The sequence below is a fragment of the Prionailurus bengalensis genome, chromosome B3, assembly GCF_016509475.1.
Source record: "Prionailurus bengalensis isolate Pbe53 chromosome B3, Fcat_Pben_1.1_paternal_pri, whole genome shotgun sequence".
Classification (NCBI taxonomy): domain Eukaryota; kingdom Metazoa; phylum Chordata; class Mammalia; order Carnivora; family Felidae; genus Prionailurus; species Prionailurus bengalensis.
Window position 1 is genome coordinate 136,965,179 of NC_057355.1, and position 536,636 is coordinate 137,501,814.

Genomic DNA, 536,636 nt, shown 5'->3' on the forward strand with positions numbered 1-536,636 from the left:
TAAGAAGAACTACCTAGCAAAGAATCCAGAGTTTCACACACTATTTTGTAAACACTAAATGGTACAGAAAACTACTTCTTCCAGCAAAGTCTGTCTTCTTAAAGTCTGATGCTTAGTGTAAGTTAAATTCACGGTTTTCTATTCTTAAATATTAGCAATGTTATAGAAGGGGCTGTTTTAGGTAATTTTTAACACTGTCAATTAAAAAAATTTTTTAGGGGCGCCTGGGTGGCTCAGTCGGTTAAGCGGCCGACTTCGGCTCAGGTCACGATCTCGCAGTCCGTGAGTTCGAGCCCCGCGTCGGGCTCTGCGCTGATGGCTCAGAGCCTGGAGCCTGCTTCCCATTCTGTGTCTCCCTCTCTCTCTGCCCCTCCCCCGTTCATGCTCTGTCTCTCTCTGTCTCAAAAATAAATAAAAAACATTAAAAAAAAAAAAATTAAAAAAAAAAATTTTTTTATCATTGAAGTACAGTTGACATTAAATGTTGTCAATTCTTATAAAACAGAAATTAAATCTGCCTGTGTTAACTTTAGTTTAAACTTCAGAAACAGTTAAGTCTAATAAATCTTAGTTTTCAAATTGAGCTCCTCAAAAGCTTTAAGTTTCTATTAGGTACTTTTAGCAATTCATTAAAAGAAATTAGGGTCCTAGAAGCCAAGTTTGTGTCCTCATTTACAGGCTAAGTCCTTTTCTCACTGAAGATTTCTAGTTAAAACACAAAAATAGGGGTGCCTGGGTGGCTCAGGCCTTTTTAAGCATCAGACTCCTGATTTCGTCTCTGGTCGTGATCTCACTGTTGGTGAGATCCAGCCCTGCATGGGGCTCTGCAATGACAGTGTGGAGCCTGCTTGGGATTCTCTTTTCTTTTCTCTCTCCCGCTCTCCCCCCCCCCCCCCCCCCCCCCCCCCCCGCCAAGATAAATATTTTTAAAAACCCACAAAAATAGCACAGAGAATTCTTTCTCAAATTTGAAATAATATATTAAGAAAAATCCAGGGTCACTTGGCTGGTTCAACAGAAAGAGCCTGTGGCTCTTGACCTCGGGGTTGAGCTCAAGCCCCACATTAGGTGTAGTGATTACTTAAAAATAAAATCTTTGTTTGGTTTTGTTTTGTCTTGAGAGAGAGAGAGAGAGAGAGAGAGAGAGAGCGCGCGCACATGTGAGCAGGGGAGAGGGAGAGACAGAATCCCAAGCAGGCTCCACGCTCAGCATGGAGACTAACACAGGCTTGATCCCATAACCCTGGAATCATGACCTAAGCTGGATGCTCAACTGACAGAGGCACCCTGGCACCCCCAAAATAAAATCTTAAAAAAAAATCTAGAATAAAAACATTACGCAAAATAAAAGCCTTAGCAAAATGAGAGAGCTTTACCAAAAAGATAAGCTTTGAATGTGGAAGTAACAGATGGTAAAAAGTGCTGGTAAAGTGTCCCTACTCCAGTAGGTCTCTTCTCACTTCCTTCTTCACTCATTCTTGAAGTTACATATTGCTTCGTTTGTTTTTGTTTTTTTTTTTTTTTTTTGTCTGCTTAAAAATTTTTTTTTAACATTTATTTATTTTTGAGAGAGAGAGAGAGTGATAGTGAGCGCATGTGCACAAGTGGGGTAGGGGCAGAGAGAGGGAGACAGAGGATCCGAAGCAGGCTCCAAGCCCAATGTGGGGCTCTACCTCATGAACCGTGAAATCATGACCTGAGCCAAAATCAACTGAGCCATCCAGGAGCCCCTGGTTTTTCATTTTTAATGACTGCAGAGCAAACTTGCAAACATGGCACAAAGTATGCTGCTGAAACAAAACAAGGAAGAATGGCACCATGCTTCTAGATGAAGAAAAATCAGCATGTCCATAGTAGTGGACAGTTCCTACTCTCACTTTGTCACACTGTAACAAAGTGTGCAAATACACACAGGAGAATTATTTCCAATGAGAATTCTGTAAGGTTTGTGGGGACACAAAATACTCTTGCACTGGCCTGTCTGAAATTTAAACCATGTCAAAAATGTCTTTTTTCTTTTTCCTTTTTTTTTAAAGGTTAATTTTACAATGAGTGTAATTAGATATTCTAGAGCAACCGTCCAAAGGTTGCAAGACATCATCCACCCCAATGGAGACATAAGACCACCCAGCAAGCACTAGGGAAGTCACAAGCTGAGATAAGGATGCTTGGCCAATTGCCACTGTAATTAGCACCACAGGGACAGCTGGGGTCTAACCCTGGAGAAGTGACTTGAAATAAAAGTCTCGTTGGGACTTAGGGACAGAATCTTTCTTCCTCGTAGTTCCTAGTCAATAGGGATCTCCTTCAAGATGAACTGATTTGGGGCAACATTCATACTTCCTACTGGAGCTCTAATACTAAAATAAACATAGGGTCTTGGAAAGATTTAGTGGGAGAGATTTTTCTGGATCAGATATAAACCTTAAGTCTATCTCGTGTCCCCAATTCCAAATCCTGGGGGTAACCCTGACTGTGCAATTATAGTACTAAAGCCACATTTCTCAAAATTCTCAGAGAACAATTTTGTTTATTTTTTATCTATTTATTTATTTAGTAAGTAAGTAACCAAAAGCCTATGCCATATGGAACAGGGTAGTATGTTATTTAGTTCTTAATCTAATCCACTGTCTTTAGATGCTGGAAATGAGAATAAGTCACAGTTTAATCTCTCCAGGGTTATTTTCACTCTAGGCAAGCTTCGTCTGTCTCCTACATAAAATAGGATGAAATCCAACGTTTGAATGATACAGCAGGAAAGGAAAGGAAAGCAAAAGAGAAGGCTTACGGGACTGGGAGAGGCCCACAGGATGCAAATGGCCCTAGAAAGCTGATAAATCCTTTTTCTAGAATCACCATTCTGGGAGAGCTCCCTCTGTTAACAGTCAATATGACCAATCTCAATCAAATCTCAATCAAAATCAAACTGGCTTACAATAAGCCAGGGATTGTAGCTGACCCAACTGAGGGGAAAAATGATACTGAGGGCAACAGAATTAATCTTGGGAGAATATTTTCAGGAAAAAAAATCAACTCTCTGCCTTCCAAAAAAACCTAGACCAGCATTTCCAACGAGTTTTTCCAAAGCTTGGAAAATACAGGACTAAACAAAACTGATAGATTTCTTTACTTCAGAAATCTCCAGCTTATTTATTTATTTATTTTTATTTATGAGATTTACTGTCAAATTGGTTTCCATACAACACCCAGTGCTCATCCCAAAAGGTGCCCTCCTCAATACCCATTACCTACCTTCCCCTCCCTCCCGCCCTCCATCAGCCCTCAGTTTGTTCTCAGTTGTTAAGAGTCTCTTATATGCTTTAGCTCTCTCCCACTCTAACCTCTTTCTTTTTCCTTCCCCTCTCCCATGGGTTTCTGTTAAGTTTCTCAGGATTCAGCATTTTTTTAAAATTTTTTTTTTTCAACGTTTTTATTTATTTTTGGGACAGAGAGAGACAGAGTATGAACGGGGGAGGGGCAGAGAGAGAGGGAGACACAGAATCGGAAACAGGCTCCAGGCTCCGAGCCATCAGCCCAGAGCCTGATGCGGGGCTTGAACTCACGGACCGCGAGATCGTGACCTGGCTGAAGTCGGACGCTTAACCAACTGCGCCACCCAGGCGCCCCAGGATTCAGCATTTTTAAAGTGCGAAGGTGCACTGTGACCCTCCAAGAAGAGATATTCTGCACGATCCAAAGGAGCCTTTGCCCCCATACAGCATAATGCACTTGGATGATACACTTCAGAAAACCTTGACCTTTGCCATAAAAACACTTTTTACTGCTTTACACAGTAGAGGGAACAATGGGCATCAAGTTACCTGGGATAGAGTACTGTCGTCACTAACTTACCACTTACATGGGCTAAATCATGTTTAACTTCCATGAATCTCAATTTTTATAAACTGAAACTGAGATGTATGAGTCTCAGCATCTGTAAAATAAAAAAGCTGATACAGGGTTCCCAAAATCCAGTGAAGTTGTATGACACTGGCTTGAAAAATGAGGATGGGGCAGGGGGTTATTTTTATACTAAATGTTAGTGTACGAAGGGGGGAAAAAGGCAAGTGGATTTTGGGTTTTAAAAACATGTTTTCTTGGGTCGTCTGAGTGGTTCAGTCGGTTAAGTATCCAACTTTGGCTCAGGTTATGATCTCAGTTCGTGGGTTTGAGCCCCGGGCCCGGAGCCTGCTTTAGATTCCGTGTCTCCCTCTCTCTCTGCTCTTCCCCTGCTCGTGCTCTCTCTTTCTCTCAAAAACAAAGAAACATTTAAAAAAAGTTTTTTAAACACATGTTTTCTCCTTACTCTGATTATTAGCTATAGTTATAGAACTATAGAAGGATATAGAAGAATAGGAATGTGGGGCACCTGTGAATATTCATGAAAAGCAATTAATAAAAGAGAAATGCTAAACTATGATAATCCCACACTCCTGTCAAATTTAAGGTAACCATATAATGTACCATCACACCAGTATACTTGAGAGTGAAAAGGGGTACAAACCAGACGAGATGCCAGAATATGTACAGCCCAGGTCTAATGGGGCCAAGTGGGAAGAAGGCCAACCCCCTACAGCTAAATCTCACACTTCCAGAGCTAGAAATAAGACAAAGTTTAAACAAACAAACAAAAAACCAAAAAAACCCTGCTGGGGTGCCTCCAGTTGGTTAAGCATCCAACTCTTGGTTTCAGCTCAGGTCATGATCTCACAGTCTGTGGGTTTCAGCCCTGCATTGGGCTGTGCTGACAGCTTGCAGCCTGCTTAGGATTCTTTGTCTCCCTCTCTCTCTGCCCCTCACTTGTGCACACGTGCTCTCTCTCAAAAAAAAAATAAACTTAAAAAAGAAAAAGAAAAGAAAAATCTTCCTAAAACCCAAGTTAGAGGAATAAGACTTCCTACATCCATCTCATTCCCCAAGCATGTTTTAACATAACAACTCACATTTATTGAGGTTTTACAAAATGCCAGACTCTGTTCTTAGAACTTCACATGAATTAACCCACTTGATTTTCCCAGTAACTTCTGATGAGGCTGAGAGGTTAGCAACTTGCCTAAGATTTCAGAGATACTAAGTGAAAAAGCCAGGATTACTTTGTAACCTTCAATTCTATCCTTGGATACATTCTAAAAACAACAAAACAAAGAGACGCTGTGAACGGTTAAGTCAGAAGCAAGAGTCAGCAGTAGACCCTTGCTGTTAGAAGATCTCTTCAAAAACGTGAGACCAGATTGGAAGGGAGTTCAGAAAGCCACCAACTAGGCTCATATGTCTCTTCTGAGGCCATCTAATACAGAGGCAGAGGACCTTCACCCAGCACCGCAAACCCCACTCATTCCAATGACACATTCCAATGACACATAACAGCGTTTATGATAGTAGCAGCTTATTAAAGAAAGACAAAATTCTGTTCCATTAAACATTTATTAAGGCAGGGAAGCCACAGTGATGGAGCTGGAAAGGGCCTTCAATTTTCTTTTGGTCAACCTTGTTTTTGAAGTCAATTATAACCTCATGGAATGGGAGAAAATATTTGCCTATCATATATCTGATAAGGAATTAATATCCAAAATACATAGAGAACTCCTATAACTCAACAACCAAAACAAACAAACAAACAAACTGATTAAAAAATGGTTGGGGCGCCTGGGTGGCGCAGTCGGTTAAGCGTCTGACTTCAGCCAGGTCACGATCTCGCGGTCCAGGAGTTCGAGCCCCGCGTCAGGCTCTGGGCTGATGGCTCGGAGCCTGGAGCCTGTTTCAGATTCTGTGTCTCCCTCTCTCTTTGCCCCTCCCCCGTTCATGCTCTGTCTCTCTCTGTCCCAAAAATAAATAAACGTTGAAAAAAAATTTTTTTTTAAATAAAAAATGGGAAAAGGTCTTAAACACATTTCTCCAAAGAAGGTATATGGATACCTAATTAGGCACATGAAAAACACCATTACTAATCAATAGGGAAATGCAAATCAAAACCACAATGAGATACCACTTCACTCCTATTAGGATTGCTATTATCAATAAAACAGAAAATAAGTGTTGGCAAGGATGGAGAAATTGAAACTTCTGTTACTGTTGGTGGGAACATAAAATGGTATGTTGTGGAAATGGCTACTGTAAGAAATAGCATGGAGGTTCCTCAAAAAATTAAAATCAGATTCACCATGTGATACAGCAATTTCACTTCTGGCTATACACCCAAAAGAACTGACAGCAGGGTTTTAAGACATGTGCTCCCATGTTCATAGCAGCACTATTCCCAGTAGCTAAAATGCAGAAGCAACCCAAGTATCTATCAACGAATGGATGAATAAGCATGAGTGGTATGTACATACAATGGAGTATTATTCAGCCTTAAGTTAAAAAGGACAAAGATTCTGATACACACTACAGCACATAGGAATCTTGAAGACATGCTAAGTGAAATAAGCCAGTTACAAATAGACAAGTATTGTATGATTCCCTTTATATGAGGCACATAGAATAGTCAAAATTGTAGAGACCTAAGTAGAATGGTAGTTGTCAGGAGCAGGGAAAAGGGAGAGTATGAGGAGTTATTGTTTAATGGGTATAGAGTTTCAGTTGAGGAAGATGAAAGAGTTCTGGAGACAGATGGTGGTGACAGTTATACAAGAATATGAATACACGTAATACCACTAAACTGTACAGTTAAAAATGGTCAAGATGGTAAATTGTGTTATATATATTGTACCACAATTTAAAAAAAAGAATTATAAACATTGCTATCAAAAAACTATTGTCATCAAGAAACATACACTTTTGAAGCTTTATGGCTAAGGTTCAAAATTGACTTATCTAAGGAAATTCTTTTCCAGGTAAAGTAAAATAGTTATTATTGGATTTCTCTTTAAGCATCAGAGACTTCATCTGAAAAAAATCTAGACAGGCAAAATCTTTCCATTTCAGGAAAGTCTCATTGTATCAACCATTAATAAAATATATACAAAGATTTCAATGTCAATTAAATAAAGAGTATTTCATAAAATTATAATATTTGCCAGAAATAATGTAGTACACTTTAAACTAATTTTTATATTTAGAAAAAAATGTTATTTGCAAACTTTTATATTTATACATTTCTGATTTTAAATTGTATAATGAAAAATTTCAAAAATACACAAAAGGTAGTATACTGAGCCTTCAAGCCGGTATCATCCAGATCTCAGAACTGTCAAAATTGTTTTGGCTTATATTTAATGTTTAAATTTGATGTATAAAGCTTACGGCTAGAATTTAAATGTTTGTTATTAGCTTCTTACATTAAAAAAAAAACCTGAAGAAATATATGCATATTATAATTATAATACTGATCAATAACTATGAGCCAGCCATTCTTAATCATTGAACATGAATTAATTTCTTTAGTTTTTTTTAATCAGGTCTACTGCTATCCCCACTTTGCACAAGAAAAAGACAGGGAGGTTAGGAAAATGAGGCATGGAAGGTTTAGTTACTTACCCAACGTCACAGAGCTGGTAAGTTGCAGAACCAGGCTTGGCCTTAAGGCTCTTGTATCTATGGACAATATTATCTTTGTAGTTTTTTCCCCAAAATGTTTGAAGGCAAAGTTTCCAGAGCAGACAAACATAGTTCCATTCCAGAAGTGGGAAGTGAGCACACACCTGACAGTGTTACTTCTGGTGCTTAAAAGGCTCTCTCATATAAAGCAAAAAATGACTTAACTGGAAGGGTAGCTTATGAAATCAAAGCAAAAGCATCTTTCTGGCAGCACCTGTGTGGCTCAGTTGGTTAAGTGGCCAACTTCAGCTCAGGTCATGATCTCACAGCTTGTGAGTTTGAGCCCCATGTCTGGCTCTGCTCAGAGCCTGGAACCTGCTTCAGATTCTGTGTCTCTCCCTCTCTCTCTGCCCCTACCCCACTTGTGTTCTCTCCCTCTCTCTCAAAAATAAATATGTGCTCCTTGATGGCAGGACGACACTTGTTTATGTCTGATCATCCATCCATCCATCCATATATACCCACCCACCCACCCACCCACCTCTGAGCACGTGCCATGTGCAAGGTATTCTGACAGGCCCTAGGAATACAGGGGTGATTATACCCTGAACAGGATTTCTCATTAAATTTAAGAAAAGGCTACTTTTGGCTTCTGGCTTCGTACTTCTGGCTTCGTAGTTTAGAAGCCAGACCTTCGTAGTTTAGAGCCAGACCTTCAAGAATTAATAGGAGTGCATCAAGCAAAAAAGGAAAGCTCATTCACCGTTAGAAGAAACAAGATGAATAGATGGGAAAAAGTCCAGTCCCAGTCAGCGTCCCTGTCCCAGTTCTCACAACCCTGTACCTCTATTATCCACTAACACTGCAGTGTGATTGTATTTCTACCAAACTGTACACTTCCTAAGGGTATGCACTGAGCTCAACTTTCTTACCGACTACCCCAGAACACAAAGTAGACACAACATTCGAGTGAATAAATGTTAGCGATTATCTATCAACATTGATAAATAACGTGTCTAGGGCCTAAGGAGTACCTATGTTTAAGTGTATGGGCAGGGGCTGGGTCAAAAACCCTCAAATCCCACACTAAAGTGTTGAGCCTTTACTCAGAACACAACAGGGGAACCACCGATGCAAAGCACAGAACAGTGCGAGGGAAGCACCCTTACATTTGTTTTAAAAGACCACTAGATGGTCTGAATGCAGAAGATACTCGATGCAAGAAGACTTATTGGAGGATTCTTGCTATACTCCAAGAAATCGTTAATAAGGACCTGGCTTTCCTAATCCCCCAAATGAGGACACTATTGCCTACTTCACAATGTTAAAAGTAAAGTAATATGGACTGTGAAAAGCAGAAACAGCCCACGATAAGGGTTTTCATAAGGGGCCTGGCCTGGTCTTGTGCCAGGTCTGACCTGGCCTGAATGAGAGATATCTTAGAGATGTTGAGGTATTCTGAAATAGCTGTCCGTCGGTTTCTAGACATTTAAAGCTGAGGCCAATTCCCAGAAAGAGGTGGATAAAGGACCGATGCGGCTACACAGTGAAGATGTGAATAAGCCTCTTACTTTGCAACCTTTATCTCAGAGCTCACATTCAAAATGTTTCACGCAGACCTAGAACCTCAGAATAAGATACTCCCCAAGTAACTGGTGGAAAATGGGAATACAGGGTTGAAAAGGTTTGGAAGTCTGACTCTCAGCTCCTGGGGGCTCTTATCTATCCCCCTTGTCTGGGCCTCTGGCAGTGGTAACTGAGATCTGGTGAGGCTGCAGGGGCCAGAACAGTGACGTGAACAGCAACCAGAGCAGGAGCTGCTTGGCCCAGCCATCCCCGACCCCCAAGTCTTTGCTGTCTTCTAGCAGCTATATCCCCCAAGCTGAGGTAGCTCTTCAGGAATGGGGAAAATGTTCTCCAATAGCTAGGAAAAAGATCCTGTAAGCCAAGGGTGGAAATGATTATGAGGCCCTCCAAGACAGATTATAGAACTGCCCAATCAACTGTCTTATAAGATAATGGTGTCATTTAGTGCTTTTGTGTTCATGATAGGAAGACGAGTTTTGAGCCAAGCGCACAATATTTGAGTGAATAAATAAAATTGCTGTTCTAATCAGGGACAACTGTTTTTACTGTTGGCTTAGTGGTATATAAAAAAGCAGCTCTGAATGATTCAGAGAAGGCAATAAGAAATCTCAGTCTAGATTTGAGTTTGTAAATGATTTACAGAGAGAAAGAGAGCTGAAACCAGACAATATACTCGAAGCAACTGAATTTAAAAGAAAAAACATGGAATTTCTCATAAACTCCATTCAAAGCTAAAAAAAACCCTCACATTTTCTGAAAAAAACTTATGAAAATGTTAAAAAAAAATACAAGGACATATTTCTTGTTGATGAGTTTCTGTGGACTCTAGTGGTAGAGATGGAGAGATAAAAAAACAACAACAACAACAACAATAAACATGCTGGGTGAGCCTGATAGTAAGCCTGAGACAATGGCTGCGCACGGAGAAGAGCAGAAAACAGAACAAAACAGAAACATGAGGGGCGCCTGGGTGGCGCAGTCGGTTGGGCGTCCGACTTCAGCCAGGTCACGATCTCGCGGTCCGTGGGTTCGAGCCCCGGGTCAGGCTCTGGGCTGATGGCTCAGAGCCTGGAGCCTGTTTCCGATTCTGTGTCTCCCTCTCTCTCTGCCCCTCCCCCGTTCATGCTCTGTCTCTCTCTGTCCCAAAAATAAATAAACGTTGAAAAAAAAAATTAAAAAAAACAGAAACATGAATACAAACACTCAAAGGTATCCTCATCCAAGGCAGTCTTCTTAAGGACATCAAATTCCAAACTACTGGAACATCAAGGGAATAGTCATGTGAATGGTTCCATGAATTATTTAAGTTGTTATAAATGGGAAAATAATAACAATTTAGAAGTTAGAAAGAATTCTGTACTAAAATTTTATTTTTCCTCACATCCATCAGACTAGAAGAGTCCAAATAGATACGGGAGAAAACCCCACTTAAATTTTCAGTGAAAAGGGATGGCAAGCTACCTATAATGGGGCATTAGCCTTAATAAGGGCCACTCATTCTGAAACTTGTAGAATTTTTGTTGACATATCAAATGAAGAGTGTTCCTCTTAATTTTCTTCTGAAGTCTGTAGTTAGAAAGAAAGAATTTTGTATACAGAGGTGCTAGTAAAAGAAACTGGTTTGATGATGAACAAGTTTTGAGAAACGTCAGCTAGAAAAGACCTCTAGCAGAGGCACCAACAAGGACTCTTCGGTAAAACAAGAAGTAGAAAATCAGACAAAACTCTTACCCTCATAATGATTATTTGAGGCCTTTCTTGGAACTATGGTAAAATTTTTTCCTCTCCCCTCCCTTGACTCCACTGCTCATCCTGTGCTACCCACTTGCTGCAGAAGAAACACAGGAAGAGGATATTACAGTCCAGATATATAAGACTGAAACAGATATTCTAGGCCCTGTTTATGCAATGTAAGTCTGCATCTTAAAACACTATTTTGCATTTGTTTAGGATATCTAGTAATAAAAAACTGAGATAATCCCTATGAAGTCCTTACCACAGAACATCTCAAATCAGTGAGGGGATGATGAAAGGAAGAAGGGAATAATGATGTCTCTACCTTGCATGACCGGTTGGTCAGCAATGCTATGAACCTAGAAGAAACACAGGGCATACAACATGTCGGTAAACTAGGAGTAACAAGGAAAATGGGTTTAGACATTTAAAGCTGAGGCCAATTCCCAGAAAGAGATGGATAAAGGACCGATGTGGCTACACATTCCAAAAATGTGGGGAAATAGGTTCAAGAATTCCTTATACTTACATAAGTGGTTTAGAAAAAAAAAGCTTAGGGTGGAAAGCCACCATCATGGGGTGAAAGTGCCCAAGATTAGTGAGATATTGTAATGGGATAATGAGAAACTTGTTATATCACCTGCAGGAAATTACTTTCCATTGGTACCAATGTACGTTGATCACAAATACCACTCACCCGCTGACCCTTTGCTTCTTACTCACAGAAGTTAATGATTACTATCTGATTGTTTTCTTCACATTCACCATGTGTGTAAGATGTTGAGTGCTCAATAAATATGGAGATGAAACTCCGGTTCGGGGCTCTTGTCTCCTCTAGAACATTAGCCTCTCTCGTATTCAATTCTGCATCTGCTCTCTTGCTGGACAAGAGAGAATTCCAGACTCACAGTCTGTGACACAAAGAGACATACTAAGGAAGAAATAATACAAACACCATACATAAAGGAAGAAGTCTAAAAACAAGATATTCCTAGCTTTCGATTCTAGAGGGAACCCTCAGATATTTATTACAATACAGCATTCTTTCAATATGATCATTTACTTTTGAGAAAATGATTTCTAAATGTCCTATCAATGTTTGCAAAAGATAGAGAGTTTAAGAAGTGACAATGTTCCTTTTCTTTTTTTTTTTTTTTTTTTAAAGTAAGCTCTATGCCCATGTGGGGCTTGAACCCATAACCCCGAGATCAAGAGTCACATATTCTACTGACTGAGCCAGACAAGCTCCCTGACACTGTTCATTTTTTGAGGCCTAAAGCCATCTCTGGCATAACTTCATTACTGCATAGTGCCCGGTGAAACAAAGGTGATATTGAAGCTTTCCTCCAATCCTTAACATGTTTGAGTCCATGTGCTCTAACAGTATCTGTAGTACTGTCATATATACTATCAGTAAGATATGCTGGATATTAAAGCATTTTATTAACTAAGACTTTTAGGCTTCTTGAAACAGATTCTCTTTATCAGTTGTCTCATTTATGCCTTCTCTGAACAGAAGATAATACCCTCTGGGTTCACTGTGCCAAGAAAATTATACCTTAGAGGAAGAAGATATGTCTTCCATGTGGTAATCATTATTGGAATGTCTTGTCAGCAGAAATATTTTGCCAGCATCTTCCACTCCACAAGTGAATAGATGTATGATATTTTCTAGAATCATTAACAGAATATACCAATAAATTTCCTTCACGTTTTTTCCATCTTAAGTTTTCCCTTACTTTCTTTCTAATGAGCTATCTTAAACCAATTCAGTCCTTTATATGGATACTGGGTACTGATTGAGATAGACAGGTCTTCATTTGACTCCTGAGTCATCTCATTAAAAAGCACTGCCTGCCCCTACCTCAGGCCTGTTATTACCTTTGCCTGGGACGCTTTTCCACAAAGTCCTCACATGGATCACTCTCTCGTTTTAGTCAGATCTTTGCTCAAGTGCCATGCCCTCAAAGAGGCTTTCCCTAATTATCCTCTAGAAAACAACATGCCATCTTATCCCATCATTCTCTATCCCCTTTCTTCAGTTTATTTTTCTCTACAGCACTTTTCAGCACTTGAAATTATATACTTGTTTCTTGTTAACAGTCTCACACTACAATGTAAGCTTCATGAGAGCCAGAACTTCATGTATTCAACATTAAATCCTTAGCAAATATAACAGTGCCTGGCAAATATGAGGTACTGAGTTGAAAACTGCTGAATGAAAGTAATTTTTTAAAAATAAACATTACAAAAGGAAAGACCTGTTTATAATTATTCTTTAAGCTTTTCAATCCAAAAATTGTTTCTGAAGATCCACTGGATATAGTCGAAGCCTTTAGAAGACTGTGATTTAAAAACTGCACTAGTATTTGGGAAGGGGAGAAAAAAAAAAACTTCCTAGAAAAAAGACCCCTGAATCCCAGGGTACATACGGCCTTAAATAGGGCACTCTGTTGGGATGTTGCAAAATGCACAATGAAATAATTAGCTAAAAAACCCATACTGGTTCCTCAAGAAATTAAACATGGAATTACCATATGATCCAGCAATTATACTTCTGAGTATTGAAAAAATGAGAAAATGAAAACAGCCACTCGAGCAGCTATTTGTCCACCCATGTTCATAGCAACATTATTCACGATAGCCAAACGGTGGAAGCAAATTAAGTATCCATCGGCAGATGAATGAACAAAATGGTATATAACATATAATGGAGTATTATTCAGCCTTTAAAAGGAAGGAAATTCTGACAACATGCTACATCATGGGTAAACCTTGAGGACATTATGTTAAGTGATATTTCAGTCAATGGAGGACAAATATTGTATGATCCTATTTTACATGAGGTACTCAGGGTAGTCAAAATCATAGAGACAGAAGGTAGAATGGTGGTTACCAGGGGCTAGGAAGTTAGCATTTAATGGCTATAGAGTTTCAGTGGGAAAGAAAAAAGTTCCAAAGACGGATGGTGGTGATGGTTGAATAAAATGTGAATGTACTTAAAGCCACAGACTGTACACTTAAAGCTGGTTAAAATGATAAATGCTATGTTATATATATATTTTTAACCATAATTTAAAAAGTAAATGGAAAAAATCTCCATTAAAACAGAAAAACAATGTCTTTCCCTTTTCAATATTCTTTTTGTGAATACAGTGAGAGTATCTTATAAGAGGGTCTCAGAGTTTACAAAGTGCTTTTCACACAGTAATTCATTTTATTCTCACATCAAGTCTTCCATGTAGACAAGCTTCATTCTCTAATCCCTGAATAAGGCAAGGAATGCAAAAAGTGACTTATCCAAAGTAAATATATTGTAAAATGGCAAAGCCAAAACTAGATCCCAGGCATTCTGATCTCTAATCTAGTGTTTTGTCTCCTGAACAAGAAAGCACCTCAAGTCTTCAGTCCTATACCAATCTTTCTGAACAGAAGAGCAAAGTCTTCTTTATGCTTCTCTATGTCTACTGACTGCTGTTCTTGTTATTCAAGTCTCAAATTGCTAGTTTCTACTTAATCACTCAATTACGGTTAAGGGATAAATCTTAATCTCTAGTGTTGTACCTTGTTGGTAAACAAAAAAAAAAGTTTCCAGATTGTAGGTTATACTCTATAAATATCAACCCTCCCTAGTGACTACACTTCTCTATTTTCATTCCTTCCTATTACTTTTTTCATCCTTTGCAGAAGGTACCTTTGCAATTTCTGTAATGAGAAAAAGTGTACAAAAATAGAGAAAATACTAAAACAATCTCTGCCCATCAATAATTATCAATCTGTGAACAGTCTTGTATCATTATATCCCAATCCATTCTCTACCCAACCCCTCTGTATTATTTGAAACAAATTCCAGACAGCATATATTATTTCATCTATAAATATTTCTTTATACATCTCTAAGAGGAGGATGTAAAAGAACAACTACAGTACTATTACATCTAAAGCAATGAACAATAATTCCTTAATATGAATTTCCCAGGTAGTGTTCATATTTCCACAACTGCTTTATTTTTTCTTAGTGTGACTGTGGATCCAAATAAGGTCTATACACTGTGACTCCATGACCATGTCTCTTAAATATGTTCCTTCCCCTCTCACTCTTTTTCCCCCTTGCAATTTTGTTGTTGTTGTTGTTGTTAAAAATATCAGATTATCTGGTAGTTTCCCACAGTATAGATTTTGCCAAATGCATCACCAGGATGTAGTTTAATGTATTTCTCTGGCAAATACTGTAATTGATAGAACTAGTGATTTGATCAGATTCAGGATCATTTTTGTACTTTTAAAGTTTATTTTGCCAAGACTGCTTCACAGGTGGTGATGTGTAATTCCAACAATAGGTACAAAGGGTCTACTTCTCAGTCTATGATATTAAAAATTATCAATGATCACCAATTAGAATTATTAATTAATTAGGAGTTGCAACATGGTGATGTTCTATCATCTCTTTATTCATTAGCTGGAATACTTCTGCAGGAGAAATTCATTATTCAGTTGTCTGATCTACGGTTTACACAAAAAAGGCAGAAAAAATAAATGATTCCTTACCTGTATTTACTAATTTTCAAAAACAATGAACTTTCCAGCATTCTCTAAAGATGATCAGCAAGTTTAAAAGATTTTTATGTATTTGTAAATTTAAATATATTTAATGTATTTCAATCCTCTGTAGTTATCCTTACTGATGCTCAAATTGCCCCATATTTAGATAGTGGAAGCTTACTTAAATTGGCTCTTGAGATCTTATAACACAATACTACTTGTCTCTGATAACTTCTTTGTTTTCTGGGATTACATCTTATTCCAGACATATCTTGTATTTTTCTATCCTTAAACCTGGAATCAGTCATTTCTTTAAAGAAGTTCTCATTTCTTTCGGTGGGAAACGGTATTTAGAAACCACAATCTGGGTGCTAGGGGAGCTAAGTGCCTGTTAAGTATACAGATAGGTAATTTTATACACACATATCTATATAAGCACGTACATAGATACAGACACACATATATCATGAGTTTATACTGATGCTTCCAACTCAAATTCAGATTTATAGGGTTTTTACTTAATCTCATGAATCTTTCATTTTTTTCTCCCTTCTTACGTGCCAAAACCCTATTCCCAATGCTGCCTACATAACCATTCCTTTACTTCATCCTACAGTATACATGAAACAGCTGAGAATTAAAATGTCAGTACTGGGGCATCTGAGTGGCTCAGTTGGTTAAGTGTCTGACTCTTCATACTGGCTCAGGACTCCACACTGAGCACGGGGACTGCTTGGGATTCTCCTACTACCTTGGTCTCTGACCCTCCTCCGCTCAAGCTCATTCTCTCTCTCAAAATAATAAACATTAAAAATACATATACATCAATACTATCTACCACCAACAATATGATAAATGAAAATCACTTTATGTTTATTTATTACAATTCTTTCTACCCTTAGGATATTACCTAACTCAAGATATCCTACAAATTACTGTGTATGTGGGTCACTTAGAATAGTTTACTGTGTGATTATATCACTAACAGTAAGACACTTTGTAAATTTATGTTACTTTTGATTTTTAGGCATTGAGTTTTTAATTTAGCTGCTACATAAAATATTTAGATGGGTTTAAAGTCAAAGCCACACAACAAGATATGTTCAAAAACCACTAGTTGCTCTCCCTGTCTACTCTAATTTCATTCCTCCCTGCCCCATAGGTAACTTTATTCTTTTTTTCTACCCCACATGTCAGAGCTCTCGGTCAGACTTGAAAACACTTTAAAACAAGTCCATGGCAACCTCCAAGTTATTCTTGGTGACCTTGACATCCCTCTGGCCATAATCTTGGGACCAAAAGGGCATATAAAAAGTCACCTTTACTAATACTTCTATTTAATACCTCAAATTCCCTCTTTTTTGGTTACTGTGTTCTACCTCCCTACTACAAGCAATAATGAAATTAGCTAGTAAGTTCTTTCTTCTCTCTACTCTGGCATCTAATTTTAAATAATATATTAAAAAAATTTTTTTAACGTTTATTTATTTTTGAGAGACAGAGACAGACAGATCATGAGCAGGGGAGGGGCAGAGAGAGGGAAACATAGAATTGGAAGCAGGCTCCAGGCTCTGAGCTGTCAGCACAGAGCCTGACGCAGGGCTCAAACCCACAAACCGTGAGATCACAACCTGAACCAAAGTCAGAGGCTCAACCGACTGAGCCACCCAGGTGCCCCTAATAATATATTTTTATTTACAGTTAATACCTAAGAGGTACTCAGTGAACTTACTCTACTTTTTATAGATTTTCCCCACATTTTTGATAAACTTTATCTACAGAATTAAACTATTGCGTGTTACATACTATACTGTCTTTTCGATCTTAGTTCCACCATTAAAAAATGTATTTAATGTTCATTACCAGTTTAAAAGTGTTATTCAGAATACAGGTCCACAATCCCTTATCAGACAGAAACCTCTGGAGCTAGATATGTTCTAAAATTCAGCCTTTTTTCTTTCTTTTTTTTTTTTTTTAATAAATTTTTTTTTCCACGTTTTTATTTATTTTTGGGACAGAGAGAGACAGAGCATGAACGGGGGAGGGGCAGAGAGAGAGGGAGACACAGAATCGGAAACAGGCTCCAGGCTCCGAGCCATCAGCCCAGAGCCTGACGCGGGGCTCGAACTCACGGACCGCGAGATCGTGACCTGGCTGAAGTCGGACGCTTAACCGACTGCGCCACCCAGGCGCCCCTTCTTTCTTTATTTTTGAAGAAGATAACAGAGTATGTGGATTATTTACTGTATATTATGTAAATACCTCAGTTATATTTAACATAGCACCCCATAATCAAATTAGTATTTTATAGTAAAGTATATTAAATATTTAAACTAAGCTATGTTAGTTTAGATCAGGTTTTGTCATGAAATGAATCCATGTCATATCGCTGTTTGCCATCAAAGGAGTCTCCCTAAGAAATGGTTTTCAGAACTTCTGGAAATTCAAGTTATAAATAACAGAGTATCGACCTGTGTAGTTAGTAGCTTAAGATCATATATTAAAAATAGTATTTCCCAGGGCGCTTGGGTGGCTCAGTCAGTTAAGTGTCCAACTCTTGGTTTCAGCTCAGGTCATGATCTCATGGTTCATGAGATCAAGCCCCGTGTTGAGTTCTGCACTGACAACATGGAGCCTGTTTGGGATTCTCTCTCTATCTCTCTCTCTCTGCCCCTCCTCCCCACTACCGTGTGTGTGTGTGTGTGTGTGTGTGTGTGTGTGTGTGTGCGCGCGCGCGCGCGTGTGTGTGCGCGCGCGCACATGCATGCTCTCTCTCTCTCTCTCAAAACAAACTTTATTAATTTTTTTCATGTTTATTTATTTTTGAGAGAGAGGGAGGGGCAGAGAGAGAGGGAGACAGAGGATCTGAATCAGGCTCTTGCTGACGTAGAGAGCCAATGCAGGGCTCGAACCCACAGTGTGTGAGATCGTGACCTGAGCTGAAGTCAGATGCTCAACCAACTGAGCCACCCAGGCACCCCAACAAACTTTAAAATAAGTAAATAAAAACAGTATTTCCCCAATCCAACCAAAAAAGTCAAGTCAGAAAACATCTTTATTTATGTTAAATGGAGGTATCTTTTTTTGTATGGTTGACATACAATGTAATATAAATTTCAGGTGCACAACATAGTGAGTCAACATTTCTACACGTTCATTACCCAATGTTCACCATGATAAGTGTAGCTACCATGAAGATATCTTTTAAAATGCCATTTTTCTATAAAATTCCATTGCATTACCAAAAATAGAGATTACTTGTTAGAGTTTTGCTTAGGAAAATCTTATTAAGCCCATGTGGGTTTTTTCTAATATAACCTATTGTAATTCAAAGCAGCTGTCAGTCCCCTGCTGATACTTTTATTTCCTATTAAAAATGCATTCTTAAAAGAATATAAAAGTACATCACATTCCACTAATCTATACAACATCCTTTTAAGTGTAACCATTAGAATTTTTAAAATTAGAAATTGAGGGAAAGAATGCAGAGAGATGAGCCTGGCTCTTACAACTCTGGCTCTACCACAGAGAGTCATAGCTTAATTTTAGGATGGGAGGTATCTGAGTTTTTGATAATAAAATTAAAATTATATAAAATTTTTTTAAGTTTATGGGGGGGAGGGAGGGGGAGAGAGAGAGAGAGAGAGAGAGAGAGAGAACACAAGTGGGGAAGGGGCAGAGAGAAGGAGAGACAGAATCCCAGGGCAGAGCCTGATGTGGGGCTCAAACTCACAAACTGAGATCATGATCTGAGCAGAGATCAAGAGTCAGCCACTTAACCGACTCTGCCACCCAGGCACCCCAAATTTATTATATTCTTAGTGTTCTCTTAACATTTCTAGTTATGAAAAATACTTCTTAAATAAAATGACCACTTTATAAATGTACATCTTGGGGAGCCTGGGTGGCTCAGTTGATTGAGCGTCTGACTTCGGCCTAGGTCATGATCTCTCTGTTCCCGAGTTCAAGCTCTGTGTTGGGCTCTGGGCTGACAGCTCAGAGCCTGGAGCCTGCTTCAGGTTCTGTGTCTTCTTCACCGTCTCTCGGCCCCTCCCCTACTCACACTCTGTCTTTCTCACCCTCTCTCTCTCAGAAATAAATAAACATTTAAAAAAATGTATATTTCACATGGTCTGAAATTTGTTATCTTTTAGCTATTTAAATGATTTTAAAAGGATAATCTCTAAGGAGTCATGAACAACCTAGGAACAGTCACTACAGATATTTTGTAGATCACCATTCTAAATAAGTTAAGAAAATCAAAACCAATAAAAGAATAATTAAAAGAGATATTCAGTTATTAGAGACAATTTTTAAGCATAGTTATAGCAGTCTCCCTTATCCATGGGTTCACTTTCTGCAGCGTATTGTCAGTCAGAAGGTCAACAGCAGCCTAATGCTGTGTTACAGCGTCTATGGTCACTGACTTCACTTCACCTCATCACATACGCAGTATAACAGTAAGTACTTTACAGCACAGTAAGATATTTTGAGAGAGGGAGAGACCACATTCACATAACTTTTAGTACAGTATATTGTTATAATTCTTCTATTTTGTTATTATTGTTGTTAATCTCTTAGTGCACCTAATCTATAAATTAAACTTCATCCCAGGTATGTACATATAGGAAAGATCTTAGTATATACAGGGTTCAGTACTATCTGCACTTTCAGGAATCCACTAAGAGTCTGGGAACATATCCCCCCCCCCCCCCCCATGGATAAGGGAGGAGGGCTACTGTGACTACAATTTACTATGTTGAACTATCATTTATTTGACTCAAGCCAACAAATGGTGAAGTATACCAAATCAGGAATTTTAACTCTCCTTTTCCACCCTTCCTCTTCTGTCAGACTTTATTGTTGAAGCATGTGACAGAACTATGACTCTGTAATTAAGGTTATAATGAAATTTCTCTGAAAAAAAAAAAAAAGAAATTTCTCTGTCATAAGACATTACTAAAATTTGCTATAACTCATCTAGTTCTGCCACAAAGCTTTTTTTTTTCTTCTTACCAGAAAAGTTCGGTGTATACTCAAGCAAGCAAGAAATATTTTTGGAAAGTCTGAAGGCAAGAATAATTAGGTCTTCTTATGAGGTATATTATGGAATTTTTCTCTAAAGAACAATTCACAAATCCCAGAAAAAACAGACCTGAATATAATTTCAAAATATAGGGAACAAATACACATATTATGCTTGAAGTTAGTTCTGGCATTCAAGTCTCCTCCTAAAGAAGGAAGGAAGGAAGGAAGGAAGTTGCAGGGTAAAAACACAATTCATTATTGCTCCTTCCAGGACTCCTACTTTAAGTTAGATTTTTCATAAAATTCAAGGCACTGTGGCCAGAGAGGCTGTCAAATTTTTTATTTAAGTGAACATTTTTAGAAAATAATTAAAGGCAAGCAAAGAACATTTTGCATGTCTAGTCTAATTGATTTCTCCATTTCACTTTAAAGATAATAACATACCTCATGTTTATTTAAAAATTGTTTACAAAACGCTTTTTCATCCTGACAATGCATTGCCGAATATCTATAATGTAGCAGACACTGTGCTGCATCCTGTAAGCCAAGGCTCAAAGTACACAGAGTTACATGAAGGAGTCAGACATACAAGCAAATGATTATAGTACAGTTGCAACAGGGCTGGAAGAGTGGGCCAAAGTACTCAGGGAATGAGTGTATGACTACTGGTCAAGGTCATATTTGAACTGGGTCTTGAAGAATAAACACAACTGTATCAATCAAGAGATTTTTGATGGCAACTAACTCCAAAGAAATGGCTTCAACAATAAGGAATTAATCTGTTAGGTGGAGAGGTCCCATGGCAGGGAAAGGCCCAGACCCCCAGTACAGTATGTGTCTAAAATTATGTTATCTTGGACCTACATTCATTCTCTCTGCTCTATCATCTTCCAGGCACGCTTCATCATCCCTTGGGGTTGTAAGACAGCTGCCAGTGGCAACTGGAGTCACATGTTCTCTTGTTCATACACAACAGGAGAAAAAGTCCTGTCCCCCAGAAAAAGAATGTCTCCTTCCTTTCAATCAACAGTTTACAGGGAAATGACCTGGCTTGGAGTAATCAAAATCTACCCCTGCAGTGGATGATGAATCACCTTCTCAGAGTTTCCTGGATGACAAAGAAAAAGAACTCCAAGCACTGGGATAAACACATGAGATACAGAAGCACAGGAACAAGAAACAGCTTGGTAAGGCTGGAGTGATGGGAAACGGAAGGTTGGACACAGTCCACAAACTCTGTGAGTTTGGACTTTATCCTATAAGCAATGGGAGGTTAACACAGGTTTTTTAAGTAGGGAAGTAACATGCCCCAATTGGGTTTTTTAGAAACATAAGTGTGGTAGCAATATAGAGAATAGAGAATTAGGGGGACAGTGGGAAAACAAATGGCAGAGACTTGGTTGGTAGATGTTCAATAAATAGTTCAGACTAGTAACAGGGAGGGAAACAACTGAAGAGCAAACATAAGGTGGCAAAGCTGCTTTGTGAAACACTGTGACGTACATGTGTGCACGTGTGTGAGTGTATACACACACACACAGACTCTTGAGGAAAATGAAGCCTCAGACAGGTTAAAGGGCTTGCTTAAGATCACAAACCTATAAACAGTAGTCAGAATCGGACTGGAGGTTTGATTCCTAGTCCAATATTCTTTTACATAACAACTATATCTAAAAACTCCAACAATGCTCAAAAGACTTTTTTGAATCCTGTGATGTAAAGGATGCTCTATGTTCTGCATTAAAGTGATTCCTATTTATTCCAACCTTAACATAAGGTTCACTACACATATTCAGTATCAATTTACATAACTTAGTACATTATATATTTTTGAAATTTCTATATTAAGAAATATTTTTCATAAATTTTTTATAAAAAATTATAAAATCTTTTATAAAAAATTATTTTAATGTTTATTCATTTTTGAAAGAGAGAAAGAGCACAAGCGGGGGAGGGTCAGAGAGAGAGGGAGACACAGAATCCAAAGCAGGCTCCAGGCTCTGAGCTGTCAGCACAGATTCCAACGTGGGGCTCAAACTCACAAACCGTGAGATCATGACCTGAGCCAAAGTAGGACACTTAACCTACTGAGCCACCCAGGTGCCCCAAAACTGTCAAATTTTAAAATTTAAATTAATTTTTAAAAATTAAAAAATAAAGGATACTAAAAACCACTGAAGCTTGCATTAAAAGAATTTTGAACTTGTTTTGCAAATAAACTAGGTACTGAATATTTGAATTTCATTATAAATCTGGAGTCAACACGCACCTGAAAAGTTTCTTCTAAGTTATGCATCCCTTTGAAACTTTGGATTCTGATAAGCAATTTCCACTATCATCAACTTAAAAAGAAAAATGTTGCCTTTTTTTTTTTTTTTTAAAGTGTTCATGTACTTTTGAGAGAAAGAGAGAGAGAAGCAAAGGTGTGAGCAGGGGAGGGGCAGAAAGAGGGAGACACAGAATCCAAAGCAGGCTCCAGGCTCTGAGCTGTCAGCATAGAGCCCGACTCAGGGCTCGAACTCACAGACCATGAGATCATGACCTGAGCTGAAGTCAAACGCTTAACCAACTGAGCCAATCAGGCACCCCTGGCCTCACTCTTAAAGACACTTGTTTTAGAAAAAGTCACTTGCCTATTTCTTTTTTTTTTTTTTTTTAATTTTTTTTTTTCAACGTTTATTTATTTTTGGGACAGAGAAAGACAGAGCATGAACGGGGGAGGGGCAGAGAGAGAGGGAGACACAGAATCGGAAACAGGCTCCAGGCTCTGAGCCATCAGCCCAGAGCCTGACGCGGGGCTCGAACTCACGGACCGCGAGATCGTGATCTGGCTGAAGTCGGACGCTTAACGGACTGCGCCACCCAGGCGCCCCGCCTATTTCTTTTCATAGCAGAGAAGTCTGATTTTGTTTTGTTACCATTGTACCAAGACTGGGTTCAGGGAAGATGGCTTAAAATAAAATAAAATAAAATAAAATAAAATAAAATAAAATAAAATAAGATAAAATAAAAATACTTTGTCATTAAAAATTATAAGCAGGGGCACCTGGGTGGCTCAGTCGGTTGGGCGGCCGACTTCAGCTCAGGTCATGATCTTGCGGTCCGTGAGTTCGAGCCCCGCATCGGGCTCTGTGCTGACAGCTCAGAGCCTGGAGCCTGTTTCGGAAAATGTGTCTTCCTCTCTCTGACCCTCCTTCGTTCATGCTCTGTCTCTCTCTATCTCAAAAAAATAAATAATAAAAAAAAAAAAGTCTATTTCTTGGTTTGTCTCTCACTCCTCTGCCTTTAAAAAAAAAAAATTATAAGCAAATAGTTTTTAGCTTATGTGGTTAAATTTTAAGTCTTCTGCTTATATCAATTAATAACTTCAATGAGCACCTATGTCCTGGCACTATGCTAGATGCTGGGAATACAGCTGTGAGCAAAATTATACTATAGTTATATTCAGGAATATATTTGTATGATTATTTGATTAGTGTCACTTTTCCCTACTGAATTAAGCCAAAACATGACTGCAAATGTAGAGAGACAATGCCTAAAACACCAACTGGGCATTAATATGTTACTTTGCCAATGACAGCAGAATTTTCCCTTTCACCAGGCTAGAGATGCTCTCAGCACCTATAACTGAATCTTTTTTTCATTAAAACATACCTGCTAAAACACTCTAGCAAACCAGGAACATAAGGAAACCATTTCAACATAATAAAGGTCATAATAAAGGAAAACCCACAGCTAACAACATACTCATTGGTCAAACACTGAACATTTTTTCTCTAAGATCAGGACAAGGATGTACATTTTCACCACTTCTATTCAATATACATAGTGCTGGAAGTCCTAGCCAGAACAATTAGGCAAGAAAAAGAAATAATAGGCATTCAAATTGGAAGGAAGAAATAAAATTATCTTTGTTGAAGACACTATCTTACGTGTAGAAAACCAGATTACACACACACACACAAGCCTGTTAGAACTAATGAATGCTTTCAATACAGCTGCAGGATGCAAAGATTAACATACAAAAATGAGCTGTGTTCTAAACATCAATAATGAACAATCCATTTCTTTTTTTTTTTTTCCAACGTTTATTTATTTTTGGGACAGAGAGAGACAGAGCATGAACGGGGGAGGGGCAGAGAGAGAGGGAGACACAGAATCGGAAACAGGCTCCAGGCTCTGAGCCATCAGCCCAGAGCCCGACGCGGGGCTCGAACTCCCGGACCGCGAGATCGTGACCTGGCTGAAGTCGGATGCTTAACCGACTGCGCCACCCAAGCGCCCCCGATAATGAACAATCCAAAGAGGAAATTAAAATATCAATCCTATTTATGATAGTTTCAAAAAGAATAAAATACTAAGGAATAACCTTAACCAAGGAGATGAAAGACTTTTACACTTAAAAGTTTTACACTTAAAACTACAAAGTGTTGTGGGAAGAAGTTAAAGATACATATAAATTGAAAGACATCTGGAGTTTATGGACTGTAAGATTTAATATCAATATGTCAATATTGCTCCAATCTATAGATTCAGTGCAGTCCCTATCAAAAAAATCTCAATGGCATATTTTTTTTTAATTTTGGAGAAATAAAAAAACCCATCCTAGAATTCATATGGAATCTCAAGGGACCACAAACAGCCAAAACAATCTTGAATTAGAACAATGTTGGAGGTCTCACACTTCCTGATTTCAAAATTACTATAAAGCTACGGTAATCAAAACAATGTGGTATTGGCATACAGACAGACTCACAGACCAACAGAATAGAGAGTTCAGAAATAAAGCCAAGCACAGTATAATCAAGTCATTTTCAGTAAGGGTGCCAAAATCATTCAGTGGAAAAAAGACAGTCTTTTCAACAAATGGTGCTGAGAAAAACTGGATACCCACATGCAAAGATCTAAATGTATGGCTTTTCCAGGGGGAAAGCTTCATAACTTTGGATCTGACAATGATTTCTTGCATATAAGACCAAAAGCATAAGCAACAAAGAAAAAATATATAAACTGGGCTTCATCAAAATTAAAAACTTTTGTGCGTCGGGGCACCTGGGTGGCTCAGTAGGTTAAGTGTCCAACTTTGGCTCAGGTCATGATCTCACAGTTTGTGGGTTTGAGCCCAGGGTCAGGCTCTGTGCTGACAGCCTGGAGCCTGCTTCAGATTCTGTGTCTCCCTTGCTCTCTGCTCCTCCCCCGCTCATGCTCTCTTGCTCTCTCAAAAACAAATAAAACGTTAAAAAAATTTTTTTTAACTTTTGAGCATCAAAGAACACTCAACAGAGTGAAAAGGTAATCCACGGAATAGCAGATGATATTTTCAAATCATATGTCTGATAAGGAATTGGTATCTGGAATATATAAAGAACTCTTACAACTCAACAACAAAAAAGCAAACAACTAGATTAAAAAATGGTAAAAGAATTTACTAGATGTTTCTCCAAAGAAGATATACAAAAGACTGAGAAGCACAAGAAGAAATCATTATTAGAGAAATAGGAATCAAAACCACAATAGGGGCACCAAACTGGCTCAGTCAGTAGAGCATGTGACTCTGGGTCTCCGAGTTGTGAGTTCAAGCCCCATGATGGGTGTAGAGATTACTTAAAAATAAATAAATAAATAAATAAATAAAAATAATCATAATTAAAAAGCCTAAAATAACAAATCACTTCATACCCATTAGGATGACTAGTATCAAACAGAAAACAACCAGTGTTGGTGAGAATTGGAGAAATTGGAGCCCTTGTGCACTGCTGGTGGGAATGTGAAATTTTCTGGGTTATACCCCAAAGAAATGAAAGCGTGGACTCAAACAGATACTGTACATACATACAATGAAATAGTATTCAGCCTTAAAAAGGAAGGAAATTCTGAAAAATTCTCCAACATGAACGAATCTTAAAAACATGCTAAATGAGGGGCACCTGGGTGGCTCATTTGGGTAAGCGTCCGACTTCGGCTCAGGTCACGATCTCGCAGTTCGTGGGTTTGAGCCCCGTGTCGGGCTCTGTGCTGACAGCTCAGAGCCTGGAGCCTGTTTCAGATTCTGTGTCTCCCTCTCTCTGACCCTCCCTCATTCATGCTCTGTCTCTGTCTCAAAAATAAATAAACGTTAAAAAAAAAAAATGTAAATGAAATAAGCCAGTCACAAAAGGACAAATTTTATAGGATTCCACTAAAATGAGGTACATAGAGTAATCAAATTCATAGAGACAAAAAGTAGAATGATGGTTGCCAGGGGGTTGGGAGTAAAGGGAAATGAAATAGGAGTTAGTGTTTAATAGGTAAAAGGTTTCAGTAGGGGATGATGAAAAGGTTCTGGAGATGGATGGTGGTGATGGCTCCACAACAATGTGGATGTACTGAATGCCACAGAACTGTATACTTTTTTTTTTAAATTTTTTTCAACGTTTTTTATTTATTTTTGGGACAGAGACAGACAGAGCATGAACGGGGGAGGGGCAGAGAGAGAGGGAGACACAGAATCGGAAACAGGCTCCAGGCTCCGAGCCGTCAGCCCAGAGCCTGACGCGGGGCTCGAACTCCCGGACCGCGAGATCGTGAGAACTGTATACTTAAAACCGGTTAAAATGTCAAGTTTTATGTTTATGTATATTTTACCACAATAAAAACAAAAACACCTGCCACACATCCTTCCTGTTGACTCTATCCTAGTCTGGGGTCTCATCTCTTCATATTTGGGTAACTGCAACAGCTACTGTCATTGCTGGCTCATTCCATTCTGTCCTCATTCAAGCTCAACCTGTAGATCACAGACAGGTCCATCTTGCTGGTTTATCGCATTAATATGGGACTTCCAACCTTTCAAAGGCTCCCCGTATCTTGTGCAAGAGGATAAAAATCCAAATCTCCTCAAACTAGTACTCAAACCCTTCTACACATATCCTTCCAACTGCGTGATTTTTTTTTTCCTTTTAGCCTCCCAAATTCAGTTGTCAGCTCATCCTAGTTTCCCTCTATTCCCCTCCCCCCACAGCTAATCTCCACATCATATTCTCGCTTTTCTCTCACAGAGTAACTGCTCCAGTATCTCTGTAAATCTAAACCCTCACAGGCTAGCTCAAGTCCCAAGTGTTCCAGGAAGTTCTTTAGACTCCTAAGTCTCACTCGTCTCCCTCTAACCAGAACACCTACAGCATTCTCTGTATTCATAGAATGTACTAGATTGTCTTCTAGAGTCGTAAGGGTACACCTTATCTTTCCTGAGGGCAAAGTTTATATACTACACTTCTTTCTTTTCTACTATAGCAACTAATATAATGCAAAATGCAAAGCAGACTTTCAATAATTACAATTAATTACAGTGTAATTCATTGAACACAAGGTACAACTTTGATATGTTGAGTTTCACTGACTAGAATGTGATCAGAATCATTTGAGGTTGCATTTCTGAAGGTTACCCCATGACACACAGCAAAGAAGACTCTTGTAATTCAACAAGAAAATAGATGGAAACTAGGCAGTATTAATCTAGCAAATGCAACACCGGTGTTTTAAATCTTAAAACGAGAGTCTGATATAAAGAACTTGTTTAAATGCTGGTGTTGGGGCACAGAACACTAGTTTGGCTTTGTGGGACAGAACATTGACCTATGGGTTTTACTGACTGCGTGCAAGAATGGACCATGCCTGTAACTGGGTGAAAATATAGTTACAGGCCTATGAAAACTCTAAATGAAATGTCAGATCAGAGTGAGGCACTCTCTATCATTTCTGCTTTCAACTTTATTGCACAAGGACCTAGACATGGGCACCAGTATTGGTGGTTAAGAATGCATTTCTCAATGAAGAATAAGAGGCTCAGGAGTGCAGCCAAAAGAGCTCTCTAAATGGGGGCGCGGCGAGGCTCAGATCCCAGTTGTGGCCCAAGCCCTGGCCAGCTGTAAGACCCACGGCAAGTCAGTCATCTCCCTGGGCCTAGATTCTCCGCTCTAAAACAAGTCACACACCAGAGCTCTCAAGGTTTTTCTGACTCCAAAAATTCCAGGACAAGTTTAATCACAGATCCCATTAACATGTATAATTCTTGCTATTTCAACTCCTTCTTCCACATTTCCAGAAGAAAGTCAAGTATTTCAGCAACCTGAAAGAAATGGATGCTATTCAGAGACCAAAGATTCTGTCCGTTGGAAAAAACTAAGTAATTCTGTAAAAATGCCTATTTCCTCATTACAGTAAGATGTTTTGGCAGAGGGAACAGTTCTCTGGTAAAGATAACCAAGACTGCTGTGCATCAGGCCTAATCCAGAGTACTCATTATCCGTGCTGGCATGTAAGGAGGTGCTATCATGGTTCAAAGCGGAAGCAACACTCCTCAGAGCTTCTCCAAAAAGACGGCGAGAAAGTTCTCATCCTCGGGGTAAGGCTAGTGAACAGCTGTGCAAATGATAAGGCACTGAAAATGCACGCTTTGGGCCATTCAAGTACTCCAAGCACAGACTCCTTTATCAAACAGTCGGTATTGTCTCCCTCCCAACCTGTCAAAACACGATTCCAGTTGGAGCCCGGAACAGTAACTTACCCGGGCAATCTAACTTCTCTCCGCCCTGGGGCAGCCGTCGGCAGGCCTGCTCCTTCCCCAATTCCGGCCGGCCGCTCTCACGCCCACCCCGGGGCGGTCGCAGCCCCGCAGTCGGGTAAACACGCGCCCGAGTATCGGGAGCGGTTTCCCGGCGTCCTGGGAGCGGCGGGTCCCGCCCCTTGGAGCCCGGAGCTGGTCGGGCCGTCGTCGCGGCCACCTCGGGTCGCTCTCTCCGTCCCGAGTGCCACACCTCGCGCCTCTGTCCCCGGGACGACGGCGCACAGCCCAGTCCGCCCCTGGGAGCGCACGGGGACCGGCCAGTCCGCCGCCGCCGCCGCCTCAGCTCCAGACGGACGACTGCCCTCTCCTCTCCCCGCCGGCGGCGCCTCCCGCGGCGGCCGGGCCCCAGCCCGGCGCCCCCACCTCTTAGACACAGCCCCTTCCTTGCCGGGACGCCCCGCGCTGCGCCGGGCACAGCCTCGGCTCCCAGTCTCAGAGACACCAAGGGACACTCACCCCGGAGGCTCCTCCCGCCGCTGCTGCTGCCGCCGCTGGGACCGCGGCCGTCGCCCCCGCCGCCGCCACCAGCACCGCCGTCCGCACCGGCGCCAGCACCCCCGGCCATTCTCCTCCTTCCGCCACCGCCGCCCTCTCCGCTCCTGTCAGTGGCTCAGGCTCCGGGGCTGCTCCAGGTTTCCCTCGCCGCCATTTTGACTCCTAGAGGGAGCAGGAGGGGCTCGGCTCGGCGCGGCCCTGGGGCGCCTGCGCGGCGCTGCGGAGCCGGCCCGAGCCCCCACCCGCCCCCGCCGTCGCCGCGCCTAGAGTCACGTGGGCCGGCGGCGGGCGCGCGCGAGCGCCAGGCCGGGCCGGGCAAGGGAGGCGCGTTCGCGAGCCCCGGGAGCGGTCGAAGCCGAGTGCGCGCGCATTATTCCCGCTCCACGCCTCGGAGCACAGAGCGGGACGCTCGGAGTTTGAAGCTCGTTGCAGCATCCTGCTTACCCTGGGGAATTGTGACAAATCATTAAATATATCAGAATGGAATTATAATAACTACGTTACTGGACGACCAGGTCTACCAATTCCTGTTGCTATTCGGTGGCCGGCATCCACGGATCGCACATCTTGCATGCGCGTCCAAGAGAAAGAAGACAGCGCTTCCGCGGAAAACTCCTTTCTGACAGTCTTGGCGTTTCGGTGGCTTCTTGGCACTTCATCTTAACTACTGCTGCATGGTACTTTTACAGACAGCACTTTGATACTTGCTATATCAGGTTAAAAAAAAAAAGTTTTCCTCAACAAAATACGTCCGTGAATGAGGGACGAGAACTGATGAAAGCGCACGATCGCTACGTGGATGAGCCAAATCGCCCTTTCCTAGATGCCCCTTGTCTGGGAGTTTGCAATAATTCCAGCGATGCAGTAACAAAAAAACAAACAAAGAAAAAACAAAAACAAAAAACCACACCTTATGTTTCTGCACCATCTTATAGTACTTAAAACACCGTTAAATACGTGGCTTCGTTTGAACACCGATCCACCCTTTGAAGTAGTCGGGACAGGTATTAGGTTATAGCCGTTTTATAGCTAAGAAATAGGCTCAGCAATACTCAGTCGTTTGCCCCCAGGCACACATGCAACATTAGTAAGTAGACAGCATTAATAAGTAGACGTGGGCAAGCCCAGACTAGAAGTCCAGACACTTTGACCCTGGTCGCCAGGTATATCACTCCTCACAGTTCCCAAGTAGAGCTTAGCAATACCTGATGTATTTGTCCTCTGGGAATTTATTTAAAACCCTCTTAAAGTATTTGCATTTTTCTATAAAAAATTTTTTTAATATTTATTTATTTTTGAGAGAGACAGAGAGACAGAGTGTGATCAGAAGGGCAGGGAGAGAGGGAGACATAGAATCTGAAGCAGGCTCCAGGCTCTGAGCTGTCAGCACAGAGCCACCTGTGGGGCTCAAACTCAAGAACTCACTTGAGTTCATGACCTGAGCCCAAGTTGGTCGCTTAATGGACTGAGCCACCCAGGTGCCCCTAAAGTTTATTATAATTTTTTATAGTTTATTGATTTACTTTGGTGGGGTGGGAGTATCAGCAGGAGGGGGGGCAACAGAGGATCTGAAGTGGCCTCCATGTCCATACCATAGAGCTCCATGTGGGGTTCAAACCCACCAACCATGATTGTGACTTGAGCCCAAGTAGGATGCTAAACTGACTGAGCCGCCCAGGATCCCCAAGGTATTTGCATTTTCAATCTCTACCCACGCTTTGAAAAACAAGTTCTCTAAGTCACATCCAGTCTTTTTGTTCTCAAACCACCTCTAAGCTTCGAAAAGTAAGAGCAGTTTTGAATTTTGTGGTGTTTTAAATTAGTCTCTTGGTCCTTTATTATTTTATCCAAACATTTCATATGTGATTGTAGGATTTAAGTTTTTTTGACATCCTTCAATGGAAGGACTTTATCTCTGTGAATATTATAGTTGCTTTTCTCTGAACTTTCTTCAGATTTGTTATATCTTTCTTGTGCTCATTGATCCCCTCTTTACTTCCTTGAAAAGATATTTCTTTCCAGTCTGTATTACTTCATTTTCCCCCCCACTCACTCCGTATATCTCTCCTACCCCAATCCTTGAAGGTTTGGAGATTGTAGTATTCCCTCGTCTGAAACAGATTCTCCTTTAGCTGGTAAAGTTCTCTTCAACTGAGCATACAAGTGTGGGCAATGGACAAGAAGTACATAGAAAAGTGAGAAAATACAGAGGAAATAGGCCTATCCAATTGAAGCAAAGACTCTGACAGCCACTTCCTATTACCTACGCTGTTATAATACTTAACCCTAAAGGCATAATTGAACCTTATCTAAATTCAAGCCACCTACCATTATTTTTCCTTCCTTTTTCTTTTTCTTTTTTTTTTTTTGGCAAAAATAAAAAAGTCCCACAAAACAAAATACCCCCATACCACTTTATTCCAACCTTTATCCAAAAATGTGAGAAGTGTTGAAAATGAGCTTCAGATGCTGACCTCCAACCTCATAGCAAATGGAAAGAGAGGGTCAGGGTAGAAGTTCACTGGATAGGGGCACCTCGATGGTTGGTCAGTTGAGTGTCCAACTTTGGCTCAGGTCATGATCTCACAGTTCGTAGGTTCAAGCCCCTCATCGGGCTCTGTGCTGACAGCTTGGAGCCTGAAGTCAGCTTTGGATCCTGTGTCTCCCTCTCTCTCTGCGCCTCCCCCACTTGTTTTCTCTCTCTCTCTCTCTCTTTCTCTCTCAAAAATAAACTTTAAAAAGAATTAAGAAGTTCACTGGATAGAAGTTCTCCACTCCTGGAGAAAAGGGAAGCCACAGGCATGGTATAGGATTAGAAGAACACTAGGGTCCTTTGGAAAATGAGACCCTTTCTCTCCTAAGACCTCCCCTACCTGCAACCCTCCTCTTCAACAGTGAAGACCCATTTAAAATTCTTGACACTTGTACAGGAATCTGGTCCATAGCATATGTGGCAGGCAGCTAGCTGACCAAAAAGGGCTTAGGGCCCGCCCCCTGCTTCTTGGCAGGTAAAATTGGGCACAACTCAGCTTCCACCTCCTCACTCCTCTCTTCTCTCTCTTTTTCAGAAATGTCATGGCTCACAAAAATAATCTGGTACCACCAGGTGATCCGGACAGGACCAGAACCTGACTTCAGGCAGAAGGTTACAGGTAATTGGAGCCGGATGTCAGCCAACTGAGTTGGCAGGACAATTTGAGGTTGGTCACAAGGACTGCAGTCTCCTGGTGGTCATGGTTCCAGGCCACCATTTTTTTTGGGGGGGGGGGGGATTCAAATATTTATTTCTTTTTTGTGGTGAAGTAAATACAGTAATGTGTTTTATTTTATTTATTTATTTTTAAATTACGTATAATTTATTGTCAAATTGGTTTCCATACAACACCCAGTGCTTATCCCAACAGGTGCCCTCCTCAATGCCCATCACCCACTTTCCCCTCTCCCCCACCCCCACCAGGCCACGATTTCTACCACATTACACTTATCTTTGGCCCCCTCAGTGAGGCAAAGCATGGTCAAAGTCCATGCGTGCTCCACATTATCCTTTTCTTTAACCTTGGAGGTGAAAGAGTTGGGATGGCTAGAGTGCTCATCACTGAAGAAAAAAAGGAATGGGGGGCCTGCAGACCTTCAGACCTCCAAAACACCCCACCTGGCTGAGTTCTTCTGACTCAAGACTGCTAAGGCCAGTGGCTGTGCTGCAAGGTATATTCCATTAGTTTATTTTTGTCTTAATCAGCTAAATATTGCATTAATATTAAAATATTAATATTGTACTAAAAATTGCATTGTCCATACCACTTCTTGATAATTTATTAAAATATTAAATAAGATAAGTCCCCATCACAGGCCCTGAGGTTCAGTCAGTTAAGCCTCCGGCTTCAGCTCAGGTCATGATTGTGCTGTTCATGAGTTCGATCCCTGTGTGGGGCTCTGTGCTGACAGCTCAGAGCCTGGAGCCTGCCTCGGATTCTGTGTCTCCCTCTCTCTCTGCCCCTCCCCAGCTCTCTCTCTGTCTCTCTGTCTCTCTCAAAAATAAATAAATATTAAACATTTTTTTAAAAAAATTAAGTCCCTGTCATTTACACTTTCTCACTTATTCCCAACCGTCCTTTTTTGACTTTGGTTCTGTTTCCTAGACACAATTTTGAAAACAAATGAAAATAAAACCAACAACAATAGGACTCTAAAATTCCAGGGTAATGTAGTTTTCCTAAAAGCCTTTGATGTGGAAATCTATCAAAGGCTTTTGCAAATACCAGATAAGGTCTGCTGGTTCTACCTTGTCCTTTGGTCCATCTGCATATTCAGAGAACTCTAGTAGACTAGAGTTGGGTATGATTTGCTTTCACAGAAACTAAGCATTGGTGTTCCACGATTTTTTCCACCCTATAATTCATCTACCTTGTATGTGTCTAGTTGTGTCTAGATGTGTCTAGTTCAATTTAGTCCAACAGGTTTTTTTTTTTTAAAGCATTCAATACCATGTGCCAAGCACAGTGCCAGTGCTCAGGCTAAAAAAAAATAAATCATTCTTTGCCCTTGAGAAGCTTAGAGTCTAAACAGGAAGACAGACTGGAGGGGGGAAGGCTAGTGCTGAGATAATTCAGTAGTGGTGAACAGCACAAGTCCTAGACTTATACAGATCTGAGTGGGTATGTGACTACAAGCCAGGACAGTCAAAATCCTTTCTGGAAATTTCTGCCAGGCTATCCTAGGATATGTTTCCTCTTAATCTGTTTCTCTGGGATTATGACCTTAAAGGACAATGTTGATTTTCTTTTTTACCTGTGAGGAGAAAGCCATGAGGAATAGGAGAGAAGGAAGATCACATGCAGAAAGAAACAGAGAACTTAACAGAAAGGGGAGTCATGACATCATTTGAACTCTTGGAATTTTGTTTTTAAGTAATTTCTACACCCAACTGGGGCTCCAACTCACAACCCTGAGATCAAGGGTCCCATGCTCTAACAACTGAGCCAACCAGGTGCCCCTTACTTTCCTTTTTAAACATCTTAAACTTGTTGGGTGTGGGTAAGAACAGTGGGTTTCTGTCACTTGGAATCAAGAGTCCTGAATTTATGTTCTGTTCCTCTTCCTGTTCCCTCCATCAGCAAATGGTACCCCAACCACCTGGACACCTATGCTGAAAACTTTGTCTTCTATTTTCTGCTACTCCAGTCTGTTCCTTCCTTCTTCTACCATACATAACCATTCATTGAAGACCCTTCCTAGGCTCCATTCTGGAATACAGTATGGAAGCCAGGTTTTTGAAATGAAAAAAGGGAAAATTCTATTTCTTCTTATGCTTTGCTCATAATGATTCTGTTTCCAAATGTTTTTCTGGATCTCTTAGAGTCTAAAATATTAAGTGAAATGAAAACACAAGTGTCAAAGTGCCCAGGAGAATGACTGGTACTTTGAAAGATGTGAAAGATGTCTTCCCGATCCCAGGAAGAAAAAAAAAAATTCTTATCACCAGAAATAGAGAATCAGAGACTTAAAGATTAGGGGAAAAGAAGTGAGACAAAGTAACCATACAAGATAATACCATATATTGTATCCTTTCTAAGATGCCCCCCCTTTTTTTTTTACATTTTTTAACAATGCTGAAATTTGTTGTCTTACAATTTTTTAAGAAAGGTTATTTATTAATTTTGAAAGCGGTGGGAGATGGAAATGGAGAGAGGGAGAGAGAGAGAGAGAATCCCGAGGAGGCTCTACACTGACAGTGCAGAGCCTGACATGGGGTCTGAACCTACAAACCATGAGATCATAACCTGAGCTGAAGTCGGATGCTTTACTGACTGAGCCACCCAGGCATCCCGTCTTACATTTTTTTTAATGTTTATTTATTTTTGAGAGAGAGACAGAGTGTGAGCAGGGGAGGGGCAGAGAGAGGGATACACGGAATCTGAAGCAGGCTCCAAGCTGTCAGGACAGAGCCCAATGTGGGGGCTTGAACACACAAACCATGAAATCATGACCTGACCTGAAGTTGGACACTTAACCGGCTGAGCCACCCAGGTGCCCCTACATTTTTTTTTTTAAAGATTTTGTTTTTAAGTAATTTCTATACCCAACAGGGCTTGAACTCACAATCCTGAGATCAAGAGTTGTATGCTCTACTGACCAAGCCAGCCAGGCACCCCATCTTACAATGTATAACTTCTTAGCACTGGCTCATGATTTAGTTCAATGTATATATTTTTCTTAGTGAGACATTAAATAATGGCATCTTAAATTTTATAAAATTAAAAAACGGGCAAATCTTGGGGTACCTGGCTGGCTGAAATGGAAGAGCAGGCAACTCTTGATTTCAGGGTCATGAGTTTGAGCCCCATGTTGGGTATAGTTTGAGATGAATAAATAAATAAATCTAAAACATTTTTTAACATTGTGTTAAAAAAAAGGCGGGGGGCAAAGCTAAACCATTTGGTTTATAGATATAGAAACCCTAAACTCTAGGGAAAGGCAAGGATGAGTAATGGTGATACAATCTCAAGTATTTAAGATGCTATGGAACATTCTGGAGGTCTAATTGGCAAGGATGCCAGCCAGTTCTTAATCCTTTGGAAGGATATGTTTCCCCCATGAAACCTAGAGATGTAATTTGCCTCAGTTTCTTCAGCATCTTACTTCCAGGATCATCCTCCCACATTGTCACGGCCCTGCATCCATTTCCCACTCTCCTTCTTCATAATTCCTCATTTTTCCCAATTAAGTGGTTTGAGTTGGATTGATCCCATGTTTTGTACCTGGTTGCCTGATTTAAATTTTTTTAGCAAATGCTATTCCCCTGACTTTAATTTTTTTTTTTCAACGTTTATTTATTTTGGGGACAGAGAGAGACAGAGCATGGATGGGGGAGGGGCAGAGAGAGAGGGAGACACAGAATTGGAAGCAGGCTCCAGGCTCTGAGCCATCAGCCCAGAGCCTGACGTGGGGCTCGAACTCACGGACCGCGAGATCGTGACCTGGCTGAAGTCGGACGCTTAACCGACTGCGCCACCCAGGCGCCCCTATTCCCCTGACTTTAAAGATTAGTTCAGGGAGGATATGGAACCCCATCAAGAACCAGGATGTGGTGAAATGTTCACTAGGACTTCTGGAAGAGAAAAATCTCTTCTTCCACAGAAGATGCTGGAAGGGTCTTTCCCTCTTCCATTGAATATGACTGAAAGACGATGTAGTCCCAGTATTTGTTCACAACCATGTTGCTAACTGAGGGAAATCTGCCTTAAGGTAATATTAACTTGTTCCTTAAGAAAAACTGACACCCTGGTGACATCATTAGACACACTTAATCAGGCTTTATTTGAAACTAGTCCTTCTTCTGGCCTTTCCACTTATGTGAGCCAATCCATTTTATTATTAGGTTTTCTGTAACATTCATTCAAAGTAGTCTTTTTTAAAATTTTTATTTATTTTGAGAGAGAAGCAGAGAGTGTGAGTGGGGAGGGGAAGAGAGAGAGGGAGAGAGAATGCCAGAGCAGGCTCCACACGGTCAGCACAGAACCTGACACGGGGCTCAATCCCATGAACGAGGACCTGGGCCAAAATCAAGGGTCGGATGCTATCCAGGTGCCCCTCATTCAAAGTAGCCTTAATATATACATGACCTCATTTAATCTCCACATCAGCATTTTAAGGGAGATATTATTATACCAACTTTGGGGCTTTGCGGCTAGTAAATGATAGCATGAAGGTCTGACCTTTGATATTTTGTCTTCAATTACCAATGCCTTTCCATTCTAGCATAACAGAAATCCATTGAAGAATTTCTGGATGTGGTTCAGGAGAGGAAGAGGAATGTCAAATTTAAGAACTAAAAGGTGGGAGAAGAAAACTAAAATAGTTTTCATCACATGTAATTTTTTTGAAAAAAGAATCCAGCAGTTCTTTCTCGGGGCTCTTTATCATAATGGACCAAGGCTTTTACTGGATCTCTCATTACAGTTGTGCTGGCAATTCAAAAGTGTGTTACTAATGTTACCAATTGCATCACTCTGGAATGTTTTTCCTACCTCTGTAACTCTTCTGCTTTTGCTTCTTGCTTACTTGAGTTTCTCTGTCTTTGAGGTCATGCAATTGTAAAGACAGTCACAAATAGATCGAGAGACGCCCTGCATTCTGCGAAGACCTTTGGTCCTTGAATAGCAATTAAATGTGTTTTTCTAGAAAGGAGAAGAAGTCAAGGTGTTTGGGCCAGAGGTGGTGCAGCCTTCATTCATTATATACTTTTCTAGAACCCTAACACCAATTTCTTTAGAGCATGAACATTTATAAAAATCACACTAAAAAGAAGCCAGTGGGCGAGTGTGCATTACTTGTCCATTGTATGTAGAGCTCACAAATCAAAAAACCTGATCTCTAGGCTATGGCTCTAATTATGCCCTTTTATACAACTGCAGCAGGAATGTCCCATATTGTAGGTCACCGAGAATATATTGAATCCAGGGCCCGCTAAGGCCTTTCCTGAAAATTGTAGAGGTTTGAGTTAACAGAGCTAGTCTTTTGTGACTTGGAGAATTTAAACGGAGGAAGGTTGTTTGTACCTGTAATTTGAGAAGCTAAAAGTGCCACCTCCTGGGGTAGGGGTAGGCGGGGAGCTTAATTGTGTCGTGGCTGAATTTGGAGTCAGATTTACTGACAAGGTCAGAAGTAATTTAAAGTTTTTGTCACAGAGGAAGACCTAAAATGCTTGATTCTCACATCAACAGCACTGTCTGTAGCCTAAACTTTTAAGATTGGGATTAGTTCAGTCAGGGTTGTCGTTCATTGAGATCGTTTTTAACTTACTTCAGCATTTTTTGTTACTCTGTTTTAATAAAAAAAAAAAAAAGGCGGGTGGGGGGGAACCTCAAGAAGACAAAACTTGAGTAATATTGCCTTCATTAAGACTCTTTTGGGGGCACCTGGGTGGCGCAGTCGGTTAAGCGTCCGACTTCAGCCAGGTCACGATCTCGCGGTCCGTGAGTTCGAGCCCCGCGTCGGGCTCTGGGCTGATGGCTCAGAGCCTGGAGCCTGTTTCCGATTCTGTGTCTCCCTCTCTCTCTGCCCCTCCCCCGTTCATGCTCTGTCTCTCTCTGTCCCAAAAATAAATAAACGTTGAAAAAAAAAATTAAAAAAAAAAAAAAAAAGACTCTTTTGTTGCAAGTGATAGAAATCCAGCTACCACTAATCTGAACCAAAAAGCAGCATTCAGCCTTGGCTGACTCAGTTGGTAGACCATGTGACTCTTGATCTTGGGGTTGTGAGTTCAAGTCCCACATGGGGTGAAGAGATAACTTTAAAAAAAAACAGGATTGGGGCGCCTGGGTGGCGCAGTCGGTTAAGCGTCCGACTTCAGCCAGGTCACGATCTCGCGGCCCGTGAGTTTGAGCCCCGCGTCAGGCTCTGGGCTGATGGCTCAGAGCCTGGAGCCTGTTTCCGATTCTGTGTCTCCCTCTCTCTCTGCCCCTCCCCCATCCATGCTCTGTCTCTCTCTGTCCCCAAAATAAATAAACGTTGAAAAATAAATAAATAAAAAATAAAAAAAATAATAAAATAAAAAAAAACAGGATTTATCATTAAAAAAAATAATAAAGTGGCCCCAAACTCAAGGACAAGACATTCACCCAAGCTTTAAGAACAATAAGAAACAGGAATTTGAATATGGTCTGGATGTTCCTTCTGTCCCTTTTCTCTGCTTTTTCAGTGGCCTGCTTTCATTATTAACTCACCATGGAAGGGCTTTTTCTGTAGGTAGAAAAAAACAAAACAAAATATGGCTCCTTAGACTGTTCATCACATAAAGCAGTCTGAGTTCCAGGATGCTGCTCCCAAGCATAACATCCCTACAGAAGGTCTCTTTGGCCTGGTATTTGTCAGGAACCCAACTTTAAACTAATCAACTGGGACCAGGAAATGGGTCAAGGCTGTATTACATCAGCTCTCACGGGATTCATTATGTAACCAGGTGTTCAAACTATGGGGATTTAGAAGTCCCCTGGATCATTTTAGGGGTCTTGCGATGTCAAAATTAATTTTCATGAAAACCAATTAAACAAAAATTATTTTTGTAATAAAGCTAAGATATTTGACCTTTTCACTCATTCTCTGCAGAGGGTATGGTGGAATTTTCCAGAGGCTGCGTGACATGGGATATCAGCATAGACTGAATGCAAAAGCAGATGTGAAAATTCATGTGGCCAAATCTTCTATTAGGTCATACTTTAAAGAAATTTTAAAAAGTAAAAGAATGCCACTCTTCTGTCACTATCGTTGATGCAAGATGAACAAACCTTTTAGAATTTCTTTAAAAAAAAAAGAAGAGAGTTTTCCTTTTTTTTTAAATGTTTATTTATTTTAGAGACAGAGAGACAGAGCACAAGCAGGGGAGGGTCAGAGAGCCAAAGACAGAATCTGAAACAGGTTGCAGGCTCTGAGCTGTCAGCACAGAGCCCAATGCGGGGCTCAAACCCACGAACCCGTGAGATCATGATCTGAGCTGAAGTCGGACGCTTAAGCGACTGAGCCACCCAGGTGCCAAGAGGAGGAGAGTTTTCTTAGAGTGGAGTAAGGACAGCTGCCCAGGATATACAATCTTCACAAGGAAGAGAGTGTTCCAGAGAAGGGATGTTTAATACAGGGTTGTATATGTTTTTTGTTACATCAAGAGTTACAAATCATCATGATGAAGGACATTCCAGAAAATTACAGGCTTTATCTTATGCTTTTAGTTTGTACAAGGTTACAGGCTTCGGAGGTATGGGAACGGAACTTAGGGGGATTTTTTACTCTTATCTTTAGTTTGAAATGTTTCTTTTAGGTTATTTGCTAACGAAGCAGATGTACAATGTGTGCTTGGGGCAGAAACAGAGCTCAAGCTTTGAAGTCATTCTGACTGTAGTAAAAGTTAAACTATAGTTTCCCTGGGGGCCAGGAGAAGGGCCCGCAAACATTAAAAATTGATAATTTCCAGGGTGCCTTGGTGACTCAGTCGGTTAAGTGTCTGATTTCGGCTCAAGTCATGATCTTGCGGTTTGTGGGTTTGAGCCCAGCGTTGGGCTCTGTGCTGACAGCTCAGAGCCTGGAGCATGCTGCACATTCTGTGTCCCCCTCTCTTTCTGCCTCTACGCTGCTGATGCTCTCTCTCTCTCTCTCTCTCTCTCTCGCCCTCTCAAAAATAAACATTAAAAAAAATTTTTTTAAGTAGAACATTTCCTTTATCATTATTTAAAAAATTGTATTTCATAATGTTATTTATGTTAGTATGTGCTGGGTTTGTTGCTTTTTTTTTTTTAATATTTCATTTTTAAGTGATCTCTACACCAGTGTGCAGCTCGAATTTACAAGCCCTAGATCAAGAGTCTCATGCTGTATTGAATAAGCCAGCCAGGCAGGCGCCGCTGTTACTGTTTTTTTTTTGTTTATTATTATTTTTTTTAATGTTTATTTATTTTTTTTTTCAACGTTTATTTATTTTTGGGACAGAGAGAGACAGAGCATGAACGGGGGAGAGGCAGAGAGAGAGGGAGACACAGAATCGGAAACAGGCTCCAGGCTCTGAGCTATCAGCCCAGAGCCCGACGCGGGGCTCGAACTCACGGACCGCGAGATCGTGACCTGGCTGAAGTCGGACGCTTAACCGACTGCGCCACCCAGGCGCCCCAAATGTTTATTTATTTTTAAGAGAGACAGAGACAGAGTGCGAGCGGGGCAAGGGCAGACAGAAAGGGAGACAGAATACAGAACAGGCTCCAGGCTCTGAGCAAGCTGTCAGCACAGAGCCCGAAGTGGGGCTCGAACCCACAAACCGCGAGATCATGACCTGAGCCAAAGTTGGATGCTTAACCAGCTGAGCCACCCAGGCGCCCCTGTTTTTAAATTTTTTAAATGTTTATTCATTTTTGAGAGAGAGGGAGAGAGAGAGATTGTGAGCGAGCAGGGGAGTGGCAGAGGGAGAGGCAGGCGCAGAATCCAAAGCAGGCTCCAGGCTCTGACCTGTCAGCACAGAGCCCAACATGGGGCTCAAACCCATGAGCTGTGAGGTCATGACCTGAGCCAAAGTCGGCCGCTTAACCGATTGAGCCACCCCGGTGCCCCTACTGTTGTTGTTGTTGTTGTTTTTAAGTTTTATTTATTTAAGTAATTGCAACACCCAACATGGGGCTTGAACTCAGGAGCCCGAGATCAAGAGTTGCATGCTCTTCCAACTAAGCCAGTCAGGCAACTGTTACTGTTATTTATTTTTTTTATTACTGTTATTTTTAAGTGAATAAATGTTTAAACATTTCTTTATTTTATTTTAGTTTAGTTTAGTTTAGTTTTTTGATTTAAATCCAAGTTAGTAACGTAAAGTGTAATAATGATTTCAGGAATAAAATTTAGTGACTCATCACTTGCATATAGCACCCAGTGCTCATCCCAACAAGTGTCCTTAATGCCCCTCACCCATTTAGCCCATCCCCCCACCCAATACCCTGCCAGAAATCCTGTTTGTTCTCTGTATTTAAGAGTCTCTTGGAGCACCTGAGTGGCTCAGTTGGTTAAGCGTCCAACTTCAGCTCAGATCTTGATCTCATGGCTTGGGAGTTTGAGCCCCGCATCAGGCTCTGTGCTGACAACTCAGAGCCTGGAGCCTGCTTCGGATTCTTTGTCTCCTTCTCTCTCTGCCCCTCCCCCACTCGTGCTCTGTCTCTTTGTCTCTCAAAAAAAAATAAACATTAAAAAAAAAAGGGTCTCTTATGGTTTGTCTCCCTCTCTGTTTTTATATTACTTTTGCTTCCCTTCCGTTATGTTCATCTGTTTTGTTTTTTAAATTCCACATATGAGTGAAATCATATGATGTCTGTCTTTCTCTGACTTATTTTGCTTAGTATAATACACTCCCGTTCCATCCACTTTGTTGCAAATGGCAATATTTCATTCTTTTTCATCTCCAAGAAATATTCCATTGTATGTATATATATCACATCTTCTTTATCCATTCATCAGTTGATGGACATTTAGGCTCTTTCCATACTTGGCTATTGTTGATGGTGCTGCTGTAAATATTGGGGTGCATGTGCCCCTTCGAATCAGCATTCCTATATCCTTTGGATACTACTAGCAATTGCCTAGTAGTGCAATTGCTAAGTCGTAGGATAGTTCTATTTTTAATTTTTTGAGGAACTTCGATACTTTTTTCCAGACTGGCTGCACTAGTTTGCATTCCCACCAGCAGTACAAAAGGGTTCCTCTTTCTCTGCATCCTCGCCAACATCTGTTGTTGCCTGAGTTGTTAATTTTAGCCATTCTGACAGATGTGAGGTGATATCTCATCGTGGTTTTGATTTGTATTTCCCTGATGAGGAGTGATGTCGAGCATTTTTTCACGTGTCTGTTAGCCATCTGTAAGTCTTCTTTGGAAAAGTATATGTTCATGTCTTCTGCCCATTTCTTCACTGAATTATTTGTTTTTTTGGGTGTTGAATTTTATAAGTTCTTTATAGATTTGGATACTAACCCTTTATCTGAAATATCATTTACAAATTTCTTCTCCCATTCTGTCAGCTGCCTTTTAGTTTTGCTGATTGTTTCTTTTGCTGTGCAGAAGCTTTTTATCTTGATGAGGTCCCAATAGTTCATTTTTGCTTTTGTTTCCTTTGCCACTGGAGACATGTCAAGTAAGAAGTTGCTGCAGCCAAGGTCAGAAAGGTTGTTGCCTGTTTTCTCCTGTAGGATTTTGATGGCTTCTTGTCTTACATTTAGGTCTTTCATCCATTTTGAGTTTATTTTTGTGTATGGGGTAAGAAAGTGGTCCAGGTTTATTCTTCTGGATGTTACTGTCCAGTTCTCCCATCACCATATGCTAAAGAGACTATCAATATTCTTTTTGCTTTGTCAAAGACTAGTTGACAATTCATTTGCGGGTCCACTTCTGGGTTCTCTATTCTGTTCCATTGATCTATGTGTCTATTTTTATGTCAATAACATACTGTCTTGATGACCACAGCTTTGTAATACAGGCTAAAGTCTGGGATTGTGATGCCTCCAGCTTTGGTTTTCTTTTTCAGGATTGCTTTGGCTATTTGGGGTCTTTTCTGGTTCCATACAAATTTTAGAGTTGTTCTAGCTCTGGGAAGAATACTGGTACAATTTTGATTGGGATTATATTGAATGTATAGATTGCTTTGGATAGTATTGGCATTTTAACAATATTTGTTCTTCCAATCCATGAGCATGGAATGTTTTTCCATTTCTTTGTGTCTTCTTCAATTTCTTTCATAAACTTTCCATAGTTTTCAGTATATAGATTTTTCACCTCTTTGATTAGGTTTATTCCTAGGTATCTTATGGTTTTCGTGCAGTTGTAAATAGGATTGATTCCTTGATTTCTCTTTCTGTCCCTTCATTATTGGTGTGTAGAAATGCAACTGATTTATATACACTGATTTTATGTCTTGCGACATGGCTGAATTCATGGATCAGTTCTAGCTCAGTTTTTGGTGGAGTCTTTTGGGGTTTCCACAGAGTATCATGTCTGCAAAGAGTGAAAGTTTGACTTCACCCTTACTGATTTGGATGCCTCTTATTCCTTTGTGTTGTCTGATTGTTGAGGCTAGGACTTCCAACAGAATGTTGAATAACAGTGGTGAGAGTGGACATCCTTGTGTTCCTGACCTTAGGGAGAAAGAATTCAGGTTTTTTTCCATTGAGGATGATATTATATGTGGGTCTTTCGAATATGGCCTTTATAATCTTGAGGTATGATCCTTCTATCCCTACTTTCTGGAGGGTTTTTATCCAGAGAGTATGTTGTATTTTGTCAAATGTCTTTTTCTGCATCTATTGTGAGGATCATGTAGTTCTTATCCTTTCTTTTATTAATGGGATGTATCACATTGATTTGCAGATATTGAACCAGCCATGCAGCCCAGGGATGAATCCCACTTAACTGTGGTGGATAATTTTTCCCCCCTACCTCTCATCCCCTGGTAACCCCCATTTTATTCTACGTTTCTACCAGTTCAGCTTTTTTAGGTTCCAGGTGTAAGTGATATCATACAGTATCTGTCTTCCTTTGTCTGGTTTATCTCACTAAGCATAATGTCCTCCAGCTCAATCCATGTTGTTCTGAATGGCAGGATTTCCTCCTTTCTATTGGCTGAATAATGTTCCATTGTGTACGTGTGTACGTGTGTGTGTGTGTGTGTGTGTGTGTATCATATCTTCTTTATCCATTCATTCTTTGATAGTCACTTAGGTTGTTTTCATATTTTGCCTGCTATAAATAATGCTTCAATAAATGGAAGTGCAGATAAAGACCTTTACAAATTGCTGTTCTCATTTCCTTTGGGTAAATACCCAGAATTGCTGGATCATGTGGTAGTTGTAGTTTTAATTTTTTTCAGGAACCTCCATACTGTTTTCCATGGTGGCTGCAACAGTTCACATTCCCACCACCAGTGCACAAGGGCTCTCTTTTCTTCACATTATCACCAATGCTTATTTTCTTTTGTCTTTTTGATGGTAGCCATTTTTAAAATTATTATTATTTTTTGAGAGAAAGAGGGAGAGAGAGCATACACATGTGAGCTGTGGTGGCAGAGGGAAAGGGAGAGAGAAAATCCTAAGCAGGTTCCACACCCAGCTCAGAGATTGATCCTATGACCTGGATATCATGACCTAAGCCAAAATCAAGAGTCAGACGTTTAACTGACCGAGCTGCATAGGTGCTTAATGATAGCCATTTTAACAGGTGTAAGGAGATAGCTCATTGTTCCTTTTTAAAGATTTTATTTTTAAGTAATTTCTGCATCCAATGTGGGGCTCATGAATTGTTCTCCCTTCATCTGTGCTATATCCCCTGCTCTGATATTTACTTTGACAGTATAGCCACTCCAGTTTTCTGTAAGCACTATTTGCATGCAATATCTCTTTCCACCATTGTACTTTAAGTCTCTCTCTATCTTCATCTTTAAAATGGGTTTCTGAGGTGCCTGGGTGGCTCAGTTGGTTAAGAGTGTGGCTCTTGATTTCAGCTCAGGTCATGATCTCACGGTTTGTGAGATTGAGCCCCACGTCGGGCTCCTCACTGACAACGTGGAGCCTGCTTGGGATAATCTCTCTCTCTCTCTCTGTCTCTGCCTCTCCCCCCTTGTGCTCGCTTTCTCCTTCGAAATAAATAAAATTAAAAACTAAAATGGTTTTTTCTTTTAGACAGTATATAGTTGGATCTTTTTTAAAAAAATCCAATCTGACAACTTTTGCTTTTTATCAATTACATTTATTTATGTTTAATATAAATGATCTAAATGTATGTAACTTTTATAGTTATCAACCATGTGGTCTAGGTTCAGATATGTCAGTTGAGACCTAGAATTTGTGACCCAGAAACAATTTCAAAATTACAAGTTTCCATTTCAATTTTTTCAGCTATCCTAAGGGGGACACACAGACTACAGCAATCCTTCTCAAAATTTTCCTTCATTTTTCTTTCTACTTTCCTCACAAAGTAGGACTCTTCACACTTCTTTCTTTTCGACTCTTCGGAAGATTGTTCCTAAAAGTATCTTCAAAAGGTATCTTCAAAAGGTATTTCTGACACCTTTCTTGGAGGGTAAAGTAGAGGACGAAATTGAGTGGGCAAAACCAGAGTCCTCTTTGGTCCGTAGAAGGAAAGAAACATCTGGGAACAGTCATACATCAATATATTTTGTCTAGCCGTGCTCTCCCATGGTTAGTCTCATGGCTACAAAGAGATGACCACTATCTAAATTTCCCACGTGCGTTCATTCTCTCTTTTCACAATCCAGTCCCTTCCTTGCCTATTTTGTCAGCCTCTGCTGTGTGGGAGAGGGTATAATACCCCTCAGCATTTAATCCTCCACTCTCTCCAGACAGTGTCTTTAGTAGGGAAAGGAAAAGAGAGCACAGAGGTATGAGCATTCATTCATTCATTCAACAAAGATTTACTGAGTACCTACTATGTGTGAGGTGCTCTTTGGAGTGTGTTCTGGTAAGCAAGTCAGACAAGACGCCTGCCCTTGTGATACTCACCTCCTAGCAAAAGAGACACACAATTAACAAACAAAACGTATACGTTCAGATGATCCTTATGGGCCAGGAAGAAAATCAAGCAGAGAAGGGGAAAGAGAGCAGTTGGCGGCAGGGTCAGAGCTGTTTTTTGCAGGGCAGTCCAAGGACTGAATGATGTAAGGGAGTGAGCTGTGAGAATGTGTGGGGGAGATTTTTCTGGGCAGGGACAAGCAAGCGAGGTAGAAACAGCTAGGTGGATATAAGAGGCTAGGGTGACTTGGGCACTATCAGCAAAGGGGAGAGTGGAGATAGCGAGATGAGGTTAGGGAAGTGGCCAGGCACTTTCATTCAGGACCTGAATTGATCAGGACAAAATTCTAGAGCAGAGCTGTCCAAGACATGTGTGAACTATATGTGTAATTTTAAGCTGTCTAATAGCCATGTTAAAAGAAATAAAATGAAATGGGTGTAATTAATATTCATAGTGTATTTCTAAACCAAATATACCTAAAATTAAATCATATAAAATATGTAATCAATATAAAAACTTTATTACTGAGATATTATGCATTCTTTTTTTTTTTAAGTTTATTTGTTTATTTTGAGAGAGACAGAGAAAGCTTGAACAGGGGAGGGGTGCGGGGGGGGCGGATCCCAAGCAGGCTCTGAATGGTCAGCCTACATACATGGGGCTCAGACTCACAAAACTATAAGATCTTGACCTGAGCCTAAATCAAGAGTTGGATGCCTAGCCAACTGAGCCACTGAAAGTGCCCTGAGATATTCTGCATTCTTTTTTCTTACTAAATGCAATGGACTCAGTGCTTGTATTCCCCTCCCCCAAATTCATATGTTGAAATTCTGACTCTTAACGAGATGGTATTTGGGGTGGGGCCTCTGGGAGGTGATTAGCTTATAAGGGTGGAGCCCCCACCAATGGGACTAGTGCCCCTATTTTATTTTTATTTATTTATTATTTTTGAGAGAGAGAGAGACAGAGAGAGAGCACATGTGAGGGCACACACAGGCATGTGGGCGGGGGAGGGGTAAAGGGAGAGGGAGAATCTTCAGCAGGGTCCCCGTCCAGTGCTTAGCCTGATGCAGAGCTCCATCTCACCACTGTGAGATTGTGACCTGAGCTGAAACCAAGAGTTGGATGCTTAACCAGTGAGCCACCCCAGCTCCTTGGGATTAGTGTCCTTCTAAAAGAGGTCTCAGAGAGCTCCCATGCCCCTTCTACCATGTGTGGACACGTTAAGACAGCTGTCTTTGAACCAGGAAGTGACTTTTCACCAGACACCAAATCTGCCTATACCTTGATACTGGCCTTCCCAGCCTCCAGAACTATGAGGAAGAAATGCCCCCCAGTCTGTGGTACTTTGCTATAGCAGCCTGAACAGACTAAGGCACTAAATTTTTGTATTTAGCAGTTACAGTCACAATTCAATTTGGATGCTAAGTTTTCATCCAAAACACTTCATCTATATTTAGACTTCATAAAAAGTATAGCTGAAAAAGTAGATTGAAATATCCAAGTTTTTCCCAATATAGAAGTTCTTCAATAACTGAATCAGTCATCAAGTTTTCAAATTAAAATTAAATTAAATAATACCAAAAATTCAGTTCTTCAGCAGTGTTTGCCACATTCCAAGGGCTCAGAAGCCACATAAGCCTGATAGATGTCATATTGGATAACACATGTGGTTAGCGGGCATCAATGACTGCAATGACCTCTCACTCCATATTTCTCCACAGAGCAGCCAGAGTGATCATTGAAAAATGGAAATCAGTTCACATTGTCCCTGCTTAGAAACTCTAGTGGCTTCCTATGACATTTAGTAAATCCCAATGACTCAAGTGGGGCATCCACTTTGAGGCAGATGAAGAGCTTCTGTATCTATCAATCCTTCTTCTTGAAATCCCATTACAATGACAGTAAAGAAGTACAAGAGGAAATGAATCCATGAGTGAAATAAGAGGTGGAGGAGCAGGGCTGTATCAGCAATGTAGTTTTGGTGAATTTCCCTAAGATTGAAGGTAAATGTGATCTTATCGATTGGTAAAGCAGAGAAGAAGGAGCCATAGCTCTTAGCACACAAGAGGCTGCAGGGAACAACAGAGATGCTTTCCATAGCATCTCAGCTACTTAAATGATGAGCTACAAAGACCCGGAGTGGGAGGAAAGGCACAAGTTCAAGGGAACTGATGGAAAACAGTGAGTGGAAAGGATGTGTGGGTTTGCTGTTCCTCTTCTTCTCCCCCAACTTTGTGCATATTTTGGCAGTGTCCTAGGTAGTGGCTATAGAGAAATTCTTCTAAAGAAATCATGTTATGTCCTTGGATAGGAGCAGTTGGAAAGCCTAGAGCAGAACCTTCCTTTGGCATGGGGGTGAGAGAGGAAGTCTTCCTTCCCACCAGTTGACACTCAGCTTGCACACATAGATCATGTAATCAGCATTTTCATTTTGGAAAGGGACTGGTGATAGAAAACAACCCAAGTAATTCATCTGGCTCCTCATATTCGTCAACACAAAAGGACAACCATGGGCCAGAAGAGAGTTGTGCAAAATCTCAGGACCAAAATGAATAAGAATTCACCCTAGAAGAAACAGAAATTGTTCATGGGATAGCAGTGAACTTTAAAAAAAGTTGAAATTAATATTCTCAGAGAAATTTGAGGAGACAGTGCATCTATAAAATATTAATAGATGACTCTAACAATCCCAAATATTTAATAAGTGTTAGAAATGTAACTCTAAAATGAAAATCTCAACAGAAAAGCTAGAGGAAAAACATCAAAGGACTCTCCCAGAATGTAAAACAAGAGAACAAAAGAGAAAAGTTGAGACAGAGATGACCCATAAAGAAGAGCCAACATACATCTAATAGGTGTTTCAGATTAAAAGTAAAGAAAAAGTAGATCTCCGAGAGCCAAAGATCCATGTCTTCACCCAGTACTAATCCATATGAATGAAGAGAGACCTGTATCTAGTCATATCTTGGAGAAACTTCACAAGCCCAAAGACAAGACTCTTAAAAAGATTTCAAAGGAAAAAAAAAATGAAGAGTTGAGAAATGTACTGGCATCACACTTCTCATCAGTTATGCTTTATACTAGAACACAAGGAATAATGCTTTAAAAATTCTGAGGGACAATGATTTTGAGCTTAGAGTTTTATAGCCAGCCAAATTAACATGTAAGTGGGGAGCAAAGCAAAGATTTTTTTTTTTTTTTATGTCCAAGGACTTAAGAAATTTATCACCTACAGACCACTCCTAGAAGAACTGCCTAAGGAGGTGTTACAGCAAAATGAAATAGGAATCTAAGAAATAGGAAGATAATCAGTTTGCAGGAATTGGGCAATTAAAGGAAATCCTTGAACGCTAGTTGTGTAATAGACTTAAAATATGTGAAGAAACTGCATCGTTTTAGAATGGGTAAAGGTTTATTACAGCATTACATTAAAAAAAAAGTTCTATTTTTCCTTCAAGAGCTACAAGTTTAGTGACGACATCACCTTTGCTACTGGGATGGCTCTATTTGAGCCTATCATGAATATTTGTTGTATTATCAGCACAAGGGAGATAATTCTTGAGAATTAATTTACAGACAATAAATGGAAAACATAACTAACATTAGAGAACAGAGTATGTTATAACCTCTGCCAATGAGAAGTAATGCCCATTGAGAGGGCAGAAAAACAAAGGGAAGTAAGTGAAGGGGGTTGAGTGTCTCGCCTTACCCAGAAGAACACTGAGAAACACTGAACGTGGGGCTGGAGGGGCTGAGCAGGGCGAACAGGTGAGAGACATTGAGCCCACGGGCACAGGGATGAGGGGGAATCCGGGTGGAACGCCCGGGAAAACAGTTGGGGACTGAAGCGAACGTGTGTGTGTGGGGGGGTGGGGGTTGAGCAGAACTGGCTGAGCGTAAAGAGTGGGCGTATGGGCGGAGCCTAGTAGAGTACTAGTAGAGTACTGCGCGGAAGGGGCGGGGCAGGGGCGGGGCGGAGCCGGTGGGGAGGTCTCCCCTGTGGCCCCGGGCGCCTGCGCAAATCAGCCCTCTGGAAGCTCCAGCCGTCGGGTTGCGCTTCACGTCTTCTCGCGCTTGCTGTCTCCTCAGCCTCCAGTCGCTTCGCTTCACCGGACGCCATGCCCCGCCTGCTCGTTCTTCGCCTACTTCCCCGCCGCCGTGTGACCCAATTGGGGCTCCAACCCGGCCGCCGCCTGGCCCGCTCGGAGTCCCGCCGCCGCCAGCACCCCAAGTCGTCTGTGGTGAGTGGCGGCCCACGCCTCACGGCGGCGGGGGCGGGCGAGGGGCGCGCAGCCGGGGCGGGAGCGCCGCGACGGACGGGGATGAGCGGGGGACGTCGGTGACGGGCGGCCGTTGGCGGTCGGGGGAGGCCTCGGGGAGTGCGCAGAGGGCACGGGCAGAGCCGTCGTTGCGCCGCGCGGTGTCCGTCGCCGTCGAACGTCGTCTCGCCGGCTGCTTGCCCGCCAACGCGGGGAATCCTGGGCAGCACCTGCGATTCTGGGTGCAGCGGTCGGAAAGGTGGGGAGGTGGGGAAGTTGGGGGGGGGGTGGGGGGGGGGGGGGGGGGGGGGGGGGGGGGTGGGGGGGCGAGGGGGGGCGGAAGAAGAAAGAGGTGTTTGCTTCTCAGGTTGAAGCTGGGTCATCTAGGAAAGGAAGTCCTGTTTCAGGCCTCGTCAGGCCCGCGTCACAGAACAGCCACACTCGTCGGCAGGTGGACGCGGATCTTGCTCGGCCGCGAGGGACTGGCCCGCGGAGCCGCAGGCATTAACAGCGCTTTTCGTCTTCTCTCCCAGGGCAGAGCCGTTGCGCTCGTGATGGTTTTTGCGACCTTCTTAGCACCGAGCGGGTATGTGCTGAGCAGTCTGAGCGACCTCAGAAGAGCGTAGGTGGAAGAAGCTGTGGAGCTGCGTTAACACCCGAGGAGCTTTCAGAAAAAGCGGTGGCTTGCTTACAGGAGGAAAAGCGTTTAGCTGGGCTGACGCTGCAGCCATTGTGGGTATTCAGGTCACAACCGTGTGTTTTTGGTAAATATTTTGCAGTTTTTTAGTACTGTGCGTAACATGCAGATGAGTTTGTAGACTCATTTCCAAATGTTGAATAAAGTTGAAGCATTCATGCACGGTATGTGATCTCAGATTATTTTCTTGACAGTGAAAGCTGATGAGAATTTCATGATGAAAAATAGAATTAGAAGAACGGCAACACAAGGTCAGGGATGGCGGCGGTCACGCCATCAAGTGTATTTTATGGGAGTGAATGCACGTATCTAGCGGCATCAACATTAAAAGATTAGATAATGTAGCAGTAAGTAATGTAAGTTAAATGATTCTTCTTACTATTTTTAATGTTCCATAGGTACTTCCCCCTTCATTTATTTATTTATTTTTTTTTAATTTTTTTTTCAACGTTTATTTATTTTTGGGACAGAGAGAGACAGAGCACGAATGGGGGAGGGGCAGAGAGAGAGGGAGACACAGAATCGGAAACAGGCTCCAGGCTCTGAGCCATCAGCCCAGAGCCTGACTCAGGGCTCGAACTCACTGACCGCGAGATCGTGACCTGGCTGAAGTCGGACGCTTAACCGACTGCGCCACCCAGGCGCCCCTTCATTTATTTATTTTAATTTTTACTTGTTTTTAAAATGTTTTAAAAGAGAGAGAGTGGGGGAGGGGCAGAGAGAGGGAGAGAGAGAATCCTGAGCAGGCTCCAGGCTCCTGGCTCCTCATGGAGTATCTTCTTGTGAACAGTGAGATCATGACCTGAGTGAAATTAAGAATCGGATGCTCAACTGACTGAGCCATGCACCCTGATTTTATTTTTATTTAGACAGCATGAGCAGGGGGAAAGGAGCAGAGGAAGAGAGAGAGAATCTTAGGCAGGCTCCATGCTCAGCATGGAGTTTGACATGGGGCTGGATCCCACAACCGTGGGATCCTGACATGAACCAAAATCAAGTGTAGGATACTCAACCCACTGAGCCACCCAGCCCTGGTACTGCCCCTTTTAGTAGTGAGATCCAGACTTTACTTTCCACTGGGATAAATACAACTTTTTGTTAATTTGTCTTAAGTTTGCCTCTACAGCCTGGGATTTAGTAATTATCTTTGTACTTTATTTGTACCTCTCCTTATTTATGGATTTTGTTATTTTCTGTAAGTCAGGTTTGAAGAATCATATATACATTTGTTTGAATTTTAGCTCACTTTGCCAATTATTGTGACTGTGGGCAACAGACCTAAACTCTGAGACTGTTTCCTTGTCTATGTATGTAATGGGAACTTAAAATTGGTCTCTTGAAGGGATATTGTGGGAGAATAAAACGCTGAACAAAGATAAGACACTTTCTAGCATAGTGCCTGAAACAGAGTAATCAATAGATAGAAGTTATTAAGAGAATATATGTTTACTAATATTCATTCAGCAAGTATTGCATTTGTTGATGTGCCAGGTATTGTCCAAGGTCAATGAACCGAAAATAGATCTCTGCCTTTGTAGGACATGGAGGACTTGCATTCTAATTACTTCAATATTGTACTCGCATTTTGAAATTTATATTGGTGTGTGAGATTTCTCCAGAGAAACTGCGACAATTTGTGTGTGTGTGTGTGTGTGTGTGTGTGTGTGTGTGTATATATATATATATATATATATATATATAGGGAGAGGGTGAGAGATTGATTAATTGATTTGAAGGAATTGGTTCACAGCTGTGGAAGCTAGCAAGTCCAAAATCTGCAGGGTAGAGAGTCTCTGGCAAGCTGGAGACTCAGGAAAGAGTTGCAGTTTGAGTCTGCAGTCAGTCGCTGGTGAAATTGAACTCTCAGGAAAAGTCAGTATTTGTCTTAAGGCCTTCAATTGCTTGGATGTGGCTTACACACATTATAGAGGGCAATCTGCTTTAGTCAGCGTCTACTGAGCTACATGTTAATCCTGTCCGAAAATTACCTTCACAGAAACATCGAGAATAGCATTTGGCCAAATATCTGGGTACTGTGGCCTAGCTAACACAAAATTAAACTGTCACAATTGGGTAAAATAAATTTTCAGAGCAAACCATGAAAAGGGTGTGATACTTTTAAAATTTAAAGGTATGAGTACAGTGGCTTATTGAAATCTTACCCACTTAAGTTTACATTCTCTCTTCACTCTTGTCAAACCCACTCTTAGGCCCTTTAAAAATTTTTTTTTTTTTTCAACGTTTATTTATTTTTTGGGACAGAGAGAGACAGAGCATGAACAGGGGAGGGGCAGAGAGAGAGGGAGACACAGAATCGGAAACAGGCTCCAGGCTCTGAGCCATCAACCCAGAGCCTGACGCGGGGCTCGAACTCACGGACCGCGAGATCGTGACCTGGCTGAAGTCGGACGCTTAACCGACTGCGCCACCCAGGCGCCCCTTTTTTTTAAAAATTTTTTTTTTTTCAACGTTTATTTATTTTTGGGACAGTCTTAGGCCCTTTAAAGAACTCTGACCCATCAGGACACAGGCTCTATTTCGGTTTCTTGTATTCACCAAGACCATGTTTGAACTTGCTGCCTATTTTGAACTTACTTTTTTCTTTTCTGACTCTGATGATTTTGTGCTTAAGCTTCTGATACTTGCCTGTATACGTTACAGCTAATGACAGAAGACTGGTCTACCTTTGTCCTGGCTGGGGAAACTATTGAACTATAGGAATAACAGTCTTTTCCCTAGGGGCACTGGGGTGGCTTAGTTGGTTAAGCATCCAGCTTCAGCTCAGGTCGTGATCTCGTGGTTCGTGAGTTTGAGCTCTGCATCTGGCTCTGTGCTTAAATTGCAGCACCTGCTTAGGATTCTCTTTTTCTCTCTCTGCCCCTCCCCCATGTGTGCTCAAAATAAACTTCATTAGAAAAAAAATAAACTTCTCTCAAAATAAACTTCATTAAAAAAAAAAAAAGGAGTCTCTTCTCTAGAACCCTAGCACCTATTTTCTGAACCATTTATTTGACATTATTCTCATGGAATAATGCTCAGTATTGGGAAGTGGTAGCTCATTTTGATGAGTGAACTCTATTGCCCAGTCACGTTATTTAACTTTCAATGCATGAAAGTGTCACATTTGTTATTTGGGGTAGTTATACTCTATAATAGTCACCATGAACACTGAATTAGTGAATCTGGAACCAATGCTCCTAGGAGAAATAACACATTAGGTTCCTGTGAGCCTTGTCACAACATTTAAACACTATGTATGGGGTCCATTTTAAACAGGGAATTCATCTACAAAAAAGGACAAAATTATAAAAAAGTGAGACCAAATAGGCTATGGGAAGGACATTAATTTACAGTATTCCAGAATGAGAGCTGGAACAAGAAGGCAGAACTTGTCATTGTTCGACCTCAGCACTGCATGATTCAAATTTCTTGCCACTCTGTCTGTGAATGATGTGAAAGTGTTGCATTGATTTTGAGTTTGAAAATAATTTTAGTGAGTAGGAGAATTTGCAGACATGGAATCTACAAATAATGGGGATTAAGTATTATTCTTAAGAGGAGGTCTTGCTCTCATTTATGAATCATTTTGGAAATTCTTATTTTGTAATTTTAAGAATTTGCAGGATGTTCTTTTGGGAAGAAGTAAGGCTGGAGAAACCATCCCTTGAGGTTGGATTTTTGTGGAATAGCTTAAAAAATGTGGGTTTGACTTGGAATAAATGAAGTAGTGCACTTCTTCACTTAAAATGAGATTTGATAATAAAGTAATGATCTTCGTGAAACTGACAGGGAAAACTGCAAAAATTATAAAATATTTTGATAGTGATATCATTGGTGGATTAGAACTTTCACTGTCCATTTCCCAGATGAATACTCTATTGGCCAACATCCAGTTGGATATAAAATTCTGGCATCTGATACAGTTAACTCATTAATGGGTATGTATAATGCCTGTCTGTCTCATCTCCACCACCAGATTTAAAATTCCTTGAGGTAGAGTGACATATAATATTTTTAATCCTTAGGTGTAGCATAGTGGATAAGTCAAAATATTTAATCAGAAGACTGAAATTGCTCCTTCCTATAACCAGGTACTTAGTGAGCCTCTATTATGTATGGAAGATAGTTCCTATCTTGTTTTTTCCAGTGCATAACTCAATGCCTGGCACATATTCTGAGCTTTTTGTTTGTTTGTTTGTTTGTTTTTTGTATACCAATTGAGTGGTTAAACTGCTGGTAAGACAAATAGGTTCATCTCACTTGCCAAATTCATCTTTTCTAGTAATGGCTGTAGTGCTATGTTGAGGAAGATTATAAAAGAAATGAAATAACTTCAATCAGCAGTGTAAATAAAATGTATCATTTATGTTGACTGAGCAGATCAATTTTTCCTTGATAATTTTTGGCAAAGAAATTCATAGAAATTGTGTATTAGGCAAGGGCTTATGAATTGTGTAATATTTTAATTTATAAGCATGATGAACACAGTAATTTTTAAGCATGATAAAATGTGACAAATATTCTGAGATTCTTAAAAGAAAGGTTGATAATTATGAAATATTTCTATTTAGAAGGATAAGGAGTGAGTTATTTTTCAATACAGGAAACATTTTTCTGAAAAGTTCCATTTATTTTTAAAGTTCTGTTGCTATGGCAAGTTGCTGAATTTGGGTAAATCACTTCACTTCTAGAATCCTGTTTCCTTTTCTGTAAAATTAACAGGTTGACCTAGACCAGGAATTTTTAGCTTTTTGCTTTATTCAAATCAATACGTAATTATTGAAGTATTTTGTGACTTACCATGTGAACAGGGCATTTGGATTTTTTAATGGTAACCTGAGTTAATAAGAATTAAATTTTATAAATCAAGTATTATTTAAAAGTATTTAAGATTTAATAATAAGTATATAAAGTTGATCCTATTTATAATTTATCCATAAACAAGTGCATACAATATGGTATTTGGGCAGGCCTTTCAATGGGGAAAATCACTTCTCAAATGTCATCTACATTATGTCAGCCTTCACTCTACTCAGCTTTATCACTACATTGTTCCCACCACACCTTTACTTGGCATTAGTTAGATTTCCACTCGATTCTTCTCCATTAGGACCTTGCAATTTTTTTCTTTTTTACTTACCCAGCCTTTCCACCTTGTCTACTTTCATTTAAGTGTTCTATTGCCAATACCTTTAACTTATTTGCCATTTTATTTTATTTTATTTTATTTTATTTTATTTTATTTTATTATTTTATTTTATTTTAGTTCATTGTACTCTTCAAAATACAAACCATGGATCAGTCATAGTCCCTCAATTTTGGCTTGGGCAAGTGCTGCAGAGGAAATCATAGAATCACACGGTTAGTGCTATTAGAAATTCATTGTTTCCATACTCATAATCCCACAATGCTTCCTAAAATTTTTTTCTCTTTTCCTTTACTTTTCAGGGTAGTGACTAATTTAAATCTCGTATATGTGAACTTTTTATTCTATTAGCTCTCTACCCAATTTTAGCAGACTACCTCATTTTCTAATTCACAGAGAAAGTTGAAACTGTTCCTTAATTGTTGCCCCCCCTCCATCTACAAATGTAACAGAATTCTCCCCATCTTTCCTCTTAGTGCAGAGAAGGGGAATTACCATTCTAAGGCTGAATCCCTTTGCCTGTGCTTTGGGTCCTACATCCTTCCTCTGGGATATAAAGCTCTAGAAGTTGTCTAAATTTGATTTCTTACTCTATTGATTCTATCTCAGATAATTTAAATATGCTCAGCTTCCAGCCTTTAAAAAAAGAAGAAAAGGCCCTAACATCCCTCTTTTAACATAAGTGTCCAAGTTTTTGGTAGCTTCATTCTGATACTTGCTTTATTGTGGTGGTCTGGAATTAAACCCAAAATATACTGATGTTAGCCTGTAATTGAAAATCTATTTCTGTTCCTATCATTCCATTGATACTGCTATCGTAAGTCAGTGGTTTTGTCACTAAATCTCGTAGACAGTTTTTAGTCCTTATCTTTTTGCAGTATTTGATATTATTTAGTCTGTTTTTGAAATACAGGCATACATCAGAGATAGATACTAGGGGTTTGGTTCCAGACCATCACAATAAAGTGAGTCAAATGAATTTTCTGATTTCCTGGCTCATATAAAATTTATGTTTACACTTCACTGTAGTTTATTAAGTGTTCAATAGTATTACATCTTAAAAAACAGTGTACATAATTTAAAAAATACTGCAGAAAAAAAAAGCTAACTATCATCTCCACTCTCAGCAAGTCAAAATCTGTTGGCGAGGAGGATCTTGCCTCAGGTATTGAATGGCTGCTGACCAGGGTGCTGGTTGCTGAAGTTTACAGTGGCAGGAGCAGTTTCTAAAAAGACAACACTGCAGTTTGCCCCAATGATTGGCACTTTCTTTCATGATTTCTCTGTAGTATGTGATGCTGTTTGACAGCATTTTGCTCACAGTGGAACTTCTTTCAAAATTGGAGTCATTCTTCTCTAACCCTGCCACTGCTTTATCAGTGAAGTTTATGTAATAGTCTTGTTGTTGTTGTCTTTTTAACAGTTTTCACAGCATCTTCACCCGCAGTAGATTCCATCTCAAGAAACTACTTTCTTTGCCTCTCCGTAAGAAACAACTCCTCATCTGTTAAAACGTCATCGAGAGTTGTAGCAATTCAGTCACATCTTCAGGTTCTACTTTTAATGCTAGTTCTCTTGCTATTTCCACCACATCTTCAGTTTCTTGCTCCACTGAAGTCTTGCACCCCTCAAAGTCATCCATTAGGGTTGGAATCAACTTCACAACTCCTGTGAATGTTGATATTTGACCTCTTCCTGTGAATCATGAATGTTGTTAATGGCATCTAGAATAGTGAATACCTTCCAGAAGGTTTTCATTTACTTTGCCCAGATTCATCAGAGGAATCACTATCTATTGCAACTGTAGCCTTGTGTTGTGTATTTATTAAATAATGACTTGAAAGTCAAAATTACTCCTTGATCCATGGGCTGCAGTATGGATGGGATATTCTGTTAGCAGGCATAAAAGCAGTAATCTCCTTGTACATCTCCATCCAAGCTGTGGGTGACCAGCGGCATTGTCAATGAGCTGTAATATTTTGAAAGGAATTTTTTTCTGAGCAATAATTCTTAACAGTGGGCTTAAAATACTCAGTAAACCATGCTATCATGCAGGCTTTGTTGAGCATAGGCAGAGTGGGCCTGAGATAGAAAGCCAAAATGTGGTTAACTCTCCATTAATTATGAATTAAGAGGGAATCAGAAGAATATGGTATGCTCTGAGGTGAGTCTAACTCTCAGAGACAAGTAGTTCTCAACTTACTCACTGTTCACTGGTTCCCCTTAATGGCTTCTAGATCTGCTGCCAAATTTTGATTCATAGACACAATGTGTTTTGATTATAGCTAAGTGTATAAGCATACCTTGGAGATATTGTGGGTTTTGGTTCCAGACCACTACAATAAAGAGAGTCATTTTTTTTGGTTTCCTAGTGCATGTAAAAGTTATGTTAACATTACACTGTAGTCTGTTAAGTGTGCTATAGCATTATGTCTAAAAATACAGTTTATAAGCCTTAATTAAAAGATACGTGATTGTTAAAAAATACTAACCATCATTTAAGCTTTGAGTGAGTCATAATCTTTTGTTTGTGGAGGGTCTTGCTTCAATATCAATGGCTGCTGAATGATCAGAGTAGTGATTGATGAAGGTTAGGGTGGCTGTGGCAATTTCTTAAAATAAGACAACAGGGAAGTTTGCCTCACTGATTGACTCTTTCACAAGTGATTTCTCTGTAGCATGCAATGAGTAGTAATATTTTGAAATATTACTGAGTGGTAGAGCTCAACAGTGGGCTTAAAATATTTAGTAAAATAAACCATCTTGTAAACAAATGTACCGTCATACAGGGTTTGTTTCATTTATAGAATAGAGCATGGACAGAGTGGGTTTAGCATAATTCTTAAGTGCCCTAGGATTTTGAGAATGGTAAATGAGCCTTGGCTTCAATTTAAAGTCACCAGGTCTATTAGTCCCTAACAAGGGAAGAGTCAGCCTATCCTTTGAAGCTTTGAAAGCTGTGAAAATTCCAGATGGCATGTTCTCCAATAGAAAGCTATTTAGTCTACCTTGAGAATCTTGTTTAGTGTAGTCACCTTCATAAATTATGTTAGCTAGATCTTTGGGATCTATCATTCAGAATAGAAGGAAAGATAAAGAGTTTCCCAGACAAACAAAAATTAAAGGAGTTCATGACCACTATACTAGCTCTGCAAGAAATACTAAAGGATACTTTTTGGGGAAAAAAGGACGAAAACCAGCAAAGACTAGAAAGGAACAGAGAACATCACCAGAAACACCAATTTTGTAGGTAACACAAAGGCACTAAATTAATATCTATCAATCAATAATCACACTGAATGTGAATGGACTGAATGCTCCAATCCAAAGTTATAGGCTATCAGAATGGATAAAAAACCAAGACCTATCTATATACTCCTACAAGAGATTCATTTTAGAGCTAAAGACACCTGCATATTGAAAGTGAAGGAATGGTGAACCATCTATCATGCCAGGACGTCAAAAGAAAGTCAAAGAAGCCATACTTACATCAGACAAACTAGATTTTTAAACCAAAGACTGTAACAAGAGTTGAAAAAGGGCATTACATCACAATTAAGGGGTCTATCCATTAAGGAGCTAACAATTGTAAATATTTATGCCCCCAATACAAGAGCATGCAAATATATAAACCAATTAATCACAAACATAAAGAAACTCATTGATAATAATACAATAATAGTTTGGGACTTTAACACCCCAATTACAGCATTGGACAGATCATCAACACAGGAAATCAACAAGGAAACAATGGCTTTGAATGACACCCTAGACTGGATGGATTTAACAGATCTATTCAGAACATTTCATCCTAAAGCAGCAGAATACACATTCTTCTCAAGTGCACATGGAACATTTTCCAGAATAAATTACATACTGGGTCACAAATCAGCCTCAACAAATACAAAAAGATTGGGATCATACCATGTTTATTTTCAGAACTACAACACTATAAAACTTGAAGACAACCACAAGAAAAGATTAGCAAAACCATAAATACATGGAGGTTAAAGAACATCTAAAAAATGAATGAGTTAACCAGGAAATTAAAGAAGAAATTTAAAAAAAAATACATGGAAGCAAATAAAAACACAATAGTCCAAAACCTTTCAGGTGCAGCAAAGGCAGTCCTAAGAGGCAAGTATATTGCAATACAAGTCTACATGAAGAAATAAGAAAAGTCTCAAATATACAACTCAACCTTATACCTAGTAGAGCTAGAAAAGGAACAGCAAATAAAACCTGAAGCCAAGAGAAGAAGGGAAATAATAAAGATAACACCAGAAGTAATACAGAAACAAACAAACCACATTAAGACAGATCAATGAGACTAAGAGATTTTTTTAAAAGAATAAATTTGATAACCCTCTCGCCAGACTTATCAAAAAGAAAAGAGAAAGGACCCCCAAAATAAAATCACGAATGAAAGAAAGATCACAACCAACACCAAAGAAATACAAACAATTACAAGTGAATATTGTGAAAAATTATATGCCAAAAAAATGGGAAATCAGGAAGAAGTGGATGAATTCCTGCAAACTCACAAACTACCAAAACAAACAGGAAGAAATAGATAATTTGAACAAACACATAACCAGCAAAGAGATTGACTCAATCATCAAACATCTCCCAACAAACAAAAGTCCAGGGTTAGATGGCTTCCAAGGGGAATTCTCCCAGACATTTAAAGAAGAAGAAATAACACTGATTCTTCTCAAACTGTTCCAAAAAATAGAAATGGAAGGAAAACTTCAAAATTCCTTCTATGAGACCAGCATTACCTTGATTCCAAAACCAGACAAAGACCCCACTATAAAAAGGAGAATTACAGGCCAATATCCCTGATGAACATGGATGCAACAATTCTCACCAAGATACTAGCAAATCAAATCCAACAGTGCATTAAAAGAATCATTCACCACAATCAAGTGGTATTTATTCCTGAGCTGCAAGGGTGGTTCAATATTCACAAATCAGTCAATGTGATACACCACATTAATAAAAGAAAGGAACATAACTATATGATCCTCTCAATAGATACAGAAAAATCTCTCTGCCCCTCCCCTGTTCATGCTCTGTCTCTCTCTGTCCCAAAAATAAATAAACGTTGGGGCGCCTGGCTGGCGCAGTCGGTTAAGTGTCCAACTTCGACCAGGTCACGATCTTGCGGTCCGTGAGTTCGAGCCCCGCGTCAGGCTCTGGGCTGATGGCTCAGAGCCTGGAGCCTGTTTCCGATTCTGTGTCTCCCTCTCTCTCTGCCCCTCCCCCGTTCATGCTCTCTCTCTGTCCCAAAAATAAATAAACGTTGAAAAAAAAAATAAATAAACGTTGAAAAAAAATTAAAAAAATGTCTATACTACAAAAGCAATCTACACATTTAATGCAATCTCTATTAAAACACCACCAGCGTTTTTCACAGAGCTCAAACAATCCTAAAATTTGTAAGGAACCACAAAAGTCCCCAAGTAGCCAAAGCAGTCTTGAAAAGCAAAGCTAGAGGCATCACAATTTCACACTTCAAGCTATATTACAAAGCTGTAGTCATCAAGACGGTATAGTACTGGCGACAGAAAAACAGACATACAGATCAATGTAATGGAGTAGAAAACCCAGAAATGGAGCTTCAACTATATGGTCAATTAGTCTTTCACAAAACATGGGAAAAAATCCAATGGACAAAAGGCAGTCTCTTTAACAAATGGTGTTGGGAAAACTGGACGGCAACATGCAGAAGAAGAATGAAACTGGACCACTTCCTTACACCATACACAAAAATAACCTCAAAATAGATGAAATACCTAAATGTGAGACAGAAAACCATCAAGAGAACATTGGCAGCAATTTCTGACCTTGGCCATAGCAACTTCTTACTATACACATTTCTGGAGGCAAGGGAAACAAAAGGAAAAATGAACTATTGGGACTTTATCAAGTTTCTGCATAATGAAAGGAACAATCAACAAAACTAAAAGGCAGCCTATGGATTGGGAGAATATATTTGCAAATGACATATCTGATAAAACATTAGTATCCAAAATCTATAAAGAACTTACCAAACTCAACACCTAAAAAACAAATAATCTAGTGAAGAAATGGGCAGAAGACATGAATAGACATTTTTTGGAAAACATCCAGATGGCTAACAAACACATGAACAGATGCTCAACATCATTCATCATCAGGGAAATACAAATCAAAACCATGATGAGATATTACCTCACACCTGTTAGAATGGCTACAATTAACAATGCAAGAAACAAGTGTTGGTGAGGATGTGGAGAAAGGGAAGCCCTCTTGTACTGGTGGTGGGAATGCACACTGGTGCACCCACTCTGGAGTACAGTATGATGAAGGTTCTTAAAAAAGTTAAAAAGAGAACTACCCTACCATCCAACAATTGCACTATTAGGTATTTACCCAACAGATACAAAAATACAGATTTGAAGGGGTCACATGTTCTCTGATGTTTATAGTAGCATTATCAGCAATAGCCAAACTATGGGAAGAACCCAAATGTCCATCAACTGATGAATAGATAAAGAAGATGTCGTATGTATATACAATGGGATATTACTCAGCCATCAAAAGGAATGAAATCTTACCATTTGCAATGATGTGGATGGAGCTAGATAGTATTATACTGAGCAAATAAGTCAGGCAGAGAAAGACAAATACCATATGATTTCACTTATAAGTGGAGTTTTAAGAAATAAAACTCATGAACATACAAGAAGGAGGGAAAAGAGAGAGGAAATCAACCCATAAGAGACTTTTTATGATGGAGAACAAAATGAGGGTTGATGGAGGGAGTTGGGTGTGGGATGGGCTAAATGGGTGATGGGTATTAAGGAGGGCACTTGTGTTGAGTACAGGGTGTAATATGTAAGTGATGAATCACTAAATTCTACTCTTGCAAATAATATTATACTATATGTTAACTAACTAGAATTTAAATAAAAATTAGGAAAGAAAAAAAAGCCCCAAACAAAACAAAACAAAAAACCTTTCTCTGTATCAGCAATAAGGCTGTTTTGCTTTCTCATCATTTGTGTGTTTACTGAAGTAGCACTGTTAATTTTCTTCAAAAACTTTTCCTTTGCATTTGTAACTTGGCTACCTGGTGCAAGAAGCATAGCTTTTGGCCTATCTCAGCTTTCAATATGCCTTCCTCACTAAGTTAAATCATTTCTAGCTTTTGATATGAAATGAGAGATGTGCAACTCTTCCTTTCACTTGAACACTTAGAACCCATTTTAGGGTTATTAACTGGCCTGATTTAAATACTGTTGTGTGTCAGAAAATAGGGAGGACCAAGAGAATGGGGAAGAGAAATGGGGGAAAAGCTAATCAGTGGAGCACACAACATTTATCGATTAACTTTTCCATCTTATATGGATATGGTTCATGGCACCCCAGAACAATTACAATAGTAACATCAAAGATCACTGATCATAGATGACCATAACAGATGTGATAATAATGAAAAAGTTTCAAATGTTGTGAGGATTACCAAAATATGGCACAGAAACATGAAGTGAGCAAATGCTTTTGGAAAAATGGTGCTGATAGACTTGCTTGATGCAGGGTTGCCACAAACCTTCAGTTTATAAAAAAATGCAGTATCTGAGAAAGCAAAATAACTTGAAGCACAGTAAAATGAGATGTGCCTATAATCTCCTCAATGGTATCACACAGTTATAGTAACACACACTTTTTATTTATCTCCTATCAATTTGATGTTCCTTTTTTAATTGAAATCTAATTGACCTATAACATATTAGTTTTAGTTGTACAACATAATGATTTAATATTGTATACTTTGTGAAATGATACCACAGTAATGGTACCATTTGGATGGAAGCCAATGGATGGAACCATCCAATGGTACCATTTATCACCGTAAGAGTCATACATTTTTTTTCTTATGATGAGAAGTTTGAAGGTCTACTTTCTTTTTTTAAAATATTTTTTTTGACATTTTATTTATTTTTGGGACAGAGAGAGACAGAGCATGAACGGGGGAGGGGCAGAGAGAGAGGGAGACACAGAATTGGAAGCAGGCTCCAGGCTCTGAGCCATCAGCCCAGAGCCCGACGCGGGGCTCGAACTCACGGACTGCGAGATCGTGACCTGAGCTGAAGTCGGATGCTTAACCGACTGAGCCACCCAGGCGCCCCTGAAGGTCTACTTTCTTAGCAACTTTCAAATATGCAATACAATATTATTGACTATGGTCACCATGCTATACATAATATCTTCAAGACTTATTTACAGCTGGAATTTTGTACTTTGATCCTCTTTGCACATCCCTGCAACTGCCAATCCGTTCTCTGTGTCTATGAGTTTGTTTCATTTGTTTTTATATTTCACATATAAGTGAAATCAATCAGTATTTGTTTTTGTCTGACTTAACTTAGCATAATACCTTCAACCCTTAAAGTCCATCTATGTTGTCACATGCAAATAGCAAGATTTCACGTTTTTTTAAAATGGGTGAGTAGTATTTCATTATATATATATATATATATATATATATATATATATATACATACATACTATGTATTATATTGTAACCACATCTCATAAGTATATATACCATATCTTCTTTATTCATTCATTCATCAGTGGACACTTAGGTTGTTTCCCTATCTTGGCTATTGTAAATAATGCTGCAATAAACATGGGAATTCATGTTTACTCCTTTATTTCTTGACATAGTGTTTTCATTTTCCTCAGATAAATGCTTAGAAGTGGAATTGCTGGATCATATGGTAGTTTTATTTGTAATTTTTTGAGGAACTGCCATGCTATTTTCCATAGTGGCCGCACCAATTTACATTCCCATCAATAGTGCACGAGGGTTCCTTTTCTTCACATCCTGGCCAATGTTTGTTATTTTTTGTTTTGTTTTGTTTTGTTTTGATAATAGCCATTCTGACAGGTATGAGGTAATATCTCATTGTCGTGTTGATTTGCTTTTACCTGATTAGATATTGGGCATCTTTTCATGTAAGTGTTGGCCATCTGTATGTCTTCTTTGAAAAAATGTTCATTCAGATCCTCCATAGTTTTTTAATTGGATTGTTTGTTGTTATTATTGTTATTGAGTTGGATGAATTCTTTTTTTTAAATTTTTTTTTTCAACGTTTATTTATTTTTGGGACAGAGAGAGACAGAGCATGAACGGGGGAGGGGCAGAGAGAGAGGGAGACACAGAATCGGAAACAGGCTCCAGGCTCTGAGCCATCAGCCCAGAGCCCGACGCGGGGCTCGAACTCACGGACCGCGAGATCGTGACCTGGCTGAAGTCGGACGCTTAACCGACTGCGCCACCCAGGCGCCCCGAGTTGGATGAATTCTTTATATATTTTGGATATTAACCCCTAATTTGAAGTATTGTTTATAATTATCTTCTCCCATTAGGTAGGTTTGCTTTTCATTTTCTTGATGGTTTGCTTTGTGCAGAAGCTGTTTAGTTTGATGTAGTTCCATTTGTTTGCTTTTGTTGACCTTGCCTTTGGAGTCAGGTCCAAAAAGTCATCACCAAAATCAATATTAGGGAGTTTACTGCCTATGTTTTCTTCTAGTTTTATGGGTTCAGGTCTTACATTCAAGTCTTTAATCCATTTTGAGTTAATTTTTGTGTATACTGTAAGGTAGTGGTGTATAAGTTCTTTTATGTATAACAGTTCAGTTTTCTCAATGCCATTTATGGAAAAAACTGTCCTTTCTCTTTTGTATATTCTTGCCTCCTTTGTCTTTAATTAATTGATCATATATGCATGGATTTATTTTTTGGCTCTCTATTCTGTTCCATTGATCTATGTGTTTGTTCTTATGCCAATAACACAGTGTTTTGATTACTGTAGCTTTGTAATAAAGTTTGAAATCAGGGAGCATGATACCTCTAATTTTGTTATCAATTCTCAATATTGCTTTGAGTATTTGAGATCTTTTGTGCTTCCATCCAAATTTTAGGATTGTTCTTTTTCTGCGGAAAGTGCCATTGGAGTTTTGATAGAAACTGCATTGAAATGGTAGATTGCGGGGCGCCTGGGTGGCTCAGTCGGTTGAGCGTCCGACTTCAGCTCAGGTCACAATCTCACGGTCCGTGAGTTCGAGCCCCACGTCGGGCTCTGGGCTGATGGCTCAGAGCCTGGAGCCTGCTTCCGATTCTGTGTCTCCCTCTCTCTCTGCCCCTCCCCTGTTCATGCTCTGTCTCTCTCTGTCTCAAAAATAAATAAACGTTAAAAAAAAAAAAAGAAATTGTAAATTGCTTTGGTAATATAGGGCATTTTAACAGTATTAATTCTTCCAGTCCATGGGAAAGGAATATCTTTCTATTTAGTTATATCTTCAGTGTCTTTTATCAGTATCTTACAGTTTTCAGTGTACAGGTCTTTCATCTGCTTTGTTAATTTTATTCCTAAGTATTTTATTCTTTTTGATGCAGTTATAAATGGGATTATCCTTAATTTCTCTTTCTGATAGTTTATTGTTAGTATATAAAAGTGAAACAGATTTTTATGTTAGTTTCATACCTTGTAACTTTACTGAATTCATTTATTCGTTCTAATAGTTTTTTGTGTATGGCGTCTTTAGGGTTTTCTATATATGAAATCATTTGTCTGCAAATAGCAGCAGTTTTATTTTTTCCTTCCCAATTTGGAATGGCTTTTATTTTTTTTTTTCCTGCCTAATTGGTCTGGTAAGGACTTCCAGTACTATGTTGAATAAAAGTTTGATTGTCCTTTTAGTTTTAGCCTCCCTTCCCCTTCTGTTTAAAATTTCTTCTAAGCTCAGAACCTGGAGCCTGCTTTGGTCCTGTGTCTCCCTCTCTCTCTGCCCCTACGCTACACACACACACACACGCACTCTCTGTCTCTCTCTCTCTCTGTCTCTCAAAAATGAATAAACATTTAAAAATGTTTAAAATTCATTCTGTCTATATATTCTCATACCTTTGGGTGACTTAAGTTACCATAGACTTGTTGATTACTCCCAAATCAATCTTTCTATCCTAGATCTTTCTTCTGAAATCCAGATAGTTCTATCTGTTGGCCTAGCATTTCTCCTTGGCTATTGCATAGATATTTCACATTAGAAATATCCAACCTGGGGCTCCTGGGTGGCTCAGTCGGTTGAGTGTCCAACTCTTGATTTTGGCTTAGGTCGTGATCTCAGGGTTGTGAGATCGAGCCCTGCATGAGGCTCTGCACTGACAGCATGGAGCCTGCCTAAGATTCTTTATCTCCCTGTCTCTCTGGCCGGCCCCCCATCAAAATATGTAAATAAACATAAAAAAATATCCAACCTGAAATCTCTCTCCCCTCACATCTGCTCTTCTTCCTGTATGCATTCATTCATTCATTCATTCATTCATTCAGTATTTGAGTACACTATACATTGTACTAGGTACTGGATATATCTTAGGAATTAAATAAATGACATCACTGTTAGTTAGTCTAGTTAATCTAGACTAACTCAGTCTAGAGTGGGAGAGAGACAAACATGTAAACTTAAATATATTATCACAGGTAAGATATGAAGACTAACCAGGGGACCTAATGGAAGTTGGGGATGGGGAGTCATTGAAGATATGTTTGTTACAATGATATATAATTTGAGTACTAAAAGATAAAGAAGTGGAGAGTGGGGAAGGAAATTAAAATTTTATACAGAAGGAACATCATGCAGGAGACCCTTTGTGGCTAAGATCTTGACATTTTATAGAACTAAAGAAAACTATACAACTGTATGTGTTGTCGGTAGGAGGCAGAGTGTTGTGAGAAAATGATACGGGATAGGTGGGAGCCAAATCATAGATGGCCTATAGATCATGTTATAGATTTTTTTTAACGTTTATTTATTTTTGAGACGGAGAGAGACAGAGCATGAATGGGGGAGGGTCAGAGAGAGAGGGAGACACAGAATCTGAAACAGGCTCCAGGCTCTGAGCTGTCAGCACAGAGCCCGACGCGGGGCTTGAACTCAGGGACCGCGAGATCATGACATGAGGCGAAGTTGGACGCTTAACCGACTGAGCCACCCAGGCGCCCCTCATGTTATAGATTTTAACATTTTTTATTATAAGTACAAGAGAGCTATTTAAGGGTTTTGAACATGGAGGCGATAGGATCTAGTTTTAGGAATATAACACAAGTAATTTAAGCTTATCAAAGTGATAAGTGAATCAAAGTGATATGTGATTAGAAGTGAATCATACTTGAATCTCAAAACTAAGATGCCATGGTTTCTATTTCAGCTGCTTATACCAGAAATAAACATAGGAACCATTCTTGATGTATTTTTGTTTCGTTTCCACGCGCACACACGCACACACACACACACACACACTCTCAATAACATATATAAAAATATGTATTTATTTAAATTCAAGTTAGTTAACATATGTGTAGTATTGGTTTCAGAAGAATTTAGTGATTCATCACTTACATATAACACCCAATGCTCATCCCAACAAGTGCCCTCCTTAATGGCCATCACCCATTTAGCCCATCCCCCCCACTCACCCCCTCCAGCAATCCTCAGATTATTCTCTATATTTAAGAGTCTCTTATGGTTTGCTTCCCTTTCTGTTTTTATCTTATTTTTCCTTTCCTTTCCCTTATGTACATCTGTTTTGTTTCTTAAATTCCACATATGAGTGAAATCATATGATATTTGTCTTTCTCTGACTGACTTATTTAGCTTAGCATAGTACATTCTAGTTCCAGCCATGTTGTTGCAAATGGCAAGATTTCATCCTTTTGATCACTGAGTAATATTGTGTGTGTGGTGTGTGCGTGCGCACGTGTGCGTGCGTGTGTGTGTGTACCATATCTCCTTTATCCATTCATCAGTTCATGGACATTTGGGCTATTGTAATTTGGCTATTGTTGATAGTGCTGCTATAAACACTGGGGTGCATGTGCCCCTTTGATTCAGCATTTTTGTGTCCTTTGGATAAATTCCTAGTAGTACAATTTCTGGGTCGTAGGGTAATTCTATGTTTAATTTTTTGAGGAAGCTCCACATTGTTTTCTAGAGCAGCTGCATCAGTTTGCATTCCTGCCAACAGTGCAAGAGGGTTCCCATTTCTCCACATCCTTGGAACATCTATTGTTTCCTGTGTTGTTAATTTTAGCTACTCTGACAGGTGTGAGGTGGTATCTTAATGTGGTTTTGATTTATTTCCCTCATGATGAGCGACTTTAAGCATCTTTTCAGGCATCTGTTTGTCATCTGGATGTCTTCTTTGGAAAAGTGTGTATTCATATATTCTGCCCGTTGCTTCACTGGTTATTTGTTTTTCAGGTGTTGAGTTTGATAACTTCTTTATAGATTTTGGATACTAACCCTTTATCCAATATGTCATTTTCAAATATCTTCTTCCATTCAATAGATTGCTTTTTAGTTTTGTTGATTGTTTCCTTTGCTGTGCAGAAGATTTTTATCTTGATGAGGTCCCAATAGTTCATTTTTGCATTTATTTCCCTTGCCTTCGGAGACATGTCAAGTAAGAAGTTGCTGCGTCTGAGGCCAAAGAAATTGTTGCCTGTTTTCTACTCTAGGGTTTTGATGATTTCCTGTTTCACATTTAAGTCTTTCATCCATTTTGAACTTATTTTTGTGTATGGTGTAAGAAAGTGGTCCAAGTTCATTCTTCTGCATATTGCTGTCCAGTTCTTCTAGCAACATATGCTAAAGAGACTGTCTTTTTTCCATTGGATATTCTTTCCTGCTTTGTCAAAGATTAGTTGGCCATACATTTATGGGTCCAATTCTGGGTTCTCTATTCTATTCCGTTGGTCTATGTGTCTGTTTTTGTGCCAATACCATGCTGTCTTGATGATTACAGCTTTGTAATACAGGCTAAAGTCTGGCATTGTGATGCCTCCTGCTCTCGTTTTCTTTTTCAACATTATTTTGGCGATTTGGGGTCTTTTGTGGTTCCATACAAATTTTAGGATCATTTGTTTTAGCTCTGCGAAGAATGCTGGTGCAATTTTGATTTGGATTGCATTGAATGTGTAGATTGCTTTGGATAGTATTGACATTTTAACAATATTTGTTCTTTCAATTCATGAGCATAGAATGCTTTTCCATTTTTTTGTGTGTCTTCTTCAATTTCTTTCATTGCGTTGGATAGTATTAACATTTTAACAATATTTGTTCTTCCAATCCATGAGCAGGGATGTTTTCCCATTTTTTTTGTGTCTTCTTCAATTTCTTTCATAAATTTTCTATAGTTTTCAGCATACAGATCTTTTATAATCTTTGGTTAGATTTGTTCCTACGTATTTTATGGTTCTTGGTGCAATTGTAATTGGGATCAATTCCTTGATTTCTCTTTCTATTGCTTTATTATTGGTGTACATAAATGCAACCGATTTCTGTACATTGATTTTATATCCTGTGACTTTGCTGAACTTATCTATCAGTTCTAGCAGCTTTTTGGTGGAGCATTTTGGTTTTCCATGTAGAGTATCATGTCATGTATGAAGAGTGAAAGTTTGACTTCTTCTTTGCCAATTTGGATGCTTTTTATTTCGTTTTGTTGTCTGATTGCTGAGGCTAGGACTTCCAACACTGTGTTAAACAACAGTGGTGAGAGTGGACAACCCTCAATGTTCCTGATCTCGGGGGGAAAGCTCTCAGTTTTTCCCTGTTGAGGATTATATTATCTGTGGGCCTTTCAAATATGGCTTTTATGATGTTAAGGTATGTTCCTTTTATCCCAGATTTCTTGAGAGTTTTTATTAACAAAGGATGCTGTATTTTGTCAAATGCTTTTTCTGTATCTATTGACAGGGTCATATGTTCTTATCCTTTCTTCTATTAATGTGATGTATCACATTGATTGATTTGCAAATACTGAACCAGCTCTGTAACCCAGGAATGAATTCCACTTGATCATGGTGAGTAATTGTCTTAATATACTGTTGAATTTGATTTGCTAGTATCTTATTGAGAATTTTTGCATCAATATTCATCAGGGATATTGGCCTGTAATTCTCCTTTTTAGTGGGGTGTCTGTCTGGTTTGGGAATCAAGGTAATGCTGGCTTCATATAATGAGTCTGGAAGCTTTCCTTCCATTTCTATTTTTTGGAACAATGTGAGAAGTACAGGTATTAACTCTGCTTTAAATGTCTGGTCGAATTCCCCTACAAAGGCATCTGGCCCAGGACTCTTATTTGTTGGAAGATTTTTGATAACTGATTCAATCTCCTCACTGATTATGGGTCTGTTCAAATTTTCTATTTCTTCCTGTTTGAGTTTTGGTAGTGTGTGGGTGTCTAGGAATTTGTCCATTTCTTCCAGGTTGTCCAGTTTGTTGGTATATAATTTTTTGTCATATTCTCTAATCATTGTTTTTATTTCTGGGGTGTTGGTTGTAATCTCTCCTCTTTAATTCATGATTTTATCTATTTGGGTCTTCTCTCTCTCTCTTTTTGGAGAAGTCTGGCCAGGGGTTTATCAGTTTTGTATATTCTTTCAAAAAACCAGCTGTTAGATTCATTGATCTGTTCTGTTTTTTTTTTCTTTTTAATTCTGTATTGTTTATTTCTGCTCTAACCTTTATTATTTCTCTTCTGGTTTTGAGGCTTGTTTGTTCGTTTTTTGTTTTTGTTGTTGTTGTTGCTCTGCTTCTAGTTCCTTTAGGTGTGAGGTTAGGTTTTGTATTTGGAATTTTTCTTATTTCTTGAGATAGGCTGGATTGCAATGTATTTTCCTCTTAGGAGTGCCTTTGCTGTTTTAGACCATCGTGTTTCATTTTCATTTGCTTCTATATATTTTAAAATTTCTCCTTTAATTGCCTGGTTGACCCATTCATTCTTTAGTAGGATGTTCTTTAATCTCCATGTATTTGGAGGCTTTCCAAGTTTTTTCTTGTGGTTGATTTCAAGTTTCATAGCGTTATGACCTGAAAATATGCATGGTATGATCTCCGTTCTTTTATATTTATTGAGGGCCATTTTGTGACCCAGTATGTGATCTCTATTTTGGAGAATGTTCCATACAATCCAGAAGACTGTGTATTCTACTTTTGGATGAAAAGTCTGAATATATCTGTCAAGTCCATCTGGTCCAGTGTATCATTCAAAGCCATTGTTTCTTTGTTGATTTTCTGCTGATATGATCTGTCCATTGTTGTAAGTGGAGTATTAAAGTCACTTACAATTACCATATTATTATCAATAAGATTGCTTATGTTTGTGATTAATTGATATATATGTCTGGGCTCTTCCAACTTGGGGGCATAAACATTTACAATTGTTAGCTCTTCTTGATGAATGGACCCCTGAATTATGATATAGTGCCCTTATTCATCTCTTGTTACAATCTTAGTTTATAATCTAGTTTGTCTTAATATAAGTATGGCTACTCCAGCTTTCTTTTGACTTACAGTAGCATGCTAGATGGTTCTCCATCTCCTCACTTTAAATTTGCAGGTGTCCTCAGGTGTAAAATGAATCTCTTGTAGGCAGCATATAGATGGATCTTGGTTTTTTATCTATTCTGATACTCCATGTCTTTTGATTGGGGCATTTAGTTCATTTACATTCAGAGTGATTATTGAAAGATATGGGTTTAGTTTCACTGTGTTATCTGTAGGTTTCATGCTTGTGGTGATGTCTCTGGTCCTTTGTAGTCTTTGTAGCCTTCCACTCACAGAGTCCCCCTTAGGATCTCCTCCAGGACTGGTTTAGTGATCATGAATTCCTTTAGTTTTTGTTTGTCTGGGAAAGCCTTTATCTCTCTGTCTATTCTGAATGATAGCCTTGCTGGATAAAGGATTCTTGGCTGCATATTTTTCCTATTCAGCACATTGAATATTTCCTGCCACTCCCTTCTGGCCTGCCAAGTTTCAGTAGACAGGTCTGCTACTGCCCTTATGTGTTTACCCTTGTAAGTTAAAGGCTGTTTGTTCCTAGATGCTTTCAGAATTCTATCTTTATCTTTGTATTTTGCCAGTTTCACTATGATAGGCCTTAGTGATGACCTATTCTTGTTTTTTCTAAAGGTACTTCTCTGTGCCTCCTGGATTTGGATATCTGCTTCCTTCCCCAGATAGGGAAGTTCTCAACTATAATTTGTTCAAATAAACTTTCTTTCTTTCTTCTTCTGAAACTTCTATGATACAAATGTTATTACATTTCATTGAATCACTTAGGTCTCTAATTTACCCCTCATGGTGTAGCATTTTCTTATATCTTCTTTTCTTGGCTTCATCATTTTCCATAATTTTATCTTCTCTTTCACTTATTGTCCCCTCTGCTTCCTACATCCTTTCTGTCACTGCATCTAGTTTATTTTGCATCTCATTTATAGCATTTCTTTTTAAAAAAATTAAAAAAAATTCTTCTTAAAGTTTATTTATTTTGAGAGACAGAGTGGAGGAGGGGCAGAGAGAGAGGAAGAGAGAATTCTCATGAACTGTGAGATCATGACCTGAGCTGAAACCAAGAGTTGGATGCTTAACTGACTGAGCCACCCAGGTGCCCCTAAAAGAATTTTTTTTAATGTTTATTTATTTTTGAGAGAGAGACAGAGCATGAGTGTGGGAGGAGCAGAGAGAGAGAGACACATATACACAGAATCTGAAGCAGGCTGTATGTTCTGAGCTGTCAGCACAGAGCCTGATGTGGGGCTTGAACTCGTGAACTGTGAAGGTCATGACCTAAGCCGAAGTCAGATGCTTAACTGACTGAGCCACCCAGACGGCCCCCATTTATGGCATTTCTTAATTTGTCATGAGTATCTCTTGGTTCTTTGATCTCTGTAGCAATAGATTCTCTGCTATCTTCTATGCTTTTTTCAAGTCCAGCTATTAGTCTTATGACTATTACTCTAAATTCTTGATCAGATATATTGTTTATATACATTTTGAGCAATTCTCTGGCTGTCATTTCTTCCTGGAGTTTCTTTTGAGGAGAATTTTTTGGTTTCATCATTTTGGCTAGTTTTCTGTCCTTTTTTTTTTTTTAATTTTTTTTCAACGTTTATTTATTTTTGGGACAGAGAGAGACAGAGCATGAACGGGGGAGGGTCAGAGAGAGGGAGACACAGAATCGGAAACAGGCTCCAGGCTCCGAGCCATCAGTCCAGAGCCTGACGCGGGGCTCGAACTCCCGGACCGCGAGATCATGACCTGGCTGAAGTCAGGCGCTTAACCGACTGCGCCACCCAGGCGCCCCAGTTTTCTGTCCTTTATGTGTTTTAATAGCTTGTTATGTGTCCTGCGCCTGTGAACACTACTGTATTAAAAAGGGGTCATACACTGTCTATGGCCTGGCCTTTCCAGAGGAAGGGAGTGTGTTGCGTGCTGTCTGTTGTTGTGATTCTGGTTGCTTTATCTCCCTACTTGTAATGGTGGTTTGGACCTTCCACCAGGTGTGCTTTGATTTGTTTGTTGAAGTAACTCTGGAAAAAATTTAAAAGGGGGGTGGTGGTGGAAGAAGCCTTATCCCATACAAAGAGAGAAATGACAGGGGCAAGGAGAAGGAAAAGAAATTGACCAGGCAGAGAATTAGAGAAACTATACAGCTTAATCCAGAGAGAGAGAGAGAGAGAGAGAGAGAGAGGAAAATAAGGAAGAAGGAGATAAAGAAGAGGCGTAAAAAGAATAGGTTAAAAATGTCTGCTTAAACAAACCAACAATCAGAATAGAGAAGGGAAGAAATAAGAGAAAGAAAAGAAAAAATATGTATAAATATAAAATAAGAATTCACCAAGAATCAAGTCAGAAAATGCAAAACCGCTGGACGGATGTCTGATGACAGAACCAGTGGCTGTGCTGGTTCTGGAGGAGGGGCCCTCTGGTTTGGTCAGTGTCAATCTCGGTCTGGCAGAGCAGTTACCAGGCACGGAGGGGTGGGGTTTGGTGTAAGCAGCCCTGCCTCCACTGTGGGCCCACTGCCCTGTTCCCTGAAGCGCCACCTTTTTGGTGATGGGGAGAAAAATGGTGACACCCCAGTCTCTCCTCCCCTGACCAGATGTCTCAAGCCACACTGTTCAAGCAGTCCTCACAGTACCATGAGGGCGGGAGCGGGCCAGTTTGTCTCGTTCCACAGTGTCATGGGCCTCTTGGGTGCTCAGCTGGGATTCAGACCCTGCTGTCAAAGGATCCTGCTTGTGTGCCTTGGTTCTAGGGTAGTGCCACTCTGCCCAGCTGACAAAGGGCCTCTGGCTGGTGGGCCCCTGCAGGATCTTTTGTCTTTGAAGTGGCAATGTACCTTCCCACAGCACTTGAGGGAGGGGACTGCTCTCCCAACAAACCTCTGAGCTAGCTACCAAGCCTGACGCCGGATCCTTCTCCCCTCCAGGCCTGTGTACAGGGTGGCAGGCCCCAGTCTGGAGGGAGTCCTGCAACCCTGCATCATCACTCCTAAGACTATTTGTAAGTTAGAGACTGGCTCTCTCTCCATTTTGTCTGTTCCCTGTCCATGGTCCAGAGATGTTTTTCTCTTGTCCAAATACAATCCTACACTTCCATGGCTTCTCTTTCTCTTACTTTTGTCTCTCCACAGAAGGGGATCCTTCCCCTCCGTGCCTATGAGACCCATTTTATCTCTACCAATTTGCATTCATGCACCTATGGCTGGCCAAGCTGTCCCTGCGGGCCCCTGGGAATGTTTCTGTCAGTCTGTAGCCCAGGTTCCTAGAATTCCAAGTCTTCTGGCCTCAATACTGCTGTGTTTGAGGGAGAGGGATCTTCGCGCCCCCTCCCCTCACTTCGCCATGTTGACTCCTCCTCTGCCTCAATAGATTTTGCAAGGTTAATACAGCCATGTAACAGCACTCTGACTGAGAAACAGATTACCAAGATCCAAGAAGCCCTTTTTGTACTCCTTCCAGTCATTAGGTTCCTAGAGGTAACTCTTATGCCAGTGTCTAACAGCATAGATTAGTTTTGCCTATTTCAACTTTATATAAATGGAATAAGACAGAACACACTATATTACCTCTGTCTTCATTAGTTAAATGTTATGTGAGAGTTATCCATATTGTAATTTAAGTTTTCTCTTAATAAATTTATTGTAGGTGGAAGAAGATTAGATAAAGAAGGTGGTCTGGGCACATATGTTCCAACTGCAAATAAATCTGGAGAAAAACACACCACAATAGATGGATGTTTTGGTAGTAGAGAATTCCATTCTCAGTTTCAACATACATAAGGAGTGGGAAAGGGGTCTGGGAAAATCTTCAGGGGTCTTTTGGGAGGAATTCCACTTAGATGCTTAGTATGTCAGCCCCCTCCCCTACCAATTTGTGTCATTGACTTAAAAAATTGGCTTTGTTGATATATAATTCACATATATACAATTGACTGGCATTGACTTCTTGCTACATTGTAAACGTGGTCACTGGGCCCAAAGAGACTGGAATTTTCTGCAGGTAGCTACTGACTTGTAGAGAGGATGAAAAGCTTCTACAATCACTGTCAGGCCCTACATGAGACATACCCTGTCTTTCCGCCTTTCTTTACCAGAGTCCGGTCACAGTAAAAATAAACAAAAGCATAAAAATTTTCAAGTACAGAAGTAATTAGGCTACCAAGTTTCACCAAATACTTGAGAAAAATCAATGCCATGAGAAAGAATTACTAACTTTAAGAAATAGAAAAACTAGGGGCGCTTGGGTGGGTTAGTTGGTTGAGTGTCCGACTTCAGCTCAGGTCATGATCTCATGGCTCGTGGGTTCAAGCCCATGTCGAGCTCTGTGCTGACAGCTCAGAGCCTGGAGCCTGCTTCGGATTCTGTGTCTCTCTGTTTCTGCCCCTCCCCCCGATGCTTTGTCTCTGTCTCTGTCTCTCTCAAAAATAAACATTAAAAAAAAAAAAAGAAAAAATAATACTGAAAAATCAGTTAATACAGCAAGCAGAGAAAGATTTTACAACAACTATATTCTCATAGATTTGAGAATGTTGCATCCTTGACTATCAAACAGATCTTGGATATTAAACATGTGATTGTGAAGGTGAAGAGCAATCTCTGACCTAAATAACAGAGTGACACAAAGCACAAAATAGCTGCAAGAGTAAGCTGTGACATTCTTGGAGGGAATTCGTAGAGGAAAGGTCAAGGGATTGGAAACGGTGAGAAAAAAAGCACATGGAATATAGATTCAGGAATTCAGTATCTGTCTGATAGGAATTCCAGATAGAATAGAGAAAACGAAAGGGAGGAAATGTAGGAATCAAAGAAGCAAGTTTTCCCAGAGCCTGAAAGGACAAAATCTTCGCATTCCAACAATGCATCAAGTGCAAGTAGGATAAATTATGAAAGGCCCACACCTAAATACATTATGGTGAAATCTGAGAAGACAAAGAAAGGATAAAGAGAAGTTTCTAAAAAGCTTTCAAACAGAAAAAAAAAAAAAAAAGAGGTATCTACAAAGAAATAATCAGATCTTATTGTAACAATCTTTGAAGACAGTGAAACAACACTTTCAAAGATAGGGAAAATGAGTTTATAACTGATCAGAGTACTATCCCTAGCCCCAAAAGCATTTAAGAGGGAGGGGAAAAATAAAGGTAATTTTTAGATGTGTAAGGCCTCAAAGTTTGCCACTTGGGTGTTTCAGTTGGTTTGTGGATTGTAGAAAAGGATCCTTTTCTTTCTTGCTCATGCAAAAATCTTTTTTTTAAGTTTATGATTTAATTAATTATGGATACACATGATGTTACCAATGAAATGGTTGCACAGAGCAGATGTGCAACCATCTTAGTTCATCTTTTCATGGCCCTCAGGTTCTTAATGGGATGTGCAGCTGCTGGAGAGGAGATCCAGGCAGAGAAAAGTTCTGTTGGATCTGGAAAGACTCAAGCCTTCCTGTATTTGCCCATTTATTCTTGAGGTTGAGATCACCAATCAGAAATAATGTATGTGCTTCCATTAGTGGGAGCCAATACTTGGCTCTCTTGATTCTTAAACAAAAGACAGCATTACCACAACCTTTCCTCCTTTGTGAAGAGATAGCAGTGGTGTCCTGTGTTCCTGAGCGTCTTATTTCATAGGAATCTTTTTTTTCACAGCTCTGTCCTCTGACTCTTATCTGGGTGGCTTTCATACTGATTTTGATTTGAAGACTACCATAAATCCATTTGTCTACCTTTCTCCTGCAATCGAACCAAGGAGCAGTAAAAAGATGGGTAGATGAAACAGTGTTGAAAAAGACCAAATGAAATAGTTAAGTCTAAGTAATAGTTGGATTTGTGAAGATAAACAATTTAGTAATCTGGAACTGGGCTCTCAGATGATCCCCTCAGATGGTAGCATATGTATTGGGATAATGGTGGATGGTGACCAGCAGGGAAGACTATAGATACTGATATTGATGGAAATATGTTGGCCATGGAGCTAATATTTGAATGAAAATGTGTTCCTTCAAAATTTAAGTGTAGTTATAAGGAGAATAAAAATAGACTATATATGTTCCAAATTGCTAGAGGGAAAAATGGAGAAGAAAATGAATCTGAATAAAGGCAGAAAGAGAAAATAACAATAAAGAATTATAAGTTAGAAAATTGACATAAGAGGGCAGGAATAAATTTTAAAATGTTAGTAGTTACAAGTGTGTTGACTCCCTGTGTTACTTCCTTATCTGGGCAAGCCCAGCTATCCTGGGTAGTGGTAATGGCAGGCATACAATCTAAGCAACAGGCTGCACAATTTGTCCCAGTCACCTCTAATTTGGGCCAACAGGAGAGTGACCATTTGTCTTTCTCTAGGCCATGATTTCTCCTAGGGATGGGAATAATGAAAATAGAGGAATCAATATGAACATAGTAACTACAGTGTCCTGATCAGAGTCAATGTGAGAAGCAATGGGACACAGCATTCTTGTGAATCAGGCTTGGATTTACATATTTCTGTAAAATCCAAAACCATTTTTATCCTTTCTTCCTGTCTAATACTGTCTCAGAGTGATTCTACTATACCACATGCCCTGAACCTTTAAGCCCATGTTAAGCCCATTTTCCAGTTTTGTTCATTTTGCAGTCACAAATGAGTTAGGAATTGCTTTTGCTTTATATCTGCATTTTTCTTTTTTTTTTTTAAACTTAAAAAAAATGTTTATTTATTTTTGAGAGAGAGAGAGAGACAGAGCATCAGCAGGGAAGGGGCAGAGAGAGAGGGAGACAGAATCTGAAGCAGGCTCCAGGCTCTACGCTGTCAGCACAAAGCCCAATGCGGGGCTTGAACTCACAGACTGTGAAATCATGACCTGAACTGAAGTCGGATGCTTAACTGACTGAGCCACCCAGGTGCCCCTGTATTTTTCTTTGATTAGCTTTTATTTGTATTTGGGTTTGGCTTGAGGAAGGGTATTTCTGGTATGCTGAGACTTTTTGTTTAATTTTACTACCAATCAAAAATTTAATGAATGAAAATTATCTACTAGAATATTCATACTGGTTTAAAAAATCCACCTATATTACTAGAGACACAATCCTAAAAATTGAAAGTAAAGGGATTATTCTTATGTGAAAGACAAGGATGCCTACTGTACTTTTCTACAGCATTGTACTAGAAGTGCTAGTTAGTGAAATAAGAAAAAGAATATATGTTAAAATGAAGAAATAAACTGTCATTATTTGCAGATAATTGTGTACAAGAATATCCAAAAACATGTACAAGTTGGGGCTCCTGGGTGGCTCAGTTGGTTAAGCATCCAACTCTTGATTTCAGCTTGGGTCATGATCTCAGGGTATTGATATTGAGCCCTGCACCCAGGCTCCACACTGGGCATGAAGCCTACTTAAGATTCTCTCTTTCCCTCTTCCTCTTGTTCTCACTTGCACACTGTCTCTTTGTCTCTAGAAAACAACAACAACAACAGCAACAACAAAAACATGTACAAGTAAATTATTAGGATTAATAAATAAGCTTAGCAAGATGTAGGATAGAAGGTCACTAAGCAAAAATCAATTATAGTTCTGTATATCAGCCAGAAACAGTTATAAGATGAAATAAAAAATCCAATCATTTACAGTAGTATAAAAAAGAATACCCTGAGAATAGATCAATGAAAAGATGTACAATATCTTTACACAGAAAAGTATACATTCTCTTTTTTTTTAAGAATACTGTTCCTTTTTTTTTAAAGTTCATTTATTTTGAGAGAGTGAAAGTGTGTGTGCAAGCAGGAGAGGGGCAGAGAGAGAATCCCCAGAAGGCTCTGCACCCACCCATCAGTGCACAGCCCAATGTGGGGCTTGAACCCACGAACCATGAGATCATGACCTGAGACAAAATCAAGAGTTGGACGCTTAACCGACTGAGCCACCCAGGCACCCCAAAATTTCCTATTAGCTTCTTAGTTATGGTCTTTTGCATCAGGTAGCAGAGAGAGACTTTGATATTCCAGAGAATGAGGAACAGAATCTATGTCACATAATAGGATTCATTAAATGTTTCTTGGAATAACCTAGCATTCAGTCATTAAATAGGGCTCTTTTCAGAAACTGGTCCTTACATTTGATGACTTCAGTTAATATTTTATTGAGAATAAAGGTTAGAGTTCTTCATAATTAACATAGGAAATAAGATTCCCTTCTTTATCAAAGTGAGCCAAATGACACAGGCTTATTTCCAAAATTTTTACCTGTCAAGAATAATTTTGAGATAAAGACATTAAAGCATTACTTAAGTATGCTTGCTATTTTTCTTGGTGAAATTACATTTCAGGAGCACAGTCATGTGAAGTATGCATGTATAAACTCTTCTAGGTAGGGACACTTGGCTGGCTCAGTCAGTAGAGCATGCAACTCTTGATCTTGGGGTTATAAGTTTGAGCCCCATGTTGGGTGCAGAGCTTACTTAAAAATAAAATCTTTGAAAAAACCTCTTAGGTATACTGTAGAGGATCTTTTATTTTAGCATTGTCTTTAGAATCTTCTTATAGAAACAGTTAAATTGAACCAATTTTCAAAAGCCACATCATTCTTAGAAATTCAAGAATCGTTTTTCTTTTTGTTGTATGATTGACTAGTTTCCTCCTAGAAAATGTTTATACTTTGCCCAGTTCCCCCACACCCCCACCCCCATTCTTCAGTTTTCTTTGAAGTCTCAATCCTTGGCCCTCTGCTATTCTGTATACATACTATTTCACTTAGGAAGCTACTGTTATCCCTTTACTTCAACCATCACTTTTATGATGATAATTTCTAGGCTTTTACTTCCTCTTCAAACTCCAGTCCAATTATTTCAGGTTTCTTTGGGATGTTTGAATGTTCCATTCCACCATCACTTCAAGCTAAATGTCTTCTAAATAGAATTCCTAGAACCCATGACTTCTTTCAAACTGCCAGCTTCCACCAATAAATAGTTCTACTATTCTCAAGACAGAAGTGAAGGCTATTTGACTGTGAAATCTATGATCTCATTGATCATCAGGTTTGGTTAGCCTTCTCTAGCTATGTGGTTATCTCCACTGAAGTTCACACACAGGAATAATAACTGATAACAATAATAATGATACTTCATCATTAAGTACTCACTAGGTGCCAGGTACTTTTCTAAGAGTGTTACTTGTATTAACTCATTTTATCCTCTTGTCAACATAGATTGATGATTATTGCTTTATTCAGCTGCATTTTAAATCATATAGGAGAAAAAAGAGTTACAAGAAATGCATTTTTACTGCCTTTTATATTTATCTATGTAATTACCTTTACAGTGCTCTGTTTCTTCTTGTGGATTTGAGTACTTTCATTTCCTTTTCAAGGACTCTCTTTAATGTTTCTTTTCAGGATGATCTGTTAGTAATGAATTTTCTAGGTTTTTGTTTATTTGTGAGTATCTTAATTTCACCTTCATTTTTGGAGATAAAGTTTTTGGTTGATAACTTTTTTTCTTTTGGTACCCTGAATATATCACCCACCATTTCTAGTATACATGGTTTCTTTTTTTTAAGTGTATTTATTTATTTTGAGAGAGAGTGCTCACATGAGTAGGGGAGGAGAAAAGAGCGTGTGAGAATCCCAAGCAGGTTCTGCCCTGTCAGCACGGAGCTGGATGCAGCGTTGAATCTCACGAAGGGCAAGATCATGACCTGAGCCAAAATGAGGAGTTTGTCACCTAATCAATTGAGCCACTTAGGCGCCGCTAGTATACATGGTTTCTGACGGGAAATCAGCTGTTAATGTTGCTGAGGCTCATGTGTTAAGTGTTGGGTTGCTTTTTGTTTATTGCTTCCAAGATTCTGTTTGTCTTTGACTTTTGACTGTGATGTATGTGTCTGGGTGTGGATCTTTCTGCATTTATCCCACTAGGCATTTGTTGAGCTTTTTGGATGTGTAAATTAATATTTACATCCTATTTGGGAAGTTTTCGGCCATTATTTCTTCAAATGTGTCTGTATCTTTCTTTTCTTTTTGGGACTTCCATTACACATATGTTAGTATGCTCGATCATGTCCCACATGTCTTTGAGGCAGTGTTCAGTTTTTAAAATTACTTTTTTTGTTGTTTCCCATACAGAACACTGTCAATTGGCTTGTCTTCAAGCTCCCTGATGTTCTTTTTCTGTTTAAATCTTTTCCTGAGATTGTCTAGTGAATTTTTCATTTCAGTCACTGACATTTTCAACTCCAGAATTTCTCCTTGGCTCTTTAAAAGTTTTCCTTTTTGTTGCTATTTTCTAATTAGTGAGACATTGTTCTCATACTTTCCTTTAGTCCTTTATATGTGTGGGTTTTTTTGTTTTTGCTTTTTAGTTCTTTGAACATATTTAAAATTGCTGACTTAAGTCTTTGTCCAGACATTGGGCTTTCTCAGGGCCGGTTTCTGTTGGTTGCTTTTTTTTTTTCTTGTATGCTGGTCATACATTGTTTCTTGGCCTCTCAGTTTTTTTGTTGTCAAAAACTGGACATTTAAAATCACGTAATGTAGTAACTCTAGGAATCTGGTTTTTCTTCTTTTTTCCCAGGGCTTGTTATTGTTATTGTTTTGTTATAGCTTGTTTAGCTAGTGAGTTTTCTTAATTAATTATGTAAAGTCTGTATTCTTTGTTGTGTGTCGCCACTGAAGTCTCTAGTTAGCTTAGCAGTTAGCTAATTGTTGGATGGAGATTTAACTGTTTATAACCAACAAGCCTTCCAGTCTTTGCCGAAGGTGTGTGTGTGTGCGCGTGCGTGCATGTGTGTGTGTGTGTGTGTGTGTTGGGGGTAAACTTTCAACTCTCAGCCAGGCAATTGGCAACTCTATCTTAGCCTTCACTTCATGTATAATATCTTATGATCAGCCAGAGGTGAGAGCTTAGGGTCTTCTCAGGTATTTCCTGAGCATTGCACACCTTTGGGCATATACACAGCCCTTTATGTGTGGATGTCTTCTAGATTTTTAGGAATATGTTGGAGCTTTTCAAAGCCCCTACAACATCTCATTCTCCATCTTTTCCTTTTAAGCTTTTTGGTTGCCCTGTTGTTTACCCCAAATATTATACACCCCCTCAGGCAGCTGTGAAGTTAAAAAATTGCCAGAGATTGTTTTTGACAAATGCCTCAAGAAAAGTCTTTTTGTATTTGCATTTGGGCAAACTCCAAGTCAGGTTAAACACAGACAACTTTGTAAGTGCTATCTTCCAGGAAGCCATTAGGCAGACCAGATAATGAGAATCTTCTTTGAATTGGGCTTTGAAGAAGCCCCCAGCTGATTCTATCCCAATCAGTGGCTGCCAGATGCTAGTTTTCACTGCGATTGCAGTCTGTTAGTTTTCAAGGCTGCCTCAGAGCAGGAGAGTGGGGGATTGGACTAGGGCAAGTTAAAATGCCACAAAGCTCTCTCTTCTTACTGAGACTCAGGGTTTTTGTTGTTGTTTGTTTGTTTGTTTTTAAAGTGCTGCTTGGATTGCTGGAAACCTTTAGTTAATTTCCAGAGTTCAGAAACCGATTCCGACCATTTTTGCTAGTTTTCCTTTTGCTTTTATGGAAAAGAATTTTCAGAAGTTCTTACTCCCTCTTTTTACTGACATCTTCTCTGTACCTGTGAAGAACTTAGCTGCTCTGTTTTACATGATGTGGATATACAGAAGCATAAGATATATATTTTTGCATGCCATGAGAATCTTGTGATTTAGTCCTATCTATCAGATTGGGATAAACCAGTTAGGTGGGATTTTGCCCCAGGCACAAGATTGAGTGTAACCAGGAGGACTGTATGCCAAGGGAATTTGAGGTAGGGCATCCAGGGTAGTGAAGCAACAACATTATGTCGAAGAGACAGAGTTGGGGCCTGGATTATAATATTGCACATAAATTTGGAAGGGTGCATAGAACATGGAAGTTTTACACATAAACTTGGAAATGTGGGCAGAAATAGGAAATGTCTACAGTAATTGGTAGAGCCTAATCACATAACCAGGCCCAGTGATTCATTTAAGATGGAAATTTTGAGTAGCAGACTAGACTAGAGAGTTCTATGTACCTGATGTCTGTTGCATGTTCCTGGGGCAGTGTGGTAGAGGTATTGTGGCTCACAGGAGTTGCACCTGGTAAATCACTTGTAGTTTGATTGTCAAGACAAAACCATAATGAAGTGTTGAGTATCCAAGATAGTTTAGGATTTCCTGAATGTTTTACTCTATAAATGTTGAAGGGTTTTAGAGGAGAGGGAAATCAGTGACAGCTGCAGTTGTCAGGAGGGTCTTCATGTAGGAGGGAAAGCTGCTCTTTGAATAATAGATAGGGTTTGGATAGGTAAGAACCTAAAGAATTGCTTCATGTACCCACAGACATGAAGTAGAAATGAATATGAAATGGAAGGTATATGTTGGGGTAAATGGGAACTCACTTTGGGTTATGTAAACTTTCTTGGTAAAATACTGGGGAATAAGAAAATTTTAAAAGAAGAAATCGTCCACAACAGAATGATGAATGGCTACTAGGGAATCAAAAAGAAATATGTGAAATGATTGCTAGGCCCATAATTAGACAACATGAATCAATAGTAAGTCTATTCTGTACAGTCATTTTTTTTGCTATTTTTTTTCCTGTTCATCTCTTACAATTTTTGAGGAAAAAAAGAGGCCTAATTTTATTACACATTTAATATGTGCCAAGCACCATGCTAAACAATTTACATGTATATTTCATTTAATCCTCACATCTGACCTTTAAAGGTAGTCGTTGTTACCCATTTTACAGATACAAGGAATTTGGCATGTAAGCCGTGGCCCCCTTCTTTCTATGGAACCAAAACTTACCACAAGTAGTGGAAGTTTTATTGTGGGGGCAATCCTAGATTAGTTGGGATCTTTCTTTGCAGTAGACATCTGGTTAAATTGGCCTTTCTTTGGTACTTACTTGTTCCTTTGTCATGTTTTATCATGCTTCTGTCACCCTCTATCCCTACATTTCTGAGATTATGTAAGTTTTGTCTCATACTGTCTTGACCATAAAGTCTTCTTTCCACAAAATATCCCTTTGCACCAAGACTTTTTACTATTTAGCTAACTTTGTTGAATATTCAGGGGAGAACAGAAAGGAGTCAGATCAAGCACTGGACAGACTTCTATCATTTTTCTGTCTCTACTTTCTCCTTCTCTTTTCTCTCACTTTATCATGAATAATAGGAAAATACCTTTTACCCATGGCAGAATAGCTCTTTCCACACCCAAATCTGTAAGACTTTCTTTTCCCAAGCACTTGTCAGAGTATTTAGACTAGAGTAATACAGTTGACTTCCTAAGAGGAATTGTAGCTCTACTTTTTAATATAAAATAAAATAACATATTATTTCATGATGTTAATAGTTTAGTATAATAATATAGTAATATTTGCACACCTATAAGAAGATATGCAAATATTATTATATCAAATAAAGGAAGTGTGTGTGTGTGTGTGTGTGTGTGTGTGTGTGTGTGTGCTTGTGAATATAGGAAACAGGAATCTTAGTTAATAGTTGTCTGGGAAAAGCTAAATTACTAGGCCTCAGGAAGACTGGGAACCATGACAAGCTGAGATAGAGCCTGGAATGAGATGGTCATTCATAATTCTTGGGAGTTTTAGGAACCTTAGAAGCTCAGTCTATGGGTCTTTGTGAGTGGTCTACCATTGACCTATCTCAGGGATCCCTACTTGCCTATTTATATATCTGTGCTCTTCACTTACCATGATTAACTTGCTCATTTTGAAAACAGTCCCCCCTTCTGTGAGGGGGAATCTTTTTGGAAGGAACTTCTTATACTCTTTCAGTAGAGGCTGTTTTGGGTCAATATACCTAAGAAGCTGCAGGGGTATCAGGCATGGTATTTGACAGATTTAGTATTTAGAGAAATTTAATACGCCCAACGTTAAGCACTGGCAGAGCCAACATTTGAATAACAATTTATCTCAAAGGTTATATTCTTTTTACTGTATTGTGGGCAAGCCTTTTCTTAGGTTTGATGTAGGTATGTAAATGACCCCATTCCCAAGGAACTAACAGTAAGTAGATGCCATAAGTATGTGGTATAAGTGAACAAATAAGAGCCATATGAATAGCACAGGCGGAGCATTGTGGGAGTTCAGTGAAGGAGAAATTTTTTCTGAGTGAATGTTGAGGATTTTTATGGCTAAAATAAGCAATTGAACAGTAGAGGTAGACTTTTAATATGTGGAAATGTACAGAAAGGAATTCTAGGCAAGGGGAATGACACAAATAAAGGCTTAATGATGAGAAATCACAAGGATCAATTTGACTATAGGATAGGGTACTGGGATCTATGGTACATACTACTTTAGGATGATTAATCTTGGAGCAGCATGAAGAATGGATTAGAGTGGAGTGAGAGTAACATTAGGGAAACTACCAAGGAAGAAGTTTCAATGATTCATATGTGAAATCAAGAAGAAATGGATTAGTGTTATAGTAAAAAACGTGGCAAGAAAGAATTGAACTCAAGGATGATTCTGAAAAGGAAATGATGTGACTTAGTCTTTATTAGTCTGCTAATACTATAAGCTATTATAGACTTGATGGCGTAAGCAACAAAAATTTGTTTTTCACAGTTCTGGAGGCTGGGAAATCCAAGATCAAGGTGCTGGGCAATTTAGTTCTCTGGTGAGGGTGGCTGAAGATGCCCACCTTCTCACTGTGCCCTCACATGTGAGAGAGAGAGAGAGAGAGAGAGAGAGAGAGAGAGAGAGAGAGTGAAAGAGTGGAAGCTCTGCTTTGTCTCCTCTTGTTCTTATAAGAACACTAATCTATCATGAGAGCCCTACTCTCACGGCTTTGTCTAATCCCAATTCTCTCAGAGGCCTCACCTTCCAATATCATCACACTGGGGGTTAGGGCTTAATATATAAATTTGATGGGGGAGACATCATTCAGTCCATAGCAAAGCCTGATTAGTGTATATGGATGAAGTATAGTGGAGAATAAGACAACGTTGAGATTTCAAGTCTAGGTAACACTGAGAATAATGGCTCCATTATGATAAATAAAAATCAGGGGGCGCCTGGTTGGCTCAGTCGGTTGAGTGTCTGACTTCAGCTCGGGTCGTGATCTCACAGCTTGTGGGTTTGAGCCCCGCATTGGGCTCTGTGCTGACAGCTTGTAGCCTGGAGGCTGCTTCAGATTCTGTGTTTCCCTCTTTCTCTGCCCCTACCCCGTTCATGCTCGCTCTCTTTCTCTCTCTCTCTCTCAAAAATAAATAAACGTGTTTTTTTTATGAAATTTATTGACAAATTGGTTTCCATACAACACCCAGTGCTCATCCCAAAAGGTGCCCTCCTCAATACCCATCACCCACCCTCCCCTCCCTCCCACCCCCCATCAACCCTCAGTTTGTTCTCAGTTTTTAACAGTCTCTTATGCTTTGGCTTTCTCCCATTCTAACCTCTTTTTTTTTTTTTCCTTCCCCTCCCCCATGGGGTCCTGTTAAGTTTCTCAGGATCCACATAAGAGTGAAACCATATGGTATCTGTCTTTCTCTGTATGGCTTATTTCACTTAACATCACACTCTCCAGTTCCATCCATGTTGCTACAAAAGGCCATATTTCATTTTTTCTCATTGCCACATAATATTCCATTGTGTATATAAACCACAATTTCTTTATCCATTCATCAGTGGATGGACATTTAGGCTCTTTCCATAATTTGGCTATTGTTGAGAGTGCTGCTATGAACATTGGGGTACAAGTGGCCCTATGCATCAGTACTCCTGTATCCCTTGGATAAATTCCTAGCAGTGCTATTGCTGGATCATAGGGTAGGTCTATTTTTAATTTTCTGAGGAAACTCCACACTGCTTTCCAGAGCGGCTGCACCAATTTTCATTCCCACCAACAGTGCAAGAGGGTTCCCGTTTCTCCACATCCTCTCCAGCATCTATAGTCTCCTGATTTGTTCATTTTGGCCACTCTGACTGGCGTGAGGTGATACCTGAGTGTGGTTTTGATTTGTATTTCCCTGATAAGGAGCGATGCTGAACATCTTTTCATGTGCCTGTTGGCCATCCGGATGTCTTCTTTAGAGAAGTGTCTATTCATGTTTTCTGCCCATTTCTTCACTGGGTTATTTGTTTTTCGGGTGTGGAGTTTGGTGAGCTCTTTATAGATTTTGGATACTAGCCCTTTGTCCGATATGTCATTTGCGAATATCTTTTCCCATTCTGTTGGTTGCCTTTTAGTTTTGTTGGTTGTTTCCTTTGCTGTGCAGAAGCTTTTTATCTTCATAAGATCCCAGTAATTCACTTTTGCTTTTAATTCCCTTGCCTTTGGGGACGTGTCGAGTAAGAGATTGCTACGGCTGAGGTCAGAGAGGTCTTTTCCTGCTTTCTCCTCTAAGGTTTTGATGGTTTCCTGTCTCACATTTAGGTCCTTTATCCATTTTGAGTTTATTTTTGTAAATGGTGTGAGAAAGTGGTCTAGTTTCAACCTTCTGCATGTTGCTGTCCAGTTCTCCCAGCACCATTTGTTAAAGAGGCTGTCTTTTTTCCATTGGATGTTCTTTCCTGCTTTGTCAAAGATGAGTTGGCCATACGTTTGTGGGTCTAGTTCTGGGGTTTCTATTCTATTCCATTGGTCTATGTGTCTGTTTTTGTGCCAAATAAACGTTTAAAAACAAATAAGTAACATCAGGAAAAGGTGTTGATGGGGGATAAGAAAATAATGCATGGTTTATGTATATTGAATTTAAGGTACTAATGGGACATCCAGATATAAACGTCTATCAAATAGTTAAGAATTTGAATCTTGGCAGACTGGCTGGGGAAAAATAAAGAGAATTGAGAATTTTCAACATGTAAGTTGTAGTTGAAGCAGGGGAATGGATGATATATCTGAAGGAAGGAGATATTTAGAGAAAAGAAAAGAATTCCAAGGGTGATGCTTTGAGAAATGACTCCCATTTAGGGGGACTAGAATGCAAAAGATGAAGGAGGAGTCAGTGGAGAAGTAGTCAGATTCTACTTGGCCAAGATGGTAGTATATTTATGCATTGGGCCTAAACTTATAGTAATGATAGATAAAATATGGCTGAGCTCAAAACAAGATAAATACCAATTTATACTGGAAACAACTGAAATAGAAATTTTGAGTAGAGTTGATGTCACAAGCCTACTGGACTCCAGGCTAAAAGTAGGCAATGGTATTTTGGATTTAGCTCTTCCAAGGTAATGGGGATTAAAGTGTTTCATGTAAGACAGTAACTGGAACTACAATTACTGCTTGAAGTCTTCTGCTTTCCCTAGCCCTACTCCACCTTAAGAAGAGTCTGAAAAAAACCCCAAAACTGTTGGCTCCTGCTTGGGATACATACAGCTTAGAGCACACTGTAAACATAGAGATTCAGGAAGGTATTGAGATAGCCTTGAGACTTGGACTGAATCAAAACTGCCCAATCACTTGTCGCTGATTTGTGATATTTCTATTTAATAATCTTATCTGCTGGCATGAGAGCTGGTACGGAAAGGTTGAAAACAGAGGAAAAGAGAGAGAAAAAGAAAAATAAGAACAAAATCCTCTTAAATAAGATACATTAAAACAAAGACTACACAAATAAGTCGAATGGCAAGAAACATGGCCAAGAGAAAAATTATAAGATGAATTCAATATAAATAAATTTATTTTTAATGGAACAAGCTATCAAAGACTTTAAAACAAGTATGTTTTAGATTAAAGGACTAAAATTCGTAGAGAGAAAAAATTGTGAACAAATATCAAATGTACATGAAATGAGAACAAGTAGATATGAATAATACAACTAAATATATAAAAGTGAAAAATTTACATCATTGAAATGAAAGTCTCAATATTTGGGACACACATCAGATTGGACACAAAGAGAATCAATGAATTAAAAGATAATTTGGAAGAATTTACTCAGAATGCTCCATGAGAGGTAAAAAGATAAGAAATATAAGCAAGGAGTTGGGAGATATGGATAGAATGAGAGGTTATGAAATATCATACAGAAATCCCACAACAAGAAAAGGGAAGAAGCAGTAGAGAACAAATATTTAAGAGAAAATGGTAGATGTTTTCCAGAATTAAAAAATGTCATGACTTTTCAGATAGAAAGCGTACTCTTAATACCAAACAATATAAAATAAACTTACATGTAGACACATCATAGTGGATCTGCAGAACATTGATGATCAAAATAATATCTTAAATGCTACTGAGAGGGAGAAATGGATTATTTAATAAAAGGCAATTAGAGTGACAGTAAACTTTTCATCAATAGAGGATTCCAGAAAGCAATGAAATAACATCTTCAAAATGTTGAGAGGAAAATGATTTTGAGCTAGAATCTTATACCCAGCTAAATATATTTGAAAGTGTGGACCAAAAGAGAAACATTTCAGTATATGGAAATTCTCGAGCTATATATTTAAAAAAAATAAAGAATGTACTTCAGTAAGAAAGAAAAGTGAACTCAGAAGTAAGGTATGGTATACAAGAAATAATTGTGAGCACAGAAATTAATAAAATATGTTGCAAAATATGTTGGTGAAATGAATGAGAAGTTAAAGGCAAACAATGTTAGACAATAACAAAATGGGGAGTCATGTTCAATTTCAAAGATGATAGAAATACTGATAGTTTGAGTTTCTTAGAAAAATTTATAGTTCAGCATTTTATTTTAAAATAAGTAATCAGTAAAAGACTAGAAACACAGTCTATGAGCAGAGGAAAAAATAAAACTTTTAAAGGTTTATTTATTTAGAGTGTGGGGGGGAGGGACAGAGAAAGAGGGAGAGAGAGAGAATCCCAAGCAGGTCCCACACTGTCAGTGCAGAGCCTGACATGGGGCGAGAACCCAAGAAATGTGAGATCATGACCTGAGCCAAAATCAAGAGTCAGATGCTTAACCAACTGAGCCACCCAGGCACCCAAAAAGAAATTTTTTAATATTTAAAATAGTATGGAAGAAAAGGAGAAAACTGTAGGCAACAGTTTCATGCATATATGAAAAGTTGATTTATGACAAATTTGGCATGGGATTAGAAATTAATAGGGAAGGGGTGCCTGGGTGGCTTAGTCGGTTGGGTGTCCAACTTGGGCTCAGGTCATGATCTCATGGTTCATGAGTTCAAGCCCTGCATTGGGCTGTGTGCTGACAGCTCGGAGCCTGGAGCCTGCTTTCAGATTCTGTGTCTCCCTCTCTCTACCCCTCCCTCACTCACAGTCTCTCTCTCTCTCTCTCTCTCTCTCTCTCTCTCTCTCTCTCTCTGTCTCTTTCTCTCTTTCTCAAAAATAAATAAACATTAAAAAAAATAAATTATTAGGGAAGAATTTAGTAAATGTTTAAGCATGATACTTATCCATATGGGAAAAAGTAAACCCTACCTCACAGTATACACAAAGGTAAATTTAATTTGTAATTAACACTTAAATGTAAAAGTAAAAATTTAAAACTTTTAGAATGAAATATAGGGATATCTTACAACCTTGGAGATAGGAAAGACATTTCTTGAAATACAAAAAGCACAAATTATAAAGAAAAACATTGATAAATTTGGCTACATTTACATTTTAAAACTTGTGTTCAATAAAGACTGTAAACAAACAAATGAAAAACAAGCCAGAGTCTGGGAGAAGATCTGAGTTTTCATCTGGTATCATTTTTCATCAGACTGAAGAGTATCTTTTATCATTTCCTAGAGTGCTAATTTGTTGATGATAAATTCTTTTGGTTTTCTTTGATCTGAAATGTTTTTATTTTGCTTCATTTTGAAGTATATTTCTGCTGGATATAGAATACTGCACTGACAGCTTCCTTTTTCCTTTCAGCACTTTAAAGATGTTATTCATTATCTTCTGATTTCCATTATTTCTTTTAAAAATATTTTTAATGTTTATTTATTTATTTATTTTGAGAGAGAGAGAGAGAGAGAGAGAGAGAGAGAGAGAGAGCAAGCAGGGGAGGGGCAGAGAGAGGGGGAGACACAGAATCCAAAACAAGCTCCAAGCTCTGAACTGTCAGCACAGAGCCCAACATGGGGCTTGAACTCACAAACCATGAGATCATAACCTGAGCCAAAGTCGGACGCTTAACCGACTGAGCCACCCAGGAGCCCCCCCCCCCCCGATTTCCATTATTTCTGATTAGAAATCAATGGCTAGTAGAATTGATATTTTCTTGTATGCAATTGTCATTTTTCTCTGGTTGCTTCCAATATTTCTTTTTTATCTTCGGTTTTTGTCATTTGGAATCTGATGTGCCTGGATGTGATTTTCTTTTTTTCTTTAATTTTTAATTTTATTATTTTTAAAAAATTTACATCCAAATTAGTTAGCATATAGTGCAACAATGGTTTCAGGAGTAGATTCCTTAGTGCCCCTTACCATTTAGCCCATCACCCCTCCCACAAACCCTCCCATAACCCTCAGTTTGTTCTTCATATTTATGAGTCTCTTCTGTTTCGTCCCCCTCCCTGTTTTTATATTATTTTTGTTTCCCTTCCCTTATGTTCATCTGTTTTGTCTCTTAAAGTCCTCATATGAGTGAAGTCATGTGATTTTTGTCTTTCTCTGACTAATTTCACTTAGCATAATACCCTCCAGTTCCATCCACATAGTTGCAAATGGCAAGATTTCACTCTTTTTGATTGCCGAGTAATACTCCATTGTATAGATATACCACATCTTCTTTATCCATTCACCCATCGATGGACATTTGGGCTTTTTTCATACTTTGGCTATTGTTGATAGTGCTGCTATAAACATGGGGGTGCATGTGTCCCTTTGAAGCAGCACACCTGGATAAATGCCTAGTAGTGCAATTGCTGGGTCATAGGGTAGTTCTATTTTTAGCTTTTTGAGGAATCTCCATACTATTTTCCAGAGTGGCTGTACTGGTTTGCATTCCTAACAATGCAAAAGAGATCTTCTTTCTACGCATCCTTGCCAACATCTGTTGTTGCCTGACTTGTTAATGTTAGCCATTCTGACAGGGGTGAGGTGGTATCTCATTGTGGTTTTGATTTGTATTTCCCTGAGGATAAGTGATTTTTAGCCTTTTTTTCTCATATGTCGGCCATCTGGATATCTTCTTTGGAGAAGTGTCTATTCATGTCTTTTGCCCATTTCTTCACTGGATTATTTGTTTTTTGGGTGTCGAGTTTGATAAGTCCTTTATAGATTTTGGATACTAACCCTTTATCTGATATGTCATTTGCAAATATCTTCTCCCATTCTGTCGGTTGCCTTTTAGTTTTTCTGATTGTTTCCTTCGCTGTGCAGAAGCTTTTTATTTTGATGAGGTCCCAGTAGATCATTTTTCTTTTGTTTCCCTTGCCTCTGGAGATGTGTTGAGTAAGAAGTTGCTGCGGCCAAGATCAGAGAGGTTTTTGCCTGCTTTCTCCTTGAGGATTTTGATGGCTTCCTGTCTTACATTGAGGTTTTTCATCCATTTTGAGTTTATATTTGTGTATGGGGTAAGAAGGTGGTCCAGGTTAATTTTTCTGTGTGTTGCTGTCCAGTTTTCCCAGCACCACTTGGTGAAGAGACTGTCTTTATTCCATTTGATATTCTTTCCTGCCTTGTCAAAGTTTACTTGGCCATACGTTTGTGGGCCCATTTCTGGGTTCTCTATTCTGTTCCATTGATCTGAGTGTCTGTTCTTGTGCCAGTACCATACTGTCTTGATGATTACAGCTTTGTAGTATAGCTTGAAGTCTAGGATTGTGATGCCTCCTGCTTTGGTTTTCTTTCTCAAGATTTCTTTGGCTATTCGGGGTCTTTTCTGGTTCCATACAAATTTTAGGATTATTTGTTCTAGCTCTGTGAAGAATGGTGGTGTTATTTTGATAGGAATTGCATTGAATGTGTAGATTGCTTTGGATAGTATCAACATTTTAACAATATTTGTTCTTCCTATCCAGGAGCATGGAATCTTTTTCCACTTTTTGTGTCTTCTTCAATTTCTTTCATAAGCTTTCTATAATTTTCAGTGTGTAGATTTTTCACCTCTTTGGTTAGATTTATTCCTAGGTATTTTATGGTTTTTGGTGCAATTGTAAATGGGAACTATTCCTTGATTTCTCTTTCTGTTGCTTCATTGTTGGTGTATAGGAATGCAACCAATTTCTGTGCATTGATTTTATATCCTGCAACTTTGCTGAATTCATGAATCAGTTCTAGCAGTTTTTTGCTGGAATCTTTAGGGTTTTCCATATTGAGTATCATGTCATCTGCAAAGAGTGAAAGTTTGAACTCATCCTGGCCGATTTGGATGCCTTTTATTTCTTTGTGTTGTCTGATTGCAGAGACTAAGACTTCCAATACTATGTTGAATAACAGTGGCAAGAGTGGACATCCCTATCTTGTTCCTGACCTTAGGGGGAAAGCTCTCAGTTTTTCCCCATTGAGGATGATATTAATGTTGGGTTGTTCATATATGGCTTTTATGATCTCTAGGTATGATCCTTCTATCCCTACTTTCTTGAGGGTTTTTGTCAAGAAAGGATGCTATATTTTCTCAAATGCTTTCTCTGCATCTATTGACAGGATCATATGGTTCTTGTCCTTTCTTTTATTGATGTGATGAATCACATTAATTGTTTTGCAGATATTGAACCAGCCCTGCATCCCAGGTATAAATTCCACTTACCTGGTGAATAATTTTTTTAATGTATTACTGGATCCGGTTGGCTAATACCTTGTTGAGGATTTTTGCATCCATGTTCATCAGGGAAATTGGTCTGTAGTTCTTTTTAGTGGGGTGTCTGTCTGGTTTTGGAAGCAAGGTAATGCTGGCTTCATAGAATGAGTTCAGAAGTTTTTCTTCCATTTCCATTTTTTGGAACAGCTTCAAGAGAATAGGTGTTAACTCTTCCTTAAATGTTTGGTAGAATTCCCCTGGAAAGCCATCTGGCCCTGGACTCTTGTTTTTTTGGGAAATTTTTGATTACTAATTTGATTTCCTTATTGGTTATGGGTCTGTTCATATTTTCTATTTCTTCCTGTTTCAGTTTTGGTAGTGTATATGTGTCTAGGAATTTGTACATTTCTTCCAGATTGCCCATTTTATTGGCATATAATTGCTCATAATAGTCTCTTATTATTGTTTTTATTTCTGCTGTGTTGGTTGTGGTCTCTCCTCTTTCATTCTTGATTTTATTTATTTGGGTCCTTTCCTTTTTCTTTTTGATCAAACTGGCTAGTGGTTTATCAATTTGTTAATTCTTTCAAAGAACCAGCTTCTCATTTCATTGATCTGTTCTACTGTTTTTATGGTTTCAATGGCATTAATTTCTGCTCTAATCTTTATTATTTCCTGTCTTCTGGTGGTTTTGGGTTTTATTTGCTGTTCTTTTTCCAGCTCTTTAAGGCCTAAGGTTAGGTTGTGTATCTGAGATCTTTCTTCCTTCTTTAGGAAGGCCTGGATTGCTATATACTTTCTTCTTATGACCGCCTTTACTGCGTCCCAGACGCAGTAAAGGCGGTCATAAGAGGTTTTGTGTTGTGGTGTTATCATATTCATTGGATTCCATATACTTTTTAATTTCCTCTTTAACTTCTTGGTTAGCCCATTCATTCTTTAGTAGGATGTTCTTCAGTCTTCAAGTATTTGTTACCTTTACAAATTTTTTTGTGGTTGATTTCGAGTTTCATAGCATTGTGGTCTGAAAATATGCGTGGTATGATCTTGATCTTTTTGTACTTGATTAGGGCTGATTTGTGTCCCAGTATATGGTCTATTCTGGAGAACGTTCCATGTGCACTGGAGAAGAATGTATATTCTGCTGCTTTAGGATGAAATGTTCTGAATATATCTGTTAAGTCCATCCAGTCTAGTGTGTCATTCAAAGCCATTGTTTCCTTGTTGAGTTTTTGATTAGGTGATCTGTCCATTGTTGTCAGTGGGGTATTACTATGGATGAGTTTCTTTATGCTTGTTATTAATTGATTTATATATTTGGGTTCTCCCACATTTGCTACATAAATGTTTACAATTGTTAGGTCTTTTTGGTGGATAGACCCCTTGATTATGATATAATGCCCTTCTGCATCTCTTGATACAGTCTATATTTTAAAGTCTAGATTGTGTGATATAAGTATGGCTGCTCCAGCTTTTGTTGATCATTAGCATGATAGGTGGTTCCCCATCCCCTTACTTTCAATCTGAAGGTGTCTTTAGGTCTAAAGTGGGTCTCTTGTAAACAGCATATGGATGGATCTTGTTTTCTTATCCATTCTGTTACCCTATGTCTTTTGATTGAAGCATTCAGTCCATTGATGTTTAGAGTGAATACTGAAAGATATGAATTTATTGCCATTATGTTGCTTGTAGAGTTGGAGTTTCTGGTGGTGTTCTCTGGTCCTTTCTAATCTTTGTTGCTTTTGGTCTTTATTTATTTATTTTTTATATTTTCATCTTTTCTCCCCTCAGAGAGTCCCCCTTAAAATTTCTTGCAAGGCTGGTTTAGTGGTCACAAACTCCTTTAATTTTTGTTTGTTTGAGAAACTTTTTATCTCTCTTTCTATTTTGAATGATGGTCTTGCTGGATAAAGAATTCTTGGCTGCATATTTTTCTGATTCAGCACATTCAATATATCCTGCCACTCCTTTCTGGCCTGCCAAGTTTCTGTGGATAGGTCTGCTGCAAACCTGATCTGTCTTCCTTATAGGTTAAGGACTTTTTTTCCCTTGCTGCTTTCATGATTCTCTCCTTGCCTGAGTATTTTGTGAATTTGACTATGATATGCCTTGTTGATGGTCAGTTTTTGTTGAATCTAATGGGAACTGGACATGATTTTCTTTGTATTTCTCCTGCTTAGATGTTTTCAGGGCTTCTTGAATCTGTAAATTTTATTTCACCAAATTGGGTTATTTTTTCCAGCCAGTATTTCTTTAAGTATTTTTTTTTCTGCCTGTTCTATCTTTTCCTTCTATGACTAATACTACACACGTGTTAGACATTTTGCTAATGACCCAAAGGTCCCAAGGGTATGTTCATTTTGTACCATATTTCCCCTCTCTCTTCTTCATATTAGGCAATTTCCATAAATTTATATTCAGGTTTACTATTTCATCTATTTTATGTCATAAGTCCACCCAAGTGAAATTTTAATTAGAAATACTGTATTTTTATGTTCTAAAGTTTCCAGTTGGCTCTTTTATGAAAAAAACTTTCGGGGCGCCTGGGTGGCTCAGTTGGTTGAGAGACCCACTTCGGCTCAGGTCGTGATCTCATGGTTTGTGAGTTCGAGCCTCTGTGGTGACAGCTCAGTGCCTGGAGCCTGCTTCTGATTCTGTGTCTCCCTCTCTCTCTGCCCCTCCCTCACTCATGCTCTGTCTCTCTCTGTCTCAGAAATAAATAAACATTAAAAAAATTAAAAAAAACTTTCTATTTCTCTGCTGGCATTCATATCTTTTCACTCATTATGTGCATATTTTCTTTTGCCTCACTGAGCAGAATTAGGTTTTCAAATCCTTGTCTGCTAATTCCAACTCTGGATCTTGTTTTTTCTTTTCTCTTTTTTTTCTTGAGAAAAGATCCTATTCTTTATGTGTCAAATAAATTTGAATTGTATTCTGGACATTGTGAATGTTATGCTGTGAAGATTCTGTATTTTGTTATTTTCCTCTAAAAGGTGTTGATTTTTTTTTTTTAGTAGATAATTTAAATAGAGTAAAACTACAAACTAACTTTTTGGTGGCAGCTTAAGTCTGAGTCTAGTTCTTTTATTCCTATCTGCATTGTCATTGTTTGCACACAGTTCTGCATGTGTATGGTTCAGGGATCAGCTAGAGATTTGGACAGAGACACATACTTTACATTTCCTTCTCTCTGGCTCTCACTTTCTTGCAGTTCCCCTTTCCATTTCCAGTAGATATGGTTGTTTTAAACTTTGTGCTTTGGTAATTCAGACCAAAAATATCTGTGAGCAAGCTATTGGAATTTTAGCCACCCTGTGTGGCACAAACTGAAGCCATCATCCAGTCTAAAAGCAATAGAGAATGGAAACCCATATTCCTGTGCCATTTACTTCTTCCAAGTGTTATCATCTCTCTAGAATCTACCTGGTTTTGGTTGGTCTTCAATTGCTTCAGGTAAGTTATGTTTTGTTTTGTTTTTGTATTTTATTCAGTTTGTAGCTGTTATCTTTGAAAGGGTAGGTCCAGGAATCATTTATTTGGCCATACTGCAAGTGGAACCTGGAGGGGAGTACAGGTTGATACAATAATTTTAGTGAGAAATTTGGCAATAGCTAGCAAAAGTTGAAGTTTAGAATATCCTAAAACAAATTTTTGCACATATATACATATGTAAGAATGGTCATTGCATTTTTTTTGTTAGTAGGAAAAAATGGCAAAATAATCCATATGTTCATCAATAAGACAGGAGGTAAATAAATTGTGGGATATTTATAAAATGAAATCCTATACAATATTAAAGATGAATAAACTAGTGCTATATGTGCCAATGTGATTAAGTCAAAGTTCGATGTTGACTGAAAAGTGTTAACTCTCAGAAAGATATGTATGTTATAGTATTAATTATATAAATTTAAAAAATATGTGAAACAATTCATATAGTTTGGGCTGCAGATATATATATAGTATGTCTGTAGCTACCGTATCTGAAATTTTACCCTATCCAGAATTCCAATCTCTTTAAACATTTCTTATCTTGTTTACCTGGGGTAGCATTTTTTCTTTTATGCAATTATCAGTTTTTAGTGTTCTATATGTTTACCTCATTTAATTTTTTTTTTCTTCTCCACTAGACTGTTAGCTCCATGAAGGCAGAGATTGGTGTTTTCTTTGTTCTCTATAGTATCTCCAGGGAGATATATATATATATATATATAATTCAATAAGTATTTGCTGAATGAATAATTGAATAGTATAGATATATGAAGGTTTGATTAACTACAAAGTTAGAAAAGTTTTATGGGGGCTTCTCATGAATCTAAAATGTTTCATTTCTTGGGGCACTTGGCTGCCTCAAGTTTGTAGAGCATGTGACTCTTGATCTTGGGGTTGTGAGTTTGAGCCCTACACTGGGTGTAGATATTACTTAAAACAAAAAAATCTAGGGGCGCCTGGGTGGCTCAGTCGGTTAAGCATCTGACTTCAGCTCAGGTCATGATCTTGCACTTTGTGGGTTTGAGTCCCTCATCCGGCTCTGTGCTGACAGCTCAGAGCCTGGAGCCTGCTTCGGATTCTGTGTCTCCCTCTCTTTCTGCGTCTCTCCTGCTCATGCTCTGTCTCTGTCTCTCAGAAATAAACGTTAAAAAATTTTTTTTTAATCTTAAAAAAATAAAATGTTTTATTTCTTTTAAATAAAGTATCTAATGAAAATATGACTATATTAAGATCTAATGGCACTGGGTAGTGGCAAAAGTTGTGGTTATATTGTTTTTTATATTTTTATGTGGGAAATAACTTCATTAAACAAAAGGACACCAAAAGGTTTGGGGAAGATTTTTCAGAACATTGTAGTATAGAACTTAAGGGAAGAGGTTGTTTTAAAAATGAATAGGGAGATATTTGAAATGCTGGAATTAGTCATCAAGAGATAAGATAATTGTAATAGAGTATTAGGAAATTATTAGTGACTATTGAAAGAAACTGTTTCAGCAAAAGTTGCTAATAGGTGGGATGCTGAAGAAATGGAGACAGTAGGTGGAGAAATGGAGATCACTTATTCGCTATTATGATAGGTACAGCTTTTCCAGGATTCATGTTTGTGACCAGAATGGGACAATCCATTGAAAAGATAGAGACTTAAAATGTTGGAAAGACAGGACAATTCATGGGAGCATTTTTAATTAGAGGTATAGTTTTAGAAAAGGGCATTTCACCTGGCAATGAGGAGAGGCACTCCTTTTGCAGTAGAATAAAAGAAACAAAGGTTGACACAGGTAGGTGGAGACAAAGGGAAGTAGAGGTTCATCTTTGAAGTAGTAATTTAGGCCCTCTGTTGGAGTGGAGAAAGTGGATAATGGATATGATCCAGGTTAGTGAATTAGCTCAATAGGCATGTTAGAAGGTTGAGGTTGTAAGAGCCTAGGTTGTTAATTAGGGTATCAATTATACAGATGATTTCAGGCTTTGAAGGGTTTGAAACAGTCAGAACTAGCCTTAATGGAATGGGTACATTTCTTTTTTTTTTTTTTTAATTTTTTTTTTTCAACGTTTATTTATTTTTGGGACAGAGAGAGACAGAGCATGAACGGGGGAGGGGCAGAGAGAGAGGGAGACAGAATTGGAAACAGGCTCCAGGCTCCGAGCCATCAGCCCAGAGCCTGACGCGGGGCTCGAAATCACGAACCGCGAGATCGTGACCTGGCTGAAGTCTGACGCTCAACCGACTGCGCCACCCAGGCGCCTGGAATGGGTACATTTCAATGGCTTGAACAGTAACGCTAACAAAAGCAAACACATGTGTCAAGGATTATTCTAGATTCTCATGTCATTAAAATGTGTCAAGGATTATTCTAGATTGTGTATACTCATTTAATCCTGACAACAGCCTTTGAGGTAGCTTTATTATTATGAGTATTTTGCAGGTGAGAAAAATTGAGACAGAGAAGAAACTTGCTTAAGGTCATACTGAAGCAGAGCTGGAAGTCAAACTCAGGCTATCTAACTCCTGAGTCTGTACCCCTTAACAATGTTACACTCTCAGTGGGGTAGTAGGAGGTTTTAATTCATGACAAACAGCAAGATTAGTAAGCAGGCCATGGAAGAGTAGTTTCCAACACATTGTTGCTTTCTTTCTGGGTTACCCATAGGACACCATTAAATTTTTTTCCAATTGTTTTCTTTATCAAAGCCTCAAGCCTTCCAGAAATTTCTGAGTAAATCATTGAGCCTTCTTTTAATCACACAAAATATTTGATATCTTCAAAGATTTATATTATATTCATATTTTCTTTCAGAATGGTTCTAGCGTATTTTTACCCCAAATTAACTCGTCAGCATTATTCTTTACACCATCATTTATCTTTGACTGAAAAATGGAACTTCTCTGGGATGTATTTTTAGGAATGAACAATGGTGTAGGGTGATCAGCCTGGTTAGGAAGACCAACCTGTCAATCAGTGATGTGATTTAGTCTTAGTTGTGTATACACCCCAAAGAGCTAAATTGTTAACATTTTTGCCACTATTATAGAGCTTTGCCACTGTGTGCATCATAATGGGCAGTTTCCTTGCTGTCAGAAGACTTTTTCAGGCTATTCAGAAACATCTTTTCTTGATATGTGGTCACATATTTTTTTCTTAATTGTCAAAGATTTATTTTGAATGTGTTGTATGTATCATATTCAATTTAACATCCTTTTCCCTAAAATAAGGATTATGCTTTTTAAGTTTTTTATTTTCTAATTGTTAAATTATTTTTATTTAAACATTTTATTTATTTAAGTAATCTCTGTACCTAACGTGGGGCTTGAACTCACAGCTCAGAGATCAAGAGTCGCATTCTCCTCCGACTGACTCTGCCAGGCGCCCCAAGGATTATTCTTTTTTGGTGAGATGGAAAAATATTGATATTGATTTAGTCACCACAGTTATTAGCACTGAAAACAATTGCTCAACTCTTACAGTATTGTTTCCATAGCTTTTGCTAAATCAACGTGCTTTGGTCATTGCTTCTTAGCTTTCACAAATTATTTAGGTTATTTGAATTAAAGAGTGGTCACAGCGTTGGCAAATGTACAGTACTTTAATTTTAAAAAGACTTCAGGGGTGCCTGGGTGGCGCAGTCGGTTAAGCGTCCGACTTCAGTCAGGTCACGATCTCGCGGTCCGTGAGTTCGAGCCCCGCGTCGGGCTCTGGGCTGATGGCTCAGAACCTGGAGCCTGTTTCCGATTCTGTGTCTCCCTCTCTCTCTGCCCCTCCCCCGTTCATGCTCTGTCTCTCTCTGTCCCAAAAATAAATAAACGTTGAAAAAAAAATAAAAAGACTTCAACTAAAAGGACTTTAATTTAGAAGGACTTTCACATCCATGACCATTTGATCTGCCCAATAAGTCTTTCAGCGACCAAGCAGGTTTTATTCTCATTTTACAGATGCAGAACCTGAGACTCAAGGACATTAAAAGATTGGTCCTAAAATGAGTAAGTCTTGAATCTGGTTCTGCCTGACTCTAAGTCCAGGCTCAGAACGTCCCTCCACTCCGCAGTTGATTCTTTAAGTATCTTTTATTAACATGTATGATGCCCCTTTCCACTGGCTTCATTTGGTTTTTCAGCAGTGCCACGTGCCAATTTCCTCACGTGCCAATTTCCATTCTGGGTGGTTGCAAGGGAACACACCTGGGTTCCTTGTCTCTAATCTTTCATTTTTCTTTTCTGTGGCCCTCCAGCTTCACCTTCCGTGGAATTCTCCTCCTTCCTTTGCCCCAACTTTTTAAGTCGTCTCCCAGCCCCCAGGCAGTGGGACCTCCCATACTAATCATCAGCAGGAGAGCCCATCAGAGAGGGGAGGCAGAGGGCACAGACCGCAGCACGCCGGGAAGCCATGCTGAGGGTTACTTGTGCATTTCCTTCTTCGCGGTCCTCTGGAGCGTCCTCGCCGCCCTCCGGCCCCGGCTGTCTCCAGCCCGCCCCGGATCCGCCTCCCCCCCCTTCCTCCGGGAGGTTGAGACCAAGCGTGGGACGCACTTGTGTCCCTCTCCGGTCACCTCGTTGAGGCACCGGGGCTGCTCCCGGAGCAGGATTTACAGGCCCGGAGAACGCCAATGGGAGATCCAAATGGTCGGGGACTCCGGCACTTTAAGAGGCTTTTCTCTGGGAAACACCCGTCCCCTCCGAGCGCCTTATGAATGGAAATACTCCTCCCCCGGTCGAGCCCATTTTCCCATTTCACCAGGAGCCGCGGCTTGCTCTCTCCTTTCGGTCTCCCCGCCCACATCAACGCGGGCAGCTCCAGGAGGGGACGGACAGGAAGCCTTTGGCCGCCTATTAAATCCCACCCATTTCTCCGGGGGCGATTTCCTAACCTTCCGGGACCGAATTCTGCAATTTGATGTGCGTTTTGTCCGAATGGTAGCGACACGGGCCTAAGGGAGGGGGAAAGCAAGGGGGTGGGGGGTGGGGGGTATGCGCTCTTTTCCTCGCAACATCGCTGGCGGAGCGAGGGAGCTCACACGACACAGATTTTGGGGCAAAGCCTTTCCATCTGGACAGCACCATGTCCACCAAAGCGGAGCAGTGTAAGTAGCAGCCGGCCCGGCGTTCCGGCCCGGCCTCCGGCTGGGAGCTATTGCAGTTGCGGCGTTTGCGGCTGCCGGGAGACCTTGGCATCGTGCTGGTGCGGGGGTGGGGGCTGAGGTTGGGGCGGGTGGGGGGTGGGGGGCGGAAGAGAAAGTGGGGGAGGGTGGACGTGGATGGCAACGCGGCGCTGTCCCCGGTGCTGAAAAATAATGCTGTCTTCTCGGGCTTGTGGTGGGGTTTCGCAAGACTGAAAGACCCTGCGAAATGAAATTGAAATGGGGTCATTCTCGGGAAAAAGAGGCCTCATATCTTTCAGATAAACATTTCAGTATCTCTTGTTGGAGTGGGGGAAGGGGGGCAGCGGCAAATCAGGGGCGGGGAACTGTCAGTGCAACCAAAGCCTGCCTGGCCTTCTGAGCATGCCCAGTTCTAGGTGCTGGAGCCATCGGGGAGTTTGAGTCTGCAGTTTCCACTTCGGGTTGGAGAGGCAGTAAAGGAGAGAAGGGAGAGGGAGCCGGGAGTCAGGCAGAATTCTAGACCAGTGTGAGGAAAATCAACTCCTGAATACCTACACTAATGCAAAAACTAACCCCAACCACAGGTTAAAGCAAGAGTTGGTGCTTTGCATGAAGGTGAAAGGGGCTCTGAGAAAATGATCTAATTATTTTTCCAAAGAGGTTTCCTTTGTAGGGCAGCTCACACAAACTACAACAAATAGCAAGAGGATTTTAGTTGTCTCAGTGTGTTTGGTTGGAAACAACCTGCTAACTCCTTGTGGACAGAGGAAGTTTCTAATATGCTTCCTATAGCCTCTCTTATTGCAGTGCGCATTTGTAGGCCGGTGGTATGTACTTCGTAGGTTGATTAATGTGAAATCTTTTCCCGAGTGCACTTGAGGGATTCAGGAACTTAGTTTTTGTAAGTAAAAGATATTTTTATTAAGCAATGAGTTTGAATTTTTAACAAATACGCCGGAACTGGTTCATCTAATTGACTCTTGTTTCTCTCAAAGAAGTACACAGTTAAGTTGATAATGCTGTCCTGTCACTACTCAAGTCTTTGTATTTCTTTTTTTGGAATGGCTATAAAAGCCATTTTGTGAGACACCCGACACAGTAGTCTCATTATTGTGGGGCAGTATGTTGTATATGATATGCATATGCAGTGTGCCACTTATTCACCAGATAGATGAAATGAACTGAAGGCTCACAGAATTCCCAGATTGATGGTTCATTAGAGATTCTCTATGCCCACCTACCATCCAGTGCTTGTACCTCTTACCAATGTTATTTTTGGAATCTGGAACACCTGGTTTGAATCCTAGTTCTGCCATTTACTGTTTGACCTTGGGCAAGATAATTGATGTCTCTAAACTTTATTTCCTCATCTGTAAACCTGGGGTAATAATGCTGATGGCGTTGTGATTATAAACGAGGGAATACACATGGAAGATTGAGTAGTGAGCCTAGCACATAAAAGAACTCAAGAAATGATAGCTCTTCCCTCTTAATATTCCATCTCTTCTAAACAGAAAGTTCTTTTGTGAATTTTTTGGCCTGTTTTTAAAAGTTAAATCTAAACCTCAAAGAAAAATTTTGCTTCCACATAGGATTTCAAACAAATTGAATGCATTATGTTTTGAGTAATGGTAACATAGTTGGAATCAGTGTGAACTTTCCACTTAAGAATATCACACCCTTGAAGGTTTTATTATAGTATGTTGTTAAAAAAACCACCACCTGTCATTTGATTTTATAGTTACATATTATGTAACTTCAGGTTAAAACCAGTGAGTATTACTGTCTTTTTTCTGTGTTTTCGTTTCCTTATTATATTTGAGATGCACTGGATGCATTGTCTTGTCTCTTTCCTGCGCAGTTAATGCCAGGATGAATAAAATCTACTGGTGGATTTGGTTGTGTAGTGCAGGTAGTGTGTAGTTAAGAAGCTATTTTAGAAGTGTTTGTAAAACAGATTTTTTTTCCCTCTGTAGATAATGGAAAGGACACCATATTTGAAGTTAGAACATGTGGATTTGAGTTTTTCATGCCCTTCTGATTAACTGTGAGACACGGGGCAATTAACTTAATACTTTAGTGCCTCAGAGTTTCCATCTATGAATTAAGGGATAATAGTAGCAGCTTTATTTGTCCTAAGTGTTCTGTTCTGGAAGGCAAAGAAGGTAAATGGGAATAGGCTGTGAAAAGGATAAAGATGTTTTGGGTGTTTTGACGTATCTTTATTTATAGTGAAGGGAAGTTAAAAATTTCTTTTTTTTTCTGTTTTACATGCACTAACATGAATGTATTGTCACTTGAGTGCACATTGTATACCTGAAAATAGAGCAAACACATGAAAATCTGCATGGTTGATGTTCATGAAGGGTGAATACTTTTTAATAAAGAGAAGTTGCAGATTTGTGGTATTTTATCCTTGGACTTAGTAGGAATATGGCTAGAAAGAAGGAGAAAGAAGGGAAGGCTACAATATTTTTCTCTCCTACTGGATGCGAAGACCACCAGAACAGGAGAGAACTAGAGAGTTTATTTATCCTCTGAATTCAGGATTATGCACAGTACCACTTGTCTAAGGACCAAGAGGAAGAATGAGGTTTAATATAATGTCACAATATTATTTCTATTGCTCTTCTTCCTGAGGCGTCTTGATGTAGGTAGAGGTTTCACTGGTGCAGGAAGTGGAGATAGTTTGGTTGAACCAGCAAGAGGAAGCACTTGCATTTCAACCCAAACAGATTACGTGATTTACCTTTGAGATGTAATGTATCACAGATATGTGAAAAATGATTTTATTTTTATGTAGTGATATTTTCTTGTGTGAAACAAGTAATAATGATGAAAGAGAGACTAGTATTAGCTAGGATATAGTTTGGAGCTGTTTTTATACATTCACTCTGGTTCCTGTATAATGTGCAGAACATCATAACAGAAGGTGAAAGCTTCCTAGCAATTTCTTAAGGCGACTGCACAGAGCTAAAACTTTTTTCCTCCAAATGCTTCTTTTTCTTACAACATTCACTGTAGTGAAAATGTTTTTGTAGTTGCTGTAGAATCTGAAATGATTCTTTTATTTGGGGTTCTAAGGAATCCACCTCCTCTCCCTTTCTCTGTCTTCTAAGAGTTAAAATGGAATAATCTGGAGTACTTTGGATGTGCTCTTTCAAAAGAAGCATCTTTCAGTAACAGCAGAAGTTGAGTTGGGGTTCTAGAATCAGACTGCTGCCTAAGTATAAATTCTGGCTCTGCTTCTTGCAATCTCTGTGACCTTAGACAAGTTAACTCAACATTTCTAAGCCTTGACTGTATTATCTATAAAATGGGGATAGTCATGGTTGTTGTGAAGATTAAAATGAGGTGATCCATGGAAAAGTGCTTAGCACAGAATCTTGGCACATAATGAGGGGTTAATAAATGTTAGCTATTATTATCATCATCATTATCAAGTATAAAATCTTATGCTTGCTGCTAAAATGAGGATAATTATAAATTTGGATCTACTCACCCCCCCAGAGTGTAGCAGAAAAAAAAAGTAACCATGATATTATTTAAATGGGACATGGTCTATTGGACTATTTTTTATTCTCCTTTCCTTGTCTCTGGGTCTCCTCTACAGCAGTCAGCCTAACCCATTTTAAGTGGGAGGAGATTTCTGCATGGCAATTCCTTGACTTGGTATATCTAGCAAGGCACTGGCTAATCATCTAAACAGAGGATTTCTAAAGCATGAAATCCCTATCCATCACTTTTTGTATTATAATGATGGTGTAGTAGCTGATAAACACAAATCACTTATATAAATATCCATCAAAATGTTTGTCAATTTTGGAAATTAGCCTGAGTATAAATTCAAAAAAGCTAATTATAGAAATTTGAATATATGCTATTTTTAATGTGCTTATCCTACTCATCTTAAAAAATTTTTTTTGAATGTTTATTTTTGAGAGAGAGAGAGAGCATGAGCTGTGAAGGGGCAGAGAGAGAGGGGAACAAAGGATCCAAAGGGGCCTCTGTGCTGATAGCAGAGACCTGATGTAGGGCTCAAATTCGTGAACTGTGAGATCATGACCTGAGCTGAAGTCAGATGCTTAACCGACTGAGCCATCCAGGTGCCCCAGTCCTACTCAACATCTTTATCTCAGTAACTAAAAGTCTTTTTGATTATATGAAAAACACTTTTAAGAGTAGAGATAATTAGCACTATGAATTGAAGTTGAACTTGGCCCTGTCCCATGCATCTTTAAGGGTCATATTTAGAGAAATTGAGGGGTGCCTGGGTGGCTTGTTCTGTTAAGCGTCCGATTTCGGCTCAGGTCATGATCTCCGTGAGTTCGAGCCCCGCGTCGGGCTCTGTGCTGACCGCTCAGAGCTTGGAGCCTGTTTCGGATTCTGTGTCTCCCTCTCTCTCTGCCCCTCCCCTGTTCATGCTCTGTCTCTCTCTGTCTCAAAAATAAATAAACATTAAAAAATTAAAAAAAAGAGAAATTGATAATTAAATTATTTTATGTACATTATATTACTGTAAATAGAATATTGCTGTATTACTAATATTATTATAATAGAAAAACACCTCTTTGAATAGTGCTGCAACTTGTAGTCATTTAGAAATATTGGCACAACAACATTGCTAACCTCATAGAGAAAACTAGTTTTATTCACACATACAAAAATTGGAATATGGTTATTAGCCGTATTTGTGGTAGCAAAAAGAGCACATGGTTTTTAGCTCTTGTCTTACATGGTTTCTCTGCATCATTTGACAGTAGTTGCCACATTTTAAATTTGAACTCTTCTTTTCTTCTTTCTTTTCTGGCTGTTCCTACTCAGATTATTTCCCTTAGGGCTACTTTCTTCTCCCTATTTTTTATGAACAGCATTTTGTCATTAGGTTCCCCCCTCCTTTTTTAAATTGCACAGATTCTTGGTTTCATTCACTTTCATCAGTTATCACCTCTATGTGGATGGCACCCAAATACAAGTTTAAAGTCTAAACATGTCTCTTGAACAAAAGCCTTTATCTCTATCCAGGCATCCTATAGTCATCTCAAACCCAAACTCTTTGTCTTCTCCCTCATGCTTGTACTTCTTTGGGTGTTACTCATTTTAATGAATAGCACTACCATCTACCCATCCACCCAAGTGAAAAAACTGGGGAGTCTTCTTAAACTTCTCCTACTCTCTGTTATTACAGAGATACAACAAATCACCAACCCCTGTTGATTCTAGCCCATGCAACTAAATTGCTGCCCAACTCTTTGATCTACTTATTTTGGATTTTTTTTTTCCTAGTTCCTCCAATGTACTGTTTTCTTTTTGCCTCAAATGCTTTCTTTTTCTCCATGCCCTCTTCTTTGCCTTTCTTTTGTCCAGTACTTAGCTTGGAAGCCCTGCCTGATTGCCAGTCTCCCCTTGTACGCCCCTCTCGTGTACTCACACTGTATGGAATAATTTGTTTTCTTGTTAGGTGACCTCATTTACTTTATGTATAGACTGTATTATGTTCATTTTTGTGTCTCCAGTGTGCAAACACCATTGTCTAGAGCACAGTGTATGCACAAAAGCTGTTTCTTCAAAGTAAAAATGATTGAGAGTGCATTAAATGCCTTTTTATAAAGAAGGATTACATAATCCAATTTTTGGATACATTAATTTGAAGATTTCATATTTTTGTTAATGTGAAGTTTTGCACTCAGTACAATGTGAATATAAACTATACAGAATGCATGCTTTTCTTTTTTTTTTTTTAATTTTTTTTTTCAACGTTTATTTATTTTTGGGACAGAGAGAGACAGAGCATGAACGGGGGAGGGACAGAGAGAGAGGGAGACACAGAATCAGAAACAGGCTCCAGGCTCTGAGCCATCAGCTCAGAGCCTGACGCGGGGCTCGAACTCCCGGACCGCGAGATCGTGACCTGGCTGAAGTCGGACGCTTAACCGACTGCGCCACCCAGGCGCCCCGAATGCATGCTTTTCAATTGGATTTACGAGTAAATAAAAATACACTTTAAAAGTATGTAAAACATATTTGCTAAATCAAATTTTATAGTATTTATATAACAAGTTATACTTTTTCTGAATGTTAATTGTGTTTTTGCTTCTTTCTCATTAGCTAAAATTTTCTGTTACTATATTCAGCATAATAGTTATGATTCCTAATTGGTAGACAATCTTAGTACATAGCCAACTGTTTTTCTTATGATAAAGTGACAATACATTTGAAGTTGGGGACTTGTGATGCTGTAATTTAATGTGGATCCTTTGATAATACATCTGTTCAAGTTTTATGTATTGATTACTCAACCTATAAGTAGGCTTTACATTGGGATTTTCATTTTATAGTATTGTTGTGTTGTAAACTCACACTTATTGCTTATATTCTGAAAAGATAGGAGTAGCTATTCATAGATGAGCACATATATTGGCTTAGAACTGAAATGTTTATTGCATCAAGAAGTACATTAAGCAAAATGTATTTTTATCAATAAGCTTGCTTTCTATAGTATGTGTCGCGACCGGTGCGACAAACACCGAGGTCAGGCTGAGACCGGGTCGAGCAATGTTCCCCATTGACTCAAGCCAACCAGTATGGAAAGCTCAACCATTTTATTTAGAATTTTTAGTTTTTTTCAATTCATATGTTATATTTTTGTCTTGTTTTTCTCTTCTTTTGTGGTACCAAGCAATCCATATTTCATCAACTTGTCCATTCACTTACTTAGCAAATATTTATTGAGTGTTTACAATGTGTCAGACTCTGTACTAGGTTTTAGAGGAGATTACAGTTGAGTACTCAGGGGCATCCCGCTTTGCTGAGGTGTATATACTCTATTTTCAGCTTTCCTTTGATACGCTGTCTAGGTCCCTAAAAATAATAGGAAATTGATGAACTTGTCATGACTTATTCATAGAGAGACAGTGCTTGCTCCTTGTGACCATTATTGCTTTTGTTGTTGTTGTTGTTGTTGTTGTTGTTCTTACTGGAGGCTAAAATTTTTGTAGAGAATCTTGTTAGAATCCCTGGCCGCCACTCAGCATTGTTCTCATTTTCCGGACTTTTCTGGTTATTCTTTCTCAATCTGCCAAATTAATTTTATAATAAAGTTATATATCTCCAGAAAAAAGCCTGATAGCATTTTTATGACTATCACATTAAAATTAGAAAATAACTTATGTAGGGAGAACTAATATCTTTAGGATACTGAATCTTACTTTTAAAAATATTTATTTATTTAGAGAAAGAGAGAGTGTGAGAGAGAGTGTGTGTGCGCGAGCAGGGAAGGGGCAGAGAGAGATGAGAGAGAGAATCCCAAGCAGGCTCTGTGCTGTCAGAGTAGAGCCCCATATGGGGCTCGAACTCACCAACTGTGAGATCATGATCTGAGCTGAAATCAAGATCATGATCTGACTGAGCCACCCAGGTGCCCCAGGATATTGAATCTTATCTAACAATATGATATGTTTTTTCCGTTTGTTCAAGTCTTTTCATGCCTTTTTAGGGATGCTTTGGAATTTTTTGTTAACCTTATGTTTAGTATTTTCTTTTTTTTCTATCATAATTGGGGTCTATCTTCCATCTCTAATTTTTTACATGAAGGCTATTGATCTTTGTATGCAAATTTTATAATCCTACTTTACTAAATGATCTTTGTGTAGCAGTTTGCCATTTATTTTTGGGGGAGTTTTCAATGTATATATAATTATACGGTCTGTGAACAACAGGAAATGATTTTATCCTTTCTTTTCTATCCAATTCTTATATCTTTAATTGCTTTCTCTTTTCTAATTGCATTGGTGAATGTCTCCAACACAATGTTAAATATGGTGTAGATAGTGGGTATTTTTGCCTTGTTTTTAATTTTCGTAGGAAAGCCTCTAGTATTTCTCTTTTAAATAAGCTATTATTTGGGACTGAGATAATTTACTAAGGAAGTATCCATCAATTTCTATGTTATTGAGCTTTTTACAAAAACCTGACTGGTGCTGAGTTTTCTATATTTTTGGAAGCCATATGACCTCTCTTAACTTTATGAATATGCTGGGTTAGATTTTGTCATATTTTATTTAATAATTTTTGCATTGATATTCATGAGTTATATTGGTCCACAGGTTTTTAAAACAATTATTTATAGAGGTGTCTGGGTAGCTCAGTTGGAGAAGCCCCTGACTCTTGATTTTGGCCCAGGTTACAATCTCACCAACTGTGAGCTGGAGCTCCTCATCGGGCTTTGTGCTGAGAGCCTGCTTGGGATTCTGTCTCTCGCTCTCTCTGTGCCTTTACCCTACTTGTGTGCTGTCTCTCTCCCTTTCAAAATAAATAAATTTAAACTTAAAAAAAATATTTATGTATTCATTCATTCATTCATTCATTCATTCATTTATTTTTGTAGGGATGGAGGTTGGGAGCAGTTCTAGTCAGGATCTGAGAACATTGTTGTATTCACTATGGAAAATGAGTTTGGAAGTTTTCCTTCTTTTTATGCTCTGGAATGATTAAAGTAACATTGGGGTTACCTGATCTTTAAGTTTGTTAGAGTTCCCTTGTGAAACCATCTGGCTTGGTGCTCTTTTGTAGTGGAACTCTAACTTCTTTCTCTATGTCCTCTATGACTCTTATTCTGTTTAGAATTTCTGTTTCTACTGGGGTCTATTTTGGTAGGTTTTATTTCTTTAAAACATTATTCATGTCATCCAAGTTTTCAAATTTGTTTGTATAAAATTTTGCAAAAGAGTCTCTTAGAACTTTTCTAAAAATTTTCTTTATTTTAACTTCCTTGTCATTTCAATTGTTGTGCTTTTAATGCTATATACTTATGTTTTCTCCTGACTACCCCCTCCCTCCTTTTGTCATGAGTGAATTAGTGGTTTGTCCATTGTTGCTTTCTTTTCTAGGGAACTAGTTTTTGGATTTATGTATTGATTCTACTGGGTTTTTTTTTTTTTGGTTTCTAAATTAACTTGTGCCATTTATTATTAATTCTCCTTTTCCTTGATTTCTTTGTTTTATTTTGGTGTTCCCTAGAAGGCTTTTTGAGTCGGACGCTAATTTATTTATTTTAATATTTTCTATATAGGCATTTCATGCTATGTATTTTTCTTTGATCCTTCCTTTCTCTGTAGCCTACAGATTCTGATAATGTCAGGCTTTAATTATCATTTTCAAGAAATTCTACAGTTTAATTTTGTATTTTGCCTTTGATCCAAGAGTTGCTTAAAAGTGGAAGGATATTTTAGTTTTTTTAAATTTTGTTATTTATTTCTATTTTTATTGCATTATAATCTGAGGATGATATTTGCATTATTTCTATTCTTTGGACCTTACTGTGGTTTTCTCTGTGGCCTAAGATTTAGTCAGTTTTTGTGGGTGTACTTGAGAAGAAGTTGTAATCTCTATTACTGGGGCTCAGAGTTTGATGTAGATCTATAAGATCTATCTTATTTATGTTGTTTAGGTCTTCTGTACCTTTATTAATTTTTCATCTGCTTGATCTTGGATTGTGAGAGGTATGTTAAAGTCTATTATTAATGTGTTTTTGTCTATTTCTCCTTTCGTCTCCTGTAGGTTGCTGCTTAATGAAGGCTATTGCTGTGTTATTGGGTGCATAAATGTTAATAATTATAATATCTTCATTGTGAATTGTAGACTTAAGCATTATGAAGTGTTCTTCTTTATACATTTTAATGCTTTTGGGTCTCAATTCCACCCTGTTGGATATCAAGATTATGAACTCTATTTTCTTTTATTTGTGTTTGCCTGATATATCTTTCTCCATCCTTTTATTTTTAACTCTTTTGAATCTCTTTGTTTTAGGTGTGTCTCTTGTATTCTGCATAGTGTTGGATTTTGCTTTATTAGACAATCTGAAAATCCTTTTCTTTCAATAGGTGAGTTAAGTCCATTTACATCTATTGATATTATTAATATGTTTGGCCTCAGTTCTATCAAATTGTTTTATTTTTATATCTTTTGTATCTGTGCTTTTTCATCATGCAGTGGGTTTTATCTGCTTGTGTGTTTCATTGGTTAACTTTTTACTGATACCTTTATATACCATTAGTCCATTTTTGGGGGGCATACTTATTGGTTGCCTACATTAAACAACACTGAAATTATCTGGTAACCTCTTCTCCCTTACTCCTTCTACTCCACTATCTGATCTAAAGTAATATCCTTTTATTTCCAATTAGTGTCTATTAGACAATCATATCCATATGTACTCCTTATTTCCTCACTCCAATTATTGATAATTATACTGTATTTACTATATTGTTTCCTTTATAACCACAGTTTAGCTTTGCTCTACAGGTATATTTATATCTAATGACTATCACGGATTCTTATATTACTGTTTCTCAATCTTTTTGATTGTCTGAATGTTCTTTTCTAATTGATTCTTTAGGAAGGGCTCACAGGACCAATGTATCCCAAATTTGGCAAGTTTATAGTAGTTTGCAGCTTGTATTCAGACATCAGTTTGGTGAGATATAAAACCCTTGACTCATATTTCTTTACCTTGAGTATTTTACATATGTTACACTATTTTTTTTGAGGGTGGGGTGGGCATTAAGAATTGTTGAGAAGTCTGGTGCAGTCTTGTTTTCTTTCCCTTATGAGTGACTTAGCCTTTTTGCCTGATTGCCCAAGGTTTTTTTTATTTTTCTTTAAAGTAGTTTTAACTATAATATGATTCTGTGTTGGCCATGCTGAAATGATTGTGGTGTGTCTTTTCAATATGTAATTTCAAGATTTTTTTAAATGTTTATCTATTTTTGAGAAAGAGAGAGAGAGAGAGAGAGAGAGAGAGAAAGTGCAAGTGGGGGAGGGGCAGAGAGAGGGACACAGAATCCGAAGCAGGTTGCACGCTCCGTGCTGTCAGCGCAGAGCCTGATGCAGGGCTTGAACTCATGAACTGTGAGATCATGACCTGAGCTGAAGTCAGATGCTTAACTGACTGAGCCACCCAGATGCCATAATTTCAAGATTAAAAAAAAATTTTTTAGGAACATGTTCTGGAATAGTTTTAGTATTTATTTTGTTCTATTATTTGACATTCTTTGTGATCCCTATCATATGTAATTTTTTTTTTTTTTTGCTTATCTTCTGTATGGATCACTTTCTGTTGAATGTTTTTAAAATCTTTCTTCATTTCTTTTGAGTTTTTTTTAAGAGTCACCCACACAATGTACTTTTATTTCTCTATATGTGAATCAGCTTATTCATGGTGATTCCACATATATGTAGAAATATATTTATTTAATCCTTAATTTGAAATGTCAAATATAAATAAAACAATGAAACTGTTCTGTTGAATATTATCTTATTTCTCACAAATTCAAACTTATTCAGTATAAGTAAGTACAAGCATCTGACTATGTCATTATGTCTTCTAGTGTAAACATGCCCAAGTACCTACGTACTGGAATACATGTTATTTTCTTCCCTCTTTTTTTTCTGGAAATAATATATATAAAAAATTCACCCATTTTCAAGGCAGAGTTTAATGAATTTTGCTAAGTATATATAATAGTGTAACTACCACCCTAACCAGTATAACGAATAGTCCCCTTATCTTAAAAAGAGTCCTTGTGTGCCTTTGCTCTTTTTTAAATTGAAGTGTAGTTGACTTACAATATTACATTAGTTTCAGTTGTACAGCATAGTGGTTTGATGAGTTTGTACGTTATGCTCTGCTCACCACAAGTGTAGCTACCATCTGTCACCATATGATGGTATTACAGTGCCATTGACTATATTCCCCTTGCTGTACCTTTTATTCCCCTGACTTTACTCATTCCATAAATGAAAGCCTATATCTCCTACTTCTCTTCACTCATTTTGCCCATCCCTCTATTCCCCTCCCCTCTGGCAGCCATCAGTTTGTTCTCTGCAGCAGTGGGTCCGTTTCTTCTTTTTGTTTGTTTGTTTTGATTTTTAAATTCTGTATATAAGGGAAATCATATGGTATTTTTCTTTCTCAGTCTGACTTATTTCACGTAGTGTAATACCCACTAGGTCCATCTATGTTGTCACGGATGGCAAGATCTCATCCTTTTATATGGCTGAGTAATATTCCATTGCTTATATATACCACATTTTCTTTATCCACTCTTCTATTGATGGACACTTGGGCTGCTTCCATATCTTGGCTATTGTAAATAATGCTGCAGTAAACGTAGGTGTGAATATATCTTTTATAATTAGTGTTTTTGTTTCCTTTGGGTAAATACTCAGTAGTGGAATTACTGGATCATATGATATTTCTATTTTTAATTTTTTGAGGAACTTCCAGTACTGTTTTCCATGGTGGCTGCACCAATTTATCTGCACCTTTGCTCTTGATCTTCTTCCTCTACTGCTGGTCTCAGGCAAACACTGATCTGCTTTCTGTTGCTATTGTGTTGTGTTTTCTAGACTTTATATAAATAGAACAATGGAGAACATAGTCTTCTGTTGACTTCTTTTATTTAGCATAATGTCTTTGAGGCTAATTATTGTTGTATATATTAATATTTTTCTCCTTTTTATTGTTCTGCAGTATTCCATCGTATGCATACAATATTTGGGCTGTTTTCAGTTTTTGGCTATTATAAATAATGCTGCTAAAGGTATCTGCATACATATTTTCATGGGGCCATATTTTTTATTTCTCTAGGGTGAACATCTAGGAGTAGAAATGCTTGGTATTATGGTAAATGAATATTTAACATTATAAGATAGTGCCATATTGTTTATCAAAGTGACTGTAACATTTTGCATTCCCACCAGTACTGGAGGAGGGAGTTCCAGTTGTCCCACATCTTCACCAGCACTGGGCATTGACTTGGTATTAACGTAAGTTGTTCTAGTAGGTGTGTGTAGTGGTATCTCACTGCGGTCTTAATTAGCATTTATCTTAGGACTAGTGATGCTTTTTATGTGCTTCTTGGCCATTTGTATATCTTTTTATGGGACATGTCTCTTTCAATCTTTTGTTAGATTTTTGGCCTTTTTGTTGAGTTGTAAAAGTTGTTGATTCTGAATACAAGCTCTTTGTTGTGAAAAATTTTGCTTCTAGTTTGTGGCTTACCTTTGTGTTTTCATAACTGACTTTTGAGAAGTGAAACTTTCAAATCACGAAGTCCAGTTCACCAACATTTTTTTTCTTTTATAATTTGTGCTTTTGGTGTCCTGTTTAAGAAATGTTTGCCTCACCTAATGACACAAAGATTTTCTCCATTGTTTTCTTCTAGAAATATAATAGTTTAATTTCTAACATTTAGGTCTATGAATACTTTGAGTCCATCTTTATGTTTGGCAAGAGGTAAGGTTTGAGGTTCATTATTTCCATATACAGTATCCAGTTGTTCCAGCACCATTTGTTATAAAAAAATATCTTGTCTCCTTTGAATTATCTTGGTACCTTTGTTGAAAATCACCTATCATATATCTGGGTCTCTCTCTAGACTTTATTCTGTTTATTCATTTATATGTCTATCCTTAGGCCAGCGACATACTCTCTTTATTACTGTAAGTTTATAGCAAGGCTTGAAATCAAGTAGTATAAATCTTCCAACTTTGTTCTTTTTTTTTTTTTTTTTACAAATTATTTTAACTATTGTAGGTCCTTTTCTATCAGTGTAAATTTAAAAACCAACATGTCATTGTTTTTTCAAAAGAAATTTATTTGGATTTTGGCCAATACATCCGTTTGAGGAGGATTACTGAGGAACACTGAGTTTTTTAGGAACACTGAGTTTTCTAATTCTTGGAATGAGACGTATGTGTACTTATTTAGGTCTTGTTTGATTTCCCTTTGTAATGTCTTGCAATCGTTACATCATTCATTAAATTTATTCCTAAGTATTTTTGTGGAGTTGTTTTCCAAATTTCATTTTCTAATTACTTGGTATTAGTATAGAGAAATACAGTTAGTTTTTCTATTTTGATCTTATATCCTGCACTGCTGCAATGCTAATTACTTATTAGTCTAGTAGCTTTTTGGGGGGTATTACTTAAGGTTTCAACACATACCATCCTGTCACCTGTGAATAAAGAATGTTTTTACATCTACCTTTCTAATCTTTATGCCTTTAAAAAATATGTTTTGGGGCACCTGGGTGGCTCAGTTGGCTAAATGTCCAAATTTGGCTCAGGTCATGATCTCATGGTTGATGAGTTCGAGCCCCACGTGGGGCTCTGTGCTGACAGCTGGAGCCTGGAGACTGCTTCAGATTCTGTGTCTTTCTCTCTCTCGGCCCCTCCCATGCTCATGCTCTGTCTCTTTTTCTCTCAAAAATAAATAAACATTACAATTTTTATTGCCAAAGCATAAGAGACTGTTAAAAACTGAGAACAAACTGAGGGTTGATGGGGGGTGGGAGGGAGGAGAGGGAGGGTGATGGGTATTGAGGAGGGCACCTTTTGGGATGAGCACTGTGTGTTGTATGGAAACCAATTTTACAATAAATTTCATATATTAAAAAAAAAAAAAAGAAAGTATTAGTTACCAATACTAAAATTTGGGATTTCAAGTGGACATTAAAATTTTGGAAAATTTGTATGGTTTCATATTGCAATTAAATTCTAAGAAATTACTCCTTGTTGAATTTTATGATATGAAAAAAAGAATATCCATGATTACCTGAAACGTCTAATAAAATACTCATCTATTTTTTAACTACAAAAAAAATTACAATTTTTAAAAAATGCTTATTTATTTTTGAGAGAGTGAGAGAGCATGAGTGGGAGAGGGGCAGAGAGAGAGACAGAGACTCCCAAGAAGGCTCCATGATGTCAGTACAGAGCCCAATGTGGGGCTCAAACTCATGAACTATGAGATCATGATGTGAGCCAAAATCAAGAGTTGGACACTTAACTGGCTAAGCCACCTGTGCACCCCTAATATTTATGCCTTTTATTTTTTCTTATGGCCTTATTGCACTGGCTAGGACCTATAGAACAGTGTAAATGAAAGTTATTTGACCAGACATCTTTGCTTAGTTATTGGTTTTACGTAGAATGCTTTGAGCCTTTCACAATATTGTACCAATGTTGCATTCCTGAAATAAATTGCATCTGGTCATTATGTATATCTTTTAAAAATGGTGGTGTATTCTATTTGCTAATATTTATTAAGAGTTTTTCTATCTATGTTCTTGAGAGATACTGGTCTAGAGTTTTCTTTTTTTGTGGTATCTTTACCTGGTTTTGGAATCAGAGTAAAATAAAATTGTCCTCATAAAATAAGTTGGGAAGTCTTCTCCTTTTCTGTATTTTCTGAAGGAGTTTGTATAGAATTGATCTTCATTTTTCCTTAAATTAAAAAAAAAGTTTTTTAAAGGTTTATTCATTTTTCAGAGACAGAGAGAAACAAAGTGTGGTAGGGAGGATGGGCAGCTAATAAGGGAGACACAGAATCCGAAGCAGGCTCCACACTCTGAGCTGTCAGCACAGAGCTTCACACAGGGCTTGAACTCACAGACCACGAGATCATGACCTGAGCTGAAGTCAGATGCTTAACCGACTGAGCCATCCAGGTGCCCCTATTTTTCCTTAAAGTTTTGATAAAATCCATGACTGAAGCCACTGGAGCCTTTTTTTTTTCCTTTTTTTGTGGGAAAATTTTAAATTTTATGTTGAATTTAATAGATTTGGAGGTGTTCAAGTTTTTTGTTATTGTTTTAATTTCTTCTTTGTCAGTTTTGTTCTTTGTGTGTTTTTAGAAATATGTTTATTTTATTTACTTAGAGAGAGTGCATGCATATGTGTGCGCATGCAAGCAGGGGAGGGGCAGAGAGAGGGGGGAGAATCCCAAGCAGGCTCTTTGCTGTCAGCATGGAGCCTGATGTGTACCTCAATACCATGACTGTGAAATCATGACCTGAGCTGAGATCAAGAGTCGGATGCTTAACTGACTGAGTCACCCATGAGCCTCTGTTTTTTGTGTCTTTCAAGGAATATGTCTGTTTTGTCCATTTGTTAGATTTGTCCAGGTGTCCATTTATTGGCACAAAGTTATTTGTAACAATCCCTCTTATCCCTTTATCCTTTTTATATCTGGAGAAACTGTTGCTATATCTTTCTTTCATTTCTGATATTGGCAATTTACATTTCTTTCTTTCTTCTTGACTTACCTAGTTAGAGGTTTATCAGTTTTATTGATCTTTTCAAATAGTGAGCATTTGGCTTATTTTCTCTAACGTTTGCCTGTTTTTCTGTTTTATTGATTTCTGCACTTATCTATACAATTTCCTTTCTTTGATTTACTTTGGATTTAATTTGCTCTTCTTTTTCTGGTTTCTTAGAGTAGAAGCTTATATATATATATATATATATATATATATATATATATACACACACACACACACATATATGTATATATATATATTTTAAATATATGAAATTTATTGTCAAATTGGTTTCCATACAACATCCAGTGCTTAGCCCAAAAGATGCCCTCTTCAATACCTATCACCTACCCTTCCCTCCCTCCCACCCCCCATCAGCCCTCAGTTTGTTCTCATTTTTTAAGAGTCTCTTATGCTTTGGCTCTCTCCCACTCTAATCTCTCTCTCTCTCTCTCTCTTTTTTTTTTTTTCTTCCCCTCCCCCATGGGTTCCTGTTAAGTTTCTCAGGATCCACGTAAGAGTGAAAACATATGGTATCTGTCTTTCTCTGTAAGGCTTATTTCACTTAGCATAACACTCTCCAGTTCCGTCCACGTTGCTACAAAGGGCCATATTTCATTCTTTCTCATTGCCACATAGTATTCCATTAGAAGCTTATATTTTTGAATTGAGACCTTTCTGCTATTCTAATACGGGCACTTAAAGCCACAGATTTCCTTGTAAACTCTACTTTAACCATGTTCCACAAATTATGATGGACTGTATTTTCATAATTGTTCAGTTCAAAATATTCTCTAATTTATAGCATAATTTTTCTTTGACCTCAAGTTTCTTTAGTATTGTGTTAATTTACAAATAATTGGAATGTTTCCTGGTCATCTTATTTATTGTTTTTGATTTCTAACTTAATTCCATGCTTGTCAGAGAACAGAATCTATATGATTTCAATCTTTTGGCATTAATTGAGACTTGTTTTATGGTCCAGAATGTGGTTTATACTGTAAATATTCCCTGTATAATTGAAAAGAATGAGTATTCTGTAGTTGTAGAGTGATGTGTTTAAATCTATGTCCTTGCTATTTTTTGTCTAGTTTTTTTATCAGTTGATAAAAGCATATTAAAGTTTTTAACTATGATTATGAAACTATTTTTCCAATTTTTGCTTCATGTGTTCTGCAGCTCTGTTATTGGGCTCATACTTATTTATGATTGTTATGTTTTCCTATTGAATCTTCTATTTTATCATTTTGAAGTATCTTCTTTATTCTTGTTAATATATTTTGCTTTGAAATCTCCTTGTCTGATATTAATAATGCTACTCCAGGCTACTTTTATTTACTATTTTTGTGGCATATATTTTCCATTAATTGCCTTATAGTTTTTAAACATTTCCTATTGGCTTCTTTTCTAAAATCTGTTTTTAAAAAGTGTTTATTTAGGGGCACCTGGGTGGCTCAGTTGGTTAAGCATCTGACTTTGGCTCAGGTCATGATCTCATGCTTTGTGGTTTTAAGCCCCATGCCAGGCTCTGTGCTGACAGCTCGGAGCCTGGAGCCTGCTTTGGATTCTGTGTCTCCCTCTCTCTCTGCCCCTCCCCGGCTTGTGCTTTCTCTCAAAAATAAATAAATACTAAAAAATTTTTAAAAAATGTTTATTTGAGAGGGAGAGAGAGCATGTGAGCAAGGGAGGGGCAGAGAGAGAGGGAGAGAGGGAATTCCAAGCAGGCTTTGTGTGGTTAGCTCAGAGCCCAATATGGGTCTTGAACCACCAACCATGAGATCATGACCTAAGCCGAAATCAAGAGTCAGACACTTAACCATCTGAGCCACCCAGCCACCCCCAATTTCCTATAGCTTCTAAGATACTGTCTTTTGCATTTTTAAGTAAAGTTTGCCATAGCAATTAGAATGTATATCCTGGGGGTGCCTGGCGGGCTTAGTCATTAGAGCACGTGACGCTTGATCTCGAGGTTGTAAGTTTGTTCCCCACATTGGGTATAGAGATTACTGAAAAAATCTTTAAAACAAAGTTTAGAATGCACATCCTTGATTTTTCACAGCTAATATACAATTAATCATGTCCAACATTAGCTAATATATGGAAATCTTGTACCCTTAATACCCATATCATTCTTTATTTTATAGTTTTTTTTTTTAATTTTGTAATGTTTATTTTTGAGAGAGAGAGAGAGAGAGAGTACGAGTGGGGGAGGGTCAGAGAGAGAGGGAGACATGGAATCTGAAGCGGGCTCCAGGCTCTGAGCTCTCCCACAGACTCCGGCGCGGGGCTCGAACTCACAAATGCTGAGATCAGACCTGAACCAAAGTCGGATGCCCAACTGGCTGAGCCACACAGGTGCCCCTATTTTATGGTTATTAAATGTAATACATCTACATATGTTATATGCCCCACAAGGCAATGTTATGATTTTAATGTTATATGGTTTAAGTTATAGGGTTAATAAATTAAGAAGAAAAAGGAAATACAGTCTTCTGTATTTTCCAAGAGATATGTTATATCTGATGGTCTTCATTGTTTTCTGAAGATTCAGGTTTCTGTTTGGTATCATTTCTTTTCTACCCCAAAACTTCCATTTAGCCTTTTCTGTAGTGCAACTTTGCTTGTGACCAAATTTCTTAGATTTCTTTTCTCTGAAAATGTCTTTAGTTTGCCTTCATCCTTGAATAATATTTTGCTGAATATAGAATTCTGATTTGATGTTTTTTTTCTTTCTTTCAGTACTTTAAAGATAATATTTTATCTGGCCTTCGTGTTTCAGAGGGGAATTTAGCCATCAATTGCAATACGTGCATATTATGTATGTAATAAATATATTGTTTTTCTCTAGCTGCTTTCAAGATACGTTGTTTATCTTTGGCTTTTAACAGTTTGACTATCATATGGGTCTCTATTGGCATGGGAAATTTTTGGCTGTTATTTCTTCATATATTTTTTCTGCTCCATTCTTTTTTTCCTCTCCTTCCAATTACACACCCATAATTTTACTGTGTAATATTATCTAATAGGTCTCTGGAGCTCTGTTCATTTTTTCCCCCCAGTCTTTTATTTTCTCTGTACTTCAATCTTGGATACTGTCTGATGATCTATTTTCAAGTTCATATACTCTCTTTTGTCATGTCCATTTGGCTGTTAAGCCTATCCAGTGAATTTTTTTATTTCAGAAATTATATTTTTCAGTTCTAGAATTTCCATCTTGTTCTTTTTTAATTATTCTTATTTTTCTGCGGAGACTTCTTGTTTCTCTGATTAGAGGTTCATGCACTGAAAGCATGTTTTGTTTTACTTCATTGAAGATAATTCTAGCCGTCGCCATATACCTTGCCTGTTAGTTCCAATATCTGTTTCATTTCATGATGGAACTAGACTGATTTTCTTTTCTTCTCAGAAGAAATGTGTTTCATTTTCTTGGCTCTTTGTATTGGATAATTTTGGATTGTCGTCCTGGACATTATAAATGTGAAGTTGTGGATACTTTGGATTCTGTCATTTCCCACTGATGAAGAATGTTTTCTTTATATTAGTAGGTCATTTTCTTGGCTGGGCTTGAACCGCAGACTCTGTTACTTATGAAGTAACCTCTTACTCTGCTTAGATCTTTCATCTTTAACTAGGCTGCGTTGAGTCTGCTTTGTATTTGTGTGGTTCAGGTGTTAGAGAGGGAGGTGAATATTTGGAGTTTGCAGGTACCCCGTCCTGCTCTTTTTGTTTTTGGTGGGGTTCCTCCTCTTGCTTTGTCACCAGCCAGTATTCACAGCTTGCCAACATTCCTTATCTGGTTCCCCAGGCCAAAAAGATTGTGGGTTTTCTATGTCTGCCTTCAGCACGGTGCATGCTGCCTGGATTGCACTTAGCCCCAGGCTAAAAGCCTTGGAGATGGGAACTGAACTGGTTTAGCTGCCTGTCTTCTGTCCTTCTTGGTGACTGGAAATCCATTCTCCTTTACCTTCAGGGAGTTTTTCATTGTGACTAAGCTTTGTAGTTGTTTTATGTGAGAGGAATTGGGATTATTGGTAGAGCTTTATTTTTCATAACCCAAAGCCCTTAATTTCTTTTTCATTTTTAAGAATTTCTCTTTTTCCATGGTTTATTTTTCTTAAGCATTATCCATTGTGTTTATTTATTCCTGTGTTTCTGCTGGTTTAGTCTTTTTTTTTTTTCAACTTTTTTTTTTTATATTTATTTTTGGGACAGAGAGAGACAGAGCATGAACGGGGGAGGGGCAGAGAGAGAGGGAGACACAGAATCGGAAACAGGCTCCAGGCTCTGAGCCATCAGCCCAGAGCCTGACGCGGGACTCCAACTCACGGACCGAGAGATTGTGACCTGGCTGAAGTCGGACGCTTAACTGACTGCGCCACCCAGGCACCCCTAGTCTTCCTTTTTAAAATATCTTTTATTTTATTTCTAATTCTCTCCAGAGTCCTTTCACCTTTTTAAAAATTTCTCTTTTCTCTAGTTAGCTAATTTCAGTGTGTTCAGTAACACAGCTCAATTTCCTTCAGCTTGTTTTGAAATATTAGGTTTTAACAGTTTTCATCTGATTAGTGCACATGTCTCTGCTCCCTATTCTTTTTTCCTATGATAAATTCGTATGGAATTTTCTTTTGCTCATTTTTTAAGCAAAATAGGTTTTTCTATAATTTCAGTGGGGGGAGGTCTGGATAACTTTAGGGCTTCTCTTCTTTTTTTTCGTTTTTGTTTTTGCAAAGTGATACAAAATATCCTCATATACTTTCTGCCAACTACTTTCCTTGGTTCCTATCCCCACTCTTATTCAGATTTTCTTTCTCTCCTGCATTTCATATCCTTACACTGTTCAGTTGGGATTCTTCTTCCAGCAGTTTCTTCTGAGCACAGGGCTTTATCTTGACGGTTGCCTTGGTTTGTTAGTTTTTAGAGCTGAGACTGCTTCATCATCACTATCAGGTCTTATCATCTGAAGAACACCCTTCTTGCTTTGACTTTGGCTTTCAGATTGGGCCACCACAGTTCCTACTGAGTATCTGTGGACAATTTAGGAGTTCTTGTTCAGAGGACCATCAGAAGTTCAAAGGCTTTCCTTTTGGGTCTTTTAGCATGGGTGCTGATATCACATGGGCATGTAGCTGTCAGAAGTTGTTCCCTCCTCTCATACTTGGTTCATGGGGCCACCTTGCCACCCAGTTTTGTTATAGATACTGTCAGCCGGTCTTTGGGCTTGTCATTGTCATTGATTTGTTTTTAATGGAGAGGCTTGGTTTGATTAAGAAACAATGCTGCTGTCATTGCCCTCTTCCCAGAATCCTCCTCTTTTAGCAACTTAACCTGAGTTTTTTAAAAAAAACCTATGTTTTGGTATTTAAAATCCATTTCTTGAATAAGTGGCTGCTGCTTTTAGAAACAGGCTGTGCTTGTATCAAAGTGAAGTTTAGAAAGCCCCTTTATTCTATCTTTTTTCTTGTTGCCATTCAGAGAGGACCAAAACATGTAAATATGGGAGTGTCCAAATCAGTGGCAATATTGTGTTTTCCTTTCACCATTGGGTTTGTGCTTGCTCTTCAGTTTTTTATTTTTAAATTTTATTTACTTATTTATTAAAGTTTTACTGATTTATTTTGAGGGAAAGATAGAGCGTGAGTGGGGAAGGGACAGAGAGAGGGAGAGAGAGAATCCCAAGCAGGCTTTGTGCTATCAGCACAGAGCCCGATGTAGGGCTCAGACTCACAAACCGTGGGATCATGACCTGAACCGAAGTAAAAGTTGGATGCTTAACTGACTGAGCCACCCAGGCTCCCTGCTCTCCAGTTTGTAAAAATTAAATAATGTAGTGTTTATATATGCTATACACATGTTCAGGATAAAATGATAAAGAAAAGCAACAGACTGACTAACAGAAGGGTCAATACCTCTATGATGAGCAAGGGGAATGAAATTATAGCTGGATACAGGTTAAGGTAGGGAATGTACTGCCTTTTAATCTGGGTGGTAGGTACCCAGATTTGGGTATTTATTGTTTTGTACTTATGTATTTATGTGTTGTATTTATGTGTTGCATTTATTGTTTTTTTTTTTTAAATTATATACATAATTCTGAGCTGTCTTTCATTTTATGAAAATAAGCCAAACATAGTATCTAGGACACAGTCTGAATTTGGTGTCCTTGAGATCCCCTCCTGGGGGACATCTCTGAGCAAGGTCAGGAGTCAGTCCAAGGAAAGCAGGGTTCACCACAGTTGGGGCTTTTGGCAGATATGGCATTGTGTTTCAGGACCTGGACTTTTGGCAAAAATATGATTAGGGAGTGGGTTACTCTGTATTTTTTTACTTAAGCTCACACGGTCTACCTCTAGATCTTAGAAGTAGGTCAAGGAAGAACACTTCTTTGGGAGTAAAATAAGTGTCCTTAGTTGTTTCAGGAGACTGTGGAAGAGAATAGGAACTTTACTCATACAAGAACAAATTAAGAATCTGGGCCACAGTCTCTCAGATATTCTGCTTTGGGTTAAAAATCCAGTATATTGGCTGTAGGGCTCTTGGTGATGACATCTTTTGACAGTCTGTCTCTTGAGCTACACACAGTGCTTTCGTAGTGACAGATGGCCCTCTATGCTGATGTACAACTGGGTCTCTTCCAGGCTAAAGGACGCATGGGAATAAATTTTTTGAAATCATGAATGTCTAAGTATGCCTTTATTCTTGATTTATAGTTTGCCTGAATATAGAATTCTACTTTCATAATAATTTTTTTCAGAGTTCATTATTTATCTTGCTTCCTGTATTGCTTTTGAGAAATCCAAAGCCATTTTGATTTCTGATGTAAATTTATTATTTTATTTATTTATTTATTTATTTAAAAAAAATTTTTTTTTCAACATTTATTTATTTTGGGGACAGAGAGAGACAGAGCATGAATGGGGGAGGGTCAGAGAGAGAGGGAGACACAGAATCAGAAACAGGCTCCAGGCTCTGAGCCATCAGCCCGGAGCCCGACGCGGGGCTCGAACTCACGGACCGCGAGATCGTGACCTGGCTGAAGTCGGACGCTTAACCGACTGCGCCACCCAGGCGCCCCTGATGTAAATTTAAAAAGTCTTTATTTTATTGTGTTTTTATTAAATTTTTTTTAATGTTTATTTTTGAGAGAGAGAGTGTAAGCAGGGGAGGGACAGAGGTGGGGGGGACAGAGGATCTGTGCTGATAGCAGAGAGCCCAATGTGGGGCTCGAATTCACAAACCATGAGATCATGACTGAGCTGAAGTCAGATGCCTAAGTGACTGAGCCTGAACCACCCACATGGCCCTAAAAAACGTCTTTAAAAGCCTATGGAATATTTTCCCTGCCATCAGTTTCTGACGTTTCACTATGATATGCCTTATTATGTGTTTATTTTTATTTATTGTGATGGGTCTTTTTAATCTGCTATTTTCTAAAATTTTCTTTCTTTTTTAATGTTTATTTATTTTTGAGAGAGAGAGAGAAAGACAGAGAGAGAGAGAGAGAGAGAGAGAGAGAGAGAATGAATGGGGGAGGGGCAGAGAGAGAGGGAGACACAGAATCTGAATCTGAAGCAGGCTCCAGGCTCGGAGCTGTCAGCACAGAGCCTGACATGGGGCTCGAACCCACAAACCATGAGAGCATGACTTGAGTTGAAGTCGATTGCTTAACCATTGAGACACCCAGGCGCCCCTACAATTTTCTTAATTAATTTTGTTAATGTTTTTAACTCCTCTCGTTTTGCTATTGCCTTTTTCTGAAACTCCTTTATTCTGATGTTGGACCTCCTGGATTGATCATATTTCTCTCTTACTTTGTCTATTCCTGCTGTACTTTGAGAAAATCTTCTCATCTCTATCTTCTAGCCCTTCTGTTAATTATTAATTTCCTCAGTCATGTTCTTTTAATTTATTAGAACTCTGTTTTCTTTTATTCTGTGTATTTTTTTAATAGCACCTGAACATTTATTCATAGGTGGAATCTTTCATGTTTCTGACAGTAATAACAGGTTTTTTTTGAAGATTTTCTTCTACATAGATTCTTTTTTTCTCCAAACAGTTGATTTTCTGTTCTTTCTTGCCTGTCTTCCATGTTAGAGGCTTTATTTTAGATGGTTGGCCATTCTTTACTATCTACTCACAGTTAAGGGTTCAGACTAAGAAGCTAACCTGTGCGTTTGATGAGCCATTTATTGGGAACCCCTGACATCACAATCTATCTTCAGCTCTTTCCTCTTTGGTTGGTCAGATTCACAGAAGGAAGGATTTACAAAGGAGCTTCCATTCTCCAGCATGAAGAGTGAGGGTCTGGCTGCTAGGTATTAGAGGGCAGGGCTTGGTTTGGTTCTGTATTCTGTATTCACACTTCATATAGCCACCAGATTTTCTTGGTTTAGGTCAGTTACTTTGGTCTTCAACTGTGTTTGGTTTCTTCCATTCCAGAGACCCTCTGTTGTATATTCTCTTTAGACAAAACCTTTAGATCCAGCGAGTTGGGGAGAGGTACTCTCTCAGGGCTGAGGTAGGGGAGAAAATGTAAGGACCCAATTGCTTCTTAAATAGCTTTCAGCCAATCCCTCTTTTTATAGCTCCCATTCCTTCCCTGCATCTCTAGCTCTGGAGCTATCTGGTACTGCCAGTTCCATGTCTTTTGAGAATTCTGAGATGCACATGATTGGTTCTCAGCTTTCCTTGCTGCTGGCCTGGGATTCTGCCAAGTCAGTTGTTACTTGTCTACTGGCTTTCAAGCTTCCAATATCATGTTGCTGTGTGTCTTGTGGCCTATTGTCCCTTTCTTCTTGTCTTTAAAAAAAGTCTTTTTGGGGCGCCTGGGTGGCACAGTCGGTTAAGCGTCCGACTTCAGCCAGGTCACGATCTCGCGGTCCGTGAGTTCGAGCCCCGCGTCGGGCTCTGGGCTGATGGCTGAGAGCCTGGAGGCTGTTTCCGATTCTGTGTCTCCCTCTCTCTCTGCCCCTCCCCCGTTCATGCTCTGTCTCTCTCTGTCCCAAAAATAAATAAACATTGAAAAAAAAAAAGTCTTTTTACTGTAGTTTGGTGGCATTCCAGATGCTATGATTTGGATGACTGTGTTTACTTTGTGGTCTTAACCCAGAAACTTTCTCCTACTTTTTCATGTCTAGCACCTTCTCATTCTTATGTCTTAACTTAGATACAATCTCTTCTTAGAAGCCTTCCTAAACCACCTTATGTAAAGAAAGCATTCCCTGTTGCTTTCTTTGTTCTCTATTGTAGCTGCTTGTATGTTTCTTTTTGTTTCTTGTATGTTTCTTTATAGATGTTTAGAACAATTTCTTGTTCTCTTTGTTGGTCTTTTATACTTCACCATAGCATCATGAGATCAGGGGCTATAGCTGTCTCATGTACTGTTATGTCTGAGACACAAATCATTGGTTCTCAGCTTTCCTTGCTGCTGGCCTGGGATTCCGCCAAGTCAGTTGCTACTTGTCTGTTTGGCACATGGTTGACCCCCAGTGAATATCTGCTGATATTCATGAGTGAAAGAACAAATTATATGTAGACTGCATGATTTAAAAAAATTGATAGTAAATTCCCCATTTTTTTTTTCATATGTAGAAAAAAGAAGGGCAGGGGAATAAAATAGCATCTATCTTACAAGCTTGTTGTGAGGCTTACAAGAGCTAAAAGGCTAAAATGCTTAGAACAATGCCTGGGACATAGTAAATACTAAAGACATGTTATAATTTTAAGAGTTTCAGAGAGTTTCTAAAGAGTTATGCTTTTATATTTACTTATTGCTCTATTTTGATCAAGTTAGAGAAAATATTGTATGATGGGCTGAATTGTTCTTTTTTTCAAAATGTTTACTTATTTATTTTGAGAGAGAATGTGTGTGGGAGGGGCAGAGGGAGAGGGAGAGAAAGCAGATTCCATGCTCAGCATGGAGTCTGACATGGGGCTTGATCTCACCATCCTGGGATCATGACCTGAGCTGAAATCAAGAGTCAGCTGCTGAACCAACTGAGCCACACAGACATCCCTGGACTGAGTTATTTTTGAGAATTACCATGTGTATTCTGAGTCATGGCACATCTGACTTTTAACCCCTGATGGGTCATGAATCTCAGCTTGGACTTTCATGAAAGACAGTGTACTTTAACAGAAAAGCAGGATCCCAGATATTTCCTAGAGTTTGTCTATGTAGCCAGACATTTACATTTCCAGACAGTGCTGTCTATAATTCATCTTCTTATTTAGGCAGTTCTGGGATATCAATATTTCCTTAGATAGTAGAATTTTCTGCGCAATCCTTTCCTTTTAAAATGGAGCCACATGGGGCGCCTGGGTGGCGCAGTCGGTTAAGCGTCCGACTTCAGCCAGGTCACGATCTTGCGGTCCGTGAGTTCGAGCCCCGCGTCGGGCTCTGGGCTGATGGCTCAGAGCCTGGAGCCTGTTTCCGATTCTGTGTCTCCCTCTCTCTCTGCCCCTTCCCCGTTCATGCTCTGTCTCTCTCTGTCCCAAAGTAAATAAACGTTGAAAAAAAAAATTAAAAAAATAAAATGGAGCCACATTGATTGATTGATGGATTGATGGTTGATAACTCAGATACGTCTTGAGTATTGTACTTAGATGTAGAAACATAAATGATTCATAGTCATCAGCCTCTGTATATCTCTGACATTATTTCCACCACATAGTTCCTCAGTTCCTCAAAAATCTGTGATTATAGAGAGTGCAGTACAGTTTAGTAGTGATAGATTAAAACATTCTCTAGTTTTCATCTGCTAAATCTGTATCTGGGTTTATATTTCCTTGAACAAATCAGTGATGCTCCTGTTCCCCACCCTCCACCCTCACCCTTGTAGTTTCAAGTACAGTATTCAGATGTCACATCAGAAGGAAGATACAAATTTGTGAATCTCTCTTTGGATGGGGTGGGAGTTACTTAAGATTTGGCCTCTTAGGTTCTTCAATTTCAAAATCTTGATCTGAGGAGGTTGCTCAATAAACTTTTAAAAGAAACTTCTATAGCCTGACTTGATTGCATTAAAATAGAATGGAGCTCCATATTCCATGTCAGATCATTGCTAATATCCAACACAACACTCAATTTAAAGAAATTCACTGCCTTTATCATTTTCTCCATCACAGCATGGAATCTTTCATAGTTCCTAGAACAAACTCTCCTGACCAGTAGTGCAATAAAAACTTGAACAGTAGTCTTCTCTTTTGACTTGAATACATTGCTTTTTCCCTTTTCTTTATTACAAGTGCCCCATCTCTGGCAAATGCAGTGTTTCCATGTTAAGACATTTTCTACTTGGCAAGTGGTTAGGTCTCACTAATTCATGCATGAAAGCACTGGGTGATTTTATGTATCTATGTGTTTTTTTAAAAAAGTGCTGAAAAATGTATGGTGGGCTACAACTAGTTCAGTTGTTTCTCTTTATAGGTGACATGTCAGAAAGTGGCTCTATCATTTACTTCCTATGTGACCTTTGGCAAGTTAACCTCCAGAGCTTTGGTTTTTCTCATTGGTAATATAGGAATAATAATAGTAATACTATTGTTTTTGTGTTTATGACACAAAGTAAATACTCAGAATTTAGAATTATTATTGGGATTATTGTGACCCATAAGACGATGATTATGTCTTTCTTATTGTTGATTTATTCACAGTTCAAAGTTCCTCGCACATAGTGAGTGTTCAATCAATATCTAATGAATAAGAATATTGATATTTTTTCCTTTCCCTTTGTTGCCTAACTTTTACTTGATATCTAAAATTCCCTTCAACTCCTGACTTATAGTGTTTCTTAAAAGTTAACTGCACAGAAATGTAACTGAATAATGTATGTGGAAGTGCTTTAAAAAAATGTAAATGGCTATACAAATGTAATTGATGATGAGAATGTAATGATACACAATGTAATGATGTTGATGGTATTGGCCTCACTTGCCAAAGAACAGGAGTGTTCTTTGCTGATCTACCCTGTCTGCTGAAAGTTCCAGGTAATGTTTGCCACCTGGAACTAAAACCCACTGAGGAACATATATGTAAGTATATGAATATTTGGATGAATTAACAATGAAATTTGTGACATTTGATTTTTTTTGCTTTTGAAGGGAGATTTGACTCTTTTAGCTCTCTAAATAGGTGTATCCTTTTCCATCACTCTTCGTTTGTATTTTTTATGAGGTTTTGCTTTCATTTGAAGAGGATGACCTTCCTCAAAGAAGGATCATCCTTTGGTCAAGGATTTGCAAAGAGCTCTGGTTTCTTGCTAGACCTCCCAAACAATTGTTCTCCTCACATCTCCACTTTGGAATGTCTTTATTATTAGATATATTTGTTTTTTATTCTTTAAAAATGGTAGGTCTCTGAATATAAAACTAGATTTTAGTACCAAATACAGTAGTAGATTGTGTGTGTGTGTGTGTGTGTGTGTGTGTGTGTGTGTGTGTGTAGGAGGTTATGCTTAATTTTGTTGATGAAATATCACTGCTGTGTTTTCCTTACTCCACAGATTATTCCTTTTTAAGGTTCAGAGTTTTGGACTGGGAAAGGGAAAGGAGAAGGATCCCACGTGTGGCTGCTAATTATAGTTGCAATTTATTGTCTGCTATGTGCCAGTAATTGTGCTAAGTAGTTTATTAATGTAATATTTAAAAACCCTTGTGGCAACCTTGTGAGACAGATATCATTATCCCCATTTTATAGGTGAGGAAATTGAGGCTCATAGAAGTTCATTACTTTACCCAAGTTCTCATAGTCAGTAAGTAGAAGAGCCTGAATTCAACTGACAGCTAGGTTTTAGTTTAGCTGACCCCAGTCTTTCTGCTTTTAACTCTTGGTTCCTCCATCTTTCTGTCTATAAAATGGAACTTTTTGTGTGTGAAAAGCTCCAGTTGTTGGAGGTGATGTAAGGAACAGGGTTGAGATGTGTCTTGTAGCTGCAGAAAATTACAGGTATATAATGAAATAAATACTGAGAGGCTTGGAGGAGCTGGTAGGTGGGGCAGAAATGCAGATGAGACCACAGGCCCAAACTCTCTGTGTTCTAGAGCCTCCTTAGGAGCCTGGTGAGTGCATAATGAAGTTGTGATACGAGAAGGGAATGATGAAGGGATGCAGATGCAATTCGTGAAATGCCCCTTGCAAATCTTGTTTGACCCCTGATATTAAGAGATTTATTTGTGAATTTTATTGGGTGTGGTAGTAGTATTCAATTATACGTGTCTTTATTAGTTGGAGATTATATTAAAGTATTTATAAGTGGCATAGTCTGATGAAAAAACAAATGTGATAGTGTAGTGTTGGGTACAAGGCTTTGTTTTACTTTTCTTTCTACTATTACGTATTTACAGTTTCCATAGTAAAAAGTAAACAAATAAAAAGACCAAAACCTAACTCCATCACCCCAAACTCCACATGAAAATAAAGGATAGACAGACGTTAAATACAAGGAGGACTTTCAAGTGCAACGAGCTGAATTTAGGCTCAGTGGGCAGTAGACAAGACTCTAAATTCTGGTTTGTTGGTAGAGCCTTATTCCCAACCAAAGTTCCCTCAGCTTGACTTCTTTACCAACATCAGAGCTTCAAGTTGTGTCTTCAAATGGGGTAGTCTGGCACCTCTGCCCTCAGAAGTTCTCTATGGATGGTCCTTATGTAGTGGAGGACGTGACCCTAATTTATTCTGAATAGATTAGGACCAATTTTAGCTGTGCCAAGCCCTGTATATTTTCTACTTCTCCTGAAATTATTTTTGCCAATTATCCTTCCTAAGGGTATGCTTCAATGGAGGGTATCTCACTTTCCTGAACCTGGGGGTACATAGCTCTAGTCTTCAGTTGAGACTGACTCAGAGGATAAGGACTATTTATATTCCTCTGCCCTGATTCTGTTCCTTGAGCTGGTCAGGTGAGAATGGGGCACATATTGTCCTATGACTATAAGGTCATGCCTGGTTTCTCACACAGTTAAATTTTTAGAGCGGGGCTTTCTGTCTGTTCCTCTTGACTCTTGGAGTAGGTAATTTTCTGCTCTCTCTCTCCATCTGTGTAGACACAAGTCCATCCTCAGCCCTTTAGTCAACTTTCAACCATATCCCCAAGATGGCTAGTGGTGGAACTGGGGACTGTGGAAGAAGGTGATACAGTAGTTCTTGTGATATAAATTGTCCTTCCTACAAGAAATAGGAAGAAGAGGTAGAGGGAATTAGTGTCATATCCAAGATCCAAAACCAGCCCATGAAAGGCATATAAATTTGAAACAGCTTTGCTACCAAGAATCATGTGATATATGAATTCATTCATTCATTCTTGTTCATCAGACGTTTATTTAGAACCAGATACTTACTAAATTCTGGGAATGCAAAAATGAAAGAGACAGTTTCTGATCTCAAGGACCTGATAGCCTAGTGAGGAGACAGTGAATGAGTTAATGATTATAGAATATAGTGGTAAGTGCTGTGATAGAGGGAAGTCTTGTGTGCTATGAAAGCACCAAAGAGATGTATCTTGTGGTAGGGTGGGTTAGTTATCTATAGCGGAAGTGGTTACAACTGAGCTTTGAAGAATTATTAGGAGTTGGCCAGGCAGACAAGTATGGATTGCATTCCTGCAGAGACAATAGTGTACAAAACTATGGAAGGGTAAGAGCAATATGAATTGGGATTTTTGCAAGTCATTATGGCTACACTGTGATACATATGGAAGAGACAGTTGAAGCTTGACAGATGAACAGGGATCTGTTCATGTTGGACTCTTCTAGCTAATTGCTTGGATTTCAACCAGCAGGAAATGAGGAATATTTGCATTTAGAACCATCACTCTGGAAGATCTTGTGAAAAAGGGATCTTAAGGGTTTCAGTCTGGATATCACAGCAATAATCTCGGAAAGAGCTTTTGCAGGCTTAAATTAAGGTGATGTCAGTGCAGTTAGAGAAGAGAGTAGATTTTAGAGCTGATTTCTAGATAGAACCAATTGGACCAACAATTAGAATCTTAATGGGGCGCCTGGGTGGCTCTGTTGGTTAAGTGTCTGACTTCAGCTCAGGTCGTGATCTCACGGTTGTGGGTTCGAGCCCTGCGTTGGGCTCTGTGCTGACAGCTCAGAGCCTGGAGCCTGCTTTGGATTCTGTGTCTCCTTCTCTCTCTGCCCCTACCCCGCTTGTGCTGTGTCTCACTCTGTCTCTCAAAAATAAATAAATGTAATTAAAAAATTAAAAAAAAAAAGTAGAATCTTAAGGACCTGGGAGACAAAAAAGTCATCTCTTAAGATATGCAAGGTGATTAAGAAGGATGTCTGATTCTTTACTGATCCTCTAATTATGAGAAGAAATGAAAAAGGTATGAGGCATACTTTTTTACTTCAACTATTGTGGTAAATATTTATAGTACTCCAAATTTGTAAAGTATGTCCAGGCCTCTTTATTTATGTCTATCATTTCTCAGTGAAAGCTTAGCTGAAAAGAAGATGAATAGTTTAAAAGGGAACAATGACAGCAAATCCATAAAGTCTTGGACTTTATGTAGCAGCAGAAGAAACCAATAAAAATTAAGATGGAATTAGGGTATATGCTTTCAAGTCTATAACATTAATAACCAGCTTATAAAGAATATGAGGGAAATACTATTTTAATTTCTCATTTGGCAAAACCAGAACAGAACAAATCAAAACAGACAAACAAGAACCCCTGAGGCTCAGAGATATTAAGTGACTTGCTTGAGGTCACACGTTGGTGTAGGTGGGAACTCACACTGCATCTCAGAGCTGTCTGCAGGACATTGTGACAACTCCAAGACAGTTACCCAGAATGTTTAGGGTTCAAGTCATGAGAAGGAAAATGAGTGGTCCACTTGAAGAAAAAATGAGTAAATTTTGCAAATGATAATGAAGAACCTATAAATATTTTGGAATATATCAAGGGAAATGATTATTTGGAGTTGGGAGGAAAATATGAGAGATGGGAGGAAAATAAATTATGAAAAAATTTCTGCACTATTTACATTTTTTAAGCTTTTGTTATTTGTTAAAATTTAAATCCAAGTTAGTTAACATATAGTATAATAATAGTTTCAGGAATAGAATTTAGTGATTCATCACTTACAAATAACACCCAGTGCTCATCCCAACAAGTGTCTTCCTTATTATTAGCTGTGGGTCTTTCAGATATGGCCTTTATGATCTTGAGGTTTGATCCTTCTATCCCGACTTTCCGGAGGGTTTTTACTGAGAAAGGATGCTGTATTTTGTCAAATGCCTTTTTCTGCATCTATTGAGAGGATCATGTGGTCCTTATCCTTTCTTTTATTAATGTAATGTATCACACTGATTGATTTTCATATATCAAACTAGCCCTGAAGCCCAGGAATGAATCCCACTTGTTTGTGGTGAACGTATTTAGTGTATTGTTGGATCCAGTTTGCTAGTATCTTGTTGAGAATTTTTGCATCCATGTTCATCAGGGAAATTGGTCTGTAGTTCTCCTTTTTAGTGAGGTCTTTGTCTGGTTTTGGAATCAAGGTGATGCTAGCCTCGTAGAATAACTTTGGAAGTTTTCCTTCCATTTCTATTTTTGGAACAGCTTCAAAAGAATAGGTGTTAACTCTTTTTCAAATGTTTGGTAGAATTCCCCTGGAAGCCATCCAGCCCTGAATTCTTGTTTGTTGGGACAATTTTGATTAGTGATTCAATTTCTTTACTGGTTATGGGTCTGTTCAAATTTTCTATTTCTTCCTGTTTCAGTTTTGGTAGTTTATATGTTTCTAGGATTTGTCCATTTCCTCCAGATTGCCCAATTTGTTGGCATATAATGGCTCATAATATTCCTTTATTATTGTTTGTATTTCTGTAGTGTTGGTTGTAATCTCTCCTCTTTCATTCTTGATGTTTTTTATTTGGGTCCTTTCCTTTTTCTTTTTGATCGATCTGGCTAGAGTTTACCAATTTTGTTAATTCTTTTAAAGAAGCAGCTCCTGGTTTCATTGATATTTTTCTTTTATTTCGGTATCATTGATTTCTTCTCTAATCTTTATTATTTCCCTTCTTCTGCTGGTTTTGGGCTTTATTTGCTGTCCTTTCCCCAGCTCTTTTAGGTACAGCGTTAGGTTGTGTATTTGAGACATTTATTCCTTCTTTAGTAAGGCCTGGATTGCTATATACTTCCCTCTTATGACTGCCTTTGCTGTGTCCCAGAGGTTTTGTGCTGTGGTGTTATCATTTTCATTGGCTTCCATGTACTTTTAGATTTCCTTTTTAATTTCTTGGTTAACCCATTCATTCTTTAGTAGGATGTTCTTTAATCTCCAAGTATTCATGATCTTTCCAAATTCTTTCATGTGGTTGATTTTGAGTTTCAGAGTGTTGTCTGAAAATATGCAAGGTATGACCTCAATCTTTTTGTACTTGTTGAGGGCTGGTTTGTGACCCAGTCTGTGATGTATTCTGGAGAATGTTCTATGTGCACTCGAGAAGAATGTGTATTCTGCTGTTTTAGGATGAAATGTTCTGAATATATCTGTTAAGTCCACCCAGTCCAATGTGTCATTCAAAGCCATTGTTTCCTTGTTGATTTTCTGTTTACATGATCTGTCCATTGTTGTAAGTGGGGTGTTGAAGTCCCCTATTATTATGGTAGTATTATCAATGAGTTTCTTTATGTTTGTAATTATTTTATTTATATATTTGTGCATCCATGTTGGGGGCATAAATATTTACAATTGTTAGATCTTCTTGATGGATAGACCCCTTAATTATGATATAATGCCCTTATTCATCTCTTGTTACAGTCTTTATTCTAAAATCTAGTTGCTCTGATATAAATATGGCTACTCTAGCTTTCTTTTGACAGCCATTAGCATGATAAATGGTTCTCCATCCCCTTTCAATCTGCAGGTGTCTTTAGGTCTAAAATGAGTCTCTTGTAAGGAGCATGCAGATGGGTCTTACTTTGTTATCCATTCTGATACCCTATGTCTTTTGGTTGGAGCATTTAGTCCATTGACATTTAGAGTGAATTCTGAAAGATATGAATTTAGTGCCATTGCATTGCCTGTAGAGTTGGTGTTTCTGGTCATGTTCTCCAGTCCTTCCTAGTCTTTGTTGCTTTTGGTCTTTTTTGTTTTCTTTTGTCTTTTCTCCACTCAAAGAGTCCCCCTGAAGATTTCTTCAGGACTGGTGTAGTGCTCATGAACTCCTTTAGTTTTTGTTTATCTGGGAAATTCTTTATCTTTCCTTCTATTTTGAATGACAGCCTTGCTGGATAAAGAATTCTTGGCTGCATGTTTTTCTGATTCAGCACATTGAATATATCCAGCCACTCCTTTGGGCCTGCCAAGTTTCTGTGGATAGGTCTGCTGCGAACCTTATCTGTCGTCCTTATAGGTTAAGGACTTTTTTTCCTTGCTGCTTTCCTAATTCTTTCCTTTCCTGTCTGTGTGTTTTGTGAATTTGACTATGATATGCCTTGTTGATGGTTGGTTTTTGTTCAGTCTAATGGGAGTTCTCTGTGCCTCTTGGATTTTGATGTCTGTGTCCTTCCCCAGATTGGCAGTTTTCTGTTATAATTTGCTCACATAAACCTTCTGTTCCATTTCCTCTCTTCATCTTCTGGGACTCCTATGATTTGGATGTTATTCCTTTTTAATAGTCATGAGTTCTCCAAGTCTTGTGTCATGTTCTTTTGCCTTTGTTTCCCTCTTTTTTTTGCTTAATTATTCTCCATAATTTTATATTCTATATCGCTGATTCGCTGCTCTGCTTTGTCCATCCTTGCCATCACGACATCCATTCGAGATTGCTTCTTGGTTATAGCATTTTTAATTTCGTCCTGACTAGATTTTATTTCTTTTACCTCCACAGAAAGGGATTCTATGCTTTTTTCAACCCTAGCTAGTATTCTTATTATCGTGGTTCTAAATTCTAGTTCAGACATCTTGCTTATATCTGTGTTGATTAAGCCCCTGTCTGTCATTTCTTCCTGTTCTTTATTTTGGGGTGAATTCCTTCATTTTGTCATATTGGAGGAAGAAAAAAATTAATAAAATAAAAAAATAAGAATTAGAAATTAAAAACAAAACAAAAAAGTAAACAAAGCTAGATCCTAGGTACATTTTGGTTTGCTTGTTGAAGGAAGCTCACAGTTTGAGTTTTTCAGGAGTCTTCATGTGGTGAAGCTATGTTCTCTGCTTCAGTCTCACCAGCTACAATCAAGATATCAGCTGGGCTGCATTCTTATGTTCTGTGTTCACACAAGAGACACAGGAAAACTGAGTAAACCTCCACTATTTACATTTTCTACTAACACATTTTTATCTAGAAATTATTTATTTGCATAAATGTCATTAGCGTTTTAAAGGATTTGTTTAGAGAGTATTAATAGGATATAACAAAGGTGACATTTAAACTTTAATTCATTTTAACCGCTGTGTTAAATATCACATCACATTTTAAAGATGAAATGTGGGGGCGCCTGGGTGGCGCAGTCTGTTAAGCATCCGACTTCAGCCAGGTCACGATCTCGCGGTCTGGGAGTTCAAGCCCCGCATCAGGCTCTGATGGCTCAGAGCCTGGAGCCTGTTTCCGATTCTGTGTCTCCCTCTCTCTCTGCCCCTCCCCCATTCATGCTCTGTCTCTCTCTGTCCCAAAAATAAATAAACGTTGAAAAAAAAAAAAAAAAAAAAAGATGAAATGTGTTAAACATTTTAACCATCTCTTATGTACCTAGCATTGTGACAAATTCTAAGGGAATTACAAATGGTATATAAGACAGTTATATCCTCAAAGGTATTAAGGTATTGTTAGGGTTACTATATTTGCAAACATGAAACTAATTTAGAACCATCTGGACCAGTTTATTATCAGTGATAAATTTATATAATGAAGTGACAAAATTTTTGAGGCAGATAATGAGTGCTCTGAGCATTCAGGCAGAAAAGGGAGATGGTGATAATGTCTAGAGTCAACCAGAATGTCTAGAGTCAACCAGTCATGAATGGTGTGACTCTTAAGATGGGCCTTGAAGGATTAACAGGATTTGATTTTTCAAGAAGAAAATTGTGGTACCAATGAAGTAAACAAGTATCAGTTTGTGTTTTCTAAAAACAAAAGTAAAACTCATTTAGTTTTAATATTTCATCACTCACTGCAGTTTTCCTCAGTGAAATACTGGAAACAACACAATCGTCAAATAGTGAAATAGGGGAAATATCAATATTTCCTTCCATATCATGAAATTAAATATTATTAAGCTCGTAAGAATAGTTAAAGAACAGTGTGGCCTGAAGGAGAAGCCTGGTTTCTAGCCAGGAAACTATCTGCCACTTACTAGTTTTGTGTTTTGGGTGAGTCAGTTATACTTGAGCTTTGGTTTATTCAACCTTATTTATTTGTTTTTAATGTTTATTTATTTTTAAGAGAGAGAGAGAGAGAGCATGAGCAGGGGAGGGGCAGACAGAGAGGGAGACAGAGAATCTGAAGCAGTCTCTACACTGTCAGTGCAGAGCCTGACCTGGGGCTCAAACTCACAAAGTGTGAGACCATGACCTTAGCCAAAATCAAGAATTGGATGCCTAACTGACTGAGGCATCCAAGCACCCTGGTTTAGTCAACATTAAATGGAAATGATAATAATTACTCCATAATATTATTGTGAAGATTAAAAAATAATGTATATGGAGCCCCTGATAAATAGTGGACATTCAATAAACATTGTTCATTATTATTCATATGTGCATGACTGGTATATAAAGAGAAACAGTCCTTCTGAAGGAAAATGTCTTAATTCCTATGAAAAGCTTTAAAATGAGTATTTCTTGTCTGAGTCAGCAATTCTGTGACTAAAAATGTATTCTAAGGAGATAGCTGAAGATGTGTGCACATGTTTGAAAGGATATTCTTTGCAGCATTGAATAGAATAATGAAAAATAACCCCAAATCTCACAGATAGATGATCGGTGACATAAATTACAATTTACTTACATAAATAAAATGTACTTACATTAAAGTGATGATGTAGGAATGTATTTCTGATATAGAAAGTGAGGAAAACAGATTCTAAAGCTACAGAATACTCCCAATTTTGTAAATTGAGTTTATGCAAAGAAAATTTCCTGGAAGGATAATACACCAGAATGTTAAGTATGGTTATCTCTGATTAGGGCGCCTTTAGTTAATTTTTATTTCTTCATTGAACTTAATATGAATTTTTTACTTTTATGGTAATAAGCATAGATTGATACAAATTTAAAAATAGGAATGGGTTGTTATTAAAAATACTTAGTGACATAGGAAAATACTTAAGATTTAAAGAAAAAATGATTTAAAACTTATGTACTATATGATCTTAATTTTGTTGAAGTATTTGTATATGCCTAAAATGAATGCCTGATTTTTGCCCTTGTGGATGTTTCTCTCCACATGTAGCAAAGCTTCTAGCAAATGGTGGGGCTAGGAGCAGAGCAGAGATTAGACTTGCATACACCTGGATAAAATTCATCACTTTCTCAGATTCCTTTCTGTGTTTTCTTTATTTTTATCACAGCTTTAACAGTTGGCTTTCTTGGCTATTTTCATAAAGAAATAGAGTTTAACCACTGGGAAAAGCCACTGCCCCTCTCCCTCCCTTCTTTCCTTTCATCTTTTCTGGGACCCAGCAAATTCAGCATTCCTTGGGCACTCAGGGATATATAATGGAGAACAAAACACTAGTTCTTGGAGCCTATTGTCCACTTGGAAGAGACAATAAAAAAATCACCAAAATATGTGTTAAAAATTGTGTTAACTATGGGGAAAAAAAAGCATAGAGTATGATGACAGAGCAAAATGAAGGTGGAGGAAAGGGAATCAGTTTAGACAGGGAAGTCAGAGAAGACCTCCATTAGGAAGTTATATTTTAAGTCAGCCTTGAAGTAGAAGTAGTAGTTAGCCAGACAAACATGGAGAGAAAAGCATTGTAGGAAGAGGGACAAGTACATATAAAGGTTTTTAGGCAAAAAGTAGCTTTACCAGTTCAAAAAACTGGAGCAAGAGCCAGTATGTCTGACTGTTAAGGTATGATGCAAAGTTGGAAGGTAGGCAGGGACCTGGTATAATATGTTAAGGATTTTAGATTTTGTTCTGAGGGCAATGGGAAGCCACTGAAGGATTTGCATGAAATAGTTTATATTTTATTTATTTATTTATTTATTTATTTATTTATTTATTTAAAGTTTATTTATGTTGAGAGAGAGAGTGTGTGTGTGTGTACGTACACGTGAGTGCATGGGGGTGGGGCAGAGAGAATCCCAAGCAGGCTCTGCACTGTCAGCACAGAGCCTGATGAAGGGCTCAAACTTACAAACTGCGAGATCATGACCTGAGCTGAAGTGTTTGAGCTGAAATCAAGAGTCAGATGCTTAGCTGACTGAGCCACCCAGGTGCCCCTGAGATAGTTTATATTTTAGAAAAATCTCTTTGACTGCTCTGAGGAGAAAGAGCTGGAGAGAGGCAAGAGAGAACCAGGAAGATGAATAAGGGGCTTTCACAATTGATGGGGAGGTGATGGTGCCCAGTAGTGATCATGAAGATAAAGAACAGAAGACAGATTGGAGGTATATTTTGGAGGTATGTTATCCATTGACAGGATTTAGTGACAGGTTGGATTAAGGGTGTGAGAGAGAGGGAAAAGGAGCTGTCAGGATGATTCTCAGAATACTTTGTTGGAGTGACTTAGTAGATTGTATAGATGGTGGAATAGGTTTTTTTTTGGGGGGGGGTGAAGGGTGAGATAAGTGTTCAGTGTGGAACATGTTTGCCTTTGTGATATCTGTAAGATTCCTAAGTAGAGAAATTGAATTGATGAGGTATGTTACTCAGAAGAGCTACTCATCTGGGATGGAGATACAAATTTAAGAGTAGTTGGCATAGATCGTGCTGCAGGCTCTATGGATGGGTGAGGTTGCCTGTGGATAGAATATGGAGACAGAGGAACAGAGAATCTAGGCCTGAGCCCTGAGGAATTCTCACATTAAACATCAAGTAATGGAGGAAGTAGTGGAGCTCAGTGAGGGGCTGCACTGGAGCAGTAAGGGGGAAGACTAGAATGTGGGGTTGCTGGGAAGCCCATGGGGGTGTATCAAGGAGGAAGGGATTGGCTGTATGGAATGGGCTAAAACATCCAGGAAAATGATGACGGTAAAGTGCCCATTGGATGTGGCAACATGGAGGCTCCAGATGATGGTGGGAAAGGGGGATTCAGGGCAGTGGTGGTGGTGGAAGCCTGACAGGAGTGAGTCCAAGAATTGGAAGTGATGGAGAAATGAGAGAGTGTACACAACTCTTTATAATCTTGGCTCTGAAGAGAGAGGCCAGTGCTGGAGGGGAATGTCAGGTCAAGGGAGAGAGTTTTTGTTTCCCTTTAACAAGGGAGATTCTAGAGTTTATTTGAATGCTTATGGCCATGACTTAGTGGGAGGGAGAGTACTAGTAGTCTGATTGATGATGTTTGATTGGAAAAAGAAAGGAGATGCAAGTAGGCTTTGCTGTCTACTCTGTGTTAAGTTTGTACTAGGTACTATGCTAAGTGGTTTGCACAGTAAGTGATTAATATTCACAGTAACCCCATGAAGTTGGTATGATTATCCCTATTTTACAGATGAGGAAACAGGAGTTAAGTAGAAGTAGAACCAAAGTCTTAATCCAGAAGTGTTTGATTTCAGGGCTTAGACCCTTAGCTCTGGCTTATACTATTGGAGGATTTCCTCTATGGTGGTGTATTAGTTGGTTTCCTAGGGCTGCCATCACAAATTCCCACAAACCAGGTGGTGTAAACAACAGAAATTAATTTTCTCGCTGTCCTGGGGGCCAGAAGTCCAAGATCAAGGTGTCGGCAGGTTTGGTTTCTCCCGAGGCCCGTCTCCTTGGCTTGCAGATGGCTACTGTCTCCCTGTCCTCACATGGCCTTTTCTCTGTGCACATGTATCTCTGGTGTCTCTCCTGTGTCCTAATGTCCTCTCTTTATAAGGGCACTTGTCAGACTGGATCAAAGCCTACTCCAAGGGTCTAATTTTTACTTACTCACCACTTTAAAGGCCTTATTTCCAAATAGTCACATTTTGACATCAAGCCTTCAACCTATGTGTTTTGGTGGGGGGGGGCACAATGCAGTCTGTAACAGATGACTTCTGTTTCCTTAAAACTGTAAGGAAAAGAGTAGGTGTGGGGGAGCTTTGAAGAACGTGGAGAGGGATGAAACAGTGATTGAAGAGGGTGGATAGGAGCTCACTACAAAAAGGTAGTCTTACAGTCTTATAGTCAGTTGAACTTGGAGATCGTTTGTTTATATCTCAATTATCTGAGGTTCTATAGCAATATTCTGGTAAATGATTGGAGTAAAGAGTAAGAACTCAGTGCTGCAGCGAGGCTGCTGGTTGCTCACATAGGCTTACTAACCAGCTACATGACCATTTTTTTTTTGTGTACAAAGTTGAAATGTAAATGCATTCTGTTCACATCCTCAGCATAATTACACATTACTGTATGTTAGGGACCTTTCTGGATGTTCTCAAATAGTTGAAAACATGAAAGTTAAATAAATCTATGATTGCTAAGATTTTGTTGCATTTCACCAATGCAGAATTTAGCTTGAACATTTTCCAACAGGTTCTACAAGTTGTCTTTCATGATTACTCACCACTCTCTTTGTGCTTCTTTCTCTCCCCCTCTTTCTTTCTTCCCTGTTATCATCTTCACTCATCAGTTATTTATTGAGTATCTACTAGATGTCCGGCACTAGGGTAAAAAGAGTCAAAAATCTAGTGTGGGAGTCACAGATGTGTATATGCAAAAAAAAAAAAAAGCCCCCAATTGGTAAGGGGTATTATTAAGGTAATAATTCATTTGTTCATTTATCCTGTAAATATATTGAGTTTTTACTGAGTGTCAGGCAGTGTGTTAGGCTTGGTATAGAGACAGGAGTAAGATACAGTTTCTGCCCTCAAGAAACTTACAACCTGATATACAAAACATAAACAGGTAAGTAAATAAAGACAATGCAATGTGACATCTGTAAAATATTAAAATCACTTCTCAAAGAAGGGAGTGATTCTTGTCTCTGCTTTCCCTTGCATGTTTGGATACCTGTTGAAAGGAGCCGTTGCTGCATTTTAACAAAAGGAACTATAAAAAGAATATCCATTCATTTCACCCGTGGTTCTAAATGCTTATTTTTGTTGTGTAGTGATGGTTTTGTAGCTCTTGAATTACAAGCAAACATCGAGTTTGGGATCTATGGCTTTTCTCTTCCCATGAGTTTATTGTCCACAGTTGACACCATCAACACCTTTTTTTAGGTGATAGGATGGTTAATGGTGTCCCTGAAATACTTGACAGAAACCTGCTGAATATTAAAGCTTGTGAAAAATCACAGTAACAGAGCACTCCTGTGGTGGTAGGTGAGCTGAGAACATATGCTAGCTAGAACATACCTCAAATATTTGGGACTTGGAACTATGTATTAATGGGCGGGGAGGTTACCAGTAATGTGATTTTTTTTCAAAGGTGGTTAACAGCAGATCAAAAACACTGAGAAGAAAGTGGGTTTTTGTAGATTATGTAATTGAAACATTTTCAAGTATCCCTTCTTTTTACCTCATCTCAGGAAAACAGTTATTTACAACCAAACATTTATGGGGTTCATTGAGACAACGGCTATAAACTTGTTGCTTTCTTCAGAGGTGATGTGCTATACAAACTCAAGGTATTATTATCTGCAATCTAGACTTCTTTTTGTGGAAAATGATAACCATATTATGGGATTAGTGCAGGTAGTAGGGGGGGAGGAAAGGCAAATTTGATCAATGGTATGTGTGGGATTTAGAATCAATGGTTAACCTAATAGCAGCTAAAAATTGCTTTGATATCATGCAACAAACACCCACTATCTGCATATTGACTTCATTTCAGATTCGTAATCTAGAGTATGTCCTAGTGGAAGGAACACAGGTTGGGAACTAAGGGTATAAATTCTGGTCTACCTCTGCCATTGACTACCTATGTGCCTCATTTTCCCTATTTTTAAAATGAAATGGTTATGAGAAAAGGTCACTAAGGTCCCTCCAGTTCTATTTCATCATTCTGTGATTCTTCGCCTGTCAAAAGCATATGACTTTTTTTAAGTTGCTTACGCCAGCATTTCAGTTAGAATTGCATCCAGGAGTTTGTTTCCATGGGCTGTTGGGAACAGCAAGACCTTGCTTCTCCAGGACTTGATATGTCTTCTGTTAACTGCTGACAGTGAGCCATACCACCTAAAAGGCTCCCTTGGTAGCCTTAAAGATTGAAAGGACAAATGGACAGTGTTGAGAGCTCTGTGGAAGAGGAGACCTGAGAGACGGTGATCACCATGGCCCCTTGGGATTTGCAAAGAGGAATGACTAGCACTGGGCCATTCACTGCAGCCAGGTCAAAGGTCAGGTCAGGAATGTGGACAATGCTGGTGACTCCAGGTAGGTCTAGGAGGGTAAACAAGCCCATTGAGTCCCTCCTGCATCTTAAGAAGATCTGAGCAGCTCTGCTCAGAAAAGCTATTAGGAAGTTTTCTAATTTATGAAACTCCTTGGAAGGAAAAATGTGACATTTATTTTTCATACTTTTATTACTATCCAGTCATTATATTCTTACTCAACACTCACCAAGTTACTCTCCTCTTAACGTATTCTCACAGTTCAAACATTCAGTAAACACACTACGTGCTTTTATGATCACATTGAGTTAAAAATCTGATTTTGACTGATGCCATTGTGCAACGGACTCCCTATATTTCAGGATTTTTGGAGTATTGTTGAAAGACCTTTGAGTTTTCTCCTTCAGTTTTAGTTAAGCAATCTTAAATATAATTCTCTGGTGGCAGAGATTTATATATATTATTATTTTGATAATAAGAAGCTAACTTGGGGGTGATTATACAATGATTTGGAGCATTGCCTTTCTTAGTGATAAAAAAAGTTATGGAAGATTTGTGAATAGGATATTAAGCCAGATAACTTAAAAAAAATTGTGTGCTGGATACAATTATAAGAAATTAAAGATCTTTTAAATTGTTTCTATCATGGAATTCCAATAAAATTCAGCATATTTTCCTTAAAATACTAATTAAATTCCTGTATCTAATCATTAAAAGAAAACCCAACAAGCTGTGTACCTAATACATATTACAAGATAATTTTTCTTTTTTTTTTTTTTTTTTTTGTTTTGTTTTGCTTTTATCTAGTTGCTTCCAAGATCCGGTACTTACAGGAATATCATAACCGGGTTCTTCACAACATTTATCCTGTACCTTCGGGAACAGATATTGCAAACACCCTGAAATACTTTTCTCAGACCTTGTTAAGGTAAGCCTTAAAATATCCTCTACTTCAAAAGAATTATTAGGTAGTTTTGCTGAATTGATTGGGACCTAAACTTTTATCGCACTGAAAGTTTTGAAGGGCCTTATGTTTTCTAGTGCTCTGCCAGAAGAGTCTGGACTCAAGTTCTCTGGGTGTATATAGCAGGTCAGCTCACAGGCCTAACTGAAAAAAAAAAAAGGGTTGCATGGCTACCGCCTGCTTTCCTCCACTTTATGTCTTTTCAAGAGATTTATACAGTGATAAAGGTTATATGTCTGGCATTAATATAGAATGAGATTGACAGGAGAATTTACATTGCTAAAATTAATAAGAAACATGGTCTTAAAGAAAATCAGAATTAAGTAGTGTTTTAGGTTCATCAATAGTATTTCCTGTTTCTTGAAATATAATGTATGGTAATAACAATCTGTGCCACACTTCAAGTGTTCAACGTGCTTTACAATTGATGTGGAAATTCTGAGGAGGACGAGGAATGAAAAACAAATCCTGGATGCTTTTACTATAAGATGGAGACAGGATCTCTTTAGGAAAAACAAGGGGAACCTTTCAAGTAAAGACTCCGTTGTTTGGAAAATAACACTGAAGAATAAAGGGGAACGCTTCACTTTCCATTACATTCTAAGGCTTGGTCTCCCCATTACCATGATCTTCTCACTCCAAATCTGATATTGGAAACACACAACTTGACTTGCTACTATTTCTTTTTGCTGTGTAACAGCAGCATTTTTGTGAGATAGGTATTAGGGAGGGAACACCAATTCCGACTGAGTGTAGTTGTCCTGGAGTCCCCGCTCGTGCAAGGCGAGCCTTTGGCAGTCTGAATGCTTTGTAGAAAGAAGTTTCACGCGTTTAAGTCAGCTGCTTGTCTTCTACAGCCCTGATCTTTGTTCTTCTTATTCTTTGGAGTATCTTGTCTTCTTTAGAACACTTGGTGTCCCTATTCTGTATTAAAGGGATTCTGTGTATCAGATTCATAGATTTCATACTTGCTTAGTAAGTAGAGGCTATTTCCCTTCTTTTCAAATTGCAGTGGGATTATTTGCTCAGTGTTCATTGAAATAATCAGTTTGTTTATATTGATATACAAGCATCTGATCCTGCTCTTTTGAATTCTCCTTTTGTCTTTGAGGTCAGGTTCTCAACGGGAAACATTGTCCTTTATCACAAATTCTGGAAGTTCTCAAAGTGGGAGGCTTTTTTTCAGTAGCAAGCAGATTCTGAATTCACTTTGCAAAGAAACTGTGACATTTGTTGGCACTTTGAAGCCTACTGCTTAAGTCTTAGTCATTGTGTCAGAAAGTTTGGAAATTTAGGATACTGAAGTCATGTTTGCAAGACATGAAGTTTCCATTTTCTTGAGCCATGGATTATTAGGATATGATCATGGTTCATAGCATTTTAATGATAAAACTGGTGTTAAGGTAGTTTGTTCAAATAGCTGTTGGAGAAGATTCTGTGCCATTGAGCTGAATCCATTTTCTTTTTAAAATTTATTTATGTAGATTCAAGTTAGTTAACATGCAGTGTAGTATTGGTTTCAGGAGTAGAATCCAAGTGCCCTCCTTAATGCCCAACATCCATTTAGTCCATGCCCCCTTCCCCTCCCTTCCAGCAGTGCTCAGTTTTTCTCTGTATTTAAGAGTCTCTTAAGGTTTGCCTCACTCTCTGTTTTTATCTTATTTTTCCTTCTCTTACCCTGTGTTCATCTGTTGTGTTTCTTAAGTTCCACCATTTTCAAGGGAGACAATATCAGCAGCTGCTTCTAATGGTAGTATTAACAATAACTACCATTATCATAGCAATATTGTATGATAATACTAGTAATTATATGTGTCAAACACTGTTCTAAGAACTATACATGTCATCTCATTTAATCCCTTATAATAATTATATGAAATAAATGTAGTATTATACCTATTTTACAGATAATGAAACTAAAGCGTAAAGCAGTTAAAGAAATTGCTCAGTCACCTATTTAGTCAGCATTGGAACCTGGATTTGACCCTGGTGGTTTTAATCCACAGCATACTCTCAATAATTACACTCTATTGCTTCTCCCTCATACTACTAGTTATCATGGTGCAAAGACACTTCTTTTAGTAAATACTTGGGTTTGGCCTTTGGGAATACCAGCATCCATTATGAGTTCTTGGCATAGTTTTGGTTTTCCTTGAGATTAAGGGAGGAAAGGCTGTGCTTAGTGCAAAGATTTGCCAACTTTTTGGAAGTTAAATTGAGCTGTACTTGAGGTGATCTGGATAGTGTTTTAATTCCCAGATGCTTTAGCTGTCTCTCACTTAGCAATTTGTTGTGGATAGTAAGTCAGAGCAGAGTTGATAGCCTATAGGACACACTCACATGAAGTAGGAAGAAGAAAGAAAACAGTAAGAAGTATAACATGTCACGGCTGAACTTCAGTGCTTAGAGGTTTCAACTCTTGGGCTGAACCCAATGCAATTTCTTTCTTCTTTTTGCCTACCTCAGCATTAAAAAAATAAAAAGCAAAAAGCAAAAATAAATAAAAACACCAAAAAACCCCCCGACAACAACCCCACAAAACCCAACGCAAAATTCTTTAATTTCTTTTGTTTATTGGAAATATAGAACTTACAACTATTGTCCTACATTGGACCAAACTATGACCACTTTCACTGTTGATGTATATATATCCATAATAATATTATATTTCTTAATTTTCTTTATGCTATTAGAAAATTCAAGACAGATAAGATGGTCTAGGTATTTGGTGTCCAAGATTATTGACAGTAAGAGTTTCTACTCACTAACAAGTTGGTTCCCTTTGCATTTTAGACGACTTTTACATTCAGAAGCACTTCTTGCTTTCAGAATGCAGATTCTTGGAAAGAAACAAGAAGAAAGAATTAGAGACGAATTCTCACAGAGTAACCCTCTGTCTATTTGGATATTCTCAAGAAGTTATAATAAGTTGAAATTATTATTATTTTGAATAAAATCTGCAACTTGAAGTACCAGCAGCTTCATTTGAGTCAGAATTGCATTTTTAGAGGAATAGTCCTCTGGTATTCATGTGTGGCATGTGACTCTTACTGATTTCAGTAGACTTTGTACATATTCCCAAAGGCAGAGATTAGCCTAGGTGTTTAACTTCAATTAATTTAATCCACAGGAGAGGAGAGATTATGTGTTACCGTAATTAACTATATCAGTGGTTGAATAGTCCACATCTGTTCACTTAGCTCTTAATTAGACTCACATTGCAGTTCATTGGGGTTCCCTAAATTTTAGGTTAGTAGAAGATGAGTCTTACGTGGTATTCAGCTTACTAACCCTTGAGCCTAGAGCAGAGTTTGGTCCTTAGAAGAGGGTCAACAAATATTTGTTGAATTGAGTTGACTTTGGTCCAGATTTTATCCATTGCAGTAACCCTTCTAGAGCATTATTTCATCTAGCAGTGACCTGGGGTACTGGGTAAAATTTTGTCTGAGTGCTAACTTGTACTCATTTTAATTTAGTAGGGACCTAAGTATGGGAACAGACACACAATTTACACACAACTTCAGAGTTTAGTTTTTTGTTTGCTTTTAGTATTAGAAGGAACTATGAAGATCATCTAGTTTAATCCCCCCCTCATTGCTACAGAGGAGTCTGTCCATTTTACATTGAAAGCATTCTGGGGCCATATTTAAAATATCTAAGTTCTTCTTTAAGGATCTTGCCTCTTACCTGGCAGAATATTTAAAGGTTTCCAGTCTTCCTATGTCATGCAGTCTTTTGGAATTCCTTCCCCCAGATCTCTCTTCTGGTGCCATTCCAGCTGCTTGTGCATAAAATCTTTTTAACAATCATTATGTTTGGGGAAAACTACTTGCTGCTAACTCTTTAGAAAATGTTTGATATGTTTTTTAAAAGGGATTCTAGTCTCAGTTCAATAAGCTTAGTTGAATTGTAATTTTTACTTGCTTAGGAAGAAAACAGACCTTCCAATGACTGATTTGAAGTCCACAGAGTAGCTTTAGTGTATCGCATGATAAAGTAAATTTTATTTAGTGTATAGATTCAACTAAGATGTCAAAATTTATAAGCTTATAGAAAGTTTATTTGATGTATTATTTTTATGTGCTATAAATACCTCAGGGCAACTTTTCATCTTTCTCCATACCCACAGGGGTCTTCTTCTCTTGGTTCCTCTTGATGTTGGAAGTAAACGTTTGATAAAGAGGATCTCAGGAGGGAAAAGGAAAGGTGAAAAGTTGGTTGCTGGGTCAAACTCTTCTGAGCAGGGCATTCTTAATGTTCTTTTTGGTTGGGTGTATAGTCCTCTGGGAAAGAATTTTAGATGGGGTAGATGGTTTTATCATTCCCGAGTTAGACAGTTTGGTTGGGGAAATAAGTTTTTTTTTTTTTTTCTGAATAAACTTCACAAAACATCATAAAATCACAATGCATTGTACATTGATTCATGAGCCCTTCTTAAGTTTTACCACAAATGAAAACATTTCCTTACATTGAAACATGAATGGTAATTTAAAACTGGTTTCATGGATAATTCATTTCAGCCATTTTTTTCCTCAACCTCACCTACTTATTAAATCTAGAGGCAGTGAGAGAGAAGTTTTACTGTTTCAATGCTGACATTCTCCCTCCCTGCATGTATGAACTTGTTGCTGCTATCATTTGGGAACCCCACATATACAGGAAGGGAAAAATACCAAAATGGAGTCTCCAAAGTTGATTTGACTAGTGTCTTAAATTATATCCAACTTTGGAACAATACTGAAGTATACTCAAAAAAAATAATGTGCTATATTTCCCCCACCAAGGAAAAGTTGATGACAGAACGGTACTTAATTTAAAGGATAGCATTAATATATGACATGTAGCTAATTTTATTCTCTAAGGCAAAATGTTGTTTTTCTATATCACTTCTAGAAGATCCACATCTTGTAATTTTGAAAAGATGTAGGTAGTAGGGTTAACTACTGAAATTTGGTTAGGACTGAAATTTGGGAAATAGTATTTCTAACTTATATCCATTATGATTCTAAAGGAATTTTCAGTGGGATAGAATCCTCCAGGATTCAAATAGATTTTTGGTGACTGGGCTTATCAAGAACATAACATTTAAAGGTGGTACATTTAGGAATAATCAAGTTATATGAGGAAACTATAAAGTCTGATGGAAAATCTGATGGTAATGGAATGTTGATATTATCCCATTGTAAAGTATAAAGTATATGTATCTTACTTTAAGATAAATACATCACACACAAAAAAGGTTAATTTAATCCCTTTAAAAGTAAAAAAAAAAACACCACTAAATCTTAAGTTATTTCTTGCTAAGAAGTATTACATAACTATTCTGAAATTATCTTTATTATTATTAATTGTTTTTCCCTGGACATTGGGTAACAGAAGACAAAGGAAATCGAGGTAAATTAGGCACATGGAAAATAAAAAGCATGTAGTCATCTTTCTTACATTGTAACATATTTTGCACTAAGAGTAAATAAAAATAAATGTCAATTTGAAATAGCAAGCATGCTCGACACTAACCAATTCTTCACACCACTGTAAAATTGTAAATGTAATATCATTAACTAAGAACTTAGTAATGTTTGATGCACATAGAGTAAGTGTAAAACAAGGTTATTTTTATGTAATGAAACATTTATAAATTGTTATCTATTTTGATTCACATATAAGTGTACTATATAAAAGCACTTTGTAAGCGCAGCAGAGATTATCATTATAATGTATAACTATTGTCTTTGATGATAAATAGTAAACCTAATTTTAAAAACTTAAAACATCTGGCCAAGCAGTTATTTCTTCTATTTTTAAATTAACAAGTTTTCTGCTTTATTGCTTTTACTAAAAGGCTTTTATTTAAAAATGAAGGCTAAAAGAAAGCTAGTTTATTTCTAGAGTTTATTTTTATTCCCATTAAACTTTTTTTTAACTTTCTAAATTATCTTTCCTTTAGTTTTTAGTGAGTTTTGTTGAATAATAACGTAAGTAGCAGCAGTAATATATAAGATACTATTGTATGATGTGCAGCTATATGGCAGATACTGCTTGCCTAGTCTTTAGAACTTTGAAGGTAACTATTTAATAAACCAATGTTTGTATTCATAAAATAAAATGTTTCCTCCCCAACATGCAAAATTAAAAAAAACACACATAAATAACCATTATCATTAGTTCACAAACATATGCTACGGACCATCTACTATATATTATTTTATAGCTTTTCCAATGTAGTTTAGCTAACATTTTAGAAATATGTATTATTTCTAAATTCATATGCCTGTTTAAACTTCATTATCTCAAATGATACTGATAGAATGTCATGAAACAGTATCATAATATACATATAGACATTATTTTGATGCAATAAACATGTGATTTTTAAGACTTTCTTAATAAACACACATGTTTATTCTTTGCTAAAACATGTTTCTGCAAGTGCCATACCTATATTTTGCAGGTTTTTGTTTACCCGATTAAGGCAGTCTAGCTGAAAACTTCTTTTGCCTTGAAAGCTTGTTTTAATTAGTATAAAAGCCCTAATTCATTAGATGAAACCATTGTTTTTCCTTCGAGGAAACCTCTCCTTCACCAAACCGATAAACTGTAAAACATGGGTTTGGCACTGAAACATGCATTTTTATATTTTTGCTCCTTACTAACCAGATAACACATGAGATGCAATGCAATTTCCACGAAAGAAACCGTGCGTTATTGGTATTTCTGAGCACGAAGCTATGTGACCCCTACTCGATGTGTAGACACTGCTGGTGTGGCAATTGCATCTTATGTGGGATATATCTGGAGTTTTATTATTTGTTTTAGAGTGTCATTTCAATGTAATGTGCTGTTCTTTGTGTCTTTGTTGTCTCTTTTTTTTCCTTGTCCCCCCAACAGCATTTTGTCCCGCACAGGGAAGAAGGAAAACCAAGATGCCTCCAATTTGACAGTGCCCATGACCATGTGTCTTTTTCCTGTGCCATTCCCACTCACCCCATCTCTAAGACCGCAGGTCAGTTCCATCAACCCTACTGTTACTCGCTCCCTCCTTTACAGCGTCCTGCGAGATGCTCCCTCTGAACGCGGCCTGCAAAGTCGTGATGCTCACTTGTCAGACTACCCTTCTTTGGACTATCAAGGCCTCTACGTGACTTTGGTGACTCTTCTGGATCTAGTTCCTTTACTCCAGCACGGCCAACACGGTGAGCATTTAATCAAAATCTCTGAGAATGTGTATGTATGTTTATGGATGCTGGAAACCGTTGTTACTGTAATAAATTGCTTAAAAGGTCTTTGTGTGGCTAAAGCCCTTCTTATATGGAAACTTAATTATGGCTTTTCCCATCCTGTCATTTTTCGCTCATTTATGACCAGAGGGATGTTACCCAGGTCGGCCTACATCTGGAGGGGAGTGGGCTGGAAGGACGAGTAGAGCTGTAATGGGAATTTACCTGCTTATCATGGAGGTGCTTGTTGGAATTACGATTTGTGGGCTAAGATTTAGAAACCTGCCCCCCATAAAATGTAAGAGATGGAGCCTGAAGGGCACGTCAAATCCACTGGCTAATCCTGTGATTTTTCGCGGCAAATCACAGAATCTCCCTGGGACTTACTTTTCCTGTCTTTTAAATCCGGGAGGTTCGATAAGAATAAATCTCTAAGAACTCTTCCAAATTTAACCAGCGATTGCTGGTTATTATTACAAAGTGTTGGCGGTCGGTATGATATATGGTGCTGCTACAAGCTGTATGTGGCATATACTACACACTATTAGGGGTGCTTCGGGACAGTGACCTGAGAGCATGCTTCTTTGCCTAACGCTTTCCCTTTCCACAGTGTGTTTTAGCCAATGTCATGATCTCACTTGCTTACCATTTTCTAACCCATAAAAAGGAGTACAATATCTCTTGTTTAACTATTCAGTATTATATTTGTGAGAATCAAATGGAAAACCATGCAGTAAGAAAAGGGATTTTTCCAGAGAATGAATGTTTAAAACATTGGTTAAAACAGCATTTTAACTTGAAAACACTGATAATTTGGTCTCTGGAGGTACGATACCCAAAGTTTCACTATATAGAAAAACTGGAATTTGGGAAATGAGTGAGTTGTGGGAGTTATTTCGCCCTTTACTTGCAGCTAGCTCTCCTAAGAGAATGCTTAATGGTTTATTAAGATGTGTTCCTAATTAAAAAATAAAAAAAAAAACTACTTTCTTAAAAATGATGAAATGATTGTTGAATTTGTTTTTTTTTTCTTATATTTACAGTTCTGTATTATAGTGAATATAAAAAAATGTAGAAATTTGTAAATTTGCTTGTTGTGTAACTTTATAGTTGTTTTGAGCCCAGTCACTTTTACTGTGATCCCTGTACCCACTCAGAATTTCAAAGAGATGACTCTCTGAACATAAGACTGCCAGAGCTTACTGTGGTGGTGGTCTCATCAGTACTTTTCCTTTGTGACAACCTGTCCTGAGGTCACTGTAGACCTGCCTGGTCCTGGGCTGGGCCACTGTGTTAGAGCCCCTTTATTAAGATAAAAAGCATTCAGTTTGATAACTCACAATCCATTTAACTGCAATTTAACTGTGTTAAATTACAACAATTTCAGGGGGAATGATGTATATATTTGCTTTTTACCTACAACTATGTTGCGACTTTACCCTTCACTGTTATCTGTAGACTGTGTTCTCTGTTCTTAGAAGAGAGGAAAAAACTAGACTCTCCCTTAGAGGTAAAAAAAGCAGTTCAGCAGTGTTTCCTAACAACACTGGAATCACTGAGGGAGCTTGAATATGGAATTCTGGGTCCCACACTGGGATTTAGGAATAAGCATCGCTGAGGGGTGTGTCCTAGGGATCCAAATTTTTACTGAGCTCTATGGGTGACTCTTGTGTACTGAGCGTGTGAACTACCGCTCCAGGGCTCGAGGTGGTGTCTCCACGGGGGGTGTGTGGGGGGGAAGGGCTGTGCACTGGTGAGAGCTGCATTCTTGACACAGTTCAGCTACCAGCTGTCAGGCGATCTTGGACCCTCACTTTCCTTCTCCGGGCCTCAGCTTCCTCACTTGAAAGATATTCCAGATTGGCTCTCAGGCCCCTTTCAGCACTAATGTTCTGTAACTACGTTACAATGCAGCTAAGGTGTCCTTTATGCACAGCCTCATTTAATTCTTAGTAAAACAACCTATGACTTTTACGTCTTATCAGCTTGAGGCCAAGGTTGACTGACCCTCACTCACCAGTGTGCAGGTGGCCTCATCCTCTCTGTTGTCAGTTGATGTGCTTGTTGAGATGGCAGGTTAATTCCATGATAGTTGGAAATAACATTAGGCATCAAAATTGCACTAAGAAGGTAAATCTGCTGCGAAACAAACAAACCCAATAATTTTCTTTTATAGTGGACAGGAAAGTGATCCACATCTTCCTTGTCAAGTCCTGACTGATGACACACAAATTGGGAGATCCAGAAGTATCAAAAGATATATTCAGTAGAGGTGTCTGAGTGGCTCAGTCCGTTACACACCCAACTCTTGGTCTCAGCTCAGGTCTTGATCTCAGGGGTGTGAGTTCAAGCCCTGTGTTGGGCTCTGCGCTGGGCATGAAGCCTACTTAAAAACAGAAAGATATATTCAGTATATTGGGATTTGGTGTACATGCATTCTAAAGCTAAATAGTTATGGTTTTTTTGAATGCCCTTTATTTTTGCTCCTTGTGCAGGTAATAATAGTAACACTATTAATATATTTAACAATGGCCATACTTGTGGAGCACACATTATGTGCTGTGTTAAGCACTCTATATTAATCTCATTTAAGCCTCTTAACAGTCCTCCTAGAAGTGAGGTAGGTACTCTTCCTCTCCCCATTTAAAGATGTTGATAGGAAGATTACCACTAGGTAGTACATCCTTCTGTGATAATTGATAACTGAATGCACAGGGCCACACAACATCATTTACAGCTTCCTTTCTTTGGCACCTGCGGAATATGCTGCTGTACTGGAAGATGCATGTTCCCTCATTGCTCAACACTCCAGATCTAGGAAGACTGTGCTTTTTGGTTGATGGGGCAGGGATAGCCTGGCTTTATTTCCGGTCCTGCCCTTGACTTTGCTAAAACTTCCGTTGGGTAAATAATGTAATATCTTTGTACCACAGTTACTTTGTGTAAAATGTAATGATGGTAAGAATGCTAGACAACATTTTAGGATTCATGATCACGTGGAAAGTCCTTTTAGTTTCTAAAATCAAGAAATAATAGGAATACCCAGTGTTACTGAAGGTTGATAGAGGGTTGAGGAAAAGCTCATGAAATCGATATTTATATTTCTTAATGCAGTTATTCACCAGTCATTTATTGAACAAATATAGTGTCTATGCACTCTACTGAGCATTATGTTTCAGAGCTCTTAATAAGAAGGGAGCAAAGCTGTTTTCAATTTAAGCCAGTTCATAAGAACTAAAAATATAGAATTAGCATATTTTGTTAAATGGCAAAATATTCAGTGACTGATTACTCACTTTTGTTTTGTAGATCTTGGACAGTCGATATTTTATACAACCACATGTTTGCTACCCTTTCTCAATGATGATATTCTGAGTACTTTGCCCTACACGATGATATCAACGTTAGCTACCTTTCCTCCATTTCTGCACAAGGATATTATTGAATATCTTAGCACATCTTTTCTACCAATGGCTATATGTAAGTTCAATCTTACCTAATACTAGATTCTTTTAATGTATTGTACGAATGGAATTTGCTTGCACTGTTTTAGGCTGTAGATTTTCAAGATTATAATGAAATCACTTGCTATATACATGTGCTGTGATTTAAATTGTCATTTCAGCATGATGATTATGGAGAGAATCAAAGAAATGAATGATGATTATACCTTAGAATTGTTTTACTTGCATAATTTGATCTTATAGAGTAGGAAGAAAACATCAAGGCATAGTCTATTACTGACATAGAAACTATGGTATTTTGTGTAACTTAAGAAAAAAGTATGGAGAGAGAGCTGCCTCAGGTATAGAAATTCTTATCTTTTGCACCTGAAGGCAGAAGGTTGTGATGGGAAGAGCAATAGACAGTGTCAGGACATATAGATCCTAGTTTCAGCTTCACTTGTAAATGTGCTGTGTGGTGTTAGGCATCTCACACGGTTGATACCTCATCTCTAGAATGATGCTAGCATTAACTTCCCATCACAGGGATGTTGTGATGATAAAGTGAATCAATACGTATGAAAACACTTTGGAAAAAGGCTCGCAACTCATGTGCAAGTTTGCTATAAATGTGGAGCTGATTTGAATTCTGTTTCACTTTTGCAGACTTTTTTTTAAATTTTATTTTTAATTTTTTAAAATTTACATCCAAATTAGTTAGCATCTAGTGCAACAGTGATTTCAGGAGTAGATTCCTTAGTGCCCCTTACCCATTTAGCCCATCCCCCCTCCCACCACCCCTCCCGTAACCCTCAGTTTGTTCTCCATCTTTATGAGTCTCTTCTGTTTTGTCCCCCTCCCTGTTTTTATATTATTTTTGTTTCTCTTCCCTTCTGTTCATCTGTTTTGTCTCTTAAAGTCCTCATATGAGTGAAGTCATATGATTTTTGTCTTTCTCTGACTGACTAATTTCACTTAGCATAATAGCCTCCAGTTCCATCCACGTGGTTGCAAATGGCAAGATTTCCTTCTTTTTGATTGCCGAGTAATACTCCATTGTACAGATATACCACATCTTCTTTATCCATTCATCCATCGATGGACATTTGGACTCTTTCCATACTTTGGCTATTGTTGATAGTGCTGCTATAAACTTGGTGGTGCCTGTGTCCCTTTGAAACAGCACACCTGTGTCCCATGGATAAATCCCTAGTAGTGCAATTGCTGGGTCGTAAGGTAGTTCTATTTTTAGTTTTTTGAGGAACCTCCATACTGTTTTCCAGAGTGGCTGCACCAGCTTGCATTCCCACCAACAGTGCAAAAGAGATCCTCTTTCTCTGCATCCTCACCAACATCTGTTGTTGCCCGAGTTGTTAATGTTAGCCATTCTGACAGGTACAAGGTGGTATCTCATGGTGGTTTTGATTTGTATTTCCCTGATGATGAGTGATGTTGAGCATTTTTTCATGTGTCGGTTGGCCATCTGGATGTCTTCTTTGGAGAAGTGTTGCAGATTAATTCTAATAGGCTTTCCACACACGGGAGCAGATAGAGAAAGCCAAATTGGGTTGGTTTTTATGATCAAAATCCTTCTAAAGTATTTTGTAAAGAAATGGATTATGAGGGGTGCCTGGGTGGCTCAGTCGATTGAATTTCTTACTCTTGATTTTGGCTCAGGTCATGATCCCAGGGTCATGGGATCAAGCCCTGCATTGGGCTCTGGGCTGAGCGTGGCACCTACTTAAGATAATCTCTCTCTCTCTCTCTCTCTCTCTCTCTCTCTCTCTCTCTCTCCCTCTGCCCCTCTCCCCTGCTCTTGTGTGCTCTCTCTCTCTCTCTTAAAAAAAACAAAAAAAGAATTAGATTATGAATCAATCTATACTTCAGTGGATAACCTGAAAAGATTGTGGATTTAGGAGCCAAACAGATGTAGATTTAAATCACAGCTCTTCTGCCAAACTAGTTGTGTCGCCCTAGGCAAGTTACCTAACCTTTCTGTTCCTTACCTATGTAAGAAGAATAATCATAATAGTTGCCTGGGTGGTTGTGATAACAGAGATTTTTCACCTGGAAATTGGTAAGGTGCTGGCTGGCTCAATGCCAGGTGTTCACTAAGTGTTAGTTTACTGCTCTCCTACCCTAAACTTTTGTGCCATTAAAATACCTTTATTGGTCACATTCGATTCCTAGTGACCATTTTTCACCATTTTTAATTTTGTGTGCTTATCATCTTATTAAAGTTGTTGCTATGTAATAATAGTGGCAAACATAGGTACCTTTAAGCTACGTTACTTATTTTATAGTTAAGCTTAATTTTAGCTAGGGAATTATAGTTTCATGTCTTTTAAAAAAAATTTTTTTTTTTAACGTTTATTTATTTTTGAGACAGAGAGAGACAGAGCATGAACAGGGGAGGGGCAGAGAGAGAGGGAGACACAGAATCGAAAACAGGCTCCAGGCTCTGAGCAGTCAGCACAGAGCCCGACGCGGGGCTCGAACTCACAGACCGTGAGATCATGACCTGAGCTGAAGTTGGGCGCTTAACTGACCAAGCCACCCAGGTGCCCCTGTAGTTTCATGTCTTTTAAGCAAAGAGTCTGTCTTCTGCCTAAATTTTATGGTGATTCAGAAACATTAGCAGACCGATGGTATGGTTCAAGCAATAGATTATTGATCATTCTCTCTCTCTTTTTTTTGTTTTGTGTAACCTGACAAGCGCTTGCTTATCAATACAGTCTTAGAATTGTATAGTTATGTTAACTGTGAAATTTAGGCATAGGAATTCTTATTTATTATTATTATTTTTAAAGAATTACAGGTGAGGAGGAGCATCTTTGTAATCTTTTTAAAAAATTTTTTTTTATTTTTGAACCTCTTTTATTATTATTGTTATTGTTGTTGTTGTTGTTTTTATTCCCCCTTCCTAAGAAGTCTTTTTTTTTAATTTTTATTATTATTTTTTTAATATATGAAACTTATTATCAAATTGGTTTCCATACAACACCCAGTGCTCATCCCAAAAGGTGCCCTCCTCAATACCCATCACCCACCCTCCCCTCCCTCCCACCCCCCATCAACCCTCAGTTTGTTCTCAGTTTTTAACAGTCTCTTATGCTTTGGCTCTCTCCCACTCTAACCTCTTTTTTTTTTTTTTCCTTCCCCTCCCCCATGGGTTTCTGTTAAGTTTCTCAGGATCCACATAAGAGTGAAACCATATGGTATCTGTCTTTTCTCTGTATGGCTTATTTCACTTAGCAACACACTCTCCAGTTCCATCCACGTTGCTACAAAAGGCCATATTTCATTTTTTCTCATTGCCACGTAGTATTCCATTGTGTATATAAACCACAATTTCTTTATCCATTCATCAGTTGATGGACATTTAGGCTCTTTCCATAATTTGGCTATTGTTGAGAGTGCTGCTATAAACATTGGGGTACAAGTGCCCCTATGCATCAGTACTCCTGTATCCCTTGGATAAATTCCTAGCAGTGCTATTGCTGGGTCATAGGGTAGGTCTATTTTTAGTTTTCTGAGGAACCTCCACACTGCTTTCCAGAGCGGCTGCACCAATTTGCATTCCCACCAACAGTGCAAGAGGGTTCCCGTTTCTCCACATCCTCTCCAGCATCTATAGTCTCCTGATTTGTTCATTTTGGCCACTCTGACTGGCGTGAGGTGATATCTGAGTGTGGTTTTGATTTGTATTTCCCTGATAAGGAGCGATGTTGAACATCTTTTCATGTGCCTGTAGGCCATCCGGATGTCTTCTTTAGAGAAATGTCTATTCATGTTTTCTGCCCATTTCTTCACTGGGTTATTTGTTTTTCGGGTGTGGAGTTTGGTGAGCTCTTTATAGATTTTGGATACTAGCCCTTTGTCCGATATGTCATTTGCGAATATCTTTTCCCATTCCGTTGGTTGCCTTTTAGTTTTGTTGGTTGTTTCCTTTGCTGTGCAGAAGCTTTTTATCTTCATAAGGTCCCAGTAATTCACTTTTGCTTTTAATTCCCTTGCCTTTGGGGATGTGTCGAGTAAGAGATTGCTACGGCTGAGGTCAGAGAGGTCTTTTCCTGCTTTCTCCTCTAAGGTTTTGATGGTTTCCTGTCTCACATTCAGGTCCTTTATCCATTTTGAGTTTATTTTTGTGAATGGTGTGAGAAAGGGGTCTAGTTTCAACCTTCTGCATGTTGCTGTCCAGTTCTCCCAGCACCATTTGTTAAAGAGGCTGTCTTTTTTCCATTGGATGTTCTTTCCTGCTTTGTCAAAGATGAGTTGGCCATACGTTTGTGGGTCTAGTTTTGGGGTTTCTATTCTATTCCATTGGTCTATGTGTCTGTTTTTGTGCCATGTAATAATTAATCTAAATTCACTCTACCCTCCTTCTTAGGAATAAGTTAATAATTTAGGGAGAGGCATTGAATATATCAGGCCTCTGAAGTTATGCTTCACTCTGATCAAGCATTGTGATGACTGGCAATTTGTTTCTTCATCCCTGGTTATTAATTTCTACTTAATTAGAAGCACAGACCCCAAAACATGTCTTAAAGTCACATTAGAATCCTTATTTCTTTAAATGTGTGAGCCTTGGCAACTGAGGGGAACAAAATATTAAGTTGAGTCTACAAAATGTGTACGAATTTTAATACTTATTGGTAGATTAACTTGGTGTTCATTTAAATTGTGAACAAGCTGTTAATGTCTCTGGGGCTCCATTGTGTTTTCAGCTGTAAAGGGGAGTTTTGGAAAACATGTTCCATCTCTAAGGTTATTTCTGGCTTACTAATTCTAGGTTAAATAACATCAATCTTATTTTATGTAAGAGGCACATGTCTTCCTGTAACCCAGTTGTTGATCTAGTTCATTTATCTCTATTGCTCTGGTTTTATTTTCTTACTTGTGACTTCCATTTATTGTTACCATCCCTGTGGGTTGAGGAGCCTTTAAATCTTTGAAAATAAATGGTAGTAATACCCTTTTTCAAAAAAAGTTTATTTTTTGAGAGAGAGAGAACACATGCACGAGTGGGGGAGGGGCAGAGAGAGAGGAGATAGAGAATCCTCAGCAGGCTCCTGTTGTCAGTGCAGAGCCTGATGTGGGGCTGGAACTCAAGAACCACAAAATCATGACCTGAGCTGAAGTCAAGAGTCGGTTGCTTAACCGACTGAGCCACCCAAGCACCCCAGTAGTAATACCCTTTAAAACCACATTTTATTAAATGATTGAGGTGTTGTTTTTTTTTTAATGTTTTATTTATTTTTGAGACAGAGAGAGACAGAGCATGAGCAGGGGAGGGGCAGAGAGAGAGGGAGACACAGAATCCGAAGCAGGCTCCAAGCTCTGAGCTGTCAGCGCAGAGTCCTATGCGGGGCTGGAACTCATGAACCGCGAGATCATGACCTGAGCCAAAGTCAAACGCTTAACCGACTGAGCCACGCAGGCGCCCCGCCCCGTTGAGGTGTTTTTTTTTTTGTTTTTTTTTTTTTGTATTTGTTTCTTTGCAAAGACACAGACCCAAAGAACGAGGGAATCGGGACCAGATTAATCACATGTAAAGGAATTGATGTGAGAATATGTGTCTGTTGCTTGCATCCATGTCGTTTCTGTCTTTGGAAGTTGTTTCGATGTCTAGAAATTGTGACCGAAATGAGAGAGGAGCATTTAACTTCTTCCAGAATGTTTTCATTTCAGGACGGAGATGTTAGGGGATTAAGGAGGCTGCATTTTCTGAGTATTTGATAAAATCTTCAAGACAAGACAGCTTTTATGTCTTTGGTGTGGTGTTCACAAGGTCAAGATGTAAAATGTGGACAGTTTTTCAGGTGTTAAATGTTAGTGTCGTTAAGAACGTAGACTAAGAAGCGCCAAGCTCTGAAGTGGATCTAATGAAGTATTACGGTCCTTTCCATGTAAGGGCCGTGCGTGTTTGTCAGTTACACCCTCCCATCATTTTTGTCAATAAATCTAGTACTGTGGCTTTATTTTAAATCACTCCTTTTGAGATGCTGCAGAGAAAACTGCAATTTATTATAAAAATTTCATCTGACATAATCTTTTCTTTTTAACTCCTTCCACAAATAAGATATACTTCTTTTTATTCCAAATGTGTGCAATAGGCTCTGTTTTTTGTTTTTAAAAATATTAAAGGAGTACTAAGAATTGAAAAAGTCATTAGCATTTCACCATGGAAACCTCTTTTTTTGCAATAAAAGGTCTGTGATTTGTGGACCAACTTGAAATATGGATGTTGGGAAGATGATATGGATATTGGCAAAGAAGAGAAAAGCTGATCCCAAATGAACATTAATTGATACAGGCTGTGTTATTTCAAAGATGATAATAAGACTGAGCGATGATATTGGTGAAAGACTCTTCTAGTGTATCTTGGTAGCCTAGACTTAAATTTCCTCAAAAAATCACTTACCCTTAGGAAAAATAAAGGTTCATTTAGATCTTTGCACTTAAAAGCAGTTGTGTGGGTTAATTGAGTATCTGGTTCCAGGCCATTAGCCCTGGATCATTTTTCTTCTACTACTATTACAGAGGATGCCTGTGATGCTTCTGTGATCCTCCAAAACCCAATGAATATATATATTTAAAAAAAGACAGTCAGAACCCAACACCACATATTGATGACATTTAAATATTCTTCTAGATATAAAATTTGTTTTATTAACTAATGATTGTTTTTATAAAATAGGTCTTACTATTTTGTAAGAGCTTTATTGTTCAATTTGTGGAAATATGTTGGAATAGAAATCCAGAAGAACTGAATTATGTAGTCTTTCGCCGATTGGCAAATCTCTTAACCTCATCAAACTTTAGTTTCCTTAGCTGTAAAATTGTGAATTATCATGATCTCCCCTGCCTGTGCCCATGTTTGTTGTGAAGATCAGAAGATAACATACAGCAATGGCCTTTGAATATTGTGTCATGTTAAACAAATGTATAACAGACCAAATCCACAATCATGTGACGGACATGTCAAATCCCATTGCAACTAATTCCAATATACTGTACCAATTCATATGTTGTCCTAAAGTTTTATTATTTTAAACATAGCTTGGGAAAAGGGGCCAGCCTCTGGGGCTTGGGATTTTTCCCCCTCTAGAGTTTGTTGTATAGTAACAATAATGACCAGAATAGGTTTTGATCACATAGAATCTGACAGAACACCTCTGCATTTTTTTTTTTTAAAGATTTTATTTTTCTAAAGTAATCTCTACATCCATCATGGGGCTTGAACTTACAGCTCTGAGGTCAAGAGTTGCATGCTCTACTGACTGAGCCAGTCAGGCACTTCACCTCTGCATTGTTGATGGGCACTCTTGTCTCTATGATTTTCATTAATATAGCAGTCTACAAATATTGTAATGCTGCATGGACTTTTGGGTCATGATGTCGCAGTCTTCCCATTATGTTGAATTGATAGGCCCTTCTGAAGGCATAGGTATCTTATGCTCAAAAAAGGCATAGGTATCTCATGGAATACAAATACCTGTGATTACACAGAGATGCTTGTTAATTCAGGCAGTGCAGTCTGCCCAAGCACAGGAAACGGTTCTGTCGGATGGCACCAGAATCTGTTTCTTCTTCCCAGATGACTCTCCTACCTTTACCCCTTGAAAAATAATAAGGCTAGTGGGGTTTATTTAAATATATTCCAATTCAGACCACTTCTTATCACCATCTCTCACCTGGACCAGTCCAGTAGTTTCTGAACCAGTCTTCCTGCTTCTACTCCTGGCAATCCTACAGTTGTTCTCTACCAAACAGCCAGAGCCATCCTCCAAACATGTAAATCAGACCATGTCACTTCCTTCATCACTTTCCATTACTCTGACAAATCAAATTCAATGGCCTTCCCTAGCCCACACGGCCCTCTGTGCTCTGGCCACTGCTGACCTTACTGTTTTATTACTGCCTCTTCTATGTTCACTGCATGCTATCCACATTGGCCATTCTGCAGTTTCATAAAGGCACTAAGCTTTCCTGTGTCTCAGTAGCCCTTCTCCCAGATGGTCTTATGATTCTTCCTCACTCTCTTTAGGTCTCAGCTCAAGTGTCTCATCTTTCAACATGCCTTTCCTTACCCTCAAGCTAAATCAGGACGCTTCATCACTTTCTACCTATTCCCTTGCCCTGCTTTACATTTCTTCACAGGTACTTGTTTGCCTGTTCCTCTAGAACAGCTCTGTCTATAGAACTTTCTGCAATGATGGGAATGTTTAAAAAACCTCCATGCTGTCTAGTACACTAGCCACATATGGTAACTGAGTGCTTTAAATGTATCTAGTGAGACTGAAGAACTGAATTTTTAATTTAATTGAAGTTTAATTAATTTAAATAGCCACATGTGGCTAGTGGCTACCATATTGGATGGCAGAACTTGACCATTTAAGCTCCATAAGGACAAAGGCTTACCTGTCTTGTTTACAGCTGTGTCTCCAGGGGAAGAACAATGCCTGGGACATGGGAGCTATGGGAAGAATACTCTTTGAATTTTTAAATGAATTTTGAGTGAATAAGTCACTAGAACATTAGCTGTGATGTTAAGTGACCTGGGCTATCGTCCTAATAATTAAGTTGGTGATCCCATGCAAATAATCTGATTTCTCTTTATAAAATGGCCTTCCCCATATACTTCATTGTTTTTTGGGTGAGAATCATGTAAGAAAGCTGTATGGGATAGTACATTAGGAACTATAAGATGCAGGAACAGATTAAGCTCCTATGAGTTATGGCTCATAGAGGAAAGGTTAGAAATGGTTGTTCTGGTGGTGCTGGAGGATCAGGAAATAGGTCTTAAAACTTTTAATTGTATTTCCTGAGCACAATATTACATATAAAATCTTCTTATTTGGATTAATTCTCTTCTTCCTTCCACTGTATGTAGCTTTGGCTTTATACACCCGCACGGGGACAAGCTGCACATCTGTTTACATCATGTCTTTTTACCAAGATTCAATAAATGATGTGTGCCTGTGCATGTTTATTAATTAGAATTGTGGTAATTTTATTCAGTCTGTCAGAAGGCTATGCAATTGCAAGGCGCTGTCTGTTTATAGAGGTTCTGGAGCCAATTTCCTAGGGCTTGAACCAGGGGAACACTTTTGGCTTTGTGGTTGACCATACTTGACGGAGAGCACGGTTCTGTAGGGGTAAAAGGGACATGCAAAGGTCACAGAGCCATTTGGGCTAGTCTCCAAATAGACTTCACCTAAATCATCAAGACATTTTGGGCATCTCTCCCAGGTTTAAAGGCCTCCAGGCACAGGGATTCTCAGACTCCCTTAATAGTCATTTTATTTTTTTTTTAGAAACATTTATTATTAAAAAGTTTCAGATGAATTTAAACAAAGGTGAAAACACTTGTCCCAGGAGGACCATATATAGATGTGTATACATATATAGATATAGATACAGATATAGATAATTATTTAAAGGTATGTATTTATTTTTCCCCGAGTATGTCAGAGACTAGATTTTCCTGCCACCGCCCTGAACAAAGGGCACCGGGGCATGCACTTCTTGCTCCCACATCTAGACACCTTACTGAGTGCTTCCTTTCTTATTTCCTGTCCCTCTAGTAATGCTTCTTCCAGAAGGCTCAAGGGCCCCCTTGATCAGAGTCACATGATGTGCTTACTAAACTTGTACCTTTTCTGCTTCCAAACTGATGGAGTTAAACTCTAGATACGGGCCCCAAAGCTGAATTTTAACAAGCTCCCTGGCTAAATCTGAGAGAACATGCATCTTGTTCTTTAGTATTTGGCTCAAAGTTCTCTTCCCTTGATTAATCTCATTTGATTAATCAACTTTACCCTCTAAGAGCATTGACATGATCTGCATATCTTTGTATAATTATTAGTACCCATTTATATTGCACAGCCAAACTAGTTCATCTACCTGAATATCACCGGCTTGGTGGGGGTAGCAGCATCCCAGCTGTGAGTGATTAATAAAAGCAAATTCAGGTAAATAGAACATAATGATAGATCCCTTTTCTTTATTTGTTTGCTTATGTCTGTAAAGCTGTTGTAAACCATCCATTGTGGTGCTCAAAGTCTTTCTTTTACTTAAAGAAAAGAATAGAATCATGTTAAAATTTTCTGTTTTCTCTATTACATGACAAATCTTCTAGTGTTTTAATGGTTCTTTTATCCATGTGTATGATTATAAGTTGCCTTATTCTTAATGGATGGAGTTGAGATACTATTTCCACGTATTGCACTTTAATGTAAAATATAATAAAAATAAAATAAAGCAGATTTGTGGGTCAACTGATTTTTTTGTGGTTGCCCACATTAGTGGTTTCCTCTATTGTGTGGAGGAAACTGAGGGTTGACTGAGGGTGTCATACTCACTCTACACCGTTCTGCTCATGCTTTCTTGATGATCTGCCACAAACCTAACTATAAGGAGAGATTCCTCCTACCTACTTCTGCAATTATCCCTGAGAAAAGGAATTCATTTTATGTTTGAGTGCTTTTAAAGTTTCTTCTATGTGAGCCCTCTCTGAATTACTGGTTAGAATAATAAAGTACTCTTTGGGGACAGCAGCTCTGTGGAGTATTATCCCGAATGACCTCCATCAGTGCTAGTTTTGAATGCTTGTTGGAGTTCCCTGACATACCACTAAAAAGGAGAGAGAGAGAAATGTAATATAGTGCTGGATGCATCGTAAACAAGCCACTTACAGATGTCTTAAAAGCGTTATGTAAGTGATTATCATGTGGAGACCATGGATACGCAGCTACAAGATGAATTTTGAAGAAACCAGCTTGCTTTGTGACTGAATACTTGTGGCACAGGTTAAAATGTTCAGTGACAGTGTTATTCACAGATTCAAAAAATGCATTCTTTCAAACAACTCAGTTGGATATGAAGATGGTAAGCTCTGGAAAAGTAAAAAAGTGGTTCTCACGGTGATGAAGACGCTGCTGCTGAGTTACATGTAAAGGTTTGAATAAAATTGTTAAATGATATGTGAGAGCTGAAAATATTTTTTAAATTAGTAGACAATTTTTTTAATAATACGTGATTTGAAATTTGTGTAACTGAATTAATAAGGTCCCCATTATAAGTGGACTATTACTTCATTCACATCTCTGAAAGGTGATACATTCAAGTTGAGTTCAAAATAAATAAACCTTTTATTTTTACTTTTATTGAGATAACCTTCAACATGCCTTTATATTTGGGCACATGAGGATCTTGTTTTTTCTTTCTTTTCCACCTAGATGTAAACATCTTGGGAGCAGAGATTGCATCTAAGTATATTTCTGATAAAGCCATGACATCACACTCTGGCACTCTTTCTTCTCCTTGGAGATTCTTACCAAATGTGTGCTATTGATGATGACAGATGTAATATTTGTATGCTAGGACAGAATTTGTGCTTTTATTTGTGCAAAATATCCACTGAATTGGTTCAGACTTTTAAACAAAGTTTCCTCTCAGCTATCATGCTGTATGACAAGAAGTATACATACAGACTAATTGTGTCTAATCAAAAGATTTTTTGTTTCAGTGGGTTCCTCAAGAAGAGAAGGCGTTCCTGCCCATGTTAATCTGTCTGCATCATCCATGCTAATGATTGCAATGCAGTACACATCCAACCCAGGTAAGTGGCCTTTTGAATGGCTTGACTAATTTCAGAAACAGTTGTTAAACAAGATATGAAATAAGTAAGCTAGAAATTCTCATGTGGGAAGAGATTTTCTTTGTGGATAGACAACTGGGGTTGTGTTACAAGACAGATTTTCGGGTTGAAATAAATTCACCTTGCCTGTTGCTATTAGCAGTAATCTTGCTGGCTGGTCATATTTTTTGAATGTTTGGGGCAATTTTAGAACACTGACTAGAAATTGAATGTAAGTATATAGGAATAAGTTAAATTAGAAATGTAAAAAATCATCTGCAATTCTAATGACTGAAGATAATTACTGTTAATACTTTGTGAATTTGCTACTCCAGTGCCACACGAGTATCCTTGAACATGAATTTTTTACTACATTTCCAATTATTTCCTTAGAACAAATTCATAAAAGAGGGATTAATAAGTTAAGGGACTTGAAACAATTTCAGTAGTCTCGCTAACTACATAGGAGAGTACAGTAACCTGTCATTGAGTATTATCAAAGTTTGTATTCTGTCAGACAGATGAAGAAGAATATCTTGTTGTTTTGACTTGTATTTCCTCTCTTATGACTCATGTTGGACTGGTGTCATTTCCATTCATCTGTATAATTTGCTTTTCATTCATCAGTATAATTGCATATGAACTTTGGGAAACTGACTTGAAAAAGGGGCTGACTGTTGGCATCACATGCTATGATATGAACTCAATTTTAATTTTCATGTATTGTTTATATAGAAAGTGAACAAATTTGGTGGCACTGTTTTCAATCTTCTGCTTAATTACATAATAAATAATAATTACATTTTTGACGCAGGATGGGGGAGAAGTGTTTTATTTTATTTTTTAATTTATTGTTGTTTATTTTAAAAAGTGTTTAAACAATTTTTTTAATGTTTATTTATTTATTTAAAAATTTTTTTTTTCAACGTTGATTTATTTTTGGGACAGAGAGAGACAGAGCATGAACGGGGGAGGGGCAGAGAGAGAGGGAGACACAGAATCGGAAACAGGCTCCAGGCTCTGAGCCATCGGCCCAGAGCCTGACGCGGGGCTCGAACTCACGGGCCGCGAGATCGTGACCTGGCTGAAGTCGGACGCTTAACCGACTGCGCCACCCAGGCGCCCCAGTGTTTATTTATTTTTGAGAAAAAGAGAGAGCATGAGCAAGGGAGGGGCAGAGAGAGGGAGACACAGAATTCGAAGCAGGCTCCAGACTCTGAGCTGTCAGCACAGAGCCTGACAAGGGGCTCGAACTCACAAACTGTGAGTGAGATCATGACCTGAGCCGAAGTCGGAGGCTCAACTGACTGAGCCACCCAGGTGCCCCTAAAAGTGTGTGTTTTTTTTTTAATGTTTATTTACTTTTGAGAGAGAAAGAGAGAGAGAGAGAGAGAGAGAAAGTGGGCGGAGCAGAGAGAGGGAGACACTGAATCTGAAGCAGGCTCCAGGCTCTGAGCTGTCAGCACAGAGCCCGACATTGGGCTAGAACTCACAAACTGTGAGCTTATGACCTGAGCTGAAGTCAGATGCTTAACAAACTGAGCCACCCAGGTGCCCCAAAAGTGTTTTATTTTGAAACCTTAATGCTTCTTCATTTGGAGTGTTACCCTTTAAATATGAAATGGCTTGTGATTATTATATGAGTAATTAAAATGTATAGTTTTTTGGAAGTTCTATCTCCTATCTCACTCTGGCTTGGAGGGCCCTCAAAATGTCATTTATATTTATTATATATTATTTTTTGAAAACACCCTTCATTTGGAGGGTGTCAGTTGAAATCTCATCCTGAGCCTTTGATCCTAATTTCTAAGTTGGGAGACAGTAGAGTAGGGGCCCTAAAATTATGAGGTTAGAGGTTTGCGGGACATATCTGAGCTCACCAGCAAATTGCCAGTTAGTGTTAACCTTGAGCAAGTATTTTAACCTCCCTAAGATCAAGTTTCCTCATTTCTAAAACAGGAATAGTAATTTCTGCAATGCCTTAAAATGTTGTGAGCATTTAATGAGTTAAGTATATGTAAAATGCTTACGTAGCATAGTGACAGACACCTTGTAAATGCTCAATAAAGAGCGACGCAAGTTGCTGCAATCTGCCATTTTCTTCTCGGAGTTGAGCGTTTCACTGGAAAACCACTATGATCAGGCTGCGTTACTTCTGTTATTCCCAAATCTGTATCTTGATCTGTTCATGGGGAATGTTTATAGCCAGCTTTTCCATGCTAAAAATTACACTTGGGACTCAAAACTAGTCTTATGTTGTGGGAAACTGTTAAGAGTGAGGCGATATCCACCAGGGGGCTCTCAGGGACCAAGTGGTAGGGCGTCATTTTGTCATTTGAATTTTTATTGGGGAAGACAACAAGTGGCAGCTTGGTCCTTGTAGCCCATTGTATATCAAGGATGAAGCATAGACCTGCTCAACTGATTGATTCCTTTGTTCACTGCTCTGAGCTAGACATTGTGAAAACCACCCAGAAATACAAGGTATGGTGCTTGCTGTAGACCTTAGGTCTAATTGGAAATATTAGGCATATTCACATAAATCATTAATTTACAATGTAAAGTAGAATGTAGAAAGTAGAAAATGTGTACTATAGATAGTATTAATTCATCAGAGGGAGTGAACTCTATGGATTGGAATGATCAGGAAAGACTTTGGGCCACTTGAGCAAAGTGTGGGTCTTAAAATATGGATAAAGTTTTGATTGAGAGGGTAAGTGGGACAATCTAGGAAGGCAAGAAGTTTAAACACAGGGACTCTCCAGGTGTGTTCATGGGACAGTCAGTGGACTACCGTGAACTGTGTTCATGTGACAGCCATATGGAGAAAGAGAAAGTGGTCTGGAACATCTGTACTTGTGAACTCATTGATGCCTTAATGACAAAATTCCAATTCTAGAGGGCTATTTATATTTTCAGTAAATAGTCACTGAATATCTAGTCCGTGCCAGACGCTGGAGACACCATGGTTAGCAAAACAGAACTGACCTCTGCCCCTGCCTCATGGAACTTATATGGTAGTGGTGGGAGAAGACATTAATTAAGTAATTTTAAAAGCAAATATAAAGTTTCAGCTGTGATAAGCACTTTGAAAGATGCACTTTGTGCTCTGAGACTCTATAAGAGGGGATTTTTCTTTTTTTTAATGTTTCTTCTTGAGAAAGATAGGGAGAGAGAGACAGAGCACGAGTGGGGGAGGGGCAGAGAGAGAGGGAGACACAGAATCCCAAACAGGCTCCAGGCTCTGAGCTGTCAGCACAGAGCCCAACGTGGGGCTCGAACCCAGGAACCATGAGATCATGACCTGAGCCGAAGTCAGACGCTTAACTGACTGAGCCACCCACCCAGGTGCTCTGGGGTTTTTCTTTCCATGAAGATGTCAGAGAGGGCTTCTCTGGGGAAGTAACCCTTGGTCTGAGGACTGAAGGATGTGTAGGATTCACAAGGCCTACAAGGGGTAAGGGATTCAAATAGAAGAGTCTCATGTGTCAGAAGGAAGCCTGGTAAGCAGGTGGGCTGAGAGATTGGTACAGCTGGAGCTCAGTGTAAGGGCTGCCTTATGGAAGGTAATATCGTGGACATCTATGGGCCAGAACATGCAGCATATGTGGGCTCTGCTTGGGAGTCCTGTGTTTATCCTGAGTCTAATATGAAGGCTCTGGAGGACTTTGGGTAGTTGTACTTGTGTCACCCTGACTGCAGTTGAGAGTAGATTTTAAACTGAATCAGGGTGGCTCAGTCAGTTAAGTGTCTGACCTCAGCTCAGGTCATGCTCTCATGTTCTGTGGTTTGAGCCCTGTGTCGAGCTCTGCACTGACAGCTCAGACCCTGGAGCCTGCTTCGCATTCTGTGTCTCTCTCTCTCTCTCTGCCCCTCCCCAGGTTGTGCTCTCTCTCTCTCTCTCTCAATAATAAATAAATAAATAAATAAATAAATAAATAAATAAAAGAAAAAGGAGCCAGAGTGGATGTTGATTGACTCTTGAGGAGCCCTTGAGTTTGTCTTGGCATGTAAAAGTCAGGGGCAGTTGAGACCAAGAAAAGTAGTATTTAAAAAGTAAAATTGATAGGAGTTGGTGACATATTAGATATAGTGAATTTTTGGCTTGCATAACTGAATGCATGGTGGTTCTATTCATTGAGAAAGGAGACACTAGAAGACGAAAACCAAGCTTCTGAGGGAAGCTCATGAGATCTGTTTTGGACATGTTGTGTTCAAGGTGTCTTTGAGATGTTGAAGAGGAGATGGTATATCTTGGACTAATACAATGTTAAATGTCAATTATATCTCAATAAAACTGGAAAAAAACCTCATGCATAATCTCAGTAATAATTCCATATGACCAAAACACAACACTGCAAATAAATCAGCTTCCTCAAAAAAAAAAAAAAAAAAAAAAAAAAGAGGCATGGGAATGCAAACTGGTGCAACCACTCTGGAAAACAGTATGGAGGTTCCTCAAAAACTAAAAACAGAACTACCCCACGACCCAGCAATTGCACTACTAGGCATTTATCCACAGGATACAGGTGTGCTGTTTCGAAGGGACACAGGCACCCCCAAGTTTATAGCAGTACTATCAACAATAGTCAAAGTATGGAAAGAGCCCAAATGTCCATCGATGGATGAGTGGATAAAGAAGATGTGGTATATCCATACAATGGAGTATTACTTGGCAATCAAAAAGAAGGAAATCTTGCCATTTGCAACCACGTGGATGGAACTGGAGGCTATTATGCTAAGTGAAATTAGTCAGAGAAAGACAAAAATCATATGACTTCACTCATATGAGGACTTTAAGAGACAAAACAGATGAACAGAAGGGAAGGGAAACAAAAATAATATAAAAACAGGGAGGGGGACAAAACAGAAGAGACTCATAAAGATGGAGAACAAACTGAGGGTTGCTGGAGGGGTGGTGGGAGGGGGGATGGGCTAAATGGGTAAGGGGCACTAAGGAATCTACTCCTGAAATCACTGTTGCACTAGATGCTAACTAATTTGGATGTAAATTTTAAAAAATAAAAAATAAAACAAGTTTTAAAAAAAAGTTAGTAATCACATAATTAACATAAAAATTGAATATATTATTATAAAATTAAGATCAAAATTTTCAATTGTTTTAATGTATAAGGATATATAAATTACCATTTAAAATGTGAATTTAAAAAAATTTTTTTAACATTTATTTATTTTTGAGACAGAGAGAGACAGAGCATGAACGGGGGAGGGGCAGAGAGAGAGGGAGACACAGAATCTGAAACAGGCCCCGGGCTCTGAGCTGTCAGCACAGAGCCCGACACGGGGCTCAAACTCACAGACTGTGAGATCATGACCCGAGCTGAAGTCAGATGCTCAACCGACTGAGCCACCCAGGCGCCCCTAAAATGTGAATTTTTAAGATACTTTTAGCAGAACTCTTTTATAGGTCCTAATATATTGATAAATCAGTAAATATTCCAAATATGTCAAAAAAAAAGGCAGTGGTAATTAGGAAGTTGAATTATGAGTCTGGAACTCAGTACAGAGCTCTAGGCTAGAGGTAATGAACCTTGAACCTACACATAAATGTTCAATGATCTTTATTGAATTGCATATAGATGGTAACTGAAGTTGTATATGAGTGTGAGATTGCTTAGGGGAGAGGAGAGCATAGAATGAAAAGTGGAGTGGGCTCATGATTGGGCTTTCAAGGACTCCAATAGATAAAGATCTAGTAGAAGAGGATGAACTTGTCAAGGAGGCACAGAGGCTGTATCTGTTAGGATGTGTTTTGAACTACAAGAACGTTTGTTGTTTACTTTGTTTACTTAGTAGGAAGTCTTACAGACAGCGCCACAGTATCAGGGGACTGAGATGGCGTCTTTGTGTTTCTCTTGGACTTCTCATATTTGCAAGACAGCTGTCACAGTGGGACTTGTTATATTCTTGAATAATCACATCCACAAACAGGTCACGGGATCAGTCAGGGTAATTAGAGAAAAAGGTCTCCTGTTGTCCCTCTTTTATCACAGAGGAAAAATGTTTCAGGAGCCCCCAGTGGATTCTCTCTTAGGTCTAACTTGTCAGGGCTGAGTCACATGGCCATCTCTAGCTGCCAGGGCCTCTGGGAATGTGTCTTGCTTTGTAGTCTGTGCATTGGGAGATACACGAGGAAGAAAGGGTTGTTGATAGTGTTTGAGTAGCAACAGTAGTGTCAGCTACAGGTAATAAAAGAGGGTTAGTCATGAAATCAAGGGAAGAGAGGTTTTTATTTATTTTTATTTTTTTAAATGTTTATTTTTGAGAGAGAGCATGAACAGGGGAGGGGCAGAGAGAGAGGGGGACAGAGGATCTCAAGCGGGCTCTACCCTGACTGCAGAGAGCCTGATGCAGGGCTCGAACTCACTAATCGTGAGATCATGACCTGAGATGAAGTCGTATACTCAATGGATTGGGCTCCACCTTCCCAGGTGCCCTGGGAAGAGAGTATTTTGAAAAGGAGACAGCGGTCAGCACTACTGAGCGCTTCTGAAGGTCAAATAAGAGGCAGATTGAAGTATGTCCATTGAATTGAATGACACAGAGGTCCCTGGTGACCAAAGTGGGACCTGGTTCAGTGCTGTGATAGGGTTGGACGACAGCTTCAGGAATATGCAAAACAGGTGTCTAACTAGGTGACAAGTAAACATAGGCAAGTAAACATAGGCAAATCAAAGAAGCTTGCTGTTGCATAGCTTCTAAGAATTCCTCAACAAGGTGAAATTGGTGACTGAATGATAAAAGACTCCCATTCTAATCTATCATTCTGTTACTTGCTATTTGTTTAACCTTGGGCAAGATAGGAAACTAAGCCTGTTTCCTAACTGCAACATGGTGGTTATGAGATAATATGTATAAGACTTCTAAAACAATACCCAGCACATAATGAACCCTCAATAAATATGAGGCTTTATTACAATCCTATTGGGCAATTTTTTATCCTATGTAGTTCTTGATCTCATTGATATGTTTATATTATATAATTATTGTTGCTAGGGATTTTCCTTAATATTTCTTTTGTTAATAAGAGGAAGGATCTCAGTAAAAAGCTTGATAAAGTCAAGGGCTTACCTGATTTTTGAAATGTGTGAATACTATAAGGACATAAGTAATTTTTTATTTTATTAAAATGTTTTGTTATTATTAAAAAAATTTATTATGGAGGTATAGCTGACATACAATTATATTAGTTTCAGGTGTACAACATAGTGATTCAACAATTCTGTACATTACTCAGTGTTCACTGTGATAAATGTGGTTAACATCTGTCACTATATAATATTATTACAATATTGTTGACTGTATTCCCTCTGCTGTACTTTTCATCTCTATGACTTATTTATTTTATAACTGGAAGATTCTGCCTCTTAATCCCCTTCACCTATTTTGCCCATCCTTCACTCTTCTTCCCTCTGGCACCCATCAGTTTGTTCTCTGTATTTATGAGTCTGTTTCTGTTTGTTTTGATTTTTAGGTTCCACATGTAAGTGAAATCATATGGTATTTGTCTTTCCTTGTCTGACTTATTTCACTTAGTGTAATATTCTCTGGTTCTGTCCATGTTTTCACAAATGACAAGATTACATTCTTTTTTATGGCTGAGTAATATTCCACTGTATATATTATATCCACATCTTTATCCATTCAGCTATTGATGGACATTTAGATTGTTGCCGTATCTTGGCTTTTGTAAATACTGTTGCAATAAACATAGGGTTACATGTATCTTTTCAAATTAGTGTATTTGTTTTCTTTGGGTAAATACCCAGTAGTGGAATTACTGAATCATATGGTATTTTTCTGTTTTATTTTATTTTATTTTTTATTTTTAAAAATTTACATCCAAATTATTTAGCATATAGTGCAACAAGGATTTTAGGAGTAGATTCCTTAGCGCCCCTTACCCATTTAGCCCACCCCCCCCTCCCACAACCCCTCCAGTGGTGTTTTCTATTTTTAATTTTTTGAGAACATCCATATTGTTTTCCACAAGAGTTGTACCAATTTACATTCCCATTAATGGTGCACAAAGGTTCCCTTTCCTCCATGTCCTTGCCAATACTTGTTATTACTTGTCTTTGTGATGCTAGCAATGCTAACAGGTGTGAGGGTTCGCTCTTTGGGGTTTTGATTTGCATTTCTCTGATAATGAGTGATGTTGAGCATCTTTCCATGTGTCTGTTGGCTATCTGTGTGTCTGTTCAGGTCCTCTGCCCATATTTTAATAAAATTATTTGTTTTTTTGGTGTTGAATTGTGTGAATTCTTTTTATGTTTTGAGTATTAGCCCCTTATCAGACATATTACTTGCAAATATCTTCTCCCATTTAGTAGGTCGCCTTTTTGTTTTGTTGATGGTTTCCTTTAATGTGCAAAAGCTTTTTATTTTGGTGTAGGCCCATTTGTTAATTTTTGCTTTTGTTGTCCTTGCCTAAGGAGACAGATCCATAAATATGTTGCTAAGGCTGATGTCCAAGAGTTTATTGCCTATGTTTTCTTTTAGGAGTTTTATGGTTTTAGGTCTCACATTTATGTATTTAATCCATTTTGAGTTTATTCTTATTTAATTTTTAAAAATTTTTAATGTTTATTTATTTTTGAGAGAGAGAGAGACAGTGTGAGCCAAGAAGGGGCAGAGAGAGAGAGGGAGACACAGAATCCGAAGCAGGCTCCAGGCTCTAGCTGTCAGCACAGAGCCCGATGCAGGGCTCGAACCCACGAACTGTGAGGTCATGACCTGAGCCACAGTCTGGCGCTTAACCAACTGAGCCACCCAGGTGCCCCATTTTGAGTTTATTCTTTTTAAAAAAGTGCGCGCGCGCGCGCACACACACACACACACACACACACACACACATATGAGTTGGGGAGGGGCAGAGAAAGAGGGAGAGAGAATCCTAAGCAGGCTCCTGATGGGGGGCTCGATCCCAGGAACCATGAGATCATGACCTGAGCTGAAATCAAAAGTTGGGTGCTCAACCAACTGAGTCACCCAGGCTCCACCATTTTGAGTTTATTCTTATGTATCTGTAAGATAGTAATCCAATTTTATTCTTTTGGAAATAAGTAACTTCTAATTTAATGATTAGAGTGTAAAGTCATACTAATATATTTTATTATATCTCAAAGGATATTTTATCTAGTATTTACAATTCATGCTCAAATTATATTTTCTTCCTCACAGTGTATCATTGTCAATTATTGGAATGCCTCATGAAATATAAGCAAGAAGTCTGGAAAGTAAGTTTTGGGCCAAATTTAACTCATTGCCACAAACTTAATTTATATAATATAGTAAAAATTGTTTGCAAAACAAAGGTCAAATTTATTGGTGTCTTATTATTTTGGTGTGGTAGAACTTGGAGTTCTTTCCTCCCTGGTTAACTTACTATTTAAAGCAGAAATGTTACTTGACTAACACAGTAGCCTGACAGAAAAAGTAATTGAGTATCTCTTATTCTTATAATTTAGCAAATACTATATTACATGACAATTTTATTTAATCCGAAATGGTGCTCAAGAACCTGTCTTCTTTCAAATAGGAGATGTGAATTGTTATGAAATATGTTTTAGAAAACTATTTTTAAAATGCAGTGTTTGGCAAACTGGTTTATGCTATTCTAAAATCTTTCTTTAACGTTATCCTGGATAGAGAAGAATTTGTTAAAAGACAGTGTAGTTTTGCCCATTACCTGGAGGGCGAATTAGGGAGGGCTTATTTACAGAACCAATAAATGAATAATAAAAAATAATGTTTTAATGTGATCTCATCTGAGAAACAGAGGTAGGTAATGAGATGTCAGGGAAATTAACCACCCAACCCTTCTATTGGAATTTTCACTGCTTTGGTAATATTAAGTGAGCTGTTTTTATTTTTATTTGATGATGCTAAGTCAAAATATGCTTCCTGTTTCCTTTAGGATCTTTTGTACGTGATTGCCTATGGGCCTTCACAAGTGAAACCTCCGGCTGTACAAATGTTGTTCCATTACTGGCCCAATTTAAAACCTCCTGGGGCAATAAGTGAATACAGGGGCTTGCAGTACACAGGTAAGATGAGAATAAGCCCTGGGATGCCCCATTTTAATTCTCTTCGGCCACATTTGCCTCACCTACTTATTATTATTATTTTTTTTAGTCTTGCTGGATTATATTTATGTGCCTTGAGACATTGTCATAAACCCTTTCTGAAACTAGGTGTTATAAAATCAATTAATGAAAATCAATTTCGAGAGCATTTATGACATTGCAGCAAACAGCCTAAGTCTTAGTCTCATTCGCTGTACACCTGGCGTGGGTGTTAACTATCGCTAAGCTGAATCAAAGGTGTGAGCAGCGAGTATTGCCGCTGGTTTGCCCACCATTTAGCAAAACCTCAGCTGGCTAATTCTGCCTGGAGAAGACTTGCACGTTTGACATTACCAGTTCATACACTAAATAAAAATTAAGTGACTGTGAGAGCCTAGTTGGACAGGAAGAGTCAACAATTGGTGAATATTTGTGTAATAACCAAGAAGTAAACGTTGAATTTAAATGTAAAGATGTATATTTAACAAACAAACAAACAAACAAACAAACAAAAAAACACCTTGAGTCCTATTGTTTATGTTTGTATATTATAAAATCAAAGAAGGAACCTATGCTTAATGGAGTTTCTGATGTCCCTGCCTGCTCTGTCCCCCCACCTAGTTGTCTACATATTTTCATGAAAATAGGAGAAGTGGATATTTTGGCAAAGATAGCTTTTATTCAAATTATTGTGAGATTGTACATTGATCCTCTGAGAATCTCCTTCTTTCTTGGTATTACTTGTCTTTCCCATGATGATTTGAGGTGATTCAAAGGGGATTTAACTTAATTCAGGTGTCTGATTTATGTTCCTGATGAAAGCCGAGTGTTAAGAGATGTTAACACCTGTTTTTTGGGCTTTGATGGTCTCTGGTGGGCTTATTCTGAATTCAGAAAAAATAGTATTGGCTTTAGTGGTGCAATAATATTAATTAAAGCAATGAAGGTAAATAGTGAGTATCTTTTTAAAAAATGGAAATTGGTATCATTGGTGTTTTAAATCATGGATAGTAGAGAATATTTAAATATTGTTAAGTGGATAATTTGAATATAAAAAAAGGAAAAAATTTGGAAGCACTAATAAAATACATGAAATGACTGGAATATTCAACTTCTCAATATATCCCTGCAATAAGCGTGACATGATGTATGAATGGGGAACCAGTATCGAATGAAATTTATTTGATAAATATTTGAAGAGTAACTATTATGTGCCAGGCACTGTTTGCTGATGCCGTAAGAACCGATTCAGAACCAGACCCCATGGAGCTTAATGCAGTCTGGATATGGAAACTGATTCACTTCTTCAACAAATGTTTATAGGGTGTCGACAGGTGTTATTCTAGGCACCGAGTGGTAAAGTGATGAAAACAGACTAAAATCACTGTGTGTGGACATTTCAGTTTTCCGGGGAAGACCAGGAAACTGCTTTACAGTGTAATAGGGGCTAAGGCAGAACAAATACAAAGAGCTATGGGAATATGCAGCAGGGGCCTCTGACCTCACCCTGAGGGTGGGCAAGTTTGGGGAGGGTTAAATTGTCATGTGTCATGTGTCACTCACATGTAAGCTGACACCTGAAAGATATGCACACTCTAGATGTCAAAGGGAGAAGGGATCATGAGTGGATAAAATGCAAATTTGAGGCAGGAGGAACACATGGGTTCAGACTTAGAGGCCAGAGATAGCATGATCCTATTTAGGAACCAGAAAGGGTTATGTGCAGCCAGACAATGGAGTGACAGGAGGAGAGCAGCTAGAGATAAGCAGAAAGGCTGGCAGGGCCTGTGAAGGAGTTGGGATTTTATCCTAACAGCAAAAGGAAACCACTGACAGGTTTTAAACGGAGAAGCCGCATGATGAGATTCGCCTGTTCAGAGCATCCCAGAAGCCTGGCAGGCTGACAGCAGCTTCCGTTTACCCCTGTGACCCTACCTGCTAGGAAGAGCCAGTCAACCATGTCTCCCCAGAATAGCTCAGTCTGTGTCTACTGAGATCAGAGCTGCTCTTTCATCTTTTCTTGGCCGATCTGAACAAGATGCCTGTGTCTACCGGCATCCATTCTTCAGTCCATTGCTGTGATTGTACTTCCGTCCACCTTCATTCTTTCAAGTGTGTCATTGTGTGCCTGCTACCTGCCAGGCACTGTCCAAGGCCCTGGGGTAGTGACTCTCTTGGAACCCCCATCCTAGTTGACCATGGCATTCTATGCAGGAAACAAGAGATCATGGGAAAAAAATGAATCATTCTGCTCCATGTATTACTATTGATCTAGCAATGGCTGTTTGTCAGACATTGTTCTAGCTGCTTCTGTCTCACTTAATACTTTCACCTTATCCTGACTGAACACAGTTATGGACCAGCATTATATTGGGTTTTACAGACATTTTCTCAATTAATCCTCACAAAAATCTTGGGATGTAGGTTTTCTTATTTAAACATTATAGGTGACAAATGGGACACAGAGTTTGAGTAACATCCCTAAATTCACACAGAGAATAAGGGAGCACAGCTTGAATCTGGACTTACATTATGTTCATTGAAAACCCACATTTTTCTGTTCTAACAGTGTGACATCACTTCTTTGAATTCAGTTCTTTAATTAAACTTTAACAGGAGCATTAGAAATTTTCTATAACAGGGGCGCCTGGGTGGCTCAGTCGGTTGAGTGTCCTACTTCAGCTCAGGTCATGATCTCGTGGTTTGTGAGTTCGAGCCCCGCATGTGTGCTGACAGCTCAGAGCCTGGAGCCTGCTTCGGATTCTGTGTCTCCCTCTCCCCCTGCTCATGCTCTGTCTCTCTCTCTCTGTCTCTCAATAATAAATAAACATTAAAAAAATTTTTTTAAATAAAAAAAAAGAAATTTTCTACAACATCTGTCAAAATGAAAGATGCACTGAAGGGTATCATCAGTATTTAGTTGTTATCTGACTCTACATATACATTATTCTTAATAATAAAAGTTATATGGATACAGAATTTCATGGGCTTGGAAACTTAAATATGAAATACTTTCTTAGGGACCAGAAGCTTTTGTATGCTTTCTGAGTGATTTATTTCTTTTTTAAAAAGTAAAATTAATTTTTTAAAAGGAAACATTGCTCTTAGAAAAATTATAGAACTATATAAGAAAGAAAAAAGAATACTACTACCCAGAGATGACCAGTGTTAACATTTTGGTGTGTTTGTCTCTAGTTTTTTGATATGTATTTTAAAACGAAATAGACCTCATATTGTATATAATTATACAAGGTTTCCCTCCCAAGCTTTCATTATGACATTTTTAAGATCAGAAAAGTTCAAAGAATAACACTATGAACATATCTATAGCCACCTAGATTTAATAATTGTTAGTAATTAGCCATTATTTTAACTTTATATATGTGTATATAAATTATTTGTTGTTTTTTAAGCATAGTAACATAGGAATAATTACAGCTGATGTGAAAATCAAATAGTGAGGATTTGGCAAGAAGCAATGTTTGCCTCTTTTGGGCTTATTACTATTTATCAACAACAAAAACTCCTTCAATTAGTTTGCTCATCGAATAGGAGTCTTAAAGATGCAAAAATTACAAGAAGTTTCTTGGCAATGGAAATAGCCATTCTGTTGTCCTATAACACTCTGCTTCTGTGGGGGAGAAAGAAATTATTGAGTCTTTTGTTTTTGTATGTGTGTGACAGTGCCTCAACTGGTAAATAATTTAGGTCAGCACTGGTTGTTGTGTGGTTTTCCTCTGAACTATGGAACAAAAGATGTAGCACAGATCTACATTTCCAAGACAGTTTGTTGCCGAAGTGATAAAAATGAACTGAGAATAAGTACTACAAGGTTAGACTTTGGGCTAGGCTACCAGATATCTAACCTTACCTTAGTACAGTTGGATTCCTGAGTTGTATACAAGTAGAAGAAAGTCTACCAGTACTTTTATGTCATAATTTCTCCATTATTGACTTCTTATTTATCTTTTTGTTATTTTATCTCCACAAATTTAAAAAAGTATTTTAAACCTTTTGTATTTGTACTTTATACTCATATGGAAAAACACAGATTTTAGGTGTATGGGGAACATCTTGCACGATGTTTACCGCCATGATTACCTCCTCCTTCTACCCCAAAGGTCACCACTAAGTTGACCTCCAACATCCAAGATTAGTTTTGCCTATTTCTGAATTGTATATAAATGGAATCATACATTATTTGTGTGTGTGTGTGTGTGTGTATGTGCATGTGATTTGTCTATGGGTTGAGCATAACTGTGTTTTGTTCGTTTTTATTGCTACATATATTCTACAAAATTGATGTACTACAGTGTATGTATTGATTTTACTATTAATGGATATTTGGGTTGTTCCAACTTTTTGGCTATTACAAGTAATGCTGCTCTGAACATTCTTCTATGTATCTTTTGGTGTGTGCATGCACACATTTCTGTTAGATATATGCCCATGGTGGGATTGCTGGATCAAAGGGTGTGCACATATGTAATTTTTACATCTCCCCCACCCCAGCATATATCTAATTTTAATGGATGATGGGAAACAGTTTTCCGAAAAGGGTTGTACTAAACTATATTCCTATTACCAGTATATGAGAGTTATTTTTGTCTATATTCCACATTTGGGGCAATACTTGATTTGTTTTCAAAATTTTACCTTTTACATTTAGATGTATCTGAAATTAATTTTTCTGTATGGTGTGAGGTAACGGTCAATTTTTTCCTCTATGGATAGTCACTGGACTCAACATCATTTATTGAAAAGATTGACCTCTTCTTACTGCTTGGTACATTTTTATCATAAATCAAGTGTTTATTTAAGGATGGTTCTCTGGGGTCTTTATTTAGTTTAATTAGTATATTTTTCTTTTCCCCAAAGCCACACTGAATTAATGTAGTTTAATAATAAAACTTTATATCTTTCAGTGCAAGTCTTTCTGCCTTGTTATTATTTTTCTCTTCCTTGTCTCCCCCTGATTTCTCTTCTTCCTGTTCTTTCTCCTTCTCCTTATTTTCTTCTTCCTACTTCAAAGTTATTCCTAGCTATTTGCTAAGTTAAAGAGTTAAGTTAAACACACACGAACACACCTGAACTACTAGGATTTTGACAGACATTTCCTGGAATCTATAGATCAATATGGGGAACTGACTTCTTTATAGTATTAAATCTTCCAATCCATGTGCATAGCATATCTCATTTATTTAGACTTTCTTTAGTTTCCTTCAATGTTGTTTTACAGTTTTCTGTGTAGGTGGTTTACCTATATCTCATGTAGTGTGTTCCTAGGTATTTATTTTTTTGATGTTATTGTCAGTGATACATCTTTGAAAAATTAAACTTTCTAACTGTTTGTTGCTAGTATGTAGACATGCAGGTAATTCTTGTATATTGATTTTGTATCCAGAAACCTTGCAAAATCACTTTTTAATTATAATAATTTATTTGCAGTTAAAAAAATTCTGTGTGTGCAATTATATTACTGCTAAATAATAGCAATTTAATGTCTCCTTTTCGATCCTTAAGTCTTTTATGTCTGTTGACTTATTGCACTGGCTGAAACCTCCTTTGCTATGCTGAGTTTCGAGTTCATGGTTTCTTCTTTGACCCATGGGTCATATAGAAGGATGATGATTGATTTCTAAACATATGGGGATTTTCCTTGTGAAATTTTGTATTGATTTATAGTTTGATTCCTCTGTGGCCAGACAACATACTTTGTATTATTTCATTTCTTTAACACTTTTTACACTTTCTTTAGGGTTGAGCCTATGGTTATTTTGTAATGTTCTGTATACTTAAAAAACATCTCTTGTATTTGGTAGTTGTTTGCTACTATGTTCTATATATGTCAAATAAATAAAATTTGTTAATTGTGTAGTTTAAAACTTCTATATCCTTATTGCATCTTTTCTTCTATTGGTTACCAAGGGTAGAATTTTAAAATCTCCTACTATGACTGTGGATTTGTGTATTCCTCCTTGTAGTTCTGCTGATATGTGCGTTATTGGGTGCTTACAAATTTAGAATGCAATATTTATTTTTTTCCAACAGAATGTGAGTGGGGAGGGGCAGAGAGAGAGGGAGACACAGAATCCAAGGCAGGCTCCAGGCTCTGAGCTGTCACCACAGAGCCTGACATGGGCTTGAACTCACAGACTGTAAGAGCATGACCTGAGCTGAAATCAGATGCTTAATTGACTGAACCACTGAGACTCCCCAAGAATGCAATATTTTCTAGTGAATTGAAACTTATATCATTATGAAATGTATGTCTTATCTCTAGCAATGCTTATTTGTGTTAAAATCTACTTTGTCTTAGACTAATATAACTATACCAGCTTTCATGAATATAGCTGTACCAGCTTTCATGAGTGTTTGCATACTAAAACTTTCCACCCTTTTATTTTCAACCATTTTACATTCTTATATTTCATGTGTGTCTTCTGAGCAGCATAGAGTTCTATATTTTAAAGTCAATTTTCATGATTTTTGCCTTTGTTTGGAGCACCTAGTCCATATATATATGATATAATTACTGGCATATTTCATTTTAAATTCACGATTTTTCTGTTTGCTTTCTATTTCTCCTGCCTTTTCTGTGTTCCCTTTTTTTCTCTCCCTTTTGCCTCTTTTGCACTGATTGAGTATATTTAAGTATTCTGTCTTTGTCTTATTGAATTATTCAATCTTCTGTAGTCTTTTAATTATTACCCTAGAGATTATACCATGCATTCTTGACATATCAGTGTCTAGTATAAAATAGTACTTTTACCGTTTCCTGTAAAATGACAGATGATTTTAACTTTTTTTTTTTAGCCCTTCCAAACTTCCATGCTATGTTCTCTATTTTTTATAATTTTACAACATGTAATTATTATTGGTCCTCGCAGCCAATATTCATTTGATTTTCTTTTTTCTGGCTCCCCCTGCCCCTTTTTATATTTCTAAGCTCCATCTGGGATTTACTTATTTTTCCTTAATAATACGTTTTTATATTTCCTTTAGTGCCCTTCTACTGGGGATAAATTTTCTCAGTGTTTGTTTGAAAACATCTTTATTTTGCCTTTATTTTTTAAAGCTATTTTCTTAGTATATAGAATTCTATAACAGTGATTTTCTTTTCACACTTTGAAGATATTTCATGATCTTCTCATGTTCATTGTTTCTATTGAGAAGTCAGCTGTCATTGTTGCTCTTTTGAAGGTAAATTGCCTTTTGTATTTTGAATTTTTTTCTATTTTGTTGAAATTTAAAAAATATCTTTTCCCAGTTTTATTGAGAAATAATTGACATACATCATTGTAAGAGTTCAAGGCATACAGCATGATGGTTTCATTTACATATATTGCTATTATTAGAGTAGCTTCAGCTAACCTCCATCATCTCATATAGATATAATATAAAGAAAAGAAAAGAGAAAAAAAAAGAAAAATATTCTCCTTGTATTGGGAACTCTTAGGATTCACTCTCAACAACTTTCCTACATATCATCTGGCAGTGTTAACTGTATTCATCATGTTTTACATCACATCCCTACTACTTATGTGTCTTATAACTGAAAATTTGTACTTTTTGACCACCTTCCTCTAATTCCTCCTCCCCACCCCACCTCTGGTAACCATGTCTGATCTCTTTTTCTCTTTTTCTATGATCCCACATATAAGTGAGATCATACAGTATTTGTCTTTCTCTGTCTGACCTATTTCACTTAACATAATGCCTTCAAAGTCCATCCATGTTATTGCAAATGATAGGAGTTCCTCATTTTTAATGGGCTAAATAATATTCCATTGTGTGTGTATATCACAACTTTACCCATTCATCTATTGGTGTGCACTTAAGTTATTTCCATGTCTTGGCTATTGTAAATAATGCTGCTCTTTTACATTCATGCAAATATCTTTTTGAGTTAGTGTTTTTGTTTCCTTTGGATATATTCCCAGAGGTAGACTTGCTGGATCATATGATAGATTTATTTTTAATTTTGGGGGGATACTCCATATTGTTTTCCTTAGTGGTTGTACCAATTTACAGTTTGACCGACAGTGCAAGGAATCCTTTTTCTCTACATCCATGTTAACATTTATTATCTCTTGTCTGTTTGATCATGGCCATTCTAACAGGCATGAGATGATACCTCACTGTGGAATTTGCATTTCCCCAGTGACTAGTGATGTTGAGCATCCTTTCGTGCGCCTGTTGGCCTTTTGTATATCTGCTTTTAAAAAATGTCTATTCAGCTATTCAAGTCCTTTGTACATTTTTTAAATTGGGCTATTGTATAGATTCTTTATGTATTTTAGATTCTAATCCCTTATCAGATATATGGTTTGCAAATATTTTTTTCCATTCCGGAGGTTGTCTTTTCACTTTGTTGTTTCTTTTGCTGTACAGAAGCTTTTTAGTTTGAGGTAGTCTGATTTTGTTGCTTATGCTTTAGGTGTCATATCCAAAAAATCATTACCAAGACCCATGTTAAGGAGCTTTATTCCTATGTTTCCTTCTAGGAGTTTCGTGGTTTCAGGTCTTACATTTAACTCCTTAATCCATTTTGAGTTAACATTTGTGAGTAGTATAAGATTGTGGTTCAGTTTCATTCTTTTATATATGAATGTCAAATTATACCAGCACCATTTTATTGAAGAAATTGTCTTTGTCCATTGAAGTATTCTTGACTACCTTGTCAAATATTAGTTGGCTGTATACGTTTCAGTTTATCTCCTGGCTTTTGATTCAGTTTCATTGGTTTATTTGTCTGTTTCTATGCAGTACCATACTGTTTTGATTACTATAGCTTTATAATATAGTTTGAAATCAGGGCGTGTGTTGCCTCCTATTTTGTTCTCCTTTCTTAGGCTTTCTTTGTCTATTTGGGGTCTTCTGTGGTTCCATATATATTTTGGGAGTGTTTTTTCTACTTCTGTAGAAAATGCCATTGGAATCTCGATAGGGGTTGCATCGAATCTATAGATGGCTTTTGGTAGTAGTGATAGTATAATAATTATTCCTCCAATCCATGGACATGCAATACCTTTCTATTTGTGTCTTTGGTTTCTTTAATTATTGTCTTACAGTTTTCTGTTTAGAGATTTTTCACCTCTCTGGTTAAATTTATTCCTAATGTTATTGTTTTTGATGCTATTGTAAATGGGATCAGTTTTTTAAATTTCTTTTTCAGAAAGTTCATTGTTAATGTATAGAAATGTTACTTATTTTTATATGTTAATTTTTGTATCCTGCAACCTTACTGAATTCATTGGTTAGATATAGCAGATTTTTGGTTGAGTCTTTAGGATTTTCTATATAAAAATCATGTCACCTGCAAATAGGGATAATTTTACTTCTTCCTTTCCAATTCTGATACCTTTTATTTCCTTTTATTGCCTGATTGCTCTAGCTAGGATTTCCAGTACTATGTTGAATAGGAGTGGTGAGAATGGGCACCCTGTCTTGGTCCTGATCTTAGGGGAAAGGTTTTCAACCTCTGATTGCTGAGTATGTTGTTAACTGTTGGGCTTGTCACATATGGCCTTTAGTATATTGAGATGTTTCTGGCATGTAGTTTAAGACTTTTTATCATGAATAGATGTTAAATTTTGTCGAGGGCTTTTTATGTGTCTATTGAAATGATCATATGATTCTTTTCTTTCATTCTATTAAGTGATGTATCACATTAATTGATTTGCATATGTTGAGTGATCCTTGTATCCCAGGGATAAATCCTACTTGATCATGGTAAATGATACTTTTATTAGCTACTGAATTTGGTTTGCTAGTATTTGCTAGTATTGCTGACAATTTTTGCTTCTATATTATTCAGGGATATTGGCCTATAGTTTTCTTTTCTAATAGTGTCTTTTCTGGTTTTGGTATCAGGATAATACTGGCCTCATAAAATGAGTTTGGGAATGTTCTGTCCTCTTTGATTTTTTTGGGAAGTGTTTGAGAAAGATTGGTGTTTTCTTCTTTAAATGTTTGGGAAAAGTCATCAGTGAAGCCATTTGTTTCTGGGCTTTTGTTCATTGGGCGATTTTTGATTACTAATTCAATCTCCTTACTAATAGTCTATTCAGATTTTTTATTTCTTTTTGATCCAGTCTTGGTAAGTTGTATGTTTCTAAAAATTTTTCCATTTCTTCTAGGTTGTCCAGTTTGTTGACATACAGTTGTTCACAGTAGCCTCTCACGATCCTTTGTATTGCTGGGGTATCAGTTATAATGTCTCTTTTTTCATTTAAAATTTTGTTGATTGGGGTCTTCTCTCTTTTTTCCTTGGTTAGTCTAGTTAAGGATTTGCTAGTTTTTGTTTATCTTTTCAAAGAACCAACTCTTAGTTTGGTTAATCTTTTCTATTGTTTTTCTGTTCTTTATTTCACTTATTTTTGCTCTACTCTTAATTATTTCCTTTCTTCTGCTGACTTGAGGCTCAGTTTTTTTTCTTTTTCTAGTGGAGTTAGGTTTTTTATTTGTGATTTTTCTTGCTTCTTAATGTAGGCATTTATTACTGTGAACTTCCCTTTTAAAACTGCTTTTACCACATCTCATAGGTATGTTTCCATTTGTGTCTCAGGAAACTTTTACTTCCCCTTTAATTTCTTCTGTGACCCATTGGTTGTTCAAGAGAGTGTTGTTTAATTTCCATGTGTTTATGATTTTTCCATTTTTCTTCTTGTTACTGATTTCTAGTTTCATGTTGTTGTGGTCAGAGAAGGTATGTGGTATGATTTCAATCTTCTTGAATTTGCCGAGACTTGTTTTGTGGCCTGTTTCTCTATATATGTGGCTTGTTTATATGATCTAGCTTGGAAAATGTTCCATGTGTGCTTGGGAAGAAAGTGTATTATACTGTTGTTGGATAGAATGGTCTGTCATGTTCATTTGGCCTATAGTGCTCAAATATGCAGTTCTTTATTGATTCTGTCTGGATGATCTATCCATTGCTGAGAGTAGGTTTTCTTTATTTTTTTTTTATTTTTTATTTTTTCAGTAGCTTTACTATGATACATCTAGTTGTGATATTATTTATGTTTGTCTTTTTGGGAGGTTCATAGGACTTCTTGGCTTGATATCTCTTATCAGTTTTGGGAAATTGTCAGGCATTATCTCTCTTTTGTTGGTGTGTGTAATACTTTATTTAAAGGCATATTCCATATATAGCAAGGTGCACAAGTATCAAGTGCATGGCTGGATCAATTTTGACAAATGTATAATGCTCATTTAATCATTACCCACATAAACATAATAGAATGTTTCCATCACCCCAGAAAGTAATGGCATGACTCTTAACAGTTAATGCCCTTTCTTCCACTCTGATGTAGTCACTACTCCTGTTTATGTATAATTCCTATATTCATATAATTCAGGGATTTATATAAGTAGAGATCAAAGTATGTATTCTTTTATTTCTGACTTCTTCGCTCAACATAATGTTACTGAGATTAATTTGTATTGTTGAGGATATTAGTAGTTCTTTTTATTGTTAAAAGTAAGTATTCCACTGCATGAACATACCACAATTTTGTTTTGCTTTGTTTTGTTTTCAACTCTGATATTGATGTACATTTGGTTTGTTTTAAGTTTATGGCCAACATACATGAAGCTGCTATGAACGTTTTATACAAATCTTGTGTGGGCATATGCATTCATTTTTTTGGGGTATATACTTCTAAAAGTGGAATTGCTGGGTCATAGGGTTTATAAGAAAATTCTAAACAGCTCTGTAAAGTGTTTATGCCATTTTATATTTCACTCAACAATGTATGAGAGTTTCAGATACTATACACCCTTGCTAACACTTTGCAGTGTTTTAAATTTTAGCTATTCTGGGGGGTGTGTATCTCATTGTGGTTTTAATTTGCATTTCCTGGGTGACTGATGTGGAGTATTTTTTCATATGCTTATTGGTCATTTAGATATTTTATTTTATGAAGTACCTGCTAAAATCTTTTGCATAGGCATTAATTGGATTGTTTGCCTTTTTTTTTTTTTTAATCTTTATTTATTTTTGAGAGAGAGACAGCGTGTGAGCAGGGGAGGAGCAGAGAGAGAGGGAGACACAGAATGCGAAGCATGCTCCAGGCTCCAAGCTGTCAGCACAGAGCCTGACGCGGGGCTCGAACTCACGAACTGTGAGATCATGACCTGAGCCGAAGTCTGACGCTCAACCGACTGAGCCACCCAGGCGCCCTTGTTTGCCTTTTTTATTATTGTTATACAGTTGTTTTTTTATGTCGTTTGGTAGGAGTCATATGTTAGATTTATATATTACAAATATTTTCTTTCAATCTAGGATTGCTGTTTTACTCTCCTAACAGTGTCTTTTGATGAGCATGAGTTTTAAATTTTGATAAACTAAAATTTATCATTTTTTCATTTATGGTTAGTGACTTTTTGTTCTAAGAAATATGTACCTTCTCCAAGGTCATGAAGATAGTCTCCCTTGTTTTCTTTTGGAAGCTTTTAGTTCAGCTTGCACATTTAGGTGTATGCTTCATTTAAGTTTAATTTTTTTTTTTTAACATTTATTTACTGTTGAGAGAGCACAAGCAGGGGAGGGGCAGAGAGAGAGGGAGATACAGACTCTGAAGCAGGCTCCAGGCTCTGAGGTGTCAGCACAGAACCTGATGTGGGACTGGAACCCACAAACCGCTAGATCATGTCCTGAGCAGAAGTCGGACACTTAACCAACTGAGCCACCCAGGCTCCCCCATTTAAGTTTAATTTTTGTGTGTGGTAGGTATGATTCATTTATTTCCTTATGGTTTGTTCTAGCACCCGTTGTTAAAAAGTTTATCCTTTTTCTTATATTGGCTTATATTGGCCTCTTGGTCATATATATGTGAGTATATTTCTGGAGTCTATTTTGTTTCATTGATCTGAATACCAGTACAAACTATGTTAAATAATTTGGCTTTATAGTCTTGAAGTCAGATACTGCAAGTCTGTTTTTCTTCTTTGATCATCTTCCCTATTTTATGTCTAATGCATTTCCATATAAATTTTAGTATCGGCTTTCATTTCTGCAAAAATGATTCTGCTGAGATTTTGATCTGTATTGTGTTAAATCTGTAATTCTATTAGGAAAAATTTGACATTGCAAAAATATGTTTTCTAATCCATGAACATGATATATTTCTTCATTATTTAAGTCTTCATTATTTAAGTCTCTCAACAGTGTTCTGTAGTTTTCAGTATAGGATTTTTGTATTTCTTTTGTTAAATTAGTTGCTAGATATTTGATTTTTTTTGTTGCTGTTGTAAGTGGCATTATTTAAAATATTAATTTCCATTTGTTTATTAACAGTATGCAGAAATTCAGTTGATTTTTGCATATTCATCTTTATCCCATGACTTTGCTAAATTCAGTTATTAGTTCTAGTAGTTTGTTGGTTAGTCGGATTTTCTATATAAATGTGGTCATCTGTAAAGACAAATTTGCTACTTTCTAATTTTGTTAACATTTATTGTTGTTTGTTTGTTTCATTGCCTAGCACTTTCAGAACAATGTTGAATAGAGGTGGTAAGAATGGCCACCATTGCTTTGCTCCTAACTTTAGGGAATATTTCACCATTAAGTGTGGGTTTAGCTCTCGGGTTTTGCAGATATCCTTTATGGTCAGTTTGAAGACATTTTGTTTTATTTCCAGTTGATTGAGAGCTTTATCCAGGAAAGGTGTTATTTTTTTTTTTTACAAATACTTAGATGAACTAAAACAAGAACAACAGAGAAGAAAACAATAATAGTTATGTATTTCATTGCTTTCTACCCTCTTTACTATTTTCTTCCTTTTCTTTTTTTGAATTTAATTTTCTCTTCTTTCTTTTCCCTAGCTTCTTGAAGTGAAAGCTTAAATTGTTGGCTTTCAACATTAATTTTTTTCTAATTTTCCATTTAAGGTTATCAGTTTCCCTCTAAGCTCTACATTAGCTGTATCCCACAAATTTTGGTTTGTTGTGTTTTTACAATCATTGATTTAAAAATATTTAAAAATTTCTAGTGCTAGATCTTTCTTTGCCTGTGTTATTTAGAAGAATCTTTTCAGATATTTGGGTTCTAATAATTTTTTGTTTTGATTTCCACTGTAATTGCACTGTAATCTGAATTTTTTTTAAGACTTCAAAGATGTCATTCCATTGTTTCTGATAATGAAACAAATTATCAGACAGAAATTAGACCTCATTCTTATGATTGTATCCCTAAATGTAATATATTTTTTCTCTGCCTCTTTTTTTCTTGATTTTCAGTGCTTCGTAATGATACTAAATTTCATATAGTTTCATTATGATCTGCTTAAGAGTAAAGGTCTTTTTATTTATTCTATTTGAGATTCGTTGAGCTTCTTGAATCTGTGGTTTCATGTTCTTCTTCAGTGTTGGAAAAATGTTGGTTGTTATCCTCTACAGGTATTTATTGTGCCCTTTCTTTGTCACCTCTCATCTTAGGATTAAAAAAAATATTTTCTATTGTTTCAGAGGTCTCGGGTATTCCATCCCCCACTGCCCTGCTTTTGGGGAGGGGGGAAAGTTTGTCTGTGCTTTAGTTGGGTTTATATTAATCTGTCCTCATGTTTACTAATGCTTTCTTCTTCTGTGGCCAATATTTCTTAAAAGTTATATATATTCATCTTTCTGTGCTACACTCTGAATCTTGCTTCTGACTTGTCTTCCTGTTCACTAATCCTTTAGCCTCCCGATTGTATTTTTAGTTTTGTTCACTGTATTTTTAAGTTCTAGAATTTCCATTTGGTGCTTTAAAAAAGAAATTCCAATTCCTTGTTGATATTTTTAAACTTGTCTTTTACTTTATAGAACATATTAAGCATAGTTATTTGAAAGTTAGTTGGTTTCTGATAACTCAATTTTTGAATCTCTGAAAATTCTGATTTTATTGTTGTTTCTTTTGTTTACTTGTCTTGTGTGTGTGTGTGTATAAATTTATTCATTCATTATTTATACATATATATATTTATATTTGTATATGTTATAAATTGTGTGCAAGCCGATAGAAAAACTGTAGAGCTAATTTGAGGTTTAGAAGATTATATTTCTTCAAACAGGATTTGCTTTTGCTTCTGGAAATTTTGAGGCTATGGACATTAGCAATCCAGGTCACTTTAGTGCAGCTTAAAAAAAGAAGACCTATGATCCATTCTTGAGATGATTTGAGGCTGGTTCTCAGTCCCTTTGAGGGTTGGTCTAATTCTGGTTCCCCTTTACTCTATGGTGTGGCCTTTTGAGACCTCTGCCCATGTCCTAGGAGGATTTTTAGGTCTCCCATTTTCAATTTTTGTTCCCCAACTTCAAATAGTTTGTTGAAATCTGTTCATCTTGTGGGATTGCATATAGAGAAATAGGTAAAGAAGGAGGTGTGGCATCAAATGCCAGGTCCACCTTTTGATGATTCCTTCTTTTTTTGGATCATGGCCCCTTAACACCCCCCCTAAAGTTCTCTGTTTTTGTTGTTGTTGGTTTTGCTTTTAATCTTGTCCAGTTTTGTAATTGTTCTCAGTAGGAGAATCAGCTTAAATTAATTTGTCTGTCATTTTTGGGGAAATGGAACCTAAACTTTTTTCTTGTAATATTTTCAAGAGTGGAATGTAGGTCATATGTATTTTTTGAGTTTAGGCATATTTAAGAATGTCTTTCTATTTCTTCACACATGAAAGAAGACTGCTTCACTGTGAAAAATATGTAAATATTGCTTCATTATTTTCTGGCATTTAGAATTATAGAAGACAAATCTTAGACAAGTGTGATTTGTCTGTTATAGAAATCCTTTTGGTCGTTCTTAATTCTTGGAGATTTACTTATTAAAAAGACTTTGCTTAAGTATCTTTATGTATGAGTATCTTTTTATTGACTTTCACCAGTAATGTTAAGAGTGCTTTCAGATCCCTTTTCAATCTTTTTTAGGAAATTTTTCATTAATGAAATTTTAAATTATTGCTTTTTCAAGTTGGTATGTCCCGCAGGAATACCTATAATTCATAGGTCAAATTTCATTTTCTGTACTGTGTAGCTATTCTAACCACTATTTCCCATACATTTATCTTCTATATTATTAGCTTCTCAGGTTGGTTTACTGTGTAACTTATTTGACTCCCCCCACCCCCCAATCAGCTCTATTTATTGCTTTGAATTAGGATTTCTAATTCTGCTATTTCATTTTTAGTTTGATTATACTTATCATATCTCTTGTCCAAATTCCTTTTTATCTCATTCTGTTAGCTTCCCATCTCACCATGAATTTCTGTGACTTTCTACTTCTGTTTTTATAGAGGCCATGTGTTCTTACATCAAGTTGCAGATGCTATAATACCTTCCTAAAATATTTTGACTCATAGACTAGATAATTTTCAGACATGTTTTCTCTCAAGTGTCTGCATAATATTTCCATTCCTTTGAAGTATATGTTTGGTTGGTTCTTCACTTTTTTCTTTTTAACATCAATTTTGCTGGTCCCATTAGTGGCCAGGTGAGTATGGACTGTGCCTCATGGTGGTGCTGTCCTGGCCCATGCAGCAGCCAGGTAGGCCTGAACCAGGACTTAAGTCCCACCAGTGGGGACCATCTTGTGCATGGCTTCCATCTCTTCACCCTAACGGTGCAGAGGCCTGTGCCAGGCTAGGGCTGTTGGGTCTCTTGGGCCAGATGCACATGTATCTTTGCCTAAGGGTGCCCCACTTGTGTGAATGAGGAGGCTGTGGCCAGGCGACTGGACCACTGGCCACCCCTGAAGCATCAGCTAGATCGTCATGTGGCCTGGTTGCTATGTTCATTCCATATATGTGCAAAGATGCAAGCCAGGCTACGTGGGTGCAGTCCTGACTCCAGCATGACCTCGCTCCATGACCTTGTCAAGTTACTTACACTCTCTGTGCTGGATCTGTGACCTTTGAGGATATGGCCATTGACTTAACACTGGAAAAGTGGCAGCAGCTTGATCCTGCTTAAAGGACTACCTTTGGGGATGTGAGGCTAGGGAAATATAAGAACTTCACATCAGTGGGATGCTCAGTTTCCATGTCAGATATGATCTTCACATTGGAGTCAGGAGGACAGCTGTGGATAGTAGGGGAAGGAACACCACCTCCAGGTTGTCCAGGAGATGACTAGGACATTGGTAATCAAATAGGAATGCACCAAGAATTTAAGGAGACTTTTGAATCAAGTGAATTTTGTTTATGATGAAGCACCTACTAAGCAGAAAGTCTATGAATATGAAGCTTTTGCAAACATATTTCATCTCAGTGTAAACATTGTCCCATCCAGACAAAAACTCCATGAACATGTCTTAGGTGGAAGGAGTTTGAAAGATAACTTAGATTTACTTAATTTAGAAGAAAGAAGCTTTCTGAATTTAATGGAGTGAGAAATTATTCAACTATAATTAATTTCAAATTACCCATGAAAAAAACTGATACAGGTAAGAAAACCTTATGAATGAGGGCAAGTATTTGGTCAGAAGTCATACCTGATTGGACACCAGAGAGTCCATCCTGGAGAGAAACCCTATGGATGTAATAAGTGTGAGAAAGTCTTTACTGATTGATCATCCTTTACTAGACACATGAGATCTCAGGCAGGTGAGAGACACTATGAATGCAAATTCAGCCAGAAAGCCTTTAGCAGAAAAACCTCATTATATACCAGATAATTCAAACTAGAGAGAAACTCTATGAGTGTGGAAATGCCTTCAGTAATAGTTCTTATTTTAATAGGCATGAAAAAAATGCATACTGGTAATAAATCCTATAAATGTAATGAATGTGGGGTGCTGTTCAGTGTGTGGTAGGTTGTTATACCAGCCCCAAAAGACTAAGACATCATTATTCAATACAAACTTCAAATCATCAAAATTACTTTGGCAATAAGAATTCTGAAATTTTGTTTTTTTTCTGAACTTGCATCAGTTAGAATTCCTTTGTGTTGGAAATAACAGAATGTTGAAACTGACTTAAGCAACAAAAGGAACTTTATTGGTACATATCACAGGAAAGTCCAGTATAGCTACCTTTTTTTTTTTTTTTTTTTTTTGAGAGAAAGAGCAAGTGAGCATTAGCAGGGGAGGAACAGAGGGAGAGAGAGAGAGTTTCAAGCAGGCTTCATGCCCAGCATAGAGACTGACACAGGCCTCGATCTCACAACCATGAGATCATGACCTGAGTGGAAACCAAGAGTTAGATGCGTAACCAACTGAGTCACCCAGGCACCCCAGTATAGCTATTTAAAATGGAGAGAGAGATAATTTGACATCTTGAGAAAAGACTCAAAATTGAGTCTTCCGATTGACGAACATGGCATATCTAACCATTTATTTAGGCCTTGTTTAATTTGTGCCAGCAGTATTTTCTAGTTTTCAGTGTATAGGTCTTACAGATATTTTGTTAAAGGTATTCCTAAATGTTTTGTGGGTTTTGATACTGTTGTAAATAGTATTTAAAAATTTAATATTTCTACTTGTTTATTGCCATTATATAGAAATGTAATTGATTTTTCTATTTTGACTTCATATCCAGCAACCTTGCTAAATTCACTTATTAGTTTTTGTAGCTTATTTTTAAGTTCTTAAGATTTTCTATGTACATGATTATACTCTCTGGCAAATTAATATAATTAAAAATTTTTCTTTTTCCTGCCATGCCTCCTTTCCTTCCTCCCTCTCTCTCTCCCGTCCTTTCTTCCTTCTTTTCTTCTTTCCCCCTGTCGCCCCTTCCTTTCTCTCTTTCTTTTCCTCATTGTGCTGGCTCATATCTCCACTTCAGTGTTAAATAGAAGTACTGCAAGTGACTATCTTTGTTTTCTCCCTCTGTCTCTATGGGGCATGTATGCAGCATTAAGTCTGGTGTTAGCTGTAGGCTTTTAACAGATGCTTTTTTATCAGAGTAAGGAAGTTCCTGTCTATTCTTAGTTTACTGAGAGTTTTTATCATGAGTGAATGTCAATTTTGGTCAAATACATCTTCATCTATTGAGATGATCACATGACTTCTTCCCTTTATTTTGTTAATATGGTAAATTACATTGATTTGCTTTGCATTGTTAATACAACCTTGTATTTCCTTGGATAAACTCCACATTGTCAGCTATATTATATTGCCAGACTCACTTTGCTAGTTTTTGTTAAAATATTTTGCTCCTGTATTTATGAGGGACATTGGTCTAGTTTCCTTTTATTATAATGTCATCTGGCTTTGTTTCCAGAGTAATGCTGGCCTCATAAAATGAGTTGGGAAGAGTTTCTTACTGTTCTGTTTTCTGAAAGAAAATTAATTTGTATTATTTATTCTTTAAGTAGTTAAGAGGATTCACTTGTGGATCTATCTAGACTTGGGGTTTTCTTTGTAGGAAGGTTTCACATTATGAATTCAATTTAATATTATGTCACATTTTACTTTTCTACTTTATGTCCAGTCATATTTATAATTTTGTAGTCTGTATTTTGAGGAATAAATGGCATATACATTTTTTCCTTGCCAAATTTATTGTCATATCTGTAGAATCTGTGGTGATGTTCTACCTTTTATTCTTGATATTGGTAATTTGTTTTTTTTCTCTATTTTTTATTCATCAGGGTAGCTTGAGGGTTTATCAATTTTATTGAACTTTCCAAAGACCTATCATTTGGTTTTATGATTTTCCCTATTGGTTTTTTGTTTCCACTTTCATTGATTTCTGCCTTCTATCTTTGTGATTCCCTCTTTAATATTGAGTTTAACTTCTTATTTTTTCTGCTTTAAGATAGAAGCATAAATTGTTTTTCTATATTACTAAAATAGAAGCATAAATCATTAATTTGGACCTTTTATGTTCTCTAATTTAAGAGTCTAAAGCCATAAATTTACCTAAAAGCATTGCTTTAGTTTCAGCCCACAAATTTGATATGGTGTGATTACATTGTATTTCAGTACAGAATATTTTCTAATATTCCTTATGACTTTTTCTTTCATTTATGGATTGTTTAGAAGTGTGTTTGTTTAAATGTACATGTGTTTGCTGATTTTCCAGGTATCTTTTTGCTTTTTATTTCTAGTTTAATTCCATGTGGTCAGAAAACTTACACTGTGATTTCACTCCATCTAAATTTTTGAGCTTTGTGTAATGGACCAGAATACTGTCTCAATACTGAGAGAGGATTGTTGAAATTTACAACACGAATTATGGACTTCTTTCTCTTTTAGTTCTCTCAGTTTTGCTTCATTTAATTTGAAACTCCATCATTAGATACACACATATTTATAATTGTTATGTCATCTTGATGAATTGACTCATCATTGTCAAATATCCTTCTTTATTACTGGTAATATTCTTTGTTCTGGGGTCTACTTGTCTGATATTTATATAGACACTCCAGCTTTCCTGTGATTAGCATTATATTAGTGTGGTATAACTTTTCTGATTACTTTTTTAAAAAAAATTATTTATTTAAGTAATCTCTACACCCAACATGGGGCTTGAACTCATGACCCCGAGATCAAGAGTCACATGCTCTTTTGACTGAACCAGCCAGATTCCCCTCTGTTTACCTTTAATTTATCTATCTTTATATTTCAAGTGTGTTTCTCACAGGCAGCATTTATTCAGGCCATGCTTTTTGAAAAAGTTAAATGATATTTGACAATCTCAGCCTTTTAGACCATTTACATATAATGTAATTATTGTTTAGGCCATTTACATTTAATGTAATTACAAATAACTTAAGTCTATTATCTTACACTCATTTTCTGTTTGTCCCATCTATTCTTTGTCTCTTTTCTTTTTAATATCTTGTTTTCTTTTTGGTTAATTATTTTTAGTATTCCATTTTATCTCTGTATTAGCTATACCTCCTTTTAAGAAGAATTGCTCTAGGGTTTACAATATGCACCTTTAACTTCACAGTCTACCTTCAAATGATATTATACTAGTTTGCATGTAGTGTAAGAACCCCGTGCACTTTCATGTCCTCCCTCTCATTCTTTTTTGTTCTTGTTATCAAATATTTACTTCTTTTTTTAAAGTTTATTTATTAATTTTGAGAGAGAGAGTGTGTGTGTGTGGGGGGGGGGTGAGGGGCAAAGACAGAGGGAGAGAGAATTCCAATCAGGCTCCGTGCTGTCAGCGAAGAGCCTGATGCCTGGCTTGGACTCACAAACTGTAAGATCATGACCTGAGCTGAAATCAAGAGTTTGATGCTTAACTGACTGACCCACCCAGGCGCCCCTCAAATATTTACTTCTCTATATATTATTAGTTTCACAATACATGGCTGTTATTTTTGTTTTAAACAGTGAATCATCTTTTAACAACATGCTAATATAAGTAGAAGGTCTTTTGCAGTTATTCACCATATTTGCTGTATCCAGAACTCTTTATGCCTTTGTGTAGGTCCTAGCTTCCATCTGGTATCATTTTCCATCAGCCTTCCTTTAACATTTCTTGTTGTGGAGCCCAGCTGGCAATGAATTCTCTTATCTTGTGTTTGTCTTCAAATAGCCTTTATTTCATATTCATTTTTGAAGGATATTTTCACTGGCTATAGAATTCTAGGTGACAGTTTTTTTCTTTCAGCCTATTAAAGATGTCGTTCCATTGTCTTCTGGCTTGCATGGTTTCTGGCGAGAAATCAGCGATCATTCTTATCTTTGTTCCCCTGTAAGTAATGTGTCTTTTTTTTTTCCTGGCTGCTTTTAAGATTTTCTCTTTATCATCGTTTTAAATCAATTTGATTATAATGAGTTTGGTGTGATTTCCTTTGATTTAATTTTGCCTAAGATTCACTGAGCTTCTTAGATCTGTGGGCTTATAGTGTTTATTAGATTTGAAAAATTGTGACCATTGTTTCTTCAAATGTCTTCACTCTTCCCCCCCTTTTCCCCTTTTGGACTTTTAACCACATGTGCTTTATAATGCCTAATATTTTCCCACAGCTCACTGAAGCTCTATTTTTCTTCCACTACTACAGTTTTGATAGTTTGTTGTTATGTCTTCTAATTCACTGATCTTTCCTTCTGCATTGTCTAATATGCTATTAAGCCCATTCAGTGAATTTCCCATGTTCTATATTATATTTTTAATTTTATAAATTTCATTTTTCTTTTATTATCTTTCATCTCTATCCTCATTGTGTTCATATTTTCCTTTGAATATGTTTTAAAGTAGAAGTTTTAAAGTCCGTGTTTGCTAACTACCTTGTCTCTATAGTTTCTGGGTTTATTTCTATTGGTCAGTTTTTTTCCTGATTATGGGTAACATTTTCCTCCCTTTCCAAATATCAGTAATTTTTTAATTGGATTCTGGACTTAATGAGTATTGCATTATTGAGTATCTGGATTTTGTTGTCTTTCATTACAGTGTTTTGAGGTTTGTTTTGGCTATCAAGTTACTGGTGGATCAACTTTACACTTTTAAGTCCTGTTCCTATATTTTGTTAGGGTAAGCCTGGAATAGCCTTGTCCCTAATGTTGGTTTAGCCCTACTGCTAAGGTATGACCTGCTAGAGTCATCTCTGTTGAATGTCCCAGGTTTTCACTGAGTTCCCTTTACTCTGACTGGTTGGAATTCGAATATCTCCCAGTCCTGTATGAGATGTAGGAATTATTCTGCTTACAGATCCTCCATAGTTGTTTTCTATGCAGCCTAATGGAGTTTTGCCTTACATGTGTTCTTCTTAGTATAAAGCCAAAGACCCAAAAGGATTCTTGGTCAAATTTCTGGAGCTCTTTCTTCACATAGCTCCCTCTTCTTTGGCACACTACCCAGCAAATACAAGCCACCTTGCCTCTTTAAACTCAAGTTTTTGTGGATGCTTACCTTTCTTCTTCTATGTCCAAGGTCTAGAAATTACTTCTGGGATGAAAGTCATGTTGATTGTAAGACTGACTTTATTGTTTCTCTTTTCTCAAGGATCATTGTCCTACATTACCTAGTCCAGTTTCTGAAAACAGTTGTTTCATATATATTTTCCAGTTTTCTAGTTGTTTATGGTAGAAAGGCATGTTTAATACCATTTGCTCCGTTGTAGTTGGAAGCAGATTTATTACCTACCATGTTTTTATATTATGTTTTTTTGTTTTTATTTTCAAATGAAGGGAGATCCATCATGAGTATATTTGCCATATGGTAAGGTATGTAGATCAATCCTAAATCAGAATCAATTGTAGTGCTTTTCCTAATTACAAATACTTATAATTAGGATCCCTGGGTGGCTCAGTTGGTTGACCATTCAACTCTTGATTTTGGCTCAGGTCATGATCCCAGGCCCATAGGATCAAGCCCTGCGTCAGGCTCCATGCTGAAGCTGGAGCCTGCCTAAGATTATCTCTCTCTCTTACTCTGCCCCTCTCTCCAACTCACATGCTCTCTCTCTCTCTCTCTAAAAAAAAAAAAAAAAAAAAAAAAAAAAGATTTTGATTCAGTAGATCTAACATGATTTTCAGGTATCATATTTTTTAAAATCTTGAAAGTGATTTTTGATACACAAGAAAGGCTAAGAATCCATATTTTAGTAAGTTTAAATCTAGTGTGACTTTGGTAAACTAAGTGAGGTATCTTACAATCTTTTCTTAACTCAGTGACACTCTGTAAAAATGAAATAAAATATTAGAGGGGTAGGACCTCCTGGATATCCCCACATATAAAGCATTAATTTCTTGAAAAGCAGGAGTCTTTAGAGCCCTGATAAAGTGCTATCGCTGTTGTACATTCTTATTTCTCTGTGCCTTTGCCATAGCAGTTGCTATGTATTTTGAATATTACCGCTGTTTCTAAGTGTCCAGATTCTTAATATTTGTAAAGTGATTTGCAAATATTCTCATAATATAGGGATTCAAAAATGGCTAGCATATTTTATCTTGTGTGCTAACTCTGTTTTATTAGTGGCAACTTTCTGAAGCTCAGTGTTGAGAAGGATCCTAAGGCCAGTTCTGGACTCAGCAGGAAGGAAGGCTCTTATGGATTAGTGATATCTGTCATGAGTTTGGGATTGGAGGAATGAGATACTTGTCCCATGTATTTGCAACTCCTATACTTGTTAAAGGCAGTCTTTTTTCTTTCTTTTTTTCTAGATTTCTCTAGTTACACAAGAAAACTTTTTTTGCTACCCTCTATTTTCATCCTGACTTTTCCACATGTAGTAAACAAATTTTATAGTTTTGGAATGCCTATATTCAAATTATTTCTTCATTCATCCATTCCTTACTCATTTCTTCTTTCTTTCTCTCAAACATATAAGCAATATGATACTGTGTTATTAGAGTAGTGGTTTCTGGTCTACATTTCTTATCTTCTTTCTACATAAATTGACCCACTGTGTATTTTTCAAGGTCAATGGCTCTGTTGACCATATTTTCCTAAATTTTAAATCAGACACATAATCTTATACCTGGTCTAACCATAGGCTAGAAGATTTGAAGGTGGAGCACCCCTGGAAAAAAAAAACACTTTATATTTGGAGCATAAATTAGGTCTGGAATATTATCAATACATGTTTTTGAATTACAATTGGATTTATAAGTAAGTAAGAATATCCTCTCATCTGCAAATTCTTGTATATTAGGCTGATCATAGTCCTATAAGATTAGAATTTGGTGATTTAGAAAAATGTCCTACTTCCAAATATGTACTTTTATTGCATTTTGTATTGATGGAATATTGTTAGCTCAGTGCTTTGACTTACAGAATCATCTAGATGATGATAAATACTTGTTGTGACTTTCATTCTAATCTATCCCAGATCACTTGTTTCTTATCTATATTCTGCATGCATACTGTGTTAAGGAGTGGGTATTAACAAACTAGCAGACATTAGTCTGTGGGTCCCAATCTGTGGTGTGAGAGAGAGATGTATTTCATCTGGGCAAGAAACTCATCTTTTCAGTCTCCACATTTGCTGGGAATGGGGTGGGAAATGGAATAGTGGAAGTTGCCTTAGCATTCATTTCAGTTATTATCAGTCTGAAACACTTCCTGGTGCCAGAAATCTAGGATGTTCAGCATAGTATACACTACAATGAAAAGAGCAGGTGTTGAGATCCAAGAGATAGAGGTTCTAGTCTCAGCTTGTCAGGTACTAACTCTGTGACCATAGTGAGCTACTTAACTTTTTAACTTTTACTTATTCGTATGTGAAATGAAGTTAATAATCTGCTATACCTATCCTACAGACTTGTTGGCAGGATGAAGTGAAACCATAGATATAAAACCTTCGAGAACTTAATGGTATATATCACTGTGAGGTAATGTTATTGTACCATGTATGCCACATTATATTAGCTTGTCTTTCCCCGTGGGAAAATGTATGGAGTTGTGATATATTTGTTCAATTGTTAAATTTGTCATAGATTAAAAAAAAATGATTATTTTAGGAAGCCTTCCTATGATGGTTCTATTTAGGAAAAAGAAAACTAGTGTAATATTTGCTATGCCTTTACTAAGGCACAAGTAATTTCAATGAGAAGTATTCATCAGCTATGCTTTGCTTTACAGCTTGGAATCCCATCCACTGCCAGCACATTGAATGCCACAATGCAATTAACAAGCCAGCTGTGAAGGTACTGTTTTATTAGACCTGGTGCCATATTGTATTGTCAGTGGTCAAATTATCAGGAGCAAACTGCTGAATGAAATGGAGTAGATCACATCCTTCTCTGTAAAGCAAAGGCCTGTGCTCTGTAGTAATCTCAAGCATCCCTGTGTTCAGTCTGACTGTACTTGGGTGGGTTGGTTCAGGACAGAGCAATGAATAGTGGTGTCTGCAGGTTTGGCTATGATTTCATGGTCAACTGCTGTGTAGCAATGAGTAATTATCAGAATACTCCTGGTGAAACACTTATATAGTCCTTATTTGGCTTCTGTCTGAGCTAATAAACTCAGGGAAATGTACTTTGCCCCTGTTTCACTCATTTCAAATTATGAGTGTCTAGTGTATGACTACATGAATTCAAGTGTCACAGAAAAACTTGATAAAATTGGTGAGTCTTAGCTCAGATCACAGATATGACTTCATCAAAATGACTAAGAGGTAGTTGGGCAGCAGTCACATGGAAAGGTACCTTAGAGGTAAGGAACAGTGGTTTAGAGAGGCCAAGACACTTTTCTAAGCCAGAACCAGGTACTTTAACTCTCAGCCTTATTCTTTTTCTGCCACATCAAATTGGTTCTTTTGTTATAACCCTAAATTGTGGAATTTGAATGTTAGGAAAAATAATCACACCTTTTAACAAAATTATTTGTGGTATATTTGTTGGATACAACACTTGGCTGGAGAGACCTGTGTCTGGATTTGCAAGGATTAATTTTTATATTATGAAGAGTGGGAGTTAGGTCAAGTCATTAGAATTCACAGATAATTGTTAGAACCTAGTGTCGTGGGAGTTTGCCTCTCTTCTATAGACAGGAAGACTACCAAATAATAGATTACCATATAATAATAAAGATTACCAAATAATAGAAACATAATAGTATCATCTTATAGAAACAGAGTAGAAGAGGTAAAATGAGACATAAGAAATATAAATATACACGGAACCAAAAAAGAAATATAAAGGGACCCCAAAATGTGTTTCATATACCAAAAATGTCAGAGGAGTGCCAATAATAACATTGTCATCCGGATATACCAAACAAAGAACATTGTTGTATTATTATGCTTGATCTCTGCTTTTATAAAGGCATATTGAAGGGTGCCTGGGTGGCCCAGTCAGCTGAGCATCCAACTCTTGATTTCAGCTCAGATCATGACCTCGGGGTTATGGGATAGAGCCCTGCATTGAGCATGGAGTCTGCTTAAGATTCTCCCTCTCGCTCTTTCTCTTTCTCTTTGTCTCTCTCCCCCTCTGTTCCTCCCCCCTGCTCATGCCCTCTCTCTCTAAAATAAAAAATGAATAGGGGCATGTGAACGGCACAATAGGTTAAGCCTCCAACTCTTAATCTCTGCTCAGGTCATGATCTCACAGTTCATGAGTTCTAGCCCCACGTCAGGCTCTCTGCTGTCAGTGTGGAGCTTGCTTTGGATCCTCTGTCTCCCTCTCTCTCTGCCCCTCCTCCACTGGCGCGTGCTCTCTCTCTCTCTCTCTTAAATAAATAAAACATTAAAAAATAAAATAAATAATTAATTAAAGAAGGCACATTGAATGACTTTATGTTGAGAAAGAGCATGTGTGAGGGTAACTCACTAATGGAAGCATAGTTCTTACCCATCCTACTATGTGTGCCCCTCCTCTGAAATTCCACAAACATTTGGGGTTCAAAGGTACTTTTCTTTGGTGTGATGACATTTTGAGCTAAACACATGTGAGTTCATTTTAACCATGGAATTCAGCTTAATTCTTCACGGTGGTGAGAATTGCATAGCTCCCTTACTTTAGTTTCTATAGCTGCCCTTTTTCTCTTTCTGCCTATGTTACAATGCCCTCTTTTGGTTTACTCAGATATGGATAGAAAGGAGGTATTTTTTGTTTGATTTTTCCGGTTACTTTCCTCCTGATCTTATGTCAGCCTGCATTCTCAGGAGTCTTCTGACTTCCTGATTAGTAGTGACTTTTGATTTTCTACTCACAGAAGTCATCACAAATTAGATTTTCTCCCTCCCTTCTAGGCAAATGGGTTAGTCCACCGCCCTGGTCTGGCTTTGCTTTTCTTTCTCTTAGGAGCTGGTCCCTGTAGCCAGTTGTGCAGGACAGGCCACACCATCCTACTTTCTCAAGTCCCATTTTATTGAAGTGAAATTCATATAACATAAAACTAACCATTTTAGAGTGAATGATTCAATGGCATTTAGCACATTCACAATGCTGTGTAACTACCATCTCTATCTGCCTAAACATTTTTATCGCCCTCCAGATTTTACTTTCTGAACTCCAGTTTTCCCGAAGAGTTTTCTTTTGTATTTTTACTCTGCTTCCTTGGAAAGGTAACATTCTTGTTAATGATTTCAGTGCTGGGGCTGTTTTTGCTCGACAACAGGTCTGGCTCAGTATTGTTTTTTTCATTACAATATAAGCACTCCTCAAACTCACATAGATACGACCATATGACATGTAGGTTGAGGGTATGCAACATCCAGATAGGTACAGAATAATGTTAAATGAAAATGAAGTCATGAATTTGTATAGTATGATGCCAATTTAATTTAAAAATCACATAAACATACATTTATATTCATATTTATAGTGAAAAACAACCAATAATACTCATTAGAATGTTATCAGTGATTGCATCAAAATGGAGGGTTAATGAGTTACTTAAATATTCTTCTTTTCTCCATTTTCTCAAGCCTCTACATTGGGCATAATTGTATTTATAAATGGAAAATGACTATTTTTAATGCAGCAGTCAGATATGAGCATATTAATATGGATGTAAACTGGCCTGTTCAGAGTAAACAGAGTTGACCCTACTATCCACAAATGTGATGGGTCATATGAACTAATTCATTGAACATGTCAGAGGTCACCTAGCTAATCACTAGTGATTATAGTTCTAACAGCCTAGGAGTTTTTCCTTTTGAATGGAATGAAAAAATATGCTTACCTGACAGGAGTATCAATGACTCACTAGAAATGAAAGTAAAGTAACTATTTTGAAGAACAGATTTCATGGGGTACATGGGAAAGACTCAGGGAAAGTGGATTTATCCATCCAAAAAATACTCTCTCCATATTCGTGAGCTTTATCACTAGGCAGTGATGATTAGCCAAATAGAAAAGTATTATCTATTTTGGTTGCAATACATTGCAAAAAAGTATTTTTTAGGCAAGAGCCAAAAGCTCCTACAGGATTCAAAATGAAAATATGTTGGAACTTAGAGTTCATTATATCACACTCTGCTTTTGGTTTTCCTTGGTTCTGTTTGCAGATCACTTTATGAAATACTTTGGAGCCCAGATAATTATCTAACACAGGAGTCAGCAAACAATGGCCCATAGCCAAATCTGGGCTACTGACTGTTTTGTAAATAAAGTTTAATTGGAACATAGCTGTGCTCATTTACTTGTGTATTATTGTCTATGGCTGTTTTCATGCTGCAACAGCAGAGTTGAGTAGTTGTGACAGAGAACGTATGGTCCACAAAGCCTGAACTATTTACTCTCTGATCATTTCCAGGAAGTTTGCTAATCCTGGATTAACACACCAAAAAGTAGTTATTCATGGCATTAAAGGAAGCATGAAACTTATCTAAGGAAAATTTTCACACTGGACTTGGAACATCAGGGAATATATAATTTACAGATTTTGATGGTATAACGATTGAAATTTAGGAATTCTAACTCTTGTTCCCCCAATTGTTGAAACTCTTCAGGTAGCACATATAGTTGCTTCGGCAGCACATATACTAAAATTGGAATGATACAGAGAAGTTTAGCATGGTCCCTGTGCAAGGATGACACACAAAACTCTTCAGGGTTTTAACTTTAAATGTCAGGCTGTTTGGGTTATAAGTTCAGTTCATTTTTTCTCCCCAATCAGTAAAAACAGCTTAAAAAAAAAAAAAAAAAGTCAGAGTGGAGTTCCAGAGGAATTTGTGACCTAGGCACATTATCTGTACAGTCAGCTATAGCATGGATTCATTATTTCCTGAAGGACAGGAAAACAGAATTCGAAATGACTTTGGTAAGTTATAGACATTTAACATGATGCAAAGTACAAAACTTAGCTAGTTGCATTCACTTGATTTTAAATATCTAGATATTGGAAAATACACTGATGATCAACAGCAAAATTAACACTTTTCATCTCTGTGCTTAGGCTCATGAAAACTCAGCCATAAATAATCCAAAATTGAACAGAGCTAAGCAAACCACAGGTCATGTGTGTAAGGAAAAAACATCTAAAAATGTAACATTGGATGACTGATATAGAACTTAGATTTCAGAGTAAGAAAAGCAAATTGCTCAGTGTTAGATTTCATGGGAAATTTTTTGAATGAGGTTTCTTTTAAGCAAAATTCTCTACTGCCATAATTTTGGTAGCAGTTATGATTTTAAAATCTTGATATGTTTTCCTTTTCCTAAAGAGAGATTGCTATGTTTACCACTTTCGAGAAGGAATTACTGTACGAGTAATACAGAGGCAATTCGAGCCACTATTGAACAAGATTTTTTCTCTTTGTGGAGTGAGGGTGGATTTCTTGACACTATTTGTCACTTGAAACTGCAGACAAGAGGAGAAATGAAAAACCACAGTAGCCACATTTACATCTCCAGTGTGGACTCCTCAGCCAGTGCAGCAAAAATAGCTATAGGTTAAAATGGGTTTTACTAACAATATTTATTCCAGTTTGCTTCTGAAAATCTGTCACGATTGCGCTTACGATGTGGGGATTGTGATAAACAGGACAGGAGAGTTCATTCTGCCTTTTCCTGTGTTTCAGATGTGTATCGACCCTTCCCTGTCAGTAGCTCTAGGGGATAAACCACCCCCATTGTATCTCTGCGAAGAATGCAGCCAGAGGATTGCGGGGTAGGTATAAGAGTCCTCCAAGAAGAGAAAGTAGGGTAACCAGAGAAGATAAGAACAACCAGTTTTATTAAATTGGTTACATTGCCCACATTTCCCACTAACCTCTCTGTTTTTTAAAGGTTAGTTTGTCAAATATTTGATATATAGCAAATTTTCATTTGAGAGCTTTCAGCTTTGAAAAATTGCAGTACTTCTCCCCATGTGATAAGAGAAAGCAGTGACACTTAATAAAACAGCTCAAATTTTCAAGTGACCCGGTTAAAAAAGGCCACAAGAGAAAAAGAAAAGAAAACCGTGGCTTTCAAATGTGACGTATAGTTCAAATGGGTTCTCTCTGCTTGTTAGTTTCACAGACTCACACTCAGGGTTGTACACATCATGCTGTACTTTGGTTGGCTTCACTAGCATCTGGAAAGTATCATTTAAAGATAAGTGAATATGATGAAATGCCAATAATTTATAATTTAGCTGCAATGCATTAGACTTTTAAAAAGTTGATTATGATAGTGCTCTTAATGACATTTCCTTTCTATCGAAAGCCTCTTAGTAATAGCGTGCAGCTTATAAACATTCATGTAGAAGGGTAACATTACAAAGAAGCTCAAAAATGAATTTTGCTTTTCTTTACAGGGACCACAGTGAATGGCTCATTGATGTGCTTCTGCCTCAAGGTATGGTTTACATGAGAAAGGATGAATAATAAGTAATCATGACTAATGGCATGGTTGGTTTGTCTCCTTTTGTACTGTATTATTTTACAAGGACAGTAACCAAAGTATTATATTCTGTGAATAGTCATTGAGATGAAGCATTAGATCAATGTCTTCCTTATACCCACACATTTAATAATGAAGGAAGAGGTATCACCTTTGCCGAAATTAAGGGTAGATGTTGGAATTAAGATTCTGTGTGACCAAAGCCCTGCTGAATTATGTCTTAAGAGATTTTCTGTATATATAACAGGCGTTGGCAATGATGTTTGCTGTGCCAGGTCAGAAAGGGAATAGGAAACATCAGTGGGAAGAACATTGAATCATGGGGCTTTCTCCTACTGCTATTACTAGCTCTGTGTTCTTAGGGAACATCATTTAATTGCTCTGAGACTCAGTCTCCCTAGTAAAGTGGGGGTAAAGTATAGGTGACTCATCTCAGTTAAAAGACGGGACTGTGATGTTTGTAGTTGGTTAGAGTTCTGAAAGCTATGTCTTGTAAGGTGGCAGGTCCCAGACAGAGGTTTCCTTCACACATCTGGAAGCAGGTATCCCAGCCACTTAATTGGAGGCTGAAATGACCAGGGAAAATTATTCAGGAAAGCAGAGGAAAGATGAAAGGTGGAAAAGCTGGGGGGCCATAGGAGGAACTTGATATATGACTTCAGAGGTAGATAATAGAAGACTTTCTATGAAAGGCCGTATTTAAGAAGAACCGTAAAAACCTTATGTTAACTAAATTCTGTGAACATTAAAAAAAAACAAAACTTAAGGCCGTTTTCTTGATGATAATTACACTATTTCTTTGTAGTCTAACATTTTTTTTTAATGTTTGTTTATTTTTGAGAGAGAGAGACAGACAGACAGAGTATAAGCAGGCAAGGGGTAGAGAGAGAGAGGGAGACAAAGAATCTGAAGCAGGCTCCAGGCTCCAAGCTGTCAGCACAGAGCTTGATGAGGGGCTCAAACTCACGAACCACGAGATCATGACCTGAGCTGAAGTTGGACGCTTAACCGATTGAGCCACCCAGGTGCTCTGTAGTCTAACTTTTAATATTAGGTCATCTCACCCTTAAGAAGTAAATTAGTTGGGGCGCCTGGGTGGCGCAGTCGGTTAAGCGTCCGACTTCAGCCAGGTCACGATCTCGCGGTCCGTGAGTTCGAGCCCCGCGTCAGGCTCTGGGCTGATGGCTTGGAGCCTGGAGCCTGTTTCCGATTCTGTGTCTCCCTCTCTCTCTGCCCCTACCCCGTTCATGCTCTGTCTCTCTCTGTCCCAAAAATAAATAAACGTTGAAAAAAAAAAATTTAAAAAAAAAAAAAAAAAAAAAAAAAGAAGTAAATTAGTGAATGATCTTTGTCTATAAAATGGGTCAGTAATGTCAGCCTCTATATCCTTCAAAGAGACATTTTGAAAATTTATATAAGAATAACTGTGAAAAGATTTGGGCTTTATGGGTAAAGGTAAATTTTTCCCTCCTTAAATTAGGCTACCTTGTTAGTGAACTGCCAGTGCTCCAAGGTGAAGTCTACAGTCAGGAGCAAAACTTCATTTTTAAATATCAGATGTGTTGCTGAATTCTGGTCACCTTCTCCAGAAGATATTCATCTTTGGAAGAAAACTTGTAATAACTTTTAATTATTTATCTAGAGGTGTGACACTAACTTCAGGTTAAGACAGGCTCTAAGATATCAAACTGTTAATAACCATTAATTATTCAAAACCAGTTTTAAAAACTGAGTTTTAAATTTCATCAGTTTAGCATCTACTAATTCATAATTTCCAGACAGTTTGGAGACATTTATCTTGACCTTTTTGATAAATTTTAACATAGACTATACTGTAAGTAATGCTTCAGTTCATTTTTTGAACACTTAACTATTTCACAGGGAATGTTAACATATTCCTGGAAAAATTATTTTCAAGTATTCTCAAGCATCAATTTTCACGAAAATAATTGCTCTGCCCACTGAAAAGAATATGTATCTGTTTGTCGATCCTGAAGCAGACAGTAGTTTGACAGCCTTACTCCAACTGGCCAATCCATGAGTTTGCCAATTGCTTTCTCTGAAATGAGCATGTAGGTGGTTTTACACTAGTTAAGGACTGATATAAATCAATAATTCGTCTCTGAGTAATCCAAGTTAGTAAGGTTTTTCTACAGTTTTGAAATAGCAAATCATCTCCATGGTGAAGCTCTAAATATATCACATCAACTTGGTGTCGTAGCATAATGGAAGACAGTAAACAGGGAATCCAGAGATGTTATCTCTAGATCTGCCTTTATCAATTGATAGCCTGTGTGATGCTGAAGAAGTTATGCAGACCTCAGTTTTGTTCTATGTCAGATGAGGAGGTGAGATGAATGTTATTTTGCTTTGGCTTTAACATGATCTGAATTCTTTTTGTTTTATTTTATTTTATTTTATTTTATTTTATTTTATTTTATTTATTAAAAAATTGTAAATGTTTGTTTATTTTTGAGAGAGAGACAGACTGTGAGTGGGAGAGGGTCAGAGAGAGAGGGAGGGAAACACAGAATCTGAAACAGGCTCCAGGCTCCAAGTTGTCAGCTCAGAGCCTGATGAGGGCTCGAACTTACGGACGGTGAGATCATGACCTGAGTCAAAGTCAGACGTTTAACCAACTGGGCCACCCAGGTGCCCATAATGTGACCTGAATTCTAAGTCATGTCTGAGGAGGTTGAATTACTTTTAAGAATAGGGGAACTGGGGCGCCTGGGTGGCGCAGTCGGTTAAGCGGCCGACTTCAGCCAGGTCACGATCTCGCGGTCCGTGAGTTCGAGCCCCGCGTCGGGCTCTGGGCTGACGGCTCAGAGCCTGGAGCCTGTTTCCGATTCTGTGTCTCCCTCTCTCTGCCCCTCCCCCGTTCATGCTCTGTCTCTCTCTGTCTCAAAAATAAATAAACGTAAAAAAAAAAAAAAAAAAAAAAAAAAAAAAGAATAGGGGAACTATTTGCATCATGCAGGTGTTCCTAACCTCATCAAACACAGGGAGATGACAATAAGACAAGAGAGAAGCTGTTTTGGTCAGGTCTAGAGGTTGTGTTACTAAGCTTGCTTTTACTCACCTTCGTGGCTCCCCTCATTTAAAATGGGCTGTCTTTCTTTGTTAATATATTGTGTACCTTCCCCTTACAGCTGAAATATCTGCTATATGTCAGAAAAAGGTAAGAGCAAACTATCTGTGTGGTGGGGGCATGATTTGCTGTGTTTGTATGTAAATTCATTCATTGACATCTGCCTCATTTCTGCACCACGGTTTCCCAGTATGTACGTGTCACTGTATTCCTGAAGGGGGAAAATAAATCATTGAGCATGCAAGATTACTGTGTCCGAATGGTCTCTCTTTCCATTTCTGCTTTTGCTCACCCATCTTACGCACAGTGTTTTTGGTATGTAATCTGAAATAAAAGCATATGTGACTCTAGTTACAAAAAGCTTTTACCTTAACCTTGGTAAAGGATGTATCTTGTGTGCTAGACATCTTTATTGCTTTGAAGTGGAGTGCAAATAGTTCAATATATGTGTGTCAAAAACATACCCAGACTGACTGCATTTATATAGAAAACATTCATTTAGATGTAAGATGAATGAAATCTCTAGTTAAAGATTCTACCTTCAAATTGCCTTTAGCCACTTTTCATAACAGTTTCCCTGAGCCATTTCCATCTTCTTTTCTTGTTCTAGTTGTTGAAAAGTACAAGAGAAGGTAATAAGGCATCATACAAAGAACTTTGGATTAGTCGGTTGAGACCCTTGGTTTCTGGCCAGCTTTATCCCCACCTACCTATGAGACCATGTACAAGTCACTTAAATGTTTAGGAATTGGACATGAGTGGGTACCTTTGGAGGGCTATTTCAGTGATCTGTTGTCACATAATCTAAAATATCATGGCTTGTAACAACAGACATTTATTGATCACAGTTCTGTGGATTGGCAATTTGGCCTGTGGTCAATGAGACAGTTCTTTTGATAAACTCCCCTAGGTTCACTCATGTGCCTGCAGTCCATTGGTGGGTAGCCTAGGGATTGGCTGGCCCCAGATGAGCTCACTCCCACGTCTGGGGCCTCAGCTGGGACAGCTGGAATGGTTGGATGACAGGGGTGTCTGGCTCTCCCTCTTTCCATTAGGTGTCTCATCCTCCAGGGGGCGAGGCTGGATTTGTTCACAAGGCAGCAGTGTTCTGAGCGAATGAGAGAGGAAGTCGCAAGGCCTTTTGAGATTGAAGCTCCTAAGTCACACAGCATCACTTCTGCTGCATTCCACTGGTCAAAGCAAGTCCCAAGTCCAGCCCAGATTCAAGGAGTGGGGACATAGACCTCTCCCCTTTAGAGAAAGAGCGACAAGAATTCCGTGGTCACATTTAATCTACCATAATCCACCCTCCGGACATAATTACTTACATTTCTTCCACATGTAAAATACTTTCACCACCTTACGAGACCTCCTAAAGTCTTAAATCCATTTATGGCTTCAGTTCATCATCTTGTGATCTGCATGTGGTCTGGTCACTGATGAAACTCCTTGGGTACAAATTCTCTTGATCCAGAGACCTGTGAACTAAAAAGGCAAGTTACCTGCCCCCTCCACCCCCTACACAAGATGGTGAGACAGGGACAGGATGACAGCAGTAGGCCTCCATTTGGAAGAGGAAATGGAAGCACATAGCTTTTAGAGGACTGTAGCAGCTCCAGCCACGAACATGACAACGGCTCCTCTGTCTCCAGGGATAGCGAGTGTGCCTTGACTAGGATGTGGTTTTACATCCAGGGAGTAGTTCCCTAATCCATTGTTGTTCTGCATTCTTTGCTCTACTCTCTGAAACATCTTTTCCGAGAAGAAATGGCACATGGTGCAGTTGAGGGGCTTCCTTAGCTTGCTCCCTGATGCAGAAGTCGGGTCCCATAGACTTCCTTTCATGTTGAACTGTGTCTGTCCCCTGTAGTCTAAGTCGATGGCGCTTTTGCTAATAAGACTTTCTGTAAAACCTTGTGGATTTTTTTTTTTAATTTTTAATTTTTTTTTCAATGTTTATTTATTTTTGGGACAGAGAGAGACAGAGCATGAATGGGCGAGGGGCACAGAGAGAGGGAGACACAGAATCGGAAACAGGCTCCAGGCTCTGAGCCATCTGCCCAGAGCCCGACGCGGGGCTCGAACTCACGGACCGGGAGATCGTGACCTGGCTGAAGTCGGACGCTTAACCGACTGCGCCACCCAGGCGCCCCGTGGATTTTCAATAAATCTCATTGGAGTTCAGTGCCCCCCAAACCGCCTCTATAATTCTTTTGGGGACGGTCCTTTCTGTACTGGGGGCATTTCAGTCTGCCCTTAAAATTATTAGAAGCCCTCTTCTAGCTGAAAGGCTCAACTGAGCATTACCATCTTTTATCTTTCTGAAGTTTTAACAGAGGATTGTGCAGCCAGTCAGCATATTTTTGATTTGATTTTTTATCCTGAGGCTATATCCTACTTTGAGAATCTTTTATAAGCTGGAGGGACGAGGATGAGAAGCAGTTTTATATTCCAAATTAGTATGTCCTGACTCTGGTGGTATACCTAACATATTTGATACCCAGAGTGGATCATTTTTTTAACACTGCCCTACTTTATATGACAAAATTATTTTTAGTAATAAGTTTCAAATTAGCAGATTTTTTATTACTTATCCTTTAATAAATGTGTTTTATATGAAAGTTAATTTAGAGAACATTCATTAAGTTCGTGATAGTTCAGAACTATTTGAGCTTGCCTTGGGTACAGTTTGTATCTACCTCTTCTGGAGTACATATTCCTACATTTGAACAGTGGGTTTGAAATAAGCATCAAGATTGTAAAGGTAAAGAGAAGGACTTTGATTTATGTCAATTCTGTCATTCTGTGAGACAGGTTGGGATTTTTTTGTTTGTTTGTTTGTTTAAAGTTCAAAGCAGTGAAACAGAGTAGCTGGAGAAACTATGCCCATCTGAATTTGAATCTCTGGGAAATCTCTCTACTTTACTTTTTTTCAATTTTTTTTTTCAACGTTTATTTATTTTTGGGACAGAGAGAGACAGAGCATGAACGGGCGAGGGGCAGAGAGAGAGGGAGACACAGAATCGGAAACAGGCTCCAGGCTCTGAGCCATCAGCCCAGAGCCCGACGCGGGGCTCGAACTCACGGACCGCGAGATCGTGACCTGGCTGAAGTCGGACGCTTAACCGACTGCGCCACCCAGGCGCCCCTCTCTACTTTACTTTTGAAATGAATGCATATAACTGAGTCCACATGGGTTGAGGACTGACTGTGGCTTATTAAAACTTAGTGGGAACCACAAGAATTGGTTAGAACTTAGGTCGACCAAAGGTTATTTTGGGGCAAAGTATTTTATTGCTGATATTATTTAGAATTGGTAGCACATGGTGATAAAGCAGTTGACTCTTAGTTGGTGTGTATCCAGATAACTGCATAAGAAATCACTAAATCACTCAAATGTAGTAGCATAAACCAACAATCCATTTAATTATGCTCATAGATTTTGTTGGTAAAGATTGGGACAGGGCACAGTCTATAGCCTGTCTCTGCTTGATGATGTTTGAGGTCTCATCAGGGAAGACTTGAATAACTGGGGGCTGGGATTATCTAGAGGCTTCCAGATCTTATGTTTTGGCTCTCGGATGGGGTGACTTGAAGGCTGGGCTTATGCAGCGCTGTTGACAAGAGACTTACCCATTGCCTCTCTACATGGCTTGGCCAGGACAAAGTTCCGAGTATTCCAATGAGGAAACATCTGAAGAGAGAACATTTCAAGATGGCCAGGTGAAAGCTGCATGTCTTTTTAAATCTGGCCTCAAGAGTCATATAGGTATCACTTCTGCCATACTTTCTTGATTGAAGCAGCCATGAGTCCATCTAGATTCAAGGCAAAATGGAAGCATACCTGAGGAAGCCAACCCAAAGAGCCTCATACACAGCTGGACTTGATTTAGATGACAAGACCTTGAACCTCCAGCCAAGAATTTGCATGTGGGAAGAATGTAAATAATATGTGAACAGAAAATAGGATGGTAAATTGCAGGCCTTAAACTTCAGGGCTTTATTATAGTGAATACTACCCACTAAACCCATATCCACATTCTCTTGTTTATAGAATGGTGGGAATGCCAGAGGAACAAAGACTAATTATAATGAAGAGGAAGAAATTAAACACTAAGAACATGCTCTGATATATACCACACTGCTAGTGGTGTGGTATTGGTTTGGTGGCGAGCAGAAGCCCCAAGCCAATAAGGGTTCTTGTGCTTCCAGAAGGAAAGTTAGTGTGTGAGTGAGAAAGGAAGGACACGCGGGAAAAATACACCACTTGGTGAGTCAGGACTGAGTTGGATGCTCACAAGACTTGGGCCTCAGTTGCAGAATAAACACACTGTATTTTAACAAATAATTTTAAAAACCTTATTAATGAAAAGAAAAAAATTACAAAAATGTTAAACTTGGCTTTTATGATTTGTAGGCCTGAGTCCTGTTTAGAAAATGAGATTTGCTGACACCAGTGTCCAAAGCCTTGTGCTAAAAGCAAGGCGGAACAAACCCTACTTTGAAATGGTCGCTTTGATAGGCAGTTCAACACATTGTGAGTGTTTTGGTGTAGGTTTTGTGCTGGCCTCCTTCCTTATTCTGCCCTCAAAAGATCTGTCATGGAAGGGTCTCAAATCTTCACCAGGCTCTGAGTTCATAATGGCCTACAGTATAACATCCCCGCGAGGTGTTCATATCTTTATAAGCTCTATTGAAAGTCTGCAAAGCTCTTAGGACACAAGATGTTGAGCACATGGTGTGGCATCTCTCACAGACTTGGGACACATATTTTTGCAGAAGTCAGGAGCATTTCCTCACAGCTCCTCAGATGGTGCCTCTCTCCCCTGCCTCTTGTCAGGGCAGCTCTGACATAGCCCCCTTGGACTCTGGAATCTGTCTTACGTGCCCCTACTTTTCTCATTGGCATCCCTTCATCTGTTGACTCCTTGCCTATAGTTGATGTCAGCAGCTGGTTCTATGAATGGTTCTTGCTGTGTTTTGCTATATTCCTGTGGTGTCTGTTGACGTATTTGATGTATTCTTTAGGTCTTAATGGAAAGAATGCTGGCGGAGGGCGTGAGTGGGTGGGAGGCCTGCTTAGGGCCCCCTACCTGTCCTTGAACACAGCAAGGACAGGAGAGCTGCACTGGAAATCTGCTCCTTCAGTGGTGGATAAGTAATTTGAAAGTAATTTGGGGGAAATTATTCCCTTCCTATTCTGATGTGCTGTGATGCACTCTCTCTGGACCATAGTTTTAGGTTTTTTCCTCCGTATTTCTGCTGAAAACTCTTGAAACACTAACTGGAAATAATCTAGAAAGCGCCCCATCCCCAACCCATGACTGAGGTAGCTTTACAGAGGGCTTTTCAACACAGTTCCACTCCTCCCTCTTTAGAGCTTTTCTGCCACTCACACCAATAGAAACCACATCTTACCTTCATTTTTAGCTCTGCCTGAAATCTAACTGGTTAGGGGTGACCCGTGTTTTGGAAACTTTAGAAATGTGCAGCCACTTTCAGCGGCCCCTTTACATTCCGTTTGTTCCACTTCTTAGCCCCATTTACCTCAGTGACCAGTTTTAGTTGATTTCGCTATTTTTTGCTTCTAGAACTGCAGTTCCCATGTAAGAAGAGCAGTTGTTACCTGCTTTTCAGCGGGCTGCTGTGGCCGTCACGGAAACAGGCCCGTTCGGTACTGCAAGAGATGCCACTCGAATCATCACAGCAATGAAGTGGGGGCCGCGTCGGAGACCCACCTCTATCAGACCTCCCCTCCACCCATCAACACTCGGGAATGCGGCGCCGAGGAGCTGGTCTGCGCCGTGGAGGCTGTGATCAGGTAACAGGCAGCTGGTTAGTGGTCTACCGGAAACACCACCTTGGTTTTGAGCCACCCTTGGCACATTGGTAAAGTTCACTCAACTTCAGGTGCCCTCAGCCTAGCCTCTCACCTTCCATAATGCAGTGATGATTTTTTTTAAGTTTATTTATTCATTTTGAGAGAGAGAGAGAGAGAGAGAGAGAGAGAGAGAGAGAGAGAGTGTGTGTGTGTGTGTATGCAAGTTGGGAAGCAGCAGAGAAAGGGCAGGGGGAGAGAGAGAGAGAGAGAGTCCCAGACAGACTATGCGCTGTCAGTGCAGAGCACAGAGCCCTATGTGGGGCTGGAACTCATAAGCCATGAGATCATGGTCTGAGCCCAGGTCAGATGCTTAACCACGTGAGCTACACAGCCACCCCAGTGACGATGTTTTAATTCATTCATTCAGCCAAGCGTGTGTTAGGCACTTGGGAGACAAGAGAGAATAAAATGTAGTCTCCACCTTCACCTTACCCATGTAGGGAGTATAAAGACAGAAGCACAGGATTGCGGTTCAGTATGGTAAGCAGAGTGATAGTGCAGAGCAGAGTTTTAGGAAAGTGAAGCAGAGGCACCCCTCAGAGTGAGGGGTGGGAAGGGGGTGCCTGAGGCCTGACTGTGCACTGTAAAGTGTGGCGAGCTCTAGGTAATTCGGTACTGGGGTAAAGCTGCGGGCTCTCCAGTGAGACAGGAGCCCAGTCGTGCAGGCGGTTGGCTTTCTCTCCTATCACGTGACAGAAAAAGGAGCTTTGGAAATGATAACTTCCAGACTTGTTCTCTTTTTGCATAATAGTCACTGAAGCAAGATTTTTAAAATTTAAAGAAATAATATTGGACTGTATGTTTTAAGGATAGAGACTCTTTTCTGTGTCTCTTACTTCAGTGGCTGATGCATGTAGAAATGCAATAAATGTTTGTCAGATGAAACATTACAGAAAGTTTGGAAATAGAAGAAAAAACCAACTATACTGCTGTCATCATTATCAGTGTTGCACATGTTCTTCTAGTTTTACTCAAATGCACATCTTATTTATAGAATTATAATCACAGTATATCATAATTTTTTGACATAACATTATACCATTAGCTCTTTTACATGTTGTTAGATAGTTTCTGTATTTACCATTTTTAGTGGAAACATAATTTTCATCTAGATTATTTCCCTCCACCTTTAGATTTTTAGATTGCTTCCATTTTTACTATTATATATTACTGTGATAAATATTGTTGTGAATAGTGCTGTTTTTCTATTTTTTATTTTTTTAGGGTACATGACCACATATGGTTGGCTGGGTCAAAGGGTATGAATGCTTTAATGGCTGTTGATGCATTACCAAACTGATTTTCAGAGTGTGCATATGAATTTGTAATGCCAAAAGCATTGTATGAAATTGCTAGTTTTGGCTACACTCTTGCCAACATTGGGTCTTATTCTTACAAATTATGACTTGTTGGGGTGCCCTGGTAACTCAGTCAGTTAAGCGTCCACCTCTTGGTTTTGGCCCGGATCATGATCTCATAGTTGGCAAGTTTGAGCCCTGCATCAGGCTCTGCACTGACTGGCAGAGACTGTTTGGGATTCTCTCTCACCCTCTCTCTCTGCCCCTCCCCTGCTTGCACTTTCTCTCTCTCTCTCTCTTTCTCTCTCTCAAAATAAATAAATAAACTGAAAAAAAATTTTGACTTGTTTAGCAGGTTGAAAAAGGAGTCTTTGTTGCTCATTTACAGATCTTTGAATATTAGATATTGAGTATTTTTTCATTTGGGTATAAATTCTTCAGTCTCTCTTTGTACCATGCATTTGAGGTCCACATAACTTCAGATTAGATCTAGGGGAAGTATTGGCGTCTAGCGGGATGGTTGGTACACTGGAAGCCAGAAGGCATCAGTTCTGCCTGATTCTAATTGATTGGAGGAAGCAGCCTCTTTGTGCCTCAGTTTATTCACTTTGGAAATGGGGATGGAGTACAACATAGTAAAGAACTGAAATTAGGCCTGTTGGAGCAACTTCTACCAATTGGAAGGAGAGCAGTCAGTTATGCCTGAGTACTCATGAAGTAGTTGCTCTGAATAGGTCATAACCTAGAATGTGTTTTTCGATCACCTAACTTGACATCTCTCATCTTTGGCAGCTTGTTGAAAGAAGCCGAGTTCCATGCTGAGCAGCGGGAATATGAGCTGAATCGCCGGCGGCAGCTGGGACTTTCCTCTTCCCACCATTCCCTGGATAACACTGACTTTGACAACAAGGATGATGATAAACACGACCAGCGACTACTCAGTCAATTTGGAATATGGTTTTTAGTAAGAAAATAAGTTAGCTATTCTCTGCTTTCTTATTTCTCATGACAACATTGCACCAATGAGGAATATTTCCCGTTCTTTTTAAAGAAGTTAGGGAATAGTGAAAAGTTAACCTTAGCGGTGGAACTCTATATTGTCTATATTGTAGGACAGTGGCTCTCAACCCTGGGCTGCACATTGGATTTCCCTGGGAAAGCTTTCAAAGAATGGCAATGCCCAGATCCCACCCTAGCATCTTGGGAACTTTTAAAAAAGCTTCCTTGTTGATTCTAATGAATAGCCAGGTGTTGAAGCCTACCGGCCAGACCCTTGACTGTTTGAAATGCACCTTTGACAGAAAATGGATGGGAATGTTGCTAGGGTATGTTGTGAAATAACCGAGTCAATATAATTTACAGATCATTCGCATCCTATCATCTATACACATGACATTTTTCTTGAAAGTTCGGTATCTGTGGCACTTTTTGTTTATTTAGGGCAAGTTTGCATACAACCAGAAAAATCAGAACTGTATTAACACAGGCAATTTGATTGTTTTTGACTGATTCACGGGCAACATTCATTCAGTAAAGATCAAACATCCCAATCCCAAATTCCATGCAAGCTGAACATGGCAGTTCTGTTAGAGAAGCGGACTTTTGTTTTTGCCCAACGGAGACATAGATTGAGTCTCCATAGTAATATATCTCTTTTATGCTTTTACATGGTTATCTGAAAAAGTTGTTTTGTTTTGTCTTACCAAATTGGTATTTAATTGCTGATTTCACATATTTTGCTCCTAGAGCTTACTACCTAATGACATAATGACTGCTATTATGAACTCTTTGAAGGCAAGGATACTGTTTTATTTGTACATTCCTGACTCCTACTATTGTGTTTCATAAAAGATTATTGCAGAATGAATAATGAATAAACGATGAGCTGTTTTTAAAAGGCTATTTGTAATGTGCTGAATTAGGGGGCTCTAGGCTTTCAGAATTATTACTGATAGAAAATCCTTAGCTAAATCTGATAATTTTAGAATGGAAACATAGGTAGATTATTTTTTCACTGAAGATATTTATGAAATTTCACTTTGCAGACCTAACTTTTAAAAAAGCATTGATCTAGTGTAGATTACAAAATAGGTTTCTTCTAGGAGAAAAGGCTTATCGAAAGGTGCAATCTTGAGGGGAAATTATTGTTGCAATCCTTCTCTCCCTGTAAGGAATGCAGTTTCTAGGTTAAATGATCCTGTGTCATTTATAAACTGCCTACTTTAGATGGATTATTGGGAACCTTTTTTTTTTTTTTTTTGCCGTTAAACGAATCTTAATAATGATGTAAAATGGATGAAGGCTAAAGCAGAGTCTAATCTGCCCATTTCCAGGTGAGCCTTTGCACGCCCAGTGAGAACACACCTACAGAGAGCTTGGCCAGGCTGGTGGCCATGGTGTTTCAGTGGTTCCACTCCACGGCATATATGATGGATGATGAAGTTGGAAGTTTGGTGGAAAAACTGAAGCCTCAGTTTGTCACCAAGTGGTTGAAGACAGTCTGTGATGTTCGCTTTGATGTCATGGTCATGTGCCTTCTTCCCAAACCAATGGAATTTGCCAGGGTAAGTGGAGGCCCCCCACTCTGACCTTGTTGGAGAGGAATTGGGAGAAACACTTCCCTAGCCATTAGCATGTTATCATTGTCTATAGAAGAGCGTCTCTCCTTATTTTAGTCAAGACAGCTGAATGAGGTTAGTCGAGCAACTCCATTTTAGGTGATGTGCTGCTTTGATGTTGGTTTGGGATGAAGAATGGTAAAACGAATATGTGAGATATCTTTAAGAATTTACAAGAAGATAAAAAAATGGGGCACCTCGGTGGCTCTTGATTTTGGCTCAGCTCACGATCGCGTGGTTTGTGGGGTCATGCCCCACGTCGGGCTCTGAGCTGATAGACTGGAGCCTGCTTGGGATTCTCTCTCTTCCTTTCTCTCTGCTTCTCTCCTGCTCGTGCACTCTCTCTCTCTCTTTCTCAAAATTAAAAAAAAAAAAAATTTAAGGGAGGATTCATCCCTGACTTTGCTGAATGTATTTTTTTAAATTAAGAAACAGAAGAAAAAAGTTTTTCTATGAGATTGCAAGGTCTCAGTCCTTCTCTGGTCTACTGTCTGTGTAAAGGCTAACATTTGATTAGGAGCAATTTCTGTGGTTTCACATAAATTTCTAGAAGTGAATGGCAGAAATCCTTGCCCTCTCATTTGGAATGCCACAAAAGGCATAGGACGTGCCAAAATGCTCCCTTTCCTCCAGCTTATAGGACAAATTCCTCTGAGCTCATCCTTTTGCTTAGTGGATTATAGGCTTCAGATACACAGCTGGTAAGACCCCATATTTTTAAAATATAATATAATTTGTGTCTAACTTAGCAAGGTAGATGTCCAGAATCAGTTTTTGGCAGAAATATAGGACATTTTTTCAAGATATTTTCTGGATTTTATTTTGTGATTATTTTGGTTTGTTTTCAATGAGATAGGGAGGCATTTTTCAGTCTAATTAAGACATTTAAGGATAAAGTAGAACACAGACCATCTAAAGAAATAGCTTTCGTTAGGTTTCCGGGACACAGAGTAGTTCTGTGGGTGATTCAAGATATACTTTTTTCTTCTTTGGTGCCACCTACTGACTCACATATAAAATTGGAGTTTTGCATAACAGAAATTCCCTATTTTGTGGCATTATTTGACTGTGTTGATATGTTTTCTATTATTATTTCCTTTGGAATAGTAAAGGATTGGTCCAATCTGATTATCGAAGATAAGAGGAAATGGTAGCTGAGGGCCTGTAACAGACACATTTGGGAGAGAAAAGACAAAGTTTATTTATACTTATAGTCAGTACTCAGTACATTGCTGCATATCAGTGATGGGCATCTCCCTCAGTAGCCAAAGATAAACAGTGTAGGGTAGGGAGTTAGGGCTGGAATGGGAAGATATAGAAGGTTCTCTTGAGCCTTTTGCTACTTAGTGGCACTGGGCAGTCTGTCTCCACAGCAGCTGAATTCACAGGTAACTCCCTTTAATGGAAATGATATTTCTGAAAGCTCTGCTTTAGTCAGACAAGGGAAGTTGGGATAAAGTTTCTGCATCTTCTTTAGTTCTAACGTTTTCATTAAAATGATCCTTATGACAAGTGTGGGGGTCTGAGTGGTTCCGCACATTTCTCTCATCTGAAACTTCGAGAGAAGTTTCACACCAAAGGGAAGGTAGGTTGATTGCTGTAGATTTGGGTTAGGAGCTTCCAGGTAAGAGATCTGCAAAGGAGGAAGCAGGCATAGATTAGGACAAGGAAACAAACACAAAAAAACCTGAGATTAATGGTGACAGTAGACTCTAAACCTAGTTTCCAAGGTCAGAGGGCAGCCAGTCAGGATTTGCAGATGTTGGGCTCAAAGTGTCTTTAGACAATAGAGTGAGGTTGTCCGTGTCTCTGTCCTGGGTATGAGCAGCGCATGGGCGAGGCTGGTGTTTGGTGAGATTCCTGACTGGCCCTGGCTATTGCCACAAGTCCTTTGAAGTTCAAATCAAATTGTCTTGCTCTGGCTTTGCAGGGCTTTGGGACAAGACAACCTAGAGTATCAATAGGATCTAGGCCGTCAGGTTTTAGTTTTCAGTGACACCAAGTAAGCAGGGTGGGAGGAAAATTGGAAATACCAGTTACTGACAAAATGTGCAAGACAACAGGATTCAGTTTATGAGGAGGTGACAAATAGCTCAAAGACCGTGAGCAGGACTAGAATCTGATAATTCACAAGGGTGGGTTATAGTTTTCCATTGAAACATAAAATTTCTGTCTATAGTCACCCCCCATTTTCATCATAGATAATCAAAATAAGATTAATCTTATTCACAAAGTAAGACTAGTCTCATTAAATTTGGCCTCATTATTTATGTAGATGCAGCGACAGTCAATGGTAATCGACCAAAATAAACCTTTAATGTTGGCTGTGCTGGAATGTTTATGGAGAATCTCAGATTGGGCTTTTAGAAACCGCTAGAGGTTAGGATGCTAAGCCAGTAACTTGTCATCATACTTCATCTACAGTACCTCTAGATTTGGATAAATTTATCTCTGAGGTCACCAAAATATTCTAAGTTTCCTGGACCTTTCAGAAAGTAACATTTCATATTTGCTTATCCTGTTTTTTCCAAGAGGGCTTTGTAAGCCCTGGCTCCTTCATGTCAACCTTAGTTCCTTAAAACTGGTCATATCTGATTCTATGCACATCCTTCTCTACTATGACAGTCTAGGCAAAGTTTTTTACCAGTTTTTCTGATTATGTTCTTTTACAAAGAGAACAGATTGAGAAACTTGTGCATGGAAATAAAAATACTAAGAGTTTCTGAACTCTGAAGGGTCAGATGTGGGGGGAGAAAAAGACAAGTGTTTTGTTGTTGTTTACAAAAATAATCTACTAAATTCTTGTGAGTTGTAGCTAGTTTAAGAAAAACCTTATATCCAGAAAATAGAACATTAAAGAGCCAGCAAAGTTCCAAACTAAAAAAACACAAAAAAATGATTACCTTTCTTCATCGGTTCATTCATCCTAATCTAATCAATTAAAAAAATTTTTTTTTTTAATTTTTTTTTTTTCTCAACGTTTATTTATTTTTGGGACAGAGAGAGACAGAGCATGAACGGGGGAGGGGCAGAGAGAGAGGGAAACACAGAATCAGAAACAGGCTCCAGGCTCTGAGCCATCAGCCCAGAGCCTGACGCGGGGCTCGAACTCCCGGACCGCGAGATCGTGACCTGGCTGAAGTCGGACGCTTAACCGACTGCGCCACCCAGGCGCCCCTAAAAAAATTTTTTTTAAGTTTGTTTATTTATTTTTGAGAGGGGTGGGGAGGGGCAGAGAGAGAGAGGGAGAAAGAGAATCTCAAGCAGGCTCTGCACCATCAGCGTGGAGCCCGATGTGGGGCTCGAATTCACAAACCATGAGATTGTGATCTGAGCTGACACAGAGTCCAGATGCTTAACCAACGGAACCACCCAAGTGCCCCAACCCCATCTAATTAACTTTTGTTCCTTTTAATCTTGGGTAGCAGTTTTAGGAACACATCAGCTTCTCCACCAGTGTTCTGGAATCCTTTCTCAGGCCGGCAGCATGCAATACTACCAGTATCTTGTACTCAGTATTGCCTGTCATACTGTTCCTGGGTCTCAGAGACAGTTCTTTTTGCTAAAGCCAAAGCCTTCTATCTAGTGGTTGATCACAAGAGCTTTCAGGAAAACATCAGAAAAAAAACAATAACAAACTGTGAATGATAAAAGACTTTAAAAATGGCTATAATCAGATCCTCTGAGAGTACTGGAATTATGATCACATTAGGGAAAGCATCAGGAGGCTATGTCATGAGCAGGAAAGGCAATGAAAAATTGCTAGAAATTTCATAACATTTTACCTATACAAATATAAGCTAGGGAAGGTTAAGCATCTCTTCGTATTTGATGATGCTTTTCATGCAATTCAACATACCAAATAAACCTAATTGGTTATTGGAAACCTAATATCTTATTTTACTAGAAAAAGAAAAAAATCCTTTGAGATTTTCTAGAGGCCCTCTGAGAAATCTCAAAGCCAGTTTGAGATCAAGATTTTATTAAGCACTTGATTTTGGGAAGGCAAAAATATGAAAAGTTGTCAGAAATGTCAAAAGGTTTAAACACTTAATTCACCAGGATCACAGGGTCACTATGAAACAATACTTAATTATCCATTTAACCACAAGGACAAAAAGATTTCAAAAGTAAATATAGGATGTAACATGCTAATTAAAAAATTGGCTTTTTTGTTTTAATTGAGAAGACTTAGTCCTCTTAAATAATTGAGGACATGGGGCACAGGAAATTATGGTAAGACACAGAATAGTTGTTTCCCAGACACATTATTGAAAAGGTAAAGAAAAACCTTGTTCAATTTCTTTTCTTTTTATCCTTTTATGTTATTATTATTATTTTTTTAAATTTAAATCCAAGTTAGTTGACATTAGTATAATAATGATTTCAGGAATAGAATTTAGTGATTCATCATGTAATGTAACACCCAGTGCTCATCCCAAATGCCCTCCTTAATGCCTCTCACCCATTGAGACCATCCCCCCACCCAACACCCCACCAGCGACCCTCAGTTTGTTCTCTGTATTTAAGAGTCTCTTACAGTTTGTCTCCCACTCTGCTTTTATCTTATTTTTCCTTCCCTTCCCTTATGTTCATCTGTTTTGTATCTTAAAGTCCTCATATGAGTGAAGTCATATGATATTTGTCTTTTTCTGAGTGACTTATTTCACTTAGCATAATACACTATGGTTCCATCCAAATTGTTGCAAATGGCAAGATTTCATTCTCTTTAATTGCTGAATAGTATTCCATTATATATATATATATAGGAATACTATTAGTATTATATATATATAATATATATATTACTATTATATATATATATATATATATATATATATATATATATATACCACATCTTCTTTATTTATCCATTTTTCAGTCAGTGGACATTTGGGCTCTTTCCACACTTTGGCTCTTGTCAATAGTGCTGCTATAAACATTGGGGTGCATGTGCCCTTTTGAATCAGCACTTCTGTATCCTTTGGATACATATCTAGTAGTGCAATTACTGGGTCATAGGGTAGGTCTATTTTTAATTTTTTGAGGAAACTCCACACTGTTTTCCAGAGTGGCTGCACCAGTGTGCATTCCCACCAGCAGTGCGAAAGAATTCCTCTTTCTCCACATCCTTGCCAACATCTGTTGTTGCCTGACTTGTTAACGTTAGCCATTCTGACAGGGGTGAGGTGGCATCTCATTGTGGTTTTAATTTGCATTTCCCTGGTGATGAGTGAAGTTGAGCATTTTTTCATGTGTCAGTTGGCCATCTGGATGTCTTCTTTGGAGAAGTGTCTATTCATGTCTTTTGCCCATTTCTTCACTGGATTATTTGTTTTTTGGGTGTGGAGTTTGATAAGTTCTTTGTAGATTTTGGATACTAACCCTTTATCTGATATGTCATTTGCAAATATCTTCTCCCATTCTGTTGGTTGCCTTTTAGTTTTTTTGCTGACTGTTTTCTTTGCTGTGCAGAAGCCTTTTTTCTTGATGAGGTCTCAATAGTTCTTTTTGCTTTTGTTTCCCTTACCTCTGGAGACATGTTGAGTAAGAAGTTGCTGCGGCTGAGGTCAAAGAGGTAGTTGCCTGTTTTCTCCTCTAGGGATGGCTTCCTGTCTAACATTTAGGTCTTTCATCCATTTTGAGTTTATTTTTGTTTATAGGGTAAGAAAGTGGTCCAGGTTCATTGTTCTGCATGTCGCTGTCCAGTTTTCCCAGCACCACTTGCTGAAGAGACTGTCTTTATTCCATTGGATATTCTTTCCTGCTTTGTTAAAGATTAGTTGGCCATACATTTGTGGGTCCATTTCTGGGTTCTCTATTCTCCTCCATTGATCTGAGTGTTTTTGTGCCAGTACCATACTGTCGTGATGATTACAGTTTTATAGTACAGCTTGAAGTCCAGGATTATGATGCCTCTAGCTTTGGTTTTCTTTTTCAGGATTGCTTTGGCTATTCGGGGTCTTTTCTGGTTCCACACAAATTTTAGGGGTTTTTTTTTTGTTCTAGCTCTGTGAAGCATGCTGGTGTTATTTTGGGTAGTATCTACATTTTAACGATATTTGTTCTTCCAATTCATGAGCATGGAATTTGTGTGTGTGTGTGTCTTCTTCAATTTCTTTCATAAGCTTTCTATAGTTTTCAGTGTATAGATTTTTCACCTCTTTGATCAGGTTTATTCTTAGGTATTTTATGGTTTTGGGTGCAATTGTAAATGGGATTGATTCCTTGATTTCCCTTTCTGCTGCTTTATTATTGGTGTATAGAAATGCAACTGATTTCTGTACATTGATTTTATATCCTGTGACTTTGCTGAATTCATGTATCAGTTCTAGCAGTTTATTGGTAGAGTCTTTAGGGTTTTCCACACAGAGTGTCATGTCATCTGCGAAGAGTGAAAATTTGACTTCCTCCCTGTCGATTTGGATGCCTTTTATTTCTTTATATTGTCTGATTGCTGAGGCTAGGACTTCCAACAGTATATTGAGTAACAGTGGTGAGAGTGGACATCTTTGTCATGTTTCTGACCTTAGGAGGAAAGCTCTCAATTTTTCCCCCTTGAGGATGATATTAGTGGTGGGTCATTCATATTTGGCCTTTATGGTCTTGAGGTATGATCCTTCTATCCCTTCTATCCCTTTTCTTGATGGTTTTTATTAAGAAATGATGCTATATTTTATCAAATGCTTTTTTTTGCATGCAATTTCTTATTAAGAACACACCAGTAACCCAAAAAACTTTGTCCTTTTTTGAGAAAGAAAACCAAACTCAGGGGCGCCTGGGTGGCTCAGTTGGTTAAGCATCCAACTTTGGCTCAGGTCATGATCTCATGGTTCATGGGTTTGAGCCCTGCATCGGGCTCTGTGATGGCAGCTCAGAGCCTGGAACCTGCTTCGGATTCTGTCTCCCTGTCTCTGTGCCCCTCCCCTGCTTGTGCTCTGTCTCTCAAAAATAAATAAACATTGACAAAAAAAAAAAACAACAACAACCCAAACACAGGTTTTATACTGCTACACTGTTAATATTAAAGTTCACTTGGTGTTGTATGGAAACCACTTTGACAATAAATTTCATATTTAAAAAAATAATAAAATAAAATAAAATAAAATAAAATAAAATAAAATAAAATAAAAATAAAATAAAAAAATAAAGTTCACTTAAAAAACTTTCCCCATCAATCTTAGCCAGTTTGACCACACAAGGTAAGATTCTCTCTCTGTCCTCCACCCCCACCCTCCACACCATCCTTTACAACTTTTTATTTCTATTCAGGTTTTTGTCCTTCACTTTACTCTTTTTTTATTCTAGAAAGCCTTCATACCACCTCTACAGAATGACTTTAGGACAGAATTACTCTTTTCGTCCGTAACAAAATTGTCTCATATATTCCTTAAATATTCTGCATACGGAGTTTTTTCCATCACTCTTACTATTTCTAATAGTTTCACTTATATATATTGATCATAGTTTTCACCACTTGATAACCTCTATTTTTCAGAGAAAACCAGGAGGTAGACAGTTTGTGAATTTCCTGTCACCTACCAGTGTTTTGTAGCATATTAGCAAATTTTATGAATATACTACTTTATAACCTCAAGAGCTATACTTCATAGTATAATTTCTCAATATGGCAAAAAGAACATATTTATTAACAGATCAAAATATCTTTAGTCTCTCTGTCATAATAAGAATCCAAAAGTAGGGGCACCTGGTGGCTCAGTTAGTTAAGCATTGACTCCTAGTTTTGGCTCAGGTCATGATCTCATGGTTTGTGAGGTCGAGACTCATGTCCATGCAGAGCCTGCTTGGGATTTTCTCTCTTTCCCTCTCTCTCTGCCCCTCCCCCTCTCACATGCACTTGTGCTCTCTGTCTCAAAATAAATAAACATAAAAAAAAAAAAGAATCTAAAAGTATATAAACTTGTATTCAGTAATTAATGTTTCAGCGTTTTGTCTTTTTTTCTTTTTAATGTTTATTTATTCTTGAGAGAGAGAGACAGAGCGCAAGCAGGGAAGGCGCGGAGAGAGAGGGAGACACAGACTCCAAAGCAGGCTCCAGGCTCCGAGCTGTCATCACAGAGCCTGACATGGGGCTCAAACTCACAAACCGTGAGATCGTGACCTGCGCCAAAGTTGGACGCTTAACCGACTGAGCCACCCAGGCACCCCTCAGTGTTTTGTCTTATTTAGAAATGGTCTAGATATTCAACAGGTATATATCATTTAATGTAACTTAGTATAACTTTCGTTTCAAGCTATCGAAAAACATTTTGGAAACTACTAAGTAGACATATTATAACACACAGTTATTGTTGAAATAAAGCTTGTCAGAATAATAATTTAATTAAAATTAAATCTATACGTTTTATAATCTTAAACATCTAGTAAATATAATATTAACTTACTTGACTAGAAAACCGACATAGAATAAAAATGTATGATTAGATTATACTCACTGCTGATAACTCAGAAGACACAACTGTTTTTATTAAACCAACTATATGAATCTCGTCTTGTTTATGAAAGATTTACCCAAATCACATGAACTTGAAAAACATTTGGGTTACTATCTTTCTGAGAGTTTGGGGAATATTTAATTCATATAAGTTACGTTTTTAAAACTCATTTAGAATAGATCTTTCAATGGATTTTGTAAATTGTCAATACCATTCAGAAGTAACAAAATATCACATATACATAATATACCTATGCAAAAGTATAGACAGACACACATACAAATGGTCCCCAGTTTACCATGGTTTGACTTAGGATTTTTCGACTTTACAGTGGTACAAGAGTGATACACATTCAGTAGAAACCGTACTTCAACATGTGAATTTTGATCTTTTCCTGGACTAGTGGTATGCAGTATGATCCTCACTCATGATGCTGGGCAGGGGCCACGAGCCTGAGCTCCCAGACAGCCACGTGGTCACTGGGTCAACCTTTGCTATACCAGCTACCGTTGCGCACCCACACAGCCATTCTGTTTTTCACTTGCAGTACAGTATTCAGTAACTTACATGAGCTATTTAACACTTTATTATAACATAGGCTTTGTATTAGATGATTTTGCCCAGCTGTAGGCCAATGTGAGTGTCCTGAGCACATGCAAGGTGGGCCAGGCTAAGCAATGATATTTGGTAAGTTGGGAGTGTTAAGTGTATTTTTAATTTATGGTATTTTCAACTTATGATGGGCTTATTGGGACACAATGCAATTTTGAGTTGAGAAAGATCTGTAGAGACCTTAACAGTAGAGACTGTCATAGTAATACAAAACTCACTAGTTTATGTAAGAGTTGTTTTTCAAATTCACTTTTCATCATCACTTTTATTCAAATTATGTTTCTAGCAGATAGAACAAGTGGTTAACCTATTCAATGTAAGGACTAAAGCTTTTTATCAATATTTTTGGAGAGACCTTCAAGATCTTTTTATTTGCCCTGATGTGTAATGAAGGCTGTGGTTCAGCCTTAGGCAGTTAGTTATTTTAGTCCACTAAGAAGTTACTTTTTATTTTTTTGTACTTTATTATTTGTTACTTTATTTTATTTATTTTTTTATTTTTGGGTGGTGCCTACAATCTTTATTTATTTTTAATAAAATTCGTTGTCAAGTTGGCTAACATACAGTGTATACAGTGTGCTCTTGGTTTTCCATGATTCATCACATACATACAACACCCAGTGCTCATCCCAACAAGTGCCCTCCTCAATGCCCATCAACCATTTCCCCCTCTCCCTCACCTCCCCCCCCCCCCATTAACCCTCAGTTTTTTCTCTGTGTTTAAGAGTCTGTTATGGTTTGCCTTCCTCCCTCTCTGTAACCATTTTCTCCCCCTTCCCTCTCCCTATGGTCTTCTGTTAAGTGTCTCAAGTTCCACATATGAGTGGAAACATATGATACCTGTCTCTCTCTGACTGACTTATTTCACTTAGCATAATACCCTCCAGTTCCATTGCTGCAAAGGGCAGGATTTCATTCTTTCTCATTGCCAAGTAGTATTCCATTGTGTATATAAACCACATCTTCTTTATCCATTTTTGAAAGCTGGAATATGCTAAGGAAAAAGGCATTGGAGGTTTGCTAAGGCGGGGAGGGGGGTGTTAATTGGAGCTTCTCAGGAGGAAGAATAAATTTCTCCTTTTTTTTTAAATTAATTTTTTTTTAATCACAGGAGGCAATAGTACAAGTAAAAGCAAGACATCCCTTTGGCCTGAGAGCCAGCTATTTCCTTGGATGTTTGCATCTTAGAGAAATGCTTTCAGGACCTTGAGAAGATAGTTCTGAGGGGTAGAAGATTTACATCTCAAAGAGGGAGAGAAAGGATGCAAACTTTTAAAGTCACTGGTCTAAGAGGGTTTTGATTGGGACAAATAATGAATTCTCTAGGTAGCATGGAGCTTTTAGGAGCAGGCATTTTAAGGGAGGAGGGGTTTGGGAGGTGGGCAACATTATTTGTGCTGAGTCTGAAGTTTTGAGTGGGTCCACGTTGAGGCCTTAGTACAGAGGAGGGTTCAGGGGGGTCTGCCTGAGGAGGCTGAGGCCTGGGACAATTACTAATAAAGTGTTTATTCAGTGCAGCATAGTCCCCTTTTCCCATGTCCTGACTTTCCGTAGTATCTGCAGGCATCTTGAGAGGAATAGGGGAAACTCTGGGATTGGGAAGAAGCATGGGTGGGCTTTGGGATACTTCCAGAACCACAATTACGTTTTTTGTAAAGATTCGATTAGTAAGGCGAGGACAGTTATTTTTAATTCTTCAAAGAATAAGATGGCAGCCTTGATAATATTTAATTAAGGAGCTGGGCTACCCCCTTGACTGCATTAATTTGAATTCTTTATATCCATGAGAGGATTTCCAACTAAGGGGAAAACAGAAGATTCCTATGTTCTGAGATGTGTAGATTTAAAGCTGTGTGCCTTTGCAATATTTTTGTAAATTGTTTGGCGAAGACTTTAGGATATTTTCCTTCCTTCGGAGTATGTCATTCCACTTTAGCCCTATTAAACTTTGGAGGGAAGGCCTCTGTAATAGCTCCTATCAGGCTCTGAATATGGGCCTCTGACTGGATCATTTGCAGGAGAAGGTGGTGGAGGGGAGTTCATGGTGGGGGCAGATTTTAATTTTTGTTCTAAATCTGATTTCTGTTCTAGAATTTTGCTAGGGGAGTCTTTAGGCTAGCTGTGATCTTTTGTGTGTGTGTGTCTTACCAGTTTGATCCTCCCATATTGGTAATATGACATTTGTTTAAGGTGAGAACTCTCTAAAATCCTTTTAAATATAACAACTTTTCCGAATCAAAGGATCCATTGTTTAGCTATTGACAATTTAGGAACACCCCAGAGATACTTATTCCAAAATGTGACTCAAAGCCAGTAGGCATTTGGGGCGCCTAGGTGGCTTAGTAGGTTGAACGTCTGACTCTTGATTTTGCTCATGTCATGATCTCATGGTTCGTGAGTTTGAGTCCCACGTTGGGACCTGCCTTCAGCTCTTGGAGCCTGCTTGAAATTGTCTTCCTCTCTCTGCCCACCCCCAAAATAAATAAACTTTAAAACAACAACAACAAGAAAAAACCCCGTAGGCCTCTGAGTGTATGTAACAACAGTGACAGTCCCAGAAATGTAGTCACTTCCTGCAAATTTCTAATCAATCATCTAGGATTTTGGAAATAGGATACCAAATAGATATTTGAGCTTTAAATAGAATTGATTTAATTGTTTTCAATAACTTAGAATTCTAGGAATAAAAATTAAATGTTTAAAATTGGATTCATTTAAAATAAGGTAGTTTCCAACGATTCTTGTATTATATGGTAAAGATTCAGGACCAGTTGAGCTGTTGTTACTTTGACATACATAATAAGAATATAAGGTCTTTATCTAAAATTGGAATTATAAGGGCACCTGGGTGGCTCAGTCAGTGAAGCGTCTGAATTCGGCTCAGGTCACGATCTCACAGTTCGTGGGTTTGAGTCCTGTGTGAGGCTCTGTGTTGACAGCTCAGAGCCTGGAGCCTGCTTCAGATTCTGTGTCTCCTCCTCTGTCTCTCTGCCCCTCCCCCACTTGCACTCAGTCTCTCTCTCTCTTTCAAAAAATAAACATTAAAAAATAAACAAATGACATTGGAATTATAAACAGAACCAGAATTTAATTCGATATAATTTTTTTTGCACTAGAAAATTAATATACTATCTTAGTAAAAAACACGTTTTTTTTTTAAATTAATGAATTCATCCATCCTTAGAACATTTTTAGGAGAAAAATTGTGGCATAATATAGCATAGGGAAGAATAGCACTCTCTGCCACTTTATTTTCCATACTGAAAAATATTAAATGCAAAAATCTATATTCCTCTGAAGCACAGGTGTAACTGCACGTATGTGTAATGGGTTTGTGAAACTTTAGAAATAATAATGCTCCAATTGTGTGCTCATCCTGTTAGGAATAAATCTTTGGAATTTTAATTCATGTGTGTGATTCGGACTGCAGTAGAATAGTTGAAATCCAGTCTGTGATTAATATTTGGACCTATTTGTAAGTACGGGTGTTTTTTGTAATTAATGTATCCTGATGGTTTATAGATTCTTACATATCTCACTGGGAAGATACTTGGCCCGCAATTCAGATGTAATGGATTTCGGTCTTCCTCTGTATCCATCTCCTTTAGGAAGTCCTTAGAGTATAACCTTAACAGGTGCATTTTGTTCTTTTCCCCTGTGGCTGTGGAAATGCCATCAGGTTGGTGGTTACTGGGATAAATCCTGCAGCACGGTGACTCAGTTGAAGGAAGGTCTCAACCGAATCCTCTGCCTGATCCCCTACAATGTGATCAGTCAGTCTGTGTGGGAGTGTATTATGCCCGAGTGGCTGGAAGCCATCAGAACAGAAGTCCCAGATAACCAGTTAAAAGAATTCAGGGAAGTATTAAGGTGGGTAAGTAGTTTAATGAAGCCACCACAATTATAATGATGTCTGACATTTATTGAGCATGTAATGTGTGCCAGGAACTGTGTTAAGTATTTTATATAATCTTGTTTACTTTTTAACAACCCTATAGAGAAATCTGAAGGTGCAAAATGAAGCAGTTGCAATAAACTGTGCTAAGATGACCTGGAATTGTTGAGAAAAAATTTGGTTCTGGTGGAATAATAGATACACCATATTGTTTGTTTATTTTCAAATATAATTATGATTTGAATAAAGTGGGGAGAATGCAAGAGGATAATGTTTTTAGATGCTGGGGAGCAACTCTAATTCTTTAGAAATGCAATGCTTTCTGTTAAGCCTGATATGAGTATAAACACTAATGTTATTAACAACAGTATGAATTCTTTATTCTAATGAAATAAACTATTATAGTAAAGTGAAACATGATAATAATATTTGGAACACAGCCCAATCTAAAGTGTTTGGCTCCCCAAATAAGATACAGTTAAAAAATGCAACTCAACCCTGATATATGCCCATTGGTCATTTACTTTTGTTGCTCTGCTTTCCAGCAAAATGTTTGACATTGAGCTCTGTCCTCTACCTTTTTCATTGGAAGAAATGTTTGGCTTTATTAGTTGTCGGTTCACAGGATACCCTTCCTCTGTGCAGGAACAAGCTTTACTGTGGCTTCATGTGAGTAAATGGCACTTTTAATCATTTGGGGCAATAGTTCTTAGCCTGGGAACTTTAGATCCCTGGGTAGAGGAGCGGAGAGTTATTGCAGAGTCTATAAATTTGCATGTTTGCTGAGGGTAGTCTATAGACTAATAACTCATTGCATAGATAAATAACTATATGTCAAATATATGTGGCTATCATTATGGTTAGTAAAATACAGATTTATGTAATACTATTACTGAATTCATAATAGCTTTTGGTCCTTATGTATTTTTCCATCAATAGATTCTAAAAGTATAATAGGCTGTCTTGTGGGGTTCTTTTAAATCTTTTGATATTAAATAGGTGCTTTACTTGGGAAGGTTGAGAGCTGCTGCCTTAGGGAGTAGCATGAGCTACTGGAATGCCTTTCTCCCCGGTCTGCATTTGTAACTCCAGCTTATCCTTAAAGCCCAACTCAAAAATGATCTCATCTATGACGTTTTCTTCACACCCCCATTTTCTCTTTGGAATTCACTATTCCTTCCCCCAGTACTCATACAGGCTCCTTGTGTAAATTTTATTCAGCCTAATATTTAGTTCATTTTTGTCTCTTCTCCTGATTGCAAATGCTTGGAGTGCAGGGACCAGGCAGGGCTTTTTTCATTTCGAAATCATATCTCCCTTCATCCTTTCCTCTCAACATCTAGCACATGCCTTGTATTTATTTGATGAATGTTCTTAAAAATTCATTAAATTGAGTTGAATGTCTGTCAGAAAGTTTGGCTAGTTTCAAAAAAGGAGGCCAGAGTCAATGTTTAGATTCGCTATGGGTGCAGATACGTTGCTGTATCACAGAAGGATGAATTTTCAAGTCATGAAGATGCCTTTCTGGGTTCTAAACTGAGGAACAATATTTTTCGCAACTGAGAAAGAGTAAAGGGACCATTTTTTAAAAAGTACCTTTTGGACCCAGAATTGTCACATTTCATCCCCAAGCAGATCTCAGCAAGGTTATGTCTCATTTTAGGAAAGCCAGTCCTTCTACAGATGGCTACGTGTTGTTACTCAGTTACATGCCCTTTAGGCTGAGTTCTGTAGGGGTGAGCAGAAAGGGCTCTAAACCTCTGTCCTCAGCATGGCTAGAGCAATTACAGCTGCATGTTTTATGGACGGGGCTTTCCCAGAGTTCTGGTTTGAAGACAGGGTTCTGCAACTGAAGGAGGTTTTAAACCTCTGGTCTAACATTTGGGGAACAGAGTGAACAGTATAGTGATTGGAGCCGACTCATTTATTAATTAATTGTGGAAACATTTTTAGAGTTCCTCTGTGCCAGGCATCGTAATTGGCACTGGGATAAAAATGAGATAAGAGATGGTCCTGTCCTCACACTTCCTTTCTTCAGGGAGCTCACAGCGGAAGAGACAGTATCAAACAGTCAAATATAATGAAAAGTAATCATTGCTCTAATAAATGTATGTACAAAGTTCTAAGGAAGCAGAGAAGAGGGATGAATTAATTCTGTCTGAAGGAAAGATGCATCTATTTCCAAAAATTCATTACAGATAAAGTCACTTGACTTTGGCAGAGGGTACCTGAGCTTGTATCAGAAAGCAAGGTCAGATGGCGCAGTCAGATCAGAGGGAGGATGGACTGGAGGAAGATCGCACACAGGTTACACTAGTCCAGGAGGAAGATGATGAGTAAGGCACTAGCAGTGCTATGGAAAAGAGGAGACAATGTCAAGAGATGCTTAGAAGTTTTAATAGAAATAACATGGCAGTTTATGGGATGCGGGGAGTGGGGAAGATAGAAGGTCCAATAATAACTTTGAGTTTTTACTATGAAAAATTGAGGTTGGCTGTGCTGATAGAATATACGTAAGGCTAAGTATCCTTATGTTCAGTAGTTCACTTTGGGAAAAAATGTTAAATGCAGTTTTTTTTTTTTTTGAGTTTTAAAGTTTATATTTTGGGGGGATATATGCCTTTTTTCCCCAGGTATTATCGGAGTTAGACATCATGGTTCCACTTCAACTATTGATAAGTATGTTTTCTGATGGAGTTAATTCTGTTAAAGAACTGGCAAATCAAAGAAAATCAAGAGTCAGTGAACTGGCAGGGAACCTTGCAGCTCGAAGGGTAATTATTGCCACAACTGTTTTTGTCTTACTTGTTAAGATTTTGTCAATTATACCAGGTCTAAAAGTAGCATCATAGTAAAATTCTCTAAAAATGCTTTTTCATCCCATCTCACTCTGTTAATCTTTTAAGCACATTAAATAATAGAAAAGATTGATCTAAGATATGTTCTGTATAATCTACAGTCAATAAATTATTGAGTTTTCATTTTCCTTTGAGTTTTTCTCCTGCACATACCTATTAGCTATCTCTCATCCTTGATGAAAGCAAAAAGAGTAGCTTTGAGGTATTCTTTTTTTTTGTTTGTTTGTTTCTTTTGGTCTCCTGGTGAATAAGAATTCTTTACCAGTTGTTAGGCAGATCAGTGCTTCACTTTGGGGATGAGGAGTTTGGGTGTTTTGTTCTATCATGTTTTGAGAAGATGTGGTCATCTGATGGTTACTGTGAGTGATGCTGTCACTGTGGACCAACTGAGCCCATTTTAGGGGGCCCCTTTGTACTTCTGTGAATGAGAAAAGTCAGCATAGTCTAGTCCGAGGTGTAGGAAAACTATTGGGAATTTCTGATAATATTTTTGTGGAGGACATGATAGAGCTTCTGTTGGTGTGCTGACATTCCTAGACCAGGATCAGTTCTGGAGAGGTTCACTCTCAATGTGATGGCAGGCAGGGACTGTTCGCAACTTTCCCTTGTCAGCCTCTCCATACCATTTTTTCTTACTGTCATTCTACCTGATATCTAGGGACTAGAAAATATATCAGAATCATGGGATCATAGTTTGTATTCAGTGCTCTCTTTTGATTTTTAATCATCATTACTTTTCTTGTCTGCCTCATAAGAACCAGCTGGCAAACATTTTTATGTTGTTTCTTTCTTCAGTAACCTTTAATATTACATAACTTAATTGGTGCCTTATACTGTGCAATATATTCACAGTGAACCATAGCACAGAACTGTGTGAGGCAGTTGGAGAAGAGCTCATTGTCCTCATTTTATAAATACGTAGCCTGAGGTTCAGTGAGTTGAGGTGATTTGCCGTAGACAACACTATCAATATCCAGATATTCTGACTCTTGGTGGGGTACTCTTTTTCTTTAGTTTAAATATTGTGTTCAAGGAACTCTCTGGTTATTATATCTTTGAGAGAGAAAATATGATTTCAGAGTGATATACAGGTATGTCAGTCAGGGTCCTGTACAGAATTTATCCTAGATGGTTCAAATGAAGGGACTTTCATGGAGACTTTGCCTATAGAGTTATGGGGAAAGTTAAGGGAGCAATAAGGGTTGGTTGAGGCACCTAGACATCAGCAACAGCTCAGTAGGAAGCCATTAGACCCCTAAGTCTGAAGGAACATGGAAAAGAGTTCCTGGAGCCCATTGAGTGCTGAAATTTTAAGGAAGGGCTGGCTGGAAGAGTAGTGGAGAGATTGCCAGAGATGTAGCATCAAAGCAGGCAGAGGGTGGGAGATACACGTCTACCTCTCTCTCCATCAGCTTCAGGGCTTCTGCTGGTATCTCCCACTGATTGAACCCAACTGGAAGCCAGCTTGCAAGAAAGCTGGGAAAGACTCCATCCTTGGCATCCTTGGGCATAGAGCAGGGCAGAAGAGGGCAGTGAGGGGCTTGGGTAGGCAAATGGAGAATAATCAGTACAACCAGTACAACAATTTGACATATATTGTTTTCCCATAATAGTTTGATAATTGTACTATCCAGATGCCATTCTTCTTTAATCAGTCATGTTAAACTGAGATTTTGTACTCATGATTCTCAAACTGATCTTGCAATATCTGGTTATGGTTTTAGGTTGATGCAAACAATTTACTTTAATTGCAAATGTGTGATGGGATGAACAATATAATGGCAAAGACAGCTGCCTTCATTCTTCAGGGTGCTGATGTTTCATTCACCTGACAGTCACAAAGTTTAGATGATTTTATTCTTGTTTTTATATTTTGAGAAGATCCATAATATTTGAAAGTACTAATGCTATTGACTAAGGAAGGAAATCAGTGTGACAGCTGGAAATACCTTCCATGAGTCTCCAGATATTTTATATAAGCCATTTTAGCTTCTGTGAGTTCACTTATGTGTGTTGATGTTCTTTCTTCTAGGTGAGTGTTGCCTCTGATCCTGGCCGACGAGTTCAGCACAATATGCTGAGTCCATTTCATAGTCCTTTTCAGAGTCCATTTCGGAGTCCTATGCGTAGTCCATTTCGTAGCCCTTTCAAGAATTTTGGACACCCAGGAGGAAGGACTATTGACTTTGATTGTGAAGATGATGAAATGAATCTAAATTGTTTCATCCTCATGTTTGATCTTCTCCTGAAGCAGGTAGCTGAAGCATGAGCTTCCTTTAGTTCAGAGGTGAAGAATAAGGGAAAGCATTGTATAGTGATTCTTGCTATGTGTTTGACATCTTCATACTTGCTGAAATGATGCAACATCACTCAAGACATTTTGCAAACTCCTTTTGGGATTTCCTAGAGTCTGAAAAATACTTGTATGAATATCTGCAATAATGTTGACATGTGAGAATGCATATGAATTTTAGAAACACTCTAGCATCATTAGATGCTGTTGAACATAGATCTGTTGAACATAGATCTATTGAACAAATTTGGGGAACTGAGTAATGCTATTGTTAGAAAGAGCAAGGTACAACTCTACAGTGATGGGCTGATTTAAATATGTTCTAGAAATTGATTTTTGAAGGTAATTTTAAAAGACAAGTTTAAAAGTCTGGTCGGGAGAACATTTCTTTGTAACTTTTTATTTTGAAATAATTTCAGGCTTGCAGAAAAGTTGCAAGGATAGCACAAAGAATTCCCAAATACTCCTTCCCCAGATTCTCCAGATGTTAACACTTACCACATTTATTTCTGTTGCTCTTAATCTGTATATGTATGTATGAATTGTAGAATTTTTAAAATAAACCACTTGAGGGTGAGTTGCAAATATGGTGCCCCTTTATCCTTAAATACTTCTGAGTGTATTTCCTAAAAAATAAGGACATTCTCTTATATAACCAAGTACAAAATAAGGAAATCAATCAAAATTAGGAAATTAATATTGTTATAATACTATTATCTATTATCTGACCCACAGAAACTAATCATTTTTTAAATTGATATAATGATTATATCTCTATAGCAAAAGAAAAGAAAATATTTTTGATGTAGGACACAACCCAGCATCACTTCGTTGCAAATATTTGTCCTATCTCATTAGTCTTTGTTAATCCAGAGCAGTTCTTCAGTCTTTGTTCATCTTCCATTTTCTTGATTTTTGAAGAGTACAGTCCAGTTATTTTGTAGAATGTTCCTCAATTTGAGCTTGTCTGATGTTTCTTTATGAATCTATTTGGGTTAAGCATTTTTTTTTTTGGCAGTAACACTACTAGTGTGATTTTATATCCTTTTCAGTGCATTATATCAGAAGGCAGGTGACATGATAATGTTGCCTTACCTGGTGGTGATAACTTGGGAAGGTGATTTCTGCCAAATTTCTCTACTCCAAAGCCACTATTCCTCCCTTTGTAATTAACAAGTAACTTGCAGGCTGAGATTTCCTGTTTCTCATCAGACTTTTACCTAATAGTTTTAGCATCCAGGGCTGATTCATGCCTGGATCAATTATTACTATTATAGTTACCAAATGATAATTTTCTAATTTTATCATTTCTTTTAATTTATTAGCTGGCATTCTACTGAGGAAACAGTTTCTCTTCTCTCCCATTTCTATATTTATTTGTTTTTTTATCTGCATGTACACATGAATTCTTATTTCATTCAGTGAGTTAAAATCTGTTACTATGATTATTCATTTTGGTGTTCATATTGTCCTGTATTTGACCAGTGGGAGTCCCTTTAGACTGGCTCCTGTGTTCTATTGACATATCCCAGTCATTCCTTGAACACTTCCTCAATTTCTGGCATAACAAGATGTTCCAGGCTCATTTTATGTTTTCCTCGCCCCAACCTTGAAATCAGCCATTTCTCCAAGGAGCCCTGGTTCCTCTTAGTGGATAATGGATAAATGGTATTTAGAAACCAAGATCTGGACGTTAGGTGAGGAGCAGCATTTTTTTTAATGTGTAAAATCTCACAAAGTGATAAGTTTAAAAAACAACTTTTTAAAATGTCCTACGTGATTTTAAAAATAATTCCCATTGTGTGTCTTGTGTTTAGAGTCTTTTTAGAAGAATCCATGGAAAGCAATATATATTCATGGTCTATAATTCTTATCATCTTTAAATAACTTAATATTGTTGTTAGTTAGTAAATTTTATCCCCATTTAGTATGCCAGTGGAATATTGGACAAAAGGACCAAATTCCTTCTTCTTTTTTCCCTTTCTTTCTTTCTTTCCTTCTTTCTTTCTTCCTTTCTTTCCTTTTTTTCTTTCTTTCTTTTTTGTTTTTTGGTTTTTTTGGCCTTTATTTTGATGTCTTTCAGATGGAGTTACAAGATGATGGGATTACGATGGGTTTAGAGCACAGCTTATCAAAGGACATTATTTCCATTATAAACAATGTCTTCCAAGCTCCCTGGGGGGGCTCCCACACCTGCCAGAAGGAAGAAAAGGCAATTGAGTGTAACTTATGTCAGTCTAGTATTCTCTGCTATCAGCTTGCTTGTGAACTCTTGGAGAGACTGGCTCCTAAAGAAGAAAGCCGGCTGGTGGTAAGAAGTTAAAAAAATGAGGTTGCCCTTGTCTGATAGTGATAATGCCTGTAGAAGCATGTATAATGGTGTCTTCTTCCAATATTACATTATGCTCTATGCTGAGTTATATGTGAGACTGTGGTAAAAGAGAAATTTTCCTGTTCCTTCCACCAACTTATGCTCGTGGAAAGGGATATGAGCTGGAGCTATATCATACAGAATTCTTGAGTCTTGAGTTAGTGTTGTGGAACATCCATTCATACAATTTTCATAAATACAAAGCATTACTGGTATTCCAGAAATAACTTTTATTACAAAGTTCAGATAACAGTGAAAACTATAAAATATACATATCAAATATCGAGGACATAGATTGGATATGGGTATTGAGAATTCCTAGGTAACTCTGGTTTGGAAAACCCATTGACTTCATCAACAACTGATAAAGACTTTGCTTCATTTCCTACTTTCCAAGAAAACTGTTTCAATAGGAAACAACTAACATATACCATTCATTAGCTACTCCATACATTAGTTACTTACTGTTTAGCCAGTTTTCATTTAAGACACACACATCACCAAAATACCCTCACACCATCAAAGGTAGATGGATCTGTATTATTTGGGCCTTTGTTTACTTTCTTCTCTTTTTCTTCCTTTCCACTAATATTTATCTAAGTAGAAAGGGACTTCTTAAAAAAATCTTTTTGAGGTGTAACATACATACAGTAAATTTTTTCTACAGTTTTTAAATACCTTTCCATCTACTGAACTCGTTTGTCCCATGTGTTGCAAAATAACATCCCTGTAGTATGGTCTTTCAACATTGTCATTGGGTACTTAACCAAAAAAAAAAAAGTCACAGTTCTAGATGATGTGAAAACAAATTAAAATTGGACATCTGGGTGGCTCAGTCGGTTAAGTGTCTGACTCTTGATTTCAGCTCAGGCCATGATCTCATGGTTCATGAGTTCAAGCCCCACATCAGGCTCCAATGCTGACAGTCCTTTTCTCTCTGCCCCTCCCCTTCTTGTGCTCTCTCTCTCTTTCTCTCAAAAATAAATAAACTTAAAAAAAAAAACCCAAATTAAAATCAAGAAGCTTAGAGTCTAATCAAGGAGATGTTTAAATAAATGAAAAACCATTAGACACAGTGATGAGTGTGCTGGGTGAGGTCTGAACAAGGGGACCGTGGGGGCAGACAAGGGTCAGCATATCCAGCCTGGAGGTATGGTAGGAAGGAGAGAGCTCCTGGGTTCATATCTGAAAGGAGTGGAGTTAATGAAAGGAAGTGGTAGGAGAGAAGGACTTTGGATACCCAGAAAACTCTCTGTTTTAATGATACAGAAGAAAGCAGGGAATGATACATTCAGGAAACTGCAAGCAGTTCAGTGTTGCTGGAGCAGTGAGCAGAATGGGAAAGTAGTGAATGAAAGCTGAGTCAGGCAAGATGGACTTGGTCTTATTTTCACATTCATTAAGGGCTCTGCCTGCCAAACTAAGAAGTTTGAATTTTGTCTTGGTGAATGGGGGACTGCTGAAGAATTTAATCAGAGTGGTGATACAATGTGATGAATCTGAGAAATTCATTCTGCCATTGGAGAAGAGGGATTGGAGGATTTGGGCCCTGGGGACAGGTATCTAGTCAGAAGATTAATGTGGTCACTCAGGGAGGAAATGGGCAAGTCTGAATTAAAGCAATGGTGGTGGGGATAAGAGAAGGGGCAGGCCTGGTGGATTTTTAGGAAAGAGAATCAGCAGTGCTGATTTAGTTGGCATTGAGGTATGCAAAAGTTGAGGACAAACCCATGTTTTCTGGCTTGGGAACTGATAATGTTGCCGTTTATAGAAGATTTTTACTGGTGTACAAGTGATCTTTTTGACAGGAGTGAGCATGACGCAGGCACATTCAGACATGGTGGATTGGGATGCCTTCAGATATCCTGGTGAGGTTGTCATGACCAGCGGGTATGTGGATCTGGTTTTAGGAAGAAGGTCAGAAGTAGATAAAAGTTTGGAGCCGCCAGCACATTGTGTTGGGATGCATAGAATGAGAAAAGAGCCTCGCTAGCATTCTGGGAAGTACCAACTGTTAAGAGGGAAAACAGGAGAACTGATGACCAGAAACAATTTGAGAAGGTGCCAGAGACACAGGGGAAGAGCCAGGGGAGAACAAGAACTCCAAAACCAAGGTAGCAGGCAGTTTTAGAAAAGAAGGAATAGTCGCTCACATGAAGAGAAAAGAGGAAAAATAAAGGATTGAATGTGCCCAGGGGATTTTGAGATTGAGGGTCCTCTATGCCCTTGGGGATGGGAGTAACCATGGATTCCAGGAGTGTGTGCTTAAGAACAGAATCAGCTGAGGGTGTGGCTGCATGAAGTACAGACTTCTCTTTCAGGGAGGGAATGAAAGGGTGAAGGTGATGGAGGCAGATGTCCCGAGCCCTACCCTGTCCCCAGCAGGCTGTCTCTACTGTGCCCATTTTCCCAGCACCATCCCAGGAAGCGAGGAATAAGCAGAAGTGTGGAGGAACTGAGCCATCCAAATAATCTCCCATGTGCATGATGCTTTTGACATTTGTCATGTGCTGGAAGTAACAAATTTGGAGGTGAACCCAAAGGATTCTGTTCTCCTCTCTCAAAGTTTTATGGGAGAGATGCCCATCAATAAAAGAGGGCTGTGCCCTAGAATGCATGGTCTTCACTGTGCATGTCAGCCCCCTTCGCTCTTTAGTTCTCTTCCTGGGACAGGCAGGGGATAAAAGGGCGATGATGTGACATGGGGGCTAGCAGGAGGCTTAAGCTAGTATGCAAGATGGACAACACCAGTCCCTGCCACCTAGCAGGATGATTCCAGACACGTGGGTGAATGTTGAGGAGTCAGTAAATAGCAGGAAACTCTTTACCATATCGAATTTCATGCAACTCACTTTATAGTTTGATTTAGTACCTTGCTCACGGGTGACCGAGGGACAGGTTCAGCCTTAACAAAATTGTGAAGTTGGCAGAGATATTCTTCAGGGCCCTCCCAGCCATTGTGCTCATTTTCTTGTGGGTGTCCTAGCACTTCATCCGTCTTGATCTCCTCACTTTGAGCTGGCTGTCAAATAATTCTTGAGAAAATGTGTAGTGGTTAAAGTGTTACCAAAATAATATGATTTTAAAAGAGGATATTTGAAGTGGGACTTGAAGGAAAGAGGAAGGCTGGTAGAAGGATAATTGGAGATGGATGTTTTAAGTGGCAGCCATAGGAGTGCTCTCTCTCACTTAATCTTTCCAATTTCACCTGTATTTGTAGCTTGTTTTATACATATATATTATATATGACATGTATTATCTATAAATATATTGTGTTCAGGATATTCACATAGTTGTGCAGCCAATCTCCAGGACTTTTTCATCTCGCATGACTGAACTTCTATAGCCCCTAAACAGTAGTTCCCTGTCGTCCCCCTTCCCCTTAGTCCCTGGAAACCACCACTGTATTTCTCTGCGTCTCTGAATTTGACTTACTGTAGAGACCTCATATATCTAGAACCATGCGATAACTGTCCTTTTCGTGATTAGCTTATTTCACCTAGCACAGTGTCCTAAAGGTTCATTCATGTTGTAGCATGTGTCAGACTTCCTTCCTTTTTTAAGGCTGACTAATGTTTCACTGTATGTATATAACACATTTTGTCTATGTGTTCATCTGTTGATGAACACTTGGGTTGCCATACCTAACTCTCTTTAACTCACATGTTATAGCAATTTCTTGCTCCTAAAAATTTGGCTTCTCTGGACAACCAGTGTTTGTGTCTTAATATACGGCTGTGAGCCCTTTATTATTCCCTGCTAATTAAGTCCTATTACTGAACAAAATGTGCATGGATTGGAATCACTTGGTGAGTGAGACAGGCTCATAGGGAAAGCCGACGTAGGCCAATTTAGCAATGTTTTTGAGATTTTTCCATATTTATTTCAAGGGAATTAACATGTTTTGGTAGCAGCTGACCCAAATCTCCTTTAATTAGTATGGAAAGAAACTCACATTTCTTCTGAGGCAGGTGCATTTGCCCTTTGGGGCTCAGTACAGGGCTGGGACACAGCTGGCACTCAGTCGATCTTTATTGAACTTAGCGAAACCATTCATTACCTCCCCAACAGGCTGCTCACCTGGCTGCTTGTCGTATTTGTTTCAGGAGCCCACAGACAGCCTTGAGGACAGCCTCCTTTCTTCCAGACCAGAGTTTATTATAGGCCCTGAAGGTGAGGAGGAGGAGAATCCAGCAACCAAGCATGGGGAGAACCCAGGCAGTCGCGCCGAGTCCACGGAGCATGCTGGTAGGTGAACTCTGGCATATCCCAGTTTGCACAGGCCTGACGTTCAGAGCCCTGGTTTTTTAGATTACTGTCGACTTGGGCAAGTTCAGGCTCGGTGTCCCTAGTGGAGACTGGTGCAAATGAACCATTTCCCCTCAGATTATGAAGTGAGCAGGTCCAGGATGTGCTCCTAGTAGAGCCGTGGTCACTGAGCATCTTTCTGGCAGCACGTGCTTCTTATCAACAAAACCCGTCACGTTAGCAGCACCTTCCTACTTATGGCGTATCATGTTCTCACTGGAAAAGTAGCTCTGATCCAAGGCTGAACGACTGGAAAGGAGGGTTCTGGCACTCTCAACAGCCATATAGGGCATTTGGCCAAAGCAGAGGGTTTTGGGAGAGAGCCAGTGGAACTTGAGCTCATGCAGCTTCTGTGCCCCAGGCCCTAAAGGAAGCAAGGATTTCACTTATGATCCAATAACCTGCTTGAAGTTCTCTCTGTCTCCCTCTGCCCCTCTTTCCTTCTCTCTCTCTCTCTCTCTCTCTCAAAAAAAAAGAAAGATTAAAATAACATTCAAGTGCAAGATTGCTAATGAACTATTTATTGTATATGCTAAGAGTTTGACTCCTGTTGTCTCTGGTTCCAGTAATTGCCAAAACTTAGAATAGTGATTTGAAAACATTTTAGATTAGTTTATACATCTGGCTAACTTGTGAATTCTTTTCTCTAGCATGCCTCATGTACCATAGACCACCATCCCCACTGTAAGAGCAAAGGTATTAGACTCACAGGAAAATAAAATCATGAGTAGTTGTTCTGATTTCAATATGCCTAACTTCTTTAAAGAAAATATTTTTTAATGTTTATTTTTGAGAGAGAGCATGAGCCAGGGTAGGGGCGGAGAGAGAGACACACACACAGAATCCAAAGCAGGCTCTAGGCTCTGAGCTGTCAGCATAGAGCCCAGAGCAGGGATCGAATTCACAAACTGTGAGATCATGACCAGAGCCGAAGTGGGTCACTTAACTGACTGAGCCACCTAGGCGCCCCTCTAGGTGTCTTAAAGAAGTTAGGCATATTCAGGGGTGCCTAAGTGGCTCAGATGGTTAAGCAACTGACTTCAGCTCAGGTCATGATCTCACTGCTTGTGAGTTTGAGCCCCATGTCAGGCTTTGTGCTAACAGCTCAGAGCCTGGAGCCTGCTTTGGATTCTGTGTCTCCCCACCCCACCCCCCCGCCCCCGCCCCTACCCTGCTCGTGCTCAGTCTCTCTTTATCTCTCAAAAATAAATAAAACATTAAAAAAAATTCCCTTTGGCATGAGTCCATGGGATAAATTCCTCCTTAGGTGCTAATACAACCTGAATACCTCTCTTTAATACCTTCTTATCTCCTTTTCAATAAGGAAGGCATACCTAGTCAGACACCAGGCCCCTATAGGTACCAGCCAAACTGTCTGACCACAGGAGCATAGGGCTGGGATGGAGTGGCTTTAGGGAGTCAAGGACATCTGAATATATGGTGGGCTACAGTGGAAAAGGGAAGCTGAGAACCCTGAATCTAGAAGGTTTCCTGAAATTGCATCATAGAAGGGATATATGCTACCCTGGAAAGGCAATAAAAGCATTACATAACATGCCTTTTAATGTAGTATATATTTATTTCTACTCCTCTTGGTTTTATGGTCTTTATCAGGTCATGAGTGGTGGGAAAGGAAGAGGTATGCTAACCTTTGTGTAATAATTTCTTCACAGCAATAAAGAATGACACTGAGAGAAAGTTTTGCTACCAACAACTTCCAGTAACTTTGAGACTAATATACACCATTTTCCAGGTATGTTTTTTGAGATATTTAAGGGTTTGCTTTGGTAGCATTGCTATTTAGGGTAACTCAGTAACCATGTGGTTCTGTGCATAGGAAATGGCTAAGTTTGAAGAGCCAGACATTCTTTTTAATATGCTCAATTGCCTGAAGATTCTCTGTCTACATGGAGAGTGTTTATACATCGCTAGAAAAGACCATCCTCAATTTTTAGCCTACATTCAGGATCATATGTTGATTGCAAGGTATGTCTTCCTGTTTGTTTGTTTCTATTTTAGACCTTAGCTATGAAAATCAAAGTTAGGACAAGTCTTACCAACTCATTTGGGTCATTTCTGGGAGCCTGGACAGCCCAATCGCCTATAGGAATGACTTTTTTTTTTTTTTTTTAACTTCAGTATATCATTTATTATATTTTAGGGCAATCTCGTTAATCTTATAATTATCTTTGTTTTTCTCCAATGTCTATTTTTCTTAAAAGACTTTATTTAGATTTTTTTAATTTCAAATTTCATTTGGGTTTTGATGAAATTTGAAATAAATGTATAGATTAATTAAGAACATTTCCTTTAAAAAATAATAAGACTTCTCTATTCAAGTCCTCTTTTATTTTCCTCAAATGTTTTTCATTATTTTCATTCTGCCTTTTTTGTTGTTGTTGTTCTTTTCCAGAAAGAAATTTTAGTGTTATTACAAACCTTATTTTTTTCCACTCATTATATTTTCTGATTACAGCTCAAGTTTAGGAAACTCCTGGTTTTTGTATTTTTATTTACCTTATGAGTTTAATGAGTTCATTTTATTAACTTTTAAAAACATATTGTAGGAATGCCTGAGTGGCTCAGTTGGTTGAGCATCTGACTCTGTTTTGGTTCAGGTCATGATCTCACAGTTTCATGGGTTTAACCCCAGGTCGTGCTCTGTGCTCACAGTGCTGAGCCTGCTTGGGATTCTCCCTCTTCCCCTCTCTCTCTGCCCCTTCCCCACTTGTGCTGTCTCTTTTTCTCTCAAAATAAATAAATAAACTGTAAAAAAAAATTTAAAAACATATCGTAGGCACTGTCTTATGTTTGCCTGATAAATTTTTGTCTATTCCTTTGTATCAATAAAATTAATTGGCATATCAATATTGAACAATCAATAAATAATGGATAGTTAATGATCAATATCATTTCACTTTAATTTATTTTCTGTCTTCTGCTAATAGGGACTGAACATTCTTTGTTTTTATTGTCATAGGTATAACTTCTATTTCTTTGATTGAGTCTGATTTTTAAGTATGTAAACATGAGGAATAGTAATTTTGTTTGCTAGATTCTTTATTTATTTATTATTTTTTTAAATATAACTTATTGTCAAATTGGCTTCCATACAACACCCAGTGCTCATCCCAACAAGTGCCCTCCTCAATGCTCATCAACCACTTTCCCCTCTCCTCCACCTCCCCATTAGCCCTCAGTTTATTCTCTGTGGAATACTACTTGGCAATGAGAAAGAGTGAAATCTGGCCATTTATAGCAAGCAATGTGGATGGAACTGGAGGATATTATGCTAAGTGAAATAAGTCAGTCAGAGAAAGATACCATATGTTTGCACTCATATGTGGATCTTGAGAAATTTAACAGAAGACCATGGGGGAGGGGAAGAGGAAGGGGAAAAATACTAGATTCTTTAGAAATAGAAAAGGCAAAAAAAGGAATAGTTAGTAATCAGTTGTTGGATGGCTTAAGAATATAGTGTCCCCTAGAAAAATGTCAACATGTGCTAAGTTACTCTATACATAGTATTATCTAGTATAACATTGCTACTAAAGACTTACTCAATTTCTTACTTGAAATAGAAGTGCTAACAGACATCAGAAATCTCTCTGCATATTGTCTGATAAGGTAATTTTTAGAGACTTTTGAAGCATTTTAAGAAAAATAATAAAATATTGCCCTGGATTTATATAGAGTTTTTCTTCCTGAGAACCTTAAAGTAACTGTTATTGTCTTCCAGGAAGGAAGTCAGAAAAATATTATCCTCATTTATATGTAAGAGAATGAGGTGGTAAGAAAAGTTTTGGTGACAAAACTGACTTGAGGCTTTATCTGTCTTCGCTCATTTTTTCATTTATTGAGTCATTCATTCAACAAATATTATTGGGGGTTTATGATACATGTTTTTATTCTACGCACTTTGGGAATTCACAATCTAGTTTGGAAGGGGGTGAATACTATTTTTACAGAAGGTGACCACATAATTTGCTCTTCACATTGGTCTACTTTTGAGAATGAAGAAGGGGTGATGTTCATAATGACCTCAAACAATAAGTATTAAGTAGACTAAGATCTGGTTTAAACTGAGACACATGGTCACCCTGTGTATATGTGAGTCACTGTCAATCCAAGGGATGTGTGATGGACTATTTGGATAGTTTGAGGGTGGGAGTGGTCATTTCTGGTTGACTAGAGAAGGGCTCAGGAACAGATACCATTTGGATGGACATTGAGAGGATGATAAAATTTTAACAGGTAGAGATGTGAGATGGGCAGGACATTTTGTGGAAAGTTGGAATGTCAAGAGTAAAGATGGCAGGGTTAGAAGGAAGAGACAAGAAGTGAGTAGTGCATACTTAGGTGGTACCAAGGTTTTATTTTTTGCTGCATGGTGTGGCTTTAGGGGAGTAATGGAAAACAAAGCTAGAGAAGTAGGTTGGGATGCAAGTGTGAATAGCCTTGAAGATAAGGACTTCATTTTATGATGTTTGGAGATCTATGGAAGATCTTAAAACAGTGAACAGGGTCAGAGTTGTACTTTAATAGCATGAATATGGATCCCTAGAGAGGGATCCTTAGGGACCACCCACATTTAAGGGAGTGCAAAGAGCATATTGCAAGGGCTTTGGGAATGTAAAGATATAACACAGAACTTTCTTCTGAAAAGTTTATTAGAGAAGGAAGAGAGAGATAAGATATTTAGAGGGGAAAAGGAGTAGATGCCAAAGATTTTTTAGGATAAAGATCTGAAAATATTTATTGTCAGTGGAATGTCTCAGAGGAAAGGGAGTAGTTGGTAGAGCCAGGTCCTGGAAGGCAAGAATATGTGATCAAGAACAAAGGGTGGGTGGAAGAGAGGAAGGATGTTCTTTCCTTTGTAAGGAAATATATTTTAAGGAAAAGAGAAATAAAGTGTCAAAGAGAGCTCATTACTGAACCTTAAGAATAATGAGTGCTAATGTCTTTTCCTGAGAGGGAGGAGGAGAGAGATTAGGTTGAGAGCTCAAGGAACACGGGGAAAAGTATGGAATAACTCATAGAAGAAAGCAGCAGGGTGTCCACCAGAAGTAATCTAAGAATGACCAGCTTCAGGGTCAAGGTGAAATTAGTTAGCACCAGTTTGTGGTGGATCACGTTAGCAGGAATTAGTAGGATAAGTTAGTCCCGGGGGTCTGAGAGTGGATGAGAAAAGGGGGCAATGTGGGTTTATTCAGAAGTGGGGATTTGTGATTTTGGTAGAAGTCAGGGGGACAAGGAATTTTAGAGTAAGGAAATGGTTGACTCTGGGATCCAGGCTAAGATGGGAGGCAAATGAAATCAGAGGAGGATTGATATTTGGGAGAAAAATATGAAAGAGAAGGAAAAGAAGTCTTAGTTGGGATTAGGAATATTTTGGGTAGGAATACGGTTCAAACCAGTACAGAAGCATACAATGGGAAAGGTGGAGGGTCTCCAGAACTTTCCTCATGATAAAATGGCGACTCTACAGGTGTAATGGGAGGAGCTGGTGGAAGGGTAGACCTGGCTGAGCTGGATATGGGGAAGACTAGGACTGATCTGGACAGAAGGATGAGCAAATCCAGGCAAAAGCCATTGAAGGAGCAGGGTCAGGAGTAGTTAGGCAGAAGCTCTGTGCATTCCATGGGAGTGGGAATCCTATGTGGACTGACTTTTGTTGTTAAAGCAGCATCTTACAGGCCATTGACCCAGGCCAAATCAATTGTTGGTGCTCTGGGGTCTCCACCTTGGCCTTTGGGCTACGTAGCCAAGGTTTTTCCTCAAAGTACCACTCTGATACCAAAGCCATGACGGACAATGATGGGATCTGGGGAAGGACATTATTTTCCTAATTTCAAACAAGGCTGCCTTAGAGAATTGGGAAGGCCATATAGAACTGGTGAAATCCAGGGGTTTTTGTGTGTGTCACTGAGATGGTTTTCTGTCAGCTCTAGTATATGGTTTGCTTCCTTCAACTACTTTGAAAAACCTTGGTTTTGTGTTCACTCTTAATGATTAAGGAAGGGGGAGACCTTGAATGACAGGCCTGCCAGTGTGTGGAGAGGCTGTTCTTAACAGAGAAAGAGTTGTTCTTTGCTAGAATAAAGAGGAAAAGGCTGCTGGGCAGGCAAAACCAACAAAATTCCCCAGATGTTCACTATAAGAAAATTTAAAAAAAGAATCACTTTCACTCCCAGAACTAATGTCAGTTTTGTATAGTGTTTAAGTCATTGCTCATTTATATATCTGATTTCTAATATACGATTTTTAATTTTTATGTTAATATGTAATATTAAGTGGTGTTTTCCTATGTTGTTACATAAAAGGAATCTCTTTAAAAAAATGAACAGAACAGAGCATAGGAAAAGTTTACCAGAGGTTTATAGTCTTGTGGATGACTGTAATTTCACCAAAAACATTCCTACCAGTCACTTGTTAACGACATTTCCCATAAACTAAGATAATTGTATTTGTTTCCTTTTTTTAAAAGTTTATTTATTTTTGAGACAGAGAGAGAGAGAGAGAGAGAGAGAAAGAGAGCATGTGTGTGAGTGGGGGAGAAGCAGAGAGAGAGGGAGACAGAGGATCTAAGCAGGCTGCACGCTGTCAGCATAGAGCCCGATGTGGGGCTCGAACTCACAAACTGTGAGATCATGACCTGAGCCGAAGTCGAACGCTTAACCGACTGAGCCACCCAGGCACCCTCATATTTGTTGTCTAGAAACATTATCATAACTTTGACCACTTTGCTTCTTGTTGCTTCCTCAGCCTGTGGAGAGTCGTCAAATCTGAGTTCTCCCAACTGTCTTCGTTAGCAGTTCCTCTGCTTCTCCATGCTTTGTCACTTCCTCATGGTGCTGACATCTTCTGGACAATTATAAATGGCAATTTCAACAGCAAAGACTGGAAGATGAGGTTTGAAGCAGGTAACCTCTGTGTTAGCTTAAAAATTCTCTCGGGGTTACAAGGTAAACCAGATGTCCAGTCATGATGTCTGTTGTTGGCTTTCCCTTTTCTCCTTTCTTTTTAAAGAGTGCTGTCTTCCTTGCTAGTGTTCTTTGGTGGTTCAACTTAATCAAGCTTCCTCTATAATAGTATTTTGCAAAGTGGTTCTTATGGAGGAAGACCCTGTTCAGGTTTGCCTAGGATAGTCCTATTTTATGACTGTTTTCTAGGTACATTTATTAATTGTACAATTGTTTACTCTCAAATAGATCCTGGCTTGAATGATAAGTTATATAGTCAACATAACACATGATATTATGTGGTCAACATAATATATAATACAACATGGTACAAAGTAACTGGGGATGTTAAAAGTGCAGATTTTTGGTAAGGCCAGGAATCTACATTTTTAACAAAGTCTGCAGGCAATTCAGTGAAGTTTGATAGTCTGCTGTTATGCCCTTGCCATTGAAACATCAGGGACCAAGTCTGGTGCAGTGATGGGTATAATTTCTTGGTGCTTAGAATGGCAGGTGCTCAGAGGAACATGGTAAGGAAGGAACCTGGACATGTTCTTATATAGCCTTGCATCTGCTGCCTTCACTGTCATCCCAGTCTGCTAGGGCTCCTATTCTTAGGGAGCACCAAGCAGGGCCCACGTGCCATGGTGTGCCTTACTGAATGGTTCTGTGTATTTTAGTGTGTCCAAAATTCCTCCAAGAAATGGAAGTTCCATTAGATGAGTTGACTGTTATATGTTAAGAGATCATCTGTAATCTGTAGCCACCTCAAAGAGTTCTTATTTTTTAGTGCCGGGTGAATCCCTGGGGCTGGTTTATATGATAAATCCAATGTTGTCGCATTGGATGTCTAAATGTGAGTGTTTGCAGCCTCATTTCGAACTCTTCTATCTAACATACGCTTGCAGTTTCCCCATCGCTTCCTGCTTCCCATCACCCTTGCCTTGGCCCCTCTGCTGTCCATCTGAAATCCTCTTTCCTTCAAGGTCCATTCAAATGCTGCCTCCATTTGATCCTCTTTCAAATGCCACTAGTGAGTTCCACCTTCTTGGTTCCCTCAGTGGAAAGTTATTTCTTTATCTCTTGGTCTCCTTGGCATTTTATTTATACCTCATTAGTGGCATTTATAGCTTTAAAAATTACATTTCAGTTATAGCTGTGCCTGTCCTATTTCTTTTAGTTGACTTGACTTTTAAGCCAAGACTTGTGAATGACTCATATGTTAGTGTGCTTAGGTTGCTCGTGTAATAGCAGAACACCGTAGACTGGGGGACTTAAACAGCAGACATTTATTTCTCACAGTTCTGGAGGCTGGGAAGCCCAAGGTCAAGGTGCTGACACATATGGTTCCTTGGGAAGGGCTCCCTCCCTGTCTTGTAGATGACTGCCTCCTCTCTGTGTCCCACATGGTAGAGAGAAAGATAGAAAGCTCTGGTTCCCTTCCTCTTCTTATAATGATACAAATCCCATCATGGGGGCCCTGCCCTTATGATTTCATTTAAACCTAATTATCCCCCAAAGGCCCCACCTCCAAATGCCATTACATTGGGGTTAGGGCTTTAACATACAAATTTTGGTGTGGAGGGAGAGGAACACAAACATTGAGTCTGTAACAATTCATTTTCCACTTACTTCCATCTTTCTCCAAGTACCTGGGATAGTTTCTTAGTTACACACACACACACACACACACACACACACACACACACACACATTTTTAAATATATAAATATGTTTTTAAGTATATGTTTATAAAATAAGTGAATTGGTGAATTTACTGATAAATATTATATGTACTAGATACTATGGGACCAATAAAAAGAAATGTAAGAGCAGATTCCTGCTCTCAAGAAACTACTAATTTAATTGATAAAGCCAAATATAAACATGTAGGAGGTTAAGAAACTAAAGATACAGGGGCGCCTGGGTGGCTCAGCTGGTTAAGTGTCCGACTTCAGCTCAGGTCATGGTCTTGCAGTCTGTGGGTTTGAGCCCCGTGTCGGGCTCTGGGCTGACAGCTCAGAGCCTGGAGCCTGTTTCAGATTCTGTGTCTCCCTCTCTCTCTACTGCTCACCTGCTTACACTGTCTCTTTCTCGGTCTCTCAAAAGTAAATAAACGTTAAAAAAATTTTTTTAAAAAGAAACTAAAGATACAAATATAACTCAAGACCACAAAAGAAGACATGTCGTACAGCTATATATGAGCACACAAATATCTTATGTAAATGAATAGGATGTAAATGAGTAGTATTTTTGTAGGAGTTCATGGGACCGAAAGGCCATTCTAGGTCAGAGTAGACTTTACAGAACAAGTAGAATCTCAGCAGCATATTCTTTAAGATGGTGCAATAGCCATAAGTAGAGAAGAACAGGAAGAATATTCTAGGCTGCTGGAATGCTTTCAACAAAATACTGAAAGTTTTATTTTCATGGCACTCTATTACTTAACTAGTTACTTTAACTTCTTAGAAAGCCATGTTTTAAGGGTGCCTGGAGTCATTTAATGTAATTTTTTCAATGTTTATTAATTTTTCAGACACAGAGAGAGACAGAGCATGAGCAAGGAAGGGGCAGAGAGAGAGGGAGACACAGCATCCCAAGCAGACTCCAGACTCCAAGCTGTCAGCACAGAGCCCAGTGTGGGGCTCAAACTCATGAACTGTGAGATCACAACTTGAGCTGAAGTTGGACGTTTAACCAACTGAGACGCCCAGGCGCCCCTGGAGTCATTTAATATAGAGTTTCAGAATAATTAGACTGACTGACTTATGGAGTAGGGTGGGGGGATGGGTGAGATAATAGATGATGGGGATTAAAGAGTACACTTACCATGATGAGCACTGAGCAGTGTATGGAATTATTGAATCACTGTATTACACATCTGAAACTAATATAACACTGTGTGTTAACTGTACTAGAATTAAAATAAAGAAACTTAATTTAAAAAAATCTATCAAGTAAGAAAGCATATATTGCATATAAAAAATATGTGGCTGCTATAGCCCTGGGAAGTCCATTTGTTGTCATTTCACATCATGACATATTAAGGGTGGAGTAGGGGATCTAGAATCTAAAGCCAGGCCTGGTGGACACCTCCTGTCTCCCTGTGTGGTCCACAGAAGGTCTTATGGAATGGACAAAGACATGAGCATGGAGACATTTTGAATAGTTTGAAATGTAGTTTGAATTAAACAGTGAGGAAGACCATAAAAAAAAAAAAAGAAGGCAAACGCACAGGAAAGTACTGCACTAGGTAGAAATGGTCTCTGTTGCCAGATGAGATGGAACATGCAAGAAGGTGGCATTAAAATTTCCTTTTGGTATTTCAAAATAGTGTGTGGGGGCCCAGAGTTAACTTTTTCTTTATGTGTTCAGTTCTTAGCTTATTAAATGTCCCCCCCCCCCTTTTCCCCTCTGCCTTTTACTTTGCAGTGGAGAAAGTGGCTGTAATTTGTAGATTTTTGGATATTCACTCAGTCACCAAAAACCACCTGCTGAAGTATTCCCTGGCACATGCCTTCTGCTGCTTTCTGACAGCTGTGGAGGATGTCAACCCAGCCGTGGCTACCAGGGCCGGTCTCCTGCTTGACACCATAAAGAGGCCGGCATTGCAGGTGACAGCCCTCAGATGTGTGTTATCTGCTCTGCAGATGGTGCTCTGGTCAACCAAATCGTAGCAGTATAAACACATACAGTAGTGATGATGATGATGAGGAGGAGGAGGAGGAGGAGGAGGAGGAGGAGGAGATGGAGGACAGAAACAGTGAGAATTTTCAAATGGGAAAATATCCCAGAACCACACCTTATTAACAGACCTTTTGTCTTTATTTGTCAACACTTTCTTTTCTTTGTCCATATGGCAATGTCACTTTTAACAGATATAATTATGGTATAACTTTTTTTTTTATGGCAGATTTTTACACTAAGCCGGTTTATCTTATACTATTTGGCTGGTTCCTGGGCTGGGAGATCTTGTCTTTAATTGCTAGTTACTTTAAGAGAAATCTCCGTGATGAATTATTGTATAAATCAAAGCAAAACATGAGAAGGCAAATATGCTATCAAAATGAAACACCACAAATTAAAGTCAAAGGAACATGAAATATGAGACCTGGAGAGAGTTGTGCATTTATTTTGTTTGGCACCTTTATTTTATAATTGGAGAAGCCAAGTCTTGGAGAGATGATGTGACTTTTTATTTTTTATTTTATTTATTTTTTTTGAGGGAGACAGAGCATGAGCAGGGGAGGGGCAGAGAGAGAGAGGGAGGCACAGAATCTGAAACAGGCTCCAGGCTCTGAGCTGTCAGCACAGAGCCCGATGTGGGGCTCGAACTCAGGAACCGCCAGATCATGACCTAGGCTGAAGTTGGACACTCAACCGACTAAGCCACCCAGGTGCCCCAGAATGTGACTTTTTATTTATTTATTTATTTATTTATTTATTTATTTATTTATTTATTTATTTTAAACATTTTTTTTTTATAATTTTTTTTTCAACGTTTATTTATTTTTGGGACAGAGAGAGACAGAGCATGAACGGGGGAGGGGCAGAGAGAGAGGGAGACACAGAATCGGAAACAGGCTCCAGGCTCTGAGCCATCAGCCCAGAGCCTGACGCGGGGCTCGAACTTACGGACCGCGAGATCGTGACCTGGCTGAAGTCGGACGTTTAACCGACTGCGCCACCCAGGCGCCCCAGAATGTGACTTTTTAAAGGACACAGAGTGAATTAGTAGTAGAATGGAGACTAGAACCTCCAAAGATCTGATCTCCTGTTTCCCCACAATGGCACCTGGCTTATTATTATATCATTATAATTAAAACTAATAATCATGGCAAAAGTTAAAATTTGTCAAATAGGTCCTGTCTTTCCAGGGCAGTGTATTAGAAGTGTCCCATCATCCATGGTCTCATTTAATCCCCACAATAACCTTGTGGGTTCCCATTTTATAGATAGAGAAGCTGAGGGTCAGAAGGGGTAGGTAACTTTTTCAGAGTCACATGGCTAGTACGTGGCAAAGCAACCTCAGGTCTGAGTCATAATAAAGTCCACATTCTTAACTATTGAGTGTGTACACTGCTTCCAATCCAGAGTAAACGTTCTTCCTCTAAAAGGGACCAAGAAGAAAGCACAGGAGCTGAGAAATGAGATGGTTTTGCTAAGTGTGGACTCACATCTTCTCTGATAAAAATTCCCAGTTGTCTTCTGGATAGGCCTTTTCTGTTGGTCCTATCCCTGCTCAGGGTGTGGAATGTAGGAGGCACTCAACAGATGAGAGTTGAATGAATTAATAGAATGGTTGAGTGAAGCATGGCTTTTAAGTTTCATGGGTGGGGGGATGGGCTAAATGGGTGATGGGCATTAAGGACGGCATTTGTTGGGATGAGCACTGTGTGTTATATGTGAGTGATGAATCACTGAGTTCTATTCTTGAAACCAATAGTACACTGTATGTTAACTAACTTGAATTTAAATAAATAAATTTTAAAAGAGGAGCGGGGGGAATGGTAAGCAGGCTCATATACTAGAGAAATGGAAGCTCAATCCATTCCAACTTTGATTTTTTAAGATTCTATGTTCCACTCATATTCCAAGATGACAAGATGAGTTTACTTCCTTTCAGAACCACAGAATATAGTATTGAAAGGGAATTAGAAAACCGTATTGTGTATTCTACAATGTAGCTTTGGAAGTATGATTCTCTTGATAGAAACTACAGACATTGAAAAAAGAAACATTGGTTTGAGAGCATTTGGATCAAGTGGTTATTAGGGAATGCATCTAAAAACTAATAACATACATTTAATTTAGATTTCTGAAATAAAATTCAATAGAGATTCTACAAGTAGAAGTTCCTCTTCTGTATTTTATTTCTACCAGACTTGCAATGAAAAAAGATTTTAGTTGGAGTATTCTACATTATATTATCCTATATTACATTATATGTATGGATTGAGGAGGTTACCTCGTTTTACTGACTTTGCTTAGTGTAGCTGCTTTGAAGTAGCTTAGATGTTTACATCTGACTTACCTTTTCTCCCCTCTCTGCCCCAGGGTCTGTGTCTTTGTCTTGATTTCCAGTTTGATACTGTGGTTAAAGATCGACCCACAATACTGAGCAAGCTTTTACTCCTGCATTTTCTTAAGCAAGATATTCCTGCTTTGAGCTGGGAGTTCTTTGTCAACAGATTTGAGACACTTTCTTTGGAAGCTCAGCTACATTTGGATTGTAACAAAGAATTTCCTTTTCCTACAAGTAAGCAAAAGAAGAGCTTGCCTTAAACAGTCACAGTAACTGTTCTTGTACCTGCTAGAAAAGCAGACAATACTATGCCTGTAACTTAATTTCCCATTATGAAGGATACCCTGACTTCATGAACTCAGCTTATCAAATATTTATTGAGTAACTCTTTAGTAATCCATAGGTTAACCATTTTCTGGCATTCCAACCTCAAAACTCTTCTCATTTCCTTGAGGACCTATGATAACCATTTCTGATGGTGTGTTTCTTAAATATTATTCAGTCATCACGCAATGTTTGTGAACAGTTTTGTGAGATATATTTACACTTTGTAAATTCACTCTTACATGCTTATTAATCAGTTAGTTACCTACAGCTCTAAATAGATGGGAAAAGTTGGTCACTCAACCATTTATCCAGTGATAATAAAAATTGGACAATGCAATCTTACAGTCTAAACAGAAAAATCATAGGTGAGAGGTGCTTGGGTGGCTCAGTCGATTGAATGTCTGATTCTTGATTTTTGGCTCAGGTCATGATCCCAGGGTCATGGGATTGAGCCCTGTGTCCAGCTCTGCACTGAGCATGGAGCTTGCTTAAGAGTCTCTCTCTCTTCCTTCTGCCTCTCTGCTCCTCCCCCCCACTTGCATACTCCCTCTCTAAAATAAAATTTTTTAAAAATTAAAAATAAGAAAAAGGGAAAATCATAGGCAATAGTCATGATAGGCAATAGCGATGACTTTTTTTTTTGAGAGCGAGAGTGCTGGGAAGGGGCAGAGGAAGAGGGAGAGAGAGAATCCCAAGCAGACTCCATGCCCAGTGCAGAGTCAGATGCAGGGTTCCATCTCATGACCGTGAGATCATGATCTGAGCAGAAATCAGGAATTGGATGCTTAACCGACTGAGCCACCCAGGTGCCCCTATAGTGATGACTTTTTATATAAGACCCACCACAGAAAGAGAGATGAATGATTCATGTATCCATGAAAGATGTATTTTAATCTTGAAAATATACACAGATGGATTGTTTCAAACTAGTTGTGCTACGTAGCCTGTTAAAGAAAATAACATCTGATTCCTTTTGCACAGCTATCACTGCTGTAAGGACCAATGTCGCTAATCTCAGTGATGCGGCATTGTGGAAGATCAAGAGGGCTCGTTTTGCGAGGAACCGCCAGAAGAGTGTGCGTTCTCTGAGAGACAGTGTGAAGGGGCCTGTGGAATCCAAGAGGGCCCTCTCCCTCCCTGAGACCTTGACCTCCAAAATTCGTTGAGTATCTTCTTCCATCCTTCCTTGAGATCTGTTTAATGTCTTTCTCAGGCTGCCTTGTCTTGTCGCATGTTCACAGAGAGTAGCATATTTAGCAAACTGAGCTCCTTCAGCAGTTTTGGGCTTCAGATTCTCTAGAGGGTCACCCCAGGGATGTCAGTGCTATGGGGGGCTTTTTCCAGTTTGTGGGTGAAGCAAAGCCCTGGTCCAGCAGTAGATTGTTTTGAAATGTAGACGGCAACAAATCCACTGAGGCCTGGCCAGAAACGCAGAAGCCCCATTCGCTCCTAAGTGCTATGATACGAAGGTGTGCACGACCAACCTTGTAACCAAAGAGCTTCCCCAAGAAGACGTAGACAGGTCAGACCCATGGCAGCGGAGGAGGCAGAGTGGAAATTTGGCGTACATTTGCTTTTCATGCATGATGGAGACAGTCAAACAAGCTCCCAGACAAACCAAAAATAAGGGTTGCTTTTGAAAAGGAAGAACCAGGCTGAGGAGAAGTTGAATTTCTGCACAACTTCACCAGATAATTTATACATAAAAAGAAGCTTCATCGCCAACTTAAAAAAAAGACCACGTATACTTGTTTTCTAAAGGTCTTTCTTTATATTGCACTTTGGAAGAGAACAAAAATTTCCCTAAATTACCAAATGACTAAATGACCACTAATGATTAGCAATGGCTTGTGAATGACAAATAATTAAAAATTCATAACTAAATCACCATACCAGTGAATGGGGACATTTAAATACGTTACTAACTTGTAAAATTTATTAAATGATTTAATTTTTAAACAACTGCTGTGATATCCATAACACAACCCCATAAGACATATTTCTTATCCTGTCAGAAGTGGAAAGGTTTGCTTTTTTCATTGGCATTTATTAGAAGACAGCCTTATATAGCATAATCATTTTGAATCATAAATATGATTTGATTTTATTTATTGCATTTTTCTCTAATTTATGACAAGCTATAGAAATGTGGTTTTGTGAAGTTTGGAAGGAGTCAATGAAAGCCCTTTAAGCCATCAATAGCTCAGTTTTTCAGGGAGCAGAGATAATAGCAGGTGGCCTTTTAGGAATAACCTGTATTAGTGCTAGGCTACAGGGAAGACTGAATCAGATCCTAGAAACTGATATCTAGATTAAATAAATGACAATTTCTATGAATTTCTCAGTTCTCTTATAACATAACTCGTCACTTTGGGGATATAAAGTTCGTTTATTGTTCTTTCTTGTTAATTGACTCCACATAACAATTTTGAAGATTAAGAGTTGAAGTAACATTCAAGGATGTTCTTGAGATTCACATAAAACCACAAAGCTTTTGTGACTAAACATCTCTTGTGCGACATTAATTACAAATGGGACAACGAAACTTAAACATGCCCCTCCTATCCAGTGAGTTAGCGCTGAGTGTATTTTCTAGGCTCAATTTGTTTTTAATGCTTATTTAAATAGAGTTGTTGTTGATTTTTAAGCTATGAGGTTGACCAGGCATGAGCAGTCTGCTCCAGCTCTCGGTGGGACACCCGAACAGACACCAGGTAGGTACTTCTGCCGTGGAAGGGCTGTGTGCAAGTGTCCATACCCCAGGTGCACAAGGTAAAGAATGCAGTGCCTGTAACTGGACCAGAGTGCTAGATTTAGGGTTTGCAAACTGGAAGGGTCTTACCCCAGAGGCTCAAGCATTTGAGCCCCTGACATAGCAGTTCTGTCTCTCTTAATATGGACGGATGACTTTTTGATCCCATTCACTTTTGGTCCAGTAAGAGGTATCACATTACCTGAATATGCACTTTTTTCCCAGAGAGCCGTTATGACTAGAAGTATACATTCTACTTATATTTGTATGTGTATTTACACATAGAAATATTATGTTCATCTATACCTGCTATAGGAAAAAACATACATTTCATTTACATTTTAAAAGGTTATACATTGGAGCCACCATCACTCACCCATCCCCCGTAGCCATCCTTGATTATTTGCGACTCTATGCGCATTTCTGTGTCTCCGAGGAAGGAGGATTTCAACTATTTGGAAGACCATAGGATCATATTCAACTTGGTTCAGTGTAACTACCATTTGATGTCCCTTGAGAGATTACAGTTTATCATGAAGGATCCTAAGGATTGAGGGGGCACTGGCAAGGCTGGGACAGATCGAATGTTGTCTGTACAAATGCCACAGTGCATTGGGAGGGTTATGAATGGTCTGAATACCTGCTTTTTTGTCAAAAACAAACTTGGTAATTACCACCCATTTATCATGCTATAGAACATTTGGTTTTTCATCTAAGAATAGTTTTAAGATAAACTCTTCAGAATGGCCTCAAAAGGAAAATTTCAAGTAAGGAGGCTTTTCAAGACCGTGTATGCTAAGTGTTATAAAAAATGATGCCAGAAGGAGAGGCAGCTAGGGGTGGAGTGGGGGGGAAGAGAGAACCCCAAAGATTATGAATGCCAATGACAGGTGTTGGCCGGAGTGTATTTTCTCTTAAAATTGATGAGAAAGAAGGATCAGCAAGCCCTTGGCTGAGGACCCCTACCTTGGTTTTTGCATTGCTCATGCCTCAGCTGTACTGGGATTTAAAAAAGAATAAAAGCGGGGCGCCTGGGTGGCGCAGTCGGTTAAGCGTCCGACTTCAGCCAGGTCACGATCTCGCGGTCAGTGAGTTCGAGCCCCGCGTCGGGCTCTGGGGTGATGGCTCGGAGCCTGGAGCCTGCTTCTGATTCTGTGTCTCCCTCTCTCTCTGCCCCTTCCCCATTCATGCTCTGTCTCTCTCTGTCCCAAAAATAAATAAACGTTGAAAAAAAAAAACTTTAAAAAAGAATAAAAGTAACAACCTCTGACCCTTAGCTTCATTACCAATGTGGAATCCATCCAGTTTCCCTACAATGAGATCTTTTTGAGATGAGTCTTAATGCAATTTCATAAGTTATCTTTTATTTTACCCCATCTTTTCTTTTTGTCATAAGTCTTAGTTGAATTAATTATTCAATTAAAGTCTCTAATTATTATTATTACCCATTTTCACAATCCAACCAAAAGACTCCTCTCACTTCTCTTTGGGGAAATGTATACATATGTTTCTTGAAGTTAAAAAAAAAAAGCCTTCAGGGGCACCTGGGTGGCTCATTTGGTTGGGCATCCCACTCTTGATTTCGGCTCAGGTCATGACCTCAAGGTTCGTGAGATGGAGCTCCTCATCGGGCTCTGCACTGACAGTGCAGAACCCACTTGGGATTCTCTCTCTCCCTCTCTCTCTGCACCTCCCCCTCTCTTTCTCTCAAAATAAATAAATAAACATTTTTAAAAAAGCCTTCAGGCCTTTAATTGTCCCACCAAAAGTGACCAGATAGAAATGGGGCAGATAACAGCATTTTTTATATTAAATATAAAGGTAAAGCTCCTGGAAAGGTAATTTACACAACACCACCATAATAAAAACTTGTTTAGATTTGGAAACAACTGGCTTAGCTTAAGAGGCCATTTCAAACTAGTTTTTCATTTTTGCATTATTGTTTACTAGACAGTATATTTTTTACCTTGGGAGCAAAGACATGCCAGGATAATCATAAGATTATACAGGATGGTTTAAGATAGTAATTAAATGGAAACTGAAGAACTTGTTACTTGCAGAACATACTTTTGTTCCGTCCAAGTCTTGAGCTTCTCTGTGCAAGACCTCTTATTGACTGGGCCTGAAATATAGCATATGCCCTTTAATTATGCAGCAAGACTTATTTTAATTGCTGTTTAGGCTGAGCTTTTTGGCATTGGATTTGTAACTAATGGCTTTTTTATCTTAGCTTTTACATATTACATATGGCAAATTTTGCATCAGAAATACACTTGTATAGAAGGTGTACTTCACAAGGCTAGTGAAGAGCTTCATTCCTTTATGACGTTTATGAGTCAAATCAAAGACCTTTGCTCATAAATGAAATTCCCAGGAAATTATAGCTGGAAAATTAGAGGTATGTTAACATTCTCATTTTACAGAAGAGGAACCTGAAGTTCCCAGAAAGGAATACGTTTCACAAGCTGTTGGTGACAGATCTGGGTCTCAAGCCCAGGCGTCTTGATCTCTGGTGCAAGGCATGCATGGTAACTGCCAACTGGAGCTCAGCACCTTTATTCAATCCTAATTGATGAAATATTCAGTTTCACCTGCTAATCTGAAATTGGTATAATTATAATTATTTATAAGGTATATTTTCACTGATTCTGTGAATACCAGGAATTACCTTTGGTGATTCAGAATACCTGTTGAATATTAATTGAATATAATATAACAGTTTGATAGGTTGTAACAGCCTACCAGTGAAAAACTAGTATCCACCCATGTGGTCACGGGGAGCTTAATTATAACCTGTTCCTCATCCCCCAGAATAAAGAATTAAATAATGATAGGTATATAATAATAAGAATAACATTTCATATATGTATAGTACCTCTTTATCTACTAAGAGGGTTTTTAATATGAATAATCTAATTTTGATTTCACAATTCTGGATATGTATAAAGTATTATTATTATTATTAATTTTGCTTTACATGTAGATACGAAAACTGAGGTCCTCAGAGATTAAGTAATTCTGCTTAGATAATTTGCTCAAGATCACATATAACTAACTAGTTGGAGACTAATGCTTGAGTTCAAGAGACTTGATTTGCTTTCTCTCCACTATAACTACCTCTTGATGCATTGATGTTAGGGTGTTCCTGCCCTGTACCACATAAAGACTAGTCTGGTTATGGAGCTAACCAGCTCCATAAAAAACCAGCTAAAAAAAAAAGAGAAAAAAAAAAAGAGAAACTTCCCATTTAGGATCCCCAGATTGATCTAGAAGTATCCTAATCCCTAAAGCAACATGGGTACTCTCATTTCTACTCCAGCCTGCAGAGAGATCTTGAGATCTCTTGGTCTGAATTTGTATCAACAAGAGGTGTCCAATGCTACATAGCGTTGGTAAAACTCTCTTGTATGGGCCTCTCCTGCCCCCCCCCCCCCATTAGTGTCCCAGCCTAAAACTCCAAATTACTTCCAAAGAAGTACTTCTTTGGAAGTAATTTGGAAGGGCTCTCTCTTTTCTTTCTAGAGGTGGTTAATAACTCACATCTTCACTAACTTGCAAAATGCCTATTGATCATTAAGATCCAGTAACTCAAAGAGAACAGTTATTTTTATAGGAATGCCCTGTTTGAAATAATCATTTTGGGAAATGATAGTTTCTATTGAACAAACATTTATTGGCCACCTGCAATACTAGGAAATATGAAGAATGCAAAGACACATCAGAAATTTTTATATTCTCAACTTGCTTATAGTCAAGTAAGGGAGATAAAGGATGAACCATAAGTAAGCTCTCTTCCAGAGTGAATGTGACAGTGCTACAGGTTGCTTCACATCAGGTACAGCAGGAAGAGACTTGGGGGGCAACGGCCAGGTCTTGACTGGTGGATAGGGTGGGAAGGCATGGATGTGAGATAGGAAGAGGCAAAGGCAAGGATGGGGAGCACATGACAATATGGAGTTAGTCACTGGCCCCAGCTTTACAGCCCTTTTGTGTCTGTGCACACACACAACAGAACTGTGAATGAAGCTTTAAGTTGGGTTGATGGGCCAGGGAGATCGATGAGGTGGTGTCATTAGAACTATCAACACAATACACACTCATTTATAGTGCTTGATCATTGGTTTCTCTGAACAAATGCAGAGCAAGCTCATGGAAGTGTGCTTCGTTCCTCTACCTAATTGTCACTTGTTGGCTTGACAGGGCGGTCAGTGAATCCACTTACACAGAGGAGTATTCCCTATTTCCCTAGCCACTTCCTTGCTGTTTGGGGACCTCATCAGTTTTTTTCCTATATAGAAGAAGTATTTATTAGAGATATTTATTTGAATTCAGTGTACTTAGACACTTAGGAATAATAAGCATCTAGTATATGTCAGAACCTGCCCCATATTCTGTGAGTGGTATAAAAATGGGTAAGACATAGCACTCACCTTCAAGGAGCCTTTGTTTCCATAAGGGAAATAGGCAAATGAGTAAATAAAAAGTTCTGCCTTATCAAAAAGAATAAAATCTTGCCATTTGCAACTATGTGGCTGGAACTAGGGGGTATTATGCTAAGAAAAATTAGTCAGTCAGAGAAAGACAAATATCATATGACTTCACTCATATGAGAACTTTAAGACACAGAAGAAATGAACATAAGGGAAGGGAAGCAAAAATAATATAAAAACAGGGAGGGGGACAAAACAGACTCTTAAATAGAGAGAACAAACAGAGGGTTACTGGAGGGGATGTGGGAGAGGGGATGGGCTAAATGGGTAAGGGGCATTAAGGAATCTACTCCTGAAATCATTGTTGCACTGTATGCTAACTAATTTGGATGTAAATTAAAAAAAAAAAGTTCTGCCTTGCAGTTTGCCACATGAGAGTTAGGAAATGATAATGGAAATTTCCCCCCATTCTTCTCTCCCATCTTCCCTCTTCTCTTGTCTTTGGGGATTTATAGAATTTAGGGATCACACCCTAAATTCTGAGAGGCTGAGAGGAGGGTGGGGATATGTAGTAAGAATGGCTTCTGAGATTCATAGGATGAGATTGGCTGGGGTTGGGGGTGCTGGGAGAGTATATCACCCTGAGCTAAGATACAAAGGTGGGAAAGTATTGGCTATGTTCTGAGATCCACATGTAGCCCAGCTTGTAAGAATGTTGACCATTTGGGGTGGAGTAATAGGAGATAAGTCTGGAAAAGCAGATCCTGATCCTGCCTGGTTTCAAATCATCAAATAAATAAAATTATATTACACTTTGGAGTTTCAATCAGTTGTGCCACTCTGTGGACAGATTATGATGGAAACAGTCCATGATAAATTTATGGTAGGAGTAACTCTGCCTCATGATTATAAAGATACTTACATTTTTCTTTAGAGAAATGGTAAAAGCAAAAATTCAACACATTAAATCTCCATAGTTAAAAACAGATACAGGAATTTCATAGACTATGATTCAAAACTAGAATTCCAAAGTGTTTTAATTGTCACATCTTAGAGAAAATATCATAGTCCTTCAGTTTTAAAATGGAAATTTCATACCCTTTGTAGATAACTGAGCCAGTAATACTATCCTTATCAATAAAGAAAACTCCAGCTTTTCTAAGCTCATTTTTCTTAGGGATTTGATTAAGGAAACTTTTTTTTTTTTTTTTAATGGAGAGTGTCCCAGTGACAAACTTATGCTGTTGTAAAGAAAGATAATAGACACGGCATAGACTTGCAAAGCCCACACTAGAGGAGTGAATTTTGGATTGAAAGATTTTTTTTTCCACTTTATGCAAAAGGTTTCATCAACTATTTCTTGTTTTTTTTTTTTTTTTCAGTACATTTAATGGTTAAAGATCACTCGTTATTGCTTATTCAGGGGGAGCAAAGAAAGAGCAGCAAACTTAAAGCTAAAACACTGAAGATCCATGAAGATATATTTCAAATGGAAATAGGGCATTCGTGAAGTGGTACTTAATCGTTAGGAAAATAGGATTTGACCAGAAAGGTTAGGTTACATACTTTTTGAATGAACGTCTACTTACAATGGGAAGGATTTTGAAATATTTAAAAGATGAAGTCTGATGATTTGTTTTCTAGACCTGAACTAGGATGGAATGATATGAGGAGCCAGTGTCTTAGTTCAGCCTTGTTTGGAATCCCGTTACTTCTGTACTGAGGTCCCTGGATACTCAGGGCCATAAACAAAGAGCGACTCCTTCGCAAACGCTCCTTCGTTCCATTTTTAACACGGGGATTTTGGAGTCTAGCCAGTCCGAACTTGGAGGTGGCTGCACAGGACAGTGATACAAAGTCCCTTAAATTTTGCCCCCACCCCCCACCCCCAGCTGAAATAAATTGAGGAATGGAGCTATATTGTAACAGCCATCACTTGCTGTTACAATAACATTGAACCCTGCAGGGGGCCTACGTTCTCACACTTGTGACATTCTTGGCCTGATCTTGCCCAAAGCAATAATTCCTTCTAGTTGTAAAGTAATAGTCTGGAGAAGAGAAAAAAAAAATCAAGATTAAATATTTTTCAATGCCGGAAAGATGGTTCTCTAAACTTTTCCTATTTTGTTTTATGAGGATTTACATAGGTATTGCTTTTGGTCTGATCTTCTATTTCAGACATTTAATTTAATTGTAATATGCAGCAATGTTTCACATTTCTGGCCTCTTGGTAAAATAGGGTGTTCCATATAAATGACTTATTTTTTCCTGATGGCTGATGTGTGCCTCATAAATAATGGTGTTAGCAAATTATTGATCACTGTCATTGATGCATATAGAACACTGTAATAAACAGTCCTTAGGTTTTATAGGAATAGTTTTTGGTGAAACCTTCTCTAAAGCACATTGCACACATTTACTCTTCATACACAGACTCTATGAGACAGAAAATGTTAATGTCCTAGGGTCCTATTGAAGTTTGTCGGGTGGTTTCCCCTAAATGAGAGGCTCTTAGACTTAGTTGACAATGTTGCTGTTCACCCACTGCCAATGACCCCTTCTCAGTATATCACTCTTGAACAGACAAACATTATTCTGAGCATCTGGGGAAAACTAGACAGCCAAGCTTGTTACCTCACATGTACTTCTAAACTAGTAAATTCTGAAGTTGACATTACTTTCATGCCACTGCTCTAGGGAGGTGTTTGGCCTTGAGACAGCTGGTTTCCTCAGTCCCCAGAAGTAGTATTTCCTCTTTCTCCTTTCTCTTGGGTGTGTCCTGCAAGATTGAGACTTGACCAAATTAGTTGAGGAGTTAATGGATATAAATTACTACCTACCTCCTCTTTGTAGCCTTCATCCCACAATTATACCGGATATAATCAAGGTCTGGTTTATAATGGTTTGTAACCAAAGCCTGTCATTGTTTAGCAGAACTTTTCTGGCAGAATGAGAGACGAGAGTGCTGGTGTGTGTCACCTAAGCCACCAGGCAAAAACCTTGTTTTCAACTGAGAAATTCTGATGTTGCCTGTCAAAGAAAGGGCACGAATTCAAACCCCAAATAACCCTTGAATAAGGCCCCAAACATAAATATAGAAGAGCTAATCTCACTCTTCCTTCACCAAAAGTCCCAAACCAAGCCAGATCAGAAGAGGCAGAAAAACAAGTGGAGACAGGGTATAATTTTTGACTTTGAAAAATAACAGAGACAAAGTCAGTGTCAGGGAGCTGCTCAGATACAATTATTTGTTAGGTTAAGAGTAAGTCAAGGACTGAGGTATTTTTTCTTTCCATGTAAACTCTCAGCTCACCTTCATGTGATACTTTTCTGTTTTCAAAAGCTCATGCTTCTTTCTTTCTGTCTGTCCCCTCCCTTATATGTTTCTCATTACATATAGCAGGGACTATAATTTACTATTTATAACTTTGACTATATCCTTCAAAGAGCACACACTGCTAATATCTCAGGATTTGGAAAAGAAAACTTTACTCCCCCCACCCCACCCCCCACCACCCCAACCAGCTGATTGATGAACATATCTGAATTGAGATAATAGCTTAAACAAAATAACTCAGTGGATGTCTTTGTGCTCAGTGGATTTTAGGATATTATTTTTGTGGTTATCTTTATGTGCTTATTTTACAAAGCTGGAAGAGAAACTTATCTTTATCATTGAGGATAAAACTTTGCCCAGAGACTTAAAAAATTGCTAAATGCAAAGCTTATTTAGGTATTTTTATTGCTGTTCAAAGATAACCGTGCTTTCTAGTACCTTATTTTTATTTCTATTCCCTTATTACTCCCAAATTACTTGGTCATGGATGGACACAATAACGTCCACCCCTGGACTAATGCTTTGCTCGGTAGCCATAGTTTGCCTTTAAATTTGTCCAGAACAGACCCTTTCAATATTTAGTGGAAGCAGCTAGAATGGTGCTTTATCGACACCATTTAGTGTGATTTTAGTGTGAACTTCCCTGTGAGGGAGCCACTCACTGATGGCCTTTCTTGCACTGACAGGACAACAGTCTCCTGAGAATGACAACACCATCAAGGACTTGCTCCCCGAAGATGCTGGGATTGACCACCAGACAGTTCACCAGCTGATCACAGTGCTCATGAAGTTCATGGCCAAGGACGAGAGCAGTGCCGAGTCAGACATCAGCAGTGCGAAGGCCTTCAACACAGTCAAGCGGCACCTGTACGTCTTACTCGGCTATGACCAACAGGAAGGTTGCTTCATGATTGCACCTCAAAAAATGCGCCTGTCAACTTGCTTTAATGCGTTTATTGCAGGAATTGCCCAAGTAAGTGTAAGCTTTCGGGAGCCCTGTTGTTGGGGTTTTAGGAGAAGCAAGTCATTAAGTTCCATTTGGCCAACATTGGTTTTGTGTAAAGGTTTACACAAGTCACTTTATCAGGTGGGGGTGTGTGGAAAGGAGTATGAGATGAGTAAGACTTACAGGGAGTATAGAATTTTGGGGTGGGGGCAGGAGTGAAACATACCTAACATAAAATTTACCATCTTAGCCACTTTTAAGTATATAATTCAGTGGCATTAAGTGTATTTGCATTGTTATGTAACCACTGTCCATCTCTAGAACTTCTTCATTATCCTAAACTGAAACTCTACCCATTAAACAGTAAGGGAGTGTAGAATTTTTGTTTCTGGGTTTTTAAAAATCTCGTGTCTTTTTTGGCTTCAAGTGGAGAATTGAGTTAATCATACGACTTACTCCATGTTACATTATCATCACTGGCTTTTTCCGTGTTGTCTGTTACTGCTCACTGCCGAATTTTACACCATGGTGTACATTTACCATGCTTTAATTATCCAGTCCCCCCGTGATAGTTAGTCATTCCCCCAGTGATGGACACTCATATTGCTCCCATCTACTCACCACTCCATACAGCTCAGCAGTGAACATCCTGCACACGTATCTTATCCACCACTGTGAGAATTCCTTTCAGATACGGATAGAGGGCAGAATTAATGTTATTATTGGGTATATGTATGCCTAATTTGACCAGTGCTACAAATCTCACTCTCCAGAACCAATCTGCAACGGGTGTCGAGCATGGGGCTAGAGAGAAATTGATATGAATTTCAACTCTGCCACTGTTATTAACTGTTATGGCCTTAGGCATCCCCTGCTTCTTTGCTCATTAGTAACAGATTTTTGTTTTTGAAAGATTAGAGACACCATATTGCAAAGCCTTTAATCAGTGCCTGTCTCATGGTAGGAGCTCAGTGATGGTAGCTTTTATCAGTTAGTTCGAATAGATTGTAATATAATGAACACAGATAAGCAAATTGGCAGCAATATGTATGTAGTTGTATTTTGCTGATCCTGGTAACTAGACGGATCAGCACGAATACTCAGTTGTTTATGATGAAGGGATCCTCCATTTCAGGAACAGACTCCCCTCCCTTCCTCTTTTCTTCCCTCACTACTCTCTTTTTAAAAAAAAAATTTTTTTTTAAGTTTATTTTGAAAGTGAGAGAGCACAAGCAGGGGAGGGGCAGAGAGAAGGACAGACAGAATCCCAAGCAGGCTCTGCACTGTCAGTGCAGAGCCCGATACAGGGCTCAACCTCATGAACCCTGAGATCATGACCTCAGCTGAGATCAAGGGTTGGACGCTTAATGGACTGTGCCACCCTGGCACCCCCTACTCTCTTTCTATATTTATATTATGCATATTTATTTTAATAAAGCAAAAGATTAAATACTAATCTCCAGGAAACCCATGACAAAATAAGTCACTAACATTTTGGTGTATACTGCTGGCTCCAAATTTATATACATTCATATATACATATATACATGTATATGTATGTGCACACATATTTTCTACAATAATGGGATCATATTATACATGTGGATAAATATATGTAACCTCTTTTAAACTTTATTATGAAGTCGATATCATGTAAATAAATTTGTATCATATCCCATTTCATGGCTACGTAGTGTTGTCATACAAACAATCTTTCACTTAACTAATCTCGTATTGTTGACTATGGAGGTTATTTTCAAATTTGGAGTGACTATAAGGCTGGATATCTTTATGTATACATCTTGCAAGAGTTGTCTGATTTTTTCCTTAAGATTTATTTAAATCTGTATTGGGGGCTGTGAGTACTTTTTCTTACTTCTGAATAGATATTGCTAACTTGCTCTCCTGAAAGGCTGTGTTGAATAATACTCTTGCCAGTGACATCTGAGAATGCCTGTTTTCCCCAGTGATTACCAATAGTGGGTGTTTTAATTGATTCTAGTTTAATTCTAGTTAATAGTTTAATAGGACATTTTAATAGATAAAATTTTATTTTTAATTCGTAATTTAGTGGATACATTAAACAATTAGATAATTAAGTGGATTCAAATGATTTTAATTTGCAAGTTTTTTATTTCTTGTGGGGTTTAACATTTCCCCTTCTTTGTTCATTGGCCATTACTGTTAATATTTTGTGAAATGCCTTTTAAATATTTTGCCTATTGTTCTGATGGTTCAAATTTTCCTTTAGGCTTGCGAACGTTCTTTACAGCTTTCCTTCAGTTACTAGTATTTTTCCTCTTTCAGGTGATGGACTATAACATTAACTTGGGCAAACACCTTCTCCCCTTGGTGGTTCAGGTGCTCAAATACTGCTCTTGTCCTCAGCTACGGCATTATTTCCAACAGCCACCTCGTTGTTCCCTCTGGTCCCTAAAACCTCACATCCGGCAGATGTGGTTGAAGGCCTTGCTTGTCATCCTTTACAAGGTGAGTGGCTGTCGTCACTCCTTTTTAGGCTGCAATGATTCTCTTAGAGAGGAGAACACTGAAGAGATCTAATTTGAGAATTTTGTAGGAGAGTAATTTGACCTTCAGAGAAAGAATCATGATGTACAATTAGTGTTGAGAAGTCAAAATCCATGGGAATAGAAATAGAAATAGAGACCAGGCCAGTGGAGATGCTACAAATGTCAAAAACAAAAAATAACAAATTGTAGGCTACTGAGATCAACAATCTCTGTTTATGGTCAGAATCTCAGATTTTATCTTTGTTTTAATTATTATGTCAGAAAACAAAGAAAATATTTAAAATTGCGTTCCTGCCAGAGAATTTCCTTGAAAGGAATTGTAACTGTGAACTGGCACGCATTGCCGTCTGTGGTTTGGTACAAGTAGAAGGGAATGTGATCCCTTGTCAAAATAAGACCATAATAAAAACTTAACGGTTTTGCTTTTCTGTATATTTCTTTTTATCACCCCGAGAAATACTGAGAAAAACATCTAGCAAGATCAAGTGGAAAAACTTACCCTTCAAAATAACTGTTTATATTTTTCTCCCTCCATTTTATTGAGCAGTATCCATACCGAGACTGTGATATCAGCAAGGTCCTGCTGCATCTGATTCACATAACAGTCAATACACTCAATGCACAGTATCATAGCTGCAAGCCCCATGCCACGGCAGGACCTTTGTACAGTGACAACAGTAACATAAGCAGATACAGCGAAAAAGAAAAAGGTACTTTACCTGTCTCAATTCTACCCCAAACTTAGCTTGAATATGTAATACATTTCTGGACAATGTTTTTCTTAGGAGATAGTGGAACGCCCCCTGGTATCATTCTGGAATCAAAAAACCGCCTACTGCTTCGTTAACGTTCCAACTTTCCTATGAATGTTGCTGCTTTAATTTTTTTTTTTTAAATGAGCATTCCAGAGAAATAACTGATATGCTTCTAAAGCCCATTTCATGAGAAATGTGTTGTAAAAAAAAAAAATTGTCGGCAGTTTGGTTAAGTAGCCTTTGTAAGCCTTTTCCTGTGCATTGGAAGCATCTTGTTTTGGGCTGTGAAATACATCTTGGTCAGCACTCCGTGGAACCATGAGCCATAATCTTGTCGTCTCTAGTTTCCTCCTGAACTTTGTGCTCACAGATTTGAATGGAATCTAAATTCGCTCAATTGCTTCTTCCTAGCCTCCTTGTTCAGTAAGAATTGATTTACGGCAACTGAAATGCAATTTTTGCTGCATGGGTTTAAATTATTTCCAGTATCAACACTTTTTATATTGATAGCTTTTCTGCAAAGAAGGCAGTAGAATGAAACTTTAGATAGAGTAAAATCCCAGCCTGGATGTTTTCAGATGAGAGATGAAGAAGCAAGGTGTATGTCTTTAGTGCAAGTCACAAGGTGTCTAGACTTGTAAAAGGTGACATCATCTAATCTAATCCTGGGAGAAGGCCAAGCACCCCATGACCCTTTGTGTAGATTCTGACTTGTTAGGACTGCTCTGGAAATACCTCGTTAGGATGGACTGGACCAGTGTTCATTTATTGCTAAAAGGTCCAAGAATCTAGGTTGGCCGTAGACGGGAACTGTGAGACCGAAGTTCTTTAAGTTCTGGTAGCACTCCAATCCTTCCTGAAGAATATCTTGTCTACCAACTTCGGTCCTAGCTTCTGGAAAATTGGATAGACTCAATTAAACTACAGAGGTCCTCAATCTGGTCCTAGCTTCTGGAAAATTGGATAGACTCAATTAAACTACAGAGGTCCTCAATCTGGGCTCAGCATTTGGGCCAGTCTCAGATGAGCCTTTCTGAATGGGAGGAGCCATCTTGAAGTCCTTCCATCTCTCATTCAGTATGTTTTGAGAATCATTTCAAAATTATCTAACGGAAGTCACATAACTATTTCCTTGAAAACTGTATTTTTCGAAAGGGAATATATTTTTTAAAGGATGTAAAGAAATAGAACAGATCATTGTGTGGCATCTCCCCAGAAACGTGGAGATCTGATAGGCTTTGTCTTCTTTGCAGACGTTTCGTATCATTTTGATCATTAACACTTAGTTATTATTTGACCCAAAGAGATTAGTATGATTATCTATCATCTGCTGCTTCAAATTTCATTTAGTGGTAGAGTCTTGTGTCTTAGGACAGGATTAATCCTTAAAATTTGGCTCTCTCTTGTACTCCCCGAATGCTCAAGAAATCTTAAATCGCTATAATACACCCGAGCTTTATTTTGTCATATGGGTAGACATAAAAATAGGCCAAGTACTATGATTTCAGTGATATTCACCTTGACTAGTAGGTTAATTATGTTTATTGTGGTATTAAATGCATTTTTGTAGTGTTTTGTTTTGTTTTGTTTTGTTTTGCTGCTTTGTATAGGGCTTTGGCTTTTCCAAAGGATGAAAGAAGAAAATTTATCAACTGAACTTTGTGGGTTGCAACATGGAAACCCTTTCCTCATTAATATGTTTTTGGGTTTATCTTTGATTTAAAAGTAGCTAAATAGGGATAAAAGAGTACCAGAAATAATCTTGCTAGGCACTCTAAGTGACAGGTTTGTTTACGGAGCCTCAGGATCATCGGCGTCAAAGAGGCTTTCTAGGATTCATAACAGTTACACATGGCAAACTCCCCAGAGAAGGGTCTTACTTTAATAGGGGGGAATGTTATTTTCTGTTTTCTTTTTCCTTTGTTTACTCTTTCAGTCCATAATCATTTGTGGAGCTTTTGAAATGACCAGTGGCTTCTCTAAGCTTTTTCTGTGTGTCGTGTGTCTCATTACCAAATGTAGAGTACAGTATTTTGCATTCACAAAGTATAAGGTGCATGTACTGTTAGGCTGTGTCTATGCCAGTTCTCAAATCCCAGGAAGGCATATGTTTTTGGAAAGGGCAAGACCTACTCATTGTGTCGAATTCTCTTTTGCCAAATTAGCCTGAAAATTCACCCAAAGCAGGCATGTTCAAGGAGTGTCACAGATTCCCGAAATGTATGCGTTATCCGATTTTGAGAGCATTGGAAAAGTGTCCCCACGAAGGCCCTACTGGAATATTGAGATGCCTCTCTTGAAAGTGCTGCCAGTTGTCACATGGGAAATGAGAGCCACCTTGTAACAGGTTGCTCTGTCAACATTTGGATAATTTGACATCTGGATGAAATACCAAGCTGTGGCCAGAACTTGAGCTGGTGTAGAAACCACCTCAGACTTTGTTCCCTCATGCTTTCATTGAAATGCTTGTGTAGACACAGCCTAAGAGAGAATAACCTCCTAAGTGTAATTTTGACTTTCTCTCCCCAATTAGAAGAAGATAGTGTTTTTGATGAATCTGATATTCATGATACACCTACTGGACCCTGCAATAAAGAGTCTCAAACTTTTTTTGCAAGATTGAAAAGAATAGGCGGCAGCAAAATGGTGAAATATCAGCCGGTTGAGATGAATGTTCAGAGAAGTATGAATTTTTTCCTCTTAGTAATTTTATGCAGAAATGTTGTACTCTACCGTTTGTTTGGGGTGAAATCTTACTTTTATTATGTTACTACACATTTTAATACCGTTGATTTTATATATATGTATGCACAAACAGTATATATATATATGCACTTATATATATACGTGACTGGATGGATACATCATTAACGTCATGATCGTCTTAGAGGGCCATTGCTTGATTTGATTTGTTGCAAAATGTTTGCTTCTCTTCCACACAATTTGAATACAGTTTCCTAGATCTGCCTCAGCCAAAAGCGATTCCCCTCTCCTGTGCACAAATGAATAGAGCTGAGGAATTATCCTGAAGCCTGATTTTGGAAATAAGATCTTAAACTGCCATTTCGGGTTCTTTCATTCCAGAGTTTTTCTGGTTTTCGAAATTAGAATTGAACTTTATAAAAACTTGGCCAGAAAGTCAGTTTTACCTCCTATTGGAGCCGGGATTGTGGTTATGATTTATGCCAATTGTGTGCCCAAATATGAGGGGGAAAAATGGTGACGTCTCCAAGTAAAATAGTACTAGCTTTTTCTGTTTTAATCAGGTGAAATAGAACTGGCCGAATATAGAGAAACGGGTGCATTACAAGACAGCATTCTGCACTGTGTGAGAGAAGAAAGCATTCAGAAAAAAAAGCTGCGCTCTTTAAAACAAAAATCTCTTGATATAGGGAATGCAGACTCCCTCTTGTTTACATTAGACGAGCACCGGAGGAAGTCCTGCATAGACCGGTGTGACCTAGATAAGCCTCCCGTCCATGCCGCTTACATCATGCAAAGACATGACCACGGACGTCCCAGACAGAATTCTGCTACTCGGCCCGACGACCCCGAACCACCCGAGAACCCAGCAATGGAAAGTTTCCAGGAAGCTCGCAGGCCCGTGATACCCGAAGTTCGGTTAAACTGCATGGAGACGTTTGAGGTCAAGGTTGATTCTCCTGTAAAGCCTGCTCCTAAAGAGGATTTAGATCTGATAGATTTGTCCTCCGATTCAACATCTGGGCCTGAGAAACGCTCGGTGCTCTCAACGTCTGACAGCGACTCCCTTGTGTTTGAGCCCCTTCCCCCTCTCCGAATAGTAGAGAGCGATGAAGAAGAGGAGACCACGGGCCCGGGAAATGAGGGGGCCTCTGCTAAGAAGGCCACCTCCTCTCCCTCAGTCCCCAGCCCCCGCTCTGTCCCCAGCCTCAGCACGCCTCCCCTCGTGCAAGTGAGCGTGGAGGATTGTTCCAAAGACTTTTCTTCCAAGGACTCAGGAAACAACCAGTCAGCAGGTGCCACGGACTCGGCGCTCATAGCTCTGGAGGACCCCGCGGACTCCGCAGAATTATCAAAGCCGGGGGAGCCACAGGACTTTCCCTGTGGCAGCCCGCTGACGCTGAAGCAGAAACGAGACCTCCTTCAGAAGTCATATGCTCTCCCTGAGGTGTCACTGGACGACAGCCCAGAGCCCAGCATCCAGGAAGAGAAGCCCAGTGGGCCGATGCCAAGTTCAGGGGTAAAAACCGTCCTCCTCAAAGTCCCCGAGGATGCTGAGAACCCAGTGGAAAGTGAGAAGGGGGAAGCCAGTGCCGAATCGGATACAGAACAGAATCCGGAGAGGAAGACCGAAGAGGAGGGCGCTGAGGAGTCCGAATTCAAGATCCAGATTGTTCCCAGGCAGAGAAAACAGAGGAAGATCGCTGTCAGTGCCATCCAGAGAGAGTACCTGGACATTTCCTTCAACATTCTAGACAAGCTGGGAGAACAGAAAGATCCAGGTAAGCGCCTCTCTCTCTTTTCTCCCAGCCTTGTGTTCGATCGAGTCTGTGCCTCTTTCTTGTTAGGGTCTCTCACTGACTAGGCATCGAAGTCTCAATCTTGTAATGTCAGAGAGTGACATTATAATTGCTTCAGAATCATTCCGAATGCCTCCTGCTTACTAGAGCGTGTTGGATTCAGATGTGGTTCTGTTGGCTCCATCAGTGTTTCTGTGTTTGTTGTTTCTAAAGCTTTACAGTCAATTCTTGGCCTCCTTGGCAAGAAGAGGCAATAGTTAACTCATATCAAGATATCCCAAATATCATCGCAGCCTTCCTTCCAAACAGAAAAAGTCATTAATTTGAACTCTGTTTGCTCTCTTTGTTTTCCTATATTTCAGCCAGCTTTGACATGTAGTCCAAAGAAGGAGCAAACATGAAGGGCTACAGAAAAGCAAAGAGCGTTTGGGAATGGTTAAGAATTTGACTGTAATCACGTAGGGTCCACAGCGGGTTGCATCTTCTAACCAAACGTCAGTAGTCTGGTGGGCATTGTGTGTCCTCAGGAACCGAAAAACCCAGCTTACAACCCAGACCCTAGTTCATGGGCACCAGTTCATGGTGAAGTTGTCACAGCACTTGGATTTCCTGCCTCAGGTGTCATTTCTCACATTTCCTTGGGTGCACTGTTTTTAAGAAAGAGAATTTGAAAAGGTGGCCAGCCAGTAGTCCACCTCATCCTAAAACACAGTCTTCTGCAGTGTTACCAGAATGCTGATCACAACACTTTGTGTCTCAGCTCAGATAATAAACAAACAAACAAACAAACAAAATAAAGAATGTGGCTTGTTAGAAAAAATGAAATTGGCCAGGGATGATTATTGTAGTAGATTCATAGCATGTGGATCGCTGAGAACTGGCAAAGATGTTGGAAAGTTGTAGTGGAAAACCTGTCCTTTTCTGTACAAGGAGACACTCTGGGGAAGTCATGTGCCCGGTCCTACAGATAGGCAGTAGCAGTGCCAGAACCATTGCCCTGATTCTAGTCCTTCCTCTCCCACTGCTCCACACAAAATCAACTCCTAAGACAAGGCGTTCAGATCTTTTATTCACCCCGGTCATTTCCTGAGATTTCCAGCTGCTCTCTACCTCCTAGGACAGAGCTGTGTACCTTGAAAGGGGTCTGTAAAAATCTGTTGAATGAACATGAGTATATTTGGAAAGGGTCATGGGAAGACCCTTTCCAGGTAGCAGGAAGAATAAGATCCTGGTAATACAAGAACATTTAAGAAGGTTTCTAGGGAAACTGGTAAACCTTTTGATTGTTTGGAGCCAGGAAAATTGCTACATATAGATGAAGGAAAACATTGACCTGGAGACTATAGACTTTTATAGGGTAGGTATATAAGAAGCCATATAATGTCTATAGGGGGGATATATAAGAAACTAAGTCCACAGAGTGGGTGTGTATGATATATAGGTTGTAGTGTGTGTGTGTGTGTGTGTGTGTGTGTGTGTGTGTGTGTGTTGCCTCCTTTATTCATCCTATGTCAGACTGTTCCCCAGGCTACCTGGGGGGAGATTGATTTCATATTAATACATTTGTTATCAGAACAAGAGGAAAGCACCTGACAATTATGGTAATATGTCTTTAAAATGTTTCTAAGATATGCAGTACTGTCACAGTTTTATATCTGTATAGCATCCCACCTCCCACAGACACACAGATCTGGAAACTGGAAGGAGGCCTGTGTTCTCAGAGGAAGACACAGGCTTCCCCAGACCTTCTTGCCTCTGTCAGCTGGAGTAAAGGGAGGCTCCTAGTCCTTCCAAACTCAGAGCCTTACCACTGCTGATTGCCTTGAACCACCAGGTGTAACTGCATCGAGCACTTTGTCTCATGCATGTGAGTCCCTGCAGGAAGGCCCAGGTTGCCCTTCTAATTTCCAGAAGGCTCTGCACATCTCCTGTTCTGAACCTTTGTCCCAACCTACGCTAACTACTGAAATCCTTCCCTCGTCCTTCATGAGCAAAATCTCATATATGCTCTCTCCTCTGATGGCTCCCTTCACGCCCTAGTCCAGAGGAAACCCAGTTCTGCCTGAGGACACAGTTTTCCTCACTGCCTTGTGCCCTTGGGCTTGGGTCAGGGGTAAGCACCTTCCTTGTTCATCACTGCCCCTTTCAGACCATTCCCACCTTACTTCTGAAAACACCCAGCTCTGAACTTCATATTACTGACCCCTGATTTTTTTTTTTTTTAATCTGGTGACAGTTTCACTCCTGGTTCTTTTTTCACTCTTTTCTAAACTGCTTCTGCCTTAATTCTTAGTGATTCCAATATTAGAGTAGATGACTCTTCTGAGGCTCTGGCTTCTTAGTTCCTTGAATTTGTCTGCCCTAGTGACTGGTTTTTAACCTCCACCCCAGTTCAGCTATTCATTCCCATGGTCATGTCACAGACCTTGTTTTTGCCAAAAAGTGCAGCCTTTCCATGTCATTCTCATGTCTCCTGTTCTCTGATTTCTATTTCCCCTCCCTCTGGATGACGCTGTGTCAGTCCTACTGTCTTTCATGTCCCTCCCATACTTCACGTCTCCTCTCCTCTTCCTTACTCAGGTCAATCAGTGTAACCCTCCCTGGTGCTGCATCCTCCCTGGCCTTTGCTTTTTCAGGCTTGCCTGGCTAAACACAACCTTGTCAGATCCACCTTTCCACCTACCAGCATCTGTAGGTACAGTAGGTACAGATAGGTATTGGATGAGTGTGACCGGAGAAAAACACATACCAATAGGGGCTGGTCTCATTTCAGATTCATGACTCCAGACCTCAACTGGCTCTTTAAACTACCTGGCAATCATACCATATTTCTGTGGCCCACTCACATTTCCATTCTCCTAAGTGACTGTGTCCTGGCTACTTGTGTTTCCAAACTTTCGATTACTCTTCCTGTTTGACAGAATCAGAAGAAATGTCCACAGCCTCCTGCTACCTCCTCTACCTGCCTTCCAGTGTCTGCACTTGTACACCTGGCCTTTCTGGCTTGGGCTATAGGTGAACTATCTGGTTACTATTTAAAGGCAGCCTTTCCACATGTGGACAAGATTCCACTTCTCTCACCTACTCAAGGACATAGGCCTAGAAATTCTCCTTTCTTTCTCCCTCCTTAGTCTTTTCTTCCTAAGGTATTCTTCACGTGAGCATACGAACATAATCTTATTTTTCTCTCTTACAAAAAAAGCTCTTGATCCCAGTTCTCCCAATTATTATCTCATTTTGCTCCTCCCCTTTTAGCAAAATGTTGTTTTTTTTTTAAATTTTAACGTTTATTTATTTTTGAGAAGAGAGAGACAGAGCATGAGCAGGGGAGGAGGGAGAAAGAGGGAGACATGGAATACTGAAACAGGCTCCAGGCTCCGAGCTGTCAGCACAGAGCCCGACGTGGGGCTCGAACCCACGGACTGCGAGATCGTGACCTGAGCTGAAGTCAGACGCTTAACCGACTGCGCCACCCAGGCGCCCCTAGCAAAATGTTTTAAAGAGTTGCCTATATAATCATTATCTCCAGTTTTCTCCCATTCTTTTCTCCTTTAATTTTGAGGTTTATTTATTTATTTTTGAGAGAGAGGGCACCAGTGGGAAAGGGGTAGAGAGAGAGAGAATCCCAAGCAGGCTCCACACTCTGCACGGAGCCCAGTGTAGGGCTCGATCTCATGACCCTGGGATCATGACCTGAGCTGAAATCAAGAGTTGGACGCTTAACTGACTGAGCCACCTAGATACCCCTCACTCTTTTTTTTCTAAAGAATTAGTCATTCCTATGAAGTTTCATCCCCAGTGGTTCACCCAAACATCACTTGACAAGGTCACCAGTGGTAAGTTCTAAGCTCTTACCCGCCTCTCCCCATTTTACTTGGCTTCTCTGATACCATACTCTCTTTGTTTTCTGCTTGTTCAGTGGTCAGTCCTTGTCAAACTCTTTTGTTGATTCTTCCTTATCTCCCTAATAAGGGAGTGCCCTACAGTCTCAGTCCTCTGTTTACACCCACTCTTCTGGGTGATCTCATCCAGTTTTATGATTTTACGTATTGTCTGTATGCTGAGACAACTCCATCAGTTGCCAGTTGCTGGAAGAATGCTGTGTAACAAGCATAAAATCTCTGCGACATCTAGCGATAAGTAATGGGTACTTATTTAATTGGACAGTCTATTGGTTACTGTGGATTGGCTAATCTAGGCTGAGCTGAGTTGGGTGGCCAACCTCCTCCTGGGAGTCTTGGAGCTCAGGAGTATCCTCTCATGATGATGGCAGAGGCACAAGACAGCAAGCCTAATTGCACAGGTGCTTTTCAAGCCTTTGGTCATGCTATGCCTGCAAACATTTCATTAGCCAAAACAAATCACCTGGCCAAACCCGAATCAGGAGGGAAATATACCCTGCCTCTTATGAGGGAGGAACTTGTAAGTCACATGACAAAGGACATGGATTCAGGGAGGAGTGAAGAATTGGAGCCATATCTATCAAGTATTACACGGGATGTACTCATAATAAAAAATTATCTGTTGGTTATCTGAAATTAAATTTTTTTTTAATTTATTTTTTTTTATGAAATTTATTGACAAATTGGTTTCCATACAACACCCAGTGCTCATCCCAAAAGGTGCCCTCCTCAATACCCATCACCCACCCTCCCCTCCCTCCCACCCCCCATCAACCCTCAGTTTGTTCTCAGTTTTTAACAGTCTCTTATGCTTTGGCTCTCTCCCACTCTAACCTCTTTTTTTTTTTTTTCCTTCCCCTCCCCCATGGGTTCCTGTTAAGTTTCTCAGGATCCACATAAGAGTGAAACCATATGGTATCTGTCTTTCTCTGTATGGCTTATTTCATTTAACATCACACTCTCCAGTTCCATCCACGTTGCTACAAAAGGCCATATTTCATTTTTTCTCATTGCCACGTAATATTCCATTGTGTATATAAACCACAATTTCTTTATCCATTCATCAGTTGGTGGACATTTAGGCTCTTTCCATAATTTGGCTATTGTTGAGAGTGCTGCTATGAACATTGGGGTACAAGTGGCCCTATGCATCAGTACTCCTGTATCCCTTGGATAAATTCCTAGCAGTGCTATTGCTGGGTCATAGGGTAGGTCTATTTTTAATTTTCTGAGGAACCTCCACACTGCTTTCCAGAGTGGCTGCACCAGTTTGCATTCCCACCAACAGTGCAAGAGGGTTCCCGTTTCTCCACATCCTCTCCAGCATCTATAGTCTCCTGATTTGTTCATTTTGGCCACTCTGACTGGCGTGAGGTGATACCTGAGTGTGGTTTTGATTTGTATTTCCCTGATAAGGAGCGACGCTGAACATCTTTTCATGTGCCTGTTGGCCATCCGGATGTCTTCTTTAGAGAAGTGTCTATTCATGTTTTCTGCCCATTTCTTCACTGGGTTATTTGTTTTTCGGGTGTGGAGTTTGGTGAGCTCTTTATAGATTTTGGATACTAGCCCTTTGTCCGATATGTCATTTGCGAATATCTTTTCCCATTCCGTTGGTTGCCTTTTAGTTTTGTTGGTTGTTTCCTTTGCTGTGCAGAAGCTTTTTATCTTCATAAGGTCCCAGTAATTCACTTTTGCTTTTAATTCCCTTGCCTTTGGGGATGTGTCGAGTAAGAGATTGCTACGGCTGAGGTCAGAGAGGTCTTTTCCTGCTTTCTCCTCTAAGGTTTTGATGGTTTCCTGTCTCACATTCAGGTCCTTTATCCATTTTGAGTTTATTTTTGTCAATGGTATGAGAAAGTGGTCTAGTTTCAACCTTCTGCATGTTGCTGTCCAGTTCTCCCAGCACCATTTGTTAAAGAGGCTGTCTTTTTTCCATTGGATGTTCTTTCCTGCTTTGTCAAAGATGAGTTGGCCATACGTTTGTGGGTCTAGTTCTGGGGTTTCTATTCTATTCCATTGGTCTATGTGTCTGTTTTTGTGCCATGAAATTAAATTTTAACTGGGCATCCTCTATTTTGTCTGGGCACCTTAATCCACCTTCAGAACATACCCAGAATTTGGTCCCTTCTTATCATCTCCCCTTCTTCCACTTGGCCCTGAGCCACCAACACCTCTCACCTGGGTCAGTGGTGGTAGCTTCCTAACTGATCCCCTACCTTCTACCCTTATTGTCTTCATATCTTCTCAACACAGCAGGTGGAGCAAGCCTTTAAAACATGAGATTATACCATTCCTCTGATTATAACCCTCCAGTGGCTCCCCATTTCCTCCGTAGTAAAAGCTTAGGTCTTTTATATTCCTGAAGTGCTGTGTGGTCTTGATTCTTATTAGCTCTCTGACTTCATTTGTGCTTCTGTCACCACATTGCTTCTATCCAGCTGCAGTGACTGCCTGCCATTTCTTTTTTTAAAATTTATATTCAAGTTTGTTAACATACAGTATAGTCTTGGCTTCAGGAGTAAAACCCAGTGATTCGGGTCTTACATATGACACCCAGTGCTCATCCTGAAGAGTGTCCTCCTTAATGCCCATCACGCATTTAACCCATCCCCCCACAGGAAGCCTCAGTTTGTTCTCTGTATGTAAGAGTCTCTTATGGTTTTCCTCCTCTGTTTTTATCTTATTTTTCCTTCGCTTCTCCTATGCTCATCTGTTGAGTTTCTCAAATTCCACATATGAGTGAAATCATATGGTATCTTTCTCTGACTTATTTCGCTTAGCCTAACACCCTCCAGTTCCATCCATGTTCTGCAAATCCTCCTGCCATTTCTTGAGCCCTCCCCGCATAGCTTCACCTGAGCGTCTTTACAACTGGCTGTTCCCTCAGCCTGAAACAGCCTTCCCCACATGTCTGCCCAGCTCACTTTCTCACTTCTTTTGATCCTTTGATCAAACACCAGGCTCCCGATGAGGCCTGGACCACACCCCACCTTTCCACCCCTGTCTGGCATCTTGGAATCCCTTCTTCTCTGGTTCTCTTCTACAGAGAATTACTCTTCTAACTTAAAATTTACTTTTATGTGTATTAATTATTGTCTGTTTCTCCCCGCTAAAATGAAAGTTCCCAAAGGCAAGGATTCTTGCCTGGTTTGTTTACTGATTGTATATCAAGTGCCTAACAGCTTTGGCAAATGTTTGATGATTGAACGGATCGTTATGCCATTTTCTACACATCACTATAAAAACTGGATAAAAATATAAAGGGGCACCTGGGTGGCTCACTGGGCTAAGCGTCCAACTTTAGCTCAGATCATGATCTTGCAGCTTGTGAGTTCGAGCCCTGTGTCAGGCTCTGTGTGACAGCTCAAAGCCTGGAGCCTGCTTTGGATTCTGTGTCTCCCCCTCTCTCTCTCTGCCGCTCCCTGCTCATGCTCTGTGCCTCTCTCCTTCAAAAATAAACATTACTGGGGCGCCTGGGTGGTGCAGTCGGTTAAGCGTCCGACTTCAACCAGGTCACGATCTCGCGGTCCGTGAGTTCGGGCCCCGCGTCGGGCTCTGGGCTGATGGCTCAGAGCCTGGAGCCTGTTTCTGATTCTGTGTCTCCCCCTCTCTCTGCCCCTCCCCCATTCATGCTCTGTCTCTCTGTGTCCCAAAAGTAAATAAAAAACGTTGAAAAAAATAAATAAATAAACATTAAAACAATTTTTTTAACTGAATAAAATATTTTAAGCTAAATGTATAGGTCTATTCAAATATTTGTTGTATGTCTTAAACTGTATACAAATGGAAGGTTTTGTAAAATGATTTAAGATTGAGCAAAAATTGCCTGGCTTATGAAATCTTTGTACACTAGCAATTATTAACAACTACCTTACAGTAAAGAAATTACATTTCTTTAAAATTAGAGATACACCAAAGATTTCAATAAGCACAGCAAAACTCTAAAAGTCTCAATGGTCTTTCAAAGAATTCTCGAAAATGAACTTTAAGCTTTCTTGTTCTATATTATTGGTAGGATTATTGTGCCGTGGCAGCAGGCATACGTAAAACAGAGGCAGATGAGGGTGAAGAGAGGTGATTGTGTATGTATGTATGTGTGTATTTATTTATTTAATTTATTTATTGTTTTTTGATTGTGCATGTTTTTCACTAGAGGTTTGGGGACAATACCTAAGAGAAAAGTAATAACCTAATCTCTAATATTTTAGTGACTAAGGTAATTTAAAACAGGTAGTCATTTTGTGCATAATTACTCAAGAGGGTACAGGAAACACTGTAACAGTTATATTTATTTTTTTTAATCAAGAAATTACTAATCTGGCAATTCGTATCTATTCAGAAAGACCTCTGAGAGTCAAAAAGCAGATGTTCTAGCATCAGTGCTTGAAAACTTTCCTCCCAGGATCTCACCCAGGATCAATTTTACTTTCATTCCCGACAAGTTTAGTGATCATCTAATAATAGACTCGCATCTGCATACCTCAGATGTACATATGGATGAGTGTATGGTGACTTACCCTGGACAAGAGAAAAATTGACAATATAAAAAGAATGGGACCGAATCACCGCGAAGCTTGAGAACTTGAAGCCATGTAGGAGGGGCGCCCCCAGGTGATAGCATGGAACTTTCATGGAAGCCTATAGGGTAACGCCAGGCTGCTCACTCTTCAGTATATAGTGTTGCTTTAAGGTGGCAGAGACTTTTGTCAAGAATTTTAGGGGGTTTGCTATGATAAACTATCAAGTTTTAAAGGATCATCTTTACCTAGAATAATGTGGAACAGCGTGTTTCCCATTACTGATAGATTGAGAAGACAATAGTATACGCAGAAGATATTTCCTCTTGGATACATTTGTCAAGTAGAAGGAGCACATGATACGGTCTGTTTCTTGCGCAACGAATAAAATAGAAAACCTGAGTTAATACTGTTTATTCCAAGTTAGATACAATCTCTGCTCTGCAATACTTACAGCTTAGCAAAGGTTATAGACAAGTATATAGAGAATTCCATTATAGTGTGTTAAGTTTGGGAAAGGTTAAGGACAGGGTGTTCAGGGATTACATAAGAGGGTCACATGACCCATATTTTGGCTTGTATTTTTGGGGGGAAGGGGGTATCTTGAAGATCTTCTGGAGGAAGAATTGTCTGTATAATTGAGATATAGTTAGTGAATAGGATACTGCCAGGACGAAGTGGAATGGTGGAATGAACTGTAACTGTCCCTAGGTAATGGATGAAAAGAAATTCAGTGCTGGAAAGGCTAAGTAACCTGCTTGAGGATGTGCGGGAGGGGCATGCTTGGAGCTTTAACTCTGTAATTGCTCTGTTGTTAATCTCTGGGAGGCATATCCACAGATGCAGAGGGTAATGTGGAAGCAACTCTCCAGGGAATTTTGAAACCAGTGTGTATATAAAATTCTGTTAAAGTAATTAACAGGGCCAGAACATACAGTATGATTTGAATGGGTGTATTAGGCAAGAGGGAAAAGATATGGAAAAGGTTCTTGACCTTGCTTTTACTCAATATCCTGAGCTTTAAATAATGTTTCTGTTTGTAGATCCCTCTACTAAAGGACTTTCAACTTTGGAAATGCCACGAGAATCCTCATCTGCCCCAACATTAGAAGCAGGGGTGCCAGAAACAAGTAGCCATTCCTCAATATCAAGTAAGATTCCCTTTGGTGATCGCTTCAACTATACATTGATTTTGGAGCAATAACTACTGCATTGTTTTCAATTTTCACTCTCCTGGTATTGGCGGGGTTTTTTCTTTATACATGTTGTGTTAGCTTCCTGGGTGACAGACACTCTGCTGTAAGATCTCAGAGATCCTGAGGCATGGGCTCAGTTTCGTCAGTATCTCAAGTGTTTGCTAAATCACTACGGTTACTGATTGGCCAAGAATCCTAATTTGTTACGGATTAATCACCAAATTTCATAATTAAATAAAATAAGAATTGTGTGTGACTAGCCTAAACCTAAGGCACGGAACTAGTTTTGGGATAAACGAAAAGCACTGTTTGTGACAGAATTTTACATTGAACACCTGTGTTCAATTTGAATCACTTCCATCACTGACACAATGTTATCTAAATTATCATAAAATAAATGTAGCAGATATACCATGATCCTGGTGTCATGATTGAATCTAGCCCTTTTGGGTCTGAAAATACAAATGGCATGAAATTCTACAGGATCTGTAGGAGGCAACTGTTTTGAAACTGCCTTCTGTGGTCGGGTCCTAGATCTGGTCCTTGAAGAGCACGAGTTCTGTTGAGGTGACAGTAAGGTGTCCACCTGGCTCAGTGGGGCCAGTGAAGGGACTCTAGCATGGGAGGCTCTCAGTGGGAATCAGAGATACAGAGGTGTACTTCCTGCCAGCCCTCATCCCACGCGCTGGCCTATTTTGTGTTCCATGTGAACGCTGCCTGAGGAGCTGGTTAATTTTTCTCTGTCTTTTAAATGAGGATGATCCTGAAAACCAAATAAAGATCCTAACTTAAATGCTGGACTGGTAGTATGGAACAACCTCATCATCTTCATTATTCATTCATTCATGCATTCGTTCATTCACCAACTATGTATTGTCTGCCAGGTGCCGGGCCCTGTGCTTGCGACTGAGGGTCAAAGGTGAATAAATAAGAGACACCCCTTGTTCAAGGATGTTATAGTCATAGTAGTAATAATAGCCACCATTTATTTGGTACTTTTGGCTGGGTGCTGTGCCAAATGGTTACACACATTGTTATCTTACTTAATCCTTACATCAGCCTCGCATGGCAGGTATTATTGACCCCATTTTATAGACCAGGAAACAGAGGCTACAGAGGCTAAGTGACTCACCTAAAGTCAGGTGGCTACTAAGTGATAGAGACAGGGATTGATGCTAGGTCTGTTTGATTTGCAAGTCTGTGCTCTTTTTTTGGTATAACCCACTGCCTTAGAGTAACTCAAATTCACTTATAATAGAGGTTATAGAAATTCTAAGAAAGTGTTTTCAAGTGACAGTTACTTGCCCTTTTGGTAGCAGGGAAGGACAGCTGGTTCTGAATGTAATTGCTCTTTTGTCATGAAAGTCTGTTGATAATAAAACACCCATTTTTAAGCCCACATACTAAAATCATGCAAGTGTATTCTCTCTCCTCCTAATTTACATGAGTCATCTAAAAAAAAAAAGAAGAGGGGCGCCTGGGTGGCGCAGTCGGTTAAGCGTCCGACTTCAGCCAGGTCACGATCTCACGGCCCGTGAGTTCGAGCCCCGCGTCAGGCTCTGGGCTGATGGCTCAGAGCCTGGAGCCTGTTTCCGATTCTGTGTCTCCCTCTCTCTCTGCCCCTCCCCCGTTCATGCTCTGTCTCTCTCTGTCCCAAAAATAAATAAATGTTGGAAAAAAAAAAAAAAGAAGATAGCAAATTCTAATTAGAATTCCAAGTTGGGTATAAATTGGGATAGGGTGGCTAAGTCAGCTTGACTTGAGTGCTAGTTAAATGTGTCGTAAAATAAGTGTATCCACTGTCTCGTGATTCTAACGTCATGACTGAATCTGGCTTCTTTGGAGTTAGCATAGTGCATCATTACACTTGCACCTTCCTCCTCCTCTCCATTAAAAGCATGTATTAGATGGCTCTTGCTGGTGTGTTCTTGGAGGCGTCATGCCAGGCACCCCACACACGGAGCTAAACATTAAGGGTTTTTACTCTCAGGGAATTCTGCTGTCTTTACGAACAACTGAGAATTGGAGAGATTATGAAATCACTAGAGGTTTTAAGTCCTCTTTTGAGCATGCTAATTTTTAAATTGGTTAAGCCTTCTAGAAGATTTCTGCTTTTGTATTTTACCTGAAGCTGCACCATTTCCAATGAGTCATAACATCGTAAATTCCGCCAGTCAACAAGAATCAGAGATTTCCCATGTTGGTGAATTTAGCTGATATGGATTCCAAGACACAAGAATTCCCATCACACCCCTCTCTCTGGATCAGTTTGCTAGATGATCCTTCTGTAGCTAACCATGCCGTGACTACCATGAATCAAACAGCATGCTAATTACATTCAAAATGTTATAATTGATTTCACATCTCACCAAGTTGCCGTCTTGGTATGGTGATTGTGAAGCCTGGGTATAACATTTAAAGCTTTCCAGGGGCCATCCACTCATCCCGGTTTCTACCATCCCCTTCTAGGGCCTGCAGTTCAGAACTTCGGTTTCTGAAATTGTCCTCATAAGAGAGTGAATAACCACATGCTCTCAAATGTCCAGGAGTTTGGGATCATGTAGAAAAGGCACATCACTGATTCTCTGCTTTTCTCATTGGGCTGGTGGCAGAGACCGATGGGGACACTGACAGAGGAATAGGAGGGTAGTAGGCAAGTTGCTTTTTCACTCAACAGTCTACTGGCAGAAGTGTTTTTTCATTGTTTTTCTGGTTTGGAAATGCTCATAACTTGACATTTCTTTGGTGGGGCATTGGTCAATGCTTAAATCGCAGGATAAAAATATTACCATTATTTTCTAAAACAAAGATGTGTACTGGAATACACCTGTGGAATGTGATTCGATTCACATTTCCCAAACAGTAGGCAGAGGCTCACACAGAGATTGAAACAGCATTGACTTTGGAGTCAACATGTTTTGATTTTATGACCACCCCATCTGCTACTTGGTTCCCAAGTAACATAATTTCATTTGCTTCAATTTCCCTCTCTAAAAATTGGGGTTGATATGTGTCATTTTAGTCCAAAACATACATGTATACACATATATATGGGCACCTTACGGGGATATAATAGAGCCTTAAACTATGGACGCACAGGCTCCATTTTAAAAGAAGTTAAGCTTTAAATTCAAAGTAGTATTATATGCCTTAAATCCTTTCTGGAACAAGGCAGAGTGTACAAATGAAAAAGTAAATGAAAGTAACCACATTGTTGCAACTGTAGGTATTCTACAGACTACAGATAAATGCTCATAGGCACTGTTTCTTTCTTTACTGAGGGAAGAAAGGCACCGGGAATAGCAATGTGCCTTAGTTTTTGCCTCGGACAAGAGCATACAATTTGCTGAACAATTACAAGTCGCCAATAAAGATTCAGTTAAGATTCTATATGGATTTGTAGAGCCTTTGTGTGCTGTGGAAATTTATGCCCCCTAGTAATGATGTCCTAATTTCCTCCATATAGCTCAGTATAGGCAGATGAAAAGGGGATCCCTGGGAGCTCTAACAATGAGCCAGTTAATGAAGCGACAGCTGGAGCATCAGTCTAGCGCCCCCCATAACATCAGCAACTGGGACACTGGTGGGTCAAGCCTTTTCTTCTTGTTTTACCTCTCAGATCAGCTAATGCCACTTTCTGTGTGTCCCCTCTGCTCTCTCGTGTTAAGGATTAGATGTTTCTCTTGTGTTTTGTGGTTCAAATAATTTTTTTCTTTTAAACCTACGGTAATGAATAAATAAGTCCATTTAAACTTTCCCAGTTCTCTAGAGCCACCTGTCTGTCCGTTTAGGCTGGTCCAACTCTTTCTCCTCTAAGACCCAGATTCCAGATATTAGGTTACCTATCTGGGGGTTAAACGACGTAAATGCCTATAGAAGGGAGTGGAATTATGATTTTATAATGCGGATTAACAAACAGAAACACCAGTTTACCAATATTCTCTATGTTGTAAAGTACCCCAAATAAGGGAATATTAGCACTAATACTGATACTAACAACATAGCTTAGCGATGTCATGATCCGCCGGTAGGTTTGGGAATATGAGCTCTGTACTTCAGTCGGCAGGGCCACCAGGTTGGACACCTCATGCTTATGTAGTGGCGTTGCATCTAACCTCAATTTTAAAGTAAGAATTGGCTGCCATGACATGTCTATTTTAAACATGATCACTCTGCATTTTCTAAACTTTGTTACCACGTTCCGAGCACGTACTACTTACAAGCCTGCTCTTTTGCGTGCCTGCCTTTCGTGTTTCTATTTTCTAATCACAGGGACCATTTGAGTTACAAGATGACATATGTGAAAGCACTTTGCAACGTGCATGCACTATGAAAGTGATACAGTTTATTACAGTGGTATGCTCTGGGGACCAACACCGGTACCAGACTATTTTCATGTCTTGGTTTAGTACTTTCTGGCCATAGTTATATGAGATTATTATTTCAATATCCTTCCTTATGGCCGGGAATTATCATGTCTACAAAACCAAAATATTGACATACTGTCATTTTTTCAAAACTATAATCATCACATACATTTTATCTTATCTCCCCCACCCCCATCCATTGTTTTTTTTTTTCCAAAAAGGAGAGCTAGATAAATTAGGCCCCCACACCATACCCAAGCCTACATTTAAACAATAGTTTCAACTCTCCTGGCCTTTATAAGGGTTCTTAACATTTTAAAGCTTTCTTGTTTTATCTTCTTTTTGGTGGTAAATGGTAGTGAAAAATGTAATGGCCCAAAGCCAACAGGCAAGAGAGACAAGGAGAAAGATAGGATAACCAGCCTTGACAGCTGACTGGGTCTAGGTGGGGTCTTTCTGTCCACACCAGAGAGGACTGTGTTTCTCTCTTTATTTATTTACTTTGAGAGTGAGGTGGGGGTGGTGGAGGGGCAGAGAGAGGGAGAGAGAGGGAGAGAGAGAGGGAATCCCACAGTGCAGAGCCCAATGTGGGGCTTGAACTCATGAACCGTGAGATCATGACCTGAGCCAAAATCCAGACTCAGACACTTAACTGACTGAGCCTCCCAGGTGCCCCTCTGTTTCTCCCTCTACTGAGATGAAACTATGTGATTAACTGAGAATGGAAGCATTTGTTTGGTTAGTTCTCTGATAATTTAATGCCTCCCCCACCCCCACTTTTGGTAGGTTGAGCTGGGGCTCTGAAGATTATTTTACCATGCTTCTGTTTTCTGTAGCAAGTACCTCAGTCTAAGCTAACCATTCCAGATTCAGACTACAACTGCAACCTAGTTTGATTGACTTAGTAGAGTTATAAAAAGGCAAAAAGATCTCAAAGTCAAACCCAAATTTTAATTTTAGAAAATCTACATGATGCCAAATAGCCCACTTAACTGAATGTTTCACATTCAGCCAAACTTCAGCCTTGTTCACATCACTCTGGCTTCTCACTTAATACTCACCATTGACATGCTGCCTGAATTTCTTTCACCCGTTTTCCTGGGCTTGTTCTCCATTCTCCAAGTTGGTTCTCTAGCCACCAAGTCCCACTGGAGTGTCATCTCAATACGCCTGTTTTTATTAGTGCCACAAAAAGTTTTCCCCGCATCTAAGACCACGGGAGAATCGATGAATGTAGAGTTCGGTATTAGGTGGTGTGCCACTTTATACTACACGTGTCGACTCAGTGACTCACTGGTCCCCAGAGGAACAAGTCTAATCCCGTAGACACTGCGAAAGGCAGTCTAAAACCTGGGTCATGATCAATTCACCTCAGCATGCACCTGCTTGCTCGTTGAATACCTGCCTCTTCTCCATCCGTGCACATCCGATGGTTGCTTCTTTGTCTCATCTTTCATAGGAAACAAGTGTTCCAGAATCACCACTCCTCCATTTCTTCCCCTGTTCCCTTCTTCCTGTTCCCCAGCCCTCAGTGAAACATCTGCCATGTCCTTGCTACCAGTTCCACATGTTTTCTGTATGACTTTTCTGGCCATTGCCTGAAATGATCACTTATATATTTACTGAGTTGCATAATACATTTATTTCATGGCTGTGACATTAGCCTTTCAGTTGGTTTTTTTTTTTTTTTCATTTCATATCAAGAGATGATAGTATCTGAGCTTTCTTGGTGAAGAGGTAGAAAATCTGCACTTTTTGGGGGCAGTTTTAGATGCTCTCCTGCTTTTAATTGCACTTCATATACCTGAATGAAAGGTTTGTAGTGAAAGCCCAGACAACCCTCCCCTAACATCTAGGATGTTTCCTGTAAATATCAATAATCAACAATAACAATGACCAAAAAAAACCACAAACAAACAAACAAACAAACAAACAAACAAACAAACAAAAACGGCCCCAAGAAATTATTTGTTAAATTCTCTGTATTGTGAGTCGTGATAAATTGACCACACTGAAGACTGAAATGTTCTATTTATCCACAGAACAGATACAGCCCGGGAAACGCCAATGCAATGTGCCGATGTGCCTAAACCCTGACCTGGAGGGACAACCATTGAGAATGAGAGGTTAGTTGAGCTGTGGAATCTCAGACTGGATGAGCTGGAAGACATTGTGTATGTCAATCACCCGGTCCCCCAGTGGGGGCTGAAAGCTCTTCTTCAGCAGCTCCAGGGAGTGGATACACCCTTTGCTAAAATACCTCCAGGGGCTGGGAATGCATGGCACCTCATCTTTGACCATTATCAACAGAAAGTTCTTCCTTAGGGTGACTTTCTAACCGTTGGGGCCACACAAAACAAGTCTAATCCCTCACATAATTTTTCAGACATTTGAAAAGAGCCATGCATTGCGTATTCCCTCAATTTTCTCTAGACCACTGTCCCTGGGTCTTTTGGTATTCCTCTTAATACATGTCAGGTGTCTGTATTGTTGTGTAACTTCTCTGAACATGGTCTAGCTTATCTGTGTTCATTCTAGAATGCTGAGATCAGAGATGAATAGCTTCTTTGAAATCTGAAATTGGAAATTGCACCAAATACACACTGGGCTTTATGCTGCTCATAGGAGGAAGCTGAAGATAAATCTGTGCCAAGATCATCAGAATATGTATTTTCAAAATTCATCTCATGGCTAGTTAATCATTACTTTCGTTCTTTTTCAATTCATAAAGCAAGGTTCACCATCATTTGTAAAAAAAATAAAAATAAAAAAAACAAACAAATGAACTATGACCACATCTCTTAGCTAGCTCCTTAAATCAAGCAGACTCATTATTTAGGACCATATCACTCAGAACCATACCACTCTTCTAATTTTCCTTAGGAACGAGGAGACATTTATCTTTGGCTTTTGCTAATATTCATTGGGCAATGAGTAGCAGTTTTAGCCCCTGTAGGCGGTGAGACCCTTCTCACTTACGGGCTTAGGAAAAGCTTTTATGAACAGAAGTCAGGATGGTCAAACAACTCTGGTGCTTATCCACGGTCCAGTGACCAAGTTAGTAGCAGCAAAAACGGAATGAGGTCATGGGAACAAAGACAGAAAGTGAGTCTCTTTCACAGTAAACTGAAGAAGTCCATTGATGTAGCTAAGGGACTGATGGGTACATGTGTGCTTTGAGACAAACCAACACCTTTATAATATCCCTATCTCTAAGATTCCCAAAGGGGCTTTGGTCAAAATATCCAGCTTTGGGTTTGGTCTTTGGAGGAAGTCTTCTCTTTAATCAAGTCTCTGAGAACCTTCTAGTTCTGTTCCCAGTTCCATATAGAGTGCACTTTGGGTATTCAATAAGGGAACCATAGTGGTACTATCCAGAAGTATTGCCCACAACTGGGGGATAATGAGATTGCCTTTAATATTACAGACTTAGTTGTAACTCAGCTCTAACAAAAAGTAGCTGAGGTCTTATAGCTTCCTTTTATGGTTCCCACCTTCTTTTTATACATTAGTCTGCTCCCATATTATTAGCAATATTCAGAAATCCATTGATTCAGCTAATGTTGCCTTATGGGAGCCAGCACCCAATATCGTTTATAGATGACTGCCATAAATATTGCATGACATACTTTGTGTTGTCACGTGAATAAGCAACTTCACAATGCTATTGTCAAAAACACTAAAAATGCTATTGTCTTGGCATTTGTGTTGGGTAATAATTGGCTTGAAACCACCCACATGACTTTGATTCCATCCCTTTTCTTGATTTGAATTGTGATTTCTATTTAATAGTAATTGGTAATAATATTCTGAAAGCCTTGACTCAAGAGGTTTTTTTTTCCTTTCTTTTTTTTTTATTATGAAATTTATTGTCAAGTTGGTTTCCATACAACACCCAGTGCTCATCCCAATAGGTGCCCTCCTCAATACCCATCACCCACCCACCCCTCCCTCCCACCCCCCATAAACCCTCAGTTTGTTCTCAGTTTTTAGGAGTCTCTTATGTTTTGGCTCCCTCCCTCTCTAACCATTTTGTTTTCTTCCCCTCCCCCATGGTCTTCTGTTCAATTTCTCATTCCTAGTAAAACTGTGTATATATCACCATCTTGTGGGCTGAATTTTTCTACTTTTAGCACAGGCATTTTGGCATCTGGTAGGCATGGCTGTCAATGTCTAAGAAATGTGGAATATTGGACTTCAACCTTCTGTGTTTTGGTTACTTGAAGTGACTTTGTGCTGTTTACCTTAGTGTTTAATGATCAATCATGCCACCTTTTATCTTGGCCCAGTTCTTGCCTTTTCTATTATCCATCAGTTTATAGTTATGCTACAATCATAAATACCGTTGCTTCAACTCAAAGCACCATCTTGATGAGAACAACTGGAGATCCTTTTTAATGATACACTTGGGTACAGGTAGGAACGAATGTTATTCAGAAATATCTGTTAAATATCATGGTAAAATTAGATGCCCATGAGGGACATTTGGAAGTGACATAAAGATGCTTTTAGATACTTTCCTTTGCTGTTTGGGTCTACAGGGCCTCCTGCTTCTCATAAACATACTTTGTAGCCTTTGATCAGGTAAGGGAGTCTGTACAGTGTGGAAGCATCTTGATTCTTCAAAGGCTTCAATGCCCTTTTTCTTTTTCTCCCTCATATTGAAATACATTGCCTACTTCACTAGGTCTCTAAAATTTTTACGTTATTTCTTTTCAAATCCAGTTCCCTGAATCATTATTTTTCTCCTATTTATGGGAAGATCATACAATTTTGTTTTGTTTTTCAGCACTGAATTACCAATTCTTGATGAGAAACCGTTTATTTATGTTTGTAAATGGATCAGTTATTTAATTAGGTTCTTTGTAAGAAATTTAGAACACCGATTTGTGAGGATAAACTCCATTTGTGAAAGAAAACACAGAAACACAGACTGGAGGTAGCCCTAAAACTGAGGAACAGCTTTGGTTTTTGGCAGAATTTGCGAGTCCGCAGCTTTCTGGGTCAACCTTGTGCTGTCCTATAACCTTGTATTTCTCTTCCTCCATGTCGAAGATCTCCCCTTCCTGGTGTTGGGTTTATGCAGCTTCTTCTTGAAGTAAGCTTCAATGAAACGTTTTGGGATTTTCACACTGCTGATACCAATTTTGGTGGAGGTGGTGATGACAAATTTCTGGTATGTTCCATGCAGAGGAACTTTGATGGAGGGCCAGAGGTCCAGTCACAAATACCAAGTCACTGCTCAGTTGCTTCAGGAAAACCACCCTCTTCCTCTGTGGTGTCCACTGAGGATGATCAAGAAGGTCTCAGGAGTGATTCTAGCTCACAGTTTCCTCATGTACTGACTGAAAGGGGTTTTGCTGTGGCTCGGCAGCGTTTGAGGCACACCTTCAGTAGGATAATACCTAGGCATTTTGTGAGGTTTAACCAGTCGGGTACCACTATTCTTGTCACCACTGACTGGTTTTGCAACAACAGCAAGAGCCTTCTCATTCTTTTTCTTTTCAACCCTAGACTTAGTTGCTGAATACTTCCTTTTGTATGTGGTATTTCTGGAATACATAGCTGATCAGGAATATCTTCCAACTCCTCTGACTAGGACAGGGCTTCCCTTTCTTTGGCGTTTTAGTCTTGCCACCTAGCCCTTCTTAACCTTGCCACCAGCGTCAGCCTCCTTGCTTCAGGTTTCTTCTTAGTATCTGGCTTCTCAGCTTTTGCATCCGCCATCTTACAGGATGGGAAAGAAGAGAAATAGATTCTTTAATGGCCCTTGAGATTTTCTGCGTTCTTTGCTGTCTGAAAAACTCTTGAGTCCCAGTTATCAGTCTGCAGAACGTGACGTTATCCTGGATTGTTCCTTTGAGATTCTTCTTGGAGTGCCTCGTTTCCACTGTTCCTGGAGAATCAGTCCAGCACTGGTGGTTTCCTTAATAGAGAATGGTCAGCTGGCTCTTTAGATGTACTTATCACTAGAGCATGTTGCCAAGATTCCTGCCTTAGATTTCTTTGAAGGCATCAAAACCCAAAGTTTTAAACTCCAGTATTTATTAGCTGAAGTCACTGGATGATTCCTTCAAAACACTTGATATTTCACTCATAAATATTTCAGTTTGAAAAATGAAGTCTTTTGCTTCAGGGCTTATGATACTAATTTCCAAAGTAGAAAGCTGTTCTGATATTTGATAGCTCAAACACCTCCCCTTACTTAAGTAGAGTTCTGGGATCTTATTCTCTTCTCAAATTGGCAGCATTTTAGGGTTGGTACACATTTGTAATTCGGGAAATGTAGGATCATAAGGACATCTTCCCTTTATGCCTAGAAAATAAGGGCTGTAACTCATTTGAGGGTGCCCTTGAATAGATTTCCCCCTTTTTCCACTTTGTCTTCGTCCCCTGTTGGTACACCTGAGCTCTTTCTGATGTTCTCCAAGTCAGAAGGCAAAGGGAGAGCTAGGAGTCTAGCTCTTGAAATCCTACAAATAGAAACAAATCGCAGTCTTTCTTGAATTCATTTTACCTTTGAGGGTTTACCACAATGCAGTGTTGCTGATCATGTCACACCCCGTGTGATCTTGGGAAGATTTCTAAGAGGAGGATGGGGCTTTTCCTGGCCCCCGGAAACAGACCTTTATTCACCAGGTGTCTCATTGCTGCTCACCCAGGCGCCACGAAATCCAGCCTGCTGTCAGCGCCCAGCATCGTCAGTATGTTTGTGCCGGCACCCGAAGAATTCACGGACGAGCAGCCGACGGTGATGACAGACAAGTAAGCTCACATAGTCATTCCGCTCCCCGTGTTTACAGAGTCTGATAGTTCGCTCACCATGGTTGTGAGAAAGCACCAGAGGAGTCATGCAGTGCTTTAAGTCATAATGTGTTCTTCAACTGGCCATAGCCACAAGTGTTCATATGCACTTGTTGTTTTAGAAACGTAGTCTCATTGCACGGACAGCATCTGTTTCTGCCAGGGCACGTTCCTTTTCAGTCTGGACAAAAATGCAAATAATATCCACTTACCGATTATTAGAAGGTTCAGATTGTTAGGATCGGACTCAGTTTGAGACTTGATTCTTATTCCCATCCTGCCAGCAGTATCCTTTCTCTGAATCCCAAACTAGTAAGGTCACCTCTCAGTTTGTCGGCCTTCAATATCCCCAGATTTCTTCTGGGATAAAGTGCAAATGCCTTTGATCATAATAAAGGCCCTTTAGATTGTGAAGGTATGGCCTTACCACTCCTCACCGGGAGCTCTTTCCCCAGCCCCCTCCCCTTCTCCAGAGCATGCCTGATGTGTTCTCCCGTCTGTGATTACATAGGTGCCCTTCTCTCTGGACTTTCTGTGCCTGGTGAACAACTATTCATGCCTCAGGACCCAGCTAAAGGCAAAGTGTCCCTGACTGCACAAGGCAGAATTCATCATACCATTGTCCTAATCTCCATAGTATTTACTACATCTCTCTATTCTACTGCTTACCACATTGCATTTTGATTATTTAGTTGCTTATACACATGGGTTCTTTAATTGAGTAGGAGTCCCTTAGGGGCCTGGGACTCTTTCTTCTGTATGTTATACTCTAAGCTCCCTATACCTTGCCTGGCACACAGGTGCCTGTTCAGTGAGTATGGTAAAGAATAAGACTTGCAGGATTCCAAGTTTGGTGGCATGTCAGGTAGGTTGGGATAAAGGGAGGAAGAGTGTGTGTTGTCAGGGGCCGGCGTGAAGATCCGTGCAGCTGGCCACAGCCAGCGGTCATTACTGAAGAAGTGAAGGTGTCCACCGTGAAGAGCTGCCTTGGAATGTCCACGTGGGGAGCACCTCGCTGCGTGAGGAGGGCTCTTCTTGGCTCCTCCTTCGGTACCATGTTCCCATTTGTGTACTCCTCCATGTCCCAATCTTTGTGTGCACTCCATTTCTCTTCTTTCTCAGTTCCAAATGTGAATCCTCTATTTTTAAAAAGGTCCGTTTGCCAAGGACTTCATGATTTAATTTTTTTTTTTACATTTATTTATTTTTGAGAGACAGAGTGAGACAGAGCGTGGGTGGAGGAGGGGCAGAGAGAGAAGGAGATACAGAATCTGAAGCAGGCCCCAGGCTCTGAGCTGTCAGCACAGAGCCCGACGCAGGGCTCGAACTCACAAACCGTGGGATCATGACCTGAGCCAAAGTTGGACACTTAACTGACTGAGCCACCCAGGCGCCTCCAGGGACTTCATATATATAGTTTGCATTTAGGAAGTTCCTAAATAAGTTTGTGCTAGTGATTGCGCTCTAGTTCACTCGCTCTTCCCAGGAGGCTTTTCCCTTCACTTTGTAAAGCTGACTAGCTGCGGCTGAATAGAAGGGCTGTGGCTTTGGTTGAGATGAACTAAATTGAACCTACATTAGACACTACAAAGAGCCATAAGTTGGAAGGCACGTAGGAGCAGGGGCCATTGTGTTTTTACACACTACACTGAGTAGGCGTGGGGAGCTCGTAAGGCTGATCTGAGTGGTAGAGAAGAGACTATGATCCAGACTCCCCAGGTTTTCTAGAGTGTTCTCTTGGCTTAACCCCCCTATCTTGCCTCCACAAATGGGACATTTTTCAAGCTGACAGCTTAAGAAAGCTTCCATTTGTGCCTAAGGCATTTTTCTTTTCAACAAATGAAAAAAATATCTAGTTACTGACTATCTCTAGCAATAACTTTACATGCACGAAATCCCTCAACCAGAAGCTCCAAACTGTTATTCTGATTGGCACTCACTGTGGGCCAGATGCTTGTGAGTTGAATCTTTTCAGTGATTTAAAGAACCTTCCTGATTTCCGCCGTGTGTGCTGTTTCTGTGTCTACGGTGAGGGTGGCATTGGAGTCTACTATTGATTATGAGAGTGGGACCGCATTAAATAGCAGACTTTCGGGGACTTTGGGGACTTCTCCAAGACTCACCAGAAATGGCTGTATATACTTTGTTATGTCTTGGAAACATTGCCGGCTTTTGTGGACAGCGTTCCTCTGTTTTCTTTGCAGATGCCATGACTGTGGGGCCATTCTTGAAGAATATGACGAGGAAACCCTTGGGCTGGCCATTGTGGTCCTTTCCACATTCATTCACCTAAGCCCAGACTTGGCAGCTCCGCTGTTGCTGGATATAATGCAGTCTGTGGGAAGGTGAACATCACTTGTGTTTTCGGTGGGGGGGAAGGGGCCTTATTCAGTCTACAGCTTGAAATAAAAACGATCAATTCAGAAGCAAAACATTCAGTAACCTTATAGGTGTTTGATATTTGTGGGATCAATGCAGATTAATTTTAAAAACTGAATGGACCAAACTTTTGATTGAAAGCCCTAGCTGTGTTGCTCATGAGTCACAATGTCACTGTGTCAGGATAAAGCTAGAGGAAACTGCACTAAGAAAAGTCTAATATTTGTTGCCCTCAATGACTGCATAGGCTGGTGTGCAGAATAGTACTCAGAATTGTGCACAGTTCATGGTTAAACAGTTTACAAGTTTGAGATATTCTTATTAGATATTCTTTAGATATTATTATTTGTAAGATTTAGATATTATTATCTTTCTTTACCTATTTTAAGATGAGTTCTCAAGGCACTTTGCAATCTTGGAGCATTGTCACATGAGGGGAAGTTGGGAGTGTAGTTTCACACTTCTGACTCAGAAAAGGGAAGGATGCACATATTTTGGGCTGAAAGCCCCACTGAAGGGAGATTAAACTTAATCTACTTTGAGAATGTTCATGTTAAGAAAACTCCACTTAGTGGATAGGACTTTTGAAGAAAAGTGACGTGCTTCATGGATATAAGTGAAGTTCACATTCAGTAACAAATTGTAGTCCTAGCATGCACAGCTTATCGGAGAGGACCGGATTAAATTCTGCACGAATGTATTAAGTTTCTGGTGTGTGCTGGCACAAAGCCAGGTGCTTCAGGCTGTGGGCATTAGACCCAGCCCTTGCCCTGAAGCCTTTTATGGCTTAGTTGTTGAAGAGCTCAGTGACGTACGGAATAACTGAGGAGCCACACAAGATAGGATGTGATGAAGAGCTGTAACGAGCGGTGCACGTAGTAAGTGCTAGAGAAGTTCAGGATGGAAACAATTTCTTAGGGAAGGTCTCTATGGAGGAGGTAGGGAAAAATCAGGATTCTGCAAATTCCTGGTATTCGAGGCAGGGAAAGAACATAAATTGTAATGGAGCTAAAAGTTGGTCTTTTTTTTCTTTTTAAGAAGAAATGCTGATTTCAAATGAAAGACAAACAGGAAAGCATTAAAAAAAAAACCCTCAACCCTTAACATTCCTTCCCCAGATTTTTCCGTAGTGTCCTTAGGAAGTGTATATCCTTAGGAGATGGTATAACTATTGTGCCTCTGATACCTAGAAATAGCCAGTGTGCAGTGATGAACAGTGGGTGATAGATAGATAAGAAAAGATGAGTTAATCTCATTTACGTCCTTGATTTTAACCTAATCATAGCAATTATGGAACAAATGTACCAGCTGTGGAATTGAGAGTTTTTATTTATGCAAGGTCATGGTTCTTACTATCAGTACTTTTCAGATGTAGGTCAGATAGCATTATTGGTCTGATCTGTTATCATCTCCTTGAAATAGCTGTTCTAAGTTGTAATTGATATATAGAGGGGTTTTATTTCATTTTTGTTTATGAGAATAAACCATGTTCAAGCATTGCCAGCTGCTGGATGTAAAGATGTGAGCTTTGAAGGTAAGTGAAGGAAAAACAGTAGCAGATATATTTTTACCTGCTCACATATACATATATTTAAATCTCTACCTCCTTTGCGTAGACTAGCAGGAGACGGTGGGGGGGTTGTGGGGGAGCACTTAAAGCAGCTGCCACAGTCCTTAGCAACCTAAGCCTGATCTCCAAACCTACCAGGAAATGGATTCAGTCGTCACCTGATTCAGGGCTTCCTTGCATGCCTTAATTCCAGATGATGAGGTAATGTGGATTTACGAACACTTAGTTTATTTGTGTTAGTCCCACAGGAACTGTTCCCAGGGTGTTCTAAGAGTATGTATGTAAGCTCAGCATTTATCACCCAAGGCTGTCTGTGATTCTGTAGCTGGCTCTCTACTTAGCTCCCCCTTAAAATTTACCCACCCCCCTTTTTTTAGATATAGCCATCAAGATTGCATTTGCTGCACCCTTAATGACTGTTTATTTCATTTGCCAGAGCTTATTGATTCGTTGTAGTGTCATTAAGCAAAGCAACGGGGAGCTGTGTCTTGTGTTAGGGGTTGCTAGACCCTCCTCTCCAGATGCATTCTTGCCTGGGCGCTCTCTTGTGGTCTTAAATACATCAACTCTTTAGCATCTCCTCATTTGTTTCTTCAATGTCTTACTGATGAAGACACGTTTTTCTAAACCCACCAATTTAGTGGGCTTAGACATTCTCTTTCTTACTATGCATATAGAAGATCTCCATGTGTATGAACCACATAATGACAAAAAATTACGTTATATATTGATTACTTAATACATTTCTCTTCTCAATATGTCATTTACTTGATTAATGACAGATTAGTTGACAGAGACCCCTATTGCCTGTTTTACTCTCTTAGAGAGGCTTTTATAGTTTGTGGTTAGCTTGTGGTTACGTTTCAGAGGTGGAACACAAAGAAATGAATTTTGAGTTAATATGTAAAGAGACAGACTGGGTCAAATGCTGTCCTGATTATCTGTCTAACCTGGCTGTAAAGGCCAGTTTGTAGATTGGCCGGGTGATATATTAAACCAAATTTAACTCTGTGCATCTCCGTGGAAACATCTGATTTGGTGCAGAAAGCAGGTCTCAGGAACTGGGCTAAGCTGAACCCGGGAGACTGACCACCACGTGGCTCTGTCCATAAGCAGGGGAATTGCCAACAGTTTTTCTTGTCTCCCCATCTGAACTGGGGCCACAATGGGTCCTACTGCAGTACTCATACATTTCGTCATGAAAACTTAAGATACTCATGTAACTCTGTTTGCTTTTCCTAGATTGGCATCCAGCACTACTTTTTCCAATCAAGCAGAAAGGTAAGGTGCCAAAGTGAGCCCAAATCTCACGTTCTTTTTGTCCCCTGTGCATGTTCATCCTGTTTCTAAAACACCAGAGGGTGTACCACGGAGGGAATATTGTTAGGTTCACTGCAGCCCCAGAGAGCATTCATTCATTTTCTGTGCATGCCTTTATTCATTCATTCGTTCATTCACCCACTCATGCATTCACCCATTTAATTTTATTATTTATTTATTTTTTCATGCATGCACTCATTTTAGTCAACAGTACTTATTTTAGGTCCACTCTGTAGCAGGCACTGTGCCAGGTACTTAGGTTTCAACTCGGGGCAAAAGTGACATGATTCCTTTCCTCGTGGGGCCTACAGTCTGCCTGGGAGGTAAACAAGAAGAAAATGTTTGTGCAGATGTATGATTGTAAACAGTGCTTAGTGCTATGAACAAAAAGTATAGGGAGACCATATAACATTCAGTTATTCAGTAAGTACTTATGGAGTGACCACTAGGAACTGAGGGTACCAGTTAACTAAACAGCAAGCCTGGTTCTCCTGGAACTTCTGCTCCAGTTGAGGAGGCAGACAATAAGCAAATTAACAAACAAGAAAACTGATCATGTAACTTAGTATCATTCAGTGCTAAATGCTATGAAAAATAATCAGTTAAGTCTAGGAGATAGAGAACAACCAGAGGTGGTATTTTGGATGTAGTAGCAGTCAAGGACAGCCTCCTTAAGGAAGTGGTATTCAAACAAAACCTGAAAAAGGGGGAGAGTGATCCAGGTGGCAACTTATAGAAAGAATGTTCCAGACGGAGGAAACAGCAAATGCAAAAGTGTAAGTCAGGAAAGTGCCCAGGATATTTGGGGAACAAGACTAAGGCAGGCTGGATCAGAGTGAGTGGGGAGAAGGGGTAGGAGAGGAGATGGACGAGGTGACGGTGAGGCTGGCCGGGTAGGGCCCAGGAGGTCATTGTAAGGAGTTAGGACTTTAACTAGGAGAAACCGGGAGGGGCTGGGGTGGGGCTGGGGGTGGGTGCGACATGACTTAACTTGTGTTTTGAAAAGATCACTCCAGCTTCTGTGTTGAAAATAGGTCATGCATGGGGCGCCCGGGTGGCTTGGTCGGTTGAGCGTCCGACTTCGGCTCAGGTCATGATCTCACGGTCCGTGAGTTCAAGCCCCGCGTCGGGCTCTGGGCTGACAGCTCAGAGCCTGGAGCCTGTTTCAGATTCTGTGTCTCCCTCTCTCTCTGCCCCTCCCGTGTTCAAGCTCTGTCTCTCTCTGTCTCAAAAATAAATAAACGTTAAAAAAAAAATAAAAATAAAAAAAAAGAAAATAGGTCATGCAGGAAAGCGGGTCAGGGGTGGAAACAGAGGAGCCAGTGTGGAGCCCATTTCAGTGGTGCAGGTGCAAGCTAATAAAGTGAGAAGAGGTCCCATTAAGGATATATTCAGGAAATGTTCTTCAAGTCAAGCCAACAGAATTCACTGATAGACTGGATGTTGGGTGTGAGAGAAAGAGAGAAGGCAAGAATGACTCCCAGGTTCTGGTCCAAACAGTTGGGTAGATGTCTGTGCCGTTTACTGAGATGGGAGATGGGTGGGTGTATATGAGGCAGAGCTGAGGTAGTCTAGGTAATGGGAGGAAGGGAGGAGAGACAGGCTTCCCTTAAGGAGCGATGTTTAAACTAAGATCTGATTGTTTCCTTTGCAGTGCAGAAGCTTTTTATCTTCATGAGGTCCCAATAGTTCATTTTTGCTTTTAATTCCCTTGCCTTTGGAGATATGTCAAGTAAGAAATTGCTGCAGCTGAGGTCAGAGAGGTTTTTTCTTGCTTTCTTCTCTAGGGTTTTGATGGTTTCCTGTCTCACATTCAGGTCCTTTATCCATTTTGAGTTTATTTTTCTGAATGGTGTAAGAAAGTGGTCTAGTTTCATTCTTCTGCATGTTGCTGCCCAGTTCTCCCAGCACCATTTGTTAAAGAGACTGTCTTTTTTCCATTGGATATTCTTTCCTGCTTTGTCAAAGATTAGTTGGCCATACTTTTTGTGGGTCCAATTCTGGAATCTCTACTCTATTCCATTGGTCTGTGTCTGTTTTTGTGCCAATACCATGTTGTCTTGATGGCTACAGTTTTGTAGTAGAGGCTAAAATCTGGGATTGTGATGCCTCCTGCTTTGGTCTTCTGCAATATTACTTTGGCTATTCAGGGTCTTTTGTGGTTCCATACAAATTTTAGAATTGCTTGTTCTAGCTTCGAGAAGAATGCTGGTGCAATTTTGGTTGGGATTGCATTGAATGTGTAGATTGCTTTGGGTAGTATTGACATTTTAACAATATTTGATCAACAAAACTAAAAGGCAATGAACGGAATGGGAAAAGATATTTGCAAATGACATATCAGACAAAGGGCTAGTATCCAAAATCTATAAAGAACTCACCAAACTCCACACCCGAAAAACAAATAATCCAGTAAAGAGATGGGCAGAAAACATGAGTAGATACTTCTCTAAAGAAGACATCCAGATGGCCAACAGGCACATGAAAAGATGTTCAATATCACTCCTCATCAGGGAAATACAAATCAAAACCACACTGAGATACCACCTCACGCCAGTCAGAGTGGTTAAAATGAACAAATCAGGAGACTATAGACGCTGGTGAGGATGTGGAGACACAGGAACCTTCTTGCACTGTTGGTGGGAATGCAAACTGGTGCAGCCGCTCTGGAAAACAGTGTGGAGGTTCCTCAAAAAATTAAAAATAGATCTACCCTATGACCCAGCAATAGCACTGCTAGCAATTCACCCAAGGGATCCAGGAGTGCTGATGCATAGGGGCACTTGTACCCTAATGTTTATAGCGGCACTTTCAACAATAGCCAAATTATGGAAAGAGCCTAAATGTCCATCAACTGGTGAATGGATAAAGAAATTGTGGTTTATATACACAATGGAATACTACTTGGCAATGAGAAAGAATGAAATATGGCCTTTTGTAGCAACGTGGATAGAACTGGAGAGTGTAATGCTAAGTGAAATAAGTCATACAGAGAAAGACAGATACCGTATGTGTTCACTCTTGTGTGGATCCTGAGAAACTTAACAGAAGACCGTGGGGAGGAGAAGGGGGAAAAAAAAAGTTAGAGAGGGAGAGAGCCAAACCATAAGAGACTCCAGAATAAACTGAGGGTTGATGGGGGGTGGGGGATGGGCATTGAGGAGGGCACCTGTTGGGAGGAGCATTGGGTGTTGTATGGAAACCAATTTGGCAATAAATTTTATATTAAAAAAAATAAACTAAGGGGCGCCTGGGTGGCGCAGTCGGTTAAGCGTCCGACTTCAGCCAGGTCACGATCTCGCGGTCCGGGAGTTCGAGCCCCGCGTCAGGCTCTGGGCTGATGGCTCAGAGCCTGGAGCCTGTTTCTGATTCTGTGTCTCCCTCTCTCTCTGCCCCTCCCCCGTTCATGCTCTGTCTCTCTCTGTCCCAAAAATAAAATAAACGTTGAAAAAAAAAATTTTTTTTTAAATAAATAAATAAACTAAGATGTGAAAAAAATGAGTTGCGTTTAACCATGCAAATCGCTATGGAAAAAGCATGTGCACAGGTCTGAAGGTGGTGAAGAACAGATTGTGTAGGGAGAGTCACGGAAAGTCCAGTGTGGCTAGAGCACAGACATGTGAGCTCTTGCTGAGATTGGCTTGCCAGTGTATATGGGCTTATAAACCATATTAAATATCTTGGGCTTCCTACTAGCTGCAGTGGGAAGCTGCTGAAAGATTTTTATGCAGCAGGGTATGTGTGTGTGAAAGGCTACTTTGGCTGCAGTGGGGAGGAAGAACCAGAGGAGAGCAAGAGTAGGTACTGTATGTGACTCTGGACACACTTAATCTCTCTGCTTTAGTTTTCTCATCTATAAAAGAGGGATACCAGTGCATGGCCTTGTTAGGTCACAGGGGTATGTGCTGTGAGGTCCCAGTGAAAGAGTATATGTGTTAGCATAACTGTACCAACCCCTACAACCATAAGACGGTGCTGTTGTTACTGTACTTCTGTAACTCTTGGTTTTAGGAATATTTGCTCCTCTTTTTTATGCTCCTTTATAGATTTTTTAAAAACTTTTCCCCCCTAACATTTTATTTTAAAAACTTAAATATACTGCAAAGTTGGAAGAACTTAATAGTGAACACTCATATATACATGTCACCTAGATTCTACAATGAACATTTTACCCACTTTATCATATATCCAACCATCTCTCTCTCCTTCTACCCACCCATCATCAATCCATTTTATTTTTGGATGCATTTCAAAGTCAATTTCAGATATTAGCATACTTCCCCCATACATCCTTCAGCAAAGTTATCACTGACTGAAGTTTGATTTTAAGATTTTTTTCCTTAGGGGCACCTGGGTGGCTCAATCAGTTAAGCAATCGACTTCAACTCAGGTCATGCTCTCATGGTTGTGGGTTCGAGCCCCGCCTCAGGCTCTGTGCTGACATCTCAGAGCCTGGAGCCTGTTTCAGATTCTGTGTCTCCCTCTCTCTCTGACCCTCCCCATTCATGCTCTGTCTCTCCCTGTCTCAAAAATAAATAAACGTTAAAAAAAATTAAGATTTTTTTCTTTTGATGCAAAATTTACCTACTAGAGAGTATGCATATCTTACGTGTACATTTCACTGATTTTTGACAAATACATACCCCTGCATAACCTAAATCCCTGTCAAGATATAGAACATTACCATCACCCCCAGAAAGTCCCCTCATGCATCTTCCCAATTCCCACCCACATAGGCAAATACTAGCCTTACTTTTTTTTCCACCATAGAGCTTTATATAAATGGAATCATACAGCTTGTGCTTCTTTGTGTCTGAGCTTTTTTACTTAGCATAACGTTTTTGAGATTCATCCATGTTGTTGCCTGTATCAGTAGTTTGTTTCTTTTTTTTAGAGCTAAGTACTATCCCATACTTTATTTATTTATTCTCCTGTTGATGGACATTTGCATTGTTTCCAGTTTGGGGCTATTATAAATAAAGCTGTTGTGGCCATTATACAAGTCTCTTTGGAAACAAATGTTTTTATTTCTCTCAGATAAATACCCAGGAATGGAATTGTGGGGTTCCTGGATGGGTGTATGTTTTATTTTATAAGATACTAGCAGATCGTGTCTTTAAAGTGGTTGTGCCATTTTGGTATTCCCACCAGTAATGTATGAGACTTCTGGTTGTTTGACATCCTTACCAAAATTTGGTGGTGTTAGTCTTTTTAATCTTAACCATTCTTGTGGGTATCTTATTATACTTTAAATTTGCATTTCTCTGGTGACTAATGCTGTTGAGTATATTATCAAGTGCTCTTCAAGACCCTCTGTAAGTCTTCTTTTGTGAGTGTCTGTTGGAATCTTTTGTACATGTTCAACTGGGTTGAGTTGTAGGACCTTTTTATATATCCTAAATACCAGCCCTTTATTAAATATGCCCTGAGAATATTTTCACCCACTCTGGTGCTTACCTGTTCCTTTTGTTAATATATTTTTTGATAAGATGTTTTTAATTCAGGTGAAGACTACTGTGTTAAAATTTTTAAACAATTTATGACTATTTCTTCCTGTTATCTTTGCCTGTCCTCAAATCAAGAAGATATTCTCCAGTATTTTCCTTTAAAAGTTTTATGGTGTAAGCATTTATATTTAGCATTTATATGATCAGTCTCAAATTAATTAAAAATTTTTAAAAATATTTAGTTATTTTTGAGAGACAGAGAGAGACAGAGCACAAGTGGGGGAGGGGCAGAGAGAGAAGGAGACAGAATCCAAAGCAGGCTCCAGGCTCCAAGCTGTCAGCACAGAGCCCGATGTGGGGCTCGAACTCACGAACCGTGAGATCATGACCTGAGCCGAAGTCAGTTGTTTAACCGACTGAGCCACCCAGGCGCCCCTCAGATTAATTTTTATGTATGGTGTGAGGGTAGGGGTTGAAGTTCCTTTTTATCCATGTAGAAACCTAATTATTTTAGCACCATTAAAAGAAATGACTTTCTCTTTCCCCACTGGATCACTTTGGTGTTGGTTGAAATCAAACAGCCACATTAGGGTTGATCTACTTCCAGACTCTATCCTGTTCCGTTTATCTGTATGTTAACTCTTAAGCTGGCATCAAACTGTCTTGATTACTATAGCTATACGATAGGTCTTGAAGTCTGATAGTATGAATCTTCCAACTTGGCTCATTTTTTTTCAAGAAGATTGATTTGGATGTTATAAATTTATCAAATTTCCATATGCATTTTAGAGTAAGCCTCTCAATTTGGGGGAGAAAAGCCTGTGGGGATTGTACTGAAACTATAAATCAATTTGGGGATAACTGCACAAAAATACTGAGTCTTTCAATTCATGAATATGGTGTATATTCTCATTTTATTCAGTCTTTTTTGTTTGTCTCAGCAGTGTTTGGTGGTTTTCAGCATAGAGGTTTTGCACATCTTTTGTTAAATTTATTCCCAAGAATTTTGAGTGTTTTAAAGCCAACATAAATGGAATTTTTAAAAATTTTCCAACTTTTTTTGCTGCTGGTGTATAAATATGCAATTGAATTTTTATGTTAACATTGTAATGTAATAATCTGGGTTCACTTACTAGTTGTAGTCATTGCTTTTTAAGATTTCATAGAATCTAAAAGCATTTGTATATAAAAAAAAGTCAGATCTGCAAATAGTGACAATTTCACTTCTCTCTGATTTTCATGCCTTTTATTTTCTTATTGTCCTATTGTAATGACTAGGATCTCCAGTAATAATAATAAAGATGTTAGTGAGTTTCCTTGCCTTGTTCCTGCTCTACCAGAAAAACCTTTGGTATCTCACCATTAATTATGCTTGCTGTAGGTGTTCATAAATGCTTTTCACCAGACTGATGATGTTTGCTTTTATTTCTAATTTGCTGAGAGTTTTTATCATGAATGGGTGTTAAATTTGTCAGATGCATTTTCTGTATCTATTGAAATAACTGTATGGCTTTTGCCCTTTATTCTTTATTTTTATTTATTTATTTTTTTCAATTATCTTATTCATTCATTCATTCATTCATTCATTCTCAAGTTGGTTAACATACAGTATAGTCTTGGCTTCAGGAGTAGAACCCAGTGATTCATCATTTACATATAATACTCAGTGTTCATCACAACAAGTGCCCTCCTTAATGCCCATCACCCATTTAACCCACCCCCCCAAACCCTCTACCCTCATCAATCCTCAGTTTGTTCTCTGTATTAAGAGTGTCTTATGGTTTGCCTCCCTCTATGTTTTCATCTTATTTTTCCTTCCCTTCTCCTATGTTTATCTGTTAAGTTTCCCAGATTCCACATATGAGCGAAATCATATCTGTCTTTCTCTGACTGGCTTATTTTGCTTAGCATAACCTTTCAGTTCCATCCGTGTTGTTGCAAATGGCAAGATTTCATTCTTTTTCATTGCTGAGTAGTATTCCAGTGTGTGTGTGTGTGTGTGTGTGTGTGTGTGTGTGTGTGTTCTCTTGATCCATTCATCAGTTGATGGACATTTGGGCTCTTTCCATAATTTGGCTGTTGTTGATAGCACTGCTATAAACACTGGGATGCATGTGTCCCTTCGAATCAGCATTTTTGTATCCTCTGGATGTATTCCTAAAAGTCCAATTGCTGTGTCATAGGGTAGTTCTATTTTTAATTTTTTGAGGAAATTCCACACTGTTTTCCAGAGTGACTGCACCAGTTTGCATTCCTGCCAATAGTGCAACAGGGTTCCCCTTTCTCCACCGCCTCACCAACATCTGTTGTTAACTGAGTTGTTGATTTTAGCCATTCTGACTGGTGTGAGATGGTAACTCATTTATTTATTTGTTTGTTTGTTTGTTTGTTTGTTTGTTTATAGAGAGCACATATGTACAAGCAGGGGAGGGACAGAGAGACAGGGAGAGAGAGAATCCTATGGAGTCTCCATGCCTACTACAGAGCCTGGCACAGGACTCAATCTCATGACCCTGGGATCATGACCTGAGCTGAAATCAAGAGTCAGATGTGTAACCTACTGAGCCTTTTATTCTTTAATATGTTGAATTCCATTGATTGGATTTTGAATATTAAGACCTTCTTACATTCTTGGGATAAACTCTATTTGGTCATGGACCATCATCCTGTTTATAGTTGGATTCAATGTCCATGAAGACTGTTGGTTTAGTTTAGTTTACTTTAGTTTTGTAATGACTTTATCGGATGTTAGTTGTAAGGCTATGCCAGCCTCATAAAATAAGGTGGGAAGGCTTCCCTCCTTCCCTAATTTTTGAAAGAGTTTGTGTGAGTTTGGTGTCATTTCTGAATGAAGAATGTTTTTGACCTGTGAGTTTGAATCAGCATTTCTGGGTAGCATAATAACAGTTTAGGTAAAAGGGACTTTTTACCACCGACCTATTCGGGCTCTTTGATTTTTTTCTTCTTTCTTCCTTTGGTAACTCACTGTCTAATCACCTCTGGAAACATCCTTCCTGATCCTTTGGTCTCTGGGGCCACTTATCACCTCTTGGCTCCCTGTTTTCATGGGCATAAGTGATGTGGAGGGTGGGGATCGACTGCACAGATCAAAGCCCTCTCCTTTCTGGAAGTACCAGCTCAAGGCACCCCAAGAAAAATTGTCCTGTCTCCCATTAGGTATGAACATTTCTCCCTCCCTGCATTTTCCCTCAGATCAGCTCTCTTTAGCTAATGACCCTTCGTGGGAGGATCTTGCTGATAATCTCATCCCGGTTTTCATCCTGACTCTGCCATTTTCTGGATGTGTAGCCTTCGCGGGTCACATTTTCTCTCTGGGCCTCAGAACCTTCATCTGTACTCTGGGGTGGCTGGAAGAATTAGTCTGGCACCCCTCTGACATTTCCTGGTTCTCTCTTTCTAGAAGCTTCTTATTAACAGGGATTCCGTGCAACTGTAGTATTTCATCTCACTGATGAAAAAGACAGTGGGATATTCCATAAGAGGACTGGTGTGTAAATGCCTGAACTCTAAATAAGCCAGTACAGAGGGGCGCCTGGGTGGCTCCGTGGGTTGAGCATCAGACTTCAGCTCAGGTCATGATCTCACTGTTTGTGAGCCGGATCCCCCGCCTCAGGCTCTCTGTAGTCAGCACAAAGCCCACTTTGGGATCCTTTGTCCCCTACTCTCTCTGCCCCTCCCCCACTCATGCTCTCTCTTTCTCTCTCTCAAAAATAAACATTAAAAAAAATAAACAAATACAGAAATACCTAAGCTCACGCTGGTTGCCCCATGAGTCCTTGTCTTTTCTCTCCCCATTCACCCCCCAGCATGATGGTTCCCGGCAACGCAGCGGGGGTGGCCAAGCAGTTCCTACGCTGCATCTTCCATCAGCTGGCCCCCAATGGCATCTTCCCACAGCTGTTCCAGAGCACTATCAAAGGTAATTCCTCCACAGGGAATCCAAACACCACAAACGTGGCTACTCGCTGAAACCCCAATGCTTCTAAATCTGACTGTTGACTTTCCAGATGGGACTTTCTTACGGACCTTAGCCACGTCTCTCATGGACTTCAATGAGCTGAGCTCTCTCGCTGCTCTCAGTCAGCTCTTGGAGGTAGGTTTGCTTTGATGACTGTCTAAGCCCCCGCCGAAATCGCAGCTGAGGAAGAAGGCCTGTCATTTAACGGAAAAATTAAATTTAAACTAAGTATTAACACATGTCCAATTAATCTTAAATTCTTTAAATGTTTAAAATTAATTAAAAATAAGAATTGCCAATGCATGGAAGAGTGCCAATTGGACGTTGCTGTTGTGTGTGGATTGACTGTTTATTTAAAGCTCCTTGGGCACCCTCAACTGAGGGGTGGATGGCAGCTGTTAAGCGCTCACCTGCACTGAGCTTTCAGGCTTTCCAGATGCGCAGTGGGTGGAGCCGTGTGCACTGTATTGCGAGACTTGGATTCTGCTTATTTAGCGTGAGGTTTTGGATTCAGGTCCTGCTTCTGTGCTCAGTCATGAGACGACCTCAGTTCTCAGCTCCATTGCCGGTTCGTGTCCGGACGCTTGGGTTCACGTGTCAGGTCCTCTGCTTTGTAGCGTTCTCAGTTAGCTTGCAGGGTTGGCCAATGGCCCTATAAACTTCGCTGCTTCTGTAGTCATTACTCTCAGGCTTTGGCCAGTGGAGTTTCCAGCAAGCATCGTTCATTGTGTCTTTTTAGCACCTAACCACACCAACTGCAGATCCTTAAAATGTGTTTCTTATTTCTTACTCACATTTCACCTTCTCCCACTGAATTAAAAGTCACAGTTTTTCCCGTTTGTCCGAATTTTTTGATTCTTCTCTGTTCACCTCCTGCCAATTACAATGAATAGCCTATATAGTAGGCACACAACACATGTTTAATCCGTGAATGTGTGATTTTTAAAGCTGATCTTCGACAAATAGCTCTCTGAATCCCCAAGCTGTTTCAGCAGTTGATTGCCTATGCTTTTGTGTTTTTAGGGTCTAAATAACAAAAAGAATTTACCAGCAGGGGGTGCTATGATACGCTGTTTGGAAAACATTGCTACCTTCATGGAAGCTTTGCCCATGGATTCTCCTAGCAGCCTCTGGACCACAATCAGCAACCAGTTTCAGACGTTTTTTGCCAAGCTGCCTTGTGTTTTGCCTCTAAAGGTAAGCTGAGTCCAGGATTTCATCTGCAATTGTGATCTTACAGTTTGCAGACCATCTGCTTACAGAGATTTGATGTTTCATAAAGGGCTGTAAGGAATCTCTGTTAGCCACAGAGTGCAGAGCATTCTGTAGCTTGTTGTCTCCAAGTGTTACAAACTTAAAAAGCAGAATGTGTTAGGCATTTTGACGTAGTGATTTCATGTTTCCAGTTGATTTTTAAAAATCAGGAAGATAGTAGTAGATGGTGTTTAGCTAGAAATTTTTTTTCAATAAATGCATAAGTCAGTAAGTACATAGTTTTGTCTAAAAGGAGAGTAGACATACCATGTAAAGCTAAATTTCAGAGAACTAAAGGGAAGTGATTGTTTACGTGTTTGTGAGTAAAGTACTTACTTGCAAGGCCAAGGTGATAATTATGTTTCTGTTTGGCTGCCTTACCACTACCACCATTGCCCCCTCCCTGTGGCCACCATACCACTTTCCAAGAATACACACACACTTACCTAGCTGTGAATCTCGTGACTTAAGGAGAATTTTTGACATGAGTCCATTAAATGCAGAAGCAGAACTCTATACTGTTAAAGCTGGAAGAGACCTATCAAAACCATCCCTTTCCAATGCGCCCCATTTTCCAGATAGGGGACTGCAAAATCAGAGAGGTGGTGGCTATGTGAGGATTAGAACTCAAGACTCTTGACTCCTGACCCAGTGCCCTCTCCACTAATAGTCTTCTAGAGTCCTTCTACAGCAGGGGCGAATTGAAGGCATCTAGTCTCTGTAGTAGGGAGAAAGGAGGTGGCTGGTAGTGGTCGTTTCTATGTCTTTGAACCTCATTTGCTCCATGAGTTTTTGAGCTTTATGCAGATCACAGAAATATTCCACTCACAATGAAATCAATCACTTGTTGATCTGACAAGTGAAGTTACATGTTGGTAGCACCGTTTCTCAAATGAGTATTACATGTATATAAAATGTTTTATAAAGATGAACCACCCCCCGGGGCACCTGGGTAGCTCAGTCAGTTAAGCGTTTGACACTTGGTTTTGGCTCAGGTCATGGGCTCCACACTGACAGTGCAGAGCCTGCCTGGGATTCTCTTTCCCTCTCTCTCTGCCCCTTCCTCTCTCTCTCCCTCTCTCTCACTCCCTCTTTCTCAAAAATAAATAAATAAACTTAAAAAAAAAAAAAAAGATGGACCACCCCTGATAATGCCTTTTTCCAAATTGGCAGATTTGGAATATGTGACCCCAAAATAGGGTCTGTAAGGATAATTCAGGGACCCTTAGCTTGGTGTGTGCTGTTTTCTTTGAGTTGGAAGTTACTGTGACAAGTGGACATTCTGAAATCTTTACCATCTCTCACATCCTATGATCCTATCTGCTCACAAATATAGAGTAGCTGAGTAAATCCAAGCAGAGAGGGTTAGTACCATACTTTGAAACCATGTGGTATATAGACACTGTACATATACATGTAGAAGATTAAGTGATGCATTTTAACACGGCCACATGGAGCCTCCCTAGGACCAAGAGCCATTCAGGGCTGTTCATTGCATAAAGCCACACACTTGAAGAGAAGGGGTGAGTCAGGCATGGCAAATTCACATGCCTGTAGGTTGATACGATCATCAAAATATTTAACTTGATCACTGACCAATTGGAAGTATTGCCAGCAGTAAACAACTGGTAAGCCTAATTTGTGACAATCAGCCTTGCCCATAGGGACCCTGACTACAAGGTTAATGAGTAGAATGGGATACGGTTATACAGAGAACTGGGACCCTTGAGAACAGGAAAGAACCAGTCCCTTCTAATGAGTCCATATGCTGCGATACACCAGCCAATTGTCATGTGGGAATTAAGGCTTTGTATCATTGGTCTTCCCATGTTTTTGAAGATGATATTTCCTGGTTTTTAAAACACCGTGGGGAGCTAATGAACAGCCAGTTTTCAGCCCCTGGTTTAAAGTAGTGTAAATGTCACATGAACTCCGATGGGTGTTAAGCAGATTAAATAGACCAATAATTCCCTTAGAAGGTACCTGTAAAATACTTCCAGAATTAAAGCAAAAACTTGCCCTGGTAGATCAGATCCAGGCACTGTCTATGGTCATCTTCTGCTTTGTTTTTAATACCTTCGGAAAATCTTAAACTGTCGAAAAAACCTTCTGTAGTTCTCATCAGTGTAGAGATGTGGATCTCAGACTTTGGAGTGCACCGGTGCTCCTGCAGGACTGGCTAAAATCAGATTCCTGGGCGTTGTTCTAAGAGTTTCTGATTCACTGGGAGTACAACCTGAGGATTTGTATTCTGACGAGTTTCCGGGTAATTAGAAGTGCTGCTGGTCCAGGGGTTATTCTTGGGGAACCACTGGCTTAATTTGTACTATCTTAAAAGGCTAGTATTCTACACAGCTGCAGGGATTTAACTATAGCCTACCATTGTGATAGGCTTACAGTGTTAAATAAGATTTATTTTTGTTGTAACATTTCTCCCCTTCCTCCCCATACCAGTAAAATCAATTTTAAAAGTATATTTTGATTATGGAATCTTGCCAAAATGCAACTCTAATAGATTTTTGAGGCATGATTCTTTTCTTGTAGAAATTTTGCTGCTTTTTCCCAGGTTTTTGTCATATCCTTTAGCAACAGAGAAAGGGCAGATGAAACTGGTTCTTATTTGGGTTAATAAGCCTAATGATTTTAAATAGATTTAAGTAGTTTTTTTCCCAACATGGGAAAATTTCACAAATTAGTGTACCTCTTTAGAGTTGGACACATTTAATACTTACCTATCCACCTCTCTGTCAGTCTGTCCACCCATCCATCCACCCGTCCATCCATTCATATATGCATCCATCCATCCATTCAATTCTTTATCCAACTATCTAATTTAATTTTAAGAATATATCTTTGAGAAGTGGTTTAGGAGCTGTGTTTAATTATTTAGTTGTTTAACATTGCTTAATTAATGGCTTAATTATGTTTTTTTAAAACCTGAGGATTTTTTTCAGCATGAATATATGGCATAGAAAACTGTAAGGAGGCAGCAATACTTGAGATTTTTCCCCCTAAAAAAAATGCTTATAAAAAAATACATGAAGTAAAAGATACATTAAGAAGGGTACTGACTTTTATTGTTTTCATTTGTTCACAGTGTTCTTTAGATTCCAGTTTGAGAATTATGATTTGCCTCTTGAAGATACCCTCTACCAATGCCACAAGGGTATGTATTGTATGTTTCAGAAAAACAACCCATTGGTTATTTAGTTATTTTTTTTAACCTAAAAAGACAGGCATATAGTAATACTGGAGAAATGGTTACTGCATACTGAATGTTTCACTTTCACACACCTTGACAGTTTCTAGTATGAAGAGTTCTAATACATCACAATATCATTTTTTTGCAATTAGTCCTCTTAATCCTGGGCCAGGGCCATTAGGTTGCCCTTCATATTATGATCTAGGTGATCCTTCTAAACACAGATCTTAATGCCTTGGTTCTGTGCTTAAAAGTCTTTGATCACATCTCATTTCTTTTAGGATAATATCCAGATTCCTTAATGTGGCATACAAGAAGGTATTTCATTAATTTGCCAGCCTACCTTTCTAATTTCAGCTTGGGCTACTTGTACCATCCCCCATGCCTCCTGTTTACTTTCAGAATCATCATCATTATCATCAAAACAACAAGCACTCTTTGTTGAACACTTACCATATGGCAGGCATTATGCTAACTGCTTTACATTTATAATCTTATTTAATTTCATACTTCCTTGCCTTTGCTTAGGCCATTTCCTCTGCCTGAAATGCTTTATACTTTTGCTGGCGAGTCGAACTCCTTCTCATTCTTCAAGATGATAATCTGAATCCCATTTAAATTTCAAAAAATGGATATGAACTCTCCATAGCAAATTCCTCCTACATCAGATCCCACAATACTCTATAGAGCTTTCTATATTAGCACTTACATGGTACAAACGTTTCCCCAGTGAGACTGTGAGCTTCATGAAGTCCAGCGCTGTGTCTCATTCACCTTTGTATTCCTGCTTGTATTCCATTATACACAATGGTGCAGTAGTTTGTATTGCAATGGCTTGTAACTACTAGTTAATATACCAAGAAGCCCCACCCCCTGTAAATTCATACCATGACTGTGTTTTTATAAACTAATACTTTGTGCAGGAAAGTTACAAAGAGATCACTTGATCTCATCTGCTCATTTATAGATAAGGAAACAGGCTCACAGAGATAAATTGTCTTGGCCAAGATTACATAGCTGGTTAGTGGGAAATTTGAGACTTGAACCTAGACCCTTTGATTCCAACCTCCTTAATTTTTCTGTTGTACCATATTGCCCCATCACTATGTGATTGCTGGATAAAATAACAAGTTTCTGTATAGGTTTGAATTCAGGTTTCCTTTTTTGATGAGTAAAGATGCAGTATATATCAACTGGAGATACATTCCTGACCTTATTCATCCATCATCAGTATTTCAAGGCAACATTAAACAGAGCAAAGAATATTGAATCAACAGTACTGTGTCAAGAGGTTCCTCTAAGATTTTCTATATGGGTTTCTGTGGGGAATATAAACAAAGGACATAATTCTTATCCTCAGCAGCAACTAGCTGTAACAAATTCATTTTTGTATCAATAAAGAAAAAAGATCACAAACATTCTCATATCTTTTGATTTAATCATTCCTTTTTTGGGAATCTCTTCTAAAGAAGAAAATGAAAATGTAAACTTCACATAAAAACGTATATAGTGGGATGTTATTTATAATAAAATGTGGCTTTTGTGCCATTAAAATGGATGATTATAAAGAAATAGCATTGCAAACTTCTTATATATTATTAACAAAATGCAATTAACAAAATGTAGGATTGGATGTGTGTAAGATTTTAGTCGAGTGAATTGGAATGCAGCAAAGAAGGAAGTATGTAAAAATGTTATCTCGAGGTGGTGCGATTATGGACTTTTATTTCCTCGTATGTACATTCCTGCAGATCCTGCGTTTGTGCATTGAGTGTGTTTACTTTTATAATGCAGACAATTAGGACTATGGAGGTTGAGGAGTAGTGGAAATCACATGAAGTCTTTTGGAGTCCAATTAAAATTCTGTCTCCCCTAAAGAGTGGTCCTGCCTTGGGAAACTTGCCCTGGAATTTGGATTTGAATTCCATTCAATAGCTGTATGGCCTTAGGCAAGCTGCTTGCCTGCTTAAGTCTCAGAGGAAAATAGGGGCACCAAAGCTCCAGAGTTCTAACAGCAATGGAGGACTCACTGTTGCCAGGTGCTTTACCTGGGTTATCTCCTGATTTCTCGCAGCAACGCTAATGAGGTGGAGGCCATTGTTATCCTTGTTTTACAGAGAGGAGAACTAAGTCTAGAGAGGTTAAATCACTTACTCCAGGTCACAGAGAGCCAGAGTTTGAGAACAGTTGTGTGAGAGTCTAAGGCTTGTGGCACTATTATAACATACCGTCTCTCCAGGATTGTCGTAAGAAATGTGAATGGGAAAACATATAAAAGCATCCAACTCTGCCTGATACTTAGTAGGTGCTCAAAAAAAAAAGTGTTTCTAAATGACTTCAGAGAGCATATGGATCTAAAACTGACCAGTTAGGGGTGGGATTCAGATGGAGAAACCAAAACTGTGCCTTCCCGATGCACATAGGCAGGAAGCTGGTTAATGATGAGCATTATCTGAGTGCAAGTGCCTTGTACTTACTTGCTGGATGGTTTGTGCAACTTAAAACTGAGATGAGAGGTTTTAAAGGAGCGGGATGGATGAGCCCAGAGATGCCTACAGATTCTGAGAAATACAGTGGAAAATCCTAGAACAAACCTCACAAAGTCTTGATTGCTGGGGGTGGACATAAGGACAAAATTGGAGTTGAATAGCTTTATAAATGATGCCACCTGAGAAAGTAAGAATTTTTTTTTTTTTTTTTTTGAGGAACAAGATGATTAAATCATGCTTTTTTTTTTTTTTTCAACGTTTATTTATTTTTGGGACAGAGAGAGACAGAGCATGAACGGGGGAAGGGCAGAGAGAGAGGGAGACACAGAATCGGAAACAGGCTCCAGGCTCTGAGCCATCAGCCCAGAGCCCGACGTGGGGCTCGAACTCACGGACCGTGAGATCGTGACCTGGCTGAAGTCGGACGCTTAACCGACTGTGCCACCCAGGCGCCCCTAAATCATGCTCTTTAAAGGCACTGATTGAATGTACAGTTCTGTTCTTGTTAGACCAATAGTGTTACTCCACTAGCCACCTGGCAACAGATTTTAACTAAAGGAATGATCCCATTAGTTTAAGTATCAGAAGACTTTAATCCTTTTTTTTTTAAATGAAAGAATCAGCAATTGGTTTTATTTGGCCCCAATCTCATTGCAGAGTCTGTTGGAACCATTTTCAAAACTGCTCAGCTTTGTGATTCAGAATGCCGTCTTCACTTTAGCCTACCTGGTGGAGGTGTGTGGTTTGTGTTACCGAGCTTTCACAAAGGTAAGGTTGCGTATCCGTTTGCTCTGGGGAAACTGAAAACTGGCAGAAACATTCTTTCTAACCGGTGTCAATGCTTGTTCCATTCATTGCTTCACTGTAGTTAAAAATGAGTAATTCTACTGAGGTCTAATAAATACCACGGGAAGGAAACACTTTATGCAAATCTATATAAACTGTATCTTAAATATACAAACTTGGAGAAATGAGGTTCATACGGTTTAGAAGAGAAGAGAGATTTTGAGTAAAACGAGATGGTGGTTCTAAATGACCTCTTAAGGTCCTTTTCAAGTTCACCATCCCATGATTAGTGGGCAAGCCATAACTCCGTGTCATTTTTATACCCAAAGTAGAAAAATATCAGCTTGTCATTTGTAAAATCCTGAGGAGAGCTCCTTAATTCTCATCACTTGTTTGTCTCTCCACTTCTGGGTTCTTGGCCTCTGAGATTGTAATCTCATCTTTTGTCATCTTGCCTTCATAATGGTTTCTGTATTGCATTATCTTTCTTCTCCCCTGGCCCACTGCTGAGGAGTGGAAAAGTACTGCTTGCCCAGTGCCTGTAGCAGCCTTGTTGGAGCTGGTAGATGCTGTCCTAAAGGAAAAGCAAGGCCAATTGGGAGCATTTCTGCCCTCAAGAACAGTGTACAATGTTACTCACCCAATTTCCAAATTTTCCAAGTTTCTTTTCAGTGGGGACTCTGTTTCTGTTGTTCTCCCTTGAACATCTAGAATATTCCATTTTTCATGTTGTCCACTTCTATAAGCCTTTTATTTTCCTCATTAAAAATCTAATTTTCTATCAAGTCTTTCATTCTATTTAAAACACTCTTGTCTTTTTTTTCTTACCATCTTGTGTCCATTCTGCCATGTTAAGTGTTCCATGATAATCTTGTCTTTAGTCTTTCTGATTATAAACTTATTACTCTGCTTGGAGTTTTCTAACTACCTAAATAATCAGCATTTTTTTTTCTTCTTTCAAATCCTTCCTGAAAAATAACTTCTTTTTTTTTTTTTTTTTTGTCACTTAAAACAGTAGATCTATAGGACACGGTACCAGATGCAATGAAAAGATATACAATGAAAAGAAGTTATTTTATTTCTTAATTTTCTTTATGCTTGGTTTGTTTGAATTATGCACTTTTTAAAGGGGAAGAACCATAATGAATTTGTACTTTCTATGTTGTGCACGATAGAGATTGACCACAGAGGAACTTCCACTTTTTTAAAGTCAAGATATTCTTAGTTTTGAACATTCCTTATACATTATATGCTCTCCTGCCCCATGATTGCTTTAGTGGCCTTCTACTTCCTGTTGTCATCTGCCCATCTCCAGTGGTCAAACTCAAAATAACTATTACTTGTAGAAAGCTTCAGTCTTAGCGTGTTGCCACCTTCTTCATAGATAATGGGAAACTATTGGAAATGGTTTCAGAAAGAGCAGTATCTAACTGAGCATTCTCCCTTGTTTAATCAAAAGAAAAGGCATAGAGAGGTAAGGGCTTTGTAGACTTCTCCTTCTGGCAATCTGGCAGCCTAAATACCTGAAAACTGTCCCACTTAAAATAATAGAAGTGCTGGGTAAAATGTAATGAATATGATTTTAAATGTATTGGTAATTTTATTTTTTTTTTTAATTTTTAAAAAAAAAATTTTTTTTTCAACGTTTTTATTTATTTTTGGGACAGAGAGAGACAGAGCATGAACGGGGGAGGGGCAGAGAGAGAGAGACACACAGAATCGGAAACAGGCTCCAGGCTCTGAGCCATCAGCCCAGAGCCTGACGCGGGGCTCGAACTCACGGACCGCGAGATCGTGACTTGGCTGAAGTCGGACGCTTAACCGACTGCGCTACCCAGGCGCCCCTGTATTGGTAATTTTCTAAGAATGAAAGGGGCAAAATTGGAGAGGAGATTGAGAACCAGAGTGGGAAGCATATAAGCTGATATTGTAGCCGTCTTGGGTGTGGGAGTTGCTTGTCTTGGGAGCTTAGTGGCTCAAAGTTTGTTTTTTAGATTTGCATGTATCTAATTTTATTTTGCTTATTTGGTTTTTTAATTCAAGTATAATTAAATACAGTGTTATATTAGTTTCAGGTGTACACCATATTGATTCTATAATTCTATACATTTCTTAATACTCACTGCGATTAGTATAGTCACCTTCTGTCATCATACAACATTATCACAATATTATTGACTGTATTCCCGATGCTGTACTTTTCATCTCCATGAATTGTTTATATTTACAACCTTTTAATCCTCTTTATCTACTTCATCTATCATCCCATCTTCCTCCCGTCTGGCAACCACCATTTTGTTCTCTGTATTTAAGAATCTGGTTTTTGTTTGTTTTGTTTTTTTAGATTTCACTTATAAGTGAAATCATGGGACACTTGTCTTTCTCTGTCTGACTGATTTCACTTGGTATAATACCCTCTGGGTCTATCTGTATTGTTGCAAATGGCAAGATTTCATTCTTTGTCATGGCTGTGTGTGTATTTGTATTATGTGTGCGTCCCTTTTTCGAATTCATACAGAGGTATTGAATGGATTAATGGTGTCTGGGACCTGCTATATTTGGAATTTGAAATATACTTTTAAATAATTCATAGATCAGAGGAGATAGGAGAATTTACAAAAATATTTAGAACTACACAAATATGAAAATACCACATTCTAAAGTTTGAGATATGGAGCCACAGAAATATTTAGAAGAAGATTCATAGTCTTAAATACTTCTCTTGGAAAAGAAGAGAAACAAAATGAGGTAAACAAGTCAAGTTAATAGGCATAACAGAGCAACCATACGAAGATTTAAAGGAAGGAAATAATAAAGATAAGATCAGGAAATAATGAAATAGAAAACATAGCTACAATGGAGGATCAGTACAACCAGAAGGGGGCTTTGAGGTTTTGACAAAACTTTGGTGAGACTGATCAAGAGAAGCAGAGAACAGGCGCAGATAAAGACTATCAGCAGTGAAAAAGGGACCATAACTGTAGACATAGCAGAGATTTTGAAATGAACAACTCTGTGTGGGTAAATTTGAAATCTTGGACAAGGGGACAATTTTCTAGAAGAATGTAACACACTACAACTAAGGGAAACAATGGCTAGACCTAAATGATTAAAAATTGGAATGGGTAACTATAAAACGTCCCAGTTTTAAAGATGACTTCTGTTAAACATTGAAGGAACAGACTGAGTTCCCCTTTGTGCAGAGAATCAAAACCAGGGAACACTTTCAACATCCTCTGTGAGGCCAGTAGACTCTTGACACCAACTGGACAAGGGCAGTGGGAGAAAGGAAAATTATGGGCCAATTCTACTTCTGAGGTATACAAATTCTGAATGAATAATAGCAAATTAATGTGTTAAACATAAAGCCTCAAGGCCCAGTGAGGATTTTCTTAAAGTATAAGAATGGTTTATATATTAGAACATTGATTTATGTCACCATGATACCAGATGAAAGGTGAAAAATTTATATCACTATCTGAGCAAATACAAAAGAAGCATTCTATGTAACTCAACATCCATTTGTGATAATTCCTGCCAAACTAGGAATAGAAGGGAAATTCCTTAGCTTGCGCCTACCAGAAACTTCTAGGAAATGTTATACTTAATGGTGAAATGCCAGCAGTAGTCCCTTTAAAATTGTAAATAAGACAAGAATGCCCATTATCACTGTTTCTATTCATTATGGTCCAGGGGGTCCTACTCACTTCAGTAAGATAGGAAGAAGAAATCAAAGGTGTAAGGATTTGAAAGGAAAAATAAAACTCTCACTTTCCATAGATGATATGATTACAAATGAACCAAGGAAAATCTGCCTTTTTAAAACTTTTGTAAGAGTTCAGCAAGGATGCTGATTACAAATGAATACCCAGAAATCATCCACCTTTAATATTCAGCTACAAATGGTTATAAAATATACTTTTAAAATGTCATTTCCTGTGGCAACAAAGAATAAATCTAACAAAAATGTGCAAGAACTTAATGGAGATAACCAGAAAGTTTTATTAAACAGCATTAAGTAAATGGAGACAGATCTCATGTTCATGGATGAGGACCCAGCATAATAAAGACAGCTAATTCTCATAAAATAACCTATAAATTTAGTATAATTTCAATAAAAAGTTTAGACTTCTTTCCTGATAATTATGGACTAGATCATTTCCTACTGAAAAGCTTAAAAAAATGAGGAAGATATTTTCTGAAAACTTCTTAAAAGCATCAAAATGCTAACCAGATTTAAATGAATCACCAGACTAAGATCCGGGAGAGCACAGAAATGCAGGGATGTGACTGAGACGCTGAGCTGCAGTTCTAGAAGATCCAGGAGGCTCGGGGAACAAGAGTCAGAATCCAGGACCTACCAAGAGCAGGGACTTGGTATGATCCTGCACCCCTGCAGCCCATCCCTGTTTGGTCAGGACTACAAAATAAAGATAACCCAGAGGTGAACTTGTCCTCACATAGATCGAGCTCAGTGTCAAGCCCTTTGGTGGCCCAATATAAGACCTTACAAGGCTTGTGTGTTTATTAAGGTAACCCCGGACCAGGCTAGTACCTCCAGGGACCTGGCAAAAAACAGGCAGAAAGCTCTTTGGAGGAAGAGGCCTCAAATGATTTCTAGAAATAATTTTTTAAAAAAGTGTTCAGCATGCAAGGCTATTTGGGCATACAGGTGGCAGTATATATACCATGAGTGAAAATGAGGAAAAGGAAAAGAAAGTGGATGCAGACCCATTGGGTCTCCAGTTCCTTGGTTATGATCAAGAAAGGACACATGAGGGGCTCCAAGGTGCTTGTGACGTGCTGCTGTTTGACCTGGGTGTTCAGTCTATATGAACCCATTTATCTGCACGTTTGTGTTTTATGTCCTTTTATGCATGTGTGTTATAGTTGACAGTAAAAAACTTGCAAAATTGAAAAGTCTTATGTTCCGTTAACAGGAAAACAGATCAATGAATTTCAGTATGTTCTTATAATAAAATATTGTTAAACCCTAGTTAAAAGAACTACAACTACATGTATCAATAGGAACTAACTTCAAAAATATAATGTAGCAAGAAATTATAAGCAGAAAGAGATGCACAGTATGATACTGTCAGAGAAAGTTAAAAACAAGCACGGAAAAATAATATTATACCTTGTAACAGAGGCATACATATGTAGTAAAAACATACATGAACTAGTAAGCACCAGATTCAAAATTGTGGCTACTTCAAGGAAGGGAGAAAGAAAAGAGAGCACCATACAGGAAGCTTCCACTGTTTCTGTGACATTACATAAAGCAAAATGTTACAATGTGTCAAAGATGAGTGGTGGTACCTAGTATGTTCCATTTATTTTTCTGTGTGCTTAAGCAGTCCATTTGAAAAGTAAGTTCCTCAGAGAGGATATGAGCCCCTGGAAACAGCTGTATATGTTTCTCTCTAAATCATTTTCTTTTGGAAAAAAAAATGCTTTTGGATTTAATTTCTGCATTTCTTAGAACCTATCATTTCCTGCAAGCAAAAACCAAATCTGGCCATTTCAGTATTGAAGAGACCTCCTATCTTTTTCTTACCCGTTGAATTATGTGCTCTGGGTGCTTCAGTAAACTCATTACATACACAAAAATGTCTTTTTAATTTTTTCCTTTCAGTTTTAATTTTATTTCTTAAGGACAGTTCATTATGCATATTCAAATACTGTTTTTCATTTCTGATCTGTGAATCTTTTGGAAGCTCTTTTGACAGATCTATTCTGAGTTTTTAGAAATAGCTTACCTTCTTCTCTTTTGTTCTGTTTAGGAGCGGGATAAATTCTACTTGTCTCGTAGTGTTGTTCTGGAACTCCTGCAGGCCCTGAAGCTCAAATCCCCTTTACCAGATACAAACCTCCTCCTGCTTGTCCAGGTGGGCTTATGTGTTGTTTGAAATACTTTCCACGAGATCCACTATGTTTGGAAAAATTAAGGAAGGTGTGGGGCATATGCAAAAATCAAATATCTCTGCCCAGAACTGAGAAATAATCTATCTTACTTGAGCCATGAGCCAAGTAAGTAATATTACTTACTTGAGTAATATTACACACTTAATACCTCCACTGGCTAAACAAGACAAAAAAGGAGTATTTATTTTGTCCCTACTGTGGAACTAGTTCTGTGAGGGGCAAAGAGAATAATGAAACAATAATTTCTGTCCTCAAGAAATTTACAGCCAGGTAGGTCAGAGGGCAGCTCATTGACCGCTAATGGAGCTGACGGAGGACTAATGAAGCCACTAGTGGGGCACCAGGCTGAGGTCTGGTTGCAGAGTCCCATGCATGTGGGTGGGTCACCAAATCTCCTTGAAGAGCTGAGGGTGAGGGTAGGCCCGACCAGGTACATTCCGTGGTGGGATGTACAGAGTTCAAGCATGGTGGCAGGTGGATGTGAAAAGCACCAGCACCCACGGGAGCCCTGAGGCAGAGGGGCTTGAACGCATACAAGGCAGGTTCTGGAGAACTTACAGAGTTGGTGCTTTTGGGTGTAGGGTTGCTCGTGAGGGGCTGGAGCCCTCCATCCCTGGCTCCCTTAGCTCATCATCTTAGACAAGCATGCAGGTTTTTAATCACATGAGACCAGCTATGACTAGTGCCATGAGAGAGAGAAAGAGATATAAACAAAGTCCTGGGGGGAGTTGAGAGCAGGAGGCATCCCATCCCATGTGATGTGAAATTAGGGAAGACTTCATGAAGGAGGTGGCACTTGAGCTAGACCACAGAGGACTGCTGGGTGCAGGCAAAAGCCTTTCTATGAGGTTGGAGTTCAGCACGAGAGGCTGACTGGCTTCAAGCAATGGGGGTGGGGTGGGGTGGGGGAGGGAGGCTTCAACAGGAAGTTGGGACAAATTTAGGGATAATGACCTGAGGAAATCAGGTAACATGGGACCCCACCTCATACTCCCAAGGGTTGAGGCTAGACTTAAAAAAACTTGGCCATGAGCCAGGGCTAGGACCAGAGTATCATTCAGACTGCCTTTGTGCAAAGTGCGCAGTAAATGAGTCACAGCTGTTTTATTCTTCCTGATGAGCATTAAGACCCGTCCCAGGGGCTTGGCCTACAAGGTTGAGGTTAAATGACTGGAGGAAAATGGGAGCTTGATATCAAGGAACTAGGCAAGTTTCCCTGAATCTTAGGTACCTTGGGTGCCATTTGGAGAGATGAGGGAGAAGGAAACATTCTAAGCACCTGTGATGGGCTATGCTGGGTGCTTTACATGTTACCCTTAATCCTTACTGCCATGTGAGGTATTAGTTCTGGACCGCAGATGAGAGACAGGCTCAGGGAGGTACAGTGACTCGCCCAAGAGCACACAGCTGGCAGAAGTGGTGTCCGCACCTGACCACAGGGTCTGTTCACAGCCTGGTCGGGCTCCTTGCATCACTCGCCCCTCTTACCGTAAAAGCTCCTAGCTGTTTGCAGTGCCTTCCTCTCTCTGCACACAAATCCGGTCTTCCAGCCTCTGGCTAACTAAAGGAATTCTGCTAAAACTCTGCTTTTTCTCAAATCACTCCCTGCACTGATAACCTGCACTGACCTGAACTGTGCTGTCTTCCATCCTGTGGCCCCATGTGACCCTTCAGTAGTATCTACAGATGTTTACTGGCCATCTGTCTGGGGCTAGATTCTAGGGGTATAGCAATGTAAAAGGCATAAACCCTATCCTGATCATGAGCCAGGAGCCAGGAGCTACTGGCCTTCCTAAGGAGAGGCAGACTTTGAATCTCTACCAGTGGATTGCCACTGGCCAGCCCTTCCTACTTATGCCTGGGCAGCACCACTGCTTTTGAGTACAAACAACTTTGACCCAAACTGACCGTAAGGATTGATGGGATTGACACTGGTTTGGAGAAGAGGGCAAGTGAACTGGCCTTAGTGAAAAAGCCCATGAGGGATTTAAGCTAGCAGGTTGACAGTGTCTGGGAGTCACTTGCTTCTGATAGCGTTCTGGATGGGAACCTGCCGCCTCAAAACAGCCTGGGTTTCCAGATGCTGAAGGTGCTTTCCTGCTTCCATGGGAGAACGTTTCCTCAGTTGCCCTCAATCTTGAGCAGAGCTGATACATGTGGCTGATCTTCTTGGGGTCTAGCATGCCGTTCAGTGACTGCTGCTGGGGCCTGGCTTTCTGTGAAGTACATTAGTCAACCCTAATAAGCACTTGTCACAAGACAGAAAAAGAACACTGGCAGTTTAAATTGCCCAGTGTTTAAGGAAACTATGAAAACAGTGATTATTGTATCACAGCTAGGTGAATAAATAACAAAAACAAATTAGCTTTCGGAATAAAGAAGCCAAAAAAGTAGATTGTTCTGAATGTGATTTTTTTTTTTTTTTTTTGGATTCTCATATACCATTTCAAATAAATACCATCTCTGTCTTTTTAAAACCAGTATGTATTTGTCACGGAATCATTACATTTTAAGAATCTAGTTGTAAAATTATTTGGGTTGGAGAGGTATTTCAGAGAAGATTTGAGGTCATGCCAAAGAGAAACAACTTTATGAATAATATTTCAATCTTCCCAACAAAAAATATTAAACATTATGTTATTTTGAAGTATTATGTCTTTGTTCTATATACAGTCCATTTTCATTACTGAGAGAAATAAAAGTGAGGCATGCTTTAAAAAACCAAAGTACTTTCCGTCTCTGCCTGGTAGTTCCTGGCTAAGCCATGGAGAGAGGTCCTCCATGGGGCCCCTCATGGGTTGAGGGAGAAGCATCTTTTGTCTCTCTTCAAGAATAGGACATCTTTTGGTAGGGTTTCCCAGTTCCTTTTTCTCTTGCCCTTGACCACCTGGTTCCTGCAGGTGTCTCTGGAGGATGGTGGAGGTGATAGCCTTTCTCTGGTGGCTTCTCTTAGACCAGTGAATGTAGTCTGCAGTCAGAGAAAAGCTTTCCTCTTTACTGATGGAGCATCAGTTTCTGGCACCTAGAGGACCAGGCTCACAGTATGGACAGAAAATATGTCTGGGGCCAACAGTGGCTTCTTCCACAGATATCAGCAAACATAATCTGATGGCAGTGGGGGTGGCTTTGTTGAACTGAAAATGGAACTTGGAAACAGAAAAGAAAGCAACAATTGGAAGGAAAAACTCCCCCGGTGATCCATCATGAGTGACACTGGCTCTATTAGTGACAAGATAGTCAGTTGCTCAGACCTCGGATTTACCCTTCATTCTTCCACCCCACAGAGACCACCAGGGTATTTCCATTACTACTCCTCTAATAATGTCCTAGATAGATAAATTCACAGGCCTTGAGCCATTTATACTCTTCTCATAGATAGATGATACCTTTGTTGTTTATCAAATACTCTGCCCTTAAAGAACAACGAAACACTTGCCCAAGGGATGTGTGGCCACCCAAGTTTTAAATGTTTCAGGGTCATGATAGGTGCCAATCTGTTTTTTAATTCCTAGAAATTCTTTCTAGAGGCCCGGCATCATGGGAAATCTCCCACCTGCTCTCTTGTGGTCGTCTAGCCATAGACTCCTGTTATTTGTTTTTACCTGCATATAACATCTGAAGGCCGTAAACGCGCAAGTGGATGTTTTATTTTTTAAAGAAAAAGAGGCTTGGAGGTGGGAAAGGATTTGCCAAATAAGAAAAATATATGTATTCTTCAGAATCTAAGTTGTCAACCACCAGGATATAGTTCTTCTGCACATTGGGCAGATGCCCTATCTTGTTTTAATTCAGACCTGTCAACATTTTAACTTTTCACTTATGACATCTTTGCTGCTGGTCTGCTGGAGATATTTTGGGTGTAATAGGTTATCATAAGTGTTATCTAGATAGATTAAAGCAGAATTTTCATAATAGGGTGATAACTCATTAAAAGCTTCTGTAAAGGCTATATGAGCCCAAATCAAAACGAGTTTCCTCAGCCCTTATTATGTGTTAAGAGTAGACATTGTGCTGATTTGCATGGAGCACCCCCACTGTGTGGGATACACCTGCACAGTCAAGTGTAAGAAACCGTGTGGGTGAAAGATTTCTCTTTTAAAGACAGGCTAGTGGTGGGCTAGAGGACAAAGAACTGACAGAGGAACGCCTCTTTTTAAGTCACAGATACTATTGACGTGGGGTATTAACATTAGTTGAGTTAGTAATAATCTGATCACTCTCTGGATGAGAGGTGGAGATACTATTTTGAGTCTCATTTTGATAATGAATTTAGTAAGACACATAATGGATATCGCCTTTCTTTTGTATTCTTTTGTATTCATGTGGGAGTGTGTGTTTCAGTAGCATATTTCTGTCTCAAAGTATGAAATTCTTCCTTCTGCAACAGACGTCCTTCCCCTCTCTGAGTTTTAGTTATGTCTTTATATTGTGAGCAATTCTATAAAATTATAATGGGATTTTTCAGCTTATGGTTGGCAGCTATGTGAAAAGAAGTGTTTTTTAAGGTTTTAGTTGTACATATTATGTAAAAATTACACTGGATTTATTTTTATTTTTGATAAAAAAAAAACTTTTAAAAAATGTTAATAAGTAAGCCCCATACCACACATGGGGCTCGAACTCACAACCCCGAGATCAAGAGTTGCATGCTCTACCAACTAAGCCATTGAGGTGCCCCCCGCCCCTCGCAATTACACTGGATTTAAATGCCTTGATAAAAAATAAATAGTAGATGGTTTTATTTTTATTTTTATTTTTTTAGTGTTTATTTTTTAAGAGAGAGAGAGAGACAGAGCACAAGCTGGGGAGGGACAAAGAGAGAGGGAGACACAGAATCTGAAGCAGGCTCCAGGCTCTGAGCTGTCAGCACAGAGCCTGATGCAGGGCTTGAACTTACAAACCATGAGATCATGACCTGAGCCAAAGTTGGACGCTTAAACGACTGAGCCACCCAGACGCCCCAATAGTAGATGATTTTAGAGGCTTATCCACTTTTATACCTGTTAATACACCAGACTCTCCACGGTACTTCCATAAATTTGGGGGGGGGGCGGTTTCGGATTAATTCTGACTTCTAAGAGTTACCAAACATTTTAATTTGGCCTCATATCTTGGGGCTACCTGGCTGACACCGTCCTTCCATTATGCTACTCATTCTGCTTGGCTGAGTGTCATAGGTGAGAAAGGCTTCTGCTCAGGGGAGATAGAGACATTGAAGTATCGCTTCTCTGTGAATCTTCTCTTGCTCTCAAGGGCACAGCCAGGCCAGGCAAGCACACTTTTGGGGGCCCCCGGTGTGAACCCACTACAGAGCATCTCCACTGCCCTGACTTCCCTTCTCTCACGCTTACGTGCAGTTCTGTCCTCTCCCTTCTGGCCTCTCTTGGCTCTCATTTCTGTTGCAAAGAAATTAATTAAAATGTTGGTATCCTGACAGAGGTTTTGAAACTTAGTTATGAGTAGTTTGTCTTAGATTGCAGACTCTGATAGCTTTTGAAAATACATTTTATGGGAAAACATGTGTTATCTGCCAGGAGGTTGGGACTGTTTCTTCTTTTGATCATGTACTTCTATCAGATATTTTACTTTTTTTTACTGACAGGTTCTGGCCAAAGTTATAGGCTTTCCTTTTTAAAAAAAAAAAAATTCTGATGTATTTACTTTTTAAAAAAAAATTTTTTTTCTTAATGTTTTTATTTATTTTTGAGACAGGGAGAGACACAGCATGAGCAGGGGAGGGACAGAGAGAGAGGGAGACACAGAATCCGAAGCAGACTCAGGCTCTGAGCCATCAGCACAGAGCCCGATGCGGGACTCTAACTCATGAGCTGTGAGATCATGACCTGAGCCGAAGTCGGACGCTCAACCGCCTGAGCCACCTAGGCGCCCCTACTTTTTCTTATATTAGGAATAAGTCCTAGTTAGAGAGCTGACAGAAGACGTCAGCATTCCTGAATAAAATAATGGAAAGTTGCAGGTATTCCCTGGATAGTACCTGCTGGTACTTTCTTTGCTAGATTCAGAGTTAATGGCCAAATAGATTCCTCAGCCCTCTGGAACTGTAGTTGAGGCAAAGGGAAATGACTGTACATGAATGTAGAGTGGTGGTATGTATCTGCTCCTGCAATGTGGCTTTCAGAGAAGGCTCTGCCTGTTGTTCTCTGGCCCCCAGCTCAGTTACGTGTTGAAATACCTCTCTTGCAGGACCACACTTGATGACCAGCTCTTGAACAAAGCCTTGAATGAGAAGCCTCAGGGATACTTGCCCTCAGAAGGTCTTCGGCCTAAATCTCTGCCTTGTTAGCCAAAGCCTGTTACCTATTTATTATGCTCTGATCCTGACCCCTGATTAGCCTGACAACATGCTGGTTTCTGGTCTTCATCAGGCCCCCGTGAGCTTTTCTCTAGCACCCTAACCTGTATTATTTCTCCCCAGTTTGCCAGGGAGCTAGTCTGCCTTGCTGAACTCCTCATCTTGATCTTCCTAACTTTTCTGTGCTCTTCTAGAGTGAGAGTGGAATGGGTTAGAAGGTAGGGCTGTCAGTGTGAAAGCTTTCAGAGCCACTGAACCATGCACAGCAGCAGCTTTGGACCCCAAAGTTGTTGGGACCACCGCCCAGAGGCCAGAGAGGACAAATTAACCAGCACCTACTAGCTCATAACAAAGTCTGCAGATTTCATGTGTAACTTTGTCTCGAAACCATTAATAAATAGCTGGGTGTTGCATGAGGTGGGAAACACCTATAAAAATCCGTAACGAAGTAAATTAAATTGGAACCTGGCCAATCCGTCCTCATCCTGAGCTTGTCATAATTGGTTAATTGATTCATTTCACCAAGTTTTGCTGAACCCCTCCATGATGTCAGGCAGGAAGCTAGTCAGGCAGGTCAGATGCATGGATGGAGTCTGTGCCCTTGGAGAGCTTGTAGCAGGTTGTGAAACAGACTTCATAGGTCACTGCAGTCTAAGGTCGCAACTGTTATAGTGGAAGTGTGTGAAGTGTCCCGTGGGGCAAGGACAGGGGTGGGGGTGGGGTCATCATCAGCACAGAGGATAGGCATGGGTGAAGTTAGAGAAGACACAGGCAGATTGCTCACAATGAGGTTGGTTATATTTCTATTTTCATTTTAAATGTATAATGATAGAAGTCTGGAAAATCTATGAGAAGTCAGGAACTCTCGAGAAGCACTAGGGAGTAAATATAATAACTTCAGAATAAATCTGACAGTGTTGATGTCTTTCCTTTCTCCCTTGATTGAATGCACCATTTCAGTGCCACTGAGCTGTCTGGGTAAAGTGAGAATCCATGTGTTAATCTCAGTACTATGATCCTCAATTTCTGATAGGAACAAACTGTCATGATTAGCAAGTCCTATATATCCAGGGCAGATTGTCACGGGAGTAAACACTAATGAATGTAGGCCAAGTTAATAAAACTATAAATAACTTATTACTGTCCAAGTGCTCTTAAAAGTAATTATGCTTTCAATTTCTTACTAGTTTATTTGTGCAGATGCTGGAACCAAACTAGCTGAGTCAACAATCCTGAGCAAGCAGATGATTGCCTCTGTACCTGGAGTAAGTCCTGACTGAATTAATCATCTCTACATTTTGTATTTCTTCTCATTTCCCCATTTAGTAAAGAAGTATTTTTGGCCTGTGTCCTGGCTCATTTTTGATAGAACAAACACTGTAAAATTGAAAACATGTTAGCATTTTTTTAAAAGAGAGATAGTGAAAATTTATATTAACCCCAGCCCCTGGAAACTTTTCATTCCAGGAAACATGAGTAAAAGTGAAGCAGCCAGTTAAGGGGAGGAGAGAAATTACCAGACATAAAAAAATAGATTTGATTATAGTTCAGTTATTCCAGAATCACTTTTCTTTTTTTTTTTTTTTTTTTTTTTTTTTTAATTTTTTTTTTTCAACATTTATTTATTTTTGGGACAGAGAGAGACAGAGCATGAACGGGGGAGGGGCAGAGAGAGAGGGAGACACAGAATCTGAAACAGGCTCCAGGCTCTGAGCCATCAGCCCAGAGCCCGACGCGGGGCTCGAACTCACGGGCCGCGAGATCGTGACCTGGCTGAAGTCGGATGCTTAACCGACTGCGCCACCCAGGCGCCCCCAGAATCACTTTTCTTACACTGGCACTTGTTAACCAATTTGAGTTGACTACTGCCAGAAAGAAATAAGCGTTGTGATACTTTGTTTTTCTTTACATTATTTCCTCTGAAAATTAAAAAATTCCCATTAGTGAACTATTTGGCAAAATAGGTTAAGATTCTCACTGAAGGGCTAAGGATGAGAAACCACAATAACATTGGTAGCAAGTTGACTGCAGTGAAACTCAGAAACTTTAGAGATATTAATTATTCATTGAAAAAAAATTATTTAAATTTTTAATAGAGAAAATTTAAAAGAAAAAGGATCAGCTGTAATCCCTCTGCCAATCAGAAATATTGTTTTAGAAAATGTTTTTCATATATTGATCTATTCAGTATGCTAATTTGCTTATTTCCATATTTTTAGAAGTTTATTTACTTTCCAGTTTCATTGCTAGTATGTACACACACACACACACACACACACACACACACACATTTCTACAAAGACCATCATTATGTTTATTTTGAATTCTATCCTTGGCATAAATTCCTTAGAGAGTAGGACTATCTTGATGATATGTATTCTCATATTGTTTTCTAAAAGGGTTTTATTTATTTACACTTATAAGTATACCAATTTTACCCACAGTGCTAAACATTATATTTTTAAAATGCTGTTTATTTAATTTTTTTGATGTGGAGAAATTCTATGACAGAGGAAAAATAGTAATTCAACCCAGAGATAATTTTATTGCCAATATATTAATGTATTTACTTTAACTTTTTCTGTGCATGTTTTTTTAAACATAGTTGAAACCATAGCATATAAATGTGGCTCTGGCTTCATATGTTATAAGCATTTACCCCAAAGTTTGGTGGCTGCAGAGTTATTACCTCATGCAAATGCACCATAAAATAGTGGTTAAGTGCACGGGGGTTAGACTCACACCAGAGTTTGAGGTCTGCCATTTACTAGCTGTGTGATCAGGAAAGCTATTTAACCTATGATTCTTGATTTGTATTATCTATAGAATGAGATATAATAGGGCCCAATGTCTAGTTTGAGGATTGAGTGAAATAATGCATGCAAAGCATATTAGCATAATGCCAGACATATAATAAATGCTAAATAAACATAACCTATTAAAGAGAATATTAAGCAACATTACTTATTTTTGTATATTTTCATTAATTTCAATATTCTAATATATGAGAAACATCTTTGTGTTTAAATCTTTGTCCATATTTGAGACTATTTTTTATAATAGATTTTGGGGAGTAGAATTACTAGACTATGCTTCTTAAATTAAAAAAAAAGTTTATTGGGGCGCCTGGGTGGCGCAGTCGGTTAAGCGTCCGACTTCAGCCAGGTCACGATCTCGCGGTCCGTGAGTTCGAGCCCCGCGTCGGGCTCTGGGCTGATGGCTCGGAGCCTGGAGCCTGTTTCCGATTCTGTGTCTCCCTCTCTCTCTGCCCCTCCCCCGTTCATGCTCTGTCTCTCTCTGTCCCAAAAATAAATAAAAACGTTGAAAAAAAAAATTAAAAAAAAAAAGTTTATTTAGAGAGAGAGTGTGCATGAGCAGGGGAGGAGCAGAGAGAGAGGGAGAGAGAGAATCCCAAGTAGGCTCCGTGCTGTCAGTGCAGAGCCCGACATGGCGCTTGATCCCACAAACTGTGAGATCATAACCTGAGCTGAAATCAAGAGTTGGATGCTTAACTGACTGAGCCACCCAAGTGCCCCTAGACTATGTGTTTTTAAAGAGCTTTTAGTAGTTAGGGTGATGAAGGATGCCATGTGATGAATTCCCAGCCACTTAACACACAGAATGCTTATTGTTTGCTCATATAAAGTTTAAAAATTAATTAAACTAATTAATTAGTTTAATAAAATTAAGTTTAATTGATTAAATAAATTAATGTTTATTTATTTTTGAAGGAGAGAGAGACAGAGTGTGAGTGGGGGAGGGGCAGAGAGAGGGAGACACAGAATCCAAAGCAGGCTCCAGGCTCTGAGCTGTCAGCACAGAGCCCAATGCATGGCTCGAACTTACAAACCTGAGATCATGCCCTGAGCAGAAATCCAATGCTTAATCAACTGAGCCACCCAGGCGCCCTGCTCATATAAAGTTTGAATGAGTATCCTGATTAGCAGAAGGAGGAGGACTTTCAAATGAAAGTTTACATGCAGCTCTCTGCAATCAGCTGGTGGCTGGGGAAAGAGAAGGGAATATGGTACATTGGAAGGTTCTCATGGGCCAGGTCTGAATGATGCCTATTACTTCTACTCCCATCCTATTGTCTAGAACTGTCATATGGGCACACCCAACTGCAAGCAATGATGGGAAATCTGGTTTAGGCACATGCTAGGGAGGAAGAGAAATGGTACTGTGAGCACTTAGCCAGTCTCTGCTGCACACTCACTAGTTTCCTGGTTGTTTAATTCTTTAAAACTCAGCATTTGCCACCTCTGTGCTGGCTTAAAAAATAATATCCCTAATAAATAAAAGTTTTATTGAAATCAACAAGTAAAAGACAAACATTCCAATAGCAATGAAAAAACAAAAACAGTTATAGGGGCGCCTGAGTGGCTCAGTCGGTTGAGTGACTGACTCTTGATTTCGCCTCAGGTCATGATCTTACAGTTCGTGAGACTGAGCCCCGTATGGGGCTCTGCATTGACAGCGGAAAGCCTACTTGGGATTCTCTCTCTCTCTCTCTCTCTCTCTCTCTCTCTCTCCTCTCCCCTGCTTGTGTGTGCACACTATTTCTCTCTCAAAAACAAAAAAATAAAACATTAAAAAAAAGTTAATAAGATCCATTTATGGAACCTTTCCAGTGACCAATAAGCCATTCAAAATATACTTCTTACTCTCACTAGTAATCAGTGAAGTGTAAATTGATATAAAGTATTAAAATATTTTAAAATATAAAATTAAAATCAGCTAGCAACTCAATAGGTTTTTCTTAATGATTAAAGTTATTGATGATGTGAAACAAGCATTCTTATGAACTGCTGGTGGTAGTGAAAATTGGTGCAACTTTGCTGAAAAACAGTTTGACAATTTACTTCTGGTAATATATTTGAGAAAATAATTTAATACACACATAAAGAGTATATTTATTAAAGTATATTTATTAAAGCAGCATTTAAAATAGTAAAAATATGGAAGCAAAATTAAGATCTAACATTAGCATATTGTTTTTTAAAAAATTGTTTAAATTTGGGTATGACCGACACACAAGGATACATTAGTTCCTGGTGTACAAGGTAATGATTCCACAAGTTTTTATGTTACGCCGTGCTCTCCCCTAGGCTAGGTCACCATAGGACACTATTACAGTATCATTGACTATATCCCTTATGCTGTGCCTTTTATTTCTGTGACTTCTTCATTTCGTAACTGGAAAACTGTGTCTCCCACTCCTCTTCACTCATTTTGCCCACCCTCACCCCTCTGCTCTGGCTACCATCAGTTTGTTCTCTGTGTTTATAGGTCTGAGTCTGCTTTTTATTTGTTTGTTTATACTTCCTTATTATTTTACAGTCCATGTATGAGTGAAATCGTTTGGTATTTGTCTTACTCAGTCTGCCTTATTTCACTTAGCATAATACCTCTAGGTCCATCCATGTCTCAAATGGCACAATCTCCTCCTTTTTATGGCTGCATAATATTCCATTCCATATCTTCCTTCTCCATTTATCTATGGGTGGACATTTAAGTTTCCTTCATATTCTGGCTATTATAAATAATGCTGCAGTAAACATAGGGGTGAATGTCTTTTTGAATTAGTGTTTTTGTTTTCTTTGGGTAAATACCCAGTAGTAGACATTTTGGATCCTACAGTGTTTGTATTTTCAGTTTTTTGAGGAACCTCCACACTGTTTTCTACAGTGACCATACCAGCTTACATTCCCACCAACACTATACAAGGGTTCCTTTTTCCCCACATCTTCACCAATGCTTGTTATTTCTTGCCTTTTTAATTTTAGCCATTCTGGCAGGTGTGAGGTGATATCTCATTGTGGTTTTGATTTGTATTTCCCTGACAATGAGTGATATTAAGCATCTTTTCATGTGTCTGTTGGCCATCTGGGTATCTTTTTTGGAAGCCTGTCTATTCATGTCTTCTGCCCATTGTTAAATCAGATTGTGGTTTTTTGGGGGTTTTTTTTGGTGTTGACCAGCATTAGTGTATTGTTTAAATAAAGTAAGGTACAAACAGAAGACCATGGGGGAGGAGAAGGGAAAAAAAATGGTTAGAGAGGGAGGGAGCCAAAACATAAGAGACTCCTAAAAACTGAGAACAAACTGAGGGTTTATGGGGGGTGGGAGGGAGGGGTCAGTGGGTGATGGGTATTGAGGAGGGCACCTATTGGGATGAGCACTGGGTGTTGTATGGAAACCAATTTGACAATAAATTTCGTAATAAAAAAAAGGTAAGATACATCTATAAAAAAACTATTATGTGGCTACCACCTCAAGTTTTAAAAGAATAAATAACTGGAAAATGTTTATGATGGATTTAATTTAAAAGCAGATTACAAAAAAATGATCTCAGGCTTATAAAAATTATATGTATATGTGTATGTTATATGTGTTCAAAACACGTTGGAAGGAAATACCGGTGGTAGTGGTTTCACTGATGGAGGACAAGAATTAGGACTATGTGATTTTTGTTAATTTCTGTTTTTCCAAGTTTTCCACAGTGAGCATATGTTCCTTACAATCTAAGAAACATAACTTTAAAATCAGACATAAGTTTCAAGGAAGAATTGGATATGATTCACTTGCGTTCATGTTTTTGAGTTTAGAGTACTTTTTCAACACCTTATCATCAGTTTCCCATTGAAATAAATATAGGCCTTTGAAAACAAGTGGAGCTTGACTTTCTTTTTTTAAAACAACACATCAAGGCTATGCTTATGTTTTGCAAAGTAGAAAAAAAAGGGGGGGATTAGAAATTACATGCTTTGTTTTATAAGTGTAGAGGCTCCCTAAGATGATCCTGTATTTTAAGGCTTTTATTAGATGCAGATCCTGTCTCTAGAGCAAAAGTAACTGCATATTAGTAAACTCTTTGCTCTCATTCTTTGAAATTCAAAGTGAAAAGACAAATATTGAATAATGCTCCTAGTAATTATTTTCTTTGACATTTGCCTAGCTGAAATGATATAAAATATTGCCTATGAGAGAAACAAATCCCTTTCAAGAAATTAAAGAACAGAGTATATGCTCCTGTTTGCATGACATGTGAAAGGTCAGAGAAAATGGAATAAATCGGAGGGAAATCCTTTCTTGCACCAAAGGATTAATATTCCAAAAGCAAGAGCACAATAACCTTTTATAATTCCTTCACTTGATTTAAATTAAAAGAAGAAAACCTTAGAACATATGAAATGCTTGGAAAACACTCTGACAGAACCGCCAATGACCTTATTTTACTGTTTGTGATCCTGTCAGAGGAACTGACAGGCGTAACATTGTAGAAGAGATGGGAGGTGATACAGTTCAGGGCTGTGCAGATTTACATGAATATGGGAAAATGAGAGCCACTGGGTGAGCTAGTTAAGTATATAATGTTCCAGATTTTCCAAAAGAAAGCTAAGAAAGGCCTTAGCGTAGTATTCAGATGGCTTCAAAGACGGGCTGCTTTTCATCCACATTACACCCGGCCTGATGTGTGGGTTTTCTCATACAGCTTTGATGTAGCAGCCCGCCTGTTCGGTTTCCTTGTCTTTGCTTATAATCCTAAATTCACTGCACTGCCCTGGGCAGGTTTATGTCATTTAATAACCAGAGACACAAGTATGCTTTCTTTGCCTTTAAAATTTCCCAAACATGCTACCAGTGCGTGTGGGGAAGCTGATCATTTCATTTCATTTTTTTTCTCGCTTTATCCCTAGCAAGAACGCAGCAATCACGTTTATCTATTTAATAGTATGCCTGCTGTGTGTAAGGAGTTAGATTGTAAGTGACTTGAAAATAAGAATTTTTGACCCTTTCAGCAAATGTGATGTTTGTTTATATACTTTTCTTTTTTGATGGAAAAAGATTTGAGATTCTGGTGTTAGAATTAGGTGGCACGCATTTTATGTGTATCTAAGACTCCCCAGAGTGATAAGGGTTACTGTAGTTTTAGGGTGATTCATGTCATAAAGACTCTGATGCATAATGGCTCTACATAAGATAATTTTTGTATACAGACTGGTTTAAATTTTTTTTAATGTTAATTTATGAGAGAGAGAGAGAGAGAGAGAGAGAGAGAAAGAGAGAGAGGAGGGGCAGAAAGAGGGGGAGACACAGAATCCAAAGCAGGCTCCAGGCTCTGAGCTGTCACCACAGAGCCTGATGTGGGGCTCAAACCCACGAACTGTGAGATCATGACCTGAGCCGAAGTCGGACATTTAACTGACTGGGCCACCTTGGTGCCCCCAGACCAGTTTAAAAACAAGCAGACAGGAGTGGCTCAGTCAGTTGAGTGTCCTACTCTTGGTTTCGGCTCAGGTCATGAACTCAGTTTGTGAGTTTGAGCCCCGTGTTGGGCGGCACGCTGATGGTGCAGAGCCTGCTTGGGATTCTCTCTCTCTCTGTCCCTCCCCTGCTTGTGCTCTCCTTCTTTCTCTCTCAAAATAAAAACAAAACAAAAACAGATGGGCCTTGAGGAGGGCACTTGTTGGGATGAGCACTGGGTGTTGTATGTAGCAATGAATCACTGGAATCTACCCCTGAAACCAAGAGCACGTGGTATACACTGTATGTTAGCCAATTTGACAATAAATTATATTAAAAGCAAACAAAAACAAACAAAAACAAAAACAAGCAAACAAAAATCAGATCACCCAGTGGGGAAAAAAGCATGTTAACCCAGTCTACCCTAGGCCGCCCAAACAAAAACAAAAACAAGCAAACAAAAATCAGTTAGATCACCCAGTGGGGAAAAAAGCATGTTAACCCAGTCTACCCTAGGCCGCCCGTTTCTTACCTCTTCACCACAAACCTTTTATCAATTTTTGTCCAAACTGCGGGCAGACAGTTACAGACGGTGGAGAGTAACGGAGTGAGTCAGAACTCCAGAATGTGAAACAACTCGTTAGTAAACAGCGTGAAGTCACAACAAGACAGTGACCGCAGTCAGGGCCAAAGTGAAGGCGGTGGCTCGGAGGGCCCACCCAGCGGTGTCCTTGTGTTTCAGTGTGGGACAGCCGCGATGGAGTGTGTGAGGCAGTACATCAACGAAGTGCTGGACTTCATGGCGGACATGCACACTCTCACCAAACTGAAGGTAAGAGGGCTTACCTACACTGCTCACTTCTCAGGTGAGCAAGACAGAGGCAGTTTTAGGGACTTACGCAGACCAGATGGGACTTATTGTTACCTGGGGCGGCAGCTGTGGTGCTCTCTAACAGTCCCTGTCTTGGGAGCCTGGAGAACTGAGTTCAGCCTGCGCAAGAGGGAAAAGAGAAAGGAAAGGCTGTTTGCATGGCAGGAGTTCTGTGCATGGCTCTACTTTGGCCATTCATTCAGTTCTCCCGCTGCCCCCTGTTAAAGCGTCTCCATTCTACAGATGTAGAAACTGAGGCCTGGGTTAGTGCTGTGATTCGTGCTCAAGGTGGCGCTACCGATAAGCAGTGGAGTCAGGGTTGGCCTAAGACTGTAGCGGCACCAGATCACTCTCTTTTCACTATGCCATGTGGTGTCATTTAACTACCTTTGAGCCTCAGTTCCCTCATTTGTGACACAAGCCTAATATCTACCTTTACTGACTGTTAGGAGGTTTGATGTGGCACAGTGCGTGCAAAGAGACTTTTGTAAACTGGAACACATTATGCAAACATAAGCCTTTCATGGTTATCTGCATCAAAGCTCTCTTCTTCAAGAAAATGATTAAAGACAAGGGGTGGGACAAACTCTGATTTGCATGTGGACAAGATCCCAGCAAAGTTGTCGAGCTTATTGACTGAGTGCCTCACAGGGTGGGATGAATCACTGATGTAAGTCAACTTCCTTGCCGTGAGTCGACTAGGGAGCTAAAAGATTGATAGTCTTGAGAGATTTGGGGAAGGCCCTGGACAGAGGGCAGAAGGGAATCCAAACATGGTCCAAGGAACAGCCAGACGGCAACCTGGCACTAAATGATCCTTTTGGTTAAACAGGATCTAGTCGTCCCAGAAGCTCATCAGCTACAAATGAGGTTCCTCCATCGCCCAACTCAGTTTCTAGACACTGCTCCAATGATCCATGTGCTTCTTGGGATAGGGATGGATTTGCAAATGCTAGGTGGAAAGTAGAATCGGAATTTAAACTGGTGACTTCTCACAGTATCTGAACCCACTCATTCCTAAGTAAGCCCCCCTGGTACTTGACCGCGTGCTGGTTACTGAGTCCCGAATCTGGTGGCCCACACTCAGATGGCTTTGGCATCAAGTGTCAAGAAGAGGAGATCTCGTTACCTAAGCACTTGAGCTAGCTTTATAACCACTTTCAAAATACAGAGAAAAACAGTAAGAAGGATCCATGATGATCAAAAGGTTGGGGACTAGAGATATAATCAACCCTCCAATTTAGGAGACAGATTAGAAAGGCCAAGTGGCAAGTGGCCTAAACTGGGGCCGAAGCCTAGGTCTCAGTTTCCATTTCAGTGCTCTTTCCACTAAGCCACACCAAGAGAAGGAACTTTTCTACATTAATTCAACAGATATGTACCAAGCACCCATAATGTGCCTGGTGTTGTTCTAGGCATGTAGGGATGCAACAATGAGCAAAAGGACACAGTAGCCATGCTCATTTAATTTATAGTCTGGTAGTGAGGTGCCAATTTTAATGAAAATCTCATATAACATAGTGTAAAATTGTGACTTTCATAATTGCTCTGAAGAAGGGGTACACAGTGGTATAGGAGCTTCTAATAGGATGATATGGCCTAACCAGGGAGGTCAGGGAAGACTTCCTGGAGGACGTGACACTTGAGCTAAAACGTGCACAATGAATAGCAGTCAGTTAAGTGAAGAGAGGCAGGAACAGTGTTTCGGGCAGAGAGACCAGCACAAGCAAAGGCTGGTAATGGGAGGGAGCCAGGGTAGAGGGGATGAAGGGGTAGGATGCAGAGGTCTGCAGTCACTAGATCATTCCAGGCTTTTTAGGCCATGCTAAGGAATTTCCCCTCTCCCCCTTTATCCTAAGAAAAATGGGAAACCATTGAAGAAGTTTAAATGGGTTGTATACTTGGGAGTGGTGATAGAAGGTGAGGGAATGACAACCTGATCTTTTTAAAGAGCAACCAGGAGTTTTCCAGGTACTCTGCCAAAGCCATGAAATACCATTTGTTTTTGCAGAGCCACATGAAGACATGTTCCCAGCCTCTGCATGAAGATACTTTTGGTGGACACCTCAAAGTTGGGCTGGCTCAGATTACAGCCATGGAAATCTCACGGGGCAACCACAGAGATAACAAGGCTGTGATTCGCTACCTGCCTTGGCTCTATCATCCCCCTTCTGCAATGCAACAAGGGTAAGGCCCTTATTATTTTAGCAGTGGGGGTCGGTGAGTCAGGGAACCACCCCGGGTTTTCTGGGACTCAGAGCAAATGAATGCCTTGAAGATTTATGGGAGTGCAGTGTGATGGTGGGGAAGGTAGGAGGTGAGCCGCATCTCCATGCCTGCTGACCTAGCAGCACTTTTGAACACGAGCACTTCCATGCTATGCTGACAGTAACAGGAACTTGCCCTCCTACGAAAACCTCAGCCATATCCTGATGGATGACGAAAACCTGGAGCTTCGAAGTGCGATTTTAACTCTCAATTTCAACTAGTTAAATAAATCAATAGGTATTTATTGAGCACTTACATAGCTTCTGCCTTCAAGGAGCATGTTAGATTGTGGCTTGAACAAAATCCATAGCAAAGATGAAATAGAGCGCAAGGAGGCGGAGAAAGGAGAGGGGCCCAGGGGCTGGTTTCTGTGAGCACTCCATCTTGCACAGTCGGCTCCCTGGCTAGAGGAAGAAAGGCTTGGAGCTGGGGCGAGGCGGGCAGGAGAGCAGCAGGAGACAATGACTGCAGGGCAGGAAAATGGGTGGTGTGTGTTACGTCTCCGCCTCTGTTCCTTCCCCTCTAGTGGGGATGTGAGACCTTCTAAGAAGAAAGGAAAGAGTTTAGAAAAAGCAGCCAGTCAGAAGGGCAGCAAGGATGGTGGAAGAATGATTTTTAATCCCGTGTTGTCACCAGAAGCTGCTCGTTGCTCAAGCAGCTATGGTCGGGGATTAGAGAGGGCGAGCAGAAAAACAGATACAGATACAGATACAGAAAAACAGATACATTTTGTTGGCACTGTCACCTGGGTGTTTTATTGTAGGTAATCGCCTATAAAACCACACTTTTAATGCCATCAATAAGCCGTTGGTGAGCGCCCAACAAAACGGAAACCATAAAAATCGCCGTTAACACTTCCTTCTACTTGATAGGCCGAAAGAATTCATCGAGTGTATCTCCCGCATCCGTCTGCTGTCCTGGCTGCTCCTGGGCTCCCTCACCCATAACGCGGTGTGTCCAAATGCCTCCTCTCCGTGCCTGCCCATACCTCTGGATGCCGGCTCTCATATTGCAGACCATCTCATTGTCATCCTGATTGGATTTCCAGAGCAATCAAAGGTAAGCGATTTCTGCAACCTTAAGACCATAGGCATCGAAATTGCTAATGGAAACCGTTATCAGCCTATTATGTTTCTTCTGAGAAGAAAATGCATCTTATCACTTGCCCTCCTGTGGATGTTAGGAAAGCGACTTTGTGCTAATGCCTTATTTAAAGTTGTTTAAATTCCCCGCACTATCTTTTCTTCCCCCTTAAATTGTCTTTGTTTACTTTTATAAAGATAAATTATGGAGGCAGGCAAGAGTTAGCTTCCTAGGCATTTCTGTCTCAAAATAATGAAGAGAAATAAAAGGCTAGAAATATAATGAAAATCCCATGATCAGTTTTTGGAACCGAATATGAATTGGAGGAAACTTTATGCTCTGATTTTTCATGCACTGTCTTTTCAACTCACATCTCTAGAGATAGATCTATAAAGATACAAAATGAAAATAGGAAGGCCAGTTGGGAACTCACTAAAGCACACGCTGGAATCACCGACACAGAGGAACTTAGTAAATTGTAGAGACAGATGATGTGCTTAAGGGAATAAAGTAAACCCAAGGCAGGCATCAGTCATGAGCCAGTGTAAGCAAACCAGACACACTGGTACTAATCAGCTAAGAGAAGCCAAGGGCCCTTCACAAGCTTAGGCAAGTTCCGGGAAGTCAGGGTGGGTTTGGGAGCAGCTGGGATGTGGGCCAGGGAAAGCTGACTCTGTGATAAAGTAGAGCACCGTCCAAACAGCCTGAATGATATTTGCAAAAGGGGCCAGGCAGTCAGCTCCTAGTATTTCAAGCCAGAGCTGTGTTTGATTCCTAACGATGGTACTTGGTCATTTGTACAAGGTACCTTGTCCAGGTACCTTGACCTTGTGACCTCTCTGAGCTCCAGCTTTTCATCTGTAAAAGAGACGAAGGGATGGTTTGAGAATTATGGAAGCGGTCTTTGGAAAGTCTTTAGCACGGTGTCTGGGACATTGTAGGTGCATGCTCAGTCCGTGCTCACCACTAGTGCTTGCTGCTGCCATTTCTACTACTGGTAATAGTATAATTAGTAACACATTGCTGGGCAATGTGTTCAGACATGCCACCTGATTGCTCCTAATGCCAGCTCTTTGAGGAGGGTACTATCATCCCCATGTTACAGGCGAGGAAACACCTCAAGATGGTAGAGTGATTATTCTCCCTGATCTAGTTTAGGGATGAGAACGTCATTGTCATTAACAGGCAAGGCGGTGGGTAGCGTTCTGCAAGCTAAGGTGCCTTCTCTTTGGAAAGATGCTTTGTTCTCTCAGCACACTCCCACTGACAGAGCGAAAAGCAGATTGTCTTAAGGTGGTGAATCACGAATCCGTAACTCATAGAGAACTCCTTCAGCCTCCGATCTCTGGAAGTAGATGTGCTTTGGCCGTGCTCCTCAGAAGGCCGAGACCGTGTGGGATGGGCCCTGTGGAGCACCGTAGCCCACTGAAATGTAACGGCTCCTGTCTCCTCCTTTTCAGACCTCCGTGCTGCATATGTGTTCTCTCTTCCACGCATTTATCTTTGCTCAGCTCTGGACCGTATATTGCGAACAAAGTGCCGTAGCTACAAATGTCCAAAGTCAGAATGAATTCAGCTTCACGGCGATCCTGACCGCACTGGAGTTTTGGAGCAGGGTGACACCCAGCATCCTTCAGCTGATGGCTCACAACAAAGTGGTGAGTCCACGAGTAAATTTCCCATCGTGGATAAAAGGTGTAACCTACACCCAGCCCTCACATTGTCTGTTCTTTAAGGGTCTCAATTGTAATATTATATCAGTGGGTTTTTACATTTTAGGCTGGATGTTCTGCTTGTATAATAAGTTTGATGAGAAACAGAGCAAGCAAATAAATTTAGTAGAAACTTTTGTTTGCTCTGCTTAGTGCCAAAAATTTATTTTATATGAAATCTACCTTTAAGGGTTGTTTTGTGCTATAAAGTCAAAAGGAGATTCATATTATTTTTGGATTCCAAGGCAATTTGGAAAAACCCTAGCCAGTTGGGTCATCCTCTGGTGGTATTTAAGAGCAGACCAACCACACATGTTCATTCTACCCAGGGCTCAAACCCTGAAAAGGGCCTCACCCTTCTGAGTTGCCCTAGGAGGACCTGAGCTCCCCCAGTCTTCAAATCCAGTTCAGTTTTAGCTCAGATGGCTCACCAAGAGAGGGGCTGCTCTAACCCTCACTGGAAAATATCTGAGGTATTGTTAGCATGAGCCCACTTCATCGAACAAGCTTGGATTAGTCCTGTGAAGTCAGGCTCGGAGGGTGTATGGAAGGAATTTATAAGGAAGTCCTTTGCTACTTTGAAGGAGGATCCTCAGTGGAGAAAGCAACAGTTAGTATCTTGGTTATGGGGGGCTTTATCAGGCTAATTCTCCTCTGTGAGGGGCAGGGGATCTGGAAGAACATCATAACGATGATCCCAGTGTGCCCAGAAACCCAACAATGCACCGTCCACAAAAGGCATAACGGAAATGACTTTTGATTGATTGATACTACTCTAAGAAACAGTTTCTTTCAGCTCTAATTGGAAAGGGGATTATATATTTCCTTTAGTGAAGCACTTTCTTTTCTTTAGAGAAACAGATGTTATGAGGCAATTCTGTATGGAGAGAGGTATTTTAGTTCAATTTAGAGGAAATTTATGTGGCAATTTTAGGGTGCACAAACAGTTCTGAGAAACATTTATTGGATCATAGAGTCTGAGACTGAAGAAGAACTTGGAGATCAAGCATTCTGTTACTTTACAGGCAATGAAACTGGGACCTTAAATAGAGATTCGGTTTCCTTCTTTTTTGACACCATTAATATCTCTGCTCCAAATCTCTTTGACGTATAAATGTTAGAAATGAATGTTACAAATGAGTTTTGTACAAATAATGCTACTAACAGATTTGAGTTAACTTTTTTCTGAAAAATGTGTGCTAATCTGGTAAAATTCCCTTGTAGTGTTTAAAATCCAGCCTTAGGAATTTCTGATCAGGGACTTTTGAACTGTCATCAGCGTGGCTACCTTGTTCCCTAGAGAACAAAGCCACAAAGACAGGTGTGTAATAAATTAAACAGCTGCTCCAGGTGAAGAAACTGTGGAAAAAGGGTCAAGATGAAGAAAAGGACATAAGCCCAAGTTCTGTAGTTGGAAGGAGGGAAGCAGAAGGCATTTATCCTCTGGTATGAATCACAATTCAGTGCAGATTAGCAAGATCAATACCCCGTTGCATTGGCAGCCCCGAGTTAGATAAGGAAGGCATGCCAAATGAGAAACCTCTGGAGCTTTTTAAAGTCACTTTCTAGTTGAAGTTTTAGAGGTGAATAAGCTCTACTGCTTGTGGTCCCCTCTGGTCATCGTGCCAAAAGGCTCGCGGGCACATGGCATGGATCCTCTGCGGCTGCAGACTAGCTTTCGAGGTTTTTGCACTACTGGGAGTGGAACTGATTTTCATGTTTGTTGTTTCAGATGGTGGAAATGGTGTGCCTCCACGTGATTAGTTTAATGGAGGCATTGCAAGAGTGCAATTCAACAATTTTTGTCAAGGTAGGAAAATCTTATGATTTTTATGAGACTGATTCTTGCTGCTGAAAACAAGTGTGGATTTACTTTGAATGTGACTTTGAAGAGGAAAAGAAACTGATTTAGTTTTGACAGAGTTGGGGGCTGGAGGACTCAGGCTCATGGGACAACCCTTCACCAAATGGTTATCATGTTATTTTTGCTCTTGTTCTACCACTGGAACCAAGTCTACCTGGGTTAAATATGTTGGCCCAATATTGCCTGTGAACACAAGTCATTAAAATATTACCGGGGAACGTCGATCTGAAAATGACCTTATGGTCATAGAAATTGGTTGGTGATGCCCCAGCTTACAAGGTAGCCAGAAAACCAAGGCAAATGGTCTTTAATTGTTTGACTTGGTAGCTATCACTTTTCTCTCAGATAAATTAAGTTCCTTTCTAATATTACTATTTTAAATCAGTCTTTAGTCTATGGGTGTAATTTAAGTATGTGTTATCTGTCCAAGGACCTCAGAAGCATACTAGTGTGATAAACAATGAGAGTGAAGGAGAACTGGGTTTCTCACTCCCTGCCTTTTTATTTGTCCTTCCTCTGCCTGCAGCATTCCCTGTTTACCTGTCATGTCTGGATTCCAGTGTCTCAGCCATCGCCCCCACCCCCACCACACAAAGTGGGTCAGTGTGGGACCTTATAACTTGCAATTTCACTCCTTGGTTGTCTCTATTCTTCAATTATGGTCACTTGTCAAGTTAACTCACACAGTGCTGGAGAAAAGCAACCCATTTTCAGGGAAAACTTGACTGTTGTCCAAACACTGCAAGGTAGCTGGTTCGAATGGGGTAGAGAGAGCTTCTCTGGTTTGATAGTCAACAGCAAAAGTCAACACCATGAGAGAAACGATCTGACTGACACTCAGATGATCATACCTGATTTTCTTTTTTACAGCTTCTTTGAAGTATAATTTATATATAGTAAACTCTACATATTTAAAATGTACAATTTGGTAAGTCTTCACATAGATGATATCCGTGAAAACATCACCATAATCAAGTTAATGAACATGTCCCTCACACCCCTAAAGGTTTCCCGTATTCTTTCTAGTTGCTCTTTTCCACCACTCCTGTATCCTACATCCCTGTCCCCAGGCAGCTACTGGTCTGTTTTCTTTCTTTCTTTTTTTTTTTTTTTTTTTTATCTTTATTTATTTTTGAGAGAGAGAGAGACAGTGTGTGAGCAGGGGAAGAGCAGAGAGAGAGGGAGACACAGAATCTGAAGCAGGCTCCAGGCTCTGAGCTCTCAGCACAGAGCCTGATGTGGGGCTCAAACTCACGAACTGTGAGATCATGACCGGAGCCGCCGAAGTTGGACACCCAACCGACTGAGCCACCCAGGCGCCCCAACTACTGGTCTGTTTTCCCTCACCATAGGCTACTTATCATTTTCTAGAATTTTATATAAATGGATTTATACACTACTTAAGACTTTTTTCCTGCCTTCTCTCATTCAGAGTAACATTGAGATTAATCCATTTTGTTGCATGTATCAGTAGATCATTTCTTTTTCTTTCTGAGTAGTATTCCATTGTATGGATATATCACCTTTTTAAAATACTTTTTTAAGTTTATTTATTTATTTTGAGAGAGACGGGGAGAGTGTGAGCAAGGGAGGGTCAGAGAGAGAGAGGGAGAGAGTCCCAAGCAGGCTCTGCAGGGACTCGAACTCATGAAACTGTGAGATCATGACCTGAGCCAAAATCAAGAGTCAGACGTTTAACTGACTGAGCCACCCAGGCGCCCCATGGATATATCACCTTTTGTTTTTCCATTCATCAGTTCATGGACATCTGGGCTGTTTTCAGTTTGGGGCTATTACAAATAAAGCTGCTATGAATATTCGTGTACAAGTCTTTGTGTAAAGATATGCTGTCATGTACATTGAATAAATACCTAGGAGCAGAATGGCTAAGCCATATGATATGTGTATAATTTTTCAAGAAATTGACAAACTGGTTTCCAAGTGATTGTGCCCTGTTACATTCACACCAGCAGTGTATGAGCATTTCAGTTCCTGCACATCTTTGTCAATACTTAGTATAGTCCATCTTTCACTTTAGACACCCTAAGAATTGTGTACTGGTATCTCATCATGGTTTTAAATTGCATTTCCCTATTGACAGATGACGTTAAACAGCTTTTCACGTGCTTATCTGCCATCCATATGTCTGCTTGGTGAAGTATCTGTTAAAATTATTTGTGCATTTAATATTGGGTTGGATTTTTTGTTGTTGTTATAATTGAGTTTTAAGGCAAAGTCCTTTATCTGATAGGTGATTTGCAAAGATTTTCCCTGCAGTTGTCTTTTCATTATCTTAAGAGTGTCCTGTGAAGAGCAGAAGGTCTTAATTTTGAGAACTAACATTTATCAAATTTTTCTTTTATGGATCATGCCTTAGTGTATTTTTAAAAACCTTTGCCTAACCCAAGGAGAACTGAGATGTTAAACAATATTGAGTCTTCCAATTCACGAACACAGTATATCTTTCTATTTTTTTAGTTTTTAAAATTTTTTTTAACATTTATTCATTTTTGAGAGACAGAGAGAGACAGAGCATGAGTGGGGAAGAGGCAGAGGGAGGGAGACACAGAATCCGAAGCAGGCTCCAGGCTCCAAGCTGTCAGCACAGAGCCCGAAGCGGGGCTCGAACCCACAAACTGAGATCATGACCTGAGCCAAGGTCGGATGCTCAACCGACTGAGCCACCCAGCCGCCCCTATCTTGCTATTTTTAAAAAAAATACTTTTTCCAGCAATATTTTGTAGTTTTCCATAGACAAGATTAGCATATTTTGTCAAATTTATCGCTACATTATCATAATCCTAGGGTATTATAAATGCTTTGGGTTTTTATATTTAAATTTCTGATTGTCCATTGCTAGTATTTAGAAATATAACTGATTTTGTATTGACCTTATAACCTATAAGCTGTTAAACTCATTTATTAGTGCTAGTAGCTTTTTTTGTGGATCTCATCAGCTTTTCTGTACAGACAATTATGTCATGTGCAAATAAAGGCAGTTATATTTCTTCCTTTCCAGTCTTTCTACCTTCTATTTCTTTGCCTTGTCACATTGCTCTGGCTAGATCCTCTAGTACAAGTTGAATAGAAGTTATGAGAGTGAAAAACCTTGCTTTCCTAGTAGGAAAGCATCTGTATTTCCTCATTAAATATAAATGTTAGCTGTCAGTTTTTCATAGATACCCTTTGTCAAGTTGAGTAAGGTTCTCTTCTATTCCTGGTTTGCTAAGGAATTTTGTCAGAAATAAATGCAGGACTTTCCAATACTTCTTCTACATTTATTGAGATGGTCATTTGAGTATTCTTTTTTATGGATTGATTTTTGAATGTTAAACAAATCTTGTATTTCTGGGACAAGCCATATGTGGTTGTGATGTGTATTATCCTTTTTATATCTTGCTGAATTCTATTTGCTAACATTTTAAAATAATTTTTGCATTGATGTTCATGAGGGATGTTGGATTGTAATTTTCTTTTCTTGTAATAACTATTTTTGGTTTTGGTATCAGGGTAATGATGGCCTCATATAATGATTTGGGTAGTATTCTTTCCTCTTCTGTTTTTTTTTTTTTCTTTAATAATTTATTGTCAAGCTAGCTAACATACAGTGTAGTCTTGGCTTCAGGAGTAGATTCCCGTAATTCATTACTAACATACAACACCCGGTACTTATCCCAATAAGTGCCTTCCTCAATGCCCATCACCCATTTTCCCACCCCACCCCCACCCCGCAACCTCCACCACCGCCATTAACCCTAGGTTTGTTCTCTGTATTTAAGAGTCTCTTCTGGTTTGCCTCCCTCTCTATTTGTAGCTTATTTTTCCTTTTCTTCCCCGATGGTCTTCTGTTAAGTTTCTCAAATTCCACATGTGAAGGAAAACATGTGATATCTGTCTTTCTCTGACTGACTGGCTGACTTAACTTAGCATAATACCCTCAACTTCCATCCACATTGTTGCAAATGTCAAGCTTTCGTTCTTTTTCATCACCGAGTAGTATTCCATTGTGTATATATACCACACCTGCTTTATCCATTCATCAGTTGATGGACATTTGGGCTCTTTCCATACTTTGGCTATTGTTGATAGCACTGCTATAAACATTGGGGCACATGTCCCCTACGAATCAGCACTCCTATATCTTTGGATAAATTCCTAGTAGTGCTATTGCTGGGTCATAGGGTAATTCTATTTTTAATTTTTTGAGGAACCTCTACACTGTTTTCCAGAATGGCTGCACCAGTTTGCACTCCCACCAACAGTGCAAAAGAGTTACCCTTTCTCCATAGCCTCGCCAACATCTGTTGTTTCCTAGGTTGTTAATTTTAGCCACTCTGACAGGTGTGAGGTGGTATCTCATTGTGGTTTTGATTTGTATTTCCCCGATGATGAGTAGTGTTGAGCATCTTTTCGTGTATCTGTTTGCCGTCTGGATGTCTTCTTTGGAAAAGTGTCTATTCATGTCTTCTACCCATTTCTTCACTGGATTATTTGTTTTTTTGGGTGTTGAGTTTGGTAAATTTTTTATAGATTTTTGATACTAATCCTTTATCCAATGTGTCATTTGCACATATCTTCCCCCATTCTGTAAGTTGCCTTTTAATTTTGTTGACTGTTTCCTTTGCTGTGCAGAGCTTTTTATCTTGATGAGGTCCCAATAGTTCAATTTTGCTTTTATTTCCCTTGCCTTTGGAGACACGTCAAATAAGAAGTTGCTATGGCTGAGGTCAAAGAGGTTGTTGCCTGTTTTCTCGTCTAGGATTTTGATGGTTTCCTGTCTCACATTTAGGTATTTCATCCATTTTGAATTTATTTTTGTGTATGGTGTAAGAAAGTGGTCCAGCTTCATTCTTCTGCGTGTTGCTGTCCAGTTCTCCCAACACTGTTTGCTAAAGAGACTGTCTTTTTTTCATTGGATACTGTTTCCTGCTTTGTCAAAGATTAGTTTTCCATACGTTTGTGGGTCCATTTCTGGGTTCTCTATTCTATTGCATTGGTCTATGTGTCTGTTTTTGTGCCAATATCATACTGTCTTGATGATTACAGCATTGTAATACAGGCTAAAGTCTGGGATTGTGATGCCTCCAGTTTTGGTTTACTTTTTCAACATTACTTTGGCTTTTCAGGGTCCTTTGTGGTTCCATAAAAATTTTAGGATTGTTTGTTCTAGCTCTGTAAAGAATGCTGGTGCAATTTTGATTGGGATTGCATTGGATATGTACATTGCTTTGGGTAATTTCTTTTTCCAATCCATGAGCATGAAATATTTTTCCATTTCTTTGTGTCTTCTTTAATTGCTTTCATAAGCTTTCTGTAATTTTCAACATACAGATCTTTTACCTCTTTGTTTAGGTTTATTCCTAGGTATTTTATGTTCTTGGTGCAATTGTAAATGAGACTGGTTCCTTGGTATCTCTTTCTGTTCCTTCATTATGGGTGTATATCACGCAACCAATTTCTGTACATCGATTTTATATCCTGTGACTTTGCTGAATTCATGTATCAGTTCTAGCAGTTTTTTGGTGGAGTCATTCAGGTTTCCCATGTAGAGTATCATGTCATTTGTGAAAAGTGAAAGTTTGAATTCTTTGCCAATTTGGATGCCTTTCATTTCGTTTTGTTGTCTGATTACTAAGGCTAGGACTTCCAACACTATGTTAAACAACAGTGGTGAGAGTGGACGTCCCTGTTGTGTTTCTGATCTCAGGGGGAAAGCCCTCAGTTTTTTCCCATTGAGGATGATATTAGGTGTGGGCCTTTCATATCTGGCTTTTATGACATTAAGATATGTTCTTTCTATTCTGACTTTCTTGAGGGTTTATATTAAGACACGTTGCCGTATTTTGTCAAATGCTTTTTCTGCATCTATTGACAGAATCATATGGTTCTTATTCTTTCTCCTATTAATGTGATGTATCATGTTGATTGATTTGCAAATATTGAACCAGCCCTGCAGCTCAGGCATGAATCCCACTTGATCACGGTGAAAAATTCCTTTAATATACTGTTTAATTCGATTTGCTAGTATCTTGTTGAGAATTTTTGCACCCATTTTTCATCAGGGGTATTGGCCTGTAACTCTCCTTTTTAGTGGGGTCTCTGGTTTGGAAATCAAGATAATGTTGGCTTCATAGGATGCATCTGGAAGCTTTCCTTCTGTTTCTATGATTTGGAACAGCTTGAGAAGAATAGGTATTAACTTGCTTTAAATGTGTGGTAGAATTCCTCTGGGAAGCCTCTGGCCCAGGACTCTTATTTCTTGGGAGATTTTTGATAACTGATTCAATTTCTTTGCTGGTTATGGGTCTGTTCAAATTTTCTATTTCTTCCCTTTTGAGTTTTGGTAGTGTGTGAGTATCTAGGGATTTGTCCATTTCTTCCAAATTGTCCAGTTTGTTGGTATATAATTTTTCATAGTATTCTCTAATAATTGTTCGTATTGCTGTGGTGTTGGTTGTGATCTCTCCTCTTTCATTCATGATTTTATCTATTTGGGTCTTCTCTCTTTTCTTTTTGAGAAGTCTCCTTAGGGGATTATCAATTTTGCTTATTCTTTCAAAAAATTAGCTCTTAGATTCATTGATCTGTTCTACTGGTTGCTTTTTATTTTATTCTATACTGTTTTTTTGTGCTCTAATCTTTATTATTTCTCTTCTTCTGCTGGCTTTGGGCTTTCTTTGCTGCTGTCTTTCTAGTTCCTTTAGGTGTGAGGTTAGGTTCTGTATTTGGGACCTTTCTTGCTTCTTGAGATAGGTCTGGATTGCAATGTATTTTCCTCTTAGGACTGCCTTTGCTGCATCCCAAAGGGTTTCGACTGCCGTGTTTTCATTTTCATTTGTTTTCATATATTTTAAATTTCTTCTTTAATTTCTTGGCTGACCAATTCATTCTTTAGTAGGATATTCTTTAACCTTCATGTATTTGGGGGCTTTCCAAATTTTTTCTTGGGGTTGATTTCAAGTTTCATAGTGTTGTGATCTGAAAATATGTATGGTATGATCTCAGTCCTTTTGTATTTGTTGAGGGATGTTTTGTGAACCAGTGTGTGATCTATTTTGGAGAATGTTCCATGTGCCCTCAAGAAGAATGTGTATTCTTTTGGATGAAAAGTTCTGAATATATCTGTTAAGTCCATCTCGTCCAATATGTCATTCAGAGCTGTTGTTTCCTTATTGATTTTCTGCCTAGATGATCTGTCCATTGTTGTAAGTGGAATATTAAAGTCACCTACAATCATGGTATTATTATCTCTACATTTATTTATGTTTGTGATTGATTTATATACTTGGTTGCTTCACGTTGGGGTCATAAACATTTACAATTGTTAGCTCTTCTTGATGGATAGACCTGTTAATTATGACACAGTGCCCTTCTTCATCTCTTGTTATAGTCTTTGTTTTAAAATCTAGTTTGTCTGATATAAGTATGGCTGTACTGTCTTTTGACATCCAGTAGCATGATAGATGGTTCTCCATCCCCTCACTTTCAATCTGCAGGTGTCTTCGGGTCTAAAATGAGTCTCTTGTAGGCAGCGTATAGATGAATCTTGTTATTTTATCCGTTCTGATATGCTATGTCTTTTGATTGAGGCAGTTAGTCCATTTACATTCAGAGTGATTATTGAAAGGTAAGGATTTAGTGTCATTGCGTTATCTGTAGGTTTTGTGTTTATGGTGATGTCTTTGGTCTTTGTAGTCTTTGCTGCTTTTCACTCACAGAGTCCCCCTTAGGATCTCCTGCAGGGCTGGTTTAGTGGTCATGAACTCCTTTAGTTTTTGTTCGTCTGGGAAACTCTTTATCTCTCTTTCTATTCTGCATGACAGCCTTGCTGTATAAAGGATTCTTGGCTGCATATTTTTCCTGTTCAGCACTTTGAATATTTTCTGCCACTCCTTTCGGGCCTGCCAAGTTTCAATAGACAGGTCTGCTACTACCCTTATGTGTCTACCCTTGTAGGTTAAGACCCATTTGTCCCTAACGGCTTTCAGAATTCTCTTTATCTTTGTATTTTTCCAGTTTCACTATGATATGTCATGGTGTTGACCTGTTTTAGTTGATTTTGAAAGGAGTTCTCTGTGTCCCCCTGGACTTGGATGTTTGTTTCCTTCCCCAGATTAGGGAAGTTCTCAGCTATAATTTGTTCAAATAAACCTTTTCCCCCTTTCTCTCTCTTCCTCTTCTTCTGGAACTCCTATGATACAGATAATATTATTTCATTTCATTGAATCACTTAGTCTTTATCCCTTCATGGTCTAGTAATTTCTGTTCCCTCTTTTTTTCAGCTTCATCATTTTCATAATTGTATCTTCTATTTCACCTATTCTCTCCTCTGTTTCTTCCATCCTTGCTGTCACTGCATCTAGTTTATTTTCCATCTCATTTACAAAATTTTTTAATTCATCGTGACTACTTCTTATGTCCTTGATCTATGCACCAATATACATTCTCTGCTGTCTTCTATGCTTTTATTCAAGCCCAGCTATTAGTCTTATGACTATTTTTTCTAAATTGTTGTTCAGATATATTGTTTGTATCTGTTTTGGGCAATTCTCTGGCTGTCATTTCTTCCTGGAATTTCTTTCGAGGAGAATTCTTCCACTTCATCATTTTGGCTAGGCTTCTGTCATTTACATGATGTAATAGCTTGTTTTATGTCCTGCACCTGCAAGTACTACTATCTTAAGAAGGGGTCACACACTGTCCAGGGCCAGGCACTTCAGTAAGTGTTTTTGGGAGTGTGTTGCATGCACTCTGTTGTCTTTGGCTGCTCTCTTCCACTGCTTGTCGTGGTGGATTGTTTGGATCTTCCACCAAGTGTGCTTTGATTTGTTCATTGAAGTATCCCTGGAAAAAAGGAAAGCAAAGTGGTGGTGGGCGGGAGGGAGCCTTATCCCATACAAGAAGAGAAATGAAAGGGGGATGGGGGGGAAATATAGGCAGAGAATCAGAGAAACTATAAAACTTAATCCAGAGAGAGGGAGAGGAAAATAAAGAGGAAGGAGATACAGAAAAGGTGTAAAAAGAATAAGCATTCCTCGTTAAAAAAACAACAGAAAGAAAGGAAGAAAGAAAGAAAAAAAGAAAGAAAGACAAAAGAAAGAAAGAAAATAAGAATTGACCAAAAATCAAATCAGAAACTATGAGCTTGATTCCAAAGGAAAGAGAAAATAAGAGGAGGGTAGAAAGAAAAAGAAGGGAAAAGAGAAGAGAAGGAAAGAAAAGAGGGAAAAAAATAATTAAAAAAAATTTTTTTAAATAGACTAACGTTCAAAACTACAGGCAAGTTGTCTGTTGGTGCCTGGGATGGGTGGCTGTGATGGTCTAGAGGAGAGGCCGTCTGGTTAGGTCAGTGTCAATCTCACTCTGGTAGATAAATAGTTACCAGGCATGGAGAGGCGGGGTTTGGTGTAAGCGGGTCCCACCTCCACTGGGGGCCACTGTGCTGTTCCCTGAAGCCCCACCATGTTGATTATGGGGAGAAAAATAGTGACACCCGAATATCTCCTCCCCAGACCAGGTGTCTCAAACCACCCTGTTCAGGCAGCCCTCACAGAGTAGCTCAGGCAGCTGGTGTGTCCTCCTAGGCACTTGGCTGGGATTCAAAACCTGATGTCTTAAAGGATCCCACACCCCATGGACCTAGTTCTGGGGTAGCTCCATGCTCTGCAGCCAACAAAGGGCCTCTGGCTGTTGCCTGCAGGGTCTTTTGTCATTGGGGGTCACTACACCCTCTTCCCACAGTAATCGAGGGAGGGGATTGCTCTCTCCCAGCGTGCCCCCCGAGATCACTCCGGTACCCCAGGGCTCCCTCCCCGCCAGGCGAATGCACACGGCAACACTCTAGTCCTGGGAAAGTCATGCACCCCTGAAAACTCCAGTCTTTAGCTCTTAAGCCTGTTTGCAAAGTAGAAACTGGCTCTCTCCCTATTCTTCGTTCCTTAGTCCATGGTCCAGAGAGGTTTTTCTCTTGTCCAAACACAAAACCACACTTCCACAGCCACTCTTTACCTCTTTTTGTCTCTCCATAGAAGGGGTTCCCCCTCTTTGTACCTATGACACCGTTTTCTCTCTTCCAATTCGTGAATAGGCGCACCTCTGTCCCACCAAGCTTTGTCCACCTGTAGAGATTTCTCTGTCACTCCACAGCCTGTATTCTTGGGTATTCCAAGTGTCTGACTTCAGTACAGCTGTGTTTGAGGGACAAGGGAAATTCTGGTCCCCCTACTTATCTGCCATCTTAACTCCTGGCTCTCCTCTGTTTCTTGGAAAAGTTTTTGTAGATTTATTATTATTTTTTACTTAAATATTTGATAGAATTCACCATTGGAACTGCCTGGTCTTGAAATTTTCTTTGCAGAAGAGTTTTAAATTATGGATTCAATTTTTTTCAATAGATAGTGCTATTTAAGTTTCCTGTTTATTCTTGAGTCATCTTTGGTGTAGTGTCAAAGAATTTGTCCATTTCATCAAAGTAGTCAGTTTTATTGGCATGAAATTGTTTATAATATACTTTTAATATCTGTAGGATCAGTAGTTATGCTACCTCTTTAATTCCTGACACTGGGGATTTGTGACTTCTTTTCTTTCCTTTTTTCTTGTCAGTCTGTATAGAGACATATCAATTTTAGTGAGCTTTTGACTAACAAACTACAGTAACCAGGCTTTTGGGTTGTTTTCATTGATTTTTCTCTTTGTTTTTTTATTTATTATTTTCTTTCTTCTATTTATTCATTTCTATTTATTTATTCATTTCTATTTATTATTTTCTTCTGATTACTTTAGATTTAATTCACTCTTGTCTATTATAAACAATATCTTTTTTGTCTTTTATAAATTTCTTTGTAAGCACTGGTTTAGCGGTATCCCACCATTTGATATTCTGTGTTCTCATTTACATTCAGTTCAAATTTAAAAAATTTTTGATGTTTATTTTTGAGAGAGGGACAGAGACAGAGACAGAGACAGAGCACAAGCAGGGGAGGGTCAGAGAGAGAGGGAGACACAGAATTCAAAGCAGGCTCCAGGCTCTGAGCTGTCAGCACAGAGCCCGATGTGGGGCTCGAACTCACTAATGGGAAGGTCATAACCTGAGCCAAAGTTGAATGCTTCACCAACTGGGCCACCCAGGTGCCCACGGATTTTTAATTCCATTTGTGTTCAGAGAACATACTGTATATAATTCCAGTCACTTAAACTTACTGAGACTTGTTTATGTCCCAGAATATAGTTGTTCTTGGTAAATGCTCAGTGTGCCCTAGAAAAGAATATGTCCTCTGCTGTTGTCAGGTAGTTTCCTATGCCAGTTGGTTCAAGCTTATTGATAGTGTTGTTCAAGTCTTCCATATGTCTGTCTACTTATTCTATCAACTGTTGACAAAGTGGTATTGATATATCTCTGTAATTATGGATCTCTTTGTCTTTTCAGGTTTATCAGTTTTGCTTCATGTGTTGTGAATCTCTGTTATTAAGTGCATAAATATTTAGGATTATTATGTCTTCTTAATGAAATGAATTTTGAAATGGCTGTCTTAATCTTCATTGATATTCTTTGCCGTGAACCATACTTTGATATTAATAAAGGTAGTCCAGTTTTCTTTTGGCTGGTGTTAGGATGGTATATCTTTTTCCATTCTTTTACTTTTTACCCTATTTGTGTCTTTATATTTTTCAAGTATATTTCTTATAGGCAGCATGTAGCTGGGTTTTGTTTTTTTAAAAAATCCAATCTGACAATCCCTTCCTTTTAATTAGGGGTCTTTAAACCATCTTCATTTAATGTGTTTTGTGCCATTTGGGGGCCTAAATCTATCACCTTGCCATTTGTTTTCTGTAATTCCCATCTGTTCTTTGTTTCTTGTTCCTTTTTTTTTTTTGTTTTGCCTTCTTTTGGATTGAATTTATAATGATTAAACTCTGACTATAATTTCCTCTTCTTTTTCTAGTTTCTTAAGATCGAAGCTAAGGTTGTTATTTTGAGAAACCTCTGTTCTATCATCAATATTTAATGCACTGAATTTCTTCCTTTAGCTGCGTTCTTCCAAATTTTTATATGTTCTCATTTCCATTCCGTTCAAAATACTTTCTCATTTCCCTTTTGATTTCTTCTTTTCCGACAAGTCATTTAGAAGTAGAAGTGTGTTTTTTAGTTATCTTATTAGCTACCTGTCTTAGGGTTTTTTTTTGTGGTTGATTTAGAGTTTATAGTATCCATTTTTGACTTACCAGCTTCAAGTAATATTATACCACTTTGTGTATGTTATAAACATGTGTAGAAGTAAACCAAACCATACATTGTTATTATTTGTTCTTTAAACAATTATCTCTTAAAGAGACTTAAACTTTTTTTCAATATTAACTTATATTTGCTATTATTGCCATATTTATATTTGCCATTTTCAGTGTTTTTCATTCCTTTTATGGATCTAAACTTCTATCTTTTTTCTGCTCAAAGGACTTCCTTTATTCTTTCTTTAATTTTTTTTTGATGTTTTAGTTGTTTTTGAGAGAGTGCAAGCAGGGGAAGGGCAGAGAGGGAGGAGAATAGAGGATCTGAAGCAGGCTCTGAGCCAACAGCAGCGAACCTGATGCAGGGCTTGAACTCATGAACTGTGAGATCACGATCTGAGCTAAAGTCAGATGCTCAACCGACTGAGCCACCCAGGCGTCCCTCCTTTACTATTTCTTACACAGGTCTGAAGCACCTGGGCGGTTCAGTTGGTTGAGCATCTGACTTCGGCTCAGGTCATGATCTCATGGCTTGTTAGTTCAAGCCCCGCGTTGGGCTCTGTGCTGGCAGCTCAGAGCCTGGAGCCTGCTTCGGATTCTGTGTTTCCCTCTCTCTCTGCCCCTAACCCACTTGCATTCTGTCTCTGTCTCTCTCAAAAATAAATGAACATTAAAAAAAAAAAAAGCCTATTTCTTACACAGGTCTGCTGGTGACTGATTGCTTCAGCTTTTGTGTATGAGAATGTTTTTATTTTGCCTTCATTTTTGGAAGATATTTTCACTGGGTAGTGAATTTTAGGTTCAAAGGTTTGTTTGTTTTCAGTGATGTAAAGATGTTTCTCCTCCAGTCTTCTTGCTTCCATTGTTTCCAACAAGAAATCTGTATTATTCTAATCTTTTTTTCTCCTGTATGTAATATATGGTTTTGTTGTTGTTGTTGTTGTTGTTGTTGTTTGGTCTCTTCTAAGATTTTCTCTCTACCATTATTGTTAAGCAATTTGATGGTGAAACACCTAGTGTAGTTTTCTTCGTGTTTCTTGTGCTTGGGTTTGTTGAACTTCTTGCATCTGTGGATTTATAGTTTTCTTTATATTTGGTAAAGTATCAGCTATTGTTTTTTCAAATATTTCCTTCTGTGCCTCTACTTGACACACTCAATATTTCCTCTAGTTTCTTGACTCTATTGAATATAGTTATAATAACTGTTCTAATGTCCTTCTCTATTAATTCTGTTACCTGTATCATTTGGGGTCTTTTCCAATTGATTGATTTTTATTCTCATTATAGGTCACCTTTTCCTGCTTTTCTGTATGCCTGGTAATTTTTTATTACATTCTTGACATTTTGAATTTGACTTTCTTGAGTGCTGGATATTTTTGTATCCCTATAAATATTTTTGAGCTGTATTCTGTGTTATAGTTAAATTATTTAGAAATAGTTATTTTCCTTTTGAAACTTGCTTGTAAGCCTTGCCAGGTGATCAGAGCTGCATTTTGTCTAGAGCTAATGTTTCTTCACTATTAAGGGACTAACCTTCTAAGTATTCTACCTGATGTTCTATTAAATGTAAGAATTGTCTACTGTCACCAGCTTGTGGGAACACAAACTGTTGCTGGTGCCATGTGATCACCTCTCTAATCTCCTGGGGTTGTTTTTCTTCAGCCTCGGGTAGTTTTTCTTACATGTGTGCACTGGTCAGTATTTAGCTGAAGACTCAAGGGGGACCCTTTATGCATCTTCAGAGTTCTCTCTCGTGCTCTCTTTCTGTGAAGCTCTCTCCTCTGCAGTATTCTGCCTGACAGACTACACACCTTGACCTCCCTGGACTCACAACTCCATCTCAACTCAGGAAGATAGTTAGGCTCTTCCCAGGTCCCTCTTCCTGTGCTACTGCCGGCAAGCTTTCTAGCAGTTAGCTAAGATATTGTAGGGCTTACCTTGTTTCCTCTCCCTCGGGGATCACTGTGCTGCATTGCTGATGCCCAGTGTCTGAAAATCATTGTTTCATACACTTCATCTGGAATTTTACTCGTTCTAGGCAAGAGGGTAAAATCTGGTCTTTGTTAGTCCATCTTTGCTGAAAGAGAAAGTTTTACAACTAATTTTAGTTTTGAGGGCTAGAACAAACATGGAGTGAAATGAATACAGTCTAACTGAGCAGAAAGTCTTCATTTATCCTGTAGCATAAACTGAGATAAAAGGAAATGTATCACTTTTATTTTGGTGGAAAGCAACCTATTTTTTTTTTTTATTGTCCTTCCATTTTCTGGATATTGTTTCTGCGGAGGAAAAAAAAAAATCCAACCAACTTTATTATGACATTACACAACCCAGAATAAATTACATCTAATTCCTACTGACAGCTTTGTGGGAGCCACTAGGAAAAGAGAACTGAAATGAGTGTTATTCAGTAAGTCAAATTAGCATTCCTGAAATAGGATGACTGCTGGCTTATATAATGCTATCAATAATAATGAGATTTAACTTGAAGACTTCAGTCATGTGATTCTTAAGTCACAAACCTGAAGGGCCTTTGCAGATATATTTTAGAATGATACGGTCACATGTTTTGTAAATGGGCTAATAGCAAAAACCCTTCTAAACCCAACCTCACTATTCCCCTTGATTGTCTCATACAGGCCATTAGCCCCAAGAACAGCACTGGGAGAGGTGTCCACCCAGGGTCAGAGTACTCAGTGCCTCCTGGATTCTACCCTCCTTGGTCCCTCAGGATCTTAGCAGGAGGTTAGTTTGGGTATTTCCTAAATATCAAGAGGCATATAGGCTTGCTCCATATTAAATAGGTCAAAAGTCAATGCAAGTTTGTAGACATTAGGACCCTTAGAGCTTGTTTTTTGCTGTACAGACATTGGAGAGGAAGTGGTTAGACTAGTTTATTTTTTCCCAGTCAGAATGTTTACATGAGCCAATCCTGCTAATGGCCAGAGAGCATAGCCTTATCTGTCTCTGATGTTTGTAATCCCACAAGTTTTTTTATAAGTGTTGGTGGTTGGAGGAGGCAGAGAGAAAATGTCATTTTCTGATATTCTGAGTTTTTGTCCAATTATATCATCTGGTACATATCATACCACATTCCTAAACACAATATTTATGCTAGAGACGGAGTATTACATGGCTGCAACATGAGCCATGTGCTTAGGGGCGAACATCAGTAGAAGTCAAATTAGCAAATTGTGTATCTCAACAAAATGCTCAAAGCAAAACTGCAACCAGATTGAGCCTTGGGAACAAAAGCATAGAGAGAAATGTAATTTGTCACTTCACCAAGTTTGTGTGTGTGTGTGTGTGTGTGTGTGTGTTGATGAATCACATGAGCCTTGCGGCCCGTGGCCATGAGTAGTAAACAGACAGGTCATTATCCTGCATCCCAGCAGTCCTCCCACTAATTCTTTCATTTTGTTCATGGCACAGCTCTCTTCCCATTTGCCCACACTTTGAAACCTCACCTTCGGGGTGCCTGGGTGGCTCAGTCGGTTGAACAACTGACTTCGGCTCAGCTCATGATCTCACAGTTTGAGCCCCGCGTCGGGCTCTATGCTGACAGCTCAGGGCCTGGAGCCTGCTTCGGATTCTGTCTCCCTCTCTCTCTGCCCCTCCCCCGCTCGTGCTCTCTCTTTCTCTCTCTCTCTCTGTCAAAAATAAATAAACATTAAAAAAATATATAAAAAAAAGAAACCTCACCTTCTGCTGTGACCTTTTCCTCACTCCAAAGAGCAGACCTGTCCTCAGACCCTCTCAGGTTGTGTCTGCAGGCAGCCACCCTTCTCCCTCCTGGAAGCCACGCCTGGTCTTACCTGGACCATCGAGGCAGCCTCCACCTGGCCTCCACGGTCCATCCTCTTCCTCATCCTAGTCTGCAGATTGCTGCCACAGTGATTTTCTGGAACACAGCTCCACTCATGGTGAATGGGGCTTCCCTCTTCAAAGTTATATTGGATTTGGAAACAAATCCAAATCCCTTGATGTGGCCTCCCAAGGCATCATGGGTGGATGATGAGGGGCCTCACCTCTGCTTTTCTAAACATGTTTCTTGTGACCCCCCCCCCCCCTCCTGAGAACCTCACGCTTCAGCATCAACTGAATCCCTAACACCTCCTCACCCTTGGCACACTCCCAACTGTGGGCTGTGCTTCCTGGAGTGTGCCCTGGAATTCGTTTGCTAGGACTGCTGTGAGAGCACCACAGAATAGGCAGCTGAAACATGGAAACTTCTTATCCCACAGTCTGGAAGCCAGAAGTCCGAGGTCAGGGGGCAGCAGGGTTGTTCCTTCTGAGGGCTGTGAGGGAGAATCTGCTCTATCCTGACCCCCTAGCTTCGGGAGGTTGGTTGGCAGTCTTTGGCTTTCTTTGGCTTGTGTCCAAATCTTCCCCTTTTTATAAGAGCATCAGGCATACTGGTAGGGGCCCACCCTACCATAGAAGGACCTCACCTTAACTCAATTACATCTGCATTGATCCCTCTTCCAAATAAATTCCCATTCTGAAGCAGTGTGGGTAGGGACCATGAGGGGGCACAATTCAACCCATGACACTGTACTTCTCTGTTGAATTTGGAGTAGAGAGGGTTGGAAGGCACAGAGTGAAGTGATATGATGCATATTTAGTACAGTAAAGATCTGAGCAATGCTGTAATAAGGAACCTAGCATCTCCAACTTACTGTACCAGTGCTCCCTCCCCCATTTAAACCCACCAAACTAGAGTCCTGTGGGACACACTTTGGGAAACACTGTCTTCTGTCCCTAACTTGTGGATTTACGAGGCAGCCTTATATTCCGGAGGGCTGAAACGTGGCTGAGAGACCAAAGCAGGGAGAGGGGAGCTGCTCCTGGAGGCCCTTGGGCCAGACACCATGTGGCTTCCTAGGAAAGGCACAGCAGAGGGGCTCAGGGTGGGCCAGAGAGGCAGCAGAAGGGCGGGGCTCCCTAGATGCCTGCAGTTTGAGCGCCTCGCCCTCTGTCGGAGCAGGGACCCCGCTGCTCGCCTGCATGTGACCTGTGCCGTCCAAACCTCTGGCCCAAGTCACTCTTGCTGTGTCCCACCTTCCAAATCACAGCCAGGCTACTTTGGGGCTTAATTTTTTTTTCCATCACTGAAGCATTTCAACCAATTCCCAGCGATATTTTCTTAATGACTCTGGGCAAATAGAGTCGCCATCCTACTCGGAGACTCCGTCTCAGAGATCCCGTGGAGGAAATTCTGTTTCAAGAAAGTGAGGATTTAATTAAATAAATACACATTTAATTTCCCATGTGTGGTCGCTTTCAAGAGACAATCAGTCATTTACTCTAAAGTGTGTGTTTCAGGCACTCATGGGGCACTTATTAACCTCCAAATGCCACCAGCTCAGCAGGGTCTGGCCTCAGAAAGATGTTTTCCTGTTAATGGATAACTCCGCAGCAGGGTCCCACCCTTTTGTGATGTCAAAGGGGTTCTGTGTGCTCTGCTCTCCTGTGCAGTAATGGAAGCGAATGGGGGTGGGGATGGAGACCGCTGATAACAAGGCCTCTGTGTTTCTCCACACAGCTGATACCTATGTGGTTGCCGATGATCCAGTCAAATACCAAGGTAAGTCATCCCTGGTGGACTGGAAGCCCAGTCCCCTCCAGAGAAGGGTCGTGACATTACCAGGGCTCACTGATGCTCCACTTACCATGGAGCAAGGTGAATTCACCCTGCTCTCGGCGGCCCAGTGCTGATAAAGTGGGAGACTGTGGGCCAGGTAAGGGCCGTGCAGGCCGAGGTGATAGCAGGGGCCACGCGCGTCCTGTTCGCTCTCTATGAGGATGTGGGTGGAGGGGGGATCCCAGAGTCCGGACGAGGCTCGGTTCCTGACCAGAACACAGGCCTACCCTACCTTTAGAGGACACACATGGGATCTGGGCCCACGCGTGTTCATTGCTATCTCCTGGCCACTAAAATGGACTTTTTGTGGGGTGCCTGGCTGGCTCAGACAGACAATAGAGCGTATGACCCTTGATCTCGGGGTTGTGACTTCAAGCCCCACGTAGGGTGTAGAGATTACTTAAATTAACTGTAAAAAATAAAATGGAGTTATGGGGCACCTGGGTGGCTTAGTCAGTTAAGTGTCTGACTTTGGCTCAGGTCATCATCTCACAGTTTGTGAGTTTGAGCCCCATGTCAGTTGTGCTGACAGCTCAGAGCCTGGAGCCTGTTCGGATTCTGTGTCTCCCTCTCTCACTGCCCCTCCCCTGCTCGCCCATGCTCTCTCTCTCTCTCTCTTTCAAAAATAAACATTAAAAAGGTGGTTGTTTTTTTTTTTTTAAATAAAATGGGCTTTAAAAAAAATGCTTATTTATTCTTGAGAGAGTGCAAGTTGGAGGGGGCGGGTACCGAGAGAGGAGGACAGAAGATGCGATGTGGGCTCTGCACTGACAGCGGAGAGCCCCATGCGAGACTTGAACTCACAAACTGTGAGATCATGACCTGAGTTGAAATCAGACATTCAACCAGCCGAGCCACGCAAGTGCCCCTAAAATGGACTTTTTGTGACAAGAAGAATTCTATTAAGGAAGGATAACATTGAATGAACGATGGACTTGAGCTAGAAGGGCAAGGATCTGGCCCCATCCTTTGTTTTACATACGAGGAAACATAGGACCAGAAAGAAGGGTAACTGGGGGGGGGGGGTGCAGTCAGGAAGGGAAAGACCCTGTCCCAGTGACTTTTCCGCTGCCAGACCCCGCCTCGAGTGACACACTGTCATCACTTGGGCAAAACCTACTCCATGACTAGTAAAGTTACTTGACATTATGATGGCAGAGCTTAGCCACCTGCTCCACCCAAACCTGGGCTCCGTCTACGGCGTGAGGATTACAGGACAAGCAGGGGGCAGAAGATGGAAACCTTCTGCCTGAATTTCTTCTCAGAGCTGGGGAGGGATGTTGGCTGAAATAAGGGGGGCGGTGACCTCAAGGTACCCAGACACGGAGAGAGAAATGCAGCCATCTGCAGTGAGTGCAGGCGTGGTCTTGTTTGTGGTGTTGGTGCAGTTTGTGGCCACAGGTGGGGGCCCCGACACCGCCGAAGTCCTATCTCCCGCTAGCTTTTACTATGAAAACAGTCGCTTGTACTTCCTCCTTGAGGCATTGGATTGCCCCTGCCCCTGCTTTGTGGAACTCTGAGGAGGCCCAGAGAGCTTTGGACCTAGCTTCTCTGTGTGCGCTAACACGAAAACAGAGAGACTGTAACCATGATTAAAATGTAATGAGCACATATTACGTGCCAACTTCCGTTCTAAACCCTCCGTTAACTCATTTATCCTTAAAAAACAAACAAACAAACCCACGAGGTGTTACTATCCCCAGTTTGTCCATGAGAAAATCCAAACGCAGTCCGGAAAACCTTGTTCCCAGGGTTGTCCACAAAGGAGCTAGGATTTGAACCCAGGGAGCTGGCTGCAGAGCCCAGGCCCTTCGCCGCTGTCCCAGGCCCTCGTGGTGAATAAGCGCCCAGGGGTCAAGAATACGTGTCAGCTGTCAGTGCCCGTTGCAATGGATGAGTCAAGCTGGGATTGGCATTACTGGGATGGATCTGGGCCAGAGTGACTTTAGAATCATGCTGCCTGCCCACATCCCCTGCCCTGCACGCTGCCAAATTGGAGAGCTGACCTTCCTGTTCAGGCCAGACAGCGCTTGAACCACGTAGGAGTTCTGCCTGCAGAAGATGCCCAAGCCGGCGCTCCCTGGGTTGACCGTGCCCACTTGGAGGAAAGAAACTAAACTTAGATGTCTTGCCCTTTCTTAACAGCACTTATCCGCCGGACTCCAGCTTCGCCTCCAGGCCATTCAGAACCACGTGAACCACCACAGCTTACGGACGCTGCCGGGCTCCGCCCAGAGCAGTGCCGGCCTGGTGGCCCTTCGCAAGTGGCTGCAGTGCACCCAGTTCAAAATGGCCCAGGTGGAGATCCAGTCCTCGGAAGCAGCCTCTCAATTTTATCCTCTATGAGCGGACTCCTCGGCTCTCAGTGTCAACACTCTGGTTTAGCAATAATGGGTTTCAAAACAAAACAATTTGATCCAAGCAGGTTGGGGAACATACTGGTACTGTCCATTCTCTTTCTAGTCTAGTAAAAGACGTGCAAAGGCCAGAGAGGGCCAACAATGAAGCTTTCTTGCTACACATATTTCTGATGACTCCTTGGGCTATCTGATTAAGTGTTTCCTTACATTATTTTTTAAAAAACCAAATCATTTTTCTTTAACTAACTTCTATTTTTTTTAAGAAAAAAAAATAGACTGGTGGGTACTCACAGAAAAGTTGTATAAGTCCCCCTGTTGCTATTTTTGATGATAGAGAATAAATAGGGTTTTTGAAACCTTTGTAGTGTTTTTTCTTAAAATCCACTCTTGGCAATGCAATAAAAAACCCGTCACCACAAGCCAGTGACACTTGACTGAAGCTTTTTGTCATTATCCTGGGAAAAGTGGCAGCTTGCAAGGACCATTACAAAGTGCACTTAGAAATTAGGTGGTTAACCTGTGCCAATTGTTTTTTTCTTTGTTTTATAATCTCATTTTCCAAAACTGTCCAGTAAGTTTTATTATTTTTAAAACTAATTTTTCAACTCATTCGTTCTAGGCTGTACTTTCTTGTAAGCTTTATGACAACCACTTAAGTTTTGTGAATAATAAATTTTATTCTTTTGTTAATACTTGTAATACAATTCAATTTAAAACTGTAGATCGCACACTGGACCAGACGACTCCCCACGCTGGCACAGAACACTGCACCTGAAGTTATGTTTCATAAAACAGAATTTTAATAGTGTAAGAACACCAAGATTTATCAGCACTCCTACTTAGCATTTGACTGTGCATTCACAAATGATCTTTCTCTTCTCTATCCCTGTAATGCACTGACGACAAGAAGACTTACTATACATTTAAGCTGTATATTGAAATGCTATTAAATGCATTTTTTATTATCTCTGTGAGCCTGGGGTTTTTTAAAATCAGTTTATACGTTTCTTGTAAACTTGGAAAACTCCTCTAACTTCCCTTAAAACTTAAGTACAACTATTGAGAGGAAAGGCTTTCTTTCGGGTCATTTTGGTAAGAGAAATACACAATTTACTTGAAGTCTGTTCTCCAGGAAGGACCTGAGGGCACGAGGCCATTTTATTTATTTATTATTATTTTTTTTTTAATTTTTTTATGTTGGTTATTAGGAGGCCTCTCTTTTCTGCTGGGAAGTCTGATCTCTTCATGCTTCTCAGGGGGAAACAAGTCCTCAATTGTTTAAGTGTTTCACGTGAGTTCTAGAAAGACAAGGTGGGAGAGCTTCGTCCCTATGAAAATTTGCAGGGAGCCACTCGGTTCCTAGATTAAGAACATAGCAATGATCATTCTTCATATTTTCCGAATGAGCTCTTCTGAAAGGCCATCCCCAGGTAGAAGGCTCCCCGTTGGGCTTGGTTATGCCTCCGTGAATGTTCTGTCTCGTATAGAAAGTTGTGCGTGTATTTCTCTCACTTGTAAACTGTGACAGCTTTGAGGTTATTTCCTGTCTCTGTATCCCCGTGGTCTGGCACGTAGTATGGGTTTAACTAATGTCTGTTGAACTGAATGGACTTGATTAAGCAACAGGTCTTTCTTGAGCCACCCAGTGGGCTCAGCAAGGGCTGAATTGTGACTTTTTTTTGAGCAGCGATTCCTGGAGCGGGTAACAGACATAGGCCAGAGCGGGAGGCCTTCGCTGCTTTCCCCGTGAGGGGTTTAACTGACTTCCCCATCTCGGCTCAGCTGTAGCCCAACCCTTTGCTGGTCCTGAGCCCACCCTGCTGCAGACAGCCGGGATCTTAGCCGTCCCATCCTACCAACAAAGTCCAGAGTCCTCCACGGGCTCTTCTCCAGCTCCAGTTCTTTCAGTGGGCTCAGTGTCCCTTTGTATTTGCATTTCCCCCCTCCCCTCCCTCCAAGGGCCGGAGATGGGCCCTCAATTCAGCCCTCTTGACTGGGCCCCCATCTAAAGCTTCCTACTGTCCAGACATGTTTCCTTTACTCCAGGTCTGCCTCCTTGCCCCTGAGAACCGTGACCCACCTTCCTGCCAACCTGACCCAATACTGTCCTTGATGGGACCCTGCCTACGTCACTGGTTTAGAGAGACCAGTAAGCCTCTTCTCTGACCTACACTGCCCTCACCCCCATTCCCCAGTGTCCTCATCTTCTTTTTATATCCTGATGTTAGCCACTCACCCCCCTTCACCCCCGGAGTGAGTCGGACTCAGGTTCTTAGAAGAAAAAAGTGGAGAAAAGAGGGGACAGATGGGAGTTTAGCAGGACTGGCCCTAACAAGAGGAGAAGCCATTCACCTAGACCAGGGGTGGGCCCACTGCCTGTTTTTGTAAGGTTTTATCGGAACACAGTCACACCCGCCGTGTACATCCTGTCTGTGATGCTTTTGTGCTACAAGGGCAGAGTTGAAGAGGTAGGACAGAGATGTGCGGCCCTGAGAGCCTAAAACATTCACCATCTGGCCCTTTGCAGAGAAGTCTGCTGACCCCTGGCCTAGCTGAAGGCCACTGAGAGAAACCGCGTTGAACCTTTGCATGGATGTAGCTTCCTGCCACCTCAGGGCTTTTGAAATGTCATTACTAATATTTCCTCATCTGTATGATGGGGATAATGGCACATTCTAATTCATAGGGTTGTTGAGGTGATACAAGGACACAAGCAAAGAGAGCAGTGCCTGGCACGTGGTAAGCACTCAATAAAAGTTATGAGTTATTATTTTTGTCATGTTAAAGCCTAGGGAAGTAAAGCTGCTTGCCCAAGGTCACATGGCTAATAAGAGGCAAAGCTGGAACCTGACCACAGGCTGGCTAACGCCAAGGACTGGTCTCTCAATCACTGCCCATGTTGATTCCGGCTCTACCACCCCCCCACCCAGCCCCCAGTGACAGTCTGTCAGCCACAGAAGGCAGAGGGAGTCCAACACACTTTTCCTGATCCAGATTTGGCCAGTGTTAACTATTGGCTTGGAGAGGGTCAAGGCATACAGTGTTCCTTCCCCCATGGAATCCTACTGGCTTAGAGTGTGAACAGAACATTCTGAGATTCCCAAGGGTAGAGTGAACCAAAATCTACAAACACATAGATCCCATGATTGTTTGCCATCGGCATGCCTCTTACTAGTTGGGTGACCTTGGACAAGATACTAAACCTCTGTGGACCTCTGTTTTTCCTTATCTATAAAATGGAGTTATCTACCCATCTCCCAGGGGTGATGGAAAGCTCGCATGGCACTTGGGAGATACAGACCGCCAGGAAGACTGGGGACGCCTTCGCCTTGTGAAGACCACTCAAGGGAACAGCTCCCAGCTGCAGAGTCACCTGGTTTTTCCTTCCGCTAGTCCCTCAGAAGCAAGACCTACAGGCCATGAGAGCCAAACGTGGTCATTAGCCAAGGGTGTCCAGTCTCCACCGTGTATCCTCCCTTTACAAGCGTGTCATTCTGCCTCTCACTGGGTGTTTTCAGCAAATCTCTTCCCAGAGAGTCTCATCTGAAGTCAAGCGGTTGCAGCAACTGTGCTGTTTGCTGCGACAGGCCAGCTAAGATTGGATCGGATGGGAGAAGATGGGTTACCCACCAAGACTCTTCCCAGAGCTGGGGTCGAAGGGCCTCCGGTGATAATTTGGACAATGCAGATCGTTTCATATACTTCTTTAATACAATTAACATGCAAATATGTATATCGGGCGGGTTGAGTGTTTTGACAGTAATGGGAGTGGTTGGAACTCAATGGAATAGTACCCGGCCATGTTTTTATGAGAGTTGATCCCCCTGGGGACTGAAATGTTATGCACGAAAGGTTGGCTGGTTCATTCCACCAGCAGGAGCAACAAGCAGTAAGCCTCTTGAATAGGATCCAAGAGAAACCACAAGAGCCATCATTTATTGGGGATGTACTAGGTACTGAACACATTACACATACTACCTTCTCTCCTCTTAGTGCACCCCCCACGCTATTATTCCCATTTTGCAGATGAGGCAGCTGAGGACCAGAGATTATATAATTTATCCAAGGTCATGCAGCCAGCTGTAATAACGTTAGGACTGGATGGAGTCTGACTCCCAAGTCAGACTCAGTAAATGTTCATTTCTCTTACCTTTTTCTGCTTCTGGGCTTTTTTGATTAACATGTGCTAAGAGCATGGGATAGAGAAATCTAAGGGCTTCTTGGAGCAGCTCAATCTTGGTGTTTCTGTTTATTGATCATCCATCATAAATTTCCATCAAGCCAGCATCACATCTTCTGACAAGGGCATTTTCCCCTTTGCTTTGGGAATTCATTTATTTGGGGAAAAAATTATGCTCGCAAAATGTATCATTTATAGTTTTCCACTTAATATAACAGTTTTATGGAAAAGGATAAAAATGTATGAATTTAAAAGCATGATGATGAACTCTTAGATTGGAGGCCTGTTGAGAGTTCTCGCAGCCCTACGGACACTGGCCCCAATTAACTATAATCATAGCTGCCATATATAAAGGCTTGCTACATGTCAGGCACTTTAGATGCAGCATCTCAGTCTCCACAACCATGATGGGAGGAAGGCACTTCTATCAACCCCATATTACAGATGAGGAAACTGAGGCACAGAGAGACCAAATACTTGTAGGAGTCACTCAGTAGAAGGTAGAACAAAATTCGAGCCAGATCTGCCTGCCTCCTAAATCCCTGATTCTTTCTGATACATAATCTGATAGTCAATGATGTGTGGAGTCCTTTGCTACTCACCTGACCAACAAGGTAGAATAATGTAGGCCAAAAGTCACCACCTGGCAGACAACTGGTTGAACTTGGCCCATCCATCCCATGTTCTGTTTGACGAGCTTCAATTTGTCATTTCTCGTTTTGGTTTGAAACCTCTTTGATGGAGCACACGGGCTCCATTACTGACCTCTGACCTCTGCCTCCCAAGCAGGCCGACCCCAAAAGCCTCTCAGCAAAAGTCGCGTTGCATCTAGGTTGATGTACAGGGCCTGGCTTGCTTCACGCATTTACCTGTCCCACCCTGCAGGCGTGTGCGTTCGCCACCCAGTTTAGCCTGACCTCGCATTTTATGGGCTCCCTCCGCAAGCCAGTGGCAAAGCAGGATTTGGGGCTGTTTTCTCAGCCCATAGTAGCCTTGCTCCCCCAGCATCATTCCTCGGCCCCCACCTGCATGGCCACTGGCTGGAGCCCCTGGCGCTCCCCACAGCCACCCATCCATCCATTTGACCTCATTTCAGGTTGGGGCTGGTCTGTCCAGTCTGCCACCATCCTGGTTTCTCCCACCTCAGAGCACTGGAGGTCAGCGGGTGATGTCAGGCACCAGCTCTTCCCTGCAGGGTGCACAGGACGCTGGCAGAAGCCGCGGATTTGGTTGAAAAGAGCTGGCTTTTTAATTATGCAGCCCAGACAGGCCCCCACCAGCAGCCCAGTGGAGAGGGGAGCCTCCCGGGGGCTGGCTGGCAGACGCCCTGATTTCCGTTCCTTCAAGTGGCCACTTGGAAAAGAAAGGAACCAGCAAGTAATCAAGCATGAAGGACAGAAACACTCCAGGTGAGGACAATCAGGCCCCCGCTGAGCTGGGGGTGCGGGGGCGTGGGGGTGCTCTGCAGAGGGGGGGATCGGGCCAGTTCCAGACAGTGGGGTGTACCCAGAGCCCGCAGCTCAGACTGCTGAACGCTGGGCCGAGGACTGGGGGAGTCAGCTGCACACAGGCCGGGAAGCCAGATCGGTTCGAGACTTTGCCGCAGACCTGTTCTCTGACCACGGGCAAGTCACTTGATCTTGCTAAGCCTTGGTTTCATCGGTAACAAAATGGAGGCGGTAATTCCTCTCTTCCAGTCTTTCTGTGAAGAGTAAACGTGATGATATCTGTCAGGTACTTAGCAGAGAGAGAGAGGATCATAAACAAGAATGACAGCTAGCCTTTAAGGAGCACTCATGACTCCTAGGTATGCCGGGCTCTGTGCTAAGCACCCGACGTTCATGCAGCCATTTATTCTTCAGACTGTAATGCCAGGTGACAGCTGGTGTTTTGCTGAAATGAAATCACAGCTTGCAATGGGAATTTGGTTCCAATTCTTCCAAGTGCGGGCGTTCCCACACTGCGGTGCTCCATGTGGTGACTCAAGGTTCCACGTTCCTCTGTTTGAATGAGCGACTGGGAAATCCTCCTCCATATGGCTTGTTCTGTCATCATTTGGACTTCACATGGTATGAACACATCTTTGTGTTTGTCATGGGAATAGTATTTTGAAAATAATAAATGGATATGTTCTTTCTTCTTCTCCAGGAAACCACAGTCCCCAGTCTAGCTTCATGGATGGCATGAGCCAGGAGGAGGTTCAGATGTAGGGCAAGTTCTGCTCAGATCGGAGGAGGAAGCAGAGAGCCCAGCTCTTCTAGACCCTAGTGGATCGTTGACAAAAGAAAAAGGGAGACCAATGTAGGGCAGGGCTGAGAGGCCAGGCAGGCATGTCTGCATCCTCTCTCATGGGGGTGAGGAGGTTGTAAAAATACCCAGATGGATATGCACCCGGGAGCCCCACAACATTGTGGCATGCCATCCTCAGAAGTGCCTGTGGCCGTGGGCAGCCTCGGTGGGAAGGGGGTGGCTGCACACAGGAGTCTGCACCCCAGCCCCGGCAACCCTCTCCCAGCCTGCATGAGGGCGCAGATTCCAGGGTCCCCGCGGCTGGCGCTGAGAGCAGGAAGCTGGGCAGAGGCCACGGTCAGGAGAAGAGATTGCTGCAACCCAGACATTTGTATCTGGAGCCGTGGGGGCAGACTGCTCACCCTCAGAGATTAGAAGGGCCCAGGCACAGCCCTGCTGTCACCTGAAGGGGAGGCAGCCCAGTCTGGCCCCAACACCTGCCAGGACCTCAACCACTCCATCTGAGCTGGGTTCCCTCTGCGCCAGAGACCCCAGGCACCTGCTCAGGGGTACACCTGGGTGCCTTCTAGAAGGGAGCAGGCCTGGGAAGACGGTCCACCCAAGAGACGGTCCAAAGAGACCCACTAAACAGGAAGAGGCCTGAATCCCATTGATTTTGCAAATCCAGGTTTTTCTGCCTCTCACACCCCCATCCACAATGAGGTGGAGACTCTCGAAAGTTATGTGCAATAAAATGCTGTATTTTTTTCTCTATGCTGTGTGTATGGTGTTACATTCACAACCCACAGTTACTCAGTTAATTAATTCTACAAATATTTCTTGTGCCAGGCAATGTTTGAGGGGCTGGAGATTCGGCAATGAATAAGACCAAACACCAAAGTGGGGTCCCTGTTCTCAGGCACCTTCTATTGTTTGTAAATGGTTTATTTATCTTGAGAGAGAGAGAGAGAGAGAGAGAGACTCCCAAGCAGGCTCCACGCTCAGTGCAGAGCCCAACGCGGCCCATGAGGTAATGACCTAAGCCGAAATCAAGCGTTAGATGCTTAACTGCCTGAGCCACCCAGGCACCCCAGGTAACTTCTACTCTCGTGGGAGGGAAAAGACAGTAAATGCGTGCATGTGTCAGCAAGGGTTCTTAGGGGTGAGAAGCGTACTGAAATAAACTAAGGCAATAGAAGGGAGAATGACTAAGTGGCCTAAGAAAGCCACAAGGTGACCACTGGGGAAAGAGTGACTGTAAGTGCATCAGCTGGCACATAAGGAGCAGCAGGAAGGCCAGGGTGGCCAAGGGAGAGGAGGGGAACAGGAGGAGGGGTCGGGTTGGGGGTGAGGGAGAAACAAGGGGCAGGTCAGGAAGGGCCTCGTGAGCCAGGGGAAGAAGTGTGGCTTTTATTATAATTATAGAAGTCATGGGCAGTGTTTTTTTTTTGTTTTGTTTTGTTTTGGTTTTTTTGAGAAAGGGAGAGCGGGGGAGGGGCCGAGAGAGAGGAAGAGAATCCCAAGCAGGCTCCACACTGTCAGCGCAGAGTCAGACGTGGGGCTCAACCCCACAGTCTGCAAGATGGTGACCTGAGCCAAAACCAGGAGTTGGACGCTTAACCAACTGAGCCACCCAGGCGCCCCCGTGGGCCGGTTTTTAATTCACGTATGATTTGACCTGTGTTTTGTAAAGATTCCCCCAGCTTTTGTGGGAGCTGATGGTGGGGACAACAGAGGTGGAAGCAGGAAGCCGAGGTCAGGATCTCACTGTAGTCCGGGCAGAGAGCGGCGGTGGCTTGGACCCGGGTAGGGGGAGCTGTGTTAAGTGGCTGGATCTCAGAGATGTGGAGATGGGAGGTGGTAGGACTTGCTGATTTATCGGTCACTGGCCCAAGGCACAGAGGCATAAAGCATGCCTGTCGGGGTTTGCACTGAGACATGGTGGTGGCCGAGGCCACGCGTGGAGCGGAGGAAGATGGCAGTGGAGGGGGATCTGGGGGTCCTGCTGGGCTGCGATGAGCCGCCTGTTCACAGCAAGTGAGCTGCTGGACAAACCCAAGTCTGGAGATGACAGGGACAGCTGGGGCTGGAGGTTCACACGTGGAATCAGGTGCCTATGAGGGGATTTGCCGCCCGGGGCCTGGACGAGCTTGCTGGGGGAGCGTGGGGGGACACAGAAGGGAGATCACTCAAGGCAGTGTCCAGGCACGATGGGTGCCGAGGCCTGGCAGAGGGGAGGCAAGCTGGCCATGGCGCCCAGCTGGCTTCTTTTCTCATCCCCCACCGTGACGTTTGTCACCGTCGGGCTGTGAACACACATACGGGCTCTGAAAATCTCTGTGTGTATTCCCATGATCCAGGCATGCTTATTACGTTTGTTTTTTGAAGTTTGGCATAAAAATGAAACCGCAAGTTCTCATAAAGAACACGCGAGCCCCTGAGACTATATCCTGTTTCAAAGGTTAAGGGCAACCCTCCAGGCAGAAGTCAGTGGCACTGAAGCTAGCATCACATGGAACTCCACGGAACAAGTGCCCAGGCACCAGATCTTCCTCCGCCCTGCTCTTTGAGGGCAGCTTCAGAACGACCTCAGACCCTTTGGACCCTTCCGTGTTTCTGGGCAGGGACTGTACTTCCCTGGGCTGGGCTCACTTCCAGGCCGCGAGCCCACGTGAGCAGAATATCTGCCAGCCTGTAAGGTCGCCATCAGAGCGCCCCTCTCTTTGCAGCAGGGCATTGCCCTTCTAGGAATCCCTTTTCGGAATGTTGTTATCCCTGTGTCAGAGTCTGGAAGGGAGGACATTTGTTTTTAAATTAGGAGGTGTAGGGTGGGGAAGGAAGGAGCAACACAGAAAAATTCCTAGTTGCTTCTAGTTTTTTTTCTTTTTAACTTTTTTAACTTTTTTAAAATGTATTTTTGAGAGAGAGAGAGCACAAATGGGGGAGGGGAGAGAGAGGGAGACACAGAATCTGAAGCAGGCTCCAGGCTCCGAGCTGTCAGCACAGAACCCAATGGCACGGCTCAAACCCATGAACCGTGAGATCATGACCTGAGCTGAAGTGGGACACTTCACTGACTGAGCCACCCAGGCACTTTTCTGGAAGTGCCATGTTTTAGGGAAACCTCCCAGTCTCAGGCAAACTGGGAGGGTTGGTCTTCTCAGCTGAGTCAAGGATCAGGATGGCTGAGTGCGGGGGAGGAGAGACAAGGTTGGTACCTTAGAGTCCCCATCAATGCCAGTCTTGGGTATTATGACGAAACCATATGGAAATGAAGCAGGTCCCCCCCCGGCCCTCAAAGAAGCGTCACACCCCACACTCAGCCCACTCTCTCCTTCCCATGCCCCCCACTGCCCAGGACCAGGCCCCTGCCACAAAAGACAGCTGATAATCATCTGTATAAGTGTATTTTTATTGAAAATAAAAAAGGCATGGTACTTTCTTCCTCATAAGTAGCATCCAGTCTGCCCCCCCCCCCCCCAGTGCTGCCGGTCCTGCTCCCTGCATGGTCTCAGCACAAAATCCACATTAGTGGCTCGCTGGTGGACAAGACGGCACCACTTGTACATTTGTCCGTTGAGACAGAATGAGAGACAAGAGCCCTCTCCCCGTATGCACACGGCACATTGCAAGGAAGGCAGATCTCAGGATATTTACATTCATGCATTAGATATCCCATACTACCTGGGCTGTTTAAGTCAGACTGTGTACAGATTCAGAGAGTACAGTAATTTTATATAGATATAGATATCTCTTTAAATATATATATATAACTATATATAATATATATGTCTATATTTTTATAGCTATTAGTCTTTCTTCCAAAACTTGCTTTAGAAGCTTCTAAATAACACCTAAAAACTCTGGGAGATCCTATATGCCATTCTAAGTCGGGCTCAACTAGGAGACAGTTAAAAAATATCCATTTGAGAAAATGCAGAGAAGAAATGTGCATTTCTCGACCTCAAAGTTTGGGCTAGCCTGAAGATTGGTCTGCGTTTAGGGGCTGCAGATACGTTCCTTAAACAAAAGCTCCGATTTCAAAGACCAGGTTGGTGTGGTTTTACAGATGCTTCTTGTCACTTAAGCGAAAAATCCAGTGAGGCCTCCTTGCGGCACACAGGACGGTATCCACATGGCCAGTTCTAGGTTTGTGGGGTTGAATTCTCGTGTGACTTCGTTTTTAAAAACTGGGTTCTTCTCTTGGTTTGCACTAGCCGAGAGAGGAGACTTTACAAACCCGGTGTGGGGGGAATTTATGCGCAAATGTTAGCTTTTCGTGGAGCCCTGGCCGTGTCCCTAGAGCGAGGTGGATGCCAAGGGTGGACAGCTGGGAAACCCTGCCTGTGGCCGGAGGGTTAGGCCAACTGTAAAACCTCCTAGGTTTCAGCCAGGGTGAGGGAAGGTGGGAGTTGTGGGGTTGTGCAAAGCTGGGCTGTGCCCTGCCTCCCTTGAGGTCTCCCCAGGCTGGATGCCCATCACGTCATGACCCCTTAGTCAGGGCCTTCCCCTCTGACCGAAGGTGTCTTCCCATCACTTCTGAGCCCAAGGTGCCGTGTGCATAGAGCTGGGGTCCCGCCCGAGTGTCTGTTCAGGGAACACGCAGGGGACTCGGTGGCAGGCTACAGGCAGTAAGGGAAAGAGCCTTGCCGCAGACCCACATCCCCTGGCCCTTTGTCACCAGCTCGAGGCAGTGACAAAGGCCACTGGTGGCACCGTGCCATGCCAAGGTAGGCAGGGAAAGCAGAACACAAATCCAAACCAAACACAGGTCCTCACGCAGAAGGAAAACCGAAAGGAAGAACAGAGCCCTTTCTGGGAGGGTATGGGCCTGGGCCTGTCCTCAGCCTGTTCGTGCTGACCTGCGGGGAGGACCCGGGTGAGGGTCACAGCGAACTCACCTTCTCCCCTCTGCTCTCCGAAACACAATGGAACACAGCTCCATGGGCAAAGGGATTCCCAACCCAAGGTGGATTTCCAAGGTTCAGCCCAAACGGGGATTTGTTTACTGTCTTGTCAGGCTTACCTGGATGGCAAAGTCTCACCGTGGCCCAAATACCCTTCAGAGAACCACACTGGTGGTCTGGAAAGTGGACGGAGTCCACCTAGCTCAGTTCCTACACAGAGAGAGCGGAACCGTTAAATGTGTCCACTTCCTTCTGAGCAAGTGTATGGGAGGTGAGGGAACCACGGGGTCAGGAGTGTTCTCCCAATCTGGGCGATGCCAGACCACAGGCCTCTGTCCCCACAGGCCTAGTGATGTGCCCACAGGTCGGGTGGCCACCTGGGAAACAGGCCAGGGGACCAAGATTAGCAGGCCCGGAGGGTCCTTTCCCTCCCTCCCTCCCTCCCTCCCTCCCCTTCCTTCCCTTCGTCCACCAACCCCTCTGGACGGTTCAGCATTTTTAGAACACAAGACATTCGAAGGGGGCCGCTGGGAGAACACCACCTCCTTCCGGATGAAGAGAGGCTGGGGACTCTCCGGAGAGGGTCTGAGTACCTGGGAAGGGCCTTAGGGGGTCATCGGGGAGACCCAGCGCCAGGCCGGGTCAGCCTAACCCAAAGTGCTGGGCTTGGCATGAGTGGTGGCCTCTCCGGATGAAGGCAGGGCGTGGCTCACATGGAGGCATCAGTTCCTACGAGGATCAGGGGTGGAAATGAGTCTGCGAGTGGGTAGAGGGGGCTCTGTCCTTCCCGGGTCCTTGGCGTGGCGTTCAGTGACTTGTTTTGCCCCTGGAAGGTCAGACACTAGCTCTGGGTGTAAAAGAGCCCCTCTGCTCAGTCAGGAGGGGACCTTGCAGGCTGGGCTCACAGACCACCGTGGCAGGGCTCAGAAGTCAAGAGCCAGGCGCCTGGGGTGTGGGAGGGAACAGGAAGAAAGGAGGCAGGCCCTGAAGACTAAAGACAAGTCGCCGATGGGGTGACAGACAGATGTGTGGGAAGCACCTTTGGAAGGGGACATCTCATGGCTGTGCTGATGGCTTCTGCTGGGACGCATGGTGAATGGAGAGCAGTCTTCCTGGGGAGGAGGAGAGGTTTTCTGGCAGGCAAGTGACTCCTGGATCACCTTTCTCTTGGCTAAGGTAGGATGCCCCCCTACCCCAGCAGACAGACGGACTCCCTGCCTTTATCAGAGTGCAGCTGGGAGACAGTAAATCAAATCCAAGATGGAGAAGAGACGTGAAGAGTGGGTGTGGCGGTGCGGCCCCAGCTGCTGCACGCAGGCGAGCTGGCCCGGGAGCTGACCAGGGGCAGGCTGGGAACGGGATGGTTTCTCCCTGGGAAATCCTGGACAAGCCCAGAGTCAGCTCGTGTCCTCCTGCTTTCCCGTGTCCACTAATGCCACCAATGTGCCCCTCTGGCCAGCGAGTCCGGGGTCTGCAGACTCACACCACAGCGCTGTTCACGTCCACCCCTTTGTTGCTCTGCGAGGAGGTCATGGGATACTCAGCAACACTGGTGCCATTCTCCTCTTTTCTCAGTGGTTTCCTGGGAGGGGAGGCAGGGACATCCGTTAATGACCAATGGCAGGGGTAGGTGCATCATGTCCTTCCAGGCAGGCCACCAGACTCGGTTCTGGGTTAGTATCCTTGGGCTGCTGGTCCTTGTGGGGGCCAATCAGGAGCTGGAGGTGGTCTTAATGAGGGGGACCACACAGTGTGTCGTACACACCAGGACACAATTGAGAGTGAGAGAGGAGAGCTGTTAATAATGAAGTGGGGACAACAGCTGTTCATAATGAATTGGGACTGTTTGGGACAAACAAGAGTGGAGAACCTGTGTAAGACGTACGGTCAGGCTTTGGTTGATCTCTGATTATGAGCAAGCAGTTGTGAAGATGAATACCTGGGGGTGCAGAGTTGAGGCGCCAGAGGTTGGATTTTGCAGCCTTGCCTCTGTGTGGTCAGAGGTACATGGGAGGATGGCGGTGATGGTGACGCCTGGTGGTGGCCATGGTGGCTTGGGGCGGTGGGAAGAGTAATGGGGGTGGAAATGGTGGTAGAGTTGGCGGTGGAAGTGATGGTGGTGGTGGTTATGGTTGTGTCAACGGCAGCGGTTATGGTAATGGCGGTGGTGATGCTGATGGTTATGGTTGTGTCAATGGCAGCAGTGATGTAATGGCGAGTGTCCCAACTAAGTGCATACTAGTGGTTCTCAAGCACTTAATGTCAGGCCATGTGAAGACCATTCCAGAGGCCATTTGACCCCAAGAGCCATTTCTCCCATACATACAAGGCTCAGGAAGGCTGGCTGGGAGGCTTTGAGAAGGCTCTTGCTCACTCGCAGAGGTTCTGAATTCGCAGCACTACTTTCTGGCCTGGCTCCAATCTGACCTCCTCTCCTGGCTGGTTCAGGAGGCCTCCAGGCCCCTGGCGACAGCCTCTGGATCTAGGCCACACATGCTGTGGAGCCCAGTCCCCTATCACAATACTGCTGTCTCTCGGGTGAATCTGAGGCCCATGGGGCCGTAGCTCAGTCACCTCTGTCCCCAGGAACGCTGGGGCTGAGCCTGACCTGGCCTTTGTTGTGTATTGTCTCCGTTGAATGTCTAAGGCCATCTCTGAAAACCTGGTGATTGATTGCTTCTGCCTTCTCCAACGTCCCCGGAGCCTCTAGGAACCCAGCCTGAGGACTGGTACTTGGAGCCTAGTCTGCTGCCTATGGAATAAAGTCTGAGGTGAATTAGTTTAGGGGAGGCAGGGTCTGCAAGGTGGTTATCGGTAGTTTCATGGGTGGGATTATCAGGCCCGCTCAGAGACAACACCCTGAGATCAAATCTAGTAACTTCCCTTCCCTTTTTTTCTTGCTGAAGAAAACAGCTCACAAACCACAGAGAGAAACCCAAGTTCACTGACTCTGGGTGTCAGACTCAGCCATGGTGGCTTCTAGAAGTGTGAGATGCAAACCAGCACTTCCTCCCGTGGCGCATTAGGCTTTGGACAAAGCACTCTCAGCTACAGATGTTCCTGGCCCCTCTCACGATGGTCCCCTGAAGAAGCTAGGCCTGGGGTTAAGAGATCCATTATGTGGGGAAACTGAGGCTTAGGGATAGCTGTGACTTGCCCATGGGCTCCCAGCTGGTTGGTGCTGCGGCCTGGACCGCCACCTGCTTCCGCCATATCCTGGTCCAGACAACTTTCCCTTAAGTCAGCATTCCCAGCAGGGCACTATCTCCGCAAACAGGCTCTATGGTCCCATCAGCTTGGAAAGGCCTCCCACCTCCCTCCTCCTGGGGAGTTCCAAAAGTTCTCGAGAGTCCTCCAAGAAGCCCGTCTCATTTTGCTTTAACCCAGCATATCCCAAGAGCCCCGCTTAATTTAGATGCTCCAGACACTTTCTGGAACCCCGAGGTGTGTAGGGGTCAGACGAGTGTCCTTGTTTGTGATGGGCTTGTGGAAGTATGGTTTCTGAGCCAACCTCTGTCCCTGGGCCTTTTCTCCCTCAGTCTCTTTCATGTCTCCCCTGTGCCCACTCCTTCCCAGGGGCTTCAAGTGGCTCTGACTCTGCTGGGTGGGCGTCATTTCTGACTCTGAGCGTGCATGGCCCGGAAACTCGGGTGGAGGGTATATTTTCTTACAGTGAGATCCTGTGTTGCTCTCGCCATGAGGCCACCGGTGGGCTTAAGTGAGATTCCTACATTCAACATCAATATATGAGGACGGGGGAGAGGGACATCAGGATCGGGATTCCAGAAAATATTAACAGGCAAAAATCTCTGAGCCCAAACCCACACTGCTTCACGGCTTTTCTCCCTAATAAATATTCAATCTTGGGCTAGTCTGAAAAATCAACTGGAATGGGTCCAGGTCAGGGGAGAGGAGGCTGAATGAAGGGCCTTCAGGAGTGGATAATGGAGAGGTGCGTCTGGAACTCCCATGGAAATGGGCAAAGCATGGAGGGCACAGAGTTCCCACCTTTTCAGGGTGAGGGTAGGAAATCTGCAGGACTTCTTCTGCCAGGAGAAGAGGTGAAATTTCTTAAAGCCAGGCTGCTGGCTAGGACACCCCTTTGCGTTCCTGGGGCCTTGGAGGGAAATGTTGGCCCAGAGGGCCTGGCAGGAAGCAAGCCTGGCCAGAGGGACACTGAGGACAAGGCCAGGAGACAGCCCCAGGGCCTTCTCAATGGCCCCAGCCAGCTTTCCACCAAAGACCAGCTTTATCCCAGGACAAAGGGCGTCTGGATAGGGGCTCCACCCAGCAAAGTAGCACCCGGTGGCTGGCCCAGCGCCCCCTACAGGAACATTCCAGGAGCCTGGGCATGGCAAGGGGAGGGGTTAGTGTCCCAAAGGTTCTCCTGAGAAGTGGGCTCGGTCTGCTCCCCTCCTCTACTAGAGCTAAGCCCCCAACCGATCTACTCCCTGGACTGCTGCCCCAGCCCCCTCCCAAAGCCTGTCTGGGAGTCACAGGAGCCCAGTGGAATCTGGAGTTTTACCTACAACAGGAGATGGCTCTACCTCCCCCCTCCCCCCACCACCCTTCCACTAAAGGGCACTGCAGGGTGACGCTGCCCGAGTGCTGAGATGTCATGCCTCAGTGAACCCAGGCCCCACCACTTCCAGCCATGTGACCTTGGGCAAGCCACTTAACCTCTCTGTGCCTCAGTTTCCTGGTCTATAAAATGGGCACAATAACGGTGTCCATTTCATAGGCTTGTTGGGAGGATTAGATACGTTAATGCAGGTCGAGCACTTAGATGAGCATCTGGCATACAGCAAGTGCTCCATAAGTGTTTGTTAGCTCTCAGCACTGCTGTTGGAAAGGTGTCAGCGGGGAGCTGTCCTGTTGGCCGGCAACGGCCAGCACTCTCCAGTCTGCACAGACTTCCTACCTAATGGATGCCCGTGGGGCTCAGGAAAGGCCAGAGAGGCTCACCGGGACCCAGCATGGCTCTGCAGCGCTGTGAGCCAGCCAGGGCTGGTCCCGCTAAACCAAAGTAAGGCATGTGCACCCTGGTGTGGGAAGAGATGGCCTCGGACGACTCCCTACAAGGCCTGGTTCCTAAAACCAAGAGAAAGGGAGGTGAGATTTCCTTGGCCATGTCCGGGATTCCTGCCTGTCGGAGGGTGGGCTCTCCACCCCGAGACTCCTTCCCCCCTCGCCCCCATCCCGGCAAACAGCAGGCACTCCTCGTTCTTTACACCGGGCGCTGTGCTGACAGTTCCGGGGGGCTCGGGCCACGAGCCATGGCCTCCGCAGGAGCCGCCTCCGCCCGCACGCCGGGCCAGGCAGGAAGGGCCAGGACAGGAAAGGCCAGGACCCAGCTGCCCCTCTTGGGCCCTGCTGACAATGTTATGACAGGTCCCACCCTAAGAAGGGAGGGCTGCCGGGCTCGCTTCTGGTCTCACGCACCCCGCGGAAGGGGCTGCTCTCAGTCAAGTGTAGCGGTCTCAGACTCCCTTCTTCCGAAGGCATCCATCGTCCCCGAAACACACACACACAAACACACCCATACGCAAACACAGCCCACCCCACCCATATACACACACACCACACCCATACACGCACACACACACGCACGTCCATACATACCCCTTCACAAACACACACCCCCTTCCACAATGAGATGCCTTTGTGGCCTGCAGACTTCTCCAAACCTGGGTGAAGAAGCCAAAAAGAGCCCTTCCGAGCCACCAAGGAAGTCGTCGACCAGGAGAAACAGCGGCCTCCTTTCCAGCCCAGCACACTTTTCCCTACCACCTGGGTGAAGGGGAGTCAGGGACGCAGCCCATCGGCACCCTCACGCTCCAGCTGGCCCCGCTGTTTGACCATCTCCCTAGGGCTTCCTTGTTCAGCCACCTCCGGCTGAGCAAGTCGAAGGCTGGCGTCTGTGAGTCTCCCAGGCTTCAACTCGCCCCTGGGACCCAGCCAGCAGGGCGAGGCATCTGGATCTCATTCTGCATGCCGTGGGGAGCCATTGGAGGACTCCTTACGCCGGTCTATACCCTCACCCTGCCTTGCGACCTCCAACCAGCATGTCTAGAAAGGTGACTAGAGGGATACAGCTTCCTGGTGACAAAAGGGCCCCCGAGAAGCAGGGACCTACCCACTGGCACCGAGAGTGCCCACAATCTGCCTGCCTTTCTGTCAATGACTGGCCGGTAGCGCCATGTGGTCCCCGCTACAAAAAGCAGCTCATCCCTGCTGCCCACCTCCTCCCGCCAGGACAGGATTTCATCACCCATCACAGCAGGTGGGTCCCTTCTGGGGGCATGGGGGGGGGTGGTAAGAAATGAGCCCAAATAAATGTCTCAGCCCAAGGCAGGTGGGGACACATATTGCCTCCACCCTTTCTGGGCCCAATCTTCTTTTGGAGGAAGGGTTGTGGAGGTGATAATAATGAGATACTGCGGCATAGGGGACTCAGAAGAAGCCTGTGTGTTGACCCCACCAGTGGGGAACAGCGAGCCCTGGACCACCTGGAGGATGGCAGTGGCCCCGGAGTGAGAAGACTGAGTCTCGGGCCTGCAACAAAGCACAAGCACCAGCTCCCTGAATCCAGCCGAGGTCCCGAAGGAGGTCAGATGGTCTCGGAGCAGCAAAGGTCACGTATCCCATGCTCAGCACTCGGCCAAAGGCGGTCCCTCCTCGGAGCGCACTGGCTTTGACTTGACTCATGGTATAGCCAGATGTGCTGCTCTTGATTCCCAGCCGGAGAGGCTGGATTTGGCCCCTGGGGGTGGTGTTGCTACAAGAACATACGGGGGCAGCAGGGAGAAGTGACAGATGGGAATGGCTGGGTCTCAAGTGCCCAATCATTGGCACTGGGCCCTACATGGCCCAAGAGGTTTTGGCGCACGAGGTAGCCCCAGTCTCGAGACCCCAGGAATCCAAAGTGCACTCAAGGTGAATATCTCCCAGAAGTTCATGCGAGATGAGGCCGGATGAAGACGTCCCACTCCTGGGGTGCCCGGGTGGCTCAGTCTGTTGAGCTTCCGACTTCGGCTCAGGTCATGATCTCACAGCTGGTGAGTCCAGCCCCGCGTCGGGCTCTGTGCTGACAGCTCGGAGCCTGGAGCCTGCTTCTTCTGCTTCTGTGTCTCCCTCTCTCTCTGCCCCTAACCCACTTGCATTCTGTCTCTGTCTCTCTCAAAAAGAAATAAACATTAAAAAAAAAAAAAAAAAGACGTCCCACTCCTGTCCCCGGTCCCTGGGCCCCACGTATCTTGTCTTCCTCCTGCCCAGCCCTGCCCTTGATTCTGCAGGTCGGCAGAAGCCAGGGGGAGAGGGCTGGGCTGGTGGGTGTGTGCTGGGGAGGAAGGGGAGGGGGCTCCTCTGAGAGTGTTATGCCTGGGGCGGGGGGAGGGGGCGGGGAGGCTGGGCCACTCTGGACATGGGGAGGGGGCTGCTGAATCACCGCACATGTACTCCAGCTTGAGTACAGCGAGGGGCTCAAGGCACGAGGGTCAGAGGAAGGGGAGCACAGCTGGCAAAGGGTCACCCAAACTGGTGAAGGGGAGGGGCCTGGCACTTAAAATCGGGCGCATGTTATGTACTCTAAAGCAGCTCCTCCTCCACTTACCCAGAGACAGAGAAAAAAACAAAACAGAACTGAGTTTACTGAAATTCTAAGTAGAGTTTGCTCATTTGAAAGGTAGAATCTGACAAGTCTATGTAAACAAGACTCCATTCAAGCCTTAGAAAGTCATGGAATAGTTACTACGTGCCAGGTGCACTGGGGACAGGGATGAGGAAGACGTGACCGCTTTCCACCTCTGATGCGTGTGCAAGGGTGGGCGTGTGTGTGCACACAGCCCCTCACACACGCGGGGGCACAAGCACGTGTAAACACCAACATTATGGGGCGCCTGGGTAGCTCAGTCGGTTAAGGGTCTGACTTCGGCTCAAGTCATGATCTCTCGGTCTGTGAGTTTGAGCCCCGCGTCGGGCTCCGTGCTGACAGCTCAGAGCCTGGAGCCTCTTTGGATTCTGTGACTCCCTCTCTCTCTCTGCCCCTCCCCTGCTCACACTCTTTCTCTTTCAAAATTAAAAGAAACAAAACATTAAAAAAAAGACACCACCGTTAACCTACCCAGAGCAGAAAGCAGAAACATGAATCAAGGAGAGCTACAACTCCGGGGCGTGGGCAGGAAAGAAGGGTCTAGGCCAGGCCAGGATGCTGGTCAGAGGAGGTGGTTTTAGAGCTGGGGCCTGAGTGAGGAGCAGGAGGGGCTCAGCCGTCAGAGAGGAGGGGCTAGAAACGTCTGCGACCTGAGCGGCTCTCTTCCCCAGCCAGGCCTCAGTTTCCTCCTGACCTTGGAGGCTCACTCTGGCTCAGACACCACAGGAAACTCATTCCCACCCCTCGGTGGCACGCCACAGCCCCAGGCCACCAGGCCTGCTCTACTTGCCACACGTTCCGTAAGAACCAACCCTTCTCGGCAACCCCCCAAGCTCCAAAGAGAATGTCAATGTTAAAAAGAAAATTAATTTCACTGGCTGATTTGCTGTGGAGTCTATGATTCGGGAAAGGTCCTAAAAAAATTCCACCGTGGCGTCAGGCTGGAGAGAGAAACGGAGGATGGGAGAGGGAGAGAACTGAGTGTAGCCAAGTTCCCAGGGAGCAACCATCCTCCTGGAGAGGACAGAGCCTCCAGGCGAACATGGAACTGAGGGACAGATCACCTGATGTATTAGCCCACACTGAGAGGAGGCGCTTTCACTCCAAGGCAGCAAACACATCAGAGTACAAGAAATGAGTCAGCGGCAGACAATACGTGTATCGTGCTAAGGCAGACACTTGTCACTGATCGCCCCCCTGGGAGACACCTGTAGGCAGGGGACGGGGAGAGGGGCAGTGTTTTGCACATCTGTGGGTGCTGTGTTAGGAGGCTGAGACTTGCATCTTCCAGACTGGAAAGTCAACAGATAGTGTGTGAAATTGAACAAGAAGTCTCACAGCAGTATGTACTATCACTTAGAATATGGGGACAGGGGCGCCTGGGTGGCTCAGCCAGTTAAGCATCTGACTCTTGATTTTGGCTCAGGCCATGACCTCATGGTTCATGGGGTTGAGCCCCACATAGGGCTCTGCCCTACAGGGTGGAGCCTGCTTGGGATTCTCTCTCTCTCCCTCTCTGTGCCCCTCCCCTGCTCTCTCTTCCTCTCAATAAATAAACAAACACGAAGAAGAAGAAGAAGAAGAAGAAGAAGAAGAAGAAGAAGAAGAAGAAGAGGAGGAGGAGGAAGAAGAATATGGAGAGAAAATACCAGAAGAAGAGCTGACACCCAGAAATGGTTGCCTCTCAAGAATGTGACTTGGGGGAGAAAACAGGGGGGGCAGTCAGGGACTGCTGTTTTTCTTAACAGACTTGTGGCACATTTGACATTAAAAAAATTTTTTTTTAATGCTTATTCACTTTTGAGAGAGACAGACAGACAGACAGCATGAGCAGGGGAGGGGCAGAGAGAGAGGGAGACACAGAATCAAAGCAGGCTCCAGGCTCCGAGCTGTCAGCACAGAGCCTGACACAGGGCTTGAACTCACAAACTGTGAGATCATGACCTAAGTCGAAGTCGGATGCTTTACCAACTGAACCACCCAGGTGCTCCCCACATTTGATATTTTAAGCTTTGTGCACGCATTACCTTGATAAAAATAAAAATTAAAAGGTGGTAGTGGATGTACAAAGCCCTAACTTTATTTTTTTTTTAATGTTTATTCATTTTTGAAAGATAGAGACAGAGACAGTGCAGAGCGGAGGAGGGGCAGAGACAGAGAGAGACACAGAATCGAAGCAGGCTCCAGGCTCCGAGCTGTCAGCACAGAGCCCGACATGGGTGTCGAACCCACGAACCTGAGCCGAAGTCGGATGCTTAACCAACTGAGCCACCCAGGCGCCCTCCTAACAGTACTTCCTAACCATAAAGCCCCATCGGGAAGCGGGCACAGTGCTCCTGACTCGGAGTTAGGGGAGCAACCCCTCTCCCACCCCCTTCTCTCTCTCTCCATTACTCTCAGGCTTCTCCCCTCCTTCACAGCACTCATTAAAAGCACCTCAGGTATTAACTTGTAGGTGTGTGTGTGTATTCAATCCATTTCCTCCACTGGTGAGGGGGCTTGGACTCATGGTGTAGACCTCTACATCCCTGGAGCCTAGTCGAGTCCTCAACACATAGTAGGTACTCAGTCAATATTTGTGGACCAAGCCGATGAGCACCAGAGTCATAACGTGTGTGCTCAGGCTCACTCCAGCCCATGCGTGCCTGAGCTCACTCCCAGCGAGCAGTGTGCGCCCTAGTTGTCTGCGATTAATGGTCTGCAGGATGAGCCAAACTGTTCTGCAGTCCCTTGATCGGTCTTTCAGCCTATACCTTGTAAATTAGAAGGAAACGGCTGTCTAGTGGCTTAATGGCAAATCGGCGGCGGAAGGTGAAGGACCCGCGCCACGGATGGCCCCAGGAGGAAAGGTGCTCTGCGTGTGCCTGGGGTACGGGGGTGGCTCCAGGCGAGGGGCTTGGAGAGGGTGGGCGTCATCTCTCTGCCACACACGGTGTTCCCTGCAGGAAGGGTGTGGCTGCCAGAGAAGCTGCAAATGCCACTCTAGGAGGGTGGCGTCACTCTTAAGAGTCCACAGGCCTGTGAGCTCCCTCGCCCTGGCCTGGCCGGGGTCTGAGGCCTGGCCCTCCTAGCTGGGCAGTGGGCACGTTGTGTCCTGGAGCTTTGTCTAGATGACTCTCACTGATCACTGCTCGTTTGAGGTTCCTACCCCACCCTGGGCCGACAGCTTCTTCTGTTATTTCTGCTTACAGCATTATTTCACTTTATAGTCCCTTCATTTATTATCATCATTATTATTTTAATTTTTATTTTTGAGAGAGAGAGACTGAGTGTGAGCAGGGAAGAGCAGAGAGAGAGAGAGGGAGACACAGACTCCGAAGCAGGCTCCAGGCTCTGGGCTGTCAGCACAGAGCCAGACGCGGGGCTCAAGCTCACGAGCCGTCACATCATGACCTGAGCTGAAGTCGCATGCTTAACCAACTGAGCCACCCAGGCGCCCCTTGGTAGTCCCTTCAGACACTCCTCTCTTCCCTCAGATACTCCTCTCTTCCCTTCAGATACTCTTCTCTGATTGTCATACGTGGTCCTTCCGAGGGTGGTCTGATCAATACCCTCTCCTCCCCACAGGAGGAGGTGTCTGCATTGAGGGCAGGGACTGTGCCTGAAGCACCCACCCCACGACGGGAGCCCCTGTGCCAAGCTCGCACGGCCCTGCCGCCTGGCCTAGCCCTTGGCAAGCATTTCCATCAGCATTCATACCTCTGAGACGTGGAATGCCCTCGGGGCAATCCTCTTTGTCATCTAGGGATGGAAACAAAGGCTCAGGAGCTGGACAGAGACTTAGAGGACCCTCATTTTATAGGTAAGAGAGACAGGCCCAGGGAAGACGGCGACCTCACTGAGCTGTGCTGAGGCTGGGAATGGGGCTCAGAGGTCTGGACTCCCAGTCCCAGGTTCTTTTAACAACCCCAGGCTGTCCGATGTCATGTGCACGCCAGGCCCAGGGCGGGGTGGTGGGGAGGAGGCCTGGGGGGGGGACACAAGTGTATAGACCACCCAAGGGGTCTGGGGCTCAATCATCCTGCAGCTATGAATAAAGCTGCTCACAGCCAGCTCACGGCAGTGAGGCCACCGAAATGCAAGCTGTGTGGGCTCCCATGCTGGGGACCCGCAGAGTTTGGGGTCACTGGCAGGGGACCTGGAGGGCACTGCATGTGCTGGTCCCACCGTGAGCAACTCCCCTTCTCAGCATCTTGGTCTGGTTAACACCCGCCCCCCCCCCCCACTTCCAAGAAACCTCTCAGGGCCCCAGGTCTGGGTGAGATGCCCCTCCTCGGGCTCCTCGCCTGGGAGACCCCACTCTCAAGCACCATTTCACCCAGCACAGAGTTGGGACCTCAGGTGCATCTGTGGAGTCACAGGACGAAGTCTGATTCACTAAGTCTATGTGTAGGAAGTGCTGATTAGACCTCCCACTTCCCCCCAAGGTCGCGCCCAGTGGGGGCACCTCAGGGTGCTGCTTCTGCACCTGCTCCTGTCTCCTCCCATCCCTGCAGAGGCCTGTGGACCCTGCGGCCTGCACCCCAGATGCCAAGCCAAGCTGGCATCTCCAGAACCACCTTCCTACCCCAGCTGATTCTAGAACCATCCTCCCAGCAATCTGACTCCCAAAGGCTGTGTTGGGCCATTCACAAAGATCTCTCAGAAATCCTCCCCTAGGGACTCCAGGCTGGGAGCGTTAAAAAAAGAGCCGGGTTCATCACTGGTTTTTCCTTTTAATGGTTTTACAGTGACATGAAATGCTTTTGTTTCCTGAGAGAAAAGGCATGTTTCCAATGAATTATTAACCAAAAGGAATTGGCCGTGAGCAAGAAATCCTCCATTGACTCTGGAGAAAAATGCAGACAGACAGCTGGCTTGCACGATGCTATCTCTTACAGCCCCCGGCAGAGGTCAGCTCGGTCAGCAGTGGGGGCCGTTTGCTCTCCTCCATGGCTGTAACATGGGCTGCCTCCTTCTCCCTCCCCCAAAGGGTTAAGCCTCTCCCACGGAGTCCTTCCAGGCCAGTTCTGGAAGTGCTGGCCTCTATTTCTGTCTCCACTTGACTGTGAACGGAGCCCCCTCCTGTCACTGACTGTCCATCCTTGTGTGCCAGATGCCCTTTATGGATTACGAGGTCTGGAGGCGCAGAGGGCTGGGTCTTCACCCCAAGTCCCAGGGCTTGCCCAGAAGAGGATGGATGCAGATCACGGTGCGGATGCACATGGGACAGGGACTGTGCTGGTGTCTTTACTGCCCCCACTCACCCATTCCCTCCTCTCTCCCTGCTCTGCGCCCTGGGGGCTGATGCCTACCAGTGCCGGTCCTGGCCTCTCCTGTTCCTTGGGTGTGGCTAATGAGAGGCACGGCTCAGGAGACCAGGGAGTGTGGAGAAAATCTGGGGTGTTTCTCCTCTTCCTTTCCTGTTTTGGGGCTCATCTCCAGCTGTTCCAAGCATAGATCCTGGTAAGCGGCCCCTCTTTTGAGTCTTGGGCTCTCCAGTTCCCTAGTCCCTGTGGCACAATTTCCTCCCCTTGTCCTGGTCCTAGGGATGCTGACCACCCCCACTGCTACTAGTCCTGGAGTGCTTCACCAGCACCATTGGCTCCCTGAACTCATCACACCCACGAAGGAGCCCCACCCACACACCTGGAAGAGAGCCCCGCCCACATTCCCTGGAAAGAAGCCCCGCCCACACTCCTGGAAGGGAGCCCCGCCCACACTCCTGGAAGGGAGCCCTGCCCACATTCCCTGGAAAGGAGCCCAGCAGATACTCCCGGAGGGAAGCCCAGGCTACGCCCCTGGAGGGGAGACCCAACCACATCCTGGAGGGGAGCCCGGCCCACACCTTGGAGGAATCCCCGCCTACAACCCCTGGAAGGAGCCCCGCCCACACGCCCGGAAGGGATACCCTGAGCCGTGTGGCTTGAGTTCTGTGTCTTTCCAGGCACAGTATTGAGTGTGCAAGTATTCAGCTAAGAACAGATCTTAGCTGTTCCCAAGAACTCAGAGCCTGTGGGAGGGGACAGAGGGCAGACAAGAGGCCCCCTCAGGCTGCTCTGAGGGGAGGTGAGGAGGCGCCCCCACACGCCTTCCTGGGAGACCCCTAGCTCCACTGAAACAAAGCCTAGCAGCCACAGCTGCCGACACTGCCACAGTCAGCTCTTAATGTCAGTTAGTTCTCCTGATGCCGCCCTCTTGCCCTCCTGACGTTGGAGCAGACAGCATGTGTTTTGAGAAGAGGTTTGGGGCAGCGGAGGAGGGACGTCCTCCAGGGGACTAGTGCCCACCCCCAGGCAGTCTACTGGTGGATGGCGTGCTCGTCCTCGCAAACATCCAGCAGCCTCATCGCCACCAGCCATGGTCAGGGCTGGGCTTTGGAGTCCTGTGGTTCTGGGTTCCAATTCTGAGTCCATTGCTCCCTGGTTATGCCATCCGGGGCAGCCCCCTTTACCCCTTCGAATCTCAGTTTCCTCGCCTATAAAACGCAGCAGATTGGAAAAAGGTGTGGCAAGGATGAACTGAGGGAATGCTGGTGAGGCCATGAGCCCCCGGCTGTGGAAGAGACACTGGATGACAGCTACTCTTTGTGACTGGTCATCGCTTTGGACGGGACCTCACAACATGAGAGCAGGGAGCAGAAGGGGCTCCTGGCTGGGAGGCAGATCCCTGGGGCTTGGCCTGTCCACGTGGACTTCCTGGACCCGGCCCCCTGTCCTGCCTCTCCCACCAGGCCACTGGGACGCGCGCAGGCTGTTGCCTGAAAACAGCCCTTCACCCTCCGTGCCCGACCATGCATTCGTTTTAAGACTTTGAACTTGATATTTTACTCTTTCTGCTTTTCAATTATTAAAGCAAATCACATAGAACAACGGATTAAAAGGCTATGGTGAAATATTTCAGGTTTTACAATTGTTCTTAATATAGATCCCCTAACTTTGGGCCTTCGGGAATTTCCAAAACCTTTTTTAAAAATCTATGGGGCACCTGGGTGGCTCAGTGGGTTAAGGGTCCGACTCTTGGTCTTGGCTCCGGTCTTGATCTCATAATTTCATGGGTTCGAGCCCCACATTAGGCTCTGTGCTGACAGTTTGGAGCCTGATTGGAATTCTCTCTCTCTCTCCCTCTCTCTCTGCCCCTCCCCCGCTCACAGTCTCTCTCTCAAAATAAATTTTATTTATTTATTTATTTTTAATTTTTTTTTTCAACGTTTATTTATTTTTGGGACAGAGAGAGACAGAGCACGAACGGGGGAGGGGCAGAGAGAGGGAGACACAGAATCGGAAACAGGCTCCAGGCTCTGAGCCATCGGCCCAGAGCCCGAAGCGGGGCTCGAACTCACGGACCGCGAGATCGTGACCTGGCTGAAGTCGGACGCTTAACCGACTGCGCCACCCAGGCGCCCCTCAAAATAAATTTTAAAACTTAAAAAAAAAAGAAATCTCTGTACAATGCCTCGGACACCTGGGCATTTTGCAACATTTTTGTTTGTCTTTTAAACTCTATCTTCCCGCAAGGTCCTTGGGGGCTGGGGGTTGCATTTTGTTTGGAGCCTGGAGGCTCTAGCTGGAGCTGCTGTGCTGGATCTCCAGGGGGTACCGTCCACAGAATGGCCGATTCTACCATACTTAGGACCCTCAATACTCCTCAGACCCAACAATAGCCACACTCTGCGGCAGGACCCCAATTTGACAAGGGGATGGTGACTGGTAATCGCTTTGGAAGGGCAAAGTGAGTTGGTAGTCACAGAAATGACAGCGAGTATTACTGAAAGAGAGTTTGCTGTTTGGATCATTTACGACTCCCCGGGAACACTCCTCGTCATCCTCCAAAACCCAGCTTCGGTGTCACATTCGCTGAAAACCTTCTCTGAGGCATCTCAACCTCTCTCTTCCCCCCAGAGAAGCATGGCTCCTCTGTCACCCTTCTTCCTCTGTCTGGAATTACCGGGACAAGGGACGCCGGGGCAGTACTCGGTGAGCACTTACTATATGCCGCGCACTGCAGAGTAAACGTGTCGCGCGTACTGTTTACAGAAGCACGTCACCATTCCTCACAACAGTATTAGGTTGGCACGCTGTCCCCACATTTTACAAATAGGGAAACTGAGGGCCAAAGAGGTTAAAGTGATTTCTTCCTGGTCACACCGTTTGAACTGGTATCTGAGTTTCGATCTGACTCCGAAACCCAGTTCCTGCTCCAAAGCAGCATGGCGCCTCCCTCAGCCACCCTGCAAAGATCATTTCCAAACTCTACTCCTAGGCGCCCTGAGTGAGCTCCCAACGGCAGGGCCTGTGACTTCCAGATAGGGTCACTACACACACACACACACACACACACACATGCTACACTGGGCCTGACAAGGGGCGCTCATTCAGTGTTTGCTGAAGGAAGATGGGCATTCATCATATATTCTGCTTATTAAATGCTTGACAATTCTTATAGTTTAAAAAAAAGCATGATGGGGCTGGGCCGAGCAGCCCCCGGCCCAGGTGGCGCCCCCTTGGGGCTCAGAGCTGGGTAAACACTCACCTTTTGATGGCTTTGTAGCAAATGATGACAAGCACAGTGAGAAACACCAGGGAGGCACAGCATACCGCGATGACGATCACCAGCCCCGACCACCAGCTTTCCTCAGCGGGGCACGAGGTAGAGTTGGGGGCTGAAAAACACAGGCACAGGCTGAGTGTCCTCTGGATGAGCGGGTGCCGGCCGTGTCACAGGTGGACGGGGGTGGTGACACCACGGTGGCCGCACCACCCTTCATTCACCGGAATGACCTGTCCTGCCGTCCCTGCCCCCACCCCGGCGGCAGGTGACATCATGGCTGGCCCCCCGCCAGGCGGGTGCTCCAAGCAGGGGTTAAGCGCTGAGCCCCGGGCCATCCATCCTCCCCTGGCATGAGCTAACTGATGGCAGGGTCAGGTTTAATTTCCCATGAAAAATAACAGAGCATCTCATTCTCTCAGTTGAGGCATTAAATCCGCTTGCTCTGAGGGTGGGGGTGGGGAGCAGGGCTCACAGGGCACATGGCGGGAGGAGGCCCGTCGATGTCAGTTTGGTAAGCTGGTTTCTTCTAAGAGGCAGGCTGTCCCCCCTCTTGGATTTGGCCCATGAGGTGAGCACCTACAGCTGTCTCAATCTGCACGGGCGGCCAAAATTTGGAAAAGTCTGTCGCTGACAAAGCATCTGACTCTGGCTGCCATGGGGCCCCTCTGTCGTTACTCAATCCATGGGGTCCTCGGGGGTGATCCTGTCCTCCCTCTTGGCACCAGCTGTGTGCGGCGGACCGCAGCACTGGTGTAGACGAGGCTCACGGCAAAGCTGGTTCGCTCTTCTGAGGAAAGCAGAGACATCACACAGCCTCATCCTGGAGGCTCTGACAGGTTCAGAGACGATTGGAAAGAAGTGCCCCAAATTGCAAAAGAGAAGGGAGAGGGAGAGAGGGAGGGAAAGAGGGAAGCTGGTGAGGGTGGGAGGGAGGGACATATGGATGGACAGATATACGGACACTACTAGCTTTGGGCAGGTCTTCAAGACCTGTGACTAAATGTAAAGGGAATCAAGACACTGCCCTAGATCTGTGTCTACTTAATAACAGATACCTTCAGGGGTGTAACACTACATGGGGAATAAAGTGAATAACTTCCCAAAGGATACCATGGATGGCTTTGTCACCATCATCACCATTATTACTGATGCTGTCATAATCATCAAGGTGTAACTTACATACAGTGACTCTTACCCATCTGATGCGTGTGGTCTGATTGGCTTTGACAAATGAGTTAGCCAGCGTAAGCCACACCTCTATTGTGACGCAGAATTTTCCCATCACTGCAGAAAGTTTCCCTGTGCCTCCTTCTAGTCAATCCCTGCCCTGCAGGCAACCACTATTCTGCTTTCTAAATTTTTTTTAATCTTGATTTTTGAAAGAGAGAGAGAGAGAGAGAGAGACACAGAGTGTGAGTGGGGGAGGGGCAGAGAGAGAGAGAGAGGGAGACACAGAATTGGAAACAGGCTCCAGGCTCTGAGCTGTCAGCACAGAGCCCGATGCGGTGCTTGAACCCACAAACTGTGAGATCATGACCTGAGCCGAAGTCGGACATTTAACCGGCTAAGCCACCCAGGTGCCCCGACCACTATTCTGCTTTCTAAAATCATAGATTTGGGGCGCCTGGGTGGCGCAGTCGGTTAAGCGTCCGACTTCAGCCAGGTCACGATCTCGCGGTCTGTGAGTTCGAGCGCCGCGTCAGGCTCTGGGCTGATGGCTCAGAGCCTGGAGCCTGTTTCCGATTCTGTGTCTCCCTCTCTCTCTGCCCCTCCCCCGTTCATGCTCTGTCTCTCTCTGTCCCAAAAATAAAAATAAACGTTGAAACAAAAAAAAATTTTAAATCATAGATTAGATTTGCTTGTTCTTGAAAGTCACAAAATGGATCCTGCAGTGTGTGTGTGTGTGTGTGTGTGTGTGTGTGTGTGTGTATGTGTTTGCTCCCTTTATTTAGCAAATTTTTTTGAGATTCATCCACGTTGTTGCAAATTTCAGTAGTCCCTTCTCTTTGATGGCTGAGGGATAGTCTGCTATAGGAATAAACCACAATCTGTTTATCTGTTCACCTGCTGTGGACTCCTAGGCTCTTTCCAGGTTTGGGCTGGAAAATAAAGTTGCTATAATCACTTGCATATATGATATAGACATGTTTTCGGGTTTTCCTTGGATAAATATGTGGGAGTGGGCTCGCTGGGTCCTATGGTGCGTGCGAGTAACTTTATAAGGAGCTGCCACTCTTGTTTTCCAAAGTGCTTTTACTCTTGAACCAGGAGAGAGGAACAAGCGAGGAGGGGTTACAGGTTCCTGAATTGTTATCAGATTGTGGCATTGCTGCCGCTGGGTGGGGAGATGCAGAAAGCCGTTACGTGCTTCACAGGGAGCAGGTGCTAAAGCCTTTAACAAATTGCAAGGTCCCCAGAGGTGGGGCTCAGCTCATCACACAACCAAGCAGGTTCAGAAATGCTTCCTGAGAAATGCCCGGGACCAGGATGTCACTGAGTCACATGGCTGCCCTCAGCCAGGGTGAGATCTGGCCTTTAGAAACCCCAACACTGAAAAGATATACAATATGGAACTCAACATAGGAATAAACTCTAAGATAAGGGAAAGGAAATCCAATGGAATTCTCGTTTTCCCATGACGAATCCCTTCAGTGCTGTTCTTTTTTGGTGAGGTACCAAACACAAAATCCTTCCCCCGACTCAGTTCCTCATTTTGGGGTGTCCTTGAGTCTTCCCCAGGGTGACTCAGCACAGATCAAGGCCGGGTCTTCCCTACATGGTCACTGCAGGACACTCAGAAATGCGGCCAGATACATTGAGTCCCAACCCCAAAGGGCTTGCCTCCTTGTTGTCACTGCAAAGAGAAGCAATTTTGGTTTCTGCCAATTCCACTCAGGCTGTAACACCTCCGGGCAAGTCCCAAGGGCCATGCCTACAGCCCAAGGGGACACTCACACCTGCCCACCAATGGCCCACAGGTGGCTGGGGCACACATCCCCAGAATGTGTTCTCAGCTGGGGGCAGCCCCCCTCCAGAGGGCACTCGGAAATACGGGGAGGGAGGCTGACGATGATTGCCACAATAACTGAGCCAAAGAGCTACAGAGGTTAACAACAATGACCTGGAAATTCCTACAAGGTAGAATTGTCCCTCCAAAAAGGCCACCAGGGCCTTTGCTGAGAAAAATCCATCCACTGGAAACAGAAGAGTTGATTCCAAACCTCATTTGCAATTTGAGAGTTAATTTCACAGCACCTCTTTTGATGCTCCTCACATTCGTTGGTAATGAGGTGGGGATTTCCTTCTTGCTTATGTTTTTCAAACACAGTTGATACAGAAAACAGGGAGACTCGAGGGGGTCCTTATGGGGAGGGCCCTCTATATCCTTCAGCAGGGCATGTGGGGAAACTATTCAAGGCAAAAAGCTAACAGATATGAAAAAGAGGGAGGTATTTTGTGAATCCAGTCCAAAGTATACATCTTGGATTTTGCCAAGAAAACAGCTCTTGTGTTCAAAGAATGCATCCCTATTTATCCCTGCCCCAGTCATTCTTTTTGCATTAGAAAGGATCAGGAACTCTCAGAGCTGGATCATTTCCGCAAAGGGAGAAATACTGACCCTCAGGATCAAGAAGCAGCTTTCCCAGGGGCCAGGGTCAGGACACCAGGCTCTGGGCTGCAGTCCAGGTCTGCTCCTGCCTAAACGTCCTTCCCATTGGTGTGGCCAGCACTCCTTTGCAGATGTGATCAGCTTACCACGCGAGCAGACTGATGGTGCATATTTGAAAAGATGGCATCATGAAGGTGCTCATTCGTTCGTTCGTTCGTTCATTCATCCACCAACCATCTGCTATCAACCCTCTGTGCCTGGCACCATGCTAGGAGCTGGGAGCACAAATATGGATTCAGTAGAAACTGTGCCCTTACCAGGTCTGGTATGAGCCGCCCGTGGATCACTGCAGAGCTGGCTGAGACCTGGTCGCCTCGCTCAAGCCGCCCGCAGGCTCCAAGAGGGGACCAGACACGTAGATTTGATAATGTGCACAAGGTGAGGGTGATCGGTGGCTGAGGAGAGGAGGCCATTTGGTGCTAAGGATTAAGGGGGAGGGCCATGTCCCTGAGAAGCAGGTGATCAGACCGGGGAGGCTGAGGCAGGACCTGAGGCTGTGGAGCTCCGCCCCCTCCGACACGCCCCCTTGCTCGTGGCCAAGACTCTGCAAACACTGACAGAAAGGCAGCAGCTGTCATGACCTCTCCGGGGTCGAAATACCCTCTCTCCTGGGACTCAGTAAGGCTGTCTGCTGTATACAGCTCTTATGTATGCATTAACCACTCCTGACGCCTGTAAAGATGATAAAAGTGGCAACTAGAGAGCACAGTGGAGAACCACCCCGGCTCCGTTTTGCTTTATCAAAGGAGCCGCTGTCGTTTCAGTCAAGAGATGCGTCATTAAGAACTTACATTCGGGACCTCTGCTTTCTAGCAAGACACAGTAACGGGGCCAGATTTGCCCCCCACCCCTACACAGACACCACAAACATCTCAAAAATATACCAATACATACAGCGATGGCTTTCAAAATAGTGGACATCAAGGCAACAGAAGGCAGCGATCTCTGAAGAACCAGAAACAAAGAAGGGAGTCGTGGCTGCCCCCGCTGGCTGCCCGAGAGTCTGCAAAGAGCGGACGGGAAGGGAGAAGCCAGCGGGGCCCAGACCACTGGGTAAGTGGGGGAGACGGAGCTGAGAGTTCGGGGAGTGAGCAGGACAGGGGAGATGGCTCGGCAGGGAGCTTCCGGAGGAGGGGAGGAGGCGAACAGCACGTAAGGAAATCCACCAGGGAGTGTATAATTACACGTGTCGCAAGCGCTAGGAAAGAGATGAAAAAGAGGCCGAGATGCCCCCACACCTTGTGCAAGTGTCTGGAGAAGCGGCTGGGGACGGGGGAGCTGAGAACGTGCCCGTCCGAACGGTATCAGGGAGCAGGCGCAGACCAACGAGATTCCCGCGGGCTGGCGGCCCCGCGCCACAGAGGAGGCGTGTGAGGCCAGGGGGCCCCCCAGGCGCTCTCGGGGACCAGTGCCTTCCCTGCGTTCCTTGCGGGTTCTTGTGACCATCAGATGAGACAGCGGAGGCAGGGTTCCCGAGGGTACAGCTGAGCACCGATTCCAAGGTACACGATCAGTGACGACAGGGCAGAGCCCACTGATACCCCCCTTGGGGAGTGGGGAGACCGAGGCCACACAGCCAGCGGAGCCATCAAGATGTGAACCCAGATGTGCCTTGGCCGGCACTCACGGCCAACTCAACGCATACGTGCCAAGGGGAACCTGCCGCTTCTGTCTCCTTGCCGGCTGTGCGCAGAAGATGGCTGAGGGACCGGAGGGTACCGAGCGGGGCGTGAATGAATCAAGGGGACAGCAAGCAGCGTGGCAACAATTCAGTTTTGCAAGATATTTTCCAACGGTTCCCAGAAGAAGGGAGATATGGTCGCGTCCTCCGTTTTGACACTTTACCTATGGTGAGATGGAGTCTGTGGATTTATCCGTGGCTCGATCTCTTGACCCCGAATGTGGCCCCCTGGGGAGTCCAGCCACTCGCCCTCATGGCTCCTTGTCTCTTGAGTACAGCCTGAGTGCCCGCTACAGCTGGTGATACCATGGGCACGCACTGGGCCTCTGCCCAGGCTGCCTCTGCAGTTTCCTGACCGACCCCTCGGCGCTGAAATGTCAGCCTCCTGACCTGGCGTGGGTTGTGGTCGGGGAGGAGATGGGGCCCACGGTGGCCTTCCGCTGCCTGGTGCTGGCAGGCGTGGTATCAGCCCATCAGTGGGTCACAACCGCTGAGCACAGGCTTGTCAAGGGTCCCCTGAGCTGTGACCCGCTTCCTCCGAGGGGCTGATGTCCATGAACTTGCTTCCCAACCAGAGGACACGTGCAGCCACTACCGCGGGGAACTGGTCGGACGCTGGCCCGGGCCTCGCTCACACAGCCCCGCTCCAACGGACAGCCTCCTGGCAGAGCTGGGTGGGGGGGGGTCCCTTTCTGTCCCTTCTGTACCACGCCCTCTCACCCACAGGAAGGAACTTGAGGACGCTGTGCAGCCGTCTGGGAACATACACATACCGGGAAGCTCTGGAGAGCGTTTCCAAGCTGCTCACTCTCTGCCCCTGCCTCAGCCTACTCACGTAAAGCACCGCTGGTTTATGGGGCTCGTGAGGATGGTGAGGGGTCCAGGAGCTTTGCTGAAACATTCATGTGGCAGCAGAATCCATTTCATGTGGACAAAGGAGGGTGCTGAGCTCAGAGGAGGGGAAGAACGGAGGGGCACACCTGTCCCCACACCTCAGCCCTGCCTTAGGTCCTGCCCCTGGGGCCCACGAAGGACACGGGTTCTCAGAAGTTCCTTCGTGGCTGAAAGCCCTTTCCCTGCCTCTGCCTCGGTGTCCCCAGCCCTGCCGTGGAAGGAGGGGGTACGGGGCGGCCTCTTCCCCAACCCCCGCCCCCACACAGAGCCCATTGTCTCTGGAACACAAGGGGCCGACTCAGACCGCTGCCGTATCCATTCATGGGCACAGGGCATCCACGGGGAGGCCTGTGCCAGGGGCGTCCGCCCTCCCATGCAGGCCAGCTTGGGTGTGGGGCCGCTCATCTCCCGCCCTGAAGGTGCCAGAGTGTGTTGGCCGGACTTTACAGCCACAAATGCAAGACCGGACCTTGGCACCCTATGCAAACCTCTGAAATAAACCCCCATTTCTGGAGAAAAAAGTCTCCTCTGGAGTTGTTCCTGAGGAAAACAGCAAGCATATGCACCTCAGAATGAAAGGGGTCAGGGGGGCCTCCCCCCTTTCTTTGCCGGAATCTCGTTCAGGCTTTGGGTACAGTACAGTGTTCCCAATCTCCCAATCCCCCCCCCCCAACCGGGGCCGGAGGTTCCTCTACGTCCCCCACCCTCCACAGGGCTCAGGCTCCGGGGAGGCGTGTCCAGCCCAGAGGTGTGTTTTCCATGCTGTGAGCCGGGCTCAGTCATTGCAGCCCTCCTGCCCCTAACTGCTTCAGAGGTGGGCACGTCATCAGATCTGGCCAAAGACACGAGAGGAAAAGTCTGCAGGGGCTTCCTGGACGGTCTCCTTGCTGTTAAGGGAGAAGCACGGGAAGAGAAAGGCCTCTTGTTCTCTTGGACGCTGCCATGTGCTTCTTTACCCCTAAACAGAGTGGCTTTGGGGGGCTGAGGGTGCTGGGGTGCAGGGTGGGTGGGCTGCAATGTGAACCAGGACAGCCATGTGGCTTCAAGGGGCAACACGTGAGCAGAGACTGGGACTTGATAAGGGGGTTCATCACGCAGCTACCTGGGGGAAGAGCCGAAGCAAAGGCCCTGAGGCCAGCGGGGGCTTGACATGTCTGAAGACCAGCAAGGAGGCCCGTGTGGCTGGGATGAAGCAGGCAAGGGAAGGACGGAGGAGACGAGAAGGGTTTGGGCTTTTACACTGAGAAACGAGGTGCCAGTTGTGGGTGTGGAGGGGGGGCGGTCAGGTCTGACTTGCATGTCGGCTCAATCACTCTGTTTAGAGTGGACACACGCATGCACGCGGTAGGGTGGCACAGTGTGGGAAGCTGCGAGGTCATTGCCAGGAGCCCAGGACAGAGAGGATGATGGCTCGGATCGGGGTCAGCAGCGGAGGCGGGGAGAAAGGGTGGATTCTGGATACTTCCGGAAGGTCGAGTGCATGGAAATGTGGGTGTGCGTGTGTAAGAGAGAAGAATTAAAGGTGACTCTGAGCAGGTGGAAGGATGGAGCTGCCATCAACGATGGGGAAGGCCAAGGCAGGGCAGGCCTGCTGGGTGTGCAGATCGGGAGTGAGGACTGACAATCCCATCACACCCCGAGAGAGACGGCGAGCAAGCAGCAGATTCTGAGTTCAGAACCAAGCCTCAGCTGGAGGCATAAACCTGGGAGCTGTCAGCACCCCGCCCTGAGATCACCAAGTGCGGGAGCACAGACGGAGCAGAGAAGAGGGTCGGACTTGAACCCCGGGGCACCTCCATGTAGAGGCCAAGGACAGAGGAGGCTGGGAAGAGAGGCCAGCAAGGATGGGCGGGGTTAGGGGGGGGGCCCAAGGTGATGGGGAGTCCTGCAGCCAGGTCAGGGAAGAACATGAGGAGGAGGAGGGGGCGGTCAGCTGTGTCCACTGCAGCTGACAGATGGGCAAATGCGGCAGGACTGAGAGCCAACTGCTAGACGGAGCAACGTGGCGGCACCATTGCCCATGCAGAGGCGGTGTTGGGGGACCGGTGGAGGAAGTCTGAGTGGGGCCATTTAGGAGAGAACAGCAATTATGCACAGCTTGTTGGTGGAACCTTGATGCCAAGGGGAGCAGAACAGGGAGCCACAGCTGAGGGGGCAGGTGGTGGCCACGGAAGGATTTTAAGATGGGAGATGTTATGTATATGTGCACGCACCTGTGCACGTGAGTGTGCGCGTATGCTGGGTGTGACCCAGGAGAGGGTGGGTCCCCGTACACGGGCCCCCGATGTGTAGGAAAGTTGAGAGGAGAGTGTGTGGGCGGGTGAGCGGGTGGGGTCGGTGGCTGCTTCTTTCTTTCCTTCCAACAAGTGTCAGTTGTCTGAGCGAAGCAGGAAGCGAGGTCAGCAGCTGAGTGAGAAGGGGGGAGGTGTTGGGCCTCCGTGGGGCAGGGAAGGTGTGAACTGGTGTTCTCGAGGGCAGGCGAGCAAATGGACTGGGGCAGGGAGGTGCATGGGGGCAGTGGGCTTGAGGCTGTGAACCTGAGGTGAGTCCAGTCCAGGGCCAGTCTTTTCAGCCCAGCCACCTTCAGCTGCCGGGGACCGGGCGAGGGGGGCAGGACGGGTTCCCCCACGGTGTGTGATGACGCGGGGGCCGGGCAGGGGGTTGCCGTGTGCCCAGGGGGTGTGTGCAGTGCCGGGCCGGAAGGGGAAATGATTCGTGAAGGTGCCCAACTTCACTCGGGCAGGCGGTCAAGCTGGGATCTGAACCCAGACATCTGGTCCCAGGGCCGACACACAATTGCTACACAGACAAAAACAAGGAAGCAGATCCAGGCCCGGCTCCAGACCGTGGAAAGACACGCTTGGGACAAACAGACAGGGTCACGTGGAGGGATTGATGCCGTGCACAGAAAGGGATCATGGGTGTCACCCTGGGCATCAGGGAAGCTTCTGTTAGGCTGAGCCCTACCAGGTGGGCAAGCGGGGGCAGCCCTACGGAAAGGTCCTACGCGGGTTGGCCTAGGCCAGCCGGGGAAGGAAAGGGGGTGCGGGCAGTTGGCACCCAAGCCTCCCTGCTCCACCTCCCACCCCCCCCACCGCTGCAGCCCCGGTGAGGGGCTCCGCGCCTTTCCATCTGTGACTCCCAGCCTGTTGCCCGAGCTCCACGGGACACTCACTTCTCTGATTTATTTATTTCTGCCTAACATCCCGGGCACGGAGCCCAGCGTGGTGGCAGTGTGGCTGCTTATCATCAAGGACGCTGTTCTCAGGCCCGACTCCTGAGGGGGGCATTTAAAAAAAAGAAAAAACCCAATACATTATTAATAATTGTCTCCATCATTCCCGTGCCTAATTAGGAAAGGAAAATTATGAATCGGTTTCGGTCTCCATGGTGGGGGCGGCCACGGCTTTTCCTGATGCGAGGGAGAGATCTGGGCAGAGGCCGGGGCAGGAGCCGAGAACAGCAGGCCGCTGCCTGGTGCCATTAATTATGCTTCTGGCGGCGAGTGCAGAACACCCCTCCCCTTGTTCCTTGGCCAAACAGCCCTCTTCGTGAGGCTCCTTCAGGCCAGGACTTGTTACTCAACAGCACCCTTCCCTTTTAGTTGCTTCGATCCACCCTTTCTCTGTTCCTTGCTCTGGCGGACCCTCCCCAGATCTGCCGAGCCTCCTGTTCCCACCCAGGGCTGCGGACGCACCGCTGTCCAGACGGCCCACACGCGCCAGCTTTGGAACACCGCAGAAGTGACGAGATGGCGCCACATCGGGACAGCCCTGGGTGACCCCCAGAGACCACCCTCATTGCCCTGGCCCTGACTCCTCACCCTTCGCGGACCCATCCACTCGCTCACTCGTATCTGCGAAGAGCCTACTCTGTGTGGCGCCTGCACTGACCTAGGTACTGGGGACAAGAGGGTCAGCGAAACAGATCAGGGACCCTGCCCTCACGATGCTTACAGTCTACCGGAGAATGGACACGGATTCAGTAATCACTAGGTAAATGCTTACAGCGATTCCTGTCTCCCCAAGGCTCTTCGTTGTGCCTGGGCCTTAGGTACAAAGAGCAGGGCACCACAAAGCAAAACACGAGACGGCGCAGGTTGACTGAGAATAATGAGCTTGCCTTTCTTTGTGAGAGGCTCATGACCTTGGGATGGGAAAAAGCTCCCGAGGGCGTGTATTAAATGCTCAGCAGCCCCCGGTGGCTCATTGATACTGAGTATCAACTAAATTGATACAGTATATCAGATGGTGAATTCCTTTTGTCCCTTCCAGAGGGCACTTAATACATGATGGGGCCTCAAGAGTGCCTAGTCAGGTAGAGCCTTCTCCGTCTAAACAGCTGTAATCATGTTGAAGAGGGGTGCAGCACAAACTCTGAGCCCCAGGCCAAACCCGGCCCACCACCTGCTTTGGGAATAAAGTTTTGTTGGAACACAGATACGCCCACGTGTGCATATGTGGTCATGGCTGCTTTCTGGCTGCAGCCAGACTGCGTGGCTCTGCAGAGCCTAAATTATTTACCATCTGGCCTTTTACAGAAACAAAGTGTCTTATTTCTACCTAACTTGGGGTGATCTTAACCTGAGATTACTAGACAAGCTTAGGAGAGTGACCTGAGAGCATCCTGCAAGGATACTCCATTTGCATCTTGCAAGTAAACATTTCACTCCTTCTATATTATTTTTCAGAAGGGCGCTTCACTCCAAACGTCATACCAATGGCTTGCTGGGAGGTCTCGAGGCATGTGCCTCAGGTTCTATCCAGTCTGAGATTTTAGCAATGGCACCGTGAGGAGACAGCAGAAGCACAGAGGACAGACAGACCCGAGTTTGGATCCCGACTTGGGCAGACCACACATGCCAAGTGACCGTAGATAAAGCACTGAAATTGCACAAGCCCCCCATCCATTCCTTGGAACATTGGTGGAGAGGATCAGCCGCAGTCATGCGCCAAGTATCACCCCGGGGGTTACAAGAACGCCTTCTCCCAATGGCAGAGGCAATGACACTGGGCAGATTTAGGACTGATATCCCTGGGAACTGTCTACACTCGTCAACTGTCCAACAGTGGAACAGGCTGGTTTCTAAGGCAGGTAGAGCCTGCCACTTTGGTGTCAGCCTCCAAGACTCTTTCTGGCTCCCAATCTGATAAGAAGCTTAGCTGTGGGACAGGCAGCTCCCGCCATTCCTGGGGCGGCGGTTTCAGGCACACGAGAGAGCCGCTGGCCCCTCCTCTCTCCCACCGATCCCTTGTGGGGCAGCCCGGGGGCTTTTTGTTTGTTTGGCACTCAGACAGCATCTTCGGCAGCTACCCCACTCTGTCTTGGCCATGGAGGTGCGCACTGTAAGGTGGGGTGCTTCCCACCTGTGCTGGGCTGCAAGGGAATGTGCAGCTACACTTGACTTTCCCGGGCCCCTGGGGCCTTCTTTGGAAGGCTGCCTCCGGGCTGCTGGAGTGGATAGGCACGAGGCGGGGAGCCTGGAAGTTTACTCCCCCATACCTCGGACAGTCCCTGACCAGTGACCAACAGGGGCTAGACGGGACAGTCTGGCTCCCTGCGGCTGGCTGGGAGCAATGGTAGAGCGTAAGTGGTCCTCCAGACTCCCCCCCACCCCACCCCCCCCACCCAGGATCGCGCTCAGGCCTCCCGGACTCTCACTTGGCTTCCTGCCCTTCCCTGTCCCATATCTTCCGTTGCCTTCCAGTTTCCTCTGGGATCGCTGGCTCTGAGGACAGGTTCCACGTCAAGAACCGTAGGCATCAGGTCGCCAAGTTGCAAAGGATCCTGCCCTGCTTTCTCAAGCATCAAATAGATGAAATTACATCCCTGTGAGGTTCCTGTGAGCTTTCTATGTTCCAGATTCCTTCCCAGAACCACCTTTTGCGATCTCTCCAGACAGAGCCTAAGTCCTGTTTAAAGGTCCCTGCTGGCTTAAGCTAAGAATGATTTTTGTCCAGGTTGTGACCCAAAAGGGATGGGGACACAGCTGAGAAAAATCACTACTGCTTAGTTGATCTTTGTTAAGAAAGAAAGAGAGAGAGGGAGGGAGGGAGGGAGGGAGGGAGGGAGGGAGGGAAGGAGGGAGGGAGGGAGGGAGGGAGGGAGGGAGGGAGGAAGGAAGGAAGGAAGGAAGGAAGGAAGGAAAGAGAGGAGAGGAGAGGAAGAAAGGGAAGGGAGAAAAAGAAAGAAAGAAAGAAAGAAAGAAAGAAAGAAAGAAAGAAAGAAAGAAAGAAAAGGAAGGAAGGAAGGAAGGAAGGAAGGAAGGAAGGAAGGAAGGAAGAGGAATGTGAAATGTGTGTGGCTTCGGGACAAAACCATATATTAAAGAGGGAAACAAACCCATACCAACGGTCCATGGCTGCACTATGATATATATAAAACATGCGACTACTTTAAATGTAAATTAATTAAAACAAACTGAATTAAAAATCCAATAGCCACATGTCACTGACGGCTACCACACGGGACAGCACGGACATAGATCATTTCCACCAACGCAGCAGGTTGCGTGGATGGCGCTGGTCCAGGCGATGAGAGGGGAGACGCTCTGCTTCCCTTTCTAAAAAGACAGCAAGACTAGTTTGGTGCCCCCCCCCCTCCCCGAAAGCGAAGCAAGAGCCACAAACCTGCTGACACAGATGTTTCCAAAGCACCTCCCTCTTAGGTCCTTTTATGCTCATATCCCCTCCCACCAAAAAGGGCAAGGCGGGGACTATTAGCACCATTTTCTAGGTAATGAAACTGAGGATTCCTAGGGCCAAAGAGGCCAAATCACCGAGCTGCCCAAGAAGGGACAGAGTCAGAGCCTGTGAGCCATACGGCTGCTGGGGCCGCTGCTGGGGCGGCCGGGAGGGTGCTGGGGCACGGTATGACACCACGGGCGCCCCGTGAGTATGCAGGGCACGTTCTGTTCTAACGCCGAGGGCACCTGTAAGTTTGCAGAGGCGAGTTCTAATGCCACGCTCGGCGCAAAGGCTCGCTCCTTTTATAGCCACAAGGCTTGGTGAGTAGACCGACAGCTGCAATCCAAAAAGTGGCCGCTGTGTCTCTGAGATGACTGATAACCAAGCAGAAGACCACTCCCGGCTGCACCCCCTGTGATGACTGCGGGTGTCACTGCAGCGAAATGGGGCCAAGTCTGCGGCCCAGAGACCCTGCAGCCGCGCTACCCGTGGACAAGCCTGTCCAAGGGACGGGGCGTGCTGAGACTGGGCAGAAGGTCCCGACCTGGCAACAAGCTCCTGTCTGGGAATTTCCTTCTCTTTCTGGACGAGCGGCTCGCTCCAAAGGGCCACACAACCTGGCTTCCGGCGTTGTCTTGGAAACCCTTTGAACTTTTGCAAGCACTTCATCAATCTGGACCTCGAATGCCCATCTGCCAAACGAAAGTGATGACCTTAGAGCAGCGGGGTCCCTCAGCCTCGGCACTGCTGACATTTTGGGCTGGATCATTCTTGCTGTGGGCAGCTGGCCTGTGCCCTGTGGGCTGGCGGGCAGCATTCCTGGCTTCTACCCACTAGATGCCAGCAGCTCCCCTCTCCCGACCGTGGTGCCCAAATGTTCCCCGGGGAGCAAAACCTCCCACTTGCAAACCAGGGCCCTGGAAGGTCTCCAGCGCTCCTCCCTGGCTCCTACACTTGGTGCAGAGACGATGCCTCCCACGCGCGCACAGCCAGTGGTGCAGACCTGACTCAGCTCCCAGAGTGCACCTCACCGACCCCAGCCAGCGACTCAAGGAGTTAAGCTTGACGGCCTTCCAGCTGGAACCGACGATTCCAGGCCAGTTGCCTCCACGCTGACCCCCCCACCCCCACCCCCGCCAACCCCGCCAACTGCTCAGAGTTTCCACGGCGGAACTGCCTGGAACAGGGTCCAAGAAGAGTCGAATGCCTTATTTCGCAGGCATCCACAATTCTCTCTGCCAAAGCAGGAGACAATGTGCCTTTGCCACCCACAGGCCAGTTCATTCTCCATCCGAGAACAAGGAGCCCTTTTACTCTCCGGAGGGGCAGGGGGCAGGCCAACATCTCTTCCAGGAAACGGTGGCCTTTGGCCTGGGTGGCTGGCAAGGCTGACACAGAACTGGGGAGCAGGGAACAGGCACTGCTCATATTGCCCTGTTTTCTTGGTGGGAGAAGGGGCCGCGCTCGGAGGACGCTCCTCTGACCCGCCTGGTGGAATGGCATCATCTTTCCCCGGGGGGAAGCCCAACAATAGGGGCCCTTCTCACAGGCCCCTGGAACCGACCCTGGCCTGACTGCAGGGATGGTCCCGCCCTCTCCCCTCGTGATATAAATGGAAAGCACTTTGGAGCATGGCTTCTCTGACCCGCTCCGAATGCGAGGGCAGGAGGCCAAACGCGTCCAGTCCCGTCGTGCGAACCGGGAACATCTTTGCCGTGGTAAAAAGACGCCAGGACTGCCACCTACCTACGCGGTCACGTCACCCTCACCTACGTTCATGCAAGACGCCACACCTCTGACCCGGGCCTGCCAGGCTGTTTCTGAGCCTTCACCAGTGTTTGTTATTTGTCATCCACGGGCAGACAAGCAAATGCCCGAGGTTCCAGGAAACTTTGTGGAGGAATAGCTTTCTATTTTCAAAATATTTCAAGGAGCTTAATAGGAACATAATGGTAATAACAGCAGCCCCCTTTGCTACGTACCTGTCGAGCCACACTGCGTGCATGCGTATTACGTGATTGAAGTCTCCCGCTCCGTCAGGAGACGTGGATGTCACTGTCCCCACTTACAGAAGAGAGGACAAACTCTGTGAGGAAAAGTCGGCAGAGAAGCCAGCATTCCAGGGCAATCGGATGCCAAAGTCCATCCTCCTCGTCCCCTGTCCTACTGCAAATCTGGTAAAGACCACCGTTAACTAGATTTTACTGGCAGAGCACCTTGGCCCAACTGGGAGAACAGATTCTAACATTGCCTGGAGATGCTGTGACCTCTAACCTGTGGCCTCTGTGAGGGTGTCCCTAGCCGTGCCCCCAGGCTTCTCCAGCCCTTGAGTTAATCCTCTTGAGGGCAGGACATCCTCAGCAAAAGAGTCTGTGAGGAGGAAGGCCTAGGAGCACAGAGTTTGCCTCATGCCCACCTCGGACCCCAGGAGTGTTGAGAAATAGAAGCAACGCTCCCCCCAAGGGAGAAATTAGAGAGTAACTTTTTATATCACATACAGGATGAAATCTGCCCTCACTTGAATTCCTTACAGTCACCGGCTCCCCGGACACATTGTTCTAAACCCCAGCGGGCATGGAGCATCTCGAGAACCCCACCACTGCCGTCTGCTCTTTATTTTTCATGACAGCTGGCCAGACAGGTCACCCTAACTGACTGTCCCATCATCTTCCTTTGACAGGGACATCGATGGGGCCTTGGAGGTGAGGACGGCCTCGTCCAGACAGGAGGAAGTCTCAAGAGCTCTTCTGATGCCAACATTCCCCAGTTCTGGGGAATCTTCTGAACCATGAAATAGGATCAATAACCCTGAAGGCTCTCGAGATACCCAGAAACTGGTCAGCGAAGGAAAAGGAGGCCCAGGGGTTAGTTCAGGTATGCAGTTCCCCTCTCCAGAGGCCACCACTACTGTCACCGATTTCTGACGCATCCTTTGAGAGAGCAGGCTATGTGAGAGACCCTCTAAGGGCCGGATCGTTTTTGCCCCCCCCAGAATTCATTCATTGAAACCTAATCCCTAAGGTGATTAGGAAGTGGGGTCTTTGAGAGGTGATTAGGTCCATGCGGGTGGGGTCCCCACGAATGGATAGTGCCCTCATAAAAGAGACCTCAGGGAGATCTCGCCCCTTCTGCCATGAGAGGGCACAGCAAGACGGCGACGTCTATGAACCAGGAAAGGGGCCCTCACCAGACACCAAATCTGCCTGTACCTTGATCTTGGGACTTCCCAGCCTCCAGACCTATGCGGATTAAATTTCTGTTGTTTATAAGCTCCCCAGTCTATAGCAGCTCTAATACACCCATACACATCGGGGCTGCTATCATTGGTGACATAAAATATATATTCCATTTAATATATTTTGGCAATGCTTTCACCTTGGTATGAACCAAACTGCTTTTTTTTTTTTTTTTTCTTGAAGAGCTGAATGGAGTGTCACTGTTGGCTGTGCCATGATTTATATAACCAGTTTGGGAGAAACTGTTTTTCAAGGATCTCAACTCCTTATTTGTCATTTCCAAACCCAAAAGGTAGTTTGCTGCCCAAACAAATTTGGTGGCAAAACCTCAGGGGCCAAGAAGTGGGGTCCTTTACGGTCTTGATGGGATATGGTCTCATTTATTGTGGTACCCACATATTTCTTAAAAAAAATTTTTTTAATGTTTATTTATTTTTCAGAGAGACAGAGACAGAATGTGAGCAGGGCAGGGGCAGAGAGAGAGAGGGAGACACAGAATCGGAAGCAGGCTCCAGGCTCTGAGCTATCGGCACAGAGCCCGATGCAGGGCTTGAACCCATAGACCGTGAGATCATGAGTTGAGCTGAAGTCCGACACTTAACTGACTGAGCCACCCAGACGCCCTGATACCCACCAACGCTGTTGGGCTTCTGGTAGTGCTCCTTAATCCACAGTATATACGCGATCCCGCTTATCTAAAATCTGAAGCTTTCAGATTTCGGAAATACACCCGGCTGCAAGCTGACAGGCAACGTGGAGCTTTTCCAGTACTTGTGTTGGATGGAGGTGTGGTCAATCAGAGGTGATGGGCTCCTAGGGCCAAATGCACCCTGAGGCCAACTCAGCGTCCCTCCTACCCCCTACCCTCACCTCCAGAGCCAACTCTCAGGCAGTGATGAGGGCCGGGCATTTGCTGAAGGTGTCCTGGGGCCAGTGCAGGGAAGGGACCACCACGCAAACCACAGGACAGACACACTTTCTGGTTCCGCAGGCACCCTACCCTCCTCCCCCACCTCCAAAGGCCATCCTCCTCCGCTCTTCCCCTTCCTGACCCAACACTGCCCCGAACTCCCCCTTGTCACCTTGAGGAACACCACTCGGAGTTCCTGGCCTTTGCCAGGAACCTTGCCTTTCCTTTCAAAGCACTGCCTTTCAAAAGCATTCCAAGATGCTGATTTTTAAAAGAGAATACAGAAATCAGGATTTGCAAAATGTGAGACATCTTTGATGGTTAAATATCATTTCTCTCTTTTTCTTTTCAAACACTGGGCGTGGCCACGCCCCACTGGTGTGGCATCCACGGGGGCTGCCATTCCCGTACCTCTTGGGGGGCAGCGACTAGGGTAACGGTCAGCTTTACTCCATCTCTTTGGGGAATAAAGGGGGAAAAGGAAGCTGTCGTCCAGAAAAATGGGAAGCAAAGTTCATGTAGTGTTCTTAGGTCCTAAGGCTGCCGTTGGCCTTGCCCTGTCTGACCTTGACTTCCTACCCAAGGGGTGGGGGGCAAAGGTCCTGCAGCTTCGGGCACCTGGCCCCTGTCTCTATCTGTACTCTTTCCCCAGAAGATCTCTCCGGGCCGCTGGCTTCAAAGACCAGTCAGGTGCCGACAGCTCCCATATTTATGGCTTCAGCTCCAGCACCTTCCTCAAGCTGCTGATTCATACCTCCAACCATGACTCAGTCTCTCCACCTGGACGGTCCACAGGCCAGCTCATATTTTATATGCCCCCGACTGAACTCTTCATTTTTCACCCCTCAGCCTCCTTGCCTCCCAATCACCCACTTACCCGGCGGCTCAACTCAGAGACTTGGGGGTCCTTCCTGACAACCTCCCTCACTGGCCCCTCTGTTCGAGCAAATGCCTCTCATCAGTTCAGCCTTCAGATTTGGCCCCCCCTCCAGTCCCTTCCTCCACCCTTTACAACAGCCTCCTAGCTACGCGTCCTCCCTTCCCCCGATCCATTCTCTGCCCGCTGGAAGATTCCCCATAAAATGTAAATCAGATCGTATCACGCTCCTGCTCAATACCCTTCACCAGTTTCTTACCAAATGTAGAATAAAATCCCATCTTTTCCCCACGGTCTTTGCTGAACTTCGCTCCCCATTTTGGCCAGTTCAAACCCTTGTAGGGAAGAATCTAGAAACTTTCCAGGCAGTGACAGAACTGCCAGAGCCAGCACTTCGTGGGATAACTTCCAAAGGGAGGATGGATAAGTTGTGGGATGTGTGTTAGAAAGAAAAAAAAAAAAGCAAGAAAGGAATTAGTCGTATTACTTAGTGGCCGCCCCTCAGAAGCAGCAGCGCTGAATAAACGTCAGCCACCGCCGCCTCCTGCCCACCCTCCTGAGAACTGTCCGGGAAAGAGCAGCACTTTGGTGGAAATGGCAGAGCCGGCTAATCCCACAGGGCTTTAAGTGGCCGGCAGAAAGCATCTTAGAGTTGAATAAGGAGATAAACTGCTTTGCTGGTTATAAGGTCCAGAATGTTCTCAGAGATGAGACGAAAATCCTTTTGTGTGTTTCTGACTGTGCAGGAATGCAGGGTTCCCAGGAGGGCACAAGGCCGCAGGACGCACTTCAGGCTCCCCGAGGCGCTTCAGGGCGCTGGGCTCTGGCCTTCTGGGCGCCGAAGTTCAGCAGAAGTGGGGAAAGGAAGGAATGAAAGGAACCAGAGGGGACAGAAGCTGAGAGAGATACGTGTCCATCTCAAAAGCAGAAAGAGTAGGGGTGCCTGGGTGGCTCAGTGGGTTGGGCATCTGACTCTTGATTTCAGCTCAGGTCATAATCCCAGGGTCATGGGATCGAGCCCCATGTTGAGCTCCATGCTGAGTGTGGAGCCTGCTTGAGATTCTCTCTCCCTCTCTCTCTCTCTCTCTCCCTCCCCACCCCCGTCTGCTCCTCCCTCATTGCACTGTCAAAAAAAAAAAAAAAAAATATATATATATATATATATAAATTTTTTTAAAGTTGGAAAAGGAAATTTGGTCCATGTTTATAGCAGCAGGAAGCGCCATATTGGGGCCAAGAAATTTAGCGCACATGGTGTAGTATCTAGCTGGATGGAGGCTCTCCTCACTTCTTTTTAATTCGTTTTGAATGTTTATTTCTTTTTAAGAGCAAGAGAGACAGACACAGCATGAGAGGGACAGGGGCAGAGAGACAGAGAGAGGGAGACACAGAATCCAAAGCAGTCTCCAGGCTCTGAGCTGTCAGCACAGAGCCCGACGTGGGGCTCGAACTCACGAACCGTGAGATCATGGCCTAAGCCGAAGTTGGATGCTTAACCGACTGAGCCACCCAGGCAGCCCTCTCCTCACTTCTAAGAGGGAAGTGCAGTATTTGCTGTTGGGGCCCCCCCCAGATCACTGGCACAGTCAATGGCCACTGACTCATTGATATGGTGGCATAAACAGCTGTCCCTCGCTTCATGGTCTCCTCTTTGGAGCTGTTCACAAGCCAGCACTCCCTATAGGCTCTCCTGAAGTTAGATTCTAGCTGAAGCCATACCCTTAATGGACTCCTTCCCCTTTCTTGCCCTGTTTCCCTCACACCCCTGCCACTTCTTCCTGGAAGCACACCCTTCACTAATAATACACCTGAATCCCTGCCTCAGGCTCTGCTTCCAGGGCACCTGATCTAAGACTGGACGGCTGAGGAAGATCAAGAAAGCCATGAAGTCTATAAAGATGCACCCTAATAAAGTAGCTGACCACATAAGACTATGTGTAAAAGTTCAGTCTCACGTGTTAACATTCAAAAGCATTGAGTAGAGCAGAGCCCCGGTGATGGACCCAAAGAGCCGTGTCCTTCAGCCAACCAGAATATCAACAACCATGGTGGGAGTCCTTGGGTCAATTCAACACACACAAATTTACTTAGTGCTCTGTGAGCAAGACACCATGCGGTCGGCTCCATGGGGTCGATGCAGGGATGAAGTGGGACCCATTCTCTGCCGTCCAGGGGCCTGCAAGTTAGTGGGTCCTCAAAGACTGCTAGGACTGGACCAGGTCTTAGATATCTTGCTTCTCTGTTGTTGGCAAGGTGTTTCGTAAATACTTCATAAATGAATGTGGACTAGCCCAACGCTATCATACGAGGGTGAGACAGAATCGTCCAAAGAGACAGGAACTGTCTTCCACGGTAGCAAGGCGGGTCACTGAGTTTTCCAAAACATGGAAAGAATCTGCTTTCCTTGGGACATCAGGTTAGGATGTGAAACCTGGCTGGTTCAAAAGAAGGCTTACGGGCTAAGCACTTTCTCAGCAGGGTCTCGGTCAGCATAAAGGGGAGGGACTTCATTGTGTAAAACTGTCCCCTGCATGACATTTATCAGCCCTGACCCCTGCCCACTAAAGGCAGGTAACACTCGTCTCCCCCCCCCCAGTCACTATAGCAACCAAAAAGTGAATACCCACATTTCCAAATGTACTTAGTCTAAGGGGTGTTTTAACCCTGATTTGGAACCACTGGTAGGATAAAAGTCAACTCAAGGTGAGAGAGGGAACAAGTGTGTGAACCAGATTGACACCATGTGACAAGTGCGCCATAACAGCCCCATGACCTGAAGTCTTCTTAAGCACAGTCTTCCCCCATCCCTTCCTTTTGTTTTCCTGCCAATGTGTGTGTGTGTGTGTGTGTGTGTGTGTGTGTGCGCGCGCGTGTGCGTGTGTGTGCGCTGCGTGCAGGAGACTCATCTGAGCTTGGAAAAGTATGAACTTGGAATAAGAGGGAAAGGGCTTGAAAGGGAGGGGAAGGAGAAAGAATTAAAACACTCCTTGCGTACTCAAGGTAGCCTTGAATTTCCAACACACAGTTTAGAATCTCTTAAACCCGGTAATTCTCCTGGTAGAGCCCATGGAGTAAGAAAGGAAGCAGCTGCTGTGCACCCCCCCCCCCGCCCCACATGCCAACTGGAGGGCCATTCATAATCTCAACTACCACCCGTCAAGGAGAGGAGGCCTTCCTGAAAGGCGAGCAACCAACCATGTGGGACTAAGTGTCACCACCCCACTCTGAGGTCAGCAGAGGCCCTGGTGTGAACACACGGTCTGGAAGCTTCGCAGACAGTCTGGTCCAAGACACCTTGAACTTTCACTGAGTTCCTTCTCCCGAGGCCAAAGGGCAGGCTAGATGCCACTGCCAGGTCATGCCCAGTCTTGATACACTGTGGAAGGCCCATGCTACAGGACTAAAAGACACCATCCCCACGTGCAACCTAACCATAGAGAGAGAAATGGGACAGAGAGGCAGCCTAAATCAATCCCCATAAACTGATCTGTGAAGGCCAACGTCTTGGTGCCATCTTGGAAAAAGATGGCTGCCACAGCCAGGGACTGAGCACAGACACACAAATGTGCGGTGGACCCTGCCTCCTTCCCATCTCTGTAAGATTAATAGTTTTCGAACACCACCTCGGTCGCTTACCTCAGCTGCTCAAAAACCTTCCGCTATTCTAGAATCACATCCAAACTCCTTGGGCCATCCGCCCTGAGGCACTTCCACTCCCATTACCCTCCCTGGCATCCTACAGTCCCGAAAGGGAAAATCACAGGTTCCCAAAAAGCCTCGGACCTTCTTGATTCCCCACCTCTGCTCAGGCCGTTCCTCCCACCAGAAGCACCTTTATATCCCTCCCTGCGTCTGCCTTTCAAAATCCCAACTGCTCTCTGAGACACCTCAACGCCGCCTCCTCCAAGCAGTCATCCCTGATGGCTCAGGGCCCGCGGCCTCCAGGCTTCTGCAGTGCTTTGTACCCGCTGTACTCTCTGCTGGATGACAACTTCTCATCCCCATCCCCTGACCAGGGAGCTCAGCCAGGGCCTGGAGCCGTTCTTATTCATCTCCGGGTCACACGACCCAGAGCCCGGGACACAGGAGAAACTCATCTCACACTAGCTGGGTAAATCAGCAGATGATCCCAGGGCCGCCAAACTCTTCGCAGACACCGGCTGGCACCCACTCATCTCCGGACCTCCTCCCTTCGACTCCTTCCTTTCCTTCCTCATCCTCCTCCATCCCATCCTGCTGGCTCTGTGTCCAAACTGCACTTGGGATCACGTTCCCCTCAGCCACTGCCCCGGGCCTGGCCCCCATCTTCTATCAGCTGCCGTAGCTCCCTGAAGAGTCTTCCCCATGGTCCTCTTGCCCCTCCAACCCGTTCTCCTCTCAGCCACCAACGACTGCCTTAAAAACTTAACCCATTAGTGCCACCTACATGGTCCAAGCCTCTTCAATGGCTTCCCATGGCACTTTGGGGGATAAAACCCAGCTTTGTGCTATGGAAAGCATGGTTTATGAGGCCTTGCGAGATTTGGTGCTATCCCCCGCCCCCATGCTCATATAATGCCACTCTCGCCCTTGATCACTAAGCCCAGCAGAGCTGTCCCACCACAGGGCCTTTGTATGTGCTGTACCCGCTGCCTGGCATGCCCTCCCCAGTCTACACGAGGCTCTTCCTTCAAGTTTCAGGCAGCCTGAAGGGCCTTCTTTGGCCTTGGCCTTCTGTCCAAGGCAGAGCCCTCCCTGTAGCCTCCATTTCTGCCTTTAACCACCATTACAGCTCACATCCCCAGCGCCTACCACTGTATCTGGCCCAGAGTAAATGTTCGGGAGGTGATTTGTTGAGTGAATGAGTGTGTGAGCGAGTGAACGGTCCTCTTGAACAGCTGCAGTGGTCTCCCTCTGGGCATCCAAATTCTAGTTTCATTTGCTTCTCGACTAACAAAGTTAGAAGAGTTTGGTGTTGTGAACTTTTTTTTTTTTTTTTTTTTTAGCAGAAACCAAGACTGGCTTCTTGCTTCTGACCATAGTTAGCCTCTTCATTGTTACTGTCATTTGTCAGCATTGACTTACTTCAGAGAAACCGTCCCCATGTTTCGACTCTCTTCCCATAGCCACAGGAAGAACCCCCATGACGGTCCCCCCACGGTGGACCTCTGCCCTGGGCCAGGCCTGGGTGCCAGTATGGAGGCAGTTTTCGAGACACCAGTCCTGGGGCCCTGTGAGGGCAGACCCAGAGTGGATCCAGGCTGCAGAGCCTGGTCCCAGCACCCATGACAGCGATGAAGGACTCTGGGCTTCCCTCTTGGAAGCACTGGGTGATAGAGTCCCCCCACACCAGCAGGTGCAGAAGTCATTTCCCCTTTTAATTAGACCAACACCAGGCCACTCACGAGGCCACTTCGTCAGAACCCTGGGAATCAGGGTGGAATCAGAGATGTCAAGCGGCTGTCTGGGACACGAAACCAAATGGCTCAGTCCTGACTCGAGGACAGCCCCAGCCTACCATCGCTGGGGCCGCTCCAGAGAAGAGTCCACTGTGGCCACTTGCTTTGGAGCAACTACAGGGTCCAGCCTTCCCTCTCTGCTCCCTGTCCTGGGCCCCCAGGACGCAGCGCTTCGGAACCTGGCTTATTCAGAAACACAGTGGGCTCCCATCCGGAATGTGACCGTTTTCACCACCTACTGGTGCCCTCCGTTCCCAGTGGCCATCACCTTTCACCTGGATGGCTGCAACAGGACTCCAAACTGCTCCCCCTGCTTCCATCCCGACCCCCGTGGTCTGGTCTACACAGCAGCCAGAGCAATCCTATCAGGAACAAGTCCGATCACGCCCCTCCTCTACGCCCTGCTTGGCCCCGCATCTCACGCCCAGTGCCGATGATACCCTCGCGGTGGGCCTGTACATGATCCTCTCTGCTTCTCTTTACTTCCATTTCTTAGCCCCTTCCCTGGACTCTGCTCCAGCCACACGGGCCCCTGGCTGCTTCTCAACCTCTCCGGGGCGAGTCCCTGACCCAGGCCCCAGCCTGGCTGTGCTCTCCGCCTGGACAGGCTCCCGGGGGCCAGCGAGCTCCATTCCCTCACTGACCGTGAGGCTCTCCTCCAATGCCACCCTCTGTTCGGATTGCCCCGGCCCAGCCCCGACTTGCTCTATTTCACTCCCCAGCTCCCCAGCCCCTGCTGCTTCTAGCACACCATGCAGCTCACAGGTGTATCCTATTCGCTTTGCCCTGCTCTGCATCTATTTTGTTCTGCGGTGTACCCCAAGCCCCCAGAACGTAGGAATGGTCGAGAAGTGTTTGAATGAATAAAGGTCTGCCTGCCCTGTGATCACCTCCCCCAGCTTCCCTCTCAGAGTCTCGGAAACTCAGCCTCTGACCCCTGCCCCCCCGCCCTGCCTCGGCACACACTCCTGAGACAACCCACACCTCCACTGGGGGCCCTTGGTTGCTCCCAGTCATGTGCAGCCGGTTCCCTTACCTTCTTCATGGCCTTCCCACTCTGGGAGGCCAGTCGGACCTCTCCCCACCTTCCAGGCCCACAGTGAGCTCCAACGCCTTCCTGGGGGCCCCCTCAAGGATGCTGGTTTATATCCCCACCTGCTTCCCCATGGTCCCCAAGTGGGAGCCACCCACCTGTTTGAGCTCTAAGTCCTTAAACTCCATCATTCTCTACTCTGGAGGCACAGAGAAGTGGATGGGGAGGGTAGACAGTGTTTGGTTACTAATCCTGTGAACTCTTCCAAGCCCTGGCTCCTTCCCTCCTCTCGAGTCACCTCTTCTGGTCTTTCTCTTCCCCTCTCTCTAGGTACCCTTTCTCAGGAGCCTCTTCCTCCCGAACCTCAGGCTCTGTCCTCCCCACTCTCTCTCTGGGTGACCTCTGGTGGCTTCAGTGTCACTGCCCCCACCCCCTCCCCCTTAGGGCCAGCTCAGGCCTCGCCCTCAACTCCAGACCCACCAGCCGACTGCGTCCTCCTATCACAGGTCACCTCCAACACCACGTGACAAAATCTGGACCTGCTAAGCCCTTGGAACACTCCCCCTCTGTGTCCGGTCTCCGTGAGAGGCATCTGATCAGATAGTGTCATCCAAGAGTCTTCCTTTCCGCTCATCCCGGACAAATGTGGGTCGCTAGTCCAGAAGTTTCTCAAGCCCCGGACCCCCTTGCTCACAGCCGCCCCCTTACCCAGACCATCACTCTTCCCCCTGGGCCACCGTCTCCTCCCTGCTTCCTGTCTTCCATCCCTGCCACTTAGCCCCTCACCGGGGCTGTCTGAAGGCTCCTCAGCTGGTAACTCTCCACGCACACCGTCCAGGGCTCTGCACTGCCTGAGGTTCAAGTCCAGGACTTGTTCATGCTGTGCCTTGCCCATGTTCCTCTAGCTTCTCTCTCGAGCCCTGTGCGCATTTGCAGTCCTGGGATGGACAGACTCTCTGTGGCCTCCAATCCTTTGGCCCTGCCAAACTTTCTGCCAGGAGCACACGGCTCTTCCCCACTTCTGCGCCCAGCCTTCACCTGGCCCATCATTCCCCCTCAGCTCCGCCCCCACCGCCTCCTGCTGGACACCTGCTCCGGGTGGGACACTTTCCACTCAGCTCGACTGCTTGGGGATTCTTGGTGCTCCGTTTTGTCCGCAATTCCCGTGTTCTGCCTCCTCGAGCCGTCCACACGCATCCCACATTCCACGTGAGAAAAAACGGGACCCCGATCTCCCCCCATGAACCTTCCCTATGGGCTCTCCCTGCCCTACCCACTGAGTCGTGCTCTGACCGCGATGGAGACATCTACACATATTTGTTGAATGAGTAAATGAGCAGTGAATGATTTACTGCTCTTTAAATATGTAAATTAGGTATCCCAATGAGCACTGATGTGCTTTCATCTGTAGGAAAGCAGGGTGCGGACTCCTGGAAGGCATAGACCCATCTGGGTCTGGCCAGGGGCGAGGTCACCCATGGCAAGAACAGGGGAATAAGGTCACAGCCTGTAGCGGATACTGGTGTCCTTCCAGGGCTCACTGACTCGACTCCAACTGCCGAGGAACCACTCCCTCCGGGATCAGCTCTTAACCTCGGCCCTCAGGTCGGGTCCCTCTTAGGTGCTGTCCCACACCGTTTCCCAGAGCTCCCCAGCAGGACTGAGCTCCCTCGGGCTGCCCACAGGGATAACTGTCTTGACATCACCCCTTGCCCTGTCTCCCTCCCCCACTCCTTATGGGTGTTTTCTGGGCTCAACTCCCAAATAGGCACCTGTACCCGAATTCCTGTCTCGGTATCCATTTCTGGAGCCCGAACTAAGACACGGTCCCAGATGCTCCCTGGCAAATGGCATGCTCAAAACTGTTAGCCCCCCCTCAACCCTCTTGCTCCTGGAGAGTTTATCTTCTGTCTTCATGCCAGTCACACACGCATTCATTTATTCAAACACTCAGTGTGCACCTTCCCTGCGTCAGGCTCTGGGCTGTCTCAGCGGATGAAGATGAATTCAATAGTCCTGGTTCTCAGGGGTCGGACCCGAAACTTAATAGGTCAGAATGGCTGCTTTGTCCCGGACACAAGTGAGACATCCTATATGAATTCTGCCATAATATGAAGTCGCTAACATTGACAGGGTGATCGCCTGGGGCTGGCACTGTTTTAACCATGGTTGCATACAAGCCTGGCCGACCCACTCAAGGGCCCCACGAGGTCCACACGAGGCCAGAATCAGCCAGAACCAGCTTTTGATCCCAATGCAGCAGGATCATGCGCCTGCAGGATCCCTTTCCATTATGGAGGCCACACTCTCCGAACACCTGCCCTGCGCCAGGCAGGGGGCTGAGCCCGCACACAGTGTCTGGATTCCTCCTCACAACCACCCTGAGGAAGGAGGCTTCATCCCTGCTAGGAGATGAGGAAACCGAGGCACCCAGGTTTATGTGAAATGTCCAGACTAGGGACTGGGAGGGGGACTGTCTTAGGAGGTTTGGGGTTTCCTTGTGGGGTGATGAAAATGCTCTGCAATTAGATAGGGGGTGATGGCTGCACAGCCTCGTGACTATATTAAAAACAGCACTGACTGTACATTGTAAAATGGTGAACTTTATATTATATGAATCTAGAGCACCCTGGAGGTCCACGTCGGGGCCGGAAGCGAGCACTGGCCAACATGTATATTTCCCCATCTCCACCCCTGTGCCGAGTCGACCCCTCCTAAGATCCCGGATTCTTGGATGTCCCCAGAGTCCAGTTTGGCCTTGACTCTGGGGACATCCCAGCGCCTATGGTGGCGCTGGGAGGTCACTCACTCGTGTGCAAGTTTCACCGGCCTTCCAGCCCCTAACTCCATTGCACACACCTGTTCCTCTCCTTTGGGCACAGAGCCCTTCCTGCCTCATGCGTCTGGTTACAGCCAAGGGTCTCAACCTTGATTCAGACAAGAACGACCTCCCTCCAGGCTCGGCCCAAGCATCAGTCATTTTTAACACTCCCAGGTGATGCCAACACCTCCCAGCAGCCAAAGCTCCGGCATCCAATTGGAGGCGCAGGGCTGTGGATAATTCATCTCTGCAGCCCCAGGACCTGCCAAGGCACAACCTCTTGGCACTCGGTTTGCTCAGGAAATCAACAAACAAAGGTTGGTTGACTAAATTAGAGTCCACATAAATGCGTAATATTTTATTTGCTGGATACAAACAAATAAATGGAAGACAATTCCATTTATTGAATTGGGAGAAGAAAATTCAGTACTTAAAAAAAATAAAATCACTTAAAAGAAAGAGCCAGCAACTATTAGAGCTCTTCCGGATACCAGACGCTCACGTCCAGAGACAAAAATCAGGCTCACGCACGCACTGTGCTCAGCACAGAGTGGGATGCGAGACAGAGCCAGCCCATTTCATAGATGGGGGAGCCAAGGCCAGTTTGGATACGAGATTTGCTCAAGCCAGGATTATGTTGACTAAGAGGTCCCATCTACTAAGAGTGAGAATGTGCCAGATGCGAGGCAAGGCCCTCACATATTATTTCCACTTCCACAGCCACATCTGGAGGGAGATAAGCATAAAGCTCAGAGAGGTGCTGAGTGACCAGTGCATGGCTGTTAAGGGCCAGAGCCAGGCCCGGCCCCCCGGTCCTCCTATGCGCAAGCCTGCAAGTGCCTCACAGGTGACAGGATGGAAACCGTCTCCCACAAACTGGATGAATGCGGGTCCAAAGGCATGTGACAGTGAAGACCAGCTTCGCCAATGCAGCCATGAAGCGAAACACGTGCAAAGCAACATGGGCCCTAGATGACGCCTCCGGTCCCTCATCAGGTCTCACTCTTGGCAAGGACAGCACCATGGCAGCCATGCTCTCGTAAGGAGCCTGTGGAGAAGGCCGGTCCCAGGGGTCGGCCTCACCTGGGGCACCCACCCTCGGCTTTAGAGGCCTCTGAGGGCCTCCTCCTCCACTTGCCCCAAACTCCTTACAACAAGAAGAAACTCTCGTTGGCTTCTTTATAGCAATGAAGTGTCGTTAACCCCTGGACTTGTGCTAAAGCCCCAGAGGTTGTGTCTTTAAAACGGCAGCTGCTGAAACACGCTGTGGGACATCGGAGCCTCTGCCGACCCCTGCGTGGCACCGTATGAGTCTGCTCGACGACCCCACTGGTGAGATCACCAACGTCCTGAGCACCAAGGAGAGGGGGCAGTGTGGGTGACGTCCTGTGGCTTGTCTGCTCCTTCATCGACAAAACCCAGCAGAATCCCTGGCCCCGATCCTCCCCTACAACCACAGCCACCAGGCGAGTCCTATCGCCCCGGCCTCCAAAACCATCTTAAATTGGACCGGGGCTTAAGACTGCCACCTCACCATCGCCCCCACATCCAGCCCCCCCACCACCGGTTCTGGCCTGGACCCAAGGACAGCCTCCTCACTAGGGAACTTGTCTCTGCAGAGGCCACACCGCACCTCTGCTCAAAAATGTCTGGAGGTGGACACGGTGAGCTGGGGACCCAACCACCGGCCGGAACCAACCACCAGACGTGAGCAGCGAGGCCGTCAAGATGGATCCAGCCCCAGCCGAGGGACTGAAATCACAGGAAGGACCTCAGGCGAGCGCCTCCTGGTGGAGCCCCGTCAACCCCGTCACCGTGAGAGGAAAGGATGATGCACGTGTTGTGCTTTTAAACACTAACTGTTGGGGCGATTTGTTCCTTGGCCATAGATGGACCTGGGAATGGTGTGACCTCTGTGGGGGTCAGGGAGGATTTTCCTGGGCTGAGGTCTGCGGGAGTTAAGGTCAACCACTTTGAGGGGGAGCCTGGAACAGAAGGACTCACATATGCAAAGACTCTGAGACAGGAGGGAGTAAGGCCCGATCAAGGAAAGGAAAGGGGGTCCTGACCCTGACGGTCAGCCACAGAGGGGCAGAGGTGGGCACAAGATGCAGCGGGAAGCAGGAATTACCTCCCCTTCTCACCAGCTGGGCAGCCTGGAACAAGTAACTCACCCTCTATGAGCCCTAAGCTCCTCACAGAAATTGGGGATGATACCACTTACTCTAAAGAGTGTTTAAGGAGTAAATGAGATGAGGAAAGCAAGCTTCCACCTCAGCACCGGGAACCAAACACTGATTTCCTTCTAGTGTTCTGGGTGAGTGGGGAAAAAAAAAAAAAAAAAAGCATTCTAGAACTCCCACACTCCCATTTGCTTCTCTTTGTTAAAACTTGGCCCTTGGCACACAGGTCTGGGAACCAGGTGACCCCATTCTAGCTCCACCACTGCTGTGTGACCTCTGGGGAGTCACTTAACCTCTCTTCTGGTTTTTCTAAGAATAAAATAGATGCAAAAATAAAATCTCTATCGGTGACTCGACTCCGTGAAGACAGGCACTGTGGAAACGCAGGCGCCCGCCTCTGTTCTGCCACAGCTATTTTTGGCCCAATCAGCCTCAGAAGCAGGTCGCACGGAGGGCTGCCCGTGTTCTTCCTTGAGGGCTAGTACACGTCTCCTTCCGCGGCCTCCGCCGTCTGAGTCACACGCGGGGACGAGTGGGCATCGCCGACATCCACCAAGTGAGTCCAGGTCCTGAACTCCGGCGGCTGCCGTGTGGGCTTTCTGCTCAGGCCCCCAGCACGCCGTCACCTTTGCCAGGATTCACCCCTGCCCACGCCTTCCGGAAACACCCAGGACTCTGGTTGACTGTGAACCTGGCAAGGGGCATGGGCGGGACTCTCTGGAAACCTTTTCCTTCCTGTCGAATACCTAGGGGAGCCTACACACCCTTCAAGAGCCAACTTCATCCTCAAGCTTCTAACCTGATGCCCCTTGGACAACAGAGAGGCACCAGCCCAGCCTTGAGGCCAGTGACCTTTCATTATCATGACTGTTACTGTTAGTATTATTATTATTTTTTTAAAGTTTATTTATTTATTTTGAGAGACAGAGACAGCATGAGTGGCAGAGGGGCAGAGAGATAGGGAGAGAGAGAATCCCAAGCAGGCTCCACGCTGCCAGCACAGAACCCAACGCGGGGCCCAAATTCACAAAACCTCGAGATCGTGACCTGAGCTGAAACCGAGAGCCAGGCATGTAACCGACTGAGCCACCCAGGCACGTCCAGTATTATTTGTTAGCTTCCATTTATGGAGTGTTACTTGGGTTCCGCAAGGTGGTTACCACATGTCACCGAAGCCTCACGACCACGCACATGCCCCAGATAGCATCATTAGCCCCATTTCGCAGATGCAGAAGTTGAGGTCCCAAGCAGTTAAGGATACCTTATTCAGGGGTGCCTGGGTGGCTCAGTTGGTTAAGCGTCCGACTCCTGATTTTGGATCAGGTCATGATCTCACGGTTCGTGAGTTCGAGCCCCACATCGGGTTCTGCGATGACAGATTCTTGGGATCCTGCTTGGGATTCTCTCTCTCTCCCTCCCTCTCTGCCCCTCCCCTGCTTGCTCACATGCTCTCTCTCTCTCTCTCTCTCACAAAATAAGTAAATAAACTTTAAAAAATTAAAAAGAAAAAGGGTACCTTGCCCAAATCACTTAGCTAATGAGAAGGATTTGCCACCAGGTCTGGAGGGCAGGAAAGCCAGGCTATGAGTCACTGGGCTGTAACAGTGCTTTTCAAGCACATACCTTCTGCCAAGTGCAGCCTATATAATTTCCAGCCTTCACAGCAATGCCTTCTCCAGGAGGTCTCACTAGCCCCAGTTTACAGATGCGGGAACTGAGGCTCTGAGAGGGATGGGATGGATGTGCCCAGGGTCACAGTGCGAGGAGTGGAAGGGCTGGGTCTGACTCGAAGGTTCCCTGCCCTGATTGCCATTCTCTCCGACACTGGTTCTCAAGAGTGTGCACCCGGGCCAGCAGGAGAAACAGCTGAGAATGTGGGAATGAGGCAAATCCTCAGGCCCCACCCCAGACCCACCTAATCAGGAATTCTGGGGACCGGCTCCAGCAACCTGGGTTTAAACAAGCCCTCCAGGGGATTCTGACCACACTCATGTTTGGGAACCACTGGTCAAGCCTCTCCCTCTGGCCCACAGCTTGTAAAAGTTTACGAAGTCCAGCTGCCCCTTTTAAGTGCAAAGGGTCGTAGGCAGAGTTGGAGGAACGAAGGGCAGACAGTGGAGAAGCTTTTCCATGCTCCTTTCCAGTGACGGGGGGACTCAACAGACTTCTCAGGGCTGCTGGGAGGGGTGGCACAGGGTTGGGTTCCCCCCCCCCCAACAGAGGAACGCACAGCTGAGCTGCCCCCATGAGCAATGAGTTCCAGATGGAGATGGGGGGGAGGCAGCGTCCTTGAAAGTTTCGTGATAAAACAAAACAAAACAAACATGCCAAAACCAAACAAATCAACACCCAAAAACACCACCTTGCCTTTGCCAGACAAGAGTGGCTCAGCAAAAGGGAGACCAGCTGTCCCGGTTAGCCCAGGACTGGCGGCTTTCACGGGATATAGGATTTTCAGGGGTAAAGCCAAGACAGGATGGGGCAAAACATGACAAGGTGGTCACCTTGAGCAGCAGGGTGCTGTTTGGATGAAGAGGGAGGCCTGCCTGCCTGGCCACATGGAAAACATCCAACAATTCCAATACGCATTTCTGGCAGTCGCTTTCATGGGAGACTGGACAGGTCTGCCTGAAGACGCATAGAGGTTTCTCCCTTTCCTCTTTCTCCCTCTACCCCAGACCCCCCCTCCTACAGACAAACATTCCTTCAGCAGGGAGTCCTCTGCCTGATCTTTGGGCTCCTAACTCCGGGCTTCAGCCACTCCCCCACCTCCACGGACTGGCTGGCCTCCCTCTGCTCCACCTCATCCATCATCTACTGGAGAATTCTTTCCCAGATGCTCCCTTCCAGCCCCTGCTGGTGAGGACAAGTCCCTGTGCACCTCTGTGTGCCTCCAGCGTGCCCAACGCAGGTGCTTGGCAAATGCTGGCCAGTGAAGGAGAGGCCCGTGTCAGCACAAGGGATGAAAGGCACATCCGATGGGCAAAAGGCGACCCGTGCCTACACGCAGTGTCTCCAGAAAGATAGCAGGAAAGGACGCTCCTGCCAATGCCTCTTGCAAACTGAGCTGCATGAGGGCAGGAACGGCTCCTCTCTTGCTCTCCGCTGGCTCCCCAGCCGCTGGCACAGTGCCCAGCCCTGCTGAGCCCCATGTACGCCTCCTGAACGAAATGACAACAGCAGCTTCATAGCTCTGAAGCCCCGTGCCTGCTGGGAGAGGCGACTCCCTTGGGGATTACAGAACAGGCTGAAGTTGCAGTGTGGCTCTATAGGTGTCTGATGTTTACTGGGCACCACCGTGTGCGAGGTCTAGGCTGGGCTCGACAAGGACAGAGCGAATTGTGCAAAATATTTTCTCTGCCACGGGTCTAATCTGCCCTGCACGCCCTCAGGGAGGCCGTGGCTGTGGGGTGCCTCCCCTGTCTGACCTGCCCAGGGTCCACATCCTCGTCCTTGGGCTGTATACAGCCCCTCTACCTAGCTCCTCCCTTGGAAAGCCATCTGTCCTTTAACCGCTATCCCTACATGCCAACGCCAAGGGTGGTCACATGGCCCAGGCCTGACCAATCAGCTTATTCCATCCCATCAGAGGCCACCTTGACTGGTCCAAGGACAGACATGTGACCCAAGCTGGTCCGATGACAGTCAGCCCCGGGACTTCAGTTGAAGGATTCAGAAAGTGAAGCTCCCCTTGTAGGAAGATTACTAACCGTAAGGGTGATGGAATCCCAGAGCCTGGAGCCACAGACACTGGGCCAGCCTGAGAGAAGAGGCAACCCAGGAGAACTCAGAAGACAGAGAGGCAGAGACAGAGATCCAATGCTATCATCATACAAGACCTGCTTCTAGAACGTCCCGACACATGAACTGAGAAACTAACATCTCTCTCCCCAGGTTTGGTATCGCAGCTATGTGTAACTGAAAGAGCCCCGCCACAGGGCCAGACTGCGTCTGCTCTCCTGGCCCCCAGAAGCCCTCAGGCCCAAAGCCCACCAGGAGGCCTCTCTCGCCTCACACGAGGCACTCTCTGCCTGCCTCCCCTTCTCTGCAGCTCCCAGCCTGGCTCCAGGCCCTGATGGGTGGTCTGGGGCTTGCAGTCTCCGACGAGTTCCCCACTCGACTCCGGTCCGGCAGCTCACCCCCCAAGCCACCCTCCACATGGTCGGGAAAGCTGACCTTTCTGAAGAAGACGATACGGAATCCTGCCGCCTTCCCGCTTAACACCTCTGTGGGCTCACTGCTACCCACAGCAGTTTTCTAAAGGGCGGGGTGCCTGTCCCTGCAGGCAAGTGAGCTGACTGCAGATGGCAGGTGGACCCAGCACGCCAACACACTGAGACACGGAACAAGAAACTTAGGCCCCTTTGGGTTCTCTCACAAGCCTTCTGATTTCTTTACAGAGAAAAATCTCCACGCGGTCCCTGCTCGAGCTCTGACATCTATCTTTCTACCACTTGCTTCTCTCCCTTTTTATTTTTTTAAATGTATTTAAAGTCTATTTATTTATTTTGGAAGAGCCAGAGACAGCGTGAGAGTGGGAAGGGCAGAGAGAGAGAAGGGGACAGAGAATCCTAAGCAGGCTCTGTGCTGTCAGCCCTGAGCCCAAAGGGGGGCTCAAACTCACAAAACTGTGAGATCATGAGCTGAGCCGAAACCAAGAGTCTGATGCTTAACTGACTGAGCCACCCAGGCGCACCCTCTCCCTTTTTAACAAGAAGAGGGAGAGCCTTGAGCTCGGAACCTTCCACAACAAGCTAGAACTCTGAAACGCTGCTTTGTGTTCATTGCATTTATTTTTATGGTCACCCTCTAATTATGCCAATGATACTGGTTTTTCATTGACTCATTTCAGTAGTTATATAAAGATTTTTTTTGGAAATTGGTTAATATAAACAAAAAAATGAATCTATTTAAAGAAAAACTAAGGCAGAGGCGCCTGGGTGGCTCAGTCGGTTAAGTGTCGGGCTTTGGCTCAGGTCACGATCTCATGGTTCGTGGGTTCAAGCCCCGTGTCGGGCTCTGCGCTGACAGCTCAGAGCCTGGAGCCTGCTTCGGGTTCAGTGTCTCCCTCTCTCTCTGTCCCTCCTCTGCTCATGCTCTGTCTCTCTCTGTCTCTCTCTCTCAAGAGTAAATAAACATTAACGAAATAAAAACTAAGGCAAATAACAGGATGTATTTGGATACGGTGAATGATGTTTGGCAAACAACAATTCACAGGACGAAATGTGATCTCCCCAGCCAGGCACACAAGGCCCTTCACGTTCGGCCCCTTGACAACTCCTTCCAACCCACCGAAGGGCTTGGGACTCCCATGATTGAGTCTCACAAAGCCGTGCCTCCAACCTTCTGCCCACGCTGTTCCTTCTGTCTGATGTCCTTTCCCCACACCTTCCTTATCAACTTAGAACAACCCTATCCATGTTAAGACTCAGGTCAATGTTACTGTCTACTGTGGCCCAACTACTCAAAGATTTGAAGGCTACCTGTGCTCTCTCAGGCCACTTTTTGAGCCTCTTCTTTGAGGCTGAGAGACCCCCGAAGACCAGAATGGTCTTTCACCTCTGTGCCTGGCACAGAGGCTCAGTTAGAGCAGGGCGGATGGAAGGGACCCCCGCTGGGGGACATGGACCAATCAGATGCAAGCATAGGCTCGCACAGGAGATGGCATAGGCTCGTTGCCCAAAAATTGGAAAGAGGAGGGCTTCCAAAGGAAGCAAAGGGGGAAGGGAGTGATCTGCAGAGGCAGGTGCCTGAGGCTGGGCCCCCCCCCGGTACAGCCCAGGGGCTCCCTCAGGAGAGAGAGGGAGGTGAACATGCTGGGCTACAGGGTCCTTCGGAGGCCTGGAGCAGAGAGCCCGGTAGGCCAAGGTTCTCAACCTTAACTTATATTTGGATCATCTCTGAACTTGTTATAAATGCCAATTCCTAAGCTTCACCCAAAGACTGACTGGGTGGGTTAGAAGTGGGTCCTGAGCTACACTTTAAAAGGAATGCTTCAGGTGATGTTGAGGGCCACACTCAGAGAAGCACCGGGCTACAGGTGTCACGGAAGAATGGGAACAGGTAAGGGCCTAGCAGACCAAACTCAGAAGTGCATCTGAACTGCAAAGATCCTCTAGAACATTGCATCACTGTCTGGACACCGAGAGCCTGAAGACACCATCTACCGGAGAATAAGCGTCGTCAAGGTTATTTAACATATGCCCCGAATAACTCAACGGAGATGTGTTCAGCGAGAGAGAGCCACACACGATCACAGGTGGTCTAGAGGCCGCACGTGGAGTGATCCATCCAAGATGCAGAATCTCTGTTTAGTGACCTTCTCAACCAGCAATTGTAAGCAGGAGACTTAACCCCCGAGAATCAGGATGAGGCCATTCCGGCTAAAGAAAAACCCTCCTTTGTTTGAATGACCAGGCAATCAACCTGTTCGTAGATGAAATCAAGGCAAACAAGTGAAAGGGAGGTTTCTAGCAGAACTCGCTGCAAATGGCTGTCAGGCATCTGTGTATGTTCGCTCCCAGAGCCTCCGCTTGGGCTCCTAACCAATCGCCTCCTCAAGCGCGAATTAAAATAGAGACATGAAAGCATGCGCATGGGGAGGGTATTTAAGACCGGCCCGATGGCTGCACCCCTCTCAAGCTCTGGCCTTCAGAACAATCCAGGCCGAGTTACTCATCAAATGGAGATTGACTTTTATCTGATTAACCGATGGAGACATCCTCCTCCATCCCGCAGGAACATTCTGTGGGAAAGGCGTTCTGCAGACTGCAGGGAAAAGTTGGGCCTTGGCTTCCCTCCTGCTCGGCCAGTGGAAAATTACAAAGGAAGCAAGGCTGCCCTCTGCTCTGCTCCCGGGGCCTTTCCGGGCCCGGAAAACACAGAGAGAACCCCAGAAACAAACCTTTACTTACCTGGGGCGGAGAGGAGTCTGGGAGGCGGTGGGGGCGGGGGCGGTGGGGGCAGCAAGGGAGGGGGCCGGCACTGGCAGATGTGTTGACAGCTATCGGTCACCTTGGAGCAGGACTTCTGGGGCTCACCGTGCGTCACCTGCAGAAACGGGCACACGCGCCCGAGAGAAGACAATGAGGCCACCAGGAGGGAAATGGACCCACGCCACCCGATCCCAGCCAGGGTGGAACCCGGGATCCTTCCCGAAGACCCAAGACCGCCGAGGGGAAGAATGAAGGCATGGGCTTGGCTCAAAGGGAACGATGTTGTGGGAGGCTGGCCGGGAAGGTTTAGAGACCAAGGTGTTATTCCCAGCTCTGCCAGGGACCCATTGAGGCCGTGACAAGTAACTTGGATACTAATGAGAGGTCGACAAGAATTTGATGGTTAACTCTCAGAATTTCCCTCCTGTACAAATGAGGAAACCGAGACCCAGGCAGGAGAAGTGGCTGCCCAAGGTTCCCACACCATGTGGTGACAGGACACTGATTTTACCTCCTCAGTAACCCTAGCCAACCGTTCTTCCAGTCTCCAGAAGCCCTCGCCTTCTCTCTGTCCACAGCTCCTGCCAGCCTTCCTCCGTCAACTCAGGCCAAGGTGCCCCCATCTTGAGGAAGGAAGCCTACCTTCCCAGGCCATGTGAGCAAGAGAGCCGGAGGGGTCTTGTGGGAAACACAGGACCAAACCATCCACATCCTCCCAGCAATCCCCGAGTGCTTGCCCACAGCTCAGGAGATCATGTGGCCACAGGGCCGTGCTCAGGAGGCCCCTGACAACGTTTCCAGCCCCACCGCACCCCATGCTCTCAGCTTCCGCTCTGCCTTCCCTGGACCCTGGCCGTGCATCGCCCCTCCCCCTCCACTTGGCATCTGCGGCTCCAGTGTCCCGGAATGTTCTCCAACACCTTTCTCTCGCTTTGTCCATTACTCAGAGTGGCTATCACCTCCTCAGGAAAGCATGCCTGACCAGGTCAGTTCTCCTTTTATAGGCTCTCCTGGTACCAGGTTCCACTCTATGGGGCAAAAATCTACATTTGGGTGATTGCCTGGTTCCCACCTGTTTTCACCACTGGACTATAAGCTCTATGGGGGTGGCGGCTGGGCCTTGGATTTTCTGCCACTAAGGGAATGCCTGGCATTCAGTAAATACTTGGTGAATGGATGGATGGACGGATGGATGGATGAATGGATGAGTATTAAAAACTGGACCAGAATCCATAGCTCTTGACTCCTGGTCTGTACTCTTTCCACACCAGCCTTCATTACGTCACTTGTAAACAAGGACGGGGGCTGTGCTTGACCAGTAGTTCCAAACCCTGATGGCACATCAGAACCTCCCGGGCAGCTTTAAAAAAAAAAAAAACAAAAAAACTCGTGCCGGAGCTTTTCCCAAGACCGGTTAAATCAAAATTTTTGCAGGTGGAGCTGGGCATGACTATTTTGTTTAATGTCCCCAGGCTAGACTTCTACTGTTTAGCCCGCGTGAGAACTGCTGGCTTAGACACACCGCCAGCGTCCCTCCCTGTAGCAGAGGGCCCTAACCCATAAGCCCCCGGCTCTGTGCCCGTCCCAGGGAACAAGCGGCTTCAACGGCCTGGAGGGAAGAGTTGGCAGTCACCCTCACCTCAAGGAAGCCCACCGTAACTTCTCTGGCTGTCATCTCAGGGGAGTAGAAAACCCAAAACCCCAGGTTCTCTGCAACCAGCCACCCGCAATGCAGCCTGCCATCGGGAAAGGCATTTTGCAGACGGCCTTTGGAGGCCCAAGGCAGCCTCCTCCTCTGTGCGTGTCCCCGGCCCGGCAGAGAGACCCCACGGGGCTCCGACACTCCCTTCCCACTTGGAGGCCTTGAACAGGCTGGGTAATGACCACTGGGGGATGGCAGCAGGAGGTGGACTGATTTACAGCCCTAACTTAATATCTACCGGGCCAAGAAGCTGCTGCTCGCGACCGTTTAGTGCTTTCAGAGGGCCATGGAGTGAGTTTCAAACTCCAAAGGCAATCTCATCGCCCGCCGGGAAGGGCAGATCCTCAGATGGTGGGCCTCTCCTAGTCAGTCCATGGAGATGCCTAACTCGTAGCATAGCAGCTTCACCAGTGCGCCTGTCAGCTCTCCCGTGGCCATTGAGCCGCCCTCCTCTTGGTTCCGACCTTCTAAGACCTTCTAAGACCTTCTAAGACCGCGGGGGTTGCTCGAAGGCTCCATTCTGCCAACGCTGGCCTCCAAGGGCGTTCCTCTGCTGGATTCCACCAGTGTGCAAACGTCAAGCAATGCCACTGCTAAAGCAATTACTCTCCCTCTCTCCGAGGGGCAATTTATGCAAGAGTTCAAGAGGAGCACGTCTGCTTAACCCAGCCCAACACGATGACCCATTTTTCTGTGAGAGGATATAAGGGTATGGATGTATAAGAGAGTTTAATGCGATGAAATTATCAGTGGGGGAACCGGGGCCAAGTTTCAAGGCTGAAGGGGGAGGGAACAAAGGAACACATGGCACTTAAAAAAAATCCATGGTTCCTTGGTGTCTGGCTGTGTGTCCTTCTCCCTGGGGGGTGGACCCCCCCCTTGGGGCCCCTCACTGGGGTGTGGTCCAGTGCAAGCCTGTGGCTACCGAGCCTCTCTTGACTGGTTACTTGCCAACTTCCTGAGCCCCACGTCCCCCACCCCCACCCCAGAAAATAGATCCATCTGCCCAGGGTAGCTTCTTCACCTCGTAAACCCTTCTCTCTGGGCACTTTCCCCACTGTTTGGTAACGTCTGCTGCCCACACTGAGCCGTGAGCGTTTGGGGCAGGCAGGTGGTGGGTGGGTCTGTGCTTTATTAGTCCTGACCAAGTGAGACTTCCTGAGCCCTACTGTGTGTCAGCCATGGGAAACAGGCTCTCATTTCACTCTCATGAAGATCACGGAGAGAGGCAAGTATTGTCATCCGTGCTGATGCTGGGGCGGGGGCTCGGGTAGGGACGACAGACCCAGAAAGGCTAAGTAACGCACTAAGATTTCACAGGGCCCTGCATTCAGTTGGTGCACAATGAAAAGATGTGTTGGGGGATGGTCTGCCCACCAGTGGAGAAACACAAGATCTCTTCTGTTCCCCAACTCTGGGTCCCCTCGGGGGTTCTGCAGATTGGCGGTTGTTGTGTTTAGACCAGTAGAGAAAACAAATCTCAGCACTGGGAACTTGTCTCAACACCTGGCTTGCTTGCTTTGAATCGTGGGGAGTCCCACAAGGAGAAGAAACTTACCCCCGAGGTCACCTGCTCTTGGCTGGACTTGACTAAAAATGGGCAGAGGCCCAGGGAGGTCAACGACCTGCCTAAAGCCCGCCGAACAAAAGCTGACACCATTACTTCCTGTGACCACTTCTGGTCCCGTTTTGCTGGCCCCTGCCTTCCTGCCCCTGCTCTGCAGCATTCCCCTGGGGCCAGAATCTTGTCAATGCTGCTGTCATGGACAGTGGGCTGAGGGACAGGTAAGTCCCACAGTCACCTGGATTTGGTACCTGCCACTGTGGTTTGGGGGCCACGGTGCTCCATGGTTGCTGGTTCCCGCTCACTCCCGGCCAATCAGCGCAGCTTTTCGGGTCGGTGGATGTTACCTCCTGAATAGCCCTTGACTCCATCAATGTCTCCCCACTCCCACTACTACTGCCCTAAACCAGGACACCATTGTATCTTCCCAGGGCAGCACCTGCCTCTGACTTAGGATTGTGAGATAAAATATAGGACACCTTGTGAAATTTTCGACAAACAGCAATTTTTAGTAGAAGTATGTCCCAAATATCGTATGGGATATACTTACACTAAAAGCATGAGCCACTGTTGATTTGAAATTCAAGTTTAACGGGACGTCCTGCAACTTTACCTGCTAAATCTGGCAACTGCTCCCCTCCGCGGCCTCCTTGCCTCTTGCCTCACCCCCACCTCTCCAAATCTATCTTGTCAGTGGGGCTGGACCAAGATTTCTAAAATGCCAGGCTGAGATTATGTCATTTCTTGCTGAAAACCTTCGACAGCTCCCATGGCCCTCAGGATCAAGTCCAAGCTGTAAGACACTAGGCTAGTGGCTTATAATAGTAGCCTTACCTGGGACTTCCCTCCCCTCCCCAAGGTTCTTCCAGTGCCCCATTCTCTCCTCTGGGCTCAGGGTTATTCCCTCTGCCTGGAGGCTTCCTTCACACAGCATCCTGCTCCTATCTTGTCCTTGTTCATGCCTCAGCTGAAGCCCTCCACCTGCCAGGCTTCTCTGACCCCTCCATCGGGTCTCATCTCCAAGCTGTCTGCTCCTGCTGAGTTCTCTTACCTATCATTACTTAATTATCTCTCCAGTGCCAGACTGCCCGTGCCATGAGGGCAGGGAATGCCCCCCGCACTTCACAAAGGGCCTGGCAAACAGTAGGTGCCCAATAAATGCTACTGATGAAATGAGCTCAGCCTTGCTGGTGGCTCCTCTTTAGCGCACAGAGACCCACTGGCCCGGATCAGAGCCTGTCTCCCTGGAGGACGCCCACAAAGATGATGGCTTCTGGCATCTTTTATGGAGACAGGCCAGCACCACAGTAACTTGATGAGACACACTCCTGTCACACCTAATAAATTTGCCAGCCTGTCATCCTCTTTGCTTGCAAAAAAAAAGGAATCATCGGGAAGTGAACTTAGAAGAACCCTAAATCACAAAAGCTCAGAATCGCTATTCCAGACACATTAAAGAAGAAAGGGGAAAGGCTAGGGAATGCCCCCACCAACCTTGTGGCAATTTAAATGTCATCTGACTTTAATGATTAAGTTCCTTATCATCTGGGCGGCAGCCAGAGGCGTCAGGCGGATTGCAAGGTGGGAACCTGGTGCTTTGGGGGGACCACAGGTCTCTTGCTTCACCAATTACCCTATTAATTACAGCACTTTGATATGTCGGTCTCCGTCTCGCAAATGCTTACAACTTTGGGGGATTCTTCTGGCAGAATGCTTATGAAAACACAGATAGCTCTGAGTTCTTTCTCTATATTCAAGGAACTCCTATGATGTGACAGATTTTAACCTCTCCACTTAAAGGAAAATACATGGCTTTGCGCACTTGTATTTTTCTCTTCTCCCCTCCGTTCCCGTGGATTCAGCTCTTCCGTTCGACAACCAGATCCATCCATTCTAAAGCCCCTCTTCCCCTGGCTTCTCGGTCCTTATCATTTGTAGATTAATTTTTCCAGAGCCTCCTGCCAAGATTTTACCCATTTTACTTGTCTGGAGGACTCCTTTTCTAATTGATTTTCACAAAAATTGATTTGTATTGAGTAACAGCATCTGAAGCGCGCGCACACACATACACACACACACACACACACACACACACACACACACGCCTGGGTAAGTACGGCCTGGCTGAAAGAGGTGGTTAAAAAAACTGAGCTGCTGTCACAAAATTATTTCTTTTGGTGGTCATGGTGGGGAGACAGGGGGTCTGCTGCCTCAGTCTTGCTAGTCGACACCACAGAATTCCAGTCTTGGAGACTGACAACATCATCATGCGGCTGTCTATACATATCAGCTGAAAAAAGTGTTAGGGAAAACGGTAAACAAACGAATATAAAAACACAGTGAACTTAACATCTGAGGTTCCACTAAAAGTTGAACAAGGGAAGCTGGTCCCAAACCGCCCGAGTGTTTACAAGTGACAAAACCCCGAATCCCGAGGCGGCACAGCTGAGTTTAATAACTGCTGTTTCACACATTAAACAAAGCTGTCAATTCCAAAAGGAAAACAATGGTGAGGGAGACAGAGGCAAGCCAGACAAGAGAGCGGAGAAGATGAGCCTGGTGCTGAGGGTGGGGGGCAGACTCTGGTTGACCCACCCGCTCAACCAGCACGCTGCTTCCGGCATGAGAACCCCTGGTGCTCCCCAATAATCACCCAGGCCACCATCTGAGCGGGACAGACGACAGCTGGTTCCCAGGGGGGCCCCATCACTCGGGACAGCTCACGGACCGCGGCACACTGGCAAGGGGTCTCCCCCTATCCTCTTTTCTTTGATTTCTCCCTCCCTGTTCAGGGCAACCATCCGAACGACCCCCGACCCCCAAAATGCCACCAGAAGAACATGACGACGCAAAGACCCCAGGGTTGGGCGGTTCAATGCTCAAAACAATAAAAATGCCCTCCAGCGCCTGCTGAGCCACTGAGAATTCAAAAATCTCCCACAGACTCTGTCATGATCAACAGAGTGCCCGGCCATGCAGACAGAAGAGCAGCATTACCATTACTAGTATCAATTACTCGCAGCAGCTACCGTTTAGTGTTGATTATGGTCCAGGCACGGCTTTAAGCGATCTTTACTCGCTTGATCTCATCCAAGTCTTGTAACAGCACAGAGAGGAACAAGAAACCGAGGCCCCGAGAGGCATTGCCTGAGGTCCTGAGCCGGCGAGGGCCAGAGCCGGGGCTCCAAATTCAGCGCTGACACCAAAGTCCACTTCACCACTCCACCGTACCACTGACCGTGGGCATCCTGGGAGGTACTAGGGGCCATGCCACCTAACCCTCTCCCTGACCCCAACTGACAGAACTCCAGCTGCTGGCCTCCTGGCCTCTGCCCTGGGGGTCTAGGGGGCCCAGGGTGAGGACTCCAGCCCCAGGCAGTCCTTACAGACAGCTCCTTCCTCCATCCTCACCAGTGGCCACCGGGCACCATCCCTGCACGTCTCCAACTCCGCCGCCTACAAGTAGCACAGCCTCTGCTGTGTCAATTCCAGTGTAAGAAGCCCGAGTGGAAGTTTACTAGTGATTCTGGTGGGAAATAAAGAATGTATATTGTTGGGACCATTTTCTTTGTAAGTGTGCTAGCGCTCTACGGTTTCTTTTCCGCATTTCTGCAACAGAATGTTGTCATCAAGAAGGCACTCCCAAGCCCCTTCTGTTCCCAGGCCCTGTCCTGCAGGCCTTAGCGCGCCAGGACCGAGGCCTCCCCCTGGAGTTTTGCCCCATCTTTTCACGGCAGGAGTATGGAGGGGTGGGGAGAGCGGGAGGGCTTGCACCTCTTCTTTTCCTAAACTCTCCCCAGGGGCAACCAGAGGGCGCCTGCAGGAAGCAGGGCCACCCCCCACCCCCACCCCCGGTCCAGCCCGCGCAGCCCGCACCTCCCTGCCTAGTAGCCCACAACCCCCTGCCGCCGCTCACCTGCACGAAGCCCCAGAGCGGGTGGAGCGCGCAGTGCAGCAGCAGAGAAGGCCAGCAGCAGCCACGGCGCAGCACCAAGTCCCGGAGGAGCATCTCGGCCGCGGCACCCGCGCACTCGGGGCGAACTGTCAGGGGAGCAAAGCCCTGGTCAGGCGGAGGCCGCGCGGGCACCGTCTCCCGCGCGCACCCGCACACGTAGCAGTCCCGATTGGGCGGGCACCCTGGGGCACCCTCATAAACCAAGCCTGCCCCTTCACTCCAGCTTGCACATTCGCTGACCCTTCGTGCACACTCACAGAAGCCGGCATCCCAGAACACTCTGTCCTGGCGCACACCCCCAGAACCCTCTGTGTATACCTTGGCCCCGTGCACACCCCCAGAAGCCTGCGTGCACACTTTAGCTCCATGCACACCTCCAGAAACAGCCAAGCACACTTAACCTAGCCCAGTGCATCTCCCCAGAAACCTCCCCAGCCATGCACAACTCACTCCCACTGTGAGCACACTTCAAACCCGGCGGGCACCGCTCACCCTGCCTGCACACCCACAGATACGGCTGTGCACACCCACCGACTCATGCCTGCACACTCGCTGACCCTGCATGCACAACACCGGGAAATCACACGCTGCGTGCACCCTCCCTGCCCCGCCGGCCCCCACTGCGCACACTGCAACATAGGCACCTCCGTGCGCACCCCGTTCGCCCTCGCGCGCTCTCCCCAGCCCGGGCCTCCCGCTTCAGGGCGTGAGCCTCCCTCCGGCCTCCCTCTCCGCCCGCACCCCTCCAGTGCCTCACGCCACCTTGCCTGGCGGCGGCCCCAGCAGATCCTCGGCGCGGGGAAGGGAGGTCCGCGTTCCCCCCGCGGCAGACTGTCCCCGAGCCGCCGGACGGCCCCCATTTAAAGCCAGCCGCCTCCCCGGTCCCCCGCCCTCTAGGCGGGGCCTCGGTCCTCACCCTGGCGACTGCGCGGGCGCCTGGGGGCTTCACGTGCCGGGGAGGAGCGCCGGGCACTGGAGCAAAAGTTTGCGCGCGGCTGGGGCCTCGCGGGCTGCCGAGCGGGGGCCGGGCGCGGCGCGCTCGCACAGGGCGCAGGGCGCGGCGGCTCCGGGCTGCTCCCGGCCGCGCGCGGGTCGGGAGGGGCGGCACCCCGCGCCCGGGGCCGGGGCGGGCTGCCGAGGCGGAGGGGAGGGCGGGGAAAGTCTCCTCCGAGCCGCCGGGAGCGGGCGGCGCGAGCCTCCCCGGATCCCCGCCCTTCCCGGTGGCGCCGCGCGGCTGCCCGGGGCGCAGGGGTGCCGGAGCCGTCCTCGTCCGTCACGCCGGCCCGCGGGAGGCGCTGCCCGGGTGCGCCCGCTCGGGCAGCAGGGCCGCGGGCGGAGGCGAAATAAATAATGCACGAAAAAGGAAAACAGACGTGAGCCTCGCCCGCCTCCCGCCCGGAGCTGCGCTCCCGCCCGCGCTCCCCGCCGTCGCCGCCAGCGCCGCTGCAGTGATTCCTCGTCTCCATCTAGCGAGGCTATTGTGTATTGGGAGCTTAATAATTTATTTATTCGCCCGCGAGGAAGAGGACTCCCGGCCCCAGGGGGTCTGGCGCCACGCCCGCCCTTCCCCCGAGTTTCTCCGGGGCGGCGGGAGGGGGCAAGGACTGACTCGCGGAGACCCCTTCCTGCGCTCCGTCCTTGCGGACTGTCTCCCCTCCCCCGCCCCATTCGGAACGGCAGTGTCCCCTGGGTGTCGTGGCTCGAAGGGGCAAGCCGGCCCTCCCGGGGCCAAGGGCCCTGTTGTCCCTTCTGTAGTCTCAGGGCAGGGACCTCTCCAACCACACGCTGCGTCTTGGAGGGAGCTGCCTGCGGCCCTGGGGAGGACCTCTCCACCACCGCTTTTCCTCAACCGTCTCCAACTCCTCTGTTGGAGGCAAGATTGTCAACAAGTCGGTCGCGAAGTAGCCTGCCACGTTTCGTTCAAACCCGCTGCCCCCGGCCTCCCAGACCGCACCGCAGGTACGCGCAGCCGCTCTGTTTATCCGGTGTAAGCGCTTGGGAAGCGCTTTGATGGATGGCCTTCCAGAAGGTCCCCCAAAGCGTGGACCATCCTGTTCTTAGGTGGGGGGAAGGAGGGAACCAAGAGCCCAGGACTGAGAGTGGAGAGTCAGACACTGTAGTTGACTCACTGAAGAAACATTCACTCAGTTCCTTCTCACAGTCTCTGTGGGCACCCTGCATCACCCCATATAGACACCCACTCCCGAGTGTAAACTGCCCTGCAGACCAGTTTTCCGACCAGTTTTCTAGGGACCTCTTGCATGCAGAGTGCTCACCCAAGACTATTCTCCGGGTAAACTCTTTAGAGCCACATCTGAACCAAGGAGACATGGGGGGAGAAACATGAATGGGACTCTGTGCCTTCCCCCCCGCGAGCCTGGGGTGCAGTCAAGGAGACAGATCATGAAATCGGCCATTCTGCCTTCCAGTTTGTGCACTCTGATGCAAGAGAGGGGTCTGCTGTAAGCAGGGGTAGAGGAATGTGGATGAGGCAGAAGGCAGTCGAGGCTTCCAGATGAAAATGGCCTCTGGGAATGGGAGAGTATTTCAAGTGTTGGGAATCCCTTGGGCAAAGAGGTGGAGATGCTTGTGCATTCACTCATTCATTCGTGCACTCACTCATTCATCCATTCCCTACACAGTGTCTTTGAGTGCCTACTAAGGTCAGACGGAGCATTTGAGGAGGGGTATACACCAGGGCACAAGGGAGATATCGGTGCGGTCCTGTGCCACAACCACGAAGGGAGGAGGGATGGTAAGAAAATATTGAAAGAGGGGGCTTCCCAGGTGACTTTCTCTCACTAATAGTTTGAAGCAGAAGGATGAGTCACAAAATTGAGCCACTATTCATCAGCTGAGGTCAAAATAACATTGATTATGCTAATGCCTTTCTACTTAAGCCAGTCAGGGTATTTTGCGCAGTTTGTGATTCCAGTCTTTAGATGTGACGGCAACCTGTCATGTTTGTACACGGAGCTCTTTACCACTGAAAAAACGTTCTTCGTATCACATTTAAGGCCATTCTCACAACTCTTCGAGGTGAAGGTAATTGCTCCATTCGACGGGTTCAGAGACGTGAGGAACTTGTCCGGGCTCACACAGCCGCTCACCTGGGATTGAGAAGGACTGAGCCCCAGGCAGTCGTCCCGTTCTTTGGATGGACCTGGGCAGGTTTTATATGTTGGAAGGCCTGCATTATACATTCTGGTCTTCAGGACTCCTGTGCTCGGCCCTCTCTGTGTACCTCTGGGCCCGTAACCTCCTGGCCTTCCTAACACTGTGGAGCATCACAGCCTTATGGCAAAGAACAGCCTCTGGCATGGGCCCCCTCCCCCCATAGCAGGGCTGAGGCGGGGCTCGGGTTCCTCTCACCTTGCTGGACCCAAATGGCAACCGCACACCACAGTCCCTGGGATCTGCCTACAGGGGACCGGGCAACTGCTCAGAACTGCAGGGCAAATTTTGACCAGTGAAAGGAGGAAAGATCCGGTGCTTGGATCATAGTGGTCTCACCGGGCCTGTCAGGAGATTCGAGTAGGCACGACTGGGCAACCGGCAGTGTGTTCTTCTGAAGACATGGCCAGCTCAGTAGCACACAGCCTCGTGTTCCTTGCTTGTTCCACTCCCCTTGCCCGCTCACGTCTGTTGCCCGAGGGTCGTACCCCTCAATAAAGGATTAGCAAGCAAGCATTGCTTCATGCTCCGTCTCCCCAGGAACTGCAGACAATTGGTACCACAAGTGACCCCAGAAAGCCGATCTTCAGGATGGAATGTTGGAGCCGGACTGCGATCTGTCTGGAAGCAATACGAGCCCCATTACGGATGGTAAGCAGGGTCGTATATGGCATAGAGCGACCGTACAATTTCTGAAGCTCCACCCGTGGCTACTTGGAATGAGATGCAGGTAGAAAGCCAGGCTTTGGAAGGTCACGTGGCTGCCGTGCGTGATCGACGTGGGGGAAATGATAATCATAAGGACTGTGGGGTTAGATGGCTTCTGACAGCACTGGAGAGCCAACGATAGGCTCAGGGAAGCCATTTGCCAACTGGCATCCGCAAGACAGACTGTGTGAAGGTCAGGCTCCAGAACGGGTATGTGGGGTGGCAGAACTGACAAGGAGTCTTGGCGTGCAACCACGCAGGTGTCCTGTGTCCAAGTCAGGGCTCTGATGGGGAGAGAGTTGGACCTTGTGATCTGGAATAGAGACATTTAGGTGACAAGCCCTGAAAAATCTTAGACCCCCCCCCCCCAGATCTCCCTAAATCTGCTGGCTGGTAGAAGCATCTCTCTCTCCCTTTGTCAGAAAACAAACAAAAAAACAGCTCCTCTTGGCCTGGAGACCAAGCAATGACCTAATGGCAGCAGGTGCCTTGCACCACGGTGCTGGTTCTCATGACAATAGCCTGTAGGAAATAAGGTGAGATGCCAGAACTTCTTTGGCACAATGTTGAAAAAAACAACAGAGGGCCCAGAGAGCTGCAAATATTAGAATCCCAAGACCTGAGAATCTACCCTGCGGCTAAGTTTCCTGGGGTGGCCCTGAGGGCGTTCTCTTCACTGAGCTGGAGAGAAAAGCCCAGTGGGAGGTGGGAGTCAGGGAAGCAGCAGCATCTTTGAGAAGTTCAGTGGTGTGGATCCTCGGAAGGAAGGAAGGCCGGGTTCAATGACCGGAAGTGGTGGTGAAGTTGACTCCCTGGCATCCAAGGCCAGCTGGCCTTCTAGGTCATGAGAGGCAAAGGGGATGTGATGACCACATGGAAAACAAAGCCGGAGTGGCAGTTAGGGTGCCTTGAGCGGTAGGTGTCTACGTCCATGGCTCGAAGATCACGGTGTCACTAGAGAGGAGATGGATGGAGAGTTAACAAGGTTATTGCTCAATTTGTATGAATTTTCTTTAAAATAATCAAGAACGTTAGAACAAAAAGATGACATCAGCTGCTGCAATGGAAAATTTTCTGAGTTTTTTCACGGCGCAAAGCCCATGGCTTGAAGGGGAGGCTGGGTCCCTTTGAAGGACACGCAATGCCACTGAGTCCTGAGATCAGTCACGACCAGCAGCAACCCGACATGCGATGGACGTGGTCCACTCAGGACCAGGCTCTAACAGGTCCAGAAGGAACAGTTACATTACCCAGACAGATGGCCCCGATTCTTCTGTCACCCAACTCTGCTGAGATTCTTCCTTAACTCGTACCTGGAGTCTCAAAGGGGAGTTTTGTACAATAGTCTGTTGGAGCAAGAAGGCACCGGGCCTCATCGACACACAGATCAACACAATATGTTGGTGCCCGTTGGGAACGGCACGGCTACATCACATCTGCGTTCAGGGGCGGAAGGAGAGGGGCCTGAAGTGCAGACATACACTGGCTCCTGTGTGCAGGGGTAAGTGTTTAGGAGCATGGAAAGAATGAGGGGCATAGGGGTCAGGAAAACTGTAGAGGCATGAGCTCGGGCACGTTTCTGTCCCATATTAACACTCACCAGAGAACATCGTTGCCAAGGAAGCTCTCAGCAATTAGTTGGATAGGATGACCCATGCTCCGGAGGTCAACCAGCCTCTCTCTCTCGCCAGCCTTGTGTTTCCCGAATGGCCTGCTGAAGGCACAGCCATGGCATCAACTTGGAGATGGAGGCTCACGGCATTTGCGGCAACGTTCTCCCGAATGAGGCGTGAGTCGATAGAAATGCCTCCAGGGGCGCCTGGGCGGCTCAGTCAGTTAAGCCTGCGACTTTGGCTTAGGTCATGATTCCATAGTTCGTGAGTTCGAGCCCCATGTCGGACTCTTTGCTGTCAGCACGGAGCCCAGTTCAGATCTTCTGTTCTCCTCTCACTCTCTCTCTCTCTCTGCCTCCTCCACTCATGCGTGTGCTCTCTCTTGAAAAAAAAAAATCAACAACAAACTAAGAAGTGTCTCCAATAGCTAGAATACACAAATCTAGGTGTAGAAGTACCGGGTGTCCTGGGCTCCTCGTGCTAAGGACACAACAGTCAGAGAAGAGTTGCTGCACTGGCAGCATCCTTGATCACCAGGAGGACCAAGGCGTACGGTCACAAAGTGGGCACAGGGCAGAGTACCCCTGGTGGTACGAACTGAGTGTGTTCCCCTAAATTCAACTCGCAGTTCGTGAGTTCACGCCCCACGTCCGGCTCTTTGCTGACGGCGAGGGGTCTGCTCGGGATTCTGTCTTCCTGTCTCTCTCCCCTTCCCCAACTCATGCGCACTCCCCCCCTCTCTCTCAAAATGAATCAATAAACTTTTAAAAAAAAAAGTTTATAAAAGGAAACCATAAGGGAGAGAAAATACATTTATGGTACTGTACTGTGTTTATCGAAAAATATCTGTATAAGTGGCCCCGGGCAGTTCAAACCCATGTTGTTCAACAGTCAACTGTAATTAGATTTCAGCGTTCTTGGAAGAATTAACAGATGATTCACATAAGCACTGGGCCTGGCACAAAGTAGCTGCTCAAAAAAAGGCCATCCCTAATTATTTTGAAGGATAGAGGGGCAAAGACGCTGCCCTTTTGTAAGAGCGCTCCTTGACATCAGGGATCTTTTTTGAGTAAGACACGCACAAAAAACCAAAGGAAACGCGTTACGAGTACTCATTAGTGAACCATGAGATCATGCAGGCTAATTATGTTTTGAAATGCTGCAGATAAACATGCAATTATCGAAAAAGACATTGGGATTGGCCAAATTGTTCATTACTTAAGCTTGAATTAAATATGTAATTGTCAGTGTCACATTTTATGGGTCAGCTGCGACTCTGTCCAGAGGGGACGTTTTCCTGATCGACCAGGTATGGGGGAAGGGGAACCCGATCTCCTCTAGGCTTTGTCTGAGACCTGGCCAGCCATACTTGGCCTTCCCGGCTTGGTCCCACGCCCTAACCAGTCACCTAGAAGCTGAGCAGGACTCATTATGTGGGGCCAGGTGGGTAGATTTGCCTTGCCCCAAACTCTGAGTTAACTCTGTTCCCCAAGAATAGTTTGGTCCAAATCCCTTGAACTTAGATGTTTGGATGTGGAAGAGAGTCAGAAAGAAGCCCAGACTTTAAACTTCACTTTAAAACCACCTGCACCTCGGGGCGCCTGGGTGGCTCAGTCGGTTAAGCGTCCGACTTCAGCTCAGGTCACGATCTCGCGGTCCGTGAGTTCGAGCCCCGCGTCGGGCTCTGGGCTGACGGCCCGGAGCCCGGAGGCTGCTTCCGATTCTGTGTCTCCCTCTCTCTCTGCCCCTCCCCCATTCATGCTTTGTCTCTGTCTCAAAAATAAATAAATGTTTAAAAAAAACTTTTTTTAATAAATAAATAAATAAAACCACCTGCATCTTCTTCCCCTTGTCATCTTTTCTTCAACCCTAAGAAAAAACTAAAATTTTGGAAAAAATTATCAGGAAAAAAATTATCTGGACCAGTGCCATTTTCCTATGCCAACGGAGACTCTGAACAGATATGACTCAAGAGGACATTTGATTGGATTGACTCGGTGACCACCCGTTCGGGCAGGCCAGTGAAATCCAAATGCCAACGCAGCCAGGAGAGCTCACTCAACTGAGCTCCAACATATGCTACACCAAGCAGGAGCCGACAGAGTAAAGCAGATAGGTCCTATTCTCCAAGATCTCACATTGTATTAGAGGGAGGAGAAATATACATGTGTTCTAACTACAAATAGGGCCATCCCTCCTCCCTGATTAAAACTGCCCAGAAGGCTCCCTATCTTAGCACCCAACCACCCTCCAGCCCCTCCCCACTCATTCGCCCCTTCGTGCTTTGTCCTTGCATTTCCCCAGAACTGCCTTCTCCCACCTCCCTGCCCTGCTCGCACTGTTTCCTCCACCCAGAATGCCTTCTCCTTTCATCTGCTTAGCCTGGGGCTCCCTTCTCTCAGTCTTACGCACCCCTCCATCACGGTACCCCTCCTACTGGACTCTAGTTATCGGGACATCTGCAGTCAGGGGTGTGCAGAGCACGGGCTTAGTGGAGAGAACCTCGGTTTTGATGTCAGTTGAATGGAATCTGGAAAGCTCCCTTAACCTCTCTGAGCCTCAGTTTCCCTGACTCTAAAACAAGGATGCTGTTGTTCACCTTGCTGGGCTACAACGGGGAATACTAGAAACAAAGTTTGTAAAGCTTTGATCCCCGTGCCTTTGCGGGGCAGGCCTCATAGGAACCCCATCTGACCGAGGCTGCCTCCTCTCCTGATTGTGTGGACCATGGGGGGCAGGGACTGTGTTTGACTCATGTTTGTTGTTGTTGTTGTTAAAGTTTATTTATTTATTTTGTGAGAGAGAGAGAGAGAGAGAGAGAGAGAGAGAGAGAGAGATCCCAAGTAGGCTCCATGCTTACGCAGAGCTCGATGTGGGACCTGAACCCGCAAACCTTGAGACCGTGACCTGAGCTGAAATCAAGAGTCAGACACCCAATTAGCTGAGCCACCCAGACGCCCCTGTTTTATTCATCTTTGAGTTCAGGCTCCTGACAACGCCCCATGTGTAATAGCTCCGGAAATCTTGGAGAGCGACAGCTCAAAGCACGTGCCACTGGACCTCTGGGGAAGGGTCCCCCTCGCCTAGGGACCTCGCGTCTCCTATTACCCTTCCTGCCAGCTCCCTGCTTCTCAAACCCGCAGGCCCAAGCCGCCTCCCCTCCCCGTAGAATGGCATTGACCTACTCTGGCCTGGTACATATTTGCTGAATGAGTGAATGGACGAGTGAATGAAAAGAAAAACCATTTACAAAGTTTTCCATTTTGCGTCTTATGATGGACCGTCTGGGCGATTTTTCATCGTGGGGCAAGCTTGCCGAACTCTGTTGCTTGGTGTTTACACGGGGATTTTCACAGAATGGCTTCTGACTGGAAACCTGTCTGTCTGTGAGCTTTGTACATATTTCAGGGAATGAGGATTTTGCCGTTTACTTTAGTCAGAAATGTCAGAAGCCATCCAGGAGCCGGAAGAGCTCCTACGAACCCCTGAGTTGACCGGCCCAACACTCAGCTACTCATTATCACTTTTCTAAGAGCGCGCCTATCTCAGAGTGTGGCGTAGGAGGATTAATTTGGTCTGATCTTCCCTGAAATGGGGTTGAGAGAATCTGTGCTTATTCAGGCACTCCTCAAACGTGTGTAGAATGCACGTCGTGTCCCAGGCTCGGGCACTGGGGATCAGAATTGCCCAAGACAGGATCCTTGTCCTCCCTCCAGGAGCTCCCGGGCTGGCAGGGAGGCAGAGAAGGGCTGAGGTGATGACAGACACGGTGTGGGAAGGACTGAGGGAGAAGGGGGCACAGGATGCAAACTTGCAGGAAGGATCTGTGCAGCGGTGTCTCGGCACCATGGTACTTTCTGCTTTAGACCCACTAGACCGGTTTTCTGCACACGTTGCTGGTTATGCCTCCCTGCTTTTGCACAAGCCATTTCCTCTGCCTGGAAGCTTTCCTTCTGTCTTCCTGGCAGAGTCCTCCTCACTTCAGATCCCAGCTGACGCCCCCTCCCCTGTGCCCACACCGCGCCAAGCTCGTTCATCCTCTGTGCTGTCTGAAGTCTGCGTTGCAGGGGGGACCTGTCCAGCTGTCCTTTTACCCTCTTGGGTGAATAATGAGCAATGGGGAGACTCATGATTTAGGAGGAAAACGTACTGACTCTGGTGTCAAACGGGGCTGGGTTTGAATCTTAGGACTGTTGTTTCCTGCCTGTGTTCTCGGGCCTGGCTCGGGGGAGAGTAGAGAGAACAGAGACGAGCCTGCAGAAGGGAAAGGTTCCACCAGGGTGGGACTCTTGAGCTCTGCTGAGACAGTTTGGAATTCACTCTGGGGGCAGTGGGGAAGCACGGAAGGGTTTTAAGCAAGAGAACGGCATTGTACACACACTGGCAACACCGGGGAGGGGGACGTGCGTACGGCGTGGGCAGATGGGAGCCAAGTGCTGATTGAGAGCCTCCACCTAGAGTTACCCAGTCTACGTTGGGATAGCAGCTCTTGCCTAGCTGTATGATCTTGGGCAATCATCTAAAACTCCCTGAACCTCAGTTTCTTCATCTGTAAAATGGGAAGAACACTATTACTTTCTTTGCCTGGGGAGATCACAAGAGAACATAAATGGGAATGGGTTTTGTCGATTCTAAAGTGCCATGCAAATCCTAGCAGTGATCAGAAGAGGCTTAAACATGACAGAAGTTTATTTCTGGCAAAAGGGAGTTTGGGGCTATCGTGGTGCTCCACAGAGCAGGGTGAAGGCTCTTTCTAGCTTGTTGATCTGCCATTTTCAGCATGTAGGTTTCTTTTCACCCCATGGTCCAATATGACTGCTTGAACTCCAGCCATCAGATTCACATTCCAGCCAGTAGGAAAAAGCAAGAGAGAAAGAAGGCTATGTTCCTCCCTTTCGGGTCACTTGCCACTAGTTTCAAATGGCACTTCTGCTTATCTCCTACTGACCTGGGCATAATCACATGACGACGCCTAGGTACAAGGGAGGCTGGAAAACACATTTCCTATTTAGAGTAGCCATGTGCCCAGCTGAAAATCAGAAAATCCATTATGAGTAATTAACAGACATATTGATGCTGGGGAACAGCTAGACACCTAGCAATTTCTCTCACAGCTTTTCGACGATTTCACCATAGAGTTTCATAAGCTAGGTTTCTTTAAAGTGATATATCACCCCCGGGACATGGGACAAGAAACAGGAACCCCAGAGGCAGTGTCGAGGGAAGGACGCTTACGAATGTTACAAGGGACTTACTTACTCAAAGATTTCCCTTTTCCCCCCATAACGTGGGCCCTTTTTTGGGTCCTACTCCAAGCAGAAGGAGACACCTACCTCCTTAGGGGAGGCTTGAGAAGCCCCTCGCGTTGACACAATCATGATGAACAGAACAGACAACAGCCTCAGGCCAGGGAGGCAGGGCGAGGGGGCGAGTTCCCCACGGCAGCAGCTGGCCAGGAGGACAGTTAGGAGGGAGGCACACCCTTCATACAGCCAACCAACGGGGACACTGACCTTGGGGAGAGGGAAAGAGGAGTCTAAGAAGAAGCAGCCAGCCCATGCAAGATGGAGTGGTGCCAGACAACCTAGAATGTGTCCCTGGAAGACGAGATTCTCTCTCAGCCCCTCTGTACTTCCTTCATGGGTGGAGCAGAGAACCGAGACGAGGTCTTACCAGACCTCATCTTGCAGCCGTGATTCATACTTTATTTTTTTTTTAAGAATGTTTCTTTTTAATTTTTTTTAATTGAGTTGGCGGTGGGGGGGGGGGTTAAGGGAGGGGCAGAAGAAGAGAGAGAATCTTAAGCAGGCTCCACACTCACTGCAGAGCCTGACGCAGGGCTTGATCCCACGACCCTAGGATCATAACCTGAGTCGAAATCAAGAGTTGGATGCTCCACCGACTGAGCCACCAGGCGCCCCCATGGTTCACACTTACCTGAGTATAGATGACACTTTGAAAGAGCCCTAGGGTAAATCATTCTTCCAAGCACTTTTATTTTTAGATCCTTAGCATGCATGGATGCTACCAGGCTATTAGAATTAAGATGCTAATACCAAACGTAGGTAAACCAGGCAATAAAAATGACATCTTGGCTATTTACTAAGTGGCAGACTGTGTTCTAAAGGCATTACGATAGTAACTCCCTCTATCCTCATGGCAACCTTTTTCTTTTCCCCCAAAGTAACAACATTTCGTGCTGGAAACGCAATGGAAGAAGCACTCAAACGCCTTTGATGGTGGTGGGATACTTATACAGCTTCCTGGGAAAACAGTTTGATAATGCAATTCTGCTGGAAACTTTTGAAAATTAGAATTACCTCAGAAACACTAACGTATTGCGTTAAGCCAAAAAAAAAAAGGGAATTTATGAGCTCATAAAAATAAAACAACCTCCAGGTGTGGCTGGCTCCTGGGTTAAAATGAGGACTTGGTCTGTCTCCATTCCTCGGCTCTGTTTTCCTCTCTGTCTTCTTCATGTTCACGTATGCTTTCTCCATAGGGAGGCTCAGCAAAACCTCACATACGGGTTCCTCCCGATGTTCTGGAAACAAAGCGTTCCTAGGAAACCGTTCACAAGCTGAAAAGTGAGAGACCTGTTGCTTTCTTGAAGTTCTGACATTTCAACGTGGTTTTTTTTTAATGTTTATTTATTTTTGAGAGGGAGAGAGAGACACGGTGTGAGCCAGGGGAGGGGCAGAGAGAGAGGGAGACACAGAATCGGAAGCAGGCTCCAGGCTCTGAGCTGTCAGCACAGAACCGATGCGGGGCTCGAACTCGCAAACCACGAGATCATGACCTGAGCTGAAGTCAGACTCTTAGCCGACTGAGCCACCCAGGCGCTTCTCAGCATGTTTTTGATACAGGGAGGATCATCCTGGGCACATCACCTAGTAATCTTTGTATGGCGGAAGGCTCGTATCAGGAGGCATTTGTCATCTCAGAAAAGTTCTGGAGGCTGGATGGCAGTCTGGGATCCCAGTAGCAGCGTGGTCAGCTCCTGAGAGCTCTCTTGGGGGTTACAGACTCCTCATTATATCCTCACATGGCGGAAAGAGCCCTCACGGCACCTTTTAAGGAAGCTACTGTTGCTGACCGTTTCATAGATAGGGAAAAACGCAAAGAACAGTTGAGTCTGCATCAGTGATTCTACCCCTTGTGGCATCCACCCCTTTGCCCTGTGACTTTGGTACTGCCCTCCCACTCCGAGTCTGGACCCCTGGGCCCTGTTCTGGACCCATGGGACACTGGACAGTGTGAGGCAAGCGGAAGCCTGGAGGGCGCCCCGTCACTGGGTTTGTCCCTGTCTTCTTTTCGCTTCTCTTTCCGGGGCCGCGTGAAGAACGGGGCCTGGCCTATTTCTTCCTGTTTCAGTTTTGGTAGTTTATATATTTCTAGGAATTTGTCCATTTCTTCCAGATTGCCCATTTCATTGGCGTATAATTGCTCATAATATTCTCTTGTTGTTGTTTTTATTTCTGCTGTGTTGGTTGTGATCTCTCCTCGTTCATTCTTGATTTTATTTATTAGGGTCCTTTCCTTTTTCTTTTTGATCAAACTGGCTGGTGGTTTATCAATTTTGTTAATTCTTTCAAAGAACCAGCTCCTGGTTTCATCGATCTGTTTTGATTTCGATAGCATTGATTTCTGCTCTAATCTTTATTCTTTCCTGTCTTCTGCGGGTTTGGGGTTTTGTTTGCTGTTCTTTTTCCAGCTCTTTAAGGTATAAGGTTAGGTTGTGTATCTGAGACCTTTCTTCCTTCTTTGGAAAGGCCTGGACTGCTATATACTTCCCTCTTATGCCCGCCTTTGCTGTGTCCCAGAGGTAGGAACACGCCTGCCTAGCCTGTCAGAAGGTGGAAAGAGCTATGGAACAGAGTTGAGTTGCTCAAGGCCTCCCAGCCGAGGCCACCCTAGTTCAGCCAAAGCAACAACCTCCGGCCTGTGGGCGAGCCCCACCAAGATCAGCAAAGCTGCTTAGTCCTTCGGCACTGCCTGCGGGGGCATGAGCAAGCCCACCTAGATCTGCAGAACCCAGCCCAGATCAGGGGGTCCGGCAGATTCAGGAGCCAAGCAAATACTTCTCAGTATCGACCACTGAAGTCTAGCAGCCTTATTGAGACGGTACATAGCTGATACAAGAGATTACATAACTTGGGGCACCAAGTGAGGGGTGGCTGGGTGGCTCAGTCGGTTGAGCATCTGACTTCAGCTCAGGTCATGATTTTCCAGTTCATGAGTTCGAGCCCCACGTTGGGCTCTGTGCTGACAGCTCAGGGCCTGGAGCCCGTTTCAGATTCGGTGTCTCCCTCTCTCTCTGCCCCTCCCCTGCTCACGATCTGTCTCTCTCTTTCTCAAAAACAAAATAAACATTAAAAAAAAAGAAAGAGAGATTACATAACTTGCCAACTAATCACTGGAGCAGCCAGGGTTGAACCCAGGTAGTCCGACTGCGATCTTATACTCTTAGATACTATCGTAGGCTAGTTGTTGGCAAACTATGGCCTGGAGGCCAAATCCAGCCCACCACCTGATTTATGCACCTTGTGTGCTAAGAACAGTTATTACAGATGAATATTTTCCATCAGGGTGATGATAGGTAAGTAAACATTAGCTTTGAACCCCAATTAAACAAATCCTGTCCCATAAGAGGAATCCCATCCTTCTCCTTGGTAGACCTAAGTCTGCTATTATAATTTAATTAATTAATTAGTAATTAATTAATTAATATTATATTTAATTCCTATATTATACTTTGTATTTCATCATTAATAATTTGTGAAAACGTCTTCCCTCTTACTATGTAAGTATCTCTGTTATATCCTTGATGTAGCCTCTTGGCCTGCGAAGACCAAAATATTTGCTATCTGGCTCTTTACAGAACAAGCTTCTAGACTCCTGTTCTTGTAGGATAGTTTGGTTGAGATGTTGATCTTTGAATTTGGTCCTCAGGCCAAGAAATGGAAAGAATCAAGGGTGCCTGGGTGGCTCTGTCCTTTAAGCGTCTGACTCTTGATCTCGGCTGAGGTCGTGACCCCACGTCGGGATCTGTGCTGACAGTGAGGAACCTGCTTGGGATTCTCTCTCCTTCCCCCTTTCTTTGTCTCTCCCCTGCTCATGCTCACACATCCTCTCTGTCAAAATCAATAAATAAACTTAAAAAAAAAAAAAAAGAAATGGAAAGAATCAGACTGTTAACAGCATGGGAGGCCCTCAGAGGACTTCTAATCCAACCTCAGAAACAGAATTAGACCCTGGGTCCCTGGCCTCCTAGATCAGAGCTCACCTGCTGCTCTCTAGAAGGGCCAATGACAATAGATGCATTTGTTGACAGGCTTCCACCTCTCCAGCTGGAATATTCTTGGTCCCCACAGGCCTCTCCAGGCCTCCCACTCTGGCCCTCCCTTCTGAGGGTTCACACTCCCTCACGTGGGCACGGATGATTCACTGTCTCTTCCTCCAGCTCCGCCCTGAGCCACCTAACGTGAATTTGTGCTGTGTACTTCTGTGATAATTAAAGAGATTGAGCATTTAAGCCGATTTTTACTGGGGACGATGGAGAAATTCTCTCCCGAAGAGTTTCACAATCTGGCCTTATCAGAAAGGAGAAATAGAACGGGAGAATTCAAGAGAAAACTCATTTCTTCCCTGAGTGTGTTAATGAGCTAAGCCACAGGAGGCCATGTGTAAGTTGGGCTGCAAGCGGCCGTAAATTAAATTTATTATGCGCCGAGGGATCCTAATAAACATTACTTAAAAATAGCAACAGACAGTCATTTGTATTATGTCATGTGACCTGGTTATGGTGACACTTTTGTGCCTTTGCTATTAATCAGAGTTACTTTGAGAGGCAGTTGGTAAATTCTTTTAGAGCTACTGGCACCTTCCACTTAATTAAGATTGTTCTGGAAAAGAGCAGAGTGAGTCAAAAATAGTCATAGTGTATATCATTGCACCCTGGAGGCCCTCGTTGCTCATTAGGTGATGCTTGTTATGCTTTCCAAGAGGGAGAAACCTGAAAGAGCATGTCACTGTCCATAATAAAATCCTAGACCCTGGAAGGTTAGTGGGGGGGGGGGGGGGGGCGCAGTTGCTTGAGTGGGGAGGTGTTGCCGAACCTCGCTGGGACAAAGTCGCCATGGCTCGGGAGGGGGACCATGTTAATAACGGCCGCCACCCGCACTCCAGCTTCTGGGGATGCTGTGTGCCCTTTACCCCTCTAGGCCCGGTATGGACAAGGACCTTTTTCTCATCCTCTGGAGCAGGGAAGGGAATGTCCTAGAAACGCCCAAAATTATCTTTGGAAAATCCCAAATGTGATCTTGTCACCCCCTCATTTCAGCTCTCAGAGTCTGCTGTTTTCCAGCTCTGCCTCCCCACCCCGCCCCCGCCTCTCCACACGCACCACTGACCCGAGAGGCAGACACGCTCTGGGCTTAAGACCTTGGGATGTAGAGTCAGATTGATCCGTGTTTGTCTGAATTATAGTTCTGCCATTTGCTAGCTGGGTCACCACAGGCAAGCTACTTAACCCTTGCCTACATTTTCCCATCTATAAAATGGGGATCATCAGGGTGCCTGAGTGGCTCAGTCAGGTAAGCCTCTGACTCCTGATTTTGGCTCAGATCATGATCTCACGGGTCCGTGGGTTCGAGTCCATGTTGTAATCTCAGTGTAATTGCAGAGGCTGCTTGGGATTCTCTCTCTCTCTGCCCCTTTCCCCCTCTCAAAATAAACTTTGAAAAAAAAATAAATGGGGATAATTATGCATATAACACGAAGCTGTTATGAGGATTGCATAAAATAATCCATGGAGGACTGGGCATTTGGAAAAGCTCTCCAGAAGTGTTCAGCCACGAGCCTTAGCAGTAGTTTCTTGACAATGTCGTTCCCTTTTGTTTCTCTCGAGCATTTCCCTTGGGCCAAATGAACCTCACCCCTTGCTTTGTTTCATTAATGACTTTTCATCCTCCCTACCTCTCAGCTCAAATATAAATGATCTAAGACTTCCCAGACCCATGTCTGATTTTGAGACCCCTCTTCTGGGTTCCTGTCACATCCTGGGACATGAGGTCCTTGCCTGGGACACTGGGTCCACGCTCCAATCTTCGACTCCCCTGTCTAGGACTGGCGTGCGTGAGGCTGAGGTCTTTTGGGGCTGACATCATGTCTGGTTTTCCTTTGAGTCCCAGTGCCTGGTGCAGATCAAGTGTTTAAAAAGTGTCTGCTGACTAGGAGAAGCAGCTGAGAATATTATGAATTTAGAAAATGGGACCCACAAGGAAATGAGGGGAAGAGGGCTGTCTTAGTTTAGGTTCCCCGGAAAGTAGAGTCGAGCAGTTGGATGGATGGAATTGGTTCTTAAAGGGAGAGAATAGGGAGGGAGAGACAGACAAGGAGAACAAGGGCAGCTGTGAGGGCATGACTGGGCTGCTGTGGGCAACTGGGGCTCATGTCCACCGGGCGCCCTCAAGAAACGGGGTAGAGTGAGCCTCAGAATTGTTTCTGGGAATTAAGAGGGGCTAGGGCTTGGATCCATTGACTCCCATTGGTAGGGGTTAACCCTTCTGTACTTCTGGGCTGCCCCGTGTGGGGGCCAAGCAAACACCAGGCAGGAGAGCAAAATGTAGCTGGCACTGTAGGTGGGACTATGCAGCGTGACCAGGAACTGTTCACCAAAGCTGCGGCTGGCATCAGACCACAGTCTAATTTCATGCGGTGAGCACTATATGGCACCCACAGTTTAGGAGAGCATGGCTGGACATCTCGACACCTCTAAATCTAGAACCTCGGGAGGGATGTGGCACCTCCTTTTGGGTCCCATTGTTTTCATTCCCACCTCGGGGGGATCCTTCTTTCTTCTTGGGAATGACATCTATGGAAGCCAGAACCCAAGATGGCCCCGATGAGTATTGTCTCCTGGTAGTCATGTGTTTGTGTGGCCTCTTCCCACAATGGATCGTGTCTGGCCTGGGTCACCCTTACGATATGGTGAAAGTGACAGTGTGTGACCTCTAAGACTAGGCCATAAAAGGGAGCTTGTTTCTTGCAGCTTCCAGCTTGGCCTCTTGGATATCTTACTCTGGAGGAAGCCAACTGCCACGCCAGGAGAGCAACACTCAAGCAGCTTCACGGAGAAGAAACCAAGACTCTTGGCCAACAGCCAGTGCCAACCTGCCAGCCACATGACTGATCCACTTTAGAAGAGGATCCTCCAGCCCCCATCAAGCCTTCACATGGCAGCTGCCACCGACATCTGACTGCACCTATCAGGGGATCCAAGCAAGAACTGCAGCCGAGCTCTTCCCAAATCCCTGACCTACAGAATCGATGAGCAAAGGGCTATCTTATGCCGCCACGTTTGATTTGCCGCCATAGTAATGGGAACACCATCCTCTCCATAGGGGAGCCTTAACTTTGCTCTAAAGGGCATTGATTTCCTCTTATGGCCTTAACAAGATAACCATATCTCTACGTGGACTTTCTCACCCACAATAAGAGTCATACCCTTGATGCTTCCATGTAATCCCACCTTTTATAAAAACTAAAGAGGATGATGGGAGGAAAAGAATTGGGGAGGCAGCCCAGGATGGTGGTGGTCACCAAGCCAATTAAAATATGTAATTAATCACTTATTGGGTAGACTTTGTCACTGTGGGTGGGCCAAATGGGGAATTCATGCTGTTACCCTCTCTTGGCCGTGAAGCAGGCTGGGAACTTGGTCATAAACTTGGGGAAGGGGAAAATGGCAAGGCTGTTTTGGCCTGCTGGACTGGCCCTAAGGGCAGATCCCATGAGCCACACCCAGTGTCCAGGTATTGAAATGCACCTGCACCCAATTTGGGCCAGTGTCCATGCCTAAGAAAATTCAGCTTGGTGGATGGATCTGGGAAATTGGCAGCCTCAGGTTTGAAAGGCAGATTGGATAAGATCCCAGGTGTCCTGTCCGTGATGTATACTGCATCTAGAGTGGGGGGTCTCAGGGCCTCCACCAAAGGAGCCAGTTTTCTAAGACCAGGCCCTGGTCTCTAAACTAATGTAAGGACCTAGTCATATAAAATGATATTTACCCATGTAAAGCAACTTAACATCTTTTGGAGTTGTGTCCCCTTCCATATAAAAAGAATGATAACAGCTGCTTCGCAGGATTGTCCTATGGATCAAGTAAGATAACGTATGTGAAGAGCCTGGCACATAATAGGTGTTTAATGAAAGGTGGCTATTATTGGTCTTCAAGATTAAGCTCATGAGAACTCTCTCTTACAAGAAGCTCTTTCTGATGACTCCATCTGGAGTTGGTTGCCCCTTCCCTGTGCCCTCAATATCTTGGGCTTACCTCCCAACCGCACATTCTTGTATTATCTGCTCACCCCAGGCTCTCCTACTAGGCTGTGAGGTCTCCAAAGTAGGGACAAAGTGTGTTCATTACCGTGTCCCTGACTCACAGTAGGTCCTCAGTGTGCACCTGTTGCTGTCAACAGAAGCGGCCCTTCTTGGAGAAGCCAGGAGCAGTTATACAGTCTGAACAGCTTATTACATACAGTTTGTTACATGGGGGAGGAAGCTGCAATGTTTTGGGAACTCCCCATAGGCCAGGAAACCTGGGGACCCCTGTGCCTCCAGCCCTGTAAGGCTGTAATTGAAGCTCATACTGCATTTAGCGTGAATTGTATCAGGTCTCGTGGAGGCTGCAGTTACACTTTGCCTGTAATGTGCTACCGACATTTCGTTTTCATGGCATCAACGTCTCATTATTACTCATTGCTTCTGCCCTAAGACCATAAGTACCTGGTTCATGCATTAGGCTTTCCTCCCCATGTGGCCCTCTCCTATCTGAAGTCATTCCCAGTCCTCCCCAGCCCCTTTAACTCAAATGCATGACTCCTGGCCCACTGTTTCTTTCAGTGAACTTGGGAGGCAGATACTGGTGATGGTGAAGATGATGATAAACAGAATGAGGAAGACCAACGCGAATGAACTGAGGGTTACTATGTTCTAGACACTAAGCATGTTATTCCACTTAATCCTTATCACCCCAAGAGGTAGGTGTCACTATTCTCATTTAACAAGAGAGGATTTGGGGGGGCTCAGGGAGATGACGGACTTGCCCAAGGTCGTATGAAAGCCCAGTCCTGCAGACTCTTCGGCCAGTGTTTCTTTCGGCTGACTGTTCATGTGCTTAGTTCTCTCTGACTCCATGGACAGGGGCACATGCCTCACCCCACCGGTCACATCAAGGTGCTCATGGTTCATGAAGCTCTGAACAGTGATGTTTATAAAAGGGGTATGACTCTCTTTGGTAGAGTGGGTGAATAGGGTGGATGGGGTAACCCAGGGTATCTTGAGGGAGCAGGGGCCAATCCACACAACAACTGTAACGACAGATGTCATTTGTTGAGGACCAGTTGGAGCCAGAGCACACACTGAGCAACTGACCTACATTGTCTTCCTTAGTCCTCACAGCCATCCTGTGGGATAACTATTATTCCCATTTCACAGATGAAAGAACTGAGACCCAGAGGAATTCATTAATTTGCATCTCCCCAGTGGGCCTTCTCTTCCCTATCGCTAGGCCTAGATCTCTCTCCTGCCTCCTTCTCTGCCTGGTCCACTCCTGGTCACACAGATAAAAAGTGAGAAGATTTTATTTGAGTCCCTGTGTGTCCAATAATTAAGAAAGAAAGAAGTGAGTAGGAACTCAGAGACACCCAGATGTTAGAATTAGCAGACAAGTACATTGAAGAAGCTATTATAAATATTTTCAAAGGTTTGAAAGGAAAGATGGTCTGATTGAGTAAACAGATGATGAATCACGCAGAAACAGAAACAAAGGAACCATATGAATGTTTTAGCCCAGAAAAATGAGATGATACATCCACAGTCACTCTCCAACATCAGATTGGAGAGTCAGTGAACTTGAAGACAGTCCACAGAAAATATCCCATGTGAAGAACCGAGAAAAGAAAAAGAAGATTAAAAATAAATGAACAGCACCTCAGTGACCTCTGAGCCAATATCAAGCAGTGTAACCCACATGGGTTAGAGTTCTAGAAGGCACGGAGACAGAAAATAAGGCAGAAAAGTATTTGGAGAAATAAAAGTTGATGAAAATTTGATGAAATTTGATGAAAAACGTTAATTGGCAGATCCAAGAAGCTCACCAAGCCTTTGAAAACCACACCTAGAAAACAATTTCGTCAAACTTTTGAAAATCAAATATAAAGACCAAAACCTTGAAAGCAGCCAGACAAAAACGGCACATCACACTTGGAGGGACAACAAAAATCAGGGCTCACATCTTATCAGAAACAGTGGAAACCCAAAGGAAAATGGAATAAGATCTTTATTTTTTTTTAACATTTATAATTTTTTTTAGAGAGAGAGAGAGGGAGTGTATGTGAGTGGGGGAGGGGCAAAGAGGGGGACAGAGGATCCCAGGCAGGCTCTGTGCTGATAGCAGTGAGCCGGATGTGGGGCTCCAACTCACAAACCGCGAGATCATGACCTGAGCCGAAGTCGGACCCTCAACCGACTGAGCCACCCGCGTGCCCCTGGAATAAGAGCTTTGAGGCAGAGAAAGAAAAAAAAAAAATAACTGTCAACATAGAATTCTATACCTTTCAAAAATATGGATGAACTCAAAGTAATTGAAAGCAGGGACTCAAACATGTTCGTGCACTCACGCTCACAGCTGCAGTATTCACAATAGCCGAAAGGTGGAAACAACCCGTGCGTCCGTTGTGAACGAATGGGTGCGGATGATGTGGTATCGCCAGACGAAGGAGTATATTATTCAGCCTTAAAAAGGAATGCAGTACTGTTGATACCTGCTCCAACAAGGATGATCTTTGAAAAGATATGCTAAGTGAAATAAAGCATACACATACACAAAAGGACAAATATTGCCCGCTTCCACTTATATGAGGTACCTACACTAGGCAAATTCATAGAGACAGAACGTAAACCAGAAGGGAAGACATGGGGAGTTATTGCTTAATGCTTATATTTCTTATTTGGGGTGATGAAAAAGTACTGGAAACGGTGGTGATGGTTGCACAGCATTGTGGACATAATTAATGCCACTGAATTGTACATTAAAAATGGTTAAAATGGAGGGGCGCCTGGGTGGCTCAGTCGGTTCGGCGTCCGGCTTCAGCTCAGGTCGTGATCTCACGGTGCGTGAGTTCGAGCCCCGCGTCGGGCTCTGTGCTGACAGCTCAGAGCCGGGAGCCTGCCTCAGATTGTGTCTCCCTCTCTCTCTGCCCCTTCCTTGCTGGAGCTCTCTCTCTCTCTCTCTCTCAAAAATAAACAAACATTAAAAAAATGGTTCAAATGGAAAATTCTATAATTATTTATCACAATTTGAAAAATCAGTTATGCAATGTACCCCAAACTACGGTACACTTTAAATGGATGAATTATGTGCTATGCGAATTGAATCTCAATCAATCTGTTAAAAATGAGGGGAAAATAAAGGTAGCTTCAGATAAATGAAAGTTTGTCACTGTCAGACCTATGCTATAGTTAATACTGAAAGAAGTTCTTCAGAGTGGAATCTAGAGGGAAATTCAAATCTAAAGATAGAAATGTCAGCATCAGAAATGGTAGAGATGTAGGCAAATATAACATACTAGCTTTTCCTTCTTTTAATTTTCTCAAAGACGCATCACAGTTGAAAGCAAAGATATCATTGTAATCTCAGGTTTATCATGCATGTGGAAGTCAAGTCTGTGACAGTAATACCATCAAGGATGAGAAAGTAAATATAATTGTACTCTTGTAACGTTTTTAAATTTGAGAAATATGAAGAGAAAAATATGAAGTGGTACAATACTGATTCTTAGTGGACTGTGGGAAGTTAAGGTTGTATATTAGAATCCGCAGAGCAGCCAGTAAAAATAAAGGCAAGAAGTATAGCTAAAAATGCAGTAGAGGAAATAAAATAGAAGGCAAAAGTATAAAATGAATGCAAAAGAAAGCAGTACAAGAGAAATAGAAAAGCAAACAAAGCTAAGTAGAAAAAAAATTAGCAAGGTCAGAAGCTTAGTCTCAACCGTAACAACAATTATACTAAATGTAAATGAATTGAACACATCAGTTAAAAAGCAGAGATTTCGGGGCGCCTGGGGGGCTCAGTCGGTTAAGCGTCCGACTTCGGCTCAGGTCATGATCTCACGGTCCATGAGTTCGAGCCCCGCATCGGGCTCTGTGCTGACAGCTCAGAGCCTGGAGCCTGTTTCAGATTCTGTGTCTCCCTCTCTCTGACCCTCCCCCGTTCATGCTCTGTCTCTCTCTGTCTCAAAATAAATAAACGTTAAAAAAAAGCAGAGATTGCCAGACTGGAAAAATGGCAAGGCCCAACTCCATGCTGTCTATAAGAAATTCACTTTAACTGCAAAGACATAGGTTAAAAGTTAAAGGATGGGAAGAGATGGGTTACCACACATATGGTAACCCAAGGAAAGCGGCTGTGTGACTGTCTTAATATTAGAGAGAGAAAACTTCAGAGCAAAGCCCATTATGTGGGAGAAAGAGGGAAGTTTCATAACGATAAAGTGGGGGTATACAACAGAAAGAGCGATCATAAATGTGCTGGCACATGGGGGCTTCAAAATGCGTGAAGCCAGAAGAGAGAACTGGACGGAGAAGTGTTGTATCCGCAGCCAGAGCTGGAGTTCTTACCACGTGTTTCTCAGTAATCAGTAATACAACCAGACACCAACCTGGGGCACTGGGGGACCGGAGGATGCCCAGGTGCTTCCCCTTGGGATGAGCAGTGCATGAGTAAACTATTATCCTGACCCGGCTAGCTGCCAGGCACTGTGTCAGGGTCAGCCCACTTAGTTCCCCACACAATCCTGTTAGTTCATCCCCTCCCACCTCATAGTTAATAGTGTCCCACTTCCCCTTGAGGAAACTGAGCAACTTGGCCCCGTCCCACGGCCAGCGAGTGGTAGAGACCAGATGCGGACTGAGATCTATCCCTTGTTTCCTATTCATTCCACCTCCCAAGAGGCCCTGGGGACCCCAGGCCTGCAGCCCTCACTTCTCTGCAAAGCTCTAGCGATGGCCCCCAGTGATGGTCAGGCAGGGATTCCCTATGAAGATGGGGTAAGTAGAAGCCCAGAAACACTAAATAAGAAACAACTGCGGGACACAGGGTATTCAGATTGGCCGCAGGCGCCATCACATCCTCAGGCTGAGCCCCAGGCCCCTCCCCAAAGGGCTCAGAAAGAAACCATGCTGATGCCACAGAGGTCAGGGTCGATTGCCTGCTTCGCCTTCCTTTTCAAAGGAGCCGCTGCTTCTCTTTATCTTTTGTATTCTTCCGACCTTTTGACCCAGTAACATCAGGCACCAAGCACTGAGAAGCCCAGCTTGGGGGATCAAGGGGGAAAAGGTGGAAGCCATGTTCCTTATCTTTCCCCATTGTCCCCTGCCCTGCTCCTTACCGGTCCCCAGTGCATGCATAGTTTTTATTTTACCTTGAAATCTGGATGTTTTCATTAAGTGACGTCTGTGCAGGTAATGACCCTAGCTGGGTCAGGAGAATAGTTGACTCATGCGCCAGTCTCACCACTGGAGACCAAAGCTGTTAGAACACTCACACAGTATGCTCTACGTGCATTCATATGCACACTCACTCACACGCCTGTTTACACACAGGCTTCCACACTCGTTGCCAAACATGCAGGGGTGTGCACACTCTCAAATGTATGTGCACACACATACACATGCTCACGCCTTCCTTCACCCCTGCCTGGAAATACGATCAGGGATTAGCCCAGCTTCAGGAAGACCGTGGGTTGACTTGACTTGTACTCATGAGTTTTTGATCATGCCTTCCCCAGCAGGAAAATCATGAATTATTTATTGGATTATTCAATAATTAATAAAAGTCGTCACAAAAAGCTCAGCTGAGAGAGAACCCCGTAAATAATTCCTCGCTGTTGTTGGCATATGTTTGCGTATGTCGGTGTGTATGTAATAAGGAGAGGGGTGACGGTTTAAATCAAGCCTTTGATCTTAAATTAGCTTTCCAATATGCTGCTTGTGGCCCTGACTCAGTTTACTGGCTTTTTGTTTATTCATGCCCGTTACAGCTGCCAGGAAAAATAAATAGCCACAAGCTTGCTCCCAGCTTCGCTCCTCGTGGGCTGTGTGGCCATTGTTTCACTGAGATTTGCCTTGGAGACTCTTTAAATATGCCACGAAAGGGCAATCTATACTAAGAGAAAAGACAAATAGCTAATAAGCTTATGAAAACATGTTTCACTCCAACATGAATCAAAGAAATGGAACAGCTACGAGCACAATAGTGAAATATTCCTCTTTCCTATCAAATTAGGAAGGATTTGGTTTTTAATGACAGGACGGCCTTCTGGCGGTGGAACAGCAAAGAACCCTCTCTTTTAGGTTGCTGGGGCGGCAAGAGCTGAACGGTTTGGGGAAAGCAAGTTACCGATACGCTTTCAGCGTCGGTCACAGATCTTCAAAATGTTCCTAATGCCTCAATCCACATGCACCCCGAAAACTCGGTTCTGAGAAGCTAGTGCGTGCAACGTAAACATGGCTTTGTGCAGGAAGATGTTCCCCAACTGCGTTATTTATTGGAGAAGCACCCTGACCATGGGATCCACAGCCTGGCCACTCGCCCAAGCCTCTAGGTGCCCTGGGTGCCTCTGCCCTGCCCCCAAATCCTCCCACACTCCCTATGCTGTCTGAGTTAATGTCACACTTGCCCTCGGTCCCACACGTGTTCCCGGCTTCCCCCTCTCAACTGGCGGCCTCGCCTCACCCAGGAATCAGGTGGACGCAGCTGTCCTCGTGGTCTTGCCCTTGGGCCCACACGCTTCACCTGCCCCCCAGGGACAACAAAGCAAGGGTCCCTGTCTTGTGCTGGGTTCTCTGCCCATTCTCCTGTCAAGGACTTTGTGAGGATCTCCAAGATTTAAAATGTCCTCCTCTGACCCCACACCCCCTCCAGGGGGCACCCATTTCTCTGTTCCTCTTCAGGGCAGAAAATTCTGAAAAACTCAGCTGAGCCGCGACCTGAAGCCAATTGTCTGACTCCGTCATGTCAGGCACTTTGTGCAAACTCCTTTTTGTTTTTTTGTTATTGTTGTTTTTTGCCTTTTTTTTTAAAAGTTTATTTATTTATTTTGATAGAGAGAGGTAGAGCACAAGTCGGGAGAAGGGCAGAGAGAGAGAATCCCCATCAGGCTCCGTGCTAACAGCGCAGAGCCCAATTGGGGGCTTGAACTCACGAACCTCGAGATCATGACCTGAGCAGAAACCAAGGGTCCGGCACTTAACCGACTGAGCCACCCAGCAGCCTCAGCCCCTTTTTGGTTTTTTAATGAGGTGAGATTCACACAACTTAAAATCAACTCTTTCAAGAGAAAAATGTGGCGGTATTTAGCTGATTTACAGCATTGCACAATCACCACCTCTACGAGATCCAAAGCATGTTCATCACCCCCAAATGAAACCCCAAATCATTAAGCAGCCGCCCCCCAGTCTCTCCTCTCCAGGCAGCCACGAATTTGCTTTCTGGCTCCACAGATTTTCCATACTTCAGACATTCATAGAAGTGGGATCCGGCCGTATGTGACTTATCGTGTCCGGTTTCCTCCAGTTAGTTTTCAAAGTGCCTGCGTGGGGTAGCATATCTGAACTTCACTCCTTTTTGGGGCTGAATAACCTTCTATATATGGACAGACTGGTCTCTTGACCCGTTCATGCCTCGGTGGGCATTTGGGTTGTGTCCGCCCTTTAGCTGTTGTGAACGGTGCTGCTACGAACATGTGCATATTTGTACTCGTTTGAGTCTCTTTTGAATCCTTTTGGGTTGTACCTAAGAGTGGGTCACACGGAATCCTGTGTTTAACCTTCTGAGGAGCCAAAAACTGCTCTTTTGAGCAGCTACACCATTTCACACACCAGAGTTCCTATTTCTCTCAGTCCTTACCAACCTTTGGGGTGACTTCTTACGTGTGATCTCATTTCATCCCTCCAGTAACCCAGCGAGGGAGATGGCGTGACATGACCCCGTCCGACAGAGCAGGAAAGGGTCAAGGTGGCTCCGTCGAGAAGCTGCAGGCTCCTGGTCAGGTCAGAATCCCAGGCTCTCCGGCTCCCCGTTACCTTCTCTCTGCCATTACCAACCCTTGCCCGGTTGTATCATAACCTTGCGGTCTTTTCTTTGAGAGCCCCGCCCGCAGCTGGCTGGGAAGGCCCAGTGGGGGCAGCAGGGAGGGAGGGCCGTTAGGGACACCCCCCAGGTGTGAGCCACAGCATGGGTGAGGGGCGCTGCTGGCTGGGGCTGAGGCACGGTCAGGTTTGGGGCGGGCCAGAGGTTGGGCGCCCCCCCCTCAAGAGCGGAGGAGGGAGGCGAGCCACCTGGACTTGGTGTCTGAACTTCGTGGGTTCTAGTCCAGGCTCTGCCACTCGCCGGCCATGTGATCGTGAGCCAGTGGCTCTCTGAGCCCGTTTCCTCACTTATTGAAGCAGGATCACCTCTGCCATCTCATTGAGCAGTAGTGACTGCTGTCCGGTGCATGCCAGGCACCCTTCTCTGCCCTTTAGGTCCATCGGCTCCTGTAGTCCTCCCGTCAGCCAGGGCCATGTACTCTCAGTCCTGACGATGGGGAAACCGAGGCACGGGAAAGGGGTGGGGAAGCCAGCACTGTTGGACTCCAAGACCGGCTTCTTGACCACGGCCCTGGTACACAGTAGGCACTCAGAAGGTGCTCCAGAGCAGCGAAGGAGGAAGACAGCGCCTGGAGAAGAGCACGTGGGGGGTGACACAATGACACTCAGGGGCGGTGGGCAGGGCAGCCGTCTCCCTCCAGCACCTGCCACAGGCAGGGCTGTGGGGCGGTGGTGACAGCAAGGCAGCTCCTGACTCAGCTACTGTGCAGCCTGCGTGGGAACCCCCCCCCCCCCGCCCGGGGGGCTTCTCGACCCACGGGTCAGGCGCCCGCGGGGGTGGGGCTGTTACGTGGCTGCTTCTGGAGCGCTGCTGAGACAGGCGTGGGCGAGGTCCCCTCCTGGGAGCTCACAGCACTGCCACCACCTCAGGGGCTTGTCAGCCCTGGTGAGTGTGGTGGGGGAGGGGGGAGGGTCCTCTGTTGGCTTCAGACACGGGAGCCAACCGACCTTCAGGTCATCCCTAGTGAGCGGCTTCTGCTGTTTCTTGCATACCTCCTGGGACAGGAGTCTCACCAGTGGATCCACTTGGGGTCAACCGGGCAGCGTTCAGTTCTTTCTTGAATCCAGACAGAGGCTTCCTCTCTGTGACTTCTCCCTACCAGATTCAGTTCTGCCCTGGGGAGCCACCTGCCTTTTGTTTTATTCTATTATTTTTTAACTGCTGGGAGGTAGAGTAATATAAAGGTTAGGACAGAGCTGCCTTCAAATCCCACCCCCTTCCTTATCAGAACTCTGACTTCAGGCAAGGGATGCCAAGTCTGGGCCTCTGCTTTGTCATCTATAAAATGAGGATAAGTTGGGGACGCCTGGGTGGCTCAGTCGGTTGAGCATCCGACTTCGGCTCAGGTCATGATCTCACAGTTCACGAGTTTGGGGCCCCGAGTGGGCCCCGAGCCTATCAGCACAGAGCCTGGAGCCTGCTTCCGATTCGGTGTCTCCCTCTCTCTCTCTCTCTCTCTCTCTCTGCCCCTCCCCTGCTCAAGCTCTGTCTCTTTCTCTCAAAAATAAATAAACATTAAAAAAATTAAAAAGAAGAAAAGAAAAGAAATAAAATGAAGATAAGTTGGACCCCCGCTGCGTTTGCCGTGAGGATTGATTATGAAGATGAAGGTCCCCTAGTGCGGGGCTTGACACGTAGTAGGTGCTCAGTGAGCAGTAACTATTGTTCAAATTAATTCTAATTTCTTTCCCTCGTAACAACCCCTTGAAGTATTTACAGGTCTCAAGTGCCCCCCCCCCGCCCCCCGCAAATCTCTGTTCCAGGTTAAATGTCTTCCCCTGACACCCCTGGTTCCCAGAGCCTCCCGTGCGTGTATGTGAGTGCACCTGCAGGTATGCGTGTACCATGTAGGCATCTCAATCACGACTCCGGGCCGCCCCCGTGTGAGGTTTCCTGGCATTTCCCTCACACATGCCCTGCCTGAGCCAGCTTCACCCCACTTTGCTTTATTTTGTCATCAGCATGGCCTCGGGCTCTGAAAGCGAATTTCATTTCCTTATAGAAATGACAGCTGGCAGGCCTCGGGAATGCCTTTTTGCTTTGAGTTGCGTGATACAGAACTTGAACGAAGACGGGGCTCGATCAGCCTCGAGAAACCTCGAAAAGGGGGCATTGCCCCTATCCTTGGCTCGGGTAATGGAAGACCATGGCGGGGGGGGGTCATTCTAGGTCCTGGTGTGTTCCTCATTCCTTGCGCAGCACTGGGCTGTTTTCACTCTGGGAGTAAACTCGAAGATGCCATTTAGGATTTTTGATTATGTCCTGATACTGAGTCACATCCCCAGAAGGCCTTGTTAGGGGATCAGTCAGGGAACTGAGCCTCCCTTCCTGCTGACAGTTGCAAACTTTATCACCTTGTCAAATCGGGTCACCCTCCTGAGCCTCTGTTTTCTTATCTGGGAAAGGGGAAGAATGATACTTCGTAATCAGGATCTTCAAGGGAGCAATGAACTTGAAGGCATGTCTTTCTGCAGAGAATATGTAGCTACTGACTTTACTGCTGCCCTTGGTCAGATTCCCCGGGGGCAGGAGGGTCCTCAGGGGCATTGGTCCACGTGGCAGTTGACCTGAGGCAAGCTGGGGCCAAGGCTTCCTGCAGCGGGGATTTGTCCTGCCATTATCTGAGGTCTGTTGTCCCTGCTTGCATCAGAGCTTGGGGAGTGGGGGACCGTGCGCTGACTGTCAGAAGCCCCAGTGCAGTGATTGCTAATAACAGAAAGGTTCCTGGTGGTTCCGGCAGCTTCACCCCAGCAGGTGGATTTCTCCCCCATCACATGTCACACTGAGTTTTCTCCAGTCTTGTCAGGGTGCTTCCCTGACCTCGGCCTTTTGTTGGTCATTTAACAGAGACGAATTTCAGGGACCAGGAAATACTGACTAAATCACATCTCTAAATGACTCCGCTGTTTTCTCCAAAACATTGATGATCATTTTCTGGGAAGGCCCCTGCCAACAGAGGGCTCTTCACTTAGACACCAGGCCCCACTCCCCTTTGGTTAAATCAGAGGCTTGCCCGTGGTGGTGCTCTAGAAATGCTACCAGATGCACAGACAGATGGACGATAGAGAGAGGGAGGGAGGGAGGGAGGGGGACAAGGAAGGAGGGAGAAAGGGAGGGATGGAGGGAGGGAATGATGGGCGGAAAGAGGGATGGATGGATGGTAGTTGATGGGTGGAAGGATGATGGATGGGAGGAGGGACAGGTGGAGGGATGGATGGAGGGATGGGTGGAGGGAGATTCAATTCACAGAAGAGGAAAAGAGACTTTCTTTTCCTTTGCCTGCATCTGCAGAAAGAGGCCTCACTCTTTTATTGTGCAGTCATTCACTTACACCTGTCTCTTGGGTATCTACCGTGTGCTGGGTAAGTGGAGCACAGCAATAAAGGAGACACCGTCTGCCTTCAAGGAGCTTCCAGTCCCATGGAGAAGAGGTCTGTTAGGTTCAAGTACAGATGAAGACACAAGATGAAGACACACAGCTCCAGGATGCTCACCGGAGGCTCCAGGACAGCCAGAGGGGAGTCAGGGAAGCCATCCTGGAGGAAGGGGAATCAACTGAACCTCATGCAGTACACGCTCAACAGCAGACCTTCACAAGCTGTCACCTCTATATTTCTTCTTGATTATATGTCTTATCAGGCTTTCGTTCTTTTTTGCTTGTTTCTGTGAGTTTTAAAAGACCTTTAAAATCGCGTGTTGTTGGCACAAAAACAGACACACAGACCAATGGAATAGAATAGAAACCCCAGAACTAGACCCACAAACGTATGGCCAACTCATCTTTGACAAAGCAGGAAAGAACATCCAATGGAAAAAAGACAGCCTCTTTAACAAATGGTGCTGGGAGAACTGGACAGCAACATGCAGAAGGTTGAAACTAGACCACTTTCTCACACCATTCACAAAAATAAACTCAAAATGGATAAAGGACCTGAATGTGAGACAGGAAACCATCAAAACCCTAGAAGAGAAAGCAGGAAAAGACCTCTCTGACCTCAGCCGTAGCAATCTCTTACTCGACACATCCCCAAAGGCAAGGGAATTAAAAGCAAAAATGAATTACTGGGACCTTATGAAGATAAAAAGCTTCTGCACAGCAAAGGAAACAACCAACAAAACTAAAAGGCAACCAACGGAATGGGAAAAGATATTTGCAAATGACATGTCGGACAAAGGGCTAGTATCCAAAATCTATAAAGAGCTCACCAAACTCCACACCCGAAAAACAAATAACCCAGTGAAGAAATGGGCAGAAAACATGAATAGACACTTCTCTAAAGAAGACATCTGGATGGCCAACAGGCACATGAAAAGATACTCAACGTCTCTCCTTATCAGGGAAATACAAATCAAAACCACACTCAGATATCACCTCACGCCAGTCAGAGTGGCCAAAATGAACAAATCCGGAGACTATAGATGCTGGAGAGGATGTGGAGAAACGGGAACCCTCTTGCACCGTTGGTGGGAATGCAAATTGGTGCAGCCGCTCTGGAAAGCAGTGTGGAGGTTCCTCAGAAAATTAAAAATAGACCTACCCTATGACCCAGCAATAGCACTGCTAGGAATTTACCCAAGGGATACAGGAGTACTGATGCAGAGGGGCACTTGTACCCCAATGTTTATAGCAGCACTCTCAACAATAGTCAAATTATGGAAAGAGCCTAAATGTCCATCAGCTGATGAATGGATAAAGAAATTGTGGTTTATATACACAATGGAGTACTACATGGCAATGAGAAAGAATGAAATATGGCCCTTTGTAGCAACGTGGATGGAACTGGAGAGTGTGATGCTAAGTGAAATAAGCCATACAGAGAAACACAGATACTATATGTTTTCACTCTTATGTGGATCGTGAGAAACTTAACAGAAACCCGTGGGGGAGGGGAAGAAAAAAAAAAAAAAGAGGTTAGAGTGGGAGAGAGCCAAAGCATAAGAGACTGTTAAAAACTGAGAACAAACTGAGGGTTGATGGAGGGGGGGTGGGTGATGGGTATTGAGGAGTGCACCTTTTGGGATGAGCACTGGGTGTTGTATGGAAACCAATTTGACAATAAATGTCATATATTGAAAAAAAAAATCGCGTGTTGTGATATCTCCGGGATTCTGGAGGGAATAAACTTTGCCTTCTTTGACTACTGCCCAGGCGAGCACACTGGCCTGGTCCCAGTTCTGCCACTGAATAGCTGTGTGGCCTTGAACAAAAAGCTCTTCTGGCCTAGGCCTCAGCTTTCTCATCTGTGAAATGGCCCAGCGAACCCTCAAGTCTTCTCTACTCCAAGAGTCAAGTTGCGTGTGGGTCTAATCATTTAACACAAGGCCTGTCACAGAGTCACCCTTGGTCTCTGTCTCCCCACAGGGCCTCTCCCTGAGTCAGACTGGGCCTTTCCAATCATGCAATCCTCACAGGGCCTCAGTGGTCTTGGGCTTGTGGCTCTGTGAAGGCTGGACCAAATCGGGGTGACAGAGGGCCCATGTCTTCCAATTAACCTCTGGGCTGAGATGGTAAAATGCCGCCATGCACAGGCATTTGGGAAGAGCACTGGGCAGGAAGTCCACATGCAGGGGACATGCTAACTCTGCTTCGATCCTCCAGAAAGTGCCTACACATTTCTCATACCCAGACCAGACATCACCTCCCCTGGGAAGCCTTCCAGGATCACTTCTTGTCCACCTACCTTGCCACCCCTGGCAGGGCCTCTACCCCCCTCCTCTACTCAGGCTGACCTCCAGCCTGGCCCTTTGACTCCCCACATAATCTCAGCCTCACGGGACCTGGGGCCATTTCTTCTTCAACCCTGGGTGCCCACAATCCGGCGTGAAGTCTGAAATCTAACAGGGGCCTGGGAAGGCTGGCGGATCACTGAAAGGATAAATGACCAAATGATCGGATGTATTAAATAATGATTCCCACGTCTCTACCCGGCAATCCAACCCCTCTCTGAGCCTCCTTCCGTCTAAAGGGTCCGACTGGACAGTCTGAGGTCTCTTTCAGTTCTAATACTCTGTGATTTGATTTAAATTTGCCAACCTGGGATATTCCCATCCCTTGGGCTTCCCTTACACACACACACACACACACACACACACACCACCTGCCCAGCACGTGGCCTCTCTGGCCTCTCAGTTATGGTGGGTGACCCTTCGCGAGACTATGTTCCTTTATTCGACATGTGGCTGGGCGGGTGTGGGCTCCTTGGGAAGCCGTCAGCTCTCCCTGGGAGGAACCACTTTTTCCTCGTGTCCTCTCTTCCTTGGCTCTGTGTGTTACACCGCCGGCCTTGGGATGGGTTCTGGTATGTGACACAGTATATGACAGGAGTTATGAAGGGGTCAGTCACCAATAGTTCCGAAAAATACAATCCGGAGAGGCTTCTGGGGGAGGTGGCATTTGCGATGGGCCTTGAGGCAGGAAGACCGTGCCTGCAGCCCCAGCACACTTTCTGAGCTGGGGAATCACTAGGCCAGAGCTGCAGTTTGGAAGGACCAATCTGGCCGCAAGCTCAGGGTTAAATTGGGCGAGGCAGAGGGGGAGTCTGGAGGTGGAAGAAACAGCTGGGGGCTGTCGCAGGGGGTCCAAAGGAGAGTCCGTGAGTGGTGAGGGAGCTTGCTTCCCTCACTGTGTTTCTTAAAACAGATCTTGCCGGGACCTGTTCACTTAGTACCTCCCGCTGAGCTGAGTGTTGACAGGTGGACCCTGGGCTCATAGTACTCTGCCTGTTCTGGGAAGGCCCAGCCTATTTAAGCAGAAAGGCGGTCAGTGCCGTGGCTCTGGGGACGTTGGACAGCTGCCAAGGCCAGTGGCTGCCAAGCTGCGGAGCGTGGCTTCTGCATCGAGGATTTTATGCCAACACACCGAGCCCCGATCCCAGATCCCGGTCACCAGGCTGGGGCGTCACCCTCACCTCCTGTCTCTCAGTCCGCTTGTCATCTTTGGGGAAACAGAATAGTTTTACGATCCCGATGCCACGTGGGCCACAGAGGGGGCCTCTCTGGAACCCTGGCTCCGATTGGATCTGCAACCAGGCAGCCTTGGCCCAGAAGAAGCCGTTCCCAATGAAAGAAGAAACCCTTACTTAGCCTGTTTCAGCCCACAGGCCTCTGGGGCTTCGGAGAAGGTGGAGGGGCAGAGAAGAACCCTGGGGCCTACCCAGGGCCAGTTAGGCCCCATGAGGAGGAATCGCCCACAGAACACTCCCCAAGGGCAGGCGGGGGACACCCACCTCCAAAGGCCTGAACTTCCCGGTCCTGCCACCTCCCCTCCCCCACCCTTCAAAATAACTTATTTCACCAGGTTTCCCACTCCTCTATTTTAACCCAAAATATGAATGGAATGCAGCTCAAACTTGCTTTTTGGGGCCTATGCTGGACCCCTTCTAGCATTGCTGCCCTGGGACCCTTTCACAGCCCTCCAGGTGCCAGGCAGAGGAGGCCGAAGCTCGGAGCAGTGAAGTGACTCACCTTGGGCCTGGTGTCCTTGAGGAGGAGAGCGGGGGCTTGAACCCAGAGCCCATGATTCGTCCTCATCCTGCCACGTCCCTGATATTTTCTCCCCTCTTTCCGCTCTAGAGACTAATGCTGAACTGCTAACCCCTTTCTGTGGAAGAGTCAAAACACCACTTTAACAAAGCTAAGGATTTTATTTTTGGGGGGGGTAGCCACTCTCCTGCTCCAGAACCTTCCATAGCTCCCCAGTGCCTTGGTGTTTAAGTGTGAAGTCCTCATCTGGCTTTCGGAGCCTCCGTAGAAGGCGTACCATGTCCATAAACACACTTGGGCTCCTGCCCCAGCAGCCATGCCCTGTCCATCCTGTCTTGGTACAAATGCCCTTCCCTCCATGACACCTTCAGAACCATTCCTGACAAAGCAATTTGCCATTTCCGGATCCTTTGTGAGTACCATTCACATGCCACTGAGAGTAAAGGGCTCACTAAGCACAGGTCACAACCTTCTATATGATTTCTCTGGGACCCACAGGACACAGACACGTGAGCAGGGCAAAGAATGAAAATAGTGAACCTGGGCTGCCCCGAACACCTCAAGACTGTGCCCCACAGAGCCATCCCTCACCCTGCCTGCCCTCCTGGCTCTCATCCTACCCCTCTGGGCCGTGGCTCACACCTGGCACTCTCACCTGACCTCTCCCTTGCCTCTCCCTTGTACCAGGCGCCAGCTACTGTGTTTTCCTTGTATGATGCCATTTCATGTTCACAGCAACCCTGGCAAGGTAGATATTCCTGGTCCCATTTTACAGATAAGGAAACTGAGGCTAAGATAGGTCATTTGACCTGTCCAAAGTGACCTCCCCAAGATTTCATGGCTAGAAAGACAGAACAAAGATTCATACATTCATTCACTGATTCATTCCTTCATTTACTGGATGCCTAATGTGTGCTGAACCAAAACAGATTTCCCTGCTGTTCTGAAACCGAGGCTCCAGAGCCTGGGCCTGAGCCCCCACGGGAACACAAGGGTCTGTCCCTAAGCCTGGGAGATGAAGAAGCCTGACTGGCCTCTTCCAGTGAAATATGGAGGTTCCTGTTGTCTTTCTGTGTTTCAGGAACTCAATCCATCACACTCTCTGGCATTCAGGGCCGCCAGCAGCTTGGGCTGAAATCCGACAGAGTCATGCTTCCTCCCACTTAATCTTTAAAATGAGGGCCGAAGGGCTGTTGATCACTTTCATGAGCTGCAGGAGATGATGGGGCTGTAATTTCCCAAGCCCTGTCTTCTCTCCTGTCCTGCAAAGTGATGGGACAGAGCTGTTTACCTTCGGAGACTGTACTCCATCATCCCAGAGATCCGTCCTCTGTCGGCTTCCATTTGATTTGCTCTTCAGCCTCTCAAGCCTCGGAGCCTGTGGGGGCAGGAGCAGAGTGGAGAGATGTCTTTGGGTCCATGCAGGAGCCAGCGGGTGTCGACAGGTGGGCCAACAGCTAGCTTCCACTTGTGCGAGCATCACTGCAGCGGGTGGGGCGGGAGTCGGAGAGCAACTCTGCTGGCCGCCAGTGGCCAGGCTTTCTGAGGGTGGTGCTGGGGTCTGGGAGGGAGGGTTAGGGGATCCCTCTGCCCAGAATCTGCTCCCCATGTTGCTGGGAGAAGGGAGAGAATTAAACAATATCAGCAGTGGGTTTATTATGAGTTACACACTGTGCTAGACCCTTTACAGACACTATCTCATTTAACCCCCCACAGTAGTATGTGTGAAGGATATATCCTTGACCCAATTCATAGACAGGAAAACTGAGCTCATAGAGGCCAAATGCCTTGCCAGGGTTCCTACAGTGTCTGGGACGTAGAGCCTGAACTGAGACTCAGCCCAAGATCTTTCCTCTGGACTGCTGAGGAGGTCCAATGGGGCTTGAGTCACAAATATCAAAGTCATAAGAGACTGATGTACCAGCCAGAAAGTTGGGTTATCTGTTTACAACATTGATATAACTTCTCCGGTATCTGGAATATTCCTGGCCATCATGGCTATGTTAGTTATCCATTAGTTTTCTGTGGGCACAAAAGCAGAGGAAGCAAACTTATGCATTCTTGGGGGATATTTCACTGAGGCTACAGAAACGTCCAGTAGCTTCTCCCAACACTGTTCATGGCTCTTGAGTGGAGGAGGTGGGTGTGGCTACCTCCAGCTGCTAGAGAAACAGATGAATCTTCCCCATTTGGCTTCCTTTTCTTTCTCACTCTTGATTCCTTCTAGATGGCCATCCTGGCTATCTATTGCTTTGTAACAAAACAATCCCAACCTTAGTGACATAAAATATCCACCTTTTGCTTGTGTGGGTGTGTGTACGTGTGTGTGCACAAATACTGTGGGTCAGGAATTTAGACAGGGCACAGAGGGGATGGCTTGTCTCCATGATGTCTCAGTAGGGAACGTTAGCTAGGAACACCCAGAGGCTACAGATGACTCACATGGCTGGGGGCTGGAATTATCTGGAAGCTTCTTTATTCATACTTGTGGTACCCTGGCCAAGATGCCTGTTTGGACCTCTTTCTTGCTGTGTGTTCTCAGTGATTCACCACGTGGTAGCCCCACTGGAACTTCAAGCATCAGCATAGTCAGACTACTAATGAATAGTGTTTCGGGGGGGTGCCTGGGGAGCTGAGTCGGTTAGGCGTCTGACTTCGGTTCAGGTCACGATCTCGCAGTTCATGGGTCTGAGCCCCGTGTCGGGCTCTGTGCTGACGGCTCAGAGCCTGGAGTCCGTTTCAGATTCTGTGTCTCCTCCTCTCTCTGCCCCTGCTCCACTCTCCTTCTGTCTCTCTCTCTCAAAACTCACGGTTCAGGGCTAGGAAAGCAGGAGGTCCTGCGTATGAGGTAGAGTTGGCCTCAGAAGTCACGTGGCCTCACTTCTGCCCTCTTCTATTGGTGGATGTGGTTACAAGCGCACCCAGATTCAAGGGGAGAGGATGTAGGCCCATCTCTTGGAAAGAAGAATGTTGGGCAATTTGCGGGCACGTTTCAGAGCTCCCATAACCACCTGCACTGTTTGTACCCTCTTCCTTCCGAAAAACACAGCCGAATTCATCCATATGTCACTTTCTTTCTCAAGGTCTGGCCTCACTTTCCGAAATGATAGTTAATAAAGAGTAGCAATTATTGAGCACTTACTTTGGGCCAGCAGCGGCGCTAACTGCTTTCAGGTGAGGAATCACGCTCTCATGCCCCCATTTTACAGACGGGAAACCAAGGCTTCCCACGGGCCTCGAGGTTGCCCCAGTGACCCAGGGAGGAAGCCTCAGAGGTAAGATCCACGAGACAAGAACCCAGAGTTCCTTGTCTGCAGGGCCCATGCCCTTAATGCCCCTACCTCCCGCGACCCTGCCTGTGAGCCCACCCGGCCCAGTTGGGTGGGCAGGACCCGGCTGCTTCCCACAAGCCTTCAGATACCACACGCGGCCTCCACATCTACTGCGTGTGGCTCCCTTCTGCCCTCACTCCCAGAGGGAAATCTTTTTTTTTTTTTTTTAACATTTATTTATTTTTGAGGGGGGCGGAGGGGCAGAGAGACAGGGCGACAGAGCGTCCGACGCAGGCTCCGTGCAGAGAGCCCGATGCGGGGCTCCAACTCATGAGCAGTGAAACCGTGACCTGAGCCAAAGTCGGATGCTTAACCGACTGAGCCGCCCAGGCGTCCCCCCAGGGGGAGATCTTACCTCCACGTGCCAGGAACACCTAGGGCTCCTCTCATTCCAGCCACGACTGGTGTCCCTGTGGCAGTTTCCTGGATGGTTTCCCTATAACAATGCTCCGTGAAGCTTTTTTTTTCTTTTTTAATAAAAATCGGGAACCACCCAAATTTATTTCCAGCTGGGAAACGGGTAAACCGTGGTACATCCATACAAAGAAATATCACGGAACAAGAAGAAGGAATGAATGACCTACCAATACTGAAAACAACACGCCTGAGCCTCAGACGCGTTGCGCTGAGTGAGAGAAGCCAGACTCACAGGGCTACATACCGTGTGATTCCATTTATATGACATTCTGAAAAACGCAAAACCGCAGAGACAAGACCCATCAGGACTCTGGGGAGGGCTAGGAGCTGACCACAAGAGGGCAATGATAGATAGATCATGATAGCTACCATGGAATATTATTTGGCCTCGAAAAGGGAGGAAGTCTGACACGTGCTACGACACGGATGCACTTGGAGGACGTTACACTCAGGGAGATAGGCCAGTCACAAAGAGAGAAACGCTGAGCGATCTCACTTGTGTGAGGTCAGAAGTAGTAAATTCCTAGAAACGGAACATAGAATGCAGATGGCCGATGGCTGGGTCTGGCTAAAAGAGTTGCTGTCCGGGGCGCCTGGGTGGCTCAGTCAGTTAAGCCTCGGACTTCAGCTCAGGTCATGATCTCACGGTTCATGAGTTCGAGCCCCGCATGAGGCTCTGTGCTGACAGCTGAGAGCCCGGAAGCTGCTTCAGATTCTGTGTGTGTGTCTCTCTCTCTCTGCCTCTACTCCACGCACGCTCTGTCTCTGTCTGTCAAAAATAAGCATTAGGGGCGCCTGGGTGGCGCAGTCGGTTAAGCGTCCGACTTCAGCCAGGTCACGATCCCGCGGTCCGTGAGTTCGAGCCCCGCGTCGGGCTCTGGGCTGATGGCTCGGAGCCTGGAGCCTGTTTCCGATTCTGTGTCTCCCTCTCTCTCTGCCCCTCCCCCGTTCATGCTCTGTCTCTCTCTGTCCCAAAAATAAATAAAAAACGGTGAAAAAAAAATTTAAAAAAAATAAATACGCATTAAAAAAATTTTTTTTGAAAGAGTTGCTGTTTTATGGGTACAGAGTTTCACTTTTGCAAAGTGTAAAGGCCCTGGGATCCACTGTACAACGATGTGAATATACTTAGCATTACATTTGAAAATGGTTAAGATGTAAAGAGCACACTTACCATAATGAACACTGAGTAACGCAAGGCATTTTGAATCATGGTTTTGTGCACCTGAAGCTAATACAACTGTGTATGTTAACTATCCTAAAATTAAAATAAAAAGCTTGGAGTGCCTGGGTGACTTCGTTGCTTAAGCATCTGACTCTTTGGCTCAGGTTATGATCTCGTGGTTTGTGAGTTCGAGACCCACACTGGGCTCTGCGCTGGCAGCTCAGAGCCTGCTTGGGTTGGGGTTCTGTCTCCCTCTCTCTCTCTTCCCCTTCCCCCGCTTTCTCTCTTTTCCTTTCTTTTTTTTTTTTTTTAACTTTTTTAATGTTTACTTTTGGAGAGAGAGAGACACAGACACAGACAGGGTAAGTGGGGGAGGGACTGACAGAGAGGGAGACACAGAATCCGAGGCAGCCTCCAGGCTCTGAGCTGTCAGCACAGAGCCCGATGCAGGACTCGAACTCGCGAACTGCGAGATCATGACGTGAGCCAAAGTCGGACGCTTAACCGACTGAGCCCCCCAGGCGCCCCTCTATCTTTTCCTCGAAATAAATAAAAATCGACTTAAAATTAAATTAAATTAAATTTAAAACTTAATAAAAATGGCTAAGATGGCACATTCTCTACTACGGGGCTTTTTTAAACCACAATTTCAAATAAAAAATTAATTTAAACAAAGGCGTGATAGAGGTTTTCTGAAGGTGAGGGAACTATTGTTTATCTTGACGATGATGGTGATTCCCTGACCGTATGTGTGTGTTAAACTCATTACGCTGGACACTAAACAGGGAGAATTTTACCGTATGTGAGTCATACCCAAGTAAGCCTGACTTAGAAACAAAACCGAGACACGGTTCTGGCACAGAAGTAGTGCATTCAGTCATTCAACATGCATTTCTTGAGGACATACTATGTGCCAGCCAACATTCTAGGCACTGGCGGGGGTACAGAGGCAATCGTCACCTGGTTTACATTTTTGTGAAAATGTGATACGGTGTCATGATCAGATAGACTCATGGAGTCAAAGTGGCAGTGCGGAAATAGAGGGAGATTCACCTCTATATATTCATATCTATATGGAAAAGTATGTTTGTATATGAATTTAACAGAGGATAAAGATGACGTTCCAAATTCTAGAGGGAAAAATCCATTATTCAATGATTTCTAATTTTATACTGTATCTGCAAATAAATCCCCTGTAAAACCTGAAATGTAAAACAAAACTTTAACGCTACAAATGTAGAAACCGTAAAGGAAATAGAAATATTTATGTAATCTTGGCCTGGGGAAGAGCTTTCTAAGCATGAAACCAAAGGCGAATGCATGAAAGAAAAGATTAATAGATTTGACCACGTGTAAATTGAAAAGGCTGACATCAGAAATGCTATAAATAAAACAAAATGTCAAACCATAATGAGAAAATATTATTTGCAGCATGTATTGTAGAGCAAGGATTAATATCCTTAATGCATAAAGTAGTGTTATGAATTGATAAGAAAAAAGCGCATATTGTCATAAAAATGGGTAAAGGGCATAAAATGTGACGTTTTAATTATTTTAGCTTTATATTTCAATGATTCATAAAACAAGCAATAAACATGATGGCCAAAAACATAAGAACTATATTCAGCATCAAGAAACGCAAAAGAAGACAGGGAAGAATTTTTTGAGGTCAAAACTCTGAGTGATAACATCCGGTGTTACAAAACTCTGGAACTAGATGTTTCCATGCTCTCTCTGTTAGCAGTAACTTGTAGTGTGAGTTGGTATAAACTTTCTAGAAGATGATAGAATACTACGTATCGAAAGCCTTTAAGACATTATTGCCTGTCGATTCCATTCCCCTCCGCCCATTTCTGCTCTGTAATGCAAACTACGTTTTCCAGACGCCTTGTTGGCTTGTAGCTGGCCAGGGGGAGGCAAAGGTGGAGAACGGAAGGCGCGAGAACAAGAAGACACAGGGCTGTCTTTTGCTGTCCAGCAGCAGCAATGACCTCCGGAGTAGCACCAGCTGGCAGTCCGCACATGAGGCACACGGTGAGCCCTCAGAGATCAGGTGTCTGAGCCCCCCCTAGCACGGTTTTGTGGGTTGATTTGTGCCCCACCCCCCAGAGTCTCCCTTTGAACCCCTTGAGAAGGACCCAACCCTTGATTTCAGACTTCTGGTGTCCAGAACCATGAGAAAATACGTGTCTTTTGTTTTAAGCCACCTATGGTGGCACTTTGTTATGGGGCCCTAAGAAACTCCCGCAAGGACCCTGATTAAATAAGTTACAGTAGAGTCCCAGAGCGGAAAGCAGTGCGATGATTAAACTGTACGATCACGTTGTGGAAGAATTTGTGATGATAGGAAAAGGTGTTCCCGACGTGGTAAGTTAAAACGCAAAATTCTACGTAATTGGAGCCTGTTTTTGTAAATTAACAGCAACAACAAACACGTATGTATGGTGAACAACAATCTGTAAGGCGATATACTAAAACAATAACATTAGCTCTACGCTGGGAGGGGGCAGTGTTGTGCGTGGCTTTCATTTTCTTTATTTCGATTATCTTGGTTTCTAAATATCCTACAACGAGCATGTCTCACTTTTGAACAAGAAAATAAAGGCCTTATTTGACCCTGGCAAGAACCCTATAAGTGAGTCCAAGCGGGGAGCCGCATGCGTAATGTTCTATGGGGAAACTGAGGCCGCAGTGGGGGTGGGGGTGGGGCAGGGAAAAGCCCTTCCTTCCCAGGCCACATCACGACTTGAAAGAGGACGTATTCATGGAGGGCTGGGGGACATTCCCTTCTCCCCTCGAAACCAAAGCTCCATCCAGGGCATCCAGAGAACAAACGGAGTGAATGTGAGCTTCGATGATAAATTATCAAAGATGTCATGTGGAGAAACCAAATAACTCTCAGCTATTTTTAGCACCCTCTGTTTCCATCACTAACTCTACAGAACCTTGGACAGCTTCCCTAGGAGGCTATGTTGTCATTTACTTGGAAATTTGTTTTTCACTTGTTTTAAATTTTTATTATGATATCTCCAAACACTTAGGAGTATGGAGAACGGTGACGTACCATGTGCCCCGCCCTTACCTGTAACAGCCATCAAAATTTTGTCATCCCAGTTTTATCCCACCCCACCCCCACCTTCTATTTTATTTTTTTATTTTTATTTTTTTAAATTTTTTTTTTCAACGTTTATTTATTTTTGGGACAGAGAGAGACAGAGCATGAACAGGGGAGGGGCAGAGAGAGAGGGAGACACAGAATCGGAAACAGGCTCCAGGCTCTGAGCCGTCATCCCAGAGCCCGACGCGGGGCTCGAACTCGCGGACCGCGAGATCGTGACCTGGCTGAAGTCGGACGCTTAACCGACTGCGCCACCCAGGCGCCCCCCACCTTCTATTTTAAAGGAATTTGCAGACTTTATGTCGCGTCACTCATAAATACTTCCATTTGTATCTCAAAAAAGAGGGGCGTGAGGGATGTTTTCTTACATAACCTCAGTATCATTATCACATCGAACATCATGAACCATAATTCACTGATATGGCCTGATACTTGGTTCATAGCCAGTGAACCAGGGCCTTTTTGGGGTTCACCACATTCTCAGCACAGGGGAAGTAGCTACTGTAGGGAGGCTTTCAAACATCCAGCATTAAAGTGACGGTCACGTGACACGAGAAGGTGGTATCTCCCAAATCTCCATTACTCCTTCCCAGCCACGGGGGAGGGTGAGACCGCTGCTATTGGAGAGAGAACAGGTATGAGACGGGACACATCATAACTCAGTGGAAAGAAGACTGATCTGGCTCTGCTGTGTGACATGGAGCATGTTACTTAACCTCTCTGTGTTCCCACTTCTGCTTCTGCCAAGTACGGAAAATGATCTGAGCCAGAAAATGATTTGCTTGTCTGTCCTCAGCTCTGTTACCTGGCCTTCCCGTCTGTGTCCCCGGGGTAGCAGCTTGAGGCCCGACGTTGGGCCCCAAACATGGCCCAGGGGAGGGGTGGGAAGAGTCGGGGTTCCTGATACTGTTGATGGGCTACTGAACTCACTAAGCCTGGAAACAGCCACCTCTGAACTTCCGGCTGCGAGAACCGGATGTGCTCACGGCTTAGATAATGGGTTTGGCAACTGCAGGAGGTATTTTTTTCCACGGAGGGGAGAAATTTTTTAATTAGGGACTTAAAAAAAAAAAGAAGAAGAGACCCACAGGCAGTTAGTTGTGAAAAACTGAACTTTCGCAAGAACCCAATGTACCCATTATACACGCTTCAAGAGAGTTCACTTGAACACGATTATGTAGCAAGTTACAAGTCATAACTGATGTGAAGTCAGAGCTAGAGTATGATTCTATTGTCGACCACAAATTCCTTTTTTTTTCTTTTTTTTTTTTTTCTTTTTTAAGTAGCTTCACGCCCAGTGCAGAGCACGATGCAGGGCTTGAACTCACAACCTTGAGATGAAGACCTGAGCTGAGATCAAGAGTCAGATGCTTACCTGACTGAGCCCCCCAGGCGCCCCCGTCCCCCACTAATTCCTCAACCCGAGTTCATTAGCCCAGTCATTTTCTTCCTCCTATGAGTATTTATTGAGCGCCACTGCGTACCAAACACTGTATGAGACACCGGAAAGTTCAAAGACGAAAGGCACAGTTCCCTCCCTCAAACAGCTCACAGGGCAGGGAGACAGATCTGCAACTAGACAAGCCTGTTAGTGAGTGATGGACGCTATGAGTGGACATTCATGGCGCGGGTTGCTTCGGACAATGCCGTCTTCTGCCTGTCCGGGAGTTGGTCATTCGCAGTGGCCCGCTGTTGCTCGCAAGTGTGTCCTTGCTTCGTTGCTAATTGTGAGACCCCCCTAACGACGACAGAAGCATGAACAAAGGCTCGTGGTAAAGAAGAGGGTTGTGCTTCTTCCGCGTTACCCTGGGGTTGTGTTTCGTCTTTACGCCATCCTGGTCCAGGCGGGTCCAGGCCATGCAGCAGCGAGGCCACTGTCCTATGGACACAGACTTCACCATTGCGTCTCTTTTTCTTCTCTCTTCTTTCCTCCCTCTTCCTCTCCTCCCTCCCTCCCTTTTTCTTTCTCCTTCCTTGCCTTCCATCCTTCCTTCCTTCCTCCCTCCCCCCTTGCTCCCTTTTTCCTTCTCCCTCCTTTCCTTCCTTCCTTCCTTCCTTCCTTCCTCCCTCCCTTCCTCCTCCCTCCCTTTTTTCTTCTTCCTTCCTTCCTTCCTTCCTTCCTTCCTCCCTCCCTTCCTCCTCCCTCCCTTTTTTCTTCTTCCTTCCTTCCTTCCTTCCTTCCTTCCTTCCTTCCTCCCTCCCTTCCTCCTCCCTCCCTTTTTTCTTCTTCCTTCCTTCCTTCCTTCCTCCCTCCCTCCTCCCTCCCCCCTCGCTCCCTTTTTCCTTCTCCCTCCTTTCCTTCCTTCCTTCCTTCTTTCCTTCCTTCCTCCCTCCCTTCCCCCTCCCTCCCTTTTTCCTTCTCCCTCCTTCCCTTCCTTCCTTCTTTCCTTCCCTCCTTCCCCCCCCCGCTCCCTTTTTCCTTCTCCCTCCTTCCCTTCCTTCCTTCCTTCCTCCCTCCCTTCCTCCTCCCTCCCTTCCTCCTCCCTCCCTTTTTTCTTCTTCCTTCCTTCCTTCCTTCCTTCCTTCCTCCCTCCCTTCCCCCTCCCTCCCTTTTTCCTTCTCCCTCCTTTCCTTCCTTCCTTCCTTCCTTCCTCCCTCCCTCCTCCCTCCCTTTTTTCTTCTTCCTTCCTTCCTTCCTTCTTTCCTTCCTTCCTCCCTCCCTTCCCCCTCCCTCCCTTTTTCCTTCTCCCTCCTTCCCTTCCTTCCTTCCTTCCTTCCTCCCTCCCTCCTCCCTCCCCCCTCGCTCCCTTTTTCCTTCTCCCTCCTTCCCTTCCTTCCTTCCTTCTCCTATTTCTCCTCTCTCTCCTTCTTCTTCTCTGTCATCATTGTCATTTTTGTATCAACCAAACGTATACCTTGCACCTAAAGAGTCAAACGTTGTATTTCATTGGCTCTAAGGCGATACAGATGGCAAATTACCCCCGAATGTAGCAGCTTCAAGCAACTATGCATGATGTCACGCTGCTTCTGCATTTCAGGAACCTGGGAGTGGCTTAGCTGGGTGGTTCTGGATCAGAGTCCCTCAGGAGGTGGCAGTAAAGCCGTCAGCCAGAGCCGCAGTCAGCTGCGGGCCTGTCGTGGGGGTGGCGGATCGTTGCCGAGACAGCTCACTCACATGGCTGTTGACCGAAGACCTTAGTGCTTTGTTGGCTCAGTTCCTCGGCGTGCGAGCCTGTCCTCAGGGCTGCTTGAGTGTCCTTACTACGGAGCAGCTTGCTTTCCCCAGGGCTAGCGAACCAGGAGAGAAAGAGCAGGGCAGAAGCCACAGCGTCTTCTATGACTCGGTCTTGGAAGAGACGTACCATCGATTTGCTGCTATTTTGCACAGATCTGACGCAACGTGGAAGCAAGGGGTGGAATACCAGGAGACAGGAATCATGGGACCATCTTGGCGACTGGCCAGCCCAGGAGGTAAACCCTCTGAGACCTTGCATTTCGGAGCATCTCCCTGGCAATACACTGAGTTGATAGTCCACTAGCTACATAGTTCTACACTGGGAACACTTTTCAGAATCTTGAAGGCATTCCTTCATTAGTCCTGGCTTCATGGCTGCTGTTGAGGATTCCAGCAACATTTGGATTTTCCATCCTTTTCTCTCTTGTCACCTCTTCTCTTTGCGCCCCGCATCCTGAAATTTCACCAGCACGTGTGGGGTCCCGGAGTGGGTTTATTCTCGCCCGCTGTCCTGGGCACGCAACAGACCCTTTCAGTCCAGAACCCCATGTCTCTCACTTCCTCCTGTTCCACTGCCCTGTCCTGCTTTCTCTGGCTCTTCCTCCTCTCCTATTATATGGCTATTGAAACTTCAATCTTCTTATTTTTAATTTCTCTGCCTTTTCCTCCACTTTCTAGGAGATCTTCTTGGTGCCTGGCTGGCTCAGTCAGTACAGCGTGTGACTCTTGACCTTGGGGTTGTAGGTTCAAGCTCCACATTGGGGGCAGAGATCACTTTTTAAAAAATAAAATTTGGCACATCTCCTTCAGTTAATCTTCCTACCCTTCTGTTGAATTCTCACGAAGACCGTCATGTGTTTATTTCCAAGCATTCTGACTTTATCCCCAGATGTTCTTTTTTTTTTTTTTTTAACAGACGGCATCCTGTTCTTGTTTCAGGATTTTTAGTGGCTCTGGAGCCAGAGTGCCTGGATGACAAAGCCGGGCTCCCACTCAGCAGCTGTAGAACCCTGGGCAGGTGCTTAGCACCGTGAGGTCTTGGTTTTTCTATCCACCAAATGGGGATTAAAACAACAGTACCTGCTACGCTCGTTTTCTAAGGCTGCCATAACAAAGTATTACACACTGCATGACTTAAATGAACAGGAATTTATTATTTCACTTCTGGAGGCCAGATGTCTGAAATCAAGGGTGGGTCCTCCCAGAGGTCCAAGGGATAATCTGCTCCATGCCGCCTGCTGACCCCTGATGGCTGTCTGCATTCCTCAGCCTGTAGACACTTCCCTCACATGAAGTCCTTCCTGTCTTCCTGTCTTCCAGTCCAAATTTCCCTCATCTTAGAAAGACACCGGTCCATGGAGTAGGGCCCACCCTCCTCTCATGTGACCTCACCTTAACGTGATTCCATCTACAAAGACCCTATTTCCAAATCAGAAGTTAGGGGTTGAATGTATCTTTTGGCGGGGACACAAGTGTACCCACTACCTCTGCCTCATAGGGTTTTGTAAAGATTACTGTGTGTTGGGTATAACGGTTATTATCACTTTCATGTGTTATTATCACTATCATGCTTTTATCACTCTGAGGATGCTAAAAATAATTTGTGTGGTTTTTTTTAAAAGTTCTCCTCCTGCGTGGTTCTCCTTTCCCCAATTTCCTTCTTTCTGTTTGTTCTGGCCACTGTCAAATAAATGTCCGGTGGCCACTGGCTGGACGCACCTGCCTCGGGGTGGGAACTAGAAAGTTGATTGGAGCTTAGGGTTGGTGGGAGGAGCTTGTCCGCGGCAGACTTCACTGTGATTGGTCAATTTCTTTCACTTGTAGGCGTTCTCTCCGGGCCTCCTCAAATGCTCCATCCCTTACGGGAAACGAAATGCTAGTTGCAGGGGCACTGGGAGGCGGGTGCACCTGCCTTAAGAAGAGTGTACTTAAGCCATCCCTGGACGGTCCTTGGTGTCCCCAGTCCACTGGCCTTCTGTTGTATCCTCTTTGGAGAATAAACCCCCAGACTTCTGCAAAGGCCCTTGTCTTGGTCCCGTTTCATTCCATTTCCTGAAGCATCCATGGCTGCCCGCGTTTTAGTCTTGGTTGGGGGGTGGGGGGGGCGGTCATGAATACAAATTGGGGTGTTTGCCGGCTGTCTCCGCTGTGGACTCAGGATCCCACTGTCTTGGATTTGCTGTTGGGTCAGCTCTTCTCCAGCGACTGTGCGGGTGCCAATGGCCACTGCGTGTGCTTCCTGCCGGGGTGTCTTAGTCTTTGTGGGTGGAGCCTGGACAAAGGCTCGCAGGTTGGGTGGTGTAAGAGCGACAGCATCTCCTGTGCACTAGACGTCTTCTAAGCACATCACATGTATTTAGCCCCTTAATGCTCACATCGTCCCCATGGGGCAATGGGGACACGAAACAACAAAAGGGGCTAACTAACTTGCTTCGGGTGACCCAGCTAGCGCGAGGTGGTGCCAGCACTGGGACCCAGACAATTGGGCTCTAAAGCCCATGCCCATGTTCTTAGCCGCCCCGCCACCCCACCCGAAGCAGTGCAGTCCGCAACGGAAGAGCAGGGGAGCCCTCCTGGGGCCACGATGTCCTCACAACCTGTAGTCCCCTTTGAAACAGCATTTTGAAGAAAAACATAAGCACAGGGAATATCCTCATGAAGTTCCAGGGGACTTTCAGGGGGTCTCCCAAACAAAAGGCATGTACCTACAGGCAGAGAGAGACGTCAGTCCCTCCCATAGATGCCTCCGTCTCAAGTGCGCTCCAGATCACCCCTCCCCCAGCTGCTCTGTAAGTTGCGCAGGTGTTTAAGGGGGGCTGTGCTTTGGAGGCAATATTAACCTCCTCAGTGGCGGGGAGAGCACCCAGTGCAGCACCTGACACATAGTAGGTGCTCCGTGACACACAGTAGGTGCGCCATCAGTATTTGTCGAATGTGGAGATTAATGCCAACCCCTCTCCCACCTCTCTTCTTTCTCCTGGTGGTCCCATAACCAGGCCAACTACTCCCCTTCACCTCTCTCTGAGTACAAACAAGCCCACTTGACTGGATTCGACCCCCATTCCTTGGTGTCCGACTCTCGCAGGCTAGCCCTCTGTTTCCGGCCCCAGCTTGCCTCTTGGAAACAGCGACGAAGTCTCGGTAATCTCACTCTTCAGCTCTTCCCCATGCTGGCTGCACTTCGTGGGACACACCCTAGGTCTTGTGCTAGTCTGAGCCACTGTAATAAGAATCCCAAAAGACAGTGACTCACAAAGATAGAGGTTGCTTTCCTTCTCACATCAATGTCTAAATGTGGGCGGATGTGGTAAATGATTGGCCCCTCTCATCACCCCTTTCTAGACTCGCATTCTTTGCCACGTTTCTTTACACTCCCCTCGCTAGAAGTACCAGACGCTCCCCTGTGCCGTCGCGTAAGGCTCAAGGATTTGACTTGCCATAGCCAAGTCAAAGGAAGTGGGAGGAAGGGAAAACGTTCCAGCAAAACTAGGCTATAAGAAGGCTTCCATGCTTCTGTTTGTCCCTCTTGTTCTCTTGCTTTTTGGCATTGAAGGCACAATCCCCAGCTAACCAGGGGAGATGAGAGGAATGTGGAGCCCACTCGGACCCAAACGGAAGCTCGACCACCGGCAGGTCTCAGCCAGAGCCTGCAAACACGTGAGTGAACTATGTGCCCGTGGTTGTAGGCTGTCCAGGCTTTGTGGCCATTACAGTGACAGTCCGGGAAGGGCACACAGCTGTGCTTCGTGAAGTGACTCACAGACCAATCATGAGATCAATGAGTCAATCATGAGATCATGGCCCGAGCCGAAATCAGGAGTCAGACGCTTACCCAGCTGAGCCACCCAGGTGCCCAACTCTGCTATCCTGACACGAGACTCCGTCTGTGTCCATGGCAGGTGCTCCAGACACTGGGAGAAAACCAAAGGTGGGCAGGGTGCAAGGCTCCACTTAAGGGAACTGCCCCAGAAGCTGTTCACAACACTTCTGCACGTAGCTCACGGGGCTGAGCTCAGTCCCAGGGCCTGCAAGGAGGCTGGGGAATGTAGGCTTGTTTGGGGCTGAATTGTGTCCCCCTAAGTTGATGCCCTGAAGTCCTAACCCCCAGTACCTCAGAAGGTGGCTGTGTTTGGAGTTAGGGTCTTTAAAGAGGTAACCAAGTTAAAATGAGGTCGTATGGGTGGCCCCTAATCCAACGTGACTGCCAAGATTAGGACACAGACACGCACAGAGGAAAGACCTTGTAAAGACACGGGGAGGAGACAGTTCTCTACAAGCTAAGGAGAGAGGCCTCAGAGGAAATCAGCCCTGGGAGCACCTTGGTCTTGGGCTTCCAGCTTCCAGAACAGTGAGAAAATAAATTTTTGTTACTTAAATACTTTGCTACACGGGGCGCCTGGGTGGCGCAGTTGGTTAAGCGTCCGACTTCAGCCAGGTCACGATCTCGCAGTCCGGGAGTTCGAGCCCCGCGTCGGGCTCTGGGCTGATGGCTCAGAGCCTGGAGCCTGTTTCCGATTCTGTGTCTCCCTCTCTCTCTGCCCCTCCCCCGTTCATGCTCTGTCTCTCTCTGTCCCAAAAATAAATAAACGTTGAAAAAAAAAATTTTTTTTTTAAATACTTTGCTACGCTTTTGTTATGGCGGTCGAAACAAACTCATACAGGCCGTAGCCGGGTGGTCATGTTCCCAACTTCAGGGAGACGGGTGATCCTATTACTAAAAAAGAGAAAGGAAGGAGAGATTCTGGGGGAAGGTAAGTCTCCACCAATGTCTCCCTCCTGTGTCTGATCTAGCAGACCAGCAGTCTCCAGGCCCTAGTGATGTGTGGGCTCTAGAATATGTCTGTTGGCTATGTACCCAAAACCAACGTGGTCATTCTCTGCATTTAATTTTATGCATTTGCAAACACGATACTGAGAAGGGGTCTGTAGTCCTCAGCAGATTATGGCCTGGTGTCCGTGGCTCCTGGAGCACTTCCCGGGTCACAGGCTCGTGCTTGTGCCTTACTGACACCGTCTGTAGTGTGGTGGCACACGCAGCTTCCTAATTCCACCTCCGGTGTGTCCCAGCAGGAGGGGCAGAGAAAATGGGGCAGTAGAGGCGCCAACCAGTCAGTCCCACAGGGGCTCCGGAGCTGGAGAGCCCTCCGAGGGTTCCAGATTAAGGCAAGGGGGTTGGGTCTTTGCATCCCCACGGGGACTGCCATTGGAGACCAGCTGCCTGGAGATAAGAAGATGAGGAGTGGCCCCAGGGTACTCACCTTCCTTCCGGCCTGCCTTCCAGGGGAGGGGCTCAGCTGGGAGCCACTAGCAGAAAGTTCTGACAGCTGGGAGAATGGGGGCCTGGGCCCTGCACCCTGCAGCACGTGCTAATTCCCGGCCTGGCGGCCCCTCGACCATGTACCCTTCCGTCCATGTGTCCCTCTCTTGGCAGCCTGTAGCTCCAAGAGACATGTAAACACCTGGGATTATCCTTTTGGGCCTGGGAGGAAGCTTTCGCTTTTGAATGTCAGATCTCAAAATTTCCACCCAGGGGATTCTTGCTGTCTGAAACCTGCTGCGGGCCCAGGCGGGGGTGCTAGGCGGGGAGCCTGGCCCAGCTGGGCGGCCCTCCATGATGGACTCACCTCTGCTTCCACGTCTGCCCAAGTGAGAGTGGACATCTGTGCACGGGGCTCGGAGGAGTGTGGGCGAGAGGCGGTCGGGCCAGGGCAGGCTAAGCCAGAGGCTTTGCTTTCTTCCTGGGCTTCCCACATCTGCTGAGGCTGCCCTTGACTTCTGCTACGATGGAGGTCTTCTTAACCACCTCTGTGCGTGGACCGCTGAGGGGAGCCAATGGACCCCTTCTCAGGGTAAGGTAAGTATATATGATAAAATACAGAGGATTTAAAAAACAACAATGATATTAGAATAAACTTATCCGAATATTGTAAAAACTGGGGCACCTGGGTGGCTCGGTCGGTTAAGCGTCCGACTTCGGCTCAGGTCTCGATCTCGCGGTCCGTGAGTTCGAGCCCCGCGTCGGGCTCTGGGCTGACGGCTCGGATCCTGGAGCCTGCTTCCCATTCTGTGTCTCCCTCTCTCTCTGCCCCTCCCCCGTTCATGCTCTGTCTCTCTCTGTCTCAAAAATAAATAAACGTTAAAAAAAAAAAAAAGAATATTGTAAAAACCGATTTTGTGTCATAGTTCCATAGGTGGTTCTTTTCCGATGCTTTGATAATAAGACTGGGCAAGAGTAATCTATTTCTATACATGTCTAATAAAGATCATAACATCAAAGCAGTGATGAGCATAAATGATATTTCAAGAGATCTGTGACAACTATAATATGATATAAAAAAATATCTGCGCTTTTGCTTGGCTTCAAAGTACTGCTAATATAACTGAGGCATGTCGCCTATGATATCATTTTTCTCATCTCAGTTCATGGACTCCCCCAAATTCTATCTACACATCACTTGAAGGGCCAGAGACCCCAGATTAAGAACTCCTAGGGGCGCCTGGGTGGCTCAGTCAGTGAAGCATCTGACTTTGGCTCAGGTCACGATCTCACAGTTCGTGGGTTCAAGCCCCGCGTCGGGCTCTGTGCTGACAGCTCGGAACCTGGAACCTGCTTCGGATTCTGTGTGTGTCTCTCTCTTCCTGCCCCTCCCTTGCTCACACACTCTCTCTCTCTCTCAAAAATAAACATTAAAAATTTTTTTGAAATAAAAGAACTCCTATTTATTATTCTGTTGGTACTTGAAAGAAGCTGAGCTCAACCCTGGAGCCAGGAGCTGGATTTTACAGCCCAGCTGCTCTCCTCCCCACCACCAGCCACACACACACACACACACACACACACACACCGCCCCGAACTCCTCGGCATCTGCAGGCTGGTGATCAGCCATAGTGGTCTTCCGGCAAGCCTCAACACATGACCTGTGACCGATAATTACTTGTCCATCCATCCATCCATCCATGCATGCATGCATGCATCCATTCAGGCATCACTCACCAAATGTTTATAGACCTGGGCTCTGGGCTGATATCTCAAGAGGTTTCCAGGCTGATGGATGAGGAAACGTATAAATAAACAACCATATAATATTAGTGCTAATAAGAAGTATGAACAAAGAGAGGCAGACACAAAGTCAGAGGCTGGGAGGGCATCCCAGACAGAGCCAATGTCATGTGCAGTGCCCTAAAGGCAAGAAAAGGTGGGGCACATCCGAGAAACTATGTGGCAACAAGGTGGGGAAGGAATGAGACATGAATCTAGGGTGGTGGTCACAGGTATGGATTTCATCAGCCACTGACATCTCCAAACAAGACAATGACATGATTAGCTCTACAGAGGCAGGGATATGGTTTGGAGAGGGGAAAGATTAGAGGCAGGAAGGTCAGTTAGGAGTTTCTGGAACAAGCCCAGCATGAGGTGATGAGACTGAGATCAGGTACTAGCCAGTGGCTGTGGAAAGAGACCAGGCATAAGAGACATTTCTTACATAGAACAGACTGGAACTGATGACCAATGGGGTGTGGGGAGTGAGGACGACTTCTGGCTCTTCGAATTGGAAACTGGGGGTCTGTTCATGCACTAATCCAGATTGGGGACCTGGGGACAGAGTGGGGAAGGCAAGGAGATGACGAGTTTGACTTTGAGTTTGCTAAGTTATTCGAGTTCCTGGAGCACACCATGGTGCCTTGTCAGTTAGGGAGCTGCCCCCATGGAGTGGGTAGGTGAGAATCAGTCCTGTGTTCGACTCTTCTTTCCTCAGAGGAGGAAAGAAAAAGCCCCAGAATGCAACAGGCCCTTCCCAGACATGCCTCTCAATATCGCGTGGGGGCTGCGATGGTTACATCGAGAGTCTGTTGGGTAAGACACTGAGCGTGAGCACGTCACGGGGTGAGGTGTGGAATAGCGGACAACTCAGCTGCGAGTTCGAGGTCAGGGCGGGCCAAGCAGAATGTACGAGTTTCCTATGGCTGTTGTGACAAAGACTGGAGGCCCTAACGAGAGAATTTATTGACTCACGGTGCTGGAGTCCAGAAGTCCCAACTCAAGGTGCTGGGAGAGCTGGCTGTTCCTTCTAAGGGCTGCGAGGGAGGGGTGTGTCCCATACCCCTCCCCTCGGCTCGTAGAAGGCCATCTCCTTCCTATGCCTCTTCACACCTGTCTTCCCCCTGTATGTGTCTTTGTGTCCGAAGTTGTCCTTTGCATAAGGCCAGATTGCGTTAGGGCCCCTTCCCCAATGACCTCATTTTAACTTGAGTGGGCTATAAAGTTTCCTCTCCAAATAAGGTCACATTCTGAAGTACTGGGATTGAGGCCTTTAGCGTGCGAATTCTGGAGGGTGGGGGGTACGTAAGTCATCCCGTAACACGGAATGCGAAGCCAGGGCAGAAGAAAGATCCTGTGGGACCGGCCTCAGAGTACGTCAGAGAGCAGTCAGGGCCGTGAAGAGTTCTGCTTAAACATCTCCCCAGGGCTGGGGCTGAGGACGACCAGGTAGACAGTGTGGCAAGCGGGAGCCATGAAAGGCATAGGAGCAGGGGGAGAAGTCACTCATATCTGTGCTTCGGGAAGATCTCGTGAGGAGAAGCGAGCAGCCGTGTGACCACCGTGAGCCAGCACCCTCCTCCCCTGCCCCCTCCCCCAGGGCAGCAAACAAAGGACTCTGAACCTTCTTGTACCTCTTGCCTGGAGCACAAATCCAGACCGTGGCACAGGGACAAAGGGACAAACACAGATCTGCCGCGGCGGGGACCTGAGTGTTTCCGGAGAAGTCCCCTAGGCCCCGCTCTTTGTCAGAACAGGCAGGATCCCAGGGATTAGAAGGAGCGGTGGCCCCGCTGGGTTAAGCGAGCATTATTAACCCCTGTGACAGGCCCTGAGGTCTCTCGCTGATCCCCTAACCTGAAGGCTCCTGAAACGCCGGACGATTAATGGCAGATCACTTAAAACCAGTTCAGTTCACTCTTGGAGATTAATGTCAGCCCTGCCCTCCGGAAGCCTCCGGAGCCAACCAGTGCTGCATTGCCCGGGTTTTCTGGAAGCAGGCAGGAGTGCAACAGTGCTCCCTCGGGGGCCTCTGGCTGCTGCTGGGTGTCCTTTGCGGGCCTTCCTCGGAGGGGTTACTCGTTCTGTGTTGCTGCAGGTTAAGGGTCCGTCCCCAGGGAGGGCGTCCTCTGGGTTAGGCAGACTTGGCTGTTCCTGGAGGGGGGGGGAAGGGGGGGTGGCTGTCCCCCGACATCCCAGGACTTGGACAACGCTGGGCTCTACACTTCACGACCAGCAAGAGCTTTTCTGGCTTTAGATTCAGGGTGGCCCTGCCAACCCGTTCTCTCTCTCTCTCTCTCTCTCTCTTTTTAAAGTTTATTAAATTATCTTGAATGAGAGAGAGAGAGTCGGAGGGGCAGGGAGAGAGGGAGAGAGAGAGAATCCCAGGCAGGGTCTGCACTGTCAGCACAGAGCCGGAAGCGGGGCTCAAACTCACAGTGAGATCATGACCTGAGCGGAAACCAAGAGTCGGAAGCTTCACCGACTGAGCCCCCGCAGGTGCCCCGGTTCTCTCTTTTTGGGTCTCTGTGTCTCTCTTACGGCCCCTGTCTCTGGGGCTCTGCCCCTCTTTCTGAGTCTGCCCTCGTTGTGTTTGTCTTTCCTGCCTCTCCCTTTGCATTAAGTTCTCCGTCACTCTGTGTGTCTCTCTCTCTGTGTCCCAGCCCTCTTTCTGTCTGCCTTTCCATGTCCTTCTGTCTGTCTGCTTCCCCTTCATCTCCAGGCCTCTGTGTCTGTGTCCACGTTTGCCTCTGGATCTCTTTGTCAGCGTATCTCAAAGTGCCGGGTTTTCCTCTGGTCTTTGGTGGCTGTGGTGGTGACATTAGCTGGGAAACCTAAAGTCAATCTCGAAGATTCACACCTACATTAGCATGTCAGAAGCACAGACCCACCGGCAGGAAACAGCCTCTCTTGTTCCTGTCCTCCCCTGCGCTTTTCCACCTGACTCGTTTGACAACGGAACCATTTTTACCTCCAAACACCTACCAACATCCTGCGGAATAATCTCAGGTTTCTGCTCTGCACTCTTGGCCCTGCTCCCTGTTTGTCTTTCCAGCTCCCTCTCTGTCTTTTCTCTCTGCGTCTCTGAGTCTCTGTCTCCTACATTCCTGAGTCCTCACCCTCCCCTTTGTGTAGCTCTCTCTCTGGGTTGGCTAGCCCAGGGATGGCTGTAGGTCTCAGGTTTTTTCCCCCCTCTTCCTCTGTTCGCTGACTGGCTCTCTGTATTTCCGTGTGTGTGTGTGTGTGTGTGTGTGTGTGTGTCTCCTGTTTCTGCTATGCCCCGGGACAGCCTCGGCCTGAGGTCCAGGATGGGTGGGGGTTCCTTGGCCTTTCTCAGGAGGCTGGGTGCTGGGATGGCGAGTGGTGAGCAATGTGGGTCAGAGTGAGGCTGAGTGAGGGTCCTTTTCCACCACAGGAGGAAGGGAACCAGGGGATCACAATGCCACGGCCCCTGAGTGTGTTCCAAGTCCCGGGCGGCAGATGCGGGTGGAGGGGCACGGGCTAGCCTGATCAGGCCTGGTGGGGGCGGGGGGGGGGGGGGGGGACGTGCCTGAGCCCCACAGACTTCCACTGCCCCTGCCTGAGATCAGCCCGGGGCCACATGGGCCGAGGACTAATATGAAGTAAATACAGAGGGGAGAGGAGTGAAAAGAGGCTGGAGGAAGCACATTGCTGCTCTTTCCTCCTGATCCCAGTTCTCCTCTCTCTGCTTGCCCTGCGACTCGGCTCCTTAGCTCGAGCCTGCGGCCTCCTTCCTCTCTGTTGGCCTTTCGAGCAAGCTGTTACCTGTTTCTGCTGCGTGAGCGGGTCCTAAGAGGAAGGCCTGATGTGCGTTGGATGTTTCGGACCTGAGATGTCACCAAGAACTTTTGCACGTGCTGGGGCAACAACACAGTGAGAGAGCAGCCCCGTTCCCGTTTCGCGGATGAGGAGGCCAGAGAGGGTGAGTGAGTTGCCCAACATCACACAGCAAAGAAGCGAAGCTCAAGTCAGCCAATGCAAGTCCACCTTTCGACCCCCCCCCCCCACGGCCTCCATGGACTCCTCCGGAGGGAGGGTTCGGGTCTTTCCCAGAAACAAGCCAGTTCCCTCACCCTCCTGCTGGCTCTGGCCCTCTTCGCAGTGAGGCTTGGGGCAGGACAGCACCCCGGCTGACACCAGACCCCTCGGGCTTCGTGGGCTCACCCCGCCCAGGCCTGCTGAACCCCGAGCCACACTGGGGGGGGGTGCTGGGGCCCCGGGGTGGGGAGTCTGCACCCCGACCCCGGCAGGTCCTTTGCTGATCTGTCTTCTTTTCTTCTAACCTCGGCTCTACGGTGCCAGGAGGAGCTGCAAAGAGGGACCTGGCGCTGATACAAATTATTTTGGATTGCGGAACACTGACCGTCAGCGACTTTGGCAGCAGGTGAATTTCCAGTCTTGTCTTACATAAGGAAACACCAAGTTCACGTTTCCAAACATACAAGAAAACCGTTCCTCCGCGGTGACCCGCCATCAGAAGGGCGACATGAGGACACGTGGTGGAGCAGGGCTGAGCGGGGAGGGGGCTCGGGGCGGCCGTGACAGTGGCCGGCCCCCAAAGGCCGGCGTGGATGCCCGTAGCCATGGTGCTGAGAGCCTGCAAAGAGCTGGCCTTGCTCCAGGCCCAGGGCCCACTCTGTCTCATGTAACCATCACAGACGCCCTGGAGGCAAGGGCCACCGTTCCTGATCTAGAGAAGAGGAATCTGAGGCTTGGACCCCAAGGCCCCAGGCCCCCAAGTCAGGAGTGTCAGAACGCGAGCCTTGTTCACCGTACCGCGAAATGAGTTTCCCCTGGGAGGTGATGAGCACTGTTGAAGCAGTGACCTGGTTGCTGTATAATTGGTAACAAACCTCAGGCAGGGGTTGGACTAAATGCCTTTGGTCTCAGGCGCTTGAAGATTCTGACCAACCTCTGTGCACATTGTCTAGAGGAAGACCAGAGTTTCCCTGGGTCTCCAGTAAGCATCTGGAAGGAGCTCACCTGGGAAAGGAGATTATCTGACATCATTTGTCGGGAGGAGGAATTGGGGAAAGCCTCAGTGCCCATCGGGAAGAGTCTAGGGGACGCCTGGGTGGCTCAGTTGGTAAAGCGTCAGACCCTTGATTTTGACTCAGGTCACGATCGCACAGTTTCATGAGTTCGAGCCTCGTGAGCCTCTTGAGATTCCCTCTCCTCTCTCTCTGCCCCTCCCCCACTCACACTGCCTCTGTCTCTCTCAAAATAAACTTAAAAAAAAAAAAAAGAGTCTAGGGGCACCTGGGTGGCTCAGTCGGTTGAGCGTCTGACTTCGGCTCAGGTCATGATCTCTCGGTTTGTGAGTTCGAGCCCCGCGTCGGGCTCCGTGCTGACATCTCAGAGCCCGGAGTCTGCTTCAGATTCTGTGTCTCCCTCTCTCTCTGCTCCTCCCCCACCCACATTCTATCTGGCCTTCGAAAATAAACAAACATTAAAAAAAATTTTTTTAAAAAAGAGTCTGGATAAACAAACAATAGATTAGCAACTAAAACGACCTAGGGAGCTCTCTGAGAACGACGAGGAGCGAGGTCCAAGATACATCAGTCAGTAAGACCAAGTGGCAGAGTGAGATACACAACAGGAAATCATTTATGTTAAAAGATACACAAAATAGGGGGCACCTGGGTGGCTCAGTCGGTTAAGCGGCCGACTTCGGCTCAGGTCATGATCTCGCGGTCCGTGAGTTCGAGCCCCGCGTCGGGCTCGGTGCTGACAGCTCGGAGCCTGGAGCCTGTTTCAGATTCTGTGTCTCCCTCTCTCTCTGACCCTCCCCCGTTCATGCTCTGTCTCTCTCTGTCTCAAAAATAAATAAACGTTAAAAAAAAAAAATTAAAAAAAAAAAAAAAGATACACAAAATACAAAGTCGTATGTTTCCGCGTGTACTTTTCAGTGTATATCAAGAGGTCCGGAAGGAGACACCCCACACTGACCCCTGGGCTAGGCTCCCTTCAGGGGAAGACTGGCGTGAAGGAGACATGGCGTATGGGTGGTGGTGGGGATGGGGAGTGGGGGGAAGCTGGGCTTTCTCTGCAGTGCTTGAATGGCTTACAGCAAAAAATATAATCGTGTGCCTCTTGAGCAGAAATACATGCATAAGAAAAGAAAAAGAAAAGAGCACTCTGCTTTGTGGATAATAAATACATGGGGTGGCAGCTGGATTTGATGGATCGATTCATTCATTCACTCAGCCAATAAACATTAAAGAGTTTAATGTCCTCTGGGACAGGCCCTGTGCCGGGGGCTGGAGCTGCAGGGATGACAGACGGAGCCTGTGTCCCCAGGGAGCTTAGGATCCAATAAGGAAGGTGTGTGGCAATAACAACCAGGGTGATAAAGTCATTCCAGGAGCTGTGACAGCCCAGGGAGTCGTGTATATCTGGTTGGCCTGAAAATATCCTGAAATTTTCGTCCAGAGGGTGATGTTTAGGTGGGGCTCTGCAGGGGCTAGAAGAACTTGACCAGTAGCTAGGAAGAAGGGTCCTGGCAGAGGGGATGGCCTGAGCAAATGCCACATGGCAGGGGAGCCCAGAGCCACTCTCTGGTGGACCGTGACTAGTCTTCCCACTCAGCTCCCTTCCTCCTGGAGCCAACGTGGGTGACCTGGTCTGCCAGGGCACCTGCATGAAGACCCCCAGATTCTAGAGCAACTCAGTCCTCTGAGCCATATAATCTCTCTGATCCTGTTTCTTGTCTGGAAAAGGTTGGGGGCAGGGAGGAGAGTCCCTGCCCTGCCAACTTTCCAGGATCATCATGAGGCTCAGGTGGGGTAACGGTTGAAAAAGTGTTCAACAGGGGCGCCTGGGTGGCTCAGTCGGTTAAGCATCCGACTTCGGCTCCGGTCATGATCTCGCGGTCCGTGAGCTCGAGCCCCGCATCGGGCTCTGTGCTGACAGCTCAGAGCCTGGAGCCTGCTTTGGATCCTGTGTCTCCCTCTTTCTCTGCCCCTTCCCTGCTCACGTTCTCTCTCCTTCTCAAAAATAAATAAACATTAAAACAAAATTAAAAGAGGAAAAGAAATGTGCTTTATAAACCAGAAGCATCAAACAAATATTTGAATTCTAGTCTTGCTTTTTCGAGTCTGAGCCAATCGCTTATCCAGAAACATTTTTAAAAAGGATGTGAATTTCCCCCTCCCTCATCCCCAGCCCTCCCTCATCCCCTGGGCAGACAAGACGTTCTCAGGCCAGCCATCCACTGGTTAGGGACACAGCGGAGGGGGCCAGGGAGTGGGACGAGGGAGGAGATAGCCTCATCATAGCCACGGATCATGAGGACACTTGTCCTTTCCAGCAGGTCTGTGGAGCCCGGCCGGCTCAGGCCCAGCAATGAAGTCACCAAATAGGATTTTCTTTGCTCTCAGACTTGGCCGTTTTCTATTTTCTTAACCTCTTGCCAAAGAAACCAGCAGAGGACAATCCTGGTGTTTCTCTTGGAGGGACCCAGGGGCCACCGTGCTGACATGGCCATGGTCACCTCAGGCCCTCTGTAGCCTGGGGTATGAGTAGAACTGCCCTTGGAAGCCGCCAGGGGTCCACTTGTCTTTCTCAGGGATCAGAGCAGTGAGGACGAGGGCCACAGCCCCTTCAGCCGTGAGCAGATGAGACCAGTATCTCGTGGGGGTGGCGGCAAGGGCTTCCAAGGCTCTGCCGAGCTTTGCATAGCTTGACTCATTGTGGATTTCCGTCCAGAACCCAAGAGCAAGGGACGGTCCCTGAAAGCTGTGAACGGCACTGTTGTCCCAGATAGAAAATCGACAAGGGTCTGCAGGTGGACGGTCATGTTTGAGAGTCCTGCCCCTCATATACAACACGGGCCTGAGAAACCCAGGTTCACAAGTCGTCAAGCAAATTCAGAAGGCAGCCCAGGGGAAGTCAACGGTAACCCAGAGCCTTGCCTGTTGTATCCAGCTCACAGAACAGGAGCAGTGGGGATGGTGGGAAATGGGGCTGAAACCTGGACCCTGGGATCCTGGCTCACGGTCTAGAGGTGTGGGGGTGGGGGCACAAACATGTCGTGAAACAGGACAGATTCTGTGATAGCAGGTGTGTTCGAGGGCCCCGAGGCCATGCTTAGGTTTGATAATTTGCCGGAAGGTCTCACGGGACTCAGAAAGCTATTGTACTCCCGGCTGTGGTTTGTGACAGCGACTGGACACAGACTGAAATCAGCAAGGGGTTAAGGTGCGCAGGGTGGGGTCCAGGAGACACGAGGCACCAGCTTCCCTGTGCCTCTGCCAGTGGAGTCTTACACACGGTGCCTGATTCGTGTGGCAACAGTGGGCGACAGAGAACCGTGGTGCCGTGGTGCCCAGCTCCACACGGAGACATGGCTGAACTTACTCAGTCTCCCAGACGTCAGACTGATATGATAGCATGTGGCCCAGAGTCTCCATCCTAAGTCCCCTTGTTTGTGGGGACTGTCCAGCATGGCCCAAAGACACTCCTGGCAGGAAGAATAAATAGTCCAAGGACTCAGAGGGTTTCTCTCAGGAGCCTATCAAGGGCCGGACCTCTCTTTGGAATGTGCCAGGTGTGGACAACCCAGACCTGTTGGGACAGTCCTCTATTGCCCCCGAGATTTCACAGAGAACTCGGACCGCCTGAGCCTCTCTCCTGCTGGGTAAGAAAGACTGTGTGGGGAGAGGAGGCAGGAGAGAAGCTGGCTGGGCTGGCCTGAAGCCCTCAGGGTCACCGCTGGCAGGAGAAAGTTGCTACATCACACTGAGGGAAGGTTGAGAGCAGACAAGCAACTCAGACTGCCAAAGCATCCGCTCAAAGAGGGAAGTCCTGCTGGGTCCAATGTTGTTATAAAGAGTTTGTGTAAGGGGCGCCTTGGTGGCTCAGTGGGTTAAGCATCCGACTTCGGCTCAGGTCATGATCTCACAGTTTGTGAGTTCGCGCCCCCTGTGGGCTCTGTGCTGACAGCTCGGAGCCTGGGGCCTGCTTCGGATTCTGTGTCTCCCTCTCTCTCTGCCCCTCCCCCGCTCATGCTCTCTCTCTCCCCTCCTTCTCAAAAATAAGCAAAATTTTTTTTTTAATTTTTTTTAAATTTTTTTTAACGTTTATTTATCTTTGAGACAGAGAGAGACAGAGCATGAACAGGGGAGGGGCAGAGGGAGAGGGAGACACAGAATCCAAAACAGGCTCCAGGCTCTGAGCTGTCAGCACAGAACCCGACGCGGGGCTTGAACTCACAGACTTCGAGATCATGATCTGAGCCGAAGTCGGCCGCCCAACTGACCAAGCCACCCAGGCGCCCCAAAAATAAGCAAATTTTTAAAAATAAATTAAAAAAGTTTGTGTAAGATGAGGGGGTCCCTGGTATGGCCGCTGGTTTCATGTGATGACCTCTAGCGTGGAGACCCCAACCCAGAGACAAAAATATCTGGGGTAGCCACTGAGGCAGCTAAGAGTGGCAGAAGGAACTGGGTGTGTTTAATAAAGACACAGAAGGGAAGTCTCTTAGTTTTAAGTGTCCCCTCTTCTTCTGGTCTCTAAGGCCACGGTTCAGACGTTAAAACAAGACTTTGTCGCTTCCTGGGATGGGAGACGGCAGTGGGGACGGTGCGGTACCCTCAGAAGAAACCCAGGGCCCCACTATCGGAGAAGAAGGAAGGTGTGGTGAACCACATCTGTGGGTTCTAGCAGATCATGGCAAAGAGGGAGCCGACTGGACGGGCCGGGTCTCCAGAAGATGGAATCAGAACAAAGGAGTAAAATCAAAAGGGAAGGGAGACTTTGGCCCGCATACAAAAGAATTTAACTAACAGCCAGGACTTCCAAAAGCAGGCAGGACTGGCTTGGCTGGTAGTGAGCTCCCTGTCATTGGAGCATGCAAGCAGGGGCTGGGGAGCCACCTGTCAGTGGAAGGTGTGGAAGGAATTCTTGCTCTGAGAGGAAGAAAGAACTAAGATGACCCCGCCCCTCCTACTCTCTCCCCTGGTGACGTCATCCGGACCTGGGCATTGACCACCTTTTATATGTTCAAATGTCCCCAATTTAAAATTCCGGCCCAGACCACTCTTCTCAGCTCCAGCACCAGGTCGGTCTGCTCCACGGGATGTCCAGTACCTGGAACACACCTGACACACCATGAGTGTTCAGTGAATATTTTCGAAGAATTTTAGATGAACCCCAGCACCCCTGCTTGTCTCCTCCCTTGGTGTTGCTCACTCTGGGCATGAAAACCTTCGTGCAAACCATGGCCCCGTGAGCCTTAGGGCAGCTGGGCCAACTTCTCCCTTCTCTGCTCTTTACCTCCACCCTACCCCCAGGACCCCCAGCAGCACAGGTCAGACATTCTATGTTGCTTACCCTGGTCCAGCACCCTGTCACTGTGCACGCCCTGCCTTGTGTGGCTGCCTCCTCCAAGACCGAGTTACCGGAGGTGGTGGTTGTATCTGGTTCATCACTGCACCCCCGATGGCCAGCCCAGGCACTGGCATGGAGCAGGTGCTCAGAATCCAGGCTCTGCACCAAACTGCAGCGGGCTCCCAGCTCTGATCTTAGCCTGGGGAGACTGGGGCTGGCTGCCCTTCCCCATGCCTTCCTCCAGTAGAGCATGTGTGAAATTAATGAACTGGCTCTTCCAGTGCTAGGAAATCTATTTCGCTTTCATGAAATCCAATTAGTGCTTTCAGTGCAGAGCCCTGGGCCCTTATAGACTAAAGATGCTGCATGAGGGGCCGCCTCTTCCTGTAACCCAAATGTGTCTTCCCGCCTTCGTCTCCCTTCCAGGAACAGCACCGCCAGCAACGATTTTTCAGCTTTTTTCACCTCCAAATGCACATCTGTTTTCCACGTCTCCCTGTCTCAGGGCTCTTTGAGTGTCACTCTGCAGAATAACACGGAGAGGACACTCTCTCACTTACACCACCTACTTAGCCACATGCCCATCCTTCCACCTACTCATCATACTCCTGTCTGCCCACACATGCATCCACTCAGCCACCCTTCCAACTGAACATCATTCATGCACCCACCTGCTCCCTCCACTCCATCATCCATCCACCCATCACCCTACCCATCCATTCCCCATGTATCTATGTACACACTCACCCATCCATGCACCACCCATCCATGCACCCCTCCCGTCCATGCACCCACCCTCCATGCACCCACCTGTCCATGCACCCCACCCATCCATCACCCACCCATCCATGCACCCCACCCATCCATCACCCACCCATCCATCACCCACCCATCCATGCACCCCACCCATCCATGCAAACACACCCAATGCTCGTTTCCTTAGGTGTCTACTTTATGCGAATTCCTTTCCTGGAGCTAAGGAAACAAAATTAAACAAGATTCAGTTACACCCCCCCCCCCGGAGAGGCTAGCAAGCAACTTGTAGCAACTTGGCTATTCACCTCCCGCCAGAAACTTTTTCCAGTTTCATCAGAGAAAACCAACACAGTGGTGTGGTTAAGAAGAGACGAGTTCTTGCCCCGGAAAAGTTTGGAGTAAAAAAACAGCTCAAGTACTTAGTAGCTCAAGAACATGGACAAACTGCTTTCGTTCTTTGTGCCCAGTTTGTGCCCCGGTTTTCTCGCTGCGATGAGAAATGGAATCCTGGTCTGTATTAAGTGACCATCAAGGGATCAATAATACTATTATTTAGTGTTGTTACCCTGGTCACTGTCATCTGTTCCTTCGTATATTAATGACAAGATGTGATTAATTATGCGTGTAATGATTAATTTATACACTCACTGAGTATTTATCATCTACCGTATGGCCCAGCCTGTGCTAAGCTCCGCACACTTCAGAAGTTTAGAATCTTATTGTGTAGACAAGACAGACACCCTTGAAATAGCTCCACGGTAATAACAACCACATGAATGGTTGTAATAATAAAGACAGCTAATATCTATCAAGAGCTTACCATGCAGGCGCTGTTCCAAGTGTTTTCTGTATCTGAACTCACTTCAAACTCGTAACCGCTCTGAAGCAGGTCCCAGCGTGCCCCCCATTTTACAGAGGAGGAAATCAGGACAAGAAGAGGTTAAATGTCTCATCCGGTGTCTTAGAGCTGGTGGGTGGAGGACTTGGGATTTGAGCCATCACAGCAAACGGGGGGGTCAGCTGGAACACGCCTTGGAGTGTGCGGAGGGAGATTCCCGAAGGCAAGCTGCTGGGAGAAGGTGGGCAGATAAGGCAAGATCTTCTTTATGGGTGGGATCACTTACTACACCCCCAGCCCCTCACCCCACATGCGGGCTATGAACCAGCGGCAACAGATTCATCTGTCCCTGAGACTCACCCAGAGACCCTGAATCAAAACCACCTGGTGCGAGGCCCAGGAATCTGCATTTTGCACATGAGCTCCCACTCTTCAAAGCTTGAAAACCACTGCTCTAGTGTTGAAAGTCGAGGCCCGCCCTCAACTTCACCACCTACTCCCTGTGTGACGTCAGGCACAATGCTTAGCCCCTCTGGGACTCCGTTTCCCCTCTAGAAAGTGGGGAATGGTAATATTTGCCTCTTGGCCTGAGACTAAACAAGGCGGTGGAAACTCAAGTGCAAAGGTGTGAAGGCAGGGGAAGGATCCAGTGCTGGGGTACCAGGTGCTGGAGATGCCCTGCAGGTGGAGGGAAGTGCCCCTAGGCGTGCTGGAGGACAGGTCAAGGGCAAAGTGGACGCTTTTGGAGCCTGAGGATCCCTTGTGGGCTTTGTGTTGGATTCATCAGGCTCCTTCGAGGTTTCTAGGCCTTCAAAGTACCTGTTGAAACTTAAGCACTGTCCCTTCCTCACCGGGAGACGCGCCTGATGACCTGGTTCTTGGAACCTTCTTCCAGGACACCTAATAGGAGCATGTGGTGAAGTGTGCTTTGGATCTGATGGGAGGTGGTTTCGAATGCTGCCCTCGAGACCACACGACATCTGGGACTGGTGCCCACACATCCCCAGCAAGGCTTTCTCAGCCCTTCTAGCTTTGTAAGCAGCACACGGGTATTGCAGGACCCAGGACCTGCTTCTATCAGGTGAGTGACGGGGTCGTCCCAGAGAGAAGGCTCTCTCTCGGGTGGGCATGACTGGGAGTCACCATAACAGCGGAGAGATGAAAGCTCGTCCATCAGAGCACCTGTCACCGTGACTGTCACTGTGAGTGAACACTCCTGGTGGCCCGATCATTGCCTTTTTGATGAAGAACGTGTCGCCTTAAAGAGTGAGGGCAGCATTTGGCCACATCATGACGTTTCTGAAGTCTGGATCAGTCTGCGCTTGGTCGGGGAAACAGCCACCGCAAGTGACACGAGAACAGGGCTGCAGTGGAGGAGGGGAGGTTTGCTGAGTGTGGGAGGGGCTGGGGCCTGGAGGCTCAGAGAAACTCACCAAACCTCAGCACGAGGCCCCTAGAGCAGGGGAGCGGCTAGGTGCCCGGGGTCCCCACAGACAGCACTCACAGATGGGGTGGCCTGAGAAACCCCCCATCTTAGGGAGTGGTTGGCCCCAATCTTCACGGCCTCCTGAGAACGACGGGACATTCCAGTCTCAAAGGAGCTGGTCACACTGGTGAGACCCAGCCAGAAGCTGCATTAGTTCCCTGGGCTGCAGGAACAGCACCAGACCCGGCTGCTTAAACGACAGAGATGTATTGTCCCACAGCCCTGGAGGCCGGAAGTCCAAGATCAAGGTGTCCACAGTAGACCACTTCCTTCCGAGGCTGGGAGGGAGAACCCGCTCCAGGCTCCTCCCCGAGCTGCTGGGGGTTTGCTGGCCACCTCTGGCATCCTCGGCTGTAGGAGCATCACCCCGATCTCTGCCTTTGTCCTCACAGGGCCGTCTCCCTGTGTGCGAGTCTGTGCCCAAGTGTCCCCTTTGTATAAGGACATTGGTCTTATTGGATTAAGGACCTACCTTAGTCCAGCATGACCTCATCTTAACTAATTACATCCGTAAGGACCCGATTCCCACAGAAGGTCACCTTCTGAGGTCTTGGAGGTTAGGACTTCAGCATATGGATTTGAGGGAGACGCCATTTAACCTGGGACAGAGGGGATTCTGGAAAACCTAGCTCCTAGGCTTAGATGGGTGTGGTGGTAATAAGATGTGGACAGCCCCACACAGAGCTGGCTGAAAGTGATGCTTCCTCATTCATCCATTCATCCATTCATGAAATGTTCACTGAACACCTACTATGTGCCAGGCTCGGTTTGGGGTCGGAGACAAACAGTGAGTTAGGTTTTTCCCCTATATTTGTCCTGGGCATGAGTTGACAAGTAAACCCAGAATTTATCATTAATGACAGAATGTTCATGGGAGCACAGAGGGAGGCCAGCCCACTCGGAGACCAGCGATGGCCTCCCTGAGGCGGTGAAGCTTGGTGGGGGGGCGGGGGGGGATCAGTGAAGAAGGCATTCCAGCTGGAGCCACCAGCCGGTCCCAGCAGGCACAGACAGAGGAGCTGGGAGGAGGGGTTCCGGAAGGCAGAGTGCAGAGGCCTCTTGGGATCTCCAACAGAGGACTTGGGGGTGGGGAGCGGGGACGTACGCTTGCCACGCCCAGTCCTGGACTTCTTCCCCATGTCCTCAAGTTACTTACGGGACAGCGGGGGTGGAAGTGACTTACAGAGGTGGCCGGCAAGTGCAGATGGCCATGATGAGTAATTTATGTTCCTGGGGGGGAGGGGGGGGCGGGGAGTGTTCAATCCTGCAGAAGCCCTGCTCCGTCCACCCTCATCATGGGTCCCCAGGACCTGGTCCGGCACCTGGCCTGGTGAATTGCGGGCTCAGAAATGTTGGAAAGGACCGAGAAGCAGCTTATCTGACCATCGCCGCGCACCCGGCTGCTGCCAGCAGAGGGCCAACGCGAGCGTGTTTGTGTTCAGCAGCCTTCCGAAGCGTCTTTGGATCTCCATCTCACACATCCGTACAATTTGAACAAACAAGTTTAGAACCATTATCTTATTTCACGGGAGGACAGCAGGCGGGGCGGGAAGGAGGTGGTTCTGTCGCTGGTACAGATGAGCGTGAGGAGTCCGCAGAGAAGTCCCCCCGTCTGAAGGCAGGCGGCAGGACCCCGGGGGAAGAAGCCAGGAGCCGTGTGCCCTGGAGGCAGGGGTCAGTGTGGGGGACAGGCAGGTGAGAATGGGGAAGAAGCCACGTGGCTGGCTGGGCAGCTCGTTGGCTTTTTGACGAATGGTTTATTTGCAACAGGATCTCAGGCAGGGGCAGGAAGGGAAATGGTGGTGGTCGCAGAGGCCATGGCCGTGGTTCAGGAGGAAAATGCAGGTAGTTTCCCCCCTCCCCCCCCCCCCCCACCGGAGAAAGCAGTGTAGATGCTCCGGTGTGGAGCAGAGCTGGGGGGATACCCAGGGCAGACGGACCGGGCAATTCTGGAATGCAGAACAGACAAGACTTTCTGGTGGTTGGCTGTGGGGAGGAGGAAGGCGCAGGGATGACCCCTGAGGTCTGACCTGAGCATCTACCTGGAAGGTCACGTTTAGTGCTCAGAGCTGGGGGGGGAGGTTCTGGTTAGAGATCTGGAGAGTGGCTGGAGGGTTCCATTCTAGACATTCCAAGTTTCAGATGCCTGACACTTCTGGGCTCTTCCTTGCTTAAACTCCTTCACCACCACCTCCCCAGCCCCTGTCATCTAAGCCCAGGTGTCTGGTGTGACACAAGTTTTCTACACAGGGCGGGTCTACACAGGCTTCTAGGAAAGCCGGGGGCTGGAAGCACAGCCTGGGGAGTTCCTTTAAGGAAGGAAACACAATCGTGGATAGAAAATTCGGTATGAGTGTATGTTTTTATTTGACTGACAAATATTACAATGGAAAGGGGCCCCCGGCAAGTGACGGACTGAAGCCCAGGCGCCTGTGAGCCCCTCCCGCTCTCTCCCACCCCTCCAGGCCTTGGCTGCACTGTCCCTCTGCCTTCTCGTCCTCACTGGTGTCTCCTACTCATCCTCTGAGCCTTGGCCTGGGGGCGCCTGGGGGGCTCAGTCAGTTAAGCGTCTGACTCTTGATTTCGGCTCAGGTCTTGATCTCACGGTTCGTGAGTTCGAGCCCTGCATCAGGCTCTGTGCGACAGCCCAGAGCCTGCTTGGGATTCTCTCTCCCTCTCTCTGCCCCTTCCTGCTCTCTCTCTCTCTCTCTCTCTCCCCCCCCTCAGGCTGAGTGACAGCCTCCTCTCTGACCCTCCAGGTCAGCTGCCTCCTACCCCTTGAGATTATGAGCTCTTCCAAGCAGGGCTGCACTCCCTGGGCCCCCCGCCATCCCCCGCACAAGGCAGATGATACTTAATCAAGGCTATTTGACTGATAATCAATTATCAGCTTTTAGCTAATAGGTAGTTCATTCCAGAGTTCACGTTCCAAAAGATTTGGCAAAACCAAACTTTCGACAGGCAAAAAGCAAGCAAAAGATTCTAATATTTTCAAGTTCATTAAAAAAAACACAACATTTCCTGTGTGTGTACGTATAGAGAGTCTGAGAGGGCCGCTTACTTTTCAAAAGGGCTCCCACCTGAGTCACCTCGCCTGCCATCTGCCAGAGCTCCGGAGGGAACCCGGACAGGGATCCTTTGTCTCCGTCTTACAGGTGAGCCAGCTGAGGCTCCCAGCTGCAGGGGAACTTGCTCCGCCTACAGAACCCTTGGGCTTGGATTCAGGGTCTCGGTGTTTTGGTGTGGGGCGTGGGTAGCGGGAAGGAGGAGGCGTGACCGTGCAAAGGCCACCAGGCACCTGCTCAGTGCTGAACAAGTGCCAGGCCCAGCTATGCCACTGGACAAGACCCGTCCTTGCCCTCAGGAGGCTCACAGTCAATGGCACAGAAGCAGAGAAGAGGCGAGTAACTAAGGCACCCGAGGAAAGACCAGAGACCAGGCACTATAGGCCTGCACGTCCTCAGGCCCACAGAGCCAGGCCTGGCCCCTGGAGGGCTCTGGTACTAACTGGGGAAGGAACAGCAACGTCTGGGCGATTGATCCCAGGGCCACCAGGGTGGCAGCTTCTGCCCACTGAAAGGGCAAACGCTGGAAGACAGAATGCCAGCCCGGAATTCTTCCTCTGCAAGTTAGGAATTATTCCTTCTGAAATTCTCCCAGCCTTCCAGACCAGCCTAAGCCCCCTTCTCCATGCAGCCTTCCTGGATTCCTTCTGCTGGCAGGATCCGCCTACCTCCAATTCCCAAGGCATGATACCTCTCTTATGGCTCGAGTCCACGGGGCCATGGCATGGTCTCTGGGTCAGTCTTTAAGGCCACTCTTAGAGGGACATCACAGGTGTGACTCAGCTCCCCCTCACCCCCACCTCCTATAACAGGGGGAGCTGACATTTGTTGGGTACAAGGACACCAGCTGCTTTTCACACACAGATCATCTCTTGCAACCCCCAGAACAATGCCCTTGCTGCCACTGTGGTGAGCCTCTCAGCATTCATAGCTCAGGCTTTGAAACCGGTCTTGGGTTACACCCCATCTCCAGGGCTCCCAGGGCAGGTGGACTTTGCACTGGCTACTGAGCCTCCCAGGGGCTGGTCTCTTCCTCTGCTGTAGGGACACCATGCCTGCCCTCCCCCAACACTGGCTGGCCCCCCGTGGTAACTATGATCATTATAGGAACCAGGCTCAAAACAGGTGGTAATAAATGTATATTCCATCAATGGGCTCACGAAAGTGCAACAATGTGCCTTGCCCTTGAGCAAACTTTTTGCGCCTGGAAGGAGGCGGGTGTCAGGGGAGACTTGATGATGCTAATTGGAAGTCGGGTGGTGCTAAACTGCGAGGCTGGGGGAGGCAGCCACAAAGCCATCCGCCTTCTTGTTTAAAGTGAGTTATAATTCTCCAGGGAACGAGGAACCAGGCGTTTGCTTCAGCAGAGAGAGGGAAGCCGACCACCCCTACCTCTTGTGCCCCAGTTGTGTTCCCAGGCTAATCAATACCAGGTCGAGGACCTAGGCAGGCTCCTGGGGGTCCGGGAGGAGCCTCGCCAGGGACCCAGGCCCGACGACACCATCCAGACGAGGTCCCGGCAGATGCTGCTGCCAGGGCACTGAGAGCACTGGCCCTCTTCCCCCCCGGTCACTGGTGCCCAGAACAGACCCAGCGGAAGTGCACTGAGTGGTTCCCTTCCACAGAATGATCGCCTTACCTGTCCTTCCGGGGCTACTGGCCTACATCGGGGAGCGTGCTCTGTGCACAGGAATAGCACCCTGGTGGGGTGGTTCTATGCGGGGTGAAAAGCATCTGGCAGCCACGTTCCAGCGCACTCTGCCTTTTCCCGGCTCTGCGACCTTGAGCTGATGCCCCAGCCTCAGTTTCCCCAATTCTGGCTCGAGGCGGTGGAATTTGCTGTGCCCTACTCACACTCTAAAAAAAAAAAAGCTTCTGGGCCAGGGCATTCCGCCTCTTCCTGGCCCCTCAGGGATTCATTTGCATTCTTGGAATAAAATTGTTGACTGTACTTCATGCTCAGCCGCACATTTAAATGCTTAGGCGAGGTTTATTTTGGAGAAGGAACTCTCCGGAATGCTGGCAGGGCGGGCCGCAGCCGCCTGCCTCCCTTCAGAGAGGCAATCAGCCCCCTGCCGAGGCTGGAGGCGACCGGGGGCTGAGCAGCCGGACCCGGGGGAGGCGCTGTCCAATGAGAGCCTCGCCCCAGGGGCTGTCTCGAGGTTGTTGAGAAATGTCTCATTTTTATATGTAAATAAATCATTTCCAGAGATTGCTCTGATCACAGCAGGCTGCCGCTAAAATGTTCTAAGTGGCCCTTTGCCACCGTAAACTTTGTTAAGCGTTATTATCGTGTTTGGTTCTGTATTTCTCTGCTGATCTCACAGAGTCATCCACTCCCAGCTTTCTAGCCTGTTCTGCCACTGTTTCTTGGTTGCATACCTCTGGGGACAGAGAGCTCACCACCTCCAGGCCATCCATTCCGCAGTAGGATGCCACTGACTGATGGGAAAGTCTTCTCTCGAAGTGAGCTGGAATTGAAGCTCTCTTCCGATAGTGGTCACAGCTACACCCTTGAGCCAGGCCTCGCTCTGGCCTCATACAGCCAGCTCGCCACCTCTTGGTACCTCCTCTCTGTGTGGGACCAGTGCTCAGACCTCCTTGATGGGGCCCGTACAGCCTGCGGCACGTAGCCCCTTCCTCGCCCTCGTCTGCTCTCCCCCTTCCTGACTGGGCTCCGAAGCTGATGCCGTCTGTTTCTCAAACATACAAAACGCCGTCCCGTGTTGGAGCCTTTACACGTGCTATTCCCTCTGCCAGGGTGCTCCTTTCCTGGGCTTCCTTCTCCAGGATCTCAGCTCAAATGTCACTTCCCCACAGAGACCCTCCCTGGCCATCCAAAGTGTCCCCTAACCCCTATTGCTCTATGACATTTTCCTGTGCCGTTTCCTGTGTGACTGCAACATGACCCAGCACAGTATGGACTTAACTTTCGTGTTGCCATCTGCCTAATTTGAACGTGAGCCCCAGGGAGAGGTCTTTGTCTCGTTCCTGCTGTAATCCCACGTCCGGCCCACAGGAGATGCCTCATAAATGCTCATTCTAGGAGTGCTCATGTTCCGAGTCTCCTTGCAGTGGGGACACACCCTCAGCCTCGTCTCTGGATATGCCTCCCTTTGTCCACAGCAAGAATGTCCAAACTCACTTAGCAGCAGCAGCTGCTCCCCAAACACGATCTGACAGCGGGCCGAATCTACAAACCAGATACACAGGAAGGTAGTCTGCCTGAAGCTTTGTCCCTGCCCGCCTGGCCCCCCTGGCGCCCCGTGTGGGCCCGCAGGCACCCGCAGAGCTGTCTGGTTTGTGCCTGTCCATGCTCAGGCCCGCTTTGACTAGCAGCAGCCCCTCATTTTCCTCTGGGGACCCACCCTCACCCATTCCCAGGCAGCCGGTCCATCGGCCAGGCCTAGCCAATCAGCCGGTGCCACACCCTGGTCACGGCGATTGGCTCGGGAAGGACACGTGACCCCGGCAGGTCTGGAGTCTGGCCTTGGAACTCTTCCTAGAAGCACTGAATAAGAAGTCTGCTCTTTGTGCTGGGGTCGCCGGGCTGGTTGAGTGCAAGCCAGGATCTATGGGCATCAAGAGGGTGGCTGGCTGAAGAGCTGGAAAGCAAGGAAGCAAGTCCTGGTGACATTGTTTGGTGTCCTGGATCTGGCTGTACCTGCAACCCTGAACTTTACAGTCACCTGAGCCAACAGATTTCCTACTTTGCTTAAGCCTGTTTGAGGTGGGCCCTCTCTCACTTGCACCTGAGAGCATCCTGACTTGCTACGTCAGGGTCCGTGAACGTGATTTAAGACCATGGCTCTGTGTCACCCTTAAACTCAGGCAGGACACTTTCGATGCTTTAACTTCTGCTGGTTTGTGAGCGTGGGTGGTAGGGACGACAACAATACCTCTCTCTTCTCTAGTGGTTTTCAGCCTTCACTAACTTTCCAGAAGAACCTCATGAACAAAATCTCTCTATTTTTGTCTTGTAGATGAGGAAACTCAGGAGCCCGAGGGAATTGCACAAAGTCACCCGACTAAATGACAGAAATGCCTCTGCAAAGGTTTTCAGGATTTATGACACACAGGACAGAGGTGGATCGATATTTTATTTATCTGTTGGTTTGTTGGTTTGTTTATTTATTTGTCTATTGGCTAATACCTGGTCTTTGGGCTTTTTTAAATTATTATTTTAATTACATAAAGAGCTTACATGCATTGGTAAACAAACACATAAAAAACAATCCTCCGGTAGATAAATGAGCAACGAGGAATTCACAAAAGAAAGGATCCAGGAAGCAAATAAAGCATGGGAAAAATGCTCGGGCTTCCTAGTAATCCAAGACATCCAAACCAAAACAAGCCATACGTACTTGAAAGCAGCCGGAGACAATGTGGAAATTAACGAGCAAGGCTGTGTTCCAATAAAACTTTATTAATAAAAACTGGTGGTAGGCTGGATTTGCCCCTCGGGCCCTGGTTTACCAACCCCGAGTTGTACTATAGGCAAATATTAGAGAAAGAAAATATACCTGAATTAGTTAGCTATAGCGGTGTAAAAAAAATACCCAATTTTAGGAGCTTAAAACAACCGTTTTTATTTCTCCTCCATCTACGTATATGTTGGTTGGTCCCTCTGTAGATGTGAGCCAGTCTTGGCTGATTTCTGGACGGGTGGCTGGACCTGGCTCACCTCTGCCTCATGTGGTCACCTGTCCACGTGTGGCATGCAGGCCTGGGGGTGCTGACGCTGGGCCCAAGTGCCCAAGGCCTCAAGGTCTAGGGTCACAGCTGACACTGTCACTTTCACCACAGCGTGTTCGGAAGCAGGTCACACGGACAGTACAGAGTCACACTCCTGGGACGTGGCCGAGGTGGGGTTGGTAGAGACAGGGCAGCGGCACCAAAATGCTGCTTCAGAGGGAAAGACGCCAGTGCCCCCTCCCCTGCGGAACCAGAGGCCGCCTCGGAAGTCCCCGGGCACTGTTGTTTCTGGACTGGCACTTTCAGGTCCCTGCTCCACTGACCGGCCACCGGCAACGAACCTTAATGTTCATCTTCCTCCCTCCTGCCAATTGTCCTGCTTATTCTGGTTCCTCACTTCCTTACTCGGCTTCCTTCCAATTACTGCGAGGCCTCAATCCTTCTTGGAAGGAAGGAACGAAAGGTAGGAGCTTACATCCAGGAGGCTATGGTCTGCAACTCCCAGAGCAGAAAACTCCCAGAAGGGACCCAGTGCCTGCAGTGCATTCTGGAACAGAGAAGAACCACAGAGGGTGAACATCACCCTCCACCACCGGCTGCTGAGGGGAAAAATGGAGGAGGGGGACCCAGTGCAGGAACTCCAGGGCCTTTCTCTGGTGGGTCTAAAGTTTCCGTACAACGGAGGGCACTTCATTCCAGGTGCCTGGCATAGCCCATTCCTCCATTTTATTAAAAAACAAAAATCTTTCCTGGGGCCCCTGGGGGGCTCAGTCGGTTGAGCATCCGACTTCGGCTCAGGTCATGATCTCACTGCTCGTGGGTTCGAGCCCCACGTCGGGCTCTGTGCTGACAGCTCGGAGCCTGGAGCCTGCTTCACATTCTGTCTCCCTCTCTCTGCCCCTCCCCTGCTCATGCTCTCTCTCTCTCTCTCAGATATAAAAAATAAAACATAAAAAAAAATTTTTTTAATCTTTCCCATTAAAAAACTCACACACTTTCTATCAGATTCTATCCATGGAGAATGCCATTCTAGAACGCATTCTACAATGCCATGTCCATGGAAGCAAGGACCAGGTCTGTAGTGTTGGAGCTAGCGCTCCCTGACCTGGTTCAGTTCCCCATTTCCTGCTTTTTCGTGCTTGGCCCATTCCCTTAGGACACCTGCCTCTTTCACCTAATGTAAGTTGTGTCTGGCTCTTACCATCTTACAACACCGAGTGGTTTGAAGTTCAGATCCTGTCTATGTAGACTCTGTAAGCCACAGAGTGCTTAGCCATGGCCTTCGTGTGGGACAGAATCCATCCAGCCCAGCCCAGCCAAAAACCACTGCAACATTCCCAGCAGTTGACAGGCGTTGACTATCTTTCTCATGTCAGCTCCTGTACCACATGCTGGTCCCTAGTCATCTCTTTCAAACTTTGCAGCAGCCCAAGGAGGTAGCTACAGATGCACTTTCTTGGTTTTTTAAATGGACTTCATTTTTAAGAGTAGTTTTGGGTTTACAGAAAATTGAGGAGATACTACAGAGATCTCCTACGTGCCCCACTCACACACACCGTGTCCCCCATTGCTAACATCTTGCATTGGTGTGGTATGTTTGCTGAGATTGATGGACCAGTGTTGATACGTCACTATTAACTAGAGTCTGTAGTTGGGGTTCACTGTGGTACATTCTACGGGTTTGACCAGTGTATAATGCCACGTATCCACCATTAGAGTATCATATGGACAAGTTTTACTGCCCTCCAACTCCCCCCTTTGTTTAGTTTTGTAAGAAACCACCAAACTGTCGTCCAAAGTGACGGCACCATGTGTCATTCCTACCAGCAGCGAATGGGATTTCTTGTTGCCCCACGTCTTTGCCAGCCTTTGATGTTGTCAGATTTTGATGTTCCAGGTTTGGGCTATTCTAGCAGGTGTGTAGTGGTGTCTCGTTGTTGTTTTAATTGGCATTTCCCTGATGACATATGAAGTGGAGCATTTTTCATGTGCTTATTTGCCATCTTTGTATCTTCTTTGGAGAGATGCCTGTTCAGACTTTTGCCCATTTTTAACTTGGGTGGTTCGTTTTTTACTGTTGACTTTTAACCATTCTTTATATATTATGTATGCAAGTTCTTTATCAGATGTATGTTTTGCAAATATTTCCTGCCTGTCTGTAGCTTGTGTTTTCATTCTCTTAACTGTTTTTTTTTTTTTTTACAAAACAGTTTTTAATTTTGATGAAGCCCAATGTATCAGGTTTTCTTTCATGGATTGTGCTTTTGGTGTTGGATTTAAAAAGCCATGGCCCAACCCAAGGTCACTTGTGTTACCTTCTAGAAGTTTTATAGTTTTGTGTTTTCTATGAAGTTCATGATCCATTTTGAGTTAGGTTTTTTTTTTTTTTTAGTTTATTTATTTATCTTTGAGAGAGAGTGAGAGAGAGAGCAGGGGAGGGGCAGAGAGAGGGCAGAGAGAATCCCAAGCAGGCTCCATGTTCTTAGCGCAGAGCCCAATGCAGGGGCTGTGAGAAACTGTGAGATCATGACCTGAGCAGAAAACCAAAAGTCAGACACTTAAGCAACTGAGCCACCCAAGCACCCCATTTTGAGTTAGTTTTTATGAAAGCTATAAGGTCAGTGTGTAGACCTCGGGTTTTTTTTTTCTTTTTTTTCGTGTGCCTGTTAAAGAGGCTTATCTTTCTCCACTGCATCGCTTTTTCTCCTTTGAAGAGCAGTTGACTATGTGTGTGGATCTATTTCTGGTCTCTTTATTCTGTTCCTTCAATCTATTTGTCTGTTTTTTCACCAATCCACGTCGTCTTGACTGCTGCAGGTTTACAGTAAGTCTTGATGTTGGGTCGTGTCAGTCCTCTGACTTTGTCCTTCTCCAGTGTTTCATGGGCTATTCTTGGTCTTTAGTCTTTCCAAATAAACTTTAGAACCAGTTTGTTGATATCCACAAGATAACTTGCTGCAATCTTGATTGCCATTGCATCCAAGTTGGACAAAGTTACCTTGTTACAAATGAAACCACGAAGGCCCAGAGACGCAAACTGACTTACCCAAGGTCAATGTAATTAAAACTCATATTTCATTGATTCGGACACAAACATTTTACCTTCTCTGGAGCGGAGGCGCCCTTCACAGTTGATGCTGACGGCTGATAGTCACGGTAGACTTGGCGTTGTCCATACTGGCCCACAAGCATTTGCAGAATGTGGGCAGTGGCTTGGGGAAAACTCCCGGAGACAACAGTGGGACACTTCTTTAAGGAATGCTGCACCACGAGTGCCCTCGATGGCCCAGAGCTGGTACAGTGTGAACAAACGTGGATGTGATGGCTCCATGGCAAGAGGGGGCTCTGAGTGTGTGAAGAAGTTTTGGGAATACCTTGATTGACTTATTTTGCTTATGTTTTTGTTTCAATGTACACACAAGGGGGATGCATTATTAAAAAAAAAAAACACCAAAAACCTCTAGGTCTAAACAGATCTAAAATAGCGTTTTTGATAAATATGGAATGAAAAAGTTTAAAGTGACAGGGAAGTGTCACCATTGAAGGGTCTCATTTATGTCACTGTTACGGCGGAGATTTTTTCTTTAAAGGTTTATTTATTTTGAGAGAGAGAGAGTGTGAGTGCGAGTGGGGGGGAGGGGCAGAGAGAGAGGAAGAGAGTCCCAAGCAGGCTCTGCACTGTCAGTGCAGAACCCGACGTGGGGCTCGAACTCACGGATCTCGAGATCATGACCTGAGCCAAAACAAAGAGTCAGACGTTCAACAGACTGAGTCATCTAGGCGCTCCAAGGCAGAGATTTATTCTTAGTGGGAAATAGACATAAGAGTGCATCTCAAGGTTGATATTTCTAGATTCTATGACACATAGTAATGGCTGCATTGTCAGCCTCCTGGGAGAAATCACAAGTTTGAGAATGGGGACATTTACAAAGTCATAGGCAGGGCTAAGGGAAATCAACAAGGCTGATGACACCTGGGAGCCATTGTCACCTCTCAGCCTGAAGGGCAAGGAGTGTGAGAGGTTACCAAAACTTGGTAGAGGCTGCAGGGGACAGCAGCCTGCCTGACCCTGCCATCTTTGAAAGGGAAAGAGCCAGAAGAATAAACACGCAACCTCACTCTCTGGTACCCCCATTCTGTGCATGTGCCTGCCATTGTGAGAAACCGCTGAGAAGCGTGATCACCCTCCCGGAGACACAGAACAGCATGGAGAGTGGGGGTGGCTCTGGGAGGGGGAGCTGTTGGCAAGCACTGTTACCCTAACAGCAGGGTCGGTATTCCAGTGGGCCTCTCCTACCCCCTAACCCCCACCGCTCTAAGGCAGCGCTCTACACCGAGGCCCCGTGGGCAGGAGCAGCTGACCCTGTGGATGGGACATCTTGAGCTCCCTGGCTGTTGTGGAGGCTCACTGGTCCTCCACGATCTGTGGCCGCCCCCCCACCCCGTCCTCAGTGTGGCCAGGTCCAGCCCCCTAGCTCCCCTCTCCCTGCCCAGCACCCGATTTACAATGTGGGACTCTGTGGGAGAAATGAACGTCTGCTTCTGGACTGAAACTTGGCTCAGAAACTGCGGACGTCAACTCACAGGCCGGATGACGGACAGCACGAACTCGCATCGCCGTGTGTTTATAGCTTATAAGGGTGAGTTGTGCGTATTTCAAACTTGACCCGAACACCTGCTTGCCCCATTGGCTTGTCAGGCAGAGTCTCCTCTGATTTAGAGATCTAGATCTGCCAACTTGATTTTTGGAGCTGACTCTCTTACTTGCCAAATCTGCTCTCGACAGGGGATCAAAGGATCTGTGCGCGTCAGAGCTGGGTCACCCGTCCAGGGCTCCCTCTGTACAGACAAGGAAACTGAAGGAAAGGGGAAGTGTTGACTCCAGGCCACAGCACCTGGGAGGGGACAAAGAGCCTGAGGCTTGGAGTCTGTTGCCTGCATTCAGGGCTTAGCTTGGCCTTTCGCTATGGGATCTTGGGTAAGTCCCCTAATCTTCCTGTCCTGTTTTCCACTCTGCAAAAGGAGGGGTGAGCATAATTCCTGTCTCACATGGTGATCATAAGAATCAAACGAGCTATGAGCCAGGCAGGCTGTGAGCAGTTCTGAGCAATACCGGGGCTGGGTCGTGTCGACAGTCCCCGTGAGCTGGCTCAGAGCAGGCCCTCCGTGTTTGTTGAGTGACTTAATGAGCGTGGAAAGAGCTTCATAGACTGTGAGGTGTGGAGGGAATGCTGTTCGTTATGTTCGTTACACTCTGTCACGGGGCCGAGCTCCTGCAAAGCAATGAATCTCATCAACCCTGTCCGTGGGCTAGAGTCCCCAGGATGAATGCCCTGTTTGCTTTCCTCAGCAGCACATCCAGCTGTCTCACTCATACGATTTAAAGGACACAATGACGGTTTGAGGAAGAACCACCCAGCTGTCAGGTGCCGTGGTGACCAAGCGCTCAGCCTGGACCTTTAATGCTGGCCTGGCAGCCGAGGCAGTCATGAAGCCCTAGGTCATGGCCATGACCAGGGGGAAGCCGTTGACGCATGAATGATCCCCCGGGACTCCCGGGAGCCTGTGGGTTGGACCGAGCCCAGGGGAGGCTCTGTTCTGCGGCACGTAGGCCCACGGAAAAGTCTCGGCTCCCAGGACTGGCAGAGATGGGCCAGGAGAGGCCGTGTGGCCCTTTCAATGTTGGAGTCTGTCGAGGACCTTGGCAGTGGTCATGATCTTTGTATCCGCTATGGGGGAGCTGTTGCACGTTCCTCAGAGGTGAGTGGTTCTGGCGGTGGGAACACAGTCACTGGACAAGGCCTCAGAGGCCGCTTGTCCCTGTTACTTCACAGAGAAAGGGACAGAGGCCCAGAGAGGGGACAGTTTTGCCACGTAACACAGCAGGTCAGCCTAGAACTCAGGCCCTCGGTTTCCTGATTCGGGGCTCCTATATTGTCTTCAGTCACGTTGGGGGACAGTTTCCAGGCTCCCGGAATGAGGCCTTCCAGGTGCTCTGCATATGGCACGTCCGTGGAACGGCCAGGATGCTCTCAGCAGACGGCACGGCTCCATCATACTCTAGTCTAAAGAGATAGCAGTGCCTGGAGTTGTGTAGTGCGTAGCCTGTGCAACTGTATGCAGCAGTCCTTGCCAGAAGCACATGAATAGACTCTCCAGACAGTGTGAAGGGCATGTCCAGAAGTGACCCATATGCGGTATAGAGGTCCCCATCATTCTTAAGGATGTGGCCTTCCTTAAGGAACAAAGATATGCCCTAGTTAGACAACTCTGGAGAGTCCACACTGGAAGGGCCTTTTGAGACCACCTCATCCACCTTTTTTCACTACATAAATAAAGAAACTAAGGCTGAGAGAGAAGAAGGGACTTGTCCAAAGTCAGACAGGGAGCTGGTCCCAATTATGCTGTGCTGCTTGCTCTGCTCATCCCTCTGTGGCCCCTGGGAGTTTCAGCGAAGCGGCCCCTGGTTTCGCTCACACCAGAGCAGGTCCCGGCACCCCCGGACCTGTGGCCGCCTCCTCACCCGCTCCTCTTCCATCCGTCCTGCCCGCCTCTGCAGAGGGAACGGCCCTGAGAGCTGACACTTACTATTTCCCCGGTGCCTCTTGCCAGCCCTTTCCCTGGGCCACAGCTCCACGCCCACCTGCCCAAGGGGCCATCTGACAGCTCTTGTCACCAAGGCACAAGCCTTCCAGAACAGCCTCTGCAGAACTCCCGCCCCGTCACCCACCGCCCACTGCTCTCTCTCTCTCTGGCCCTACCCAAATATCTGTAGTCTCCCCAGCCTTTTGCAGGCCTCTGTCCCTTTTCTCACACACCCTCACTTCCCGGAGGGCCCTTTCACCTCTTCGAAGACCCAGCTCAAATGCCCTCTCCTCCAAGAGCCATTCCCTAAACCCCTGAAGCGCAAAGAATCTGTCTTTTCCACTGTCCCATGGCCGCCTCAGCAGGACACATGCCCACGGGTTGGACCCGGTTGTCTGCATGGCTGTGCTAGCCATACCCCCAGGACATTCTCGAAATCCTAGATGAGACTGATGTTTGTATAGGAATGACTTGAAATCTGCTTTTATCTGTAGCATTAGTCACCGGCAAGCGCCAAGCTCTGGCGACGGCTGGTAACTGCTGTCTTGCTGTGCACCTCACAGAGGGTGACAGCATCCCAGCGTGAGCCGCGTCCCACTGCAAGGTCACGGCTTTCCAGGCAGGATGCTAGCAATCTCCGTGTCGGCCTCCTGCCAGATTGTGATCCCCGGTGTGGGCAGGTGTCATGGTGGGAAGACAGCCGCGGTGCCCCCGGGGAGAGCTCTGGGACAGGGCGGAGGGTCAGGACACCTTCTCCCCTCGCCAGTATTCTGCGTTGAGATGGCAGACAGGATTCGGTCACCCGCTTGCCTGCGAGGAGGGAGGGGCCTCGCTGTAGACTTACCTGCTCTGAACCTTCTGCATCTTGTTAACAAGCTCCCCGGGGGGTTCTGACTCACAGTCTGGCATTTGGAACCTTCTGGACAGCCATTCCCACAGGGCTTTGCATCCATTATCATCATAATAACTCTAGGAGGCAGCTGGCTAGGTACTCACCTGTTCAAAGGTGAGTGAGGCAAGGCTCAGAGATAGGAAGTGACAGGCTCCAGAGACCTGCAGGCCTCCCCCCGGCCCCCGCCCCCAGCTCCTGTGCTCCTGCACCTCCCAAGACTTCACAACCTTTCCAGGGTTCAGCTGATCAAATATACAATGAGGGAGGAGGGCGGGGAACACGGAGCCTTCTGCACTTGCTGCCCCCGGGAGTGGAGCCAGGCTGCTCGCCTGGGGAAGCTGTGGTCGGCGATGCCTGGGGCCACCTGGTGGCGGCGCTGGGAACTGCAGGCGGGTACCGAGGAGGAAGAGGAGGAGGAGGAGGAGGAGGAGGAGAGTAGTCTGATGGGCACCAGCCCCGGGAGGCCCCCATCTGAGCGGCGAAGGCCCCTCCACTTACTGTGGTGATGGGATGGCTCCACAGAAGCACCAACATCCATCGGAGGTGTTTTCTCCTTCTGACGCAGGTTTAGAAATCTAGACTGTGAATTGGGTCCGGCTTGGCTCCAAGCAAGTTAGGGCTCCTTTGGGCCTCAGTTTCCCGGCTTGTCAGCGAAGAGGCTGGATTGGATCCCCGGGGAATCCTCTCAGCTCTGAAAGTCTTCTGTGTTATTATTAGGGACCGCTGGTGACAGGTGCACAGGGCTCACATAATTCTTTTTCAAGACTGAGTGTCAGGATTTGGGGAGCGATCCCAGACTCCTTGAGTTTGAAATGTGCTTCGTTTGCTTCACGGGGAAGGAAAAAAAAAAACCAGGCTAAAACCTGCTTGGTTCTCCTCTTGGCCTCTTTGTCGAAGATGTTCAAATTAAAGCATAATTGAAAGATGAGGCTGTAAATGCAGGATGAGGGGTGGCGGGGCCCAGGGCTGCTGACTTCATCAGGCGGCCTAATGTCATTACGTCCGTATTAATAATAGGCGCCCTGCCACGGGAGAGGGCCCTTCACGGTGACGCAGACACTTTCCAGCTGACAGGGCTTTTCTTCTTCTTCTGTTTTTCACTGCGAACAAATGCCACTTAGGTTCTTTCTCCATTCCAGAGAATTCCCTGGAGTGAGATAAACATACGGAAAAAGATAGACTTTTTCTTCTTCTTTCTAAAAGCCCCGAGCAGGAAAACGCTGCACTCTGTACAATCTGGGAAGAAGAAGATGGTTTATTCTCAATAAGACTCTGCCCCAGGGGCGCCTGGGTGGCTCAGTCGGTTGAGCATCCAACTTCGGATGATCTCACAGTTTGTGAGTTCGAGCCCTGCGTCGGGCTCTGTGCTGACAGCTCGGAGCCTGGAGCCTGCTTTGGATTCTGTGTCTCCCTCCCTCTCTCTCTGTCCCTCCCTTGCTCAAGCTCTGTCTCTCTGTCTCTGTCTCTCTCTCAAAAATAAGCATTAAAAAGAAAAAAGACTCAGCACCAGGGGCTGAGCCCAGGCCCGCCCCTCCCCAGCCCTGGAGATGGGGCTCGCTGGCCGGGCATCCCTTTCTCTTCCCCCCTCCCTCCGTCCCTCTCCCGTTTCCTCATTTCCTCCAACTTCTCCTCCTCCTTCTCCCCCCTTTTACCAAAACCGTGCAAGGTCAAGTCCCTGGAGAAGCAAGGGAGATAGGGCTGTCCAGTCTGGGCCTTCTCCCAGATGCTGGGGTCCTCCACTCTGGCCCCCATCCTTTGCCTCATTTTAATTTGGGGAAACTGGGCCAACAGGAAAACGATATGACACGGCCCATACTCTGATTTAACCGCTGTTAGTAGGTGACCTTCGGCATTTTTGCTTTCAGTCTTTTTTTTTTTTTTTTAATTTTTTTTTCAACGTTTATTTATTTTTGGGACAGAAAGAGACAGAGCATGAACGGGGGAAGGGCAGAGAGAGAGAGAGAGAGACACAGAATCGGAAACAGGCTCCAGGCTCCGAGCCATCAGCCCAGAGCCTGACGCGGGGCTCGAACTCCCGGACCGCGAGATCGTGACCTGGCTGAAGTCGGACGCTTAACCGACTGCGCCACCCAGGCGCCCCTTTTTTTTTTTCTTTTTAGGAAAAGCCAGTCTCTTCTTGTTTATGAAAAATAATATGTGCTCGTTTTAAGAATGAAGATTAAGCGACCACCACTGCCTTTCCCCGCCCCCCAGAATTGGCCACGGCTGCCATTTTGGCATAGCCGCTCTGTCTTTTTGCTCTGTGGATGTCAAAGAAACAAAAGAAATACTATGTACATATATTTCTCCTTAAAAAAATTTTTTTTAGGGGCGCCTGGGTGGAGCAGTCGGTTAAGCGTCCGACTTCAGCCAGGTCACGATCTCGCGGTCCGTGAGTTCGAGCCCCGCATCGGGCTCTGGGCTGATGGCTCGGAGCCTGGAGCCTGTTTCCGATTCTGTGTCTCCCTCTCTCTCTGCTCCTCCCCCGTTCATGCTCTGTCTCTCTCTGTCCCAAAAATAAATAAATGTTGAAAAAAAAATTAAAAAAAAATTTTTTTTTAATATTTATTTATTTTTTAGAGAGAGAGAGTGTGAGTGGGGGAGGGGCAGAGAGAGGGAGACACAGAATCCGAAGCAGACTCCAGGCTCCGAGCTGTCAGCACAGAATCCAACACGGGGCTCGAACTCACGAATAGTGAGATCACGACCTGAGCCGAAGCCGGACACTCAACCGACTGAGCCACCCAGGCCCCCTTCTCCTTCAAAAAAATCAGAACATTCCAGATACGGTTAGAATCCCCCTCGTCCACCCCTCTTTACTCCAGTGACCCCTCCCCCCCCCGAACCCACTGTGGGCAGTTTGTCATGTGTTCCCTGAGTCCATTTCAAATGTATTTACATGTATTTCTGAATCCGTTGGAAACACAAAGATCATTTGTGCTTTATTTCTATTGCTACTGTGCTTGTCACTCTCCGCTTGCTTTGTTCCCTGTCCTGAACTCTGTTCCTTTAGCTCCTCCTGTGGCTCCCTCCATTCGCTCTTCCTCCCCTTCCTGTCCCTGCCTTCCCCCACCCCCCCTCTTCTCAGGGCCTGTCCACTCCCTGGGCCTTTGTTACTGACCCCCAGTGATGAACGTATCCATCCGTGTCCGCGCGGCCCAGACCTGCCTCTGAGCTCCCCCATCTAATGCCTTTGGTCTACCCCCCCCCAGGAGGCCTTCCCCCAAACCTTTCTCTCTCCCACCTCTGGCTTCCTTTAGCCTTTGGTGCTTTTCCCCTCTTACAATTGCACCTACCACATTTTGAGGCAATTGTTTTTTTGTTTATCTCCCCGGAGGGCTGTAATCATCTCAGTTTTCGGCACCCAGCCCAGTAGCCTCAGTTTGTTAACACACGCGAGTTAAGTTCCTTCAATTGAGTGACTCTCAAACTCAGTCTGGCTTTCACACCTCCAGGGACAGAGTGCTCATTACCTGGGATCGGGTACAACCAGTGGAGTCCGTCTCTGAAACCTACCTGGTGCCTTGCTCCTGCAGCAGGGTCAGGGTGCATTGCCAGCGTGGTGCACATAACGTGGGGTGTGGAGAGGGTGGGAATTCTGGAGTGGGAAGCCTGCATGGCCTGTGTAATGGGTTAAGTTGTGTCTCTCAGGAAGGTATGTTGAAGCTCTAACCCCGTGTGTTTGAGGCTGTGACCCTATTCAGAAATAGAGTCTTTGCGGATATAAGCAAGTTAAGATGAGGTCATACCAGATGGGGGTGGGCTTTAGATCCGATGACTGATGTCCTTAAGAGAAAGGAGAGGGAGCTCGGGAGACAGAAACAGGGAGGAGGCACAGGGAGAAGGTCACGTGATGTGGCCACAAGCTAAGGAACCCCCAGAAGCTAGGGGATGGCAGGGAAGGATTATCACCCAGAACTTTCACAGGGAGCGTGGCCTTGCTGGCACCTTGATGTCAGACTTCTGGCCTCCAGAATGGTGAGAGAATACATTTCTGTGCTTTTAAACCAGCCAGTTGGCGGTTCCTTGTTACAGTGGCCCTAGGGAAACTAAGACAGTTTTGTTACGCAGCAAAAACTAACCGACACACCCACCAGTTCATTAAATAATAATCATGCGACCTTATGAAAGCCAGTGAGACTAGAACCCAGCTCCTGTTCTTCCTGTGCAGACGCCAAGATCGGTGTGGCCCTGTGACTGGGGCTGCATGATGGAGCATGAGGTGAAGAGATGCCTGCGGCTTCTGAGTGGAGGCTTAGAAGCAGGAGTATCTGCTACTGATTTTTCTTTGCCCTTCCACTGCCTAGGGGCAGATGACAAGGCTCTAGGGCCAGGGGCAGCCAGCTAAGGCCTGTGGGCCAAGTGTGGTCTGTGGGACACCGTTTTTGCCTGACCCACAGCTAAGAATGATTTTTATATATATTTTTTAACTTTTTAATGTTTATTTTTTTTTAGAGAGAGAGCCAGCATGAGTGGGGGAGGGGCAAAGAGAGAGGGAGAGACAGAATCTCTAGCAGGCTCCATGCTGTCGGCGCAGAGCCCGATGCAGGGCTCGAACCCATGAACCAGGAGATCATGACCTGAGACAAAACCGAGAGTCAGATGCTTAACTGACTGAGTCACCCAGGTGCCTCAGAATGTTGTTTTTTTTTTTCAACGTTTATTTATTTTTGGGACAGAGAGAGACAGAGCATGAACGGGGGAGGGGCAGAGAGAGAGGGAGACACAGAATCGGAAACAGGCTCCAGGCTCCGAGCCATCAGCCCAGAGCCCGACACGGGGCTCAAACTCCCGGACCGCGAGATCGCGACCTGGCTGAAGTCGGACGCTTAACCGACTGTGCCACCCAGGCGCCCCCAGAATGTTTTTTATATTTTTAAAGGGTTATAAAAAAGAAGGAGGAGGAGGGGGGGAGGAGGAGGAGGAGGAGGAGGAGACAATGTCTATGTGACAGAGACCCTCAAAGCCTAAAATATTTACCATCTGGCCCTTTACAGAAAAAACTACAGACTCCTGCCTTAGAGGACGGTGGACCACAGGATGGAAAGAGCCAGAATCCTTGAACAACCTGATGGAGAAGAGACCAGGAGTCTCCCCCTGGATATGACATGGATATGTCACGGATATGACATGAAAGTGAAATGTACTTATATAGTTTATACAAGAAAATCATATTCCATAACACAGATAATACAACATGATACAATGTAATATGTATGGTAACACAATATAACATAATTTGGGGGTCTATTTGTCACTGCAGCGCAGCCTTGCCGAGCTGTTACAGAGACGAAGGGAGGCTGTCGCTTAGACTTCTGGAAAAGAGATTCTTATTCGTACTTCCTGGACCTGAAGGTCGAGACAAGGTGGGGACAGAACTGGGGCCCAGCCTGCCACAGGCAATCCTGGAGCATAAGCCTCCAGAGGGGAGGATACGGAAGAATTAAAGACCAACCTGGTCCCAATGACATCGTCTGGGTTCTGGAGCCGGCCATCCCTCCAAGCTGACTCTGCTCTCCACTTCCCAGCTTACAAGAGCCAATAAACTTCCCCTTTCGTTTAAGAGAGTTGGCCACTATTTCTATTCCACGCGTCGGAAAGATTCCTAACCTATTCTGGTATTATTACAGCAATAACGTTACAACTGCCATCATTCCTTCAGGAAAAAAAAAAATTAAATCCTTCACAAACTCTGGTGCTTTAAGTAACTGATGACACAATGATGAATGAGTGGAGTTTAGGGGCAGTTAGAGACCGTGGCAGGGCACCTGCCTTGGAAACAGGACTCTGGCTTCAGGTGGGGGAGACCAGAATTGGGGATACCCGTTAAGAGCCTGACTTTATGCGACTGATAAAAAGAATGAAGAGCTCGTTTACACACTGACGTGGACTGATCCCGTGGCCCGGTGGTCCGACGGAGCGTGCTACCATCTGTGGACAAATGTATACACGCTGGAAGGGGTTGCAGACTGGGTCTACACCCAGCAGCCTGGAGTTGCCTGGACCGTCTCTGGAAGGACCCGCCAGGAACCGGAGATAGAGGCTGCGTCCAGGGAGGGGACCCAGGAGGCTGGAGCAGGGGAGGGGGTGAGAATCACTTTTTACTCTTTGTTCTTTTGTATCCTGGGCGGGGGGAATGGAGCTGGGGAGAATGTGTGTGTGACTCTCCTTGGTCACGGGGGCGATGGGGGCTCCAGAGGTGGGGCAGGCCCAAGGTCTGGGATCTGAGGCTCCACCTTCGGATCGCGTGTGCCATGAACGACCCACCCAGAGGTGGCCTTGTGCCACCACCCTTTCTCATGCATCTTCGCTCGTGGTGATGTCCTCCCTGCCTGCGTCAGGCTTCTCACCAAATCAGAGATGACTCAGGAAAGCCAAACGTCCTTGGTACTTGGTACAGACGCTGAAAATAGCTGCTGTGACTCCTAACGCATGACAGACATGCCCTGCAGCCCCAGCCTCTGTGGTGTGTCCCCAGCTCACAAGTGACCCCTGCTTGGGTGGCCGAGCAGGGCTAGCAGGCTGCAGGCGGAAGGGCTGCCCTTGGCTTTCACCTCTGGTGTCGCGGCAGCATCGCGTCTGAAGCTGTCGTAAAAGAGGTGCCTGCAAGGTCTCTAAGGGGAGGTGGGGGCGCTGCGGTCCTGCATCTCCAGGACCCTGAGCTGCGGTGGGCTCCTTCCAGTCCATGCCGGGGTTGGGCTCTGGAGCTGAGGCAGCCCGGCTTCTGGACTGGGAGACCCAGAGGCTCAGGCTGGCAGCCAGGTGCTGGGTTCCTGACAGACCACAATGGGGCCTCCGGGGGAAGCCATGTCGCCAGGCCAGGTGCTTTACGGGGGGAAGGGTTTGCAGGCAGGGAGCACGGGGCCCCCGCCTCCCCTCCCGTACTCTTGTCCTGGGTGCCCGGTCTCCCTCAGGTGAGTCACCCCACTTGCCAGTGGTCCTCCCCACCCAAGGGGGCTGCTAGCTACCCCCTTCCCCGCCTAGAGCCCACCCTCTCAAGCCCCACTGGGTCAAGCCTCCCTTCTCTCCTCCTTGCGGGCTGACCACCCTGCTAGAGGCCCCAGTATGTTGTAGACTAATGACGTCTCTTGCAGAATGACCTCTACCCCTCGTCTACCCTTGAACTTGGAATCCCTACACAGGCCCAGCTAGAGGCAAGTAGCAGTGAAAACTGCCCTGGCAGCTGTCCATCTGGGAGGAAAGGGGGAGGGGATGCCACTCTCCTCCACCAGGGGGCGCCTTGGGAGAACCGCTCCTGCTGGCCCAGACCCTGAGGGCATCACAGGGCCCTGGCCCTGTCTGGGCATCAGGAGCACTGGGCTGACCCTTAAGCTGCCCACCCTCCACGCGTAGCGGCGAATGCCAGGGCGCACAGTACACGCTCCATGAGTTGGAGCTGCTGTTCGTAAACCACTGGTTAATACGGATTCAGCACCCACTTGTGTGTCCTACGTGGGCCACAACACAGGCCAGCTCTGAGCTCTGAGCTAAGCCCACACCCTGCTCCCCAGAGGAAGGGCTCTGCCCTCAACTGCCTAGGGACCCTGGGCCGGGACCTTCTCTGCACCTCAGTCTCCATATCTATAGGAGGAGGGATCAGGAAGAACCTTCTCTAAGACACGCTGAGTCAAGAAAAGGCATTCTTGTCACCGTCGTGGTACTGACATCCCAGACACCCGAGCGCACCTGCGATCTTACTGAGGAAAGGCTCCCTCACCCCCCACCCCATGCCAGTGGGGATCAGGTGCTGGCTGTGTTTCTACTCGTCAAGTTCCTCCCCCGTAGTGACAAGCCCCTCTTTCTGCCTAAAATGCTTGAAAACATTGAGGTTCAAGGCAGGGCTGGGTCAGCTGAACTTGCTCTGTTTAACTTGCTTGTCAAGGGGACCTGAGGCCATGGATGGGCTGGGGACAGAAACGGCATCAGGGCAGGACATGTGATCTTGTTGGGGCCGCCATAGGAAGTGTCCTTCCCTGGCCTCTGAGGGAGAGAGGGGAGGGAGTGGGTGACATAGAACAACAAAGACCCAGACAGATCAGAGCCTAGGCCGTGGGTGCTCCGAGGGGTCAATCCTGGACAATGGGTGGTTCTGGAAGGTTTCTTGAAGGGGGCAATACTTGGGCTGGGTCTTGAAGGATGAGCAGGAGTTTGCCAGGAAGAAGTAATGCAGCTCTAGGTACAGGGCATGACATGTACAAAACCAGCAAAACGAAGGACAGTGTGGACTCCAGGGCCCTGGCCGTGTCTCCCCGGACGACTTCAGAGAAGTGCTGTGTGGACCGAGCGGGGGGCAGTGTAGGGGGAGCAGTCTGGGGGGGCAAGGACACCCTCCTTCTTCTTTGTGCTTGGCTGGCCCACCTGCCCCCGGGCCCCAGCTCCAAGCCGCACTCTGCTCAAGAATCTGTCCCTCACCTCCCTGACGGAGCAGCGCTGAGGTCTCCTGACGTTGTCCCCACGCTGCTGCCCCCACCCAGGGCTCTGCCGTCCCTTATTCCAGACCTCCCAGATCCAGCGGGGCCCTCTCTGAACCCACCCTCCACCTAGCCCCAGTTGACCTCCCCAGTGGTGTCCCTCACTTGTGGACGGCCCCTCAAGGACCCCACATGACCTTTGGGATACAATTGAGGTACTCACGGGGGTGGGGGGGTGTGGACCGCCCGGATGCTCCAGGGGGAGTAGGAGCCAGAACTGGGAAGCACATCCCAGTACCACCCGTGTCCCGGTCACCCAGGGCCTCCAGGCTCCCAGAAGCACGGTCTCAGCTCTCCCTGACCTGTCAGCAGCATCGGCCACAGCTGGTCGCTTCCTTTGAACTGAATGCCTTCCTCCCTTGAGGCTAAGGCACCGTGGGGCTCTCCTGGCATTCACTCCTCCTTCTCCGTCCCTTCCCCCTCCTCTAACTCATACTGTGCGCCCGGGGCTGGGGCCCGGCCCCTCACTCGTCCCTTGTCCCCTGGACAACTGTTCTCTCTTTTCTTGCATTCTGTTTCTGTCTGTTGGACATGAATCAATCACAGGGCCAAACTAACAGCAAAGCTGTCTACGGCTCCCTGTGGTCCAGCTTTCCTGGGGGCGAGGACACCCAACCACGAAGCCTCCCCGGTCCACACCCCAGCCACTCGAAAATCCAGCCCTCCCCCACACCACGCTGATATTCCCCCGCCTTCAGCACCCAGGGCCAGGTCCCTGACAGCTGGAGACCACCCCTGCATCCCAAGCCTGCCTGAATTATTCAAAGTCTCCGATCTTGAACTTCTTCCCTGCATGCCGCCTGCAGCCTCCTGTTCCTAGGGAGCAACACTAAAATTTTCTTTCAATGGCATTGGCTTCTGTGTTGCCACTGGATCACCTTTATAAGTTAAGACCAGGCAGCAACCTCACCTACCTCCAGGCCTTGGACACCTGCCCACCACAGACCCTCTCTCTTGAGCTCTCCCTGGGAATCCAAGCTCATATTTCCAACTGCCCATGTGACATTCCAGCCGCACCTCTGACACTCAGGGTCCTACCACCTCACGTCTTCTGCCGCCTTCCCGTTCTCGGGAATCAGCCTTGCCATTCAAACTGGTTGCTCAGCCAAAAGTCTAGGGGTCCCCTTCAATTTTTCCCTTTCTCTTGAAAGCCCCATACCCATTCCCGCCTCAGGGACTCTCTCTCTGGGACATTCCTACTCTCATGTTTGGCTCCATCTGGACCCTGAGATCTCAGTTTGACGTCCCCTCCCCAGAAAGCCCTTTGCCGATCTGTCCCGTGGCCCTGTTTCGTTTCCTGCGTGGGGCCATCACTGCCTGAAGCTCTGCTGTGCTTAGTGTCTGTCTCCCGTCGTGGCCCAGCGTCCCCAAGAAGACCGGGCACAGAGCAGTGCTCCAGGTGGATCTGCCGGATGTCAGGGGAAGGACTCAGGACTGGGAGTCTAGGCCCCAGGAGTGAGGGCTTGGGAGGAGCGGAGCGAAGAGCTGATTGAGAGAGAGAGAGAGAAGGGGGGCAGGGGGGCAGACAGGATGGGTTGACAGCAGTCAGCCACACCACAGACACTCCACGCTGACTCAGCCTTCAGGACACCCCGTGTCTGCTGTCCTTGACTCCAGTCATTCATTTCCTGTGGTCACAGCCTCCTGTGTCACTGCGTACGCACACTCTTCTGGAAGTGGACTCTCCTTTTAAACCCAAATACACGCATTGGGAAAGGAAAGCAACATCATCCATGAAATCACGGTGTCGGCCTGTCTCAAGTCCTAGGCCGCGCTGCAGAAGCTCGGGAGTGGCCTTCTAGGGCACAGCCAGTGGCCCGGTGGTCTCTCAGTGGGACAGGGCAGGTGCCCTCCCAACGCATCCCCCCCATCCTCATGCAGGCGGTCACTGTCTGTGGCAAGGTCTCTGTCCACCCGCCTGCCTTCAGCATCCAGCCTGGGGCCCTGAGAGCCCAGCGTCCTGCACCACAGGCCACAGGAAGCCCTGTGACCAACTCCCCCCCCCACCCCCCCGCGGGCTCCAGATTCTGCGGTTTGAGGGGGTTCAGCGCCCCCTGCTGGCAGCTGGCTGAACCCCTGCACATCAGAGTGCATCGGTGGAAAGCTCAGCCCTGTCTCTGTCCTTGTCCTGCCCCTTCTCATCTCATCACCTTCCCACTGTGATCCCTGAAATGTACCAGACATTCACATCTCCTCTCCTGAAATGCTTTTCCCCGCAAGACTCCCCCGCTCTTCTCCCACTGATGCATCTGATACACCCCAATCATCCCCAAGACTACAAAGCACCACTTCCTCCAAGAAGCCTCCCTTACTTTCACCCAGGGAAATGGATCATACCTGCTTCCTGTTCCTGTGAAAACCCTGTCATAGATTCCGTCGTGCTGTAAGGTCCTTTCCCCTTCACGTGCCTTTCTCTGTGGAGACGGTGTCTCCTGTGCTCGGGACCCAGCTCCGAGCTGTGTGGAGCAGAGGCTCACGCGGGAAATGTTTGTTGTTGAATGATTATACTGTCAACCTACGTCAGAGGTTCTGAGCAGGACTATGCTGAGCAAAATCAAATATAAATATTCGAGGCGAAATCATGATACATACCTATGTGCTCACTGAGAAAAAAAATTTTAAATGGAAGTTTATAAACTAAAAAATGAAACCCCCTTCAAGACTCTCCCGTCTTACAACCTTTCATAAATCACCACTGTTATCACTTCGGGGTGCCTCCCTCCCACACTTTC

The 536,636-nt window shown here is 43.2% G+C and overlaps 3 protein-coding genes, 2 long non-coding RNA genes, 1 other non-coding gene and 1 pseudogene across 24 annotated transcripts; 4 read left to right on the top strand and 3 right to left on the bottom strand.

Annotated features, from left to right (window-relative positions):
* The first annotated feature begins 30,241 nt into the window (after positions 1 to 30,241).
* Positions 30,242 to 51,815, top strand: LOC122468119. Its single transcript, XM_043554553.1, has 4 exons — positions 30,242 to 30,331; positions 50,449 to 50,749; positions 51,301 to 51,531; positions 51,659 to 51,815. Exons 1-4 carry the CDS (start codon positions 30,242 to 30,244, stop codon positions 51,775 to 51,777), a joined length of 741 nt encoding a protein of 246 aa, XP_043410488.1. The 3' UTR covers positions 51,778 to 51,815.
* Positions 51,816 to 103,934: 52,119 nt separating this feature from the next.
* On the top strand, positions 103,935 to 374,213 carry UNC79 (unc-79 homolog, NALCN channel complex subunit). 15 transcript variants are annotated; one of them, XM_043556895.1, is made up of 54 exons: positions 104,113 to 104,224; positions 147,572 to 147,692; positions 153,105 to 153,122; positions 154,617 to 154,921; positions 158,255 to 158,425; positions 169,922 to 170,014; positions 179,237 to 179,292; positions 179,973 to 180,102; positions 205,584 to 205,648; positions 210,469 to 210,557; positions 211,188 to 211,228; positions 214,426 to 214,454; positions 219,956 to 220,185; positions 222,336 to 222,507; positions 223,877 to 224,107; positions 236,909 to 237,099; positions 237,670 to 237,793; positions 239,758 to 239,898; positions 242,015 to 242,236; positions 244,359 to 244,586; positions 248,753 to 248,894; positions 250,628 to 250,707; positions 250,792 to 250,940; positions 255,720 to 255,877; positions 259,349 to 259,530; positions 261,974 to 262,175; positions 263,250 to 263,429; positions 264,917 to 264,982; positions 273,474 to 273,760; positions 276,041 to 276,223; positions 276,812 to 276,974; positions 279,553 to 279,702; positions 280,286 to 281,503; positions 290,987 to 291,094; positions 294,606 to 294,722; positions 297,549 to 297,632; positions 302,169 to 302,271; positions 304,515 to 304,655; positions 307,502 to 307,540; positions 316,854 to 316,966; positions 317,055 to 317,140; positions 318,029 to 318,202; positions 321,357 to 321,425; positions 324,608 to 324,718; positions 330,520 to 330,624; positions 338,162 to 338,239; positions 345,964 to 346,053; positions 348,104 to 348,279; positions 349,233 to 349,419; positions 350,904 to 351,101; positions 352,888 to 352,965; positions 370,790 to 370,831; positions 373,034 to 373,186; positions 373,971 to 374,213. In XM_043556895.1, exons 1-54 carry the CDS (start codon positions 104,203 to 104,205, stop codon positions 374,049 to 374,051), a joined length of 8,172 nt encoding a protein of 2,723 aa, XP_043412830.1. In that variant the 5' UTR covers positions 104,113 to 104,202; the 3' UTR covers positions 374,052 to 374,213. The 15 variants fall into 15 exon arrangements, with proteins under 15 accessions (XP_043412841.1, XP_043412830.1, XP_043412837.1 ...); XM_043556902.1 differs by having other exon boundaries at positions 280,412 to 281,503; XM_043556904.1 differs by having other exon boundaries at positions 280,442 to 281,503.
* LOC122469700 lies at positions 209,411 to 209,514 on the top strand. Its single transcript, XR_006293595.1, has one exon. It is a non-coding gene; the product is annotated as a U6 spliceosomal RNA (small nuclear RNA).
* Positions 300,381 to 301,910, bottom strand: LOC122469475 (annotated as a pseudogene).
* Positions 374,214 to 383,050: 8,837 nt separating the features above from the next.
* On the bottom strand, positions 383,051 to 445,366 carry PRIMA1 (proline rich membrane anchor 1). Of its 5 annotated transcripts, none has more exons than XR_006293481.1 (6): positions 445,092 to 445,200; positions 444,291 to 444,415; positions 437,088 to 437,223; positions 400,727 to 400,856; positions 389,486 to 389,655; positions 383,051 to 387,316 (listed from the first exon to the last, which is right to left on the bottom strand). XR_006293481.1 is itself a non-coding variant. In XM_043556912.1 (5 exons), exons 2-5 carry the CDS (start codon positions 444,381 to 444,383, stop codon positions 386,044 to 386,046), a joined length of 462 nt encoding a protein of 153 aa, XP_043412847.1. In that variant the 5' UTR covers positions 444,384 to 444,415; positions 445,246 to 445,366; the 3' UTR covers positions 383,051 to 386,043. The 5 variants fall into 5 exon arrangements, 3 of the variants coding, with proteins under 3 accessions (XP_043412847.1, XP_043412846.1, XP_043412848.1); XR_006293482.1 differs by having other exon boundaries at positions 386,035 to 386,146; XM_043556912.1 differs by lacking the exons at positions 389,486 to 389,655; positions 445,092 to 445,200 and adding an exon at positions 445,246 to 445,366 and having other exon boundaries at positions 383,051 to 386,146.
* Positions 445,367 to 507,602: 62,236 nt separating this feature from the next.
* LOC122467982 lies at positions 507,603 to 509,132 on the bottom strand. The gene is made up of 3 exons (XR_006293122.1): positions 508,693 to 509,132; positions 508,041 to 508,091; positions 507,603 to 507,639 (listed from the first exon to the last, which is right to left on the bottom strand). It is a non-coding gene; the product is annotated as an uncharacterized LOC122467982 (long non-coding RNA).
* Positions 509,133 to 516,765: 7,633 nt separating this feature from the next.
* On the top strand, positions 516,766 to 517,466 carry LOC122467983. Its single transcript, XR_006293123.1, has 2 exons — positions 516,766 to 516,991; positions 517,245 to 517,466. It is a non-coding gene; the product is annotated as an uncharacterized LOC122467983 (long non-coding RNA).
* The last annotated feature ends 19,170 nt before the right edge of the window (positions 517,467 to 536,636 follow it).

What these genes read in the sequence shown, in the direction of transcription:
- UNC79 (XM_043556895.1), top strand. Translation starts at nt 104,203, where the DNA reads ATGTCCACCAAAGCGGAGCAGT. An exon ending in CAGGGGCTTGCAGTACACAG is followed by an intron (nt 180,103 to 205,583) that starts GTAAGATGAGAA and finishes TTTGCTTTACAG; the next exon opens with CTTGGAATCCCATCCACTGC. An exon ending in CTGCTATATGTCAGAAAAAG is followed by an intron (nt 214,455 to 219,955) that starts GTAAGAGCAAAC and finishes TTTTGCTTCTAG; the next exon opens with AACTGCAGTTCCCATGTAAG.
- LOC122468119 (XM_043554553.1), top strand. Translation starts at nt 30,242, where the DNA reads ATGAAAGCGCACGATCGCTACGTGGATGAGCCAAATCGCCCTTTCCTA. An exon ending in GCAATAATTCCAGCGATGCA is followed by an intron (nt 30,332 to 50,448) that starts GTAACAAAAAAA and finishes GAGTACTAGTAG; the next exon opens with AGTACTGCGCGGAAGGGGCG. An exon ending in GTCACAACCGTGTGTTTTTG is followed by an intron (nt 51,532 to 51,658) that starts GTAAATATTTTG and finishes TTTTCTTGACAG; the next exon opens with TGAAAGCTGATGAGAATTTC.
- PRIMA1 (XM_043556912.1), bottom strand. Translation starts at nt 444,383, where the DNA reads ATGCTCCTCCGGGACTTGGTGCTGCGCCGTGGCTGCTGCTGGCCTTCT. An exon ending in CGCTCTGGGGCTTCGTGCAG is followed by an intron (nt 437,224 to 444,290) that starts GTGAGCGGCGGC and finishes CCGTTTCTGCAG; the next exon opens with GTGACGCACGGTGAGCCCCA. An exon ending in TGCTACAAAGCCATCAAAAG is followed by an intron (nt 386,147 to 400,726) that starts GTGAGTGTTTAC and finishes CTCCCCTCCCAG; the next exon opens with GAAACCACTGAGAAAAGAGG.